The sequence below is a fragment of the Coturnix japonica genome, chromosome 3, assembly GCF_054131305.1.
Source record: "Coturnix japonica strain WE chromosome 3, WE-NBRP24, whole genome shotgun sequence".
NCBI lineage: Eukaryota > Metazoa > Chordata > Aves > Galliformes > Phasianidae > Coturnix > Coturnix japonica.
In genome coordinates this window covers 63,413,350-63,987,512 of record NC_140665.1, presented here as the reverse complement: position 1 = coordinate 63,987,512, position 574,163 = coordinate 63,413,350, and the positions used below count along the sequence as shown (strand labels likewise).

The window sequence follows — 574,163 nt, the reverse complement described above, 5'->3', positions numbered from 1 at the left end:
TGAGGTCACTCCCTAAGAAGAACAATATATAAGACATAACCTAGCCTGCTCTTGCACTCACAGCAAAGTTCTTAAGGGCAATATGAAAATACATCTTTCCTCCTCTCCTACAAGAAGCGTATGTATGTTTATTTAACTGAGGGATGATCCTTATCTGTAGTCATTCTGCAGGCACTGGTGAATGATGTTAGAAATAGGGAAGTGAAATGGCCAGGTAAGCATTAACTGCTCTGCTTTTGTGCATGTGGAGATTAAACATTTAAAGAGAAGATCTGCGAAGCTTCAGCATTGCACATGTAAGTAATGCCTTTGGGCAGTACATTAAAGAATAGTAATGCATACGTACATACTCTGAGCATAAAGATGGACTCTAGATTAGCTAAAACTACATATGATGAGCCCCACTAAAACCTTAATAATTTCTATCAATGCCATGAAGCTGGGGTTGGTTTGGGGTTTTTTTTTTCCCCTCTAACAGAAATTGTGCATTTTAGGAAAAGCATCCAGGATAAATCTGGCTTGTGATTGGCCCAGAGAGGTTTCTAAAAATGTCCAAGCAAGTCAAAGTCAGAAATGGGAATCTATGCAGTGGCAGCACTGTGAGGGTGAGGGCTGTTCCTGTGGGATGATCAAGAGGTGCATTTCACAAGAGAGAAACCTCTCTGGATAATTTTTCATAGCTAGCAAGCATGCCCTTGCACAATTTCTGTCTTGCAATAGAAGCTATATGCAGAGATTACATCTCCCTGCCTGACCTCTCGGCCTTGCAATGGGGTGCCACCATAGCCCAGCCCCTGGAGACTCCTACAGGAACATCCCTGCCTGCCCTGTATCCCTAGCAGCCACTGGGAAGGGTACTGAATGATGGGGCTACTGAGGTGGGATGGAGACTGGGGAGCTGGAGGAATGACAGTGGGACTTGCCTGGGCTGGAGGCCCCTGGGAGTGGATGCCCTCACTGCAGACAACCTTCATTGTCCTTTCCTTGTCACATCCCTGATGTGGCCTTGATAATGCAACACCTGAGCAAACCTCACAAGGTTAGCTGCATTGTGTGTCATAAGTATACAGGTAGATCTTCCTCCTAAACGTGCGTGTTGGAAGCAGGGCATGAGCACGGGAGTAAAAGCTGGGTTAAAAGATGTCTTTATGTTAAAGGAACCTACTTGAACTTGCTTGCCTCTAGCTTATATGAGGAACATGCACAAATTACTTCTGATAAAGGACTAACTGCATGAATGATGTTCACAGGTAGGAAAAGTGCAATTTTCTATCTCAGTTCTTGCCATGCAGCCTTTTGGGCTTCAGGTGTTTTTTTTATGACCCCCATAGGACTGTACTCAAGGCTTCTCCCAAATAATAGCATCAGTTTTAGGAGAGTGCTTGAGGATTCCACATTCCTGCCAACCCAGGAACAGGAATGCCAAGTGTGCTTCCATTTCAGACTATCTGATTAACCTTTTATTAAGTCTATGAAAAGTTATTGAACCAACTCAGACACTTTGAGTTTCAAAGGCCCTATCTTTTTTTCTATGCACAGGAAGCCTGCAATTCTGGGCAGCTTCCGAGGCTCACTGCTCTCATGAACACCCAGAGCTTGCTGAGGTGCAGGGTGCAGATTGCAGAGTTGCCCTTCAGTGGGAACAAAAGCCATTTCAGCTGGTGCCACTCAAGCCAGGGGATAAAGAGACTGATCCCAAAGCCAGTGTGTGGACAAGATGGATCGGGGACCCTGCATCTGGGATGTGTGTCCCAGAAGGCCAAGATTTGGGCCTTTGAGCAGGTATACCCACCATTCAGTCTGCAGCTGCCTGCCCCTCTGCCATGGGGAACAAGCACCCAGGAAACTATGATGTCCTCTGCTTGTATCCCTGACCCCTTCTGCTCCAGTGCAGGCTGAAGCTTTTGGGCAATGCTTGGTGCTGGAGCATTTGTAAGGCCATTTTCTGCTCTCATTCATTCTCCTGCTGTCTAGTGAAAGAGTGTGTATGGAAGACATCTCTTCCCTATCCATGTAAGGGTAACATTCTCATGAAAATCCACAGGAATTGGGCTACTGCAGACATTCTCATGTCGTGCTTGACTGAAACCAGCCAGCAGTTTCAAGAGCTTCTGTATGGGCAGTATCTGACCCTGTATAATTTGCTCCCATAGAAAACCAAGCTTAAACAAACCCTGAGTTGACCTAAGTGCCTTTGCAGAAAATGGCATTTTTTCACTTGTCCCTTTTCCCTGGAGCTCCTTAGAAGTAGCTGAGTTCTTATATAGCCTTTTCATTCCGGTCTTCCAGAAAGTACTTTTCTGACATACCTGAATATGCTTGCAAGCTGCTGTTTTTCTTCAGAAGACTATGGTAGCATTAGTGCCTGGCAACACAGGGACCATTTCTTCCAAACAAAAAGCAAAAGTTCTTTCAAGAAGGCCTGAAATATGTATAGCTTGAAATCTCCTCCAGGAATGTCACTTATGGTGCATGTTTGGACAGGTGAGGAATATCAGATACGCATTTTTATCTACTCAACCTGCACGTCTCTTCCTACAATCTATCACAACTGAAAATGTGCATTTAATCCTTGCGGTGTCTGCAAGACACTTCAGGCTCCTCTGAGGTCCTCTGAAGCTGTGAAGTGTTTCACAATGTATCAAGAGGTAATTTGCATTGAGAATCAATATGCTAATTGTTGTGTCAACACTGTTTTGCTGTGTTTCTTGGCTCCTTGTCCTGGGCACGCAGCTACGAGCAGCCTCAGCTCGTCTGCGATGTGCAAGATGTGCTGTAGACATGCGATAATCACAGAGCTTGTTGGAAGAGATGCAACCTGAAGATGAAGAAGGCCTGGAAACATCAATTTAATTGGATGAAGAAATTAGAGAGCTTTTGCTTGGGTGGTAAGTTAAATAAATATTGATTAAAATGAAACAATTGTCAAACAGATGACAGCCATACCAAAGCTTATGGTTTATGCAATGTTAAATGTTTTTGGAATACAAGTGTCAAATATGAGCCCAAAGATGTTCTACTTCTTCATTTTATTTATCTCTAACACGGCTGTGCCCTGAGTCACAGACCAAAAATAGCTGTGCCAGGCACTGTGCTACCTCAGAACAAAAAAAAGTGGATTTTTTTGGGCTTCTTCTCCAGGCTCACAGCTCTTTAGAACACTAAAGATATGCCTGGGAGGAGCATGAGGAATGGGCAGTGGCATGGCTTAAAACATCATGGCTCCCAGCTTTAAGAAATACAAACACAGGAAGCACTCAACGTAGGACTGCAGAGCAGTTGTCCAAAGAGTTCCCACCATAGAATACTCTGTGACAGGGAGAGGCTAAGAGCCATCCAGGAGTTCAGCCAAAATGGCCCTGGGAGCCTGGAGAAAGTAACCAGGTGGCTCTGGTTGTCTCTGATAGACTTGTTAGCTCTTAATTGCTCCATGGTAGCTAATAACTAAGCTGCATAGCAAGGGTTATAATGCTAACTTGGATTATACTTCCAGACTTGCTTTAGGGGCTATGGATACGTGCGAGGCATGGGGTAGAAGTCTGAGGTGGAAGAGTGCTATGAATTTGGGTAAGTAGTCGTACAGGTTGGATGTGCCTCTTTACTCACCCTTGGTGTCCCTGGACACCTGAAAACAGAGACAGAAGAGACAGGTGTGTGCCTGAGAACTCCTCACTTTCCAGGGATTTCCAAGACGAAGGAGAGTGAGTTACAGGTAAAGCTGCATCCTATTGATTCACTCCTCATCTGGGAAGAAGCCTTCTGGGTCACTGCTTTTCCAGCTCTCTATAGCCTGCTGTCAACCCAGTAGTACACAACCCACTGAACTCAAAGGTGCTTTACCAAATAGCATTACTCATCCCCACAGCAACTAATGGCCCCTAAACACCCATCCTGTTTATGTCTTCCCCAGGACATGTGTATCAGCTGTGGATCCCAGACACAGAGGAGCATGGGTTGGCTGTAGGTTGGGCAATGCTAGGGCAGTCCCAGACCTCCTTCAGGCTTAGTCCACATCTCCAACATGAGGAAAACAGATATTTACCACAGAGATGAAAAGAAAACATTAGGGAGGGTTTATAGTCTGTTTATATTACAAATAATATTCAGATATAATTTTTGTAAGTCTCCAAGATGAAGAGCTAGAAAAAAATTAATAGATGGTGTTACCCCACACCCCAGGCGACCATCAAACACATCTTTTCAGGAGCGAGTCTTTATCAAAGCTGCCAAGGCTGGAGGGTACCAAGCCCCCACGGGCTGATGGCAAACCTTTTCCTTTGAACAAACACAACTTTGGGTGGCTTTTCTGCCAAGGTGAATGCTGATACATGCACAGAGAGAAGCTGACCCGGAGGTGAACTGCCCTGCCACTGGCTCATCTCTCTCATTCTGTTTTCTTTTGCTTTTCTTTTGCTGACAAATTTCTGGGCTACATTTACCAGGGTTATGCTCTAATACCTAGTCCAATATTTTGACTTTACGTGTCAGCTTTTTGTTTTCAACTAACTATGATCAGATTACTGGTTTTCCTGAGGTTTTTCTCTTCAGATTCAGGATTTTCAGCCAAGGAAGAGTGCTTCACCGTGCTGTGGGTGTGCTTGACACGTCCTGCTAACAACGGGATGCTTTCACTCCTTTACCTGCAGTGACTGACCTTGGCATGTGAGCAGCTCTGGCAGCAGGACCCCCTCCAGAGGCTGCTCTCCCAGGTGAGCATGGAGGATCACAAAGCAGAAACTCCTTCAGGCCTCATAAATGTCAACAGATCTGCTTGGCTCTGCCAAGAGTAGTCATGCATTTCAAGTTTCTTCCTGAATCTGGGTCTTAATTCTTGTGAGTTTCGATGGAACAAAGAGGTCAGGGTGTTTATGCACTGGCCTTCTTTGTGTATATGCAGCTACCAATGTCTTTGGGGCTCCACTTCCCAGTAGTTTTTCCCTCCAGGTCTCAGGTCCCAGCTTATCTCCCCAAATGCAATCCCTGGCATTGCCCTACCACAGGCTGCTCCAATAAACTCCTGCCTCTCTGACCTAGCATAGAGCTCAGGTTGGCTGTCTGGGAAGGCCTTGCAACTTAATTTAAAGCTCATCTGATGAGCCGACGAGCCACGGCCTTCCTGTTTTGCAGAGACATACCTATGGCCCAGACGCTGCTGCAATGGGCACACTGGAAATGCAGGAAGATAAAGTAGTTGGCAGACAAGCCCTGGTCCCGTCTGTTTGTTTTTGTCTTTCATCCAGACGTGCAGTCAAGCAAAATCAGCATGACTTGATCCGACCAGAAGGCAACACCGACACTTGGTAGACCCACAGTATTTCACAATGTTGTTGTTTCACATCCAGCCGCCAAAGGTAAAACAAGACACATGCACCTGGGTCTGCTAAAGCTCATCTGCTGAGGCTGGGGTTTGGCACTACATCCTCTCACACTTCTTTTTGTTGCCATCCTATTGCATCCCATAGGCCACACAGTACCATACACAGGCTGGCTCCACAGCTCCTTCAGCTCTCAGGTGTTTTCAAGGTGCATCTGCAGCTCTCTCAGGCTGAAACTACTACATGGTCCTCTGACACATGGTTTGATATCAAAATGGCAGAAGAGGGATTGATTCAGGAGAAGAAAAGCCAGCAGCCCTAAATGACAGGAAACCATAATGCTGGAACCTGCTTGGAAGGTATGGGGACATTTGTCTCCAGCCCATTCTCCTGACCCCCAGTCCTTGTGCACCACATCAGCAGCCATGGGCTGCCCTGCCTAAAAGCTTCTGGCAGTATTTCATTGAGAAGCATTTGCAAATTCAGCTGGAACAAAGCTGGGGAGTCAGAAATGTGCTTTGATTCTGCTCCTTTAGGTGCTATTCAGTGATTTTGGCTGAAACAAAAATCCTTCTGGAAAATATTCATATCTTCATTCAGTGCCTTGCCACTGGGCAAACAGCCTGTGTTGATGGTGCTGCGTGGTAGGAATGGTCTTCAACAGTGAGCTGGTAGAAGATGGTGCTGTTCTGATGTGCAGTGAAGTTGCTGATGATCTAGACACAGTCCTGAGCTTCGAACTGAATGCATCTCACTGTCTGAAGCAAACAGGGGAGAAAACACAAACTGTTGGAGTGAGGTGATGGTGGTTGTCAAAGCTGGCTCAGGTGGAGAAGGCAAAAGATTGAGCTTAGAGCAGGCAGGGAAGGATCCTACATGATGTGCCCTCTGCATGGCACAGCGCTGAGAGCCAAGAATTTGATCAACTGAAAGTCAAGAAATGCAAGTATCAAGCGGGGACAATCAAAAGTAAACTTGAGCTGGAAATTGCAAAGTGTTCCAAAGAAAACTGGGGAAACTTCAAACAGAAATGAAAGAGAAAAGCAGAGTCAGACTGCTGTGCAGTAAATGAGATTAAAGATAATCTAGGCACGGCCTAAAATCAAAGGAGTATTTTTACCTCTGCTCTCATTTTAGGAAGACAAATCCTAGGGGCAAAAGCAGACTAGTTAATGTGAACAAGGGTATGGAAATGGAATTGCTACCATGGGGGAAGCAGAGTGAGCCAATGAGCATGGTGAGCCAATGAGGCACTGTGTGGTGGTGGGAAACTCGTAACAACGTGTTTGGTTGCATGGGGTTAAAAAATAATCCAGCCAGATGTAGTCCTTGTACCTCTGACCTCACTGGTATGCGAGGCTTGGGAACAAGCCTGGCAGGTTAATTAAAAGTGCAAAGGCACATCAAAAATGGGATAAATGCAACCAAAGGTGCATCGTGCCAGACTCACTCGATGGCTCTCTTTGATAAAACAATTATTTTTCCAGACAGGTGATATCTGCCAGATTTCCTTTATCTAGGCTACTTTAATGCATTTGCTATGATGTCAAGTGATGTTGCCGGAGACAAAACAGATGAACAGAGGGATTGCATTCTTGGTAAGAGGAGACAATGAAAGCCGAGAGTGGAAATGCCAGGCTCGAAGTTACGTGGCAGAGTTCTCCAAAGAGGAGGTCTGGGACCAATTTTGTCATAACATTTCCGTCAGTGTCATGTTTCTGACCCACGTGAGCACCATGCTGATGAATTGTGCCAGCGCAGGGCTGTGACGTGTGGCGGGCACGGGGGTGGGCTGGAGGCCAGGCAGGACGAATGGGGCATATCGAGAGCAGCCGCAATAAAAGGAGGATGACATTAAAGTAAAAGACAAAAAGTCACGCAGGTGAAAAGTGGTATCAGAGGTGGCTTTTGCTATTAATGGGGAGTGAATCAGTTGAGAAAATAACTGAGGAGAAAGAAAAATCAGCATTAAATGGCCACAAAAGGATTGTGCGTTTCCAGCTTGTTCCTTATGTCGTATCTATTACAGTTGAAGTGGAGAAGTATTAGTGCCAACACACATCCTCCCCCCTCCCTCCCCACCTCTCCTTTGGGAAAGATGCATCAGTAACATGCGGCTGCAGAGTAGAGCTGCAGGGAAAAGCTGAGATCTTTCTACACAGGGACATGGGAAGGCGCTGGCTGCTGCCATGCCAAAGTTTGTTTTATTCTTCTGCATGTGTGGTGGAAAAGGGAATTTGCAGGAAGTCCTCAGCTTGAGCCTAAGCAAACAAGTAGGAGTGGATCTTGACATGAGGCAACCACAACCTGGAGGCTGTGGGGCTGTTTGTTGAGAGGGGCTGTGGCTGAGGCCATTAGATAAGACCCAGAAAGTTGCTGAGAAATGGCTTTCAGCCTTGGCTGGCCACCCAAATACTCAGCTGTGCAAGGGGAGAAAAGGTGGTTGGGTCCACCTGAACTGGGCTGCAGAGCCATCCCCTTTTATCTTTCTGAATTTCTTTGGCTTCCCTAGGAACTAGTGCTGTCTCTGTCACTGCTGCCTTTGTAGTGAGAGAGGAGAGAGAGAAAGGAGAGCACGAGAAGGATCAAATGAGAAGGAGAAGAGCTGAATGCCCATGCTAAACCACAAGAATGAGAAGTGGAGGCTTAGGGAGATTGTGTAAGATCAGCACAGCATTTGCAGGTTTGGAAACAGAGCTGGGAAGGCTCCACACCTTTCGTGAGAGCAACCTGGGGCAGAGCAGGTTGTCCCACCAGGAACCCTGGCAGCCTTTCAGTAAACGTGCTGGTGTTGAGAAGCTAAGTCAATTGCAGTTATTAAACTGATTATTCATATTCCATTTTGTTCTCTGTGGGAAGGTACTCCTTTTGGAGTTGGGTTTGTGGGCCATACAGATCATCAGAGGGAAGTTAACCTGAATGAAACAATGACTGGTAATTGTTGTTAATGATGCAAACACATTATACCAGCTAAAATGAAATCTTGGGCTGTAAGCAGTGCTGAAAGGCAAATGAACATTTACAGTCGTGTACGAAGGCTGTATGTGTACCCATTTCACTGCTAGGGTGGTTAAGGTGACCTCTTATCCCTAAAACAGCAATTATTTGCCAAACGCTTCCCAGTGGTCAATGGAAGAAATGCTGTGAGAAACGAATGATGTGGAGAGCTGTGTTGAGAGAGGCGAATGGAGCGGGCAAGCAGCCCTGGAACTGGCACATGGGCTGAAAGCCATCCTCTGCTTTGCTTTCACCAAGGCAAGCCTCAGCTGCCTCCAGAGCTGGTGGAAAAAACAGGGTCCCTTTGACTCAGACAGGCCCTGGATTGTGCCTCTGTGCAGGTGCAGGGCCCGAAGCCTGGGAGCCAGGCTGTCGCGGGCTCCACAGCTGCTTGGTGCTGCACTTGGCACACGTCTCCAGCTCCACTGAGCAAGCGTGGGGCAGGAGGCCGTCCAAATATTTTGGATTAAGTTTGGATCCTGAATTATGCAACACATGCACACACAAAACCTATTTTGTTGCTTTTGCCACAGGAGCTTGGCACGTGAACCTTTCCCACCCTACCGCCTCACACAGTGGAGTGGCCTGGTCAGCAGCCTGGTCCACAGGCTGGTCCGTGGTCTGTGCTGCCATTTCTGTTTGCAGTACTCAAATCAGAGTGCTGATGAGTGGCATGGTGGGTCTGTGAAAACTATCTATCTTCCTTAAACAGCCAGTGGAGCTGGGACATCTCACAGCAGTCGTGGATTTAATCCAGCATGGAGCTTCAGCTCTTCCATGGGCTTCCACTGGTCCTGTGCTTTGTTTCTCTCCCTTTAACCTCCACTGGTTTTCATGTTGAATTGGACAGTTCAACCCTTATTCCTCAGAGTTTTTGAAGTGGAATGGGTATGGAAGAGGGAACTCGTGTAGAAAAGCTACTGGGAAATCTGGATTAAACTGCATCTTTTTGTTTCTTTGAGGTTAAACCCAAGTCATCTGTTGTTGTTGTTATTATTGTTATTGCAATACTATAAATGTAAATGTGATAGGGTGCCCACACTGATGAAACATGTTCCACTTACCGGTCTTTCTAAACACGTGTGGGCAATTCACCTGGTGCAGACAGACGTGCAGACTTCCCTTATATTATTTTACATTTTCTGTGGTGTAAAAGTGAGAATTACAACAGCCAAAGGTTTGGCAGGAAGGAGAAAGGAACGGCGTGAAAGTTTTGAGAGTTTTGACTGTGCCCAAGTTTTGGTCCCCCAGTAAGAGAGAGACCTGGACACACTGGAGACAGTCCAGTGTAGTGGAATCTCATTTAGATTCTCTTGTTTGAAACAGCATTTAGGAGTTGTCTGAGATGATCAGTTTCTTATGGTAAACCCTTAAAAAAATTCAACCTGAATTTTTCAATGGCTTTCAAAAATAGTTTTAGCAACATTAAAATAAAAATGTGGAGCAAAGAAACCTTTCTTCCACTTACCCCCCTCTTCCTGATGCAGGTTTTCAGTCAGTCTGAATCCACTGATAGGCACACAGTCTTGCCAAGGATGTGTAAGGTTAAAAATTAAAGAGCCACGAAACTACTTAGTGTGTTTAGTTCACTTTATTTGGTAGATTATTGGGTTTTTTTTGATGAAACATTTTAAATGTATTTTTGTATACCCAAATTCATACCCACAAATATATTTTCCACAGTCAGCGTGTCATGAGAACTTCATTTTCGTCTGTTAAAAATAATTATGGAATTTGACTTTTTTTCCATCCTTTTATTTCTACATCAGTGTAAACGATGGTTTCTTTTATTACTCTTTACTATTCAGACGTGTCAAAGAAATCCAAAGGAAAACAAAACTTTGCCATTGAAAACAAAATTCCTACACTGTCAGGCAGCCCTTTCTTTAAACTCTGAGTGAATCGGTTCTTTGGGAATTATTTGAATAAGAGGATGCATAAAAACAAAACCTCCATCCTTGGAGATATTCAAAACTCACTTGAACAAGGCGCTGAGGAGCTTTAATTAATGCAGAAGCTGGTCCAGCTCTGAGCAGGAGGTTGGGCCATAAGTGCTCCAGAGGTTCCTTCCAAGCTGTACTATTACACTTTTATCACAAATCTTTGTGACACAGATTTGTCACGTACGCACACTAAAATTATCAGCCCGTGGGGTGCTGGAGAGTGGCAGCACAACTGTGCGTGGACACCCATTGCTGTGCTGGCTCCTGCCCTCTGTAGGAACGCGGGGCCACTGCCACACCTCACATGCTGTGCTGAGCGCAGTCAGGAGGAATGCAAATCTTATTTGTTCTAGGGCTCCTGAGCTTGCAAAGGTGGTTGAAATACCTAACCAGACTGAGAGTGGCTGCCGGTAATAGAGAGGTTTCTTAGCAGCTTGTTAGAAGCTTGGAAGACTGAAATCACTTTTCTCCTTGATTTGCATTTAAGCTATTCCAAGGAGTTGTTTAATGCCAGCCTCCACCCAGTCCCCTTTATGCAGGCGCTGGGTAGAGCCTGTCATTCAGCTCCATGGGCAGAAGTCTGCAGGACATTGCTGTCCCCAAAGACACAAGGACTAATGCAAGAGGGGAGAGACTGTCCCTGTCTCAGGGACAGAACCTCTCCTCTAAGACTGCCATGTGCATTTTGGTTGGACTTGATGATCTTGACTCTGCATTTCGGGTTGGACTTGATGATCTTCAACGTCTTTTCCAACCCAGGTAATTCTTTGATTCTATGATTCTATATGCAAAACCCACAGATATTCTGCACCTGCCCGTCAACTCTATCCCATCACTTAACATTTGGTGATAGTTTGTTACTGCCATATCCCAACACGCTTTAACTTCATCTCCTTAACACAACAAACCTTGTTGAACTTATAAAATGTGATTAACAAAGAGCAAAGATTTCCTCCTACTTTCTTTATTAAGCCTAAATTACACACCACTTCATCCTTACTCTGCAGGTTGATAATATTTTTAAAGGGCACTGAGATATGTTAATAACACGTACCGTACTTGGTGATGTATTATGAAATGTATCCCATTAGTCACTTTATATCTGAAAGGCAGAAAAATTTCCACCTAGCAACAGAAAGGCATTTAGTATTTTAAAAAAAAAACTTGGCAGGCATGTTAAACTACGCCAGAAGGAATCCAGTCAGAGGTATCTAGAGACAACAGGAGCATAGATAAATTGCTGTCGGTGTTTCCCATCGCAGGGCAGGAGGATAACACAAAGCTCCATAACCTGGAGGAGCAAAAGAGAGGCACAGGGCAGCTTGCTGGCAGCCTGGGAGGAGGCACAGCCCTCAGAGCTGGGGAGAGCAGCATGCCAGCAGTGCTCTGTTTGCCTGTTCCCACCTGACATGGTGACCAGCTATCACTTCCTATGTTAAAAAACCTGATATGCCACCTAAAACGACCTGTTGTGGATAGCGCTGATGACTGAGAGACTCATGCCAAGATTTCTTATTTTCCTCATGTATATGAAAAAAATAAGAATGTAACTGGTCCCTTCTAAGATCCTTAAAGGGATATTATCACTGGAAATCAGAGCAAGAGGAGCACTTCAGTTTTGTGCACAATGCCAACCATGTACAGAGGACAAGAGCTTTTAGTGTCCTTTGTGTGTGCGTTGTTAACTACCTAGAGAAGACTTTTCTCAGTGATCTGTAATTTATTCTGAAACATAAGCTAAGCCTTAGCATAACATAAGCTAGGTATGCAGAAATGAATTTGATAGGCCAGGCAAAGGCCACAGTCTTTTTCCAACTGCATCACATTTTAACCACATTAAAATATTCATTCAACCCTTTTCCTTTGGAGAAGGAGCTCTTCTAGCAGAAGAGGAGTGTGCAACTTGCAAACCTCCTTCTGTAGCTCAAGAACTGCACGCTGAAAAGCAATAGCCAACTATATTTTATTTCCCATCAGGTGTGCCTAGGTGTCAGCCTCAAAGAGCTACGTTGCTGGAAAGTCATCATAAAATGGGGTGAAGGGATTGCTTTCCTATTTATAAAGTGACGTTGCTTTTGTGTTTGACCCCTAATGACCTAAATGAGTACAAACAGGCATGGTGAATGCCTGTGATCACTCAGTCTGTCTTCGGGTCCTGGAAGCAGATGTTTTATTTCCAGAACAGACTTCCTGCTACACAGTGAGGACCTTCAAAGGAAGGAGGTACAAGCTCCAGGTTTCTTGGAGAGGTAGGGGTACACCCATGGGCATCAAAGCTCATGGTATGTGGGCACTGCTGGACATCTCAGGCCATTTGTTGTGATAAGAGGAATGGATTATATTCTCAGCTGGGATTCACCATCCTCTTTCTCTGAAGAGAGAAGACGTTTGCTTTGTTTTAGTAGTGGTAGTGGTAGATTTGTGTCTAACCCTAGGGAATGGCTCCACGCTGCCTGAAGTGGCTATCTAGGATGTCTTCAGATTCTTTTCATATTTTGACCTACTGAAGGCACTGCTGATACCCTTCTGGCCAGGGAAATGCTCTTCTTACCCTTTGTGTTGAACAGAAGTCCCTTTATTCTAGCTTGGGAACAAGTCATAAGCCATGGGTTGAAGACAGCTGAAATTGTCATGCCCTTCTCTTCTGTTCAGCTGAGCTTTCGTGCTTCCACCATGAATCAGGCAGGGCAAACACATCCAGAAAAATAAGTGCTGAAATCTGCTGCCAGAGCTGGGCCCCAGCACACAGTCAGTGCCCAGAGCTGGAACTCAGTCACAGGGGAGTTGATAGTAACACGCAGCAAAGAGCTGAGTGCTGTCCTGCTGCTGCTGAAAGCATGAAAAATACCACCTTAATTTAAAGACTTACTAAGGCACATTATGGCAGGGCATGCCAATAAATGTGGAGCAAAGTAGAAGTGCTCTACTATAGTATGCACTCATTGCAATAATAATAAAAAAAAAATACCTTCTGGAAAAAGAGTTTCAGAAGAAAGGATGCTCTACTGTTTATTCAATGGTCAAAACAACAAAAAGTCAATGACATACACAAAATGTCCTCTCTTTATAGTGAAAAAAAAATAAGCTAAGATGAACCAAGGCTCAGAAAGTCACTGTTCCACTTCTTAGAAACTGTTAATCATCTATATGGCCTGCAAGATAACCTGCATAAGTGCTTTATTTCTTTTTCAGATTTTCTCTTCCTTGTACTCAACATGTCCATATTATTGAATTTTGTACTTAGACGCAATAAAGCCAGCAGCCAAAGAAACACAGGCACCTTAAGACAGTGCTCAATGAGTTTCATTTTCCCTGGATGTGAAACAGGACTGAAAACCCAGAAGACATCACCATGAGCTCCTAAAGTGCACCAAATGCAGTGGTGTGCATGTGGGGCCCCACTGGCAGCTGGTGCTAGTTGCTGCCATCTGACACGTCCTGAGAAGCTGTTCCTTAGTTCCCTGGCATAAAACTATAGAAACCCTACAGCTCTGGGCCTTTTCTCTTTGTAGTAACCTGGTGCAGAGATAATTCTCGTGAGTTATAAACCATTCTCCAGCAATGAAGGAGTGTTTGGGATTTTTATCACTAATGCTGGTAAGAAATCATTTGGCTGTCACTAACGTTATGTAAATAGATGGTTCGTGTTTATACTCTACAAAACGCATTTACAAGAAAAAGGCTGACTAATTCAGAGGTCAGCTGCTAATTCAAGGTTAGTGAGCAGTAGGTTTTTTTTTCCCTGCCAAATAAAGCCATTAAAAGCTAAATTAAAACCATGTGCTCTAACCTACCTTTATGTAATTACTGATATGAAGAGGGTGGAAGCAATTTTGCTATCCTATTTAATGCCACTAAGGAGTGAAGTGAAATGCTGTCCTACAGGAGGTTTTGTACAAGAAGTAAACCAAGATTGTCCAGCCTAGAAGGTGTGAAGTCCTCCAGTATGTGAAAGCCCCATTTCAGAGAATTGTCTGGATTATTACAGTGAGTTACAAACTAGAGGCTTGATTTCTCAGAAACCCACTGAACTAAACAAATATTTAATCAGCAAATTATCCTGTTCTGAAAGAAGAGCAATTGGCTAGAATAAAACTAAAGCAAAGTGATCAGCCTGATGAGATTTGCCCCCTTTTAGAAGTTTGGATATCCCAGTCATGGTAAAAAGAGATTAGGTCTGGTAACTCCCTAAGCCCATTCTGGATGGTTATACTGAAGATGGCTGCCAAATTTATTGTAACTATCAGCTGTCAACATTTGCCCGGCATTTTATTTCCTCTTTTAGCTACTTGTTCATCACTGGTATGTTTCTGTTCAGCCTCACAAGCACAATCATCTCAAATGGTTAGAGGGTGAGATCTGCTTGGCTCCTTCTCCCAGCCCCCCTATGTGCAACAAACGTCTGCTCCAGAGCTGTGAATGTATGACATGGTGACAAGTGTTCAAGAAGATGCAGTACTCTTGAGTGGTAGGACTGTGGCACACATGTGACACTTAAACACAGAGCCAGCCCAGTCAGGAGCTTCTTAAGTCCTTGGCCAATGGGTGATGGACCATACTGAGGTCATTTAATTTTCACCACTTATCCTAAACAACACTGCTAGTGCTTACAGTTGCAGAGGAAACTCTTTATTTCACACACAGGGTATTCAGTTGTGCACCACTTGTCTCTATAGACAGCCAGCTCACAAAATGACTGCAGTTGTATGAAGTAACTTTCTAATTAAAATATACATTTAATTATGAAATAAGTAACAAATGCTCACGCTGCCTGTAGCAGAAGTGATAAGTCATGGCTTAAAATGGTGATTGAATTCCTGATGGAAGGCAGGGCCAACCCAGGGAAGCTCAGGTGTATGCAATGCACCTAAGTGAATGGAAAAGGTGGAGCCAGGGCCCACCCCTTTCCAGACTTCATTTAAGGGCTGGAAGCGGAGGTGAGGGCATTTTGCTGGAGATTCCTACCTACCTGAGGTCTTCTAAAGGTAGGCAGACTTTTTTTCTTTTTTTTTTTCCTCCTTTGTTTCTCTGTCCATAACTATTGCATTTGGGCTTATCCTTACCTGCTACCCTATTATCATTGTTGTGCTTTTCATCTCATTTTAGTGTTATGCTGCCCCAGTACAAACATCCCCTTAATTTGTGTGTTGTGTGGACTTGCTCCCTTTCACAGCAATAAGTATTTAATGCCTTCAAGTACTCGCATGTCCTGCTTCTCACCGCTTCTGATTGTCTACAGATGCATCCTTCTCAAAATAGATGTAACAGGCAAGGTTTCAGGTTTGAGGCATCACTGTGTAACAAAAATTTTAGTAATGTGTTTCATTGTGAATTCAGTCCACACAGTGGTTGGTGGAAGGTTTTGAAATGTGCTAGCTATCCCATCCCTCATGCTAGAGCTTATAAACTCCGGAGAAAACTTATGAGGCTCTCAGATGTGTAAACAGAAGTAGTGTCAAACCAGGATGTGTGGAGTAGCTGAGTGTGTCATAGAAGAAGTGCTGTGTGGCAGTCGAATAGAACTGCAAGAAGAAACAATGTCTGTAGGCTGAAGCAGAATGGGATCGGTAGAAATGCAGGCATGGATTCTTAAAGGCAGGGAACAGGCTGCCCTGGACACTAAGCAGATGCTACAACCTGGAAATCACAGTATTTTTCCAGGACAAATTAAAGATATGATAGCTACTATGAAAAGGGTTAAGTATTCACTCTCCCAGCAGTATTTCTGAGATGCTGAACCTCAGTTGTCTTGGCTGAAATCTCTTATTTCCCAAATGGTCTTATCACTGTAGATGTTAAATCCATACCATACCTCTCAACCAAGCTAAGGAGCTGATACTAAGAGACCAGTGAGCAGCAGTGGGCATTGGTAGTAGGTGAATGGTTGGACTAGATGGTCTTAGAGGTCTTTTTCAACTTTACTGATTCTATGACTCAGTGTCAGGTTATAACTGCTCTATTTCTCCTTTCTACTGGATGAGCAGACCTCAAATACTGTACTATTATTTACAGGCAATACTGAGCCAATTACAAGAGCACATTATCATGAGGCTATCTTATCTGCATCTCTTCTGAGTTGACCATCTCTAGTCAGGGTATTTAATATGTCTCTCCATTTTGCCAATAGTTTAGTTAATTTGCCAACTTCGGGTTCTCTAAAATCATAGCATCACCAAAGTTGGAAAGGTTCACTTAGTCCAATCACCAGCCCATCCCCACCATGCCCATTAACCACATCTCTCAGTGCCACATCCACGCATTTCTTGAACACCTCCAGGGATGGTGACTCCGCCACCTCTTTGGGCAAAAATTAAAGTTGATGTAATTTTAATTTATTGAGTTATGCCTGTGCCTGGATTCTGACCACGACTGCAGTAGCAACATGCTTTCCATGTGCCAAGATACATAGCCCTAAAAGAAAGCTTTAGGCTTTCAGATTAAGTGCAGAAATGGTTTTGAATGGATCAGTCAAGACAGCAATAATTGCCGTGAGGCTTAATGTAGCTTGTGCAGAAAATGTTTCTCAATTGCCTATGGTGTATTGTCAGATGTAAGAGCAGACAAATTGAGCAGATTGTGAAAATAATCCTAGCAGAGCTTCCAATAACAGAAGTTAAACTTTGTTGTTGCTAAGAAATGTGAAATTACAAGAAACAGTAATATCAGTTGCAGGAAAAACAACAAAAGCGTACATTATTGTCAGCTATAATCATTCATTGTATATCATCTGATTAAGAGAACATGCTGAGTAGTATTTTCCAAGACTTGCCCTCAGATAACACGATACTTCTTGGCAGGGAAGGTCTTCCATATTGATAAGTACATAGCAAAGCTCTTTGTAAATTGAGAAAACAGTTTTGAAATCTTTGCTGAAGAGCATATTTTCCCCCTGCTCACTGGAGCCTTAAATCATATTAAAAGTCCCAAAACCTTCCAGAGGCTTTTCATTATCTTAAAGGGGACTCATCTGTTGTTTTTCTGAGTATTTCCAATAATGTAATGAAGCAATGTTAGAAATAGCTGGGGAAAAAAAAAAACAAAACAAAAAAACAAAAAACTGATTTACAACCTAATAGTTTGAATTTCAATACTGTCCATTTTTAGGAGGTACTGGTGTTAACTTTGGGAGATGCTGCTCTCTAAAAACTAGTGAGAAGTGGGAATGGCTGATTGTTGCCAGCTAACTGTTAAAATCACATATAACAGATATATAGCAACGCCCATAATATATGATCGTTTAATCTCGAGGGCTATGCATAGCTTTCAGTCACTTGGGGATTTTAATCAACTGTTGAGATGTCAGAATTATAAACTTGTGTTAGCCTTCAGTTCATGGGATTGATAAGGCATGCCTTCGCATGGCAATTTATCTCTATACCCTAAACTTGAAAGATCTTAAAATGTTTTCCAGCTCATAGAAGTTATTTTTGTGCAGTAGTTAAGAATTGCTCAATTGCAATTTTGAAATTCTTTAAGGATGAGAAAGTGATGAAGAAAAGATGTTTTCAGTGACTGAATACTCCTTATCTTCATCTCATGCTGTGCTAAAAGTTTGACTGCTCCAATTTTAAAGCTATCTAATCTTTCGTGTGCTAAAGCATATGAAATCATGCATTATTAGAATACGAATTACAAGAAGAGCTCATTTATTTGGTGTTATATATAGCCTTTATCTAAAATGCATTATGGTTAGGAAGAAAATCGTTTAGCGATGTTCTCTAGTTCTCAAATAAACTTTTCTTTCAGAGAACAAAATTGCATAAGATATTGAGATATTTTATGGGGGGAAAAGCAATTTATTTTTATTTTTATTTTTTTTTTAACAAAGCCTGTAAGCATTGGTGCATGTTTTGGTACTTGACAGTTACTTGGATGTGAGTCTTGTACTGAAAGGATCTTTGTTACCAGATCATTCAAGTGAGAGTGCAGGCCTTGGGAGCGTCCCACCAGCAGTCAAATATCCTTTAGAAATGTAGGTTCTTCAATTTCTTAGAACATGTGGAATGCATTACATTCATTTCACAGTTGCATCCAAGGCATGTATGAATATTTTCTTTGTATACACATAGTTGGAAAGATTGCAGAAATCTGTTAGAGGCAAACTCTGTTTAAGGTTGAGCTTCCAACTGGAAGTAATCTTAATTGTAGAAGTAAGAACTTCTATCAATTGGGTTTTTTTGTTTTGTTTTTAAGATGTGTTTAAATACACTAAAGCGATGCTTATCGTTTTGCCAATAAACTGAGGCTTATCACGGTGGAATGCTGTACTCTAGAGCAGTGGAAATTTCCACCTTGGAGAAAAACAGAGGATACACGAAAGGCAAAAAATGTTTCCTAAACTGGCATTTAAAATACAGTTCCTATTTTCTACCCAAAGGGTGGCTGACCTGCCCAAGAGTGGTGCTTTTGGGGTAGGTTATTTGTTTCAGAACAAAAACACAGTGCAAGCCTGCATCCAGGCTTCAGTTTAGTCACAGGACTCTGGGGTTTGTTTTTTTGTTTTCAAGTGTCCCTAAATCTTTCTCCCTGCTCCTCCACTACTAGATTAATTGTTTTCCATGCAAGGGCTCTTCTTTCAAAGTCTTCCATTATTCTGTTTTGACCATAGTGTGGGGAACTTATCCAAGCCAGCAGAAAGGCAGCCTTTATCACCAGAGGCTGCTCATGAAGTGGATGGTTTCATACATTACTGTGGGAGAATTGCCTTAACATAGCCTATTCATGCTGATGTGCCAGGTGCATCCACTTACGCAGCTCAGAACGCTGCTACCACCACATCCTGTGCTGCCAAGGCCATTATGTGCACTGAGTGATGGAGCAAGAGGCAGGACTTGGGTCTTCTCTTCTGGGAAGTGGAGGGAGAGAAACCAATCTTTGTGCCTCAGAAAAAATCTGCTGCAGAGAGCCTGTTAACCCTCTGCTGCTCTGCACTGCCAGCGCTTCAGGAGGAGATGGGGAGGGAAACAGCATGGGGCTTAGAGCAGGGCTCTCCTCTGCATCGTTGCCCTGAGATGCTGTAAAGAGGACAAAAGGAAACTTGGATATAAATAGAGAATGACATTTTCCTTGCATTGTCCACAATGAATACATTTGTAGACGAACAAAATCATTGGAACGAAACAACATGCATGCTTGCTGCTGAAGAAAAGCCTGTTTGTGCTTAGTACATTGGAGACATTGTTTGGAAATAGTTCATCCTTTTGTAAATATTGCCTCTGCATTGGTGCCAGGGTCGCTGTTGGTTTGCGCTGTCAGCTGAGTAACTATCAGTCCTGCACGTGCTGTGGGGAGAGCTTTTAATATGGGCACCAGATTTAAAAGGAGAAAATTATCCTCATAAGGACCGTCCTGTTCATTTGCAGCTAATGCTGTTCACTTCTTGGTTCTCCCAGGCTTACCCTGTTTTTCCTGCATATAAAGTAGAGACTGTCGTGTGTGTGCATCTGAGAAAACAAATGCTCTTACCCTTCCCTGTAGAAGTTAACACAACAGCCCTGAAATAAGAATAGCTAAGCCACAGAGGGGAATAAAAGGGTGTCTAATTCACATCACCAGGGGCTAGAATTTGCCCAAACCTTCAGGTTCTGCCAGTGTGTGCTCAGATGAGCAGGCATCCTTTTTCAGACCAAATTCTGGAAATGTTGCCTTTGCCTTTCACCTGCAGTGATGTTGTTACAGCAGCTCTGTGTCCTCTTTTGTTCGTACAAAGAGGCCCGATTCTACCGCTGCCAGAAGAGTAGCACAGTGTTGGAGATCCCAGCCCTTGGGTTCATTCGTTTGTTTGCTGGAAAGATGTGCCTGTGGCAATGTTTCTTCTTTCCAGAAGTTTTGAGAATCCAACAAAACAAATAGCTCTGTCAGATGCAAACTAAAATCTATGAAATGAATAAAATATGTTCGGCACCCAGTGAAAGCCTTCTTGTATCCCTGATGAGAAAGCAAATCTGATGGAAAAAGACATGTTTGTATTCGTGCCCCAAACCAGCTTTTGGGCATTATAATGTAGGAAAAAAGTCAGAGTTCATTAACATACTGAAGTAATGAACCAAAACTTTTAAGAGTGCATATGCAACTGCATTGGTTACAGTGAGAAAGAGCAGAAGCAAATGAGACAGAATGAAACCACTGAACAAATGAAGCCTTCCTATGATGCATCTCACCAGACTTGTAACCTGAGCAAATTCTGCATCCTCCCTTCAGTCAATAGGGAAAATGGGTTCTCCAAGCACAACCGGTGTGACCTGCTGCAGGTCACTACTTGGGACTGAGGTGACCTGTGGTACAAAAGCAGTTATTCCTCTCTCACCAATGGGATTTCAGGCAGCAGGTATGTACTGTAGGTGTTTATAGACGAGTGAGGTGAATCCAAGTTTTTTTGCTTGCAGATCTGCACTAACAGATTTTGGCCGTTGCCTTGGATGAATATGTTAAGAAGTGAGAGAAGTATTGCTGTGAACAGGGGTGGATCTGTTGGGATTTTCAACAGACAGTCTGGGAGGTAGTTTTCACTGCTCTGCTATTCAGGCAGAAAGCATTTCACAAATGTGTTGCTTTTGGCAGCTGGGAAGCTTGCAGGTGTGGGGAGTATGGAGGACTTGGGGTCAGCCTGGCTGTACAGGCCAAGATCTGCCTCCTAAGAAGGGCACTGGAGATGAGCGGCCTGTGGGTGACCCTGGCAGATCATTCCTGCCTCTGGAGGATCTGGCCTCTTCCTACATCTGTCATTCATGTCTTGTTCTTTGCTCTGATCTGTGTCTTGTGGAGTGTGAGCCATTCCCTTGTGGTACGCTCAGTGAGGCTATGAACTGATGAAACCCACTGTTAAGCCAAGGGTGTTAAAATCTAGCAGCAAGTTAGAAGGCATGTGCTTCCATAAGGCCAGGCTGCACAGGGCCTTGGGCAGCCTGATCTGGTGGGTGGCAGCCCTGCCTGTGTCAGGGCGTTGGAACTGGGTGAGCTTTGAAGTCTCTTCCAATCCAAACCATTCTAGGCTTCTATGATTCAATGATTGCACGGTTCTGTGATAAACCCCTTTATTTTATCTATGTGCAGCGGGGTACCTGCATGTCTAAGAAGAAACTGATATCTTCTTTTCACACTACACAGTATATTGGAAAAACAAAGCTACAGAGAGACCTGATCTAGGAAACTGGTTTAGGAAACAGAATTACCTCTATATAGGCAATTGCTAACATATAGATCTCCCCCAAAAGCTGTACAGGTGGCAATGCTTTTTGAGATATACATTAGATCTGGTTGGTCATCTTTTGTTTGTTTTCCACTAGAAAGGGGATTTCATATAATTTGTGTCAAAGAATATTAACACTTTTGATATTTCCTTGACTTCCAAAATGCAAAGGCAACACACTTACATGCGCATCTTGTATTAAAATTGCAAGTATTTTATCTCGCTTTGGATGTGCTGTGCTGCTCTCATTTCCCTGCCTGATTAGAAATGGGCTTTTATTTCCTGAAAATATTCTTTCTCCAGGAGGGAAATTAATATATTTGTATCTGAGATACAGTTCTCCATCAAGATAAACCACAATCTGAAGCTACGTGAATTGCAGGACCCTCCAGCACTTCATGATAGCAGGCAAATACGGTTATCCTATGACACTGACAAATGCATGAGGGGAAAGCGAGCTACTGACTTGCCCAAAAGGTAGTCAATGGAAGCGGTGAAAATTATACCTTTTAAAAAACACAGTGATGTTCAGGCAATTTGGAAAATATTTCTCTGCCCTAAAAAAAGCTGAAATCAAATGTGGTAGGAGCAGTGTAAAAGGCTGCCGCGGGTTCTAAGAATAATGATGCCACACATCCTGAAGATTGCTGTGCTCTTCCCTCCCTGCTTTTATCTCTATGGCCATGCCCCAGAGTAAGAAATTGGCACCCTTCAAATCAGAACTCCAGATTTTGCAGTCTGCAGAATTCATTCATTTTGCTCCCTGGTATAAAAGGAGGGCTGAGGTGTTTTCTTGCGGATTGCAATGAACGCAGCTGGAAGCTGAGCAATGTCAAGGCAACATGCACTGGCTCCATACTTGGTCGTGGTGCTGGGGTAGGGTGATGTGAATCCTGCTCTGGCCTATTGGTCTCCAGGATAGTAAGTACAGAATTTAATAACAGAAAAAAGGCAGGACATGAATTTATAATTGTCTCATTATTAATGAAAACTTTTGTGATTACACTGTACAAGTTGTTAAATGTTTGGGTTTTTCCTTCATCTTTATTACATAGCTTTCTGAGGTTAAAAGTTGAAAAGACTGCAGAAGCCAACTCTGCTACCCGAACTGCTTTCATTTGAGTTTCAGACACATGTGGGGCTCATTTCAGTGCAGCTACCTGCATGTTATGCACTGTTGCAGCGGAGCCAGGATTCCACCAATGTTTCAACCATTTAAAAAGCACTGGAAAAATCTGTGGGTCAAAGGAAGCCAAAATGCTCCAGTAGTCTACTGGACTTGACTAGAAGCATAAATTTCAATGAAAACTCCATTTCTGTAGCACACGTTGCTGTGATTTACCTTCATATATGATAGAATTCAGTGAATTTCTCAGGTTCTGTAGGAAACTCAGAAGAATTAAAGACAATAAAAACTGCAATGGTCTAATTGTACCCATCAAAGTCCCTGCAGCAAAGAGAAAATCAGAGAGTTGACAATGTAGAAGTATGGGCTGATTACTCCAAGCAGTAGAAGACTGTGCAGTCAAGGAGTCAGTATAAGTATTTCTTTCCTCCATAGTTCCAAATCTGCACCAGGTTTAGAGCTTTGATCTCTTCCCACACTTCTGCTGAGCAGAAAGGAAGTTTACCTTCATGGGACATAACAATAATAAAAATATTGCAATACAATTGAGTTATTTCAAAATACAGTTCCTCTCAGCACTGAGGGGTTTCTTGCTACGATATATATAAGGTATTAAATATGAAAATTCAGAGAAAGCACTGTCTACAAATGAACATCCTATCTTACACCTTGGGAGTGATTTAAAGCAAGCAATTTTATTGGTAGGATTCTAGCAGTAGCCTCTACTACAAGCTTTTACCACTGTCTTTAGGTGACATTTTGACATCATGAACACAATGTATTATTTATTGTAATTTTATCATGTAGGTGTCCTACTTCAGACCAGGGACCTTTGTTCCTGGCACTGTACAAATTCATTAGAAATGTGCTTGGAGAGATTACGGTGAGCATCTGGCTACATCTTGGCCTTGATTGCAAAGGAGCACACCATCAAGCCTCTTTAATAACATATTTACTGATGTTCAACAGGATGCTAGAGGACAAAATTGATGGCTGTGCTTAAAAATGCTTGCTGCCACTCTATAGTGGTTAAAAATGTTAGTATTCACCATGCATACAGATGACCTGCTGGAAGAACACTGGTCCCAGCATCTCTCCCTGTGTGTTGCAAAGGCTCTGCTCAGCATGCCCAGCCCTGTTTCTTGCTGGCACCTGAGCAGCAAGGAGGAGGAAAGCTGTGAGAGAGGGAGAGCTCCTTTGGGCAAAGTGGGAGAAAGGCTTATATTGCAACCCAAAATAAAGCAAAACAAAATAGGAGGATCTCCTCTGGGGGACAGTAACCAGGTCAGATTTGTAAACTTAGTCTTGGTTTAAAAGCAGTTTCTTTTAACATTACTCCTATTGAAAAGCAGTTCTTAGAGCTACCTCCTTCATAGAACTGAGAAGTGCCTAGTTTCAATTTTAGTCATGCTTATGCTACTGGAGTACCAGCTTTTCCTGTCTTTGTTTTAATTTTTTTGCACGCTTGTATTAAAGACATCCCCCCTCTGTCATTCGTTTCCTGGGTTGATGACCAAACCCCCTTTTTAACTATATTTCCTAAGACCAAGCTCTGTGTTGTCCTTAACAGCTCTTTCTGCATTTGGTTGTTTGATGTTTCCTGAGCACAGGTGACCAGAACAACAAATGTTGCTGTGGATGAAATTTGGTACTGAAGGTCTCTCATCTGCACTTGTTATACCCAAGAAATTTATTTGCTTCTTTCCTGTCTGCATCCCACTGGTGGCCTGTGGGTCACCATCCAACCTTCTCAAACACCTGTGTCTGTCTTGTTGAGCCCAGTCTGTAAGCTCCCAGCTGGAGCTGAAACTCCTTGTAGTTCCCTAGTGTGCAGGCAGCCTTTTTAAACATGAGGGCTACTCTGAAAGTAATGTCTCCTATTTTGTTAAGTTGACCCACAGTATCAGAGTTTGGTCATTTTCTGTAGTACTATGACTCGCAACTTGTGTTGTTAGCATGTTTCATCAGTACAATTGAGAGGGGTTGTAATGATCATAGAGGTCAGTAAAGAAAGACATGGAGAGTTGTTGGACTGGGTCCAGAGAAAGGGCACAGAGATGCAGAGGGCTGGAGACCCTCTCCTGTGAAGACAGGCTAAGGGAGCTGAGCTTTGTTGGCTTGGAAAAGGCTCTGGGGAAACCTCAATGCAGCCTTCCTGTACTTGAAGGGTGCTTATAATCACCAAGGGGGAGGACTGACTTTTTACATAGTCTGATAGTTGACAGGGCAAGGGGGAATGTTTTTTAACTAAAAGGGGGGAGATTTAGCTATTAGGAAGCAATTCTTTACTCAGAAGGCAGTGTGGTGCTGGCATAGCTGTCCAGAGAAGCTGTGGTGCCCCATCACTGGAGGCACACAAGGCCAGGTTGGATGGGGCCCTGGTCAGCTGAGCTGGGGGCAGCCCTGTGTATGGCAAGGGGTTGGCACAGCTTGAGCTGTGAAGGTCTCTTCCAAACCAAGCCATTCTGTGATTAATCACAAGACTAATCCTGACCATTAAGGTACTCCCAGTTGCCTCATCTGTGAAACTACACTATCAAAGCCTGCTGCCGCTTTTCTTTCACCCCAAGCTTTGCATGTGTGAGTTACAATTCTGGCGATAAAACTCTCCCCTGCTGACTAACAATTTTCAGTGTGCTATTGCAACTACTTTACAATTATTAATAGATTCAATCTACGAGGATAACGGGGGGAAGACAGGTGGAAACACAGGTCAAAACATAAACAGGCTGTTCTACAGACTACCACCATCACTGCATAGCATGTTTTCAGCAGTGCCTTGTTCTGAAGCCTGGGTTGAAGCGCATGGAGCAAAGTGTTGTTTTCACCTCACACAGCAGGTTCTGATGTTAGCTTTCTAGCTTTGATTGTTCTATGTTTTTAAACATGCCCACTGCTACACATGTATTTTTAGAGGCAGGAACACACCCAGTGCTTAGAAAGCGTTTAGGAAAGATTTACATAGCACCCTGACCCTGATTTTGTTTGTTTTAAAATTTGTTCCCTTTCTTTGTAACTCCCAGCAGCACAGGGATGTTTTCGAGGCAGCACTTAACGCATCTCCACCTTCCTCCCTCCTTTGTGATGTCTGTAAACCTTGTAACTTTTATTCATGCCCATTTCCAGAATATTTCTGAGAATGCTGCTTAATAGCAGGCAAGGACTCTGCTATTTGTCTGCCTTCACTGTGAAAAGTGAGCAGTTGTTTCTGTCCTACACTTACTATCTTTTCATGCATCTCTCATGCATGTGAGAACCTGCCTCTTCAATCATTTCTTAGGGATGCTTTAGTAAAAGATGTTGAGCGTCTTATTTTAATTCCTTGTAGGTGTTTGAACCAGATCTCCTCTCCCCATACAGAGGAGCTCTGTGGGGCACCGTTTCCATTTTACACAAGCTGCCCCTTCCTTTACACTTACTCATTTCTCCACTGATTTTGTGCTAGTCTAAGAGCTTTCTATAGAGCCATGACTAAAATATGTACCGTGCTGGCCAATTAAGGTTTCCTCAAGCCCATCTTTTGATGCATTTCATTCTGTTTTTACATAGTTTTTTTTTTTCTGTTTTCTTCATTTGGATGTAACTTAATATATATATATTAATGTGATGTAACTTTATACATATATATAAAACTATATATATATATATCTTACATATACATATAAGCATATATATAATATATAAGCTTTATATGTATATAAACATATATATAAAATATATTTATTATATTATATATAATATAAATATATTTATATATAAAATATATTTGTATAAATTTGTATGTTTGTATAAATATAAATATATTTATATATTTACATGTATTTTATATATGTTAATAAACAATAATCATAACATTATATTTTTATATATAAATATAAACATATAAACATACATTATATATAAACTTTAAGTTTTAATATAAAGCTTACGTATATATATATATAAAGCTTATATAAAGTTTATATATATAATGTATGTTTATATATTTATATTTATATATAAAAATATAATGTTATTATGATTATTGTTTATTAACTTGATGCAGCCTTACAGCTATGCAGCCATGCTTACCTCCTTTTGAAGACTATAAAATCTCTAAGATAGGACCAGCCCTTGGCTGGACTACAAGTGCAGTACAAAAATCCCAGAATAGCAAACTGTAGGATTTGGAGGCTCCCATTTTTGTTGGCCTTCCCAGCTACATGTTAAGATTTCCAAGAAAATCAGTATTTTTCCATCATCTCTGTGAGTATCTCTGTGAATCCTTCAGATAGAGGTGAAATGACAAAAAAAGATTACTCCTATTCCCACTTTCTTAATTTCTGAGTGGGAAAACTTGCTCAGGTAGGCAAAATCCTCCAGCATAATGTAACTCATATTTTTACAAGTAATTCAAGAGTGCTGCTTAACTCTTGTGCATCCTGATCTACCTTCAGTCTTACAGGCACAACCTGCAAATTGGAGATCAAAGTACAAATTCAACAGAAAAAAAAAATACAATGTGATATAAAGTCCAGCTCTGTTGATTCTGGGGGAAAAAAAGACTTCAAAATTTGGTGTCTTGTTCCCAGAGCTGTCAAATGAAGCCAGGTTATGGCACTGAGTCAGAAGTACTGCACGACTTTCTAAAGATTTACCTGAAATAACACACTGTGATGTGCCTGAGGTAACGTAATACTAGAGACAACTCTGCTTCGTGAGCCAGGCTAGTTCGTCTACAAGGCCCTGTGCTGTATCAGGTGTGTGTACTATCTCACGTCCATAGTTGTGCAAAGTGTAGAGAACAAATCTGGACATGCTAGAAAACTCACAGGAAGCCCGAGGCCTGGATGAAACTGATGACACCCTCCTTATAAAAAGCCTTTTGACACCCTTGTCATGCAATACCAGTAATGGTGTAAAGTTCAAGGCTGTAAACTAGGAATGAGTAACAAGAATTTTGCTATCAGTATCCATTATAAAAAAAAAAAAAAAGGTAAAGCAGGTGTCTCACTCAGTCCTTAAGGCCTTTGAGACACTGACAGCATGCAGGCCTGCAAAGAATAAGAAAAGTCTTTAAATATTAAAATATTAGTTCCAGCAAGGATAGGAAGGTGTTAATGCTACTCAGAAGGCCCTGACAAGATCTTCTCTGGAGTACCTGCATCTTAAAAAAGATTTACTGCAGGTGCAAAAGGTACAAAGAAGGGTTAAAAGATTGGCTGGAGAAAGGCATCCTCTTCTGTGTCAGGTGTAGAACTGCAGTTTGGGCAGAGCTGAGGCTGGGTAGGTTATGGCAGCTGACAATGAAAAGAAAGCAATCTCTGAATGTTCGAGGAGTGACAGATTGGAAGGGGCTTTATCCTTAGGGAGAGAGAAAGGTTATTTAAACTGAATTCAAAGATGTTTACTGAATGTGAGGGCATCAGCTGTTTTTTGACTACCTGTTATCAGAAATCTGGAACCATTTAGAGGAATGGAAATTAGGAGCAGCTTTATGACAAAGGTACTTTCAAGATGGAGTTTGATACCTCTGCAGATAACTTGCACGGTACAACACAGCTGTCTGCAATAGCTGGGATCAGAACTGATGACCGAGGAGTTCTTCACCAGTCTTTTCCATGTCAAGATCAGCACTGAGTAAGGTTTTCAAAACGCATATGAAATGTACACATTTGCCACCAGCCAGCTTATCACCACCTGCCATCTTGTATTCCATTCTGTTACACAAGAGTGTAAATTAACGTGGAGTGCAATCCACGTAATTATTATAGTTGGGGAGCAAATGGGGCTGTGCATATGCAAGTATCTCATTAGCCATGTAGTGGTTGCATACACGTGGAAATACCCTGTTCAACTATGAAATCATACCGACTGCTTCAGCTTATACAGTGGTGTGTATAGTTGCCTTCCTTGTATAAGGAGAATTAGGCCTTCTGTTTTAATAATACTGCACCATTCTTTTCAATTTTGAGCCCTTAATCTTGTATCGCAGTAGGACACTCCGGTAGCAACAAATAATTGTATATTTTTCACACTTTACATTTTGCAAAATGCTGCTTCCTGACCTCTGTGAAATGCATACAGTGGGCTACCTTGACACATAATTACATTAATCTAAACTAAAAAGTATCCTCCTGTAGCTGTTACAGTAAAAAAGAATATGACTTTACCTACTCAGGAATTTTAATTTTCAGCCTTCTTTTCTCACGAGAGCTCTGTTGTCTTAGTGTGTCACACGTAGTTTCACCAGTTCTGTTTGGTTTAGACTGAAACAACTTGGCCTTATTAGCTTCTTCTATCCCCCTCAGTTTTGGTGGGGTCTCAAGTGCCTCCTTAGTTCTATTGCAAAAGGAAATCCTCATAAACCACATAAAGCCCTAAAAAAAAGCTGAGGGCAAAATTGAGTGGATCTTTGCTCTCATTTGCAGCATCTTCCCCTCGTGCTGTGCTGCCACTGGTATCTAAGGAAGCTCTGCAAAGGGAAAAAGAATTGCAGGCTGCTGGCCCTCCATGTCAGAGAGGATACATTTGCTCCCAGTACCTTTTCTCGATCTACCAAATGTATTATTGGGATTTCTAGGATACAACATAATCATTTCAGCACTTCTGTAATTTACAGATAAAAAACTATGAAATAGGAACGTAGCTTGAAGGACTGGGCATAATATGGGGTCGTGCTGTCTAAAGCTGGCCAGATACTTGCCTTTCCATTCAATCTGCAGAGGCAAATTTGCTCATTTCTGAATGTTCTCTATTTCTTTTAGATGAGTATCAGCAAGACTGATAAAAAAAAAATAGTTTGTGTGTTTTTACTTGGAACTTCTCTCCAAAAAATGAGAATTTACTTTGCTTATATGTAGTAATTAAGAATATTCATACACAATAATTAATTTGGGGGCTAATTTTACCTCTCCCCCCTTTCCCAATGCAGGCATCTGCATACTTCTGTACACGCACATATGCGTACTCTATTAAAATTACATCAGCCTAAGTATGAATATCATGAACCGAAAGTTTGGCATCCCTACTATAGTGAAAGCTGACTGCCACCTATGGGCAGGAGTTCATGTTAACGTATTTAGCTAAAATTTTGATATTATTCTTTGTAATTAATTCAATTTGTAATTGTTCTAGTAGGAAAGAGCTTCAATTCATTCGCTATGTGTTTGTCCACGGCAATCACTTCTCATCCTCTGAAAACTGAATATTAAAACCAGCTTCCGTATAAAGGAGAATCAGCTTTGTGATGATTAAAAAAAAATAGAATGGGGTAGGACGTTCTTCTTTCTGCTATCCTGAATAAGGAATAAATAGAAGCACCCTACTTCTCCAAGCAAAGAAAAATGAGTCAATGGTGCACAGACAGACACATCAACAAGACAATAATGCTGTATTTAATGATTACTGTAATTTTAAAGTTTAGCCGTCTCAAGGTTGTAATAATTTGTTGACGGCCTTCTTTTATTAAATACGTACAAATAGGCTGGTTATGCAGTCCCATGAAAATGTGTATATAATTAGTATGTCATAGTAATTCTCTATTCAAAAATTTTCATTTTTCAGAGCAAAATGATGGCTGAAGTGGGAGAAGAAGAGCAGAAAAATGTATGGCTTGATTATGTAAGCCTTGAATTCTCTGATAATCAGTGCTCATTTAGGAAAGAAAAAAAGCAAGCGCAGACTGAAATGTCAAATTCATTGTATTAAAAATCCTGTTTCTAATTCAGCTTCCAGGTACTGAAAAGCAAATAAACTGACAATTCTGTCTATTTGATTATAAATAAGAAAAATGCTCAACTACAGCTACTACGTCGTAGAATGCTGCAGTAAATCGGGAAGCCCTCATCATTTCTCAGAAATAACACATGTAAACGTAGCTGGAAAAGTTGAGCAAATTAACACATACATTTTCATTTTGGGGGGAAAAAAATCATTTTGCTTCGATCAACAGAAGGTATTTGTAACCATAACATGCTCCCCTTTTTGGGGAAGGAGAGATGAATTTTTGAGGGAACAGAGACAGAAATGAACTTTAAAAAGGGGAAACTATGTTAAAAGAGATAGAAACCAATAAGAACTGAGTTTGATACAATGATTTTTTCAAAATCCTTTTAAAGTAGTTTTATTTCCGGGCCTTCTCTTTGTGTTCTACTCTGTTAAATATGATAACCAGCCTATCTAAAAAAACAAAATAAGTGCTTATCTCATGTGTTTTCACTAAGTTGTATTTCTAAAGTTACGCTGTAAACTTAGGAAACGCTGTAAAAGCAGCATACACCATTTTGGTATCAGACGTTATCACGTCGGCATTTCATGCCTAGCCTCCGACAGCATAAGCGCCCTTTATCATCTATGGAATTCTGACACTTATGGTAAAATATTTGTACTTGGTACACAATGGGATTTTGTAACTGATGTAACTATGTTACACAGCAATTTAATTCCAATACATTTTGCTTCTTAGTACTGAATTACGACTGCAAAAAAAGACTGACTTTCCTGTGTCGGACCGGTAACATTTCCTTGCATTTTCAAACCACGGTTTAAACCAAACCCACTTAGTCTCCTCAGATAGAAACTTCATATCAGACAAAAATTACTCTTTAGCACGTTTGATGAATCCAGCTTAAAACCAAGCACAGAACTGCATGAACATCTGCGACAAACGACTTGCTTCAGCCATTCTCTTCTTCTTTATTTAATCTCCCACTGGAGTACAGTTTAGCAGGTTTGCTATTTAATAGCGCAGACCTCTCCCTCACCAACCTACTGCTTGCAAAAAGAATAAAACATTTTGCATGTGTCAGAACAAAACCTGAGCAGAATAGAGCTGAACCTTTTTAAATGGGTACTAGTAGGAGAAGGGAAAGCAACAAATTAGCTAGAACCCCAAATGTCCAAGAGTAACGACGAGGGGAGAAAAAAAAAAAGCAAAAAGAAAGGAAAAATGACACAGAGGATTGTTATACTAATAGATCAGTTACTGTGATGAAACAGAGCTGTCCTTTCCTGGTGATGCTTCACTGAATTGCTACTTGCATACCCACACGGGTATAAACCGAGAGCAAATTTTTTCTTAATGTAGGCAGTACTGAGAGTGCTGAGATATTCCTGTTTCAGTATCTTAAAATCGGAGGCCTTGTTAAAGAAGGGGCAGCTTGGAGAGATCTCTGAGATACTGGCAACCTGTACTGCTGCTCGGTTTCTCCTGATTTCCTTCTGCAAATGATCTGTTTGATACAGGGGGGAAAAATAAAAGAGCAAATAGCAGGTAAAGCACCTGATTCTTTTAAGTGCTTGTTGCTTATTTTGTGCCTTTACAAAAGGACGAGGAAAATTCCACTTCCCGAGTAGAGAAATACAGAACATTGTAACATCAGAGCTTTAGATATTACTCCTTCTGTTCACATCGCCTCAGTTTCACTTGAATGCTGCATATACTGTGTAACACAGATTTGACTTTACATAATATTGCCTAGTGCCTGTATGGATTATTTGTTACCTAATAACTGCTACATTGGCCATGAATTTTTACTGTGCTCGGTGTTTTTCAGAACTTAGTTATATATCTGCATATTGTTTTACAAACTTTCAACATATTACTGCATTCTAGTCTATTTCACTGTGATTTAACAATGCAGAAGTGCATCTGGATACTCATAACACAATACGCTTATAGGCACAACTAAACAAAAAGCAGATTAGCTTGTGATGCAGTGGAATGAATGGGACTTTCTTTTAATGGAGAAAAACCTGTTTGCTCATAATAATTCAATTTATAGCCGAGAAGGGGAGCAAAGCACCTGGAACTGAGTCAGTGTGAATTCCAGCAATGCAATGAGCTTCACAAAATCCGTGGTTACCTTGTTTTTTAACTAACCACACGGAGCTGACAGCTATTAACAGTAGCAAGGACTTGCATAACAAGGACTTGAAGGAAAGCTTAGCACTGTCCATGACAGAGCGATTTAAAGAGAATGAAGGCACGTATTTCTTTATGATGCATTATGTAACAACATAGAGGGCAATGTGAGACATTTAAAAAGATATGGGGAAACACATATGATTTTACACGTTATTTTAGTGTGCTTATAGCCTAATGCTTATGAAACACCTAACTTAGGAACGTGATCCCGTAAAGTGAGTTTAAAATGTTTTTGAGGACGTGCTTTACGTGTTGTACGTGCTTAGAAAAACATACTAGGTCCTGCAAATCATTTTCTTCCAAATTCTGCAATGTATGCAACCTCAGATAAAATTGTCAAAATCTATGATAGCTGGACCTTCTGGTTCACATTAGTGTGAAGAGAAAACTGCTGTTGAGCTGACACATTGATAGATTACGAGTTCTGCTGAAGAATAGCTAAAAATGGTGATTCAATCTTGTCGCTACTATATAAAAAATAAATAACAGAAGTGGAGATGTTACTCATGATATCTTTTATCAAAATCCTTAAGGGTTCTGGTGTATTGAACACGTTCTCCTTCTAAGAGCTTTTGGCTGTATAAAAATATCGGTGTGAGTAAATGAAACTAAATTGGCTTGTTAAAAAAATAAATAAATAGGGAGAGCTTTTGTGCCTTAAGTTTTTTTTTAGCAGGGAAATAAAGATTGGAATATGAAAGAACTGCTTTTTAAGGTGGTAGGTTTTTGCCTTTTCAGTCTTTACAATACAGACTCTGGTCTTGCAGTGATGAAATGGAGAACTGCAGGATTATGAAACAACTAAACACGAAGGGCAAATCTGACTGAAAGAGACAGAGATATCGTTGCAATTATTTAAGACTTAGCTGGGTTAGTTCCTTCACTAACTTCAATCAATACAGTCCCCTTGAAATCAATAGGGTGATACAGATTTATTCAAAACATACCTGGCATGTAAGATAATGCGTCACCTTCTGTTAGGACACGTAAACATAAACACATGTGGAGAGGACTCTTTTCTATATATCCCTTCAACCTTTAAATACTCAAAACTGCACTTTTAGAAGAGGCATTTATGTACTTCTGCTATTTTACTCCTGTATCTCCGTCGGTATGAATCCTGTGTGGTCATTTACACTAAAATAAAGTCAGGTCCAAACGCTGACTTCAGTCCTCAGTGCTCCGTACTTATCTGTGCTGCTGCAAATCACCAGGAAGGGCTCAAGATGGCAGGGAGCCGGGGCCTTGCTGGCTGCTGTCTTCCTCCTGTGAAAATCACCGAGCGCTCCCACTGCTCATTTCTGAATCACCCAAGGCATCCTGCAATAACAGAAAGGAAACAAGACTTCACAATCCTCATCCTCACCGATGGAAGAGCAGGTAAGGGGGAGGAGGAAACAGAAATGGGGAGGGGGGGGGAGGGAGAGGGGGATTTCTCATTGCAGGCTCCCCTTTCCAACAGAAAAGGAAACCCTAACATAAACTTCATTATTATCACCAAGACAAAAATGGCATGCACTTCAGATTTCTGATTTCAAGGGTTTTTTGTTTGTTTTTTTTTTTTTTTTTGGGGGGGGGGGGGGATGTTCTTCAGATTATTTATTTATTTAACTAGGGGCTCTCCAGTGTATTCGCAGCTTCTCCCACAATAACGTTTCTGGTCGCATAGGAATTTTTTTCTCTCTGAAAAGCATCTCCCCACAGCACCATGACGTAAGCCCTGCTCTGGGTTTGGGGATGGAGGGGGAGATGAGAACAGCGAGGCACAAAGTTCAGCATCTCCTCCTGCAGCACAGCACGGCCAGAATCCATGATGAAATCCCCAACTGCTCGCTGAGACAATCTGGGATGTTTAGGCAGCGCGTGAAGACACCGCGGGTAGGGGGACGAGACAAGCCACAGAAATGCGAAAGGAGAAGCAGGAAGAAATGTTTTCCGCACAGCTGTGCCGGCAGGGCAGACACTCTCTGTGTGAGCCCGCTACCAGGCGGCCGGGATCCTCTGCACAGCCCCTCAGCGCGGGGCCCGGCGCAGCGCTCGGCCCGAAGGAAGGGCGGGAAGGTGCCGCCGTGCCTCCCGCTTCCTGCAGCTCCCACAGCGCCGTTACCTCCTCGGCTGCGGCTGCCGGGCAGCCCGTCCCGGCCCGCTCCCGCTCCGTGGCCGCTCATCAGCTCCCGTGGTGAGGAGGAGGGGTTGGGGGTTAGACGTGGTGAAGGATTAAGGGAAAGAAGGGGGGAAAAAAACCCAACGTCCCTCTGCCCGCTTCCCGCCCGCGGCTGCCGCACCGCCGGGCGCACCTGACAGCCCGCGCCCCGCGCTGTATTTCCCTCCCTTAGCGACAGGGGAGGCGCGCGGCGGCCATTGGCTGAGAGCGTGTCGCGAAGCGGCCTCATTGGCCTCCCGCTCCGCCAATGGGGAGCGCTGTATCCGGGAGGCACGGGGCTGTGGAGCTATTTAAATCCAGCTCGGTGATGTCAGCGGGGGCGGCGGTTGGCGGAGCAGGGGGGCGCACGGGGGCCGCGCCTGTCAGCCCGCGTTCGTCAGTGGGCGGCGGGCGGGGAGGGGAGCGGAGCGGCCCCCAGCACCTGCCCGAGCGGCCCCGTGTGAGGAATAACGTCCCTCCGATCCTTCCCGCCTTCCCCGCAGCAGCGTTGGCTCACTTGAGGGGACGCTGAAGTGTGGGGTGTTGGTTGAGGCCTGAGGCGGTGGGCTCGCCGACTGTAGTTTTATGATAAGCCACGTAGGAAAAGCCTCTTAGACTGAGGGTGAAAGGGCTGCGGCTTGCGTCGTAACTACTCGTGCGAGTGTTTGGGGGAGGGGTTACCTTAAAGTACCTTTGCGTTGCTCTGAGTGACATCCAGTGCCTCCCCATGGTCTCTGTGGTACAATGCACGGACCTTCGTGGAATGATGGAATGCTCTAAGTTGAAAGGGACGCACCAGGGATCATCGTGTCCAGCTCCTGGCTCCACACAGGACCATGCAGAAGTCAAACCCACTGTCTGAGAATAATATCCAAATGCTCCCTGAACTCTGGCACTCAGGGCTGTGCCTGCTGCCCTGGGCAGGCAGTTCCATGCCCACTGCCCTCTGGTGAAGAACCTCTTAGTAAACCCCACCTGACCCTCCCCTGACCCACCTCCTTGCCATTCTCCTGAGGTCTGTTCCATGTAATGCGTTTTATCCCCTGACAGCCAGAGGTTTCACAGAATCACAGAATGACCCGGGTTGGAAGGGACCTCAAGGATCATGTAGTTCCAACCCCTCTGCCTGGCAGGGCCACCAAACATACACCTTTACTAGATCAGGTTGCCCAGGGCCCCGTCCAACCTGGCCTTGAACACCTCCAAGGACGGGGCATCCACAACCTCCCTGGGCAGCCTGTTCCAGGGCCTAACCACTCTCCTAGTGAAGAACTTCCCCCTAACATCCAATTTAAAGGTTTGCCTGGTTTTGATCCTAGAGGACTGCTGTGCATGGGAGGTCTGCTGGTATATACTTAATTTTCTTAGGCTACAAAGTGTACCAGTGGGGCATCATCCAGACAGATCCCATTCTGTGGGTTGCAGAGAGGACTGGTGGAAGCTGAAACCTGGATGCTTCTAGCTGGAAGCGTTCTGCTTTCTATTGTGTTCTCAGCACTGCAGTCACAGATGGAGTTGAAATTGTATGATGTTACAACAAGAAAATAAGCGCAAACAAAATCCAAATGCATTGGTGTATCTTGGCAGAAAATGTCTTGTAATTTGTTCTGCACTTCAATATGCTGGGGGCCTGTCCTGGATCTCATTCTGTTTGGCCTAAAAAAGGCTGAGTTGAATTAAAACAGAGCTATCTCACCTGATGCCTGTAATCCTGTTTGCAGCCCAGTGCTCAATACCCTGATCATTGCATGTGTTTTTTTTCTCATGTGACCCAAACTGAACCATGATGTGACCGAATTGCAAGCGCCTTCCACCCTGCGTTATTATGTCCTTTATGCTAGAAGTACACATAAACAACAGGTAACAGGCCACAAACATTTCTTAGTTTGCAGGTGCACGTGCACAGGGAGCATAGATTTTGGCTTGTGTCTGCAGGCATTTTGGTTGCTTAAAGATGGCAGCGATGTGGCTGCAGACGGCCACATGGTCTGGTGACTAGTGGAAGTGGTTCCATAAAAGCAGTGCTCTGGTGCAGTGGGTCGGACACATGGCAGTACTAAGTTCAACAGTGTTAATGCCAGGGATATGTCATAAGGAAATGATTCCTGCTGTTTTTGATTGATTTTTTTTCCCCCAGTAGTATGACTGAATGACTTCTAGAGTGGCTTGAAAGCGTCACCTTTCTCTAAAATGTCAGATCAGTGTTAGCAAGAAATGAAAAGCTGGGCAAGGTATTCGCGGTGGTCCTACAGATTCATGTGGGCTCTTGACTCCTGCATCTTTCTAAAATGTGTGGAATTAATCTCATGGTCGGATATGAATTGGAAAGAATTTCCTTACTAATCTTATGGACAGAACATTTCAGGGGGAAAAAAAAGGGAAGGGGGAGGCATTTACCCTCAGCTGCCACATGGAACATGGCTCATTTTTCAAAATCACATTTATACACATCTGTGGCATAGACTTGGGGGACAGAAAGAAATGTGAAGAGTTCATCTGGTCAGTCCTTTGATTTTGCTACCACATAGTGGGACCCAGTCTCCCTATCTCTATCCTTTTAAGTATCCAAAGAAGAAACCTCCCTGAGTGTCTCTTACAGTGTTCAACTCAGCACAGTTTTCTACTGCCTCCTTAGGTGAAGTTTAACTCAATTTTTTCTTTTTGTATCAATATACAGAACAGATTGTTCCCTTCATTTTACAATAGCTTTTACATATTTTGAAGAATGTCAGCAGAAGTGCTGTCAGTCCTCTTTTTTTAGGCTAAAAGAACTCTTAATTTGTTCAAATTTTGATCAGTTTTTTTTTTTTTCTCCAGATCTTGTTACGACTCTGAAGAAGCACAAGGTTTGCAGCAGTCTCCAGCTTTTAGTCCTACATTACCTGTTCAAGAAAGAGAAGAAAGTCTAGAGAAGAAAGGCCTAAATAACATGGTGAATAATAATAATAATAGTTGCAGATAAGATTGCCATCTCCTAGGTAAGAGGAAGCATGCACTGGAGGGAAAGGTGGATGTTACAGAAGTGGTTACTTCAGTTCAAAGAGTGCCATAGGGACGGTTGGCTGATAACTTCATTGAATGTGGAGCTTCATTAAAAAAATGAAATATATGTTTAAAGAAAGAGCATGCAGAATGATAAACAATGCTATGTCGCTGTGTAAAGCAGACTCACTGGAAATCAACTTGTGTTAAAGCACCTCATTTCTGGGGTTTCACAGGACATATAAAAGTTGCACTTAGGGCTGAGTAAACAGGGACATGGGGAAGCTATGGTGCGCATGAGTAACTGAATTTCAGACGAGGCAAATTCAGAAAACACAACTCTGGACACTGCTTCCTTCTGACCACTCTTTAGGAATCATTCCTACTCTAGACCATTGATACATGATGCTGTTGGTTTTTTTTTTTTTTTTGTTTCTTTTTTCTTTTAAGAAAATGTTTTGCAGAAGGGCCTATATGCAATGTTGTGTAGGATTCAGCTGAATTCAGGCTGCAAGTGGGGTCAGCCACAGTCTTCCATCTTAAAATATCAATCAAATTGTATTATCATTGTGTATCTTGCATTTCATCTGCCTGGAAGAAATGGACAGTTCTTTTACTGCGCGTTAATTGCAGTTTATTTTGTGATTCTGTGGTTGTTGAAAGAGAATACGTAGTTTTTTACTTTTTCATCCAGTTATTCAAGGAATGGACAGGAGGGTTTAACCACAACTTCCCTTCTGTTCTCAATCACAGCAGACATTTGGGTTTACATAGAAAAAATCTGCACAAACTGAAAATGTGAAAACCAGGGAGTGAGTGGCTCAACAGTACAAAAGGTTGCAGTGTTGAATCCAATTTTCTTGGCTGACAGTGGCTAGAATGGTTTGTTTATTTTACCTTTGGCATGGCCTTGTTCCTCACTTCAATGTAAATTTTTCTTAGATGTTTTTCTTTTATTGTTTAGTCATCGCTAAAGTTGGTGTTGGACGAATTAGTTTTAGGCACCGCTGGACACTAATTGTATTAAAACAGGCTTTGGCACAAAAACCTGTTTGGTTTTGACTGTTTCCTCATAGAAATGAAGTCAGTAATGAGTCTTGTTATGGAGTGAAGCATGAAATCAGCTGTTAATTCGTTTGGATGAGCAGGTTTTTCTTCTTGTTGAGACTCTGAATTCAAATGGAAGGTTGTATTAGAAGCATGTTCATGGCTCTGCTGCAGACAATTCTGTACATCTCAGTGCTTCAGAAACCAGCAGGCTACACCAGCAGGCCTCCAAAAGCAACACAAAATGGTAACTGTTGTGTCTGTTTTGCTTGAAAGCTGTTCTGTCCTGTCTTGGAGACAAGTCTTGAATTCTGAGACGATTTTGTACTTCTAGCAATGCAGTTGGCAACACTATTCCTGGAGGAATAAAATGCTTCAATCTTTATGTGTGTTGGAACCAATGGCCTTTCTAGCAGTCAGTGGGAGACTTTAATATGCCAAAAATGCAGACACGGACTCCTCTGCCGGAAGAAATTGGCTTAGATTAGAGTGTAGAGACAAGTGTTAATTAACTAAATATGACTACAACATACAAAAGTTCTCTGAGAGTGCAAGTTAACATCTAAGTCACCTCCTTTGCTGTAGTGTCAATAGGTCAAAACTGTAAACAGTCATCTGCTTAATTTCACAGCCATTATTTTGAACGCTAATACAGTTTTTCTTATCTCTGCTACACATAAAGCCATTATTTGTGCACAATATTTTTTGAATGCGCTGTGGCTCAAATGTATATTTTGCTCCCATCAGCTTCCTCTATAGTGTTGCCCTGTTAGCTCTAGCAACAAGCATCTTTCAAAACCTTTAGTAAACCTGCTACTAGTTTGCCAGAGACAAACACGTTGGAACTGGTGACCATCTGGGATTATTAAGAGGGTGGTTGTGGTGGTACTCAGTAGAAGGGCCAGATCACCAGTTAGGCCATCTAGGATTGCAGGGAAGAGATAAGGATTTGAATAAAGCACATTCTCCATTCTGGCAGTCAAACTGTTGATACACTTGTTTTCTTGCATCCCCACTGTGGCTTGCAAAAGCTGTTCCACCTCCAAAATGTTGCTGAGGGTGATGCTGATGAAAATGACATGCAGGCATGCTTTACCATTTATGCATTTCAGTCACAATAAAGGAGAAGAATAAAATAGTCCAACCCATCTATGAAGAACAGAAGGGTTATTTTTCATCGCTAAGATTTAGGGGACTTATAAAATTTTATTGATCACTGTTTCTAAAACTGTCTTGAACTGTAGCTTTCCTGTTGCAGCAAAGCCACATGACTAGTATCTTGCTATTTGGTTTTCTAGTAGCTTGGAATCACATAGTGGGAATACCAAAGAATGCGATTAGAATGTCTTCAAAATAGCACAAGGAGGAATTCTATGTGATTTTTCCTAGTTACAGGTTTCTTAAAGCAGTGTAAAATTTTACTTTCTTCTTTAATGGTAGATATCTACACATATATAATGAAGTCTGTTTCTTAACTGTTGGCCTGTTTTAAAATATTGTTATATTTGGAACTAAGCCTATCAAGATGTGTTATCATGTCAGTAGGTAGTATTAATCTGCATCATTTTAAGAAAAAGGGTAGATTGTTTTTAAGTTTTCAAATGTTTTAAACCTTTAACATCTTCCTTCTCCCCAAAGGCCCAAAGAACAGCCTCCTCGATAGCTAGAATGGAATGTAAGCAAGTCCAGAGATGATTGTTACAGTAAATTTCAACATGACATCTCATACAGACTCTTTCCTTAAAATTTCTGCTATTAAACCTACTTTCTGCATTATGCCTATGTATCTGTTGTTACTACAGTATTATCTTTGTTGGGTTTAAGCACCACGTTCCAACCAAGAAAGCAAATTCACAGAAACCACTCATTGCCTCTTTATCCTATGAGCATATCAGCCATATCATAGAATGGCTTGGGATCGTAAAGCCCATCCAATTCCAACCCCCTGCTGTTGGCAATTTGCCACCTGCTGCCCAGAGCCACATCTAACTTAGCCTTGAAATGCCTCCAGGGATGGGGCAGCTACACTTTAACTGGGCAGTTCATTCCAGTGCCTCACCTGAAAAATTTCCCCCAATATTTAATCCAAACCTCCCCTCTTACAGTTTTAAACCATTCCTGCTTATATGCAGATACTTCCCTTATTTGTGACACCATTCCAACCTTACATGGAATGGCTTTATGGAGACAGATGCATTTTTAGCATACATGGAGATTAACGAGTTCAAAACAGAGCTTTTCCCAGTCAAGAATGTAAGCCAGCAGAGATGGTTATTGCACAGCTCTTGCATAATGGTCAGCCAGTATAGCACTTGCTACCAAAATGAGACTTTCAGAGCTCTCAGACAATTGTCATTTACTGAATGAGAGTTATCACTCAGCGGCATAAGTAGAATTATAGCATAGCTTTTTCCATGGTCTTCAGAACTGATGTTTACCCTCTGCCATGCTTGCAGGGGAATGTTTTTATTTCTACAAGTGCTTAAAATGCTAAATTCTGCTAGTTTCTATGGAATTCCATTTTGGTGTAAGGTATAATTTTGACACAAGAACTATAGTTGTGTTTGACTCCTGAGTTGACAGAAAGGAAAATCTCTTTTCTTCTATATCCTTAGATTCTCTTTAACTTCTGAGATTAAAATGTACATCTTTGCACATGTATACACATTTTACCGCACCTTCTTTTGCAGCTTCTGAATACTTTTTCTGCCACTAGTTGTAAGTCACTTGGTGCTTTTTGATTTCTTTAGTTCAGCATGCAGGGGAATTGCATATCAAATTTACGGGCTGAAGTGGAATTGGCAGCTATTCATGAAGCAACACCTGTAAGAAAGATCACTCATGGCCTCCTGTCCTGAGCAATACAGAACTAGAAGCAGCTACTGGGTTAACTTGTCCTTAGACAGAGCAAAAACCCTCGGGGGAATCCAGCACTACTTATTTGTTTAAGAGATGTGTTTGCGCATTGAGTGATGTCTTGATTTGGTTTTGTTTTTCCAAGGAGATCGTAACTCATTTGCATAAATGGTTCCTATTCCATAATAGATACACATAACAGTATTTATGATAGATAAGTTAAAGGAGGTTTTATGAGACAGCAAACCATACAGTAGTGGAAGGGAGAAGTACCCTTTTCATGCTGTCTGGCAAGAATGATGACTTAGAGCAGAAAGTAATTTTAATATCTAAGTACCCGCATGGAAAAAGGAAAACAGAGAAAACAGGTATTTATGGGTACGTTGGTGTTAATAATACTGTGGTACTCTGCTTTAATGCACTGCATTCAATATCTGATAATATGTTACATACATATTAAAGAATATGCCAGTTAAGATTGCAGGAGTCCTACTTAGTCATCTGTCTGACATCTTCAGGAGAAAGAAGAAGCAATAAGAAGCCATAGTCCCCTGCAGAAATCTAAGGGCACGTGTATTCTTTAAACAAATTTACCAGTAAATGAGCTATGATAAAACATTGGACAGGTTGTAGATGTGGGTGGAATATGCACAGTAAGACAAGCTGGTTGGGTATGCAGAGAAATGTGTTGCTAGAAAATCCTGTGAAGAACTTCAAACTAGCTGAAGTATTGTGTATAAACTTGTGTTACATGCTGTTGATTGGGCAAGATTCGAATGTCAAAGACAGAGCAGTGGTAGAGACTCTGCCTTTGTGTGATTGCTGAACAGCCCAATGTGGAATGCTTGGTCTCACGTTAACTTTTATTTTCTATTTGTTACAATTTAGTGCTGTTTTGTGGCAATTTTAGGTTATTTGAAGGACTCTGGGGAAGGGGATCTTAATGGCATTGGATTGGAGTAAACACTGCAACAACTGGAAGACAGAAGAGGATTCCTAAGAAGAAGGGCAGAAGGATACAGAGTAAGGCAGAAATGAATAAGCATGTGAAGATGGAACAGGGGTGTATCATTATGGCATAGTGTGAGAAACTGAGGAGTGTATCAGTACTGTTTGCTTAGCACGGCAGACCTGCTTATCCAATTATTTTATCTGTAGTATTTCTAAAATACATGTAAAGTGCAAGATGTACTGTAACACAGAGACAAGCACTAAATGCAGTTCAGCTGTTGTGGTCTGCAGATGCTGATGTCTGTAGTCCCTCATAATCTTGTATGTGGCTAGCAGGAGGGGATGAGGTTTACTAAAGATGATAAGAGTTTCAATTCTCAGCTTGGTTCTGTAGTTCAAACAGATAGAGCTGTCAAACAATGATGTTTCTGGTTTCAGAGTTATCTTTGGCTTAAGTTCTTGAGACCTATGGCCTAGGGCAAGCATCCAGGTAAGAATGCTAATAGAAATTTGCAACTTAAAGCTCTTTGGCAGCAGGTGCTTTTTTTTTTTTTTTTTTTTTTTTTCTTTTTTCTTTTTTTCCAGTTTTTGTGGCAGTGGAGCAGGTTCCAAAGAACGGGAGGGGAAATTTCAGAGGGTGTTTGTGAGGTGCCCAAGAGAGGTGTGTAGGGATGGGAAAGGAATCTGGGAAAAGCCAGAGGGATGTCATTGATCTGAACTCAGCATCTTTCTCTTATCTCAGCCTGCCCCATCTTTTTCTCCCCAAGGGTGGCTCCTCAAGTTCTTGGAGTTTGTAGCTTGTTTCCAAAGCCCACAGCCATCTCCTTCCCCCCCCCCCTCCCCCTTCACTCCTCCTTATATCTGTCTTCCTCTATCAACTCAACTCTGCCTGGAAAAAAAGTCTCCTCATGGCTTTGCTGTAACTTCTAATTATTCTCTGCCTAAAAGAACTGGATGCCAGGGGCAACTCCTGTTACAAAGCAAAGAGGAGACAGAAGGTGGGTAAGGGTCATTTAGGCCAGAACAAGAAGCTCTATATCCCAAGATGAAGGCAGTGCCTCTTTCATTATTCAGCTGCTCCTGCCTTGGCCTACTGAATTGATGTCACTCAAGTAGCCAATCTGATGGCAGATGATGTGACTTTGGTCAGATAAAGCACAATCTGTCAGGTATTATGAAGAAAACTTAATTGGTAGAAGTAGCAGAACTAACAATATGGAAGAATATTTGCCCAGTGATTTGCTAAACCAATCAGCAAGCAACTTTTCAGAGTGGACCACCAACTCATAAAACTCATACTCTCTGTCTCATAAAACTCATCTAACTCAGCACACAGAGAAACAACATAAAACTGCTGTCAGGGTCACCTGACTGCGAGGAACCTTCAGGGATAGCTGGGACCAAGCTTGCACAGCTGTTGTCATCACAATATTCTGTTCTTCCTGACTATTTACAGCCACTGTCAGCAAAGAAAGTGGTAGTAGTGGTAACCATTCCTCTGTGACTTTGTAGCATTCTTTGCAATATTAATCACTTTTTTTTTTCACAGTGGTAATGAATATCTACTGTCCTTTACACAGATCTGATTATTAAATAGTGTAGCGGAAATGCTAAGTCACAGCTTGAGACTATGATTGAGTGCCTGGTGGAAGGCAGGGCCAACCCAGGGGAGCTCAGGTGTATGCAGTGCACCTGAGTGATGGGAAGGAGTGGAGCCAGGAGCCCCTTGCAGAGCTCATTTTAGGGGCTGGCAGTGGAGTTGAGGGTGTCTTGCTGGAGATCCCTGCCTCTTTGAGGCCTTCTGAAGGTAAGCAGCCTTTCTTCATTTGTTTCTGCATCCATGGCTGCTGCACTTAGGTTTGTCCTCTCTTGCTGTAGCTCTGCTACCTCTCTGTCATTGCTGTGTTTCCATCACTTTTTTGATACTCTTTTATTCAGGGGTTATCTCTGATTGGTCTCCTCAGGGTAAAAGTGGCTGATTCTTCCTGGGAATTATCCCAGGAATTCTGTCTTCCTGGGTGATTGAAACTTAACTGGATGTGGATGTTTTCCATCTCATAGCTTTATCAGCAAAACATTAAATCTCACTGGTCTGAAGTTTTCCTAGCCCTAGCACTATAACAGAGCTTCTGTAGATAAACACCAGGATATATGTACTCCTCCTGCCATGGCTAAATATGTATAAACAGTATCTTATATGTATGATTAATACTATATGTATTAGATATGCTGTTAGGTTGTTTTATCTGTAGGTCAACTTAGATTCAGGCCTCAGCATTTCTTACAGACAAAAATCATAATGCAGATTTCTGGATGTAGCAGGGGAATAACAGGGCAGGATACAGAAATTAAATACTTACCCGTGATGTAGTCCCACACTGTTCAGTGCTTTACTGAATTAGGACCATAATTAGAAGTAGATCTGATGATAAATATGAGCTTTCTCATCAACCTTCTTTCTGCTAAGCTATAGCTTTCTGGTATCCTGCAAGTCCACAAATCATAGTCCAAATTCTATCTGTACTGTATGAAGAGTCTGTCTTATAGTAACTTCCCTATTCAACACAGAAATAACTCAGTCTGAAGAGCAATCTGGGACTCTATTGTAGTCATACTACATGTTACCTGGTATTTAAGATGATCTGCAGCACTCTGTCATCTGGATGATGTATGCTACATCTAACTTCTATATAATTAAGAAGTACATATGTATGCAAAGTACGCACATGTGTATTATAAAGGACAGGTATGTGTATGCATGCCTGAGCAAATGTGAGATGAACTGCTATTTACAGATAGTAAATAGCAGGCCAGTGAACAGAATACAGTAAGCATCCCATATATAGGCAGAATTTTTATGTGGAAAGAGCAGGGTTTTTTTTATAACTAAAATTACAGGAATGTTAAAATAGTAGAAAGAGACTTTTATTTGAATGCTGTTCTCAGTATCCATGCAACCCTTGAGAGCTCTGCTAAGGTGGATTCAATTTCTACCTAAAGAATTCAGGAAGATGGAAAAAAAAAACCAAACAAACCCAATCAACCCAAAAACAAACAAACAAAAAAAAACAATGAACCCAAACCTGTTCAAAGTGTCTTGTCTAATCCTGTTTGAATGAGTAGGTGAATGGACATTGTTTCCACTTTTCTCAGCTGTTGACAAAGTATATTTCTTTTGTGCCTGTGAGAGTGAAGGAATACTATATATATGTATGTATATGTAGTGGTACTGTTTGTGGAGGACCACTAAATCTTACACTGGTGTGGGTTTCTTTGGAATTTCCTAATGCACAAAAATGACTATAATGACAGGAAACTACCACCAGCTGAAGTATCAGGATGCAGTATTGCAATTAGCCTAGGCTGACCCCAGTCTATTTTGCTGCATTCTTCTCCTGTGCTAGCTGTAGCCAGCATCACCTGTGGTCCTACATTTACATGCTCACCTGCATCAGCTCCCTGACAGAGGTGTGTTTTGGCAACAATGGATGTATATAGGTGAACAAGGAGCTGAGTGATCTGCTTTGATTTCTGAAAGAGTTCTGTTTGGGTCCAAGAGTGAAGGCTTATAGAAAAATGTTGGTGGCGGTAAGAAAAATCATGATGAGACAAAATCTTCCACAGGTCAGTAATTGTTTAAAAACTAAAAAGAAATGGATAAGCATATCAGGGTTATTTTTTTTTTTTGTTGTTTTGTTCTTCCCAACAGAGGTTTACTGCAATTTCACTGGGGATCTATGTTGTTATTTTATTACTAAGTGATGTCTGAGGAACAAGACTATGAATTTCAGCAGTAATACTAAGTTCTTTAGGATAGTAAAATCAAAAACCAGCTGTAAAGTGTTGCAGAAGGACCCCATGAGTAAGTTACATGGGGAAAAAAATGGGCAGAATTGGGTTGATCTCAGAAAATCTTAACTTTTCAATACAGAATGATGGTTTCTAAATTATTGTTACTATCAGACTAACACTTTTTTGTTTGATAACTTAGGGGACTCTATGAAAGAGACCTTTGAAGATGATGACTGGTATAGGGAAAGGCAGACAGCAAGCAGTTGTGTACAGCTTTGTACAGTAAAATAATTGAATGGGAGTCTTTAAAATTCTCATATGGAAGTTTGAAATAAAGGGAAGTTATTTTTCACATAATATAGAATTGAATATAGAATACACATTCTTTTAGGCTAATAAATATGTGATGAGCTTAATAAAAAGGAATCAAGGAGATCTGGGAGATAAGTCCATTGAAGATTATTGTACAGTGAGGGTTCTCCAGCTTGGAAGTGCTGTGAACTAAAGTATATCATTGGAAAATATCAATTTTAATGTCTAATGAACTTTTCATGAGCATTCACAGATAGGCCATTGTGGAGAAGAGGAAACCAAGCTTTGAGGTTAGTCGGCTTATGTACATTTTAACTTCTGATTTCCAATTGAGTAAATGGCTTTAATGAGACTTCTAGTACTAACCACATAGTATGAGGTTAGCACAGGTAAAAGATATTTCAAACACTACATCTAGCTCCCTATCCCCTTGATAATAGCATTTAAATATACAAATGGCTTTATTCATGTGGTGTTGTTCATATGCTGTGCATGTAACTAACTCCTATATGACTCTTTCTCTTGATAAACAACATACCATATGTTTTTAACAGGCCCTAACTGGGGGGAGAATTAATCTATATAAAGATATTAGAGTGGCCTGGTTACGTCAAAGTATAGAACTCTGGAGTTTTCTTCATTTATATGAATATTGCTGAACATTTAATTTAAGAGTCTCTGTCTGATAGATAATAATAATAAAAAAAAGACTACCCACCAAACTTGTAGCATTAAATAGAAGCTGTCTTTTTGGTTGCTCATTAAGGAAGGACTGCAATTACTGGAATGGCTTTGTTTTTCAGCAGTGTCTCCTTGAAAACAGCTTCTCTGAACACATATTTCTATTTTACTGAGAAAAGGAAATACAGTATTAGAAATCAATGTTTTTAAAGGATAATTTAAGGGAATTTAATCTTGGCCAATGCTGAAATATTTTCAATTTAGAACAAATAGTATTTCTGTCATCCATTCAGCTTTTTCAGATTAGGCTATTACTCCTTGATAAGTTAATTACAAAACAGAAAGAGACTCAACTAATCTAAGAAAGTGTATTAATGAAAGTATAGAGCACATGTCTAAATGCTGTTAGAGATTTATTAGTGAATTTTTACTTTCTATATGGAAAACCTTGTCTCCAACTTCCTAAATCATAGGAAAAGTACTTGATTTTTCACCCAATCACAATTAATTTCTTTACATTGCTTTGGTGATGGATTATTATTTTTCTGAAGTACCATCCATTATAGGAAGTGATAGTATCATAATTGAAATTATTTAAAGTATGGTACATTTAGATAATTTTTCACTTCAGTGTAGTATTACTACAGAAGAAATGTTGCTATTGGTAATAGCTGGGATGAGATACTACCAAGGAGTTGTAGCTGAGTAGGCCATATTATTCTGGGGACAGGAGAAGAAAAATATTAGAAATTCATTTGAAATGCAAAAAAAAAAAAAAAAAAAGAAAAAAAAAGGGAGAAATGAAGGGGAAGAGAACCTTTTTTGTTGTTTCTGAAGTCTGGCCATCTTTAGTCAAATATTTGTGCTACAGGGCAGGTACCGAGTATCAAATATTGCACTGCTTAGGCTCTGTGCAGATGTGAGAGACAAATTCATGCATGCTAGATGTCAGGGATGAGGCAGACAATAGAGAAAGGGGTACAGGAATCTTCCAAAATGTAGATTATGAAAGGAGTTGTCACCACATGTTTAAAATATGAGATATTTGTTGCTTTCACAAATAATTTGCAGCCAGTCAACACAGGCCAAGAATCCAGATGGATTCCAACTTTATGCAAGTTTTGTCTAAGGTGCTTGCTAGGTGAGAGAAGTCTTTTTGTGAATATTATTTCTTCCAGCTCTTTGTATCCTGTAAAGGGCTTTGCAAAGGCTTGGTGTTGGGATCATGGGGTAGTTATCAAAGCATCTTGCATAATGAGGAGGGAAGGAATAGCTCTATGTCGGCTGTAAGCTGGAGAATCTCCCTCTGACTTGATTTTACTGGGGGAAGATTTCATTCTTCACATTCAAATGTAATGAAAACAACAAAATGGGGAATCCAAACCTCTTCGTGCATCATTCTGGCTTTGTTTTATGTTCATGGCCTTCAAGAGATGGTCAACAGAATTTCTTTGTTTCTTTCCTTATGCTGGCTTGCTTCAGGAGTAGTAAATCAATAGCTGAAAGTGATGTGAAAAAGAAGGCAGCTAGAAGAAATAAAGGATTTCTTAAAATGACTCCCACCCAGCAATTCTGTTTCTTGTACCTTTAATTTCATCTGCTTCTCGCAGTCTATCTTGCCAAATATGCCTACCTTTCAAAGTTACTCCAGCTTTGGAATGAAAGTGTCAGCAGTCGCAAGACTCTCTTGAGAGTATGATTATCTTATTTCCTGTCTGTCTACTGCATTTAAACATCTGCCAAACTGGAAAGGTCATTTTTCTACTGCGACTCTAGAGTACACTTAATGAGACTCTTGTTACTGACTGACCTCTTGTACCTGGAGAGATTAAACATCTTGGATGAGTTTTCATTGCTTGAATCTGTGCCAAATCCTTTAAACTCATGAAGGACTCTATCACTTTTAAACCAGTGGTGTAGAGCAAGCAAGTTTCAGTCTGATACCAGGGTCCAGCTTGATTTTTGCACTAAGGAAACAGAAATTCATGACCACCTTGGGTACAGCAAAAGGAAGTGCTGATCTTTGTCAACAGTCTCACAGGATTGCTAGAAGTGTCCCTCTTACCAGGCTACTTTGCAGCTGTGAATGAAAGCTCATTATCTGTGGCCAGTACTTACCATAAGAAGCATAACCTTCCTTTTCAAAACAAGGGACTTTTAAAGTATTTATGTTGTTGAAATTGAAGTAAATTAGATCACATTGCTGTGTTGCTTTCAGCAACTTGCACCTCCTCTACTTCCATCGCACTTAGTGAGATTTTTTCAGCTACATTTAAAGAGTAAGTCTAGAATTCAGCTCTGTTTATGAAACACTGGCTATTAATGTTTCATAACATTTGGCAATGCTGGCTTTTCTGATTATATTCAACCTTGCTGAACAGGAATGTTTGCATCATTTAAGAGCAATTTTTTTTCTTTGCGCTGCTTGTATTTTTCTCAAACAAAGGGACGATGACAGATGATGCCTCAAAGATAAGTAACATTCCACTATATACCCTCTGTCTACAGTAAGTTCTTTAAATGCATGTGAGTTTCACCACATCATGGCATGTTACCTACTTTATCCATTCCACTTGACATAGCTATTAAAAGCAGCCCTTCTTATTTGAGTCTTTTCCTCTCCCATGTGTCAGTCTTCAGGATCTAATTCTGTAACTACTTTAACAAAATTGAAGGCTTACAAGATGAATGGGCTGAGTGCCCCTACTAACAAAACATGTATCCTCCAAAAACATTCTGACTGTTTAAAAAAATCCTTAGGATAGATGTCAGGTAAAATTACAAGGGGAGGAATTCCTTCCACTCTTTTATACTTATTTCCTCCTCTTCACTGTTTCCATTTTATTTGTTAAATAAGCTTTCTGTTGCCAATTTCATCTTTTTGTCAGTATTGTTTTCTCCTTTTCTCTACTTTGCATATGAGAAAACCTTTCTATTTATTTCTAGGCATTTTCTAAATACATATATTTTATCATTGATGATCATGTTGCAGTCTTACTTAAATGAATACTTACACTTATTCATCATTCATATAATTGGAACCAAGTTCAGCATCAACAAATGGCTTAGCATAAGTGATAGCAAAGGGCAGGTAATAGTCAATTCTTTGGTAACTATTATTACAAAACTTTGTATGCGCTTTGGGGTTTTGTTGATACTTGCATCAGAAAAAGTAATATCTAAATGTGACCCAGAAATGGTTTTGATTACATCATGACCAAAGACTTCATTGACAGAACCATAAAAATGTTTGCAGAACCTGAGCTTGTGGTCTAACATTAACAATGAATCTCCCAGGTAGTTATCATTTGCAGTAGGTGAGAAATGATGGACCAGACTATAGTTTGCTGGACAAAGAAGATGGCAAAATAATTACTTCACCTGATCCTTCCTTTGTGTGTTCAAAGCCAGGTTGTAGAATACAAGAAGTGATGAAAAACATCAACTTCAAAGGTACAGTGAAGCCCAAGCTTTCTTCAGAGGTGGTACTGAGCACACCAGCAGGTTTTCAAAATCAGGTGGGCTTGGCACACGTTGCAAGGTCGCACAAATATGACTTGAATATGTCTGAGTTTTTAAACTGCATGTGCTGCAAAAATTTTCTTTTTGCCAGTGTGATTCTACAGGTGCAGTTATTTCTGCACATGGTACTCTCCAGACATCTGTCCTTGTTCTAAAGTAACAAATAATATCTTTATCCTTTAGCAGGACACGGGGAAATGGTTTTAAGTTAAAAGAGGGAAGATTTAGGTTGGATGTTAGGGGGAAGTTCTTCACTAGGAGAGTGGTTAGGCCCTGGAACAGGCTGCCCAGGGAGGTTGTGGATGCCCCGTCCTTGGAGGTGTTCAAGACCAGGTTGGACGGGGCCCTGGGCAACCTGATCTAGTAAAGGTGTGTGTTTGGTGGCCCTGCCAGGCAGGGAGGTTGGAACTACATGATCCTTGAGGTCCCTTCCAACCTGGGTCATTCTGTGATTCTGTGATCCTTATTTTAGTAATCATGGGTAGTCATGGTAATGGGAGGACGGTTGGACTAAATGATCCTTTAGGTCCTTTCCAACCTTGTTATTCTATGATTCTATGGTAAAAAAAAGTGTCCACCTGCGAAGTCTACATTTTGCCTGATTTTCCGCCAGTTCATTATTCTAGCACAGACAAGTCCTAAAACTATCACTGAGGAAGAGTGGGATACTAGGATGTCCTGGGGATGCCACCTCTATATACAGAATCCACTGCTGACTCAGAGCAAATCTGGACCATTACACAAACCATCGTCAGCAATGGAGCACTGTGTTCAGCAATTCAGGAAGGACAGGCAAGCAATATAAAAGAATCCAAATAAAGCAACAAAGATGGTTAGACACATGGCTGTATGTTTCACAAGCAATGAGCTTTCTTAAAATAACACGGAAGGAAGAAAGAAAAGCCAGAAAATTATATATCAGCAGTACTATTTCTAAAAATAATGGTTTTCAAACTTTTCCATGTGGCATTAACAGCTCTTTAAGGGATAATCTTTATTGCTTTGTAGCATACAAAGCAATAAACAGCTGCTGAGATTGATTAATAGCCAAAGCAAAGTTGAGGCATGTAATCAATCTAAAAAGCCATTTATTGTGAATATGCTACAAAGCAGTAGAGATTACTGCTGTTGCACAACAAACCATAACAGAGAAAACACACAGACACACAGCAGAAACAGTTGCTTTCATTTCAAGGCCCTTTGTGTTATGCTGCCTTGTTCCTGATTTTGCAAATGGCAGTGCCATTGCCTAAGAAAGGCCATTGGCACTACAGCATATGATCTGCTGGGAAAAAAAAGTAATGCTATAAGAACTTCAGTATTACCTGAGTGGGAAATAATACTAATGGGGTTGTTGGTTGGTTGGTTTGCTTTTGTTTTCCTGTAACTAGAGATGTAAAATTCCACATGTATTCAGTGTGTCCTTGGAAATGGTACTGCTATGTGTATTAAAAAATAATAATAGTAATATTAAAATAGTCTTACTAATTAAAAAAGTCTAATTTGTGCTAATGTAGAGCATTTTTTTAATGGCTACTAAATGTCTGTGAAGTCGATCACAGGAATATTGTGTTCAGCTACTTCAGGTAACTGCTTCACACCATTCTGTATGTACAACTTTTAATACAGTCTGGCTTTTACCTCCTCCAGTCTTCCTGGGAGGCTGTTTCAAAATCTTACTTCTCCAGCCACTGTAAACTCTTTTAAACCCTTACAAAAGTGCTATTTGGTATGTTGCAGGTCAGCATGCCTGTTTGTTCTTGAATCAACATTGTCATTTAGAACAAACTGCTCTTCATGTCTTTGAAGTGAAGATATGGAGAGTGCCTCTTACCAGTCATTTTGGTAGAATAAATGAGCCATGTGTCATGCAATGGGAGGTTTTCCCTTTATCACTCTTGAGACCCTCCTCCGCATCCATCTCATCAGGATCCCTCTTGTCTAAATGCACGTGTTCTGTAGGGCACAGAGCTCCAGAGGGTCTTAGCATCCTTCTTTCTTTCTCCAGTGACACACTTACTCTGCCTAGTGGAAATGTCTTGCTAAATACACTCAAGGATCAAATCTGCCTTTTTCATATCCCTTTAGCATTTGAAGCCAGTGGTTAACTTGTACATCTAGGAACAATTGACATATCCTTGTTTCTGAACTGATGACCTTGCAACTTATGAGAGAAATTCGTATTACTTTGCAAGGGCACAAATTTGCAATTTACACTATTAAATTTCCTTCTGTTTCTATTACTCTAGTTCTCAAGGTTATTCAAGTCTTCCTGTATCATATTGCCATAGCCTTCCATATCAATGATGTCACTCACTTTTGTGTCATCAGCAAATTTCTTTAACAAACTCCATCTTCCTATTCTAAGGTAGTGAATAAAAATACAACTGAAGTTGTATCCTTGTGGAATTCTTAGTAAAATAACCCCCAACACTCGGTTTCACAGTTGTAGGAACTGCTTTCTTCCATTTCACACTTGCAGGAAATGCAGTTCAGCCCTAGAAGAACTTAAATTCAGATCTTGGAGGTTATAAAATTTTGAAACTGTTGTCTTCTAAACTCTGAACTATTTAATACCTACAGCTGCCTAAATTTTAGTAACAGCTACTTACAATAGTAGAATGAATATTTTCCCAATTCCATCTATGTATCTTTTTGCAGCTACAAAAACTTGTAAGTGGAAGGACTGTACTCATGGTATGGTGATGAATTTGATTACTTTTTAGCATTTCACTCTCTTTGTTAAGGATGCTGTTAGAGTGATTTTTACCCTTGCAGTCAGTTTTACTACTTCGCCAGTCTTATATTTAATTTCTATTTCAGAAAAGCACAGCTTCCCTGGAGATGATCCCTAAGCCTGAGACAACATTGCTTGTCTATTTCGACCCTATATGAATTTTCAAGTTCTAATCTCCCTACTCTGGGCAGCCACATCATTCTTCCTGCAGGAAACACTGGACCGAGATTCACGGCCTTGTTCACACTTCCCCATGTCTTTCCTTTTTTCCACTTAGTTTGGTGTCAGCAAAATCAAAGAAAATCTCTGAATAATTGTCATTGATACATTTTGTTTTCTGTTCCTATGCCATTTGCAAAATGATTGTCACTGCAGTACATGGTCTTTAGTCAAAAAGCTCTGCAGATAAAAGTTTCATTTATTGCACACTGACTGAAGCTTATACCTATCTCAGCTGCATTTAACGCAACATTTGTGTTGCTCATTAATCTGAGAAGAGCGAAGGCAAGCTCATTTTTTTTCCTGAAAGACTGTAAATGGCCTTTTGTTATCATTTAGCAGGGAATGACCTCCTGCAAGCTCTGTTTGCTGCATCTGCACAATGCTGCTGAGAGAGAACTGCTAGTAGCACAGAGGAAATACAGCACAGCTGGACAGTTGCACCGCAGCCCAGAGAAAAGTGCTATGTAATACCAGTATAACTGGAAAGATGAAGTCCTCTGCAGACCAACTGTTGAGTGTCAGCAGTTTGTGCTAGCAGAACTGCCAGTAAAACTGCCTTCCTCTCAAACAAGGCCAGTAACAAGAGCACACGGAGAGACAGGTTTATGGGGATATCTGTAGGGTGCTGGTGAGAAGGGCTCCCTCCTTGACTCTTATACTGCTGTGCCTATACAAACAGCCCCAAAGATGCCTGCCCACCATGGTCCCGATGCCATGTGCTTGGCCATTGCTGGCCTTGTTTGAACCAGAAAGTTTTACTGGCAGAAGTTCTGCTAGCATGTACTTATAGACATTGATGTGTTGGCAGGATGCACTCACGTTTGGCTGTTTTTAACGATGCAAGATGTCCTCAGAGCATCAGGCTTTTATCAGCAGAGATGACAGCATTATGGAAGGCTAACCCAGATTACCTCGTGCAATGTTTGGTAGATTGCCTTCTGGTAATTTCTTGCAGCATATTGTGGAGCTGCTGTTGTATACTGTGAGATACCATCAGTTACACCATAAAATCTGTGTAAATATTGGGTCAGATTTTCAAAAAATTTTCTGTCTTGTGCAATAACCTATTTTTACATGTGCCGTTTTCCCATATTGCAGATTTCCCATTGCCAGAACCCCAGATTGTATCAAACAGCATCACTCTCTTGTTCATTTAGGGCAGATGTAAGTATTCCCTTCTTATCTAAGGAGCAGCCTAAAGTATCGGGTAGTGGGGACAAGTGGAACATAAGAGTCAAGGAATGGCAGCTAACTATTTGCAGTAAGTGTTAGCTAAACTGCTTCACAAGAACAACTTGTATTTTTGGGCCATATTGGAGGAGAGAATCATTCAGGGTTGGATGTTAAACTTGTGCCAACATATCCACTCTGATTTAGGAGCTGCTTAATGAGGAGACACGAGAACGAGGAGGTGCCAACTTTTTGGAAAGCTGTGCTGATGTGGGCATTTTGGCATTACCTGGGGGGCTGTCTCCAGTGAGGTATATAAAGTTAAGTATTTCCTGCTGCACGGTCTTTTCATGCTGGGCAACATACTGGAAACAAGAGATGAACGTGATACATTGGACTTTGCTAACTGTGGGTGAACAGAAAATAAGGTTTGTATCCAATTCTGTCCTATCTGTAGGATATGTAGAATATATAGATGGCTGGAAGATAGCTAGAGCTTAGAGACCATAGGCATGTGTGGAACCTGCAGATCTGCATAGAAAGCCACACATGTAACCAGAGCACCTGCACAATGACCCTAACACGGTATGGACATATAGCACCTGTTGTTTGCAGGCAGGCAGCATGCACCCAGTGAGTGCAATGTGTTCTGGACACATCCATTTTATCACACATTCACAGATACTCTGCTTAGCACATGCACTGAAGATCTGGCATGCCTGTGTATGTGCTGGGCAGCACATGGGCTGATACTTCTGTCTTAGATTTCATGGCTATAATTCAGAAAGAACCATTTATTGAAGACATATACTCACTCATTTGGAACTGCTGTTCCTAAAAATGCCCTTCCTACATCAGCTACCTGCTTTTGGGGAGCTTCCTAAGGGGCTCTGCATCTCATTTTTGCTCTAGCCATGTCTTCTTCCCCAAAAAACCCATTCTGATTTATCCTTTCCTTAGCATCCTTCACCATGTGCTTATGTTGATGATGAGAGCAGCATCCCAGCATCCTCAATGCACCGCGGCGTGCCGCGCATGCGCCCACGCAAGCGTCCCGGCGTCTGTGCACCCGCGGCGTCTCCGAGGTGCTCCGAGGGCAGCGAGCGGGGTGTCACGGCCGCAGTGGGTGCCGCCGTTCCCCGCTGCTGGTGAGTGAGGGGCCCGGCCGCCACCCGCACGCTGCCCGGGTTCGGCAGCCATGGTATGATGTGTGCGGTTACCATGGGAGCAGCCGGCAAGCGGGAGGGGAGCCGGCGGGGCAGCGCTTGTTGCCGGCGGTAGCCACCCCCCCGCTGGGCCTTGATGCTCGGCCCGGGGCGCGGGGACGGTGCCGAAGGGGCTGAGGAGGGAGAGTCTCGCTCCCAGGTTGGGGACATCACCAGGCCTCGCTCTGGGTTCGTTCGTCTTTATTTTTTATTGGTAACGACTTGTTGGGAATTTCTCTGAGCTGAGAGTCTGTCGGTTGTGAACCGCTGTTTGCTGCTGTAGTAATCCTAGTAATAAATGGGTAATGGTTGCTTTTAAACCAGGGGAGTGGAGAGTGGTTAGGCCCTGGAACAGGCTGCCCAGGGAGGTTGTGGATGCCCCGTCCTTGGAGGTGTTCAAGACCAGGTTGGACGGGGCCCTGGGCAACCTGATCTAGTAAAGGTGTATGTTTGGTGGCCCTGCCAGGCAGGGGGGTTGGAACTACATGATCCTTGAGGTCCCTTCCAACCCGGGTCATTCTGTGATTCTGTGAAACTGTCTAATAATTCTCCCTCATAGCTCACTCTTATTAACCCCATCTGGGTGCTAACTAACCCACAGGCTGATTTAACACTGAGTTCAGTGTTCATCTATGAGAGCTCTGATAGCTACAGCACAGGCTTTCTCTCACTGGTGTGGTGAGGCAGCAAGTGCTGCCTGTAAGTAATAGCCAAAACCCATTGCAATATCTCATTTTTATCCACTGTGGTTGTTTATTGGGCTTTGGAGCTGCTTTTGGTCTTCCAGATCAGGTTGGTGTCTACTGAAGGTTATTTGCTGTGGTGATTTGGTGCTTTTTTTAAGCCTGAAGCTGGTACTGGTCTAAGACAATGCTGTGCTTAGTGAGAGCTGTGAGCTCTGTGAGTACTTTAGTGATTAAATGGTCCTGTTTCTGACATCTGAGTTATACGTACACTGACTGCTATCCTAGTGCTACTTAACCCAGAGTGCTGTGAGGGTGCAACTATATCACTGCTAGTGATAGCTGGGTCTCATCTGGTGTTCTCTGAACCATATTCTGTTGAGCTGGGGCTCTCTGATTCTGTGCTGTTATCTGCTGCTTTAAATCTTTCTGTGCAGTAAAGACAAGACCTCTGGAGGAAGAAAGTGAGAGGAAAAGGGGAGAGACCGAGTACAGCTCTTTGGAGGCTGATTTGAAACAGAGAGCAGCATCACCTGTGCAAGTTAAAGGCTACCTGGAAAATGGTGACAACAGCAGGGACCAGATCTGCCACATATCAGTTATGCTGACCTTGAGTCTGCAACATTGCCTTTATGTGTCCCTGCTGAACAAAATGCGAATGTTGGTCGATTTTCAGAAAGAGGCACAGAACAAATAGAAATAGTGTCATTAAAAGAAACCCAAACAAAAAAAACAACAAGGGTAAAACTAGGTGGTAGTCTAGGCAGCTGGTGCAGTCATCCTTCCTTCATCCTGTGTTACTACTCTCTACTCCTTGCATTGATTTGTATTTTTCTCAGAAGGGAACTGGCACAATGTAACTAGCTTTGGTACTTGCTCAATCCAGAGCACTGCTGCAGCTGCTTGATACTTAAATGTTTCAGCCTTAGGCATGATAAAATAGGGAATATAAATCTTTCTGTCAGCCTTTTGAGAAAGAGACGGTGGTTGTACTGTCTGTGATGGCACACCGTGTTGGCATGGCAGCCAAATTCAGATAAAGAATTTCCATGGTTCTTAATTGCTTGCAAGAGATAATAACCTTTCTTATCTTATCATGTACATTTACTTCTATTTTATGACATTGCTTACTTGTTTCCCTGTGCTTTATTACATTTTCTGGCTAATAATTATGGGATACCAATTAGTAATACATTTGTATCCTATCAGTACAATTCTGAATGTGCATAATAGTACTGTATGCCAAAATTAGGAGGAATTAATGCTGTCATGGGATCGGTGCTAAGCTTAAGTTGGGCTCGTGGCTTCCCTCTCCCCATGAAGCTCCCAAGCCACCTTATTGATGGGTGCCTGAAAGCAGAGGTCTGCCAGCTGCCACTTATACTCTCAGGTGGCTTCTTAATACAACTATGGAAAACATGGGTGTAAATGCAATATAATACACATTTTAGTGGACATGGTGATGATGATTTACAGTTGACCTTGATGATCTGAGATCTTCTCCTACCACCATGGTTCTATGGCATTCCAGTGTCAAAGCTCTGAGGCTCTAAAAGCACTGACAGGTTCTGGCTCTTGATCTGTACCTGTATTTTGCTGTTCTGCACACTGAAGTGAAAGACATTTGTGTACTACTCCTTACTGTCCAGTTTGACCTTATGCAGTTAACCTGAGGGGGTTGTGTTGTGTATTAATTAAAGAGGTTTCCAGCATATACAGGCCCTGAAAGAAAGAACAGAAGAGGCAGCTGGAAACTTAAAACTGTGGTATAGGAAGAAATGAACTAGAGAAAGAAACTAGAGAAATAGGGCTTTTTCTTCATGGTTCCTTTCTGGTACTTAAAGGAAGCTTATAAGCTGGAGGGGGACTGATGTTTTAAACAGGTAGATAGTAGTAGGACAAGAGGGGATGGTTTTCAACTAAGAGAGGGGAGATTTAGGGTAGTGGTAGGAAGAGTCATCTTTACTGCTAAGGTGATGAAGTGCTGGTGCAATTGTTGAGAAACAAATGTTGTGTTGTTTTTGGGAATACATTGTTTTGCCAAGAAAATGCTATGGTACTAACATGGCAATTTTTAGTTCCCATTGGAAAAATAAAGGTTCTCCATGTCAGATGCTTTCTGCTCTGCTTCTGCGTTTTCCTACAAAACTGAGAATTTAGGAGAGAAACATAGTATCAAGAACTGCTTATTTTCCACCACTTTGTTATTGTCTGAGACTTTATTATTTTTTGTGGTGATACCTTAAGGTAGAAGAAATATTAATATTTTGTAACTTAAAAGTTGCATTGCATTCTCTGCCTTTACCTATTGTTCATTGTTCTTCCTGAATGTTACTTTACAGAGGAAGTCGAGCTTCAAAGAATGGGAACATGGAAAAGACAGAGCCATCCTACAGACTTCCAGTGTCAAAGCAGAAGACCAATTCTGAGGTTATAAATGAAGTCAGAAGTGTTCTACGAACACTAAGAACTCAGAGGCCGTCTACACCTGCAGAGGTTCAGAGGAAACTTTTTGGATCTGAATCTTCACGAGCTCCTCAAAACAGACCACCTTCGGTTTTTAGGTACTGTGACTTTAAGATTTTTCAAACATCCTTTAGCAGCACAATTGGAATCTGTAATTATGTTTCTGGTGATTTTTCTCCTGTGTTAATCTGTACTCCTAATCGCATCCTTTGCCTTCTTTTAATGATGCTTACTGTTGGTGTTAATCTGTGTGCCCCAGAAGTTGCTGTGGATTAGAGCTACCAGTAGCAGTCATTACACTAGTTTTATATGCAGAGAGTAGTATAAAAAAACCCATGGTCTGTAGCACACCTTTCTTTTTAAGACAATATTTTAAAAATGGAAAGTGTATTTTCTCTAGAAACTGAGGAAGTGTGTTTATTTTGTCATAAACTGTGTTTCAGCACTTTCTCAGATCCCTTAAATACAAAATTGTAGCCCTTGAAATTAAATAATGCTTACCTTTAAACAGAGTACTTCAGTATTTCTTTCTTACCTGTGTATGACTTTACTACTTAACACGATTTGCAGAATGCATTAGGTCTTGTTGCAAAAGAAAAAACTTTTGTGCGTTGGGCTCTGGAATCTTTGATATTTTTAAAATCTGTTTCCTTGGTCATTTTTTAGCCCTCCTTGTATGACAATTATTTAATGGCTATGGGGAGGGCATATCAGCTCTATTTGTAATGTTAAGTTTGAGGCATGCCAGAAAGGATGCAAAACAATATATGAATCATGGTACAAGTCAGTCAGTGGCCATACTGTTTTCAGGCACTCTACATGTCTTATGTTTCATATTACGTAGTATGTCCTTACAGAAGACAAGAACCTGAGAATGTCTTGGCTGTTCACTGATGATCAGGTAATAAGATAGCTCAGGCTGGCATCCATGCTTGTTCTGTATGTGCTACAGCAAGGAGTGTGCTCATGCCTGTACAAGCCTGAGTTTTCTGCCCTGCAGTGTTCTGCAGCTCATGTCAGATAGCTTGGGTGCTAACCACGGTTGTGTTTGTGCACAACTTATATCTGTTATAGATGTGTATTAAATAAACTGTATTGTGGCAAGCATGCTTTATTCATTTATGATTAATTTCTTTATCCTAGTCTTCATGCTTCCAGTTTTGATTTGGCTGAATCAAGACCTGCTTCTGGTGTTCGTCTTAGCCCATTGGATTATGTGAGTACTCTGGATGTAACTCTATGCATTGCTGACATAAAAATAAGTCAGAATTTATGCAGTGCAATGTAATTCTGGAATTTGATATTGTTGAAATGGGTTGGAGAGAAAAGGAAGCCTGTCATAATATTAATCTGAGACTTATAAAGTCGGCTTTGTCATTTTTAAAAAATGAGGCTGGAAGTAATGTCAATTATATAAATATTGCTGTATTGCATCAAAATTGTAAGTGACATTAACAAGAATCAGAAGATGGAGCTTTGTCAGCTTTCTCATTTAAGATTACTAAAATACAAAAGGTCATAAGCATCAATATGAGTCAGGAGTGTGCCCTTGCTGAGTGGTATTCTGATCTGTTTTAAGAAGGATGTTGCTGGCAGATTGAGGGAGGTGGTTCTTCCCCTCTGTTCAGCACTAGCAAGACTGCACCCAGAGTGCTGGGTCCAGTTCTAGGCTGGACCCAGTGATACAGAGCATCTGGAGAGCTGGTCCAGTTAAGCCCACAGATGTAATGAAGGGACTGAAGCACCCTAAAGGCTGAGTGATGGAACAGTTCGGTGTAGAGAAGAGAAGGCTCAGTGGGCTTCCATCAGTGTATAAAAAATACCTGAAGGTGAGGGTGCAAAGTGGACAGAGCCGGGCTTTTCTTAGCCAAGCTCAGTACCAGTGATGCTGGTACAGGAGGCAGTGGGTACAAACTGAAGCACAGAGGGATTCCTCTGAACATCAGAAAGCACTTCTGTGCTGGGCAGGTGACAGAGCACTGGCAGAGATTGCCCAGAGAGGCAGCGGAGTCTCCTGCTTGATAAGATTCAGAATAATCTTATGTACAAGGTACTGGGTGATGCTAGTCTAGGTGGCCATGCTTAAGGAAGGGATTGGACCAGATGGCCTCCAGAGATCCACTCCAGTCACAACCATGATTCTATCATCAGTAACTTGAAAGTCAATTAATTTTGTATTTGACTACACATCTGTAACTGATCTTTTAATCTATATACATCTGAAATCTATATAGATCTGTAATTGATAATCATTTATTTAAAAATTGGGTGGAGGTACCTGTAAAAACCCCCCTTTTTCCCCTCCATGAAAATTTTGAATTATTTTCATTTATAAGTGAATCTTCTCTGTGAGTCTTCTACGTTTAATCTTTAAATATAATATTGTCACAATCATTTGTTTCACATCCAGGAGAAGGAAGTGCGCTAAAACAGTAAAGTATGCTTGCTGCATATATAATTTCTTAGGTAGTATACTAAATGTGGTATTTCTTGGGTTAGTAGGAAAAAAACCCTCAACAATTTTGATAAAGTAATAGAGTGTTTACATCAATAAGATTAAAAATACCATACCTACATAGAAAAGGAATGTATTTAAATTTGGATTTAAGTGCTGGTATTAAATTTTTGTTTAGCTTGTGTGCGAGTGGGTGGAAAAAAGGAAGGCTTTTGCGTTGATCTTATTAGTAGCTAAGCTATCTTTTTCACACATTGTAAATGTAGAGCTTGTAGTTGCAGTTGCTGTTGGTGGTGGGGTCTCACCTCTTGGGCTCTCTTCATTTAAGTGCTAGAGGGTTAAACTGAAAACTTTCACATGGATTCTTTATTAGAAAAAAAAGAAAAAAAAAAGATAGAGAAGCCAAGTATTGGATGGTAATATATTTATGTAAAGCATGAAAAAATGTTTAGATGTTTGGAGCGTTGGTTGTATACTCTAAGATGCAAGATATTGATGTGAATAAAATGAGAACTTGCATGTTTCTGGATCTGCAGGACTTGTCACAGTGTGATAGGAAGCGGTATATGTGATAGGAACATGTTTGAAGTGTTTTGGAAATGCTACTTTAGGTCTCAAAAGGAAATAATAAAGAAGGGATTTGTCTCTAGAATCACACGCTGCAGATAATGTTAAATGAGTTTTTCTGAGGGAGAGAATTTCAAGTTTCAATTACTCTACTGAACAGCGTAGGTTAGTTGGCTAGTTTCTGTTTGTTTTTTGCACCCCTGAGTGCTTTTAAATGGCTTTCTGGGGTGATATTAGTAGAACTGCTCTGGCTTGTTCAGTGAAATGTTATCTTTAGATTTTGGATGTGCTTTCTTCATGAGTAAACCTATGTAACTCTTGCTATTCTATTATGAATATATCTCTTTGCATATATATATATATATATATATATATATATATAAAATGTTTTGCTTTCATAAACATTTCTTTTATCTTTATGACAGAAGCCAATACTTGTTATTTCATCTGAAGATGAAGATTCTTCTGTTTCCCTTCCAAAGCCTGCTGTGGATGCTGCAGAGATTAGAAAAGTCAGCAATGCTCGGGCACAGTTATTTCGAAGAACTTCTCAGGGAGATGCCTTTCCTGCTAGCATGGCTCCACTGGATCACCGTAAGAATCTTACTTCCTACAACTATAACTGCGTGATGTGGTTTGATATAGTATTAATTATCACATTAAAGAGCCGTCCTGTCCTTTCAAAGTAAATTTTAAAAATACTGAGTGGCTTAAAGCCAGTCCTGAAAGTATGATTTCCAAGAATTATTTTCAGAAATGAAAGCTGGTATAAGTTGGAAGATTCTGAGGTGCCTTTTTTTTCCTATGGGTTTTTAAGTAATGGAGGTTTTTTTCTGAAAGTTTTCTTCAGTGGGTTAAATGATCAGTAAATGCTGAAATATTTAAGGAGATAATGAGATGGCATCTTCTAAGGAGATTCTTTGATGGATTCTTGAGCATAAAAGGAAGAGTAAATAGGAGTAATAAGTCTTGACAGGTCTCCAGCTACATCATATTTAGTGTTAACTTTCATTAGTGGAGACTTAATAAAGGTCACTAAACATGTTGCTTCAGTCATTTTCCATCTGCAAGAAAATTACTTTTGTGATCTTGATTTCCTGCACGCTAACTCCTTATGGAATGTGCTATAACTCTGTCATTAATGAAGACTCGTTTACAAAAATGGCAATTCTTCCATTGCCTGGGATTGTTACTTTATATGATAAATGGAATATCACTTTTCTAATCTTATTGCAAAATAAGTCCTATACAAAAGTACTAAATTTTACTATGTTACTGTGTACATCTTTTACAATAATCCATTAGCCCTGATATATTGATGCTACTAATTGAAGATGTTGAGAACCTAATGTAGCTATTAGCTCTTATTGCCTCTTCTGGCCATTCTGGTGTCCTGTGAGTGTTTGTGTAGCCTTTGATTTCTTCAGGTTCTTTTCATAATGGGTAGATATGAGGTACAAGAATGCCAGTTACCTTTTGCTTGCTTTCATAATATTCAGATCCTGAAAAATAATCACTTCTTTTATGAGATACAATCTTCCTGTCTGTAAGGGGGAAATAAAGAAGTTGAAAGATTGAAAACATAAAGTAAAAATAAAGTTAAACCTTAAAGGATTGATGCTCTTAAAAATACTGTGAATGCTTTGCTGAACGTAATCTCAAGTGCTCTCACTTCAAGCTGATGCAAGAAAATTTTGATACTATAACATGAGAAACAAGTAGTTCATTTTGAGCTCCCTCCTGTGTATTTATTGTGTAAGAACACTCCTAGAAAATATATTCTCTTTGTCTGTTTCAGATGAAGAGAAGGTTGATTGTGAAGCACCAGCTATGATGAGTAGTCTTCACAGAACTAATGATAACTGCTTAACAGAGCAAAGGGCGTACACAGCATTTAATGACAAAAGCGAGCAATTAATTTGTAATGAGCACAGTGCTAAACCGGAAAGGGAAGATGTTCTAAAAGGCACAGCAGGAAGACTTTTATTTCAACTAACAGGTGAAAGGTCAGTATTGTTTGAGTATGGTATTGTGCAATTTCCACACAACCTTTCTTTCTAGCCACTCTATTGTGTATCAAAAGGTTCAGAATTGATGGAATTTTAAGGTAGCACTAAAACATTAAAACAAAACTTTGTTCGCATTACTAGACAAAATATTCTTAAGTTTATATAGTCAAAAGTATAATTTGTCCGAAAATTGTATATAAGGAGTTGCTTTGTGTACAAAACTTTATTTTTTTTCATCATCTCAAAACTAAGTATTCTAGTAATCACATACAGAACACTCAAGTTCAATTTTTTCCTAGTTCAAGCCTGTTGTGTTAATATACTACATGTTCTTGCCTCATCTCTGCTGATGAATAGAGGTAAGATTTTAGTTCTAGTATTGAAGATATATGTTCATACACAAAAATTAGCTTAAATCCATTGGAAATGCAGGCAGATTTTTATTTTTGTGGGCTTTGAATTTTTTTTTATTTTTTTTTGCGATTAAGCAGCTGCAACAGATTAATGAGATTTACTATGTTTCACTTTATTGAACCTAGATTACATCCATTCTGTAATTCAGAAGTCATTTTTTTCTCTCTTCTTTAATTCAGATTTGAACTATTGCACAGGGAGGAACGTTATGCTTTGTGATCAGTAGATGTATCAGTTGCTGTGTTAGTAGCTGGGCAGACAGCTGTGAATAATATTGACAGATCTAACAGTCTCTGAAGTAAAGAATAAATAACACTTAAACTTCATAACACATCCCATAAACTATTGGTCACTATTAAAAATAAATACTTGCCAGTGAATATCTTCTTTCTAGCTCGTTATTAGGTTTATGAAGAAATAATTTTTCTGGATGTTCTAACACTTCTTCATTATCAAGGAGAATTTTTTTAAAGTTATAAAATAAAAAGCCGTTCATTAATTTACATGGTGATGATATCGAATAATTCAGAATGTGCTGTCTGCTGAAGATGTTATAGGAACTGATACGTAGCAGGGCTATCTAATGTTCTTCTTTTATATTAAACTGAAAGCAAAATAAGAAAAAAATATTCTAAAAGACTTGAGACAAGAAGGAAGAAACAAAAGGTTTCATGATTATAAGGGAAGGGAGAAGGATGAAAGCTCTGAGATGGAAAAAATGTGAGTGAATATATGTAAAACTTAAAGAAAGCTTTGGTGTGAAATCACTTTCTCCCATTATAATCAGTGACCCCAAGGACTTTCTAGCTAAGGACTGTATGAATTATCACACTACATGAGTTACTGTAATTTGACTTCTACTTAGTAAAGCTGTAGCGTGAAGTAATTTGGTACAGCAGTTGAAACGGATAGTTACTTAATGGTGTCCAAACGTCTCTAATAAGAAAAGGTCATTTGCTGCTTTTACTAACTAGAGACAATAACATTTCTTCTGAGTTTTAATTTTAAATCTCTAAGGTCTGCTGAAATAGGTTATTTAGAGCTTACTGTGCATTTCTGCTATCTGTTCATAAAATATCTGCTTGAGAGCTCCACAGGTTCTTGGTTTGGGTTTCTGGTACTTATGCTTTTCACAGTTATCCCTTTTATATGGCATTGTGTGCCATAGTCATTGAGTTTTCCAGTAGTTTGAAACACAGAATGCTGTGATTTTTTTTCTTACTTTGCAAATAGTTTCAGAGAATTATTGGCTTCTCTTTTGAAATATTTTTGTGAATTGATAAAAAAGACCCATTGCTGACAAGTTTGCTCATTGCAACATACTGTCTTGTGGATGTTTTCAGTTCAGATTCTTGGTGTGAGAGAATTTTGAGAACACAGAAAAAATAGAAAGGGGAAAATGCTGTGTTTTCAGTTCTTCAAATATCCTTATGCACATTTGAAGGATAGGTTATCAGTGTTCATTTTTCATAAGCTCCACTTGCTTAATTTCTTTATGACTTATTATGTAATTTTCTGACTCTTATAGTTAGGATGCCAGTGATTCTAACTATAACAAGTGGCCTTCAAATGGTTCTAGCTTGTTATGTGTTGTGTTCAAACGTGACAGGGAGAGTAATACTAAAGGTAGTCGAATCTAACACATTGCTTTGATTAGATATCAAGTACAGAAAAATATTTTCTAATACTGTCCTAAAATTTTTCCAGATCTCCTTTCTTCAAAACAGAAAAATATCATAACATCCTTCCCTCTTTTCTGTGTTGAACACAAGGTCTGTGTTTTGGAATGCTTTGTGTTGTACACGCTGTCTGAACTTGAGAAGATTATTTTTGCCAATGCAGTCTAAGAGATCTGCCTGTGCAGTTTATGCCCCTGTGATGGAGGTCGCTAAGAATATTTAGGAGCTCATGTGGTTTTGATTACTGGACATACCTGCGGTACTACAATGTGCGTGAAAATAATACCAGGTGCTTTTCCTTTAGTAAAGTACAAATGTCCCTCAGGCTGTTTTCTCAAATGTATCAGCCCAAGCAGTTCATGCCATTCTATGATGGAGTGACTCTAGGTAATCTCAGCTGTTTCCATACATTCAAAGTAATTACTAAGACTTATGCCAGTAAACGCATAAGTTCAGTACTCACATGATACTACATGAGCCAGGCAGGCTTTGATCTATATCCTTTTCTCAGTTCAGAGATATCATTCTTCATCTGGCGAGGCAGTTGAAAGGTATTGCAAATCAGTCCCTCAGTATATTTCCTTGAGTTTCTTCTGGATAGGAGTTGTATTTGCAAGGTTGCATTACCATAGAGGGATCATTGCAATAGGGTTTTGGTGTTCTTTCTCAATGGAATGTTATATCTACTAGGTGATGGCAGTGGTAAGATTGCAGCTACTTCTGTGTCATACATAGTTAAACCATCTTGTACAAAGTTAAACGATATATTGCACGTTATATTCAGGAGTAGACTGAACTTACAGGAATGTGGAAATTAGTCCTGTCATCTGTCATATTAAACAGTTGTGTAAGCCTCAATTCTATAACCTAGTGATTTACGAAGCCCTGCAGGAATTAAGCATGAGGAAATACAGGAAAAGGTGTCTGAGACTCCTCATTAGCCTTTGCCTTTTTTTCCTATATATGTACCAGAGTAATTTTTCTAATAGTTGTTTTTCTGTTAATAATGAAACTGTAAAGCATGCAAAAATAGTATGACAGATCCCATTTATTAGTGCTATTTCACTTATTTCAAAGGGAACAAGCAGGAAGTCTTTTGTTCAAGCAAGAGGATTGTTCACTTTCCATCTCAAATTATTTTGTCCCAAGGGCTGGTGGAAAGAAGCAGCAGCACTAATGAAGTCACTGCAGCTTTATAAAGAGGCTTTAAACAAACAACAGCGACAAATGAGAAACCCCAAGACTTCTTATATAACCATCTAGTTATAATAGAAAAGGTGTATTAATTTAAGCAGATTTGAGCATTTTGACATGTTGCCTTAGGAAAACAAGGAAGGAGGAACTTCTGACAATCATATGGAAGCTGAGTTTTGTTTATATCTTCATCCAGGTATTGTGTCTTGCCATCTATTGTGATTGCTATAGAAATGAAACTTACAAAATGCTTTCTGCATTCATTTATTTCAGCAAAAGTGTAACTAGTGATGGCAGATTTGTTGATGAAGAGCAACCGTTTCCCTACTGAGAAAAGATGAATATTTTCTTCCTCCTCCTCCAATTTCTCAGTGTTCTGAAAGTTTAGATGACATTTAAGGGCTCCTTAAAAACACAGATGCCCTCAGCAAGTAAGAGCTTGGTGGCAAACAGTTTACTTCCAAGTGGCCTGATCTGTGCTTCTATTAGCTAAAGATTTCTATAAGCATCTACAAAAGGATTAGAAGGTGTTCTAAGGAAGATGTAGCATGCCTTATTTTCTATCACTATTGCTGTCCATAGTAAATGCCCTTAGTTTGACACAGTCCTGATGTATTCAACAACTTCTGCACAAGTAGTTTATCTTTTCTGTGCTTTTTAGAATTCTTGTGAGCTTTAATACCACACAAAAACCTAAAAACAAAAAATATTATAGATAAATTAACACTGGAAATAATTTCTACTTGATAGCTTAAACTGGCTTCCAAATATTCTTTCCTTTTCTCCTAAAGGAATAGGAATACTACAGAGGAGGTAGGATGGATGCTTCTTTTAGGAAAGAAATCCATTTTGTTCTGTTTGAATTTTAGGCATTAATAACATCATATGAATATCAGCGTGTTGTATAGTTTAGCTGATATTGCTGCAGATTATCCAGACTTCCTTCATCTGTCTTTTCTCATTAGTTTGTCCTCAACTTTTTGTTCTTATGGAGACATGGAAACAGGAAACTATTCTACTGCTTAATAATCTTTTTCTAGTTGTGCTTCAGTTCCACTGGCTAAGACTATTTAAGAGGGAAATAATAAAGTGGTGCAAAAACTTTCACAGGAGTTTCTCAGGAATTTGACAAAGAAAGTGTAATGCTTCCTCCTTCAAGAAGGTATCTGTTTTTATATAGCTTTAGAAGATGTTGAGAGAAAATTAGAAATGAAGAGTTCTTTTTTTCAGAACAGAAATGGTATAGATTGCTGAAGAAAAGAGCATCAAGCAGCAGTTATCTGTGATGTTCACTCACGAATGAGCAGAGTTTAGGCTTGTTTTCGCTGCCTAGTACAAAAGGAGTCTTTCCATTCTAGTCCTTAAATTCAGGGTAAAGTTGTTAGTCTCCAGATTTGGGAAACCTAGGTCTCGAGTGTCCTTATTAACTAATTGAATTTGAGTTGCCAGAGTGGAAGGGTGTGCCATGGAAGGAGTGAGGAAGGAATGGCAATTTACAGTCTAGGTAAGGCTTTAATAATAATGAATTTAGATTGACATTTTCTTTAGAATAAGGGTGCTTATGCAAGATTCAAGTTAGGTAGATAAAGATGCCATGCTTTTTAGACTGAAATATATTTAGGCTTTTCATCTCTCAGTTGTCTGCTTGCTTAAAGATACTCTTAACAGTATCTATTTGTGGAAGAGTATCTTTTATATTAGGTATAAAATGCAAAGACTAAAGAATAAGATGAGGATAAAGGGTTTTAATCATCTTCTATTATTCTTGTAAATCATACTACTTAACGTGTACACAAAGTTCTTTAATAGCCTGTATAAACAGAATGCTGTATTCTTATTGCTGGATCTGTCGTAAGTAATGGACTATGCTCTTGATTGTTTTTATAGAGGAATTGTTATTTGTTCATCTTCAGGATGACTCAGAGTGTAGTCGGCCTATTTGTCAATGTACTTTTGCAAATTATGTTACCCTTGTACTATTATCTTTCCTCATATCAATGGTATCAGAATCTCAGTTCCAGTTTTCACTCCTTTTCTTCTTTTGTCTTTTCTGGTGGTGAAATAATTTCAGGACATTTGTATCATCAAGTACACTTTTTCAATTATTTGTATGCACTTGAAAATCGTAACCAAGAAGACTGGAGATTTAGAGTATTAAACCAATTAGATAAATTATGCTTATTTTATCTGTCTGCAAGTAATACACTGTCTCCTTTATGTTTACTAAAAGAAAAGTAGTCTTTAAAAATCGGGCTGTTATTCTTTTTTTCATTGAGACATATTTATTACTTGTTTTTTTTCTTCTTGTGTTTATATCCACAGTGTTTGTGTCCTGAGGTGACATCATAGAAAGTTCAGTAGTTGAGCTAAACAAGAATACATTCTCATAAGTAGTTCAGTGAAGTAGCACTTTGTATGTTGCTTTTAGGTAGTCATGAAGAAATCACCTTCTTTAAAATAAAACAGATTGAAAGCCATATTCCATGTTCAACCAATGAGTAACAACACAGAAAGCTTTTGGCAACATAAAATATCTGGATAGTATAATTAAGTAATAATAAATAGATTAATAGGAAATGCAAATATTAATTGGTATATGGCTTTTTTTTTTTTCTGTCAGATTGAGTAATGAGGCAAAATACTCCTTTTTCCTCCTTTTACCAGGAGATATTCCTATAAGTTGCTTAGTTTCAAAATATCAACTGAATTTTTTTTTAATGAGCAAGATTTGCATATCATAAAGTGTTTTTTACATGTATAATCTGAGTAGTTTCTTAAGAACCTATGTAATTGTTCCTACTCTTCAGGTTGGTTTTTTTGTTTTGTTTCTTTTTCAGATACTTTTTTAGAAGCATTATTATATATATGCTTCTATATAGCATTATTATATATATAGTATATTGTATATAGTATATAATGTATAATGTATAATATATATATATTCTTCATGTTAAGACAAGAATTACAGCAGAATACATGGCTGGAGAGATGGGCTGAATTTCTGGTCCATTTTTTGTCTGTAATATTCACAGTGTTTGGATGATTGATTCCACTGTGGAGTACACCTGCTGTTATTAAAAGGCTCCAAGTAGAGTGTGTGTGTGTGAGTCTTGATCAAGCAAAACTGAGTGCCTTGGTGTGTGGTGCTGTGTTCCCTTGTTTTGTTGTAGTTACTGTTTACTTTGCTTGAGTGGTGGCTTTTTTTTTTTTTTTTTTTTTTGATTGATTGATTGTTCTTTTTTCCCAGGGCGTCAAATTCTGATTGTATTTCAACTGGTGTGAAATTTGAGTTGAACTACAGATGTTAATTGGTGCTCTATTGCTGGAATACTGATCGCCCTCATTGCTCCCTTTGTATCATTTTCAGGTCTAGTTCTTCTGACTACTGTTTTTCTATCCGAGTGATTTGAGTGGTACTGCTTCAAACTCAAAATGTGAAATTTTAGCAGCTGTAATTTCTGCTGCAATGGAAAAACTGCTGTATTGCATCTTAACCTCTGAGTTGTTTGTTGCAAGACTTGGTACTTAGTTTCCCTATAAATATCACCAGCTCTAAGAGCAGTGTTGGACTGTTTAGTGTCTAAGCCATTTCTGCCTCAAAAGATAACTTTTAGATTTAATGAATATTCTAGCACAGATGGACAGTATTGTTCATAGCCATTGTGACTCTGAGCCATGTGTGAAATAAGCATGCAGCACACACATACACTTCTGAATTGCTTGTTTTCTTAATGTTTACTCAATGAAAATTGTATCATCTCTTCTGAGTCAAATTTGCAACTGTTGACTTAATGTTTTGTACAGCTGTAGCCCTTCAATTTTCCTGACATCCAGAAGCCTTAAAAAAGTTGCCCTTCCCGTAGGATAAAGAGGGAACATTTTTGTGTTTTGAAGTCTTAAGGTCCTTATCTGATAAAAGTGTTCAGTTTTTCTGTTGATGTACCGCAGCTAAGCAGGAAATTATGTCAGATGTATGCACCATTTATTTCTAATACTGACTTGACCAGGGGGATTTGTTGTTGGTTTGTATGATAAGAGCTCTTCCTTCACCCTCCTGATTTTAGCTAAGTCTTTTCAATCACAGTGCAAGTAACTGCATGCCTGTAGATGAGTTCTCTGTTGCTGTCAAGAAGTTCTGTTGTTCTGTACATATTTTAATAGGCAATGTGATCTTTCTGAAGTTTCACAGTGTAATGTTGTCCAGCTGAGTGAAGACTCAGAGACTGAGATGCTAGTCTAGATTGTATTTTTTATGCCTGTGGAAATCATCACAGTATGACTCCTTTTATGAAATCACACATGGTATGACAGGCACTCAAAAGAAGAAAACTATTACTTACTTACTTTACTTACCCATGGATGTTCTTATTAATAACTTATTGGTTTTGTATTACTTTCACAGCATATCTTTACAGTTTTTCCGTTTATAGCCCATACAGAAATTTGGAATCTTTGGTTGAAAGGAAAATATAGACTTGCTTAAATATTTAAATTATCCTCATCAGTAGGAGGTATATTGTTCTATATACTGCTAGCATTAAAATTAAACCTGAATTATAGTGTAGATGTAATCACTCTCTGAACAGATAGGCCAATGATATGTCAAACAGTCTCACTGAAATGGGTTACCCACTGTTGGAGGAGATAGCTGTGATCTATTCTGGCAGGAATCCCTTTGTGCTTCATAGCCCTCTTGATACCTCTGGCTTGCCTGAATGGTCTGCCAGGATCTGCTTAGCATTGCTCTGTATCTGTTCTTCTCATTACTTAGAACCAAGGGTTCTTGGTTTTTATATTAGCTATACCAAGCCAGACTTCCCAGTGCATATACCATATGTTTGTTCAGTCTATAAACAGTCAGCATCTTATTTCATTCCCTATTCTACTTTCAGAGCCTTGAGAAAAGTTTGTTTTTCTTATGGATATTTGAAGACAGTGTTTTGGCTACTGTAGGTTAGCACTGAGGCCAATGAAAGCTTATGGGTGATAAGAGATCTTTTGTGAGGCAGCAACATAGACCAGGGCTTGTTATCAGGAAATAACTTTTAATGAGGTCTTTCTGTGAGCATCCATACTTACAAGTTTTATGTTGTCTTCTCGTATACTACAATGAGTAGCTGAAGATGGGCCTTTGGACAAGCTAGATAATATTTTGTTTCATATTTTTATAAAATGTGTGTAAAATGCTTGTTCTATAAATTTTAGTATTACTGTATATTCTGCAGATGGCACCTTGAGCAGACAGCGTGCTGTTGGTCTTTCCAAGCTTTCTTCTAAGTTACCTTTTCTAGACTAAATGTTGTTAATGTTTGAGATTTACTAATATTTCAAAAGTTTTATATGGAGCAGAGGGAGGGAAATACTGTTTTGTTAGTCAGTGTCCAGAAACTCCTTGCATGTGAATTCCTTCTGTTTTTGTCAGTGGAAACCAGTTTGGTTCTTTTGAAATCTTCACATACCTCCTGTCCCCTAAGAGCCGTTCTTATGCAGTCACATAGAATTCACAACAAAAGATGTTTACAAATGCAAAGTTAAGGGTGCTCTGTGGGATCTAGTTATCTTCCAGATCACGTAAGTTGATAATTCATCTTAATTTCCTTGATTAAAAATGGAAAAAATAAATATTTCCCTACCCCTAGTGTTAGCTTTGTGCGACTCCCTTACAGCACTTGCCCAGTGCATGCTATCTATGTACTGTATGTATGGTAATAGCTCACTGCCTTCACAAGGCTCTATTGAGATTCTGTCTTACAGGAGATAATTTACATGGGTGCAAGAAGAGAGGCTCATAATTTCTAGGGGAGCAGAGATGCATGAGATGTTGGCACTTGCAGAAGTGGATAGTGAGGGGCTTACGGCCTTTTCCATACCCACTCTTTCTCATTCCCGAGTGTTCCTACTCTTTGAACACTAACCCTCATCCTCCATCCTTTACTGCATTATCTCAGTTACTGTACTCCTCTCTTTTTCCATTTCCATATTTCTTTTAGTTTTGTCTACCACAGTTTTAAGAATATATAGGTGTTACAAGGACTTCGTGACGAGAGGGTGGTGTCCAAGAGAAATGCTGTCAGGTTAAAATAAATAAATAGAGGTGAACACAGTTTTCTTTCTAGTTGTGCTTTGGTACCTCACAGATCAAACATGCTCTCTTCTGTAGAGAAGCACTAATGTATGTTAGTGTTGTGCTGTGTGCCAGACTCCTTTGTTTTACAAGCAAAAGAGGCAACCAGTTTCTGAGATGTATAAGGTCCCGTGGTATGAGGAAGGAGTCCAACCACTGTTTCTCTGTTGGGCTCTTACATTTGTGAGCCAGACTTTGCTGACATAAGCAGCATGTTTAGAGAGAGGTAGCCTAATTCTTTGCCTTCAGGATGCAGTTATTAGAAATGTACTATTTCTTGGAATACCATTAACAAAGGATCACAGTTAAAAAGAGCAAGCAAACACATAAACATGGTTTTTGAATGAATGCTGTTTTCAATTCAGTGTATACTGTTCTGCAGAGGAAAAATACCACTGCTGCAGTACTGGCTCATGTTCTTTTTGGAAGTCAACATAGTCAGAGGACATTCAAGAAAGCAATGTTCCTCGTAGGGAATGCTATCATCTCCCTTGTATGAAAGGGTTATAGACAAACCAGTTGACAAGTTATTTCTCTTCTGTAAATCATCAAAGTCTGTCAGTTGATTTTCTTGATGAGTCCCTTCTCAGCTGATCAGATTTCTGCCAATTGACTTTGTTTCCAAGGCAACCACTCTCTTGACAAGCCAGTTCCCTTCAATATTAGTTAACTTATTTTTTTGGAGTAGGTTGATTACATTTTAACTGCAAAGTTCTTAACAAGATCTTGCTACTTAAGTTTCAGTCTTAGTGGAAGTAGAAAGGTAACAAAGAAGCAAAAGTCTCTGACTAAAATGGAGTTGACGGCATGGTAAAGATACATAAAAGTGATTTTATACTTTCACAAAACTCATGAATTGTACATATTCCCTGAAGATAAGCAGGCCCACTAGTTGCTCGCATTTATGTATAGATTCAGGTTATTCTCTTTCTGCAAATAATGAGAGTTCCTGGTAAGCTAATTAATTTATGAGGACATTTCTCAAAAGTATAGACAGGCTGCCCAGGGAGGTGGTGAAGTCACTGTCCCTGGAGATGTTCAAGAAACATTTAGATGTACAGCTAAGGGACACGGTTTTGTATGGAAATACTGGTGGTAGGTGGATGGTTGGACATGGTCTTGGAAACATTTTCCAATCTTGGTGATGCTGTGAATACTGACAATGCAGCAATCTTCTTTTTATGCATGCTATGTCTTTAAACCTACTATTGTTTAAGGAAGCTTAGATTCCAAACAAACTTCTTTTTTCTTTCCTCCTCCCCCCACCCCATCTTATATCCTACAAAACTTGTAGGATCGTTTCTGTTGAAGTTTTCTGGATTCTTCCTATGGACTCGTGTTTTAGGGGAAGAGACTTTTTTTCTGAGGAGAGCAAGCTCAGACATTCATATAGGCAGGTAGTGTCACTATGCCTACATATCATTGTTATTATTCCGATTTCTGGGTATATCTGTGTTAGATGACTGAAGTAGTTATTATTATCTTACTTATTTGGTGCCCTTTGCCGAGGTTATAGTCTTCATTTCAGGGTAAGTAAAACCTCAGGATCAGTACTGAAAATTCTGAGGTTTGTAGGACAACTCACATCAATGAAACCAAGTGTTGAATTGTATTAATACACTAAATTGTATTTTACATATGCTATAGAACCATGTTTGTTAAACTATGTATCTATACATGTTGGTCTGTTTTAGGGATACAAATGCTTGTCTATTTTTTTTTTTTTTCCCTCACATCTTTCAAGTGTTGCTTCCTCAGCTGACTATGAACTGCCATACAGGAGATGAAAGAATGTCAGGATAGTTTGTAGAAGCGTTTGTATTTTAGAGAACTTTAATATTCGTGCTGTAAAGGAAAGCATGACTCACTGCTAGCCATAATGAAGTGAATGTTCCTCTGTAATATGATTGCTTGGGAAATTTTGACTGATAGCAGTCAGTTTTCCAGTCTCTTTGGTAGGGAAGTGATCTTACATGAGCTTTGTGTTTTATTCTGTCTCCATCTGTTGATAGGATGACTTACAGCTCTGTCTGGACTGGCAGACAGGATTTAGGCGGCAATCCAGCAAACCACTTAAAAAACAGTTTAGCTTTAAGCTTTGTAGCAACTAAATTAACAGGTTAAAAAAACTGAAATAATGTTGCTAACACGCTTCTATTAGCCTTAGAAGGAAATTTAGGGGATTAGGTTGCATTGGTACATGGACTGTAAGTGGAACTGGGAGTGCTAAATTAAACATACACTGAGAATAGAAAATGTACTGAAGACTTCATCTATATAACTTAAAGGAAGAATATTTTCTATTTTAATAGTAAATTAATAATATATTTAATAATGTATTTATATCATTGTTACTTGGGTGCTTAGACAAACAATGAATTTGTCAAAGGTGTACGTAGTAGTTTCCTTTGTCCAAAGACTAATGATATAATCAACTAGATTATGGTATTGCTAACAAACAAGCAAACGAAAAGGATACAACATACAACACAGCATGTTTCTTTTACTAACAAAACCGGTGATTGTTATATAGTTAGAAACAGTTCACATGCTGGTCTGAAAATTCTTATGTTTACGTTAGGTATATCAAGGGTTTTGTTTCTTTGAAAATCCTTCTCATTAATTTTCCTAGAAGCGTCAGTTCCATCATAAGAAGCAATTGTCCTTGTGAATAAATGAACTCGCAGTTTAAAATTGGTTGAGCTCATATTCAGTTAATGAAAGCGATGATAAAAACTGAATTTCTGAGTTTAGTTTGGTTAGCTTTCAGCCTTACTGTTCAAGTGGAAATGTGTTAGTTTGTATTCCATAAGGGTGACCTCTTGTGGTGTAAATAAGTCAGTAGTTCTGTAAGAGCTTTTTGTAATACGTACTGGAGAAAGTTGTTTTTATGTATCATTTTTAATGAACAGGTAATTAACACATTAGTAAAAATAATGTATATTTTCCAGTTAGTTATTAATACACAGACCTTATATTGCATGTGAAGTAGACATTGTATTCTGATGTACTTTTTCTGTGTACACATGTGTTGTGTCTTTTAGTAACCAGATGAAAAAACACGGCATTGTTGAATCACTGCCAAGGAGCACAGGCTGGAAGAGAAGATTAACAGGTACTTCATATAAAGCATTTCAGTCTCCAAACCTTTGGTCAATGAACTTCTTTTTCTTTTCTTTGTTACATCTTTTCCTTTTGTTGATTGCAGATTTGAAATGCATTCAAATGTAAATGATATAAATATCACGATTTGGAGATTTTTATCTTTATGTTTTTAAAGCTGCTGCTTTTTTCTTTTTCTTGAAACTTCTTTTGAGGAATTCTAAACAAACAAACAAAAAAAGCTTGAATTGATAGAGTAACCCAGAGTGTAACAAAATCAGACATTTTTAGCTTGTATTTTTTCCTGAGATATGAATGAAATGCTCATAATGATTTATTTGTGAAGAAGTTGAAATCTTCACTCAATATTTGCTTCTGTTTTGAATTATATTGAAGGATTAGAGGATGACATGAGAGCAGATGAATCAGAAGAGGAAAAAAGCTTTTGGCATGTGAAAGTCCTACCGATTCTGCATGAACTGGAAAGTGGTGGGTAACACTGTTGTTGAAAGTATGTGTTTTCTATTTTACTTCTTTGAGGTGACATGACTCGTTTACTGCAGAAGAATAACTGTAGTTGAACATTATAGTCATTTATGCTTTAATATGTTCAGTAACTTAGCAGTGCAAAATAAAAAACGCTGGTTAAGAGAACATCTTGTCTAATTAAATTAGCTTGTGTTAGAGGTCATAGCTCTGCCAGTTTAACAGTCTCTGATGAGGTAATAGTTATAAAAATAAAGTACTTCATAGATTCACTATTTTAAGCGTGGGCTGTATTGAAAGTCTAAACTAAGTTTAGAAAAGTGAGGAAGTCTTAATGAAAATTTCCCCTTGTGCTTAAAGTGTAGATGACTCAGAAAAGTGTACAGTGACCCAGAATAATGAAGCAAAATTGAGTAAATTAAATAAGGGTTGGAAGATTTAACACTGAAATCCATTTTAAAGTTTTATTCACAAGGGTTTTCAGTTGCCTTGTATAAACATTATATAGGATATAGAAAGTAGTTTTATTTTTACAAGTAGTTAAAAGTAAATGTCGAATTAAGGGATTGATTCTACTTCACAGCATCTTGAGCAGCATTCACTATATAGTATGCTACAGATATTATTATTATTATCATTATTTGCAAAGTTTTGCAGATGTAGAGGAGTGTGAAACACTTGTACAGTTCTAAGTGATTCCAAACCAAATTGTCATTGTAGAAAGGCAGGATTCTCTTTCTAACACCTGTAACTGATGTGTAGAAAAGGCAGCTGTCAGAGAACTTGAAAACAGCTGTGCAACTCCCCCTTTCCTTGCTTAGTGCTGATACGGTGAAATGTGAGTTGCTGAATTAAACTTTTTCATAGTGACATGTTCTTTATAGGTAAGCAAAATGTTATTAAGAGGTAAAATCTAATCATGTCCTTCCCGTGAAATGACTGGAACTACAGAAAATCATTCTGTTTGGGTTTTTTTGGTTTTTGGTTTTTTTTTGGCCCTTTTTTTCTTTTTAAAAGGTCAACATACAGTTGTTTCTGAGAACAGCATTATCATCTTTGAGGATTTATTGATTGCCTTATTTTTGTTCTTATGCAACGTGTTCTTTATCTTGTTATCCTGTGTTTATGAATGTCTGTTGAGATGCTCTGGAAAAGATGACACTGATTATTATTTTGTATTTTTCTCTCCTTTCCCACTCCTTTCAATTAGAAGACAATGTAGAAAGTCTTTGTTTGGCTTGCACCAAACTCTATCAAGTCTTGAATGAAGGAAATATGCTTGGAAGAAGATTTAAAAGAAGACGTATGCTTCTGAAGACATTATATAAACTTGTAGAAATTGATTCGGATCCACTTTGTCTGAAGCTGGCAAAGATTATTCTGTCTGTAAGTGTTTCAAAATGCTATTTGGTAGAATGTGAAGATCAAAACTGTGGATTACAACTTGTATTTTCATTTCATCCAGTTTGTTAATTGCTGTTTCTTGCCTTACAAATGCACCCATTCATTCAGATGGGCACCTGTTGGAGCCTATATTGCATTTGGGAAAAGAAATAGGGACTCGAAGTAGGGTAGTGGGTGTATTGTGGCTGGTATTTTGCTTATGCATGGAAAAGAGGTGTTGTCCTAAGCTGAGATATATATACTGGGATTTTAACAAAATAGCAACTTAAGAAGTTAGGTGTGGAGTTGAAGTTTAGTTTTGATTGACTTTACTAAACACATTTATCTGAAAATATTGATTTTAAAAATTTTTTAATTTTTTTATTTTATTTTTTAACTAAGTATCATTCTGCCTATTTTTGTGAAAAGCTAGAGTAGCCAAGGACATTTTCCAAGGTGAGGTGATGTTAGTGGCAGCCCTCATGCTGAATCACACTTCTAAAGCTTTTGTTATCATTTTGTGAGATATTTGTATAAGTGAGCTAGGGAAACATGGTCTAAATGAAGCTGATAATTAAGGGGGATGGACATAAGCTGGAAAATTATACCCAAAGTGAAGTCAAGTCATTTAAAGTACATAATGAGTAGAAGCCTACAGGTATGTCTTAGATAGTCAGAGATCTGAAAAGCACATTTAATAGAGGCTATCAAGTTTGTCTGATGTAGAGTAGAATGAAGAAAGGTACATGCTAACTGTCTTCAAATATTTTTGAAAAGAAAGGAAATAAATTGTTCTTCTAAAATCTCTGTGGAAGAGCTGAATGCTGAATTGTAGGGTATCTAGGATAGACTTCAGAGATTTTCATTGGAGGCACAGGTTGACTGTGAGAGTTGTGTATGTGTTAAAATAAGGTTTTTAAGATAGAGCTAGCAATTTTTATTAAAAATAAATATATCAACAAAACAAACCAAAAAAGCAACAGAAAGAACAGGATGTATCCAAAAGCACATTTAAGTGATTTTTTTTTTTAAGACACATGTATTGAGACTGAAATAAATAATTTCAATTAATGCTAAAACTAAGGTGTAAGATCAGAAGTAATATAAAAGTAAGACTGAATTGTAAGTAGAATTTGAAGTCGACAAGTGCTCAGTTTTATAGAGCGCACTGGTATGAGTCAGAGGTTTGATAAGTGGTTGTTTTGAATTCATCTTTTTTGTTGCTAGCAATGTCAGTGTGGTGACAAGTTGTCTCTGATTCAAGTGTGACACAACAGGTGTATGCTTCTAAAAGCTTTATCTGTTTTTCATTCATGGTAAGGTGAATCACCTGGTGCCGTGATCTAAGGAGAATTCCATGTCCCAGTACTTTCATCAATGTAGTTGTACTTAATAAACTTGATAATATTTTCTGCAATAATTGATTATTAATTAATAGTTGATAATTATTTCTGCAATATTCCATTCTGTTTAAGATTCCTTTTCTTTTTATAGATTTGGGATTTACAGAATCACAATATTTCTACAAGGAGCAGGAACCTAAAATGGTTATTCAGTCTTAGCATCAATATTATACATTGAAATCTCAGTCATGCTATGTCTTTGTGTATAATCAATAGATTAGAAGTTTAAAATTACGGAAAAAATATTGAAATCTGTGCTTAGCTTTAACATAATTTATATGTGTATGTGTATAGTGTGATCTTGCTTGAACATACCCATTTCCATAGAAGCTGTCCTCTCATCCCTTACTGATTGCTTTTTTTTCCTCAGTAGCAATCAGCATTTGATTATTTGTCTGATTATATGAAAGATTATATGTAGAACCTTAATAATCTATATAATTTCAGGCATGTGATTTACCTTAGGAATTAGTACATCTCTGCTGACTGAGAATTTTTAAGAACTGAATTTAATCAAAATGTTTTTGTGTATTAAGATTCAACATAACATGCTGACAGTATTTCCTAATATTGCTGGTTAAGACTCTCACTTAAGTTGATGTTCTTAAACCTTCTAGTTCAAATTCTATAAAGTATGTATGGACTATCACTGCTTTATAGACATATTAGGAATTTTCTCCTTTGAGTAGATATACATTATTTCAATCAGAAGATATAAGTGCAGATACCACATAGATGTTATGTGATGCTTAAAAACATGCTCTGTTACAAACATTTTTTCCTTCGCATTTTCCATCTTTCCTTTCCTTTTTCTGTCTTTTAAAAATCTTGAGCAGCAGGAATTTGCCCTTCAAAACTTCAGAAGCAGAGACAAGGAAGAGACTGGCATTACAGATGTAACTCTTGCTTTCCTTTCTCTCAGTGACCTTTAGCATGTTGTAAAATCTTTTCTGATATCTGAGAATAACTTTGGTTACAAAATATATTCTTGCACTGGATTTCTTTGTTGTATGGCCATTGAGGCAGAACCAGTGAATACTGTGTGGAATTTCTTTAGATGAGTGAATTGGAAAAAAGAAAAAAAGATGTACGGTCATATACTACCTGCAGAAAATACATAAAAAGCTTATGTATATTCTGTTATTTCAAAGTCAGTCTGCACAGTTTGCTGAAGGGAGCTTAAGCTAGCTAGGTTTCAGTGCCTTTTATTTTTGCAAACTTTTCAGTGTGGCTCTGTATCCTATTAGGGTTTTAGCAGGATTTTAAGTTTTACTTAAAATCTGTCTGAACTAGTACATAGGTATTAGTTGTGATTCTTATGATTCTTACAGACTTTTTTCTTGCAGATGAAAGTGGATGGAAAAAGTCTTCTCGGAGCTTGCAGGCTGGCATTTAAAGTTTGCAGGAATGGAATGAATGACTACCTCGTTCAAAACGATACATTACTAGGTATGCATTTTCTTATTATTTATATCTTAGATGTTGAAACATCGCTGTCTTCTACCTCCTGCCCCTGAGTAGCGTAGGGGAATGGAGCAATTCATAACTGCGTTTCTTTCACTCCTCCATGGTTGCCCTCTGCACCTGCTCTTCAGGCTCCTCCATGTGGCTGCATGTGGAGACTTACTCTGCACAGTGTCTATGGGCTGCACAGGGACAGGCTTATCCTCTAGGGGCCTCTCCTGGAAACTTCATTTTGGTGCCTGGAGCACCTCCTGCTCTGCTGTGCTGACCCTGGTGCCTGCAGGACTGTTTCTCTCCCATTTTGCACTCCTCTCTTCCATCTGCTGTCATACAACAGTTTTTCTTTCTTCAATCTGTTCTCCCTGAGACACACCCAGCATCACTCATGGCTCAGATCTGGCAGCAGCGGATCCTTTCTGGAGCAACTGGAGCTGGCTTAGATCTAGCATGGGGCAGTGCTGGGTTTTGCCCACACAGGCCATTCCTGCAGCATCCCTGCTACTGGAAACTTGCAGTGTAAACCCAGTGCAGACAGAAGAACTTTAGAAATCTCTAATCTCAAATAAGAAGGGAAAATATTTCTGTTCAAGTGGATGGAACATAGAAAGAAGTATATGTAGCTTTCAGTCAGTTACTAGAAGCTCAAAAGTATGATATTGGCTAGAATTACTTATTTAAAATACACCCACCAAACTGAGAATATCTCATTTTGAAAAGATACACTAGGCTTTTACTAACAAGTGTTCATTTAACAGATGTCTGTCAATGGTGTCAAAAGGCAAAAGTATACAGTAACTTTATCTGCATAGGAAGTAATGCTAAGAATTCTACGGACAGGCTTCAAGTGTGGGATTTGAGCTGCTCATCTGTGGTTTTTAATGCTGAATTGATTTTTTCAGCAAGTAATAAGAATAAACCCCTTTGAATGTCTCAAGTCTAATACACAAAGTTTCAGGCATACAAACTTCTTCAAATCTTGACTGAAGAGTTTAATGATTACCACAATTTGTTTACAACTGACACTGGACCTTGAAGTCTGGAGAGAAAGCAGTTAGGCCCATTCTGTTATTCATCAATAATTGTTCCTTGGTTTTAATCCAAATACCCATTTTTTAACTCATTTGTTAGAAAAGTATGTAAGGAGTTCAACAAGAGGGTTTTTGTTTTTTCGGTTGTTAATCTCTTTGTTGACTGAACTATATCAAATATTAAAATATTACTCAGAAATCCTAAAATTGATGATTTTTGTTTTAGATTGTTTGTTGGAGGTCCTGAGAACTGAAGATCTACAAAAAAACAATGAAGCTCTCCTTTATTGCTTGGGAGCTATAAAATTTATGTCTGGAAATGCAGTGTTCCTTAATGAAATGGTCAACAAAGGAGCAGTTGAAATGTTGCTGCAATTATTGAAGCAGATTAATAATATAAAAGAAAACGACTCACATTTCTCCAGCTTGGGCCACCTATTAGTCCAGGTTAGCATTTACTTTCATTTTTAAAAGTAAACATTTCACAGGGAAATAAAACACTGAATCAGAGGAGATAAGCAAACCTTCTGCACCACTGACAAGAGTTGTCCCTGCATTTGGATAGAATTATTTTTAACAAGCTTAAATTAAGTTGTTGAGCACCAAAACTGAATTATTGCACATATTATCTGTAGTTAATGTTAATGGCTTTGGAAGTTGTGAATAAATATAAATATTTTTAGGTGTTCTATATAACAAATTTCTCATTATTACTGTGTGGTGCTGACAGCATTCTGGTTTGTATAGTAAACAGATAAAAATGTGTTCCTGTGTAGATCCTTTAAATTGCAGTAATAAGTAAAAACCTGTTATGCTAGGAAACAAAAAAGCTTTTATTACAAGAAAAACGCATTAAAAAAAAAAAAAAGTAGGAAAATACATCTCCATTAGTCTGACGAAGTGCTTTTTTTTCCAGAAATAGAACTTAAGGAAAAGGTGCATAATATAAAAGCTAACAGTAGAGCAACTTCTTAAAGGCAGCAGGCCTAAAATTTTTTTGATAAGGTAATCTTAGTGTGTGATGACTGTAAAAAATATTCCTTTACCTTGAAACTGTTTAAACTGAGGTGTTTTGAAAAATAAATAGATAAAATTGGTAAGTATGTCTTCAGTTATGCTTAGCTTATGGGTATTTTATGTATGTGTTGAAAATTTGCCAACTAGATTTGTGAAGTTTGAGGTAAAGATTAGCCAGTGGGGTAACTGTAAACTACTGGCCCTTCACAGGGAAATGGATTGGATGGCTTTTTGAAACAGATTTCTCTTATCACATACAAATGTGGGATTTGGTACTTGAAATTATATGAGAAAACCAATAGCTTATACCATCACCTTACCCTTACTGATTTTTTTCTTTGTTTTAGTGGAGCAATTTCTCTCCATAACAGTGTGTATAATCTTTAGATAAACATAAACAGACTGGGTGAGTTTGCAAGCTGCAAATTAGCAAAACAAATGAATCAGAGCGTTTTCAGCTGCTTGACCTGCTGTCTGAACTTCCCTGCAACTTTGCAGGATTGCCTTTTCTTTATTTGTAACTTGTATTCCGTATGTCTTCTGTAGCAGCACAGCGATTCCTGCTGCTATGGAATTTTTCTGTGACTTTCTCATGCCATTTTAACGAATCTACATAATCTACATAAATGTGCATAATTTATTTGTGTCAATTAACTGTTCAGTCACTGTAATAAATACAGGAACTGCTCAATTTTCAGGATTGTGGTATCAAAGGCCTCGTCTTCAATGATTCACATCTTGAGAGTAAAGAAAATTTTGTGCCATACTTCTAGCAAAAGATTAAATATGTGGTGTTGTACAGAAATAGGTTTTCAGGAATGGAGGACAATTACATTGGAGGAGAAGAACATGTTAAATATCCATGATGATCTCTGAGGGAGTCTTTGCTGGCTCTAAATCACGAAAACTCAAGTGTTTCAATTAAATGGGACTGACCCTTCATTCTTTAACTGTATAATTGCACAATCACCAGATGGCAGTGTTATACATAATCTTGCCAGCTTGTTTTTATGGGAATAAACTTTCCCTCAGATGTCTTCATTCTACAAAGTTCCACAATACAAAAAGAAAAAATGTTTGTAGTATGTATTTTTCCTTAATAGAAGACAAGAAACCAAGACAATCTCTGACTCAAGTTGCTGCAGCTGATCGTATTCCTATGAATTATGGTAATACTTATTCAAAAGCCGAAGCTTTTGAAGTTTCACTGACAAGACCTAACAAGTACTCTGTGTTCCCTAATTGAAAAGCACTTAAAATGTCTTTCCCTTTAAAAATAGCATTTATCTGCTGTTAAATTTCCAGTTTACATTAATTTGATCATTCATGTGGTAACATGAGAAAGCTGGTGGAGTTTGCTAGAGTCAGTTGTTCTGCATTTCTCCATGAATTATGTTGTCTGCTTGAAGAAATTAGAGTAGTTCTTGAATTTGTTTGCCTGGCTTCTGTTATTTTTGTGCTTTGTTGTCTTTGTATTTCACTTATGTACCAGCTGTTGTTTTGTATTACCTGCGCCATCTTTCTATACAGCTGTTTTTTCTAACTGGCCGTTACTGTACTTTCTAAGGTAGTTTTATAGTTCTGTCTGAGCTTCCCTGATCGAGTGTTAGGAGAAATGGGAATAAATTTTCAGTAACTTTGCACATATGCTTACTTTACTGTTGTATTTTTCATACATTTAGTAGAATTTACTCCTAGGCCATGCAGAGGCTGCATGATACTGGTAAAAGAACTGCTCTAATAAAGTAATAACAGAATATCAGCTGAGTAAAGGAAGATGTGCAAAGTTGTGGACGTAGTGCAGATAAAGGCCCTGGTAATTATCCAGCAGGACTGGAACATAGTGGACGGATGGTTGCAGTATGTTGATTTTTGTAGAGACCTTTCACGTTAGGTTTAGAGAGTCAGTCTCAGAGCTGAAAGTGTGGGTTGGTTCCTAAGTCTTTTCAATTCTTATGTTTTTCTTTTCCAGAAGGCTTTCAGCCTTGGTCTGAATTGTTGTAGATTTGCCCTTTTTTTTTTTGTTTTAAAGAATGAATTACTTGAGGTAGTCTTTCATTTCAGTGTTGCAAATCTGGAGGTTCACAAATGGTCCCTTAACAGAAGTAATTACTGTGGATCTTTGTGGAGTCTGATAGTTTATTACCTTGATTTTTGTTCTGTACTAATAAAAATAAATGGCCCATAGTATTTGAAGGGAGTAAAGTGTTTTATATGCATCGATCACTGAAGGCTGGTTTTGAACACATCTACTTCTTACATGCCTGAGCAAGAGGTCCTTTTAACTTGCTCAACTTCAGCTACTTTTAGCAGCCCTCGAGCTCTTTCTCACTTTCTGTGCAGTCTGTACTGTTGGTTGTTGTTTCCTGAAACTTGTGGTGACTGCAGACATGCATTTTTCAAGTGTATTGAAACTGAACAGAAAATTTAAAAGCAGTTGAAAAATGGTAACATAGCGCTTAGTACCCTCTGAGCAAAAGCTGCTCAATAGCAACAACGTGACCTGCTCTGACAGATTTTCCTGTACAATGATGAATTACTTATCACTAGATAATCAGTGCAGCTCAGCGGTATATTACATATCAAGTTTTATGTGATTGAGAACAATTGGAACACTTAGTCTTGACCTCGCTTTAATTTTGTACTTTCTGGTTTAGATTAACTGTTACCTGTCATTGCTTGCCTGGCATTGGTATTTGAATACCCTTGTTATGGAAGAGAACCAGAGCATCTCAAAATATACAGCAGCTGACTCACTGTGTATGTGTATAGGTGATAGAATATTTCCTGTTTGAAACTCCTTGAAAAAGAACTGTTTCTTCTGAAAATATTTTGATTTCTCCAGAATAAACTTAAACTTCAGCTTTTCATTTTCTATACTGATTTTACACTAGATTTCTCCTGATCTAGGTTAACTTTGAAATGCGTTAATCAAAGTGAATAAATTATATTGCTTTTTAAAACCAGTTCTTCATCATTTGTAACTCACAGTTAACAAAATATGTGTTAAATGTCAGTATAACTTACAAGGCTTAGATGTAACTTTACAAGATCAGACATTAAGCAAAATATCTCTTTAACTGTCCACAGGATTTCACTTAATTTCCAGTTGGTATATGATCATATATGTGAATAGAAGATTTTAAAATAAGTGGAAGATGATGTTTTCCTCACAGGAAGAGTTTGCATGCAGGCAAAGACTGGTCAATCTTTCATTTTCAAACATTAATTTAATATGCATTATTTTTTCACTTACACGTTTCTGTTAAGAGTTATTGATAAATACGTACCTGCAGAATGTTCACAGGATATTCAGACTGCCTGAGGCATTATAAATGAGATTTGAGCTTTATGACATTTTCAAAACAGTGTGGATTCTGTAGGAAATAGCCATGGTTAATGAATCTTTAAATATTCTATATGCAGCTGACAGCTACTTTACGAAACTTGGCCGACTTACCTCAGGCAAGATGCCAGCTTGTTTGCAGTGGTGCAGCCTCTGAGCTCTGTGTGGCGCTGGAGCAGCGTATGAATGACAAGGATGTGTGCACCTACATTGTCAGGATTTTCAGGTGTGTAGTGAATACAGCTCTGTTGACTTCAGCTTGCGGTCAGGTCAGTGTTTCTGCATCAGGTAACCTCAAAGAGAGCAGGATGAAGCACTAAAATTGGAGAATTTATTTGCATTCATTGGATTAATTTTGATTGATTTCATATGATAATGATGCCTTTATTAATAGCGACAGAATTGTTTTATTGCAGGCATACAACTTGGAGTCACTGTCCCTGGTAAATATGTTTTGTTGCATTGTGTCACTCTTGATTCACATAGATTCAGATTTTTAAAATGCCATTTCTTAAATTTTAGAACTGCATAAATGATGAGATACAAATCCTATTCTAGGCCATGTTTTCTAGGGGGACTGTGTGGTGTAAAATTCACAAGGGAAAAATATGATCCATGTTCATAATTTTGAAATTTTACAGAGTGTTTGAGATTAATCTGTAGGATCAAGACTTGTGTGTGCAGATGGAAGTGCTGAAAGAATCTCTGTATTATGAGCAGCTAAGTGACTTCTTCCCAGCATGTGCTTTTTAGAGGGCGACTGGGATGAGTGAATCATCCCAAAGGTTTCTTTTGTAATTTGAAGCTGAAAAGCTCCCAGTTACTAAGCACAAACTTGCAATACCCAGTGCTAAATGGACTTGATAACAGTCTGAGGATTTTGTACAAGCAGTGGAATTAGATGTTGGCTATTTAAGGTGAAGCTGGATTATGAACACAATTTATGAGTGCCATTCTGGTTGAAATATTTGTCATTGCTGCTTTATTCCCTACCTGAATTCTGTTGCTTGTGAAACTATGTGCATTGAGAAGGTGCCCAGCTATGGAATCTTCCCCTTATTCAGACCCTCCAAATCATCTGTTGCATTCTCCTTGATAGATGAGATTGAGCTGCACTTTGAAGAGCAGCTATGTAAGGGTCTCTCATTCCTTCCTATTCTCAGGTAAAGGCAAGCTAAGTCTGAGTCTTTGTCATGTATGCTCCCTGTAAACCATTCAGATGAGCTTCCTGTACTTAAAGGGAGTTTACAAACAGGAGCAAAACATAATAGGAAAATTAGAAATGTTTTCAATCTAAGGGGAAGTTAAGGTTAGGCATTAGGAGGAGATTGTTTTCCTTGTAGTGTTAAGGCACTGGAACAAGCTGCCCCGAGAATCTGCAGATGCCCCATCCCTGGTAGCATTTGAAGGCAGGTTGGATGGCAGCCCTTGCAGTGGGTTGGCATTGGATGGGCTTTAAAGTCCCTTTCAGCCTAGACCATTCTGTGATTCAGTCCCCTGCCACCTTGTCCACTTATGTTTCTAAATTTGCTCCTGAAAATGAGTTGAATTCTAGCAGAGATCTCAGCACGTTCAGCATATTTCCTTCCAGAGAGAGGGCATTTCTTTAACTTGGTAAAATGCCATGGAAATTGTGGCTGGTTAGGTAATGGTTTTGTAATTGGACTATAATTCTGACAAGGACGTTTACTTGATCTAGAATTCAATGTGGAGCAAAAGTAATTTGTCTTATTTAAAGTTTCCTGCTGCTTCAGTTCCTAGGTTTTTTTTGTGTGTGTGTTTTTTTTTTTTCTTATGTTCAGTGAACTGCAGGCTCTGAAGATAAAAATGTGCCACACAATCAATTTAATTAGCTTCCTGGAAGTTGTACTCATAGGAAAATAAATGTTCTGTGCAGTATGGAACACATTTAAATTTTCTTCTGTCTCCTAGTAATACAGAATAATTATTCTTTTCTTCTCTCAGTAACTTTTACACAGCTTCTCCTTAGGGAATACATTCCAATCTATTCAAATTCTTCATTGCTCCAGGTTTATAAGTCTTGCTGGTAATTGAACATCAGCACAGATGTTTGCTGGTTTTGACTACATGGGAAGTAAGACATTACCATAGTTACTGCAATATGTCTAGTATGACCGAAGCATGTCAGATTCTATTTTTTTGTAATGCTAAAAATGAGCAACATAGGACTGGAGCAGTAAGGGAAAATGCAGAGGTAATACTGTGTCTGCAAAAATATCTGATTTCTGTGTTTGGTGGTGACAGATGTGCTCTGTTGGTGCTGTTGCTAGAATCTGCTACCTTATGTTAGGAAGAGAGTCTCACTTCACATTTCACCTTAAGCGTATTGGTTATACTATGGGCTTGCTTTGTGATAGTGGCAGGCAGGTTGGGAAACTTCCCATGTTTACTTCTTTCAATTATTTACACTCTTATATAACTGCGTGTGCCTCTATTAGAAGTTGAAGTATTGGCATTCATTTAACATGTTGGAAAATGGGGCTATAAGAGTCAATAGCAGAGTGTTGTTTTTTTTTGTTTTGTTTGTTTTTTTTTTTTAATCTTTTGTGGAAAAAAAGTGCTTTCATTCACTTTTATGTTATTTTTGTACCTTTATAGCAAACTTTCTTCGTACGATGACTTCTGTGCAGCTTTAGCAGACTGCTCCAGATGTTACATCTTATTTTTAGCTCTACTAAACAAACACCAGCAGCAGCAGGTCAGTTTTTTTTTTCATCTCTCCATTTTTATGTTCTAATCCTCTGATGTGTCTGTGCATTATTGTGTGTAAGCCTGTTCTCAATGACCTACTTTTAGGCATTTTCCAAATAAAAATTTTAAGTGGTTGACGGAATTTAAAGGAGTAAATAATTGAAATGAAATCACTTAGATTAAGTATTCAAAGCAATACCAAGGGTAGGCAGTTGATTCATTTATCTATCGGTCACATATATCTTCTAGATACTTGTTTTTCTTCGTTAAAAAAATAAAAGTAAACTTCTAAAAGAAAATAGTTTGTGTGTTTGATAGCTGGAAACTGTAGGGATTTCTTCTGCCCTCCTCGCCTACAAAAGGAGTGTACATTTTCCATAGCTGAACAGTTTCAAAGCAGATGAAAACTTGTTCCTTGGTAACTGCATGAGGTATCACAATGCCTCTCTTCTGTTAGAGAAAACTGGATGCCTGTAAGGTTGCATTTGAATCTTGCACCTAGAAAAATGTTTAGAACTTGTTAAAATGCCTCATTCTACTAGCTGAAATTATATGAGTATACTTGTTACCAGCTTCATTAGAACTTGAAAGGTCTCTTGCTCTATTTTCTTGCTCTATTGTAGGCATCTTTCTTATGTTTACTGGAGCACTAGGCTCTGGGAACTTGGTGTAAGATCACAGCTTGAAAGATTGACATGTTGGTAACAGTGCAGCGCCCCATTTATGGCAAATTACAAAGCTGTATTGCCAGGTGAGATGAAGAAAATGTTTTTGTAAAGCATAAATGTTTCAAATGTTGAATGAGGTTTCAGAACATTGAGCGTAAAGATTATTTTTAAAAGTGAAGAACTTTCTTAGGTGCTCCAGTATCTAAACTGACTTGAGCACATTAAAATAGCCTACACAATTTGACACAAGTTTAGTAGTATGTGATCAATTGCTGGTAGATCCTTTTTGCTGCTATTGTTAAAGGCAGTTAATAAAGGTAATGATATCATCTGCTGACCAATTTACTCCTTCTTTTGCCAAATACAAAAATAATTTCTCCCTTTTCCGTTTACCCACCTCTGTTTTCTGTGATAGTGCATATGAAAGAGAGGGGAAGATTGAATTACTTTCATCTGTTGGTTAATGTTTCAGCAGCACACCTGAATATTTCTGGGTTCAGACTGCTCTTGCACTGTGTAGTCTATGAAGACAATTAGTAAAGGACTACGTAAATAATATGAGAAATCTGGAAGATGTTTTACTAGATTTGTAGCTATGCTTCCTTGTGAGCACTGTATTAAAATCTCAACAAATGATGGTCCTCTGGGAGTAAGGAGCTTAAAGCAAGTAACATCTTCCTTTCAGCCTTCATCTGTAATTTTAAAAGGAAATGTTGACTTAATAGCTTTGTGTTTTAATGAATTCTAGGCTCATATATAATTTCAGGTTTTTTTTTCAGGTAGTCATCAGAATATAGCTTCTCATTTGTCTGCTTTCTAAAGTAGTTTTGTCACTAGGTTAACCTTGATTTTTGTATTAAACTTTCTATTGAAGTACAAATTAGTGAAAAACAAACTTGCATATTAAAACAACTTGGTTATTACATTATGATGATTATTTGCAATATCTTCAGGATAGTTATTTCTGAACTGCAGTTTTTCAGCTTAGTGAAGCCCTGCAGAATCAAGAAGAGGGCCGTGGGTAATGTAAGGCACCATTTTTTTTCCTATACTGAGTAATAAACACTTGAGCTGTGAGAAGCATGAGTGCTTTTCCTGGGGTACAGTTGGCACTGTTAATCCTGTAAAATGCTGACAGCTAGTGAGTTACAGAATGAGTTGGTGTCTGTTGAAAAGTAAACAGCTAACAGTGGTGCAGGTAAAATTGTTTGCTGTGGGAAGAAGTAAAGAGGGGAATAAATCAGCGTTATTAGCTCAAGCCATTCAAAATCCTTAGGATTGAAAACTGATATGTTAAGAAAGAGGAAGTATGTATGTGTTTTGAATTTTAAAGTTGCAAAGTTCATGGCTTTTTATTTACTGGCAATCATGACAGCTAGGAACATACTGGGATAAAGGAGGGGAAAAAAAAAGACTTTCTCAAGTACTTTCTCAATAACGGTGACTGTAAAAATAAGCATTAAATGTTGTGAAAATAAAAATGTGAGCATTGGAAATGGGACTAATGACTTGCTCCAACACTATACGCTAAATTCCATGGCTGCCACCCAAATAGTCTCTGTTCTTCTCACCATGCTGCAGTTCCAAGTCTATTTAACTTTTTGTTCAGCTCATGCACTCCCTTGAGTAAAAGAGGCAGAAGGAATGGGAGAGAAGGAATTTATCTCTGTGAGCAAGACTGAAATTGAGTTGTCAGGACTTACTTAATTCCGTGTGTCATAAGGTAAGGAGAGGAGTACTGAAGATCAGAAAACCTGGATCTGCAAGGCAGCACTTGGGAATTCAGCAGTGCTTTTCTGAGCATCTGAAAGTATGTTCTGTTAGACCAACTTGTGGTCAGTTTTGGAGCTGACTTCTGTGAAATAACAAAAAAGTCCTTGGTGGTTGCCAGATATCATAAAAGCTATCAGAAGTGTTCTTATAGAGCACCTATGTTGTAGGGTGAGTTTTGCATGCTTCACTTTCTACTCTGCTTTGTAGTCTGGTGTTTTGCCCATCTCCAGAAATTTTTGAACAAGATGCTGTTCCCCTTACCCAGATCATTATCATCCGTAAGCTTTTCAGATAAGCAAAGTAAAGTTTAGTGTTCTCAGTTTGTGGTTGATGTTACAAGTCATGAAGAGGCTGTGCTTTTGGAACAGGGAGATTGCCTAACTAGGGCAGTAGCTTCTGTCAGTAGGTCAAATACTGCCTGAGCTTAGGTGGCGTAGCAGAGCCCTGCCAGCACCTGTTGTCTTCTATAAGTATACAGTTAAGAGTCTGTTTTCATTCTTGAGTGCACAAATGCAGAGTCTGATGCTAAAACTTGCATGAAAGGGATCTTGTATTTTTTGTAAAGAGTCTATACTTCAGTTTAGCCTATTCTTTCTAATTAGAAAACATTTGTGAAGCGTGTACCATCACTAGATGCAGCAATTGCCTACTAAGTAAAAGAATGATCACACTGAGTCTCATGAAAGGTTCACCCAGCCTAGCTAGTATCGATGCTTAATAGTGAAAATCAGATGCCTAGAGAACAGCAAAACCAGAACAGGACTATGTGATACTTCACATGCAAACTTTCCAAACTTCCAGCTCTTTCCAGATTGGAGATTTCCTTAGCCAGATGTGGTTCTCTTTGTTCAAAATAAAATTCACTGGTGGTCTTTTCCTTGAAGTTCTAGTCTCCCCTGCAGAAATTGTTATAGAACTATACATCACACATAAACTTCTAAATTCCTCAGCATCCATTGGCAAGGAGTTGCTGTACTAATTAACTGTAGCACAAATAAGTTTTTTAAATTTGCTTTTGAATTTTCTATCTTTATACCCTCTGCTTCTTGTTTTGAGAAAAATTCAATCGCTAGTCATTCGTTTCACACTACTCCTAACTTCTTTGACTTTTGTCATACAGTCTTTGACTCATCTCTTTTCCATGCTGAAAATTCCTTGCTTACTGAAGAGTCTTCGCTTGCTTAGTGATTTTTGATATATATTTCATATCATTGTGCATCCACATAGTGTTTCTCTGAGCTTTTTACAATCTTTAGTCCTGTATCTTTTTGAGATGAGGGGACTAGAACATAGCTGTTCAGATATGACCATAGATTTCTATGCTTGCATGAATTTGTTTCTCAGTGAAGTTAAAAATTTGATTTGCTTCTTTGGCCTTCTGTGTGTACTACAACCCTGAGGAGAATCCACAAAATATCCCTCCAGGTGTTTGTGGTTGGTTCAAAGGCTGTAATTTTGTCTTGTTCTGCTTCATGTTTATCCACACTTGAATTTTATCTGTTATTTTATTACTAGTTTATTCTCTTCAGTCAGCCTTTGTCTTTTCTATATTGAATACCTTACTATCATCAACAAAATCTACTGTATCACTGCTGTCACTCACTTTTCAGTGTTTTTTATGGACATGTTGAACAAAATAGGTCCTGTCACAGAACCTGGTGGAATTCTGCTGGTGCTCTGCAATTCCAGAAACCATTAATTTATCGTTTCCCATCCTCTGAACATTTACTGATACAGAGCATTCCCCTCATGGTATGACTGCTTAGTTTCGCTAAGATTTTGGTAAGCAACCTTGTCAGAAGCTTTCTGGGAAGCGAAGTAGGTTCTGTCAAGTGGGTCTCCTTTATATCTATCTGTTGATCTCTTCAAAGAGCTCAATGGTTGAGTGTCAGGACTCGGGAATCTTGAAACTGATTGCGTGTATCTGACTGTTCACTAATTGTGTTCTTTTCAGTGGTTTCTTCAGATTCATCTAGTATCAGACTCGAATATCCTAGATTCCTTTTCTAATAGTTGATTTCATGTTTGTTACCTTTCCAGTTCTAAGAAATCAAGGCAGCTTTGAGTGAGAGGTTGCTCATCACTGTTAGTCATTAAGCTATTTAGTTAATGAGTTAGAACTCTTGAGTGATTATGTGTTCCTGGTGATTTGTCACTGTTTGTTTCATCATTTTTTTTCTTTAGAATTGTTTGTGGTCACTTTGGTTTTCATCAGATTCTCTAATGAGTCTTCCCAGAGAAGACTGCAGCATTGAGATCTCCGTTTCTTCCATAGTGGGCAGGAATCAATGCAAGGAACTCATCTAGCTTCTCTGGAATTACATTTTCTTCACTGGATGCTACTGATCATCAGTTAGTTCTGCCAATTCTGGCAAACGTCCTGGTCCTGATATGCATGAAATGATTTGTTATTATTTTTGTATCTCTTGCATCAGCCAGTAGAACTGGACTAACTTACAATTATAATTTGCATGCTGTTTTACCTGTTTGATTTAACAATCAATTTGTCACAAACAATTTACTCTGTTAAATGAAGAATAGATTGAAATTGCTTTGTCATCCTCTTTAGGGAGATGTCCACAGTGATTGGGTTTACTCTGCCTGGATCTGCATAGTTTTATTCCCAAGAGCATCTACCAAGCAGCAAGTATCAAATGAGTTTCATGAGCAAGCATACTTCTGCTTATGAGAATTTTTCTTGTCTCCCTCTGAAAAAGAAGTTGTGCTTTTAGGGCTTCTGAGTGTCCTTGCTCTTAGGATTGCAGCAGTTGGGAAGATCGCTACAAATGGGGCCTACAAATGCAGAGAATTTCTCTGCTTTGTTTCTAGCATTATTTATTAGGGAAAGACTTATCTGCATGCCCTGGTTGACGTTTCTGGATGGTTTTTTCTTGCCTGGCTTTTGGACAGCTTTGTGATGAGCTACCAGGAACTCAATATCTGTTTCAGTCAGTCATATATCCTAATAACTTCATACAACCAGACGCTCTTAACAAGAATCCGATGATGCAGCCATTTTTATTTCAGATTTTCAATTTTTTTTTTCTTAAATGCTCTGGGAGTATTACTGGCCTTCTGCTCAGTGGCATCATCATCCTATGAGTTACTGGAGATTATCCTTTTTTTTTTTTTTTTTTTCTCAATTATTTCTATATTTTATTTCTATATTTTTATTTTTATTTCTATATTTTAAGGTGTATGTTTGTATTTTTGTGTGAATAGCTTTGCCCCTAAAGAAATGGCCTCAGTGCTGTGTTTATTGAGCTTCTGTGAGTTGTTTTTCTGCTCTGTGCTATCCCTGGTTTGAGATGAGGACAGCTGTTTGTATGAGTGTATGATGCATCAGCTCAGAACCAACACAGTTTCTAATAATCTTAAGAATGGAGGGGAAAAAGCCATCCATAACCCTTTGCTGGGTTATGATTTGTCATTCCCTTGTCTAGTTTGTTGAACAGCCACACAGATAGTTTCTCAATCACAAATAGTGAGGAAACAACATGGGGCGGGAACCAAACTGCAAATGGGAAGTAGAGTGGGTGCTGAAATGCTTGGCAAGGTAACCCTATGAAATGCATTTCTAGATAACGTGGTACTTTTCTGCTGTGTTTACAAATATGTATTTTCAGTTGTATTCCTTTTGCCCTTTGCTCTACTATAGTGTCCTGGAAATTATAAATAAATAAATGAAGGCATGATATTGATATGGAAATTAACCACTGGAAAAAGAAGAAAGTATAAGATTTATTTTCCACAGATTTCCTGCATATTTGTAACCAATCATTCATTCTTTCCTGAATATTTTCCCAAGAAAGAAATAACCATTTTAGAATAAACATTGTGGCAACCTGCTGATAAATCTGAATGACCACACAGGATCTTTATCTACAGTACTGTTTTTGTGACGGTGTGCTGAGTTGATAGTTTATTTGTATCTTCATAGTACTCCATGATTTATAGTTTGTTTGTTTTGATCTGAAAGCAAAAAGAGGTAAGTAGAATGCAGAAAATGTGATATGGTGAGTCTGCAACTCTGTAGTCAAGCAGCCTTCGTTGGCATGTACTGAATGGAAACAAAATGTTTTGGTGTATCAGAGGATACAGCAGTGTAAATGTAATCACTGGATATGTGAACGTTAGACTAACAGATGATAAGGAGATATTACAGCTTAGATGACAGATACTCTTAAAACGTGCTGAAAGCTTGCAAACAACTCTGAAAAGAGCTATAAAGATGATGAATTTATTTGCTTAATTGTGGGGTGTTTTCTTTGGAAATCTAATAAATGTATAAGATCAGACCATTAGCAAGTTGCCTATTGGATAGAATTGTAAAGGAAGACATTTTTCTTCAATTTGTCCTTCAGCTTAGAGAGGTGATTGCAAGAAATAGTGGTCGAAGCTGTAGAAATTCAAACTAATAAGAAGTAAGGTTTTAACCAAGGATGTTAGTAATCATTAGAGCAATACTATGGGGAATATAGTTCTCAGCTTTTTTCAGTTAGTGATTTCTGAAATATTTTTTCAATAGAGCATTTACATTAAATTTGTTACTTCAATTTGAGTGAGCAGTAGATGCAGTTGATACAGGACCTTACAGGGGCCTTCTGGAAAGCTGGAGGGACTTTTTGCAAGGGCATGTAGCGAAAGGACAAGGGGGTAATGGTTACAAACTGGAAGAGGGTAGGTTTAGACTAGATATAAGGAAGAAATTCTTTGCTGTGAGTGTGGTGAGACACTGGAACAGGTTGCTCAGAAAAGATGTGGGTGCTCCCTCCCTGGAGGTGTTCAAGGCTGGGCTGGGTGGGGCTTTGAGCAGCCTGGTATAGTGTGAGGTGTCCTTGCCCATGGAACGGAGGTTGGAACAAGGTCACAGAGTTGAATGGAACCTTGAGAGATCATCAAATCTAGTGCCTGTGCTAAAGCAGGTTCCCTACAATAGGTCGCACAGGTAGGCATCTAGATGGGTCTTGAATGGAAGACCCATCTATGGAAAGAGATTCCACAACCTCTCTGGGCAACCTGTTCCAGTGCTCTGTCCCCTTACCATAAAGAAGTTGTACTGCATGTTTATATGGAAATTCCTGTATTCAAATTTTAGGCCATTACTCTTTGTCCACCGAGAAGAGCCTGCCTTCATCCATTTGCCTCTGATCCCCCTTTAGATATTTAAAAACATTAATTGGATCCCCTTTAGTCATCTTTTCCCCAGGCTGAACAGACCCAGGTTGCTTAGTCTTTCCTCGTAAGTGAGATGCTCCAGGCCCTTTATCATCATTGTGGCATTCTGCTGGACTCCTTCTAGGAGATTCCTGTCTTCTTTTTGAACTGGGGAGCCCAGAACTGGACACAGATGATCTGTAAAATACCTTCTGACACTTTACTGTTCTATGATTCTAAGATACTGCTGGGCAGGTGACATAATTTTTTATTTTTGCTACTAATTTCATGTTATATGAAAAAACATATTCATATATAGCTGGAGATTCAGTGGGAGTCCTAATAGGAGCTGCTGGCATCTTGATTTCTTGTTTCATACCGCCTCTCCTCTTCTTATGGATCCAGATGGACTAACAGGTATTTGGCCAATGTTTACGGATTCTAGAATGGACTTCCTTCCCTTGTTTCTCTTGTTTTAATTAGAAATTACTGATCTAATTGGTTGTCCTTTCTTACCAATTAGCAAACCTGTGCTATTTGTAGGTCTGTTCATCATGATATACGTGGAAAGGCAGATACATCTTAATTGCTAAGATAAACTGCTGTCAAGTTCTGTGACTCAGCAAGTACATTGAGTACCTTTGGTACTAGCACAGTGCAAGGAATAGATTTTTAGAGTTAGAGAAATAAAGAGATTTTATTACCAGTAATAAAATTATATGACTCCACATGTCAGAAAATCAGGAGTTAGATGTTGATGGAGTAAGTGGTGTCTTTACCCCTTGAAATATGAAAATACTACAGATTCTTGACAGATTGGAAGAAAAGAAAAGCATCACTTCCCCTTCTGGAGCTCTTCTTGACAGGTTTCTTCAGAGTTGTTTTTCCAAGTGAAGCTGTGTGTGATTTCACATATATTCTTTCCATCAAGTTTGGGTGCCCTTTATGAGCAGCGCGTCTCACATGAATGCCTCTATATAAAAAGATGAAGTAACTGAGTATAATTCCCACCTATAATTTGCCTTTCATGCCAAACATACAAAAACCTATATATTATATACATGAATATAATAAATAAACAAATACTGTAAGATGAGCCAGGGAGAATGTAGGAAGATGACTAGTATGTAATTTTTCTGCAGATGTCCAAGAGTCTGAAGTTCCATATGCTGTTAATACTCCAAATATTTGGAGATGCATAATGACTTTATTTTTTACATTTTTTTTTAAAATTATTTTTTCACCATGTACAGAAAGTCCCCTTGGGCCTTTTACAGGCTTAGTCTTGCAAGCAGTTTCAAAATGCCATTCATTTTTACATGCATTTCTTTACAGAGCAGCTCTAAGCCGGTGTTAGCAGCTCTTACCTAAAAGCATTTTAAACACAAAGAGCTAAAAGTAACATGAACCTTAAAGCCTCGTGTTACTCAAGATAAGTTGTACATGCTTTTCTCTTTGACTGTTCTAGTTAAATTGTCACTGGAAGATAAGGAAAGTTCAGTAACATGCAATTAAAACCAGATGTGCTTGGCTAGAAAGAAGTTATGTTCTAGAAGTTTGTTTTGCTAGCCTGTAGGTGGAAAGAACAGTTGAGATCACACTGCTCAAAATATCGATGGATTGCTGTACTATACCTGTTTGTCTGTTTGCTGATTGGGTAGGGCTGTTGCTGGGCTGCTACTGTTTTGACCAAAATTAGAAAGTCAATATAAACGAGTCAAACGAGACTGCCTGCTTTTTTTTTTGCTTTTTTTTTTTTTCTTTTTTTCAGTTCTCTCTTCTGATTCATCTGTTGTTTGTTTCAAATTCTTACAGCCTTTGTGAAATGGGGGCTGTGCCAGCAAAGGTGAAAGCTCTTAGTGGTTAGTCAGTAAGAACGTGCAGAAAAAAATTGTCTCAATGACATTTAGAAGCTAGCAAAAATATGATGCCTGGTTTAGTGAGAGGAAAAAAAAAAGTGGAAGTGAATCTTACAGAGTGGTCATATTATACAGAGAGAGGAAGAGAGCTCATGTCTCCATTAGGAAACTGCCTCTTGAATTCAGAGATAGCATTTGTCTTTACCTTTGGTTGATGTTCTTATCAGCTTCTGTGGCAGGGGCTTGGAGCCTGAAATTTGCTGATGAGGAAACATGTGAAAAAAGGATTTGCTGCTTACACGTCTTTTTTTCCTTCAGTCTACTTCAGTTGGAGTGTCTGGTTAACTTGCATTATTAATACCATCAGGGGTTAGAATGTCTGTAATTATAGCTATTGCATCTGAGGAGAATGACCAAAGTACTGAGTCTAACAGCTAAAATACAGCAGTCTAACAGGTAAAAGATGCTGGCTGTGCTATACCTGAAGAAATGCTGTTCTTTTACCTCTGCTTGATACAGCTATGGACTCTTTGAAAATAAGCAGGTTTTGAATAATATGTTTTATCTAGTTGTACTTGGATTAGTTCAGATTTTCAGAATCTTTTTTGCTTCTCCCATACAGGTGGGTCAGAAAAAGATGGGGGAGTGTTGAATAGCATTGAATTAATATCCACTTGTCTTGGAAAAAAATAGCTGTAGCTCTGTCTGTACCAAAATGAAGCAAAAAGAGATGCAATTCAGTATCCCACTCAAGGGCAAGGATAGAAAATGCTTTAAGAGAGCAATTTGGTTAAATCATGAGATCTCGAGATACTATCTATAAACAGAAAGTAGGTCTCATTTAGCAATGTCAAAAATAAGAGGGTGGCAAGAACATTTAAAATCAAATTTGGAAAAAAACAGCACAGAATGAGATACTAGAAGGGGACATAAAAAGAAGCATGAGAAACTTACTGTAGAATATTAATTGCAAGAAGAAAATAAGGAAGCAATTGCTTCAGTATTCAGAAGATGAGAATTAGTGGCAGAGTGGCAGATGACATTGAATACTGAAGCGTGGAATGCTTTTTTTTTTTTTTTTTATAAATCTTTTTCTAAATGGTCTAAGTATGATCAAATGATTAATCTCCATTCCAGCTTGAGTTCTTTTATCAATGAACAATGAGCTAGAGTAGAGTGTATTTAAGTGTCTTCAGATCAGGTAGAGCTCAATAAATTTAACTTCTGGTACTTACTGAAGGGCAGAAAGGGTTAATGTCTCTGGAGTTCCAGAGAAGTTATGTGGGATATCAAGGCCATAGGACACCTCTCTGGGAAAGAAGAAAGGGGGAAATGGGAAACAACAAACCAATCATATTTCTGGTTAAAAAGTCTGGAGCAAGTAATTCGTCAGTCTCTTAGCAATTGAAATTAACAAGGCAATGATATGGATTTAACAGTAGCAGAGTAACGTCAAGTAGTTTAACCTCTGTGATGGGCAGCAGGCCCAATGAAGGGAAGTTAGTGGTCTTTGGCCATACGGCAGGCATTTGCTTGCTTGTAAGATTAGTAAGACCTAGCTCATAAGATTATTCTGGTGTATAAAATGATGTTTTAAAATTACTACGGACTTGATAAAAATAGGTAACTAAGCATATTCTATTACTGATGAGCTGCCCCATTGCTGTGGTAGATCTGTCAGATGTTGTTTTTTTGTTGTTTTTTTAAAATTTCATCTGTAAACTGATTTCTGAACAATAGTAGCAGAGCAATTTACTACTTTTTGCTATATTTGCCATTTCTTCCATTTTTTTGGGACCTTCTGCTAGATGAACTCTGAAACAAATTATTGCCTTCTGTTTAAGCAGCTGATCGCTTCTGACTTTTTCACTTAAATAATACAGTTCATTTACTTTATTGCAGGATTTGGTTATCCGTATCATCTTTGTTCTTGGTAATTTAACAGCAAAGAATAACCAGGCCCGTGAGCAGTTTTTTAAAGAAGGAGGAAGTGTTAACACCTTGATGTCATTATTCCAAACCTACCACGAACTTGATTTGAATGAAGAGAAATGGCAACATGAAAGAGAAAGGGAAGAAAAAAAAAATCCAAAGCATCCTTCTAAAGCAGAAGATGTTCTGATAAAGCTGATACGTGTTCTGGCCAATCTGTCCGTTCATCCCAGCGTAGGAGCAGCTCTGGCAGCTGCTCATCATGTTGTAGAATTACTTGTTACAGTACTAGGTAATAAAATCTATGTTGTATGAGTTAGCTTCATTCAATCTGCAGGAGGAGTTTAGAATATTTCTGCTTAAGCTTTTTATCTAGATTGAGCCATACCTAAATGGATTCTGTAGCAAAAATAAGACAATTTTCTGGTATTCATAAACTGTATCATATAAAATTCTGTCTGGGACAGTGAAAGCATTGACTTTTCATTGTCTGTGCAAAGTCTGACCTGCCACTGCTTGTGGTTTAGAGACAGGCAGACTCACAAATTCATCCAGTCTGTCTTAAGCCCTGTAGGAGCTACCAGGGTTGGAACTGCCGTAATAACTGTGTAAGCACCTTTGAGCCTTAAAGCTTCTCTCTGACCCTCTCTTCTTTTTGTGAGCTCTGTATCAGTTTACCACAAAATTTTATTTCCTTTACCCTTGGTTTCTGAGGACAAAAACCTCAGAAAAATTCAGACTTGCTAGTGTAAAAGGAAACTGCACATCAGTAACATTGTCAGGAGCTCTTTAAGAGATAGAATGTCTCAGATATTGTTAAAGACTACTTTTTTTATTTTAATGTCTCGTAGTAGCTTAGTCTTTGTTCTCTGTCAGCAGTCTGATAGCTATAATACAGGCCTGTTTTTGCATGCAAATCCTCTTCAGCTCCAACTTAAAGCAGCAAATAGGATCTGTAATATCTTTTAACTGGATTTTACATGTTAAGTTAATCGTGATCGTTTCTGTAGATGAAGTCAGAAAGCATGACTTTGTAATGCCAATTCTGCATCCTTTTAGTGAAAAATAAAAGTGAACTTTAATAGTTAACTACATGTTAACTACAATTCAGTTCACCTCTGAGCTATAATATGCTTCTAAGTTATGTGTCAATATGTGCATATACATATATATGTGTGCTTTTTTTTGTATATATTAGAATACAAGTCAGTTGACGTCTGCGAGGAGTTGGTGATCAATACTGCAACAACAATCAACAATTTAGCTTTCTACAAAGTGAAGAGTTCTGCAGTTCAAGACAAGAAACTACGCATTGCTGAAAGTAAGGACTTCTAAACAGTGCCTTTTGAAAGTGAAAGTTATGCACGCTGTGTTTTTTCACTACAGAAAATGAAGACACTGATAGGGTATTGTGGCATTATATTGTAGGAATATGAAGATTGTAGGGCTAAATTACTCCCATAGTGATTTATAATTCTTTTGGAATTATAAATCATATTACTTGTGTGGAAAATATTTAGGTTGCTGACAGAGCCCCTTCCTTCCCTCCCCAGATGAATTTGCTGTGAAGTTTTCTGTTTAGCAGCTCTTGCTAGACTCGTTCTGGATCTGTATGCCAAAATAATAATTGCAGAATGAGGTGTAGGAAAAGGTATTATGTCTCTCTACTTAGTGCCCTGACTACTACACATAGTAGTAGTAACCTAGAGTTACATCTCTAGGTTAACAGTTCTGATATTCTGTCATAATTGATTTTATCGCCCATAAGCAAGTTCTCTCTTAATGCTGGTCAGAGAAATGTGGAAACAAATGACTTCTCTTTCAGTCCTATTTGCTCTCCTTCTGTTCTTACTGTTAAAATGTGGAAGCAGTTCCATCGCCTTTCTTTTGTGAGGAATGAGGAGAGAGAAAACCTTTTAACACAAGACCAGCGTGCTTCCTTCAGGACACTTTGAGCATGTTTGCTGTTTGATACAAATGTGTGGATCCCAAAGATGCACACACAAAAAAATCATTTCTGTTATCTCTTTAAGACAAGTTCAAGACACGTTTGGTATTGTAACATTCCAAGAAGGAAGTAATGGGAATAAAGCCAACCTCTTTTCTCATCTTGTGTTTTTCACTTTTCTGTGGTGGAAGGGTGAACGGTTCACCAATTTGAGTCCTTTTATGTGGTACACTGATTTCGGTGATTCACTTTTTCCTCACAGAAGGCTGATAAATGTGCTTTCTGTAGTGTCATTCCTTTGCCACGTACCAAAAATCTAAATGATGGTAGCTCTTCCTAGGCAATGCTGAAGGTCTCGTTCTATCTACTGAAGATTGATGCTAATTGTAAGTGAATCTGCTAAGCAGGATAGCGGAAAGCAAATAAATGTTTTAGACCAGGGGCGAAATTAAGTAGCTGTTCAGAGAAAATGTATTTGCTTGTTGGAGCAGCACTGACTGAAAATAGAGCTAATGTCAGAAAATAATTTTTCTTTAAAGAGGCACCCCACCATAAGACCATCTGTTCAGGATGTAAATCAGTTTTCTTAAATATTACAACTTTTTTGTTCTGTCTTCCTGGATTGTCACATGAGCCCACTCAAAACTGTACAGCTAGATTGGTTCCCATTATTACAACTGTTTGTAGGCTATCTTCGTAACTCCTCATCTGTTCCTTTGCATTTAGCCCCATATTGGAGCTCTTTGTCTCATCTTCAAAGCTTTACACAATTTAGCTCTTTTTCTACCATCTGCTCATCCCCTTCACTGCAACCAGACTGTTAGATAAATGTTCCCATTTATTACGTGTATTGCTGTTGCTTCTTACATTCTGATACTTATTGATAAAAAGCCAAGCGCATTTCTGATATACAAGTAATTGTTTGTATTTCATTTCTCTGCAAACCTGTAGTGCTTTTAAAGCTGTTGATGAGCAACAGTATGGATGGAGTTGTGGAAGCTGTCAGAGTCTTTGGCAATCTTTCCCAGGATCATGAGATCTGTGAGTTCATCATACAGAAAAAGAGTGAGTTTCACATTTGTAGGAGTCCTGTTTTTAAATGTCCATAGTTCTAAAAAGAAAAAGTTTCTTGATCAGCTGTCTCAGTTAAAGGGCAGAAGCAGTCTTATCTGAAGTTTTGCATATTATGCCAATCTTAGAGTCTGGCAGTAGACATTTTAAAGACTGTTTTATTTCGGTTTCATTAAGGTGGAAGTATTGGAGTAGGAAAAATGTGCCACGGTCTACCTTCACAAAGGCAAATAGTACAAAAAACCCTCTGTTTTCCCTAAAGATTGTAATTTTGAATTTCCCTTTGCTCCTTCATTTCCTGAAGTCATACAGGTTTGTACTGATTTGATGTAAAATGAATATCCAACTTAACTCTCATTTAGGTTCATAATCTTTTGATTCCCATGTTCAACAGCTTGTTAGTGCTTTGTAACATGCGGTTAAGATGTTTGCCTCAATAGAGGCTTCCTCTTTGCCCCAGGGTGAAGTAGGATACAAGTCTTCTCAAGTCCTTTTGCTTTGGTGCCTGAAGATCTTTGGGGGAAAAATGGCAGATCTTTGCTATACAGAGAAGGTGCAAAATCAGTTTAATTAAAAACCAATTAACTGAATTTTTATTTTTATTTTATTTTATATTCTGTCTACCTGCCTGCGTCCAAAGTGTGGTGATTTGCAGCAATATACAATTCCTTCTTTCAAGGATGAATATATAAAGGTTTGTGGAGGCAAAGGTATCTGCAAAAGAACTGACACTTAGTAGCTTCTTGCTTATGAGCTGTCTCAGTCAAAGGACTGAATTTTACACCTTGGTGAGACCATGGTGTCAGCATGCCTAGTTCAGGAGGAGCTGGGAGACTGCTTCTCCTCTAGGCAGGACTGACTCTGGCTGAAGTTGCCTTCCACTGCTTATTGAGTTTAGATTCAGCAAGTGCTGAGAGATACTGCACGCCCAGCATCTACTTCTTGCCCACCTCCTGCAGGAGCCCCAGGCTGCAGCAGTCCCAGCTGGATCTGATGCAGTCTGAGGCAACCCTGCCTCATGTGGAGGTTAGAACTTCCCTCTGTGAGTGCCAGACACTAAATCCTAGTGGTTTATTCTGGCTGCAATTGAAATGAGAGTGATACTTCTAAAAAGTTACCTGTAATTCAGCTTGGGCAGCCTAACTTTTTCTGACTTGATTTTCATGGTAGTTTGATGTGGAATTTTGTAGGTGTTGTGTTGAAGTATATTGTGTTGAGTTTGTATTAATGACTCTTATCCTGTTTCATAATCCTAATGCAATAACTTCACACTAGTATGCTACAAGGTTACAGTTTGGGGTTGGATATCCTATATTTGACTGTTTTGTGAGTGTGCATGTTTTAGCAAGTATGCTGTACCTCCACTTGCATGGTGATCTGTCTTCTCAGTAATGCTGTCTTTTTTCCTTTACAACCCAGTACACAAGTTTGTGATTGCTTTACTTGATGCCAAGAATCAAGATGTCTGTTTTTCTGCCTGTGGAGTCTTGCTCAATCTCACAGTAAATAAGGACAGACGAGCTCTTCTGATGGAAGAAGGAGGAATTGGGAAGTAAGTTCCTGATTATATTTTACCAAAAGACACATTCCAGTAGTTTGGTCAAAGATCTTTAATCAGAATCTTTTTCACTGGGACCAAGAACTTGTAGTAAGATTGCAAAGGTCTAATGGGCTTCAAGAGGGAATCTTTCATATTCTTCAGTATGTTTTTTTGCAAGGGCATTGGAGTGCTTTAGCCAACTACAGTGCCAAGACTAGTAGAATAATCTTCCAGTGATCCTCCTGGTATATACAGGAGTGTACAGCGCAATAACTAAGGCATGGCAATACAGTAGCCACTTATGATTGACCTAACTGAATCCTATGCGAGTTAAATATACAATTAATAGACACCTTTAATACGTATCTGTGAAAGAAATAGGGTACCCCCATGGTCTCTTGTAATTTTGATAACTACTTAATACCGCAGAGAGAACAGTCTGAGGTATCCATGCTTGGTTAACAAAGCTCCTGTGTCTCCTCTCTCTGAGAGTTCATTGTTCAGGCACTTTTACTATAAGTGAAAAGATCTTGAAAAAGCACCGTGGATGCAACACTTGTGGCTTTGATGTTCAGATAATAGCGGATCCAGCTTAACTGGAGCAACATGAAAGATCTTGTTCTTACACTTGTAAAGCAGCTGATACAACCCACATTTATGAAACAATATGTCAAACTTTGAAATGCTTTCCTGTTCATACATCACATAATTACTTATTTTACACAGTGTAAACAAGACTTTTTGTCTGCTTATCTTTCCTTCCCGTGTTCTGGTTAACTTTCAGAGTTTGAAAGCTGGAAAGCAGGAATAAAAATAAAGTACAGGTTGTTTGAAGAACAAATGTGAGAAATGCCTACTATATTGAATTTTATATAAAATGGAATTAGTAGAATTTCTGTTACGTGTAATTATGTAAAATATGGAATTGTCTGAAAGTTGGTGAAGTGGGAAGGAAAAGCTAACAGTGTGGAATGAATCTAGAGAACACACCAAGTGGTTACATGGTCAGGATGACCTCCTTAAGAAAAACAGCCCTATGGATTTTTGGAAATTAGGTTCTCGTACTGTATAGAGTGTTCCTAATAAAACAAGGAATTGGTCTCATCAGAGGGATAAACTTAAAAACACTGTCTTTGATTGATACTGACAGGTTAGTTGACTGCTTACGAGACTTTGGGCCAGCAGACTTGCAGCTGGCTTGTTTGATATGCAAAACCCTGTGGAACTACAGTGAAAACATCACAAGTGCAGCCTCGTGCTTTGGAGAAGATACTGACACGTTGCTGATGCTGCTCACATCACTCTTAGGTGAGATTCACATTCTTGATGTCTTTTCCTTAATAAGAGAAATAGAAGGCACAAAATCAAAGTGGTATCCTTTGGATGGGAAGTCTGTCATACATCTGTAAGTGGGTTGGCCAATATAGACTGTCCAGCACCTCCTGGGCTGTCTGGGGAATGTGCTCCATGAAGCTGGGGAGGGTGTGTTCCTTCTCCACATATACATATGCTGGAAGGTGCCTGCAAGTGAACGTTAAGGCCTGAACTCATTTACCTAGTCAGATCTTTGCATCATAATAGGCTCCCCAGGGAGGTGGTTGGATCGCCATCCCTGGTTGTGTTTAAGAGCCGTTTGGATGTGGTGCTCAGGGATATGATATAGCAGAGGGTTTTTAGTTAGGGTACTGGTTAGACTGCGGTTGGACTTGATGATCTTCAAGATCTTTTCCAACCTGGGTAATTCTATGATTCTATGATTCCATGATCTTTTTGCTTCAGATTTTGCAGTTTAATACTCTTATTCTTCCTTCTTTACATTATGAACACTACTTTGGCACTGTTTTTATTAGAAGTAAGTCATTTGAAATTACCTTTAAAAGCATCTTTAAAATGTAAAGGAAATTGAGGCAGGCCTTAATTAGTTTTGATTTGATTTTAGGGGGAAGTGCAGTAAGGGGTGATGCTTGTTGTGGAGAAGGTTGTATGTGAGACCCAGATATGAATTGAGATCCCCATGATATTTTGGTTTAGACAATCAGAACAGTGGGTGGTTCTGTGAGGATTTTCTTTTTCAGTTACAGCAAAATTACTGTAATTCACCTTTAGAAGCCATTGCTTTCATTGGATGCCTTGCTGTGATATTTATAGCATATCTTAATACAAGCAACAATTTCATCTATTTACCTGAAAATACTCAGTACCTCAAGATCATGAGTGCTCTGTTTCCCATACTGCAGTGAAACTGGAAACATTACAGCCATAATCATACTTAAATTTTCCAGCATGCAGCAGTGAAAATATATCTTTGTTTTGGATAATTCTGAAGTATTTCTTCCTCTACATTTAACGTTGCTTACTCCAGCAATGAATTTGACTGCAGAGTCCAGGCTGTGTAGCAGTTGGAACTCTCATTAATGAATAGAGCTTTCAGGAACTGGATACTCGTGTACAATCACCATTCCAGTTATAGAATGTAGCAGCAATTAATTGCAAATAGGTGAGAAGTAAATCAGAAGGCTGGTCTTCCTGCAGGCTGTAGTCAGAAGAGTAGCTGTAGGAAAAAAAGAGCCAGCTCATCTTACTCATTGGATCTGGTTCCTCTGTGTGTTAATATCTCAACAAAATTTTAGTAATAGCATCTGGTTACTATTGTCCTACATCTTCCTCCTCCCATTGTATCCAGTAGCAGCCTTGAACTGTCATCGCTCTGATTCTATCATTCAGGAAGCAGGAGGCAGCTTTTGACAGGCAGTGGACTGTACTTCAGCATTGGCACACCCTCAGGAAGCTGAACAAGTACCGCATGGCAAAGCAGATACCTCTGTTCACCTGCTGTGCTTGACCTCTTCTTTTTTATTTTGCTTTTCCATACCTGGAACAAGATGACAGGAGATAGCAGCGAGCCAAAGGGGAGTGGAAATAGCATGAAAAGATGTGAGGACCAAGAAAGTGGAGCAAAGGCATCACTTTTCTTTTTTCCCTGCCTATTCCCAGCAGCCTGAGCTGCCATGGCAGAGCTTTCCAGTAACGCTGCCATTTGCTTTTCTCAGCTGCTCTTGAATCTCATGTCACTCTTTTGGCTCAGAGCTCCTTGCAGTTGGCATTTCCTGGCCCCGTGCAGTGGCTTTGCCTTGCCCCACTCCCTCAGGATTAGCAATGGAAATGAGTCTCCATCCTGAGAACATCCTTCTGTCTGATCATTCAGTGAAGTCTCCTTTCTCTCTCTCTTCTTACAGACATTTCTTCTGCACACTTGTACCTCCCCTCTCAATTCCAGGAGGTTATTTTAGAGTCATTGTACCTGTGAATCCTTACAAGGCCGGGACTCCCAGCCCCTGTCCTGATGGAGCTGTAGGGACGAGGAGCCCTTGCAGACCAGTCTGTGCACTATTATTCATCTTTCCTTGTAGCATGTGGACCCAGTGTGCATGTCCTGTTCCTGGGCGTGCAGCCAGCTCATATGCTGTTTGGCCAGTACCCAATTTTGCTTGTTTTGAGGAGGGTCGTGGGAAACTTCTATTATCTGAAGATGCACAGCTTGCATGTGGGACACTGGCCCTCACTGATCCCCAGCATTACTCATGTTCTGTTGTGAGAAATGTACTGTTTTGTTTCGTTTTAACACTTTAGCTTTGGAATGGTTCTGCCCCTTCTTGCTGTAGGCTGATCTCAGTGATTCCACATTTTTAGACCTATAAAGACACAGCCAGTTTCTGGGTAGGAAGTAATTTTAGGAGCAGGCAAAGCAATTCTGCCTGAAGAAAAAAAAACATAATCCCTTATCTTTCTCCTCAGGATCTCTCACTGCTCATCTGCAGAGATTCATTTTGCATATGCTGGGCTGACGTGCCATTAGTAGGGCAGGAGCCAATGGGCACAAGCCGTAGTAAGAACAGTTCCAATTAAATATTAGTTAAAAAATAATAATTTCTACTCTGTCAAGGGCCGAGCAGAGGAACAGGTTGGTCATAAAGACCATGGAGATTCCATTCTAGGAGATTTTCCAAACTCAGCAATTAATGTCTCCATTAAGACTGCCCAATTATTGATGCAGTATGTGAATAAGGAAGGCCATCAGTAATATATTGACTGGTGTGGTTCAAATGCTTTAAGTACAAGAGTGGATGTAGCTTGATAAAGTCTTCAGAAACCAAACTGCCAAAGAAATTTGTGCCTCAGAAAAAAAAAGAGCCATAGTTCGATGAATAGGATTACTGATGCTAGCAGAATTGCTTTGGGTAATGCTAAAACTGATGTAGTTTCCAGGCTGATAGTCACAACAAATGCTTGGGCTCAGAGCCACAGCTGAGTTGTAGTGTTGAGAAAAGGCCATAACCTGCTATGTGCTTTTTGCCATTTTTCTGGCTTCAACATCCTTCATTTCCAAGTAAAGCTGTGTCCTTCAGACAGTGATGCTCCATTTTTTCTTAAGTGTAGAGCTGGTTTGAAGTTATGAGCATCAACAGCTGATAAGTTGTATGTGCTGTAGTCATAAAAGACATCGTTGGATGCGTTCAAAACTGATGAGGATGTTTTGCTTGGTTACAGATGAAGAGCTGGCATTAGGCTACAGCCTCGACAGAGGGGACCACCACAAACTGTACTGGGAAACGGAGTTCAAACCTGTGGCAGAAAAACTTCTTGACAGAATTCAGACCCATCGCTCCTCCGTTTCCACTGCGATCATTGCTGCGTTTTAATCTGTTTGGGGCTTTTTTTGTGATGTAGATTGTACAGTTATATTTTTCCAATATATGTTGCCATTGGTAAGCGTGTTGGACAGCATGGGAAGTTAATGTTTATAAAGTTGGTAAAGCCTAGTATTTATATAAGGGATGTAATCTTTTAAAGGGGCTTGTCTGAAATTTTTACATGTGTAATTACCTTTTAGAATATATTTTGAGTTTCTCAAGCACCCATTTGGTAACATTTTTCTTAGCTGGCAAAATGAAAGAAAGCTGTTTGCAGAACCTCTCATTTTAAAAGGTGGGTACCTGGATCTTATGTACTGGAAAGGAATACTGCTCGTTAGAATCTATCTCTTACTCAAAGACTGAATATTGCTCATTAGAAGCTATCTCTTACTCAAAGACTTGGACACACTTTATATGACATTCTGCAGCAGAATAGCCCAAGTGCTAGGGTAGGCATTCTGGAACGTTACATTACAGCATCCATTCTTCTCACTGAAGGCTCTCACAGTCAGGAGCAAAGTTGTTCTTCAGAAGTCTCTCTTTCTTTACCTGATGCCATGTGGCTGGAATGTCCCAGCTCCTGTGGCGGTGCTGTCAGGATGCAGGCCAGCTGTTGTAGGTAAGGAGCCTTTCTGAATCAATACTTCACATCTGTTACTATTCCTTCTTATTCTTCTTTCTTTTGCCATTTTAATTTCTGGTTAAAGTTGAGAGGGGAGATAAGCAGCTTCAATGCCCCATTTGCTCGTTGGCCAAAAGAGTGGATATGAAAGAAAGCACGATGGGTAAGAGAGCGCTGGAGGCATTTGTTCTTGGCATTCGCATCAAGGCAGAAGGCAGGAGAACACCATGCTGCGCGGTGCTGGGTGGGGATGCAGCGAACAGACCTCGTGGCTAAGTCCTGTCAGAAGCTCTAATCAGAACTGAGAAATCCTCAGTGTATGTCTCTCAGAAAGCAGCCCTGAAACAGACCTCTTGCTCAAGTCCTTGTGATGGCAGAAATGTAGGCAATTAAAATTAGTTCAAAGAAAATGTTAGTTATTTCAGTAAATGCGAGTTATTGCAGTAGTTCAAGCAACTGAACTGTAAACAGCAGTTTAGGGTGTCCTATAGCACAGCAGAATGGGATGTCCCAAACTGGAGGGGGAAGCTGGGACAGCCCACGGGTGTTACCTCTGTCCCCATCTTTGTCCTGTGACACTCAAGAAGAGGCACATTGTAATGCTAAGGCTGGCAGAGGACAGCTGAGGCCTCAGAGCACCCATGGAGCCTCACAGGTCTGTGTCTTTTTCTGAGCAAAACTCTTAATAACTGCAAGCCCCAGAATGCTGAATTTTTGGTGTATTTTTATAGCATAGTCTACCATGTGGTTGTGTTTATGACAAACCTCAGTGCAGGGATTCTCTTGTGATTTCAGGAGCCATTTCTATTTTAGAGACCAAGCACACAGCCTCTTGCACTGTTATTTTTTCTGCCTTGGGAGAGTGTGTTCTCATGCACACGTGTGAAGTTTTGAACTGAAACTCTGAAGATATAAAGCCAGGGGCTGCTAGGGAGGACTGTGAATTGCACATGGGCAGATGAGACTGTCACATTCCTATAAGTGGAGATTGAGAAGAAAATGCTGGTTTTGTTGTTTATTTTATTAGTGCTTCATGTGGGCCCATGCAGGCAGCCAGCCGTTAGCTCCCACCCCTCCTGCTCGCACAGATCCGGTGTGCTGATGCTGTCCTGGGAGGAAGGCCACAGCCAGTCTCCGTCCATGGCCTTTTGAACAGCTTCCCCCACCTACATCTTTTGGAGTGAGTTGAGTTGCTGCCGCTATGCGCCCACAGTGTGTGGGGAGCACTGAGGTATATTGTTCCTGCATGCACAGAAGCTGCTGCACTCCATGGCTATGGGCTGAGGCACTGCAGGAGCTGCTCAGGGCTGACAGCCCACAGCAGCCACTCACAGATTAGTATTTGCAGAGGTGTCGCGGTTTCTTCCTCTCCTCTTAACAGCCTTGCTCCTCTTGTTCTTAAAACCTCAAATGCCTTGAACACCATTCATGGGAAAACCCAAATGTTTTCAGACCCCTTACTCTCAGGTGAGCGGCTCTGTGTGGAGTTAGGATCAGCTGTGAGCACTGTTTGAAAGTGTGGCAGGAAGAAGCTCTGTGCATACACATGGTTTGCTCTTTGAAAAGGAAGAGGGCGCCTGCATATCCAGCTCGTGGCTGGAAATGGACAGGTGAGGCTTTATGGAAGCCTGCGTGTTTACCTCTGAGCCAACAAATGATCACCAGGAGCAACAGATGCTGCAGAAAATCGATTTCCAAAGTGGGAAGACACCTTTTTTTTTTGATACGTCTTTAGTCACGGCTTAGTTTTGTGATTTTTAGACAGGAAAGTTTTGCTCTGTTTTTGGAACGTTAGAATCCTGTATTTTTAGTGAAGAGGAAACAGCAGATGCTTCCTGTTAGTCACCATTTTTGACAGTTTATTAATCTTTCTCCCCTAGATCATTTCAGATATTTCAGCTTCTTGGACTACAAGCCTAAAACTGCTGTCAGAATGTCCTGCAGCAGCAGAAACCAGTCTGAGCTAGCTCAGTTCTACTGGTGGGACTGGGTACCTCCATTTGTTTCCTGCCTTACTACTGTAAGTTTTGACACACGAGGTTACTAGAACCCCATCACAGCTGTGGGAGTGCGTCCAAAGCAGTTTGTCACAGCTCTGTGACTTTCTGTGATGACTTTGGAACCCTCTCTCCCAGTGTCCTACTGGACACATTGCCCAGCTGTGAGATAAACCTGTGAGGAAACAGAAAACCCCATAGAGCAGAGCACGCCTGAATAGCAGGTAGAGAACTAAGGGAAAGAAGGAGGGAGGATGGCGGGCAGATGGATGGCAGGTCTTCATGAATAGTGAAGAACTTCATTTTTTTAAACTTTACCTCCTCCCTGGTTTAGACTGTTGGAAAAGCCATGGTTTGTCACTTTCTGAACCACTGCTCCGTTACCGTTTCAAGCACTTTAAAACCAGTCTAAACCAGGAAGAGCAGAAACGCAAAGCTAAACCACGCAAAAACACCAGGAGGAAAAAGTTGTTATCTTTATTTAAAAAAAGACCAATAATACTGACATATTTAAAAAGCAATTCACACTCATACAAAAGTATTCATGTGTTCTCCAAAACCACTGTATATTAAATGTCAGCATTTTAATCATGTTTTGAATTTACTAAAAATAGATGGTTTTTAGCCTAGTTATTTAAGCAACTGCAAAAAATCAGTAAGACCAGCGTTGGGCATGTAACGCAGTAGGACTGTTTGGCAGCCTAGAACAACATTCCCATCCCTTGTGGCAGCCCCTGAGCAGGGATCAGCTCACCCTGGAGAAGCAGGACGAGGGGCTGCGCGACATCGGACACGGTCAGATATGCACAAAGCTCTAAGGACCACGTCCTGTTCTTTCCATAGGAAGACCATTGCACTTTGGAGCTCACCAAATGACGCCGAACAAACGTCCTACAGCATCTTTAAGGCTAAACTATTTGAGAAAATGAACTGCTATCTTTCAGATCATCGGTGTGGACAGAGGAGGTGTAGTTCTGATTCAAAATCAATCTAAATAACAAGGCTTTTTGGAAACCACGCGCGATAAAGGCTCAGACAATAGCAGTGCTCGCTTTCACTTTGAGCTCAGCTGGAACAGCCTCTGTTTGCTCCACCAGCACAAATAGCAGCATCGAGATTTTCTAAAATTATTCTCGTGGGGAAAGCAAATGTCGTCAAGTCCCACTTCTTTTCACGCTCCAACTCCTGTTGCATTTGCCTTACAAGATCTATATAGCTATGGTTTGCGATATTGCCACGAGTCCATAGAGCGTCCCGTGCTGGCTGAAGCCAAACCGCCCCCATCGGGCAGCACTTCAGCACAGCCCCGTCTTTTCAACTGCCAAGCGTTCGCTGCCCCATGGCAGCAGTGACATTCCAAAAGTGGAAAGAGCTGAAACTAAGGGAGTTATGGCACAACGGGCATCTTAATTTATAGCTACCATTGGTCCTGAGGCTTCGTATCTTCCTCTGCCATACTGCAGCTGTGGAACATTCCAGCGTCGACAGGCAGCCGGAGACATCAGGTCATATAGCGAGTAATAGCTCTCAGAGCATAAAGTAGTTCGGCTTGCATCCGAGCTTCTACCAGAAGCAAATTTACATGGACCTTTCAGAAGGAAAAGAAGTCACTCTTGAGCACAGAAACGTACTTCAGGAAGAGGAAGTCTGTGGGGCTGTGGTTTTCAGATTAGCTTTTGCCTTAGCAGTGGGGGAGAGCTTTGCGTGCTTCAGCTACCCAGGAAACTACATTAGTTCTATCAGTAAAGCTTGCTGCAGGAGGAAAGATTTAAGAGGTGCTCCACTGCTGCAGCACAACTCAGCAGTGGGGCACGGGGTGGGGGGTGGTTCAAGTAGGGCCAGGGAGGTAAGAAAAGGTGGGTAACCTGTAGTTAGGCCAACTGCTTTAGCTGGAAAAAAACAGACAAGCTTTCAAGCACAGAAGCCCTTCAGCAGTAGCTGACTACGTGCAGCTTGGAAATGACTGTGGAAGTTTAGCTTGATTTAGTTAATTAGTTGAAGGCAAAGGGGTGGTTGGTACCTGTGGAGCGGAGGGGGTTGTTAGCAAAGGAAGAGGTGGTAAGGTCGTTTGCCCCTGTGGGTCAGAGAGAGAAACACACAGCTAATTACACACAGGTAATTATTGCCTGGACAATGAGGGGGTGGGAAGCAGCAGTGAAGCACAGGGGAAATCTTTAACATGCCATACAACTTTTGCTTCTGCTGAGGGAGAGGCTCCCAGCTGCTACCAGAGGCAAGAATCTGAGTTGCCCAGCCCATCTCTCAGTGTAAGCACTGCACTTCTGCGGAGGGGTGATAAAGAACCATGCGGTGGTGGGGGGTGAGAAATGTTTGTTTCCACACATAATGGCTGTGCCTGGCTGCCCTGGCAGCGCTTCCATAAGGATGGTGTGGGAACGGCTACTGAGTATGTGTACAGGCCTTGGGTTTGGGCACGGAGATGTGAAGTTTGGGGCTTTAAAGAAGGGTTTGTGTGCTTGAAAGCTTGTAAATCTAACAAAAAAAAAATGATATGAACTATTTTTCTTCCACCTTTAAGTAAGTCGTATAGTACCCCTATTATAACTGAGTATCTCAGCTATTTTCACAAGGAGTTAAGCTGTTATCTAGCAAATGTTCATCATGAAAATTACTTCAGTCTGGGAATCCAAGCGGAAGCCCAGTACTGCTGTTAGCCAAATGCTGGCTGGGTAGGTGCGCTGGTAGCAGGGTTAACAGATCTCCCACCCCCGCCCTTCAGAATGCACGCGCACTGTACCTTCTCAGAGTGTTCAAACTGCCTCCAGAAGCTATCATACATTCTTTTTGTGGTCTTTTCAGGAGTGCAAACCACAGTCTTGATATAAACTTTAAAGCTGCGGTCCAACAACTGATTAATTTCACCATAGTCGTAATCATCGTATCTGTTTGGAATTGAAAGAAACACACTTTCATTTTCAAGCAGCACTTATTTCACTTGCATTTTTTTCTTTGTAGCTTCCTATGAGAAAAATCAATTACTGTGTAATTTGTACCACTATTGGATGTTTAAAAAGAGAACAAAAAAGCAAGCAAACACACACATATTTGCTTAATAAGAGTTCTGCTTCAGTTAGAAAAAAAAAGCCAGTATTAGCAAATCTGACGTATATAAGAACAAAGGAATCAAACTGACCTTATTCCAAACATACAATGAATGTAGTTCCAAATAGCTCGTCTTAGCATTGAGGTATCCACGTCTTTGTGCATGGCCATTGTGTTGTAAGTCAGATTATAAGCAATGTGAAACTTCTCATCAAGTAGCTGTCCCACATCTGGGTAAAGACGATTAACCAAGGAATAGCCGTGGTCTTCCCAAGAGTAATCCTTAAAAGAAGAACAAATGCAGACATGAACTTGTGAAGGTCTGGTGCTTTAGAGTCGTTTATCTCAGGGCAGATAACGGTAGGGGTTTTGTTTGCTTGCTTGCTTTCTCACCCACGGGGCAGTAAACTACAGCGCACCAAGCGGAGAGCACTTGAAGCGTTCTGTGAGCAGCTCCGTCCTGCTTACCTGAGCTCGAAAGGTGGGCACGTGCATCCCGTGTCTGGAGAAGTCCTTGTAACCATAGCTGGTGTCCTCAAAGTGACGAGACACATCTCTTGTTGGCGCCGATTCTTCATCTTCTGTTAATTTCAAACAGAATTCCACACAATTTCAGTAACATCAAACTGGAATTGGAACTATTACAGCAAAATGGGAGTTTCTGTACTCTTTAACATAAATACAGTTTCACCAGACTACCCAGATTAAAAATCTTTGGTATGGCTTAGTATGGCCGCACCTATGACTCCCTAGAGGAAGCTCCTTAAAGAACATCCAGATTCTCTCTTACAAACGAGCATTTTTTCTCCCTTCTATATACATACCTATCTTCAGTGCTGGCACTACTTTGCTTTTTTTTTTTTTTAAGCATTTCCAGAAGAAAACAAGGCACTCCCCATCTCAATCCCTTCAAAGCAATGGTACGGTGTTTGTGACATCTAACACCTTTTTTCCTTCTGCAATGGTATGCATGTCTTCAAGCAATTTGGAACAGTGTAAACATGCAGACACACCACATTGCACTACCTGAAGAACACACCAACATGCTTTCTCTCTTCTCTCTTTCAAAACGTGTAGCCATCTCCTCCTGGCTGGCTTCCTCTTCATCTCTGCACTCCTGCAGTTGCTTCATTTTCTCCATAAGAGCTTCAACTTCACAGACCGACTCTGTAGTCTTGAAAAAGAGACATGGACATTTCATTTCTCTGTGTAACACAAACTGACGAGCATGGCAGAAAATCATCAAGCCAGAAAATTCAAACAGTTGTGTCCTGCATTTACATCTCCAAATACTGATTTTTCTAGGAAACAAATACTGATTTTTCTAGGAAACCGGCTCTTGAGAGAGATCTGCACTGACCTCAGAGTTCACCTTTAGTCATCATCTTTTCTCAGTCAGACCCCTGGTGGTTTTGGTAGGTTTTAAGAGAAGCCTCAGCTTTTCGAAACCAGTGGCTGTTGTACTAAAATTGAAGTATTTTCTCTTACTTAATCTAGATGTTTAGCAACTGAAAAACGAGGGGCTGTAACAGAAATTCTGATAGAGGAAGTAATCACAATTTACTGCCCAACTGTTATTTTTTCCCCTCCTCTGCCCACATATTGAAGAAATCATGGAGGAGAACAGTCAGAGTGTAAGTGTATATGCAATGAAATCTCAGAGGCCAGCTAGCAGGACATAATCTTATTTCACAAGAGTTGTTTTGTCACCACCATAAGACACCATTAATTCAATATCTGGTTCTGTAAAAATCCACCTGTACAAAGCAAGATGAAGTTATCTTCAATTTATGCTGTTTTCCCCCTTCCCTCTTTGCCCTTTGCAATCAGTTTGCTCCTTCAGAAAACCAGCAAGCTCATCAGACAAAACCTGAATGCCATCTGCACCGTTACAGCAAAGTCTCACCCCGCAAGGAACCCACGCTGAAAATATCACCACACTCACATCATGCTTCTCACCAACTGGAAGCGAGCACACATCAGTGAGCACAGTGCTGCAGGCAGGAAGCACTGTTTTAGACACAGGGTCAGAAAATGGTGAAAGATCTGGTGCGTGATGCATCAAAAACACCTCAAGGCATCAAAAGCTGCACTCGAAGGAAGAGCCAACTTTCCAGTGTACACGTGGAAAAGAAAAAAGCACTCCTGGTCACAGCTGCTCAGGCCATGCATCGCAGTCTAGCTGAGGTCAGCAGCAGTCATTCAGTTAAGCAAACAGACGAGACACAAAGAGCAGACGACAACAGAGAGATTGTATCTCTGTCTCTTCCTTCGGTGGCTTCCCGCAGCGTCATTTCTGCACCTCCTAAGTGTCTCTTTTCAACTGGTTGCTCTTCATCTAGATTAGGCTAAGCCATCCCACTCTCACTGAACAGAAAGGCATCCTCGGTGTATTCAGTTCACAAAGAAACTACTGCTACTGAGAGAGGTTGTTTGTTCAGACAGACACTTACCGGAATACTTGCAGCCGGGCTGGCATGAATGTCATCCACCCCGTGGTAGCCATTTGTGATATCACACAAGCAGTAGTTGCTGACAGAAGGTGGCCTGAAGGTGTGACCGCCTTCGCAGTCGATCTCTGGGCTGATTCCGCAGCCAAACGTGAAGGAAGCAAGGGAGTGGTAGTGTGTCAGCAGAACAACAGCGTGGATCAGCTCTGCCAGGGACCAGCTGTTCTCTTCTGTCTTCAGAAGTTGCTTTAAAAAATAATGCAAGACAAAAGCACTAACTTTAAAAAAGGGTTCAGATGATTCCACCTCCATCCAATTTATTAGCGCATGTCTTTGCCCGCTGAAGTTATTTTCCCTGTATCCACAGTTGCCTCTAACTCTCTGCTGCTACTAGTGTGCTCTGTGTCCCAGCTGCAGGTGACCTGGGGTTAAGCCACACACACACACACAGATGACTCCATTCTTCTCCCCAGCCCCTAAACAGCTACTGAAACCACTGCAGTTTCTATTTAGCACCGTATGGTTTGCACCAAAGCCAGGCTGAATTGTGCTGAAATTTCACACCTCTGATGAAGATGCAACCGCAAGAGTTTCACGTTTCTTCTGCTGGTCCTTAGAGACTTGGAAAACCCTGGCAACTCCTGGCAAACCAGCTGTGTTAAAACTTAGCACCAGGGCTGGGCTCTGTCTCGTCCTTGTGGGTGGAATGCTCTACATTTGGCAAGAAGCTTCTAACCCCCACTTCCCCTTCAGGCAGGAAAGTGTGGGAGGTTTGGGGCCTCCTGGCACAGCGTGCATCCTACCCCCAAGCCTGCTGTCATTCCCCCACTTTGCACCTGGCAGGCAGCACTGAGCAAGCCCCAGCACCTGCCTCCTCTGTGCTAGGGGGAGAGGGAAGGGCAGGGGAGGAGAACTTGCTCCAGTAGCCACCATCAGGACAGAACATCCCTCACTCATCCTGTCTGGCTCTTAGCCCTGAGAATCTGTGACTGCATTTTACTGAAAAACAAGCATAGGTTCGTGTTACTCTGTGAAAGATGTACCTCGATATGCTCCTTGGTGATAAGCCAGGGTCGGTGAGCCAACATTTTGTTCAGTTCTCCCAAATTTTGCAGTTTTTGCGGTGCATTTTCCAGGCCATTCAACCATTTTGGGTCTCCACCAACATGCAGGAAGTCATTCACGTGGAGGTTAACAAGGTAAGAGCACTGATGTCTGGCTGCAGCCTAGAAGGGAAATCACAATTGTGATACAAAGTAAGTTTGTGCTTTAATGGCAATTACTGAAAGTAAGTCATCATTTCTTCAAAGTACTACAGAATAAGAACTGCAGGGTTCAAAGATCGAGTTAAAAAAGAAAAAGGAGAGACTAAAAAGACTGACACATCTGCCTGTTTTGATGATTGTTCTCACACCATAAATATTGCTTGTCTGTATACACTCCAATGATGCTGGCCACAGGTGCAACATGCCTCCACCCAGGGAGAAGTACAAGCATAGACTCACTGCTTTGCTGCAGTGAGAGTGCCACACTGCACAGTGGTCTCCAGAGCAGAGGAAACAACAGTGCTTCTAGATGGATCTTTGCCAGCCAGTACTAAAGTGGGTTTAAAAACACATGGAGCAAGAAGAACTAAATGGTAGCTTTGCAGCAGAGAAAAGTGCCATTTACTCAAATAGTGATGCTCTGCCCATCAAATTAAGCTGCAGAACAATAATTTAACTTCAGCAGGCGAATGCCACTGCACTGTCAGAATGGAAATGCCAAATTCAATCCCTTTGGGCAGACAACTTGCTCAGAACAGATATTCTGAATCAGGATGGGACCATGAAGTCAGAGGGAGGCGCATCTGATGGACCATGCACCCCAAAAAAGGCTGTTTTGAGAACCAGCTTCTGAGATACTAAGGAAACCAAAAGTAAGCAACTGTTTATATTTTTATAACACTTTTTTCTTCCTTGCATTCGCACCGAAGCTCTGAACATCAAGAACATCAAGTACTAGTCTGACAAAACAATTTGTTCTGCAGACAGGAACAAACCTACTCTGTTCTTCCCCTCAGCTTCTAGTGAAATGCCTCACCAACGAGAAAGTGCACAACACAGTAAGAATTGCTAGTAAAGAGATCAGAGATAACTGCCAAAGCAGCTGCTTCTGCTTGCTGCCGTGTGCTCCAACATACCATGATCCCGATGTAGTGCCGGTAATGAAGAGGGAGCGGGCCGTCCATCTGCAGCAGATAGTGCTGAGTTTTCAGAAAGCTTTCCAGATACTGTGGGTGGAAAACCATCACCAAGGTAACGTTGTCCAGTCGGCCCAGTGTAGCGAAAGAGTCTGCAAACAGCGTGTGCATCATGGCGTCTTCGCTTCCCACTTGAACGGTCTGATTTAACAGAAAGAACAATTAGCAATGTTGTCTCAGGGGCGCCAGTGAAACAGTAAACAAATGTATTGCCACAGCACCCAGAGCCCCGGTGAAAGGAATTACATGAGACAGATGTTAATAGCATTAAATCAGCACACAAAATGCCAAACACTGATACCACCAGCAAAGGGACTTTTTGCCTCTTTGCTTCCTCTCCTGCAACACTGACTGACTCCTCATTTCTAATCCTCACCTTCACTGTCTTGAATGCTCCAAATTCATCCAAGCTTTCTATAAAAACAGCAGGCTAGCCAAAAAGGAACAACCTCACTGAGGGAAAAAGGATGGAAACGAGAAGCTAGCTAGGACAGTGAGGAAGAAATAAAGGAGACTGAAGCATAAGGCTCAAGAATTCCTAGGAAACCACAGGCACATCAGCAACTTTTCCTCTGCTCCAAATCCTCCTACCAGCCAATGAGTAGCACCAGAAATGCTCGGCTGCAGCTCTCCCAAGTCTGACAGACGATTGGAATGGCAGAGGCAGCTCAAGAAAATCTAACCCCAGAGCAGAGGGGCAGGTACCTCGTGGACCAGTAGGAAACTGTGTCCAGACATTAACAAGGGAACAGATGCTCCTCCCCAGAACAGTATTGGGTTTCTCCACTGCTAGGCAGCAGAACAGGATGTTTTGTAACCATTCCAGGGCTCACTGCTTTTGCATATCAGAACCGTGGCCAAAATCTCACCAGGACCCAGTGTGAACACAAGTGAAAATATTCCGCAGTTCGGCAGCTATCTTGAAACCAAGTGTGGGTTACTACTAAAAGAGTGTTCCTTAAAAGCATAAAGTTCATTGTGTACTTGAAAACACCACCGCACCTCCTTCTCTGGGATGAATCTGCTTGGTCCGTGTCCCAGTGGTCTAGGAATTCTTATGCCGAGTTCCTAGAAAAGAAAAACACACCATCTCAGCATTGGGTTATAAACAGCTTTTAGCTGCGGTTGCAAGAAAGAAAGGAATATGTCATTCAGAGCAGAGCTTATTTGGGTACTTCGGGTCCTCTGCCATGGGAACTTTTACTGGTACCGCTTGTACAAATGCTAATTATTTTCCTCCAAGTGCTTCATAAGGAGCACACTTGTTTACAGCTCACAGCCCTGCTCCCACAACAGAGAAGTGCAACAACAAAGGCCCTGTCAGCTGCAGAAAACATACACAAATATACGTACGCACATGCGCCCCAACCTGGTTCACAGCAAAGTTGCACAGAGCATTTTTGGCAGGGTGTCCAGGACACGTTGTTCAGTACACAGCCGGCCGCCATGTGGTTGTGCCACTGATACAGAACGAGCGCGGTGCTGTGCATGTCAGGAAGCCAAACAGCTGTAACCCTCATCGGATCGTTTTTTTCACAACCTCAGAGAGGTCCTGAACTGCCAAAAGCACCCGATCTGTGTTTCCAACAGCTTTCTTTTTGTGATAAGTGGCTGCTGGCAGAGGAAGGGGCTGCTCCCTGCATGCTGCCCTGGCACCATCCCACTCCACAGCCGACACAGACCCAAACCTGCTCCCGCTGGGGCTGTACCCACATATGGCACTGGGGCACTTTGGGCACAGCAGAGCAGCCACAGCTCTCCAGGCTCTGTTGAGCCCCCAAGAGCCGCTTGCCAAACTTAGCTACGTTTTCCCCACATAGATAAAGGCTGTTAGAAGCAAGAAATCCCAGACTCACTCAAAGTTGCATTTTTTCTCTCTTTAGCTGAGGTTTCTATTTGCACGAGCAGAGATGTTATTAATCAGTCACTATCCCCTGAACTTTCCCCTAAGATTAAAAACCAGCTTCCAAAAGCTCACAATCTGAGCATATCTATGTCAGAGCTGCCAAAGCCCATCGGACTGCAGTGGTCCCCAGCCAGGTGCCCTCATTTCTCCAGTTCCACCGGGATAAATGGAGACCACAAACAGCTCCTACTGCGACCTCTTCGCCTTCCACGTGACTGCGAGGCCTGTGAGGTAGTTTTCCTCCTTAGGGTCCTGACATTCACAAACTGCTTTTGCTAAGCTGCTGCCAAGACTGCTTGTCACTGTGGAATGGCATCTAGAACGTCCTCTCTGCAAAGCTCTGGTACAGCTCCTTGTCCCAGCTGCTATGGCACCAACTAATCAGGGATATCTCACATGAAGACGTGAAGGAGACATCCGTGCACACGCTGCCATTGAGCAGGTGGGCTGCAGCATCTGCCAGCTTCGGCACTCCAAGAGGAACACTCTGAAGTTTGATTCCTGACAAGTACATTTTACTCTTCTGCCCCACAGAAGAGCCCAAACTACAACGAGCACACTGCATGTGATGGCTCCATCAGAAAGGCTGAACTGAAAGCAGCCCACCTCCCGGCCCCCACAGGGTGACACTGTGCTTTCTTGGGGGCTGAGGAAGTTGCCTTGCTTTCCCTCTGGTCCATAGATCCTGGCACCAGCCCAGCTCTCAGGAAGTGTGGATCTGCACCTCCATTCCGGTAGGGACGTAGCAAAGGATATGTGAACACTGCACGGCTCACTGCCTCAGTTTCCAACCTGCAAAATGGGGGTGAAAAATCCTCCTGAACGCTGAAAGCAGAAATAAATACACCTCGATATGGGGCATTTGGCTGCCACAGCCATGGGGCTGTACAAGTTCTGGCCTATCAGAAGTCCTCTGAAAACAGTCACTCATGGAATCACAGAATGGCCTGGGCTGAAAAGGACCACAATGATCATCCAGTTTCAACCCCCTGCTATGTGCAGGGTCACCAACCAGCAGACCAGGCTGCCCAGAGCCACATCCAGCCTGGCCTTGAATGCCTCCAGGGATGGGGCATCCACAGCCTCCTTGGGCAACCTGTTCCTACAACAGACCTTTCAGAAACCATTTTTCCACTACTTTTTCCCCCCAGAATCAGCATTTAGCCACGTTTTTCCCACCCTTGCAAACACCTCCAAGTTCTCTCAGCATCTCCATACGATACCAACAGCACAGCAGTAACTCTCAGAGTGCACCCAGAGGCTCTCCCCTTAGTTATACTGCATTCCTATGCTTACAGCTGCTCTTCCAAACATATTCAGCCCAAGGAGCCCCACTCCCAGCCTACCCCATTCCCAGGCATGCCATGGCCAAGGCAGGGTGCAGCATCCAAATCTTCCCATAACAATGCAACCCCAAAAGCCGCACTCAGCCAAGCGAGGCTGAGCAGCAACTGCAAACAGCCACTATTTACTCAGCTTATTACAAAAGCGTAAGCGACTTTAATGTGATTCCAGGCCATCTGGTTGCACACCAAAGTGGCACCACTGGAAGGAAGTGAGGCTTTGGCCATAACAGTGCTGCGAGGCCAGAGGAGATCACCTCAGAGATATGCCACCCCTGGTGGCTTATGTGATGCAGTTCAAATCTCCGTACTGCCACTGTTTGTATTTCCATAGGGACCACATGTCTGAATCTTCACATCCCTCACAACCGCCATATCTGTGCATCTCACCTCTTTTATTTGCGCAGCCCTCCTGTGAGATACAGCATGGGAACAATCTCCCATTTGGAAAACAAGAGAAGAGAAACTTTTCTGTATCTTTAAGACTGTGAATCAAGCCCATTTTCAGGGAAGGTTTTGAAGTGCCTTGTCAGGAACAGCAGTGCTAACACATTGAAGGAAAGTCTTCAGATGGAAAACTGAATGGCAAACGTTTAAGGGGTGTATCTGATACCTGAAGAACAACGCGCCTCAGCACTGCTGGGAACAGAACATCATCAGCTTTGGTTCCAAACCTCTTCAAAAGAAGCATCAGTAGCGATGGCCACTGAAGCGCAAATTCTCAGTGCTGACCAGGATGCACAACGTTCAGGCTGCCCTGAACTAACAACCCGCTCTCTTCACGTACAGTCAGCACCAGCATCAAACGCTGCATCTCCCTGACATCTCCAAGGAGCAGGGAATCATCTCTTAAGGCTCAGGAAGCCCTCGCTGTCCGTTCCGTGCTGTGCCATGGGCGGGCCATGGAGCCGGAGTTTCCCTCGCCTCTAAAGATAAGCTGCTGTTTCGATCTCCCTGTACCCTCTTATCATCTTCGGGCTGACTGGCCTGAAAGCTGCACTTTGGGTTGTGCCGACATGGCAGCCCCGGGGGGCTCCCTTAGCAGACGGGCAGCTTTGGGAAATAAACACATCCAGCAGCAAAGAGAATGGATTAAATACTGCAACTCCTTTTCTTTCAAACGGCGAAGAAAACATCCCCCAGCCCCTATAGCATTTCTAAAGACGGCGCTTGACAGCACCGCCTGTTTTCCCTATTCTATTCATTTACCTACCCCTAAAGCATCCACCCTAAAGCTGCCACATCTCGGAGCACAATGAAGTCGGTACGACGGCAGAAAGCTCCGCATCCACCCTCCCCGCGGCACAGCCCGGCAGCAGACATGCCCGCACATGCACCGACACGGCCCCACCGACCGCGGTACCGACGGTCCGGCCCGACCCGCTGCCGGACACCCTCGCAGAAGGAAGCGAGTTTAACCGAGGCTGTTACGGCCGCGCGATGCCGAAGCCGAGCAGCCGGCGCTCCGAGGCGCTGCCCGCAAGAGGCAACGCCGGCAGCATCTGGACCATTCAGAGCAGCCCGGTACGATACAAGCCCCGGTGTGCAGAACTGAAGGAGCTCCCAAAGCGGACTCCCAGGAGCAGTTATCCCTTCCCTGAGATAACGCTGCTCATCTCGAGAAGCGCGAGGCTACATCCCCCCAACCCTCCGTACCTGCTGCTGGGGGCCCGACCTGCCCAGCCTCATACCGGCTCCAAGGGCCGGGCCTCAACCTCGCTCCGCACAGCCCCGTTCGGCTCTGCCGTACAGCTCGGCTCTGCCGCACCGCACAACGCCAACGGGCCGCTCTCCTCAACGGGCGGGGCAACCCCGGCCCGCCCCGCCCCGTGTGCCCCGCGAAGTCCCCGTCGCTCCGCGGCAGCACCTGGATGAGGAGCACGGCAGATGCAGATCGTTCTCTGCTGTCATGCCAGGGACTTCTCCTCCCGACCAAACAGCCAACAGCATCAGGAGAGATGGAGACGGGGACATGTCAGAACAAGCATGCACAAAGGGGAAGAGGAAGTCGCGCAGCTGCCACAAACAAGTGTGTTCTTAAAGCTCTCCCATAGAGCCTGGGTCTGCAAGCTCTGCTCATGCCCAGGTATGTCCCTGCAGCAGGATCACAGAATCACAGAATGACCCGGGTTGGAAGGGACCTCAAGGATCATGTAGTTCCAACCCCCCTGCCTGGCAGGGCCACCAAACATACACCTTTACTAGATCAGGTTGCCCAGGGCCCCGTCCAACCTGGCCTTGAACACCTCCAAGTACGGGGCATCCACAACCTCTCTGTCACTCGGGAGAGGTGCCATTTCAGCCTAACGGTGACTTTTGGAGTAAAGTTCAGCACAAACAGATGGCTCTGAAGAACTGGCAAACCAGCATCTTACATTCTTTCCACAGAAAAGCTATCCAAGCAGGAGCACTTAAATGCCTGTTACTGCAAAGCCCCAGATATCACATCAGTATCTCTGAGGATGATCAGACGATTCTTCCCCACAAAGAACCTAGCACTAAAAACAAGTGGTTCCCTGCTACTCTGAGGTAAATGAATTAGTTCTTAGATATCCCAGGGGACAGTGACTTCTAGCAGAGCAGCAGGAATAAAAGCATGGGGGCAATGATCTCCTCAGCCAGCAGAAGAGCTGGCGCAGCCCCACCTAAGCCTGCGCCGCGATGAGCTCACCTGGTGCTTCAGCTGTGACTAAGCAGCCCCACAGCTGCTTAGTGGATTCCTCTCGTTCCTGCCTGTCCACAGCCACTGCCCTTTTCATAGCAAACTGCTCCTCATCTCCCCTATCCCTTTTGTTATTTACTTCTTTCTAAAATAGCAGAAATGTTTATCGCGATAACAGCAGGGGAGGCGCAGCAATTAAACCGTTCATTACAGCGATGAAAGGATTGAAATTAAATAGAAGAATATCTCGTTCCATCAACGGGTCAAGCAAAAATGATCAGAATTTCAAAGCATTCCTTTTTATATAATCTTAACGTTCTGATCTGTCAGTCTTCAAAACGTGCACTCTGTTATTAGGAGTGGTACATAACTCCGGGGAGGAGGGTCAACTGCATTTGATAGATAAACATAAGTCTAAATTCTCACTGTGTGTGTCAAAAGGAACCAGCTCTGAGGAACGCCACAGCACCTGACACCCTTAGAGCAGGGACAAAAACCAGTTGTTTAGGAGGAAAAAGGGCTGAAAATGGGCCATGCTGAGAGGCAGGTTCAGAGCAGCACACAGAAGTGTTCCATCTTACAGTCTTTAGGGCTGCAAGGCTCAGTTGTCACCTCTGAGCTGCTCTCACATCTGACTGACTCCAACCCGCCATGCTCCAGCAACTCCAGTGGCTTTATCTGTTCTCTGAACTACTTGGTTGGCCACTCAGGACTCTTAGACCAGTTGTTCTTCTAGCTTGTTCTGCCTTTAAGATTGCTACAGCTCTCATCTCTAAACCACGTTGTTCTGTTCTTTCCCTCCCTTAACCTCCCCTTCTGCAGCTATTAGGTAGCAGAAGTATGAGGTTTAATTTAGGGAGCTACAAGAAGTTGAGATCTTAAGATTATTCAGGCTTTAGCAAAGACAAAAACAGATTTATGGTATGTCACGGGTTAGTTAGATTTACCTATGCCCGTGACAGGGGAAGCCACCCCACGCCCCCCCCCCGGGGCCCGGAAAGGAGGGGAAAAAGGGGAGTGGGATAAAACAGCGACAATCTAAGGAGGAAAAACTTATTTTACTAAATATGATATCGAAATACAAGCTAACACAATATAATATAATTAAAACTAACAAATCGAACGAAACAGAGAGAGAGAGTCTCCGAAAACCGAGAGGCCTACTGTGAACTCTAGGCGACACGGCTGGAACGCTTCCCACTCTCCGAGAAGTTCGAGAGAAGAAGGAGGGCACTCCAGCCTGGGAACGAGATTATATAGAGTCCTGGTCCCGTGACTTATTGTTACTCCTGTTGTTCTCTGGGATATGTAGTCTTCTTCTGTGGTCTGCACATTCAACAGAAGTATCCATACTTGACATGATGTTATGATGTGGAATACTGATAGCAAAATTACAAAATTACAAAACCATGACATTCCACCCCTTATTCTACATTATTACATCATGGTTAATATATACACATATATACATATATATACACGTATGTAAAATTGTGATAGCTAAATAGTAGAATTGCATGTAACATAACTAAATGTACAACTATAATAACTAAAATACACTACACATGCAAACATATATATATATATAGATAGATACATAAAATTATTGACTGCACTCCCCCAGCATCAAATTCCCTTGTGGCACACATTGAACATCCCCATCCTTCTGCATTACCCACCAAGTGCACCCAGGTCCCTGGGCGAAGACAGTTCCACGGATAGGTTTGCCCTTTCCAGAAGCTGGAAGGACCCAAACAGCTTTTCCCAACATGTTCTTTACATGTATAACAGGGACCTTATCTCCTTCTACAGTGTGTAGGGGGCTAGATTGACTAGGACCATCACGATTGACAGATCCTCTAGTATTGACCAACCAAGTGGCTTCTGCCAGATTCTTCTCCCAGTGCTTAAATGTTCCACCACCCATTGCTTTCAACATAGTTTTCAACAACCCATTATATCGTTCAATTTTACCAGAAGCTGGTGCATGGTAGGGAATATGATAAATCCACTCAATGCCATGATCTTTGGCCCAAGTATTTATAAGAGAATTTTTGAAATGTGTCCCATTATCAGATTCAATTCTTTCTGGGGTGCCATGTCGCCACAGGACTTGTTTCTCAAGACCTAATATGGTGTTTCGAGCAGTTGCATGGGGTACTGCGTATGTTTCAAGCCACCCAGTGGTTGCCTCTACCATAGTGAGTACATAACACTTACCACTGCGAGATCGTGGCAAGGTGATATAATCAACCTGCCACGCCTCCCCATATTTATACTTTTGCCATCGCCCTTCCTCCCAGAGAGGTTTCATCCTTCTGGCTTGTTTAATTATGGCACATGTTTCACAATCATGAATAATCTGCGCAATAGCGTCCATGGTTAAGTCCACCCCTCGGTCTCTGGCCCACTTATATGTTGCGTCTCTTCCTTGATGGCCTGAGGTCTCATGAGCCCATCGAGCTAGAAATAATTCGCCCTTATTCTGCCAATCCAAGTCGATTTGAGCCACCTCAATTCTAGCAGCTTTATCTACCTGATGGTTGTTTTGTTGTTCTTCAGTAGCCCGACTTTTGGGCACATGTGCATCCACATGACGCACCTTTACAACCATATTCTTTGTTCGGGAAGCAATATCCTTCCATAGTTCAGCGGCCCAAACAGACTTTCCCCTCCGTTGCCAGTTATTTTGTTCCCACCGCTGTAACCACCCCCATAAGGCATTTGCCACCATCCATGAGTCAGTATAAAGATACAGCATTGGCCACCTCTCCCGTTCAGCAACATCTAAGGCCAGCTGGACAGCTTTTACCTCTGCAAACTGACTTGATTCTCCCTTACCTTCAGTGGCCTCTGCAACCTGTCGTGTGGGGCTCCACACAGCAGCTTTCCATTTGCGATGCTTCCCTACAATGCGACATGATCCGTCAGTGAATAGGGCATATTTCTTTTCATTTTCTGGTAATTCGTTGTATGGTGGGGCCTCTTTAGCACGTGATACCTCTTCTGCTGGTGATGTTCCAAACTTTTTATCTTCAGGCCAGTCCATGATTACCTCTAGGATTCCTGGACGATTGAGGTTTCCCATTCGCGCTCGCTGTGTAATCAGCGTAATCCACTTGCTCCAGGTGACATCGGTAGCATGATGGGTGGAGGGAACCTGTCCTTTGAACATCCAGTTCAGCACTGGCAGTCGAGGTGCCAAAAGGAGCTGTGTTTCAGTCCCGACTACTTCGGAAGCAGCCCGAACCCCCTCATACGCGGCTAAGATCTCCTTCTCAGTTGGAGTGTAGCACTCTTCAGACCCCTTATATGATCGACTCCAGAATCCCAGGGGTCGGCCTCGGGTCTCTCCTGAGGCTCTTTGCCATAAACTCCAAGTGGGGCCTTTCTCTCCAGCAGCAGTATAGAGGATGTTCTTTACATCCTGTCCAGTCCGTACTGGCCCCAGGGCTACAGCACGGGCTATCTCTTGTTTAATCTGTTCAAAAGCCTGCTGCTGCTCAGGGCCCCATGCAAAATCATTCTTCTTCCGCGTTACCTGATAAAGGGGGCTTACAATGAGGCTGTAGTTTGGAATGTGCATCCTCCAAAAGCCCACTGCACCCAGGAAAGATTGTGTCTCTTTCTTGCTAGTTGGTGGAGACATGGCAGTGATTTTGTCGATCACATCTGCTGGGATGTGACGACGTCCATCCTGCCACTTTATACCTAAGAATTGAATTTCCTGGGCAGGTCCTTTTACTTTGCTTCTCTTAATAGCAAAGCCAGCTTGTAGAAGAATCCGGATTATCTGCTCTCCTTTCGTGAAAACTTCTTCTGCTGTATCGCCCCACACAACAATGTCATCAATGTACTGCAGGTGTTCAGGAGCACCACCCTGTTCCAGTACAGTTTGGACCAATCCATGGCAAATGGTTGGGCTGTGTTTCCACCCCTGGGGCAAACGGTTCCAAGTATACTGAATGCCCCTCCAGGTGAAGGCAAACTGTGGCTTGCATTCTGCGGCCAAAGGAATAGAAAAGAAGGCATTGGCAATGTCAATGGTGGCATACCATTTGGCTGCTTTTGACTCCAGCTCGTACTGGAGTTCCAACATGTCCGGCACAGCAGCGCTCAATGGGGGTGTGACCTCATTCAGGCCACGGTAGTCTACTGTCAGCCTCCATTCTCCACTGGCTTTACGCACAGGCCATATGGGACTGTTAAAAGGTGAGTGAGTTTTACTGATCACTCCCTGATTCTCCAACTGGCGAATCAAATCATGAATGGGGAGCAAGGAATCCCTGTTGGTGCGATACTGCCGTCTGTGCACTGTCTTTGTAGCAATCGGTACCTGCTGCTCTTTTACTCGTAGCAGCCCCACAACAGACGGGTCCTCTGACAGGCCAGGCAAAACAGACAGCTGCTTAATGTTGTCCATGTCTACAGCAGCTATCCCAAAGGCCCATCGATACCCCTTAGGATCCTTGAAATGCCCCCTTCTGAGGTAATCAATACCCAGTATACATGGAGCCCCTGGGCCAGTCACAATAGGATGTTTTTGCCAGTCTTTGCCAGTGAGGCTTATTTCAGCCTCCAGCACAGTCAATTCTTGAGAGCCCCCAGTCACTCCAGAAATATGGATTGATTCTGTCCCTTCATGACTGGAGGGCATTAGGGTACACTGTGCACCGGTATCCACCAGCGCCTTATATTCCTGTGGTTCTGATGTGCCAGGCCATCGAATCCACACAGTCCAATAAACTCTATTATCCCTTTCCCTCCCCTGACTGAGGGCAGGGCCCCCCTCTATTGGTTACCTGTGATGACTGGAGCAACTCCACTGGTGGTTGGTATGTCTAGTAGTTCTTTCACCCGTGCTCGTAGTGCAGAAGTGGGCTGATCATGCCACTTCCTCATGTCTTCTCCACGGTCACGTAGGTAGCGCCACATGGAAACACGCGGTGCAATCGTACTGTTGTTCTTTGCTCGAGCTGGGAAGCGTGTGCGTTTAACAGCTGAGACTTTTGATGATGCAGGTGGGGAGTAGGACTGGACTAGTTTGATCAGATCCTTCATTAGACCTGGTGGCCCGTACGAGGATTGACCTTCATCAGTTGTTTCTGATACTATTACGGGATCATTACAATTAGTTGATGGAAACAATTTCTTGCACATTTCATCTACTCGGTTTTCTAGCCGTGAGATGGCAGAAACTGCGGCATGCAGTTGGGGGAGCTGCTGATCGGTGGTTTGAAGCATTATAATCAGCTCAACAACTCGGGGCCATCTGTCCACGAATCCTTTAGATCCTGATACCAATGACTGTGCAATTCTCTCTGGTGCTGTACTTGTGATTTTCTGCCACATGTCAGGATCGGCCCTCACTCTCTCAGGGTCAAGTTCGCTTGGATCAGGGCTGTACAACATTTTCGCCATGGCCAATTCCCTCAGGCGCTGAATGCCTTTTTGGACGGTATTCCAACTATCAAATTTAGGCTTCAAAGCATCCTTATAGGGGTACCTTTCTCTCACGGCTTCTAACAGCCGCAACCAGAGAGTGGCAGCTCCATCCGAACATCTGCTAATCCCTCTGTCGATACCTGCATCTTGGGCAATGCTTCCTAGTTGGCGAGCTTCATTACCATCTAGAGACAAGCTGTTGGCCCCGTTGTCCCAGCAGCGAAGCAACCAAGCAAGGATACCTTCATCTTGACGCCGTGTGAACTCCTTTCTTGAGCCTTGGATTTCAGTCAGCTTCAGAGGTCGACAGTAGGTGATTTCCTCCTCATCATCAGTCTCTTCTTCATGCCTCTTGGTTTTTGCCTTTGCTTTTTTTGGTACTGCTCCATGCCCGGCACCTGGGTCTTCTGCAGCCCCCCCCTGTGCTTCTCCTTCTTTTCGTTCTAGACGCGTGGACACCCGTTTCCATTTCTTGCCTTCCACAGGGGCAACTGATATTGCTACTGATGCCTCCTGTGACTGATCAGAATTAACTTGGGCTTGAATCTCAGATCGGAAACTCTCTCTCTCCAGAATAGTATGATACAAAGCACGGTATGCATAAGCCAAACCCCACATAAGGTTTACCTCCTTAGATTTCTGACCCAAATACTCACTTAATTTCTTAGGGTCCCTTAGGTGTTCAAGAGTGAAATCCCATGACACTGCGGGTCCCCATGCTTCTAAGACTTTTCCTAAACCTTTCCATATTCCCTGCCAGTCATCATTCTCTGGTTCTGGAGGAGACTTCCGCATAGAACGAATGCATAGGAACATATATGCATGCATTGATAGTGATAACATGAATGCAAGTATGAACCCTATCTCAGTTATTGAAAAGCGTGTGGAAATCTGAGAGTACAACCTAAATAAAAAGGGTTTATTTAGCCTGTACAATGAATTAAACATGGTGGTGTTTGTAAAATTGCCTGTTCCATCTGGGATGCAAGTATTTGTAAAATTGCCTGTTCCATCTGGGATGCAAGTGTTTGTAAGATTCACAATTCCGTCTGGGGTGTAGATGCCAAAATTCTGACCATACCACATCTCGTAAAAGTACCAGGCAGGTGTCTCCATCAGTATCCACCTTACTAGGCTATATATCTGCACAATTCCACAACACCAAATTATGGTGTTAATAGTTGACCAATACTTTAAGAAGATCATAATTGCTTTCAATCCCTTAAACAGAGCAACTGGGATGAAGAGTGGATTCATAGCTGGCAGGCTCTGTAAAAGTCAGAGCTAGCTAGCTTTGCTCTAAGGGAGAAAGAAATCCCTTTGTTTTCTACACAAAAGTTAGATAGCAGTGCTGAGAATGTACAGCAGCCCTTAATGTTGACAATTTGTCTGGTATTTCAAGGTCACGTTCTCCGTGAGCAGCTACGGAAAGATAACACTCCCAACACTCCCGTAACGAAGCTCTTTAAGAGCAAAGAGAGAGTTGTTCTAAAAGCTAAAAAGCTCTATGCCCGCATTCTCCACCAAAAAATCTGTCACGGGTTAGTTAGATTTACCTATGCCCGTGACAGGGGAAGCCACCCCACGCCCCCCCCCCGGGGCCCGGAAAGGAGGGGAAAAAGGGGAGTGGGATAAAACAGCGACAATCTAAGGAGGAAAAACTTATTTTACTAAATATGATATCGAAATACAAGCTAACACAATATAATATAATTAAAACTAACAAATCGAACGAAACAGAGAGAGAGAGTCTCCGAAAACCGAGAGGCCTACTGTGAACTCTAGGCGACACGGCTGGAACGCTTCCCACTCTCCGAGAAGTTCGAGAGAAGAAGGAGGGCACTCCAGCCTGGGAACGAGATTATATAGAGTCCTGGTCCCGTGACTTATTGTTACTCCTGTTGTTCTCTGGGATATGTAGTCTTCTTCTGTGGTCTGCACATTCAACAGAAGTATCCATACTTGACATGATGTTATGATGTGGAATACTGATAGCAAAATTACAAAATTACAAAACCATGACAAAGACTACTCCAAATAGGCAGATTAAAGCTTAACAGATTGAAAGAATGCCTGACTAGATTATTCTTTCCCTTTTTTTTTGTGTGTGTGTGTGTGTGTGTGAATGTACACAGCTCCTCTGATGCTGATAAACAGCAACTGAGCTACAGGAGTTGTTTGCCTGGCTCGCTGTGAACGTTCCATGTCAGAAATATGGGCTCTTCTACAGGCCAACTGCCCTGCACACTCTCTCAGGAGTAAATAAACTTTGAGTTTTAACCTCCCCTCACTTTTCCTTAGTAAAAGAGGGTAGTTGGAGTTTATAACATTTTCCTTTTCTTAAATGAAACATATAGCTGACCAGGTTTAGCCTACAGAGGTCCCTGGTCTCTCCAGACTGCCAGGCCACAGAAACACCCATGGCACTTCACACACTTGGGGCTGGGATCCATTTTGCTCTTTCTCAGGCACTTTCTACCTGAGATGAAGGATGTAAGGAGACAAATAACCTTTCTTGCTTGAGTGAAAATTCACCCTTGGGAACTGTCTGCATCTCCAAGTCCTTGTAATTGATTCAATTAAGAGCAAGGAGATAATGCAATACCTTATTTGCTACACTATTTGGAATGCTGTCAGGCTGTTCTTCACCACTGTTTGTGTGAAGATGCTGCCGGAATGCCTGTCCTACATGGATGGAAGTTGCCTTATCACTCCGGGCAATCTACTGCAAACAAAACCTTTCACACAATGCAAATGCGCCCCTTCAAAGCAAGAGGAGGCCGGCTGAATCATCTCTATGTGGATTAGTTCCCTGTTTCATTAGAACTGCATTTGACCCCCAAAATAGCCTCAGATGCAGTGCCAGTGTCCTGCTATAAAAACCTACAGGTGACAAGGACAGAATGCAAAGAAAGAATGTCACATCATCCAACACGCTTCCAGATTCTCAGCTGTTTTTCTAGAGTTCGATTGTTAAGGTCAGATAAAATCAAATGAAACGGTACCAAACGAATATGGGAAGCACTCCTAGAGATTCAGGGACCCTTAAATCAGTAAGAGCAGTTTGGGGAAGTGTTTTGTGGCTTTCAGACACTTTGCACTGTAAGGCACATGTCTTAACAGAGCAGAAGATGGGAAAACAAATATCAGTCGTGTTACTTTCAGTTTCCATGGTCTAACTGTGAACCACACAATGCGTGGTATTTATCTAAGTTTGTGAGCTTGGGAAAGCCATCAGACCTTCATTAGTACAAAAATCCATATGCCCATAAAGCTGCATTCCTCCTAGCATCTTCTGACCTATCTTGATGTTGTAAGGTTCTCAGTTCCTCGAGACTGATTGATTCCATCTCTGTATTTAATATACAGAGCCAAGTACAGCAATACCATAGGATTTATCAACTCATGTAGAACATTATCTTGGCAAAAAAGCACAAAAATGAAGCAGCATAATCCTAGAAGGTTATCCCACATCATTTATCTAATTATGGCAGTTAAAAAAACCCAATTATCCTCCACCCACGATTGCTGCAGGTCCCTGTGGGCCCAGCAGGGAGCTACCTGCCCCCTGAGGACCATCCCTGCCCTGTACCCAGTAGAAGAGGCAGCTCTGAGGAGCCCCAGGGTGGGCACTGAGGGCTTCCAAACACTACTGATGAGTGCTTGGTTATACACTTAAACTCTGCTTAGCGCAGCAATGTTTCAACATCTCTGTAGATCCCAGAGCTCTGCAGAGCTTGGAAAGCTTGCTCACGGTGCCCAAGACAAGCCAGCCTGCCACTGAGCTGTATGCAGAACCATTTCTTTGTTCTTACACATGCTAAGTCCTCTTCTGTACAGCAAATATACTAGGAGCGATGGACTTTGCTCTATTTCACAGATACCAATTGGACAAAGTCTCCACAGCTGTGAACACTTCCTAAAAGTAGCTGCTCCAAATGACCGAGGGAAGAAGAAAGAAGCCAGGGCAAGCTGCTTCCCAAGGGGAGACTCAATATAAAGTCATTGGATAGAGGCCCTGTGTTTCTGGAGGGGGATGCAGGCACAGCCCAGGCAGCCCAGCATACACGATGTAGCTCAACAAATTCTGGGAATACAAAAGCCACAAAAAGTAGCTCCAGTGCGTGCAGAATGCACGTAGCTCACAGGGCACAGCCTGCCCACCCTGCTATTGCATGTAGGTCTGTGTGTGACACCTAGAGTCACAGAACATCCCAAGTTGGAAGGGATTGAGGAGCCCAGCTCCTGGCTCCACACAGCACCACCCAAAACTCAGACCGTATGTCTGAGAGCTTCGTCCAGACCACTGCCCTGGGAGCCTGTTTCAGGGCTCAACCACCCTCTGGTAAAGAAACTTTTTCTAACACCCAACCTGACTCTCCTGTCACAGCTCCATGTCGTTCCCTCAGGTTCTGTCAGTCACCAGAGAGATCAGTGCCGCTCCTTCGCAAGGAAGACATAGGCCCGGGTGTATGCACACAGCAGTCATTTCACAGAGCCTTCCCAACCAACCACCAGAAGCCACAAGCGATCAAATTCCTTTTTCCCCTGTCTATACAATCATCCAGGAGAGGAGAGGAAAGCAGAGGCAGAAGGGACAGGAATGTATGTGGGTAATGTCAGTGCTATTTATGGGGTCCTAAGACCAGACCAACTTTCTGCGAGGGCATTTGCTTGTGAGAAAAAACCAACACAACTGTCTGCTCTGCCTTTTAACAAGACAGACGCTCACGTAAAACAAAACATACATTTAGATTCTTTGGCTCAGCATTCTTGCCTCTGAATTGTTGCTGTATATATCAACAAATGATCCTTTGTTTTAAGAAAGCCTTACTGGCCACAAGTTTCCCAAGAGAGGAACGCTACAATCCTCAAGCACAGACAAGCCTGCCTGGCAATAAGCAACCAGCATGTATGGAATAGATGGCAGGAGGCCAGGTCTGACTGCAGAAGAATCACAAGATTCCTCTCTAAGAGAGGGCGAGTTGAGAAGGCCTCTGGGTATAAGAATGACAGAAAGGTGCAGGCTCCAGTCATCCTACAGCCCTGCTATTGCACTGCTCTGCACGCCAGCTTTTTGACATGTATTCAGCTCTTAAAACAGAACAGCTACAAACAAGTCACTAGGCAAAACTCTTAGAAAAAAAAAAGCACACCAGTAAGGAATGGTGCATGCAAAGGCATTCAAGCCAATCTTCAAGCAATCACCTTCATGCTGTGAGTTACCGACCCACAGCTCTCAGTCAAGAACAGCTGCAGACAAGCCTCAGCACCTAGGGCATGGGCAGGACCACAGCCCATTGAAAAGCCTGGGATATCATCAAGAGCTGCAGGAGAAACAGAAGCCCGAAGTTGGCAAGCAAATACCTCCTGCACTCCTTTTTCATGTTTTCTTTGTCAAACAGTGCAGTATCACTAGATGTTTACTTGCATTTACTGTTCTATTTCAATCGCCATCAAATGTGCAGAAATACAGCTGCATGTACTTTTCCCATATGTATTATACAAGCTTCTTTTACTAAAAACACAGCTTCCCTCCTCTCCTCACAAAAACATGAGGCTCTGCTATTGCATGACACTACTGTGAACTTGCTGATCACACCAACCTTTACCCTGTGTTGTTGTTCCCAGTTGTCTCATGGGGCAAAGGGAGTGGGCAGCTTCTCAGGGAGTTTGTAGCCAACAGCGTGTTGTGAAAGGCTCATGGAGTCAACAAAACAGATCTGAAGATTTAAGTGAGCTGCCAGGAGAAACAGAGCATATTTTCAGTCTGGTAACAACGTCCAATGTTAATGTGCACGCGTACATTACCCTGGAAAGCATTCAGGTTGTGAGGTGGAAAAACACTTCACCTCTGTGGGTTGGTGCTTATCAGGAGCAGTTCACACCGAGCTGAGGAAGCCATCTTAGCTGCCCTTACCCCAGCCTGAACGCTGACTGAACAGTTACAGTGGGTGTGGAAAGGCCCAGAAGGAGCGCTTCCAAGGTTTTTGGTTAATTTCTCTGTGCTGCTTCTTCTAGGAATTAACACATCTGTTCCGTGCTTTGCAATTATTTTCCAGCTTTTGCCTTTGCTCAGTATTGCTGAAAAGCACCTAGTACAGCCAAACACGGAGAGCAGGCTGACAAGAGCAGATCAACTGTGGATAATGGAACACTTTATGTTTAGACGATACCGATGGCTTGCACACAAACTTCTTCCTTGGTTCAGCAAATGTGGTCACAAAATTCAGAACAGAAAAGGCAGTTCATGAAGTAGACACCTAAGAGGGTTGAAAACCTCCATAGAACAGCTGGGCTTTAGGTTCAGATCAGCGCATGCTACCACAGTTCAGTTGCAAGCTGAATTCCCTCTCAGCTTTCTCCTTCCTACCTCATCTCCTCCTTCGCTTTCACCTCTCTCTCCACTGTGTCTCTATTGCTGTGAGCACAGTGGTTACCTGGTAGTGCCACACTGAGAATAGAGGCTCCCCTCTCTGCAGAGCACAGTCAAGTTCCAGCAAGCACAGAAACGTAAAGCCGTGCTTGGTCAGTCAAAACCAGGCAATACCAGCATAAATCAGGATAACATTTTTCTGATGTTTTATGGTTTTCAGGCTCTCTTGCCCTCACTTCCTCCCAAATGAGGACATCTCAGCTCTTCCATGACAAGAGAACTAGAGCTGTGAAAGGAAATGAAGTGACATACTAGAGCTTCAATGCCCACAAGCAAAGCAGACCCCCCAGCACCCCTCTAAACTTCACCTTGCTTCAAGGTTTGGGAGGCTGGTGTCTGCTGTGCCAAAAGTTGCTGCTATTGCTGTGAGGTCTCTTGCACTACAAGAACAGGTTGTTATTTTGTTGGTGGTTCATTATCAGGAGCCCTCAGAAAGTGAGAACGTCTGAGTTGCCCCAGAAAACATAAAGTCTGCCAGAATTTCCCTGGCTTTGAGCACGTTATTATGAATCTGAAACTGGCATGAGGTCACTAAGTGCAGACTGAGTTTCAGCCAGCATCACACCACAACTTCCTTTTGCCTCTGAAGGGTAAGCTTAAAAACTCTCCCTTTGCATTCTGTACATTTCAAAGAAGAAATAAGGCTGCGCTTCTTGTCAGTGTCTGGCAGCTGGATCTGCTGGTCAGTGAGGGCAAAAGGCAGATTATGAAACTGAAGGATGGGGAAGAGTAAGGAAGAGCATCTTGTGCTAAGGAGTCCTCAGGAGAAGCATTCCTCTACCTGTCTGACTTGGGGACGGTCCACTCCCTTAGTACAGGTGAGTAAGCACTCACCAGAACAGCTGCTGCATGAGTTGTCATGTCCTGCATCAGCAATTGATGGAAACTAAGCACCTCAGACTGGAAGCAGTTTGTGGGGATGAGGTTTGTTACGTGACTGCTAAACAGAGCAACTTCACTCAAGTTTCAGACGGTGAAAGTTTGAAGGTAGGGGGCAGGGGCTTCACAAAAAGCAAGCTGTTATTTGTGCGACCAAACTGCAACTAAATCCCTCCCAGTGGCCTGAGAGCTTTGCTAAGTAAACTCTGCAGATAGATGCAGTTCTTAGAACCGAGCTATCGAGTTTTGTCATGAAGCTGAGCTGCTGGCCAACAGAATAGCACAAATTCAACGTGAAAAAAAAGCGGCGGCCTATTCCTTGCACTGTGGCTACTGTATTTGTTTTTTTCTTTCTCTTTGGACAAACACTCACCCAAGGTTGGAACAATTCCAGCTGGTTACATAACAGGTTCATGCAGCACTAGCAACACAAAAATGCCACAACCTAACACTGCAGGCCAGCGATTAATGATGTAGCCGTACCTGCTAACACCATTTAACACCAACAGTTAAGTCCCCAAACAAAGACTTTTGATAGGCAAGAAGCAGTGGGCATAGCTGCTGAGGCAGGCTCCAAGTTAGGCCTATTTAATGCCTGCGTGGTGCTTGGAGCTATACTGTCCCATCCCTTTCCCCCTGTATAGCTACTTACTCAAAAATCATCATGTAGCATTCTAATCAGGAACAGATACCGAAAAGAGGCATGAGTTAGAATCACAGAATTGCTCAGGCTGGAAAAGACCTTAAAGATCATCCTGACCATAGTGCTCTAACTCTAACAACCCTCTGCTAAATCATGTCCCTGAGCACCACATCCACACTGTTTTTAAACACATCAGGGATGGTGACTCAACCACCTCCCTGGGGAGCCTATTCCAGTGCTCAACAACCCTTTCTGTAAAGAAGTGTTTCCTGATATCCAACCTAAGCTTGAGGCCATTTCCCCTCATCCTGTCACCTGTCACCAGTGAGAAGAGACCTGCCCCGCTCTCACTGTAAGCACCTTTCAGATACTGGAAGAGAGCAATAAGGTCCCCCCTCAGCCTCTTTTTCCCCAGACTAAATAGCCCCAGTTCCTTGAGTTGCTAAATTGCAAGAGTGTGTCCAGACATGCCACGAAACTCGGTGTTTTCCCTCCTTTATGTAACAGATGATCTTGCTGTTCTCTGCCAGATTTCTGTAACTGCTTACCCTCAACTGAACTAGTTTAAATATTGACACTGGGGGAGGCAAGTGGGGATTTCTGGGAGGAGGAGCAATGGGTAGGAGAGGAGAAGCTGGCTTTAATGTTTTTTCTCAACTCAGAAGCATCCCCTATCATTCTGCTATAGACAAAAGTTGTTAAAGCTTTCAGTTTCTGCATCACTACTTCGAATAAGAAGATGGGAACATACAGCTAGTTCTTTTTTCCATTAATCCCTCCGCTATTCTTTCTCATCTTTGCTCCAAACTCCAGCCTGTTCTGGGTAGAAGTTGCCTATTTCTGATGTGCCTTTTGTAAGACAGCCAAAGCTAAGGAGCATTCAAGGTGAGAAGGTACAATACCACTTCTTGTCTTGCTTCCCATAGCCCATAACACAGCTTAACATTTCATTTGCTTCCTTTGGTCTCATCCAGGGTACAATAAGACCTTTATGAAAGAGCCTCGCAAAAATCTGGGCCATTGACTTGAGCACAGTCTGTTTAGCCGTGACACAGAGCACCGAGAAGCACCGCTCAGTAAGTAGGCCCTGCAATCAGCATCCCATTTCAGGGGAGTGGTGCAAGTCAGCAAAACCAAGCTTCTGGGACCTGAGGTTATCCCTGTGCAGCCCTTCCCTGCACCGATCTGCCTGCCAGAGCTAGTGCAGGTGCGCCCAACACAGCACCACAAAACACGCTGTAAACATATTCTGATTGCTTATCTGTGATGATTATCATTTGATGCTTTCTTTTTTTTTTTTTTCCTCCAAGGAATTACATAAACATAACCAGAATATCGCTTATGGAAGAATACAGTATTCCACTGGGAAGTGGAGTTGTATTCAAGAAACAAACAAGCTGTGGATATTTGCGAGTACATTGCCCTCCATGCAAATCTAGGCGGAAATGAAGAACATCAGTGTACAACAGCCCTAGGGAGATTCAAATGGCTCATCAGCTTACCTACTGCGTTTTGTAAACCACAGAAAACATTCAGATTCTGATGGAGATGTACTTCCCTAACTTTGATGACCGCAGAGCTAATCTTCTAAATGCAGTTTTACTGTAAGTCAGCACAGCCCTGCTTCCACTGGTCTGCTGGAGCGTGAAACTGTTGTGTTAGCAGGAACTTCTCTCACCTCCTGTATCTCCATGTAGGCGAGAAAGAAAAAGCTCTTCTTTAATACTGTTGTGTGCCTCCTTCAACAGATTTCATCACACAACTGTTATCTAGTTACTGAGTCCCCTTGGCATTCATGCGTGTTAATCGTTGCATTTTACAAGTACGGGTTCATATCCTGCAGAGTAACACTGACGTGGTCATTCAAAACATGTTTGTGACTATTCATTTTGCAGCAACATGGTTAAAGTCCATCTTTAAGTCCAGCTTTTACTTTGGAGGACAAACCCAGGCAATCTACCTTAAGGAGATGAAAATAAATGTAGCAAAACTAATTCCTCCGTAGAGCTTATCACCCTTTTAATTGAGAGTTCCTGCTGCTGAAAAAAGATGGGTTTACTGGTACTTAGTTCTGTTTGGCTGCAGAGTCAGTGTAGGTCAGGAAGTCACATCTCTCTGTTCCTTAGTGCCCTTACCTGTTTATATGGCAGCAAAAAGAATGGGACTGCCATTCTATAAGGGATATGAAAGGCGATCTAAACCTTATATACTGACTTGCATTTGAATGCACTCAGGCAGCTGCCTTACTGAAACTCCTTCCGAGTATTAGTCACAGGCCCTCTGCCTCAGTGCACGTAGTTAGAGGGCTATGAGCTAAAAAAGTGCAGTTTGGCTTTGTCACAGTAACCTCATGATGTTGTTTGGGCTTTGGTCAACAGTCCGGTCCTCATGCAGGAGAGCTGCTAATAGCAGGGCACGTACCCATCACACAGCACAGAAGTGATCTCACCTAGGCAGCTTGAGTAAACACAGCACAGACATAAATATGACAAGCTTTTGACAGTACTTGAGGTTATTCTATGAAGAATATTTACTGTGTTGCCCAGAAACACACAAACAGGGCTTATGGGAGTTTCCCTTTTCTTCTTCTCACCCCACTACAGAATTTTCCATAATTGAAATTTATGGAAAGAACAAGAATTCTGTGAAAGAAAGGTTTTGCGATTGTGGTAGTTCACCATCCCATACTCTGAAGAATAACTTTTCTAAACAGCATTTCCCAAAACAGCACCTTTCCTCCCAAAATGACATACAGCGTCCAAGAGGTGTGTGGACATTGACTTGTGGTTACCTTGCCATGATGAAAGGAAATGAAATCTCATCTTAATAAAAATAATAACAAAAGTAATAAACAAAAAAAAAAATGAAACTCCCAGTCTTCTAAATATAAAATAATTGGTAAAAACTTTTAAAAATCATATCCAAATCCTTCACATTTATAACAAAAGCTCCCCAACCCAAAGGTTTTAAGTTTGGGCTAAAGATCTCTAGGAGGGCCATAGGATTAATCGAGCTGCTCCTTTAGCAAATTCACAACATGAAGTGCATGTTAGTTGCCTAGAAACACCACAGCGATGGCATGTTTTGTTAAGTGTAATCAAGACTTGAGATCCTATGCTGACACTTCACTGTGACAGATTTACAACCAAAAGTCTGTGAAAACAGCTGGAAGAATGTGAACTATGGCTCAATATATCTTTGATGGGCAGCGTTTCTTAGAAAGCAGAAGCCACTTCTCATGTTCTTATCCCATCCTGATTTACGATGCTTAAAACACATCCATTCCTTCACTGAATATGAAGTCGCTGGTTTGAAAAACATCTGTGACAGGTGGAGAGAAAATGATACCACCTGGGAGTAAATAAGGTTTATCAGGAGAAGGAACGTCTTCCATTAGACCAACTAATGTAGCTGGAAAACCACGGGGGGCAAGCTCTGCTTCGGATCAGGCTTAAAAGCTTATCTGCTTTTCCCAATTGTATGAGCTGATCTAAGAAAAGCCACTACCTCTCCCCACAAGTCTGGGCTGCTCTTATCACAGCTACAACACTACTTCTATTTAAATAATAATAATAAAAAACCCACCAAAACCAGGCTTACAGCATTTGCTAAAAGCTTTTAGATGCTTTCCCCCCGCACCCCCCCATCAAAACAGCAATTAATTATTTCCTTGAAGGCTGCACTGCTATACGCACCAAAGCAGAAGAAATACTATTTTGGAGATAGATGCTCTGGATTAAGTAGGATTCCAGAGAAAAACTTTGTGTCAGCCAAGTGATAAAGAGCTTTAGCCAAGGGCGTTGCTATTTTGGTGGTAACATAGGAAGATGAATGGCTGTTTAGTTTCAACATACAGTTATTGAACTCTACCTGGGTTGTCTGATGGGAACACAATTTGACAGAAGAGTATTATGTATTTGTCAATGATTTAATCCGGGTAACCACTAACAGAAGCACGTCTGAAAAATTTCTAAAGCACAGCTTGTCAGATACTTAGGGAAGAGGCACAGAGAGCTAAGCCACATGGTCTAAAGTAAACACCTATGAAAGATTCCAAGCGCTTGGATTTATGAAAGCCATGGTAGGAATAAAGGGAAAGAGATAGAACAGCCTGCTGAGGGAAGGAAACTGAGGGTGACTCAGCTGGGCTGACACATTTCAGCACACACCTCACATACTCTTTGCCTGAATACTGTAGCTCAGGGATGCTACAGGTTGCTGACCCTTTATGTAATAACAAAATCAATCTTATAGGGAGGGGAAAAAAAAATAAGAAAGAATACTCTGTCAGAGTTGTGTAATGCAGGTGAGTACTTTTCCTTCCAGCATAGTCCTGGACTGACTTATGAACTTTTGCTCTGGGGAGAGGATACATGTACAATGGCAAAGATGGGGAAAGAACATTCTAAGAAAACTGGAGGTCTCTGTAGCACACAGTGTCTTTCTCTTTTATCTGTGAACCAATGCTTTGTTAAACTGGCTGTTCATTCATCATTATGGATCATAACTTCTGTTAATTGCTGAGCCACCATTTAGGTGATGATCAGGCACATCAATCTACAAGGAGTAACTTCCCATGAAGACAAAGTCTTAGAAAGATAATTCCCTCCCCCTCTCTCCCTTACAAGCTATTGGTCTCATCAGGGAAAAGCAAAAAGAAAACATCACGCTGGAGCAGTTACTACAGTGGGAGCCCCATCAATGACTGCAATGTTTGGAAGCTGCTGTAACATAACAACAACAAATGAATACCTAGGGAAAATGACTGAAATCTGTTGTTTGGAAATGATAATATGAATTAGCATACTAATCCACCAAGGAGAAATGCTTACATATGTCATCAAGCTCAGTGTGAAGCCCCACTGTACAAATATCTGATAAAGATTTGTCACTGTTGTTCTCCTCTTTAAATCACAGAATGACCCGGGTTGGAAGGGACCTCAAGGATCATGTAGTTCCAACCCCCCTGCCTGGCAGGGCCACCAAACATACACATTTACTAGATCAGGTTGCCCAGGGCCCCGTCCAACCTGGCCTTGAACACCTCCAAGGACGGGGCATCCACAACCTCCCTGGGCAGCCTGTTCCAGGGCCTAACCACTTACATTGTTTTTAATTTATCAAAGCACTGTATCTAACCAAAACTAGAAGTTTACCAAGGGCAGCTCTTTTTGTTATTCAGTTTGTGTCTGAAACAGTTCTTTTTACTGATTTCAAATGTAATTTTGTTCAAGCAGCATTAACAGGTAGCCCCCGCATTACATCTCAGTGATCCCATATAACATACACTCAGCCTATAAACAAAAGTTCTTACAAATGCTTTTTAAACTTATACAGCTAAGCTTACCAATTCACCTGGTTCAAAAGTCTAAAGGGCATGGGGCATGTCTGCAGGGAGCAGGCTGACACGGACTGTGCCAGTGCAACAAAGGTGCCTGAACACAAGCCAGATTTGGCCCTGAAACTGTACAATCACAGCACTGCTGTCACCATTGCAAAGCTAATAAACCGTGTCTCTTAATGTGAGAAACAGGCCTGCACCTCCTGGCAGACACCCAACCATAGTGAAGGTCAAGTCGCAGCCCAGACCCATATGTGCAATATCACTCTGTTCAGTTTATTAGCAATTATGCCATCTAAAAATGGTATCTGACTACAAGCAACCCGGCTGGCTTTTGCCAATGCTTCTCACTCCTGTCCCACCACCACCCAAATCACTCACCCAGCTCACAGAGCCATGAGGAGCTATAGGCAGTGAGTGTTTATGTAAGTTGCTGTGCTCAGCAGGTAACTACATGGTGAGAGGAGATGAGATTTCCTAAGGAAGCATCCTCTTCCTAGCCTTAACTAGAAGGACTGCATACAGCTAAACTGCCACCAATTATTTAAAATCCCTTTGGTTAAACTGTCACAAACTGTGTGTGCCTTTTCCAACACTATTTATAAAGGGCTTAAACAAGAAAGAGATAAAACTAAATCAATAAGAAGCTTTTATAAGCAACGCACATGTATTTACATCAGGACTTAAGCTAGCTTATATTTTACCAATGAGTTGGGTATGTACGGAAGACCATTTGCAAAACAGACTCCTGCAGCACACACACTGTCTGTTGTCCATGCACTGCTGTCAAGTCAGCCTGAGAACAGCTACTGCTGCGGTTTCCTTGTGAAAGCGTAAGCATTTTGAGATCTGATAAGAGGCACTGTAGGAGTATATTATAATAAAGGCATAATTCAGTTTCAAATCTTCATTCTAATGAATATGCTACGAAAACAAAAGCCCTGTGTGATATAAGTGCCAGGAACTCAGGGCTTTCAACATGAAAACAAGTCTGAAAAGCTCAAGTATTTGAACCTGACTCTACCTGCCAATACTGTGAGAGCCGAACATTCCAAACCTCAGTCCTTCCTTTCAGTGTCAGACAATAAGTTTATGAAAAGCTTAGCTTCCAAATTAGCAAATTAGTATACATGTAATCCAAATATCTGCATGCTGTTTGATTGTGATCCAGGCTTACTGAGCAGCTCCCTGTAAAGGCATTCAAAAAATTCTGCCGATGTCAATTTATTGTTGAAATGAGATTTTCATACATTAAGCATAAGTGGGAGAGGACAGGAAAGAAATACAAGAGTCCATCGCTCTTATCTGCTGACATCTGTTATATCTTCTTATTCAAGATGAATGTGCTGCATTGCTCAGTGAGACAAGTTTTAAAGCAGTGGAGAAAGCCTATGTGATGTGTTCTCCTTTCCCCATTTAAAAAGCATGGGAAAGGTAAAAAAGCATTAATTGCTAAGCTTGGAAATTCAGGTCTTGTCTACCTGAGCTGCTAGAGAAATAATACAACCACGCTGCAATTTTAAACAAATAAAAGTGATGATAAATTACTGCATACATAACTAAGCTTGGTCTGACTCACCCATTTTGCCACTGTGTTTAATACTGACATGGCCATGCCAATCAGCCTGTTCCCAGGAATACCATCCATTGGGCACATGGTTTGTGAGTAGATATTTCCCTGGTTGAAGGATCAACCTCACTGACAAAGCCTCCTGACTCCTCGGTCCTCTGGTCCAGTCTTGGGCCACACAACTTGACTGCTGAAGAGTATGACTCATTTGGGTACACCCAGGTACAAAATTACCACAGAGCAGTTAGAGAGGATTTCAATCCGGATAAAAAGGGGATATAAATGAATGAAGTGGAAGATAATTGCGCTGGTAGGACGCACTCAGGTACTGCACTTCACATTTATAGATCGAGAAGTCCTTTCTCCATAAAAAAAAAAAAAAGCTTATACCACAGAAGTTCTTATACTTTATGTTTTTATATTTTACATGCAGGTTTTAAACCTGTTGAGCAGCCAAATGTTTTTGTGTTAGCTATACCAGAATGCATATGTGTGTGCACTGCATGTATTTTTAAAATTAAAGCATTTTCCTGACAAGGAAATTGGTCTCAGCAACAAAAGCCACCACTGACTTCCTGCTCTTGCATTAGATCCAAATAAGTCAAGGCAAATAAAAGTACACATTCCTGCTTGTCCAGGGAAACACTGGTACGAGCCATCTAATATTCAGCTAAAGAGTCCAGGTATCGAGGCCAAGCTAACCTGTTATTATCCCAATAAGCCTCATTTGGATCATCTGTCCATACTCCAATTAGATACATTATTATTGTTTGCTTATCTTCTTTTGGTCTATATTATAGATAGTTAAAAACAAAACAAAAACACTCTGTTTGCTACAGCTGCTCTTTTGACTCACATGCACAATCAAGACATACCAAGATGTTGTGATGTAGGCACCATAATTTATATGGCTATATTACAAAAAACAGATTTATATAACCCCAAAAGGTGATAAAATTCAGAGAGGTGCCAAACACTCAGAAATTCAGCAGGTTCAGTATTTCAGCATCTCTTGTCCTCCTAACCTAGAATTAAAAGCAAAAGCTTTGAAATTTGGCAATGAGATAATAAGCAGAGCGGAAAATAACAGGGTAACATTACTCATACAAAACCATCTGAATTTCCTATTTTAACCACCAGAGCTCTACATCGACATGAAGTATCAGACCAGAAAAGGGAAAGTCAGGCTAGAGAGAATTTAAGTTACATCTTTGGCAGAGCTTCATTAATGACACTTTAAATGCATAGAGAACTGACTCAAGTCAGTTGGCTAGTGAAGTCAGCACTGGCCAGTACTGGTTTCAAGAATCCACAGAGAATGGGAGAAGGATCCAAACCTAGAGAAACAAGAAGCAGTGCCTCTATTTAAAGAAGGAAACAAAAAGGAACCAACTGAATTTCAATTCCTTAAAAAAAAACTGAAACAAAACAAAACTGACAAAAATTCCACAAAGCAGTTTGTAACTGCCTGAAAGATAACATACAGCTGAGTGAAAGCCAAAAATCAGTTTGACATACACGTGAGGACAGATCCTCAACAAACCTTTCTCAACTGCCTTCTTCTATAGGACAGCGGGTCTGAAAATAAGGAAGAGCGAGCACATTAGCATCAAGACTTTGAGGCAGCTAAGAAATAGTTTCTACTGAAGTGTAATATATCTACTTACAAAGACAGGAAGGGGAAACAAGATGCTAGAGACGCTCTGCTTGAAGGGTGAAACATCAAGGATTATGGCATGGTGAGGTAAACATGAAAGAAACAAAGCCCCAAATACTGTACTGTGATTCATACGGAGTAACTTATCTTCCAAGACAGAGGAAGCCAGCCTCTGTTCTGCTCAGCAGGAATACCCCATCATTTTGGTCAATGTATATCAAAGATGTGAGCTGAATACAACACCTTGTACTCTCACCAAGAATTGAGGCCTAGAAAAGATGATGGAGAAAGATCGGGAACAGGAAGTAAAGCCAAAACACTACAGACATTTAACCTAAGGAGGAGGAAACAAAGAAGAAAAAGGAGATTCTGTAGAGTCTTGACAGATGGTTGTCTTAAAGCCAGTCAGAGGAACTTCTCAGGCATGGCCTAGATATCGTAACTGGGTCTTCCCTGGGGCATGCTGACATATCTAACAAATCTCTTTGGATCCTTTCCTATCTTCCTTATTCTATGGTTCTATGAAAACATAATTTAATATAGCAAGCTATCCCACACGTAAGGAAAATATAACATGTACGCATGGGAAAGTAATTTGGAAATCAGACTATCAAAAGAACACTGGGAACTGCCAGACTCCATTGCGCATTTACAGTACAGATCAGCTGCTCAGGAGGCGAATTTGACCTCAAGTATATAAAATAGGAGTAGCAGGTAGAACAAAAACAACCTGTCCTCCACACGCTATGTTGATAAGATCATTTAAGAGGATGGAGACTTTCCTGGTGTCTCCAATGATCTGGAAATACTGGAGAGATAGTTAAGGCTCTAGTTGGAGTTGATAAAGACAAGAGGCATCTCAATACACAGCTTAAAGGAAAGTTATGATAGAGAAGGTTGAAAGAGGGCTTGATTTTTTGGATATGTATTTACACATATTACAGTTCGGTACATACACACAATGCCAGTCTTGTTAAAATCTTAACAGGAAAACAGAAAAAGACTGAAAAAAATGAGATCTTTCAGATTCATAAAATCACAGAAGACTACAGTGAATGGAAACTGATATTACAAATTCTGAATGGAAACTGATATTAAAAATTCTTCTTGAGGTACCATTTCCTAGCAGCAAACAAACACCACCATCTCTTACTATGGAAAAAGGACCACTGCTTCTATTTTTTTTTATTTAAAGCAAGAGATCTTTCAGAAAGATAGGCTTACATTCAGCGACTGGGAGAAAAACAAAACTCCATGACCTACATATACAAGAGATCAAATCAGATTATCACAATTATCTAACCTGGCCTAACAGCCTAAACACCTATTTCCTTCAGCTATTCTACATGACGCTTCCTACTCTCTGCATTTTGCAGCAGAAAAGAGTCAAAAGGACTGAATGCAAAAGTGACCTGATGCAGAAACAGGTAGAAAGAATACTGCTTCAGATCCCTCAAAGCTAATAGCCACAAATGGACCACTCCTTAAATTCCACAGAGAAAGAAAGGAGCTTTAGGTCTTGGCAAATTAAAAAAACTCAAAGGGTCACAAGGGGAGGGAAGAAATAAGGAGAAATATGAACATAGCTATCCATCAGGGAAGGCAGAAGTGGCGAGTTCCCTTCTAAAAAGGCCCTGGGCATGAAATACGTGCAAAGAGAAGTGAAACTCATCTTCCCCCAGGGACACAGAGAATTTAAAAAGACAGCCCGCAGTCTCTCATGGCTTCCTGCCATGTTTTGTGTTAATTGCAGCCCCTTATAAGCTGTGAGGCCTGACAGAACAGTTCAAAATCACCTTACTTTTAGGGAAGTCACAAAAAGCAAGGCTGAATTTTATTGTTACTGTTGCACTGATTAATCCACGTCTAAAGCTACACTGTACATCATGCACTGTCAATGTTGACAATGTTTAATTACTGTATTAGCAGTTCCAAAGGAATCTTTCCCTTTCCTATATTAACAACCAAGAGAGAATTTTCCAGTCATAGATTATGTTTCCAAGTGTGGTTACTGTCATAAGGACTTAACCTTCAGCCCATCCTAACAACTGCTGCTAGAACAAATCCTCCCCTTGGCCAACAATGCATCCAGTAGTGCTCCAAAACACTGTCAAGGGCTGCTACTGGATGTTCAGCAGAAAACTTCAGCAATGTAACTAATTCATGGCACCTGTCTGCTAGAGAAAATTTATAATTACTAGTACAGCTGGTTCTTTTCTATAGTCAAAAAAACACATTTGACAGGCTTATAACTTACAGATCCCGAGCTTAAGGCGTCAAGATTTTTGCAACAATGTTCTCAAAAACAAAAAACCAACCAAATAAAATCAACCAACCAAAGCCCAGCAATAATGAAATCTCACATCACTGGTTGGAAAACAGAATTTAAACCTTGCTTAGAGATTTATTGTGTTGCAAGCACATACATGACTGCAGAGCAGCCAAGGCAAGATATTTACTTGTAAAAGAAGAAAGAGAAAATTGGGACTTTGTTGCTGTTTTAGAAAATATTTTATAATAAATGAAGTCAATAGAGATAGAGAATACAGTCAAACTCTCTAGCTTAGAGTAAGTGCATTAGTGACATTCAAAGAAATACACAGATTAACCAAGATTGGACAGGAACACTTGGAAAGGAGCCCTAATGGATGGCGCTGTGAGGGCTGGAAAGTCCCTGACTAGCTGAATGGAAGGATGTGATGTTACAGCAGTCTCCAAAAGCTTGAGAACCTTAAGAGACAAAGGGAAATGCAAGAGAAAGAGACAGATTAAGTAACTGAGGTACCTGTTGGACAAGAAAACAGCTATAGACAGAAAAAAAACCACCTGTGATCTGGAGCTGTCAAGTGCAGAAAGTAACAGCAGATCTCAAGTTTCTTCAGAGTGAAAACGTGATTTCATTGTACCAGTTAGAACTACAATTTTCTTACATTAGCCTCTATAATAAAGTAATTAGGATCTGAAATGTTGTGTATCTACCATACCATAGCACTAGGAGTGCTGCCTGTCCAGGCTTCCTCAGATCACGGGGTCATATGAAAAGGTGCTCTTTAAAAGTACAGCTCTACTCAATCTTGAAGTCCAGTTTCTGCCTGAATCAAATTTAGAGCTCACAGGACAGAAAAATAAATCCTGTTTTATACATAGCATGGAAGCTACAGAAAATGGGAGAGTTTATATCTGCGAGGAAATACATTCATCAGGGGAGAAAAAGGAATAATACAGCATACATTACAGCCCTGGATAATGAAGAGAAGGAAAACATTATCAGTGAGACACAAGAAAAGAGCAGGCTGACTACATTAAAGCACTGCTGGAGCTGAGCCAGCTAACAAACACGGGAAATGTTCTGAGAAAAATATGCTGCACAAAGCATAGGGAGACAATCATTGGTCAGGAGTCAGGGGCGACTTTTCACATAAGGTAATTTCTGCTCCTCTTTTGAATCTTTTGGCTACTTTACAGTCACTCAAACAACTGGCAATCAATATTATGTTCTAATAAAATTTCTAAGGTTACTTAAATATCTAAAAATGTGATTTTAAATGTTCCTAGCGTTGAATTGATGTTTGAATGTCATAGAAACATTGCTTGCTACAGAGAAGAACAAAATTGCATAACTAAGGCAGAAGCCTGAGTAGCAGCACACCCAATCACTGACAGTTAAACAGAACTATCACCTTCCAAAAGCATTTTGGAGAACTGCTTTTAATGTAGATACTGAACACTAGCTAATAGTTCCTGAGCCCCTACTTACTGTTTAAATATCCATTTTTATAGCTGAACGTGAAATTCAAAGCTCCTGCTAATTTATTATCCTAGGGCCACTCTGGCATCAGTACCTCTGTACTCTTACAGCTCACTATTCATCAGCTGAACAAAACAATCAGAAGTCATCTGCTTTGGTCAACACTTACAATTTCAGATGGAAGCTAAGAGCATACACAGCCTACCTATGAAGAACAATCTTAAACAGGGCAGAACAGACAGACAATGCATACATTTTTTACGCTGGTATCTGTCCCAGTACCAGTAGCACATAGCTCTTTCCTAGTCAAACTACTTTAACCAGCCAATACCAAATTCCTGGGGCAGCTGAAATATGCAGTTGTGCAGAATCTGGAACAATTTGTGTTTTCTACATAGTGTTAAATTAGCGTTATGAAGCTGTTGCTCTGAGATGCAAACTGAAAAATCCTCTTTTACCTAATTCTGAAACTATGGACAAGGAAGTGCCACTCATAGGCTTGTATTTTAATTGCTGTTGTGGAATTGTTCACCACACCACTTATTGTTTCATAGTGCTCAAACAATCCTAGGAAAGGTTGTAACATTTACATTTATGATTTTCATATGCAAACCGTATATTAAAATAGGGTTTAATTACATCTTAAATTCCCCCTTCTCCTCCCACAATGAGGAGATACAGCACTCAGCTCTCACTGCATGATAAAGCTGATGAAAGTGATTAAAATAGAACATGCTGTAAAGCCACTCAAAACCACACTTGTGCTTTCTGCAGCTTCAGCACTTCCAGAACTTGCAGGAAGGCATAAATAGACTACAACAATGCAACTGAGTTCCACCAGAGATCTGAGACAATGTAGGCAAATACAGGAACTTCCCTTTTCCAATTCCAGATATTCCCTGATCCGCATAATATCCTACATCAAAAAATTGAGAAGATATAAGTTGAGCACTAAGAAATGCAGATCTTGCCCTTGACTACAATTTTAATCCACGTTCCCAGAATTTAATCACAGAGTGGCTGTTCTCAGCATATAACACACGGTGTCATGCCAGCACTTAAGGGGACAGAGTTCAGGGTGCATAAACACTTTCCAATACAAACAGCACCCTGCAGAAACTCTCACTAAACATCGATCCTCCTGCAAGCTTTGTCACCATGGCACAATGCTGCTACTGGTACCCTGAGGTGCAGGGATAACTTTACTCATGGGCAGAAACTTCTTCACTCATCACAAACTCTTGGATTCTAGTGAATAGCAACTCTCACACCCACTGCCCAACTCTCATGTCCTTCCTCCATTGCAGCTCCAGGGGAAAAGATGATCTATCAGGGTTATGTGACAGCCGGCAGCTTTGAGGGCAGAGCCCACTCTGACCTTTTTGTATCTCCCCCAGTCAAAGGTGATCTGAAAACTCCCTTCTGCTTCCAGGCAACACCTGGAACTACTGCTAACAGGTTTAACTCTGCAAAGGGAATTCCTTTTTAATACTTACATCCTGACAAATATGAGTAGCAGTCAGGGGACTAAGAAAAGGACTATTCTGTACTTTAGCTGTTTCTGCCAAATATTGAAAGATCTGCAGCAAAAACACATAGTCAAGGCTTTCTCAAAGGGAAGGTCTTAACTATCCTTTCCAAGGAAAGATTAGGTCATATCTGTACAGTTTGGGTTTTGTTTGTTTGTTTGTAACACAATGCCTCAGTAATGCAAATCAATACAAATTTAGAAAGAAATATAGCTGTAAAATCCCCAAATGTAGACACAGTAAGGCACAAAAGTGCTTCTACTGCTATTTTTATAGCCATGGGTTAGAGAAGAATATTTCTGAGCAGCAGCATTATAAGATGGGGGGAGGGGATGAAGGAAAAAGCCCTAAAAGGTAAAAAAACAAACACCCCAAACTTACACTGATGCTTTCTATGTTCTATTTAACATTTGGGGCAATCAACCAACCTTTTACTTAATTATGCACCTCTTCTCCATAAATTAAACTGTACTCAGTATCTTCTCCAGGTTTGATTCCGTGACACGAGTGTTAGATTTGTCACCTGTCCTACTGTTTCAAGTTGTTCTTTACTGTTAAATACATTTACTCTGGGGACTTCTTCAACTTTTCAGCAAGGTGAGCTTACAGCAAGCTGCTTGCATAAGTAAAGACAGGTGGGAGGGGTTTTAAGTACCTTTTCAGTCACAATAATATCTCCAAACTGTTTGCATATTTTTGCCTTAGTTTCCCCTTGAAGCAGAATGTTCTAACACAGCCAAATCCCTGCGTGCTGGTACAACTATTTATCAGCTTCCTTTTGGCAAAGATTTCTTTTACCTCTTATTTTAAGGCACTGAGGGTACCAAGGTGTTTCCTGTTCAGCTATTTATCACAGCAGCTTACGATTTATTTTAACAAGAAACACAAGATAAAAAGGATATCTCAGAAAGCAAACTGCCCCAGAGAGCAGGGAATACAGCTCTAAAAACCCACCCAGACAGATTTCCAGCTATGAACATTTTCCCACCAAAGACAAGCACTGTTATACTGTATGTTCAGCCACAGCACTGTATGGATTTCAGGTATTATAGCTTCTTCCTCACTCCCCCAGATTAGACTGTTCACAATACCAAACCATACACAGATCACTGGCACACAGACATTCACGTACATGCACAAATGTATACAGCCATCACCCTACACCATGTTACTAAAGTTCTGAATTTCCTTTGCCCAGACCCATCATCTAACACATGCGGTACATGCTATCCCAAAAGTTCCTATATGGTTTCCACTTCTAGACTGAGGTACGTAATTGCAAGAAGCTGATGAAGTTAATTCATAGGACCACAGAAACCTTTACCAAGTTCATGTTAGCCTTGAAGTCACTGCAGATTTGTCAGAATCTATTTCTTTACTTAGTTTTTAATTGCTGACCGAACAGCCCATGTTCCTGCTTCCTCCAGGAGACATGTAATTTAATCTCACAATTCACTAAACGCTTGTGCTCTGCCTATTCCCCAGGCTGTGTGATGAAAGATCCTGGCCAAGCATAATCTAAGCTAAACATTTCCCTTGTTCAAGGGTAAACTTTTGGCCTATTTTACCTTCTAAAGAAATCCAACATTATTTAAAAAAAAAAAACAAAACTTCATTTTTTCCTTAAAGGCTTAACAGGAGACACTTGTACACCAAAAGCAATTCTCACTTTCTTCCTCTTAAATTTACTTTTATCATTTATAAATTACAGCGCCCTTTCAACATAAGGAATCAATCAGTTACTTGCAGTCTTCAACCAGTCTACTTTCCATTTTCCCAGCCAAACATCTGTAACTGCCCTCCTCCATCTGTTCCTTTCGAAGGAGTTAGTTTACCGTCTTAATTGCCGCAGCTTCCTTTCCAGTTTCACCAGACAATGGATTGGTGCTTTCCTGAATGAGGATGCCTTCCTTCATTTCTATCACTCCAGTTTCTCCCCTTTGCTAAATAGAGGTGATAAAATGAATCACAACAAGCAGAGGCTTGTCTCTTCTGTTTAAAAAAGAAGATTTGCTTTTGTTTCATTCTGAGTTACGCATTCACATTAGGTATTCCAAGATTAAAACGCAGAGATTGAAGAAAACAAGACAAATGCAAAACTAAGACAAGAGTAAGATAAATAGACTTATTCAGAATCCTATCTAAAATACAGGCTACATTTGGTCTAAAGCAGGCTGGAGAGAGGGCCTGCAAAAGGCTGTTCACAATCTGTGTGAACACATTCCTATAAAATACTGCAACCGTGGTTAAACATTTACATGTTTTTGTCTGTGTTGAGTGTTACTCAATCGGCCATTTTATTCAATGCAGTCAGTGTGATGAAACGCTACGCTACTCAGTGTTCTCAACTTAGTACATACGTTATGCAGATATTGTCCAGGTTGTAAGAAAATCTGTAAGTGTGAGAACATTAAATGAAAAAAATAAAACAAATCTGTAGAGCAAGAATCCCACAGGCTGAAGAACCAGAAGGCAATATGTAAAACATATGATCTATTTCTGGTTTAATAAAGTACACTTGAAGCCCATTTACATACATTTTGTGCAGGATACTCTTTTGCCATTATCAGCATGTCAGTGCCTTACATACAGCTTGCTATATGTAAAGTGGCATTCTGAGCTAAGAATTTAAACAAAGAACATAGACCTGTGCCTCACAATTTTAAATATATTTCCTGGTAGTTCCTCCACACAAATACAGGTGTTATTTCCTCATTGCTTCTCTCCAAAAAGCAATGAATTTAAACGGGATCATTTGAATGCTTACGAGATCATCACTAATGGTGCAGAACTTAAGAATGTAACATGCAATATGGGTTAAGCTACACCAACCAGTACTAACGTAACAATGCAGGCCTTCTGAAAATCTTGATGCTAAATCTATCCACATAAGGACAATAGATGCTTATTCAAAAGAAAGCAGCAATTAAAGCATCAACAACTACAACATTTACTCAGGTTTAAATGGAAAAACAATTATTCGGGAAAACAAAAACAAGCTTAGGTTTAAAGAACTTTGTGGAAGTTTTCTTCTCTTGCCTATAATCTCTCCCTGATCCCCTTTTCTCTCCTCATTCTCCTACGGTCTCTACTTCTTCCTGAAAGCAATTACCCCATAAGTCAATATTCCTGTATTTAGCGCCCATAAAAACTTTGATCACTTGATAAAAACGTTGGTTCCTCTTTCATGAGCAAGAATTTCGCAACCTTCTGGTTCTGAGAACATCTCATTTGAACCACAACAAAAGTAGTACGTGTTTGCCACATTGTTTGTCTCCCTTGGTTAACGAGTCCTGATGTATTCAGTTATGCCAGATACTTACTCAGAACAGTCACTACAGCTGATCAAGTCTCTCATTCAGCAACAGTCTAAAGAAGTGCTGGTTTTTAAGTCAAGTTTTCTTTAATAAATAAATAAAATAATAAAAAGTGGACTCCAGACCTATTTAAATTGATTTTGATTAAAAGAGAAAAGAAAAACTACAGTTCACTGAAATACGATCAGGGATAGTTACTACATTTACAAAACAAAAACATGATTGCAATTGCATACAGAACATTACAGAAGGAACATAAAACAGCTTTAAAAGAATATCTCCTTTCTCAACAAGGTGAAGCCATTACATTATTATGAAGTCTTAAAAACAGTTTCAGCTGCAGTAAAGATGCAAACAAGTTACTTAATATCACATATACCCACCCAGAAAAACGTGAGCAATAGATCTAGAGAACTCACACAGGTCTCATTGTGCTCAGGAGAAAAGCCTGAACTCATTCCACTCATTTAGCTAAGTCTTGCAGCAGTTCTAAAGAGGTTAACTGTTTGCTCAAGCTTATTTGGCTATTGAACGCAAGATAAAAGATCTCTAGATCAAATGCTACAGACTGTACCTTATTTTTAGGAAATAAACAGATTGCAGAGGTGTGTTCCTACCGGGCCAATCCCAAGGCTGTGTGGCACAGAGCCGTTTCTCCTGGCCCTGTAGCAACTTTGAAGGGAAACTTGTTGGGCTGTTTGTGTCGACAGCACTGCTGATGGATGGCTGCTTCAGGGGAAGAGATCAAGCTGTGTGGTAAATCTTTCTATTTGTCCCATCTGTTTTTCTATTTTAAACATCTGCAGTGGTCAGACAGGCACCCTACATTAACTACACATGAATTGCACAAGAGAAAACATTTATGTAAGTGAAAACATGGCTTAGATTCATCTTTCTATTCTTAAACTGAACATGGGAACTTCTGCAAGCAGTTATGGAAGTTTACTATTGTTTTCTGTTTACCTTTAGGGAAGCAATGATCTGGCCAACATGATTTTGCAGCTATGAGGTGGTCACTGCTGCAGTCATAGCAGGTTTCCAGATGATGGCATTCTCCACCCTTCTTGCTGCTGCTAGTCACACTTTGCAATGCAGCTTGTAAGACGGCAGAAGTAACAGGCAAACAGAGCATGTTTATTGAGAGATACCCTTCAAATATACAAAGGCACACCACAAACCTTACTTAGCCCTGAAGCGAAGGACTTGGGGGTTCTGGTGAATAGAAAGCTGGACATGAGCCAGCACTGTGTGCGTACAGCCCAGAAGGCCAGCTGTGTCCTAAGCTGCATCAAAAGAGGGATGGCCAGCAGGGTGAGGGATGTGATTGTTCCCTTTTCCCTGAGACCCCACCTACAGTATTGCATCCAGGCCTGGGGCCCTCAGCACAAGAAACGCATAGGGCTGTTGAATTGGGTCCAGAGGACTGTGAAGATGATCAGAGGGCTGGAGCACCTCTGCTACAAAGAAAAGGCTGAGGGAGCTGGGCTTGTTCAGTCTGGGGAAGGGAAGGCTCCAGAAGGCCCCACTGCAGTCCTCCAGTACTTAAAAGGGAGCTTATAAACAGCAGGGAGACTTTTTTTATACAGTCAGTGATAGGACAAGCTGGGGGGAATGGCTTAAAACTAAAACAAGGGAGATTAGGTTAGAAGGCAGGAGGAAATTCTTTAACTCAGAGGACAGTGAAGCTCTGGCACAGAGATTGCTTTACCCATTCAAAGGTTTCAAGGCCAGGTGGAAATGGGGCCCTGAGCAGCCTGATCTGATGGGTGGCAGTGGAGTTGGATGGCCTTTAAGCCTGGTTCCAAGCTAAGCCAATCTATGATCCTTTTTGTCCTGCAATTGCGCTGAGGTTGTGCTAGCATAAGATATAAGGTATGCCCACTCAGCTGCTTTGCTCCAAAGGTCACCATTTCAAAGGACTGCTTTACAAATACAGATCATTACCTAAGCTGAGGATGCTGGCAAATACACTGAGACAAGCAGAAGTTTTTCTTGTTTTTATTTCCAAAGTTAATTAAGTTCAGCCCAGGCTTTCAGGTCAGATCCCACTTTGGTCAAATCCTGCTTTCCTGTACACTTCCAGTATGCTACTTTCTGTATACTGTGGAGTTCTGTTAAATAGCATCCTTACTTCCTAAAGCTAGCTACATTGCTATGGCAAGTGAGAAAAGCTCAACATGTTAAAAGATGAGCTCATCACCACCCTAAAAAAATAAAATAATAATAATAATTTAAAAAAATAGTTTTAGGATTCTAAGAAAAGAAAAAGCAGGCAAATGTGGATGCAAAGGCTATAACAAAGAGTTACTTTCAAGTCCTATTACTTGTTCTCTTTTCCTCTCCCCCAACTTAATTTTCCTTTGAAAGTCTGAGTATGTTCAAGCTACTTCTGAATTACAGCAAACTCAAAGTTTAAAATGAAATGAAACAGCAATAAAGTGAAATGAAAACGCAAATAGCAGCACTGCAGGTTGCCTGTTCATGGTTTTAAAAGAGATTATTACACCTCTTGGGTATAATGATTTCCACTGTGTTCTATCTATATTTAATTTTCTTCACATTCATGTGTCACACTGTAGAAGCTTTCTGAAGTGTAAAAAAGTTAACTGGAAATACTGCTCCTTCAAATAACAATATCCTCAAAACTTTATCCTAGCAGTTCTTCCACATAACATAGCACTTATGAATAAGAAGAGTAATTTCCATTTTACGTGTAAGCAAACTGAGATGGGGCACTAACTCATCTGCCCCCTACCCGATCCCAGTTTCTTTGTCTGCTTCAATATCACTAAAGAAGGTGCATTTTAGATAGAAATACCAGAGGAGGATTTCCTCATAAGGAGTCCTTAGAAGTCAAAGAAAACACTCACTTGTCAGCTCCTTGAAAGATCAAAGCCTTATTATATTTCCCTCCACTCCATAAGACCAACCAGTATTGAAAGAATCTTTCAATGGAAGGACACGAGAAGTTGGCAAAAGCTTCAGAAGTTAAGATACAATCTTAGAAGTCATCCACAGTAGCTTTTATTGGCAGAATTTGAAGTGGACAAGTTCATAGTTCTACTGTAAAACTTTTCCACTATGACAATTCAACAACAGAATAAATGACCACATCTCAGTATTAATCTCCCACAGACAAATCAAAAGTTACTTACAAATTGTCACTGCCCAGAGCATAAAAGATTTTCCTTCATTTGTGATTTCAGACAGCTAGATGTTGTTTGCCTTATTTCCTCACCTCCTCTGTTACGCTGCCATGCGTCAGAAGCACGCATTGCTGCAGACCTGCATGCTGCATGATGCAAGTATGTGCAATCAAAAAGGACAGGTTCTGATACAGGCCCAGCACAGAGCACACCTCAGAGACACACCAAGTGACACACGTCCTGTCTGTGCAGTCCAGAAATCAACAGCTTCATGTTGTAAGCTCCAGTGGAACTAAGCATAGGTTCTGCATATACAGAACAACTAGCACTACCATTAAGATGATGGCAGAAGTTGTAAGCACACAAAAGTCATGAGAACACTGAAGAATATAATGAGAAGACTAAAAGTTCAATTCCAGATTTGCCAGTTGTTAGGCACTAAGTGTAAACATGAAATTGGTGTATGCAGAGTTCAGACCGAACAATAGGCAAATCAGACACCAGGAGATATACATTAGGTTACAGGGGAAACATTGCTGCAGAATAAGTGCTTAGAAGGCCATAAGACATATTAGAAGCTTAGTTAATATGGACAGAATTTACACAAGGTCACAACCATTAAAAGAAAACCCAACACAGAACTGTTTTTAGCCAAGCACAGAGACATTTACTGAATAGTTGTTAACATTCACATTCCTTTCATTTCCAGATTCTACCAAGCTAAACCTTATAGGTTCCAATCTTCACTCATACCTGGCTATTGAGATGTGAAATGACTGATTGCTAACTGCCAAGTACTCTTTTGTCTTAGCAAGATTATTTTTATATACACACTACTTCATTCCAATTGGATAGTGTTATCTTGCAGCTGGCATGAAATTGGTGTGAGTGATACATTTCATTGCTTGGTTATCACAACAAACCAGCACAGAGTGAACTCCCCATCATTTGGTAATCAGACTATTAAGAATCTAAAACAAGTAAAGAAAACCTGTCCTACCAAAACCTGCACATTCCACAGAATACCCTTCGTGGAAAAGAACACCCAACAACCAGATGAAGATGGATACATTTCAAGGAACATTTACAATATTACTATTAGTTATGCTTTTCCCCCCTATACTTTTCCTTACTGCTCCATATAAACACCAATGAAGCTCTAAATTGAAAAATACTGCTTATTTTTGAGCACGAGCTCAAGAAAAAAAAAGTAAAAAAGAAAAAGCATGCTGGTGAAAGAGATGATTCTTAACAAGTTTACAGAAAAATCTTCTTAACTTCCCAAGTTACTGTGTTGATCCCCCTTAGCCAACATAGGCCTCTTTTCCACTCCAGAAATGGCAAACAGACTTCATCTTGCTTCAGCTCTATCTTCACTGGTCACAGCAAGGAGCATACATTACATCCCTGCTCTCTTCTGAGAACAGCTGGACAGGGCTCTGCCCAGTTCCAAAGTGATATGAAGAAACTCACATACCTCAGTCCTTCCACAGGCTGGATCTTGAGCTAGAGGTGCAACTGTTAGACTACCATTAACTCAAAACATATTCTTCTGCTTCGAGATTGTTACTCCATGGAAGTCTATTGCCAGACTTATGCATACATCCTCTCCTTCAGTTTGTAACTTCATATTTTTAAAAATGCTAAAGCTCATAAATTAGTCACTCCTTTCCCATTCAGCTGGGTCCAGCAAGTCCAAAGGGCCTGGGAAATGTACCATTGTGGGCCTAAGATATTCAAGTCAACATGGCATGGATTCATTTAAAAAAACATACAAAATCTAGGATAAAGAGATTCCCAGATTTCCAGCATAATGACATCAAACACTAGCTGTGGTTCATTGCACAAGCACAATCTTGCTACACACTTTACACAAACTACTGCTTCCCCTGGTTCCACAGATTCATTACAACAATTCACAATAAGGAAATGAACAGTCTGACCCTCATTTCAAAGAGGCTGATAATTTCACCTTAAAGGAAAACTACCTTCTTTGTTTTTCTATGTTTTTGTTGCTCATTTCTTCATTTGCTATTTTGTTATTAAAACTTCAAAAAAAGGAGGAAAAGAATTACTCCAAAGGAAGTCTAATAGCCTAACCGCAGGTCAAACTTCATTTTAATACCAGCTATTAAAAAACAACAACAAAAATTAATAACAAACAATTCTGAAATATTCACATAATTTTGAAGTCCAAGATTTAGATGATCATTGTGGACCCTTTCAAGCCAGGCCATTCCACGATTCTATAATTTTTAACTCTAGGCTTCTGACATTCATAAAAGTTTGTACAATCAGCACACACTAAACACGCACCCCAGGAATCGTGTAGCTAATTCATGTCACTTAGAGGATGTGGGGGAAACTTAGTCTGGTCTCGTGGGAAAATTGGGAAAGAATGACCAGCGTCTGCCATCTTCTTTAATCTTGTGCCAAGAAATTAAACCAATAGTTGTCTGCAGCATCACTTTATGTTTAGCGTTTTCTAGGTTTCCTTCCTTCCAAAATCTTTTGAGAAAAATATTTGAAAATGATGGAATATATGCCTTAGCATGCAGGTGTGCTTTAACACATAATATGCATTAATAAGACCTCTTATCAGAATAAGCTCACACAACTGCAAACAGTCAATTCACCGCAGCCCTGTGAGTTAAATCTTGCCAATTCAGCCACAGGAACTGGCAGGATATTCCCCCTTTAACACATTTTACACAGCAAATTAGAAAAGTCAGCTTTACAGATGAGCTACTCAGAACTTCATTAAAATCGTGTAGTTTAGTTCACATGCACTCAAGCAAAGAACCTGTAACTCAGAAAGCCTGAGTAGGAAGGGAAGTGTTGCAACATACCCCGTGAGATCTGTCTCAGAGAAAGACTTGGTTGCTCTTCAGGTTCCAGATTTTCACTGAACTTTTGACAGAACCTCTGGTTCCGTGCTACTTGCAGCTATCCACTGTAAACAAGACTCAACTGCACACAGATCTATGTTTGAATGAAATTCTATTAAACAGAGTTGAAGCACCATGTCACTAAAGAGGCATGTATTTCAATTCCTATTGTTCGATATAATTAGAGGGGTGAGGAAACAAGGAGGCCTCTGCACATTTATTATATGCTATTATGTCATCTAGTTGCATGTTTGCTAGAGGCTTACTTCATTTGGCCTGAATATAAACTTGGAAGAACTTCAGGTTCTTTTAATGGTAATGATCTAGTTCACGTATAGAACAGTCAAGCAAAAAAAAGCTTGGCATGGCTAAACTTAAACGGCAACAAGAATACACTTTTCAAGAAGAATTTAAACTTTACCCTGCATTAAACTCCCTCCATTGTACAGCACTTGCTGACGTGGTTTTGCTCTTCCTCCAGATCTCCTTGCTGGTTCTGCACCTTCACTTCAGTCCCTTAGCTGTGTTAGTGCAGGTTACATATTGACATTTTGTTGCACCTGGGTTTCAAAAACAAGTTGAAAGTCCACTAAGGAGGAAGTATTTCCCTTCCAAGTGCTAAACTGTACAACAGTCATATACAAACAACACTGAAATGCTGAAGTACTGTTCTTTGCTAGATCAGAACACGTTCCTCTATAAAGATAAAGAGAGAAAACTCAAAGGAAAGGATTCAAGATTCTGGTTCAAACCTCCACTAAGACCTTCCACAGCCAGTCTAGTGTAAAAGAACAATGAATCTACAGCGCCCTCAAGTGTGAGGGAATGTGAAGTGGAAGAAGGACAGAAATACTTTAGGAAGAGAAAAGCTCTTGAGCCTTTGGAAATAACCTGAGCTGATGAAAAAAAAATGTATTTCTTTAACAAAAAGCCCAACCCACCCAACTGCACCTGTCCTTATAGACTGTCCCAAGCAAATGACAAATCTTCATTTTCAACTCTTTTTTTTTCAAATGCTTGTGCACTGGAAGTTTCATGTACACTCTCAGCATAGCAACAAAATAGAAGTAGGTATCTGATGCAGAAGCCTTAAACAGTAATTAAAAGAAGAAGGAGTATCTTAGTAGAGAAGGAAATTTTATACTGCAGAGACAAGTCCAATGCCACTCTAGACAACAGCAATCTTAGTGCCTGGACCGCACAGCACTTTGCTCTATCACTAAGGAATACATGAACACTGACTAAGGTGCATTACCCTCACTAGTATTCACAAAAGCCTGTAAATCAAGCTCAAAGTCTTAGCCACCATGGAGCACTGAAGAGAGGTGTGCACCTTCAGTCTCATCTCTCATAGCAATGGGGCTTTCTGCCCACCACCTGCATCTATTCAGAAGCCCAGAGACTGGTTCATTCACCTCAGCAGTCAGGTCATTACATTGCTTAAGCAAGACAAGCCAAGTTCAAGTAATTAAGCAGCCCAAAGTGATTTCAGCTTCTCCTCCCTAAAACACAAAGTTCAGCTGCTTAATGATAGCAACACTGTCAGCACTTTCTACTGCACTAGGTCTGTTTTACATGCAATTCTTAAGCTGTTCAGTGGCCCAAAAATGAGAGCAAAAGCCAGTACAACTCACTCATCCTGGGAGCCCAGGCATGTACAAGGCAGGACTTGGAATCACCTCAGGCAGGAAAGGTACTGAACCTCGAGTCCTCCCTCTTCGAGAACACTCTCACCACTAAACTGTTTTTTGGCAGTGGGAGAAGTAGCTGCTTTGTTTTGTGCAAAGCCCATCTGATAGGCTTGCTATAAACATGCTGCAAGAACACAGTGTTCCCTGAGCTCCGAGAGGAGATAGAGAGGAAACCATTTAATCTATGGATCCAGGGCGAGTTTGAGCACAAGCGTGAAACCATTGCCCCTTTTCAAAGCTGAAACACACATGGGTGAATGGCTGCTGAGGTTCTGCCTATGTGCTTGCTGACTTTTACCTGAAGGTCAAGAAGGGCCATGAGTTTTGAAGAACTGAGGGCACGAACATAAACCTTCAAGAACTCAGCTCCTGTCTTTGGGCTGCAGAGTTCTCTTCCAGTGACTTAATAAACAACAGGACTTTTGTCCTGTATGATGAGAATTCAACAAAACAGAAAGTTTCCCATGTTGCTGACCACAAGTGCCACAAACCTTAAGACTTCTGACTCCACTTTTCAAAAGAAACTATGCTATAAACCCATCAATTTGGAAAAAGCAAAGCACTCTGGTATTTCCTTGCATCAGAAATAAGTCTCCCTCGATTATTCCAACTTTCAGCCCATGTAATAAAGGAACTGAAACAGTTGGAGGAGTATTTTAAGTGGCAACTACAAGCTCCAACACTTTTTCCTTCTTTATTTAGAAATAACAGCTAGGGTATGATGCATTAGTGCCCAGTAGTAACACCCAGGGGACACATGGTCTGGTAGGTCACGGCCATAGCTGGGACTCAGCTTCATATAGCACCACTCCAGTTGGAAGAACATTTGTCATCAAGTCACGTGGCAGGAGGGAAGCCAAAATACTGCACAGAAGCCAGGAAGCATCACCTTTTGCAGGGTCACTTGGAGCACATCTGAGCAAGACCTATGTAATGGAACAGCCACAGAACAAAATCTAGCTCTTTCTCCCACCAAGGGCAACGAACTTCTCTCTTCCACTATCTTACCTTACAATTCTAGAAGATCAACAGCATTTCAGTAGAGTTTTCTAAAACTCAGCCTGGACAATGCAGAAGTAGTTTTGCTCTGCTTGCAAGAGATTAAAAAAAGAACAGCAAACACTAGCATGCAACACATGATTTTACAGATAACATAGTTCAGCAGTTTTAATGTGAGCTAAGAAGCCTCAGAATGTTAAACATCTGCCTTATCACCCACAAACTAAAGTTTACTTACTGTTTCTTGATTTCCCAACTCAGAAAATTTTAGCTGCATATCTTCAATTGAAATTCTTCATTGTTAAGTTCCTAATGTATGCTAGGAGTCTATCTTTTTTTCCCCCCCAGTACCTCCACTATTATTTTCTGCTTACATTAGTAAGAGTCTACTACTCCATGTCCAGCAACAGAAGATGCTGTCATACCTTCCAAGAAGGCTGATTTTCCTGATCCCAACTGTTTCAACCATGAAAACATCACTATAGTTGGGCAGAGTGATTTAATATTATTATTTTGGAGGTGTGGAATTTGTTTGTTTAAATACGAAGGAAAGCAGTGAGTGTTCATAACTATAGGATATGAAGTGCTACAACCACCTGGTTCACCTGCTATCACATTTTTATTCATGCATTCTATTCTTATACCTCACAAAGGCATCACTCATCATTGCTTTCATAGCTAAGTAGAGAAATCAGTCACTATCTTATAATTAGGGTACTATGGTTAGGCTGCGTTTGGACTTGATGATCTTCAAGGTCTTTCCCAACCTGGGTAATTCTATGATTCTGATTCTCAAAAACTTTAGAAATAGCACAACAAAATAAGTCAGGGACAGAAGTTTCATTTTTCGAGAGCTTTATAATAACAGGCCTCAATTCACAGTGATGCTGTTTCAAGCAATCAAAAACTAGAAATGAGACATGAAGACTCCCCCAAGTGTTCCTCCAAATTCATTACATCTATCTGCAGCAAGTACCTCAGCGTAAATTCATGTAGATTACCTAAAAGTTAAAACACAATACACGTAAGAAACAAAAGAATACAGATACCATTCAAAGAAAATGGCCTGTCCCAGTACAGATAGGAATCTGAGCAACTACTGCCCCAGTCTCCAAGAAGAGTGACAAAGCTGAGCAGTAACAGGTTGTTGTTCATCTTAAGGCACCTACCTGCTATGAAATCATGTGTGCGTGGTATCCTGATGAAAAGCACACAATTTAGCAAGAGTTTGCTTAAACTAATTTAAATGTAAGCGCTGCCTTGGGTTTATCTCCTTGCTGCTATGGCAACTGGCACACCTGGCAGCTCCTGGTCAGTGAACTAATTTGGTCCTGCAAATACTGCAGCAGCATTCATATGACAATGTATTAACCTCCTGGGCTCTGCTAAAAGGTACGACACCATAGAGATAGGGATACTATGCTTCCAGGCTCAATGCAGCACAACCCCAAACTCTTTCCTTTACCACAACTTGACCCTTTGAACAGATTGTAACCTTCTGTAAACAGTTCCCATTGCAAATGTGACCAAGGTGGCCAAAGTACTGCTGCTATGACAACAAATATTCCAGTTCCAAATGAAAATCTTCAGGAAAACAAAACAGAGAGTTGTGTACAACAGTCCTCCAATTAAACATTTCTTACATGCTTACTCCCGTAGCACAACAACTATATATATAAAATCCCTGTAGCTAAGCTTTAAAGAAGCTATATAAGCCAGTCCTGGTTTTCTGAAGTTATAAATAATTAAGTGTTCTAAAAACAGCCACACGTTATTCACATACTGAACATTATGATTGGCAAAATAATTTTATCACATGTCAGACCTAACCAAAACCTTTTTTAAGCTCTCCTCATTAATCTTAAAACTATTACAACTGCTTGGTTGGGTAAAATCCACAGTCCCACTTCAGAAGGCCTTAGAAAGTCCTTCACAACTTAGGCTTCACTATAAGGCACTTCTGCACTGAGGGAAATCTATTTTGCAACAGCTGAACAGCAGGTATTCTCCTCTAACCCAAGGAAGTACTAAGGCCTCGGATGCTTATTTCACCATCTGACATCCTGTCAACAAATGAGACCTTCCCAACTGAGTTAGGTCTCTTATGTGAAATGAGGAAGACCAGGTTTTAAATTCCTGTTCAGTCCAGATCCTACTCAGGCTTAAAATGAGATACTCACTCATGCAAGGCAAATGTTCTAAAAAGATAATTACTGTTTAGGAGAAAAATATGCAACTCCTACTGCTTGAGATCTCCTCTGTCTATTCAACTGCCTGCTGCAGTCACTGATCTGAGATAGGCAAAGAGCACAGTGAAGGTCACCCCGGCAGATGACCAGTGGCATCTGACCCATTTCATTCAAGAAGTCTTGCTGATGACTTCTGCATGCAAAGAGGAAATAAGAGATGGAAAGTATTACTACTGCAGAACGTCCACAAGCAGGTCAGACTTCGTTACACAAGACAGAGCCAGATGAGCTATATTAACAAAGAATGACCTGAGGTAAGTCTGTCACAAAGATGTATCTTTAGCACAAGGTGGTAGACTACCACTGAGAGAAATTGCTTTGATTCTCCCATGCCAGGATCTTCAGTTAAAGGCAGACATACCACAAATGCAGCTTATGACTGCCAACTGAGACAGGTGAGTGTAAACTAGGGTTAAAAATGAAGCAGGTACTGGAAAGTCATCTGTGAGAGATGCTTCAATGGACTTGCAGCATTACCCTGGTTTATCAAGAAAAGGTAAGCAGAATAATGGAATCACCAAGGTGGAAGAAGACCTCCAAGACAATCTACCTACCACCAATATTTCCTCACTAAACTATGTCCCTGAGTACACTTAAACATTCCCTGAACACTTCCAGGGACAGTGACTCCACCACCTCCCCAGGCAGTCCTTCCAATATCCCACCGCCCTTTCTGAGAAGAAATTTTTTCTGATATTTGATCTGAACCTGCCCTGGCACAATTTGAGGCCACTCCCTTCTAGTTCTATCAAAGTACTGATGCATTTAGTCCAGTCAGCTCCCAATAGAAAGGTTTCCAAACAATCCCCAGGCAGCACACCAGTATCCAACCTTGATAGCATTCTTATTTATTTAAGCTACACTAACTGAAGGACATATGCCACTGCTGCTCTATTGGGAGGTAAATCAATATCAAACATTAAAGTCCAAGAATCTTTCCTTCTTGACTGAAGACACTAACAGGAAATGAATTCTGTCCTTGTTTCATACACAGCTTATTTCTGAAGACACAGAACCTATATCCAGGAGGGGAGTAAACTCTTCAAAAGGGCTGATAATACCAGGACAAGGAGAAATGGATTCAAGTTGAAAGAGGGTAGATTTAGGTTGGATGTCAGGGGGAAGTTCTTTACTAGGAGAGTGGTGAGGTCCTGGAACAGGCTGCCCAGGGAGGTTGTGGATGCCCCGTCCTTGGAGGTGTTCAAGGCCAGGTTGGACGGGGCCCTGGGCAACCTGATCTAGTAAATGTGTATGTTTGGTGGCCCTGCCAGGCAGGGGGGTTGGAACTACATAATCCTCGAGGTCCCTTCCAACCAAAGTCATTCTATGATTCTATGAACTCCATGTGATCTGTTATTAACTGATATCTTGACATGTTTTTATGCATGTACATGAAGATCTCTAACATTTCTTACTGCTAGGAACTGATTTTGAGCCCCATGGCTGCCCTACTCAAGAAGATTTGGTATTGGGAATTGCATTGCTCTAGAAACATACAAAACTGTCACAAACTTTGCATCGCTGGTTCCTCTAACACAGACCTCTGGCTCAGTGACACACCTTTGCTTCATCTATACTTCCATGTCAGACACCATTTTGTCAGACTTCCCCTCTGCTGTCACACAGCAAAATATTGGTGGGAAGGTTCAGTCTCTACCACCATACCACCAACACCTGCTTTTAATACATAATAAAACAGGAAGCAGTATTTTCAGAGCAGCATTGAAAGCATCTCAATCGTGCCCTGATAAGGACTTATCTTTATAGCATGATGAGCTTCAGGAAACATTAAGCGCACAGCAACTGTTAAGTGTTTACTGTTTAACAGTACCAGACATAATTCTGCACTCAATTGAGAAAAGAAGTTTGGGAAAAAGCTTTTTCCTCTCCTCCATCTTTCTTCTACATGGAAATCAATGCAAATCTAAATTAGAACTAAAATTTAAACAAATGCAAGATCCAAACAAGCAGCTAATCTGAGTGGAATGTGCTGTTGGCAAATGGGCTGCGTTTTGCTGCTAGACAATTTGTTGCACCAGAACACCAGAAACAGCAGAGACTCAGCAACACGCTGCAATGGAAAAATCTTTTGGAAAAGAGGTTCCCCTTCTTCAAAAAAAAAAAAGAAAAAAAGAATATAAAAGGGTAGACGAGATGCTTTGGAGCTTTCAGTAAGTTTCCATTCTCAGGTTTGTTCCTGCTTCAAACAAATACATTATTTTGTGTTTACGCTCCAGGAGTTATAGAATCCTCTACTAAAACACTCATTTGAGAAGGAAAACTGTTTAAAAACAATCCAACAGCAAGCAAGAACATCCAAGGGAGGAAAATTACACAAAGACATTATAATACCTTGAGTCTCAAACTTAGAATCACAGAATTGTAGGGGTTGGAAGGGACCTCTAGAGATCATCGAGTCCAACCCCCCTGCCAAAGCAGGCTCCCTACACCACGTCACACAGGTAGGCGTCCAGGCGGGTCTTGAATATCTCCAGAGAAGGAGACTCCACCACCTCCCTGGGCAGCCTGTTCCAGTGCTCCGTCACCCTCACTGTAAAGAAGTTCTTCCACACATTCGTGTGGAACTTTCTATGCTGGAGTTTCATCCCATTACCCCTAGTCCTGTCCCCACGCACTACTGAAAAGAGACCAGCCTCACCACTATGGCCCCCACACCTCAGGATGTGCAAAACCACGAGAAAATCTTACTGTTGACTCTAGAAAGGATTTTAAAAGTAAGGAATAGCTACAGTTTCTAATAGATTTCCAGTGAATATTTGAAGAACAACCACCAGCATGCTTCCAGAAACACCATGCTTTCCTTTCATACCGTGCATACACTGAAAACAAGCCCTCAGAGATGCACAAAAGGAAGAACTTATATCAGATTACATGACATAATTAGCAGTATGCACTGTCTCTATTTTTAAAAATAATACCAGCCCAATGTACTTTGGGGTAATAGGCAGGCACTAGTAAATAGCACTGGGTGTTTTCCACTCAAAGCAACTTGAAAGAACAAATTCGGTTCCTACAAAAAAACAGAGTACTGAAAATGGTTAATTGCTTACTCTTCTTCAATAGAAGTAAACTGGTTCACCTTCCCAGCCCAACTTCTGGCAGGGATATCGTCCAAGCTTTCCAGAAGAACACACAAAGAATAATAATAAAAAAAATAAAGTCAAAGTTGTCGGAAAAAATCAAGTGGTAAACAACAAAAACCACCACTTAACTTTTTGGATTTCATTCATGTATGTAGGTCCAAGAAGATCTGAAAATCTGAGTTGATTTCTGGAGGGAGCTCTATGCCTTCTATTTTTTCTTTTCATCCTTAAACTGTAAACAGCTTACTGGAACATGTGCGACAGCAAATCATATTTTGGGAAGTTTCAACACTCGGTGTCCACAGGAAAATATACTCAAGCCTTCAGAACTATTTTCTGACCCACAATGGTATATTCAGTACTTTTCCACGTGTTTATTTTAAAAAGGTGAAATCCTGACTCGAAACAGAGACAAGAGCCAGAACAGTAACCATTTCTCTAGTGCTCAGTTTGCGGCAGTGACACCACACAACTTTCTTTAAAACAAAACTCTGCAAAAATCAGAGTAAAGGTACAAAGGATCACGGTTGTCCATACATTTGCACAAGGATGTGAAAAGTAACTGAAGGCCTGAGCTGACATTAGAATACATCAGCATAGGCTGGAAAAGATTAGACTCCTAAGTGGAGTTCACTGACCATGGGAGCGTTCAAGAAACGTTTGGATGTTGTGTTGAGGGATATGATTTAGCTGGGAAGTATTGGTGATGGTTGGACTGGATGATCTTCTAGGTTTTTTCCAACCTTGATAATTCTGTGATTCTGTGGAGACAAAGGCACAGGCAACTTCTGCAATAACATCTAGAGAGATAAGCAGAAGCAAAAAAGAAGTCTAAAGCACAACTAAACACCTGCTAGAGCAGAAGAGGAGATGCTCTTACTTAGAAAATGCATTCAAGATCAATTATTCCTGGTTCTGCAGATCTCTACACACACAAAAATGTAGGAAACAACACTTCCCCCCACCCCTTTTTTTGCATAAGCAACAAATGCTCTCCCTTACTTTACTACTGAGGTTGATTACCTCAGTAGAAAATAAAGATGAAGCAGTGTTTGTGTTCAGTTTCTCCAGTTTAAAGCATTTCAGTTCATTCAGAAAATAAAACCCCACCGAGCCAGCATTAAATAACTGCTTCACTCCGTATTTCTTATGAAAACTTCCACTTTGATGCACTGAAGATCAGAATCTCATAAACCTGTAAGTTTGTAGATTGAGTTATCCCAAACAATTATAAGAAAATGCTGAGTAAGCAGAGTACATTCCCGTACAAGAAGAATGGTATACAGCTAGCATGGAAAATTATGGAAGGGCTCCAAATACAACAGAACAGCATTAGAAGTGACCCAGATACCTCACTTCACATCACTTTGAGAAGCTCTGCTGTATTCAAACAGCCCTTTATTCCAGCCAAAGACATTCTCAGGGTCAGGCAATTTTGCAGCTGACAAGCTGAACAACAGAAAACTTCTTTAAATCTCTCAACAAACAGAATGAAGCCTTCAAAAGCAGGCCAGTAGGGGGGAAATCAGAAAAGGCAACTTAAGGATTATTACCAATTCAAGTTCTAAAAAGTATGTTCACACCCCATCCTCCGGCAGCTCAAGATTAGGGCTTCTCCCTTAACTTCTCCACGCAGCCTTGCCAGGCACCCATGATACAGCCCCATGATCTGAACATGTTTATTATAAGCACTGTAGAACTACTGTTCTTAAAGGCTAGTGGAAGCTGTAAATAAGTCTTATTTAAGTGCATCATATCATGACTTCACCATTTCTCCCAATATTGAGAAGAACAAGAGCATGTGAATGACAAACAAAGAAAGCCAAGGGACAAACTTTTTATAAATTAGCAATGTGGCAGAGCAACATGTGGTTTCTGAAAGGAGTGCCCTGCAACACATAATTAAACCCATTCCACCTCATGTCTGGAAGAAAAAGAACTTTTACACTGAAGTGAATTCACAACAACAACACATTTTCAGTTACTTTACATAAGAGTCCTGCAGGAAACAGAAACCCATATGGGTATTTGCATTATGCAAGGAAACCAGTCGGCTTCCAGATGGGTCATATGCATCACCACCAGTTAGGAATCTATAAATTTATAGCCTTAAATAGATGATAAATTTTGCCTGAGACACCTTTCTACAGCAACTGACCAACAGCGAGCATCACAGGGAAACATCGGTGTCATGCAGTAGGGCATTACAAATAGAGCAGACAAACCCTACCACCAAGTAGATCTTCCTAACAGATTTCAGTTACAGATTTTAAAGCTGACTAAGGAGTTATTTCAAGAAGACTGAAGACAAAACTACACAGCCATTTATCAAAGGCACCAGATCTTTTGTCTGCTTTTGGTGTAAAGTTGGCTTCCTCTAACAGCCATAAGGACAAGCCATGTGAGAACAAGAAACATAGCTGAGTTTCCAAGTATGCATCACAGAGCTCAGTGATGGCACACAAAGCAGAGCCAGCACATTCTTATGAGAAATATACAGCAGTGAAACAAAAAGGCAACTCCCCTTTTGTCCTTTATGGACAAACAAAAAGGCAAAAAAACACCTTTCCTCCTGGCAGAGGCTTCCTTTGTTCCACACATGTAGAGGACCAGGGGGCAAGACACCTGCCCTAGCTGCAAATAGCTCACCATCTTTCTCAAAGCTCACTTCATCTAAATATTTTGCCCAGATTTGGGAAGGAAAGAACATTCTCATCCATACCCTCTGCCACACAAGCCTAGGTCATGGCATGAGAGGGTACTTAGCTGGCTGCCGCTATGTCCCATCTCCATACAACCCCCTGTGCAAAGTGACTGCTACACTCCTCAAAAGCAGCAGGTCTAAAAAACCCTATGCCAACCTACCTGAAGTTCTTCTAAAGCCACCCTCTGCTTTTCACTAAGAAACCTCCAACTGGTACTTAAGAACTGATTGGACAAGTTCTAGTGATGAATGTGATTCTTCTGCCTTTATTTCCCTGATCCTTGTCTTCTCCCCACCCTTAAAAGGTCTAACCCGTGCCTTGCTGAACTTCAGATCACTGTCATCTTCAGCCCCCTCCACCCACCATTTGTCTGGGAACATACTACTTCAGCCTCCTGTTCAGCTGACTGTACCACCAATTCCTTCAACCATTCTTCACACACACAAAAAAAAAAAAAAAGAAAAAAAAGAAAAAAAAGAAAGGAAAAAACCCAAGATCTAGAGGATACACTACAACCCCCCACTCCAATATCAGCATCACTTTAAATTCTTTGGCTGCTTTCTAGCATTCTCACCCTCCCTGCCATCTTGTAATCTTCAATCAAACACACACACATCTTTGTTCAGTGAGGTGGTGCAGGGCAGAACCTGCCCAAACCACACCGAGCACTTACTACCTGACCTCGCTCATCTCTGAGGATGGTTTTCCACATAGTTTCACTTGCTGTGCAGTATTTTCTAGATCATAATTCCCCAGCTTGTAAATGATAATCCTACATGAATATGGAGGACTCTGGTGTGTCAGCATATTGTTATGAACTCTCTGCACCACAAGGCCTGTTACTCCATCACACAAGCAGTAAAAATGCTAAATTTAAAATAACTTATCCTGGTTAAGACTATTCTGTTGCACAACTTCTATCCTAGGCACTGAAAATGCATTTCATCATTACTCTGATATCCTTCACAGCTAAATTAGGACCCACCCATTCCCACCTCATCTAACCCCACCAAACTCATCCTGTAGAGGTGCATACTGTTCTTCTTTTCCAGCCTACTCCTCCTTTCTGCTGCCAGGTCTGAGATTCTTCAGCTGCATAAAAGCACCTAGGAATGAATGCCATTATGCCCTAACAGACTGAAAAAAATCCACTGCTTATCTAAGCAATCTGCAGTCTTTTCCCTAATCTAGGCCAAGCACTGTTTACCATTTTGTCCTGGCTATTAACTACACTGGCTGGATTAACCATTTCAGAGAACATTTCAATCACCTCAGCATCATCTTTTAATCCATTAATCTGTGGATCTTTTCTTTCTTACTTTATTCCAATACCCCTTTTAGCCGCATCTCACAGTGTGTGAGCAAAAGACAGGACAGCCAAAAACTTCCTACCGCACTTCATGGACATCCTCAGCAGTTTACGGTTTCCCATTTTCTATATTTCTTATGGTCACAGAATTGTAGGGGTTGGAAGGAACCTCTAGAGATCATCGAGTCCAACCCCCCTGCCAAAGCAGGCTCCCTACACCACATCACACATCTCGGCGTCCAGGTGGGTCTTGAATATCTCCAGAGAAGGAGACTCCACCACCTCCCTGGGCAGCCTGTTCCAGAGCTCAGCCTATGGTCAATGGAGAGCAAGGTCCTTTCTCATTACTAACGTGAAAGTGCTTAGTGCAGTATGTTTACTTCTCATAGAGGTTGAGACCAGTTTTATACACCAAGTTCCGAGTTTTGACAATCATGCATTAATACCTTCCGTTGCTTTTCAACCCCCATGCTGGTATGCAGACATCAGGTGGAACAGACCACTATTCTGCAGGAGAAACACGCTATAAATACACGCAGAATACTGAATATGCAGGAAGTCATCAAAAAAGCTGTGATATATCTGGGGTTTTTCGCCAAAAACCACTAGAGTCAAGTATTTTCAAACATAAGAGCACAAAGAAACTCCTCAGTTGGTAGAAACACTGCAATTGAAATAACTTGAAATTACTTTAAAAGTTGGGTAAAAGTGACTTTATCAGCTTTATATCATTAATAAATGCAAGAACATCTGAATTAGAGTAATGGGGGCCAACATGCTGCTATTTTCTCCTCTCTGGAAGCATTCATGGCCAGGCTGGATGGGGCTGTGAGCAACCTGATGTAGAGGGAGGTGTCCCTGCCTATAGCCGAAAGGTTGGAACTATAGAATTTAAAGTTCCAATCCAATCAAAACCATCCTGTGATTCATTCTATGATTCTATTTTCTTGGTAATAATTCTTGCAAAAACAAGCTGTCACATCAAAATGATTAATTACATACATTCTCATACACTAAAAACCTGTTGTTAGATATGCACGTAATGAGGCAGCACCTACACTAAAGAACTCATCAAGCTCCATACAAGCCAGAGAAATGGGATTTAATTTAAAGCAATCATTTAATTTTAAGTCAAGCCTGCAGCTCACACTAGCCATACATTATATCCTACCAGCTTGCTCCAGACAGAAATCCACACAAAGATGAGCAGCATAACTGCTTATGGATAAATACTTGGTGGTTACCCCAACAGACAAGAAGGCCCTAGCCCTACAAAGAAATATGGCATAAAGCCACATGGAAAATTCAGATCTGACTTCCTCACTGGTCTATCCTAGACGCAGAGCAGACTGATGAAGAAAGCAAAATTCCTAAGTCTGCATTTCAACAAATCCAGTCTGGGCTCAGACTACAAGTCTGACACGGAGCATCCCACGTGAAGAGGGCAGCAATGGCTCACAGAATCACAGAATGACCCGGGTTGGAAGGGACCTCGAGGATCATGAAGCTCCAACCCCCCTGCCTAGCAGGGCCACCAAACATACACCTTTACTGGATCAAGTTGCCCAGGGCCCCGTCCAACCTGGTCTTGAACACCTCCGAGGACGGGGCATCCACAACCTCCCTGGGCAGCCTGTTCCAGGGCCTAACCACTCTCCTAGTGAAGAACTTCCCCCTAACATCCAACCTAAATCTTCCCTCTTTTAACTTAAAACCATTTCCCCTTGTCCTGCTATTGTCAGCCCTTTCAAAGAGTTCTCCCTCACAAGAGAACATCTGGGTTCAAAGTTGCCTCATCCTGTCCTGGACTCTTTGTCCTTTGTAACTTGGTACAGAATTAGGTGTAGGCAGAAAAATGATATGTATCATTGTGGACTTAATTATTTTTTTTGGTAGCCCAACACAGACAGGCTACATAACTCAAGTGACTTCTCAAACTAATGACACTGCTCTGAACAGGACTGCACATCTATAATTTCACTAAGCTACCTACCTTTAGAATCAGAGCTGAAAGTTCCATGGGCTAATTACTTTTAAATTAATAGCTTGCTTATCTGATATCCTCATTGCAGGGATTTGAATAGAATTCCTCCTGGCCACAAGGCCAACAGAAACCCATTCTATACCCACAGTTGTCTGCAGCATCTAAAATGGAATATGTGGACTGGACTATTTCTTCCACAAATGCAGAACCAAAGAGTAAAATAAACATTTACATTTCAGAGTTCAACCACAAGAACTAGGACCTGCCACTCTGTAATCATATTTAATTCTTCTTTTAGATCTGCTCCCAAGGAGAAAAATAACAATAGCAGCTTCTAAAGACTTTATCAAAGCAATGCTGTATTTGATTTTATTTCCTTAACCCGCTAGAAAACCTTCACTGTGATTGTGTATATGCATTTGGTTTTGTATCCACATATGTATTTTGATGGCCATAGGATTTGGATTTACACTTGCTGTATGGAGAAGCAGTGGACTCGATTGTTAACTGGAACTATTTGTCCCATCTAAAAAAAGCTAGAAATAAGCCTCTAATCAAGACTTGTAGTTTAACATGTCAAGAACTTCACAGTGATAGAACTGAAATAGTCACCTGATCACACAGCCTGACCTCCAAAATTGAGGTTAGACATCTTCATGTATTCTCCCTTTGATTAGAGTGATAAATGGCACCTAACCTAATAAAAGCAGGTCTTCCCTTTGCAGTCTGTTGCAGTGCCTCATCATGCCCTCAATGGGAATTGGCCATTATTCTTCCCATTTGAATCTTTAACAGGGAAGACAGTGATTGAAAGGTGCCAGACAGAGCTTTCAACTTAAGAAACTGGGTTTTATCATGTGTTGTTTCTATTGTTTGCTTTTAAGAGAAGCAGCATAAATACTGAGCCTTTCCCATACATATAATACACATGTAATTACAGCTTTTACTGATCAAATTTGCCTTGAGAAAATGTCCCATATAGCCTAAACTGTACTGCACACTACTGAGAAGTTCCACAGCTTAAAACAGAGCCTATCACCCCAAGTAATCCAAAGCTAGAATTGCTTTGAACCAGTTCAAAGTAGAACAGAGCAAACCGCAGAACTACAGACAATTTCATTCAAAACTAAAGTGAAATAAATAAACATTTCTGTTCCCTCAAGTCCCCTATATTTAGACTTAACGTTCAGGGAGAAAAAGCACAATAGTGGGAATCAGGGAACTAACTCCAGGCACGGCTCTGTGTGTGCACTGCGAGCAAAAGAAACACCTTAATTTCCTCTTCCTACTCTGTAGTATTTTTAGCAGTACTGCTGCACCCCTTTGATTGAAGCCTCAGCTTCGGGACTTCAGCAAAAAGAAGAAGAAAAAACCAAAAAAAACCTGAGGTGAACAAGAGAATTGCAGCGTCAGTAACTATAATTAAGCTGTAACAGGAGAAGAGTACAAAGTAACACTTCTATTTGTTAGCTCAGGCGGTCACTGGGTAAATCTCGCATTGGCTGGGCTGTTACTGAGCTGGAAAGGAGTTTGGATCTCCACGATTCCAATACAGAAGAAAAAAGAAAAAGAAAAAAAAGAAAGTATTTTAACAGGCTCTGCTTAAACAGCATTGAAGCCGACGCAGCTATTAAAAGCTCAGAAACTTCCCATATTGATAAACTGTGTCATTGGCAGCCTCCAACGCTTATCCCCCAGCCTTTCCTGAGTTGGCACGAAGCAACCCCGGCAATGCAGACCCGAAGCAGAGCTCTAAAGCTGTCAGTTCAGCACTTCCACCACCCCCCCGCCCAGCACTCACCCCTCAGAGCTCAGAGCCCCCCGCCCCCGGGGCGCCCACCTGCACGCTGCTCAGAATGGCCTCGCTCCTCTCCCTCACGTCGCCGAAGGGACAGCGCTTGGACAGCATCAGGAGGCGGACCAGCGCCTCGCTCAACCCGTCTCGGACGGCGGCAGCTTGCAGCCCTCCGGCAGCCCGCCCGGGAGCGACGCTCTGGCTGCGGCGGAGCACGGCTTGCCCGACGTTGTCCAGCGCCGCGGCTCGGGTGGCGGCGTCGCGGCTGCAGAGCCCGTCCCAGCGCAGCTCGCCGTCCCGCTCCTCCATGGGGCCGGGGCGCGGCGCCTCCTTGCCGACGCCTCAGCAGCCCCGGCGCGGCCGCCCCATGGCGGAGCCGCGCGGCCGCGGGCAGCCGGCCCGCCCCCCCGGGAAAACGAGCCCAGAGCCGGTGGCCCGAGCCGCATGAGGGGAGGGCGGGCGCTCCCTCGGCCCCGCCGACCGCGAGCCCAGCCGCTAGGGCTTCGCCTTAGCCGGCGGGGAGCGGGGCGGCCACCACCCCGCGGCGCCGGCGGCTCCTCCTCCCCGCCCCGGGCATGGAGAAGAGGGGAGGGTACGCTCCCAGCCCTGCCTCTCCCCCAGGCCGCAGGGCAGCCCCCTCAGCCCGCCCCGCTGCGCTCCAGCAGGGCCGGACCACCACAGCCCGCCCACCCCCAGAAGAACCCCTCAGCCACGGCTGGCCCCCCGCCCAAACACGGGGAGAGTCATGACGGACGTCCCTACCAGCCAATCGCTCCCAGCCGGCGGAGCAATGGAGGAGAGCAGGCAGGGAAGGCTGGGGTGTGTAGTCCGGCTGCGGGGCGGAACTACGCGTCCCAGGGGGTAACGCGACCCCCGGGGCTGGTTGGAGTCCGGCCTGCAGAGGGGTGTTGGTGGGAGCTGGTAAGGGAGAAAGAAATGCTGAATGAACCAGGGTCTGTCCTTGACTTTGTTTTAGTTTATCTTTCCTGTCACCTCGGGTTGTTTTCAAATAAGAGATCTGTCAACAGCCAGGAGTAAAATAATTCAAAGGGCTCTGGCTCTGCTAGGATTTACTTCAGAAACGTGCGCTGGCAAATGTATGAAACACTTATCGAAGGCACTTCAGGAGGAGCCTTTGGTGTTGTCTAAGCGAGCATATCAGCAGAAGGGAGGAAAAACAGCCCTTGTGGATGGAGTACAATGACCTTCTCAACTTGAATGTCAAATGAAAACAGTCCCTGGGATATTCCCATGTTCCGCAGGGCTGTTATCCAGGCCCAGTGCTGGGTGCGCTGGTTCTGCTGATCCTTGGCGTGCAGGCTCCTTCCTTCCTTTCTACAGGAAACAAGCGTTTGGGGGGAGATTGAGTTCTGTTTCAGCCAAGTCAGCTCCCTGCTCTGAGCCGGCCCCAAGCACAGCGCTGGGGCTGATGGAGAGTGGGAGGCGTGAGGGCAAGGGTAGGGCAAAGTCAACAAGATGTGAGCTGTGTGACCTGGCACGGTTATTTCACACTTCTCACAATTCAAATCCAAAACTCAAAGCTGCAGTTGGACACAGAGCCAGCCAGCTGCGCACCGCAAAAGGACTGACCAGAGGCTCCATGCTTGGGCTGCTCACCACAACCAGCAACCAGCATCTCCTTCACTGCCAGTCTGGCTTCTTCAATTGGCGTTTTCCTCACCCTGGCACAGCTTCTCCACAGCTTGCAGAAGGAGCATCATTCTATCACTACCTGCAGCTCTCAAGGCAGACCAGTCTCTTTTTTTTTTTCCTGTTCCTCCTATGAAAGCCTTCTGCAGTGCGGCTGCTGCCATTGCTCATAGTGTGTATGGGCTGAACCACACAGCTGCTTCCTCTGGGCCTTTGGCATCCATGTGAAGAAAATATCTACCAAAGTCATCACTACCTGTAATAAAAGCGAGTCTTTGCTTCTCTGAGCACTCAGGGCCTCCACCCATCATATCTTGTGCTTTCAATGAAAATAACACTGCCAGTGCCTTTTAAGTTTTCTTTTTTTCCTTTTTTTTAAATTTAATTAGCTCTCACTTCAGTTTCCTGTCCTGTTCTGTTGCCACTCTCTATGGTCTCCCAGCTTTCCTGTGCACAGGCATGTCACGAATGCTTGCTTTATTCCCATCTAGATCTAGATCTGCAGAGGTTGGATGTGTCTCGTTTTTCCCATGGTAAGCTTGTACTTGCTAAATGTCTCAGACAATGCCTACATACATCAGAGATCAATAAGGCAAAATAAAATCAAAGCTGAAGCGTTGCTGTCAGATGTTAATACGGCTCATATTCCCACACTGAGTGCTAAGATTGATTGAAAGTCACAGCACTGCCTTTTATCTTTTAGAAGTTGTTTTTTCCACTGACTGTAAATGAACTCTGGCTACAGGAAACAGATTGTGAAACTGGCTCCGAGGCCCAAACTTCAAATTTCAGCTCTTTGTTTGATAGACTTTAATGTAGCGCTTTGGTAATGGAGATGAAGGTGGCTTTATTTTTTCCAGACCAAATCTTTGTGGTTTTCCGATACTGGGTCAAGCTTATGTATTCACTGCAAGACACTGTGGAAATCAAGGTCAAAGGCTATGAGCAGAATGAATCAGAACCTGAAGTTAGGGGAATGTTTGTTTGATTTGTGTGTTCGCTGGCTGAAGTTAATATGCTTGGTTTTGATCCCTGAAGAATGGATAAGAGAAAGACAGAGTTATGAAGGAAACAATCTGGCAACTCATCCAGAATTACAGCATTTGAGTTTTTCAAATGATAAGCTGAAGTAAAACAAATTTGTGGCTGCTTTAAACCTCAGTGTTTCCTTCCTTGATTGTGTATCAACTTCCCTTTATTTTAATTACACATGGATTTCTATAGCTATATGTAAAATGTATCCAACTGCAGAACTAGAAAAAGATCTGAATTATATTTTGTTTACCTTTTTTTCTTAACCAGTTTCTGCACGTCACAAAATATGATGCTGCAATGTCTGTTTATTCAAGTACTGCAGAACCAGTATTATGAACACAGTAAAACTTACGCAACTCAGAGAGAACTGCTTTTTAAATCAGATTCCTTTAAGTGCTTTCATTTACATTCATTTTCACTGAGGCTTATTTAACTCTGAGCAGTAAATACATAGCATGGGATCTCTCTGTTCTACAGGCTTAGCAGGGAGACATCAGAAGACCAGAGGGTACTCTGGCACTGTCTTTGAGCTGAGGACCAAGCTCCATCCTGGCAGGCTGGCCTCACTGATGAAACAAGCTAAAGCATGTGATGGAGAAGAAAATGTGGCCTCACTCTACTTCTGAGCACTGGTTATAGATCTACAGTGTGTTCTGGCTTGATACCAGATGTACTGGGACCAAACTCTGCCAGCCTGCATCTGCAGATGTCAGCAATACAGCAGGGGTGGGGAAGTGAGCCATCAGCTTCTTCTTAGGAGGCCAAATCCTCCTGGTAGAAAAACTGCTGAAGGCTCTGTTGCTTTGGGGAGAGTTTGGCTCTCATTAACCAGAACTACTCTGCTGTTTGTGTCCACTTGTGGTCTGGGTAGCAGGTAGAGTATCTCCGAGAGAGGTCCCACTGCAAAGTTCTCTGAGCTCAGCAGATTCACCCCAGTAAGGTCTTTTGTCAATAGCCACCACTGGTTTTGGTGCCTGTCTGCATTTGGTAGAATGCTCACCTTCAGTGTGACAACTCAGTGATGAGAGAAGCAGCTTTCAGCTCAGGGGCATTTATGTCAACACCTGGTAGCTCCCAGGGAAGTGTCGTAGGTGCTCAGAAGGACTACAAGTGGGAGGGAAGTATTCATCCCCTCATCACTTGAAATTATGTCCCTGTTAGAGAAGATGGCAAACATGTACTGGTGTGAAATTAGAAGGAAGGGGGTACAGGGAGGGAGTATGGTGTAGCCATAGGTGCTGACCTGGGAGAGGAGATCCTTTGTGGTCATTCCCAGGCCAGTGCTGTCTTTTTATCCGGGGACTATTTACTATAAAAATGCACAGATAAACCCAGGACTCTCTTCCAGTGGTTAAACTAGAGAAGAGAGATGCATCCTTGTTTTACTTTGTCTTTTGCGTCAGCTGCCTTCTCCTTGCCCTATGCTCTTCTATGCTTGTCTGAACAGGGTCATAACTTCAAACGAAAAGGTGGTGACTCCCTGCTTCCTTCCTGCTCTTCCTCTTCCTAGTCTACCATGGTGGTCAGGGATGAGATATGAATGCTTCCCAGGAAAGCCATTAAACTCCCACTTCCTGGCCAGTGCTCTAACTGCTGGGCGACAGCATAGAGAAGTTGGACACTGCTTCCTCCAGCTACGCTTTAGAAGAATATGAATGCTGCTTATTGGGATTTTTTTTATTTGCTGACAGACAAATAGGACTTTCAAACACCTTCATTGGGCTGTGCTGTAACACAGACTTTAGTATTTTCCAGTAATAACACAAAGAAAAATGCTGTGGCTAGCAGCCATTTGAAATGAAGACACAGACCTACAGGGACTCTTTATTCATTGTTTTAAAGAACAGATTTTGGCACTCACCAGTATAAGAGAGCTCCAAATTCTGAGTCCCAGGAGGAGAAAGGTGCCAAGCACCAGGGAGTGACTTCACACACATCCATGTTCATAGCATTTCCCTGCAACAGTTCTTATGAGCTCCCTGCTGAGAATACTGCTTGTTTTGGCCTTATAACTGCACCTTCTTTACATGCAGGGAGTGCAAGCCAGTCATAACCAAACATAGAATTCAGCCCTGAGGCTGAAAGGCTACGTATCCTGATACATCAGTCCTATATCTGTCTTGTCCCTCTGTGATTTACTAAGGTCACGTAGAACACCAGGAATTCATCATGTCCACAGAGATCCACAATTGCATTCTAAGTTGCCTTGCAGTCAGAAATTGCATCAGGTGAAAAGGGGGGAAATGCCTCTTAATTTATAATCAGTTTAAGTTAGCTTTATACGTGCAACATTGTGCAGGATTTCAGAGCATCTTACTCAGATTTCTCCTGTATCACTGAAGTGATGGAAGTTGAAATATTTGGATTATGTGACATATGTATCCTGCTGGATGGCTTTGAGTGTTGTAAGTTTTCCCTGACAACTCAGGACAGAAGTAGTTACACACCATTTCTGCATTTCTGAGTACTCACCATGCCATTCTATATCCAAACTCTATTTTACATTGATACTTAGGATATTGTACCTGCTCAGAATGCACAATTTGGATGTATTGGAGTTGATATGCGTATCCTAAGTCATGTAAGTAGACGATATTATTCAAAATTGATCTTAAGCGTAATAGATCTCAGAAAGAAGGTTGAGGAGTTGTTCTTATACTCAGAATTGCTTGTTGTTTTTCTGCATCTTTAAAACAACTACTGGTGATAAAAGATAACTTTGAGAAACATTTCTTGCCAGAAGGAAAACATATTTTCTTTGTTAATATTTTTCCTTTCTTTTCTTTACTTTTTTTCCTTCTTAGGTTGCCTGCTGTACAAATGGAGAATAGAATTCTTGTTCCCTGCCAGGTACCCAGTTACCAGCAGCACAGGAAAGTAGTATGGGTGGCAGTATGTAAAAGGAGACAAATCCTATGAACAATAACTCTCTTTGTGTTTCTCAGCTCATCCCTGTCATGATGTTATGGTTACCTGGCCCAAAATCTACCACCTACCTCTTCTCCGTACTAGGTTGAAGGATGGGTGGATGAAGATATTTTCCTGAAGAAAAAAATGATGAAAAAAGAAAAGGTAAAAAATGGTGAGGACACAATCTGTCTGTTTTATCTACCTAGAGGGCACATTGCAACATTCAGAAGCATCTTTCGATGATCCCATTAAGTGTTTGAGACATAGAAGGTGAAAATTATCACAGTCAAAGGTGTTTACTGTGAATGAGTCAGTATCTGCAGCAACTATCCCCTGCCTTATTATATTTCTTCATTAGAATTGTAATTTCTACTCACATATGCATTTACCCTGCCCTACCCTAATGTCTCTCTTTTTTCTTCTTTTTATTTTTCTTTTTTTCTTTTTTTTTTGCATTTGCCTTTCTAATCTCTAATAATTCTGCCTCTTCAGAGATACAGTCTTCCATACTGGAGACAGTTTCCCTTGAAATCCTTCCTCTTGCACAACAACAACAGCCAGGTCTTCCTCTTTTGAAATTGAGAATTTGAAATTTTTGAATTGAGAGTCAATATGCAGAGTCAGTAATTTCCTCCTGCCTTCCTTTGTTCTCTGAAAAGCTGCTTTCAATCTGATAAGTAAAAAAGTGGATTTGGGATTGGTAAAGTGAAGTGACCAATCCTAGCTATCCTAACTATATATAAAAGACAGCATGTGGCATCAGCAGCAGAAAATAATAGTGGGTAGAAAAAATAGTTTTTTGCATTTGTCATGGACACTTTTGAGGAGAGCACCATCAATTTCTTTATCAGTCAAGTGTACTAAAGGCAAACAGTATCTGTTGGAAACAGATCCTAAGTATGAAAGGAAGAAATGAAATAGTTATTCCTATGTGGAAGAAAATGTCTTTTTAACATTCTAAAACAAGCCAGAGTTTAAGGCTAGAAGAGGGGGTGGGAGAATAAGAAGTCTAAAGGGAGAATAGCAAAGAACAAAGGCATAAGATGGTATAAATACAAGGAAAGAGTGGAAGTGAGGGAGAAAAAGCAACTGTAGCATGGGGGTGGATGAAAGGAGAAGATAAGAGAAACCAAATTACTAGGGAATTGAGGAAGTGTACTAGTGACCACTGATAATATTCACTTTTGCATTTGAAGCTTACTACAAAAAGGTTGTATTTAATTACTTTGGACTGATTAAAAGCATGGAAATGTAACTGCTTTGATAACACTCTGTTCCAGGCCAGATGTTTTCATGCTAACATATCAGCTGTTACTTGGTAGGAACTTGCAGTCTTGTTCCTCTGAACGTTAAGTTCAGTTATCATCTGCACGTACAGATTAAAGCAGTTTGCAGTAGCTCAACTTCCCCACAAAGGTATGATTTCATCATGTACATATGACCAAAGGCCTGTTTTAATGAGGATTTGGGTCTCCTGTACTGACTGAAGAAAACAGCAAAGCTCATTAAGACATTATGACATGAGATTAGTTTCATGTACTCTCAGGTTAGAACCCTTTCCTTAAAAAAAGTAAATGTCTCAAAAATGGTCCGTTTTTTCCCCACCATGTTATTTATTTACTTACTGGACCAAAGTACATTTTCTTTATTCCTCTTTTTTTGTTCTCTTTTATCTTGAGCAAACAAGAACTGGAGAAATAGCAGCATGGATGTTTAGCAGGACTGACTCAATGGAATTTTGTTCATTAAGGTACCAGGCTTTGCCGTGCTTTACAGTACATAGTGCCATGAGAAAACAAGATGTTATTTCTTTTCTTCTAAGACCAAAAAAAAGATACTGTATGAAAGTTCTGCATGAACCTTGAAATTCAGGAATGAATAGGTTTTGGTACAGAAGTCTCAAGGAAAAAAGTGGGCACCAGGCCTTTATATATCAAGTTCCAAGACTTTTTGTTTCTATCTCACAAGCAAAAGAATACAACTGGACTTGCCTGGGTCAGCTTTTCAAAAACAATCACATACTGCCAACAGGTTCCTTAGTTGTTCTAACAAGTTTTAGTTGTTGGTTCTAAACTAATATTAAGTGAGGCTCAAGTGAAGTTAAAGACAGGTTGAAATGCTTTATCGATTTGGTTAGCTTTTCCCTTCCTATTAGTTTTGCAGCTGTCACCATAGCATTTCTAACTTGTTTAGATCAAAGCAGGCACATATGTACCAGTTCCTTAGATGCAGCACAAGCAAGGTCATATGTTTCAAGCTGATTAAAGTGGCTGTGTCAGGATGCTAGACACTGGGTGTTCCCAAAACAACAATGCGGTTTGCCTGCAACTTTATTTATTTATTTTGGTCAGTGAAAAAGCTGTTCTTTGTCTGTCAGGAATGAGGCTAAAAGAGCATTGCGGCACAGCCAGTACAGCTGATAGAGGTTTTTTTCCCCCTAGTTCTTGAAAAAGCAAAAGGAGAAAAAAATAGACTAATTTGAATTGTATCATGGACAATGGCCTCTAACATAGCCTTTTGCCAACAATACTTGGCTCAAATGGACAAGGCAGCAGCCAGCATTTGGGGATTTTCTTGGGATAGCCTGTGTTAGGGCAGTTTTTTAGCATTTCTCTTAGAATATGTCAGGTAAACAGAGAATCTTTCCTTAATTCATCTAAGACTTTGTTTTCCTGTAAGGAAAAAACATTATGAATTGTGCATGCCAGTAGGCCAGGTCAAAAGGTAGTTATCTTTGTATTTCTTTCCGTATTTGTTCCTTTTTTTCCCCTCTTTGGATCTATTCTGACAGCATCTCTTTTCCTTAGTTCTAAAAGGTTACTCTCATGGCAATTTGAAGAAACCAGGGACTCTCTGAGATAACAAGTGCTGGAGAACTTAGTGGCTGCATCCCTTACATTGTCACATTATTCCTACAGTGTATATCTTTTGAGAAAGTGTTAGGTCAGCATTATTCCCTTAGCCTGTTATAATTCACTCCTAAAATTCATTTCCCTGTGCTGCTCTATGGCATGTGGCATAATTGTATATGTGGCAAAACATTTTTGGACTTAAGTAGAAAATAATGCCAAAAGTTGAAGGGTGGAATGGAGAGGAGGGGAGAAGAGTGGGGAAATCATAACTGGTCTTGGGCAAGATAGCAGTAATTGAAATTCCAGTTATTTATACAGCAGCCTAATCCAGTACTCTGGGACTCAATGCAGGCTATATTCAGCAAAAACAAATACAGATAGTGTAAAGATAAATCACATTAGTGCTTAGATGACCATGAGGAAATGGTCATATGTTTGTAACGAACTCCAACTTGTTTGCCCTGTTCTGGGGTATGAAAGCTGAAGGGAATAAGGGCATGATCACCCTCCAGCAACCTTTATGCAAGCTCTCTGCTGCCTGCAAGTTGACAGCTGACATCCAAATATATTTTGGGTGCTTAATTACTTCCTCAGAAGCTTTTCATTCTAGTGGGCTGAAAATGTTCACTCTGTTTGCTGTCTCATTGGTGGAAATGACTTGGTCCTTTTATTTGACCAGGTCCTCATCTGAGGCCTGAAGGACTGTAGATGTTGCGCCTGAGTAGAATGGGTATTATAATGTATATTTACCTCCGAAGATACTGAAGGACTTGTCTACTTTAGAGCACCTTTCCTGAAGCAGTTATGTTGGCAGAGCCTCCAGGTGCTATAGCAACCATTTCCTCAGACTGTTCTAGCCTCTGCATCTGAGAAGCTGAGGCGAAACAAGGCATCCATAACTATGTCCACAGAAGGGGTTCTGCAAACATCACTGTCTCAGTTGTGCAGTGTTCCCTTCCTTCACAGCTATTGCCAAGTCCCTGCTCTTAGAGGCAGCTTGGGGAGCTCTCGCTGCCAGTGCTGCCCCAAGGTGCACATTACTCTCTGCTGTGCTGGTGAAATGGTGGATGTGCATGCTGAAGCCCACACAGGATCAGCTAGGTCACTATCACTGGGCTGCTGAGCTGCCCTCATCCCTTTCACTTTCATTCTTCTTCACCTGCCAAACTAAAAGGTATTGTTTTCTTCCCTTTCTCCCAAATAGGTCCCCCCACCTTTGTGTTACTGGGCTCAACTAGAATTTCTCAAATTTTCTGGTGCTTTATCCCCTCTTTATTTGTTTTGCTTTGGATCACTGCCCTTCCTACAACTGCCTGCATACCCATCTCCTTGGAAACAGCAGAAGTTGTTTATGGGAAGGCAATGAGGAAACTAATTGATTTGTAGCAGCTGCAGACTTGTGAGAAAGCACGGTCCATTCCAGGGGAGTATGGCAACTCATGGAAAAGTGAGCTTTCAGTTGGGCTGACTGCTGAAGGGTCAGATGATGCAGACTAAAGTGAACTTCTTATGGTTCTGTTTCCAGATTGTGTTCCTCTGTTAGCAGCGACAGCAGGAAGTTTGTTGTGTGTGTGTGTACATGCACATTTTTACAGACCATTTTTGTTAGTATTTTTCATCACCAATGTGTAGGAATTGAGAAGCAATGGAAGGGTAAGTGTTGCTCATTTTGTACTCTGTGCCATAATAGGTACTTTGCGAAAAATCATTCTGGTACCCCACACTGTGCCAGGCTGGTCTTACCTGTGGCCACCAGGTGGGACCTCTTGCCTATGAGGGCAGCATGCCCCCAAGAGACAGACACCAAACCCCAAGAGGCAGCTGCCTGGGCTCCCAGCGGGCAGCCAGCACAAAATAGCTGAGGGTCATCCAGGGTGTCTGGAAAAAGCCAGTAGTGCAAGGGTTGCTGCTAGCATGGACAAGGAGGGCTGTGCTGGTGCTGGGTGGACCACCCTGAAATGCAGGATCTGCCCCAGGGGTGCTAGCATGCAAAAGCAGCAGAGTGTGGGAGGCCTGAAGTCAAGCAAGCCCTGGCAAAGAGATGCTGATATCAGTGTCTCTGTGATGACAGCCTGGGGGAGAGGGAAAGTGTTTCCATGTACCTCTTGTATGTATTGAAGAGGTGGTGTGGATGGATGTGATTTTTTTTTTTTCAATTTTGTATGTATTCTGAAACAGTACTGAAAGAGCTGTTGGTGAAAAACTGTTCCTTCATTGAAAACTTTCTTCTCTACCCTGTAGGAATGAATTTTCCTAGGGTGTTCTTTGTCATATCTTCTGGTTTGCAAAGATTCCTTCCTTCTGTTACTAGATTCTTTCTTTCTGTCACTTTTGGGGAATCAGCAACTGTTAATAGCTGTGCATGAGGAGGAAGCCCCCTCTTTGGGGATCTCACAAAGAAGCAAGTCCTGGGGGGAACACAACACCACTGCTGTTCTGTCAGAAGAACACGTTTTAAACTTTAAAATGAGTGATATCATAGTTGTTGTATCACTGAACCTTCACACAAGCTGCTTTTCCAGCAACTGAAGCTGTATACAATGTTCATTTTTAAAAAATTTTATATTTATCAATTGAGGTGCTTGGTTTGTTGCCTAGTTTGGTAGGTAGCCATGGTGTACTTAAAAGGTGCTTTAACTTCCTTCTCTTGGCATTGTGTTTACACTTCCAAGTACTTGCAAGACCTGGTAAGAGCTTTCAGAAGTGAATGACTCTTTCTACTTTAAATTGAATTGATAGGACCCTTAGTAAGGGGCAACAGAGTTTGTACTTTGATGAAAGCATTTGCGCAGCATTGGAATTGGTCTCTGCCATTCCTAAGTAGAATTAGTAGATGAGTAGAAGAGCAAAGAATACAAAAGAAAAGCTAATTTTTAGAGTATCAGTAAGTCCAAACATATTCAAGGTATCTTTAAAACTAGTTTCTTTTCCTCCTTTTCTATTCAGATGACCTGTAGCCTTTCTTTGTATGACCTATAAGCCATGCTTGGTTGTCATAGCACTCCCAATGTAAGCACCAAAATAAGGCTTGAATGACTTGTCATAGAGTACAAATGTAGTGATCTCAAAGGGTCTGCTTTCCTAGAGCTTATATTGTACCAAGACACTTTGTGCAAGTTTCCTTGTCCATGTCTTGAGTATCAAGGAAAGAAAGCCGCTGTTTGACAGAGCATAAAAAGGCTTCAGATGTGCTTCTGAGAAAATAAAGGATGTGAAAGGGTAGAGCAGAAAAGGAATTAATACATAAGTTTAATAACGGTACGAATGCTGATAGTAATCATGAGAAGGTTGCGTGTTAACTATGCTTTTGTTATTTCAACACTCTATGTCAAAAGCCATGTCTTTATTATGTAATAAAGCCATATTTATAAAAAAACACACACAACAAACTGTAACATTATTACAGTGTACCGGAGCAATAAGAAGGCTGCAAAAAGAGACTGTAAAACTTGCAATGCTTGCTCTGCGGAGTCCACTGAGAGGCATATGCTAACTTCAGTAAAATAGATGATATAGAAGTGTTTTAATCTTTAGCTTTTAGAAGGTCACTATTAAGTTTAGAAAACAGAGGAAAAATGTTAGAAAATTTTGGCTGTTTGAGGACAGCTGTGTTTAGTGTTACTAAAGAAATTCTTTTGGAATTGTGTTAACGTACACAATACCTCTGGGTATATGTGGCTTTTAAAATTATTATTTTATGCAAGTCATCTGGCTTAATATAAACACAGCCAGGGACTGCTCAGTGATGTGCCTTGAAAACTGTTACATAGTTCACTAAAGGGCTAATGTCATTATATAGCTCTCTTTTTGTAGGTTATGGACTCTGAATCAAAGGGCAGCTTAATAGGAAGCTTTCTTCAGCATCCAGCTAAAATGATTCCTGCACCCTTTGTTTGTGGAGAACCAAAGAAGTTGGCAGCTGCTGGTGAGAATGGACCTTCTATCTGCTATAACCAAGGTAAGCAAAAAAGTGATCTTTTATAATTGTTCCTTGTGAAATCTCTTGAGCAAAGTCTTCGTTTTGTTTTACCCAGTTCAATGACTTGCTGCAATTATCAGTCAGTAAGACAGGATGTATATGTGTCCAGAGGGAGTAGTCTCCCTGAAGTTGTACATCTGGAATGGAAACTGCTGCAAGTCTTCTAACATCCTTATAAACTTTGGCTTTGAAAATTGTTTAACTTAAAGATCGTCAGACTTCCTATAAAAGCAAAGGAGAAGACTTCAAACTCAACAGAAGCTGTTCATGATTTAAATCCAGGAAGAAGAAAAAAAAAAAAAAAAAAAAAAAGACATAATAGTATTCTAACTTGAAATTGGCTTCGTGTTGTGTTATTCATCTCTTTCTAGCTTTAAATCACTTATAAGCTTTTTTGTATAGTATGATGTATTGGGAGAACTTGTGAATAAAATAGATTCTTAGGTAAGTTATCAGCATATTTGTCTATGTGAAACATGAATCCACTATGAATACCTCATGCACTTATCAGTGATTAATCTCTGGAGCTCATGGGACAAGTGCTTGGTTGTTTAAGTTGCCCAGATTGCTAAGCAAATCACAAGTTTACCAAACTTGGATTTATTTAATGTAAAACTTATCAATATTGCACAGACATAGTCAATTCATATGTCATAACTGTTCTTTATTTTGTGGCTTCCTCATGTGAAGAATACATGAATTCTTTAATAAATTTCTGTCATATGGAGTTTGGACTATTTGGATCAAGGCGTTCAGCACAGTATCGTGCAGCTAAATGTTTTAATGAAGAAATGTTTGGTATCCTAACAGGAAGATGTAAGAAGTGGCTCCACTCCATTCTTCTGCTCTCTGGGACCAATTATTAATTTACTTATCTTAATTAAGCTATGTGAGGCTGCTTGGAGTTGTTCTGGATCTAGGAGTATTTGCCAACATTTTGACTGAAAATAACTTAATAGCTATGCTATTCTGTTCTTTATGCTCCACCTATGCTGTAAACATGTTTACTTTCTCCTAGGTACGTTCTGAATGTGTAATTGTATGGTTGGAGAATGTCATTCCTTTTAGAGCTGATCCTAGAAGGAAAAGCTAGGTAGTATTTTTCCATTTGAAGTGTTTTATAAAAATAGTATGAGGAACTGTTACAAGAGCTCAGTGTAACATATGCTTTTATTTCCTAGCTGTGATGTCAGCTCTGAGAACTCTTCAAGAAAAGATCCACTGTCTAGAGCTGGAGAGGTCATGTGCTGAGGAGAATCTGCACAGCCTTTCCGTAGCAGCTGCTCAGTATAAGAGGGCCTTAGAGCACAAGTCCTTCAGAAATGTCACAGCACATCACAGACTGATGCAACAGAGGAAAGGTATTTCTCTGAGTGATAAGGTGTAGCCACACCAACTCAAAGACTGCATAATCCAGGGAGTGTTTGTTTTGACAAACAGCAAATTAATTTAATGCAACTCCCCCCCCCCCCCCTTCTTTCTTTCTTTCTTTCTTTCTTTCTTTCTTTCTTTCTTTCTTTCTTTCTTTCTTTCTTTCTTTCTTTCTTTCTTTCTTTCTTTCTTTCTTTCTTTCTTTCTTTCTTTCTTTCTTTCTTTCTTTCTTTCTTTCTTTCTTTCCATTAGAGCTGTGGAGGGACAGAATCCTGATAATTGTGGATAAAGTTTAGATTTTATTTATTTTTTTTAACACAGTTTAACCAGGCATTGTATAACTCATAAGGCTGTGTTAAAAAATAAACAGATTTCAGGTGGCGTGTTTAACTCCTACAATAAGCTAGCATCTGCTTACTTGTATAACACTGCTAACTTGAGAAAAGTGAGTAGAAGGGAATAAACTAGATTCGTCTCATATAAATCAACATAACAGCAGTGCTCACACCCTTGGAATTCATATTAGAGACTGGCTCTGGAAAAGCATCTTGATTCTCATGTCATACACAACATACCTTTAACCACATGAGTTGTTCAGACTAACAAAACCCTTTTTGCCTCTTTTGAAGATAGAGATTTCCGCAGAGAGATGACAAACTATTTAAATATACAGTTCCCGTTGCTGTACTGAGTGACATTGCTTCTGTTTGCAGATGTAAGTGTGCAGTTAAATGCCGCACAGTCCCGCTGCTCCCTGCTGGAGAAACAGCTGGATTACATGAGGAGAATGGTTGAGAGAGCAGTACTGGAAAATAAAATGATTTTAGATCAACAGGTGAAGCCTTCTAACATACTAACAAAGTAGTAATATAGTTAAAGATATAAAAATTTATTCATCATTCTTCCTCAGCTCTGTGTACTGTGACTGATAGCAAACAGAAGTAATTTTCTGTCTGGCTAGTTGCTGACAACCATTCAATGCATTGTGTGAAAAGACTCCCTAGATGTAACTCCAAATGAGAAAAACCATGCTAATACTTGCACATTTGATAGACAAAAGGACTGCTGGAAACGTAAGTCTTGTTTGCCTGGTATTTTTCATCACTTTGCAATTTAGAGAATATGGAATTTAAATTAGTGAAACACCTTTACTGTAGTATGTGGGGTTTTTTGGTTTTATGTGTGTGTGGGGGGGTGTGGGTGGGTGGGTAGGTTTTTTTGTTTTTTTTTTCTGTCTGAAATAATTTTAGTCAGTTGCCAGATTTACTCTGGCTTATGTTTTCTGACCCATCTTCAGAAAGAGAAAAATCAGAACCAGATGTAACTGCATGTAAAACTTGAAAAACTTGAAGTGCTGGAAAAAGAGTGTCTTAAACTTAGTTCTACTCAGAGAATTGCAGAGGTAAGTAAGCATGGAATTAGTCTGAAAGTCATTCATTTGATATGAGTTATGTGGCATACTGTTAATAGTGCAAACTTTTGCAAAAGTTTTCTCTGCTAGAGCTGAGATCATCAAATATGCCTGAGTGAATGCTTGGCTTCCTTGGCTTCATTTACATAAATTATTTTTGTTATGTTTTGTTTTCCAGTCTGGGCCTTAAAAATTCTAGCAGTCCCATATTATCCCAGACTACAATTACAAGCTATTACAGGTTTCCTGAATTCAGTGTGACAAACTGAAGTATGACTGAGCTTTCTTGCTTTCCAATTCATGACAAAATCAAACACTTAGAAGAAAAGCTTTGTAAAGAAGAGCATCAGTACAAGCTAATAAAAGACAAAGCTGCTCAGGTAGACTGAAACAATTTTATTTGATCTCATTTTTTTGTTACTGAAGTAAGCTATTCACTCTGTCCAAGATACCTTTTTAGTAACATTTAAACTCTACATGTTTAAATCCTAGAGTACTAACTCCTGGAAAACTAGAGTACTAGCTAGACTAGTCATAAATTGCATGAGGGAAAGTTTGATGTATTGTGTTTCTTAATCAAGAAAGATTCTGCTTGGTTTTGTGTTAATGAGGATTTATCAGCCCTAAGGCTACTAACAGTGATCTAGGCAAAGTACTAATTTTTAGAAAAAATGCAACTGAATCAGGTAATCTCAATTTAAGGTAACTAGAAGATAGATGGTCATGTGAGAATCCTCATACCTCAAGTAACGCTGTTCGTTCTCTTTGTATTCCTTTTTGTTAAGATTTGCTGAAATTGAATGTAATGGACTATAGTTTGAATAGTCTTCAGAGGTGATACACTGTCTATTAGGGGAGAGTTTGTATAATTGATCTGTGAAATCACAGTCAGTTTGTTGGGCCATCACCCATTTCAGAGCGGAATATTTGTGAAAGCGACCAAATTAGAGAAACAAAGGAATGAAGTAGATTCAAGTATTCTAAACCTTCATCGAGAGGTAACAGCCATTTTTGGAAGAGTTGTTTGTGGTGGCATTCCACCATGCAGAACTGATGAAGAATTTTGGAACAATGCAGCCATAAGTGAAGTTAAAAGCTTAAATTAATTAATAATTAGAGACAATTTTATCTCTCTTCCAAGTTCAGTTGGCTTTCATCAGTCCAGGAACCTTACAGTTACTAGCCCAGATATGTGGTCACCTCTAGAATACAGCAGAATGGCACAGTTGAAAACCTGTAATTTTGGTGGGGGGTTGTTTCTTAAACTGCTTCTTCTAATGAAGACCAGAAAGCCAGCTATGAAGACTTTATCTTATGAGTAGCATTAAGAATAATTCTCCCAGAGCAAATAATCTGACCTTAGCAGTAGTATAAACATTTGCTCAAGAGGGGAGTTTAAGACCCAATTCATTGTGCTAAACTACTATTAGTTCCACCTTGATTCACTGTCGATCAGTTTAGGTCTGTTGGATCTGGGTTTGGAAACACAGGGTGTGGCACAGCTGATTCAGCTTCCTTTTGATGACAGAAAAATCAGAGTAATCTTACTTTAGTGATGAACTTCCAGCATTGTTTAGCCGGATCTACTGCACATGCCAAAACAAATTTCATGTCCTTTTGGATTGGGAATGGCTATTATCCTGTTTCATGGACCTTTATATCAACTTTGAACTTCAGAGTAATGTGTGGATTGTCCAGCAGGCTTGACCTCTATGTTACACAGATGGATTAAGTTCTTTCTGTCTCCAGGATACAAGATCCCAATGTTCACATTCTTTGGATTTTATGATCAGATCCTTAGCAAGCAGCAGGATTGTTTTATTTCAGTTACTGTGTGTCATAGTGGAAAACTACACCTACTGCATCTGGATGAGAAAATGGAAACTTGTTAGACAGTGCTACTTCTGATGCCATACCATCCCAGTAACCTGTTCAGTTTTTAGGCACAGGTTATGCCTTCCAAGCTAAATAGTTTATAGTGCCCATAAACGGCTCTCATTCATGTGTGGAACAAAGAATTAATTAGACCGCGTGATTTCAGACTTCTAATGTTGTATTAAATAGTTGCTTTCTTTATTGCTTATGCACACAGTGTCAGACAGAATTTGAGATAAACAAAATTTTGATGTCTTCAGATTCATCTGAACGAGAACTTAAAAAGAGAAGCAGGAAGAAAAATAGCCCTAAGAAGGTAATATGAAGGCTTTCATTATCACGGTTTTGCAGATAGGATCTGACTCACACAGAGATTGGAATTTGTATTTGGAATGGTAATGTAAGAGCCACTTGATTTGTCTGCTGCACTTTATTCAGTTTCCAAAGTGAATAACAGTGCCCAATATCTCTGTTTTGCTTTTTAATTTTTTTTTGCTTTTTGTAACTAAAACTGGGACAGAGTTGCCAGCACCTCATTGGAAAGTGTTCCCGTACTATCATGACAACAACCTTTGTTACAGTTTTCCTGCCCTCCTCTGTGTCCTGCCTTATCTCCTTTTCAGCTTACCTGGCAAAATTAGCTTCCAAAGTAATTTTAAAGTAGGCCATCCTAAGGTGGCACATTTTAGGGAGATAGTTGAAATCAAGAGAATTTTGCAACAAATGTTACAGGTCAGTCAAAATTTTGCAACTCTAGTTTTGCTTATGTAAACAAAGCTCAATTTCTTTTTAATGTCTGACAAATTGCCAACGTATTTGCTAAGTGAATCTGGAAGATAATTTACTTATCTCAGCTGTTATTGTTTGAAAATCCTATTCCTTCCATGTACAGTAGGGAAATGTTTTTAAAAAAAACATGAGGGAAGCTGAGCTGAGGCATTTCACAGCTTCTTTATTTGAATTTTTGTTATTCTACAAAACCAGAAAAGAAGATTGCACTGTTGATTCAGCACACTGAAATTTCTTCTCTTTCTTTTTCTGTCTATTTTATGGCAGAAAAGTCCTATAATGAAGGAAATGCATTTTCCACAATTTCATGTAAAGGCAGGTGTGCTACCTTTTGTGGCTGGGAAAATTCTCACTAAATTGGCAGCTACCATTTCAGTCTCTTTGCTGTAATTGTTAAACACATTTGTAGACAACTGACTCATTCTTCTTTAAGTCTGTCAGCTCCAGCCATTCTCTTTGTGTGAATGTACAAAGTGTGTAGCATGTTATGAAGCATCACAATCCACGTATCTCATCACAAAGACAAATTCAAAATACATCTGGAATTTCATGACAAATGACTTTCAAAATCTGTATCTTCATCATCTACTGCCACCAGAAGACATTCTGACCTTCCGTTGGGAATACAAGATGAGCTGAGCCAAATGAGCTTGTGAGTTGTCATCCTCTGTACTATGAGTAAACATGACTTCAGCAATAGCCAGGCAAAGCTATGGGTGTACTATATTCAAACCTACCAAATGTAGGATTACATGTGAGAATTCCTTTCCAACTTTGTGATTCTCTGATATGATTCTATGATTTTTAGAAATCTGAAATATACTCTGAGATCTATAAAGTATACCAAGAATGTTCTCCTGTACAGTGGTTTAAGAGGGTTGTGAAACAAAGGCATACTTTCTTGCCAGAAAATGAGCAGAGTGTGGGAAAAGCTAATTCTCTAAATGGGACTGTATGTATCTTTCTGGCCATACAAATTAATGTGAAAGACAAGTTGTGTTTTTAGGCATCTTTGTATTAACACAAGCTTGTAGAATTGTGGGCTAAAGCTATGCAGCTGGTCTTAGAAGACATGTGAACATGATGAGCTGTGGTTTGAACAGAGGAGGACACATTGATTAAACCACTTTGGATGTTGACATTGGTTTGAAACATTTGATGTGGCAACATTTAAACTGGCAACCAATCTCTTCTTCAAAAAATAATGGTTGGTTTAGTCATAGCAGTTCAAGGACAGGAATATTTTTCTTTGCAGCAACAACCAGTTGCCCCTGTTAAAGTGTCAAAAACCAACAGTTGGAAGTTAGAAAAAAAGCTTTGAGCTTTGGAAAAAGATTACCTATCTAACAGAGCCTGTGCTTTCAATTTGTTCAGATGTCCAGGTATCAGGCCGGTCTAAAGCATTAATTTTCATTAAGCTGGTTAATTTAATTAAACAACACACTTTGCTGATGATCTTTTTGAGTAGAATATTTCAATTGGAACAGTCTGTTTCAGGAAAACTAAAATTATTAATTTGAAAAACACTTTTCTGTATTACAATAGGCTTTCGAGTCTGCACTAAATTGGGCAAGAACTTTATAGCTGCTATTGTCCTCTGTTTACTTTCCAAATTCTCATCAGCTACAAATCTGAAATGAGAGTCAGAGCGCCTGGAAAAAAAGCAAACAAACAAAAAAACCAAACAAAAAACCCACCCTCTTTTCTAGAGTGAATATTTTCCAGATGAATGTGTATTGTGCAAGGGATAAATAATACTAAATTGCTATACTCAAGACAAAACAGCTTGCAATTCATGCAGTACACTAAAACTATTGGAGGAAATCCTAGAGACTATATTATGAATATTGAACTGTGCCATTTTTGTTTGTTCCAGGAGAATCAGGACTCCAAAATTCATGAAGATCTAGAACAGAGGCTGGATTGCCTTGTAAATCAAATGGACAGTAAAGGAGAAGAAATATCCAAGTTGAAAAATCACCAGAATAGCATAAGAAAAAAAAATCTAAACTGTCCAGCTAGTAACACTCTTGTTAAATGACTGCCCCACAGTGCTTTTTGTTGTCATTAACTAGAATGCCACTGGAATGCTTAAGCTAGGATGTTCCAGTATGGGTGATTAAGGTTAGGCTGCTAACTCAATGTTCTTGTATCTGCTGTTCCTCCTGTAGATCATAAAATGGTACTTAGAGCTGGCAGCTAGATATGTACACCAGTGAGAAAACTTCCTGTCCTGTGGCAGTTCTGCAGTTCAGAGCAGAGTTGCTCAGTCTGTCACTTTCACTCCTTCTATTAAGACAGGCTGTTGAGATTCATTACTTTGTGCCCTCTGTCTGGGGAATGAGAAAATAGAAGCTATAATTCCCATACAGACAGGCTTGAATGTCTTATATTTTACTGAAATATTGAAGTTTTTATTATGCAAATAGTTTACTGACTGCAACTTCTCTCAAAAGTCATAGCTAGACAAGCCTTTTAGGCTTTTTAACCCGTAACCTATATGCATTTTGTCAGTATTTTCTGCAGAGACATAAATAACAACTTTCTGTACATGCCCATAGAAAATCACACTTCTGTAGATGAGCTGCTCAGCCTGCTTGTAGCAATTTGCTTTGGAACATAATAAAAAATGCAACCTATAATTCTGTCAGAAATTTCTCTGCTATTTCATCTTATTTTGTAGGATAAATAGGCTCCCATAAGAGCCTTGCTTATACAGGAAACAAAACAGGATTTAGTGTGAGAATTTGTGGAAGGGGAAAATTATATTTAATTTAAATGTGATCAACTTCGTTCATATTCATTCTGTGATAGATTTTACTCAAACTTTTTATTGTCCCATATACTTGCAAAGACAAAGACACTTATGTCAAAGTCTTGTCAGGGTTGCATGTAAGGAAAGTAGAGTCCTTGTTGTCTCTCTTGACAATGACTACTGATTTATGGATAAGTATCTAACATTCTTGAGAAGCTAGCACTGATGGTGTTATTCCTTGCCTCAGAATCTTGGTAACATTATGAACCTCAGAAAATGGACAACAGCCCCTTTACTTCTTCATTTTGCATGTCCTTATGGCTACAATCTGCCTTCATTTGGAGGTGATGGGAAGAGGAATGGCACATTTGATGTGGTGCAACCCTGTTGTTGTTCTTGAGTGTTTGAGAGCGAAGGTCTTTTGCTGGCAAGTTGTCTGTGCTGTGGTACAGCCTTATCAGAGCACATGCCTTACAGTCATTATGTAAATAACATATTCCTCATGCTTGTCTGTTTGATTAGCATCCATCATACCTTGCTTATCAATACATGCCACTCCTGTAACCCTTGGTATCTATTGGTTTTTGGGCTCTCTTTTTGTTGTTGTTTTTTGGTGCTTTCATGGACAGACCTATCTATTTGAATTTCACACTGATCATTCTTAATATTTCTGGTGTATATTTCTGCATTTAGAACCTGTCATGTTAAAAATACTACAGTCATCTCTGTGTTTCCCACTTAATAATATATGTCAGAATGTAATTAAATTTAATCTTTTTAGAAATGAATGAATAACCCAAATTGGCTTAATTTTATCTTAAGGAGAGAGATTTTTATGCCAAATGCAAGTCAAAGCTTTAAATTTGACATCTAAAAAATATTCTATAGCAATTGACCATATTTATTATGTTTCTTGATTTTGTTGTGAGGCTTTAAAGTAAGTTGTCAGACATGGTGATTGATAATAAGCTGTATAGATTTTATAGCTTCTCTGTTGTTGTTACATTGGCACAATCTGAAATGGGGAAACACCATTGTAAATATAAATTGGTAACAGATGGTATTTAAGCTCTTTTAAGCAAGCATTTTTAATTCATGGAGTAATGGGGTTCAGCAGTCTTTTGAGTGTGGATGGAGTCAGTTTTCTACAATGCTTTCTGTGTGGGCAAAGTCAGACAACTGTATTCAAGATTAGTAGGTTTTAATGATTTTTAAAAACTCCTTTGGATGTCTTCAGTTTGGCATTTGGTAGAAATTTGGTAAGTTCTATAGCAGTAGCAAAGTGGGTAATGTTCTAATTAGTTTTTCTTTGTAGGTGCAGAAATTAAAGCGAAAGACTCAGAAACTGAAGAAAGAAGCAGCTCATGTCAAACCAAGCTATAGTAACCAAAAGGAAGAAAAGTAGATTGCAGTGACTGTAAGGGAAAGTATGTCCAAATCTTGTGCTGGGCAAAAAAGAAGCATCTCCCTTCAGCTGCTAAAAAATGTACAGAAGCTTCAATCAACACTGAAAAGAGATGACATACTGTGGGAACAATCATTCTATAATTAGTTTTTGAAGTTATCTGACAGCTAGTAAATTTTGTATTTCACTAAGTAGCTTTTAAAAACAAAATAAATATAGCATTTCTCATTCTAAACTGTTTAATAACTAGTCCGTCAGTTTGTTCACCTCTATTAACTTTCATGTAGCATAGTTATAATTCCAGTATACTGAATTGTAATGAAATGTTTCAACAGATTAATTAAGTGCTTAATTAACTTGTCAAATAAACCTGTATCCTTCTAGGCTTAAAATAACACGCGATCTTTGGTGTCCTGCTCTCCCCCATCTCCTGTTAAGAAGATTCTTTGAGCTTGCTTTTCCAGAGTGACACACAACATCCTTGTCTCTAAATTGGAGAGGCGTGGATGTGACAGATGGATCACCCAGCTGAAAAGGAATTGGCTGAGTGATCATACTCAAGGAGTTGCAATCAACAGTTTTATGTCCAGGTGTAGACCAGTGGCACTCCTCAAGGATCAGCATTGCAACAGGTGCTTTTTAACATCTTTGTTGGCGATGTTGTCAGTGGGATTGGGTGCACCCTCAGAAAGTTTGCTGACAATACCAGGCTATGTGTTGCAGACAACAAGGGAATTGAATGGTTAGGAGAGACATATGAGAGAGAGAAGGTTGATTTGCTTGACCTTCCAAGAAGTTTTATCTCTGTAAAATTTCTTTTAGACTCCAGGATGAGGCAATACTGAAGGGGGTAAAGGGAGAAAAAAGCATTTAAATTTTTCATAAATGTTCTGGTGCAGATCTCAAGTACAAAGAGAATGCAGTAGGCTTTTCAAGCCCTTCTACAGGTAAGAATGAAAACTGGAGATGTGCTCTGTTGTTAAGGGCTTTGAATAAAGGCTAGTAATGATGTGTTGTCCTCATGGGAAGTCTTCAGATCAGAGAAAGTTTTGCTCTGGTACCTGATGAGAAAAAGGATTGTGACAATCTTTGACAGAAGTGTGTGCAGACTTTTTGTGGCAGGTTTGGGGTAGTGCTGGTGAGGAGTTCATAGACTCCAAACATTTTTATCAGGACCATGGAAGACCATGCTGTGCAGCTGATATGCAGGGATATTTTTTCTCCATTTTACGCATTATTTTTTCTTATGGACTATCTCTGCATTAGAAAAGAACATTTTGTGCTTAAAAGGACCTAAACACATTCTAAACAGGGTGCTTTCCTGGTATGGATAGCACTGCGTCTGCATTTCTAGTTCTGGAATTGTTGATTGTGGAGACAAGTGAAAAATGACTATCTCTGCTATTAACATTTTCAGACTATGTGTATCCTGCTGCCACAAGATAAGCCTATGCCATTCCCAGAGGTAGCTAAATAACCTCTGGATCTCTGTCTGTTCATGTGAGAGAGCAAGCGAGAAGGGCCATGCCATGTTTTAAGGAACCCAAGGCATTATATTTCATTTAGAGGTCCAGCCTGAGATGAAAATCATCAGGCATTTGAACGAGAGAGAAAAGTTGCCATTGTTTTGCCTCAGTTGCATAAAAATGGGGAGGAGTGAGAGCAAGAAGCACTCGTAGCTTGCATCTGAAGCCATTGCAGCTCCGATAGCTTTGCGTTGCTATGGGGAGAGCTGGGCCTGCCCGGGCAGGGAGCCCATCAGCCATCAATAAGCTGTGACCTGGCATTTGTGTTGACTATAGAAACCTGGGGAGAAGGGGCCATTCTGTGCTGGATCTAGAGAAGGAGACCAGAGCTTTTCCTACTGTGGAGGGCAGCAGCTGTGGGACGGTCAGTGAGGTATGGGATGGGGCAGTACTTGATGAAAGCATTGAATAGCCAGGCTTCAAATGCACTTGGCTGCAGACAGAGCCTAAAATCTCTTCTCTGTTCCACTTTCTGGGGGGTGAAGAACTGGGGGGAAGGAGAAAACTGCTAAAGCTGCTCCTGTCAGCAGCTGGGCAGGGAAGGGCAGGAGGTCAGCGCATGCTTTTATTTGTTGGCACTTTCACTGTTTGAAGCAGTTGTCGACCACATGAGGTAAGTCTTCAAAGTAATCCACAGCAATAAGTGGTGATGTAGAAACCACAGCGATGAAGGGAACCTTGTCCATAAGTGCTGGCACAGCCCAGGTCCCAGGAGGATCAGATCAGTGGGATCTGAACGCTTCTCTTCTTACACTGTAAATAAGTGCTGGCTTTGGACTCCATAAACATATATTTGGAGAAAGTTCAGTTAGAGCAGACTTTTTATAAGAACAGTATGTTTTGGCTTCCTAAGTGCTTGCTGTACTCTTTTACAGATCCTCATTTTGATTTATATCTTGAGCTTTCTTGTTTGTCTTCTCAGATGAAACTGTATATTCCTTTTCGTTTTATAAATGTTTTGCATCTAGCTATAAAGGGCATTAGATGAAAACACACAGTGATCCCCCCCAAAAGATGAAGTGGTTTATTAACTCAAAATACTGGCTCTTTTTTTGCTGAGTTTCACATAACTTGTCACAGCTAGAATTATCACTGACAACAGGTTTTGTTGGTATTTTAATCTAGAGCCGTATTTTGTGGCTAGACAGTACAGAAACTGGACAAACGATGAAGGTCAAGCAGTATAATTAAAAATACAGAGCAGCAAATTGTATCCAGTAATAATTCACTTTCCTGCTGCTAATGAAATATGCTAGCGCAAATTAATGGCTTGTTACTTAAGTCTGCTGGAAAGACTTTGTCCCAGTACAAAAGGCATTCAGCCTGAAAATGTGTGCGTAACAATCTTCTAACCAGCAAAAGAGAGGCTGGACATAGCTATAAATCCAGCATGTTCTGGGAATAGGAGCTGGCAAAAACACTCCTCACAAAATATCAGGGCAGGATCTCGCTGGGATTTGGACGGCTGCTAATGTAACAGAGTGCAGATGTTTATGTGGACTGCAAGACGTTCCCAGAATAAGAATATCATACAAACACATGCTGATTTTTACAGCAGAAAAACAAGGATGTGGGGATAATAAAGCATATGCTCATATTTCTGATTAAGCATTTGTTGTTTTGCTCAATGTGCCTGTACTGGCAAAGCAGCCTGTGCAGGGTCTGCAAGTCGCTTGTGTTGTGGGCCTGGGCCTGATCAAATGTTAAGACCTTTCCTCTGATTTCCAGGGAACTTGTGTTAACTCTTCATAATTCATGATGATAGAAGTACTGCTTAAGTATAGGGCTGCTGACAGGCTGTGGATCCTATGCGTGACACGGCATGCAAACTTTTGTCCTCCTGTTTTCATGACAGCCTCTCATGCTTTGGCCTAAGTGTGGATCCTCTTTCCAAAACCACTCTCCATCTCTCTTTCCCATGAAGTGTAGTCTCGCTGGTCCAAACCTAGGAGATCAGGGTCTCACTGCTTTGTGGTTGAAGAAGTCATGGAATATTATCAAGCCTTATAGGCATTTGTAAAGCATGGCAAATTGTATTTTTTAATACTATTCTAGTAAAAATCCTTACCTTCATTCCTTAAATTAAGTAAATCTAATGCAAATAAATTCTCTTTAACTTGTGCTGGCTATTAAAGGTAAACTCATTAAAATGCCAGACTACCCCATCGCCTTTACCACAAATTCAGTCTTTCCAAAATATCTTACAACCTGCTGCCAAGGTATGATTACCCTTCTGCCTTTATGTCCTATGTACCTATATATCCTTACTCAAGCTCTCTCGTAGGTAACTGTTGTAGCATACATACTGGTTTCTTCCCAGTGATTTCTCCCGGCTTCTTGGCTGGGTTCATTAAAATCTTGTACTTTGTTTTCTGTCAACAGTAACACTTCCTTCCTCTTTTGCCATCCTGTCCCCTGTTGTTTCTTTGTGTCCTCTTTTATCTGAATTTCCTCTTCTCTCACATGTGAAGCCCAAAGATCTGAACTATCTAGTTCCCTCTTAAGGTTTCTTAGTTTGGAGCTCTTATTATCAGGCCAGTCCAGTAGCAAGAGACAAAATTTACCTTAAGTATTAGGATGCCATCAACCAAGGAGGTACACGGACCAGTAAGGTGCATCCTACGCTTGTGTTTGGCCTTGTGACTGCCTCTTTTGTTTGTTAAATTAGACATCATAAGTGTGACTAAGATCAATAGCTATTTTAATTTCAGAGGGTTTTTGTTCCTTTGTTTTTTTTCTCAAGAAAAAGGCAGAAGCCATATGCCCACATCTGCCAAACAGACTCTGCAGACCACTGAAAAACAGATGGTAGGGAGCATTGCTCAGAGGCTGGCTATAAGTGAACTTACCTCTTCCTCCCCTTTGCTCCCAAGAAGGAAAACTCAGATCTTTCTGCAAAGGCTTGCTTCTTCCCTTAAAAAGACGTGCCCTTATGTTTTTTTTCTTTTTCCCTTTCTAAGTGATGATGCACTTGACAAGTGAGCAGAATGACTGCAATTCCAGATGTGAAGAGAGCACACATATTTCAGAAATTCTCACAAATCAAGTGATTTTGCATTACAAATGAGTGACTTCAGTAAAGATGGATTATTTACAGACAGCACAGTTGTCAAGAAGTGGCATTTCTTTCAAGTTCTTCACATTCTGGTCAATCTCAAATAATAGTTTTGAGCGAGAGAAATGGGGAGAACAGATTTTGAATGTCAGTTTATTTTGTTCTGGGAAAAAAAAAAACAGCAAAAAGTTTTAATTCTTTTCTTGTAAATGACTTCATTTGAGACTTAACATTTCATGTTTGATTACCTAAGATTTCTAGAGTGTCCTTAAAAATTAGATGAAGAATGGAGGGGATATAATTTGTTATGCTGAATAATTAGCTCTTTACTGAATACTCTATGTGCTGTTTATATATTCATTATATATAGATATCAATAAGATTGGGAATTTATGCTATTTACATGAATGGTTTTCCTAGTCCAGAGTTCACAGGTGATTTATTCTTGAGAAGGAGCAACATGGATGAAGTATACCACATCTCTTCCACTGAGAAGGTCCAGCAGCTGGAAAGAGAACTAGCAGCACAGCTGGCAGAGCTGAAGGCACAAATAGAAGACAATGGGGTACTTCAGGGAACACCAAACAGGGCATACAGGTACAGATAGTTTCCTGGATAATGAGGGAGAGAGTGAGATTGCAATGCATTGTCCTCTTCTCAATGCAAATGAATGTTGTGTGTCTAAACATTCATTTTAGAAACCTGAAGGCCCCCATGGGAGCCAGGAATAGCAGCTTTTTCATTGTGAGTCTGCCCCAGCATTGCAGCTGAAATGGAAGAGAATGTGAAAACATAAACTAAATCCCATTTCATGTCATGTATTGCAAACAAAACATTCAATCTCCTTAGCACATCAAGTATTTCCTCCTTATGGTGAAGAGGAAGTAGGTTTAAACATAATGCTGGGATGTCTAAACAGAATGGTTGCAAGTAAGACAGCTGCTCTTGCTCTCCTCAGCCATGATGAGATATTAGATGTGACAATGCATCCAGATTTGGCTTCAGGAAAGCTGTAGACCACCTAGAGAATATCTGGAGGAAGACAAGGGTCAAGAAAGTTTGACTAAGGCACTTAAGACAAAAAGGAAAGCAGCTGGGCTTGTGTCTCCACTTGGTTTTCTCTGGACTATAAACCTTCAGACACATGGGAGATTTCTGTAAAGATGAGGGGAATAAATTTTTGTTTCCATGTACGAATAAAACAGAAATCATGGGCTAAAATTCAACATTCCAAATAGAGTATTTATTAAACACTGATGTCTAGGTGAGGAGGTCATTCCATCCATGATTATTAAGAACATGACAGATGAACACCTGTAAGCAATAAATGCACTTTTCCTGCCTTAAAGCAGTGGGAGTGCTGGGTGATCACAAAATCCCCCACAGCCCAACAATGTTGTGGTTCTAAACTGTTACATCACCTCTGTGTTTTTAATTTACAGGCATTCATTTTTATTCATTTAAACAAAAGTTTTGCAGGGTATAGATGCTGTAAGTATGTAGATGCATGAGATTTAAAGCCCAGTTTTCCTCCAGAACTTTTCACAGCTCCTTGTCATGCAGGCATTTTAGGAAGGAAGCTGACTAAACGATGAAGGATGATTGTCAGGGAACTCTGCTGCATAGCTGTGGGCTGTCATACGTGCCCAGAGAACTGACAAGCATCCAGATGGTTTATTAAGAGGCTTTGATTAATAAATATGTAAATAAATATTAAAAATATCTTCTAATTAGTCAAACCACGCTGCTCAAATGTAAGTTTTTATACTGTTAAACTTTCCTGCTGTTGATTTTGTCATTTGAGTTTTGTTGGGCCTGACCAATATTTGCTTTCCACCAGTTTGCCCATAACATCTTGCTGAACGATTTTTTTTTCCCATGCAGCTCTGTTCCAATTCCAAAAGATGCAATTTATTTCAGAAGAGAAAGAGAGAGAGTACTGAAGAAAGTCTTACAGGTAGGTAGCTACAGTTTACACTAGCTTAAGAAAATCACTTTGCTCTTAGGATCATAGAACAGATTGAATTGGAAGGGACCTTTAAAGGCTGTATAGTCCAACTCCACTGCAATGAACAGGGACACCCATAGCTAGATCAGAGTGCTCAGAGCCCCATCCAGCCTGGCACTGAATATAGCAAAAGATGGGGTGTCTTTGCACCTCACCAGGCAACCAGTTCCAGTGCTTCACCACCCTTACTGTAAAAAACTTCCTTATATCCTACCTAAATCTCCCTTCTTTTAGTTTGAAACCGTTTTCCCTTGTCTTATCACATCAGACTCTGCTAAAGAGTCTGTCCCCTTTCTTCTTATAGCCCTTTACTGAGTAATAACTAAAAATTCAAATTGCAGAAATTGATATGTTTTGTGAAAAGGAGAGCAGTCTGAGCCTGTAGCATTTGTTTATGTGATAAAACCCGATAAAAGACTTCTCTTTATTTAACGCTATTTCTTTCCAACGGCCTGAAAAGAATGTCTGCTCACCACCCGCTGTTTGCAGGTGGCGGAAGCGAAGCCTCTTGTTATTCAGGCTGATGTCATGCAGAGGGAGTTAGAGAGCTGCTGGAGAAGGGAGTACACGGCATCAAGCTTGCCGCTGCTGCTGCATCAGGTGGGTTCGTGGTGGGGAGGGTTCCCCCAGCCCTGCAGGCTGCACTGTGATGTTAAAATAGGAATGGGTGCAACTCCTGCCTGAAAACAGGCACGAAAGAGTTGGTACTTGCTGTATAAAACGCTTCCTTCTATGATGTGAAAAGTGCTGTTCTTCGCTTCTTTGAAGAATGGGAATCTCAGCCAGATCAGATGGGCTGGAGCAATGTTCTAATGTTCTTGTATTCCCCTGATGCTTTTGCTCTGTTCTATTACACCTGTGTTGTGGGTTATTTGCATTCCCATTTTTAAAATAGAGAAATAGGGCTGAAGTTGCTACTCTTTCTCATGCCGGTGATATAAACTGCTTGAGTTTCCTATGATGCTAAGGTGTTTTTATTTTTTTACTAATATGTGGTATGTTGGTTATTTTTGATTGTATTCAAGTTTTTTACAGACAGAATCACTCAGCTAGTCCAGAGTAAATATCTGCACATGCTCAGATGGAAGAGATTTGGTACACACAGCAGTGTTATTGAGCAGCTTTATCCTCTCTACCAGGTAGGATCCCAAACCCAACATCTGACACATTCAGTAGCTGTTTGTGAAAAACAGTATTTTTCATTGCTAACAAGAGTTAACAGTGGCTTTCTTTTCATCCAAATTAAAAACTACTAACATTAAGGATAATGCATCAAACTTGGAAATTTTGGATTTTGTTATCTGTTACAGCAGCATCTGTAGCACACAGATCTGTAGTTTCAAGCACTGCAACACTTACCTGGAATATTACTCCCGCCCCTCCTTCCACCTGACAGTACATAATAAAACTCTATATATATATATATATATATTAGGCATTTAACTTTTTAACTCAAGGTGCTATGGTTTATTGAACAAACGTAAGCACTTGTAGCCAAGCAGCATCTCAAGTCCAGTTCAGGAAGATGGAAGGTTTTAGCTTTTTATCTCTACTTTTATTGTTGTAAAAGCAGACTGTAAAAAAAAATATATATTATTTTTAGTTTAATATCTTTAGTATTCCAGAATAAGCAGCTTTTTCTGCAAATAAATTGAGTTCCCTTGCATCTGAATATGTTTTATCTTCTTCAGACATGAATAAATGTCAAGCAGAATAGTTTACATAACTGTCTTGCCACTATTCTTTAGAGCTGTAATTCACACTTGTTGTTTTAATCTTCTATTAAATCATCCATTTGTCTTCATTGTGAGTGACTGTATTTCTATTGGGTATGGTTGGGTCAGCATTTTCAGTAAATCTTTCGCTCTTTAGGTGGTTTGAGCTTTCTGGAGGTTGTAATTGCAGGGGATCATGGCGGCAGAGCTTGGTAACGAAGACAATAAAAATACTGACCGCTTTCCCACATGAGCTTAATGCCAAGAAACAGAGCTGCCTCTTGCTGTTTAGAAATGTGCGAGCTGAGGCCAGAAGAGAGAGAAAATTGATTCTCTGATGCCAGCAAGGAAGTGGCAAATGGCTGTGTGTGTGTGGTTATTTAGGCCTTCTGCTGTTAACACAACCATGGTACCTCATGCCATTATTGATAGTTCAATAAAAGGCAAAATTTTGAGAGGAAGATGGCCAAAGTGCATTTCCAGTTCTTGGCCAGTTCTTTACTGACTCTAATCAGCATAGCTGAGCATCTAAATGAGTGGTTTCCTAATGGGAGGTTTTCTTACAACGTCAGCAATATGTGCTCTTAAAATACTGCTTGGTCTTCTAAAAGAGCAAATGGAGGGAACTGGGCTTTTGTATGTGAGAAGTCTTCAGGTAGCAGCTTCTCTGGTACTACTTGAAGAGTCTGGCTTATTTAAGTGGGTAAGACTTAAAAAGATTACTACATGTTCTTCACCATTCACACTGATGTCTGATTATACTCCCAGCTGTCTGCTTATGGTCAGTACTAGATGCTCAGAAATATTCACTATTCAAACTGAATTTCACTTTACTCCTTTGGAAATACAATTCTTCAGCATTTAGGATAGAAATAAACCTTTGAGGCTACTCTCAAACAGAGATTCCTTAAGGAATGAGATGACCTTCTAGCTAATAAGAGAAGAAGATCCATGTGTACAATAATGATAGTGTCTCTTCTATACCTAAACAGAAGCAAGTTAGTCACATCATGGATGAATACAACGATGCAGTTCAGAGGGCTTCAAGGCTTTCAGCTGCAAGGGAGAACTTCCTGACAGGAAAGAAAAATCCAATGAGTTTAGTGACGCAGGAAGATCTGATGATTTACACCCAATGGTTAGTGTGCCACCTACACTCTCTGAAGGGCATTCACCGTTTTCTCCAGGTAAGATGAGCATTTTGAGCAGTAAAGTGTAGTTATGCAAACCTTAGTAAACTGAAGAAGATAAAGCTCAATACAAAATCTAAGGGTTTGATGGTACTAAGCCAGACTGCATACATTTGTCTTCTGATTCTTTTAGCACATTGATTTTGCTGGAAAGGAGATATGTAAATTCAGCTTTGTCATTGCTGTAAGTGAAATAATGAGTTCCTTGGCTGCAGGGTAGAAAGTGCTAGGCTGTGTGGATTTAAGGAGATCTAGAATGAGGAGAAGGAAACTTGAATTTTTTTCCATGCTTGTTACTGTGGTGATGTTTTGATAGAGTGGAATGTTATGAAAGGGTTGAGTCATCATGATCAATAGTCTGTAGATTTGGGGATTATTTGTTTAAGTATCACCCTTTGAAGACAAATATGAATACATCCTTATTTTATATAGTTGCTTTAGTATTTTTATTACACAAGTGCTGCAAGTCATCTACAGTGAATGAACTTCTAGATTTATATACAATTGATAACTGTGATTTGGTTTTGTCTTTGTTGCGTTTGATTTTATTATTTATTTTGCAACTGAATAATTGTATGGCTTCTATCTGACCGGGAATAACAACAAATATGTTTTTAACTCCAGGTTCTCCAGCATTTGCCCATTTCTCACAAACTGAGCATGGCTGATGAGAAATGTCCCGATGTGATCCAAGACAAATGGGACAAGTTAAGGAGTGCATTTGACAGAAATTCAGATGTTTTTAATACTGATGTGTTTCACTGTTCAAAATTTTTAAGAAATGGTGAGAAATGATCAGCTTTCTTTTAGAAATCCTATGAGTAATGTATTTGCTTATGTATATGCTTTGAGGCAGGTCAGCAGTGCAAATCTGGGAAACACTAAATGCTGTCTTTGGGTTGTATGCTTGCGAAATGTAGAGCGTGGCTTCTACAGTCAGCAAGAATCCTGGAAATCTGGTGCCCAGACTCCAAGAGATACAGCCTTATATCTGCGGCAGTCCCTCCTCTGGCCTTGCTGTACACTGGGCTGCAGAAACAGGCAGTTTATATGAATACTTGTGGGATCGGCTCAATGGAGAACTCAGGATGTTGTCCTGATTATGCCAAACCCTGAAACTCCCCCTTTCTAACTTCCTGCAAAAAATATTATTCAAAATATTTCAGTGGGTGGCTGGTTTCTGGAGAAACCAAAACAAGAAGAGAAATGTTGTTTCAAGACACTTAATGAAGTATCTCCAGAAGTATCTCATTGTGGTTAGTTTCAAGCTCCCTTTCCTTTTGGATGAAGGGAGGAAGTGATACTGTTTGTATAGAGTTATCCATGCGAACAGTACTTAAAACAGCATTTGTGTTAAAGAGAAAATGCAGCCTCTGCTTCTCTCCTGGGGCTGAGGCACACTGTTTGCCTCCAGAATGTGGGCTTGTACGTCTGCAAGGGCCTAAGAGTGGCATCTGAGGGAGAGCAATGTTGTAGGGGATGTAATGGAGCATAATGCTAAGGAAAATGTACATAATATATATATCCTTATATATATTATATATTATATAATGATATATATATAATATATATATCATTATATCCTTATGTATATAATAAATATACATAAGGATAAGCCTTCAACCCTTAGTTAGCTGTCTTACTGGAGTATAACTGGTCTTGCTGATGCTGCCCCCTTTCACTCCTTAGTCCCAAGTGGTCCCAGGTATGGTCCAGCTATGCCTCAGGAGTGCAGAGGTTCAGGGTTAAGGCACAGGAGAGGCAATCAGTGTTTCTTTCGTGAGTGGGCTATGAGAGGGAGGGACAAGGAAAGGGCAGACCTCCAGTGTATACAGTTCTTCTGCACCATTAATTATGCTGAGGAACAGACAGTTATTGTTATTTAAACAGCAACTCAGAACTGACTTAGCTCGTTTTGATCTTCAGCATCTAGTTATCTAATATTTGAGGTACAGTATCGTATTACCATCATAAGCTTCATTCATCTTCTATCTAGATCTGAGCTTCGCAGATGAAACACCAGCATGATTAAACAAGACATGAAAAGCAAAGATGAAGTGAAGCAAAGATGGAATAAAAGAGCAGATGGCCCTTTATTGCTGAAACAATGAGATAATAAATTAGATTACTTGTAGTTCCACTAAACCCCAAGAGTTTCAGTGAACTTTAGCAAACGGTAGCTTTCCTATTAGTATCTTTGTGCGTATCAGCAGTACTCATCAGTATTGGGTAAAGGAGAATGAATTGGCACTTTTTTGGACTTTCAAAAATATTTGACAGATAAAATGCTGCTGATTGTTCTGGTTTGTTGTAACATGGAAATGAAGGAGCTTGAACAGCAGTCACCTTTCTGTGGAGAAAGATGGTGGCACAAGGCAAATGGTAAGATTCTGCATTTAAAAAACCAACAATCCATCAATCAAACAAACAAACACAGAACACTGTTAAACATTCTTTTCAAAGAGCTGAATAAAGCTCCTCATGAAAAGATGACAAAACTTACAGGAGCACAGTAGTTTTGGCTGTTCAAGAATGAAAGGATACTGATATCTTCCAAGGCCTCAGCAAGCCTGACACAAGGTTAAGCAGGAGAAAATAGTTCAGTTTTTCTAAAAATGGGTGCTATGTTGCAGACAGACTCTTCAACACATATCCTAAGCTACTCAACCATCCCTAGTACACCCTTGTTTCAGAAGTCTGTGATAGCAGCATTGTGCCAGTATCAGGTATCAGAGAGGTGATAACCCTAAAATAGTAATGTACTTGAAGTTCTTATGGCATGATCTGGGAGGTGTGTGTGTGAGAGAGAATGCTGTATACCCCTGAGCTATTACTCCTTGTTCAAGCAGCAGGATCTGTTAGTTGGCATCCTTTCAAGGCATGCTTTCTTCCAAGGGCTGTGGAGGTGCCTGACCTTCAACAGCTGCTAGACTTTAAGGGTCTTGTGGAAGACCCTTTCCTAAAAGCAAAGCAAAAACCTGTACAAGAATAGATTGTTTTTCATTCTCTCTCCTTCTGCTCATTTCTGCATCTGGATAAAAAAATTAAATGATATCATTGTGTGGGTGCAAAGCAAGAGGCGCTGATATTACTACTTTCAGTCGCATTGCTTGAAATGTTGACATTCTCCTGCTGATTATGACTATTGCAGAATCTTGCCACAAGGACACTGGATTCACTCTGCCCTGTCACAGCACTGGAACAAAGGAGCTGAAAGCCCAGCTCCAGCTTCTGCTGGCTCATTTTGATATTGACTACAATCTTAAAGATCTCAAGGACCCAGCTGATGAGATGGAGCTCTTTTCTTTGGTAACTGAAACTTGCTTCTAGATATCTACAAACAGAAAGAAAGAAAAATATTTAGAAGTATGGAAGAATGTTCCTTTTATGATAAGTTGATGTTTTGTGTAATGGAAAAAGAAAAAAAAAAGCTTGTGGGAACTTTGGATCTTGACAGAAGGTGGCAGAGAGGCCCAAATTACTCCCATTAGGCCGTAGCAAACAGCAATAGTTTTGCAGTTTATACTTTGTGTTATCGCTTGGGTCTCTACCTTTGCTATTCCAGCTCAAACTTGTGCATTTTGTGTGCTTTTCTTAAGCTTTTCTGCCCCTGTGCTGTGCATCACAGCACTGCAGTACTTCCACTAGAGGTCGGTTGCTGCACACCATCACACAGGCGTGCAGTGAGCAGCTCCTCTGTTCAGTGGTTAACAGCAGGAAAATCCTGCTTTTTGACCATTCCATCAACCACAAGGCAAAATTTCTAAACCTCTGTGTTTTGTTCAGTGCCCAAAAGGGATGTATAGTTGTGAGACACAAATAATGTTGTTTTTAAATACTTGCCCTGTCTTACGAATTGTGGCCTGTAGTAGTGCTGGTGGTAGAGGCTCAGTTACATAAACCAGTCTGTAAGTCTGCCATGAACACATAACATTGAATATATTCATTGTAGGCTAACAGTGACTTGTTGATTGTCCTTTTGGCCAATGCTATTCCTAGCAGAGCTGATGACAGTAGATTTGCCATTGACTGAAAGACAGTATGAGTTGTTGAAAATCTGGCCTTCTTTTTAGATGCTCCAGAGTTAACTGCAGGGAGTTTCATTATGTCTGATGGAAAAAGAAAAAGCACAGGACTAAACTGTCTCCTTTGTCATTTGCTGCTTTAGTTCTTTATTTCAACTGATAATATGCAGTATTATTCTTTATAGAATTTAATATCCTGCTTGTGAAGTTTATTACACTGTCATCTCCTTTTATGCTTCAGGTTGTCAAAAAATTTAGGAGCATTTTCTGCAAACAGCAGACAATGCGAACATTTCCAGTTTATGGCACAGAGATTTCTCGATCAGAGAACTGGGGCATGTTGGATCCAACCAGAGCTTTGAAGAAGAGAGCCAACTGGATCCCTTTTATAAAGGTAACTGTGAGTAACTCTCCTTTTTCATCTGTCATAGTAAGAAGTCCTAATCAGTCCAATCAGATGCATCAAGATATATTTCAACAACTAAATTCTATAGTGTTTCTTTTGACAAACAGTGATAACTTTTGAATAATTCAATTCTGAAGTACCTGCAGTACTTCTGTGTATTAGTATAGTGAAGAAAGAGCTCCTACTCACATCTGTTAAAAATAAAAAAAGTAGAAGTGAATGTATTGCACTTTCCTTTCTAAATATTGCTTCTCTAAATGAAGAGAATGAGCGATATTCATGCATTTTGTGGTTACTTTTCTATCAAACAGATTAAGCCTAAAGTAGATCCCTGGCAGCAAAAGCTTTTGATAAAAATGAAACAATGGAAAAAAGTGGACAAGATGCTGGACTTTCATTCAAAATTTGTAGAGGTAATATAACTTGTTATTTCAAGATATTTTAACTTATTTATTCACTTCCAAAGAATCTGGAACGTTTATCGGAAGGCTGCCTCAGGTTTATGTACCATTCATATATGCCTGAATTCACTAAAGACCCATTACTAAGGTGCTTGCTGTAGAGAGATTTCTTTCTTTCTTTTTCAGTTCAGGAGTTTCCAAAGGGAACTTGAACACTTGCACAAATGTTCAAAAGGTCTGAAGAACACCCAGGTCAGGGTTAAAATCAGCCTTGGAATTTATATGTCAAAGGTGATAAAGAACAAAATGCAGGGTGTGGTGGAACAGTCAGGTGTACTGTGAACATTTAGATCTGACATCCTCATCTGTTAAACAGGTATCACAGTAGCTCTCCATCTCACAGAGGATGAGGAGAATTAATGCACTTTAAGATGGTCAATTACTTCTGTAGGATGCGGTCTGTATAAATTTCTTCAGAGCACAAAATTGATCTAGCAATCACACGGTGAGTTTGCTGGCTCTCATTTCCGTGGTGAGCCTGAAGCACCACAGACAGCAAAGACACCTCGTAGTTCAGCTTCCACTTTTACATAGGAACTAGAAAAGAAAGCCCTTCTGAAGATATGAAGCAACCATACGACTGCATGCCCTCCTCTTACAGCAGCCACATTCCTGCCAATTGGAAAGTCCTTGGTGAGGTGGATCTATTTCCTTGAGTACACAGGTGATGCCAGGTACACCAGAGCAGCTTAAGCCATGCTTACAGTCCACATGAGGCTGTTCTAGCCCTGAAATGTCACCATACTTCTTGTTTTCCTTTTGCTGCATTCTTCAGGAGCTGCATGGGGACTGTGGGTGACACAGGGTGGAACTGGGAAATGGGTGTCAAAAAAAGAACTGAAACAACATGAAAACAGCAAGAAACAGGCAGATCGGGCTCAGTGGGGTTTTGCTATTGTGTTGGAGCCATGGGCTGCATGTGGGGATGGTGTTTTCTCTGCTGCCCAACCACTCTGTGCTGGACATCCATCACTGTCCTGCATTCTCTTTAGCTACTTGCTTTGTCCACACCTGAAGCTGACACCAGTGGGAGTAAGCCAAATGGCTACTGATAGTGCTCTGTATGTATTAAGTTTTCATGTATGTATATACTCCTGTATGTATGTATTAAGGTTCCCATTTGACATTCAGCATTTGCTTTCAGGGTTCTCTCATGAAGCATCTAAGGGAGATTTATGGTTGTTATTTTAATATGTGTAAATTTTGCAGCTGAAAAGCTGCAATCGTCTTTAAAATATGTCAGTTAATCAAATAGTTTCCATTTTGAAGATATCCTCTTAAGAAATAAAAAGAGTAGGTATTTACCGTAGCCTTTCTTATTTTAATTTAGGACTGAAATAATCTTTCATTCATGACCCCTGTTTTCATGCCCTTTAACCATGCCAGATACTTCACAAAGAAAGCATTCTTTCATATCTTGACACAGCATATAATTTCTCTGGAAAATTTGGGCAAAAGCCATCATCACCACTAAAAAAAAAAGTAATAAGAGCTTTGCAGCTCACTGAGACAATGCTCACTGAATTGAACTGGTGCTCTGAATTGACCCTGACTTGCTGTCTGGTGTGCTGACCTGTTTACCTTGTGAATCTTTCCTCCATATTTGACGTGGTTTGTAACAAGGTGTCAGACGTGGAGAGGGTGATGGAGGGTCTCCAGGATCATGCAGCAGCTGTGCTCAAACCGCATCCTCTGAGGTCAGATTCTGCCGCTTGTTCTCATGCCTCAGGACAGCAGAACTACGATCACATCTGGAAGGAAGTCTACGCCTTCACTGAGCGTCACCAGGTACTTGGAAGAGGAAATGATGAGTAATAGTCAGTTAACATATCTAGAAAGCATTTTTGATAGAGAGCTCCTCTAACTGACATCAGAGTCTCCCTTTATCAAAATTCAGCCTCCTGTTCTTTTTGCTAGACAGGGCCTTTCCAACAGCAACGTACATCGTGTCCCAATCGCGTACAGGGTACCCCTCTACCCTGCAGCTCACTAAGTGGCTGTGCAGCAGTTGCTGGAGGCTGCCCAGCAGCTAAACACCTGTGGATCTGACAGCAGATTTCTGCTTTCTGCAGAGACCTGTTCTCACACCTGCATGGAGGCAAGTTCCTCTTCTCAACAGGGAAGTGGAATTAGTGGGCATGGCCTTAAGAAGCTCCAGTTGCTGCAAGAACAGAAGCTTCGAGAGATCTTAAGTTTCAGAGAGAGGAAACAAAAACCAACCAAGAGGCTTGACAGAGTAGTGAAGGAGAAGTAGGACTGACCTACCTCTCTGGTATCTGGGGAATTTTAGCATTGCGTACATGGCATGCTCAAGCTCTGTGACTGGTCTGCTGAACCTGAAAGTATTCTTTTGATGAAGATGGATTTTGATTACCTATTTCTTTATCACCCTCCTTATTCAGATGTCATTTACAGCTGCTGCTTTAAGGAACATAAAACAGGTCTCAGCTACTGGACCTGGGTGCAACCCCAGTGTCACAGGGGGTGTCCCTCAATCCTGCTGAGGGCCAGGCTCAGGCAGGGCTGTGAGTGATACAAGAGCAGGGGAAATGCAGCAGAGGCAGGAAGATACTTCTTCGTACTTTTCTCCTGCTGATCAATATGCTTCAAGACTGATCCCGACTCAGTTTAAAAATAAACCCATATATTTTTTGTCAGGAAAAGCTCCCACATGTAAAAACATGCAATTCTTCTTACCTCAGGCTGACTTAAACCCAGGATACAGGAAATATTTGGTTACTTAATAAAAACTTCAGGAAAGAAAGAAAAAAAAGTCACTGCACTGTACATCTCCTGTCAAGTGCACTGATTTCACACCCAGGCTATGAGAGATCTCTTGCCTTTTGCAAGAGACATGACTGATCCCAGCAGCATTAGGTTAATTAAAAGCCTAATTTTGAAACTTGTCTTTTCACAATGGCACAGCAGTGCTAAACTTAGATCTTCCACAAGAGAAGCATTACTCAGGCCTCGGTGTTTTTAAATAAAAATTGAGCTGTTCCCCAGAAAGGTGACATTGGTCAATTCACTCATTTTCAGACTGCATTTTCTGTAATATTTTACTATGGAAAACTTGCTTAAGAGTTGTTTAAATAATTATACTAATACTTAATAGAGATGAACAATCAGTACTGTTGATTAACAGAACTATACCTCTATCTGACCTCACATTATTTTAAATAATAGAGATGGAAGGTCTCAGTTTTACTAAAATTCAAGTAATTAGGCATTCTTTAGAATCAAACAGAATGGGGTAAGAGGGGATGATCACACTGGGAAGAGAGGTAAAAACAGGAAAATCAGTTAACAGATAATGCATAATTGCAAGGACTGCACAAAAGAGCTTCATATAAGTGTTTTGTTCAAGTGTTTGACAGTTTCTTGTGATTTGTTTGGCTGGAAGGAATTTGTGAAGGCTACATACCCACATCAACTTGCAAATTTATGTGACAGCCAATCCAGTCCTGAATTTGTGTCCCTTTTATGTGTGCTGTTGCTGGACTGTCTCATGTTGAACAGGATACATTTTACAAGTACTAATTTGTGAATTAATATTAATAGGATTTTTGATAATCAGAAAAACAAACAATGCCAGAATCAATATTATAAAACCTTTATCACACTTAGGAGAATTCCAACTGGCTCCATCCAAGCGCAAATGAAGTAATAAAATAAATTGGGATAGAGAAGTGGCTTAAGAGGTCAACATTTTTTATATATACTTGATTGTTTGCTGAAATTAATTGAATGATGCCTAGAAAATCACTGCCCGTAATGTTCCACAATTAATAAATATTGTGTAATCCACAGTGATCTTATCATCTACACTGCTACTAATGCCAATTTAATTTCACTGATGTTAGTGGAGTAATTAATGCAAGTAAACCTTGATGGGAGTCAGTAACAAGGCAGATACAACTATTTTTCCTCTTGCTGCACTTCTGCTACTCTTTGCATTACATTGTTGAGGGTGCTGGAGAGGAGTGAGGAAAAAAAACACAGCAAAGACTGCTTTTAGTTTTACAGAATTTTAGCTACAATTTTTAGTACGTATTTGCTGTGGGAGGTGTTGTGCACATATCACAGTAAAACTCTTCGACAGTCTGTTCTGATGTTTTTTCTTTGTTGCCACACGACTGTCCCAGCCTCAGCCTGAAATGTGACATTATAATCTGGAGGGATATAAACAGGCTTGAGCACTGAGCCCAGGCAAACCTCATGGTGTTCAACAGGGCTAAGTACAGCATCTCGTACCTGGGTTGTGTCAACCCCACTATCAGTACAAGATGGGAGATGTAGGGATGGAACACAGCCCTGCTGAAAAAGACTTGGGATTACTGCTGGTTGCAAGCTGTACATGAGCCAGCAATGTGCCCAGAAAGCCAACCATACCTTGGGCTGCATCAAAAGAAGCATTGCCAGCAGGTCAAAGGAAGTGATCCTGCCCCTTTGCTCTGCTCTGGAGAGAACTCACCTGCATCCAGATGTAGATTCCTCAGTACAGGAGAGACACAGACCTGTTGGAGCACATCCAGAGGAGGGCCACACAAATGATCCTAGGGATGGAACACCTCTGCTATGAGGACAGGCTGAAAGAGCCTCTGCTCAGCCTGGAGAGAAGGCTCCAAGGTAACCTGATAGTGGCCTTTCAGTATCTGATGAGGGACTATAAGAAGAAAGGGTACAGACTCTAGCAGGTTCTACTGTAATAGGACAAGGAGAAATGATTTCAAACTACAAGATGAGAGATTTGGATTGAATATAAAAAAGATTTTTTATGGTATGAATGGTAAGGCAATGGAACAGGTAGCCCAGAGAGGAGATGGATATCCTGTTCTTGTAGACATCCATAGTCAGGCTCAAGGGGCTCTAAGCAACCTGATCTAGCTGTGCATGTCCTTGTTCATTTTTCCCTTTTATTTTTCTTTTGTTATACTAAAGTCTATGCATAAAGCTGGCAGGTAAGAAACAGATGCAGTCTCCCCAAAGCAGACTCTAACTGTGTGTGTTGTAACTAGGAACTAAATACCGAGGATGATAACAAAGCCGTGGCTTGCAGTGAGGAAGATGCAGGAGACAGCAGCTCCAGAAAGCTCCCAGGATCCTACAGAAGGAAGAATGAAAGAGGGTAAAAATAAATAAATAAATAAATAAGAATTGTTTATATATACATAAATACATATATATTTAAGAAAGCCTGAAAAAAGATGTTATCAGCCAATGTTTCTTTGACAAAAACAGTGTTGTCATCCTTTTCCATTACTCTGTACTTTAGGTTTCCATGACAGTGAGTCTCGTAGATAGCAGCATACTCTCAGATAATGGGAATAGCAAAATGTTTAATATGTTTAGAAATCTCCTTGAGCAGCAAAACCACAGTTACGTTTTTCCTGTCTGGAAAAAGGTTTGGATACATGAGCACCTGGCAGCTCCTGGGTCTGGAAGAAGGACCAGCAATTGCCATCAAGGAAGACGTGGTGACAAGAGGAACCTATCTTTCCTTTCTTCTCCTACGTCACTTGAGGCTCCGAGAGCTAAAGGTAAAAAAACTCTGTGTTGATCAAAGTTACTTGATTTTCATGATGAGGGGGAAAAACACAACTGCATGTTTGTTCTGGTTCATTTCAGAGAGCATGCCTGGGAATCCTGAACTACTTCAGATCTGTAGAGAGAAGCCTTACTACCAGTACTGCAGGCCTCAACCTCAAGGCTGGTCAACAGATTCCCAGTGCAGAAGACACCTCCTGGATCAGTGCTGCCAAAGGAGGCACTGGTGCTTCTGGTGGCTTGCACTCTCAGCCCTACATTCACTACACACCAGCTGACTACAAGGTGATGTACCACCTAGCCCGAAGTCTTCCAAAGCATGTGCCTTGACAGGAGATTCTGATGTATTCCTCTGCTTCCATGCAGACTGTGTTGTGATAAATTGCTGAGTAATCTGGAGGATTTGGTCCAGCTTGTTCCTCAAGGCTATGTGCTGTGCATTCATGGACTTTATTCCTCTATTTACCAATGACCTGTAAGAGATCACTGAGAATCTTCAAGCACACAGCAGTAGTGCTGGCTAGGTACCCATTAACTTAGGCTGGTGCTGCTGGCTCACTCTAAGTTCATTATACCAGTGGAATTTTCATACAAAGTAGAGGTTCCTGGGACATCTAAGGCATTTTGCCATCTATGGAAATGAGTAACTCCTAACGATTTCTGAAATGTATTATTAAGGCATAGGTACAGTTTAGGGTTTATTGTTCTGAATTTTGTATGAGAGTACATGGTTGGAATGATAAAATCAGTACAATTATTTTCACAGATTGAAAAGATTATCTTCCAATTACATTCCGAAGCTTTACCAAGCTTTCGTTTCCCCAATTTCCTTTGTAAAATAGACTGAAGAGGAAGTCATATCATGCTGACTTTAGTGGTTCAGTGTGACAAAAAGTCTTCTGAGCTGCAGAATTTCCTTTCAGTTCTTCTACCTAACATTAGTACCAAAATTCTTATGTAAAAATCCTGAAGAAGCATAATAGCATATTAATAGGGCTTTAGAAAAAGCATTTTGAGTTCACACTTATTTTTCATTTTAAAACTGTTTGTTTTGCTGTAGAAATACAGAGAAATTTCTTCAGCCTGTAGACAGACAGACGCACAACCTACTTAGTGGAGGAATTAAGACTAGAACTAAAAAGGAAGTGGGCTTCCTGCCCACATTTTTTTTCTTATGTTAAGGTTTTAAAAAGAGGAAAACAAACCATAACAACCCCAAAACTTCCTGACTCTGGACATGATAAAAGTCTTTTTAGAAATAAAATGTGTGGAGAGGACATGGAGTTATCCTTTAGACATCTGTGAAAAAAAAAAAATAAATAAAATTAAAAAACAACAACACCTAATCACTTAAAATTCCTAATTGAAAAGGTACATGAAACTAGAAAATTGCGATTTTCCACTTAAATATTGAATACTCTGGTTAATAATCTTCATATCCACAAACCAGAAAAGACTGAAAAATCATCCTCTCCAGTGGAGGATTCCATTTTCCTGGAAGCATGCCCTGTGAAAAGCTTTTCTTTTGATTCTGGAACTTTGCATAATACATCTTTATTTGCAGCCCCTTTTCCTGTTGCGAAGTCGGAGAAAGGATGCACAGTGTGAATACTCACTGATCTGGGAATTAGCTGTGAAATACTTCAGGGAGCACTTAGCAATGAGAAAGACATGATTATACAGTGACCTCTCTTTCCCGAAGACTAATTCAGAGATATAGCTATAATTGTTTGAACTTCAACTAAAGCCTAAATAAATATTTACTAATCCTAATATAGTTTAAGTGGCAATAAATTTAAAAGCATGGGCTACAGTATTTCCTTAGTAACAATTTCTAACATCATTTTCTTTTTTAAGTTTTCATGTACTGCATAGACTATCTCCCAAGAACTGAAAGAATAATAGAGCCAAACTAATCAAGACCTATGTAACCCACCCTCTGATGTGTGCTATAAAAGCAGGACTAAATGATGCTGTTTCATTTTAAATACCCTCACTACTTAATCTATGTCGAAAACTGTGATATGAATCATTTCTTTGTCACTGTGAGTGCTCAGTACAAAATATGTCTGAAAATGAGATTTGGATACAGTTTTTCACCTTCAGTAGCAGACTGCTTGGGATGGAGGTTGTCAACGACAAGAGTTTCAAAGATAGAAGGCCCAGCAAACAATGCATTACATTAAATTAAAACTTTTTTTTCTGTCCCATGCTGAGATTCAACTTGGAAGAATATAGATAAAGTATATGTGGGAACATGAGCATTGCTTTATAACCCAAAAGAGAGATGCTAAGCTCCAGTAAACTTGCCCAGAGTTAGAGGAGGAAAACAAAAACCTTCAGGCAAACAGTATCTCACACAAATAACCAGTCACTTGTTTGTTGCTATGGACGTATAGCTGGGTGTTTTTTTATGGTCATAAGATTTATTTAGATGGCTTGGAAGCCTTTAAATATGATTCTCAAAACAAACACTACAGAGATTGTCTTTTTTTTGTTGTTGTTCTAAGGTTTGTTTTGTGAGAGCTCTCCAGTTTTACAGCCATGTGCTCTTTCTACAAAAACCAGTTGTCTTTATGCAAGATTTTTAGGAGTGGGCAGCTCAGGAATCACAGAAAAAGGAACCCTCAAGAGATTAAAAGATGAAATATTTTAATTAATGTTGTCTCTGAGGGTATTTAAAAACACAACTGAAAACCCTTCTATTCGCTATGGTGAAGTCAAACTGGCGTTTGTTCAGTTATTTACCTGAATCAAGATGAAATTGATCCTTCTGTAAACAGTTCCGCACCCTGTCACAAGGAGTGGTGAAACAAATAATCCGTTCAGAGGAATAAGGAAAGAGCAGATAGTTCTCACAAAAAAAAAAAAAAAAAAAAAAAAAAAAAAAAAAAAAAGAAAAAAAGAAAGAAAGAAAGAAAGAAAGAAAAGAAAAAAAAAGAAAAAAGATAAAAAAAAGAGAAGGAATCTTTTTGATGAGGCTGATCCAACATTATGTTCAAATTATGTGTATGTTTTTGCAGAGCTGCCTCATAGCCTCATTAAGGGAATGAGTAAGTTCTGATCCAACATAGTTCTGTGAAGCTGGTGAGCTGTTCTCAGTACATTTGCACTTGAATGCTGAAGTTTCCTATGACTAAAACAAATACCTTTCTCTGTCTTTAAATAGAATTTTGACACATCCAGATGAGAGCAAGAAAAGTAGTTTGGGTAGCACTGGGGATTTAGTAAAGGCAAGCGTTAGCAAAGCTAATGAAAGGAGGAAATGCCAATATACTGTGCACTTTATTGGCACTAAAATGAGAACAAAGGTGCACTGCAAACAAGGAAATAGTAAAGACAAACAGTGGAGAACTAGGAACTTGTATTTACTTGCTGTCGTCTTATAAGAAGAACCATTTCTAAAGGCTTCTATTGCCATACACATACACTAAATAAACTTTATTTACAGTGGGAGATTAATTTCTGTAATTATATACTTGGAGATAGGTATGTGTAATTCCCTTTGTGGCACACCTACTCAAGAAATAGAATATTTTGAAACCTGATGTGTCACTTCTGCTGAATGCAGAATTCCTGCCTGGGGTGTTACCAAGTTAATAGTGACTCATTGCACATGTAGACGATTCTCTTTTTAAAATGCTGAGGTTTTTAGGAAAGTGAGGTCACTGCTCAGCTATTCTGTTGAACAAATGCTGACATTACAACAATCTGGAACATCAGTCAATGGGTGTTCCTTCTAATTAGTGCTGAAGTCTTTGCCTGTGTGAGCATATCTGCAAACCTTGCCAGCGTTATTTAACCAAGAAGCTGTTAGAAAACGTGTTCACTTCATATTAAAATGTCAGAATTTAAGACTTCTTTTGTCAAATTTGAGCTAAACTAGAAAACAAAATGAAACGAAAAAAAAGGAAGAAATTCTATCCTACGTCAAGAGCTTACTTTCTCATTTTGGAGCCTCTTTTTGTGGACTAAGATATCCAAAAGAAAAGCTAGCCAGAATAGAAATTTCATACAGTTTGTTTTACCTCTTTACAGTACAAAGGAAATCACAGTGTAGGTGTTATTGGGAAAAAAAAGTATATTTTGACAATATTTTATTGCTCTTTGATAATAACAAAATGCCACATTACCAGGCCTGATCCACTCCTAGATTGGCTGATTACACCAAACTGCAGTCATTGTAGAGCTGACCGTTTCTATCTCTGTTTCTCTGGATTTTTTTTTTTTTCACTTGTAGGTCCACAGCACTCATTTCATGGAGTTTGCAGAGGTGGAAAACCATGATGACTTTCACACTCACAAAGATGGATATATCCACACTCAGGACCAGCGTGGGGCTTACATCATATATGATGTGGCACTGGAGGACCTAAAGGAGCTTGAGAACCAGCTGCTGCTTGTGGCCAGCCAGTACATTGAGAAAGATAAAAGTAAGATATCTACTGTCAGAAAAGAAAATGTTAATTGTTTCTGAATGTTTTCAGTTAACGTATTTGATGGCTTTTCTGCAGAACTGAATGCACCTCTAATCACTTTTAAACTTTTCTTGGTTGTTAATAACAAGTGTATAGTATTTGGTGCTGCATTCTTTTTTCATTCATCTTTCTTCTTTTTTGTTATAGTTGGAATGAGATGAGGCAGATTAGTTTAAAGATTTCTAAAAGGAGCAGCCATACTTATAGAATAGTGAGGAGGAAGGAGATAGAAATTGTAGAAAACATGGGAGGAGGCATTAGAAAACAGTATGTAAGTGGCACATACATGTGTGATATTCAGAGAAATGCAGAAAATATTTCTTGAGTTACTGGAATAGCTTTCCGTATGGATGGGAAAATATTTTGAGAGTTTTAGCATGCTTCCCTAAAACTGAATATGTGGACATTCTGTGCTAAGAAGTGGAGAGACTGTGAAGAGCAAGGCAGTGAGCTTCAAGTAGTCCAGGAGACTTCTAGAGTGTGTTGGCATCAACTTTCTGGTTCAGATAATAGACAAACTCACCAGAAGTGAAGCATTGCTGGAGCTGTTGCCCACCAACAGGGAAGAGATCATAAAAGAGGTTAAGATTAGAGGCAGTCTGGGCTGCAGTGAATATGCCCTGGTTGAGTTCATGATCTTGAGGAATATGGGCCTGAAAAAGAGTGGAATCAGGACGCTGAATTTTAGGAGAGTGAACTTCAGGCTGTTTAAAGAATTATTGGAGGTGATCACCTGAAAAGCTGTCCATTATTTCTTACATTCATGTGAATGCCTAACTGACAGCCAGACCTTCTTTGGATTCACTTGAATGTACTCATTTCTTCTGGAGCTTCTTTCATGTGAGGAGAAGCTGAAAGAGCTGGAATTGTTCAGCCTGGAGGAGGTTTGGGAGGGATCTCATCAGGTGTGTAAATAACTGGTGGGAGAAAAATGAAAGAGAACTAGACTCCTCTCAGCAGTGCCCAATGATTGGACGAGAGGCAACGTGCACCAATTAAATTACAAGAAATTCCATCTGAACACAAGGAAACAGTTTTTTACTGTGAGGGTGGTCAAACACTGTTACAGGTTGTGAAATCTGTCAAGACATTCAAAACCTAATTTGACAGAGTTCTGGGTAACCTGTTCTACCTGATCTTGCTTGGGACAGGGAGCAGGTTCCTTCCAATCTCAGGTAATCTGTGACTCTGACATTACAGGAAACAGAATGGTGGGATAGGGGAAAGATTCAGAAAGTTAGAAGTGCAAGAAATCATAATTTGGGATAAAGAGAATTTACTAGGTAAAGCAAAAGCCACAGGCACAAGCAAAGTTCACAATTCATTTCTTATTTCCCAGGCAGATGTTCAGCCATTTCCAGGAAAGCAGGGCTCATCATGTGTAATGGTTTCTTGGGAAAGCAAATACCATTATTCTGAAAGTCCTTCCCTTCCTCCCTTTTTTTCCCCCCAACTTTTGTTGTTCAGCATGACACCATAACCATATGCTATATAATATCTCTTTGGTCAGTCAGCTTTCCTGACTGTGACTTTTCCCAGCTCCTCGTGCACCTCCAGCCCCTTACTGGCAGGGCAGCATGAGAAGATGAGAAGTCCTTCACTCTACATAAGCAATGTTCTGTAACAACTAATCAACAAAAATCCAAAACACAACACCATATGAGCATCTATGAAGAGAATTAACTCTATCACAACTAAAACCATGACGATTGATATATCTCTCCATAAAATTTACCTTTAAGTAGGCTGTGCTGGTTTTCTTTGATCTGAGAATGAAAGTAAAGAGGTAGAGGTGATCCCAACATGATCTGATGCTGTGAAAAATGGAGCATCTCTTCTCTTTTGTCCAGGTGTTTCCCTGTGTTTTCCTTGTTTCTTTATGTGGGTCTCTCTGAACTCTGCCCCTTGCCTTTTACCTCAAAGAATATTTATCAAAAGATGATAGATGAGATATGTTAAACTAAATGCCTAGTGCACTTGTTCTTTGCTTCATAGAATACTCTGGGGCCCTCTGAATCTTATGGGACTTGAAGACTTTTCCTGGACTTGAGTTCCCCGGCAAGCAAAAAGCACAACCCTGTGCTAAAAATAAAAATAATTGCCAGAAGCTCTAGGACTGCAGGCATGTGGAAATCCCTCTGATAATGACAGCTGCTTGTTTTCTATTTTTTTTTTTGTTTTCTTAGGCAATGTAACTTGTGGGAAATTCAGTGGCAGCAATATCCTTGAGTGGGCACATGCCTCTGTGGATCGATTTGCAGTGTTGTTTGACCTTTGGACCTGTGAAACTGCTTTCTTGGAAAAAAAATGCCAGGTATAGATCTTTTTCTTGGTCTGGAAACAGTGACTTGCAGTCAGCTCACTTCAGGTTGTTTTAAGGCTCTCTTTCAGCAGCATTTCCTGTTCTGAATACATGTGGATGGTGGTACAGGTTCCAGTTGCACAGAGAACCTGCTGCTGGGCTGGAATAAGCCCAGAGGGCTGCAACTACTGGATACTGTAAATTGGGCCCATGTTCTTATTTTGCAATAAGGAAACAGAACTGTTCTTGTCCTGTGCATCTGTATCTGCTGTGCCAGGGGTTGGGAGCATATCTGCAAGGCCTCAGTGAGACTGCCCATCAGAGTAAGGGGTGATCAGGAAGGACAAGACCATATGCTGAGTGCTGGGGGAAACCAGGTCAAGCCCTGCAGAGCCTGGGTCCTCAGAGAGTGCAAGATACTGTTTTTATTTCTGTAGTCCCCAAAATAAGAGGCTCAGTCTGCATCTGTCTGGGCCCAGTGTTTGGATTACCCTTTGTCATAAGAAAGGAGAGAGGTATTTTACAGGACATGCTATAAAAGATAGTCCTTTCATCAGTACAAGTGATATATAGAACTATAATACATTACAAATTTGTTTCTTCCTTTTTCTTTAGCCTACTTGAGCCAAAAATGCCATGATTTACTGTGGGATAAATTTTGTATAAAAAATAGTAGTTATGTGTATGAAGTGGACTGTAGCTTTGCTGTTTACTATGGCTGCTACATATTCTACATGTATTCCCTTTCCTCTCTGAATCTAGTCACGTGTCTGTATTTTGCTATGCGACATGTACATATATATTGTTTCTGCCCAAAGAATGCATTGAGATTAGACAAGTTCAGAATAGGAGCCCCAGAGGAACTTGAAAACGTTGTTCTGTGTATGGAACTCACCAGACCCCAGGACAACAAAGAGAATGTCAGGGAGGTAATGTCAGGTAAAGGAGCAGATGAACCGCTTCAGAAGCAGGAGAAAGGGCAGTAATTAAGGTCGCCTTTAACATACTTGAAATGTTTTCTTCTCAGTCCTGGGATAACACAGGGCAGGTCTCAGAATAGGAATGCCAGAGGATGTTAGGAAATCTCCTGTGTGCCACTGAAGAGGCTTTAAATAGAAAAGCTTTTAAACTGAAGCAGTTGTAGGTAGTTTAAGAATCTCTTAGGACCCCTCTCCTGTTTTCATAGAGGTGCCTTGTGTGACAGCTATGTAATTGCCTAGCCCATAAGTTTCTGTTCTCATCCCAATAGACCTCACTTTTCAATGCTGCATCGTTACCTCTGAGAATCTACCTTTTATTTTTATCACAGATCTTCAGTATTAAGAAACTTGATTTATTTTTGGGGAAAGATAAATCCCAGTAGAGAAGAATGAAGCATCTACACCAACAGTGCACTGATTCTCTTTCAACAATGTCAAGAAGCATATTCTGGAACCACTCTCACAGTCCAACTCTCTAGGCAGGATTAAGAGTATGAATATGCATTTTCTGAAGGTTTCTTGTGTCCAGCTCAAATGAAATAGAAATGAATCTCTCTAGCTTCGTTCCCAGCTGGGAGAAATTTCTTTCTGTGTTAGGAAACAATAGCTTTTTGTTTGGCAGCTGAGACACCTTGGCTTAGCCAATACAAAACTTGTCTATGGCGTATTGCTCAAGCGTTGTATTAACCTCCTCCAAACAGTTCAGGTCAGACAGGTCTAAACCAGAGAACATGCCTTCTTCCACTGAAATCTGCATTTTTATCTACCAACTTATTTCTGATGAGTTTCTACTCATGTGGATGAGTTTCTACTTCTGTATCAATGCAAGATAACCTACTAGAGATCATTCCATATTGATATGACCTATTTGTCCAGAAGCAATAGTAACCCCAGTTCGTATGTTCTATCTCATAGTTGCCATTGGCCAAAAAGTACTACAGTGACAATTTAGGTGCAACTGTACTTGACACTTTGCTTTTTCCATCTCAGGCTTTGGGAATTTTTGATTAAAATCATTAGTTCAGTAAAGCTTTACAGTTGTTCCTGGCAGAGGAGTCTGGAGAGTGCATGTGACTCTCTACATCTTTAATTACATATTGAATAAATTTGGAATTTCTAAAAAAAAAATATGTAATTAACTGAGATGCTAATTGCTATATGAGATAACAGATAGTCTTGCATGAATCTCGAAGTTTCAGGTTAGGGGACACTAAGTTTTTCAAAGATGTGACACCTATGTGTGGGCTGGTTAAGAAAAAGAGCATAAATTAGATATGGAAAATGATAGGTGTTTTTTAAGTAGTAAGTAGATTACTGTTTCATACAGGTGACAGCATCCATGTTCAGAAATGTTTTGCCAAAATAAAATGAATATTTGGATGAATAAACATTTGTAAATGTGCTTCTGAATACCTCCCCAGCTTCTAGACGTTTACTTAGAGGCCTACCAACATGCTTTGGACCCAGAGGAAAGATTTGCTTTGGCGCAGGCGATAACTGACATCATGCATAAACATCCACGGTTTGATCTTGAGCTTGAATATTTTGTGAACATCTACAAAGATGAATGCACCTGCTTACAACTTCACCTCCAGCTGCTGAGGGACATAGTAAACCAACAAGTATGTTGAATTTACAGTATATCCATCTTGGGTAAGCAGGAGGTGAAATCCAGAGTAGGAAACTTTGATTGTAACCTGCATTGATTTACAGTGACAAGTTGAGTTACTACTAGTTTGACAGCAAAGTCTCTGGATGCTTTGTGACTTGAAGTAAAAAAATTATAAAGTTGAAAGCAATGATTTCATCAACATCAGAAAGAGAGCACAGGAAACATTACAGAGCTTCATGTATCACATTAAAGTTGCATTTGCTATCAGCTGAAATAGCTGGAATCAGTAGTTGAGAGATGCAAAAGCAGGAGAAAATTAGAATCCATAGATCTGTAATGCAGTTGATAAGGAAGGAGTCTTATTTAGAGTCTCTTCTCTAATCTTACAAAGAACTTACAAACAAAGTTTGCAGTTTGAAGTCTAAAATGCAGTATACTTCAGATAGCTGGAATTTCTTGTCCTGATAACTAAAGTACAGCATTTTAAACCCTCAGATTTTAATTCTCATTTAAATCATTTCATTCTCATTTAAAATCTAAAAGTTTCCTCTGTATCCTGACACAAGGTACTTAGCTTCTTTGATTTTCATAGGTTGTAGGTTCATAGGAGTTTCATTTCATAGGTTGCAAGTTCAGAAGCTTAATAAGCCATCCTTTGTAACATGTCTTTTAGTCTACAAACTGAAGTTTTTTTTCAGTGCAAGAGACCACTCTTACACTATTGTTGCCACCAATGCTGCCATACTGGTAGCTATTAGAACTGGAAGGTTGCCAGCATCACTGGTGCTCTAAATTTGTTCTGAAAAAATACAAAATATTTCAAAATAATTTTAGAAGGAATAACTCAGCTCAAGCGGGTATTTATTCGAACAACTAGAAATTATCATTTTTAACATATATAATAGAATAATGAAACAATAAATTTATTATGTAAAAGTTTTTATAGCTTGTGTTTAAATAAAGAGCAGAAATCAGGATGCCTGATTTCAACCTGTGTTAGGATTTTCTTGGCTAATATCACTTGCGTTTATTGCTGACTTTTAGGTAGATGTCCAGAGGGAATATGTCTCCAAGATTTGGCGGAAAGGTCAGAAAGGTGGCATCGATGAGTTTGGATTTCCTTATAATGTGATCACTAAGCAACTTGTCTCTCTTAACACTAGCTGGTGAGTAACTTCACAGCTTTATTTTTCTGGAGAGTAACTCTTACTGGTCTAGTTTCTGTGATTGATGATTAAATTTTGAGGTAGGACACCTGAAAAGTAAGACTATTTGAAAAAACAACAGTTATAAGATGAAATAGGCAATAGAGAAATGTTTCATGTTATTTAGTCTTGTGCTATTTAGAATACCATTGGACGTGCCAGAAAAACATTCAAGGAAGAAAAGTGATTCCTCCCCCACCACCTTTGCTCTTCCCTGCTTTGACACTGGGTTTCCTTAAGTCCTCTTGCACCATCTGGGAAATTAATATTCCTGTGGATACAGTAACTATGAAATTGCATAATTAACTTTAACCTTGCTTTGACTTGCTATGCTGGTATTCAAACACGGCTTTTCAATTTGCACTGCCTTTTGGCCACTGTCTGTTACCATTGTAGCCCAATTTTCCAGTTGGATAGATAGGTACTGTATTTTCACACAAGAGCCACCTATTACCCGTAACACAGACCTGTGCTATGTTTTCCCTCCTGCAGCTATGCAGCGTTGTGGATTATATGAAGGACTTAGCTGCTGATACATACCCAGAAGCCAAGAGCCCCTCACCTCCGGTCCCTTCTGGTTTACTTCCTCTGTCTGAAGCCCCTTGCCTCTATTCCTCCTATTGCATGCACATTTTGATTGCGTTGGTTACCCAAGAGCTTATTTTGAAGTGCAGACGCTTTTAATGGGTGGACATACAGACATGAAAATGTGGCTAATAAGGCAGGTCAGCTAGCAGAAGATAATTTAGAACGTTTTGTTTTCATTAGCAATTGAGCCTACTTAGATGTGTTCCAACATAATTATGTTTATTAAGGCTTCAGCTCTATTTTTAGATTTGAAGATTGATTTCTGATGTACAGCTAAAGCCACTACAATTAATTCTTGCCAATTAAGCAATTGTGAAATTTCCTTATTTGAAAGCTGTTTTTGTTGTTGTTGTTATTTTTAAGTCCTACTTCGAAGAAAATTTATTTGCTGGAGTTTCACCCTTCTCTTGGTCTGGTGTGCTCAATCCCCAAAGCTCTGGAGTTTGTCTACCAGGAGTTCTACAGCATCTGTAGACCCAAAACAGCCAGTAGAGCAATTAAGCTAGAAAAACAAGTGCTTCAGCTGGTATTTGATGAGTGGCTGACTATGGAAAAACCAGAATCTTTCTACAGCTCTCAGATTCAAAAAGATGTAAGTTCCACTTTTGCTTCTATTAGAAATAACTGTTTACAGCCAAATCCCAGCCCAGTTCGATTGTACTCGATGGTTAGTATTAGGTATGTGATTCTTAATATTAGGCCAGTTATTTTTTCAAGCTTGGTGAAGATCCATTCCATCCATCTTTAAAATAAAATATATCTGTATTTCTGTGAAGGAACAAAGAAAGGTAGAACTCTTGATCTCACACTAGTATAATATAAGAGCAGCAGGCCTAAGGAGAGGCAAAGCACAGACATTTTAAGGCAGTATGAGATCACAGTAAGTCTCCAGGTTTTGCATTTGTGTATATACAGTCATTAAATGTCAGTAACAAAAAAGGCTGGCCATTAAAGCAAATATTGTTATAGGTGGAGCCGGTTATTGCTATAATGTGCATCATTTCCTGGTCTAAGACTCTTAACCTGGCTGGTTATAGTTTTGATAGATACTGATTGTTGTGAATGAAATTACTGATGCTAGATGTCTCCATCAGGTTGTTTTGTTTTGTTTTGTATTGTATTGTATTATTATTACTTTCAAGCCAGCTTAGTTAATGCTGACAGCAAGAAATGGAAAATAAATGATTTTATCTCTTTTGTTTACAAGTTCATAATACAGTTATGTTCTTGAACACATCACTAAAGTTTGGAAAGGCTCATTATGCTAGACTTTGATTCTTGCCAAGTTTAGCCAACATTAATTAAATGAAAACATGCAATTGCATCACATTCAATTGGAAGACAAGATGTTAAGTTTCTATGTGCATTGGTGTATCTATAGCATGAATCAAATAAGAACCACTGTTACTGTATAAATATTTCCAGACTGAGTGATTCATGTTTGATTTGAATCTAAGCACTGAAAGTGGGCACGAAGAGCTACTTGCTCTCACTGTTGCTTACATTACCTACATTAGAGACAATGGTGGGCTAGAAAATAGAGACCAGTACAAGGTAGAAGGGCATAGACATTTCAGATACTTCCTCGGCATGCCATGGAGCAAATCCCAAGAATTACTTATCCAGCATCTTTTGATGCCAATAAAACCCACTGGCTTTGTCCCAGTCCTCTTTCACACTGCAGATGACAGAGATCTATGTCTTAAAGTCACCACTCTGCTATTGCCAATGGGGAAAGAGAAACTTCATTTATTTTCTCCAAGACAAGCTGTGGATGAGAAAAATGCACACAAAAAGGCAATGCTTAGAAAGCAATCAGATTGTTAAAGACCTGCCTGGATGTCTACCTGTATGACCTGGTGTAGGGAACCTGCTTTGGCAGGGGGATTATTTCTGCTCCTTTGGGTCCTTCCACCATTCCAGTACGAGTCTAGATGTGCTAAGTTGCTGCCCCCATTCAGGGAGCATCGTATGTGGCACATGTACACCCTCACTGTAAGAGGAATAGCAGCAGGTAGTAATGTGAAGCTAGTCACAGAGAGCCTCTGCTCTAGAAGGATGCATATGTCTGAAAGCCTTCTGAATTTTGGTAATATTTTAAAAAGGGCAAATATCTTGTGTTCCAGAAATTGGGAAGTCTTTTGAGTGAAGTAAAGTTTCTAAATTCAGTGACTGTACCTTTCGAGCAAGTGCCAAAACTCCAGTATATTTTCAGAGGTTAGGCTGGAACCAGTCCTCTCCTTGTGTGTGTTGCAAGTCAGAAGCAATCCCAATCGTGATTTACTCCAGAAAAAGGAGAATAGACCCCTAAAGTATTCAAAGGCCTTTCATGTCTGCATATGAATGGCACCTGCATTAACCTTTTTTTTCACTTTCAGTTATTTGCAGAGACGCTCATAGAGGACCCTGTGCTGGTGCAAGAGATTGCTTTGTCACTATTAGAGGTGGGAGCAGATGAAGAAAGAAAAGAAGGCAAGGAAAAGCAGCTCTTTATCCTGAATTCATTCTCCATGCTTCTGGAACTGATCACGCTCCGGCATCGGTTGATTGAGGTGGCAACAGAGAGCACACGGTTAGCCAGGTTGGTGGTGGTTTAGCTATGAGGATGTGAGAGAGGTGTTTCATAGGGGAAAGGTAAATACTTTTAAATTGGTCAGTTAGTACAGTTGGAATAAGTCAGCTTGCAAGTCACACTTGCATTTGTGTTGTGGGAAATATTTTTATCTATGTGGAAAAAAGGTCTGTCTGTGATTTGCAAGATGTTTATTAGCTTCAAAAGCTGAGAGACAACTCAAAGCTTAATAGAACAGGCCCTTTGCCCAGTGAAAATTGGAGTCCTGTGATTCTATGAAATTTTGTCAAAAGATGGAGGAGCAGAAGGAATTTGCTGGTTCAATGAACATGAAGATACAGGCGATTGTCTTAATCACCTTCTCATGAACAGTTTTACAATATAACAAACATCACATAGGAAGTGCATACAAGCTTTCTTCACTACTGGAAATTGGTTTGTTTTGGATGTACTGATCCTTGCAGAGACAGTAAAATATTCTACACAAAGGAAATCAGTGTCATGCATTTAGGAAATTATCATATAAGCTGGAGAAAATGACAGTTTATACAGGGAGACAAAGAAGATAAGGACTGAGCTAAAGGGAAGACCTATCCTCTGTAGGATAGTGTTGACCCGCTGTCTTGGATGCAAGTTATTATTGAGGTTCTCCTTGCTCAGCTCCATACTATCTCACATTTTTATTAATGAATTAAGTAGAAAGTATAAGAGCGTGTTATTAAAATCAGGACATTAGAGTGCTAGAAGATAAAACTGATACAGATAATAAATGAAATCTCTTACAGGAAGAACTCATAGTTCTAAGGTATGAAGTAGGAGGAAGGAGATAAACATCACTGACACAGAGCTTAAGGCTATGCATAGTAATAGGAAACTCCTGTGAACTTCTTTGGAAACAACAGAGGAGGAGGATGAATTGCGTGTATAGCAGGCAATTGAATGGCTACATATTGCAAATGTGATGGGGGAGGAAGTCACGATATCTTACTGTGAATCAGGCAATGAGTTTTGTTTTCCAGAGAGATCAGAACTGATGCCTTTTATGTGATTCTGGTGAGGCCTCACCTGGATTATTAAGTATAGTTTTGAGATTTATGTTTGGGAAAGATAAATGTAGAATGGAATTGAAGCAGAGATGATCTAATAGGATGATGAGGGGAAATAGAGAATGCATTTTACAGAACTAAATGAAATATCTTGGCTTGTTTGTCCTAGCAAAATGAAGTCTGAGAGAAGATATGATTTTTCTCTATAAATACATTGGGAAGATAAGAACTGGGAATGGAGAGCAGCTATTTAAGGTCAATCTTGGCAGCAGAACAAATGGATCTAATCACTGTGAATACACTTAAACTAAAAATTAAAAGGAGATTTCTAAGAATCAGACAACAAAGTTCTAGAACATAAAGAATGGAGGGCAGAAAATGAACATTGTTTTTAAATGTAGCTTAATTCATGTATGAAAGGATTTGTGGGACATGATTTCATGCAGTTGCAAAGTAGTGTCTTTTGGACAGACAGCACTTCAGTCATATTTTCCCCTTACCTCAGCTCTTTCTCCAGCTTTTTTCTGTAAAATGTAGACTCCAAAAACCTGCAGCTAAAAACCTGGATGTATCATAAAATCATAGAATCATATCATAGAATGGGTTGGGAGGGACCTCAAGGATCATCAAGGTCCAATCCCTTGCTGTGATTAGATTGGCCAGAGCCCCATCCAACTTGGCCTTGAACACCTCCAGGGACAGGGCATCCACAACCCGTCTTGGCAGCCTGTCCCCCTTGTCTTGTTAATATCTACCCATGCAAAAAGTTTATTTCCCGGCTGTTTATAATCTCCCTTTAAAGACTGGAAGATCAGAATGAGATCTCCCAGGGCCTTCTGCACACTGAACAAGCCCTGCTACCTCATCCTGTTGTCACAGGAATGGTGCTCCAGCCTTCTGATCATCACTGTGGTCCTCCTTTGGGCCCCCTCCACATTTTTCCTCTGCTGGGGGCCCCAGATCTGGACACAGTACTCCAAGTACTCTACCAGGGCAGAGTAGAGAGGGACGATCACCTCACTCACCCTGCTGGCCACTGCTCTTCTAATGCATCCCAGGATACCATTGGCCTTCTGGGCTTGCAAGCTCATACACCGCTGGCTCATGTTATGTTTTTCATCTACCAGGACACCCAAGTCCTTCTCAGAAGGGCTACTCTGAAGGAGTTCTCCCAGTCTGTGTATGTATCTGGGATTACTTTGACACAAATGCAAAACCTCACACTTTGCTGAACCTCATTAGGTTCACATGGGCCCACCTTTCAAGTTTATCGAGGTTCATCTGGATGGCATCCCTTCCTTCTGTTGTATGAACTGCACCACTCAGCTTGGTGTCATCATTCATGTGAACCATGACTATGCAAACATAGTTTGATAGAAAACCTTTTTCCTGTTCATAACTCTTTTCCATTAAAATAAGTTTTTGAACAGCTCTAATTTGATATCTAGAACTTTCTTGGACAAACTAATGTTCAACTTAATTTTCTTTAATGTGAATAATTCCATTAAGCATGAGGGTCTCATTTTTAGTCTTTGTGTTGTTTGAATTATCAGCTTTCTAGTAAAATACAGACTCTAATTAAACTTATTACTCTGGTTTGCTTATCTCTGTGTTCCAATACTCATACATGCTTACACATATATTTTCTGGTAATTAATAAGGAGTAAGGTAACTGTGCAACTTTTCATTTAGCTGAAAAATCAATATCAAATCACTTCTTTTTTTTTCTTGAAGCCTGTTAGAATATTTCAAAAGCCTTGTCTCTGTGCCAGATTTCACTGGTGCTCACCAACTGATTTAGAAGTTATCTAGAGGAGATAGATGAGCTGACGGATTGGTTATGTGGTTGCATTTGTTTTGTGAAGAAGGCTAAGATGACCTGCGCACCTGAGGTGGCATACTTTTAGAAATCCCTGAAGGGCAGCAGGAAATTGTCATTTCTTCTGGCAAAGGGTGGTAATTCAGTAGAAAGTTATGTCAAAAAGTAAGATTTCATAATGCATATGCAAGGTCATTAAGCATAACACTATCTTCATTTAATAGAAGATGATAAAGTCAGCCTAAATATCAGTCTAAACATTCATATTTTATTTAGGGTGACATTTTGAAGGGCTATTTTTACACCCTCACATGATATCATGAAGTTCACTGTTCATTATAATATCAACTGTTAAGGACTCAGATTCAGACTATAGCATCAGAAAGGCTGGTAATCTTTTTCTCTGCTGTGCAGAGCAACATGAAATGAGTGCACATACATTTATAGATTCCTCTGTCTTGTACTATAGATTCAACAAAACTTTAGGGAGATTTGCAAGAATTACTCCCATTACTTGCTTGTCTGTTCATTCCTGAAGCTCCTTTCTATCTATAGGTACACACGTAAGTTTTACACACTATTACTGATAGCCCTTGTTGCTTCTCTTTGCTCCTCAGTTTTTCAACCTTCACCTTCTATTATCTGGTGAAAAAGGAAAAGGACATCCTTTGGTACCACCGAACAATGCCAATTTAGTCTTGTCATGGTTTTATAATTTTGTAATTTTGCTATCAGTAACCAGTTGCTTGATTGTTGATTGATGTGCATGGTGTCTTTCATATCCTATTTTGTCTTCTGCCCTTTTTTTTTCTGTAACTTTGCAGGCAGAGACTTTTACCTATTTTTAAAGAACTGGGAGCTGTGACTTCTGGGTCATATTTGTGTCTTTATCACATTCTCACACTGTAACTTCTCTGTGACCTGTTTTCTTGATTGATAAAACACCTGCCTGTAGATGCTAGCAGGAAGCAAGGGATTATCTTATTCCTTTGCAGTCTGTTTCAAAAAGAAAGTTTCTCCTTATTCCGTCTTCTTATTCTATATGAAAAGAAGGATCACAGATCAGATCAGTGTTTTGGTGGTTTTGCATCTGGAGGAAGAGATTGATAGATCCCTAGGGAGGGAGTATAGACTGTCCAACTTCAGGCACCTGGGGCTTTAAAGGCCTCCTGAACTACTAATTGCATATAGACAATGTGTTTACTACCTGCTGGTTGATTCCCCTGCTCATTTGTTGTACTGCAGAGATACTGTTGGGGTTGTGTCATACTGAGGTCTTCTAGATAAAGCTTTCTTAAGTTATAAAATTGCTATTTTCATGGTAATAACATGTCTGAGTTCTGCTTGGCTATTGAAACATCTCTTGCGATCTGCCCTCCTTCTAGTTTCTAGCCTAAAGCTGTATTCTTCACCTCTGTCAATCTCTTCTAAACAGAATATTTGACATCTTTCCCTTGATTTTTCTACGTGTTGTAGACTCTTGACTTACTGTCCCTCATTTGTAAGCGTAAGTTCATATATGTAAGTCCATAGTTCAATCTACGCTGATTAAACTGTCAACACTAAACAAACATCAGCTCTCAGGATGCAACACTTGTTTGCTGTAACACTTGAGATGCCAGAATGCAGATTTCATCTTGAAATGAGCCTTCTGGATGTAGAGTTCTAAGCGAGCATTACTTAAGCAGAGAGAAAAATTGTTTTTGAAATGCATCCATGTTTTTTATTTTTTATTTTTATCTTTTTTTCCTTTCTAGCTTATATAAGGCTTTTGCAATGGAAGCAGGATTTGGGGAGTGCCATTTGTATCTGAGGCCAGTGCACTTTGAATATGCTCTTCACAAGGAGAAAGCAGACCATCTGCCACCAACGTTTATTACCTCTCTCCTGGAAGAAGACAGCTGTGTTGACAGGTAGACTGAACTTTGTGTTTCAGAGGACAAAGTCTTTTTTAGATCGGATGTGATCGAGTCTTCAAGTAGGTTAGGCTCAAATATAAAGACTTCAGTGCATAAAATATACAAAATTATTCAGGTAGGAAATGTAAAATGCTACATGGTTTGTTTTCTTTTTCTGTAGAGTTTGGGATCAAATATTTCTAATCTGAAACCATTGAGCAGTGAAAGCAAGGAGGCACAGAATTTGCGTGCAACTGTGGCAATTTTCAAACTCAAATGTGTTCTCTTTAAAGCAAAGGATACACAGTAGGGAATCTTTACTCTTTAAAGAGTTCGTATGTGTTTGTATACGAATACAAATACATGTTCATACACATGTGCACATTTGTATCTACACGTACACACTTTGTTTATTTGTGTGTGTCTTAGATCAAGCTTTAAGATGAAGAAAGGAAACGACTTGTGAATTTCCATACTAAATTTAGGAAAGCAAAAGGGCTCTCTTTCTATCTGCATGGGTACCACTTGCAGTCATGTGTTATTACTTGCTTCCCATTCACTTGTGTACGTGCTTATCTGCTGCAGAAATCTGTCTGTTTCAAGTTAGTTTAGCAATTGCAGGCAACCTGGAATCAAATTTCAGCTGTGAATTGCACTGTGGTTGGTGGTGGGTGTCAGAGTACAGGAGATAGGACAGCATAAAAAAGAGTTAGGAACCAATGCAAGATGAACAAGATTCCATCACAATAAACAAGCAGATTTTTCACTGGTTTAGACCAAGCTCATCTAGGAGAAGCTGAAGAATCATTGTAAATTCAACAACAAAACACCATGTATTATCATCTTTTGCTTACAAAACTACTTCCAAAAAGTAAAGCAACATTCTAAGATCACAAATTTAGGAACTAGAGTGACAGATTTCCTTATGTAATAGAAATATAAAGGGTAAATAAACAAAAAGTATTTCTGAAGTAATCACTATTTTCCTCTCACCCTCAGTTTGTCTTCTTTCTGTGTTGTACTTTTTGTTTACAAAAAATCTTACTTCTATTGCAGATATATTCCAAGTAGTTTACCATTAAGCATTCAAGAGATCGACAGTCACATTGGAAAATTTAGTTTCAGGACAAGAGATGGTGTTATGAAGGTGAATAAGTTAATTTGCTGGATAAGAATAAATGTGTATTATGTTGTCATTTATTCACTGGGTAGGTAAGGACCTCAGTCATGTGTTTGCTAAATGCTGTAAGCTTCTCTACACTTGGTCTTTGAATGAAAATACTGTTTTATGATTAATTTCATAGTGATTTTAGTGTGGCTTAATTCAGGAATACTAGCTGAGGTTAAACTCTTTAAGTCCACAAAATTTTATCTGAGGAAATACATTAAATGAAGCAGGATGCATCTGTGTGGCTGTGTGCACACCAAGTAGCAACAGTAGATGTAGAGAGTTCTCTAAAGGAAGAAAATGACTTTAGTCTTCAATGGCATCTTGTATACTTAGTCCTTTCCTCTATTGTATGAGTGTGGAACGTGTTCAGAGGGCTACAAAGCTGGTGAGGGGTCTGGAGCACAGGCCTTACGAGGAGCGGCTGAGGGAGCTAGGATTGTTCAGCCTGGAGAAGAGGAGGCTCAGGGGAGACCTTATTGCTCTCTATAACTTCCTGAAGGGGGGTTGTAGTGAGCTGGGGGTTGACCTCTTCTCTCGTGTAATAGGTGATAGAACTAGAGGGAATGGTTTTAAGCTGCGTCAGGGGAGATTCAGGCTGGACATTAGGAAGTATTACTTCTCGGAAAGGGCAGTCAGGCATTAGAATGCACTGCCCAGGGAGGTGGTGGAGTCACCGACCATGGGAGTGTTCAAGAAACTCTTGGATGTGGTGCTGAGGAATATGATTTAGCCAGGAATTATTGGTAATGGTTGGACTAGATGATCTTCTAGGTCTTTTCCAACCTTGATAATTCTGTGATTCTGTGATTCTGTGTAAAACCAGTATTGCTCAGTGCCAGGCCATGGGGATTTCCTTTTCTGCCGAGGGGGGTGGTGGAATCGCAATCCCTGTAGGGATGAAACATCTATATGTGGCACTGAGGGATATGTTTCGTGGGCATGGTGGCAATGGTTTGGCTGCTGGACTAGATCTATTCCAACTGTAATGATTCTATAAAAATTCTGTGATTCTTTACAACACTCCTCTAAGTTTTCTTTCTGTTAACTCACTCTAATGAGTACTGTACTCTACAGCATGTAGTTAAAAATTTACCAAGGAAAATCAGATCTGGATATTAAATATCTACTCCTTTCCCAGCCTGTTTGCATTTGGTTGCATGATCTGGTAATATCACGATTTGCAGAGCAGATCTGAAAATATAGCCTACTAAATAGAAGTGATTTAACAGTTTTCTCAGTCTCTGCATTTAGTCATGTTTCAGTGATAACAACATATACAAATATAATAGAATGTTCTCCATTTCCCAACTCTGTTTTACTAAATTAGGCAGAAGTAATACAAGACAAAGTGATACCTGTTTCCTTCAAAACTCTAGAGGGAATGCCAAATAAATACTTAATGCATAAAGTGAAAGTATTTTGTGTTTTCACTCTCCTTAGCTCTTGTGTCCATCTGGATTAAAGGACATGCAGCTTATCCTTGCCTGCCAGGTCATTCAGAAAAATGCTCTTTTGGCAGCTGTTCAGCAAGCCTCCTTTTGTTATCTTCAGTTTACCCATTCCCTGGACATAAAGGTTAGTAGCACCCTCTTCCTCAAATTGAACTGTTAACAATTTTTTGTCAGACTTAGCCCAAAGAAGGCACCTGTTAATCCTGTTTATAATCAATTGCATGGTAGTCCTGTGCGACACTTGGAGCAGCATCACCAATGACTAAAGGAACTGCAGTGATTGTCTATTAGCATATGACATAAAAATAAATGGTATCACATTGGTGACTTTATTTAAAGTCTATTAGTTGGATAAGTGATGAAGCATAGCTAAAAATACACCTCAAGGTAGGTCTGAAAGAGATTGGAGATGAATTGGATTCAAAATGCACTGATTAAATCTCATGACCTGTAATATGCAGAAAGGCTAGCAATCACAATTTGACCTTGAAATATGTACTTTCCTGGAATGGTGATACCATCATCTCCTGCTGTTTTCATTTTTCCTGTTCTCTGAAAATAGAAATATGGTCAACAGTCTTTCAAGTGGGAAATATTTTTGCCAGCCTGATGCCATAATGTTGGTTTAAAAGAAATCTGCTGGGTCACCAGCCATTACTTTTCCTCATCTTACCTTAGACGTCACCTTACGTTTCTTGTGTGAGGCTCAGAGGCTGCCCTTGCTTCATACATGATGTAGAGCTCTGTGGTGCACTTTTTTTATGCAGGTATTTCTCTCCCAGAGATAGCTATTACAGTGATGAGCTAAGCAATCTTGTATGTACTTTTGAACATCTAAGGCAAACAGAGATTCTTTAGGTCTTCTCCTGCCTTTTCTGTACTCACATTGGCTTCTCTTTCCATGCTCCTTCGGACACACTCCCTCAGTCCTGTCTTGTCTTACATCCATATGGTCCCTTGTTACCTGGCAGTATCTTCATCCCTTTCCTGTATATAAGAAGTGCCTGCATTTGCTGTATAGATGGGCAAGAAGTTTTGGCAGGCTCACAGCTGTGTACATGCTGACTGCCAGAAACCCAATGGGAGCTGAGCAGGCCGAGTAAAATGGCTAGTGATCAAACTCTCCTTGCCTTTTCCATGGGGAAGGATGGTTCCTCTCTAACTGGATGTTGACTTTGCAAAATGGAAAGGAGCTTTACACCATTCAGACTTCCTCTATCAAATGTATTTAAAACTAGGCAGAGTTTTCAAAAGTTGTTAGAGATATGTTGAACAGGCTAAGGGAACAAAGCTAAAACATTTTCTATGTGACTTACCTCTTAGTAGGTTTAAAAAGGACAGATTTACTTTATCTTGGCTCCCAGTTGTCTCATTTTGGCTCACTCAGAGCAGTGCTGGGAAAAAGGAAAAGGTGTATTATGCTATTGTTACTTGCAAGCTTCTGAGCACAAACTGACATTCCTAGAGTAATACATGGTGTATAGTTCCATTGTATTTTCTTTCCTCACAAGTAAAAGTTCTGCTAAGGTCAAAACTCACCCCAGACATTTTTAAGCTTCTTGGAACAAACTTGTTTCATGGCTGCATAGTTTGCATCCTGCTTCTAACACAAAGGAGGACAGGGATTCGCCACTATGCAGCAGAGATCCATCATCCCATACAAGCTGAGGTCTTGACAGCTGTCCAGAAAACTGCTCAGTATGATGCTGATCTTATGGAAATCTGGGTAGCATCCAGGCTACATCCCTGGCACAGCTGGCTGTGCAGCCTCCCAGGGCTTTTTTGGACCAGCTTGTTGGACTGAAGAGGCCATGGCCTTGTTGGTCCCTGGTTTCCATTCCCTTTCAAGTGTGAGATTTCCTGGTTAACTTCTCATCAGATCTTTTGGCACTTAAATCCTCTGCGGAACTGAGCAGCTCCAACCTTGGTTTCCTTCCCAAATCAATCCTTGATTCTTTTGTCAGGAATGACACTGTCCATTTCTTTCTAAGGCACACCATATACTCCCTGTGCACAGTGAAGCAGGACGAATCATTCTTTGGGTAAGAAGTCAATTTTCTAGTAGAACAGAGCAGAGGTGTTTTTGATTGGACCCATCTGCAGGCTGGCACTACTGTGAGTCAGGGTGATACTTAGGAGAAAGAAAGCAATAAACTCTCAACATATGGCTTTTTTGTATTTTTCTTTCTTCTGGTTTCCCTCCACTCAAAAGATGATATTTTTTTTTGTTGGCTTGCAGAGGAAGTGTGTTTTTTTAGCTTCTTTGCAGCTCATAGGGAAAACCAGAGAAATCTGGACCATGTTGTGCCACTTTTGAAATCAGACTTTAGTGACTCAGAAAACTAACACTTGTTCTTTCTTGAAAATTAGAATTGTGGTTCTGGTTATTTTTGTTTTGTTTTGCTTTCATAAATATGCAGAGTTTTCTTAGTTTTCTTTATGACAGGATCTATTGGTAATGCTCAAGGGGAAGCAAAATCATTTCCCCTACAAGCAGTGTGCGTATGGACCTATTTGTACATGTTTGAAAAAGCAAATATTTGGGAGTGTTCATATTTTATTTGTAGCTGATTGGATGTCAAGAATGTTGTCTGATTTATAAATAGAGCACTGCCTGTGACTGTGCTGCCTCTACAGCTTCATTATGCCCATGTTCCATGAGAAATGTTTCTTTTCTGTGACTTTCAGTGATCCCAGTGAGTTATTATACCATAAAGTTAGGGCAAATGAGAGCATGCAGAATTGCAAATCTACCTTGAAGAGCTGCCATTCTTTATGAGAGCAAGCACAAAATTGATATTCTTGATATTTTAGGAAGGAAATGTAAGTCTAACAAGTCAGAGCAGTTCAGCAAGTGGAAGAAATTCTGTATTTGGGAGCCAAGCAGAGGATCAGCTTCTGCCAGCAACCACGCCACCCACACCATTTTCTCCCGGGCGTTCTCCATATTTACACCAAGCCTTTCACAGGTATTTGTTACAGACTGGCCAAGCCCTATCACTTGTAGGGGTTGGTCTGGTGTATGTGCAAATCCAGAGCACATCCTGCTTTACAATCCACTGGGTCTTGGCAGTAACAAAACATAATGATGTGCCTTCGATCACAAACACATAGTCCTAGACACCCCAATTCTTTGTGTGGACCAGTCTGAGCATTCTGATCTTTTAACCATACCCTACCAATGGGACTCAAGCTTAACATCAGATCCTGTGGAGATAACCTGTTGTTTAAAGGAGGAAATACAAACATCTTGTGGGGTTTTCTAAACATCAGTGTCCTTACAGTTGATGACATTGCAAAATCATGAGAAATATTAAGTAGGTCGGAATACAGCCATTCAATACTGTGCCACTTCTGTAGAGCAGAGCCTAGTCTCCATGTTCATTTGCCCACATACTAACCCCCAGGGCTCATCTTGCCTCTGGTAGCTGATCCAGAAAATCTAATGCATTTGTATCTGTTATGTATAATGAGCTAGTAAAATGAATAATGTTGGAGAAGCTGTGTCTAATCTAGCAAAGTCATTTGAGCAGCAGTTAGGAGCTAACCTTTTGAGAAAGGATTCTTCTCAGCTCTCATGCTCTTTTCCCTGTGTCAGGCCTCCAGAAGCTTTTCTTTCCATTCAGCTGGAGAAACAAGGGCCTCGAGATATGATGCTGAACACTTTCATCCATAAGAAAGAAATGCTGGGCAGCAGAATGCAAAACCCTGTAAGTACCTCAAAGGGCTTAGCCTTTTTCAGAGAGACTGCTGATTCCTGGTGCATAGGCAAAGCAGTACCTTTAAGATTGCACTATACTTACTCTGAGCTTACTTTAATGAGGAAGATATTCTGTTAAGGCACCTTTCTAAGCACAGAGCACCCCACTGTGATCACATGCCTCATAACACAGCTGCCTGCATGTTCTAGGAAAAGATGCTGAGTCCTCAGGGTTCCATTTGTTTCTCTGTGAAGGGGCTTAGGCAGTCAGCAACTACCTTGCAGGTGGCTAAGTACATATGGGCTGTTTGAGCACTGATGAGCAGTTCTTGATGGCAGGTGTGGAGGAAGCTACAAAGCTGGGACATGGTTAGGGTGTGCAGGTCAGGCTCAGGGCTGCAGCTCTGTAGTGGCAGTAGTGAGTAACTTGAAAGCCTACACGGAGTAGCTTTGAGGTGTGCTGCATGGAAGTGAACTTAGGGAAGGTTGAAGGTACTCAGTAAAACCTCCTGCTATGCTGTTCCCTCGTGCTCTCCCATGGGTATGGCTGTGGGCTCGTGACAAAGAGGTACATGAAAAGCAGCAGCAATCTGCAGTCACATGGCTAACTAAAGGCTGTGGTCACTAACAGGATTTGCTCACAGACTATTTCCAAACTAAGTAAGAGGTAAACTCTGACTATAATAAGGAGGCAAATTCTGGGTTATACTGGGTACAGAACAGTTCTCAACTTTTAAGCACAAACAACCCAGCAGTAATTCTAAGTAGAGACAGGCACTACATGAGGAAGGCTTCCTACCATAACTATTTCTAGCAGCTTTCTAAAAATTATTATTCTATTTTAGAGGAAATATAGTCATAGAAAATTGTATAAATAGATATGGCCTTTTGGGCTCTTTATCCATTTTCTAGATAAAGGTAAAAACATGGATTCTGAATTAAGCTGCTTGTGATTCTGTATCTTTCGCTGGTACACTACAGATCAGATGTGGTCATTAAGAATTTAATAGGTAGTAAAAAGCAAACTCCTTCTGCGCAGACCTTTGAAAGTCAAAAGAATTTATTTAGTTCAACGTAGTCATACCCTTCTTGCCAACTCAGTAGGCAAGATGCGTATGTGAGGAAATAACTGCTAGCTGCAAACTCTTTTGGGAAATGTTGCACAAATTTTGAACAAAATTGGGTAAACCAGATTTGAATAAAGTAATTCTGGATTTATTTACAAGACTGCCTTCAGTGTTGGCTTTATCTGTCATACTGGTTGAAATATTTCTCAACATTTAGCCTCCTTACAGTTTTGGAATCATAATGCTGAGATATTTGTAATATTGTAATGTAATAAGTAGTTTTGGCTTTGTTAGATTCCCAGCCTATCTAAGTCCTATTTGAAAATATTGTCTCATTATAGGATGAAGTTCTACAACTAAAGAGAGATGTTATAGTTGAATATTGTCTTAAGTAAGTATATCTGATATAGAGAACTACTGTATGTCTAGCATATAATCAATTTATACCTGGTAATCATTTATATCTGCAATCACATCATGTTTTAAATGTAACTCTTGCTTTGGGGCTTTCTGTTTCATGTGCATAATATGAACTTACGAACTTTCTTTTCAGAATATTATGAATATGCCTGTAGGCCATTCTGCAACATAAGGAAAATTAAAACACTTAGAGTGGTTTAGTGATGGTGTTACAGATAGTACAAGATGTGTTGCTGGATGAGGAGGAAATATGCCACATAGTTTCTTTACGAAGGGAAAGGCTGTTTACAGGGTAACTAGTCAAGTGCAGAAAGGCCATGAAACATTGTCAAAATTAGTGAAAATTATCCACGGTGGATAAGAGAATTAAATAGTGGTGATGTACTATCCTGTGATTTTCATCTGCTTTGTAAAACAACTTGGAAGAAACTAGAGTTTCAGATAAAGTTTTCCAAGGAGCCCTGGAACAAGCTGCAAGTAGGGTGTCTGTTTCAGGCAAATAAGGTAGACACTTGGATTTGTAAGACATGTCTGCTGCACTGTAAAATTGTACAATGTGGGAAAGGGAAATTCTGCAGCTCACTCTTTGGTTTCACAAACATGGACCAAATTGGGCAGGCTACCTCCTACCCTGGTACAACTTATCCGAGATGTAGGTAAGGCTGAAAAGATCAGTCTGGAGGTAGTGTTCAGCCAGGGCTGGACTTTCAGTGCCGCTGAGTGATTGTGAAATCTGACTCAGAGTCACAGTGTCTAATTGCAGTTCTGCAATTAACTTGTCACATTGCTTTTCTCTTTCCAGCTTTGGCTTCCGTGTTATGTAAGTTAACAATAGCTACCACAAAGCAGCTGGTGTATTAATTTGTAGATGCTTCTAGAACATAGTAAAGACACCTGTCTGATGACAAGCCAAAATTTTATTTGGGTCCTAAATACCATTTTGGGAATTTTTATCCATCTAGTTGTCTCACTATGGAAGAAACATAGCCTGTAATTTTTACCATAGAAGATGAAAGGATGTCCTTACAGAAAGATATTAGGTTCAACAAAGATGGTAATTTAGCAGAGGGTTGTTAGGGTTACTATGGTTAGGCTGTGGTTGGACTTGATGATCTTTGAGGTCTTTTCCAACCTGGGTAATTCTATGATTCTATGATACTTCTCTGGGAAGGTGGTGCCCTGCACAACACTGTATACTATAATCATATATTACACCTTTTTAGGGTGAATCAACGTGTGTCCCAGCACGCCCTGCGAGGTCAGCTCATTGCATTCTACAACAGCCTAAGAAGCCTCTTAGATGATTTCCCTGTTGTCAGAGACAAATACTTCATAATTGGACTCTCTCAAGGAAAAAAAGAGCAAGAGTTAAAGGAAAACTTCGCAGCTGATCCCGGGTTTGTGTCATCTTTGAAAATGTTTTTCTGGGGGCCAGGGCCCTCAATCAGTGCGTATTACTTAGCAAATGTGAACGAATACATGTTCGTATGGGGAATGAGAGCCTAAGGGTGCCCTGAGCAGTGTGTTCTGCCAGACTGCAAGCTGTTAGATGGACAGAGAATGTGCACTGTCAGTCTCCTGCAAAAGCTGGCATACAAAGGAGGAAAACCTCAGAGATGTTTTAGCATCTAGTTCCAAAACTATATTTAATGGGAAATAAGTAGATGACTGCATTTTCAGGATGAAAATTCTCTGCTTCAGTGATTAAGTATATGTATTGAAATTGTTATCCTATCCTTTAATTTTTTTCTTTATTTAAGATTGAAAACTGTTAGAAGTCAGTAACAGGCACGTGACTTGTCAGAAATCAGGGAGAGGAAGAGCACACTGGAGACAAGGGTGTGACCCTAAATCATCTGCTACTTTCAGAAGAGACGGTTTTTTGGCCACATTACAAGGATCTCCTTCCTCAAAACTTAGGCAAGCCTTTTTGCTGACTGTGTGTCAGTCTCTGAGATGACCAAGTTAGCACCAGCCAGCAGATAATTTGGGATGTGAAAGTAGTCTCCCAGTACACTGGTTTTACTCTTATTCATCTTTTCCCCAGCAATTGAGAGGTTCAGTAGCAAGCACAGAAAAGAATATTCGTTAATGTTCAATCAAGAGCTTTAGTTCTGATAACAAAGCTTGAGAATGTGGTTACAAGCCAAACAAGTCATAAAGTATGGTTCAACCCAGTACTTCACCAGAAGATTGTTAACATCTCCCTGTTGTTTAACTCCATCTCAGCTGTAGGTTTTTAGATATATATCAGCCTTAGGCAGCCCAGGTTTCTAGTTGCTGGGGAGTAGCCTCACCACAATCCTGAGATGTGGATCTTTTGTTTCTATTATTTCCCTGCTTTCATTTCATGTTGTCTAAGGAACTGCATTTTGTACTCCTACCTCAGCTGTCATGGTACCAAGACACGACAGTAATCCTAGAAGCTATTTTACTAGACGTATGCTCCAAGCTCAGGCTACCCCCACACCCAGTGCATTCAGGCAGTCCAGGGTTACGGTTCATGGTCACACTTCTCTGAACTCATCTGGGGGTTAGAACCAAGTGAGGTTGCTTTTCACAGCAGCTCTTTTGTTTGCTAACCTAGTTTATTAGCAAGGACTAAATCAAACATGGCTTATTTGCTCAGAGGAGCTGAGTTTGGCTGCAGAACCTGTAGATCTATAGCCTTTATCCTTAATGTCTATGGATACCTACAACTCCTTCTGTTTCTGTGCTACCTGCTACACCTGGCATATCTAGCAAAGAAGGCTATGGTGCACTTCAGGTCTATCTGTCCTGCAACAGAGAAGGACTGGAGAAACATCAGCTCTGGTGGGATATCCAATATCATGTACTCTTATAAGAGAGTGGCTTGTGCTTCTTGGTCCTTTAACTTTTCATCAGCAAGCAAATGGTTCAATGCACTGGAATACTTTACAAGGCTATACTACTACAGATCTTTAAAAAGTGCAATACCAGCATCTTAACTTGTAACACAAGTGAAATACAAACCCTTACTTGCTGGAGGCAGTTTAAGTAGAAGTGTTTGGAAAGCAGCTGGTGTGGAGATGGCTGCAACATGCCCTTGGCAGCTTCTCAGCCTCAGTTCTGTCCTGGGAAGCACAGAAATGGGCATTTGTGCTAGAAAGTCATCTTAGAAAGCTGCAAGGAGCTGTAGGAAAGGCTTTAATTAAAAGTGCATCCTGCCCTCTCAACCCTTCTGTGCTTTTTTCGTTGCTGCCTTATCAGTTACTACCGGTTGACGTTTCATTTTCTGTTGCTGTTTAACAAGAGCTAAGAAGCATCGTGTAGACAGCAACCGTCAATTAGTTATAATGAAACAGAAATTTAGCTTCCATCTTGCCTGCATTTAGAAGGTTATAGCAGGACGTTAATTTAATTGCTTTCTTATCTTCTGAGCAATCTCGGTGCTGCCTGTATTTGTGGTTGCTGGCCACTTGGAGCAGGTCGTGTGCTCTCCATCCCTCCCAGTGGGAAGGAGCAGCAGATGGGTGGGAGCAATGTGGATGTGGTGTAGAGGAAGGTTGTTCAGTGCAGTGGTGAAGGCAGACTGATGTGGAGTGAAGAAGTGGGGAAAAAAGAGAAAAATGTAATGGAATAAAGAACAAAGGGAAGGACAGATTCTGGAAAAGATGCGGTAGAACTGAGAATAGGAATACTTATAATGAAAATCTATTTGCATATCTATATGTATCCAAAATCCTGAAGTTCATTAATATCAATGGAAATGTTCCAGAAAAGCCCACCTAACTTGAGATGTCTGGTTTTGATAAGGTTCCCCAGAGTGTCTACAGGTGCTCTGAAGGGATGAGTCATCCATCTGACCTGTTTAAGATCCATATGAATTGTGTGCTAGCAGTACCTCTGGCTCTCTCCAGCAACTCATATGATAAGCACCTGCATTTGGCCAGATGAAGCCCCTTGCTCTCCCAATTCTACCATCTCCCATTGCAGAGCCCAAATGCAGTGGCATGAAGAGGGGGCTTCATGCCCACCCTCACCAGGATACCCTGCGTGAGAAGAATTGAGAAAAGGGTAGGAGCACTCAGGTGCAGTGCAGGTCTTGTCTTACCAGAAGGTAATGAAGGATTCCCTCAGCAGGTGCTGTCCTAAAGACAACTGTGAGAAGCAGGAAGAAAGAGGAAAATGTGGTGCTGTGTTTTTTGTTTGGCTGTACCATCCTGTCCTTCCCTTCCCCCAGCTTGTTCCTTTGTTCCTAGATTGGCATTAAAAAAGCCCAAACTACTAGGTCACAGTTCTTACCATACACTTTTAGATGCCATAGGATCTGTGTGACCAAATATAGCATATCTTGGGTTTATATTTTAGGCTTTATCTGGGATTATGTCGTGTTCTCCTGGTAGATGGTATAAGTTGAAAGGGACCCTTAAGATCATGTAGTTACTAACCCTCTGCCTATAGCACCTCCCTCTAGACCAGGTTGCTCACAGCCCCATCCAGCCTGGCCTTGAATGCTTCCAGGGAAGGGGCATCCATAACCTCACTGATCAACCCGTTTCAGTATCTCACCACCCTCACAGTAAGGAATTTCTTCCTGATATCTAATCAAGTGTTGCTGGGGTTGGCAGTGCCTGGGTTCACATCAGTGCTCTGTGTTGTCCTTATTTTCCTCCTGGAGAAACAGGGTGCCTGGGTCGCACACCACTGGGCACCATTACAGCCATGGCTGCAGAGAAGCCTCTGTAATTAGTGTGGTGGAGTAGCATGGCAATGGTGACAGAATCCAGCCCTTGTCCCCTTGAGTCTGTGAAGACAGAACACACCTGGGCAGCGTGTGTGCTTCTGCATCCGTGTTTGCTCTCTCTCCTGGTGTCATTTACAGGCTGTGATGTCAGGAGGAGGAAACAGGTATACAGCGTGAGTGCTGCTCTCACTCCAAAAAGCAGTTTCCTTAGGTGCAGTTTGTGCTTATCATTCTTCTGCAAAAATTAGTGAGAGGCAGCTGGTCAAACAAACCCTGCCCAAATCTAATTTCCGTGCTTACAACACAGGGTATTTAACCTTTTGTTACTCCATGCCACCTAAACCAAAGATCTGGGTTTTTTTTGCATTCAGCTTTGCTTTTCACAGACAAAAGAATATATATATATATATATATATATATATATATATATATATATATATAAAAGGATTTAAAACCCTGTAAAACTCCCTTCAGAACAAGCAGAGCTTAATTTCCAGGCTGAATTTATGTCTCATTTCAGAATGTACTGGCTGCATAATGTACCTCATGTACAAGAAATGACAACTTGTATATAAAAACAGGGGAGTACGTTATTCCTATAATATATATATTTGAATATCTTCTGGGGGGAAGACTGTCTGCCTACTAGTGACTGCACATTATTTTTTTAAAAGAATTATTTAGATGTTTAATATACACCTGATGCTTTATCTGCCTCCCATTCTGCACAGCAGAAATGTATTCCTGGGTGAGAGGCTCTGAGCACCCTACACAGAGCAGGTCACACCCCAGCTTTATAAATTAGATGTGTTGGTCACTATTTAGGGACTAACTTCTTTTTGATGTGGTGGGAGGGGGCATGGCTCTGATAAACCAATGCTTTTTGATTTTGTAGAGGGCAAAGTAGGGGAAGTGAGGCAAAACAACACTCTTCTTTGCTTCTCCCATTGAGGATCAAGGGGGCAGTTCTTCAGAACCTTTGCCTGCTTCCCATGGGTGCTGAATGAAGCTCACTTATCCTAGGATTTATGAGGATTGGGACTACTTGGTGCCTTGGACAGGGTAGCTTGATCTTTGGTCACTGTGCTCTCATCTAAGTTAATGTCCCTTCCAGAACATCCCGTGGAGCATCTCTGCATGCTTGATCTTTTCTTGTCAATTTTCATTAATCAGTCCTGTTTTGATACTGCTGGGGTCACTGGAGTAGGTGGCTGAGCTGCTTTAGAACTTGGTTGAAAACTAAAACCAAAGAAAACTTCTGTTGAATTCAGCAGGGTTTTTTTAGGTCCAACCTTTAGCTTGTATTTTACACATTAAAGGTAAATAATCTAAAACAAACCAAATCCTGTATCCAAGTAACAGCTTCATCAAACTTAAAAAATATATATTTCTGGGAAGTGTCAAGCAGAAATGGAGTTTCAGAATGAGTTTCAGAATGCTAAATATCTCTTTCTTCTTGCAATCACTCAGATCCTTTCAACCTCGACCACGCTATTTACTGTCCCCAGATGGATGCACCTTCCTTAATTTGTGGTTCATCCCTCACCCCGCTGAAGTGTTGATTATGTTCAAGATGCTTCCAGAGAAGGTCAGTATCTGCTAATGCTAAAAGACATTTTGTTCTCAGTGTGGACCATTCACATTTTTATACATGCATTACAGTACTCCTTGTCATTGGAGGTGGAGAAATATAAGTTGGTGGTTTTGATCTGGGATGATCATAGAATTACCCAGGTTGGAAAAGACCTCAAAGGTCATCAAGTCCAACCTCAGCCTAACCATAGTACCCTAACTCTAACAACCCTCTGCTAAATCGTATCCCTGAGCACCACATCCAAACAGCTCTTAAACACATCCAGGGATGGCGATTCAACTGCCTCCCTGAGGAGCCTATTCCAGCACTTAACCACCCTTTCTGTAAAGAATTGTTTCTTAATATCCAACCTAAACTTGCCCTGGCACAACTTGAGGTCGTGATCTAGGATGTGCCAGGGATGAAGAGAGCTGGTGAGGAGTGCCTGCCAGGAAGGAGAAAGCTTTTGTCCTCTTGGTTTAGAGGGAACCTCACTGCTCCCTGCAGCTATCTAAGGAGGGGAAGCAGAGGAAGGTGCTAAGCTCTGCTCTCTGGTCCGAGTGGCAAGATGGAAAGGGCACAAAGGTATGCCAGAAAGGGGTCAGACTGAGCATTAGGAAACATTTATTTACCATGAGAGTGGTCAAACACTGGAACAGGCTGCTTAGAGAGATGGGTGACGCCCTGTGCCTTAAGAGACATTTGGAGTTGTAACTTTTGGTTAGCCCTGTAGTGGTCAGGCAGTTGGACTGAATGGTCTTTATGGGTCCCTTCCAGCTGAGCTATTCTAATACTTGTCTCCTCATACGTAGAAGTGACAGATCATGACCTTTATGTGCTTTTACTTTTTTCTACCTCCTTCTCTCAGTCTGAGGTAACAGGACAGTGAGAAGGAGGTCCATGGGCTTACCATGACCATGCAGGAGCTTCAGGGGAGACTCCAGTGAGGGGAAGAAAACTATTTTCCTCATGCTAGCTTTTCTGCCTCCAGCAAAAGGAAGCTGTTTGGAGAGAGATAAACAGCCTATTGTGAGACACCAGGGTAGCAGTTTCTAAACCAGAGGCTGTGACACCAGATGGTACACTGACAGATGTGAGCACTACCCTAAGCCTAAATTAAACCCTGTGCTTGACACTGGTCTTTGGGGCTCAGAGGCCATGCAGATCTTTCAGCTCGAATTAGGGCTGCAGTCACAAACCTCTCTGCCTTGGGGACCATCCCGAGTGGTCTCACTTTATGACAGCTAATGTGGCCAGGGGACAAATGTGTCTGAGTAGCAGCATACATTTTTGCTCGCTTTCCTTCCTCAGTGGGAAAGTAAATGGGATGTTAAAATTAATTCCTCAACAAGGATCCTGTAGTCTGGATCTGTATGTATCCATCACTAGAGCTGCAGTCTAAGTGATACAGCTGGCAGCAAAATCACACTTGCTCAAAAATATTTCCTACTTTAATGTATTTTTTGAAGGCCAATTATCTGAATGGGTTTTTTCTTTGCATGTGTGTCTTGGTTGCAGGCTGCTCTCAAAGCTCTCCGCCTAAGCCTGCAAATTGTTGGTGCATTTCATGATGTCGTTGCCTATCTCCTGGCTTTTGCTCAGTTAGGAAATTCACCAAGCTTTTTTCGTGCCTTAAACCCAGAGCCTTTGACTCCAGACTGGGGAGGGACTGGAAGGATTGGTAAGTAACAGGTACTGCTTGCTCAAGGTAGATTCTTCCAAATCTGCAGAATGAGAGTGAAATGATGCAGATGAGAAAGGGGCAAAGGAAGTGCGAGACTGATGTTAACAGAAGACTTTAGACAAAATTCCCTTCTATTTTTTCCCCTTTTTCTGATGGAGAAGTGTCATTTTTTAAAGTCCGTGCACAGATCTGTTGCAGTCTTACAGAAAAGCAGCATACCTACCAGGTTTGTGACTTCTGCTCCAGAAGGGAACAGAAAATGTGGTCCAAAAATTGCTCTTCCGCCTCTTGCAATTTTCTGTTAAGCCATCTGGTCAGCTTGTGGGGATTTTGTCTTAACCAGCAGATTAAAAAGAAAAGAAAAAAAGCTGGCTTTGGTTCCATTAGTAAATCTGTCACTCGATTCTCTTTCCAAAGGCTAAAAACAGATGCGGTGCATGTCATCCTGCACAAACATCATTTTGTGCAGGAACAGTACCAGATCACCTAATAATAGTTCATGTTAAATGACAGTGCAGGACTGGGATGTACCTAGCTTCCCATTACTGACTGGGTAGGTAGCTGTGATGTCTGACTGCTCCCTGGGTGCCTCTGCTACCACAGGATACCCTCTCTGGGCACACCTTTAGAGCAGTTGCTCATCCCAACCTAAGATGTGTTCACAGTGAGTGGGATAAAGCCCTCCTTGTACCTGCCTGTATTCCTCTGCTTAATGTTGCAGGAGTGCAACTAAACTTGATGTCTGATAAATAGGCAACTGAAGTTACAGAAGAGAGAATGCTGTCCCATGAGATGAAGTGCCCTCAGCATTTGCTGTTTTCAGCCCCTGGATTATTCCTTCAATGCAGTGAGAGGGAGTTTCGCAACTTGACACGTTATGTTCAGTTCTTGCTCTGTGTGTGTATGTGTGATGCAAGGCTGGGCTGCTGCCATACCACTAGGAATGCTTACATTTATATGCCCGCAGATTTGCCATTGCTCAAACACAACTCAGGGGTAAAACTTGCACCTACACAGCTCCCCTTCTGTCCCGGCATCTTTTTGAAGCTGAAAAAGTAATCATGATGATTTGGTAAAGGTACAAAATTATTCAAGAATTGAGAAACATATGTAAATACCCTGCTTTGTCTTTTAACGCCTCCACATTCTTATTTATTTATGTATTATTTATTTATTTCATGGGTAAGATTTTTTTTTATCAGCTCTGAATACAGTCTGGAATTTCTTTTTGGAAGGGAAGAAAGGACTCAGTGAATCATAAACACTTGTTATATAGCTTTTATTTTAATACCGTGCTTGTGAATGATTTTGAATTGGGCTTATTTTCTCTAACAAAAAGCACTGCCTGTTCTGTGGTGTTTGTTCATTGCACCATTAAGTGAGTATTAGTAACTTTGTTTGTGTATGGCTGAGAAAGCTCATGTAAATTAGCATGCTTAATGAGCTTTCAAACAATACAGAAGGCTGAGTGCAGTGAGCAATGAGAAAATACATAACCAAATGTAGGAGAAATATTATATGCAAGGTACTTGAATTTCAGACATATTTAATGCATACCTTACTTTTAAAACAGAAAATATGCGCAGTGATGGAGTCCTCAGAACTATGCTGTCTCTACTACTAGATTTTTGTAGAGACAATTCAACTGTGTTTCTCCTGGCCAAAATATCTTTTTTGTTGCTGTTGTTCAGGAATATTCTCCCTCTTTCCCAGATCAGAACATTTAACTTACTTAATTGATGGCAGCTTCTGTATCCTGACAGAAAGAACATTGGGTTTCTGTAGCAGCTGCTTGGATGTTAAATCATTTTAGTGGTGGATGTGCTTTGGGAGGCAATCCAGCACCATGCTCATGTTTTGTGTGTACGGCAAGTGAGAATGGGTGCTCCAGTGGGAATAGTGACTTAAGAGACCCAGTCCTTTGGGAAGTTTGTTAAGCTTAAAGAGAATCCAAAACTTCGGCACCTCAGCAGAAAAACATTCATCATCTTGCAGGATTGAACTACAGTAACACTTTACTGAGAGTAGTCTCTGAAGCTGTCGTTACATTACTTACCCAGTAACAACTAATTTGGGTCTTTGGAGTATGTAAAATGCCATCTTAGGATCTGATTTTGCTCCCATTGATAAATTTAATCTTGATATAATAACCAATGGGATGATACCACTGGCCTTGTTGGCATTTTACAATAATTTAATTTTAATGGGCAAAGATAATAAAAGAACTGTTTGAGATAACTGTAACTTTTAATTCCTATGCCTTTTCCTCCATGGTCTTAGTACGTCTTCATATTTCTCCACCCACCATAATCTCTATTTTAAAGCCTGTCTTTATAATGTTAGGGCGGATGTTAGTCCATTCATCTTCTGCCTGCAGGAAATAGGAGGAACTCATGGGGTGCAAAATATCTGGATGGAATAAGCTTTTACAGGACTGTGATATTTTTATGTGCCTTTCCTGACACCTTATCTGATAAATCTACTGCTCTTGGACTGCAGGGACTGAACTTCAAGAGATACAGAGAATGATTGACAGCCTCCAGAATCCCCAGGATCCCAGTACAGTAGCCCAGATGCTAACTGCTCACAGAGACATAATGTTTCTACAGTTTGATGCTGCAATCAGACATCGACTACGGTAGGAATTACAGCTTGCTGGGAATAGATATGGCACTTTTTTATTATTATTATTATTAGAAATGGGGTTTTTTGTTGTTTACAGGGAAAAAAAGAAGTGTAGGAAAGATTAATTTAAATTTTGTCCCTGCTATCTACTCCAAGTATGGGTAGGGACGTACTTCCTGGCATTCACCAATATTAGTGAGAATACACGCTTCCCTGAGTGTTCTCAACACACTGTGTCCAAGTACAGCTGTCCTACTAGCTGGTCATCATAGCACCTGTATCTTGTGATTCATAGTTTACTAAATTAGGGGTGCTGGTAGCTACAGCCAGGTGAGGGAGTCCACCAGAAGGGAAACAACTCCTGGACTTGGTCCCGGATAACATGCGTGACCTAGTTCAAGTTGCTACAGTTGAAGAGCTGTTCTCTAAGAGCATGTTTGCAAGAAGTGTCCTTGAAGGAACAGTGAAAGTAGGATAAATATCATCATAGCTGAAATCAGCTTCAAGAGGGGAAACTAAAAACCAAAAACAAACAAAAAACAAACAAAAAAACCCCCTGCTTGCTGAAGAAATAAAGTATAAGCTGGGGGAGTTAAATCCTTACAGATGGCATGGAGACTCTGGAGACATACAGGAGGCACTCAAGAAATGTGCACCACGTGTAAAGAAAGACTTAATAAAGAGTAGGAGGATGCTGGCATTGCTAAACAGCAAGATTAAGCAGATCATTAAAGCAAGAAAGAAGTATCCTTAAAGAAACCAAAGTTTCATTCCAAAGAAAAAATTAAAGCGACTGTGAAGTGTGATGGGTTAGATGTAAAATGATTCAGGACAGTCCAGCAGTGATTTTTAGGAATGATCTTTCTGAAGGCAGTAAGACAAATAATAACTCTTATTTCAAACATACCACTGCTCAAGCCTGTCTAGGTCACCCTCAATGGCATCCCATCCCTCAGGCATGTCGACCACACCCCACAGCTTGGTGCCATCAGCAAACTTGCTGAGGGTGGACTTGGCCCCACTGTTGATGTCAGCACTAACTCCTGACATCACTCATCACTGATCTCCACCCAGATAATGACCACTGTCCACTACTCTCTGGACTTGATCCTGCAGCCAGTTGTTCATCCATTGAACACTCCACCCCTCAAATCCATATCTTTCCAATTTGGAAAGAAAGATGTTGTGGGGTACTGTGTCAAAGGCCTTACTGAAGTCTGGATGGATGACATCAGTGGCTTTTCCCTTGTCCATTCATGTAGTTACACCTGTATAGAAAACCACTAGATTGGTCAAGCAGGATTTGCTTTTAGGGTAGCCATGCTGGTTCTCCACTATCACCTCCCTGCTTCCATGTGCCTTAGTACAGCTTTTAGATGGATCTGCTCTGTGATCTTTCCTGACACAGAGGAGAGACTGACAGGTCAGTAGTTCCTGGGATCAGTTCCTTTTTATCCTATAGGAAGGAAGGGAGGGAGGGAGGAAGTCAAATGCACAGGAGGAACAAGGATTGTTTCATGGTCTTCTCTGGTGTAAGGTGCATCAAAAGTGAACAACAGATAGCTGTTTCTGAGCAAAGACAGCTCTTGCAGATGGCTTGTAATTAGACTGTGTGGTTTCTTGCTACAGGACACAAGGGTAAGAGCTCATAGGACTCAAAATGAGACTACATGGGCTCAGGGAGAAATCTACCAATGGCTATTAAACATTCAGAAATCAGCTCTGGCTGAGGAAATGTGTGAGCTACAGTATTTTGAAGAATATCAGTGGGAAATGCAGCATATGCTTGCTTTGATTTTTGCATCCTTCTCGTGAACTCACTTTGGGAGACAGAATTCTGGGCTGGAGGGACTGTTGCTCTCACCCATTATGACCTCCCTACTGCTACCCAGTGGAATTGCCCAATAGCTGTATGTATTTACAAACTAAATGATTTTCTGGACTCTCACAAGCAGATAAAACACTCTTGTGCTTCTGTTTCTGTTTTTTTCCTGATTAAAATACTGTAAGGGCAATTGGTGAGGGAAAACTTTTTTCTCACATGAGGAACTGTGCTTTAAAAGGAAGTACAAAGAAATACAGTCTGTCCTGTTCTTCGTTCTTACTACACAGGGTGATAGGGGTTGGAAGGGATCTCTGGGGATCATCTTGTCCAACCTGCTGCTAAAGCAGATTCCCTACAGCAGGTTGTTCATATTGTATGTGCAATTAGTTTCCATTTTCTTCACACCAGGGCATACAGTGTGGCAATATATCACAATCTCATAGGAACATCTTTGCTAGGTTTAATTCCTGAAGCTGTTATTTGTCCTTGTGACTCCTTTGTTAGTCTCCGGCTGATAAGAACTGCATGGTATCTTTAAAAGCGCTTGTGTGTGTGGAAAAAAATAGAAGAACAGATCTTTTCCTTAGAGTCACTACTCAAAGGAGCAAGTGCAGTTACAGTTGGAGCCGATTGCTTCTCCTATTGCAAGAATCAGTTCATCATGGGCTCTTTGTTTTAAAGGCACATGAATGAAATACAGGAAAACTGAGTATGACAGAGGGGCTGTGATGAAATGGCAAAGTCATGGCTAAGCTTGGTTGAAGGACATATTTATATGATGGGTGAAGTGTAGTAAAAAACAGCTTTATGCATGCAATTGCACAGCACAGTGCAGTACAAACATTACAAGTCGGTCCCCAAAGCAATATATACCTGTGGTATAACAGCACTCTGCTGGTTTGGCAGCTCCTGCTGCTTAGCCAGGCTGTGCTGTGTCTACATGGTCCAGCACTTGCCACGCGAGACTGGGAAATCAGCAGTGTTGTTGTTAGCGTTGTTGCTAAACTCATCTCTGGACCCTGGGAAGCCGGTAATTCAGGTTCCAAAGCTTCATAGGAAGTTCTGGAAATGTGTTAGTGACTGTCCCACTTTGCAGAGGAAATTTTCTCAGTATCAGGAATAGCTAATAGAGCTCCTGCATCTTTTAGCGACCTGACTTTAACTGTATGTTTTGCTGTAAATGCCCCCAGTCAGATGTGCTTTCACACATACATCACTAAGTGTCGTGTCTGTTTGTTTTAATTGTAACATCTGCAATGATCACCATCACTCAGTATTATGTCAGGTTATAATGAGGAGAAGGGAGGAAATTCTGTTGAGGAACATTTTGAGATTTTTTTTTTTTTAAACAGTCTGAGCTCTTCATAATACAAAACTGTTGATTCTTTCACAGAGAGACATTTTTGTCCTCCGGGAATGTTTCAGCCTACCAGAGTATTACAGACAGGATATACCATGCACTGCCTCCCCTGAGTAACTGTATGATTCCAAGTGTGTTTGCTGCACAGCTGAGGCCCCCACAGGTGCTGGATGTTCAGAGCTGCAGAGTGAGTAAAGCCTACATGCAGAGATGCTGTTCCTCTGTGCTGAGCTCCCTGCAGAACAGAGTACTCTGCAATTCTTGCTAGGGTGCTCACTCTTCCCGACCCCGATCCAAAGAACCTAACAGCTAATTAAAACAATTTCCATGACCAGGATTTACTAAATTGATTTGTCATCTGGGGTTCTAGAAAACATTCTACAAATGTGAATGATAAATGTGAATGTAATCGCACTGGTGTCACCAAAATGCAATTATTCTCTATGCTATATGTTGGAATGTTTTGCCTATCTATACTTTGCTGATATTTTTAACATTCTGTTTTGCTTAATAATCCTTCGGAATTCTCTCATCACCTGACAGCAGTTTTGATTGCCCAATGTGTCTGTCATGATTGCACATAAAGTAGTTCAGTCTTCTGCTTTCTTAGCCAGAGCATCACACAGAATTACACAACACCAGATCAGCTATCTAGGAGGAAAAGGAGCACTGTGAATGACACTGCCAAATTGTGCTGGTGTAATGCTAAGTGAAGTAAAGGTGAGTCTTGCTGGTGATATTAGCATGTTCCAAGGTAGAAGGCAGTTGCAGATCATCGTGTTAACTTCATGTTTCCTCATCTTATATGGGACTCTTGTAAGTAATTACACATTGTTCTTTTTTATGAACAATCTTCTCTTCTCTTTTAGACACTCATGCAATTTCCTTGGAGGACATTCCTAATGGATGGAGGATTGTTTCCAGTCACTATCAGCAACACAATAAATTTAAATTACAACATGCAGGTACTGTGAGACAGCAGCCTTGTGCTTATGTCCAAAGACACAAAGATAAGATGAATCTACAAAGCAAGAGGAAAACAAATACCATCTCATTTCCCATCTTCACTTCTTAAGAATAGGACTGAATCAAAAATATCTCTCTCCTTTCTATCCAAAAGCCCATTATACCATTTACATTATTTGGTCTTAATTCAAGCAGAGCAGAGCATTTTATGTTGACAATGAACCTCTAATTGTCATGTTCCTGCTACGCTAAAACTAAAGAATCAAATAATTTTTATGCATATGTGTTTTAGGAACACAGTGCTAAAAGCTTTAACTTCATTTGGGCTTATAACATACACAGAAAAACAATCCATGATCACAATAGCTCTAATTTGCTACTGTTGGGCTCTGAGCAATAAAGCTTTACAGTCTCTCTCTTCCTTTTTAGTTATGCCTGTGTAGCCTGAATGATGCAGACCGGGGAGTTGCTCATGGGGAGCTAGCTGCCATGCAGTTTCTAATGGAGGATGTTCTGCAGAGCCACAATGAGTCCGCTGTGGAAGATCATGCTGATTGTCAAGGCTCCTTAGCTAACAGTAAGCAGGTACCTCCAGCAATTCAGTTTGTATGGCATCATGCACCTTCTCACTCCAATGAGAGTACTCATTGCAATCAAAACTATCTCTGTTTGTACAGACTAGCTGCAAGTTTTGTATATGGAAGAGTTTGTCACTTATCTCATTCCACTTTACATGCATGAGATTAATTTCTATTAAGCAAAGAAAGGCACATGAAAAGCGTACCATAGCTTTCTGAGGCAAAAGATTTCCCTGTAACTTTCAGCAGAACTCAGCAGAGATGACTGACTGCAAAAAAACGTGCAAACTTCTGCTGAGGCATCAAGATCCAGTTACATCATGTAACCTGCTAAAGTCTTTTCTGGTGCTATGGAAACAGCTGGAAATATTAAAGGCAGAATGGAGCCGGCTTAGGCTGAGAACTGAAGATATCAATACAGTACCTCTCTACAAAGAGTTCTGTGAGCGATATGGGTAAGTTACCGTGGATGCAGGAGTACTCCAAAGTGACTAAAAAGATGATAAATGAGGGAAACCTCTGACTTCTTCACCCATTTTCATCCTGTCACTCTCTTTCACTGGTGTTTTAGCAGAATTCTTCCAACATCCCCCCCCACCTTGGCTCAGCTCAGAGTAGTAAAGGATAGAAAACTGGATGATATCCATGAGGGGCCCTTCTGGGAGTAGAAAATGGAACACTGCTTTTTAAAAAGCTTTGTCCCGGGAAATCACACAAAAGAAAGTGAAAGTGTCAGATGACGCAGTAAGGGTGAAATCTGTGCTTATGCTAAAAACCAGCTGTCATGCAGGGGAGCACGGAGAAAGAAATGAATGGAGGAGTTTCTGTGCTGCAGTGGTAGCTCTTTCCTAGCAGGTGATCTCCCTGCTGTGAGAATGGGACTATTTTAAAGCATGTGCTGCACCCCAGAATCCCACTGTGCTTTCCTCTCCTTGCAGGGATGAGAACTTCCTACTTCCCTCTCCCTCAGCGCAGTGCTAACCTTTGTGTGTCCTGCCATCAAGGCTTTAAAAGGCAGTGTGATTAAAGCAATAAAATCTAACGAGGTATATATGCCTTGCTAATGGCTCCTGTACTTCTCAGAGCAAAGGGAGCATCAGCACTGGCACTCAGCTCTCTGAAGCACTTAGCAAACCCATGACCGGGAATGAAGGGCTGCAGGCAGAGGAGGTGGGGGGAGTTTTTTGGTCTGCTTCCATGACAGTGATAGCCACATGCTTACTGGTGACCAGATCTACCTGCTTTATTTGTTTGACTCTCTTTCTTCCCCTCACTTTTCTTTTAGCATCATTATAAACCCGGAGAGCTCACTGAACTATGTAGGAAGTCAGCTTCCACAAAGAGATTATCTTGCCCTTCTTGGATGCTGGGTGGGACTAATGTATATTATGTGTGGGTTAGGAAAAGGGGCGAGGGGAGTAAAATCAAAGCTAAGGTCCAAAGATTGTGCATGCAAACGCAGTCATTTTGAGAAAAAGTATGTGAGAAATACCCATGTCTTGGTGTTTCTAGTACAGAAATTCTGCGCCCAGCCATGAAAGCCATGGCCAGGCAAATGGGCATTGAGAAGGACTTCAGAGAGCCTGTCACAGTCATTCAGCATGTACTTCCCCCAAAAGGAGTATCAGAAATTGAAATGAAAGTGTATCAGGTAAGGAGAACCTGCCTCAGTCCAAAGCACATGTAGCACAGAGCTAGGCACACAGTCACCCCAAAATGATATAAACCTTGTTACTATGCCTGAAATTACTGTATCTTGGGAAAGAGTAGAAAAAGTAGATTTGCTTTGGCTTAATCTGGCTTTTGGTAGTTGGCAAGAGGATTTATAAAGAGGTCTAGTGTAAGCTAAGTATTAAACTATTTCAGGTTGGATATTATGAAAAAATCTCTTCTCAGAAAGTGGTAAAGCACTGAAACAGACTGCTCAGGGAGGTGGTGGAGTCATCGTTCCTGGTGGTGTTTAAGGCATGTAGACGTGACACTGGGGGTCATGATCAGTAGGCACTGTGGGGATGGGTTGGCAGTTGGACTAGATGATCTTAGTGGTCTTTTCCAACCTTAAGTATTCTGTATTCTATGAAACCTGATTCCAGCTTCAAAAGCTTCTGGAAAGCCTGGAAATCTACATGATCCATGATGTGCAGAAGAAGATTAAGCAGGAGATGACTCTTGTGATATCTGAAAGAGCCAGACAAGAGAGCAGCCTCCCTACTGGTAAGAAGAATTAAAACACCCTTGCTGGGAAACATGGGGACCACAGACTTGGAGTGGAAAAGCAGCCCTGGTGCATCCTGAAGCAAAATTTTTATGTGTGTGGACAGGAGAAGGGCTTTGGTCTCAACTCCTTGCATCCCCAAGCAAAGGCCAGTGACTAGCTCAACCATGGGGACTGTGTCATTGATGGAAAATGGTGTCAGACTTAGATTCCCTAAACAGAAGATTTCACTTCCTCATTATAACATGGATGTTCAACCATAACTATTACAAAGACAGTATTGCAAAAAAAAAACAAAACAAAACCCTAAAACCCTGAACACTAGTTATTCTGGAGTTTGCAGGCATTTTGAAACAGGGTGATAAGACATTACTTTTCCCTTTCTCTTTAGTAGAGTTGATATTTTAGGTGTAGCAGTGCAATTTAAATGCCAGACTTTTAGCGTGTCACAAGTTTGCTTTGTACTATTACATCATGGGTATTTATGGGCAAGTATAGTAAAACAAAGTGGAAATAAAAGGATAAAATGTGCAGCTACTGGTTGAGGTTGCAGGCAGCCATAATTGCTGTTCAGAAATGTTCAATTTCACACAAAAGCCACATTCTTTTCTCAATATTTACAGAAAACTCCAATGCAGAGCTGTGGGCCAGGTCATTATTGACAGAACTGGTCCATAATGAACTAACATTTTGGCTTTGATACCAGAACAAATTTGATAGTGTCTCAGCACAGCCTCTGCAATCTGTTTGCAATGACATTTTCTTCTTGTTGTAAACATTTTAGCAAAGCTGGGAAAACCTAAGCTGTACAGTGTACCCAGCATCAAATCCCAGGGTCTGCTGAAGGATCGATATTTTGTGACAGTGATACCCAATGATGTGCTGTTTTATTGTCTGTTTTTTACTTTCCTCCCTTTATTCCTGCAGAGCTCTGGAAACACCAAGTAATGCAAGAAAATTTCTCTGTTGTGCGACCACAGATAGTTGAAACATTTGTTCAAAGGCTGATGGAAAACTATGAGGGATCAGATACAGAGGTACATACTATGCATTTACTAAATAACAATTAAATTATGTTTAGAGCTTTGTTTATTAAAGCTCTTGTCAATCAGTGACCTAAAAGGGAAACACATTTCTTAAGCTTTTGATTATTCTGATTATGCTGTTTTGTAATAGCAGTGTTGGCAGTGAGCTCATGTACTGCCCCGTTGCCTTGTGACAGCTTTATTTCAGATCTCGGGACTGTAATAATGTGAGGATGAGTTAGGGCTGGAGGTTGATGTGCAACCGCAGTGCAGGACTGCAGGGTTTTATGCAAGGATTCGGCAGCGGAAACTCTTCCTCCCTTGTCAGTACTAAGTCATGGGTCTCAGTGTGATGTTGGGAAGCAGTTTTAGGGGTTTTTGCAGTGAAATGTAAAGAAAATATTTATGACAACATGACCATTGCTGGTAAGAAATCACAATGCATGGGGTTTTTTTTGAGAGAAGGGATGATGGGCACTTGAGCTGGTAGATTCATTTCCCTAGTGAAAATTCTCTTTCGGCTTCAAATGGAAATTCAATAGATGATACAGTTGCAGGTAGAACCAGTCAAAAACTTGACCCATTTGTTTTCTAAGAAATCAGTAAAGCTGTAGATTGGGTAAAAATATCTACATTGAATAATTATATTTTGTGCTTCATTTCGATATCATGGAAGCATTTGATTTACAATAAGTGACCGTATTTCATTTTGATATATGCTGTATATAAAAGCTTGTGATTCAGGCAACCTGTAAGATTTCCTGTATTGTTTTCCTAGGTTACTTTTAAAAAAAGCCATTTACAGCAGTGCCTTACCATGCTGGGCTGTGACATCATGGCCAGAGAACGCAGCAACTTTGAGACCTACTCTATGTTTTATGAAAATATCCTCCAGCATCTGCACCATCTACTTTACCAAAAAGAGCAAGTATGTTCAGAGTACTGATTCTGCTCTTTTCAGAACTGGAGAAGGAGGTTTCTCTGAGTGGGGAGTAGTTACTAAGTCAATATGGAAGTCAAGCTGTCAGGCTGGGAATTTGTTGAAGCAGAGCTGTGCTGTTGTATAGACACTGCATAGTGTTGTATAGTCACTGTGCCTCTCTGTTCATCATTTCAGGAGCTGCACGCTGTGGAAGATGGTGGAAATCAAAATGATACGTTCCTGACACAGGTAGGTGATTACGGTCTGTTGATGGCTAGTACTTGGTGATTCCATTTGGGACAGAGTATCATTGTGTGAAGACATGGTGACAGTCTTTGAGAAGAAAGGTAATAGGGCCCTAGAACCACTGTTTCTGCGTTCAGTGCCAGAAGTCTTGCCAGAAAGACCTGTGAAATAAAGATGACCTGAAGGCAAAGCCTTCTGTTCTCCTCTTTATATCCAAAAGGGATGATATGCTGGTAGGCTTTAAGATAAAACTTCCACTGATGAGCCTCTCTTCCTACACAAGGCATTTTCCTGGTGCAACTCAATCATATGCAGTGAGTGAGATAGAAATAGAAGTGTGTCAGGCATGTAGGCTATGCTGCAGTGTAGGTGGTAGGTAGGCTGCAACATAGTTCCATATACAACTGCTCTAAGTTGACTTTGCAGCTTCAGCTGTGGATTTTTAGTATATAATATCCTCCATTTGCCAGCTCATCACCACCAAATCCCTTTCTCATCTGCCACTTCCTTTGAGGACAAGACCACCCTAAGCACTCTGAGCAGCTCCTACTGTTTCCAGACTCTGCCTTAACCTCAGAAGAGACGTCCTGCTCCCAGTTCCAGTTGCTTTCTCACATGCCCACAGCAATTAAGGGGCTACTGCAAGAAAGAAGAGAACATGCTCAGATACTCAGTAGAGGTGATAGAAATCAAGAGAAAGGTTCAGCCGTAATCAGTCATGATGGAATGGTAGACTGTTTCAAAGCTAAAAATAATTCAAGGGAACAAAAAGGAACCATGTGGGCTTCTGAAAACTTCGTTTCATTTCATTTTTTGCCCCTATGAGCTCAGGAGTTGACTAACTTTTTGTCGATTTTACAAAAAAACAACCAAAACCCCAAGAAATTAACACATCGAAAACAGGAAAACCAATGCTGCTCTGCACAAAGATCACCAGAATTTTTCTGCAGGGTCAGGATTCATGTATTTTCTCCAACGTTCATTCTCAGACATCTCTAGGTTACGAGTGCCATAGGCCCAAAAGAAACTTACACAGAACATTTCAGAGAGAAAGCGAAGTTATTAGCACTCATTACTTAGATCTGGCATGCAGATGTGCCAGGCAGCCTTACAAGCAGACAGTGCCATTGTCTGTAGCTACAATGCTTAGTTGTTGTCTTACTAATGTAACACACTAAGAATGTTTTTAGCTTTATTCCACTGTGCTCATTTGATTGTAAATGCAGGTCAGTGCTATGGGAATGAACAAATATTTATATCTAGCTATGACCCAGCCATGTGAAATTTAAATTGTCATTTATTTCAGTTCTCCCATGCACCTTCCTATTTGTTTTCACCTGCATGCCCTTTCTGAGAGTATGTTAATTGTCAAATGTTAACAAATGGAACACATAATTGTTTTTATCACATATTAAATGGTCTGTATGTACAAGCTTATCAGCAGAAGGCACATTTGCTCCGATAAGTGCATTACTTCACAGCTTACCAAATGAAGCCTGGTCACAGTTCTCCTGGCTTTCCCTCTGAAGGCAAGGGATATTAGCTACAGCAGATCAGGCTCACCTGCAGAGCAGAGGTGTGTACAGGAGCTACTCCCAAAATCAGACTCACAAATCCTGCTCCCTAATCAAGCACTCTAACCTCTTTTCCTGCTCCTCTCTCCTGCACTCACATTTCTTCCTGTCAGTACTTACACCTGCTACTAAAAACATATTTCTTTCCTGATTACCATAAAAGGACTGTTTAAGGTTATGTATGAAACTGTATGTATGAATGACATTTGCTCCCTTGAAATGTTGGTCCTGAACAGTCACAATTCTTCCTACTGTTTCTGGGAAGAAGAAATTCTTCTAAACCAACAGAGATGTACATAATAGATTATTCCATAGCATCAATGGGTTTCAGTCACCCACTGGGTTGTAGATTATCACCTAGCCACTCAGGAAGATATCGTCACTCTGATACTTAATTCTGTACCACAGACCACATTCAGAGCTCTGAATCGTTTACTCCTAGGCAATGGCATTTGTTCATTTCTAGCTTTGCTCATTCACTTTCTCTGCTGTGATAGATTGCAGGGCTGAGTCATGAGATGATTATGGAAATAACTGCTCTCAGAGCCCAGCTCACTCACTTGGAGGATGAAAATGCTGGTCTCAAAGAGAAGATTAGAAAAGAAGTACGGGATGAATATGAATCATTAGTGCAGAACCTGTTTGGGACGTGCATCCATCTAAAAGTAGGTACAGGACTAAGAGGGGTATGCAACCAATCATTTTTTTGCACTGCTGACAATTTGCCAACATGTGTAGTACTCAAAGGAATAAATGGCTGTGATGTGCCAGGTGGGTGAGCGGATGAATCATTTATCTCCTGCTGTATACCTTAGAAGCACCTTGTAAAAATGTCTGGTAAGAGAAATTTTGTACCTGTTCCAAGATAGGAGGAATAGTCTCGATGGAACAGGTACCACATTAAAGAAAGTGATGGAAGCTCTTTTTAGTTACCGTGGAAGGAACTTTTTGGATATAATACTTCAGTTTGTAATGTTCTACATTATTTTTCTTGAAAACTTTATGTCCAGTGTGTAATAATACTGCTCACTGTAACGATGCCTTTGTTTTTCAAGTAGTCCACAAGTAGTTCAAGTTTCTTTCCGGCAATATTGTATGTCTTTACTTAGAAAAATAATGATGCCCTATTCTTGCCTGTAGAAACTGCCAGGTCGTAACAGCATATTATAGAGCACCTGCCTGTATCAGGATCCCCAGGGTTTTGATTCATGGCCCAGAAGTCCATCAGTGTCTGTGGTCAGGACTCTGTTGACTTGAGGAATACTGAGGGTTAGTCCATTTCTCACCAGAATGTCTATTTTATCACCACAGTGCAACTGCTTCCATTGAATGCATACCTCCCAGGCTTGCCAATAAGTTGACTAATGATACAGTTCAAACTCCACTCCTTGCAGTGTCTGGATGTAAAAGGAGTATTGCTCTGTCTTTCAGATACATTGACTCTAGGAAAATAATTACCAAGAAAGACCATCTGGTTGTAGCTGAGAGACTTCTGAAATCTTCTGAATATTGCTTTCCCATATGTCCACACTTAGTCTCTAATGGGTTCTGTTTATAATTGCAGGGAAAGTTGGATGTCTATCGACTTAACATTGAGCAACGAGTGCTTGAAATCATCAGTGAAGTGAGAAGGGAAGGAGCTGACAATATGATTGATCTGAAGAAAAAGTTTGGCTCCCCTGAAACCAATGATGGCCTGGAAGAACAGTTGTCTAAAGTAAGGAAACAAATAAGCCTGTCAGTAAACGAATGTAAGGATAGTATCTTGACTGAATTTGTTCAGGCTGGCTTAAGATACTGCATTCTCTCTTGGATATCAGTTAGGTGAAGAGCATGGAGGTGGCCCATTACTAGACTCTGTTGATGGCTACTAATTTGTTGGGATGTTATGAATCAATCGTCTTTGACTGTGTGTTGTACTCCAAATACAGAAATTTTAGGCTACACCCAGGAATTTGAACCCAAGTATCTGCATGTATTTGAATTGAGTTTGGTTTTAAACATAGGAACTCTGCTTTGACTGTCATAAGTGAAACTAACCATACTTTTCATATAGGTGAAACCAGAGGTTGAACTTAGATCTGAGCAAGTATAAATGTGAACTTGTATTCAATCATATGTCAGGCTGTTTTTGTCGTCTGTTATCATTGTCTCTGTTTTGAATGGGGGAAAGACAAAAGGAAGTTAGAGTGAGCCAGATAAATGTGTTGATAGATCTGAGTGTTGTGCAAGCTGTTCACATAAAAAGTGGGAACAAAATCCTTTTTTCCGTGAAGGGTTACTTAAAATCAAATATATATTCAAATTTGTTTTGAGAAAGTGTCCCTGAAACTGATATTCTGGGAGATACAAACTAAAGCCTGGAAAGTAATTTCCTGGATACAATTTCCAAATCAATCCCCTTTAGAGTCAAACATATCACTTCTCGGCAAAGTTCAATTTGTACTGAAACTATGGTAGTCAGTCAGTGAATACAAATTAGATCAAATGGATAATAGCTAAATATTTCTGTCTAAAGTGAATATGCCTGCAGATCTCTTTAAGCAGAGAAACTTGTAGAGAGGATATAAATGTAATACCAACATAGCAAGAAGAGCTTTGAACCTCCTTCTGAGCCTAGGGAACAAGGATGCTCAGAAGTAAATGAGAAACTAGTGAAAATGGAAGAAGTCTGTGTCTGAGAAGGCTGCAGGGTGACTTCCACATTCCCAGATGGAAAGTATTTTGTGCTGAAGTAGTGAACAAGGAAAGCTGGGAGCTCATGTGCAGACAACCATCTGTGTGGGAAGGGTCACAGAAACTTTGTGAGCTGGTGCACACCGCTACAGCAAGGGCATGGGTGGCTACAGGGTGTTTTAAGAAGGATCAGCAGGCAAGAATTACACTCTGTGTGAGGAGTTCATTCCCTAGACGGAGGTCTTATATGAGTATGGAAACGTACTACTGAAATTCTACAGCTCAGGTTTAGAGGAAGAAGGAATATTGGTGATGATTAATGACTGTGATAAGAATCTGCTGCAGACTCCTGGTCAAGAGTAGAAATTTGTTGTGCTGTCTACCAAGAGCTAAGAAGAATTTTTTTTGACTTGAGACCTTCGTCTTTCTGAAGGTTTTATCCATCTGGAAGTCTACTGGAAGTGGAACAAAGCATTGTAACAGCACAGTCAGTTCCTAGCCCATATTACTAATAATATCCTAAATGCAAATGCTGGAGAGCTAGCCAAGGAAAATCCGGATTTCTGTTGCTCACAAATGGAGAAGATCTGGTGGCAAATATAGGTATAATCTGAGGCTGCAATGACCATGAAATGATTTCAGGATCAGGAGGAAGACTGTAAAATTATGCTGGAGAACAAAGACTTGGAAATTCAAAAGTGCTGACTGGCACATTTTTGGGGGATTGCTAAGCAGAACTGCTGGGAAACTGCCATGAGGGGAAAAGGTGCCCAGGAAAGCTGGTTGATTTTTAAAAGAAAACTTTAAAGATTTCATGATCAACTGCCCCACTACACAGGTTGACCAGGGAGATTAACAGAAACTTGGCCTTACTTGACTTAGCAAGGAGGATTTCCTTAAAGAACTAAAATGCAAAAAGAGATACAGCAAGTAGTGAAGGTGTGAACAGGCAACAAAGACAAAATCTCAGAGTTCAGGCCCATAGTGATGAAATTAGGAAGGCCAAAGGTCAGTTGCAGCTAAGACTAATATGAGGCACACAGGATAAGAAGGTGTGTGGACACTAGATGGTAGAGCTTCAGTGCAGAGACAGCTTGAAAAATGTGAGGGCTGGATTTACAAAAGCCTTGTAAGACAAGCTACAAAAGAGATGCACAGACCCAGGCATTGGTACAGGTGCACTGAGAGTGGCCAAAAGACAGCTGGGTGTTGTTATTCTACCCAGCACTGATGAGGAGGCATCTGGCACATAAGCCCATGGGAGGAGCCCAGCAGTAGGAGAGGGATGTTTGACCAGTGGCAGGATGTGGAGCACATTGCCTCCAAGAAGAAGTTAAGGGAGCTGGCCTGGTTTGGTCAGGTGGTGATCTTGAAGCAGCTACAGGAAACCACAAACATGTTAAAGCCAAACTCCTGGCAGTGGCAGATGGTAAACAAGGGGCTGCAGCCACTGGCTGTGGTGAGGGAGGTTCATGGCAGACAGCAGGAAATCTCCTTCATTAGGAGGCTGGTGCAGCAGTACGGGTAGCCTGTGAGAGCTCCACCTCTGCAGTTCTTCAGGATGTGGTTAGACAAGAACATAGTGGATGGGGCTTAATGTTGTCAACAGTCCTGCCTTCAGCAGGATGTTCAGCCAGGTGTCCTGGGGCCTGAGCCTCTAGAGGTCCTGCGCAACCCTTGCTTCTATGGTTTTTGTGTAGTGAAGTCTGCTCTTTTAGACCAAGAAAACAAAGCCCAGTGACTTTACTATACTCCATCAATGTTGTTCTTAATAAGTAGACTGCAGTTAGGGTGAACCAGGCTACCACTACTGCATGAACCAGAAGCTCCATCTGGCTTAATTACAGTTTTTATCATCATTAACTGTGCTTCATTTCTGAGGGACATACCTGCTTGTTATTTTTGATTATGTTTCTTCCATTTGTTCCTCAGTTTCTGGGCAATGTTCACATTTCCTGTTTCCCTGGAGACACAGTAATAGAAGTTTATTGCCAAAGACTGCATTGTTTCAAACAGCAAAGTTTGAACACTTGAGAATTAAAATGAAATACAAATAGTCGCATGCTCTCACAATTGTATTTACTTCAAAACCACATGTACTTATTGGAGTATGTGATCTTTGTGGGTGTCTGCGCTTACTGATGTCTCCTTTAGCAGGAGCAGCTGCAGATCTTGCAGGATGAAAATATCAGCCTAAGCAAGTTGGTGTGCAAGCTGAGGGCTCTGAACTGCTGGAAACACACCACTCAGAAAGCACAGCTCTCTGCAAAGCTGAGACACGCTGAGAAGGTCATACTTCCTATCGTTGTATCTGTTTTTCATGCTAAATTGTCTACTAAGTTAGTAGTCAGATTGGGCAGACATTATTATTCAGTGAGCATATATGCTCTGATGGTAACCGAAGATTTTAGGTATAAATGCAGATTTCTTTTTCCCCCTTTAAGTTGTGGATGTGAGGGTAGTCTTTAGCTGTGAAGATCATGAAACAAATCAGCCTTCTTCAAGACAGAATCTAGGAAGGGTGAGCAGCCTACAGTATTCCTAATTCTGCTGTTGACTCAGAAGAGTAACTATGGCACTTTATCAAAATAAGCTATTTCATAACTGATGAAATCATGTCAAAAAAGAGGACAAGCAGGCACGAAGTGAAAATGAATGAGGCCAAATGCTGAGGGTTTTTTGTTTGCTTTATTGGTTGCTTTTTGTTTGTTTTTTTTCCCCCCAAAATTGGTATCTGCTTAAACAAGGCAGAGCACAGAATAAGCTTTATAAATTTAATTACAGAAGTACGAGATGAAGCACAAAAATGAGAGAATTAAACTAAAGTGAAGATGAATGGAGAGAAGAGTGCCGTGCTGCTTTAAATGAGGCTGATTAGAATGGAACAAACAGGTTATTGATTGCCGAGTAGGTTAATTAGCCACACATGTCAAGTAAAGGAAGGGCAGAGAGGATCATATTTGCTAACTTATAAAGAGTGAAAGCAAAGTGGCTTTTCTATGCTTGTTAATTTTAAAGCCAAATAAAGCTGGATGTGCATGTGTTCAGTTCAGCTACATCACACTGATGCTGAATTGTTAGAATGATTTATTAATTGATATTAAGTGTAAATCGGTCAAAGATGGATTGAATTACTGCAAACTTGTAGATTTAAATAAGAGCTATTTAAAAGGAAAGTCTGAAGCTAAGAAAAATAAATGGGAATTTTTGTCTTTTGAAAATGATAAAGTAGCTCGTCTCACCGAGACAGAGCTTTCTTCTGTGTGATCCTGCAGCAATCCTGCAGATCCAAGAACTTGTATTCTGCTCTAAGTGCAGAGGCTGCTGAACCTGGCTCTTGCCAGGGCAGGAAAGCAGAGAGGGCAGGCCATTAAATCCGTAGCTGATGTAACAGCATGTATATACATACACATTTGTGTTTGTGCTTAAAACGGACAAAAAGACCCTGCCCAGAAGGAAAACAAGCTACATCACACACATTTTTTTCCTGTACAGACAATGAAGGAATAAACAGATTATTAAATGGACAGGTCTTTCTAATGTGCAAGGAAGATGAAATTTTGCTCTGAGCTTCTTTACACACAAGAATTTGAATTGTTGATTTGTGAATACAAGTAAAGACATGCAGTAGTGCTGTGTGAAAGATTATTATTAAAAATCAGCCCTTGATAGAAGAAAATGTGAACAATTCAATACTACTTTACTAAAAATCTCTTAGAGATTACTTTGTAAGAAATCTACCACGATGTAGAAGAGAAAATCACTGCTCTTGTAACTGTTCCAGTCATGTACTTTCTGCTTACAGGAAGCTCTTCAAAACAAAAAAGAGTGTCTTAATGCAAAGATGATGGCAGAACAAGAGGTGACTTCATTGCAGGGTCAGCTTGTGTCTGCATGGAAAGCTCTTGAAAAATCTCAAGCAGAAAATGACAAGCTAAAGAAACAGCTGCATAAGCAGGTATCTGAATTAAATGGGTCCTTGTTCATCAGCATAGCAAACTGAATTCTCCTCTCCACCTTGCTTGCTTTAATGAGGATTTTGCCTACTGTTATTTTAGGAGATAAACGGATTCAAAACCAAATATGTAATACTATTACTGAAGCTAAATACAGATTTTATAGCACGGAAATAGTGTGTCCATTTGAGCCTTTCCACCATTGCATGTAGAACTAGGGAAAAACTGTAGCATTTTGAAAAGTTCAAGTCCCACACCAAAATGAGAGCAGTAGGCACTATATGCACATATGCTGTCAATAATGCAGGATAGGGCAACAAAGCTGGTGAGGGGTCTGGAGCACAGGCCATATGAGGAGAGGCTGAAGGAACTGGGAATGTTCAGCCTGGAGAAGAGGAGGCAAACTGAAAAGCACACCCCTCACGTGCAACCTGATTAATGCCAGGCAAGACGACTATGGAAAATAAGCCTTGCCAAACCAACCTCACCTCATTTGCCTGATAAGATTACGAGCTAGGTATATAAGCATAATGCAAGAGATATAATACATATTTGGAATAATCTTATAACAGTTGGGCTAGCAGTGTACGCCTTCTGTACTTTAATTTTAATATCTTATGTAGTATCAATAAAAATGCTGACTGGATTAAGAGCTAGGTTTTTTGACATCTAGAAATGTGTTATTTTCATTAAGTGAAAATGGCTTCTGATGGATTTCTAGTGGAGTTGGTGGCAGAACTGTCAGTATTCGAGATTTCAGTCAGTGGTGTGGAAATAAATATAAAATTATGGATTATAAAGTTTGCCAATGACATCTTTCATGTTAGTGAATTTGATGCTTCACATTTAGCGGATAATGATGTAGGCAGAGCAGCTGTACAGAATCGTACAGAGAACTTGGTAACTCGAATATTCCTCCAAGAAGCTTTGTAGTGTGTAACTAGATGAAGAATGAGATGGGAAGCAAGATTTCTACAGAGCAGGATATCCGTATCCCTGGAAGGGGCAGGGATCATAACAGGCAAATGAATGACCGTGTGGTGCGGCAGTGGAAAGGATGGATGGTGCAGTCTTTTAATTTATAAAAAGCAGAATAGCACAGATAAGATTAAAAACAGGTTTGTATCTACATACAGCGCATTTCAATACTGCCTCTGGGTGCACTATAAAAAGATGAGAAAAGATTGAGAAGGTGTGGAAAAGGATTACAAAAAAATGATTCTTGAGAGCTGCTGAAAACAGTCTATCAAAGGAATTTATATATTGTGCCTGTCTAAAAGGAGAATGACTTGATTATATTCTACAGACACTTTTGTAGGGAGAGAATAGCCGATGCGAAAGGGGGCTTAGAGAAAGGTGTAAATGAGAGGCAGTGCCTTGAAGTTGACATCAGACAAACTGAAAATTGGAAATGAGAAATGATGTTGTAAAAATATGATTAATCATAGAAATGATAATATGTCTGAACACTTTCAAGTTAAGGTCTTTCTGGAAAAGGCTGTTTTGCCAAACCAACTCATTCATTCCGGTATAAGGGTAATTAAGGTAAATGCTGGGGCATGTGACAATAAAATGTCAAATCTGATGCTCAGTACTGAGCTTATTGACCTATGAACCTTCAGACTTTGTTCAGCTTAGAGATCTCCAGTGAAAAACGTTTGGGGTCTGAGTGCTTTGAGCTCTGACTTTGTATTCAGGTTTTTCACTGACGTGGGGTTGAATCTGAATGGTAAAGTGGTTTTCTGAACTGACAAGTTGCCAGTTCACTTTTGAAGGATCCACTGCATCCACCACCTTTTTAGCAGCCATTTTTTGTTGTTGGTTTCAGTTTTACTTCTATTTCAGCTTCTGCTTCTTTCTCTTCTTCCTAATTTTCTTTCCTTGGTACAGATAGTGATGAAGGTGTTTACGAATCACAGACTTTATTCCACAACCCTTGGCTGCATGACAAGGCCTGAATTAATAGCTGGGGTTTGTCATACAATTGCATTCTGTTGTGATACAGCCTAAAACACAGCCACAGTTACTGGCTTTCTCTGCATGCAGCATATAAACAGCATTGTTCAAAAAAGATGTGCTCATTTCACCCTCCCCCCCTTCCTGTGTTTACGCTTTGCTTTTAAAGACAAGTCTCACATGCAGACCAGAGGCTGATTGCAGAAAGTAAATTACAGCAAACTGAGGAAATTGGAACCAACTGCCTTCTTGTTTACTTGCAATTGAACAAGTTCTAAACACGAACATTGTTTTGAGGCTTTTCTCTCTCACAAGCAATGCTGTAATTACACTACTCTATTCTCCCTCCCACTTACTTACCCTTCTCTTGTGCTCCCTGTTCCTGCAAAATAGATTTTGTTTTGGGTTTTGGTTTGATTCTACTCTTTTGGTAAGACCTGACAATAATTCCGATTTAATGACAACATTTCATCCTCTTCACCACCAAGCCATGTGGGATGGGGTCTCTCCTTATTCAGTTAAATTAGGGATGACATTTAAGAGCTGGTCACACCATTAAGAAATCTAAAAGGTGCATGTGAGAACTGGGGGAAGAAATCCAAGCCTGAAACCTTCATGATCTCATGTTGTAGAAACAAATGCTGTTGGAAATGGAACATCAGAAAACACAGGAAGCCAGGAGAAGACAAATTCTCAGTGTGGTGAAAGCTCAAAACACAGAGAAGCCACTTGAAGAGATGGAAGAGAAAGGGCAGAAGATAAAATGCCTGGTGAAGGAAGCTAAAAAGCCTTCTAAAACAGGACTACTTCAACAGAAAAGGGCCAAAACAGCTTTGCAGCAGGTAAATTCTAACTACGCATTCCAGGAAGAGAAACTAACATTTCTGGAGCAACGTCTCTAGTTCCAGCACTGAGCATATCCCATCAAGTGCATGACTTTCTCAGCACTTCAGAGCAGCCCTCCCACTGCTCTGGACCTGGATCCTACAGTAGGAGCCTTGGCACTGAACTACCAAGTGAACACATGGGGAAGGGGGCAGCTTTAACTCAGTCTGGCCACAGAAATGGCACAAGTTTTTTAATTAAATAAACTCATAGCATGGTACCAAACTGATACACTGTGTTTAAGTTAAGTTGGTTACTGTATTGCTAATCCTGAATTTAGTATAACTGAGTACTGAAGTCCACTTCCAGGCATCCCCCTGTAAAAAGAACTATAGGGATAGCACAAATGGCAGAGCAATCCTTTTGCTGTGAAAAATGCAGTGTTTCTTTTGTAGTGTAGTCTGCAAAACAAAAGTTTGGAAACCACTTGATTAGGCTTTAACTAGAGGAATCAATCTCCTCATTGACAACACCGAAGCCACTGAAGTGTGCTAGCCCTGGTGTTCTTGATCTAGAGAGGAAAAACTTTGTAATGTGCCTGAATGCCTCTCCTGCAAGCCAAGCAAGTGCATTCTGTCTTCAGTCTCCTGAGGCATCAAGGTGAAAACATTGACTGTTCATCCTGCAGAAAGAGTCAGGATGACAAATGCTATTCTGCTGGGAATAATTCCTCATGCTGCTGGCACATTCTCCGAGCAAACTCACACAGCAGTAAGACTTCTGCCAAAACAGTGACTGTGGACATGAGGCCACAGATTTATTTTCTGCCTGTGATGGGACTCTGAACTGTTTTGCTGTGTTTACAAAAGAACCCTTGAAGAACACGGAGGTGCCAGCAGCTGGATTAGCTTCCAGGAGAGCAGAAGGCACAACAGCAATGCAGCACGGCAGCCCCAGCCAGCCCCTACATGATCATTAGCACTAACAAGCTCTATATTTAAATTTGGTTATCAAACTATGCAGTCCGTGGGAGAAATGAGCAAACAGCCGCTTGCTTTTTTTCACACACCTCTGCCCTGGAATTGGAGGGAGGGCTACACACAGAGAACAGTAAGAGAAGTCCTCTGTATTGTTTTTACTTTCCTCCTGCGATGCCCTCCTATTAAACAATAACCAGAATGGCAATTTGCCCTGTTGCTGTTGTGTTATGCATTCAGGGGGATCACAGACATGCTTAGCAAAACTGTAATTATGGAAGCAGTGGCCTCTGATTCACAAGAGCTCGCAGGGCATCTACATTCTTTCCTTTAAATCTAGGCTCCTGCTTTGAGCCAGAGTTGTTAGACGATGAATTTCTGTTGCTGACATTAATCCTTTTACCACCTTTTAGATAAGAAGCCAGTTAACCCAAGAGTTCAGCTTAAACCTGGAGGCCTTCCATAACATTGATGAACTGCCATGTCAAGTTTATAAGCTGGAAGCTGCAGTTTCCCAGAGGAACGTGACTGCAGGTAAAGATAGATTGCATGTTGCAACCTGCTTTCTTGGGACAATATGTTTTATGGGCTATGTGCCACCTTCCTAGATCCTTCCATAACCTTTGAACCAATTGGTAACTTCAGCCAAGTATGAAAGAGAAGCCCTACTCCATAACAAAAGTGGAAGAGAAGAGCCTAAACTAATCTTGAGGAAAAGCCAGGACTCAAAAGCCACGTGCCTTTTTTCACTCAAGCAGCGCAAGAAAAACTGAGTCCCACATTAATAGCTTTAAACCACAACTCATGTCATCTTTTGCACTGTAAAAATATTATGGGAAATCCGAGGAGGGCTACATTCAGAGGAGGAGGCAGTTAAGAAACCAAGGATCTCAAGTGTAGGATATTGGCTTTATTAGTGTCTCTGGTCTTCCAACAGCTTGCTTACAAATCATGAGGGACAGTCAAACTGGTAATTCAAGGAGATGCATGACTATGATTCCAGGTACCTTTAGAGGAACCCAAAATAGCAGTGAGAACTTTCCAGATCTTAACTGACTTAACTGACTGACTGGAACGTAAAGCTTTACCAGATATTGTTCTTCTTTGCTGTTTCTTCTTTGTTTTTGTTCTTTACAGTGCTTACATAATTCAAGTTTCTTAGAACACTGATAAAGGATTTTTATTCCTACTGGCCTGAAATGGCTGCTTTTCTCCATGGTATCAAAATCCTACTGGCCCTTCAGTCTGACAAACTCATGCAGATGGGCAATCCCTAAATTGCACACCAAATAAATAAATAGGAAAAACAACAACAAGCTAGACTAGAATTTACCAGGGAATATATTAACTAACTCTTCCACTCCCGCATCTTTTCATCCTAGCTTTGAACAGTACCACAAAAGCCAGAGATACAAGGAGAGTAGATGCACATGATGAGGCAGCAAGAATTTTCTGCTTCACTAACCTGTCTCCTGCTGGGGGTATAAGTGCTGATACTCTCATTACTATGAAAGAGAAGGGCTTGGGCTGAGCTGACACACAAAAACACTGCAAATAGTTTTTGTTCTGCCTTGTGTGAATACCATATACGAACCACTTTTTCCAGGCTAAGAAGCATGCCATTGTTAGAACTAGCCTGAGTGTTTTTCATTTTGCTAGATGTTATAGAAACAACAGCCTTGGAATTTATTCAATTCAAATCCCACTCGAACCGTGTTGTCAATAATACTCCAGATTCCGCAGCTCAGATCCGGAATAACAAGACTGCAGCATTCACTCAGCTTGAGGACTACAAGCAAGAGCCGTTGGATCCTGACCCAAGAAGCAGCGCTGTAAAAAGAAGAAACACTCAAAGACCGAAGACAGTAAGCATCACTGATGTTGGTGGTTAACAGTCTGATATGGTTGCAAAACAAGTAACTCATTTGCTACTTTGCAAACTGTGGCTTGTATATATACCCAGGCAGGTTTCACCCATCCCTTCACAGAATTATCTTCAAAGACCAGGCAGCCACTGTGCATGGCTAGCAAAAAGGAAAACATTTCCACTTGGTTTTTCATACTGTGGAAAAATGGAGGGATGTGGGGGTGGCTGCATTTAGCTGCCAGGAAACTCCCCCCAGCCTGCAGTATCATGCAGTGGATGGTGACTCTTCCTGTGTTGCTTTTGCTTTCAGGTACCCAGCAGACGGAAACAGTGCAGCAGACAGGCTGTTGCCACACCTCAGTGAAAAACCTCTTCCTACTGCCTTCATGCAGCTATGGGAACACAGATGGGTCTGGAAGTAAACTTAGATGCGTTTCTAGTCAGCCCGGGGCATTTTAGAAATTACTGATGAGTTGGCAGTCTTAAAGAGAAGCTCGTTTATATACAAATCAAAGGGAGGCAGCAACTCTCCAGTGCTATTCTCCATGTATACTTCCAATATCATAGAATGGCCAGCCACCAGACCAGGCTGCCCAAGGCCACATCCAGCCTGGCCTTGAATGCCTCCAGTGACGGGGCATCCACAACCTCTTTGGGCAACCTGTTCCAGTGCGTCACCACCCTCTGTGTGAAAAACTTCCTCCTAATTTCTAACATAAACCTCCCCTGTCTCAGTTTACAACCATTCCCCCTTGTTCTATCACTCTCCACCCTTGTAAATAGCTGTTCTCCTGCCTGTTTATGTGCTCCCTTCAAGTACTGGAAGGCCACAATGAGGTCTCCCTGGAGCCTTCTCTTGTCCAAGCTAAACAAGCTCAGTTCCCTCAACCTTTCCTTACAGGAGAGGTTCTCCAGCCCTCTGATCATCATAGTGGCCTTCCTTTGTACCCACTCCAAGAGCTCCACATCCTTCCTGTACTGGGTACCCCAGGCCTGGACACAGTACTGCAGATGGGGCCTCACAAGAGCTGAGTACAGGGGGCAGTCACACCTCTCTCCCTCCTGGCCACTCCTTTGTTAATGCAGCCCTGAACACAGTTGGCCTTGCTGAGGGCACACTCAATGCAGTATATTTTGGCGTAGTATCAGTACCAGCTGTAGCCAGTTAATCCACTGATCTGCTTCAGGTACCAAGTGGTCCTTCTGAGCAAGAGCAGAATTACATGTTCTACCTTCACAGTGCAGCCTGGAGAGGATTAAAAGGCCTCCTTTTATTGCATTGACCTTGGAAGGTGGCAGTGCAAAGCACAGCTAAGTTCTCAGAGCAAAAGTGTTGATGTTACGCGTTTTGTATTATTTTTTAACTGCTTGCCCTGTTGCAACCCTTAAAACACCACATCCTGTCTGCTGACTGCTTTTACCCCCAGAGGTTGCTGCCTTATATTGAATCTTTAATGTTCAAAAATGAATCATCAGAAACGTCAGCATCTCTACCTCCCCTAGAATCTTCTCCCTCTTCCCCCTAGAAAGGGGAAGAACAGCTCCTTGCATAGTGCCGTACTGCATTGCTTATGCCTTATTATCTGCAATTCTCTTGCATGTCAAAAGTGCTTGCTTTAATAAACCAGCCAATAAAGGAGTCAAGAGCTGTTTGTTTTTCAGAGATGCGTCAAACTGTACTGCAATTTTTGATGATGAGCTACTATTCAAACCTATGTGTCTTCCAGCATCCAGAAGCTGGATGCTTGTGGATGTGACTAACTGTACATCTTATTACTAATTTCTAAATAACCAAGACCTAGAATGAGAATTCTTGCAAGCCTTAACAGCACTGCATTGATTTCAACACCAATGGAAATCTAACTTTTGTTAGAAACCTTGCAGTATTATATAGAGTATTCCTTGAATAAGGCTGACATCCTTCAACAATACTGAAGAGAGCCTTTTTATTTCATTCAAGCTTGCCACTACAGCGCTACATTAGAACAAGTCACAGAGCAATCAGAATACTGTGGAAGCAGTTACAAATAATACGTGTGCTTTCTAAGGCATGCCTTAAATGAATAAAAAGGGGACTGAGAACTATCTACAGTCAAACGTTGCTAAAGAAGCTATCAAGTGTGATTGTAGCCCATCCCAAGAATCAGAAGCCAATTTAGAAGTAGAATGCTATCCCCACTAAGTACTTACATACCATTGTAGTGATAAAAAGGAAAGGGATGTCTCAGGATAACTGCAGCGTCTTGATAAAATACTTCTTTTGGAACTCAACAGAGCAACATTCAAAGGTGATTCAAAGATGCATTTTGAATAAATGCTCTACCTAGAGAAGAGCTCCCTCCAAGAAAAGCACTAAGAAGGCCGGTGCTATAGGGACAAGTAATCCCACATAAGCTTTCATTGATGCACTGTAGCAAAAATGCAATACAGTCCCTGACTGCACAATATAATGGATGATTCTCTGGAAGGCAAAATCATTTTAAATCCATTGAGGAACTCCGGGTTTCCTCCATTTCCACACAGCTTTTCCAGAAGCACAAGTACTTCGGGTTTTGAAGACTTCTCACTACAGACTGAATTATGCCAGTACTACCCTTGTGACACATTCACAACTCACAAAACCACTGAAGTCATGGTGTGAAACTACTGAGGTTAGTTCACTCAGAGCTGTTCAGTTTTAGTCAGTGTGTGACTACATAATTGCACGCTCTCAGTTCTCTTTTTCAAGCATACTGACAATCATTTCCTAGCAAACACTCATCTTTGTGTAGGTAATCAGGAGAGAAAGTCTGGAGCAATGCCTTTTGTTTTATGAAAACTAGGGATCTTAAATACTGCGATGAAGAGGATCATTATTAACAGCTTGCCTGGTGCCACACAACACAGGCCAACAAGTATTACAGCTATGAGAAAGTGGAGCGTTAGGCATTAGACTTGCAGGTTGCCACAAGTGGAACAAATAATAATGACACGGCTGTGCTTTGGCTTTAAGGCAAGGAAATGGTTAGCCTACCATAAAAACATGACCTAAAATACTTTGTGAAGACTGTTCTAAATCTGAATTTACATTTTGCACAGACCAAGTGCTAACTTAAAACTATTTCAGAGCGCTAGATTAACTTGTCAAACTTTTCACTCCCCTGCTTTCCTCAGTGCTCAACTGCCATAAGAAAACAGCTCTTATCTCCAGAAACTTGGCAGACGGTCACGCTCACATGAAAGAAAGTTTGATAGTAAAATTCCATTCAACAGATTTTATTTATCAATTTGGTTTTGTGATTACAACTGTTTCAGTTTTCTTCCACTGAAGACAAAACAAACTTTTACAGCAACGCTTGCAAAGAACATTCATAAGATAACAGCTTGCTACTTGCACAATTGGCTTCAAGAAAAAGCCAGGTAACTTGAAGAGTCACTACAGTTCAGTGCCTAAAATTGATTCAGGGGCAAATACAACTACAGATCTATGAGCTACCTTCCACTTCAAAACACAAGGCCGAGAAAAAACTGCAAGTTATTACCTCAGGTTATTTGTTATTATACAGCACAGATTAGCTGATATTGCAGTTTCGCAAAGGAGCAATTTGTTTTTATAGTGAGACAGCCAAGCACACGGTGACAGTGTATAATCCAGCCTTCCCTCCCCCAGACAACTGAACAAGAAAAGCCGAAGCTGCAACTCCGTCAATTGTGGATTGCACCTTGTTGGCAAGGCCAATGAGCAACCAACGTGCAGTGCAGGCCTTCCAGTATGACTGAATTGATGCAGTACAAGCTTGAGTTTTTGAGACTGGTATCTGTACGCATCAAAAACCCTGGGTTTCCTAAAGTATTGGAAAGTAGCAATTGCTGGCACCAAGAAAACTTTAGTAACTAAGGCAAGGTATTCATTCTACCCTTTTAAATAAAATTTGAGGCATAAAGATTAAGCAATTTTAAGGCACTTGAAAAATTATTTGAGTTCGCTTTACCAACGTATTTTACAACTTAAATCAGGATCAGCATAGCTCACAAATAAGCATTTTAGCAACATTTTACAGAGCAATGCTTTTGTAGCGAAGTCCTCCATGCTGTGAAGTGTTGTGTAGCATTTTTCTGCATGTTTTCCCAAAAGATAGCCCTTGGAGGCCAAATATATATATATATGTATGTATATGTACTAGGAATACAGTCTGCTTTGCTGAGCTGAGAATTGTCACACTTTAGGAGAGTATTTTGCTCACTTCAAAGCACAGAATACAAGCTCATGGATATCTCTTTAAACACGTAATAAAATAGTTCTGGGATAGGGAAAGGGCAGATTAAATTATTTCACAATAAGGCCAAAGTTATACCATCTAACCCACACACGCTGTTGCTGGAAGCTGGCTGCTCACTTCTGTTTCAAAGAACCTGAGCTGATTGTCTTAGTTTTGTTTAGAAAACCACAAGCTCATGAACTCGAAAATACAGTACTTGAGAACAGATTTTGTACTTTTATGGTAATTTGAGTTTTCTATGCAGCACAATAATGTCAATCGAACTAGAAGAACACCAAGAAGCAATTGTGCACTTCAGTAATCTGCAAACAATTTAATATCTAAGCTACACCACCGAGACAGTTACCTGCATCAATGTTATCCTTTCGTTGCACTGGTGCCAAATTCTAGTCAGATCAAAGCTAGTGAGACAGTACTACAGATCACCCTAAAACTGATGATCAAGGGGTGTCATCAAAAGCTTCTATCATGTGCTATACCCACTGCTTCATTTTATCTGTACTTCAGTTTTTCCTGTGGGCTTATTCTTGAAGGTGTTTGCGTAATCTACTTTGGCAATGACATACCTTTGCTTACTCTCGGATCACAGGGGTGATCCAGCCAAGTTTAAAAAAATAAAATAGCATTTGGCTGAATAGATTTCCTTAACCAGTTCACTACGCGGTCATACAAAACTGACAGCAGGAATGAATCTAGGGAAAAAAAACAAGGACAAAAGGAAAGCAATCCTGACTCAAATCAAATCAGTAGATCCTCTGATTACTTTGAATAGCTCCTGCAGCAAGCAGACATACACAAAGGTTAAAAAGAATTGAAATGAAGTTTTAACAAGTAAGCTTAAGAAAAGTCAGGATTTCCCTAAACGCTATTTCAAGTATAAATGCAAATTGTTGCCTTTTCAAACTGGGAGAGAACAGTACTTCGAACTCTTCGAATCACTTAATTTTATGGTTGGCCTTTGCATGTCAGAACAAAAAAGGTAAACAACTTAAAGCCAGCTTGTAGCTGAACATTACTGTACCATGCTCCCTCACTCTCAAAAACAGTCAATAAGGGCCAGTTATTCAGTGTAGAGATTCTGAAACTGGAATGCTCAATCACACATACTCAAGTTTCTGCTCTCCTATATAAAGCTAGTACCTAAATATTTGACTTATCTTTGAGAAAGGTGGGACGCTTTTGCAGCCTACTAATTCTCAGTCATTTAAGGCACTAATTTTCATTTCCTCTTTACATGAATTATCCCATACACATCCCCTCCACCTTCAACATTAGTTGGAAAGGGCACAGGATTTCAGTTTGGAATGCAGTATTTTATCTAGCCATCTTTTTTTCTTGTATTAAAAAAAAAAAGAAATATATCTATATGGGGTTTTTTTGACTCCACTAAGACATTTTCTACTTCTACAATTTCACTCACCCTCCTAGCAGCACACTGCATGAGTTACAAGCTAGTAAAAAGGGTATTTCGCTCCCTGAAGTCAGTCACCAATAATTCACTTCTTGACAAAACTGAAGGGAAACTTTGGGATACTTTATCAAATGTTGATTAAATTAGCCTTCACGATAAGTCATGAGATTATCTACTCAAGACAGTGTCACCACTGAATAAGAATCTCTGGATGTTTACATTTGGCATATCAAAAGAAGTCCCACAGCAGCAGCCACTAAAGAAAAGACAGCCATTAGAACCCATGCAGAATATTGCAAGTAAACCTGCTGGAGAGATTCACATTACCTCTTGCCAAGTATAATGTTGCAAAAATATTCTTTCCAAGTCTTCTTTTAGAGATATAAAGGGTATTATGAACTGCTGTCTTCCATGAGCAACAGAAAATATTTTGGTTCAGTGAACTACAGGTATTGAGCTACTAGTCCATTATAAAGTGACAGGTCCTAAAGTGTGTGATAGTTTCGGTCTTTCGACCTGCAGAATTTGTACAGAAAGAAAATAACAGCTTGCAGACCCAGAACAAGGACAATTCCACCTATGAAACTGGCAGCATCAAACGTAGACTTGCGCGAAGAAGGTGCAGGAGTCACTGTAGCATTTGTACCTGCCAAACAACATATACAGTTAGAGGTCACGAGACTTACAGTTTAAGCAATGTGACTTCCTTGTATTTAAGATTCCTCAGACAAAACATCATAAATAAAAGTAAAGGTATGGATAAATGCAGCTGCTGGCAAGTGATACTGTCATTTAATTAAGTAATGTGTGCAAAAAGACTAGCTGTTATTGCCAAACTGCTTTGGCCCTCAGTACTGACCAAGTATTCCTCCTTTCCATACAAGTATAATATTGTATATGGTCAGTGAAAACGTATTTTCCAGACTTTCCTGCTTGTTCCAATTTTTTGCATAAATTCACATCATCTTCAATCTATTGCAAGTGTAACTCCTGCAGTAAAGAAACCAACTGAAGCCACAACACATGAATCTAGAAGCAACAGCCATCTGCTTTTAAAGGGCTTCACCTCATTACAGCTTCTCATGAAACAGCATATTCAGGGCAGATGCTGGAATGGAATACTATAAGTTACTTGTTCCCATCACTGGATGTCTTTATTTTTAAAGGTATTCCATTATTACGCAGCAAGATAAAAGAAGAGCTTTCAAATTAAGTCCTGCAGCTGAATTTATAAGCAAACTTCCTGTCCTACTGTCACAAAGTGGCCAGTTTACACAGTTTGACCAACGTGTTTCTGACATTAAATGTCTCATCAACTAGCCTTATTGCACACCTTGCTATGTCATTTCAACAGAATTAAATTAGGCACAAAGCTAAGCATCTTTAAAGACAACACTTCTTAATTAACATAAACATCTAAGTGGTTTGTGCTTCAAGTATACTCATATTAGCCATTACCTGGAACACTGGTTGTTTTGGCAGCTGAAGTAATGGGAGTCGTAGATACAGGAGCAAGCGTAGTGGTATTGGTGATGTTTGGAGCTGTATGAGAGAAAACTTAAATTCAGACAGTGTGCACACGCTGTAAGCTTCAAGAGCAAAGTTTGATATAAGTAAGTTCTTACATCAATGATTTGTTTTGTTTTGCTTCGGTGAGAATAAGCTTTGATATCAGACTGTACCCCACACAATTTAGATGTTCAGCTGCATGGCATTAAGCCAGCTTTCTGCAGGAAGGATCACAGCCCAACTATGTGATCATTACCCAAATATTTCAAGGTTCTTCACATATCAGTGATTTTTTGCTTATATAAAAAACACCTTTTTTAAAAAACAATAGATGTTGGTATGTGAATGAGAAACAAGACAGCTGCATCAAGGCAAAGGGCTCTCAATAAATAGCCTTTAGAAACAGTATTTATTGTACTTCGATACTTCAATGTAGTACCTCTAGCCAGGAGATAAATACAGAATACTGAACACTTCTCCCCTAAAATTCATTACCAACCAATGACATCACTGGAATGTGTGAACACTCACCTGTAGCTACACTGTCTCCTAACAGTTGTTTATCAAAACAGAACTATGGGTCTCTGACCTTTCCCACCCCACAAGATTAGTATTACTAACAACTAATGAGTATTGCACTATGTGCCTGGGATAAGTGCCAGCATTTGTTCTTTTGCTCGAAGCTAAATGTCAGCTCACTGTACGCTGACACTGTATGCTGTAAGCTGTTGTGAGCGTCCTCAAGCACCAACTCTAGTTACCTCCCAGCTACTTTAAGCAGTAGATGCTTCCAAAGATAAGATTAAGTCAGTACCATGTGGGAGAATAAATGTTTCTGGATTGAGTAACAAAAAGCCAATCCGTAAAAACCTCATCCTTAGTGGAAATGACTAATGTAACACAATTACCACTGAGAAAATACTGGAAGGAAACACTTCCAACTGTTACAGTTTATACAGTTCACTTTCTCCAGGTCTTGGAATCATTTATGTATTTCATACCTCAGATGTTAAGCAGCCACACTACCACAGTGATCTGCAGGAAAAATAAATCCCTCGTTCTCTTTTTCATTCACTAAGTCCTAGTTTATCACCATTCCACAAAGGACAACAGAAGCAATCTTAGCAATGCATAGTGCATTATCGCTGGCATTAAATTTTCAAGCTCACTCTGCTGTTCACTAAGCAATCCCACACATTTACTCATCGCCTCCCTGGGTCACGTTTCTTTATATTACCTGCGGTAGGATGGGCTGTGGTAACAGGACCAGTTGTGGTATTGGAAGACGCTGTAGTAGCATTGGAAGGTGATTCTGTAGTAGTATTAGAAGGCAGCGTAGTAGTATTAGAAAAAGGAACAGGTGTAGGAGCTGTGAAAGAATAAAAAGACATTAATGACTGCTTTTAACTGGAGAATTGTAACAGGCTGAGCTCTAGGGACTCATATAGCACTGAATGCTATTGCAGTTCTGATCTGAAACTACAAACACCACACTAACAGCACAAGTTGCTTTAAATGAATAGATGAAAAAATACGCTGTAGGCAGTTCAGTGTTCAACCTCATGGTGCAAATTTGTGTAGAACATCCCTGTAGACTACATCAACTAAGATTCCTCAAAGCAAACCAAAAGGGAGAACAGCCCTACTGCAAGAGCAGTGCATAGGTTTTATGCAGTAGCCAAATAGGTAATCAGTAAATCCCCACATCATTGGAGGTGTGATTAAATCTGACCTATCAAGGCCAAGAAATCAGAGTGGTTAGACAGCTGAATCCAGAGGTGGGAGGTGACGACCAGGACATCCTCAAGAATCTGAAAGCTTAACTAAAGCTGTCTGTTCTGAGGGCTGTTGCTAGTATAGGTGTACAAATCCCAGTAAAGAACTTTCTACAATTTACTGCATTATCCGACCTAATCCCACGTGGACAGCTCATCTAACCTGCTGCTTCGTAACACTGTGAACACTCATGACTCAGCAAACTTCCTGCCAGAATACCATTATGTCCAGAAGACTTTAGAATTCATTAATTTTATTTTTTTTCAGCATCTTGAAGCAATTCTGTTCAGCAGGAAACCAGAGAAGCCTGATTCTACAGAGACGCTTTGGATATACCAGAATCAGCACTCCCCGTTTGGTTCTTCTTCCATCAAGCCAGCTTAGGCCCGCCTTTATGTTTTTCCATTTCAACCTCCAAAAATGTAGTACTGAACCATAACACTGTCTCATTATTAAGAACAAATCTCATTAACAACAGACAATGCTAATCTAACTCTTCTGTTTTAAAACAGAATACTTGGCAGGAGGAATCAGTCATAGCTGGGGAGTGGAGATCGCTGAGCAAAGATGTCATCTTTCTTTCCCCAACCACCCATGTCACAGCCAACTGATTTTAGCTGACTTACAGAGAAGGACTGTCACTGGTTGGTCCCCGTCCATCGCTCCTCCAGCCTGACTGGGCTGCATAAGCAGAGGCCAGCAGGAGAAGCTGGGCAGGAGACTGGACAAAGTTACGTGACGCTACTATCACAGTACTATCACCCTGCCCACATGCAGCCCAGTGCTCCCATGGCAACACTGCTCACTGCCAGCTCCATGCACAAAACTAGGCCAGATGTAACATGAGACAGTCTGTACCATACAAGTCACACTATTCAGGGTACACTGGTTTTCTGCCACCTTGGATAATGGAGACCTGATGAGGTATATACAGGTTCCTCTGATCCCAGGCAGGATTCTCTACTAAGGGTTACAATTAAATTTCCTTGAATATGCAGAAACTGAATGCAGCATCCCAGTAGCCTCGCTACAAGGTTGAATATGAACAGATGGTAGAAATGCTACTCTCAGGTATACAACAAAACATTTTAATAACATGCTGTTTTTGGAAAGCGCTGAAAAAAAACCAGGTACTTTGGAATTTTCCACTGGTTAAGGAGCAGTTGTTATAGTTTTAGAAATAACACAGAAGTTTAAGTCCAGCAGCATTACTTCTGACTGGCCACTACCACCAGAAGCAGCATGAAAGCTTCATTTCCATTGGTGTGAGCCAGCCTCTTCCAGCAGCACTCTCGAACTAATCCAGACAAGAGCACTGCATTTTTTTTTTCATCTTAAAACCAGAAAACTCTACTTTAAAATCTATTTCTTGTCAGCTTTCAGAAAGATCGGGCAGCTTGCGCAAAAGCAAAGTTCTGTATTTAATCTAAATCAATTCATAACCCCCAAATCTGCCTCGCACAGAAAGCACAAATTAATGAAGAGCACAAAGCACATAAGGAACTAAGCATGTATCCAGCATGATGGTTCTGTAACACAGACCCTCCATTTCAGGACTGCATGAAGCTCTGAAGTTAACAAAGCAGGTTTGCTATTTTTCCACTCCTATTTACTCCATCTCAAGTGAAGAACTGATTCAACATGTGAAATGTTTTTTATTTAAAATGAAGCTCACTCTCTTAAAGAAACTGAGAAGTTCCTTACTTAACATCTTTCAAGTGCTTCTAAATAGGCGAGGCTATACCTAATAGGAAACTTCAGCTTAAGAAACCAAGGCAGTAGGCAAACAAACTTGTCTACTCAAGTATGTCAAGCTTCTTGAAGCAACAGCAGTTACTGAATGAACAATAAAACTGTGTATTGTAGTATCACATAACGGGTTTAAGCTGGAAGCAAATGGCTTATTTACATACTTGTACAATCATATGTAAATCGTGGAAGGTATTAAGTTCAACAAATTAAGGAGGTGCAAATGAGACTTGTTATACTTCAGATATTTAGCTTCCGTATTGTTTAAGTACTCACGTAAGCATTGTTTTTCAAGTGTACACCCCTTATATGCTTCAGAACTTGCTTCCGTTCCATTTATACACGTGTGTGAATCTGTAAGAAAAAGAGTATTTAAATCAGTAGAATTTAGAAAATAATCATTTAGAGCTTGTTCTTAAACACTAATAAATTGTTCTCAGGATAAACCAAACACCATCTTCTAGACAGGATAACATTAAAACCACTTCCACGTACATGACCTCACTATGACATTAATGGTTAAAAATTACAGAGGTTAATATATTCTTTCACTACAGCTACTCCATCACATTTAAGCAACACGCTTCCTTGGTTAAACGCTGTTTTTCTCTAACAATCTCTTGTACTTCTCCTTCAAGGCCTATAGAATTGATCAGTTTTTCCACTGTTTGTGGCAGTAAGTTAAACATTTCCTATCTGCAGAAATGGCATAAATCCTTACTGCCTTAGGAATTCTACATGCAGTGAAAAACTTAGCTCTTCAATAGATCCTTGACATTAAGACATCAGTTTTTATTGGCTGGCTGTGCACCTTTCTCCCTTGATTCAGATTTTATCCTTTCCTCGTAGAAGTTATTTCACACAGCTGAGAAATCTGTGCATGTATCTGCTGGTCAGGCAACATAGGTAAGATTTCTAAGAGCATCTTCCTGTAAAAATGCCTCTACCGGACAAACAACATCCAGAATTCTTAACAACAGTTCTGAACTAGCTTGGCTTTCATATACTATCTATCTACAAGGTTATTATTACAGCCAAGCCATTCTCTACTCAACTCATTTTGTCTATATCCACCTCATTTAAAAAGTACAAATGATTCTCCTTAGAGAAGCTGTGGTCCTCGTGTGATTCTGTCAACAGCAGCTTTGTCAACTCAACAAGAGAGTACCAGAGGTCACCTACATGTACTTATACCCATCTTCCCTATAATAGGGAATAGAAAGCTCTGAATGAGGCCAGCTAATGCTTTACATTTTGGGGACACCACCACACTCGTTTCAGTGGGATGCAATTCATAGTTTTAGGAACACTACTTAAGACATTAATCTCATTTAATGAATTCCTTTTCAGTTCCAGAGTAGTGGCTGTGATCAGGTCTATGGCATGCCCAAGGAGGTTGTGAATGCCGCATCTGGAGGCATTCAAGACTAGGCTGGATGTGTCTCTGGGCAGCCTGGTCTAGTGGTTGGTGACCCTGCCTGAGGCAGGGCTGTAGAAACTAGATCTTTGAGGTTCTTTTTCAACCCAGGCCATTCCATGATTCTATGATTCATTCTATGGTTCTATGATAACCTCAAAAAGGACTGCAGCACCAGGATGCACCTGCCCCTCAGAATCCCTCCTGACTCCTTCAGAGCGCACACAAGCAGGTAGTTTGCTCTACTAACATTCTGAACCACCTAGAAAACATCAGCTCATCAACAGCACAGACTTAAATCAGAAACCTATCAAATCTAAGACTATTTTGAACATTTTCAGGTGTCTCCATATAAGAACTTCAAACCTGCTCAGCAACAGATGCAAGTTATGAGTTAATGCTTCGTAAGGCTATCGAACAGAGCAATCTATTCGCGGTAGTGAACATTAACATAAATACATGAGATCTAGTTGGGTTAAAGGCACTGCACAGTCCTTACCGTTACATTTGATCCACCCGCAGCCTGTGCTGTTACCAATACACGAACTACACGTAGTAATATTTCCACAGATGTCTGAAGGGGAAAAAAAAGAACAAACAACAAAAACAGATATGCTGATTAGGACAAAATAATCCTTGTAAGAAGAACGAGTTCAGTTCCTAGAGGTATAAATTCTCACCTACAGACCTCCTGGTTTAAGGCACAGTCTTTCACATTGAGCCAACCGCTCCTAAAGGTTACAGTTTATATCTTGTTAAAAGCATTTCTATTTCCTTCTCAGTGCTACTGATAGCCCGAAACCAGACCTCACATATACATCAAGATAATGCCTCAAGTAGCCTAACAACGGGGAATCTGGACAAACAGAAACATACGACTCTAATGAAATTAACAAAGCCCACTAAATTTATACTGCAGAAACTTAATAAAACCTCGGATGAGGAGCTTAGTTCCTTTTGATTGCGTTTCACTGTTAAGTAATACAGCTGGCTAGTAAAAAACAACCAAGCAGCAGAAGGGAAATAAAGACGAGAGCTTAAAGGACGTCATACACAAATGCATAGAAAGGAAGGCAGAAGTCAGACTATCCCTGCTTTGATCCCAGCAGAAGCCAGCTGCCCAACCAGTCCAGCTGTGTTGTTATGTCAATCTCAGCCCGGCGCTGTAGCCTTAAAACCACAATATCAACACGTCCAGTATCTGGATCAAATCAACTCTGCCCTCAATCTCCAATTTCAAGACATTAGCTTTGAATAAGACTTAGTCACGGCCATCGTACTCAGAAAAGAAAGCAACCCCAAAACCACTGCAGTCTCCTACTGGTTGAGTATAATGCAAACCGATGGGTGACCCTTTGCTTTCCTCCATCCTGCTCCCCAGCAAAGGGAATGTGGCTAATCACAAATCTTTGGCAATCACGATAACAACCAGAAATACACCAGCTCTCTAACTTCTGTATTTGGGCGATTGGAACTGCGCTTGGATAGCACTGCCGTTGGATAGGAACAGGTACAAAATCCCTTTACCAACTCCTACCAAAGAGGCACGGCAATAGCACTGCCCCGTTCTCCATAGGAAGGCAGCACTCTCACTGTACACCGCGGGCTGGTGCCGCACCGCTCGCTCGCACACCGCCCCCTCCCGCCGCACGGAGCGCGGCCCCGCTGACGTCAGCCCCGCCCGCAGCCCCGGGCAGCGCCGAGTTCCCGGAGCGGAGCCTCCGCCGTGACTCAGCCTCCACCCCGATAACGGGCCGCTCCGCCGGGCTCTCCGCGCACCGACCTGCCGCCCAAGGAAGCGGCTCCGGGTCGTCCCGCCCCGCGCAACGGGCAGGGGACGGCAAGGAAGGAGGGGCTGTCCCGTCGGCGGCCGCCCGAGGCGTAGGGAGGTGGGGTGGTAGCGGGAGGGGGGGGGGAACTCACCCGCGTCGCTGAGCGTGGGCTCCAAAGTGCTCCCAGCCGCCAGCCCGCAGAGCGCTGAAGCGAGGCAAAAAGCGGCCAGCGGCAGCGCGGCTCTCCGGCCCATGGCGGCGGCACAGCGAGGAACAGCAACTCCCGCCCGGCAGCGCTTCCTCTGCACGATCCGCTCCCGAGCGCCGCCGCGTCACATGGGCGGCACCCAGCGCTCCGGATCCGCCCCCCGCCGGGAGGTGACACAGCCCCGAACCAACATCTTCCCGCCCCTTGCCATGGCCGTGCCTCCTGGTTCGATGTGCTGAGTTGCACAATAACCAGGAACAAACTGCCAACCGAACTTATAAACAGAATCACGGAATTATCAAGGTTGGAAAAGACCTAGAAGATCATCTAGTCCAACCATTACCAATACTTCCCAGCTAAATCATATTCATCAACACAACATCCAGACGTTTCTTGAACACTCCCATGGTCGGTGACTCCACCACCTCCCTGAAACTTAAACTTAATCTTCCGTTCTCCTTTCTTGCCAGGTGGTGTTACGTTGCCAACAGACCGTAACAGCATCAGAATCTTAAGATGAGCCGCCTGTGGTGAGCTCTGGAAGGCTCTGGAAGATTACTGATAGTTCATGATTTGGGTGGAAATGTTTCTCTTTCAAGCTGTTATGCGATGTGTGGGATGGCTCGTGCAGCACCTTCCTGCAAATGAGGCTTGCAGGGAAAGGCTGCAAAGAAAGCAGCAGGGAAAATGAGTATAAGCAGTTACCTCTCGGAAGCTGTGGTGTGGTGAATTGGGGTGTCCAAATGTGAAGTCTTTAGTACAGGTAGAGGGTGGAATATCATAGAATCACAAGGTTGGAAAGGACCCACAAGATCACCTAGTCCAACTGTCCTCCCATTAGTGTTGCTACCACAGTCCTCTAAACCATATCTTGTAGCTCCTCATCCAGACACCTCTTGAACACTGCCAGGGACAGCAACTCCACCACCTCCCTGGGCAGCCATTCCAGTGCCTGACCACTGAGAGAAAAAGTTCCTTCTTATGTCTAGTCTAAACTAATTCTGGTACAACTTGCAGCCATTTCCTCAGGTCCTGTCTGTTGCCTGGGAGAAGAGGCCCCAAGCTCCTCCTCATCACAACCTCCCTTCAGGAAGTTGTAGAGTGCAATAAGGTCTCCCCTGAGCCTCCTCTTCTACAGACTAAACAATCCCAGCTCCCCCAGCCGCTCTTCATCAGACTTGTGCTCCAGACCCCTCACCAGTTTTGTTGCCCTTCTCTGGACACGTTCCAGGGCCTCAATGTCTTTCTTGTAGTGAGCAGCCCAAAACTGAACACAATACTCAAGATGCGGCCTCACCAGAGCTGAGTATAGATGGATGATTACCTCTCTGTTCATTGCAGGGGAGTTGGACTAGATGGCCTTGAAAGGTCTCTTCCAATTTAAAGGATTCTATGATCTTGTTGGCTGTGAAGTTCAGTGAATTTTGAATTCAACTCTGGAAAGTGACAAAGGTAAAGAAATCACACTTGGTAGTAGTGACCTTTCAGCCTGCCCATGCTTTTGTTGGAGTACCAATGTGACTTAGCCCAGTTATTCCTGTAATATGATTAAAATTGCTGGCTTTCAAATGCAAAGTACAGTATTTTGTTTTAATGAGGCTTAACGTGAAGTGTCATGCTGGCTGCAGCCTGCATTTCATGAAGACAGCACACTAAACTTCCATCCTTTTTAGACTGAAAACAAAGAGGACATATGTTAAATGTGATCGATAAAAAGCGGTGAGTATACATGTGGAAAACAGGGAGAAAATAAAGTGGATAAATAAGAATAGAAGATTGCTGTCAGGGCAAGAATTACAGCTACAGCTTGTCTCCAGAAGCGAGTGAAAATATGTCTGTCCTGTAATCCTGGGGCTGGTGGGAGTCCAAGTGAGTGATAAATGTGGTTTGTCTGTTTTTTCTTACAGTCAGCATCTTGGGACTTTGTTGAGGAATACAGTCAGCAGGATCACAGCAGTTGGGGTTGTTGTTGTTGGATTTGAAACACAAGACTCATCACTGTATTCATTTCTCATTGCACTGTTATATACTTAGTGGTTAGTAAAGCATTTACCTCTGCTTTGAATGTCAGGATGCAACCACTGCGTTACTGGAAATATATGTAAAGTACTTGGCAAAAATGGGTAAAACTTAAGGGTCTGCAGATGTCCGTTTTAGGGAACCACATGTGAAATTTAGTAAATGCCCAGAAATCTCAGCAGATCACCCTGCATCAGTAGCACTGAGCACGATGTAATGGTGGGGCTTCTGAAGTGGTGCCAGGGGGAGCATCCCGCAGTTTGGTGTGGTGGCAATGAATGGAATTAAAAATAGCAGATTAACTGAAAGGAAAACATATTTGGTTCAATTTGCGAACGTTTGTGTTCATTTCCAAAGCATCACTTCAACTGTGTGGCAAGTGTACGTGAAGTGTAAAGATGCGGTTGATGTTTCAATGAGGAAAATACACCATCCAAAGTGTGTTTGGGTATTTCATACCATTACATAAGGCTGCAAGAAGAGGAGTGAAAGGCAATGGGGAGAGGTGATATGGGGCATAAGGACAAAGCCCTTCTCCTGGGCAGCTGGGACCTACACACTGTGCTGGATAGGCTCTCAAATAAAACGAGGCATCCCATCAGAGATGTGGTTACAGAAGAAAATGTGGTACAAAACATCCCCCACCCACTATACTGTACATCCAGCCATTGTACTTTTCGTCAGATCGGTGTTCTTTGGCGCAGGATCAGCTTTCTGATGCCTGATGTGAGCAGGCCTTTGCTACCCTGTGGGATCCCAAACGCTGCCCTTCTCCAGAGCACAAGTTGCTGTGCCCCGCTTGCTGTTCAGGTCAGGTCCTTTGGACTTGAAGCACACACTGTGCTCTGGCTCATCTCTTCTGGAGACACTGAGGACACAGTGGTGCAGCTGTACTTCAGAGCAGACCTTATACAGGTGAGCCAGACAGCAGCAGGGAACTTTTCCTGCACCCTCTGGACACAGCCCACTGAATGTAGTACAGTGAGGGGTCTGCTTGCTGTAGTTAGGTCTCAATGCAGAAGCCAAGTAAACAGAAACACAACAAATGACTTGTCTTCTTATCATGAAATGTGTTGTTTTCTATTGTTCATTTTCACCTTTGGCACAGAACTTTGAAGTAAAAATAATTATTCTCAGGACAGTTTAATTGATTTGATTTTTTCCTGTAGTTAACTTAGCTCCTCTGCAGTTGTTTATGTATAGGTTTCAGAATTCTTTAGAGAATAAAAGAAGAAAATGTGTTGACAGCTCCTTAGCCATCTGCAGACATATCAGTATATTTTAGGTTTTTGTTTCTCACAGTAACTGAAGTAAAACCTGAACCCCCTTGCTAAAGTTAAGATGTTCATTATACTCCCTCAAAGCATGTGGGATCACTGTAGATCTGTGGACTCTTCAAGCACGAAGTGAACCAAGTTGCTAAGCAATTTGTTGCATTAATCTCCATTTCGCAAAGAAGCTTTAGAATGCTGCTTTTCCTGAAATCTTGTCTTAAGCTCAGACAAAACTGGGTCTCTCCTCATACTTTGCTAATTCCACCTCTCCCAACTTGAACTGGCCCTGTTTTGCAGATTTGAGCAGCTCACGCAGAGAGCTCAGTGCAGGAGCAAAGGTCGCTCCCCCAGCACAGTCTCTTTGTGGTGCTGGAAATACAGGTGAGGGATCAGTAAGCTGACTATGTCCACACAGCCCTGACACAGCTCTCAGCATTGCTGTTCTTTCCTATGAGCTTCCTGTGCATTTCCTTGTGGCCTCTCTCCAGGCTGCATTTTCATTTTCTTCTCTTAGTGCTTCTCTGCCATTCCCTGCTGAAACCATCAGCACCCAGGCTTTGCACAGGTCATCAGAGACATCTTGCTTGTATGACTTGATGAGTTACAGCATGTAGGCCACACTTGGAGTCAGAAATGTGCTGGGCAGTGGTGTCCTGAGCTGCACTCTGAGTTGTGTGGAGGTTGGTGGTAGAGGCAGAATTTAGTTAAGATTGGTTGGCTTTATCCCTCTGGGTGTGTTCCAGCAGTACTGTGTCTGCCTGTCACTATATAATCATACTAAGCTATTATCCAGAAACTGTAGACTGGCAGAATAGTTTTTCTATACTTTATGTTCACATTTTTTTATTCTCTGTACTCATATAAAAGTGCTTTTAACAGCCTATGAACTCTTTAAACTAAATCAAAATAACAATTCCAACACATTCACATTTGCAAGAAGTGTTTTTTATCTTACATGAAAGCCATTGAGGTCTGTAGAAAGCTGAGCAGAAATCAGTGCTCTATCTTGCTGCAAACCAGTTGGTGATCATGGCTGGAAGGTCCCACAGTTTGTAACTTTGCAGGCCACAGTGGGCCTTCCATTATGCGTCGGTACAGTTTCCAGTTGCTGGAGAACTTCCGTGCCCTCAATCAGTTGCCTGCAGTAGGGAAGAATAGCAGCTTTGATTCACCTTTGCTGCCTGAGCAATATCCCCTGGCCATGAAGCCAACTCTGCAGCCACCATAACAAAAACAAAGAAGTTCTGCTCTTTATTTTTCAAAATGGGGTAAAAAACACCATCGGTTCTTGATTAAATAGTTGCTAATTAGCCATCTAGGGGATATGAAAATACTGAGTTATGGCAGTTACATTTATTTAAAGAAACAAGCCTTGTGCCCATCTATGAATGGACATTAATTCTGAGAAGAAAGAAGTAAAAAATTGAGTTATCAGACATGACAGTTACTGGAAGTGTTTCCCTGAGAAATGCCTTTCATTTCCTCCCTTTGCGGTGCCAACCTGAGTCCTGAAAACAGTCCAATGTTTTGCAACCTTTACAGTTTTCAAGATCTTTTGAAAGAGCCTTAGATAATGAAAAGCACAAATTATCTGAACTTTTCCTTTGTTTTGGAAGTGAGATGGCTACAGGAGAAAACGTTTTCCAGTTTTTCTATATGTTACTTAAGAGCTTGTCCTGCAGAGATTAGCCTTGTAACAGAGGTCAGTTGTGCTCAAGGATCCTGCACTTTCCAGATTACACAGCTGGTGGCAAGGCAGGAACCGAAAGTAAACACCACACGTTGGAAATCTATCCAGCCAGCCACCACACTTGGCTTGTTCTCTGTAGCTTGGGCAGTGATGCTTTTCGTGTCCTTCCAAAATGCTGTCTGTAACAGTGACATAAAAGCAGCACTGCAGATTTCTCTCTCTGAAGCAAACTGCACAGAGCAACCATCATCCTCATTACATTTATGAAAAGCTGAAAATCCCAACAAAGCCAGCCCTGCATTAATTTACTGAGACAAAGACTCACAAAAACAATTTGGCTTGGCCACTGAGGGCTGAGCAGAAACTAGAGGCTTTGCTCCATGCCCATTAGGACACACATCCAGCTGACACCAAGCTACACAGACACCTCTTTTCAGCCTTTGTCTTTGAGAGATCCCAGCAGCTCTCTTAGCTTTGCCATTGGGTTTTCCAGCTTGATCAAGACATGACAAGGCAAAGAAATGGAAAAAAAGATGTCAGTACATACATCAAATATGACTTATCCATCTTCTCCCTGGCCAGAGCCATCCATGTTGCAGTTGCCATAGGAATCACATGAACCTCCATATCTTGCAGAGCTATGGCGACCTATGTGCTGCAGCAGATGCAAGCTTGTGCATACGTACCCAAAAGCCACACATTTTTTGTCCAGGTAGGGAACTGGCTGGAGGGTGATGTAGAACTGGGAGCTGTTGCTGTGGCGGCCCTTGTTAGCCATCCCAAGGACTCCTCTTCCCTTGTGCGGGATGGCAAAGCTTTCATCTGGGAAAATAGTTCAGGGATAAAAGGCAGAATCTGTACTGCTTCCTCTGTTCCTCTTTGCTTCCAGCTCCCATAACCTCCCATGTCTTTTTTTCTGCCCTTTTCCTTTTTCCACAAAGTCCCTTATCAAGTCTCATGTGAGTAAAGTCTGGTATAAACCAATGTCCTTCCTTGAAAAGTTTTCCCACTAATATCCAGTCAAGCAAGCAAAGAAGCCAATTAAAATATTTAGATTTTAACATTCTCTCTCCCTCTTTTTGATTATTTTTACCCTTTCTGAGTGCCATTCTCCAAAGCTGATTCATAAAAATGGTAATTAAATGTTATCTGAATAGTTACTCCCCGAATGCTGACTCGTGGTTTGCAAAATATCTTCAGCAGTCTAAATTTGGATTAGAATGCTTTGTGCTATGCTCCTGTCCAAGTGATTCTCTGTAATTACCTCAGTACTTTGAGCTCCTCACAGTAAAATGTAGCTGCGGCCCATTAATTTCAGCAGGCATTGCAGTGAACGGAGGCGTGCCAGCCACTCAGTTTTGCAGAAAAGTTTCACCATCTGACAGAGGCATCTGTCACTGTTTGCAGATATCAGAGATATTTGTCCTCTGCCCTCACTGTAAATAGTTTGGCAGGAAGAACTTGGAAAGCAATCTAAGCCTTAAAATAGACAGCCATACCCAAGTGAACACCTTGCTAGGGGATGAAAAGCAATGCGAGGCTTTTAAAGGAAAAGGAGAAGGAGTAGAGCCCTAGCGGAGCTCAAAACCTCCTGACTACTCAATTCCAGCCGGCTTTTGCTTGGTCCCATGGCCTCGAGGTGAAAACGGGCTCTTCACTGCTTTTGAAAATAAAGTTTTCAGCTACATTTGGCACTTCTGATCTCACTGCTGGCTGCTGCCCAGCCTGCTCAAATGTAACATTGGTAGTGACATTATCAGTAAGAAAGCTTTTACATAAGAGAACATAAATCAGTCTCAGAAAGTGCTTTAGCTGACCTAAAATGTCTTTATGGGTAGCAATTAATCCAAACAGAATATCCCAAACGTCTATGTCAATTACATGGGTTATTTTTCTTAAATTTTGCATGTAATAATGTTCTTTTCTCTTTGTATGTAACTACTTTCTGTCAGCAGGGGGGAACATTTACTGTTAAATTTGCTCACGTCTGTCATTTCCTGACTTTCACAGCATTATAGGCATTCTACATTCAGTTGGATTCAGAAGTAATTCACATCTGGACCTGCAGACCTGATAGTGGCAATGCCTGTGGTGTGCCCAAGCCTTAAAAGCTGCCAGAGATCCAGGAAATCTGGAGTTAAAGCCAACTCACTTCAATGACTTTAAACACATTTAAGCAAAAGATTTCTGCTGCCTAGAGATGATCTGCAGCTATCTCACTTCTGTGTGAGTGCTTGCAGTTTGATGCAGGCAGGTAACCCTCTGTCCTGATTTTGGCAGGGAAAAGGACTGGTAGAGCTGAGCATCCAGCACAGGGGCCAAGACTGCAAGTTAGTTCTTAAGCCAAAATCTTACTGAAAATCAAACTATCTCCTCAAGGGAAACAAAGGGAAATCCCCAGGTTATTCTGTAAGATCATATAAACAGCTTGATTTTTGTTGAAATTTGACCTTTATGCAGTGAGTTAATTTAGAGAACGTACCTTCAAATGTGGGACCATAAATTGACTCTCCTCCATCTCCTTTCCCAGTTATGTCTGTTGGATAGACAGGGAGTAATGATCAGTAGTCAGATGGATCACAGGCATGGCTCAGGATTGTTTGAGTGGCTCCAGCAGAGCTTGGAGACACGGGTTGCCCATCTTCCAGGGAAGCCAAAATTCCTCTTTTAATACCAACATTTTAACAGACTTTTCAGAAGACCTTTTCATGAATCACTGCATCAGCCAAGGTAGGGGCAGGCTGGGAGAGGGGCATCGATTGCACTGAGTGGGGTTAGAGCAAGGAAGATGCACCTATGACGTTATGGCAGATTAATACTGCTAACTTGCCTGGGAAAAAATGATTTGGTGAAAGAGAAATGGAAAAAGATTTCTGATGGGCAAGGCAATAATTTTAGGTTGCTTTGTGGAATATATAGGTAGCTGCTTAGATATTCTTGGACTTTTAAAGTTCATCATCAAAGTATAAACTAAAGATGGATTTGAGCAGTCCCACTTGGAGCAAGTGGGGCAAACATGGGTAAGAAATACAGGTAGGTGAGACAGATGATTGACCAAAGGGGAGTGAGTAATGAAGGCAATCTTTTCTGATACAGCTCTGTCTTTTCCTCCCTCAGGGTGTCAGACAGCCTGTGTTATGAGGTCTTCACAGTGCTTTTCCCCTCAATATACAGTGCCTGACTCCAGGCATGGCTCTGCTGTTCAGGCAGCTCCCAGCATATCTGGCACGGCTCTGAGATTTGACCAAATGCCTCTGCAAGTTAATCTTCTCGATAAAACAAGTAATATGTTTTCCTGTAGATATTTGTAGTGTTTTAATGTTTTCATTTAGTTTTCTAAGTACTTAGTGAAAGATCTTTTGAAGAAGTCTTGGGTAATAAAAAGTTATCTACACATTTCCTCTAGAGAGTGAGATGGCTAAAGGAGAAAATACTTCCTAGTTTTCATATGTATTAAGATCTTATCCTGCTCTTAATAAGAGATGAGCTATAGTTTGGTTACATCTTCCTGGACTATAACCCATGCTGTGACCCAGATATACTCAGGATATTTGGAAACGCACCTCCTCCTTGGATCCACACGGGTTTTACAAGCCGATGAAAACAGGAATTTTTGTAAGTGAGCTCTTTACCGCTTCTGGGAGACATCACTCCTCCTTCACACAGAGCACGGAAATTCTCACAGGTTTTGGGGCATACATCAGAAAAGAGCTGTAAAATGAGCGCGAGAGGAAAAATGTGAAATTCATAACTGGCATCAGCTGTCCAGATTTCAGCCTCCCTTCTTTTAGGTAGTGAAAACCCAATGTTTGGTATCGTTACTCCTTGCTTTTGTTGTTCTACTCAGCCACTTACCTCAAACAGAAGTGTCCCAATGGGCTGCTCCCCAATGGCTATGTCCAAAAACACAAACACGTGCTGTTTGAGCCAGAAAAACAAATCCAGTGAGATGAAGGCCAACTTTCAGTGCAGCTCTTGCTTTCTAATGCAAGTCAGTGCCAGCAGCTTAGTGTGAGCCATCTCAGCACATCTATGGGATGGTCAGTACAGAACTGTATTCCTATTGCTTTGTTTAAACAAACAAAAAGGCAAAGGATGTTCCACTCTTCTGGGCAGAAATAATCCTAGCAGTGTTAGGGCCAGCTTCACCTTGTGTGCCTGTTGTGACCTGTATGATACAGGCAGGATAAATGATTTAGCAAGAATATCCATCTCCCCACTATAAGGGACAGTTGCTCTTTGCCCTTAATTCTCCAATCCACATGGAAGCAGTGCGCTATCTGCTGTGCTTCATCTGAGTACTGTGTTTTATCTGGAGTGCAATGTCCAGTTCTGGGCTCCCCAGTTGAAGAAGGCTGGGAACTACTAGAGAGAGTCCAGTGGAGGGCCACAAAGATGATATGGGATCTGGAGCATCTACTTTATGAAGACAAGCTGAGAGACATGGGACTGTTCAGCCTGGAGAAAAGAAGACTGAAGGAGGATCTTATCAATGCCTGTAAATATCTAAAGGGCAGGAATCAAGTGGATGGGTCTGGGCTCTTTTTGGTGGTACACAGTGACAGGACAAGGGGCAACAGGCACAAACTAGAACACAGAACTTTCCATATGAACGTGAAGAAAAACTTCTTTACTCTGAGAGTGACAGAGCAATAGAGCAGGTTGCCCAGAGATGCTGTGGTGTCTCCTTCTGTGGAGATGCTCAAGACTCACCTGGATGCTTTCCTGGGTAACTACTGTAGGAAACCTGCTTTTAGCAGGCAGTTGTACTCAGTGATCTCCACGGGTACCTTCCAGCCCATACAATTCTGAGATTCTGTGATAATACATTCAGTTGACTGCACACCTTGCCCTCTTCTTAGAAAACCACATTACTTGCCTGGTTGTTCTTCATGTGTTTGGTGTAGAAATCCTCAGTGATTGCTTGGTAAAGGGCTGCAGGCTTAAAATCGCGATAGCCCCATTTGAAATGGGCCCACTCGAGCAGGTCCTTCTCATCACCCAGCAGCCATCCATTAACGAAGCACATCACGTGGGAGGCAAATCCCCACACCTCACCTCTCAGCTCCTGCATGGCAGAAAAAGAACAAGCCTCAAGGGCTTATTTTCACATTCAGTAAAGATGCAATTGGTAATGCTGTACAACAGGCAGGGTGGCCTGTGGTATTTTTGTGCTTCTCCTACTTTGAAAGTCATAAATCTTGCCAACACAGAGGGTCTGCAGCAGGGGTTTTGGTGAGGTGTGCTGGAAGGGAAAGAGGCATTGGCATGGCAGCTGGGCAACTGGGGCAAGGAGTAAAGCAAGGAGTGGCTGAGATCTCTTGGTTTGTTTGGCCCAGAGCAGAAGATGCTGAGGGGAACCCAAATGGTGGCCTGCAGCTCCTCACAGCATGTGGAAGGGCCCCGCTGAGCTCTTAGAATCACCAAGGTTGGAAAAGATCATCCAGTCCAACCATTCACCTACCATGAATATTTCCCTCAAAAATTTTTCCACTCAAAAACTGTCCCTTAGTACAACATCTAAATACTTCTTGAACACCTCCAGGGATGGTGACTCTACCACCACCCTGGGCAGCCCATTCCAGCATCTGACCACTCTTTGGGAGAAGATATTTTTCCTAATATCCATCCTGAACTTCCCCTGGCTCAGCTTGAGGCTATTACCTCTTGTCCTATCACAGCTTACATGGGAGCAGAGGCCAGCTCCCACCCTACCGCAGCCTCCTTTCAGGGAGTTGTAGAAAGCAATAAAGTCTTCCCCTGAGCCTCATCATCACCAGACTACATAATTCCAGTTCCTTCAGCTGCTCTACATAAGACTTGTGCTCCAGACCCCCCACCAGCTTCCTTGCCCTTCTCTGGACATGATCCAGGGTCTCAGTACCTTTCTTTTTATGAGGGACCCAAAACTGAACACAATGCAGCCTGACCGGAGCTGACTACAGAGGGACAGTCCACTTCCTGCTCCTGCTGGCAACGCTATATCTGATACAGGCCAGGATGACATTGACCTTCTTGGCTGCCTGGACACACTGCTGGCTCATGTTCAGCCAAGCATTGATCAACACCCCCAGGTCCACTCTATCCTCACAGTCTTCCATCCACTCTGCCACAAGCCTGTAGTGTCAGTTGGGGTTGTTTTGGCCAAAGTGCAGAACCCAGCACTTGGTCTTTTTGAACTTCATCCCACTGGCCTGAGCCCAGTGATCCAGCCTGTCCAGGTTCTGAAGGGCCTTCAGGCAGATCAGCACTTCCTCCCAACTTGGTGTCATCTGCAAACTTACTGAGGGTGCAGTCAATCCCCTCCAGCCCAGGGCTGCCAGCTTCTTCAGGAGAATACTGTGGGAGACAGTGTCAAAGACTTTGCTGAAGTCTAGGTTGATCACATCAACAGCTTTTCCCTCATCCACCACATGGGTCACTCAATCATAGAAGGAGATTAGGTTGATCAAGCAAGATCTGCCTCTTGTGAACCCATGCTGGCTGGGTCTGATCCCTGAGCTGTCTCACACATAACTGAGTGATCTTGCTCAAGATGATCTGCTTCCATAACCTTCCCTGGTGCTGAGGTGAGGCTGACAGACCTATAGTTCCCCAGATCCTCCTTATGACCCTTCTTGTAGATGGGAGTCACATTGCCAAGCCTCCAACCCTCTGGGACCTCTCCAAGAATGCTGACAGATGGTGGAAAGCAGCTTGGCAATCACCTCCACCAGTTCTCTCAGCAAGGGAGGTGGATCCAGCCCCATGAACTTGTGACAGTCCAGGTAGAACAATAGGTTTCCACCTGAATCCCTGTCATAGACTTCCAGGTCAAGGGGTAGATTACCTTGAGGATAACTGGTCTGACTTTTAAAGACAGAACTAAAGAAGGCATTGAGAACCTCAGTCTTTTCCTTATTCTCATCAGTCACGTTCCCTGCCACATCCAGTAGAAAATGGAGATTTTCTCTCCTTAGCCCTCCTCTTATGTCAATACATTTGTAAAAAAGGTTTTTGTTCTTTTTCTACAGTGGCCAGGTTGAATTTAAGCTGGGCTTTTACCTTTCTAACTTTCTCCCTGCATATCCTAGCAATTTATTTGTACTCTCCCCAAGTTGCTTGTCCCTTCCTTCACAGGAAGAAGGTGACAGGGACAGGACCCAAGAAAAAGGCATGCAGCTGTGTTAAGGAAGGTCGTGATGGGTGTTAGGAAGAGTTTCTTCATGAGAAGGTGATCAGGCACAGAACAGGCTGCCAGGCTACTCAGGCTGGTCACAATGCTGAGTTTGCTGCAGTTGAACAATCTCCTGCATAACATGCTCAAACATATAGGGAATTCTGTGTGGAGCCAGGAGTTGGTCTTGATGATCCTTATGGATCTCTTCCAACTCAGGATATTCTATTACTCATGAGCCAAATTCCACTTAATCATAGACATGCACCTATCTAATAGTTTCAACAATTACCTTCTTTTTCTTTTGTAAATATTCATTCCATGCAAATTCAAATAAAGGATGTACTACAGGATCTGCAAACTTGCTTGGAAACTTCAGCTTCAGTGCCTAGATATACCAAATGTGGAAAAAGAAATTGCTTACAAGCAGTATAATAGTCCACCCATCCATCCTATCCATGCTTGCACTTCCCTAATTAATTACAACCTGAGCCAAAGCCAAAGTCCAATGGCTGCACCACACCTGTCCTCCACTGGCATAATTCCTGGCACCTGCAGAAGCACAAACTGCTCTGAACACCTGCTCACAAATGTTGTGGGTGATTTTGTAAGAATGTCTGCTTCAGAAATATGAATTACACTCTCATCCCCTGCCACGTGTGATAGATGCAAGTAGCAAGACATTCAAAGATCTCTGAGTGTCATCAGCTGCATTTCTGCAGGCATATCAATAGCTGCAGTCCCGTAGGTGACTGAGCCCCGGGGTGAGGATGTGGTACAAGGCAGGTCTTCATTGTGCATGGCTCTACTGTTTGTTGTGTGGGACTGCCCCGCTACACCCAGCTCCGTGGAGCATCTCTGGGGCCCCCAGGCCCTCCCACCCCAGTTCCATTCATTCCAATGCTCCCCACTGCTCCCATTTACCTCTGCTGTGCACTTGGCCACATGGAAAGCTGGTTCCCGGAGCAGCCCCGTCACCTCCACCACCACCGGCAGGCACTCACCATCCATGGCAACTCTTTGTCAACAGGGCTCAGCACCACGGCAACGCAGCAAGGGCAGGGAGGAAAGAAGAGGGGAGGGGGAGGGGGGGGGGGAAGGGAAAGGGGCAGCAGAGCCTGTGTACAGTACATGTACATCCTGTAGAACTCTACAGAAAGTTAGGGAATGATCACACAGTACCAGTGCTTCCCCATTGCCCTCCCTGAGCTGCTGCTCTGGGGTTTTGCAGTACTTCAGTGCTCAGTTCCCCCTCAGTGGATCTTTTCAGTGTGCATTCATTTACTTTTTGTCCAAATGAATAAGTCCCACAGCAGTGAGATTTACAGCTTAGTACCACCCTTGATAAAGAAGCATCTGCCCCAAGGAAGCTCCCGGCAGGACGCTGCAGCAGCATGCCAGGTCATGGTCCCTGTGCTGAACGCAGCACAGTGCATTGACAAAGCAGTTCTGGAGGGGTCGTGGCTACCGCAGCAAAGTTTTCTGCTGCCCTCGCAGGTCTGGTTGCTTTCTGCTAAATCATCCGTCCCACACAAATGCAGTTTGTGGGCTGGCCATGGGCTCAGCTGGGGTTTCTGCTCCTTCACCTGTGCTGGGTCATGTGTTACAGAGGAAGCTACTGGCTTTTTCATGTTTCCAATAGGAAAAAAAAATCACTTTTGACACATTAAAATCCCATATAGAGACAGAGCTTTAATTTGCACTCACACATGAGGTGACAGAGAACAAGCTGAGGAGCGACTCTAACTAAACACAGCACGTGGGAGGATTCAGCTACAGCTGCTTGTTTGATTCCACAAGGAAAGAGAGAGTCAAAGGAAAGGAATGGGAAAAGGGAGCCCTTTTCTTCCTCCTGCCTTAGGCCAGCATGATGGCTCCAAAGCTTCTGCAGCCTGTGACAAGCTGAGCCTAATTTTAGTAGAATGATCATATGGCTTGTGCTCCAGCCAAACTTCTGTAGTAGCCCTATATAAAGCCCAAAGTGAAGCAACATACCCAGAGTCAAATATAAAATAAGGTACACTTCAAAAAGTATTCTCTTTGGTCGACGTTATTCTCTATATACTGAAGTTTGTTTGGGCTTTTAAAATGCTTCTGTCCTCCTTGTTGCATTACAAAACATAAAAACAAAGTGATCAACTGCATATTGTTTTGAAACCAAAAATTGTTGCCATTATTTCCTAAGTTTGCTTAAATTTATACTCACTGTTCCTGAAATTTAATTCTGTACATAGATAAGACCAATTCCTATTTCTTTTTCTTTATATATAATATATATAATTATATTAATGAATATATAATATATAATTATATTAATGTATATATAATATATATATAATTATATTAATGTGTATGTTAATATGCATTTGATATATTTGTATATATATATATATGATACTGTATTGAAAACTTAGTACTTTAATGGCTGTGAATGGCTTGTTGGAGCTAAGAGCTCATGGGGCAGTTTGCTCACACAGCTCTGCACTTGTCTGAGAGTGGGGATTACAGTGAGGGAGAGCATGGCAGGTGCAAGCAGTATACAGTACATTGAAAAGATGATCCTTTCGCAGAGTGTGCAGCTGACGTTCTTGGAAACATGGAGATCTTTGGAACGTGCACACGTGCCCTGACACACAAGCCCAAGCTTTCCTTCCTGGTTCTGAGGGCTCACTCTTTCCAGATGTTTTTACCAGCTGTGCCTGCTGCCACTGCAGCTCCTTTCAGTCTAAGACAGCATCGAGGAGAGGCTGAGAGAGGCAGATGGGATTTGTTCACAACACTGAGTGAGAACTGCCACATAGAGTCATGGAATCTCTAGAGTTGGAAGGGACCATTAAAGATCATCTAGTCCAGCTCCCCTGCAATGAACAGAGGTATGCACAGCTAAGTCAGACTGCCCAGGGTCTGATCCAGCTTCACCTTGAATGTACCCAAGGATGGGGCATCAACCAGATCTCTGGACAACCTGTTCCAGTGCCTCAATGCCCTCACTATAAAAGACTTCTTCCTTAAATCCAACTTAAATCTACCCTCTTTGAACTTGAAGCCATTTCCCCTTGCCCTAACACCACAGACTCTGCTAAAGAGTTTGTCCCCTTCTTTCCTCCATCTTCCCTTTGATACTGAAAGGCCACTATCAGGTTACCTCACGGCCTTCACTTCTCAGGCTGAAATGAAGATGCATTGGCAGGAGAGCCAGACCCATGCAATGGGACAGCCCAATGACTGCAGCAGCACCCAGCTAGAAGCTGGGGAAAGACTAACACTTGTTGAATACACAAATGCCAAAGAGCTTCACAGCAAATAGGTGGAGAGGAAATGCTGCACAGCTTCTCTGCTGGAGCTGCTGAACCACAACAGGGTGTGCTGTGAAGGAAGGCCACCATTACTGCTTCATACCAGCTGCTGTCAGGTAAATACTGTGTGGAGGAAATACAGATGTTACCAGGCAGCAGTCAAAGCAAACAACATGGTGACCTTCAAGAATGGGGAGGACCCAGCTGTTTGAAGGGCAGAGCCATGTGAATACTGCTGGGAGCAGTGCCCTCTAGGAACACAGCTACTCCAAAGGTAATTTCAGTTTAGTGGGATTAAAATACTAGCCAGGAAATGGTGGCAAGCATACTACTGGATTGTTTAGCATGGAGAAGAGGAGGCTCAGGGGAGACCTCATTGCACTCTACAACTTCCAGAAAGGAGGTTGTGATGAGGAGGGGCTTGGTCTCTTCTCCCAGGCAACAAACAGGACCCGAGGAAATGGACACAGGTTATACCAGAAGAGGCTTAGACTAGACAAGAAGGAACTTTTTCTCAGAGAGTGGTCAGGCACTGGAATGGCTGCCCAGGGAGGTGGTGGAGTCACCATCCCTGGCAGTGTTCAAGAGGTGTCTGGATGAGGAGCTACAAGATATGGTTTAGTGGCTTGTTGTAGCTACGGTAATGGGAGGACGGTTAGACTAGGTGATCTTGTGGGTCCTTTCCAACCTTGTGATTCTATGATTCTAAGTATAGCATCACTAGTTCCCTCACCACTCTTGAAGAGGACGTCCAAAAGGAGGAGAAATGGAAAGCAATAGTTTTACTGGAGGAAGCAAGTCAGTCTCTTTCCTGAACAACTGGCAAAATTGATGCCAGGCTCAGCTTCCCCAGCTTCAGCCTGCACATAAACAGTTTACAGGAGCTCACCATGAGGTAGTAATCAGCTCTTGCACTGCTGTAAAACCCCTCCCTGGTAATCACTCTAAGCACCAAAAAGAGCATAAAACAAGTACAAAAACAAAACAAAACAAAACAAAACAAAACCCCTGCAAAACCAACCAGTAAAGATGAAGCTTTTCCTTATTTGCTTTCAAAGCACAGTCTTAAGGGCACCCAATTTTTCCTAAACAGTTCTTAGTGACATTATTGACAGCTGGACTGAAAAGCAAAGCTGCAGGTTGGTTTTAGAACTCAAAGCAAATTTTTAGGCTTCAGTTGTAGCCTTAAAAATGCTCACAAAGGACAGAGATTTATTTTCAGCATTAACAGGAATGAATTCACTAGAAACGACGTAAACGGTGTCAGAAAACAGCATTTGTGGTATGAGAAGCCACGTGAGCTTGTAATTTCTCAAGTGCAAGCTAAAACGTGTGCTGACAGCTGAAGCAATACAAAGTGAAAGATTAGCTGCTGTTGTGCTATTCAGAGGCTCATTCCTACATCGCTTGCTGAGTAATTTGGTAGAAAAAAAGAAGGTAAGAATTCCAAACTGTTTTAATTGTAGAGAAAAAAAGCATCTGGCAGTCCCTGTGTGACTGCTCCTGCAAACTTAAGACAGTATTTGTGGTTACATGTTATAGTAATTCAGATTACCTGCACCGTAGGTAAAAATCAAAGTTGTTAGTATGAAACCACCAGAATATTTATCTCAAATTCTGCTTCTCTTTAGTGACAGAAAACATATGCTTTGCATTTCTCTGTGAAAACCCTATCTAGAGTTCTGCTGTGGGATGCACTGACAACTGGACTGAGAGCAGCAGGCCACCAAGGTGATTAAAAAGTTGCATCTGACACAGCTGGGTTTGTTCAGCCCTTAGGAGAATGCTTTGGGAGGACCTTACTGCTGCCTTCAGCTGCCTAAGTGGAGGGCATGGAGAAGACAGAGACAGATGCTGCTTAGAGGTGTAGCAGCAGGACAAGAGGCAGCAGACACAAAGCAGAACATGGGGAATTCCAGTTAAACATATCAAACATTTTTTTTCCCACTATGACTATGGTCCAGCACTGGAACTGGCGGCCTAGAAAAGTTGTGCATCTCCATCCTTGGAAATGTTTAAAACTGAGCAGAATGATGGACTAGATAGACTCTAGAAGTCCCTTCCACCCTAACTTGTTCTATCATTTATAAACCAGTCAGCGCGAGTGGCTCTGGTCAGTTATACAGGATAATAGAATCATCTAGAGGCTTGGGTTGAAAGGGATCTTAAAGACCATTACAGCTCCAACCCTGTGCCATGGGCTGGTTATCATCCCGAAACTCAGCTGCCCAGAGCCCCATCCAACCTGGCCATGAGCACCTCCAGGGATGGGGCACCCACAGCCTCTCTGGGAAGCCTGTGCCAGTGCCTCACCACCCTCTGAGTAGAGAACTTCCTCCTTATATTTAATCTAAGTTTCCCCTCTTTTAATTTACAACCATTTCCTCTCATTCTATCAGACCATGCAAAATGTCAATCTCCCTCCTGCTTAGAAGCACCCTTCAAGTACGGGAAGGCCACAGTGAGATCTCCCAGAGCCTCCTCTTCTCCAGGCTGAACAAGCTCAGATCCCTCATGTGCCAAGCACACGATAAAATTTGTTTTGTTTTTACCTGGTAATCCCCAATTTTTAGATTTTTCATTTGTAAAAGCAATGTCAATGTAAATCATGACATTTTGAAACCAAAGTGGAAATTGAGAACGCTGCTTTAAGAAGCAGTGGCATCTTGACCTGGATTTTACATTAGTACACTAAGTGAGATGTTCTCAGTAGCTGGACTTGGATGCAAAACAAAACCTCTGACATGGCATTTTATTAAGTTGTCAAGTCTTTTTTTTTGTCAGCAGTCATTAAAAACAATCTGTACGCATCTAATCTAGTCAACAAAAATAGCCATACACTTTTAACACGATTTGCCCCATTTACATAGCTCATTACGCTCTGAAGTTATTCTATTCATTGTTTTTAATGGGGACACGAACAATTACCAGCTTTAAAACATATTAAAAGTTACATTACATTCTGCTCTCAAAAGTACAAAAAAATAACACTTTAAATAGAAACTGGCTCCTAAGCTTAGGCTGAGGCCTGTCAGGAAGAGAATTTCATACTTCAACAGACAGCGCCTTCCACATCAAGAGCTCTTCAAAGTGCTTGGCAGGGTGTGTGAACATTACCCCACCTAATAGATAGGAAACTAAGGCACAGAGGTCAACTGCCTTGCTCAGTGTCACACAGCAAGTGAGTGATGGAATTAACAGAATGTGGGCTGTTCAGTTGTCCAGAATAACCACTGCACCGTCACCATTCAAGTGCAATGGCTGAAGCGTCTCTGAGGAGCAAAACTCTGAGTGAATGCTGTAAATGGAAAGGACAACTCAGAACCAAAGGCTTAAATAATTTCAACCCAAACCAAGTTTTGTATTCAATAAATCAAAATACACTTAAGGGGATGGTTACGGAGAAAGTTATACATTAACTTGCAAAGAGAAAGTTTGTTAGATGTAAGACATAAGGCGTTATCTTTGCAAGAAGTACTCGTTATCAAAATCTTGACAGTAATTCAGGTGTTGTTGACTCCATCAGAGAAGTGACAGTTTCTGATCAGCAGACATCTTAGCACTGTTCTTCAGCCAACAAGGTACACTTCCCTGGAACGTCACATGGAAATGCAAATAAGGGGCCATGTAACTGCTCAGGAGCCATGAGTTTGTGTGAGGCACAGGAAAAAAAAAGTTTTAATTGCTAGTGAGGTATCATCATAGTCTCATCATAGTCTCGTGCGGGTTGGAAGGAATCTTAGAGATCATCGAGTCCAACCCCCGGGATTCGAGCCCCCTGTGTAGCAGAGCGGCACTTCTACCACTTGAGTCACAGAGGATTTGAACAAGGGTCTCCGATGTTGCAACACAGCATTCCTACCACTGCGCCACCGAGGCACACATGAGCTTGTATGGACTTGGAGAAATACCAACTGATAACAATAAAAAAAGTCTAAAATAAATAAGGTCAAGAAAATGGAAAGCCATCCACCAAAAATCACCAAGGCATCTTCAGATAAGATTATGCTGCAGAAAAGAAAGTGGGATGTGTGTAATCACTGCTTGGATAAGAAGCATGCTAAAGCCCAGCCCTCCAGTGACAAATAAGCATTTTAAAAAGGCTGTGCTTGAATAGGATGCTGTACAGTCAACAAATGTGCAGTTGGAAAGTATCGTAGTGAGATGGCAAAGGAACAAATAGAGAAGGAATGCTCACCTGTACCCAAAGATTTAGGCTCGTGATGAAAAGCTCCACAAAGGAGGGATCTCCAGAAAGAGATCCTTCCCCAGCAGCAGTCAGCCCTTAGATGGGGTCTAGGAGGAGGGGAACCTGGTTCCACCCCTTCTGGTCACACAGGTGAATTGCCTTCACCTGTGCTCCCAAGGCTGACCCAGTCCTTGCCTCAGGTGATCAATCAGTGGTTCAGGCTGTGACTCAACAGTTCCCATACAGATACTCATGAGCTGACTTATTTACTGACACAGACTCCTGGCAGGATTCAGAAATATGTACATTTTAATTCTATTCCTCACTATTTCAATGAGAAGGAATTGTATCTTGGTTAGAGTGAGATGTTGCTTTGATTCCTGAGCCAGCTGCATGTGCTAATCTGGATGGGAAGATCCTGCTAAATGGATTTCTTCATTTTGCCCTTGATGAGCATGGAGATGTTCTAGTGCTTCCTTGGAAAGAGTGATGACGTGCATTTGTTCAGGGTGAGCAGTCTCTATTTGGTTTGCCATCACATTAATGTTTTGGATTTGTTCCACTTGCTCCTGCGGAGTTGAAAGCAACAAGTTTTGCAACTGCTGTGGTGGCTGAGCAAGCAGCGTGAGGTTAGCAGACTGCCCCGCTGCCATATTTGGGGCACTTTCAGCAGTAACAATACTAATGCCTTGATTATGGCTAGGCATGAAGTTTATATTATGCACTGCATCTGCAACCAGCAGTTGAATCTCCTGCCCTCCAGAGGTGGCAAGCTGATACTGCTGCAGCTGAAGAATATTTCTCACTTCCTCCGCATTAGTGTTGGGGCTTGGAGCAGTGCTGGCTTTTTGAAACTGCTTCTCCTTGCTGTGAGTTTTCAAGTGAGACTTCAGGTTGTCCAGACGAGCAAACTGTAAACTACATTCTGGGCAAGAAAAAGGCTTTTTGCCTGTGTGTAAGATACAGTGTCTTCTCTTAGCACTGGAATCAGAGAAAGATTTTCCACATATCCCACAAGAATATGGCTTTTCTCCCCTGCAAAAGAATGTATTTGATATCATGAAAATATTTGCTGTGAAGTGCTGCCTTATGCACTTTAATACAGAATTCAGGTTTAATATAGAATTTCAGAAGAAACTGAAATGATTATTTTCTTTTCTTATTTTCACATAAGAATAGTCATATCAAATAATATTCTGTTTGACTTCCTAACTATTTCTGTTCAAAATCATGAACTGCACAATTTACTAAAGAAAGAGCACAACTTCCCTTCTGTCCTAATACCAGAGGTACAAACTGTGCTACTGGATCTTGACAAGGATGCAACTTACTCTCACAATCGTAAGCACTACTGTAAAATGTTTATTAACAGCATTAGCTTTAAAACTTAAGGAAATCTCTAACTCCTAAATTGCTGCCTGTCTCAAAGGGACAAGAAATTATACTGGAAATATTTTCTTTTACGTAAGGCTCACAGCAGTTTTTCAATGATTTCACATTGGACAAGCCTTTATGTTATACAGCTTTTACCCATGCCAATGTGCTAAGTAGTAAAAAAGTGACAGACGACAGGAAAACAGGAAAATGCTCTAATAATCTTGTTACATCATGGCTGTTATTTTGCTGTTAAATACTTAGCAGTGAAAAGTTTTGCATAAATAATACAGCAGTAAGTACACAGACACAATGCACGAAAGAAATACAGTCTTTAATTATCCACCCAAAATGCAAACAAAACTTGAACACCCTGTGACTGAACAAGCACTAGATACAGGTATCGGAATAGAAACCATATTTTTAAACAATGTAATGAAAATTAGACATTATTTACCTGTGAATTCTAATGTGAGTCTGAAGAGAACTTTTAGCTGTGAATGACTTGCCACAAATTTCACAAGTGAAAGGCTTCTCACCTATCAAAAAGAAACATGGCATCAGTTCTCATTTAGTACTTAAAAACATTTGAAAGGTTCTTTAACAGAGGGAGGCAGCATGGAACAGGCTGCCCAGGGGAGTGGGCATGACCCCAAGCTGCTGGAGCTCAAGGAGCATTTGGACAATGCTCTCAGACATAAGGTTGGAATATCGGTCTGTCCTGTGTGGAGCCCAGAGTTGGACTCAATGAAACTTGCAAGTCCCTTCCAGCTCAGGATGTTCTACGATTCTATGACATTTCACTGTACAAAGTTATGAAGCTTCATGCTTCTGCCAATGGTCAGTATGTATATCTGAAACTGAACTCGTTATTTAAAAGGGTATAAAATGACTTATATTGTATTATATTATCTGCAGTGCCCTGGGAACAAGTTCCATATCCCATTCCTTGGCACTGGGGTTGGAATTAGACCACCTTTAAAGGTTTCTTCCAACCCAAGTCATGCTATTACTCTAACACAGCTGGAGAAAAGTTAATTTATGTTGGATTGAATAAATTGTTTTTGTTGTTGCTTTGACTGCATTTGGAATTCTCGTGTCTAATTGAGTAGAAGCAGAGTGACCAAATGAAATAACAAAAAACTTAAAAGAAAACAGATATTAACCAGCAAAACCAAAGCTATTTCACACCACAAGTTTTCTTTGTTGCATGCAGCATCTTTAAAAGGCTAATTAGGAGAATCCGGATCACTACCATGGTAACCCATGCCACCAAAGTGCAGTGCAACTCAGAATGGGGCAATATCCTGTTTCCAATGAAGATTCATGTTTTTAGAACTCTGATGCTTACCAGCTTTCCTATGAAAAGAGGACTAACTTCCTTAAGTTCCCTGTGTTCTTATGATAAGTAGTGCTACAAAACTACAGCCAAAGCAGTTGTATCAATATTAACACCTGACCTCCAGGTTCTTTAGGTTTTTATTCCTTGCTTTTGGGATGGAACACATTAATTGATATTTCTACACTGAAAATATTGGCACCTGGCCTGTCTTTTCTGGAAGCAATATTGACTGCAAATCAGTTTCTGCCAGAATTCAGTGAGATAATGTCATTTTGCAACACACCTTGCTACCATGATGATCCTTCTCATTTCCCACCATCAAGCTCATTTCCTATTACGTTTATTGAGCTTTACCAGCATTGCATATTCTTATGTCAACATGAACTATGCTGTCCTCAAGAGAAAATGCAGTATTTCTAAGTACTGCAAATATGCACTGGAAAGCCTGGAAACACAAAATATGCCTAAGAACACAAGTTCTGACCTTGTCATAATTTGATGTTGTATACACTCTGCAAGTAATATAAGTAAGAAGAACTCAGTTTGGGGAAGAAACTATTGCCACGTTTTACAGCTATTTTAAAAGAAAAGAAAAATACAAGTCATTTATACACATGCTCTTCAAAGAGAAGCATTTTAAGAATCTTATGCTTTGTCATCACGAGAGGTTACATCAACACTTTTATTCAATGTTTCCCAGCCATTCAAGTACCACCTTGCTTTCTAAGTCTTAGAACATTCTTTGATGTCACCTGCGTTTATTCATCCCTCCTAGCCAATCTGTGGCCAGCATCTGGCTTACTGCAGCATAATAAAACAGTAAGCTGAAATGATTATTTTTATTGTCAGCAACATTTCCATAATCATCCAACCCCACAGACAGGAGTGGGGGAACATACACTCTTTCAGGACGTGTGCTTTCTGTTACTACATAGATTATGTCTAGCCTAACCAATGCTGTATGTGGCTACCCAGATAAACCAAAATCCCCGTTCAGGATTTTATCACAGGAAAACTAATTGACATCTTCTGCAGCAGATTTTCTAAGGGAGAAAAAGGAAAGACCTTCCTGTAACAGGTACCACTTCTGTGCTGTTGTAACACAAGCTGTATTGTGCTTATTGTGAGCTCCTGGTATCTTATCTTCTAATTTGAAACAGGCACCATAATGCACAAGCACAGCCAAAGCTCTACCCAGAGAAATAAGCATCCCTTGCCTTACATATGGTTTTGTCTGTGTTATTTTAAGTGGGAAAAAAAAAAACCACAAAAAAACACAAAACTGACACAATGACAGACATTATTACCTGTATGTGTTCTTAGATGTTTCTTTAACTGAGCTGCATCCATGAATTTGCGATGACACTGGTTACATTCCGGCAATGAACGGCCTTGTTGCAATAATAAAAAAAAGTGTCAGTGCATAAGTGATCCCTTTTATCTCTTCAGTGATCTTTGTTAAAGCACTTTCCTGTAAAATAACCACTCTGGTATAATACGGAGATAAAACAAAAGGTGATTCACTGCCTTGTCTCTGTCTTGTCGCACAAACCAGCAGAACGACACACCCCTTTTTCTCTATTTGTTCTTAGCATTGTAAAAGAGGGAACTGAGAACTATTTTGCCCCCAAACATACTTTCTCTCTCAGCACATACGCAATATGGGTTGCAAGGCTAAAACATTTTATCACAGAATCACCAAGGTTGGAAAAGACCCACAGGATCACCCAGTGCAACCATCCACCCATCACCAATAGCTCTCACTGAACCACGTCCCCCAGCACGATGTCCAAAATACAGCACAACTTTTAAACATCAGAAGGGTCTTCCTCAACTAACTACCTTTTCAGACATACCATTTATTGCTCACCACTCTGTCTTTTTCATCCTATTCATTGTTACAATGAGGTATCATGGTAACAAAGCCTATACACATCACTGAAGAAGAAGAACATTCAGCTGATCTTTACAAGGACAAATCAGCACAGACTGTCAGCCACCTCTTAAACAGAAGTTCGTTATACCTGTGTGTACTCGATAATGGCTCTTGAGCTGTCTCTTTTGGCTGAAGTACTTCCCACACTGATCACATGTAAAAGCCTTCTGTCCTGTGAAGAAAATCTCTTATTAAAATGCAAGCCACATCTAATTTAGGCATAAGAAGGAAAAAGAAAATAAGATCAGCACACATGAGAAAGGGCAGAAATACTTCTTTTTCTACAAAGGCATATTCTTGCAGGGAAAAGGGATTACCTTTGCTTTGCAGTATTTACCTGTATGTAGGCTCATGTGTTCCAGAAGAGAATGCTTCGTTGTCAGAGCCTTATTGCAGACAGTGCACGTGTATGGCCGCTCTCCCGTGTGCATCCGCTCGTGGACCTGAAGAGAGTGCTTCTGGGAAAAGCCTTTGCCACATTCACTGCACTTGTAAGGGCGCTCTCCTACAACCAGATTTGTCAGTGTAAATACATTACTTCTCACCAGGTATTCTAAGCTGATAGTGAGGCTCACTGCAATCTAGTATCTACATAAAATGACTTTTAAACAGTGATAAGGGAAATGAAAAGAAAGAGAAAAGCTTCGTGTGGCAATAGAAGTTCTTTAAATATCACCATATTGCTCAAAGTTTGAACAGAGAAGTGATTACCTAAACAGCAAGCAAGGTAAGATGTAAAGGCTATGAGGTCTGCTGATAAGAATAAAACAAGCAGACAGTCCTAGAAACACACCATAACAACTTGGATTGGGATGCTCTTTTGGGCAGCTCTTGCTACAGGCAACAGCCCACACTTAAACAAGCGGCTCGCACTGTGCAATGGCACTAAATCCTATACCAAAAGACTCAATCTCTCACCGCTTACCCGTATGACTTCTCTGATGAATAGCTAAAAAGTGATTATATTTAAATACTTTGCCACAGTCTTTACAGCGAGCTTCAGAACCTGTACGTTTCCTTTTTCCATCAGCTCTCCTTGCCAGTCCTTTTTCATCCTCTTCACCGAGAAGTTTATAATCTTTTAGTCTGATTGATCTCCTCAGCCGACGTTTGCTGTAACGGCTCTGAGCACTTTGCATTCCTTCTGACCTGGGATCACAATTCTCATCTTTCTCAGCTGACAGATCAGCAGCAGCTTCTGATCCACCAGCAGGTTCTGTTTCTTCTGCATCTTTCCTTGCTAAACCCTGTTCGCTGACAACTATTCCTTCTGCTGCCACGTCTTTTTTCATAAAATTCTGCTTATTTTGCATGGAGTTATTCTCCCTCAGCTGCACATCTTCAACCAAATTTGCTCCTGGCTTTTCCTCTTGGACGATATTGATCTTCCTCGGTCGCCCTCGTTTCCGCTTGGGCAGCTCTTCGCTTTTCTTGTCGCCTGCAGTAAGTGCTACAGCGGTGCTACTGCTGGAATCCCTTGTCAGTGGGTCCCCAGGGCTGCGGCCAGCCTGGTACTCACTGTAGGCTCTCAGCAAGTCGTTCACCTTCAGGAGCTGTGCAGTAGCTAGAATCTGTTCAGTGCTTTTCTCAGTAGCATTGACACAACCCGTGTAAATAAATTCCAGCAGTGCTCCAAAGGCGTCAGCAACCATTCCTTCCAGCACGTAAATCGACTGCCCTATTTCGCACTCATCTACAAACATCATTGAAAAGTATTCACTGCTGGCAGCCAGCAAAGCTTTATGGGCTCTGAATTGCACATTCTCCACTATTAGAGTAATATCACAAAGAAAATCTTTTTTCCTTTGCTCTTCAAAGTTAGCTAGAATGGTGTGTTGGTGAGTTTTGGAGTGGATGATGACCGGTTTCTCTGAAGGGTCAGGAGGCACTTCTGCCATTGTTACCGCATATATACAAAGAGGCACCTGCAAGGACAGAATAAGTTAGACAAAAAGAACTCTTTGTTCACAGCTCCTAAGCAGAAGCAAACAAAAAGTCAACCACAGCCACATTGCTGCAGATGCTCTATTTTGCCCTGAAATCCTATGATTGTGGATGAAGCATTGCCAGTATTGGTCCTGGCACTACTCTGTGCCCTCCTGAAAGCTGATCTTTCAGAATGCTCACCTTCTAAGCATCGCCCTATAAATGCAATATAATTGCCTATAAATTATGGTAATAAATGCAGGAGAAGCTGGGTTTTTTTGTTGCTTTTGTGTTTTAAGATCTCTGTCTAAAACAGGGCTGAGTATGCCAACTGTTAGCTGTTAACCTATCTTCAATAAATAATGAAGACCCAGCAATTTCAGAAGAATCCACCGAATGAAAATGCTATGGAAGCCCCATGATAGAACTGGGCATTTCCTGAAGGTCAGCTGAGCCATAGAATTATACAATTAACAAGGTTGGAAAGGACCTAGAAGATCATCCAGTCCAACCACTAACCAATACTTCCCGGCTAAATCATATTCATCAACACAACATCCAGATGTTTCTTGAACACTCCCATGGTTGGTGACTCCACCACCTCCCTGGGCAGTGCATTCCAATGCCTGACTACCCTTTATGAGAAGTAATACTTCCTAATGTTCAGCCTGAATCCCCCGTGCCGCAGCTTAAAACCACTCCCTCTAGTTCTAGTTCTAGCCAAAAGTGAAACTTACCTATCTGCCACTTGAAACGATAGGCTGCGTATTTTAAACAGAAATACACCTATGAATACTGATAAGTACTCAGTGAGGGCAGCAGCTCTGACCAGCTGCAGGAATGCTGTACAAAGCAACACACAGCAATCACAAATAACACCTAAGGGTGAGAGCAGGGTGGCTGACAAGCGTGTTTACTTCCAGTCACCAAACAGCTCGTGCTGGAGACGAGGCACAATACAGGGCACAGCTGGAAGTGACCCAGGATGCCCACCCAACCCAACACAACCAAGTTACAGCGTGTCACTACTAGCACTATCCAAGCACCTCTTGAGCACAGAGGGGCACAGGCACCAACCACCCCTCCAGGTCCGATGTCTGACCACCCTCGTGGCCAATAACCCTTCCCTACCCTATACACCCCCTACCCTGCACGGGGCGGCAGCCGAACGGCACCAGCAACGCCCGCAGACACAAAGGGGGCCAGGCCTGCGGCCCACGCCGCGGAAGAGGCGCTGCCCCACGGTCGCCGCCCGGCCGCACGCCTGACCTGGGCTCGGCCGCTCCTCCCGAGGGCTCGGGGCCGGTGAGAGGCCGGCGGCGCCGGTCCGGCACTCACCGCTCCGCCGCTCCCGCCGCACTTCCGGCGCCGTGACGTGGGACGGCGGCAGCGCCCGCCCCCATCGCGAGGCCGGAGTTATTGCAGCGCACGGAAGGGAAACGTTTTATTTTCGAGTTTAAGTTTAGTGTTATCCTGCTGGTCTACAGCCCCGCTCTGCCAGTTACTAAAGTCACTAGAACTAGATAAAGCTGTGGGTGTAGTCTTTCAGGGACAGGAAGGTTTGTAGCTTGAGGTCAAAGCCGAGCGGTCGGTGCTGGGGTTCCATGTACTCGCGAGGCATCTCCCTCCCCAGGTATGGGATGAGCTCGCAGTGCTCGGTGAGCCGCTCCAGCCGCCTCCGGTACATCTGCCTCCTGTGCGCCGGGCTGCGGGCGTTGTACGCTGCGGGAACAGAGCGCTGCGTGAGCCTATGGCATTCACAACACCGACAGGACTCGTAATTCAAGCTTCTCATTTCTTACCTCTGCCCTAAGCTGTATTTTGGGGTACATCAGTGCTGAGTGCCACCCTTCAGAGTGATGTAACAAAGGCAATGGGGAGTCAGGGGCTTAGGACAGGCAAAACCTAACCAGTTTTTCTTAGGAGATGGTATTTTATATCTCATGAACAACATGAAGAGCTGTGGAACGCTTCAGCCCCCTTCAGCTTTAAAATGTAGACAGCCGCGTTCTACAGGTGTTAAGTCTGAAGGGCACTAACTCACTACCATAGGGATGTGCAATGTCATACTCCTTTCCCAGGAGTAAATCTCTCTTCCTTTATGATTGATGGCCTGCGCTTTCACTTCTCAGGTAGCAAAGGCAATACAGTATAGTTAGGAAAGCTGCAGGAGCAACAAGGCTGTTTCTTGTTCCCTATTTGAATGTGAAATAAGAGGGTGCCATAAGGTGTCTCACTTCAGTTATAAATGGCATCTAAAGCATTTTCAAGGGGCCATGGCATGAAGCACTTGGATCAGTCAGGAACAGCATGAGTCCTCTATAAGTCCTCAGTAAGTAATGCTATATTTGCAAAGGAGGTTTTTCAGTGTACCAGAACACAACATCTTCAAAGTTTGAAGCAGTTCTGCACAGTCTTAGAAGAGGAAAACCTGTTTTCCTGGATTCCTGTGGTCGAAGTATAAGTGCGTGAGAAGAGGTTTGTTGCACTTGCATAACCTTTTCACTTCATCATCTGATTTAATGGTACAACATATAAGCAAAGCATTCTGAGCATGGACATAATTATATTAGAAGAGCTGGGCTAACAGTAGAGAAAAAAAGAGAAAGAAAAGAAAGATACTTTGTAGATAAAGCAAACTACAGTGTAAAAACATTTTTTTCTGGTTCAAAGACTGTATATTCATACAGGGGGTTGTATCATGCCTATGCTGCTCAGTGGTCTTCCTTAACAAAGCTACACCAGCAAAAGCCTGTGGTAGTCCAAGAAAACTGTGAAGGGCTCTTGAAGCTGCATGGGGAAACACTGAATGTGAAGAACTTCAGAGAGATAATAAAGATTGCAACTATCTGGAAGGATTCTGGATTCAGATCTCATTATTTATGAGCCTATCTATCTATCTATCTATCTATCTATCTATCTATCTATCTATCTATCTATCTATCTATCCGCCTATCCTATTAACCTTATTTTTCTCCCTGGTCTGTACATGTTTCCAAGAAACTTGGCAATGTGTACTTAAATCAGTATATAATGTATTATATAAGTATTTTCCTAAATTGGGCATTAAGAAAACAATAGAAATTAATTGTCAACGTTGAATCAGATGATTCACTGCAGTTGTTTAATTTACTGATTCCATAGCATTTTATACACTACCTTTTAGATGGCAGGCCACAAAAAGTAGAGCAGTTCTTCTTACACTTAGGAATGGGAACTTTGGCTTCAAGCATCCTACTTCATTCAGAGCTTTTATTAGAGAAGTTGCTACTCCCTAAAGAAATAAGAGTTTTGGAAGACCATTATGAAGATTTAAAAGAAAAACACACCAAAATCCAGATCCTGTTGTCAAGCAAATCAAAGTATCTAAGATGACATCTAATGATAAAGCAAACAAACCAACCAAAAAGCCCCAACAGGGGTGGTTTAGGTTAGATATTAAGAGGAAGTTTTTCATACAGAGGGTTGTGATGCACTGGAACAGGTTGCCCAAGGAGGTTGTGGATGCCCCATCCCTGGAGGCATTCAAGGCCAGGCTGGATGTGGCTCTGGGCAGCCTGGTCCAGTGGCTGGCGGCCCTGCATATGGCGGTGGGTTTGAAACTAGATGAGTATTGTGGTCCTTTTCAACCCAGGCCATTCTATGATTCTATGGACTGACCTGCTCAAGGTATCCAGCCATGGGAAGTGCAGTGAGTAATATTGGCTCCCTTACTGGGGGGAGCTTATTTGGAAGCTTCAGATTCCAATACTTCTCTGGTAACCTAGCCAGATAAAAAGTAAGCACTTCAGAGATGTGTAACTTGTGACATGATTAAAGTTTGAAGCCAGTTAGTACATTCACCTCATAAACTTCAGAAGTTTTTCTTCGCTTTCAAAAACATACAGCTTATCTTGGTACTTTGCAGCATACTCAGTGTTGCCAGGGACCAAAGATTCATACCTGAAGAGACAGGAAGAATGTCTATTAATTGGAAAGAAATGTAAAGCATTACTTGTGTGCTCTAAACTCATTAGACTCTGGGAGCCTTCTGGTAATTCAGCAATTACAAGCACTACAAAACAGTAGTGATCAGATTGTCCATGCTTCCTTCACACTACTGGCAGCTACAAGGATAAAAATCTGAGTGAGTTCCTGCCTTAAAACCTGCTTATAAATGGATGTTGAACCACTCTAGATAAAATGCCAACCATGGTTATTCAGAAGATTAAGACTGAACAGCACAAAATTGATTGTTAATGGTTGAACCTCAATGAGAAATTGCTACATACTGAGGAAATAAGTGTGACTTTATGGTGAAGCTTTATGGATCTCTTATGAAATTGCATCTATATAAGCATTTTAGGATTTGTTTGAACCTTTGATGGCTTATGATTGAGATAACTCAAACTACATCCAAGCAGACATGTCTCCATAAAAGACAGATCCTTGTAGTTGGCTTAATACTATTTCAAAAACTTAAGCTTATTCTCATATTTTGTCAGCCTTAGGAAAAGAGGTCCATGCATTTGAATCACTTCTATTTCAGTGCAGGCTTACTTCAATTGACATTACCCAAAATATAAAATAAATGATCCTAGGCTCAAGGAACTTCTGACCTATAAATCTTTCGTTCTTAATCTTCTGTAAGTGATCATCTGGCCAACATAAGTCTCTACTAGGTAAGTCTGCCTTACAGTTGTTCAAGGGCTTTGGATTGTGACTGCTTTTCTTGTCCAAATCCTGCATGCTTTTCAACAGAACTTTCTAAGTATTTCCTCATTAACATGTTGATATGGGACACACAGTCTGCAGTTTATGTTATTAAAATAGCGATGATGTACCTCTGTTTTCCATCTAGGTAAGTGACTGGACAGTATCCCTGCATTTCAGCACTTTTAGGGAATAAGGCCTTCACTTCTGCTGCTGTCAGTTTTTGTGGTAGCTTATTTTGAGGTGGAAGAGGGCGAGGTGCCAGTGGTGGCACATAAATCTCTGGTCTGTTCAAGAATTTCTGTAGAAGAAGAAATTAAATGTTTTTATAATGAAAGAAGCACTATAAGATTGTCAGCCACAGAATCACAGGATTGCAGAGGTTGAAAGGAACCTGTAGAATTGGAGTCCAATCCCCCTGCTAAAGCAGGTTCTCCACAGTAGATCAAACTCCAGAAGACTGGTTCATCCAATTTCAATCTTTCTTCTACAGCACCTCTCCTAGTGTGCTGGTACTGCTGCTACTCTTGGGTAACTCATTTGTTTTCCAGAGCACTCTCAGTTGAAGTCATCAGTATCCACCCACCACTATCACTATGCATCACTATCATTAGTTGCTTCCCACCCCCAGCCCACTACCGAACAGACAGAGAATAGTGAAAATGGTTTGTTTAAAATTAATCTTCCATCTATGTCAATTTGTAAGAGGCGCACAGGTTTGAACAGACTCTGCTACGTTTCATATGACATTTGATAGCAAAGTATACAAATCAAAAGTGAGAATACTAATAAGACTAGTCAGTATTGAATTACACTTTGCTTGTTCCCCCGCTGAATCAAGAATCCAAGAAACAATGCTTCCCCTCTCTGTAATTCAGTCCACACAACCTTTTTGACACTTACATCCAGTTCTTCCTGTGAAGCCATTTTGTAATAGTGAGCTCGAAACTCTGCAGCAAACTGCAGTGATGACGTTACAGAGCAGTCAACCAGCTCACCCTTGTCTGCAAGGCTGACAGGACAGTACTGTTCAAATTCTCCCAGCCGATACTGCAGCTCTTCAGGGGTGATGCATAAATCAGCAATGCTGGCTGCTTTTCCTGTTAACAAAAATAATTAATGGTATCATAGAAACGTAGAATGGTGTAGGTTGAAAAGGACTAAAATGATCATCCAGTTTCAACCCCCCTGCTGTGAGCAGGATTGCCAGCCACTGGACCAGGCTGCCCAGAGCCACATCCAGCCTGGCCTTGAATGCCTCCAGGGATGGGGCATCCACGACCTCCCTGGGCAACATGTTCCAGTGTGTCACCACCTCTGTGTGAAAAACTTCCTCCTAATATCTAACGTAAACCTCATCTGTATCTGTTTAAAATCATTCCCTCTTGTCCTATCACTATCCACCTTCGTAAACAGCCATTCTTCCTCCTGTTTAAACGCTTCCTTCAAATACTGGAAGACCGCAATGAGGTCTCCCCAGAGCCTTCTCTTCTCTAAGCCACTGAAATGTTAAAGACCAAAAGAAGGCTACAAGGTAAGGAAGGTAAGACAATTTCACCAGTTAGAGGAATCCTTGTTAAACAGTACAGAAGTATTTGAAGGACACATTTAACCTCGGCCTAAACTGACACACAGAAGTTCAAGAGGAAGCCATGCCATTTTAGACTAAAATGGTTTTCAACCCTCAGTACAGAAGTTAACTCAAATGGCACTAGTTAACATATTTCCATTCCTATCTCATTCCTCTCATGGCATATCAATAAATCTGCAAGTCATAATTCCCCGTGTATATGTTGGGGTCCCCTTTGTGATTTTCTGTTATCACTCAAAAGTCGAGAAATCTACTGTAGGCTGCAGGACTTCTCTTAGCTGTGTTATGTTCCCTAGTTCTTTGGAAGATGGCTGCATGCTGAGTTGAAGTTGTTTTTTCTTTGCTGTTATCAAGAGACCTCTCAAGCTCTCCCCAGAGGATATCAAGGAATTTGAGGCATGTATGTGCCCAAGAACTAGCTTCATCCAAAGCAAGCTTAAGTTGAATTTAAACACCATCACTACATTACAGCTTCTTAAATAAATATTATTCTGAGCAACTTTTTCTTTACCTTCTCTTACTCTTTCCAGGTATATCTGGATTTCTTTAACAATCCCTTGAACTTCCTGCAGAACTTTGTCCCATATCCACCACTTGCTCTGAGAGGCATCAATCACACACCAGTTCTGACGCTCCTTGTTATAATACGTTCTAATTGCATCAATATGTTGCCTATAGTAGGAATTTTTAATCGCTAGAATCTGTGGGCTGTCATGTACAGGGTAGGAAGGTCTGAAGGGAACAAAAAAAACCAGTACTGGCTTAGTAGGAATCTGAAGATCAGATATTTCATTGAAATTTGTGTGTAAATATGAGTTCATTTTAAGGTTTTTGGGTGTTTGGTTTGCTTTTTTTTTTTGAGATTTTGCTTATTTGAAATTAAAAATCATATTTGAGAAATACATCTTCCATTTTAAGAATATTAATAGTTTCATACATAAAGTAATAAGCTGCTGAGCAGGAAGTTACATTCAGAAACAAATATTTTGCTGTTTTTATCCCAAATACATTCTGTAAAGGTTTTTGAATGTGTCAGCACACTTCAGCCAACACACATTATCAGTACACCACAAAATGTTACCCTACAAAATCTTATCAGACTCTTCAAATGAATATCAGTTGTTCATTGCAAAACAGGCTGAGTTTTAAATTACATTCTTGCTTGAAATCAAGAACTAACCATCATCCTCAGATATATTTTGAAAATTGTATATCTGTCATATTTCCATAAGAATATACACATGAAAATAATCCACGTGACCTTTAAAAATCTTACTCAAGACCAGAAGAGAAATCTTCACTTGAACACAGAAGCATTTACTGCGCTGGTTAGTATTTAAAAGATTTTAAAAAACAGATGGAAACTTCTCTTTTGATAGTATTCATTTCCCTATCAGTTGTACTTCTGGTATGTATTTAAGCCTATAAGATGTAATCGGTTTGATATTTAGAATTAAAATGTTGAGGTAAATATTTTCAAAGAGATAGCATTAATTTAATTTTTGGCAGTGCAAATTGTCTTCAGGCTTTTAGTAAACAATTCTGTGTCATACTGATTACTTGATAAAACAAAAGAGGCGAAATGAAAGGGAGAAGCAATAATGCTCTAAGCTATTTGGAACTTCTTAGAAACACTTCCTCTAATGAGAACCAGGTCCTTCTACAATTCAATTTTAAGGTGAATGTTCTGTTCTTTTTAATTATCGGTTGGTTTATAAACTACTTACTGCTCTTCCTCAAAAACAACAAATAGCTCTTTAAGCAAATATTTCAGTGACTGATTCATGTACGTTAGTAAAATATACATTATTTCCACTTTTCTTTTTACAAGAAAACTAAAAGTAATAGAGTTTATTAGGTGAAGCATCAATTTCTTTTATGATGTTAATAACTGAATTGATGAATAATAAACTTCAGCAGCAGCAGTAAACTAGTAGTAATTCTGATAACAGCTTCAATAAAATCAATTAAAATAAGCAGTGGGTGCGTGCCCCTGCACATCTATATCTTCAATCATGTGCTCTGGGGATCTATCTAGAGAATGCTACAGGTTCCTTTGGCAACTTATGTCTCCACTTATGGTCTATGGAAATTAAAGCATTAGACTGTGCAAGGCCTGGGGCCCTTGTCTTCTCATATGTGAAGTATATCACCAAGGCATGTTCACAGAGAGAGGTGACAAAAATATGTGAATAAAAGTATCAGAGAGCATGACTACCTATCTGTGCTTTCTTTGTCCAGCAGAGCTCTTCTGAACACCTCCTTTGCATCCATTTCTAACTCAATGATTTTCACAGGAATAATTCTAGCTGATTCCAAGAGGTTTACTTGTTTTTTTGTTACAGGATATCCATCAATAACAACTCTGCATACAAACAGAAACAGAAATACAGCTTTCCTAAGAAGTCAGTTACTGATTAATCATTAAAAAATGGTGCAGTTCCAAATTCCAACATATCCATCATTCAGAAGCCTAACTTCAGCTATTTGAAATGTCTACATGGATTGAGAGAAGAAAATTTAAAGTGAAAAATAAATTGATTTACAGTGAAAAGAATAAATTGATTTGATTTTCCCCAAAGAAAAAACCCAGAGAAGACTCTTACCCAGTGGTAGAACACACTTGATCCAGCAGAGCCACATCTAGGGCCTGGATGGCCAGTTCATCAGGTACGGTCAGCCCTCTGTGAAGATGCCAGTTTAACTGAAGCCCCAGCTCACTCTCTGGCTGATTGTTTAACACGAACCGTATGGCATCTCCCATACTCAGCCTCCGTAGCCCATATGCACTTTCAAATTTCTTGGCAACTGCAAAATATTTTGATTTCAACAAACAGCTTTTACACAGGCAACATCACAACCCAGCACCCTGTTAAAGTATGCCTTAGAACCCAAGTGCTCATTCCAGGGGTCATTTCCAATACAAAACCTTGGTAAGCAGGAACATAGCTCTGTTTAGGACCTTAAAGAACCCAAACCTTTCCATGTGTGAAGAGTGTGCCCAGTGCACTAACACTATTCAGTTTATCTCAAACCTCAGCAGCCACAGTAAATATCTTAGAAAATACACTTCTTCTACTGCCTCATTTACAGAACTGTCTGACACTTTCAGATCTCAGAATCACAGAATCATTGAAATTGGAAAAGACCTCTAGGATCATCTAGTCCAACCATCCACCTACTACCAATACTACCCACTAACTGCGTGTCTCAGTGCTACATCTCCACAGTCCCTGCGCACCTCCAGGGGTACTGACAGTGCACCCCAGGATACCACTGGCCCACTTGGCTACCAGGGCATGCAGGTCCTTCTTTGCACTGCTGGTCACAACCCTCTGTTTACCACACTATCCTCTCATCTATCCCACACTTTCTAAGTTTCACTGCCAGAATGATACAGTAGAGAATGTAACTATAGGATTTTATGTCTGGTATGAAGAGCAGGAAGACCTAAAATATTAAAGGTTCATGAGTTTTTTAATAGTAGCCATGGCAGACATAGCCTCAGTCATAATCTTTTGCTTTGTAGAGAATACTGGCTCCTACCTGTAGTCTTCCCAGATTTTGGAGGCCCCACGATTGCAATCTTAACTGGCAGAGGTGGTTTAGGCTTTGGCTGACAAATATATTTGATGGGATCGTTCATAAATATTTCTCTGTTTTTTTTACTTGAAAAAAAATAAACATACTGACGGTGAATTACAGGAAAGAGGGTGTTTTCATAGTTTTGTGCTGGCTTGATTATCTCTCCTTCCTTTAGCTGCAGAACATACAAAATGTGAAGCAGGTGATTAGATTTGGCATAGCCTCCACAGCCTGCGTCTTGCAAAAGTAGCTTTATGGGCAAGTAAAGAAGTACCAACTGCACTCTGTATTCTGAAATACAGAGAGACAGATGTAATATTTTGTACAGGTCTGTGGAATTTCTATATGCAGTACTTGTACAAAAAGATGAACTGAACACCAAGGGGAAAAAGAATATTCACTGTTTCCAGCAGGTGGTACCGTAACACTTTCTGTCCATGAGAAAAGTAATCACAGAGGTATAACAACGTTTTGTTTTGTTTCCGTTTTCAAAGAATTTATGACACATCTATTAAGGATAAATATATATACATATAATGTTTCTGTAAATTAAAAAAGAGTCACTGACTCAACCATTGCTTTTTAGTTGGTAAAAAACCAAACAAACAACACTGCACAGCATAAATGAATAAAATGGAGAAACAGCATAACAAAAATGCAGTTATTTTAACAGGATGAATGTTGAGGTCTAGCACAGAGGAACCAATAAGGATTTCATTTGATATAGATAGAAATTATTATTTTTTGACCTCAACTTTCCAGATCTCCGGTAAAACATAAGATTTACTGCTCTTCAAAATTTGTAGGTATTGATAACTATTACTGTTGATGAATTAAAAATATTTAACATTTAATATATTAATACATATGCTGTTTTACTTCTTCTGCTACTCTGAGGGTTGTTGTAGGCCATCTACACAGCCTAACACTAAGTATTACTAAGGCTTGATGTATTTTCTGTATATTCAGTAGTGTAGTTTTGATTCAGTAATGTTCAAGGGCTGCTCCAAAAGTAATGCCTCCATAATGTGGATGGTGGTGGTGGTACAGTAGTAAAGGATGAACATTCCTGTCAGTATTCCATTATGTGTTGTTGCTGTGTGACAGATAGCAGCAGAGGGGCAGTCTGACACAATGACATCTGACATGGAAGTAAGGATGAAGCAAATGTGTGTCACTGAATTCCTCCATGTGGAAAAAAACTGCACCCACTGACATTCTTTGATGCTTGCTGAACGTTGATGAAGACTGAACAGTGGATGTGAGCACAGTGAGGTAGTGAGTGGTGCATTTCAGCAGTTGCAACAGTGACAATGTGTCACTTCTGCTGGTGCAGATTTTTACAAGCATAGGATGCAGGCTTTTGTTCAACACTTGCAAAAATGCATAGCTAATGGTGGTGACTCTGTTGAAAATAGTGTTTTGTATCTGAGAATTTGCTCTATTAAATAGTGTTGTTGTGCTTTTAGTATCTGTTGTAGTTTCCATGGAAACAAATAGGAGGCATTACATTTGGAGCAACCTACATTGTTTTTATTAAGTATTTTAGTATTATTTGATATTGACTCATATTTGTTTAATATTATATATATTTTAAGAAAGCATTATTTTCATAACTGTTCTTCAAGATAATTACCTTGATTGGATCCCACTGACCAAAAGAACTTGGAAATTTATATGAGAAAACCAGCATCTTCTGTGCAAGAGGCAAACTTATTGGGTAACATTTCTCAAAAATGCTCCTACGATTTTCCACTAAAGGATTCAGCTTGCAATAAACCTGGTAGCGTACTATGCGAAGCTTCCGACTTCCATTGATCTCTGCTAGCGGTATTGAGATTTTTTCAAGTTCTTCCTGATTAATGAACAAAAATAACAAAATATCATAATGATAAACACATCTAGATTTTCAATGCAATTTTCTGTGAACTGTTAAGAATATCTTGAACAAATTCACAGTCACTGTAAATCAGCGATACTTGATTTGAGATGAAAATTGATCTTCCTCTCCACTGAAGTTTCAAATTAATCAGACTGTATTAAGTATCACTGTGTTTTAAAATAAATTGAACATCTAATAAATCACGTTGAGGGATCCACTATAAGATGTGAAAATTCTAAGTATATTTTATAAAAAAATAATCAAATATCGTTATTCCTTTCTCAAAGCAATTTAAGATGGCATATTTAGCAACTGTTTAAAACATTGCTGCTCTCTGGTGACTTATTATTCTCTAGCTTCTTCAACTAAAATATAAAATCATGAATACGAGTGTTACAGTGTTTTCATGTCATCGTTTATTCTTCCATAAAAGAGGAAGATTGCATCACGACAAAGGGGACCATAAATTAAAGAACTGGCTAAACAGAAGTCTTGGAAAATGAACGAGAATTATTAAGTTACATAAACTTATTCATAAGCACATTAAAAATTCTTGGAATTAAAAAAAAAAAAAAGAACAGTGGGGAAAATGTTGCGTAAGCTGTAACTAAGGAATATTACGTGATACTGTGCAGTCCCAGTAGTCCCAGTATGTAATTCTGTTATTAGAATTTTGCTTTAAAAGTATATTTGAAATCTTGTTCATATATGTATGATTTTCAGGTTTGGCTGCCTGCATCAATTCACCTGTTATTCTTACAATTTTTATACTTTTAAAATCATGTATCTTCTCAATACAGTTTTGAGATGTCGGCAGCAATGTTGTTTACACTATTAAGTCTGACAACTAAAATAAAGAATTCCTGTATCATAACCATATGTTATAATATTGTTGTAAAATCACAGAATCACGGAATTGTAGGGGTTGGAAGGGACATCCAGATATCATTGAGTCCAACCCCCCTGCCAAAGTAGGTTCCCTACACCAGGTCACACATATAGCTTAATAAAATGCATAGTGGAATAGGTACCTGTACACCTTGTATGCCGTCTCTTTCTGACTCAAACCTTTCTAGAATCTCATTTTGCATGCGCTCAATAGCATCAGCCTCCTGTTCTTCTTCAGGCTCTTCTTCTTCTTCTTCAAAAAACTCCTCTTCAAGTATAGCTTCAATGTCTTCATTTGCAGTCTCATCTTCCTCCTCACTGCCTTCATCATTTTCCCCATCTTCTAAATCCTGTTAATGTAAAATTTATGTCTTCTATGCAGATGCTTTGAGGGAACATATACTACTCCAGTTTGTTGTTGTTGTTTTTAATTATAAAAACTCATTAATTCAAGAAATTATTGAACCATTCAACAACATTTTAGGAGCATTCTCTATTGCAAGAAAAAATCTAGTAAATGCTGAAACCGTACTTCAAAAGAAATTTCAGAGGTGTTGCATTGTGCTATTGTACCTTTGTGATTGAGTCTGGGCAGCAATCCTGGTACAACCCTATTTGGTATTAACAGGGGACTTAAAGCAAATATCTAATTGTGATTAGTAGGGCTACTCCTACACTTATGAATTAGGTAAATTGAACACTTTGATAAGTATTTTGCTGACTTCAGCACGTACTGGGAATTGGTTTTAGTAGAATGAGTCAACAGTTTCTAAAACAATTTCAACAACTTTCCAAATTCTTTTGGAAAGCAGAAGTTTTTGGCAGTCTACCACACATTTACTGTTCCACATTACTCTGCAAATTGTGAGTAAATGCTGAAGAAATTTCTACGACACGAGCACAAACACTTCTACATAGAATTTTGTGCACTTGTTCTCTTACCTCCTCCTTTCTTTTTTTTTGTTCTGCTAGAAGTTCTTCCCTTCTTTTAGCGATCTTCTCATTCTGTTAGTGAACAAAGATGCAAGAACACTACTATAATTGCTGATAAAAACTCTACTGTGAGATCTGGTGACGTGAACTGGAATCAATATTGCTATTTTCACCTTAGAACTCTGTTTCCAGTTGCTTCTAATATTAAAAACTGCTGCTTTGTGGGCTAAGCATGCCTCTAGGTGAACATGTATCTAAATTTTAATAAAACTAATTTGGCAATTTCTGAGGATGAGATTCTATTTACACTGAAAATAATATCATATTATTTAACATAGAATATCATTTAACATATCACATAGAAGCCATAAAGTGAGCCTATGGAAGGTACAGATCAGCACAACAGCTGGGATGCAACAGCAGTAATGTGCTGTATTTGACTTTTCTGGCCATACAACCTCAGTCCCCCTAGTTGCCTTTTGATCAGGTCTTCCCAGGTGCATGGCATACTATCACCCTGCCAGATGTCTGGCAGCACAGCTCATTTACTTGGCCTGCTGGATAACTACATGCGTTCATACATAACCTGCACTGGGCTGTGTTGATGTGGGAGGAGAGGAGAAAAGGAGCCCTGAGTACTTGTTGTTTCCTGTGGTAAATCTGGTGTGGGGGCTGTGTCTCCTCGGTCCCTTATCTGTTTTTCTGTGAGTTTTAGGAGTGAAAACCCACCCTTATTTTTGCTTTCAGATCTTTCAGTTTCTTTTTATTTTCTGCTTTTTTTTCCTGTCTTTCTTTCCATTTTTTTAGACGTGGAGGTAAAAGACGGTCAAGAACATCACTTTCTTCTATGCGAATATAAATGGCAATATCAGGACAGAGCCCTTGTTCTGACAAATACTGGGCTTCATCTGGGGTACGAGGGAAACCGTCTAGTATAAATCCTGTGGACCTAATTGGAAAAAAACAAATTCAAAAAATCATTATATCATATTTAAAGTGAAAATGAAAATGCACAGAATTAAAAAAAAAAAAATTATTTTAAACTTCCTTACAAAATACATAATAACATCTAAAAAAACATCAATTTCACGTGCTGCATCTTCACGCTGTACAAACAATCCTTCACTATATCTCTTATATGTATATGTGTATGTATATATCTTATGAACTTCTAGTTTATTTATTTTGCGGTTTTGCTGTGCACAGACAAGAAGATATTTAAAAATAAGCTTAAAAATAAACAAAGGAAATACATTGTGCCTTCAATGTTCGTTGCGTGACCCAAGAAACTACAGGTATGAATCCCTTAGCCAATGCTCTCAGAGAGAAGATGCCCCAAGTATTATCTGAATAATACTGAATAATAATAAAAGTCACAGTACTTTTGTCATTGTGGACACAATGGATGATATACTTCCTCAGATTCATTAAAGAAATAGAGAATGTACTTATAGTTACCGGAATGGCTCTTTCTTCCACCAGTCAGGAACAATGTTGTCAAGTATTTCTGGAGGTAGTGGCTGAGCATCCATTAGACTTGCTTTGATAGCTTCTTCCTCATCAGTAAACTCCACTTCCTTTATATAAAGCAAGTCCACAACAAATGAAAAACAACAGAAGTAACAAAAGAGAAGAAGAAAAAAGAGTTACTGCACAAATTCTTTATATGTATACATGTGTATATATATATATATATATATATATGCGTATAACTAAATAAGGTATTGATTACCGTCTTCCTTTGATTGAATCCAACAGAACAAACTAAACTCTTCTGCTACATTTAACCATAGTATGCTGTACATAAAGTAAATGCAAAGAATACCTTCTGGATGATGTCCACATGCTGCTTGGAGGTGTTTTGCTTTCCTTTTTTCCCTAGAATTTGGGCATTTTTCCATCAAGGTGAAAGGGACAACCTTGGTGCTGGCAGTGCTGGGAGTTTGCCTTCCCACAGCATCTGCCGCTTACTGGTATTAATCAGTTCATTCTTTACAAACAGTAGATGTAAAAGTGGGCCTCAGAAACTCAGAAAAGTCACAATAGTTTCTTTAATTTCACAGGGAAACTAAATTAAAATAGTAGTACAAAGACTACAAAAATTGTAACAGCATTATTTAACAATTTAGCTTTATAAAGCACAGGTCCCACTGGCTATGTTTAAATGACTCTCTAGGAGCAGTCTCCTAGGTGACAATGAGTACAGTATACTTTGAAGCCTCCTCACCTTTAATTTCCATTACTGCCCAAATGGCTGCCTTATAAAATTTCCATTATTGCCCAAATGGCTGCCTCACAAACAGCCTGAGGGCTGCCTGCAGATAACACAGAGAGGTGCTGCTCTAAAGGCTGCTCCCAAAGGGGTGACTGTTGGGTGTAGTACCTAACTGTGACTGTGAATTAGCATTTCTGATCTCAGCTGGGGTACAAAATAAATCTGAGGTCACTACCAAGTAATCTTTCATCAAGTAATGAAGCAAGTAGTACCAAGACTATCTAGAAATTTTACCTTGTAGAAGAAGCTGTGATTAATCTGTTTCTCCAGAACAACACTGAGCTGCCTAACTATTCAAGGGACAAGGGCTGTCTTATCTCCTAACTTATTTTCTGCTTCACCTTCCAATGAATCCACAGATTCAGCTTCAACAGCATGCAGATAAAAGACTGTACAAATAGCCATCTCTATGGGAGTGTTGCCCACGAAGGGTGTATTTTTATTAGCATTTTAGCTTGCAACAATAGGGTACTTTTCAAACAAACATCCAAGCATCCTCAGGCTTTATTTCAGAGCAGAGAGAGGCCTTAAAGTGCATCAACTATATTCCTGTCATACAAAACTGAATTTGAGAGTGTTTTCTAAAGGGATTTCCTAAAATTACCATTTTTCCACTGAGTAACAGCCATTCAATCCACAGGACTGGATTAGATATTGTCCTTCCTCCACTGATACATGTATAATGGGATAATTTCATCACACACACTGAGTGTTTCCATTTATTAATAGCATGGGTTTTCTTGATAAATTCATTGTTCATTTTTGAAAATCTCATCTGATCACATAATAAAATACCCATCCTGTGTGCTTCTGAATGTCTGTGTGGATATTACAAGAATGTATTTTTAACTAGCTGTGCAGATTTGCTTCTTAAACAAGTGAGGAATGTTTCAGAAAAGAAAATGAACAACAACAAAAAGCGAATATCTGGGTGATCTCTATAACAGCAAATAGAAGGCACGATGGCAGAAATTTTGTAGAACAAAATCAATGGTGCTGATGAGCCAATGTATGTGCTGCACAGACCTGAGAGAACTTTTAGGCCTAGATCCGATCTGTCCATGTGGACTGAACATCCATTAATAGATGGAATGCATTAGGCAGGCTTCTGAAGTATGTGCCTGTGCTTAGTTTCACTCAAGATGGATTCATTTCATACACTCAGAAACTGCTCCACGTGAAACGATTGTGATTCTGTGTGAAGGTGGGACAAGGGAAAGGTGGTGACAAGTAGAAGATTTGCTTCTAAAGTATTGTCTGGTCTGAAACTGGTCTTTAAGAAGACTAGATATTTACTACTACAAGAGTTTTTTAATGCCAGTGTCCATCAAACATACAATTAACTTGCCAAAAAGTAAAAGTGAAATTAAATGATTTTGGAGAACACTAGAAAACAGGATAATGTTGGTAATCATACTCAGAGAAATGTTTATGGAGGGGATAATGTTGGATGTTGTCCTCTAGGGTTTTATTCTACTCATTGACGGATGAACAGCTTTCTATAGTGAACTGTAATTACACCAGTTGTGCTTTGACCATGCCATCACATAAAGCACTTTGCAACATGTCTGAGAAAGAAAAATACTCACATTGAAGAGGGCTGCTTACCAGCAGATAGAAAGCTGATGAGGAGGAAAATATGAACAGAAGTGCATCAGTGTAAAACACTGTGTGGATGCCAAAAAATTAATAAATACTGCTGACTGAGAACCAGCCATAAACATTAATGCTGAGAACACTTGCCCTATTTTTGGCTGTGATGAGCAAGTTATAAACTGACTTGCCAAAAGCAACTCCACACATTACCTGTATTATTCTGACCCTTTAAAATTCCTTAATCCCCTTTAGCAATTGTCCTGAATATGCTGGGAAGAAAAAAACCACCAACAAACAAACGGAAAAAAAAAATCAACAAGACTACACATCATTTACTAAAAAGTTTTGGAGAATTTTGGTGGCATTCTTAAGAAAGTGAGAAAGCGCTGCCAATATTTGTAACAGAACTTTGTCAGGTAAATAGCTTAACGTAAATGGTTTTTATCTGACAAGAGTTTTATAGGTAATTGCTAGTCAGTTCAGAAAATGATTATGCTGTCTACAGACACAAAGATATTCAGATTATTACCTGTTTGCTTTCTTCATCTTCAGTTTCAGTTGTGGTCTGAGGTAAGCCTTGCAGTTCTTGTAACTGAATTTCATAATTGTCTTCTTCAGGTTCTTCAACAAAATCAAGCCCAATTTTCTCTTTAGTTTTGGGTAAGAGCAGTTCTTGCAGATATTCTTTAAACTGAATATGGAAAATTCCAAATTTGTCTGCTAGCCATCGTGCACAAGCAGTTTTACCTGCTCCATGTACCCCCAGCAAACACACCCTTAAGGGAGGAGCCTATAGGGAAAAAAAGAAATGGAGCATTTTATAGTAACTGAGACTTCACTGTGCATTTCCTATGGATTTTCAGTCCCAAAATATAATTATAAAAATTGTCTGAAAAACAATCAGATCATTTTGTTTTTTTACTTTTTACAGCTCTTCTACTACAATTCCAAACAGGCCTCCTCTCTGAAATAGCTAACAAGTACACCATGGCAGATGATATCAGTAAGTAAAAATGAAATCCCATTAGATAATTCCAGAAAAGATGCAGTTATTTTACCTTTCATCTACCTATTAAATAAATAAATAAATAAATAAAACTTTAAAATAGTACAAGTTGTAATATCTGTGACACATTAATCACAATGTATGATTGTTGTGTGCACTTATTATCTTATTCTCTTTTCTACTTCATCTGCATCATTAATTCAATGTGTTAATTTGAATGTATGCTGTAAAGTCACTAAGAAAGCAGCAACATTTCATTTTTGTTCAGGTACTTGTGTGATACACAAGTCATTGCATAGAAAAAAATGCAAAAGTGATAAACAATTGTAGATGGATATGGAACATAGTGATTTTAATTTGTCATATGCTTCAGTGTACAAGATTCTCACTTGCAATGGTTCATTGTGAGCCACATACTCCTCAGGGTTCTTCAGAAACTGATCTATGTACTCCGAATTTGAAAAATAATAAATCTTTTCTTGATATTTCACTGCATGTTCGGGCAGTCCTGGATAAAGGACATAATCCTCTTTCAGACTGACTGGGCAGAAGTGTTTCGTGTCTCCCATGCGTCTTTTCTTTTCCTTAGCTTTTTCTTCATCCTGAAAGGATTGTGAACATTTTCAAAACTTGTTTGAATTAAGCATTTTACTTAGTTCAAGTAGATCAAGTAGATTAGACCAATATTGGATATGTCAACAGAGCATTGAATTAGAATTGCATTCTCAAGATAAATACGAGGCTATAAAAACAGGCCCTTTTTTAGATTCTGTCAGAAAACAAACTGTCCAGTGTAATGAGATAATTCTTGAGAAAAGAATGACCGTTCCAAGTTCCAAATGATAACATCACTGTCAGCAGCTGAATACAAAAATAAGGTTAGGAGTATCTATGATAAAACCTGTTCCCGTTGTGTTCTTGAAACCTACTTTTTCTTCTAAATGTGAAGAAGAAAGTAGACTTTTCAGAAAGGGCAGTGAAAGCTGATAGTATGGAATCTATTTGTCCAATAAAATTAAGTTCTAAAGTATATAGATATTTTGCACTGTTAAACATGGGGATGGACATCTTTAAATGTAGGATGAAAATAAGGGTGAATCTAGAACTTTAATTCGATTAAAATTAGTGTTTGAAAACTTATCAGTAGCTGAGATGAAGCAGAAGATTGAACATGAGGACTTTTACATTGCCTCTTCCAAAGGTCATGTGAAGGCTCACAGATTCATTGTTGGTTGACAACAATTAAAGATCACGTTTGTTTCTTTTAATAAAACCCCTCTTAGCCACGTGACAAAACATTCATTCTCTCTGCTCTATGGGGCATTTATGCTTCTTGTAGGAATAAAATCTATCAGCCAGAACAAAGGAATACAATGAAACTCTTCTTGAAGCATGTGATTTATTCTCAAAGAAGGCTGAAAATAGATCATACAAAACTAGGTGCAAAAACTGATAAATCTGGGATATAGACCAAACTGAAAATAAGTTAAAATCAACTGAGTTTAAGAAGTTAAAGACAGCATTCTTACTTCTTCATTTTCCTCTTCCTCAGCTTCATTATCTTCTACAGCTTCCGCTTCAGCAGCCAGGTCTTCTGCTTCCTCATCTAAGTCTTCATTTGATAACTCCCAACCACGATATTTAAAAGGTTCTGAAAAGGTTATTAATATATTGATTCCTCCAAAAAATAAATTGCTAATTGATTTACTTTTTGATTGAAGTAAACTGGTTACTGGGCTCTCTGAGTACAAAAGTACTATGCAGAAACATGGAGATAGTGGCATTAATGTTTGCAACAATTTCCTTCATATTATTTATTGAGGAAAATCATGTCAATTTCTTTTTTACTTAAAAGTTAGCATGAGAGATGTTTTAGTTTACAAAACACTTGTTTTGGATTCTATGAACTATTGAGGAAGTGTGTTATTACTACTATTTATCCAGTACTCAAAATTGTTAAGAGATTTGAGCTCATTGGTAAGGAAAGTGTATGTGCCAAAAAATATTAAGACTGTAAAAATTCAGTCTTGAAACATAAAATATGTAGGTGGGTAGATTATTGCCACACTGAAAGTCTTATTGACTTCAACAAGTATCATACATTAGTAAACCTTTACTTTTTGTCCATTTCTCATACACTTACCCTAGTATATAAAAACAGGGCAGGTAACTAGCCAAACTGATGTCACAATGATAAGAAGGCAATTATGTACATATTTGTACAGCTATGTATGTATTTCAAATATATATATTTCCAAGTCTTTGAATGCCTTAAAGGCTGCAGTTGTGCTTCTCAGGTCACCAATAGAATGCAGAATGTCCTTCACTTCATGTGAGTAATCTTCATGTAAGTGAGTAAGCATAACCTCTCCCCTAGTATATTCATCACGCAAGATCTTCAAAATCCCTCATTGAATGTTTAAGGTAAATCACAGAAACAGTACTACTTACCTTCCATAGCCAGGATAATTTGACTAAGCAGACTTTCTGGAGTTTGCTCAGCAATCTCTAAATCAGCAACCTGAACTAGAGGTGTCTGCTTGATTTCTGACTCCATTGTTTGCCAGTCATTCATGAAGAGGTCAATCTTCCCTTTAGTTGCTTCCATTTCTGGCATATCTACGAAATCACTATCTTCAAACTCAGGCACCGTGATTTCTGAAAATCAAATCATGTACAGAAGTCAGTGCCCCTTTAAAATGTGTTGCATGTAAATCAAATCATGTACAGAAGTCAGTGCCCCTTTAAAATGTGTTGCATGTAAGAAAGCATCATCATGCTTTAAGGTGATTTTATTTTCCTCAAATATGGAAGTATAATTCTTCTCTGATTCTTTTTTTTTCCTCTTCTGATTATAAACTTTTGTATTACTAGTTTAAGAAGACACTTTGAAAATGCTAAATTCATTAAGTTGAAATGGTATATACTGATGCTTCTCCAAGAAAATAAGTAAGGTTCTGTTACTTAACTAAATTTTCATATCATTATTTAAATCAGCAGACAAGTAAATATAATGTTTTCTTCTACAAAGCAAAATAAGGAATATACATTAATTTAATATATAATGTAATTAATTTAAAAATATGACTTAGTAATGAACAATTCAAATCAAACATTAATTTACTCAAAGACATCCAGATATATAAATATCAACATGATGAAATTGTTGAGAAAAGAGAAGATTCTGAGGAGAAAGAAAAAGAAAGTGCTAAATATTAGTGTCATTGTAACATGGAATTGCTTGGGTTAGAAGCAAAGTTATGGCCCACCCAGTTCTAGCTCCTACCATGGGCAGGGCTGCCACCTCCCAGCTCAGCTGAATGGGGATTCAACCTGGCCCGGAGTGCTTCCAAGGATGGGGAATACATAAATAAATGGATAAATAAATAAAAACAAAAGCTACAAAAAATATATAAGGGCTTCCCTCTGTGTATACATGGACTGCAAAACTGTCACAAAAATTTGGGCTTTAATGTCTGCACACAATAACTTCTTTAATGAGTAACAGGTAGAAAAGACATTGTATTACATATATCGTGCAGAGGAGCCTAAATGACATTATCACCTCCCTATCATTGCTAAATCATGAGCTGTCTCCAGCAGCAGAGTGTATTGTTGCTTCTGTTCCTGTTCACTGTCCTCCTACATTTCAGCCCTGATTTTCTTCTTTCTCCTATCATTTTTCTTTTGCATTCAGTTTAACAAGGCTAACACCATCCTCTCTAATTCACAGACAGAAGATCAATTGAGAGCAATGATGGTAACAGCTTGATAAGTTTGCTGGTACTTAAAGTATATACTCTGTTTGTCTCTCACCAGAACTGAAGCTGCAAGAAAGATTTTCTACTTTCCTATAATGTTCTAGTTCTTTCCTCTCAGAACTAAGTGTCTCTCAATCCTCTATTGTGAACTGCTGAATCCACAAATTCCACATTTAATTTTCCAGAATAGAGCCTATAGAGCCTGCTCAAAAAATGCATGGTTAACCTGCCTATGAAGCTATTATTTTAAAGGAAGTGTCACTGCTGTCCCCATGCCCCCAGCTGCCATTCACCTGAATGGGGCAGTGCCATAGCCCCACTGTTGTGGCCATATTAAATACTGCTTGCAGCTCCTGACATGCTGTCTCCAATGTGAATGGCAAAACTTTATTGCAGTTGAGCCATTTTTAAATAAGAAGTTAACCAATAAGCATTTAGGCAAGTATTTTTGTGGATGGCAAAGAATAATTAATGTAGTTCATTGCATTTTACAGCTTTGAACAGTATGTGTATTAGCCTGGCATCTCAGTGGCCAACACTCACTCCATTTGAATGATTATTAGACCAGAGGTGCAAGTGGGTGTATCTTCAAGCAGATAAACTTTGCAGATTTCACATAGTCTGATGCACAATTATAAATGAATTATTTTCTTGAAAATGTTTATGAACATTTGCTTTTTACTAAGCTAACGCCCATAACATCATGCTTGTTCTTCCCTGCATTGACATTGCTCTCTACTTCTGTGGTTCTAAATGGGAACATGAAACTACCTCTCTTTTTATGTTCATTAAAACGCAAGTTGTGCAAATGCCACAGTTAATTATGTTTCAGGCTGCAGTGATATATTCCAAATGAGGTAGGGATATAGCCAGGTGACATCTGTATAAATTTGAGCAGCACTAATGTGTTATGTAATGATGATTCCATTAGGGACACAGATATCAAGAAATAAGTAAAGGATACATAATTAGGTTACCCTAACTGCTTCTTGCACATGTTATCCCTGGCACATTCACACTGTAGAAATCACATGTGCTGCCTTGTGAACCGTGGACCTACTCAAAGCAGTAATGTATAGAAGATGGTAATGTGTGTTTTCTCTGGATCTAGCATTCAATAGAGCATCTTTTAGAGTTCTGCCCTTTGAAAACCTTACAGTTCTAAGTGGGTAATGAAAATTTGAAAATATACAGGCAGAATAATGGATTTAAATGAATATGCTGCATCATCTGAGGCAGCGTATTGAACACAGTAACAAACTCACTCAATAGAGATCCTTTCACATGACCTTAATTTCATGAACACTCACAATTCATGCTGAATTTGGTTCTCTACTTGATACACATAATTCAACCATATTACCATTGCCTGAGAGTTTTCTTGGTTAAGGAAATTTATCCAGCTTTGAGTGTCACATACTCAAGGAATTAACAGATTGCACAGATCCAAACAAACTGGAGAAACATTTACAATCTCAGGGAAGGGGACAATCCCAGATTGAATCTTATTAGGATGAAATCCTATCCCTGCCCTCCCTGGCATTTGGTTTGTTGGTTTGTTGGTTTTTTTTCTCCAAAGCAGGTCTTAGGGACCAGAGAGACTGAAAATACCTTGAAATACTTTCAAGGAAGGCAACTGTTCCTTTGCTATCAGATATGAGTTATAATATTCTACTTGCAAAAGTGATCTACAGTGAGATTTTTAAAGAAACAAAAAGCACGGCCAATAAAAACATCTTGAAAAGAGTGCAATGGTCTAAAAATAACTGCATCTAAAAATCCAAACGCGTTTCCTGCAGGGTAGGTGTCAGTCTATCTAACTGTGCTGTTCTTAGTCAATTTCTTTTCCTTGAGGTGATGCGAGACAATCCTCCACACCCCCAAATCTGGAACTTTCACAGAACATATCCATTCTGCAGACTCCCATAATCTTTTGCACCCTGCCTTCTTTGCTCTTACTGAGTGTAGTTTCCATAGAGACAAATGATCCTCCAAGGCTCTCTCTGCCTACACATTCTCCAAGTAAGTTGCTGGGGAAGGGGAGGCATTAATGTATTTTTTTCCTCCAGTGTTCAGCTGGTATTAAATATCACTTGTTCTGCCCTCAGTCCATATTCAACAACAGAAAAAGATGAGTTCCCATCTCAGACCACTCTCAAACCCTGTTAAAGCTGAGACAGAAGCCAGAGTGCCTTCTTCACTAAGGATTTAGCTATCAAAATAAACAGAAAGGCATAATGTAGGATAATGCTGACACTTTCCTTCCTTGGAACTAACATGTATTTAGTTATTAATGTGTTTTCATTTGTCTTTTTCAAACAGACTCTGTAATTTGCTTAATACAGACTTTTCATTGCTTATAAATATATGCTACCAGATAATTTTTAGCCTATTATAGAAAAAGTAGGCAGCCTTACATTGCATGTATTAAATTATAGTGCTTGGAAAAAGCAGTTTTGTCTACATATTAAGCCCATTTCTTAATGCATAATGACTGTGGTGACACAAAAAGCATAAAAAATGTGTATATTTAACATCTTGCTATTTAAAGATAAATGTTTTATGCTGAATTTCTTTCTTGGACTTTAATATATACTAAAAATTCTAATAGATAAAATTTAGAGTGTTTATTTTAAATACTATTGGCTGTCCTCCTTGAAGATGAGTTGCCTTCAAAGTGTTCTTGAGAGAAGGCAGTTGCAGCAGAATTTTACCTCTTGCCAAAAGCAGAAAACACGACTCCATGTGAAAACCAGAACGCTGATAGCAGGACAGTGCTAATGTAATAATCATTAGGAGAAATACGGGACTTACTTCCATTATTTCCATCCAAAGTTCAATTTCAACCATCCCCATTTTTGCAGGATTCCTTGCAGCAGGCAATGAATTACTCATTTTTTTTATTTACGTGGGTATTTGTTAAATATTGTTAAAAATGTATTTGCATCTTTAGTAACTTTAACAAAACCATTGATGGCTAATGGAGGCACTACAGAAATAAAGATAGTTTTAGATCACACTGCAAAACTTACATTTGACCACCAGCAAAAAAGGCATTAGTGTCTTTGATGTTTAGGTGCTGCAGACTGACTGAAACATTTTACAACCTGATCTGTGTAAAGATAGACCATCTATCAGATGCTACAAGACTGTAAAGCAAAGAAGCGTTGTATATAATGCAGTGCTTTCCTATAAAAGTACTTTTCATTCATTATAAGTTATGTGATCTGTGCTCTAACTGTGCTCATAAACATAACCTTGCAGATGAGGGCACTTATCGTACTACAGAACAGCTCCTGTTGGGTGATAGTGCTTCAGATTTGAAGGAGGGCTTGTGCCCTGAAAGCTGGTACCATTTTTCTGATTGCATGAGTTGGCCAAAAAGGAATGTTCCATTGTTCTACAAGCCTTTCTTTGGCTTATGCCCTTAGTATCATACTATGGTATAACTAAACATGTTAACAAATACTCCAAAGTCAAATCCTATTAGACACGCATCTTAAGATCTGAAATTATAGTATTTCTTCTCACGTTCATCTCTTTTTTTGGCAAATTGAATTCCCAATTTATGCGCTATCAGGAAACTTCATATATCCCATAAATAAGCACTTTCTTACATGACTAGCAGATAAAACCCCATGGCCTTTAGCTTGCATCAAATCAAGAGAATCTTTTGCTTGTTCTTTATTTCCTTTAGATATCCACAGGGATGCTGACAGACTAAATGAGCTTCGCTGCTCCGTAATAGCAAAATCAAGAATCCATAATGCACATAAGAAGGAAAATGACATGCAGTAAAGTATAAGCAAAATGGAAGATACTTTAAGGCTCACATCATGTAAACCCTCACGTGCATAAATAACTTAATTAAAAACAATCCTTGAAACATCACTGGAAATAGTTTTGGCAGAGAAGTTGAGCATGTCTGATTTTCACAGTGTCTGAGTATTTTAGAGATTTTATTAACAAGATTGGTGTTGTACAGGAAAGACAGATGGACAAGTGTTGTACAAAGTACTTGGAATCCAATTGAAAATGTTGCTCATGACCTTTCTGCTTGAAAATCTGGAATTTCTCTGCCTAAAGTGCTGTTATTATGCTGATTAGACTAATTATTGTGTCCAGCTTATGAAGGAGACCAGAAGGTGGCTTTGAAGACAATGGAATATTTCTCAAAGACTGAACAAGCAATTCCTGTGAAGTTAGTATTGCTACAGCTTGCTTTGAAGTTGGTGGTACAAGTGTACTGCTATTCCAGTATCTGCAGATTAATAAATTATCCTTGTTCAATCTCTATTCCTATTGAAAAGATTTAGTTCAGAGGTAGAAAAAAAAGTAAACCAGGATGCAAGCCAGCCAAGATAAACAAAGCAAATGTATTTACAGGCTGAATAATGAGGCGTACATCAACTCTTTGGTAAATGTAATAATTAAAACTGAATCCAAAAAGCATTTCTTCTTTGAAGAAAAAAAAACATCCTAAAATGTTACAGATACACAGCACAAGCTTCATTAAATTTATTTTCATTGTTTTTGAAAATGACTTACTAAATATAATATCCCAAAAGGATTAAAAAGCAAAAACAACAAAAACTAAAGAGATGGACATTGGTTTAATCCTCCACCATCTGTAATGTGAGAAAAGAGATGGATCAATATTACAGAATCACAGAGGGCCAAGGTTAGGAGGGACATCTAGGTCCACCTGGCCCAACCCCTGCTCAAGCAGGGACACTCAGAGCAGAATGCCTGGGCAGTCTTAGAAGATGTTGTGCTCAGTACAGAAATTCTTCCTGATGGTCAGAGGGCACCTCCTGTGTTGAAGTTTGTGCCCCTTGCCTCTTGTCCTGGCACTAGGTACCTCTAAAAAGAACCTGGCTCTGCCCTCATTGCACCCTTCCTTCAGGTATTCACAACCTCCCCATCTCCTCCAGGTCTCATAGTCTGAACATGGGTTTGTTCTATCTCTGACTGAAGCACAGGCATGCATTTGCTCCTCTTGAATCTGTGAGAATAAGGGGATAATTTCCAGCAGAAAAGCAAGGTTGATGGGTAAAATACAAAAAATAAAGTCTTAAACGATGACAACTGTTTGCTTTAATGATCAGGATCAATTGTGTGGAGTATTTTATTGCTGAAAGATATACACAAATTTTATCTCCAGAAGGTTGGAATGAACCCAATGTCCCTCTACCTCTACTGAAGCTGTATAATTCTTTTGCAATGCCCCAAATATATTCTCATGAAGTTAAATAGCTGTCTTATGGTACATACTCACACAAAGCTGCTGAAAAGTACGTAAGCAATATAAAAACTCCTGAAAGTAATTTAAGCTTGGAATAATGAAATGTGAAAAAGGGACAATGGTTTTCAGGAGCTGGAGAAACTGAATATTTTCTCTCTCTGTGTGTGTGTGTGTGTGTGTGTGTGTGTGTGTGTGCTTCACAGGCACTTTCAGTGTTGAACTTTGCTTCCCAACTCATTTAAATACATTTCATAAATTTACCCAGTCCTATGTACTTTTAATCTCATTAAGAGACAGGTAAGCACCTTTCCCATTACTTTTTCCTCTTAAACACAGATAGTACTATAAATCTGAATATGTTCAGTCCTGAAGCAAATCCCAGTTAATTCAACATCCCACTGAGGTTACAAGGATTGAAGTTACTGAAATGCACACTTAAATGACATCCAAAGAGCATGACCGCAGCTGCAGAGTAGGTCTTTTTTTTGAATTCTCATTTTTATAACATAATTTCTATAAAAAAACAACCATGTAGAATTCATTTATATTTATAGAAAGGCATGTCACATGGGAGAAAAGCTGCAGTCAATGTGCTGATGGCACTACATGTGAAATAAAAGATGTTAGGCTAACAGCAACGGGACTGAAGTGTTTTGGTGAGTCAGTGTTTGATTACTGAAATCAAATGTGGGCGTATGAAAACATGATTTTTCTCTGGACGAGGATTTAGCACGTGTTGATAGCACAAGTGTATTACTTTATTACTTCTACCATTAGTAATTTTTGTTCTGATGTGCACAGCTCTGAATAAGTTTTACATTAAAACCTAATTCTTTTAATTTCAGATCCAGGTCTTTGGTGATAATTTAGTCTACCCAGGGACATCATAACAGAGAAAGAAAATCCTATTAAATTTCCAATCTTGTTCTTAATGTGGAAACAGACTCTTGTACATGGTATTTCATCTTGAGAGCAGCTCCAAGTCTGACAACAACCTTCTTCTAAAGAAGTTGGCAGTGATTAAAGAAGGCAAAAAGGAAAGTTCAACCTTGCAACCTTTCTTTTGTTTTACTACTGAGATCAAAATGTGTTGAAATTAAATGGAATTAACTCTAACCTGACAATTGTCTGAGGGACAAAAATCCACCTTGTTTGTGACAGTTAACCTGCCTCCAAAATCTCACTCCTCACACAGTACTTATTCCTGACCGGGACAATTATATTCTCATTATTAGAAACAAAGCATAGCATAATTCTAGTATAAAGATGGAACTTTACTAACATTATTACTATTATTAGGAACTTCATGTAACTCAGATTTCTTTCAAAGCAGTTAGGTTACGTTATGGAAAGCTAATCTCCATAAGCACAAATGAGCAGAGGAACGATAACAGGCTGGGGAAACCTGGTTATCTAATCAGAACAAACATAACTCAGCTTCCCTCAGGGTCATTGGAAGAGGATGATGAAGGCATTGTCTGAGCATAAGACCTAATAGACACAATTCAAACAGAGAGGCTCTTCCTGGCTAAGGGAGGGAAACTATAATCAGGACGGGGACCAACATTTAAAACAGCTTGATAGCAAAAGGACAAGAGGAAGATGGCTTTAAACTAAATGAGAGTAGGTTTAGGTTAGATGTTAGGAAGCAATTCTTTATTCAGAGGGCAGCGAGGTGTTGTGAGCCTGGGAGGTGCTCATGGCCATGCTGGACAGGGCCCCGAGCAGCCTGAGCTGGGGGTGATAACCCTGACCAAGGCAGGGGGGTGGGACTGAATGATCTCTAAGGTTCCCTCCAACCTAAGCTATTGTATGATACTGTGATTACTCCCTACAGGGGAGTGAGATTCATTAAGAAATGCTAAGAATAACAGTTTGAGATTCTGAGAGACTCATAACATTGCGTGAGGTATTTCAGAAAAGGAATCAAAGTGGATCGGGGAAAAACAAGCATGGATAAGAGAGCTAAGGGGATGAAAAGGAGATTGGGAGTACATACTCAGACATGGGTATGGAGCTGTAGCAGCCTCACCTATAGTGAGTTACTGAATTCAGCAACTTGTAATGTTTGTTGCTACCAGATACAGCAACTCCTAACAGATGTTAACACCCACTACTGAAGAAATTTAAATTTCACTTTAATTGCTTCAGGCTGAGCTTTCTGGAGGCTAAGCACATTTCACCATTTTCTGATTAGCTGTTTTGCTAAATTCTAGAAATGTTTTCTAATACAGACTTTTTTGTTATGAGTTTGAAGTATGAAGATAATTGATAACCCATTTAAATTAAGTTACTAGACAGGAGATAGAGAGTTCTGCCTTTCATATTTAATGGAAGATACAACTGTGCTGATTGATTTAATTTACATCTTTATTCTGCAGCATCCATTAAGAATACTACATAAATTGAGTGCCCAAATCAGTGAAGCGTCTACAGATAGCAACATGAAATCATTTTTCTAGCTGCCGAATGTAAAATAAAAATCAAACCTGTAAGATCTGCATAAATACCTATTTTCTCAATCATTTGAAACACAGATAAAGTCAAATGATAAATGCTTTCACCTTTCTCCTCAGCATCTGCTTGAGATTGTTCTCCTTCCTCTGATGTCAGCATTTCCGGTATTTCTCTTCTTTAATTGAAAGATTATTACTCTTAAGACTTATATAAACACTACTGAAGCAAAATAAAAATCAAATCTAAAGCTCTAAAATGTTACTGTAGCATTGTAACAAAATGGCTGATGAAAATGAATTTAGCAAAATGATCTTCGGCCCAAAGTTAACCCTAGTAGTTAACCCATAGTTAACCCTACAAACCCATAGTTAACCTAGTAACCCAAAGTTAACCCATACTTGATTATTACATATTCGCCAGGACCAGGCTTAATATATATATTTTTAGTGCACTTGTGCCGATTGATAAATGCACTGATACTTCCAATACAAAGTAAAGCCAGAATTGTCTTGTAGTCATTTTAAATGTTCCAGCATTGAGTATTTTACCTTTCCTCTTCTTCTTCTTTTTCCTTTTCTAATGCTTCTTCTGCTAGTCTTTTCAAAATCTTAGAATCAAATTCGTCTTTATTTGCTAAGTATGTTCTGCGTAATATACAGCCTCCTGCAATACAATTGTATAACAATAATTAGTTGCATGCAGCTGTACAAGCCAGAAATTCTTTAAGCTATAAAAATGATAAACAACTCTATGACTTCTTTTTAACGCCTGGAAAAGGTATACGCATCACTGAAATATTATAATTCTGTTTCATAGGGTTTTAGAGCTTTGTTCTCAATTTCAAGCACCTAATAAAATGAATCTGGGATACAGCATAGTTATGATTAAGATTGCAAGGCAATAGAGCACTGAGAAGATTTATCTTCCGTGTATCATTCATTACTCTGGCATTTATTTTGCTTGGATGTGTACAAAAGAAACTATGAAGAAACAAATGAAAAACATTCAAATAAAGATACAGAGATTATGCATACATGTACCACAAAAGCTGGTTGACAGAAAGGAAGAATGTGCTGTTCATTGTAGGAGCTCTACTGACTTCTCTACTTTTGGAAACAGACTTATGATTTATGGCTACGTGGCTGAAATTCATTTCAATCAGTTCAGTTATGCTAATTTAGGTTACCTCAGGGAGCAGTTTACAAAGTAGTGACTCAAAATGCTGTAGAAAATGGTAACTCCGGTATTACATTATTTTGGGACAGAAAGAAATAAGAATTAAATAAAGAGTTTAATAACAGATCAAACAGAAATATTATTAACCAGAAATAAGCTTGCTAACAGATCAGGTCTGTAGACAGCTGATCTACTTCTGGTCGAAAGAACAGTATTCTTGCAATGTCCTGTTTTAATCTGGAGTCTGCTGTTGCAAGTACTGCATTTCACTTTGATTTGTTATGGTAGACTACAAATAGTATGTCTTGTATTCAACTTGCTCATTACTTGCTTCAGGCTGCGACAGTAAAAATATATATTTAATCATTTAAAGTTAAATCATTTCCTCCCACCATTGAATGAAACATGGAGGAAAAATAAAATTGACATTGATTTCTATAAAGGTCTGATACAGTTCCAGGTATGAAATTAGTCTATAGTTTCATTATCATCTCAATAATTGAACAGTAGATTTTATTACAAGCTTAAAATCTACTGAAACGTACAATCAAATGGAACACACAACCAATTAAGAAAGCAGTCTTTATTGCTATGTGATATAAAGACTATGACAGTATTAGTTCAAACAGGTAACATCAGGGATGTGAGCATAAAATTTGAATTTCATGTCTCACTTCTAGATGGGAAGGCTTATACTTAGTTTTTAAGGAATCTGCCAACTCTCTGACCAGAGAAACAGGTCATGGCTTGCTTGAATGTAAAGCACTAAAATAAAGTCAAAAAAAAAACCCCATTCTGTAAAGTACATTTTGAGAACTAGTAGCAATAGCAGACAAGTGTGCAATGCAGGAAAAAAACTTTGAAAGCCCTAGAGAGGTCTTCATATGAAAACCTCTGCAATGCACCACAAGTCTGCCCTTTCCAAAATAAAACAGAAGGGCAATGACCTGTATCACTATGGTTCCAAAGATGAGTTGTTTATGCCCAGACTCTCTGATATAAAGACTACTAGTCAGTCTTTTCTGATTAATAATTAATCTTTTTAGTTAATAATTTTGAAAGCATCTATTCTCACCTCAGTCCTTTCCCCACAGAAAAGGCTAAAACTGTACTCCTGCTGTTTGCAGTTTAGTATTAACTAATCATATATGCTATTAACATTACACCATATTGTTCTGCTTATTACTGTGAATAACACTCCGTTAACTTTAGCTCATTACATGCCACCTACATAAATTAAGGTGCTTTTTGTCATTGAAAGGGCAGTTTTTACTACTGAAAGGCATTCTGATAATGGATTGGGTTGAGCAAGTAATGATTATATAAATTGTCATGGGGCAATTAAACTTGCTGTGTGATATAAATCAATTAATCCATTAAGACATGATTTGGCAAGAAAAACTTATAGTAATACATGAATCTGTTTAGTTTTTTATATGTGGTAGCAACCTTCCTTCTTGCTTGAAACCTTAAAAGTAAAATCTCCTCTGCTCAATTCATGGATATTAAGCTATTGTGTCAAGCTGGGTAGGAAGTTCCTCACTCTTTTTTGTCATCAGAATGGGGAATAAGATATGCCTGCATACAGGTACTCCCCACTTTTCTCTTAAGCAGAGAATGTTTATAACCCATAATCTGCTTTTACAAGCAGGTAATGATTTCATAGGCAGAAAAAAGTCACGTTACAAACTGGTGACCAGACAGACACAAAATAAAAAAGCCTGCAGGGGAAAGTGTGTGAATGTCCAGTGCTACTTACTAGTAGTGCTGACTGTAAAGAGGAGACTATAAACAGATTTGTAAAAGAAAAGAGATAAGGTTAAGTTTATAAATATTCATCTACTAACCACCAGTTTCTGTATCCTTAAGACAGACAACAGTGTCAGGCAGAAGTCCTCTTTCTGACAAAGCTGACCAGTGACCTTCTGACAAAGGAAAGTTATCCACTACCCATCCTCCTTTTTCTGGAGCACCAGGAAACCTGTCTTTATTCTTCTTCATAAGCTGTTATAAAATGCCAGGTTCAGTAACATAAAAAGACTGATATAGACTGAGAGCACTTTAAAAAGACTGTACGATACAAATAACTACCTAAATGTTATCACTCTTTATTGTAATATCATGTAAAAGAAAAACAAAACGCATTTACAACTTTACATATGAATTTGATAAAAACATTTTAAACAAAGACAGATGGATGTATCAGTCATTTTCTAGGGCTGCCTATGAACAGTTTAGGTAACAGTTTCAAGACATACAAACCAGTGCACAAATTTATACCTAGGATAAACCTGCAAATGCAGTTATTTTCAAACACTTTGTCTGATGTTGAGATCTTTAACAGTGACTAAATATATAAGAATGAGGTAAGTATACTGTGATACTTCTCTGAGAAAATTCTCCCAGTCTGTGACAGTTTGTAGCCCAGGGACTTCGGAAGATGTAGGGTAATACATACATACTATTTTTATATTAGTCTTCAATAGATTTGACTTTCATGCTCTTGCTCAGTCTCTAATCAACTCAACATAAGCTTTCAGACTATGTGATATAAACCAGACTGATCTTATACACTATAAAATTATTATTAATAATATTAGTATTAATATTGTATAATATTAATAATGTCTAAAATGTTACAGATTCCTCTTAGAAAGAAAGCGCTTTTCTGTAGAGTACTTGTAGTTTTACCTCTGCAATAGCTCTCTCCAGTACTTCTGCATATGTTTCAGGTGACAGCGTATCTTCAGATTCTGATGACCCTTCCACAGCTTCTTCCACCACCTCTTCGCCTTCTGGGTGGTGATCGGTTAACTCTGACATTTCTAACAAAACAGTTTTTTTTAAAGCACTTCACAATTTTCATATTTCTCCTCTGATCAGAATTAAATACCTGGCACTGAAATGCAACCACAGCAGAAGTACAGCGTGGCAGTCATTGTAAGCAATACTACAGAATAGTATTTTTTCATCAAGCTACAGATATGTAGGCAGCTTAAGAAGTCTAGATATGACCAGAGACAGAGAATCTTATGTCTAATCTGAAACAACATTTTTGGAAGGCTCCCTCATGGTGAAAGATCTTTAGTTCAGGAGTTCATAGAAGCTGCATTCTTGAAGACAATTTCAATTTTGCAAATATTAGCTTTTCAGAAAGTTGTTCTAATGGAAAGTTTCTGACCAGCATCAGTCAGAATCAATTTGTTCTTTCAAAAATAGCTTAGAAAACATTTACTTTAGAATATTTATAAATAATACCAAAAATATTGAGTTCTACTCAGCTTCCCTGCACTTCATGTTCTTTTGATTCTTATTTCACACACAGTAAACACAACAATTTCTGTAATACTTTATAAGTAATGTAGAGCACTTGTTAGTGACAGCAATTATTTCTGTTAAATAACCTATACCAAAGAGAGCTTAAAAGACCACAGAACATGTTACTCACCCGGTTCTTCCGATTGCTTTTCAGATTCCAAGCTATCTTCCACTGCTGTTTTAGCCTTTTCTATTTCATCCCTTCGCATTTGCTCAGCTTTTTTTTCTCTTAATTCTTCCACATGAGATTGAATGAGTTCAGCCATATCAAGAAACTGGGAAATATTTGAAGAAATATGAATAGTACAGAAGACACGTACAAGATTGGACCCAACAGCTGGACAGTGACATGAATTTGGAAATGCTCTGTAAATGTTAGAAAATTTACATATAATTTAAGTGTTTTTTTGTTTTTTTTTTAATGTGTGCATAAAATATTTTCTAATTTGTGATTACATTTAATTAGTTTATACGTCTGTATATTCAGAATACTCTTTTGCTCAGGTAAACTGACAAACATTTGTGTGACACTGAGGAGAAAAATAGGTACTTTATGTAAATGAATTTCACAATATTATTATTTGCATAATATGTATACTTACAGTATGATTGTTAATGTTTGCAGTATGTATGTTAATGACAGAACAAAAATAAGAATGTATTTAACAGACTCCTAAATCTCAGCTGATACTTGTGTTACATAAGACATTTACAAACCCACCTTTCCTTTGTATTTGTTTGCAATTAGTTTACAAACAGTTGTTCTCCCTGACAGTGGAGGGCCAAATACTAGAACTTTACAAGGAGGCAATGGCATTGGTGGTAACAAGTAAGGGCGTGGATTCAACATGAACATTTTCAGTGCCTCTGGGGATGACAGCACGTACATTTTACCTAGAAAACTTTAAGCAGAAGAGAACAAATTTAGACAGCTGTCTTACAGAACAGAAATAAAACCGTCAAAGTCCACTAACCTGACAGCCAGCTCTGGGTTTCCCATTACAATATCACCATTCTTGAGAGCCACAGGACATACTGGTCCCCACCTGCTTCTACGCCATCGGTATCTGGGTGCTATTAGCTTGAATGATGACAGAACACGGAGAAGCTCATCCTGTTTATTAAAACGGAAGTAAATGCATATGCAATTTTTGTATGCAGTGACATGGGTCTTGTTCTGTGCAATATTTTATTGGAGAGCAAGCAAATCTGAACAGAAAATCAAATCATGCTTTAAAAAATATTTTAAAAAATACATGCATATATCAGAAATGTAATGCAATGTTAAGGATAAACTATTCAGGTTTTAAATTTCAGTTAATCAACAAGTACTTAAAATAGTTCCTGTAGGATTCAATAATTATTTCCAGAAGTTTAAAAAGACTAAGAGGTACAAATAAGCCATTAATTGATGGAGACAGAAAATGGCCAAGCTTTCTTCTAAAAGGGATGAAGAAAGGACCAAGATCAGGGAATAGCAAGGCCAAAATATTCCTTTTAAGTGTGCGGAAACATTGTGTGATAAGTTTAAATGTAATAGATCTAATAAAGAAGGTAATTAGTGGAGTGAATTCTGAAGTTTATGTTTTCTCTAATTTACCCAGAATAGTATAGACTAGAGCTGGATATGAAGAACTGCTGAAGGACCTTCAGAATCTATGCAGCTGGGCATTAAAATAACATTTTTGTGTAGAAAATAATGAGCTCTTACTGACTCTTACTACTCAAGAATAGATCTTGAAGTTGCAATACACAGTTCAATAAAAATATCTGATCAATGCCCAAGAGCAAACAGAAAAACAAACTGAATGTTTAGAAAAAAGAAAAAAACATTTAGGTACATTTTTTACTGCACAAATCCTGTTCTCTTTATTCCCATGTGCATTCTATTACCCAAATACCAAAAAGTGTGCAACAGAGCTGGCGATGTTTCAGAAGAAGGTGATATGATCAATAACACAGAATGTATTTAATCTAAAAGAGATTAAATTGACTGTTTATTTTCTTCTAACAAATTATTCTTCCTTCACTGCTAAGTCAAATGTTTTGTCCAAAATTTAATTAAAATCACCCAGCTTATCTTTATTAATTGCTGGTCTCTATTCAAAGTTTTAGGTGGATTTCAGATCCATGATTATCTCAAATTCACATTTCTAGAAAATGAAGCTACAAAATATGCAAATATGCCCTTATTGTATGGCAGAACAAACTGGCTGCGATGAAAGAAAGACATTATAGTGTAAGTTCATTGCAGAAAATAAAAAATATTATGATTATTATTGCAGTCAATCACATTTCGGAAAAATCACACTTACATTTTCCACTCCCTCCAGCATTTCTTCTTGCTGACTCTGAAGCCTAATTATAGGAGCTCCATTTCGAACATCCATTGACTGAAGTCGACTTACCACTGACTGAAAAGAAATAACTGACTCAGTACCAATCAAAACTGCTTTTGTGAACTGACAGGATCCCTAATGTGTTTTTTAAATTGTAACTTATTATTTATGTCATGGTCACATATACACTGAGATCCAATTTCTAGCTTGGAGCACTGATAGTTATTCAGAAGAGCTCTAACAAGCAATTTGGATATAGGCAGTGGAAAATGCTGAATCACGGCCTTTTTATCTCCTCATTGTGCTGTGAATCCCAAGCATTGCAAAGGAATAGACTGGGAAGGATTATTTCCTACAGAGCTGTGGAAGTTTTCAGATGAACTCCATTCCATGCCAAGAGGATGGCAAAAGAAGGAAAATGTCATTAGGCAACCAGGATATTATGTGCAGTTGAAAGTAATACAACTTTGGGTAACGTGTTTAAAAAGACACTTCATCCTGCCTGCTAATGAGAATCAAATGATAATGAATTTAATTGAAATTTTTCCTAAACATAATCTTGCTGGAATGCAAGAGTTCTTGAAATGAAAAACCAATTTTGTCATGCATGGAATAGTTCCATAATAGTTTCTGCCTTATTCATAGGCAAAATAGTTGGAAAGCATTAAGCAACTTTATTGCATTTAGTATGAACCTTTGGTTGTGATGTTCACAATCATACAGGATGAAATTTCATATATTAGCTGTGCAAATTAATGTGTGTGTTGGTGTTTTTTTTCCTTTATTATCCATAGGAGTCAAACATAAATTAATACAAAAATAAATTTAAATACAAAACGTTACTCAATTCATTTCAAACAGGAGAGCAGAACAAACATGAATACATTGTCAAAGGCAATCTCTCCCTTCCTTTTCAACTCCATATTTTAGATTCATACTTAAAGCAACTCTTACAGCTGAGGCAGGGGATAAGATTATTTATCATCAAATTTTATCACTGTCATTTTTAATAGGGAGAATAAGTAGCTGAGTTAAAAGCTAAGAATCTCAGTATAAAGACTCAGCAGAACTGTCAAAGGGAAAATAATGAAGTCTTCTATTACACTGTAAAACAGTATCAGACATAAAAATTCTGTCATTATTTCAGATATCAGCACGTTAAGCCAGTTCTGTAAATATATCATACCAAAAATGTTTTAATATCACGTGCTTGTATTTATTCTTGACACTAATGCAAGCTATGAAGCACTAAAAAGGGTAGGATACACTGTAAAAGGGTTTGTAGTCTACCTGGAAACGCTGCCTTGTACCATACATGTAAGCCTGGGGCTCTGCAAATTGTATAGTTGTTCTATAGTGCAATAGAAGTACACATTTCAAAGGTGATGCTTTATAATAATAATTAGGTGAGTTTTATACTGAACTTAAAAATATGTTAACATCTTAAGAAAGCAAGCAATCCACAGAACTGAGAAATTAATTTCTAGTGGAAGTTGAGTAAGTTGGTACATAGCTTACAGCAAGAAGTTCATCTGGTTCCCGATTTCCATCCAGTTCAATAAGATACTGTGAATCTTGTTCAGCCATCAAATCCTGTTTAAGAACAAAGACACATTCATCAGCTGAGTATAGTTAACCAGATAATGACATTGAAGCTCATTTTGTTCCTGTAAATATCAAAGTCTTGGACCACTGGGGATTTCCGTAAAATCAAGATTCTTTGAACTGATGTCTTAAAAAATCTCAAGATTCCAGACTAAAATTAAGAATCAGATATGAAAATCTTGTACCATTGATTTCAGTACAAAAAAGACATTGAGATTTTGGAAAGGGTCCAGAGGAGGGCCACGAAAATGATCAGAGGGCTGGAGCACCTCCCCTATGAGGACAGGCTGAGGGAGTTGGGCTTGTTCAGCCTGGAGAAGAGAAGGTTGCGGGGTGACCTCACTGCAGCCTTTCAGTACCTGAAGGGAACTTACTCCCAGGAGGGGAGTAAACTCTTCGAAAGGGCTGACAACAGCAGGACACGGGGAAATGGTTTTAAGTTAAAAGAGGGAAGATTTAGGTTGGATGTTAGGGGGAAGTTCTTTACTAGGAGAGTGGTTAGGCCCTGGAGCAGGCTGCCCAGGGAGCTTGTGGATGCCCCGTCCTTGGAGGTGTTCAAGACCAGGTTGGACGGTGCCCTGGGCAACCTGATCTAGTAAATGTGTATGTTTGGTGGCCCTGCCAGGCAGGGGGGTTGGAACTACATGATCCTTGAGGTCCCTTCCAACCCGGGTCATTCTGTGTGATTCTGTGACTGAGAACTTGGGGAAATGTTGAAGCGTGCCTTGTGCTCATCGCCATTAAATGTCTCAAATCGCCATTAAATATCTCAAATAAAGCAAACAAACAAACAATCAAAGGAAAACTCAAAATACTGTATGATATTTTAAACAAAAAAGTTAAGAATCATCATGAGGTTTTGTTTCTTTTTCTTACTTCTAAAGAACGAAGCATTGTATCTTTATACAAGCCAACTCTTTCCTTTATATTTTCAAGCATGTCTTCAGGTCTTTGCACTAATTGATCAATCATTTCTGACATCTTAAGTGAATCTTGCTCAGTCTGAGGAAGCAAAAGTTAAATATTTCAGTGTAAAGAAAAGAAATAATGTACTAAACTGAACTTTGTCTACAGCCAGAAGTAAATATAATAATTCTCTGGAGTACCCCAACAAGTGCCCAGTTATTATTGGCAGTGATCCTACTCCTGATGAAGTGCAGTTCCTGAAAATTGAGAGTCGTGTGACTGGAACTTGCACAGGTAAGTCTGTGTCCAGAATTAGAATCCAACCCAAATTTAAAATGAATTACTTTATGAAAATACACAAATTCTATTTGGAGTAGTCTAACACCAAATCCAGAAAACAAGTTTATATTACCTATCATTTTAACATTATCCCACATTGAGTAAGGAAGAACAGAAACTGAATTAAGATTAGAACTCAGCAAAATTAGTTCATAATCTAGTATGGTGATATTTTAGAATGTTGGAATTTGTTCTGCTTTATCTGCAGTACATTTTAATACTTTACACTTTTTAGAAATTAGCATTACTTACCTCTTCTTCCATCTCTTCAGCTTCAGCTTCAGCTTCTTCATTCTCCTCTTCAGGCTGATCACTATTTTTCTTTTGTTTTTCTATTAGACTGGGATCCCACTGGTTCCTCTGATATATTTCCCCTGAATCAGGGCGTTGCCTTTGTCCTGATACTCTTTGACATAAGTCATAGTCTGAACACTAGCAAGGAATATGTAAAGGGAAATGTATTTAGTGTACTGTTATAATCATATTATGCTTCCTAAACCTGCAGAATATGGGGAATGGGAAACTCTTTGGCAAATACTTGGATTCCTAAACTTCTTCTTTAACAAATTCTAGACAAATAAAAACATTCACCAACAGCAAAGTTACTTGGGGCAAAAATAAAATATTTAATAAGTTTTTCCCCTTCAGCATTTTTCATTTTTTATCATCAATGCAGCTACTACTTGAGTACATTTTGCCATATTAAGTTATTTGCAGCTGTAGTTCAGGAATAAATCTTTTGCAGACAGGCTTCTGATTGCTCTTGCAGTCAGTGCTAAAGAGGTTTTGACTTGAGCAAGATTAAATCAATTTTAGTAGGTACCTCTGACCTTGTAGATCTTTACTGTTACCAAAAACATAGTGCTATTGTCTCAGAGGTTAAGGATTTTCAGCAGTTTGAAGCTCTGGAAGAATAAGCATGGGTTTTTCTGTAAAAATCCCTGCAGAATATATTAGTTTAACATTAAACACAGATCTTGTGGTTTAACCTGGCTGGCAGGTAAGCATCACAGAGTTCTTTGATCACTCCTCCCCCCCTTCCCAAGTGGAATCAGGGAAAGATTTGGAAATAAAATAGAACTCATGTTCTCATAAAAACTATTTGCTATTAACACTGTATTGGCAGAAATCAGGACAATGGGTAAATCTGGATGTAGCCTTAAAATTGATATCTTAAAATTCTACTGTGGAACTATAGGTGGAATGTGATAAATAATTTTTCTTCCCGTCTGAATTACTAAAATTTATCCTTCAAACATGAGTGAAAAATCTGGGATAACAAGAAAATGTTGCAGTCACTGAACTCAAAAGGGAAAGTCAATTTCTACAGAGGAAGACAGAGCTTCTGAGATCACATTGCTAGCAAAAGTCATACTACACACATTACCTAAAGTATTCCTTGAAATACAACAGTACTTCAGGACATTTCTATATTTCCACTCTAAGTGACTTATGGCTGACGCTGACTGCCATATGACATAGCACATTGTGAAACAGAGAAGATGAAATTTGGTCAGATACGATTCTTTTTTTGAAGGTTTTCTGTCACTTTTGTTGGAAAGACAAAACTTCTCTAGATTTGTCTGTAATGACAGTATTTAATTGTTCTAGAGTGATCTACTATATCTACTATGACTCAGTTATAAGAAATACTCCTTATTTTACATGATTAGTGCTTATAACAGAACAAACTAGTGGAATTTCATTCCACTATAAAAGAGACTAATTAATTACTTCTCAATAAATGCTATATTAAAAAGCATAGGAAAAAATACTATCTTCTGACTTATGCAATATGTAAGTCTTCTAATAATTAGGCAAATGACTAGCAAGTTATTGAAGGTTCCATTACCTTAATGTTAATCAGGAAATCTGGTTTTAATTTCAGATTTCTTATTTTTTCCATTTGCTGTGAAACAGTCATATATTCCTCTGAGAGAGAAGGAAATCCACTGAGAACATAACCTGCAGAGTACATATTAACAAATCTTTTAGAAAGTTATTACAAATATACATGTAGTTTTACTTACCTCCTTCAGAAGTAACACCTACATAGTGGCACAAGTTTAAACCATGTACACAACACTGTTAAAAAAAAATATGCACCTGTCTTGTCCAAATTAAACAGATACATAAATGTATTGTTTTCAACATAATATAGGACTCTGAAAGCCTTTTAACTCAGTTGTGAAATATAAGAAATATGTAGACATTAAGCATCGGATTCAGACAATCTACTTCATGTACCTAACTCATGTTGTAGTGATTAAAGGGAAATAAGCTTTTGGGGCCCATTTTTTGCCACTAAGAGGCATTGTGAAAGACATTGCAAAAATAGCCACAATAGCCTTTAAAAGCCCTTGCTTGCATTGAAAATAAATGAGTCTGAATTCCTCCGTGGAATATATACAGTGCTCCGGGGTGTTAAATCCTCTCAAGAGGAAGCACTGTGCACACCCTATATATAACTCGGCAAGCATCCATACGATCAGGATGAACAATGCTGAGTCCTTTTCAGCAAAGACACTAACTATACATAACAGGCATGGTCGTAATGATACATTTTTCTTAGGATTAGTATGCACTGCCCCAGAAATATTAGTACACATGGCTTCAAGTTCCTGGGGAAGTACTGTAACTACCAGGAGATTACTAGGAGATTTTGAGGAAAAAAGGAATCAGCTGGAAAAGAAACACGAAAGATTACAAAATGATGGGAAAGACCTTAGAATGAGAAAAAAATAACAACAGCCAAGAAAGTAATGTCTTCTATTTTGTTATGTTGGTCTACAATGTCAGAGGCGGATGTTGGTGGTATGGCAGTAGAAGTTCAACTTTCATACCAATATGGCATTGAGTTTTGTTGCTGTATGATGGATGGCAGTAGAAGGGCAGTCTGACAGAATGGAATCTGACATGGAAATGCAGATGAAGCAAAGGTAGGTTATTGAATTCTTCCACTTGGAAGAATTGCCACCTAGTGACATTCATCAATGCTTTCTGAATGTTCATGGAGACCAAACAGTGGATGTGAGCACAGTGAGGCAGTGGGTGGTGCATTTCAGCAGTGATGAAAGCAACAGTGGGTCATCTCCACTGGTGCAGATTTTTATGCGTGTGACATGCAGGCTTTTGTTCATCTGGTGAAAACACATACGTAATGGTGGTGCTTATGCTGAAAAATAGTGCCTTGTAGCTGAGAATATTCTCTATCAAATAGAGTATCAAATAGGGCTCTTTGTATCTGTTGTAGTTTCCATGGAAATAAATAGAAGGCATTATTTTTAAAACAACCTATATTAAGATAATAGCTACCAAATAAAAAGTAATTAGAGCTAGAAAATACTTAACAAAAATTGGTTCTGGAGATGAGGTCTAGTTATTAGAAAAAATAGCAAGGACATAGGCTGTTCTACTACATCCCCATTTTGGGGATCTGTAATATAATAATTGGCTTGACTACAGGAACCAAACCTTTACTGACCTCATGTTTACAGTCTGTAGGATCTGTGTGGTCTTCTGTTATACACACATCTTAGATATTTATCATCAGACTGATTCAGAGAAAAAAAATCACATTACACAATCTTCTCTTCAGGCTTTTAATAAAGTCCTGACCTTACAGAATAATAGCATTTTTGCTACTCCTGCTTCATTCAAATGTCTCATTCCCCATCACCTCCTTTTTTTCTACTTCCTCCCTATTTATCTGTCTTTCGCCTACTGTTCCTAAAGCCTGGCTTCACCAGGTAAGACTGCTTCTTTTATAGAATGTTGAGTCTTGGTCCAGAGAAGGAACAAAAACTTTAAAAGCTTACTGAAACTTGCTGGCTTTCAGAGCAGTAGAAATTTGACATGTTCTTGGTAGTATTACCGACTCTTTTCTATAATGGACACTTCAAATTAAAGTCTGTACTAGAAAAATATTCTACTTTCTCTACTTTACAACCTCACACTTCAAACAACCTTTTCTGGTTTTTCTGTATCTTAAATGTTTAAAATATTTTGCTGGTATTTATTTATTTATTGTTACAGAAGTATTCAAGCCAAAATTCTGTATTTTAAATCCCACGACTTTATATTCAGATAACACTGTCCAGTGAGAGTCATTGCAACACTTAACATTCATCTTCTCAAAATGAACTTAACATTGGATTGGAATGATGCATTCTGAACTCCCATGTTGGTAAAATAAACCTTAAATACACTCTCTGTTTAGGGATGTTCCACAAGCAGAGGTGCACAACAAAGGGGCTACACTCTAATATACACATATTTGAGCAGTAAGAGGTGCAAAGTTTGACAAAACTGTGGTTAGCTTATCCTTAGAAGTTTAGACTGTAAATAGACTTACCAAAATGTGCAACTTCTGGTGACTCAATCTTTTTCAGAATCATTTCTGTAACAAGTTCTTCAGAAATACTTTGACCTTTGTAAAGCAATTCCTGACACTAAGGTAAAATGCAAAACATAGCCTTAGGCAATGTATATTTGCCAAGAATGTGACAAAATTTACTGTCAGATTACACTTCTTACCTTAAGGCCATATTCTGTTCCTTCATTAATATTTGTTTGAATTACTTCCGAAGCTGAAGAAGTACATTAGATAGAATAAAGTTAATACAATTCATAACATTTATTTTATATGTATATGTAAAATACAAATTTATTTTACATGTATATCTTATATACAGATATGCCAGTGCAGGCCCACATACAAATGTGTATGTATAAGTAACCCTATGTTTTCACAGAAACATGAAATGTTACAACGTCCACTAGAGGGCTTTTATTAGAACAGTGAAAAATACTGAGTGTATATTTTAAGGAAAATATGTAATGAAAATGGATATTGAAATGGTTAATTCATAATATCAAGGTTAACACATCATCTCAGATTTTTATATAATCAGACTTATAATTTTGTGGTTGTCAACCCATTCTTCATCATATTTGAAAAGTCATGGCTTTCAGGTGCAGACCCTGGTGACTGGGAAAAGGGAGACATTGCTCCCATTTTTAAGAAAGGGAGAAAAGAAGACCTGGGGACCCACAAGCTGGTGAGCATCATGTCTGTGCATGAGAAGATCATGAGGCAGATCCACCTGGAAGACATGCTAAGGCACACATGAGATGAGGAGGTGATCCAAGATAATTTGATGAGACTGGAGAACCTCTCCTACAAAGACAGACTGAGGGAGCTTGAATTGTTCAGTCTGGAGAAGAAAAGGCTGTGGGGAGACCTCATTGCAGCCTTCCAGTACTTGAAGGGAGATTATAAATAGGAGAGAGACTGACTTTTTACATGGTCTAAGAGTGACAGAACAAAGGGGAAATAACTTTAAATTGAAAGAGGGGAGATTTATGTTAGATGTTACCATCCTTTACTCAGAAGTGGTAAGGCACTGGGCACAGCTGCCCAGAAAAGTTGTGGCTGCTCCATCCTTGAAGGCTTCCAAGGCCAGGTTGGATGGGGCCCTGGGCAGCTGAGCTGGGGGGCGGCAATCCTGTCTACAGCAGTGGGTTGGAACCAGATAGGCTTTAAGGACACTTCCAAGCTAAGAAGAAATTGTATCTTGTATTCTAGTGCATAATGAGAGAGCTTAGATATGACTTCTGAAACAAGCCATTGAGCTGTTTTTTTGTTCTAGAAACTTGAAAGTACCAGCTACATTCCTCCGATGATTTCTTACACTGATATAAAACCATGCTTCTGTTTCTTGGAGTACATCTCCCCTCCCTCCTCCCTCCTTGATCCCCTCAACCCACCCTCAATCCCTGCCTTGTATTAGACACAGAACAAACACAGAAGGGAAAGATCCTTCTATTTTTTCATGGTCTGCATCAGAAAATCTCTGTGCTCTCTGGACTTCAATCAGTTCCCTCACATTAACTACAAGAAACAAATGAATCACTTTACAGGACTGGGAATGTAATTTGGTTATCAGGTTACACGTATCTCCTTCTAAAACAAAAGGTATAATGAATTTAATACAATGTTCCAAACATAGTGTTTGTTTACCTTCTATTAAAATGCATTTCCATATTTGTGCTAGTTTTCCAGCCAATGTTTTCTTTCCTGAACACTTAAAAAGAAAAATATTATAAAAACAGTTAAAACCAGCCATCAGGAGTAGGACTTCTGACCTATGCTCTAGAAAAATATAAACATTCATTTTAATACCATTTATTTCACACTTCCTAGCATTGCTAATTCACTGCTACTGCCCTTCGCAGCTGAGTAGCTAAAAAGTGATGGTACTAACTTTATTAGTGAGTAATTCTGTTTAAAGCTCAGCTATGATTTGCCCATAAATTCCTATGAGAAGCTGTAACACTGAAATTTATTATCTTCAGTCTCAAAGCAAATTATGATGAAAGTCTCTTCAGTTATTTCTAAGAGACATATGGATAGTATTCTTTGACTAAAACAATGAATACATAAAAACTGCCCCAGTTGCTCAACAAATCTGTTTTAGATACAGATAAAATCCTTATTTTATCCATTAAATTAATTCAGAGGAACCAACGTAACCAAGAATAATGAGTTCTTTATGAGTGTGTCTACCTCAATAGGATTTTGCATATCTCACAAGCTTCCACCACAAGGAATATGCCCTTTTGTCAAGGGCATTCATGAAGACTTTTTTTTTTTTTTTTGACTGTCTACATGCCCAAGATACATATTGTGATTGAAAAATACTAAAAGAAATAAAGGACAAATAAACTCTCAGTTCACATTATATCAATAAACACAGTCCAGTCATAGCTCACATCTTCCAGAGGTGATGGTGTAATGAGAATACATGCTTAAGTGCCATTAGCTTCAATGGCACTAAAAATCACCTTAAGTTAGGTGAACACATCAGCCATATAAATAAAAGATAGCATCATAAAAATATAATGTTTAAAACTCTGCCCTCTTGGCCAGGATTCTTCATTTCCAACCCTTTGTTAAAAATCTGTAAATCTGTCTAGTGTTAATATCAATCATTTGCTGAATGCGATGATTTCAAAGGAGAATCTCTCCTATCCATGACCTGGGTTGAAAAGGACCACAACGATCACCCAGTTTCAACCCCCCCACCATATGCAGGGCTGCCAACCACCAGACCGGTCTGCCCAGAGCCACATCCAGCCTGGCCTTGAATGCCTGCAGGGATGGGGCATCTACAACCTCCTTGAGCAACTTGTTCCAGTGCATCACCACCCTCTGTGTGGAAAACTTCCACCTAATATCTAACCTAAACCTGTCAAGTTACTGAAAATTAGAATAGTAAAATAACAAAGACAATCCAGTTGCCATTAGGATAACTTCTAATACTTCAGATATACCCCAAATATGTGCCTTTTCATTACAGGAATACCACTTCCTCACACACTTGAATAGTCATCCAGGCCTCATTAGATGCAGCAGAATCTTTAGTCTGCAGAATCAGTCTGCAGAATTTGCTAAGTAGAGATGATGAAAAGGTAGCCCCCTGTTTTATTGCAGTGTCCCTACACTAATGCTTTTGAAAGGAAAACTGCTAGCAGTGCACCTAAGGAAAACAGTTAACTCCTATCAGACATCTTACAGGCTTTCCAAGGACTATTATGCACGCGGGCTTGGACAACAGAAAGAATTTTTCAGCTTCATCCTCATTGAAGATATCTGTGAAGGGCTGAGACTGTTTTTCTTCTTGGGAAGCCATAAGTTACCTGAGATCGGAAGGAAAAAAAGCTTGTTACAAAATATAGCTCACATATAAATAAAATGACTTGATGATCTTCAAGGTCTTTGACCTGATGATCTTCAAGGTCTTTTCCAACCTGGGAAATTCTATGATTCTCTGAAAATGGCAGATACTTAAAAATAATAACGTGATAAAGCAAACTACCTAGTAACAAAAGGTGCTATAAGAAGGCAAAGCATATACATATATACAGGGTGTATAAGCGCTAGGAGCTGCTTCTGCATTGGAACCACCCCCATCTCCAGCTGCTGCCATACAGATGTTGACAACTTCTTTCCTGCTGCTTCTCCAACAGCCTGTAGCCTTTTCTAAGGCAGTTCCGACACTCACCACCCAACTCTGCTCCCCAGCAGTCCTGGGGCACCCAAGTTACAACGGCTGCACCACGTGTAAGCGTCCTCGTTACCCGGCAACAGGAGACCCCCGCCCCTTCCCCATAGCCCCGCCTCCTTCTCCCACCCGCCCCGTTAACGCGGAGCTCGGAGTGGTGCGGGTCTCTTCCCGGAGCTGTCCTTGGTGCTGAACCGCCCGCCCTCTGGTCCACAAGCTCTGTGCCTCCTTCCCGGCCCGACGCCCACCCACCCCAAGTCACCGTCCCACGCCGCCCCCGACCCCGTCCGGCCGTGGGGCGGCAGCGCAGGCGCTGTCTCACCATCCAGTGGGCGCCTGCGCGGCGCTGCTCCGTCCCTTCCGCCTTCTGCCGGTGCTGCCGGTTGGGCCGTGTCACTGCCTTCGGCCTTGCGGTGTCTCTTCCCCGTGCAGTGCTCCCGTAGCTGCCGAGTGCCTGCCCTACAGGCGGCCCCCCGCCCTTCTGCCCCCCGCCGGGACTTGGGGTCGGGGCGAGGTCCCAGCATTGCGGGGTCGCCATGCCGGCAGCGGCCGCCGCCCCCCTGATCAGCTCAGTGCAGAAGCTGGTGCTGTACGAGACCAGGGCTGTAAGTAGCTCGGTGTGAGCGCCCCGAGGGAGCGATGCTTTGAGGCTGGGCCTCCCGACACAATGTCTGTGCTTTTGTTTGTCAATACGGTGGTTTTACATCAGAGATAGTTCTGGGTGGAGTTAGGCACCTGTCCTTAAATGCAATGTCAGCTCTGTTACCTGTAGTGCTAACACAACAGTGGATTTCATGCTGGACGTGGTGTAACCTCGTGAAAATATATCAGAATGGCACAGTAGGCCCAAAGGAAGCCCAGTGCCATGAAGAACAGGAATTACAGCCTTGCTGGGAGACAGGTTTGTGCTGTTTCCCCGCTGCACAGCCCAGGGAGGATTGAAGCGTGCAGACATACTGGTGCCAATTAAAAGGGGGAGATGAGGCTGCTCTTGCTCCAGTGTGTTTCTTTTTTTCCAAAGCCTGAAGGAATTTTGATGACTGATTTAATGCATCTTTCTCATTGCTGCTGGAAAATACCTTATTGTGTTTCATATGGGTGAAGGGCAATGGGAAATACAGTTCCTCGGTGAGATCCTGGATTACTGAATTTCACTGTTTTTGAAGCACAGCTTTTACTGCTTTTCAGAGAGCTAAGGTCCAGCTTTTTGTCACTGACATGCATGTGTAGCTGGCTTAAATTGTGCTGTGCTTTAAGGCTTGCTCTGAGAGACATCCTACCACTTATGGAGGCTGTATTGTTTGACAGGGTTCTGTCAGCTACAGTACTGTAGACCTTTAGGAGGGATCACACTAGTTTAGGAACCCTATTCTTTCATGTCTGATGGGAGAGAGCTGTCAGTATCTGCCTGAGTGGGGCAGGCTTTTGTCTGCCCATGCTTTGCTGTGTGCAGTCCTGAGTGCTGGGGGAGGCTTTGGTCAGCTGTGAGAGGCAGTGGTGTGTGTGTGGATCAGCATTTGCATTGGAAATGTTTCAGCTATGTAGTGGTGTCTCAAAACTGTTCCCTCAGTCACTGCTTGTGATGTAGATGGAGTGTTTCCTCTACATGTGATTATATACTCTTATTTAAAAAACAAAAACTGCTGTACTAATACCAACTGCAGTGCTTTGAATCCTGAAGTTCTGATTCTAGTACTCTTTTGAGTAGGCCAAATGCTATACAAATCATCTGGGAATAACTGTTTGAAAACACTTGACGTGCAGACTCATGGAAGGGAGCTCTGGTCATCATCTTGTCCAGCTACTACTCAAAGCAGTCTCAGCTAGAGCATGTTGCTTGGCACTGAGAACTATCTCCATGTATGGGGATTCTGTAGACAACTTGGGCTAGAGCTTGAATACCCTCATGATTAAAATAAATAATCAAATCCTTACACTGAGTTACAATCCTGCGTGATTCAACTTACATCCATTACAACTTGTCTCTTCACCACTGTGAAGAGTTTGGCCCTGTGTTACCTATGCCTTCTCACTGGATCATTTTAGAGAGCAAAACTGAACAAAATGTGTGTTTCATCTTCCTGATCATGTTTGTAGCTGTCTGCTGGACTCACTCCAGTGCACTGATGCCTTTCTTGTCCTGGGGCACTCAAAACAGAACTTGTGACTTGGCAGAATCACAGAGAATCTTAGAGGAAAATTTGCTGCTACAGATGATTCAGTGTCACGTTGGGCTGCTAACAAAACTTCCCACTTCTTCTCCCTGGGGTTACTCTGGCCCATGCAGCCTCCTTTGCATCAAATCGAATAATCATGAAATCCCCAGTTGTGACAGTTAGTCATTGGTATGACGGAAATATCACCCAGACATAAAATTCAATAGCTTTCTCCTGGTTCAGGTTGCTCTTCTGCTTTTCCCTAAGGCTGTACACATGCAAGATATGAAATAGGAGCGCAGGGACCAAACTTTGTATCAGATACAAGGTATATGAAACTATACCCCCAGATAACTTACGGGGACCTTGAGAAGGCAAGGAAGGGATGGCTTAGGCTGTGAGCAGTGGGAGAAACACTGATGGTACATCTCATTCCAGTAAAAGGCCTTTGTTGGGAATGGTGAAGAGACAAAATTGGTAAGAAAGTAGAAATAGTTCAGAAAATCTTTTTGTTTTTCTTCTTTTTTTGGGGAAAAAAGAATACAGTAGAATTAATGGACTTAAACAGGAAAAAATCCTAAAGGTGAGAAAAACTGAATTCACAGTGCCAATTGAAATAACAATGAGCAAAATTCTGTGTTTTCCATTAACACTTATATTTATGGTACTTGCTGAGACTGACCTTTTGAACATGTGCTTTGGTTCGATAAATACCGTGGAGATTTAAATTGTATCTCCTGCTTATCCAGGGAAGTTGAAGGCTTGTTTAGACGTAGTCAAGAAAATGAACTGAAACTGTTGTATTCAGATCGATGTCAGTAATCTTTCATTGTATGCATGTATTTACCATTGAAATACACACCAGAGGGCAGTAAAGATGCTTCAGCAATGTGAAACATAGATATTTTCTTATACAGGAGTAGACTGATCTTTTGTATATCCCTCAGATGAAGCCCACCTGAAAGCTGTAGGCCAGTTCATTGGAAATTATTATTCCCACGAGTTAGTCTGACGTTGAGTAAATCAATTTGTGCCATCTTTGTAAAGTCACATCACTTGCCTATTTTCAGAATATTATGAGGCTTAATTAATACTACTTTATTCTAATCAGGTTCTTCTGCAGCCTTCATGTTCATAGTATCCAAATGACTCCCATGAGTTTATTAAGGAATGTGACTTGCATAATCACTTGTAGATTTTTCTGCCTTTCACTCCCCAGGATAACTCTATGACTATTTGTTTATTTATTTATGTTATTTGTCTTAAAAATAATTGGAAAGATTTTATTTGAACAAAACAGGGTTAAAGGATGTGGATATCTTAAGCTGAGGTTGAATGGGAGAAACTTTCTTGTAGAAAATGATATGACAGAAAAAGCTACTTATTTCTTTAGGTGGTTATTTAGTATATTGGAAAAACATTAGAAGTAATGAGCAATTTCCCAGACAACCATTAGCTATCATAATTTTCTAGCTAGAAGTTGCTATGAAGCTGTATCTCTCTCCAGTGAATACATCAGTGAATGAGGTGCCCCTCTCAGTTGGACTCTGTCCCATTCTCTCTATAATGGTATTCCGGGACTGGCAATGACACAGCTGAGAAAAGGACAGACTTGGGGCAAGAGAGAGAATTTGGTGAAACTCAGGAAAATATCGTTTCCATCTTAAAAATCTTGGTGTACTACCAGGTATATGGGCAATAAAATAGAAATTTAATGTACTGGTGTGTGTGAGGACTGGGACCATATGTAAGCAGATATTTGATGGAATAACAGTGATGAAAATACCACAAATTCAGAAGGATATATAAGTATGCATATAAAAAATGTGCTCTTCAGGAGAGAAAAATAAAGCTCAAATGTGGTAGCACAAAGCTTCTTGTTAAACTCTTGTTAAAGATCTGCCAAGCTTGTTTTGATGACAGATGATTTATTTCTTTTATTTCTTTTGTCCTGTGTTGTCTTGGGTATCATCATGTAGTCATAGGTGATTAACGCTCTTACAGAACTAGTTGTACTGTAAATCAACTTTTCTGTATAGCATTATGATAAGAGATTTGTGGTTAAATGGTCACAAATTATGTATTTAAAGATAGTGGAAGGATGAAGAAAAATAGGTAAGAAAAGAATGGAAAGAGAAGTGGGCCTGTGTGGAGAGAGAAGAAAAATCATTTAGCTAACCAGTGGAATAACTATAAATATTTTCAACAAGTTGTTCAAGTCAGGGGTGATGCTGAGACTGGATGTTAAATGGAATATTTAATCCACACCAAAATCCTCTGCATAATTTTCTGTAGGAAAGTAGCTAAAAATTGAGATAGATAACATAAAGTGTAGTCTAGACTTTCAAAGCTGCTAGCAGATTAACCTGATTGTTTTGCATAACTTCATCTAAAAATTAGATGGCCTGACGTATTTAAATCAAATGCTCTACTGAGGTGCAGCACCACAAGGAAAGTCCGTAGCTTCCCTAGTGGAAGGGAGGTTACTAGAAAAGTTAATTGTGGATTCAATAAGGGATCGTCCCATGGGAGTGATTTGTTTTTTTGTGTGTGTTTTTTTTTCCAAGTAATTGCTTTAGGACCAATATGTTTTAGCAATTACAGTAATGATCTTGGCCTCAAATGAGGGTGAGCTCTGAAATATTGCCAATAATTAGGGTAGTCAGAGCACAAGATTGCATGAAATAATGATAACCCTCAGGAGTATATAAAAGAAATAATTTTGAATAGAATAGTATACTGAGAAACTTAATGCACCTCAGACAGGTTGTACACCATAAAAGTTTTGTAGGAGTTTATTAATTCAGAAGCAAGAAAGGGGGAAGATCTGGATAATTTATCTGAAGAAAAATTGAGAGGCTTAGCTGCTTAAGCACAACTGTGAAAAAGGCAGATGTGATCTTTTGTATTATGGTCCTTAATGAAAAATACTAATATACCTATATAAAGAGTCCTTGTATGGTATGTTGTGTACATTTTCTATTCCTCCACATTCAAGAAATAATAATTCAAACTGGAGTGGGTATGCTGAAGGCCCAATGAGTAAAGCTTTGATTGCACTGGGTTGGAAGGCTGTGGTTTAAAAGTTCCTATCTTGAAAATGTTTGCTTTTAAGAACTTCAACAGCTTGAGGGAATCACATATTGTGCCACCTGAGTTTTTGCTATTTTCAGGTACATCTTTTCACTTTTTATCATCTTTTTTGTTCTCTGTGTCATTCCACCGGTCTGTACAAGGTCAAAGATACTCTCGTAATAGCTGTGTGATCTATAGAAAGGTAGAATATAGTGCAGTTTTTGCTGTGTCTTATATCTAGGTACATTTATATATTTACATATATATCTAGGTACAATTAACCTTTCTTTCATATAGTTGAGCCCATATTTTTGTTACCCTTATTCAATACCTGGTTTATACCATGAAGATTTTCTGATTGGTAGTCAAGTTTAGTATGTAATTAAACTACCACAAAGAGGAAGAGGCTAAGTTTTCCTTGCATAATTTCATGTCTGCTCTGAAGGGGAGGTGGATGTTTGGCAGCAGGAGATGACTACCATTGTGCTGCTTAGTTAAGCAGAAATGTAAGCAGAGAGATCCAGTGGTGTGCTTATCCAACATCAGTTTTCATATGAAGATCACTCATCTGGCAACCCAGCGTGTTTTTTTCAACTGCTGGTTTGATCCATAAATATCTTCCTATATTGATTGCGGGTGTTAAGGTGCTGGCAGGGGCCTGGTGGGCTCCTTTATGTGATGAAGTCAAGGCAGCCGTTTCCGGTGGCCCCTCTACATTGAAGTGTTGTGATGGTGGCACCTCAGGGAGAACACACGTAAGAAAGGGTAGAAACACGAGGTAGACAGTGGGGAGGACCCTGGCGAAGCAGATCTCCACATTGCATCCTGTGGATGACCCTGTGCTTGGGCAGGAGGACTTTTTCTAAAGAACAGAGAGGACCTACTTTGGTTTTTCTAACTGATGAATGAAATAGAAGTTCTTTATGGTGCTAACATTTAATGGCAAGTAGCCTATACATACAAGCAAGTTGTATTTTAAAACTAGGAGTTCAAAGTAATTTTGTTACAAGAGGAAAAATATAAAGAGAATGTTTGATTTCAGAACTCTCATCTTGCTTTTTAAACAACAATTTGCAGCAAGGAGTCTCTTATGTGTTTAGGCTCCTCTTAGATGAAGCTATTTTTATTGGTTTGGCTGAATCAAAAGATTGATAAAAGAGGGCATAAAGCTTTTCAGTTAGATTTCTTTGGTTGAAACTTAGTCCCAGGTGAAGGTGACTAATGACTGTTCCCATCTCGTGGTTGCTTAGTGATAAATGTGAGATGAAGCTTCTGTCCAGATCTCATAGGCAAGCATCTGCATGGTACACTTGTGAACAGTAAAGGCCAAGGCAGACTAAGCCTGGAAACGGTGTGGTTCATCTTCAGTGATGGTTGAATGGTACCCACAGAGCAGTATGAGGAGGGCTGCACAGTCTCTCCTTGTGTACTGTTCTGTTGAGAAAGTTCTTTGTCAAGGCTGTTCATTTATCTAAATACAGTAGGTTTTCTTTAGAGTGCAATTGTTTGAAACTTTTTGAAAATGCTCCCATTTATTTGGTTCAACTGAGTAATAAACAGTATAAAAATAGAAACTCCCAGAAAGGTTTCTGCAGTTTATCTGTGAATTCTCATTTCTCTTTCAGTAATTATGACTTATCAAAATAGTTGTGAGCAGTACAACTCACTCGAGTTTTGATTAACTTTTTGACTATTTTACTGCAACCTTAGAAATTAATATGTGATGATCCGTACTCAGTGCTGTGTTCAGTTGGCATTTTTCTTTTCTCTTTCCTAGTATTTGCGTTATAGAAAATTCAGCTGCAGTCCATGTCACTGATAGGGTTTTATTTTTTGCTTCATATCATCCAGAAATGTCTGGTTTTATTTAATTTTTAATTGTTAGTCTTTAAATCATATATATATATTAAGTTTCAGATCTTAACGTTGAATATGAGCTGATATATCATGAAAATGTGTTTAGGCAACTCTGGGGTTGTTGATTATAAGCACTCCCCAGAACTTTCCAAGTTAGAAGTCTAATCTGGGGTTCCTAGTTTTGAACACTAGTCCAGATTCAAAAATTCTTGCAGTTTTTCTTCTTTATTATTTCCATAAGAATATCCTGTAACATGCAGTGTCTAATATTCCCACTTGCTAAATGGAGATTTCCCAGTGCCTGGCTTTCTAAGAAGGTGATGTCTGCAAGTCTGCTGATCCATGTTTTGATTCTGCTCTCAACTGACTTTCCTTAACACATTATACAAACTAGCTTTCTAATTTGAAACAACCTCTGTAAATTAGTCTTTATAAGACTTCAAAGAGTGCTTTTAAAGTATTACTCGTTATAGCAGAAGCTGCAGTAGTCTGCAGATATCTTTACTTCTCATCTAATCCATCCCTCTGCTACCACTGTAAGCAGCGGAACCTTGAGCTGGCCCTGCAGCTGAGCAAAGCTCACAAGCAGCCACCAAGCTGATGTGAGTGGTGCATTTCTCATTGCATTCCCTGATGTTTTTTCCTTCTATTAAAATAGAAACGGAAAAGTATCCAACCAAACTTCCTTGGTAGTAGCATTTGAAGCTCTGTCCATCTGTCTGTCTTCCAAGGTGTCACGTACCATGTTTCGGCTTTAAATATGGTCTTTGAGTCCAGTTCCCATTTGGACAAACTGAAGCTGTGCTGTCATATTTTAATTCAGAATGATACGTCAGTTAATATAGATGTCACTTGCAGGAGCAATTATGCTTATTTAATGAGCAGGACACAAGGAGACATCACTGGCCTGTACTGCTGTATAAAATTGCTTGGCCTCAGTTGATTCTTTTCTGCAAATAGAAATGTAGCATTTATTCTTTAAGTACAAATTGATTCATAATCTGTGGCCACCCTCTTGTCCTATCGCTATCAGACAGTGTAAAATGTCTCCCTCCTGTTTTTAATTTCCCTTTTTTGTTCTGGAAGGCTGCAGTGAGTTCTCCCCAGAACCTTCTCTTTCACCTGAAAAACTCCTGCTCCCTCAGCCTTCCTTTGTAGGAGAGTTCTTCAAGTGTTTTTTCTTAATAAATAATTTGTGTGAATTATGAAATTGTTTGTTGTGTGAATGTTGTTATTGATTTTTCTCTCCCACACCTTTGAATCCATGTGACTATTGAAGTTTAGAGCTGGCTGCATAGATTCACATGGACTTGCCATGCTTTCCTCCTAGACTGGGTATTATTTATGAGTTACATCTTGCTGTGTGGTAGCACCATACTGGTTAAATGGATTAGTGAAATGAGAAGAGCCTATAGCAAATCAGTTCTGCAGTCTGTGTTTACTGTTAATTCTTTTAAGTCTAGACAGTCACTGGTTTCCATTAAATGAGACATACTATCCATTCATCTGCAGTCTTTCTTTGCTATTTTAAATGAAAAAATGTTGGTTTTAAAGTAGTTTTGATCAACACTGCTGATCAAAACAAGTGCTTGTGTTGTGGAAGAGCATTGGTAAGAATTTTACCAGGGAAAATATATATATATATAAAATATATATATATATTTTAAAAAAGGCAGGTAACTGCTGCACTACTGAAGTACTTGAAACTTTCTTTCTTCAAAAGGAACTTCAGAAGGTCTGCTAAGTGCAGGACAACAGATATGTAAAGTACATTAAAAGTTTTGAAAGAGATTACTGCATTAATATCCTTCATTAGCAGTTTGACGAAGTGAAAGTAAATAATGCATTTTTTCCAGTTATCAAAGCAATGCATTAGACCTCTTTCTTACAAGTTTTTTTCTCTTTCTTTGCAATTTAATTATTGATATGAAGTTGCTCTCCTCTAATTTATACTGTACGAAAGCATGTTTGTGTCAGCTAGTGACTGTGGATTTGAATCTCAGGACATTTAGTGTTGCTTGTTTCAAATTGACAACATGCCTGATGTGTTACGTCTTGAAGTACATGCAAATAGTTACATCAGCATTGGTCAAAGCTTTTGTATTATGCATATACAAGGAACCTATGGAAGTTTCTTCATTTTCAGTTGAATAACAACTTTGGGAAAATGGTAATATTACTTTGTGTTATTTGAGTAATTTTATTTTAGCGTGAAATCTGGTTTTGAGTTTGCTGGTACCCAGTTCATTATTCTGTATCACACATCAAAACTGACTCTTTCAATCTCTTCATTACTTAAATGGTCTATTTAGTGAGGTAGCCTCATCCAGTGTGAAGGGCCAGATTACTTGCAAACTGGAATGAAAAGCTGTATAACTAGAGATGATTTATCTGGGGAATTGCAGTTGATTTCAAAGTAGGCTTTTTCTTTCAATAAGGTCTGATGATCCTAATCATAAACAGACCACCACACAGCTTTTGGTTCATGTTCTTATTTGCAGTCAGAACCAAAGCTTTTATTGAAAGTTTCTTTGTTTGAAATTTTTCAGCAGAAGAATGTCTATGAAACATAGAGCTTCTGTTATTTGTGCTGTCCTCCCACCCCCCATTTATCTTCTAATATTTCTTTCTTTTCCAATTTTCCCTTTGTCAGAATGCTGTTGAATTGTCTTTCCTTCACCCATTTATTATTTTTTTTCCCAGCATTTTCTCATCAGATTTCCTGTCAGTTTAACTTCTTTTATCTTTTCGTTTGTAAGAGTGTTTGAGCTGCAGTCTCAGTGGAGAAGGACACTGACTCATCCTAGCTGGCTTGCTCCTGTTGTTCTTTGTTTAACAGTGTCATCGAGAGACACTGGTTAAACTTCCATTGAGCTACACGTTTTTGCAGCCTACTGGAAAAGGCAATTAAATTTAAGACTTCACACATCTGTCTATAAAATTCTGCTGAATTCCACATAGGAAATAAGTAGACAGTTAATGGCTGGTGCAAATGGTGGTTGGACAGTGCCTTGCATAAATTTCATCTTTTCCTTTCTAAGCAAGTTTTCACTTTTCTTCAGGTTGTAACTTTTGTTTCTTCCCTGTATACTGGAGTGAATGAAGTCTTTTAAGCCATAAAGTTTGGTTGTGTATAAATGTACTTACCCAAACTATTGATGTCTAGAACATTAATAGCCCATATTAAATATTGCATTGTTGATGTGTTATAATGGGGTTTGGTTGCTTTATATTGTATAATATTCTGACTTTTTTTTTTTTTTTTAATATCTAGAGGTATTTTCTCGTTGGAAGTAATCCTGCAGAAACCAAGTACCGTGTTTTGAAAATAGATCGCACTGAACCAAAGGATTTAGTTATAATTGATGATAAGGTGAGTGCTTCTCTATTTTTTTTCCTCAGTTACTCCAAATATTGCTGTATATTAGATGCTACATGTATTTAAATAGTGCGTATTTAATCTGTTTCAACAAATGTATGGCATGGAATCACGGAGTCGTAGGAAGCTAAGGTTGGGTGGGACCTGTGAAGGTTGTCTTGTCCAACCACTGTGCTCAGAGCAGTAACAACTAGATCAGATTGCTCAGTGCAAAGCCCAGTCGTTTCTGGATAGGGATAAAAACTTCACAGCATCTCTGGGTAACCCGTTCCAGTGTTTGACCATCGTCACAGTAAAATAAGCTTTTTCCTATGTTCAAATGGAATTTACCTCTATTTCAATTTGTGTCTTTGTCCCTTTGCTGGATACCACAGAGTCTGGCTGAGTCCTCTTTACTGTTTTCTGTTAGGTATTTTGATAGAGATTAGAAAGATCTCCTCTGAACTCTCTTCTGCAAACCCTGCTCTCTCAGACTCATATGTTGGACAGTATTAATGTGATAATGACTATACATAGCACGGGGAGTAGCCATAAGATCTCCAAAAAGTACATTCACTTTAATCAGAATTTCTCAAGATCTTCAGTTTATGATGTGCATAATGATTTTGTTATGTTTGGTTATGCTGTTTTAAGTGCTAAAGGCATTTAATTTCTATTAAGCCAGATTTTTCTGCATTTTCGATATATTATATCTGAAGCAAAAAAACAAAAACAAAAAAACAGCAAAACAGCAGCAACAAGAACCTTAAGAATAAGATTTGGGTTCTTTTTCAAGAGGGTTATGGTTTAAAATCTAAACGTTTCAGAATTAGAGGTGTCTGAATTCCTACATGACTGTGAATATTACTGTTGCTGTGCATAACATTTTGTAGTACTTGCTGATAGGAGCAAAACAGGAGATATGGGGCAAAAATATGGCTTATGAATTCTACCTATCTTTGATGTAATGTAACATTTAGCTGCCAAAGCAGTAACTTGAGTAACTTTTTGTTTTAAAGCATGTATATACACAACAAGAGGTGAGGGAACTTCTTGGCCGCTTAGACTTGGGGAACAGAACAAAGATTGGTCAAAAGGGCTCTTCTGGGTTATCCCGAGCTGTCTCTGCTTTTGGTATAGTAGGTAAGTGTTTTGTTTGTTGTATTCTTATAGAGGTGAGGCTTACTGTGTCACACTGTATGTGTTTCTGCCTTCCCTTGTTTTACCTGTTTTTTGACTGAAGATTTACACAAACAGCACAGACAATGGACCTCTGAATTCTAGAACTTCAGAAATCCAAAAAACTATGCTTCGTATGTATATGTATTAAAAAAGCATCCAGATTTATTAGGTTGTTTTTCTTCATCAGGCTTTGTTCAGAAAGATGATTTATTATGTTAAAGAATTGCAGTTAAATATTATTTCTTTTTATGTGGTATAAATGACAAGTATGTTGCTGAGTTTTTAAATGTTGATCAGCTGTCCATAATCTTAGAAAATTGCTTCAAGGATTGAATAGCTTCTGACATCATCTGAAAGTCAATACTTTCCTCCCTGTTGTCAGATATTGAGTTCAATATTTGGATGAATGATTTATTCAAAGTAAACAGTAATGTGAGCTCTGACAGCCCCCAAAAATACATTGTGCCTGATTATATACTTGAATATCCAAATCCAAAATAGCAGAAAATGTGGAGACTGGAATTACTTTAAAAGACATCCCTGAATTTTACTTAACAACCAAGTGAAAAGAAAATATTGTTAGTATTTCTGAAATTACAGATTATGCAAACTTTCTTCTATATTTTTGAGGGAACGTAACCATTTATGTGTTTCTCCCCTCTGGTTAAGGTTAGGGGGGGCAGTGTTGTTTTTTATAAAATCAAAAAAGATAATTTTTCTCTGCTGTCTGATCACTTGGTTAACCAGAGACTGTTTATGTAGATGGATTGGAGAGCTGATACAGTGTTTAAAATAGAGCACACTTTTAGGCTAAGTGAACTAGGCAAAAGTGAAATGACTTGGTTCCCAGTTGGATTTCAGGATAAAATCCAGTGAGATTGAAAGGATAAGGACTATTCACGTAGATGATTTCACTACCTGGAGGAAACAAGAGGAACTTTGACTTCTGTTTAGCAAGGGAAAGTCAATAGCCTAGTTGCTTCCAGTGGAAGTCTTTGTTACCTAGTGTCAGTAGGGTTTCCTTATCTTGTGGAGGTGAGCCCATTTTTCAGACAAGAGAGATAATAAGGCAGAACAAAAGAATTGTTGTTCATTCTATCACACCGAAGCCTCCAACACTGACAGGGAGGAACATGACTATGCTTGTTTGTCCTTTTTAAAGTTATAATGCAAAAGAAATTGAATATAAATGGAAGCAAGGATTACTTTTCCACATTCATATATTTGTTGGCAGTACAGCAGTTACTGAGTTTCAGACCCTTTCTTTGAGGCAGCACCTTAAAGCTGCAACCTTCCAAGAGCTAATTGATACAGTTTATTAGTTAGCTAAACTTAATACCATTGTATTGCTGCCTGTATTGTATTTATACTAGAAATAAATTTTGATTGAGAGATGATTATGTATTTCTCTTTCTGATTTTAATTTATACATTTTAATGTATTGTACATTTTAATGTTTTGTTACACGTTTTCAAGATGATGCATAAGAGCCATCTAAAAAAGAAACTCAATAAAAAGTATGACAGTGTCCTATAGTGTGAAAGAATGAGTCTGGAGTGTTCAGAAGCCCTTTTTTTTTTTTTTTTTTAAATTGTAATCAATAAAATTGGAGATGGCATTTTCTAGACATCAGCAGGGTGAAGAATGTTTCCTGAGAAAGGAGACAGCAAGAAAGGATTGCTCTTAATGCTCTGAGTGGATCGTTTTGGGGAGATTCTGGAAGGGATTTAATTCCCTGCTGTTCAGGAGAGAGAGAGAAAACAGAGTTGTCATACCCTCAAATCCTTTTCTTGTTTTCTGCTCCTCCCTAGTAGGGGATAAATAAACCTGAAAAGAAAATTGGAGACTTGATTTCCCCCTGGCCCTGGAAAATGTAGATTTGGGTCTTTGCTTCATTCCTAACAATGCAAGTTCTATAAAAAGCAAGTGCAAGCCTTAAGTAGTTAGAAACTCGTTCAGAATAATGAATCTTACCCTGCTAGCTAATCTTGAAGGTATGCACAATGAGGTGGGGAAAAAAAGTAAAAAGCAAAACAAAAAAACCCAACCCCATCAGAATATAGCTAGACGTCTGTGTACTGTATTTCCTAACACTTACGTAGGAGTGAATGTAAGAGTCTATCAGTCTTTTTTATACGGTCAAACCAATGCAAACATCCAACTAATGGCATCTTAATGCTTTTTCAACAGGTTTTGTCAGGTTTTTAGAAGGCTACTATATTGTGTTGATAACAAAAAGAAGAAAAATGGCAGATATTGGAGGTCATGCAGTGTACAAAATAGAAGATACAAACATGATATACATTCCAAATGACTCTGTAAGAGTCACTCATCCTGATGAAGCTAGGTAAGTAATGGTGGCACATGACAGGTACCTTTTGAATATTTTTGCAAGCAGTGAGGAACTGCTACTAGTTGTTTTGGTCATGGATTTCCTTCTGTTCTGTCATTCAAATCATTTTGGGCCTGATGCTGATTTACATCAGGGTGGAATAACTTGACTTTTATGAAGTAACAGTCAAATGGTATCAATAAACTGCTTTTTCATCTCTATCATCTGCGAATAACCTAGGGGTTGTGATAGACTATGATAAACTGATGCCAGTTAATAAATGAAACTGATGGTAACTATTAAAAAGGTTTCCACATTAAGATATGACTGATATGACCTCAGCCCCATCTCTTAAAATGTAAAGGAATGTATTCCCTAATCGATTTCAGAACCTACCGTATCAGACTTTTTATCTTTCATAGGTAGTGTTACAGTTTCTTCTGAGCACTTAAGTTTATGATGGGTGAAGCAGATATTTGTTCCTTGGAGTTGGAGAATAGCTATGAAAATCAGTAGCTGTTATATAGTGCTGTTTGAAATTAGCTTTTATAAGTCCTAGAAATTTTGACCCATGTTTAGAGAAAATAGAACTTCAGCTGTATTTGAAACTACCTAAAGAACAGTATACATGTACACAGACACTGTTTGAAAAAGACTACAAATTTAATCCCATTGTTGACATTCTGTCAGGATTACTTGGCTATTAAGACAATTGCAATAAGATAGCTAGAGAATTTACAACAAGAATTGACATTCCTATCCAGTTTACTTGCTGAGGTCCTGAATGGTTATTAGTCTATCTGGTTAGTAATAGTTTTCCCTATAACTTGCATCATTTTCTAGGTATTTAAGAATCTTTCAAAATGTGGACCTTTCCAGCAACTTCTATTTTAGGTAAGTATTGTTTATTTACTGATTGTATTGTTCCACTTGATTTTGATAATCAACATTTTTACTTTGTTATCTTACAGAATAAGACAGACGTGATCACACTGTCTATTTTCTGTCTTTTGAACCTATTTTCTACTTCAACAGAATAAATAGGAACAGAGCCTCTACTGAAGCTGGATGTTAGTGACAGGGTAGACAGTCAGTAGTGAAATGTAGTATTTCACCAACAGAAAAGCTGCAATGTGTGCTCAGCAGTAATCTCTTCTGTCTGACATGCAGCCTGGTCAGTGTGCACATGAGCACCATGTGGAGATCTATGAATTTGGAGAGGAATCTGTAGTATAGAGAGAATTGTAGAGCTAACAAGTTGTAGAATATCATTGGAGCTGCGGCATCACTGTTTTCTTGCATTTGTAAGTATAAGTACATTGAACTGAAATAGATATGGTTCTGCAGCTCAGACAACATGATTTCTTTTTGCCCAATTCTGCTTACCATAAAAGTTAAGTAAATAATGTTCACTTTGAAAGTAGTGTATTTCTGGTCATTTGCTTGTCCTGTCAGTTTTTCTTTCTTGATCACATTTCCCAGAAATAGAGCTTTGCTTTGGTTCCAGAGCAAAGATACAAATAGATCCCTTATCTAAGACGTACCCAGTGCAGAGTGTACCATTCATAGGGCTTTCTTGACATTACTGATTCACTTGCCTACTCTTTCATAGCTGCCAAACCTAAGACAAGTTCCTGTGTCTAGTCGCAGCTACTATCATACATGAGATTTTTGGCACAGTAGAATAATTAGGAAAAGGTGGTACTCAACCTGGCAGTAGTTAGACATTATCTTAAAAAGTCCTCTTAAAAGCATCAAATTATTTAACATCTAGAACATCTTCTTGGAGAGTAAAGACTTTGTGTCATGGCTATATTTGTGAAAAGAGACCTACCCAAGTTTCATGTCTGTTTCATGGTTTTGCATGGGAAGGCTTTTTTTTTTTCCCTCACAGCATTAAAACTGCTGTTTTCTTCTCTGTGAGCCCTAGAATTTAACATCCCCATTTTTTCATCAGTTTGGAGATTATCAGAACGTGTTTCTGTGGTTCTGCCTAGAGGCGATAGGAGAGGTTTCATGTAAAAGTATCCAATAAACACATCTATCAGTTTGATTTAAATTGTCCATGGAAATACAGTGAATGTTTGAGTTAGATGTTATTAGCAGCAGTGATATTTGCCTAATTTGTTATGTATCGTTAATGAATATCTAGAACTTACTAGAGAGCAAATAACCACTGATGGTGCCTTAGGCTAAAATGGAAGTCTCTCTGTATTTTCTCTGTGGGGAAAATAACCCTAATGGCATATAAAATATAAAGTATGCCATTATAAAGTAACTAGTATAGTGTTCTCAGTATAAAAGATATGAGATGCAGAATTTGTTACTGTTATGGAATTGATTTAAAAAACAAAACATAACAAAAAAAAAAAAAAAACCAAAAACAACAAAAAAAAACCAACAAACTTTTGCTTATTCCTCAGCCTCCACTATTAGAGTGTATTTATAGCATAGTCATAACACTGAGGACAAAGTTTTTGTGGACCAATTTTTTTTCTATTATTTTTTTTCTATAGCAGTAGTTAGAGGGTGATATTTAAGTTTAATAAATCTTATATTGTTTGTAACATATTTGGATATTTCTAGTGGAATAGCTAATTTTGATCTTCTGGTCTGCTTTATGGGACATAGCGAAGAAAGATTTCAGATATGCTTTCTTTTGGAAGGCATGTTCAGTTTTCAAATATAACATGAACATACAGTTTAGACTGTTTTAGCATGAGCAGTTTCTATGTTCATGAAGTTTCTTTTGGAAACCACCTCTACCATTTGGCAATATAGAATCAGAGTGTGTGTGTTTTGTGTAAATATATATTTTGAATGGAGAATACAGTTCTGTGTTAAATAAAGCCATAGATGGGGAGTAAGGATTTAAAAAAAACCACAAGTATTCTTCTACAGTTGTTAATAAATTTTAACTGTCTATCAGTTACAGCTATGATCTATCTCACTCTCTTCAGTATAATCTTACTATCTTGAGAATGCCACTTGAGACATTAAAAACCGAAACAACTCAGACCCGACAAGAAAGTTTTGATATATTTGAAGATGAAGGACTTTCAACACAGCGTGGAAGTGGTAAGCAAATATGTTTAGCTAAGAAAATATTGTTGGTAATGATTAGAATATTCCACTCTACTTTCTAGAAACATTCACCTCTTCTATACTGATCGGTGCTCTCATAAATTGTGAATTAACAAAAGATTATATACAGCATCAATTAGACATTTGAGCAATACAATTTCTAGAGGTGATTAATAGCTATTTTGGTAATTTATATTGCAACTCAGGCAGATAATTGAACATGTTGACATTTTCCAGCAATTGATTATTGAACTGACTTGTAGGACTCAGGAGGAATGAATTGCAAACATAATAGGAATCAAGAACTGTTTAAGTACTAATAAACCTTCTTTTTTCATTTTGGAAAATAGTGATGACAGACTAATTGTATGAAATGAGTATCAACTCAATGTCTTAAGCACTGTCAGGAAGCCCAATAAAAATTGATTTCATTTGAAAATTGCAGCCTTTACTTTGGATCTGAAATACACCTAATGCTCATAAGATGACTAGTCATAAATGAATTTTTTTTTCTCTCTTATGCTTTGTAATTCCCCTCTATAAAAACAAAAACAGCCCACAGAAAACCTGTTCCCCTGAATTCTTAGTACTGAATTTCATTCAGTTGATGTTTCTAGGATTTATTGTCCTGTGATTAATAACGATTATCTGAAAGCACTGTCAATAAATAGTGGTAGTGAGCCTTTTTTTCCCTTGTTTAAACATATAGTACCTAATTTTGAAATGGGTGAGGACTCAGGTTCCAAATACATCAGAAACTGAATTTTAATACATGACTCAATAGTAGCTGCATTTCTTGATGTTGATGTATATTAAGAAAACCAGACTAACTTATGTTGGAAGAGGGAAAGAAATACTTTTAGGGTTTTTTTTTGGTGTTTTTTTGGGTTTTTTTTTGGTGTTTTTTTTTTTTTATGGGGGGGCTGTGGTTATGCACAGTCTTCCAGAACTCACATAGAGTTGAGAGTATCATGAAGTTCTATCAGAAAATTCTGTCAAGTCCATTAAAAGAAGTTACAGGGGCTACAGGGGCTGGCAGCTGAAGAAAAATTGTAAATCTCAATAAATGCAGAGCTTCAGCAAGTGTTTGAAGTTACCTGCATTTGGCAAGCTTCAAGAACATGAGTAGATGTTATGATGAGTTGAAGCCAAGGGAAAATCAAAATAAAGATGCAATGAACTTATGTTTTACAACAGTTCTATGTGTTTGAGTTTGCTTCTCGATTGCTAATGCATTTGCATTGTAACAACTCCATAGGTGTTTTTGGAATTTGCAGTAAACCTTATGAAAAGTATGTGTGGAATGGGAAGCTTCTGGAGGCAGTAAAAAATACTGTGCATCGTGATTGGCTGCTGTATATCATTCATGGATTCTGTGGACAATCAAGTATCCTTTTGCTCATGAATCAAATGGCAGTTATCATTTTAAAAACCTTGACAGTGTGAAATACATTGAATTGGCATGCAGGCTCTTGTTCATCAGTAGCTAAAATGCATAGGTAATGGTGGTGGCTCTGTGGAAAAAGTAGTGTTTTTTGGTTGAGAATTGCTCCATGAAATGAATGAGAATTGCTCTTTGTATCTGTTGTAGTTTCAATGTAAATAAATAGGAGGCATTACTTTGAGTCACCTACATATATTTATTGGTTGCCCTTAATTTTTGTTACTTTTCTAGGTTTTATGGCTAAATATGGTAATGTTCTTAAAACATGGCCATGACACAAGTGGAGTATTCTCAGTGAGGCACTTTTTGTCAGCATGGATATAAGTAATGAGGAGTAGATTTTAAGTCTTGACTGTGTTTTTCATAAATATTTCAGGAAGGGAAGAAAAGCTCAGCAGAACTGAATTTCTGACAAAGAAATGTTCTCCTAATAATCTCCTTTAGAATATATTTTAATAACTGAGATTTGCATAAATTCTTGTCATTGTACAGTGTCTGTTGATGCTGATGTTAGACCTTCATGGTTACCATGGAGTTATTTTAAATGGGTCTATGTACATAGTAGTAATAGGAGAAAAATCTCAAACTAATATCTCATTCCAAATATCAGGTTGTTAACAAAATGTTTGGGAAAGGAAATACAGTTATGAAGCAAAGGTTAGAGTTGCCTTTGCAAAGTTTAGTTTAACTTTTTTCATGCTTGTCAAGCTTTGATCGTTGGCTTGGTCCTCAGACAGAAAGGTATGTCTGTCCTTTTTCATCTGTGGTCTTACTTGAAGTGGTAGGTTTGGGTGGACCCAGCTACCATCATTATGCCTGCAGGCACTTGTGAGTGACAATAATCTTTACAGTGAGTATTTGATGAGAAGATGACTTCTTCCCTCTTTTTTGGGTCTCTCTTATGATAATGAAGTAGCACAAAGTGGTACAGTCATGCTAGACAATTTGTCTTTAACTTTTTAACTAAAAAATAAAAAGCTCTAAAAAAAGCCACCACTACCTCTGTAGCTGCTTGGCTTTCAGTTGTTGCCTCTTATGTAGATGCAAATTTATCTGATTCTCAAGGCAAATAATTAGGAGGTGGCTAATACACCTGATCTGAATATAGGGGTTCCTAAACTTGGATCCCTGTGTTCACAAAAGCAGTCTTGTGCTTACTTCACCTCTATCATCACTTCATACTATAGAAATACTCCTGTATGTTGGGAAGAGAGGTTGATGCATAGTAATGTAGATTCTCTTTTCAGAGTGCTTCAGAAATGATTGTTGTAAAGGGCAATGACCTCTTCCAATGGCAGAAGAATTCATCTCTGTTAAGGAGGTCTTAGTAGAACAGGTGCTTTATGTGCTGTTCTTGTGTTTGTTTGATTGTTTTTCTTTAGAGTTTATATTTGCTTCCGTGAGCTAAGTGAACAAAAAGTTGTGTATGATATGTAACCCTTAACTTCTCTTTCAAGAACTGTTAATTTACGGTCGCCCTATATACGTCACTCTGATAGCCAGAAGATCAAGCAAATTTGCTGGAACACGTTTTCTGAAACGAGGAGCTAACTGTGAGGTAAATCAAATGTGATTTCAGTTTGGTGTGGTATATCGGTAATTTTCCCTGGCCTGCTAATAATATGGAAAGCTTGAAACTGACTGACCAGTGAACTGAAATGTTGGGAGGATTGTTGTGGCTTTCATAGTAATTTAAGATATTAGATAATGTTATCAGAACTATAAATATTTAAGTCACCTAAGAAAGCTGTTCTTAAAACAAAATAACAAGTCTTATTGGAATCTCTTTCGTGCACTTAAAATGTTATTTACATAGATAATGTTATTTTTAGAGGAAAAAAAATCTGATAAAGCACATTTAGGTACAAATAAGAATTAGCATTTGGTAGTGTTGTCAGTATCATGATTTGGTGTCTTACAGTTTAATTGTACTCTGTTTGTAACTGTCAGTTCTCCGTGATGCACACAGTTCTGAAATGCCATGTCTTTCACGGTAGGTGTATTTCTGTTTGTTGTAGGGAGATGTTGCTAACGAAGTGGAAACTGAACAAATACTTTATGATGCTTCAGTTATGTCATTTTCTGCGGGGAGTTATTCTTCCTATGTTCAGGTTCGAGGTTCTGTCCCTCTCTACTGGTCTCAAGATATTTCAACTATGATGCCTAAGCCACCCATTACACGTACGTAATAATTATTCTCTGTGATAGATTATGACTAGCACAACACCCAAGAGTGTAAGTGAAAACTGAACTTGTGAAAATGAGTAAACTGTCAATGTATTTGCTCTTTGGGAGTCTGTGATTTAAGGTAAAACAGTGATCTTTATGATAAACATGGTATATAAACATTCACCCATATGAACAGCTGCATTTGCTGATATCAAGTAGAAAAAAAAAAAAAATCCTTGTCTTAAAAGTCAGAAATGCCATACAAAAAACTTATGGTTGAAGATGTCAGCTTTCTTTGTGCTTATTCATTTGTGTGCAGTTAGCTACATTTATCTTAAAGGGTTCTGGATATAATTTCTACCTGTTGGAAAGGATGGAAAGCATTTGGACTAATTTTAATGGGGCCAGAATACCAGAATAACTGATCTTTGTTACTATCTCATGACATTTTTGATTAAGATATCGCTTTTCTTGAGAAAGGAGGATTATTTTTTTAAAACAGCTTTTGCATGAATAAATGAGAGTTATATAATTATATCACTATAAAGAACTAGAAATTATTTTTTGTAGAGTACTTATAGGGGAAAATAATTCCGAATATATGCATCTGTTGCAGTGGACCAAGCAGATCCTTTTGCACATGTTGCTGCTCTTCACTTTGACCAAATGCTTCAGAGATTCGGCTCTCCCATTATTATTTTGAATCTTGTAAAGGTACACTATTTTGCATATTTTCTACAAGTTTTCAAACCTCTGTAGAATCTCTGTGTACTTCTGTTTGTGCTCTGAACTAATGTTAGCTTGTAAGTGGCATATTTTCTTCATAAATTTAATGCTATGCGGGAGAACGCATAACTTGCTAACTGCTTACACTACAGTCTTTCAAAAATATTGTTTCCCATTTTTATGGTTTTCTTACAACTTTTTCATAACTGTTGTTTTCAGGTTCTTGCTATTCCTCCTTAAATGGAGTGAGTCAAAGTAACTTTTCCACTAAATTTTCCTATAACTTCCTATAAAACTGTGATTGTATGAGAAGTAACGTTTATAGACTGCTTGACACAAATGTCTGAGTTCTTTGAAATATTATGGTAAAGACATATCTCTCCTTCTTTTGCTTGATCAGATAGAGGTATGGACTTATGATCAGGAGAGAAAGTTGAGGCATCTTGTGCTTGTTAACAGACAGTGCCAGAGGCAGCAGGAGTGAGCATATGGGAAGCTATTCTATTGCTGCATTAATTCATAGAATCACAGAATACCCATAGTTGGAATGGACCCACAAGGCTCATGGAGTCCAACTCCTGGCTCAATGTAGGACCACCCAAAATTCAGACTCTCTCTGAGAGCACTGACCAAATACAATGCTTCTGTAATTTGCATTGACCAAATGCGTCTGTTTCTCTCCCTCTTAGTAGTTTGTCAGTATTAAAATGCTAAAATTAAAACACTTTCTTTATTTTATGTTCAGCTTAATAAATAAGTCGCCTTATTTGCATATTGATGTTTCTTTTACGCAAATGCTAAGTATTTCTGTCTCTGTACTTTTAGTATTTGATTTCTTACAGGGTGATGAAATGTAAATCTATTTCACACCTTACCTCTCTCTCCTATAAATTTGTGAACTGCATTAGGCTTGCTTTTTCTTTATTTATTTATGGCTGCTTTTATATAAGAGTTTAAATTGATCTGATATAGGTTCATTGCAGGTTTTAGTTTGGACTAAGTTGAGAGAAAAGCCATATTAACATAGAGTGCCAAAACACCTGGTAAGTTCAGGGAATAGCTATGTAGTTCTAAATGTTTTCATACTCTTGCAAAGCTTTTTGTTCCCCATCTTCTGCTGGTAATGGAAGAGAATTCTCCTGAGTCCCCTTGTAGTCCAGAAGCTAACAGGATACTCTCTTTTCTGCCCATTTATTTCCACCTGCCTTGTCTACATCCATTTTATCTCTCTTACCACTCTTGTTTCCTTATGCTCTTCTTTACTCTTACATGATTCAGTTTCTCAGCAGATGATTATGCACAGTTGAGATAAATGACGTTTTAACAAATAGGGATCAACTGCTAAAAAGCCAGAATATTTAGATTTTGCTGTCTTTTCAATTGCAATTGGATTTGTTTTGCAGAAGTGCCTGCTGTGTTACAGCTGCCACTTTTAATTTCTGCTAACAACTAAAACTAAACAACTAAACAACTGTTAGTAGCTTTTGCCATTTAAGGTATTCTAGGTTGAGAAGAATAAGATAATAATTCACTAATACTGAACAAATACTGAAGTCTAGGTTAAAGAGTTTATGTTAGAGAATATCAGTCTATAATACACACACACCTGTATATGTGTCTGTACAGGTTACAGATGGTTGTTCATGATAGAACTGACATTCTCTTCTTTTTGCCAAAGGAACGTGAGAAAAGAAAGCATGAAAGGATTCTTAGCGAAGAACTTGTTGCTGCTGTGATGTATCTGAACCAATTTTTGCCCCCTGAGCATGCAATTATTTATATTCCTTGGGATATGGCCAAATACACAAAAAGGTAGGAAAGCTCATTCTTTGTATCACAGAATTGTAGAATGGCTCATGTTGGATGAGTCCTTAAATTTGACCAGGTTTCACACTCCATTTTTCATTCTAAAATAGCATTATGCACAGATAGGTCTATATTCAATTTGTTTTATGATTAATTAGCAAATCTCAAAATAAGACTGAATTTCCATTCAGAAGATATGCTAGATAGAAGTTCTTGGGTTCTGTATGAAGCAATGCCAAGGAAGCTTACTGTCTATCCAGTATGGGGAATGATACTAGATAACTAAAAATCCCTCCTCTAGCTTTAAGCTTGGTGTTTCTTTATGTAGATATTATTATATTGATACTGTAGTACCCATACCAAAAAATACCTGTGGGCTTTGAAGATAAATTCTTAATGCAAATGAGATGTAATACATATATCCACCAAAAGAACTGGAACTTTAATGAATACTGAGAAATGGTTCTGCTTTAACATGTAGTTCCAAAGTACATTTTCTGGAAAGCAGTTCCTGTAGAAACATTTCAAATTAATCCTTCAATCTCAGTGTAAGAAATCACTTAAAAAAAAAGAAATAATGCTTAACTGTTTATTTATAACTTTGTTTTTAAAGTTCCTTGTTAAAGTATTTGCATTTCAAGCTTCATCTAATGGATGGATGACCTGGTCAGAACAAGCAATGCAGAAATGTATTAAAACTGCACACTGAAATAAATGTTACTGAGTGACAATACATTTCAAATAAAATGGGGGCATAAACTTTAATGAAACTATTTATCAATTTCTGTCATATTTTTGTTTTGTGAATCACAGAAATTTCAGAAGGGAAAAAAGGAGTTTTACATGTTTTATTCCATTTGTGTTATGTAAAATGTTTTGTTAATAAGTGAACAAAATTGCTCAGTGGCTTCTTTCTAAGTCTGTAAGCTATAGGAAAAGAGTAGGCGTAGTTGCTGTGAGATAAATAAAGCTGTGATGTGTCTTCTATTAAATTATTTCTGTTATTAAAAGACTTCCTAACAGTGAAAATTTTTTACTGTTAGTTTATCTTTACTATGTAATCCTTTTTGTCTCCCCAGCAAACTTTGCAATGTCCTTGATAGGTTGAATGTGATAGCAGAAAGTGTAGTAAAGAAAACTGGATTTTTTGTAAATCGACCTGATTCCTACTGCAGTGTCTTGCGACCAGATGAAAAGTATGTATAATTTTACATATGCCTGATGAGTAACGTCTGTTGGTTGGAGAGTTGTCTGAAATTTCTGCTACTGCTCATTTCTTATTTTAAGGCTTCAGTTAACATAAGCTCTTTGTTATTGAGTTATAACTAGAAGAATTGCAGTCAGAGGCATGTACTATGAAATGCTAATACACTGAAAAAAATTAGTCTGTTTTATAATGCTGCTGTTCTCCCACTTATAATGAATTCCTACATCAAACCATTATTTGTAACTTGTAATCTGTGCTGTCTGTATTTATAAAAAATTATATATACATTATTATTATTGTTGTTGTTGTTAACCAAAGGAGTCCTAAATTTTAGGGTAAATTTTAACAATGAGAACACTTGGAATTTGGGAAGAGGTTTCTTTAAAGGCATATGAAAAATATGTTTATGACTGAAGTGTCAGGTAGTCCAGTGTTTTCCAATTGGTTCTTATTCCTACATACAAAACTGAAAGTTGTGTGTTTTTATTTTGTTGCTAAATTACAGGAACAGTATTTGTTTTGGCTGCTGTGGAGATATAATGGTTCAGTTAGCAGAATCCTCTCAAGCCCTTGAAAATTAAGAAATAATGTAGTTTCCAAGTTAAAAGTTCAACAAGTTGGTATTTTTTTTTCCAAATATTTATCACAGGGATCTAATTCATTGTTACTGAAACAGTCATTCTTATTTTACATTAAGTGTGTTTTTGCCTTTCTGGCCTACCTTAATTTGGAAACAATCTGAAGTAAAACTCTGAGGCTCTTTTAGAGCTTCTCTGCTATGCATTACAGCAAACATAGCAACTGCAAAATAGTGTGAATGATCCATCCTCGTAATGCTGTGGTTTGTAGAAGTAGTCTAATGAGTCTTAAAAGTAGTATATGTAAGCTTGCCAAACCATTTCTCCAATCTGTCTAGTTCTGTGCTCCTAACTTGAAAATATTCAGTTGTTCAGAGATTACTTGCATCAAGCGTAACTGCTCCCCTACCTCAAAATGTCATTGATTTCAAATTAATGTTCTCTGCCTCTTGGGTTCAGATATGGTCTGTACAGAATAACAAGAACTGGGTGATAAATAGCATGTATGCCTGGAATCAGTGTGAAGGGGAGAATTAAATCAACCAGTTGTGCTACAGTGTGCCTTTTGCCTCTGCCTTCTAGTCATTGCAGTCACTGGCATTGTACCATTTTTTATTTTTGATTTGAGGACATCATGGAGCACATCTTGTATGGCTTGTCCTCTGTCTTCTAGGGAGGAAATGTTCTATATGGCTTAGAAAACTTCCTACTTTAAGGCTAGGTTTTGTTTTTAGCAGTGCAGTTTAAGTACAACATCTTGCTAATGCACGGAGCTTTCACTGCCTTCTGCTGCTCAGTGATATCAGTTTTGCCTTGCAGCAGGATTTAATTGCCACTGTTTTTCACTGAGCAGATCCATATGTGGTATGGCCTGTTCGTTTTAAAAGTTATTTGAAAGTTGTTCTATTTTGTTTCTCTTTTAGATGGAATGAACTGGGAGGCTGTGTTGTTTCCACTGGTCGCTTGCAGGTAGGAAGATGACAGACTTCTATTAATTCAAAGATGTAGCGATTTAAATCTTCATTCTCAAAGCATCAGTGAAACACTTGGTGTAGATACTTAATGATTGATTAACAGCTTACTCTCTTTAAGTGATATTTATAGTAGAATAAACAGCATTATTGCAGTCCATGCAAGAAACCTAAAAGGGAAATAGTGCTTGAAAATCTTGTATTTTTGCTGAATGAATTCTGAGAAATGTTTGGATTTTAAACTAGTTTCTATTACTTACATAGCCTATATTAGTAGCCACAAAGCAAAATTTAAAACAGAAACTTTTTAACGATCTTTTTAATGCAATATTAGACAGGGGGGGGTGAGGAATAAGCACTCCTGAGCCTTGTTTCATTCATACACATAAAAATTAGCAATTACAGTTTCTCCACTGCTGAATATTCTGTACATCATTGCAATTTCTACCACTGAAGGAAAATACAACCAGAAATACTTTTTTCTTTTTTCTTTACCATCAGAAAAGTGCAATGTGGTAAATTCTAGAGTAACAGATGTATACCTTAATATATACTCTGAACACTGGGCATTTCTTGAGAAACATTAATGACTTTTGACTTGGTATTCATGATTCTGAAGTTCGCTTAAGTTGGAGAGGATGTGACCATTCCTTTATTAACTGAACACTAGGATGTGTTCTGTTCTAAAACAAAGAAGCATATAAGTGCTATGTATATGTCTCAGTGTTAGCCTTGCAGGTTTACCTATGTTAGGGATATAATCTCTTTTGTCTGTCTTTAAACTTAAATGTTTGAGGTAGTCACCGTAAGGGTTCTGTGTAAGCAATTCCATCATGGTTCATCTCGTCTTGGGATAGACAGCTTGTGGGTCACACTCAAAATGTACTTCTTCATTAAGACTATAACTAGCACAGATGTAGCCACATTTGAGCAGAAGAATCCCCCATGCTTCTGTATGGGAGTGTCTAGCAGCTGTTAATGTTATAACTTTGTGTGCATTATGAAATTGAAGAGTGGAGGTGCAAGCAAAAGATATGGAAAGCTTATAATATCAGCACCATTGTAGTAGAACCACAGCAAGCTGACAGTGTGCTTTGTTTTGTGCAATAGTTACAGCGTAGTTGAAAATAAGACCTTCACCAATATAACACATTCTTTCTAAGGCAAGACTTTGGGATTCTTTTTGCGTTGAAAGACTTGTTCAGTTCATGTAATGATAGAAGGAAGAGTATTTTGAAAGGGGACCTTACAGCAGTAACGTAGATTGCTAGACCTAAGAAGTCTTTGCTTGAAGTTTTGTGAACTGACATAAAATCCAGTATGTGAGATTTGACAAGTAGTTGGACAGTAGGAAAAAACAATAATGAATATGGTAGCTTCTTAATTAAAAAAAAAAAAAAAAAAAAAAAAAAATAATAATAATAATAATAATAATATCTCTTATTTGAATTGCTTTACCAGACTGGAGTTCTCCGAACCAATTGTGTGGACTGTTTAGATCGCACTAACACAGCCCAGTTTATGGTGGGAAAGTGTGCTTTGGCATACCAACTCTATTCGTTGGGACTGATTGATAAGCCAAATTTACAGTTTGATACAGATGCTGTACGGTAAGATACATTAATTGTGTTGTGGGTTGTTTTTTTTTTTGTTGTCGTTGTTTGTTTGATCTATGTTAAGCGACTTGGGTAAAGTATTACTTATATAAAGGAAAAGTGCATTTCTTTTTCTATTGGAATGATTTTGTAGTTATTCAGCTAAGTCTAAAAATTCATACTTCAGATATTTTGAGAAAATCCAGTCACACTGAAAATTTCCAATTCCGTAAAAGAATGTTTGTTTGGCTTCTTATTAAATAACTGCTTGGCTTCACTCTCTTTATAAAACTAAACACAGACCAAAGCATTTCCCTCTTAAGTAAATGTAACATAAAAATAGCACTTCTTTCATTTCCTTGATGCAAAGTGTAAATCAAGAATAAAACCTGAAATAGGTTTGTGCTTTTATGCAGAATGCCAAATTGATGTTTTTGTAGATGTGGATCTTACCTGGATATTTCCTACATTTCTGTTGATAAATTTTATGCTTTTTGCTTTATTGAAGAGTGGAGTTTTTGGCAAAGCTGTTGTCTCCAGTTGGGTAGCAATGATACTTATTTGAGCATTCTCAAACTATTAAAAAATAAATTAAAAATCAGCATTTAATTGAAAAAAAAATTGAAATTTTTATTCCTTATACGGTAATCATAGGATCATAGAATGGCCTGGGTTGAAAAGGACCACAATGATCATCCAGTTTCATCCCCTGCTATGTGCAGGGTCACCAATCACAAGACCAGGCTGCCCAGAGCCACATCCAGCCTGGCCTTGAATGCCTCCAGGGATGGGGCATCCACAACCTCCCTGGGCAACCTGCTCCAGTCCGTCACCACCCTCTGTGTGAAAAACTTTCTCCTAATTTCTAACCTAAACCTCCCCTGTCTTAGTTTAAAAACATTCCCCCTTGTCCTGTCACTATTCACCCTCATGACACATCCACAGTCATGGCAGTGAAATATGGCTTCATTGCTGTTATTGCCTAGTGGTTTGTTAGGTTTGGAATGCGAAGAAGTAACTCGTGCTTCAAAAGAAGATCAAGTCCTGGGTGATGCATTTCTCCCAGTCTCTTCCTTTCACTTTACTCAAGATGTACCTTCATCTTCTGCCCTTTCTCCTCAGTTAGCTTCCAGCACTTGTTCAGTACCAGGAGCAGGTAAGTGCCACAGCATGGTGGCTCACTGTGCAATTAGTGGCTGTTGGCTGCTGTCTGAAGGCTAGGGTGTTTTCACAGGCCAGGTGGCTTCCACGGTGTGCTCACAATGCTTCTCATCCTCTGTGTCCCAGCTGCTGGTTGTTGCATCTTTACCTCTGGGAAGCAACTGCTGCTGCAATTACCAGTTGCTGTGCAACCCCCAAGGGACTTGGCAATTGGATCTGCTGGGTTCTAACCAGAGGGGAACAGGAGGTGGACAGATCTCTTATACCTTTGTATATTGTCCTCTCCAGCAACTACTTCATCAGCTCAGGCATTCCTTAGGCTTTATTACCTCTCCCCTTTCCACCCCTGTTTTGGGATCCAAAATTTCATCTCTTGCTTCCTATTCCAATTGTCTCATGTTTTCTGTCTAACTTCTTTCTTATTTGCTCCCTCTCCACTTTCCAGCCACCAAAATTTTCATCTCTTGCCATAATTAGTAGGATTTTAATAGGTGATTCCTCTTATTTTCTTGATATCATGTTTTTCATTATCTGTCTGAAATGTAGCTATTAGTTATGACGTCTCATAGCATCACCCATGTATACCCCTCTGAAACATCTCATCTGTGAAGACTTCTTTTTCAGAATTACTGTGTTCAGAAATACCACAAAATTGCATTCATAATCCAATAAATTTTGAAATGTGTGCTATGATGCATCTCCATTGTGCAGTCTTTGACTTTGATGTACTGCATTCTTTTTCCCATAAGAAGTATCTGATTGCTAAATACTCTCCCTCTTAATTTACACTCTTCTGGCTGACCAGAGAGACTAATATTCAGCACACTGCTATCCTGAATCAAGATAGTGTGTCTAGAAAACTGTTACCTATTGTTTTCATTGCAGTTTTGAGTGTCCACCATACTAATTCTGATTTTTTCATATGGTGTCACAGTCTGCAATCCTGAATCTCTGTTAAGCTTTATAAAGTTAGCATTTTATTTGGGTTAGTCTGAAGGATGAAAAAAAGCCCATATGTCTTGAACAGTCTAATTATGTCTAGTAGGATTTTTCTTTTTAACGATTTAATTGAGTGGGACCATTTCTGCAAGCGTCTCTTTTTCTTTACAATTCCTTTAATGTAGTTGTTGTCCCATCTAAGAGGTTTCCTAGACCATTTGTACATTTGCTGCTTATTTGATTGTATATACTTAACTACCTTTCTCCCCTCAGAAGACTAGTCTTTGTCTATTTGCAGGCTTAATAGTTTGAGGCTGTGGAAGGTTAATTTAATTCTACAAGTTATTTCCAAGTCAAGTGGATCAACATCCTCAATGAATTTCAGGTTGTCAGCTTCCTGTGAACCTTTATTGCAAGGTCATTGCAACTCAGTTCTTAAGTCTCCTGTGTCTGACTGGGAAATTTCTGAGACGTGTCATCCTTTCTCCTGGCTGTTCTTGCCTTGAACATGTGAGGATTTTTAGCTTTTAGCTGACCAGGGTTTTCTGCTTTTCTTCTTGTTTTAACTTGTTTTAAAAGAAAGTAATATACCAAAACCAAAGAAACAAGCAGACGGTTCTTACACATGTTCTTAGTGCTCGCTTCTGAGAATCTGTTATCGTAGACTGGGTGCCACCTCCTTAGGATAACCTTCTTTTCTGGCCTTGTTTTCTGAGATTATTTGTTTTGCTTATGCTGGGGCTGCTTTTTGATGGTTGTTTGTTTTTGTTACTTGGACAGCTCTCAATTTGAAGTCTTGGTTCTTGAGAACAACGTTGCTTTTAGCCAGTTCTTGTTCATCGTAGCAGCTGACTGTTTCTACCCTCTTACCACATACTTTTTCAGCTCCAGCAAATTGTAACTGACTGCCCTTCACATTTCTCACAGTCACATTCTTTCTTTTTATACCTTTGAGCCCTTATAGTTAGGTAGATTTTGGAGAGTTACATGGACTTAATTCTCAGTGAACTTAATAGAAAACATAGCCTTGAGATATTGGCACATTCTGTCCCATTTAGCATATTTAAAATGCCTTAGTTTATGATGCTGTGCTGTTTGTTTACTCTCTATGGTCTAATGTGATGTGTTAATCTTCTTTCTGAATCTACAGAAGTGCATTTTCTGTGGAGTGAATGCATTCTGATGTGTTATGAATTGGTGAAAGTCTTAGAATACTTATCCACTTATTAAAACTGAATATAGTTCTCACATACATATCTGAATAAAGAATAGAGACATAGCTTTGAAATTCAGTGTTAACTAGTTATTAATAACATGTTTTAATGAAATACTTCTTTTGTAAACTGGAAGAAGTACTTGGGAGAAGAAAATGTATTGCTTGTTATGTAGTGAAGCAACTGTATGTATGAAGGTATCTAAAATGTTCTGTTGTGCTTTGACTTCTGAATGCAATTCTGAATGTTATTCTTCTTTCTTTCTGAAAAGCTCTTTTCAGCAGGTTGACAAATATCATGTTTTTCTTTCCCTTCAGATTGTTTGAAGAATTATACGAAGATCATGGAGATACACTTTCTCTGCAATATGGCGGTTCTCAGCTTGTCCACAGGGTAAAAACCTATAGGAAGATAGCACCATGGACTCAGCATTCCAAAGATATTATGCAAACACTCTCAAGATATTACAGTAACGCTTTCTCAGGTACATTTCAATGCTTTCTTTTGAACTATAATTTAGAAAACATCTTGTTGTGCTTCAATAATTGCTATCATGATCTTACAGCAGAGATTCTCCATACTATAATTTGAAAATAATTCAGTAAAATCAGATGGCATCAAATGGATAGTCTGATTTGATGGAGTGTTTATGGAGTATCCCATGCAAATGTATGTTGTATCATGCAGCCGTATTTGGTAATGTTATTTAACAGATATGAGAACTCTTGCAAATGTACACAGGCAGCACTGAATCTGCCACTGCAGTGGTATTGGCAGCTTAGTAGAGAAGCAGGTAACTGTTACAGAGCTGTTAAGGTCTTGGAGAGAGTGGCTTCAACAGAGAAAAGGAAACTGACAAATGTAAGTTCTAAGCACAAAATAGAAAGCTTCAAATTGAGTATTTCTTAAAACTGACTGTGATGTTTTGTTTTGCATGTGATGTTTCTGGGGATTTCAGACAAAAAGCATTCTCTCATGTAAAAATAATTGCTTTACATTGGTAGAAACTACTACCTGTTGAAAAGCTACTACCTCTCAAAAAGCAGAGGTTTCTGATATTGAAAAGAACATTCTGGTTTGGTATTCTGCTCTCGTTATCTGTCCTTTAAAATAAAAACAAAACTCTGAGTGCTATCCTGTTTGTGAGCATGCACTTCTTTTGTTTCTGATGTGAGAAACTTCTTCATAATGTTTACTAATATTATTTTCGAGTAGTAGCAGAAAATGTCAGTGGTTGACTTGAAGTCATACAGTGTATCAGATTCAGCACAAGATCACACAAGGCCTGCCAACAGTGTCTCCTAGAGAAACCATGTAGCCATGCTTGCTTTGTTTGTTTGTCATAAAAAAACCTACCATGATAATTTACACTTTTTAAGAACATGGATTCCTCTGTTGACCCCAAGGCTCTTAGGATAATCACTACTAATTAAGTTGAACAGATGAGAAAAAAAGTGAAATGTGATGGTTAAGAGATTTGCCTGGAGCTACTAATGCATTAGATAAAGCCTGGGCTTCTAAGAACAATAACCAAATGCAGTTTAAACCTAGGTCTTGATGTGTGGCTTAGCTTTCCTATAGATTTCTTTCTGTACCTGTGAATTTGCAATATGTTGCATATGTAATAGAAAGTGAAGAGTTGAAAATGTTCTCGAGATCAGGTTAGAGACTCAAACATAGAAAATCAAGTTTTCCTCCTGAAAATATGGGACAATTGATTTTTATGGTAACTTGAAAATGTACTATGGATTTAGACAAAAAATCTGTTGTTTTTTTTTGCATGCATGTTTTTAAATCTAGCATTTGAAAAAAGTATAGGGTGCAATTTAGTTTGGGTGTTCAGCTGTTGGAATTACCTTGGCTGCGGATAAGTAAGTTGTACCAGAAATGTTATCCAGCCAAGAACTAGATGTTCTTTCATGACCATCTCAGGCAGGCATTCAGATTTGTTGTATTCTGCTATTTGTCTTTCATTTGCAATAGGAAAAAAAAATAGAAAATAGAAAAACATTAGCTTTATGCCTCTTAGAAAATAATGTGACATTGTGCTCTTCAGTGCTGGATTTGCAACATGCATAATAAGCTTCTGGAATCTAGAATAATCTGTTTATCCACAGACACGGCTGGACACAGTAAACTACCTTTTAGTGTTGTATGAAAATAAACTTAATTACTATACCCTTTTAGTCATGGGATCTTATAGTCCCAATTATGTTGAATCTCTCATGATTTAGTAATTTGTCATGTAGTGCAGTTACAAACTCAGATTGAGAGCAGTAGATTATTTTTGGCTAATTCAATTAAATGGCCCCTTCAGTTCCTGTTTTCTCAAATGGTCTTAAAATGTGCTAGTATACACGTACATTGCAGTATCTTTTGAAAAATCGGTTCAGTCTTTCTACTTGTACATAATTATAACAGTCAGTGCTAACAATGAAGTGAGAAAACCTGTTTGCTCTTTTGTCTGTGTTCCGCTGCGTATTGACACGTTCTTATATATTTATTTTTGAAATGAGAGATTTTCCATCAAGATAAGAAAATTGATCTGAGAAGTTCAATATCCTCTTTTCTCTAGACAGTGTTTCAAAGACAAAAGCTCTCATTATATTTGTTGAAAATTAAGTCATGAAATTGTTCAAACCTTAAAGTAAGACGGTGGGGAGTGAAAGGATTATCTCCTTTTCAGTTAACTATCTGCTTCCCAAGTTATATTCACAAATGTAATTGTGTTTGCCTGAGGACTTACGTACAGAACATTTTTAATGGTATATTTTATTACCTACTTTGAAATTGAGTTGAAAAGTGAAACAGTGGAGAGACATTTTCTGATAAATGTCCTGTATTTCTATTGAGTTTAAAACACAACAGTACAGCTGAAACAATAAAAGTGAAAGAGAGTTTGTATCATTTGGCTGTGTAACATTTAACGGAAGTCATTTCTTTGCTACAGAAGAAAGGTAAGAATGCTCTAATGAACTGTTGCCATAGAACATTTCAGATAATTAACTGGTTAATTCAGTTGGTATGGGTTTAAATTCAGGCTGTTTTTCACAGAAGAAATTTTATTTTGTTTTATTTCATTTTAGCATCTGTCATATAAGTAGTGACACAGTTTTTAATTGAATTATCTTGTTTCACTCTGATTTAGTTAACAGTTTCAGAATACCTCCTGTTCCTGACTGGTAAAACAATGGTAAATGAACAAAGGATGTTTGTCTCTGCCTTTTAGCATTTACATATCCCACCAGTTTTAACCTATTTGTTCTTGTTAATTTATTTTGCATTTTGGGTTCCTCTCGTTTTTATGCATAAAATAGGCTGCTTTCCTTGATTTTGTTTAGCACTGCATTCTGTAAAAGAGAGAAAAGTAAGATGAGGTGAGATGAAGGCAAGAATTTTGCTCACCCATTACCATCATAGGCAAAACACACTCAGCCTTGGAAAGATTAATTTAATTTATTACTAATTTGTAACGATAGATTGCAGTGAGAACTAAAAGTGAACTAAAAATGTCTTTTCCCTATATGCTTTCTTCTACCTGCTCCCCCAAACAGCACAGGGGAACAGGAGTTCCTTCTACATGGAACTTCTGGTCATGTGTCTAATTCCCTGTAAAAACATCATTTTGTGGAGGGAGGAGATGGTGTGACTTTAGGAGAAAGGAGGTACTGACTGAGACTTTGGTGGACCAGGAACCAACTTCGTCCTTGCTGTCATCCCACTGCTTTGTGCATTCTGCCTGTTGTTTTAACTGCTTCTTGGTATACTGAAATTTCAGTTTATCCACTTGATGTAGTGTGTTGCTTAAGGGGCATTGACCTCTCCTAATATTGTTTCTGTAACATGGAAAAAGCTGATGGAGCAGTGCCATCAGAGTGCTTCTAGTCTTGAACTATTCTGTGTCTGATAAATAGTGAAGTGTTAACAAGAATGGAGATGAGATTTCCACTCACTACTTCATTGGAGCTTAAGGTAGCTTGTATAAACAAGGGGGAGGCTGAGCCTTACTTCTGCCAAGGTGCAGCTTTTGTCTCGTCTTTGTTAGGAAAGCCAAGGAAAGAGATGGAACCAGCTACATGTGCACTGCTATATGGCAGAAAGCAAGGTCTACATGAAGTCTTGTTAGATTTAAAGCCCAGAGGTCTCTGTAGGAGTCTTAGGAATGATTTACTTGTTGTGTGAGGAGAAAATCTAACAAGTAAGCAGATGCCTCAATGGGCTTGAGCGCTGCAAGTCATTAACTGTACGTCTTATCTAACAGATGCAGACAGGCAAGAATCTATCAATCTGTTCCTTGGAGTATTCAAGCCTATGGAAGGAAAGCCTCATCTCTGGGAACTTCCAACTGATTTTTATTTGCATCACAAGAACACTCTCAGTCTGTCACAGACCAGGCGAAGGTATTTTGATGTTCTGTTTTTTGTTGGGTGTAGCTCTAATAAGATACGTGCTGCTAATGAAATAATTTAATCAGCTTGTTGAAACTTTCCATTTTTTTTTTCCAAATAACTACTGAATTTTAAGCTTTTGCAAGCATTTTACAAAAACCAACAACAACAAAAGAAAATAACCTTCATCAAGAGATTACACAAAGTGTCAGATGTTGCTGCTTTGAAGGATTTACTTTAGCCTATTATATTCTTGTACTGAAGGAAAAGTCTCATTTAATACAAAATAGTCCTGCAGTGTGAAATACTTCACAATTATATGGAGGTACAGCTATTTGTGTTCTATTAAACTGTGTGTAGGCGTCTTTTCGATGTTTAGATTTATTAAGTCAGTATGGTATTTGGTGTTCTTAATCAGCACAAACTTTGGTTATATTCTCATGCAGTGCCCTTGGACTGCAGATGTGTTTACCAGGAAGCCTGTTATTTGTTACTTTCAGCCATGTCTGGTCTATTTTGATGATTTATTTATTTATTTATTTTCATTTGCGGCCTGTTCTAGTTGTGCAGTAGCATACAGAAATAATAGAGCTAAAGCACAAAAATTATAGAGTAACTTTTAGAGCATTGCTTTAGAACATGAAAATGGTTTAAGCAAGGATTGTTAATACTGTGTCTAAAAAGGTTTTTCCATTTTAAGACTAAGGACAGCACTAGACTTGTTACTACATTATCTGTTTTATGAATTTTGTTGCTTTATATTTCTGTTCATTCTGTGAGTTCCATATCACAAATGGTAGGTGTGAATTTGGATTTTTGTCCAGGGAAGAGTCCAGCTCTGTCCTGGTTGGCTGCTTATTCCATTAATGCACGTGGCAGCCAGCATGTGATACGACAGTTTCTATATTTCAGTCCTTTTCATCTTCTGCTGATGATAGCTCATATTAGCAATGCAACTGAGTGCTAGTTTAGATATGAGAAACACATAACGGGTTCTGGGCATTATTGTATGTCAATGAATTAATCTGAACCAAATATAATAAGCAGAGAGCAAGGGGGAAAAAATTGTGTTTGTTTTTATTAAACTATATTGCAAGACCTTCAGATAACTTCTTCCTGTCTGTGTAATGGAGTCCTTAGGTGGAGCAGCTAAGGAAATAATGAAATCTCATAATGAAAACAAGGATATAGGAAGAGAATGAAGATGTTTCCTGTCACTGAAAGCTTACTGGATAGTCTTTGCTTTTCCTATACTGCATTTGCCTCTGTATCAGATGGAAAAGATTTCATGATTTCGCACGTTACTTTTATATTATTTGCAATTCACATGAGAGGACAGTGAAGATGGAAAAAGAGGCTCTCTTTAGTCACATTACTTGTTACAGAATCTTCTAGTTATGTTTATTATGATAAATGGCTTTCATTTCTCTTTTCGTAAGTTTTAGGATCTAAAAAACAACTAGTGATTGGGTCGAGTTTGAAGTCTGTCTTGCTCAGGTTAAAGCAAAAAAACAAAAACGCAGCATACAAAGTATGCTTACAACATTGCTTTGTATTTTCTTCTTTTGTTGTTGTTGTTGTTTCTTTTCTCCTCCAGATATCTTCTGTATGTTCTAGGAGCTTGGTTTTTCAATACTATACATAGGGCACTTGAAATACGTTTAGTTCAGTTCTGGGTTGGACTTCATGTGGTTATATTTCATGCCCTTGGTGCAAAGTCATAGGGTAGGAATCTATTGAGAGCATCCATCTGAGGATAATTCTTTACTTCCTCTCACATTTGATTTATAAGGAACTGTTTACCAGTGTGACTCTGTATGGCTGGGTAGCTGCTATGTGCAAATGTTTAGATTGGATGTAAGACCGAATCTGTATCAATTGTATGTTTGCATTTCCCATACAGCTATACTTATTGGTGGACGACAGGTGTGCTAAAGCATTTACCTCTTCCTTTTGATGAAGGTAGGAACTTTATTTGCTTCTTGCTTCAGGAGTATCTTAAGGAAGTTTTAGTCAGTAATGCTTCGTAACTCATTTTAAGTACTGTGTATTTTTTCCTCAACAATGGGATGCAGTATGCAAGAGATATCTAACTCTACAGTTGAATAATTAAGTAATACAAACATGTGTCTAAAACCTGCCCTCCGTATGTTTATGTGTTTATGACAAACATTATTCCTGGTTTTTTTTCCTTTCTTATTAAAATGTATTTATAGTCTATGTTGGTGATAATATTTCTGGTGTAGATAAGGATTAACTACTATGTCTTATTTCTCTAAGTTACTTTGGAGGCTATTTTATGAGGAATTGTCTTCAGCAAGAAACATCAATTTATGGTGATTGATAATGTGTATTTATTAAAGATGTGCTCTGCATCTCTTTTATATCATATTTTCTTGTCCTAGATGGACTGCGGCTGTAGAAAAATGTTGAGTAGAGTGGCTAAGTAATCAGACAACTGCAGAGTCAGTCATGGTTGGTAAAAGAAGATTACTTTTTCCTTTCCCCAGTGACATGTGCTGAAAACAGACGCAAATTAACAGTGAAGAAATTCCACAAGTATGAAGAAGAAATTGATATCCATAATGAGTTTTTTCGGCCATATGAATTGAGCAGCTTTGATGAGACCTTCTGCTTAGCAATGACCAATTCTACACGGTATATTTGAGTTGTTCTGGGACTATAAATGCTTAACTGGAAGTTGATCTGGTGTGAATTAAATGTGTATTTATTTGCTTAAACCTGGATGACATGCTAGATTTTTTTCTTTTTTAAGCCTCAAATTTAGCAAAATTCTGGAAGTTAAATCATAATGCTAAAATGGAAAAGCGGTGCTCAACAATGCTCAAAACTTCTGTCAGGATAGAACTTAATTATTTTAAAATTATTTTCCACTGCAGCATCTAATGTTTAGGCATGTGAAGGCTGAGAAATGGGCTTTTCTCTGAGGATTATTGGGTCATGAAAGGTATCTCCAAAGCAATTGCTTTGTAATTGTTCTGCTTGAATTTTACAACTGCTTTTTTCAGTTCATGTGATTCTTAAAGCTGGCCTGATAATTTTTGTTGGCAGCAATCAGACAGATATTCTAAGCATAATCTCAATCACGCTTTAGCTAATGACTTCCAGACAGATTATGTTTCACGTAGCTTTTTGACCCAATTTGAGTGTTGGCAGCATTTTGAAAACAACGTATGTGAGTCATAGGGCTTCTTCAGTACAGGATTATGCTATTGCTCTAGCCTCTTTGGCAAGTGGCAAAACATGCAGCTGTTTCACAAAGCTAAATGATGCCATTGAGAATCTTTGAAATTCTGAGGGGTTCTACGTTTATGTAACTTGTAATGGTGAATTGTTTTTCATGCCCGTTTTTTATTTCAAAGGTAGATGTTAGGGTTGGCTGTTCTAGAAAATGTACTGGTTTTGTTTTGAACTTTACTTACTGTGAGATTTTATTTCCTTTTTTTGCCAGGGATTTTATGCCTAAGAATGTGGGGATTGATCCAAGTCCATTTACTGTTCGTAAACCTGATGAAACTGGAAAATCAGTGCTGGGGTAAGTTAGAAATGACAAATCTTATTCTGATTTAATAATAGTGAAATTGTAACAAAATGATTGAACACCGTGTGCAGTGTATTCTCTGCTAAATGGCAAATAAAAAAAAAATAAAAAAAATCATTGTCGGAGTACTGTGGAAATGTACCTAATCATACCTAATTTTAGTTTTGTACTTAATGTACTTAATGCTGGGAATTCTTTATTCAGGCTTGTTTAATCTTTTCTATTTAATTGAGACCTGTAAGGTAGTTTTCTCTAGAATGAAGATACAGAAGCTGTTCAAACTTGATCATCTCTTGGTACCATTATTGTCTATTATTGAATAAATCTTATATAAATAGAATATAGAATCATAGAATATCCCAAGTTGGAAAAGAACCACAGGGATAATGAAGTCCAACAACTGGCTCCTCTCAAAAGTCAAACCATATGTTTGAGAGACTTGTCAAACACCACGTGTTTTGTTGTATTATTAAAAAAGTTAAAATGCTTCTGTAAGTATCATTCGTTTTCATTAAACTGGCTTGTTAAAAGATACAGATACTATCTTCAAACAGCAGTAACTGCCAGTTACCTCTTAGTGTTTGATTAAAAATGTGAAAGTGCTACAGAAAAATATTTATTAAAACATGTATATAAAATTTACAAATTGATATAAAACAATTCCAAAACGGTTACTGAGACAAATGAATGTCTCATGTAGCTGCTTTTGAATCCTGAATTTGCTTTGTTCTTCTATGTATTCTATTGTTTTGTTTGATTTGCAATATCACATAAGGGCTATGAGGATTATCCCTGAGCCACTTCATTCTCCCTTAGATACTTCGTATTAAGGAAGCCTTTTATCAGTAATGATTAAACCTGTGCCGTCACAGTATAGTAAGTTCTTCTGAAAACTTAACGTTCTGTTACAAGCTATAAAATTTGACTGTGATAAATAACATCTGTCATGCTTTGACCCTGAGGGACTCACTGTTAATAAACATTGAGTGGTCTGGGTTTATCATTAGGAGAGCGTGATTTAATTCTAGTAATGTTTCCTGGAAATAAAGAGAAAGACTGTTTTATAGTTATCCAGTTCATTTCTCCAATGGACTCTGAAAGTGTGGGTGCTTTTGAAGTCAAGCTTTGTTCTTCTCTTTTGGATTAATATTGGTATTTTGCACTAAATTACCTCCAGATACACCATGACGTTCTTAATCTTTTGTATCTCTCTCAAGCTTTTTCTTGAACTCTCTGCTGTGACTTTGAGGGATTGTGGTAGGACAGTCAGCTGGGTCAGAGTCATGTTCCAGGACTCCCTGGGTATTTCTCATAAGATTTGCCACGCGTTTGTTAGTGTACTGGAGTAAAATGTGGCTTAAGACTTAACCTTACCTTAGAGATGCCTGTTATGTGAGAGAGAGAGAGAGAATTTATTACTAAATGAAAGAATGCACCACTTTTTAAAGAGGATGTGAATGCAAAAAAAGGAAAAAAAACAAAACAGACAAAAGCAAAGCAAAATTTAGAGGCCTTTTCATTATTTTAAGAACTGTATAACATAGTAATATTATTGCTTTTCTTAAGTCCCAAACAACTGTATTTGTAAAATGGTCCTACTGACATCAGTAGATTCACAGCACTTATCAGTGGAATTCTGTGTTTTTCCTGGCATGTGGGACATGTGCCTAAATGTCCTGATCAGGTTGTGGTACCAGAATTGCATTTGTTTTATAGTAGGTCAGAATTTTGTAGTTCCATGTCCTCCTGTTTGATTCCTCCGTTGTACTAGAAGCCTTTGTATAGAGATGATGCTACTGGTTCTTGACTAGAAAAAGGGAAATGATTTACCCATATCTAGATATCTTCTTCAGTAATAGCTTATCCAGACTGCTGAATAAACCAAATCCATTATGATCCTCCTCTGGCTCATTTTTCAATCAGAGTAAGCATAAGGAAGTACCATTTATCTCCATCTCAGTATCTAGGAGTTATAGTTGCAGCCCTGAATTCCTGTTTTGAAATTGCACATACTGCTGTGTGTTTGGGCTTGCTTTAGGGATACTGATTAGATTGTAGTGTTGCTCTCCTGACACTAGTGTCTACTAAAGTCTACTTCATACATCAGGTCTCATTCTACTTCCCTCTGTTTCCCATGTTGGTAATGATAGGTGCTACTTCTTATGTGGGGAAGCTTACTCTAGCTATTTGAAAGCACAGGGCTTGATGTTTCCCACAAGATGCAAAGTACATGTCAAAGGAAACATGTCAGTGCAGTATTCTTAAGTTGATTAATATTCCATTAGGCTTATCTGTCTGGCCAAGCACACCACATTCCCTACATACTGTGTGAACAGTTTGCCATACTCCATTGCATGAGCTTTTCAGTGTTTTAAAATAAAACTGAAACAAAGAGTTTTCTTTTTTTGTTTTAAAAGGCTTCTAGGGATGGCCTTGTTTTTTTGTGGGTTTTTTTTTTTTGTTGTTGTTGTTGTTATTTTTTGTTGTTGTTTTTTTTTCCAGCACCTTCTGATCTGCTGTGATCTTTCTGGAAGATTTAATAGTCTGTTTTCATCTGTCCCCAGGAAAATTAGATCTCGGCCTTCTTTTGTGTGTGTGTTGGCAGTGGGATGGGGATATCACTCTTATTAGTGTTTGGCTACTTGCTTCATTCTGCTCTTTTGTGATCTTCACCTCACTTAGAAAAGCAGGGAAGATAACCTACTTAAGCTTCTCTGATAAGAACACGGTATTTGTAACTTTCTGTACTTTTTTTCTTTAAGCAGATACCAGTTACTGCTGAGTCAGAAATTAAACTTACCTTTGTGGTCTTTTTTTTCCCTCTAAGGTGTTCATTCCAGCTGTAAGAATCCTCATGCATTAATGTACTTAGGATCAAGCAAAGGGTGATCTTGGATCAGTAACTTTTATGAGGCCTCTTGTTTACATGTGTAGTTAAAACTTAGGAAGTTTAGCTAATTCACTACAGAGGCAAATCACCGTATGAGTTTGCAAATGTACAGCTCTATGACAGTCATAGAAAGCTCCAGTGGAACTCGAGTGACCTCCATGCCTTTGCTGCTGAGAACACTAGAGCTGTAACCTATGGTTACAGAGGGTTGTTAGAGTTAGGGTAGTATGGTTAAGTTGCAGTTGGACTTGATGATCTTTAAAGTTATTTCCAACCTGAGAAATTCTTTCATTCTATGAACTTAACAAGATTCGAGATGACTGAATACACTTGATTATTTACTGCATAAAATGTAGGGTTAAACGTATGCATGCAAGAGGCTCTCCTGTTGAGTCACAAGGTTCAGAGTGAACCCCCTTGCTTTCTGAACTCCTTGAACCACACAAGTAAGTAGCCTAGATGCAATTGAATCCACTCCTAGTCCCAGACTTAATCAGTGGTTTATGTCTACAGGATTGTGTGGGTGCAGTCAATTGAAGATACAATGTTAGCAAAGCTAACAAAGCTTACAGTCAGTCTAAGATGTGATCTTAGCAAGGCTAACAAAATCTAAAACAATTAGTCACTTACCAAGGATCTGTACTGGCAAGACATCTTGTTGTCAGGGTGTAAGTGCTCTCTGTGCACTCTCTGTGAGGGAGAAATGAATTGAGGGTTACCTATGGGTACGAAGGGGATAAAAAATAAGGTTCTGATGAAGATTTGAGGCTGGAGAATAAGAAAGTTAGTGAAGTACATCCCCTTAGTCAGCAAGTGAAACAAAACCAAAAATGTCTCAATTTTTATGTATACATTTTAACGTGACAGCAGGGGAGAAGGATTTAAGTAAAGAGATGGAGAATTGGCAGAGAAAAGCTGGCATAATCCTGTGAGCGCTCTTCAAATGCTCAAGAATAAGAAGAGATTGAAGAAAATTAAATCAATTAAGGGATTCAAAAGATGAGCAGCAAGTTGCTCTGCAGGGTAGAAATTCTCTTTTCCTCAAGTAAGCCAGTAACCAAAATTAGGAATTTCAAGTACTTACTATTAATGTCCTCTTAATTTCATAGCCTCTATCTTTTATAGGAACAAAAGTAATCGAGAGGAAACTGTACTGCAGCGCAAAACAGCTGCTAGTGCTCCCCCACCCCCAAGTGAGGAGGCAGTGTCTAGTAGTTCTGAAGATGATTCTGGGACAGACAAAGAAGATGAAGGTGCTGTTTCTCAACGTTCTACTCCAGTAAAGGTGACTGATGCAGGAGATAACACCAAGATCACTGAGGTAAGAAATATTGTGGTATGCAAGAAAACCTGAATTTAAAATTCACATTTTTTAATATTTTATAAGCAGTAAGAAGTATAGAACAAACAGAAGTGAGGCACAGAGAAATTAAATGATCTCCAGTAGATATTAGCAAAACTGGTGATACAGACTTTGCTATTCTTACTATCGTGTAAGCATCTTCACCTGCACTATGTATTTCACGCAGCTTAAAGAGGAAAATAGCATTTATAAAGAAGGAAGATGATGTTGGACACTTACAGTACTTGAAAGGGTCTCAGGTCAGGTGTAGTCCGTACAAGATATATCTACCGTAGTATTGCACGGCAGTAGTTAGTTCAAAGTGGTAGTATACTTCTGATCATTGCCCCTTACCATGCTTTGATTCATATCACAGTATGGATCTGAAGGCCTGAGCTCTGCCTTCAGTCTGACTAAATCACACCCTGATTTATCTGCAGAATTTTAAATTGTTCCTTTGTTAAATGGCCTGAATTAGGGAAAAAAATGAATAAATAAATAATGAAAAGTTTACAATAAAATAACTATGAAGTTGTTTGGTATTAATTTTGGAGATTCTGGGCCAATTGGCCAACAGAAGTGCATTTATTTCTGTGTAAGTACAATGTTACCTGAAAACTTTCCATTGTGGCAGAAAAACAGAGTAATGGTTTTCCAGCAATACGCATTGTTTATAGATGATTGCTTTAACAGAAATCCAACCCTATTTTCTTCATGATTCTTACCACTTAAAGGCTGAACAAGATATTTCTCTTCAAATTTTCCATCTATAAATTGAATGCACTTTAATGCTGATATCTCAGATACGTCTTCAAGAATTTTAAGATGCTTACATGAAGGATACATTTAAATACTAATTAACAGGTAGCATTGGCTTCTAGTGGCTTACAGTTGGAGGAATTGTTCTGATTTTTGTTAATGCATGTGAAGACATATTTTCCATTTTTATTGCAACTTTTCATTCATCAAATTTTACTTATAATTTACATTGCTGATTTTTCTTTTTGCTTACTAAAATGCTAGTGCTGAAAAGGATTACCTATTGAGTTAGGCTCTGTTTAGTTCTCCTATTTTTAACTAAAAGAAAGTTACCTATTTTTGTAGTTGACACGCTTGCAATTGCAAGTGCCTTATCAGTAGCCCCCTGAGCTTACCACTGACAATAGAGAGGTATTCATAGGTATTGACTTCTCATTATAGCTTTCTGAGAGACAACGTAACTTGTAAAATAAAAATAGTTTTCTGTTTTATTGAGGACTATAATTATTTCAAAATTGACAAAAGGAAATATGAAAGGAAGTGTGGGAGCAGGATCTGAACTAATATAGTTCATTCTATATTGAATTTCCACATAATACATACATCTTTATGTGCTCTATTAATTTAAATTCTTGATACCTTTTTTTTTTTTTTTTTTCTGACAGGATATCTTTCAAGAGTGTTTTACCTTTTTATTGAGCAAGTGTCTTGGAGAATATTTTTAGGAAGTGATTTTTATTTAATACAGTTTGCACAAGCTAAAGTTACTGTGTATGTGAGAAACTTGTTTGATTTTGCCTGCACTTTGAATTTTCAGATTTGGAAATAACTTCGTTCTTGAAAGCAGAATTGTGTTTAGAAGTTGCTACAGTGTCCTCAGTCTCAATCTTTGCTCTTATGTTTCAGAATGTAGTTCAGTCTACCAGAGACATATATGGAGTTAATCTTTCAGATGTTCCTTCTGAGGATGATATCACAATCTATGCTAGGTGAGATACATTTCCATTTGTAATAATTAAAAGGTGAGTTGAGGTGATTAAAAAAATCTTGTCAGAAGCACTTCTTTTGATTAAGCATATTTATATTTTATGTTTTAGACATATGGGCTGCCCAGGGAGATGGTGGAGTTGTTCAAGGAACATTTAGGTGTTGTGTTGAGGGATATGGTTTAGTGAGAACTGCTGGTGATGGGTGGATGGATGGACTGGATGATCTTGTAGGTCTTTTCCAACCTTGGTGATTCTGTGATTCTTTGGTTTGGTTATATGCAAATAGCTTTGTTTTTTTTTAAAATCAAATTATTTTCAGATGTCTGTTTCAACTCTGAATTCCGTGGAAGTAATGCCACTGTCTTCAAATGCAACATGGAACTTAAATGAAAGATACTTCAATAGAAGTATCTGTTACTTAATATATTACTAGCAGTATTCCTGGTGTAGGCTCTCAGCAGTAAAATAGTCAAAGGAAGTAGGCAACTTGCTATAGGGGCATGGGTATTCAGATGACAGGCCATTCTACTATGGGTTTCAAGGAGAGGACAGCAATCAGTTTAGCTGTTGCCATGTAAGTTGCATGTAATGGCAGCATACAGACACATGTGATGTGGGTGTATGTATCTATTTATAAATACATATATGTAGCATGAAGTGTAGTAATAATGTGCTCTGCGTTTTGAACTGCATCACGCTGCCACTTGCTCTTAATAAATCATTTTGTGATCTTGGACCATACATACAGGAGATGAGAGTAACATAGAGCATATTGCAGGACAGAATACAGCTCTTCAGGCGGTCCAGCAAGTTCCCTCTCACTTCCTGCACTTTGTTTTAAAGTGCTACAATGTGAGGCAGCATGCTGCACAGCATGTGCAGGATCTTCTCAGGAGCTGCTGGCTTACTGTGAGCAGTTGCAGATGGGAGCTGTGCAAGTATCAAGATACCACCTCCCACCTCCAACTAAATTCTAGCAGCTACAGAAACTTCTGCTTTTATTTCAAGGGTAATTCAGACTTTTGTCCTATATTTGGTAGTTGTGACTGTGCCCGCAGGTTTCTTGAATGGCCAACTCCCACAGAGCAACGAGTAAATTACTAGTGTGTTTCTCCAGTGAAATACAAAGACTCTGTAGTATCAGGAGCTCTAGCTTTGAATTTGTGTAACCTCACGTATAACACAGGCTATGTGATGGTTATTCTAAAAACAGGCCTTTAAGCTATTGTTCTCATATTTACTTCTCAATTTTGCAAAGTAACAGTGAAACCAAACAGAACCTGGTTCATATCTTTTTCTCCTGAGACAGAAATGAGTTTGAAACTTCTGAAATTTTATTAACCAAAACTGAACTAGAATGATTTCAGTTACAGATGAACTATAACAGCAAATGCTGTTGCCAAGAGAGCAGTTGCTTATGCAAGACACCAGGAGTGCCAATTGATTATATTAGCTTAATAAACTCGTGTTTCAAACACCTGATCAGACTAGGGCATTAATGGGATTTGAAAAATGTTCAAGAAAACCTCGTCACCTCAGAAGAAAACAGTATGTTAAAGGGAATAGCTGTGAAGCATGCAATGAAGTGAGCTTCTGTGCACTTGTTTTTGTTATCTAATGTGTAACAGCAGTGACTATCATATATTTGTAGCTTTATTATTTCTTTTTGTGAGGGCAGTTCTATTTCAATTTGATCTTTTCTGATTTGATGACAGTTCATTAATCCTGACAATTATTCTCTTTAGGAATAGTTACTTCACTTGCACTCTTTTGTGCTTTGAAATGCCTTTTATAGCTATTTCTTATGTGGTGTATAATTTGAAAGTAGTACATATGAAATGGGTTGAGGAGGATCTAGGAACACTTAGATCATGTCACACAGGGATGTGCCCAGGTGGGTTCTGAATGTCTCCAGAGAAGAAAAGCCCACACCCTGTCTGGGCAGCCCATTCCAGTGTACTGTTACCCTTCCTGTGAATGAATTTTTTCTCATGTTTATGTGGAACCTGCCGTGTTCCAGCTTGCACCCATTACCCCTTGCTCTATCATTTGGATGCCACTGAGAAGAGCCTGGCTTCATCCCCCTGACACTCACCACTTACATATGTATAAACATTAACGAGGTCACCCCTCGGTCTCCTCTTGTGCCCCATGGAATACTACATGACAGCAATTAATAGGCAAACCTTTTCCAAGCTAGACGAAGCTACAGAATTCTCACATACACCTACTGTGTAGTTTTAAAAATCCCTTTTGTTTACTCCAGAAGTGGATTATGATCACTACTTAAAGACTTGTTGTTTGTGCCATTTGGGGAGATATTGCTTTTACATTTGATTTGTTTTCTTATCAACTGTTTCTCACAGGTTTGTTCAGCTGGGACAGAGTCAACACAAGCAAGATAAGAGCAACCAGCAATTTTGTTCCAAACATCAGTTGGATAGGGTTATAAATTTGTAAGTATTCTTCTTTTTTCCCTTAGCCTATTTCTTTTTACTTTTTCCATTAGACCTATAGAAGTTTATCTGGTAAAATTTATGTTAGACTGTTAGAGAGTCAAACTTCTGTTGAGGATTCAGTGCGTAGTGTGAAGAATCAGGTCCTGACTTCTCCCTTGTGACATAAATTCTTACCAGTCATGATTTGCAGTTATCTCTATGCAAAAAGCTGAAGTCACAGAGTGTAAAAGACAGTTCCTTATTGCTGTGATTGCTTTTGAAAGAGATAGATTAAAAGAGGTTGATTGACTTACGTATACTTCATAAAAAAACTGAGAACTCCAATTCGATCTTTAGACTGCAGACATCTGAGTTTGTTCTGAGAAAGCTATGAATGCCATATATTTGTTTTAACGTACAATTATGGAGTCTTGAGAGGTCAAATGGGATATTTTTGTTTTTCTCTGATGGATGACCCAGTGTTGGAGAGGGTGGGGCAAACGAGGAGTGGATTTCTGCTTTGTTTCACACTTGTATCTGTGTCAGTGAAGTCAGCAGATATGTGCTAGCTAAAATCATTATATTGTGAACTTTAAGTAAAGAACATGTTGAGTTTGCATTTTCTTCAGAAGCATCTCCATGGATTTTATGGTTGTCTGCTTTTTGATATACAATGATTCCATGCATTAGTGCTGGTGAGGCATATTTTTTAATAGTTTATTTGTTACAACAGGTAAATTTCCTGTTTGTACCTTGCTCTGAAAAGGTAGGTAGGTTGAAAAGGAAAATCAAACTCCAAATGCTTCTTACCAGTAAAACACTTCTTGAGTAATTTAATGCCAAAAGACTTGTTATGGAGGTCACATTCGACAAAGTAAGACAATTGAGGTAGGATGGCAGGAGGATCACTCTCTAGGATTATCTGCCATATAGAATAGATCCCATGTTTCCTTTATTCTTTTAGTTTTCCATTAATACAAATTAAAGTTATAATAGATGCATCCATTTAATTTATACCAAAATAAGGAATGTAGCTGTGATTATGAATCACTGTACACAGAGTATGGGTCGCTATCACTGCACAGTAACATCTTCTAATGAGACTTTGAATCATTTGAATCTTTTCGTAATGATAAAAACAGTGGATTGTGATATTATCCAAATATCATACTGTCTTGATATTTATATGATCAGCTCCTGACTTCACAGTTGATACCTCCTGACACGATAGGTTTTCCTATGCTAGTTTTTTTTTTTTGCTTCTGTTTTGACGTATGTGATTTTCTGCCTGTCAACACAGTTGCTCCATAGAACTACAGACCAGTACTGCAATCCATTGATTTACAGTCACCTTCGCTTTGTTTCCTGTACTGAATTAGTGGGGAAACTCTCAACATGGCACTCATCCAGTCAGGGATAAAGAACTGGGAGTGTCTAAAAGGGGCTGAGGGAGCAGGATAAGACAACAGATTTAAAACTTCATCAGTTTTAAAAACTTTAACATTGTCTAACATCAGTTTATAGTCATTTGATAACGTATACATTTAAAATATGACACCATTGTGCATGGTTTGTCATAAATAAGCTTACACTTTGTAAATGAATGCATCTGTAGTTTCATAATGGAATACAGTTTGCCAGCTTGCTACTTTAATGTAAAACTGTTTTTAAAATGAAAGGACAACTCTGAATGTTTTGAAATGAAATGGTTATTAAGAAATCATTTTATAATAAGAAGAATATTTTTGCTGCTCGTAGAGGTGATTCTTTTTGTGTAGTTGCAAAGCCTCCCAGCGTGCTTGTGACAGCTGTAGGAGATAATCATCCCTTTCTTGCCCCCTTAACTTGAATTATTCCCCATGCTATGCTGCTGTAAAATGAACACATTAAAGAGAATCTGTGCATATAATTGTGGTAGCATTTGGGCAGGTTCAGACAATTGGTTTTTAACTTTCCCTAGAGTAATTTCCATGTGTTTCTGAGTCGCATTAAGCTTAAAAGTCACAGAGCACACAAAGCTGTCACTCCTCTGGAAATCATAGAGATCGTCTTTCTCTGCCAGTTCTACATTTTAAAAGCTTTAAAAACTTTGAAGTACTGTTCAGGTGGTGACAGAATCTTCTTTCAACATAGGTCATAAATGGAGCCATTCTTTCAAAGCATGTTGTTCAGTTTTGGGGAAAGGAAACTTTCTCTCTGTGTGCTAACGTTTGAATTGGTGCTCTGAACCAGAAATTTCTTCAGAGAATACTAAGATTAGAGTACTGTGAACATGCATTAAAACATATAACCTAAAAATAGTATGCACCTCCTCTGGATTAGAAGCAAAATGGACACTTGAACAAGGACCACAGTGATTCTTTGAGAACACTGTTGTACCATGCATCTGAAGAGAGAGAGGGTTTTTTGAGTACCGTGGTATAATTACTTCTGGCTCACATGATGTACCTGTACCTGGTTTCCTACTGCTCTTTGCAGGCTGATATAAATAACTCTGTTGAAAAACATACTTTCAATCATTTTCCAAGTGATTTTATATTTATCTAGGAGTGCAAGAAATCTGATCTCCTCCTGAATGAGGAATGGGATGTTTTGATTCACTGTAGCTCTTCTGGAGAAGACTGTGGAATTGCTTTAATTCTCTTGTAGTAAAGACTAGCTGGTTGCATACATCGGTATACAAGGCGTCTTCAGTGCCTGCATGTATTGTGGGCCATGCAGAACAGCAGTAATACTTGCAGCAACCTTAATGAATCCAGATATATCCACTGCCCTGTTCAGATGCTGATGAAGCTCAAGCAGGAGGAAAATTCAGTGATATCTGCTGGATGGTCTAGGGCTGTGTTCTCCTTAAGCTTTTGAAAATGGACCATCTTCAAAGCTATGTTGTCCATGTTTTCTAAATTCTTTTAATGTTAGATTTGTAATTTTATTTTAAATCAAGACTGCTTAGATTCTGCTTATCACACCTGTATTGATCATACATGACTGATACTGAGTAGCAACTATTATATGCAAGTTAGATTTTAACTTTGCTCAAGGAGCTTTTTTACTGCTTTTCTGTTTTGTTTTTACTACTTTTTTTTTTTTTTAACTGCTTTTTGTTTAACTGTGGTTTTTGTTTTTACTGTTTTTCATGGGCTTTTTTACTGCTTCTTTCCAGGTAAAGGAAATTAGGAAACTTTTGATGAGCAATGAAACATCCTGCATTTTCCATTTCTTTCAGCCTATTGACTGTTTTACTTGAGCCTTTTTTATCTGTTAATATCATGTAGAAACTTAAAAATACAGCAGAACACTTAATTATCATTCAGTGTTTTACAGCCCTAATAATTTTTGGAAAGAATTTCATCCATTTGGAGAAATTCTCTTGTTCATTCAGTACTTCCTTATGTATTTGTTAGTATAAGGTCTATTTCTTGGAAGATTAGATGAAAAAAGTCATGCTATATTTGTTAAGCAAACATGCCATTATCACTTCCTTATAATTGCACAAAAGAAACAGTTGGCATTAAGCTTGTTCATCATTCTGCGTATTCAAATTCTAGGAGTTCTTGGATGGAGTGGGGTCCTTATTGTTGAAAGGCAGAAGTAAATGAATACATAATCTGTAGTTGGTTTAGTAGGTTGATTTTTTTTTTTACATTAAACCTATGCTAAGTATCCTAAATGGTTTCTTGGCAGTGCTGTGGAAACAAAGGCAAATCAAAATGCATTCATAATTAGTCAACAAGTGACTTTGAAAATTACTAGTTGTCATGGCTTCTTAACCAAGCCGGTAATTTGATCAGGCAGTGCTTTTTTTGCATTCTCTACTTCAAATTAGCACCCTAATTTGTTGTTTCATGTCAGATGGAATAAAGTTTCACGAATTTCAATAAAAACATCTATTTACAAGCCAAAGAATTCTTATAAATATTTATAAAAACATAGGTTAACAAACTTTACATTTTTATTTGTTTACACTATACTAAACTAACAAGGACTTCTTATCTAGTTACTGTTAAGTTTGGGTTTTGTTTCCCAGGGACTTCGGGAAAATAGTTTAAAGTCCGTGTGATTCAGATCCTCATGTATGTAGGAAGAATAATCTTCTTCTCTTTCATCTGTTCTGTCATCACTGAGCTCTGAGTTTTTCAGAATAGAAAGTCTAGATTAGATTAGACTAGCATTTTTGGTAGACTTGTCATCTGAGATGCTGAATGTTATATTGCCAATAAAGCCATCAGCATTTATCTGATTTAATCATCATTTTCCATTTGTTTATGCATGTCTGCTTAAATTAAAAAAAATAAAAACACCAGAATTTAAATGTTTATGCTTTATGCAAGTTCTCCCTTTCCAAAACCAAACACAGTGTTCCCTTTCTTTGCCCCCACCCCTCTGTGTGTGTTCTTTGGGTAGTTGCTTTGTTTTGTCGTGTCCTACCTCCTGATTCCTTTATATATAATCCTTAAATGTTGAATCAGCAAGGTCAGCTTAAGTTATCCCTACTTAAAAGGCTCCTCAGAGATCACCCTTCTGTATGAGATGTTCTCACCTTCTCTCAGATTCCTTTTTGGCACCACAGAGAACCTACTCCTAATGTAGACTGTGAAATTCTGTGTAACTGTGTAAAGAGACATTCTATGATCATTATGGTCCTTCTCAACCCAAGCCATTCTGTGATTTTATAATTCTATTATTAAATGAGAGGATTGTACAAGCATTCTGTAAACATTTACAGTTTAATATGTGTCTATTAATCAAAACTGGCATACGTGAACCTACAGTTCTTTCAGGATATTTTTAATATGTTGAAGCAAGTAGGTGGAAAATTGAAATTTAGTAACTAAATGGTCAAAATGACATTTGCTTTGTCCCAGTTTCTTCAGGTCTTAGGAAATGACTTGACTCACTCGTGCTTCAGAAATGTCATGTCTTTAGAAACAAATCAATAAATAGAGAAGGCATCAAATTACTGTAGTACATTTTGGTTTGGTTTTTGCTGTTTACTTCCTAGTGGACTCTACAGGCCAGCTACATTTGATTAAATGACATCTTTTCAATGTTAGATGGTGACATTGTTAAGTTTGTACAGTTAGCTTCAAATGCTGTTTGCTAGATTTCCAGCTTAAATGCTCTAAAAAAGATTAATAAGTAACTACAGAAGCTGTGGATTCTTTGAAAAATATCTACTTTACAAACATCTAGATATAAATTCAGGTGGACTAGAATGTGATACCAATTCTGAAAACACCTATTGTAATGTTTATAATCAACTAGAAGTATATGATAGAGATGCTGAGGATAAACTATCACTGTTGGGGGAAAAAAAATATTAGAAGTTAAAGGTGAAACTCTACAGTATTGTCCATACAACTACCACTAAGAAAATAAAATGCTGATCTGGTGAGAGGATATTAGTGAGTCATGAGCTCTTCAGAAGACTTTCATCACTTTTGAAGCAAGAGTTTTTGTTGTTTAAGAGAAGCATGAAAGCAGCAAGCATTTTCTGAATTTTATCTTAATCATATAGGCAGGTAACTCACTTGCATTTTTAATATTAATTTACATTCTGTTGTAGTACCACAGAATGCTAAGATTAAGAAGCCTCAACAGGAATTATAATAATTTAAAATAAGGAAGAACAAAAATATTGTCAGTGGAATAAGATTTTTGCAATCTCATGAGCTATATGTCTTTAATTCTAGAAGAACCAAATCTGATGCAATATAGCAAATTCTGTCTACAACGGTGAAATATAATTTAACTTGATTTTAGATATGCAGCCAGACTCTGTGGATGACCAGTGACTTTATATTACCATAACACAGACATAAGCAATATGCATTGGCTGTGTTTTTCAGAAATGACTGGCTGCAGTACCAGGAATTTGTGATGTTTTTGTCCTTTACCTTTTATAAGGTGAGCATTTATTCTCTCTCTACAAGAAATAGAGTTCTAAGAGTAGAAACAAAGTTTAGATTGTATTCTCAGCTGCAGTAATCATAGATAAAGGGAACTAAATTTCAGTGCTCAAAATTGGATCACAATTTTATCTGCTTAGGAATTCATGTGATTCGCCCTTGAAGAGATACTTGTTGAAATTCCTCCCATAAGAGGCTTTTCTTCGCAAAATTTACATTTTTATCACTATTTCACATATATTGTTTCAGAAGTTAGTGATCAAAAGAACAATTCTAATACTGATTATAGCAGCAAGTGCACTATTCTGCAATTTAAAAGCCCTTACCAAATTTTTAATTAAATTGATCGCTATTTAGTAATTACATTATGAAAAACAGGCAATTACATTTTCATTTTAAAACGCTTCAGTTACCTTTCTGAGGGCACTATAATGTTGCTAAGAGACTCCTCAAAAACAAAGTAATATTTTATATGGAAAACACGAAGCAAAGCAGGAAATTTTACTGCACGCTTAACTACTGGAATGCTGGAACAACTGGTGAAAAGTACGGTTGTGGTATAGATGCTGCTTGCAGTGCCAGACTAAGCAGGAACTAAACTAAACTGGCATTGGCCAGCTCAAATGCTTCTCTGCTCTTTTGAAGATCCCAAAGAAATGTACATCATCTTGTGTTACTGTTGAATGTCTTTAAAATGAGTGAGCAGGTCTAGCTTACTTTCAGCACTGCCCCTTTGTCAGCCAGCAAGAGTGTCATAAATAGCAAGGAGTTGTCAGTATCCACCCTTAAATTACAAGAAAGAGCAAGAAAGCTGTGGTTGTAGACCTAGTCTTGGAAGCAAGGAAGATTATGACAGAAGTCCCTTAAATTAATGGGAAAAGAATTGAAGGGGTGGTGATATGTAAGATATTAAGGGGTGGATTCAGGGAGGTACAAAGCAGTAACTGTTTTCAGAAGACTGCTTAAAAGTTGGGAACCACTATGCTAAACAAAGATAGCATGGGAAGAAACAAATTGTATCTTAAGGCATTTTACAGTCTGTCTGATAAGATTCATTGTTAAATCCAATCTAAGTTTATCATTAAAAGTTCAGAAAAGAGATGCCTTCAGGTAGCAACCATTCCCTTGACTGTTAAAGTACAACATAAGTCAAAGGGATTTCTTGACACGTTGCTAAATTAGCCGGTCATAATCTGAAATAGCTGTGTTTCCATGATTAGCTTCAGTAAAAATTTGAGGGCCAGATCACCGATCAAAGCTGTGTTTTGGATTTGAAATTGTGTTACATACTTTTTAGATATGTTAATGTTTGTAAATAAAGAGTGCAGTACCCTCTAAGGCAGCTTTCACTGAATAACAGTAAGGATTGGGGAATGCTTTGACTTCAGTTAGATGTGACATCTTTAGGGTACTGTAGTTGAAATACCTAGACAGTTAATCCATGCCATTCAGCCAAGCTCCAAGGAAGAACACAAATGTATTTATTCTAACTTTGCACTACACTTGTTGAAATCTCAATAATATCAGAAAGCATTGTGGTTTAGGCATCAAAACTTCTTGTGAGTTCAGTCTGTATCCTCAGTCCAAATAGTCAGAAAAACCTTTTATTTGCATTATTATATTAAATCTTTGCAATTTTAGTTTACTTTATATATATATAAAATTATATATATATATATAATTTTGTTAGGTAAGTTGTAGTTGTAGTCAGGAGGTATAAGTTATTTGATTAGTTTGGGAAGATGATCACAAGGGCTTGAAAGGGAATTTCTGTTGTAGTCTCACCTTGTTTAAAATCAGAAGTTTTGATGCTTTTTCTTCTGACTTTGTCCTTTGAGTCTATGTATCAAATAAGTGGAAAAATTTATGCTTAAGTTCTTAAAAATAATAATGAATTTAAACCGTGCTATCACAGTATCACAGTCTTGTGTGGGGTGGAAGGGACCTTAGAGATCATCGAATCCAACCCCCGGGATTCGAGCCTCCTGTGTAGCAGAGCGGCACTTCTACCACTTGAGCCACAGGGGATTCAAACCCAGGTCTCCAGTGTTGCAAGCGGCATTCCTACCACTGCACCACCGGTGCACACACTATTTTAGGTAATTCTAGATGTAATAGATTACCTATAACTTTTCCTTTCTTAGAAACTGAAAACAGTAGAAAAAAAATTCTTCTTTTAGTACAGAAGAAAAATATTTTCATATGGACTTATTTTTTGCAAGAAATCTAATTATCCAACTCTTCAACTCAGACATACAGTCTATGTGATGGAAGTTTGAAAGATGAAGTTAAATCTTTGTTTTAATAGATTTTTTTGTCTGACATTTGTTTTGACCAAGTTTTAATTCAGAGGTAGCCTTGTTATTTGTCATCTCTGGAAATCAACTGGTTGCTGTTATACTGTGAATATCATGTAGTTTTGAATGTCTGATATTCTATTTGCTGGTGTACTTAAATCTTTCTTCACATTTCTCTTCCAGTTGATTAAGAATCAGTGGGTCTTTTTCCATATTGACCTTGCAAGCATTACTTCATGCAAGCATTACTAGCAGCTCATAGTGCAGCTAGAAGAACGTTCCTGTATTTTGTATATAGAAGGTCTTTGCCTTAATTGGAATTTTACAGTTCATTGAAGGCACAGTTCCCTGTATTTTCCCTTTTAAAGAGGACCTTCCCCACTCAGAAGTAACTTCTTTCTTAAGGAGCACCTAGATAGTCAGTCATAGTTTCTGTGAAACTTAGCAAGATTCATTATGTATGAATCTTCATTGCTCTTGGCTTGATTGATGCTCACTTTTGAAAATAATCAACTTTGACAGAAAGTTGCTGCTGTAATTTCTTAGCTGAGAAGTTTTGAGTACAAAAAATGTGTGCGTATACTGATATGGTATTTAACAATAGCATTCTCTTTTTCAGATGCTGGTTGTTATTCCAGTATGCTTTTAAGTAATGTAAGGTATTTAGAAAATTTGCCTTCAGTGGCTAACGTACCAGGCGGCAAAGGAAAAAGCTAGTTTAAAGAAAATCTGTGGTGTTAAAGTCAGTTCTGTTCATTGCATTATCAAAGAGAATGTAGTAGGCTTTGGAACTCTTCATAAATGACAAGATGATGAGGTTGATCAGAAAATAGCTAACGTATGAGGAGAGAGAAAATACATTTGGTGGTATAATAGTGATGCGGAGGAGACAAATAGAGGATGACTGTTCACCATTTCTTCCAGTTTAAGAACTACAAGTAACCGAGGCATGTAATCACAAATCAAAGGAATGTCATATCAGACACAACCAAGTAGTAGAACTTTTCCCTAGAGGTTTCTGTGTGTCTCAGAGAGATGGTAGAAAAATGAGTGAACACCTTGGAAAATGCTTTCCATGAAACAGTAGTCCAGTTTTATCTCACATTTTATCTCTCTATTTTATCTCACATAGTTCCTACATTCTGGTTGCCGTGGCTGATAAGTATACCAGAGATGGGGTTATTCAGTACCTGTTTTGTTTTAATAAGATATTCTCGAGCATTGGTACCAATTGCTTCATGAAAGAGGATCCTAGGAGTCAAGAAATTTTGCTCTGAGCTCAAAGAAAAGTATTGATATATAAAAGTGTTCAGTGTATATGGTGATAAGAAAGTGTATCTGCAGTGTTTAAATCTTTGTTGCAGTGAATGCTTGGGCAGCTTTGTTTACGGAGAGTTTTATAAAGCAGTAGTTCGCTCATGCCTATCTAAAGAGTTAAATTAGCTTTTCCAGGTGAAATAAAAACTATAAATATATGAGAGCTGATTTGTGGCCCTCCGCTGGACTCTTTCCAAGAGATCCCTGTCTTTTTTGTACTGGGGAGCCCAGAACTGGACACAATATTCCAGATGAGGCCTCACCAGAGCAGAGTAGAGGGGGAGGATCACCTCCCTAGACCTACTGGACAAGCTCTTTTTAATACACCCCAGTATGCCACTGGCCTTTTTGGCTACAAGGGCACACTGCTGGCTCATGGTCAATCTGTCGTCCACCAGGACGCCCAGGTCCCTCTCAGCAGAGCTCCTCTCCAGCAGGTCTTCCCCCAGCCTGTACTGGCGCATGCAATTATTCCTCCCTAGGTGCAAGACTCTACACTTGCTTTTGTATATACATTTTGCTTATGAATATTACTTTCATAATAGCTACATGCTTTAAAAATGGAAATTGTTAAACATATACTTTGTGCTCATTAATTTATTATATATTGTGTGTAAATAGTTTTGTTGCTACTTTGTTGTTGATTTTGGAGAATGTATGGCTACTGAAAAATTTGGCTTGGAACCATCAAATATTTTAAATTTGAAAGGATGCCAGAGGCCATGTGGTCAAATCCCATGCCCAAAGAAGGACCAAATTAAGTTGCTTAGAACGACATGCACTTGAGTTTTTAGTGTCCTTATGGAGTGGGGGTCTCCAGTCTCTCTGAGCAACTTGTTCAATGTTTGACAACCCTCACAATGGAAGAAAGTTCCCTTAAATGTGATCAGAACATCCCACATTGCTGTTTTCTTGCCCTTTTTGAAATCTGTCCTTTTATCACTTGCTCCAAGAAGAGGCTACTTCCATGCAACCTATAACCTCTCATTAGGCAGTTGGAGAAAGCCAAACTGAGCAAACCTGGCACACACAGCCTCTCATCCTGCATCAAGTGCTCCAGCTCTGTAATTATTTTGATGGCCTTTACTGAACTCATCCAAGTATTTCAGCATCTGCCTTGTACTGCAGAGCCCTAAGCTGGGCACAGTGCTCCAGACCTGATTTTATGAGTCCAGAGTACAGGGGAACACAATCAGTTCTTGCTGCCTGTGCATTTTTCCAGAGTTGTAGTGAGAAGACCAGCTTCTGAGTCTGACTTTACAACAGTGCCTAGAAAAGTTCTGGTGTGCTCAGGTTCTTGGAAACTTTCAAACTGCATGTATTTCTCCTAAGATGAGTAGGTGTAAATATTAGGATTCAAAGAGAACGTGTACTGTATGAAGCTACTTAAAAGATAAGCTCAGGAGACATCAGCTGTGCCAGTGTACAAAGTGCTGTTGCCAACAGTCATCTGTTTCCTTACAGATAGATGGACATTTCTTATCTGATAAATCCTTTCTGTTTGTTGGTTTAGAAAGTAATCTCTTGCTTGTTATAATTGTTACTGAGTGGGTAGTTCAATGAAGTTTTCCCATTATCTGCTGTGATGTATGGCACGGATCAGCTCGGATGCCTACTAATGATAGCAGATCTGAGGAAGGATGGAAAAAATGAGGACAGAGTGAGGGAAGTACAGAAAGTATCCTGTAACATTATTAGTGACATCTTACCTAATTACCCTACTTGGAAATCAGGTCTTACCAGGCCTGCAGTAGTGGTAACAATCTAGGTGAATGGATTATTGACTGCCAGGTTACCTTTCCTTTGTCTCTCATGCATAGATTTCAAGGGAAATAAATACTTTAACTGTGCAATTTTGTTTTACTCAAAGTTCCAAATATTCTGTGTGTTTTCTTCCAGAATACCGATCTCCTCCTTTTCTCAAGATAATATTTATGAAGTCCAGCCTCCAAGAGCTGATAGGAAATCAATAGAGATTTTTCATGCACACATTCAGGCTGGAAAAGGAAACATGCAGCCCTTGGGAAAAGATGACTTCTTCATGTACAGAGAGTACATTCGAAACAGATACCTCTAAATACAAGCTGGATTCTCACATCGAGTCTACAGTAGTGATAATAATTTTAGAAAGGAGCTCTAGTTTTGTTAGTTTGCAATAATAAAGTTATTTTCTTGAATTAATTACCTTACAATTCTGTTTACTGGTTTGCTGTTACACATTTATAGGATCGTGCTTTATATGAAAAAAATGATTTAATACTTGTTCTTCATCTCAAAGAGAAATGTCCATCTTAAGAGATTAAGTGAACAATCAGCATACTTGTCATTGCTGGAAAGTATGTAGTGATTTATGGCAAAGAAATATCACATCTTTAGGGTTATGTCTTAATTTCTTACATCCTTATGTTTGCTAGTGAAGTTGAAATGATTTGTACATACGAATCAGAAGAGAATGCTTTTCTTCCTCTCTTCTATTACAGGAAACAACCAAGCGTTTTCTGGTATTTCTTGAGATTTTTAACAAAATGGGTGCTTGTACTTTGCTGCTTTCTTAAACAAAAGGAAAAACTCTGTCTTAATAAAAATTTGCCCAGAGACTAAGTCTAATTTGTGTTAAAACTAACCTTTCCAGTGGTAGTGGCTACAGAATCCGTGCTACAGAGATGGTGAGAACAGCTTGTGAAGAATCATCATGGGCTTCTAGTAGGACTGTGAGGTGAGCCTCTCAGTGACATCACAAATGAGGGAGCGCTGCTTGGACTTAGGTGGGAGGTCTGAGACCACACTGTCACTTTACTGTATGACAGGTGTCACCCCTTTGCACTGTATTTTTTCCCCATATTTGTGCTTCTGTAAGGCGCTTTCAGGTTCAAACCTACAACCTCCCCAGGAAATCAGTAAGCGGTGTATAGAGCCTGGATCAGCTGGGATGATCATACACAGCAGGTGGGTTTAGGCAACATCATGCACTAGGTAAGAATGAAGAGAAGCAGGTATCTGAAGTAGGCAGTTTGCTTTGGCCTTGTGATCAAAGCGTTTCTCAAATATGAAATATAAAATGTAGAAACCCTGTGATTTATAATTAGAAGCTAAGATTTCCAACCCTGCTTTTTAGCCTTTTGCCTTGAAGAATACTGACAGCAACAGTAGCGTCCTTGACAGATGATGTTATTCCACGTGCTTTTACAATCTGTATTTCAGGATTTTCTGGAATAATTCCGAATAACTTATCTTGGGAATGTCAGCCAACTGCATGTACTAGATGTAGAGAACATGTTTGTGTTCATAGTTAATTGCTTGCAGGCCGCTGCCTCAGATTTTTGGCTGCACGCTGCAAGCATATTTCACATATGTTTGCATATCTCCTGCAGTAAGTAGCACTTCTGTCAGTAATTAAGCAAAAGAAGAGACAGAGTGGATAAAGGGAAAAGACTTAGGTTTCTGTGTGCAGCCTGTGTGCTTCACTGTATGGTCAGTGGGAGAATGTGGTACCTCAGGCTACCAAAAAATGATTGTGTCTGTTTCCATTCACTTTTGTTAATTGATTAGTATTGCCTACACAAATCCAGTTGTACCAAAGATTCCTAAGATGCTGCCTGTAAGTCTGCCTGCTTTATTCTGTACTTGTGATAATAAGATTCAGTGCTCAGCCACGTTAACAGTTCTCAAGAGATGCATCTGTTTCCCTTTCAGAAACTTAGGAAAGTATGTGTAAAATTAGTATAAAAACAAAAGGAATTGGCTGTATTGGCTGTGAAGAGTAACGTGGTCTCTTTTGACTTTATTTAATAATGATCTAATTTAATATTATGGTATATGGACAGGTACCACATTTCTCAGAGAAATATTTTATTTTTCACCCAAAAAGTTGCTTGCCTCAGTGTTTCTGAAGGGTACACTGAGATAGAATACCAAAACGTACACATTGAGTTAATGGCTTTGGTTTCTTTTCTTGCATGATTTCATGTGATTCAGGAGGCTCAGACACAGGGTTAGAGCTCTGTTGTTTCTGAGCCAGTGGTCTCTTAATACCAGTCCCAAAGCTTAAGCTGCATTCTGTGACCCTGTTCATACTGATGATGCTTCTGCCCTTATGAGCGACTGCCCCTTGCTTTCCCTCCCTTGTGAGTTTTGCTCCTGCTGGCAAGTCCCACTGACTTTTTGTTCTCCCACTCAAATTCCTTTCCAGAGAGGCTGAAACACAATCCTTGTAATGTGCACACAGCTGCAGCTACCAGAGGGGAGAAGGTGAAGGCACTGTACTTACTGCTGAGATAGCATTTATAGTTGCTCTTCGTTTTGGTGTGGAGGTTTTGACATTTTTGCATAGTATCCTTGGAGGTTGTTTTGGCTGTGCAGGCACCAACCAGCCAAGTGCTAGAAAAAACTCCAATTCATGTGACCTGTCAAACCATCTGTTCTGGTGCTCCTTGCAGTCAGGTGAAGCAGCAGCGTCTCTCAGAAGATGCTTCGTGTACCATGAGAGCTCCACCCTGCCAGCGCTCCCCAGATGCCAACACACACAGGTATGGCCCATTGAAGATGAAACAGTGCAACTTCAACAACTGCATGAGTGTTGCATTATTTATAGAGTTCCATTTGCTGCCATAGTTTGAATCCAAGTGATCACCTGGTGACTGATAAGAAAAAGATAAAAGATGTGTGGGTCCCAGATGCCTCCCTCTCTCTTGTATGTGTTTAACAAAACTAATTGAAGTTACCACTCTTGGTGGTAATGTAAAAGTAACATGAAAAGTAGCACAATATGTTATGAAGTGAGGTCATAAATTAAAATTGCAGCCCTTGCAAGTATTGGTATTCAGCAGTTATATATTAGAGTTCTTGAATCTGAGTGTTACAAAGAAATCTCTTGCAGCTGCTAATCAACCTACTAGAATCAGGCATAAGGGTACTGAGAAAAGATGTTGGATGCAAGCTTTGGAATTGCTGTATTTTTGGAGGAGAAATGCATGCTTGCTGCCATATCTGTCTGAGCTTTGTATATAACATTTGAATTCTTTTATTTTGAATATATCCATCTGTGAAGGATAGAGATAGGGGGATAAGATTCAGACAGATGTAATTCAGGGGTTACGTTCAAGGCAAATAATGAGCCCTCTGGGACAGCCCATACACATTTTCCCCATCAAGGAATAGCTGTGCTACTTGTGCCGAAAGCCCAGTGTGGTTTTTAGGTGTTGCAGTCACACTACATGTCATGCTTATGGTCATCATCCTCGTGCAGCACACAGCATTTATGAGATGGTGTGTGCAATGCAGCCTTCATATCCCTTCAAAAACCCTTGGCCTACAGAGAGGCTTCTTTTTAGTATTCTTTATTAATTTAGGTACTCCTTTATCATAAGGATATTAGGTCTTTTTTCACCCTGTTTTCTATTTTTGTGTAAATTTTTTTTAATTGTACTTCCTCATTTTTTTTAAGTTTTGTTTTGTTTTTTTAATGGCCAATGGTTCAGAATCCTTTTGCTTACCCAGAACTGGGCCGCAAGCCCCAGTTTTCCCATAATATTCTTCTCTTCCTTTTACCCTCTGAAGTAAAACTCCCTGAATTCTGTTCTTTCATTGAAAAAAAAAATACATAAAAGCCATGTTGCTTTCTGCAGCACTCTGTCTCCTTCCTCTGCCATCACCCGCCCTGCCTGCCTTCCTGCCTCCTGCAGTGGTGACAGACGTGTCTCATCTCTTTTGGGCTCTCTGTGCCTCAGTAACATATTTGCGAGGAGTGCTCTGCTCGGGTACAAGATGTGAGTAGTTCTTAAGCAAACTGTAGGCATTGCTTCAATCTTTCCCTGCATAGAAAGCCAAGAGCTGTTCTGATAGAGAAAGGGCATTTCAAGCAGTCCCTCCTGATCCCCTCTGGTCCTGCCATACCATGTCCTTCACCACTCTGCTTCTACATTTAACACATGTGCACCACAATAATCTGAGTGAAAATCTGCTCTTGCTGCAGACCTGGGAGGTCTATGACAACAGGCGTGCATGGTGGTTACCCTGTTTCCTACAGCTGCTGACAAACCTGTGAGCAATTAGCCTTGTGAATACTCACTGTGAGCATTCCTGGTCAGAGCAGCATTCCTAATTATTGCAGGCACACTCCACACAAAGCTGCCAATGAGATGGCAAATCTAGACCTTAAACAAGTAAACCTGTGACCCCACTTTCACTCCAGCGCGTTTATTTGCCTGTTACTAACACGTTCAAAACTTGTGTCTGTGAGTCACTGTTTGCATATTTAATGTCAGGATATTCTGCTTCAATAACTGTAAGCTCTTTGAGAGCAGAGTTCCTAAATGGCACTGAAACAGACAATGAAGCCAATAGAAAATAGTGTGACCGTGCAAAATCTGAAGGGCACTGTCCCCCGCATTGATACATGGTGGAACACCAGCCTACAGCAGCTGCTGTGGTCAGTATCTCATACTGTGAACCCCAGATGCAGCAGCAACTATTGAGCAATTGCTGAAGTACCTAGGAAAAAAAAAAAAAAAAAAAAAGTACCTGCCTTGCAATATTTTCTGCAAGTCTAAAAACAAATTGCAATAAAACATCATCAACCTTGAGCATCAGCAGCATGAAAAGCAGGGAAGCTCAGATCAGCACTTTGCAGCCACTGGACAGAAGCTGTGGGTTTCTGGCAGCAGACCTGCTTCATTCTGTCATCCTTTCGCCCGTCTGCAAATAGATGGTGCCAACGTGTGCTTTTTCTGTGATTTCCAACCCCGGAGACCTGAGGTAGTAATTTATGGTAGTAAAAACATAATCTGGTGTTATTGTGATTGATAGTGTGGTAAAGAGGCACAGAGAGCAGTATATACACTTCTTTTGTATAATCAGTATCTCTAATACCTTGCATTGCTTGTTTTACTATTCAGATATCCAGAGTTGATGTCAGCAAGTTCAGTCTTTAAAGTTTGTTTAGTTTTCCCAATACTTCCCTGAAAATAGAACACAGATGAGAATGAAGGGAAGGAAACAGAGGGAAGAAAAAAGGGTAAGATTTATACTCTCAGTTGAGCTTAAATCTACCTCATAGCAATAACAAAGGTTCTATGTCACTCTTTTCCCAGTTTTTCCCTGTTCACATAACTGGATAACAGACTCCAGACGCTCACAAGTTCTAGTTGCAAAGCATGGTACTGGACTTAAGGCTCATTTGAGGTCAGCTTTTCTTTTCTCCAGCTCAGAAGTGTGTTTTGTGGGACCAAGAACTCCTCACCTACTCAGTGAAACCTCTTATAACAGAGGCAGCTTTTTAAGGAGTTGGTCCTGTCATGTGGGAGGGAATCCTTTTTCCTCTAAATCCCCATAACCTTTCCACATGGTCTAGGTGAACTTCTACATGTTTCTCCTTTAGCCCTTCCTTCTCTCCCCATAAATAGCATATACAGCAGGCTTTACACCAGGGGCATGCATCTCAGTGACACAAGAGAAGGAAAAAGGGTATATAAGGGAAGAGCTTGAGTTGTCTGGTTTAAACTTCAGTGAGGGATATTTGAGCAAACATGAGGCAGCACAAGGAAGAGCAGCAAGGACAACTGCAATTTAGTTGCTAGGAGCTGCAGAAAGGCGTTGAGGGACAAGCTGTACATGAGCTCGGACACATGCACATCATTTGCTTTCACGTTGTCAGGCAAGTGGGCAGGTTGGCATTACAAAGCCCGGAGCAAGCTGTGCTACCGAGTCCTGCTGGGAATGCAAGCATGGTCCAACATGCACAGGGACATGTGGGGCAAGCAGGAAGCTGGGTTGTAGCACGTGTGAGGTGAGCAGAGAGCCTGCAGTTGAGACATGCCCAAGAGCCGCATGAATGCTGGCAGGAGTCACAGCAGTGTTGGGAGGATACACGTGCTGAGCCTGATTTGAATTTCCAAAGGTCACATTTGTCATTCTCCATGTAACGGCATTCTCATTAATGAGCTTCTCCAGCTGATCCTATGCAATGTCCTCAGAGCAGGCTGTGGTACCTACAGTGGCAGAAGGTACCGAGTCTCAGACACAGGAAGGAACCTGTGTCTGTACCAGCACCTCCCCAAAAGAAGGACACTTTAGGGCCACCCTGAGTTGCCAGGAGTACATGAGAATTGTGATCTGTTACCAACCAATGCAACTGGGTTGCTTGATAGCAGCAGAGCTTGCCGGTGACCAGTGACTTGAACCAAAATGTCTCTGTTGCTGCTGGGCAGCAGTCATTTCACTACCCACACCAGCAGCCTTGACCAGGGACCAGTTTTCCCCAGCTACCTTGGGATTCACAGAGCTTAGTACATCTCCTCTGCCTGCTGCCTGCATGTTCTCCTGCTGCCTTGGCTTGGATTTTTGATGAACGCTATTCTATGAAATTACTTTTCCAGTAACATTCACGCCATTAGAGGACCTGCAGACCCATCCACTTCCCACTTCTGAAATGTTTTACCCTTGAAGACAGGGTTTGAGTAGTGTGTTAGTTTTCACTGCAGCCTGCTGAGAAAACCCACTCACTCATGCATGGAAATGTTACTCTGCCACCAGCACTTGAAGGTGCACAAGGCCTAAAGACTGTGCTAGCTACAGCTTTGGTAAGAAAGAAGTGGTCACAACTGGGGAACTTCTCAACCATGTAAATGCTGTGGGACATTTTAGGTTGGATGTTAGGGGAAAGTTCTTTACTAGAAGAGTGGTTAGGTCCTGGAACAGGCTGCCCAGTGAGGTTGTGGATGCCCCGTCCTTGGAGGTGTTCAAGGCCAGGTTGGACGGGGCCCTGGGCAACCTGATCTAGTAAAGGTGTATGTTTGGTGGCCCTGCCAGGCAGGGGGGTTGGAACTACATGATCCTTGAGGTCCCTTCCAACCCGGGTCATTCTGTGATTCTGTGATTCTGTGACCCCTCCTGTACCTTGCGTATCCTACTTTCAGATGTTCAATATTGTATGTATCCAACAGATCATGGAATCTCTTGGTTTACTTTGTCACTGCACACTTGCTTCATTCTCCCATTTTATTGCATGTTGTATAAGCAGCGTTCTTGGGAGAGCACAAACACCTTATTGGTTCAGTTGTTTCCTAGATGGTCTCTTTACTTCTCTTATAACTTCTAACTTATTGGCTGTCCTTTTCACCTGCTTTCATTCTACATATCATCTCCATTGCTGATTCTGTAAATCCTTCTCCACATCTCCAATATGATGGTTCCAGGACATCATTTCTGTTATGAGGGTTCACAGAATTGCCCTTCACCTTCTCAGCTCCATAGCTCTAGATTTGAAGCTAAGCAGTTTAGTCAAGAATGCATTTCTTTCTAATTTTTCCTGTAGGCATTAGTTTGCTTACCTGTTTCTGCATGGCAGATTTGAGTTGACTTGAAATTAGGCACCTAAATGTATTTCTTCATGTATTTTCCTTCTGTTTAGTCTCTTCTTTTCCTCAGCAGAGGCCCAGTGATTTTGCTTTTAACGCTGTCTGGCAGAAATGGAAGCTGCAGGTAATAAAGGCAGTTAAGACTCTTTCCGTGTTCTCAAAGGTTGTGAATGACTCAAATTGCAGCATGACCTGAAATCCCTTTTAGGGACAATTCACTGCATCACTGTAAGAGAAATGGCTATTCAGAAAGAAGTCTCAAATGCAAAGCAGTTCTTATCTTCCCGTAACTTCGCCAAAAACCTGTCTCTAGGAAATGTCTGCTTTTTCATACTGCCACGTGAAATCACCAGCAGATGTTCATTCTCCAGGAGATCCACCAGGAGGTGGGTACCCTTGTCTGGTGCTGCAGAAGGTCAGAAATGTTCTCAAGTGCACTTCTTCCTCTTAAATGTATGATCATACTTTAGGCTAAGCATTGCCATGTCTCTGGACGAGTCTATTTCAAGGCACAGCCAGTGGACAGGCTTTTTCATCCCAACAGCAGCTTGTGTTGGTTTGTGGATGGTAACAGCAGAAGACAGGAGGCATTTTCAAAGAACATAGCCTCACTCCTGAAGTTGGTCAAGGCCAGGCTGGATGGGGATTTGGGCAACCTGGTCCAGTGGTACATGTCCCTGCCCACAGCAGGGGGCTGGCACTGAATAGTTCTTTAAAGTGCCTTCCAGCCCAAACCATTCTATGATTCTGTGATCTCATTAAATCCCCTAACGTTTAGTGTTTTTATCTTCTGATGGATGGTATTTTTCCAGTAAAAAATAAAAACATCATCAAAGCATCATCAATTCTACAAAGTATAGAGTATGTGTACAGCATGAATTATTTCAAAGAAACCATTTAGCTTGAGCTAATTATTTGATCAATCCATAAATTATAAAAAAACAAACAAACCATGAATCCTTACTATCCTCAGTGTGTGTTTTTCCTAAGTTCAGTATGTTTTTCAGCTTCTACGTATGGAGCAATTGCAGGCACCCCTGTAAAGAAATTAAGAGGATTTGGACGTATCAGACCCCTAACTGCAAGAAAGACATTGAGGCCCTGGAACATGTTCAAAGAAGGGCAACAAAGTTGGTGAGGGGTCTGGAGCACAGGCCATATGAGGAGAGGCTGAAGGAGCTGGGAATGTTCAGCCTGGAGAAGAAGAGACTCGGGAGACCTTATTGTTCTCTATAACTTCCTGAAGGGAGGTTGTAGTGAGCTGGGGGTTGGCCTCTCATGTAACTGGTGATAGGACTAGAGGGAATGGATTCAAGCTGTGCCAGGGGAGATTTAGGCTGTATGTTGGGAAATACTACTTCTCTGAAAGAGTGATCAGGCTGCCCGGGGACATGGTGGAGTCACCAACCCTGGAGGTGTTCAAGGAACGTTTGGATGTTGTGTTGAGGGACATAGTTTAGTGAGAACTATTGGTGATAGGTGGATGATCGGACTGGATGATCTTGTAGGTCGTTTCCAACCTTGGTGATTCTGTGATATTGAATACATGTTTCTCTGTTTCTTTCTCAGTTCCTTTCTTTTTGCTGGTAAAAACAGGTTTGCCACTGCCCTTCCTCTATGTGCTGTGGCTTAAGAACATGCTTCCATTTGACTCAGGGTCATTTTGAATATTGACCTGTTTGTAACTCAAAACACGCGTAGAAGGGGAGATAAGCAGGGAGTCTTCCATTTTCATCCATGGAAAGAATTGATCTGAGGCTTTTGTATCCTTTTCCTTTGCCACCTTAATGGTGGGGTAGAACATACTCATGATGCTACTCTGTAGCACTTGTTCTTTGAATCTCAGCTTCAGGACCACCACCATCCTCCTTGCTGGCTGCTTGCTTATTGCCCATGCAGCTGGTAAAACTCCTTGTGCTCACGTTTTCCCTCCCTCCCTCCCTCCTTTTTCCTCTCCCTTACAGCAGCTTATTCCTGTTGCCATACCATTCTCCTCAGACTCTGTTTCAGATCCTTTTTTCAGTAACCTAAAGGGCTTTTTAGAGATTTGCTACTCACTTTCATGTGCTTAAAAGCTGTTGCTTAAAGCTCAGTCCTGACAGAACATCCTTTATGTGAAGTGACACCAACATGAAGGGCTGCCTCTTGCTTCGCTGCAAAGACTGCCGTGGAGCTTCAGCTTTGGAAAAAGGATAGCAGAGGGAAAATATGAGAGTACATCTGTCTCTGGTTCATAGATAAAAATAATTTTTAAGGACACCAGTCTCTAAGACCAAGTCTTTACCACATTGAACGCTGTGGGAATATTGCTTTGAGTTCAGTGAGAATAGCATGAAACTCTAAACTGTTAGCATGAAAAGCTTGTAAAACATCAGTAGAATTATGCAATACAGTGTGTGTGCTCTTTTCCTCATGCTGTCCAGCAGCACTGCTTTGAACAGCAGTGAGGTTATTGTTTAACCAGGGGCATCGTTGTAGCAACACCAGAAATCTCATGAACTATTGATGTCTCTTGTCTGCTGCAAAAGCTTTGATATTTCAAAGGTAAGAATAACCAAAAGAATATATTGTGAATCCTGTCTTTCATTTACTTAGTGCTGCAGAAAACACAACCACCAACAACAATTTCCCTAAGAAAGATCTTTGTAAAAGAACTCTTTCCTGGCCGCCAGAACTCAGACTGTCTGATAATTCCTTTCTGTGTACTTCTGTTGTCCACCTGGTTCCCACCTCTACATCTGAAAATAATGGCTTTGCAATGACCACCTTTGGACAGAGCAAGGTAGCCAGACAACAAAGCTGTCATTTCTAGGTATTGGCACAGAGCATGAAGAAAAACAGAGTAGGAAACAGAAGGAAGCAAAAGCCATTGCCCAGAGCCTGAGTGTTGTGCCTGCAGTTCACATGGGATTAAACGAATCCTTTATTGCTGTTTACAGATCTTAGACTTTCTGCTAATATTTTATTTTTGTACCAGTGGAGAGCATGGATACTCAGTGTCAATGCTACTGAGGTGGAATTCCTGCCAAACACAGCATGGTCCAGTGATGGCTCTGGGCTAGAGCTTCAGGATCTTCTCTGTTTCCCAGATCTGATGCTGGCTTATTTACAGGCATGGATAAAATCACTTTGCATCAGTTTCTATGTCTGTAAATAGTGGTTTAGCTTATGGAAAAGAATTCCATGTAAGTGCTTACATCTTGTTACAGAGAGACTGTAAGTGACCTAGAAAACAGATAAAGTCTCTTGGTATCAAATAGGATTATGATCTATGCACACTTACAAAGCAGCTATCTACAAGCTGTCTTTCATACTGAAGGCTGTTATACAGCATCAAACCCAAATGCTGATCAAAATAAGCAGTCTCCTCTGGTTCTGGTGGGAATGGGATGTGACTTTTCTCCCTACTCTCCTCTCATTATGGCTTTCTCTCATCTGTCTGATGTTAATAACCCACATTTCACTCTTTTATCCTAACTAACTCCTCTTTTCTATTCTTTACCTCCCCATCAAGTGATGCCTCAGTTCCCCAAGAAAAGGAGTTAAGCTTCAATAAGCTGAAAACAAAATGGAAACCACACTTAGTGACGTGGTGGGAGGAAGGTTCAGCTGCTGGTGATACAACCAGCCCCTCCTGCTCTCCTCAAAGGGTGGGCTGGAGGAGAAGGCAAATATTAGGTGCACTGATAAGCTGGGGCTGCCACAATGTGCAGGGCACAGAGAACAGTTGGGTGGTCTCTGACTCGGTTTCAGCTGGTTGCAACAGAGCACACAGCTACAAAAATAGGCACCGTTGCTGTTGACTTGTGCATTTATATTGATGGGGAATCCAGGATGGATCTCCAAGAGAAATTTCCCTTTTCTTTCCCATCTGACCTGTAACTGTAATACTAAAGGGACAGAATAGTTATTTGAATTCAAAGAGTCACAGCTCAGTCATATCTGACATGAAATAACTTTCTGCTTAGGCAATAAAGAACTGTATTTTCTCTCAAAGCAGTGAGTTCTATAAACCATACATTGATCTGAGACAAAAATTGTTAACTTTAGAAAGCAAAGGAGTATATTTCCCTAAAATTGAGTTAGTTCTATTATTGCTGAAGGCCAGACTGCTTAGATAAATCGACTTCTAGTGACTTAGAAATTGTAGTGAAGATAGTGTCTGGTCAATAGTTTAACACTTCATTTCAGGGAATAGAGGCATTGTTGACCTAGCCAGAACCAGACAGAGGCCATTGTGGAAAATGTCAGCAAAACCCAGTATGAAATAGCCCAGGTTAAGGATGAATCATCAAGAACTAATGACAGAAATGACATTTTCTTTTTAAGATTACTCAATAGAAAAGCAAGGACCTACGTTTGGTTTACTTTTTAAGTGGTTTGACTTACCTTTCACTTACTTTGAGCTGAAAATGAGCCTGACTTAGAGTGTTTGTCCTGTGACAGCTTATCTATCATCCATCATATATGATGTGCACAGGCAAAACCATTACCAGATCATTCAGTCCATCACAGACCTTTGCATTTTGTCCTGAAAGTTATCCCAGAAATTGTGTGCACTTACGAAACACTTCCAGGCATGTGACTGTATTTCCAGCTTTGAATCTTGGTGGCAACAGAGGTGGGAGGGACCACCACTATCTTTCCCTGATTATTTTTAGAGCCCTTTTTTTATTTGCTTCATCTTTGCTAAAATTTGCTGTTTGGGCTGAAATTTGTCATGGTAGAGCAGCAAAAAATGTAGAGGTTTTTTTTTGCCAGTTCTTCCATGTGTATTGTTGTCTACTACAGTGAAGGCATAGTTGACCCTTCAGTATAGTTATAACCCAAACAAGGTAAGACACAATTTTTCTGTATCCCACCTGGGACAGAAGACAGATGACTTGTCACTCAGTAGAATGACTTTAGTTGACTTGGGCAATTCTTGCAGCATTGTGGGGAAGTCAAAAAAAGAGCATTTTAAGATCTTGCGCTCGTCCTTCAGCTTTGATTAGGATCCTGAGGGCTTACTGTCGAGTTGCCTCCTCTGGGTTGTCTGTCAATGACAATACTGAAATACTCATGAATCAGCTGTGCTGAGGCATCTCCCTCTTCCCACTGGCACCAAGTCCCAGAAGTGACAGAGCTCAGCTGTGTTCTTCAGCTTTATTTTTTTAAATGAAAGGGAAGGAGAGAGAATGAGACCACACCAACCAACAGGAAATGGGAACACCTCAGACAGTGACTTCTCTGGCCATTACACTCCTTAGGCCATCCTTACATCCTAGAAATTACATTGATTTCAATGGATTCGGCAGCGTATGTTTAGCAGACAACTAGAAATCAGTGCATAGACTCATAGGTTGCCTGTAGGATAGGTAAAGAGTTATACGATTAACTGATAGAGAGTAACTTGAAGGTGGCTGTTAAGAAGTCCACAACCTGCCCAAACCACAGAAATCACAGAATCACAAATCATAAGGCTTGGAAAGAACCTCTGGAGATCATCTAAGGGCCCCTCTGGGGGCTGCTTTGCCTCAAAGTGCTTTTGGTAAGTGTCTTACTGTATGGGCCTGAGATAACGTGTTTTGGGTGGGCTGTGCTCAACCACATTTAATTCCCATATTTGTAATCTGCTACTTGCCCTGAGCAGAGGTGAGATGGAACAAAGAACCAGATAGTAAAGCATTATTTTCCTAAAGTAATGTGCTTTATGTCATAGTTACAGGAGCACTGCAGCCCTACTGTCAGTATCTATTGGTGCTGCTGTGTCTCTGTTTAAATAAACTTTATAAGTATCAGGATTTAGGTCTTGGGCTCTGTGATCCTTATGGGTATCCAATGAGGGGTATTCTATGGTTTATAACTTAATTTTTACTATCTGCTCCAACTCCTGTGCTAGACCCTAGAGTAGGTTTTGAATATTTCCAGAGAATGAGACTCCACAGCCTCTCTGGGCAGCTCAGTCACCCTCACAGTAATGAACGTCTTCCTCACATTCATAGGGAGCTTCCTATGTTCCATGCCCATTGTCCCTTGTCCTATCACTGGGCACAGCTGAAAAGAGATAAGATCCCCCTCAGCCTTCTCTTCTCCAGGCTGAACAGTCCCAGGTCTCAGCCTTTACTCACAAGAGAGATGCTCCAGGCCCTCAATAATCTTTATGGCCCTCCACTGGAAAGCAATGAGTAGGTGCCAGGCATCCCCTAAGTGTGGCAGGACTTTCCAGAGGTCTGCCCAGTACAGTGTCAGAGCAGGCTGTGACAAGGCCTGCAGCAATCCAAGGGAGGGGAGCAGAACACCAGATCAGCATTTAATAAGTTCATTCAGCATCTTTTAACACTGCTACCCTATTGCCACGTGGGTGATTTTTTCTATTTTTCTGCAGACCAGGAAATAACCTTTAAGTGCTTATATTCAGCCATATCAGATCTTCATGTTCCAGCATTAAGTCTTTGAAAGGGATATTTAATATGAGATGAATATTTACTAAGCCATCATGTTCAAAAGTAGATTTTTGGAAACGGACATGACCTGCAAACAGCTTTTTAACACTCAGCAGTTTTGCCTCTACCCCTTACGGTGTCTCTTATTAATCAGAGTGAGGACCAGAGTGCATTTCTGAGCACTGAGGCACTCAGATATTGCTGTGCTGGGAAGGAATAGCAATCTCTTTAAAAAAAAAAAAATTAAAAAAAAAAAATCACTTTGACTCTTCCGTTCAGCATCCCATCCATCTCTGACCTTGCAAAGACCAACATAACTTATGGAACAATAAAATCTCAAATAGTGTCATAATGGTTACAGCTCAAGCTCCCTTTTGAATACTGCATGTGCTAACAACAAAGTACTCCAAAATAAATGAAAGTCTATTTTGTTGCATTTTGGAGCTAAAAATAAATGACTGTGTAATTAAAGGCATTGCAGGTAGCATTCAATTATTGTTATGCATAATTAAAATGTATTCTCAAATTCTTCAGCTTGGATTTTTGGTGATTCATCCAGTGCTTTTCTCTCTGTATCTGGATATTTTTGGAGCATGGATACATTCCAAGTATTAAATCTCGATTTAGAGAGGATAAAAGAGATAACAGCACATTGGGAAAGTGACCAAACTAAAGCCAAATTTGTATCAGCTGCTTTGGTGAAAATGATCCCTTCTTTTCTGCCTTAGCATCCTGTGTTCTGGATGGGGCAAGCTGAAAAGAGGTTCACCTGGGTTGGGGGGCACTGCTATAAGAGGAAACAAGCTCAGTCTAGATCCTCTGGAAATCTTTTAGGAAGAAAACTCCAAAGACAGCATCCCCCCTTGGCCATCTCCACTCTTTTGGTATAATACCCAACCAGAACTTCCCCTGGCACATTTGAGGCCATTCCCTCTCTTCCCACCGCTGTTAGTGGAGAGAAGGGGCTGACAACCACCTCACCACAACATCCTTTCAGGAAGCTGTAGAAATTCAGGCAGTTGTATCCACACTAGCTGCCAGGCAGCAGTCCTTGCATTTAGAGAGGGACCTAAGGGGAAAAGCACACATCCCCATGGGGAGCAAAAGGTTTCATCTTTCCCAGTTGCTTCCCCATTACCCTCATCCCCATGTTCAGCAGCTGCCTTTTCCTCTCAAATCACTTAGCAGCTCACTTCCAGATTTTTTTAAAGGCTTCTTGTGCTGCAAAAGACAGGAAGAAGAGGGAATTTGAGTGGGTAGAAATGGAGGTGTGTAATGGGTAGCATAGCTTGTAAGAGTATTGCTGGGACCACCACTCTGATGACTGTCAGACATGTAATGGAGGTGTGTCCTAATGAACTGAAGTTAGATTGGTTGCAATCCTTACTAAACACAGGAAAAAATGTTTTAATCATTACAGCTAATCAAGAAAATACAGTTTTAAACTAGCAGTGCCACACAAAAGGAATTCCCTGTGGCATATCAATAGGGCATATCAATGTGATCATGGGGTGTGAGAGGGGCACATGCACTCACAGCAGTGCCTGTATGCTGGAGTGCTGCTGGCAGGCAGGATAAAACTCACTGAGCATCGTCATGCCACATTTAAAATATGTCAAAACAGTGTCATTTTTCAGTGGCTACTACAAAGACAAAGAAGTTGTTTTTCCATATCTTAACTCCCACTGGGAATTCACAACAAGATATAAACTAAGCCTGAATCTGAAGTTTCCAAACAATTTGTTCAGAGTGATTTCTGAGTAAGTGATGCTACCCTTAGCACTGTAAATAGATACTTGTGAGGTATTTCATGTTGAATATTAGAGTTTTAACATGCAGTTGGAAGATGGGCTCTAACTGAAGCTCATTTGTCTAATGTGTAATGTAGGCCGGAACTGCTAGAAAGGCAATAAACAAGAAGTGGTTTGGGTGTTATGGAAACCCCTTACTCATGATGAGACACAGGCTGTCCAAGAGACACTGGCAATGAGATGAAGCAGACAAAACACTGACAAGTGCAAGGGAACCCAAGTGGGGCTTTACACCTTACCTCACACACTGGGGTTGGGAGATGTGGGATTCCTTTTGATGATTTTCTGCTCCCCACTGCAATGCTGCCAAAGTGATGGGCCTTGATGTAGTGGTGAATTTGTTCTGATTTGTCAGCTTCTGAGTTTGCATCTATAAAGTGAAAAACTGGGGTCTTGAGGTCATGATGAAGTTCATGTATACTATCAAGTTCTCACAGTGTATTTTCAAGTTCTCTTCTTGAGGAGTTAGATGACTTCAATTCTGTGATTCTGTGACTTCTTTTTCCTTCATGTGAGTGTGTATATAATATATGTGTGTATGTGTAAATAGGGCCTAATAACATTATTAAATTAATTCTTGTTGCTATGGGAATACACCTTTACACAGCAAGTATATACAACAGATGTAGACTGTAACACTTCCACAGGAGCACATTACCAAGCACGTGTTTTCTTTTTCAAAGCAGCCAGTGGAAAAAACTGACTTGGAATCAGCATGCAGACTAACCAGCATTTATACCTGAGATGTGAAACCACCACCTGGCACTCAGGCTTGCACCTCAAGGAGCTAAGGGCTGAGCAAACTGGACAGTGAGAGTATGACACAAAGACATATCTCAAAGTTCATCATAGCGGGGGAGAAAAAACCCAGCTCCAAACCCACAAAGGATCAGAAGCTTGCAAGTTTGTCAGTTACCCCATATAAATGCTGCTGACACTCTCTGGAAACAGTTAGCACTGATACTTTTCTGGTCTCTGCCCCCAAACCCATGCCTCTATGCTGGGTGGAGAAAGGGCAATAAACTGCCCACCCCTTCTCCCTCCACCGGTGGGAGCCCTTTTGGAAGTAACATCACCTGAAGAGTCTGATCATGAAGACTTAGGCACTTGTTACTTGCAGGCAGCTAGGTAATCAGCAAGCAAGCAGTGATTCATTCACAAACCCAATAAAAGGCAGTAAAATCCCTCATGTCAGCTACCCTCCAGTAGCAGCAGGGGGCTGACAAAGGAAGATGTTTCCAGCACATGAACCACATCTGCCCTACAATCAGATAGAAAGCTATGCTTCTACCACAAGGGACCATGGCTGACCACCATTATGTCATCTCAGAGGACACAACTAGCACTTCAATAATGATTCATGAGTAATAACAAAAAATTAAGTCAGACATGCAGCAGGGAAATATAACTCCTGAAGACTGTGCTCTGGAGAAAGAAAAGCTGCCTGCTGAAAGCAGTTGAAACATTGAAGAGTGAAGTCTGAAGACAACTGCCTTGATACAGAAATGAAGCTACCTGAGCATTCTGTCACATCAGTGTCATTGCAGCTGGTGGGAAAGGTATGAAGTGACTCAGAATCATAGGATGGCTTAGGTTGGCATGGATCTCTGGGTCCATTTATCCAAACCTTGCACAAGCAGGGACATCTGCCATGCTTGGGCAGGGACACCCAGAGCAGGGTGCCTCGACCCACACCCAGGTGGTTCTTTAAGAAACTCAAGAGCTGGAAAGACCCTCCACACCAATGCACTCAACTAATTTAGTCCTACTAATTCCTCCATGCTGCTTATAGCCTGGCTTATCACATATCTTTAAAATGAATGTTAATTTGTATTTTAACATGCATTCTGTTTCCCATAACATAGATATAAATGAGGCTCTGACAACTCCTTACTTCTCTGAGTTGCATCTTCCATTAACAAGGCTTCCTCCTCTAGGTTGAGCTTCTTCAAGTTGCTCCCAAATGGCTCACTTGGCCTTTAATTGTAATTGAAATTCATTTTATCAGCTTGCAATCTTTCCATCAGATGATCCCACTCCTCCTAGAATTGTAGATCTGTAATGAGCAGAAAAACAAAGTACCAATATTCATGCTGCCTCTGAACTTTACCAGTTGTGGGTTTGTTTTTGTTTTTGGGTTTTTTTTTTTTTGGTTTTTTTTTTTTTTGCTTATCATTTTTCTGGCTTGCTGATATTACATGACTCAATAATAATAATAATAATTATTATTATTATTAGGAGACATCAATGCCAGCAAAAGCCATTGACTCTCCCCTCCTCACCCCTGCACTCCTTGTTGCCATCAAACAGCAAGCCTGTTTATCAGCCCTCCACTGCACGCCCAGTTAACACCATATTATGCAAATATTTGAACATCATGTCAAGCAGTTTGAAGTCAAATGCTTTGGAGAAATGTGTTTTCCTACACAGGGGTTCTTATCCACCTCATCACGTCTCATAAAAAAAAAGAAAAAAAAAAAAAAAGGAAAATTGGATGTTTTCCATAATGTGATTTACCTTCTGAGAAACCATACTACCCAAATCAGATAGGTTTTCAGCATGTCACACTCAGAGAACAGAGCTAACTTTTCATCTTCATAGAATCGTTGAATGGCTTAGGTTGGAGAGGACTTTAAAGATTATCTGGTTCAACCCCTCCTGCCCCCCAGCCATGGACAAGGTCACAAGCCACCAGAACAGGCTGCACAGGATTCCATTCTACCTGACCATAGATTTATGGAATCTTCCTTTAACCAAGATAGCTTCTCCCTAACAAAAAATGTATTGTGCACAGTTTGGGTTTGTTTGTTTTTTGAGTTTTTACAATGTCTGTAGAGCTGAATCCTCAAGGGCAACCACAAAGTAAATTTGAATTATATCCAGGTGGCATCAGCATTTTCACCATTAAGTTTCTATTCCCAGTCACTACTTTAGCCTTTGGAAAACTAACCATAAAATGGCCAGCCCTAAATATATATCTGCCTGGTTGGTATTGCATTCTGTTTGCACAACATAAATGTCAACAGAGCCTGACCAGGGATACCTAGGCAACAGCTAATTTTTAGGTCAGTGATTAACTCTTCTTTGTCACAATGTAATTTGCCATTAAATTATCTCTTGCTGAATATAGCACTTTCTGGATTAAAAAAAAAAAAAGGACCTGCTATTTTTAGATACTCAGAGTCATTTTTTGACACTGGATGCAAGTGAAACTTGCTGTATTTTCGCCCGGTTGCTGCAGGGATCTTGGCAATGGGAACAGTGCCGTGGAGACTCTGCCACTTCTGCAGAGGTTCAGTTCCCAAGAAGTTGTGCCAGAGAAACAGCTCAGGTGCCTCCTGCCATGTTGCTATCTCCATGACAATAGCAGGAAGCAATTGATTTGTAATTTATATGGCACATATTCACACTTCCTTGATTAGATAAAAACTAAATGCTACCAATTAGCACATACATGAACAGCTCATAGAGCACTGACATTCACCTTGCACTGTATATCTTCACTGCTGCTTCAGAAAACTTTGCTGCTATCTGATCTCAAAGCTGTCATTTTTGTTAATTACTCAAAACATACTTTCATTTTAAAGCTCTCTATATTCCAACGTGGTGTTTCCAATTTGTTTTGCCAACATATTTAGAGACTTAGGATAAACCAGTGAAAACTGACCTCTAATAGCATATGGGTAAATGTCATTCTAGTGATCATCACAGGAAATAGGCCCCTTTATTGGAATACAGGGATTGCTTAATAGCAATCATCCTTCTTCTTAGACAGCCACTAATTTATGATCTATATCACTATGAGGGTGGGTTGTTTTCAGACGAGACAAGGGTACTGCCACATATAAGGCAAAATGGATATGAGGTTCTGTTGCTGTGTTTATTGAGCCAAGCTGAGCGCACTCCCACTTAGAGGGCAATGGATTTTGCTGCATGCCAGAATCTGAGCATTGCTTTACCTGTGGATTTTTCACAGCTGTTCCTTCTGCCTTGAGAAATGCAGTTGTCCACATCCCTCAGCTCTGCCCTGTAACACCATGACTCCAACCCTACCACTTTCACATTTAAATCGCTTCTATATTAAAACTGACACCACTAGGGAAAAATATATATAAGTAAAAGAATAACACACCAAATCAACATTTGCTGAGAATTTACAATTCTCATTTACTACTTCAAGTGAAGAATCATCAGTTTGTTTCTTGCTGGCAGGAGCCCAAGCTGCTGAGCAATAGCAGACTTGGTTTGAAGTTACTTTAATTCATTCTCTTGGAAGAAATGCCTTTGCTAAGTGTTGTCAAGCAGGCATGTCAAGAAAAATGAAGTTAGATCTCGTTAAAGAAATACAAACCTTTATCACATTTAAAACACTCATAATACACAGAGGATGAAACATCATAAGAATCATAGGTACTGTTGGCTTAAATGTGAGTCATTAATATCTTTAGGTAATGTCTAATTTGCCATATATTTGGCTGTGCTGCATGGATCTGTGCCCATGATGCCTGTTTACCAAACCAAGCACCCTGAACACTATTCCCACTGGAAAGCAGGGTGCTTTCTCTCTAGCTCACTACTGCCAGTGCATCCATTCTTCCTTCAGTAATTTCATATCCATCTTCCTACCACTAACTATCAGATCCTATGTTTTCTGTGGTACCTTTTCAGTACAAAAACTCTCTAGAATGCATATGGCTCCTGTAAACTTTATTGAGACATGACCACCCAGCCAGCAGTTCTTGGATAAAATGTAGCAATCTGAAAGATTAGTTGAGCCCTGAAAGAAATTGCCTATGGAGATTAGGGAAACTCTAGCACAGAGGGCATTAAGGGCCAGCTGCACACTCAACTATTAGGGATTGGTTAATCATGGTTATTTTATATTTAGACTGTGTGGAGAAGGGCCAGAGCAAGCACATGAAAAAGAAAAATGCCTGCAACATTTTAAGATGAGGAAAGATACCAATTTTGGTCATTTCTCAAAGGATTGCTTCTACATGAACAATAGCTCTTCAGTGCCACGCAGCTGTTGATCCAAATATTTGGTAGGGTGTGTAGTATTCATTCTTCTGAGAGCTGTGGAGTATGGGAGTGAATAGTTTAGTCAGTAGGTGAGTACATAAATGGCTGCATCTGGTCTAATCTTCCCTTCTAGATTTATTAAAAAATAAAAAAGCAGCACTGCTTAGGCCTTTAAAAAAAATAAATACTGGCTTTAGGGAGAGATTTCTGGTACAAATCCTATGCATTCAGGGGTTTCTGCTGTCTTGAGGCAGCACTGCTTCCCTCATTCCATCCCTGAACAGTCCAACCAAGGTCAAAGTACACACTGAGCTTATTCCCTTTTCAATTTAGATCTTAGGGTAGTAAGGCACTGACACAGGCTGCCTAGAGAAGCTGTAGTGCCCCATCCCCAAATATGCTCAAAACCAGGTTGGATGGACCCCGGGCAGCTGAGCTGGGGGATGGCAGCCAGGCCCATGGCAGGGGTTGGAACAGGGTAGGCTTTGAGGTCTCCTACAACCCAAACCATTCTGTGATTCACTGCTGATAGTTTCTTTCTCTCATCAAAACAAGCAAGGGGGAAGGAAAAGCTGCAAAACATGTTTATTTTATTTCAGTATATTCATCACTAATCCACAGAAATACACAGAGTGGAACAGAGAATATGTTTTTCAGTAAATGTAAACTACATTGTGCTTTACCTAATGGCCTAAGTTAAAACCAATGGGCAGCACTTTCAGCATCCACATTTGACTTACAAATATTACTTGGAAACTAAGACAGCTCCTCTGAAGCCCTTAGCCTGGTTGCCTGATGAAGTAGACTGAAAGATGTGTGGCATGCAGTGCAGAGGTATGGTTCACTTGCATATTCATTGTGCCGCATAATCACAGAATTACATAAGCTGAAAGAGACCTCAAGAGATTGAGTCCAACTCATTATCACTCTATTTAAAGTAGATACAACCTGTATACATGAATTCTGTCCCTTTCTTTTCTGCGAGAGATTCAGAGACTGAACAACATAGTAAAAGACCCCACAAAATCCATAGAGTAAACACAGTTTCATAAACACAACTGAATAAGACTTTTACTAGCACATGCTAGGGATGAAAGCATCAAAGCTGTGTGTAAGATGAAAATAATACAAAGATAGTAGTAATACAAGAAGTATGATGGTAAATATCCAAAAGGCTTTTTATAGGAAAAACTCACCAGTACAGAAGCTTTCAGTCTGGCAGGAAAATGCTGAGGCAATCTCCACAGAGACTGCCTATGGGTGGTCAGTCCTTAAATGAAGTCCAGAAGAGGTAGAATCAAGCTCCACCCCTTCCGGGAGCACAGCTGAATTGCCCTCACCTGTGCTCCCACAGCTGACCGACACTTGCCTCAGCAATTAATCAGAGGTTCAGGCTGTGATCACCAGTTTCCCATACAGCTGTGTTTCTGTGCTCATGTACAGCACCACCACAAAAGCAGAACAGTTCTACAGGCATGTTAGCAGACTGACTTTCCTAGACCTTACCTGGGTAAAGGCCAAAGAAGACAAACAGCTGAAGTCTGGTCAAAAAGGACTGAGGGTACAGCGCATTCTCAGCAAGAAGCACAGTCAAGAACCACATGAGAAACATAATCTGTGGAAGAGAAAAAGAAAGAGAATTATGTGGGATCAAATTTAAATTATACAAGTCACCCGAATCTCTCTGCAACTTAGTCAGTAGCTTTTGAATTGCCAAGTGTTTGCAGGTGGATGTCTGCCTGAATCTGACCAGTCAGATAGGAGTAATGTTAATGAGATCATCAGCAATACCAGGTGATATGGCTGAGTTTGCCAAGTCGGGAAACTGATAAACTTGTAGATGTTCCTTACTGCATTCCTAAGTGTTTAAAACATCTTTTCACACCAGCTGTATGGAAAGCTCTAAAATGTCAGCACTGCTTAGTTTGCCATCTGTGTTATTCGCCGTTCTCTCTTTTTTTCTTCCCTCTTTTATTTTAAGGTTTCTTTATGTTGCCAGAAGAAAAAATGACTTCTAAATATTTTCAGCGTGTTATTGGAAAGATACATTTTTAAAGGGCTTTTTTTGTTCCAACTCATGCTATGTAAAGCACATTTAGTAATACTTAACATTTGGTCAGCCTACTTATTAATTACCAAAAGAATATCAGCTATCAAAATAATCCATAGTTAACTGAAATTAAGTAATCACATATTAAAATTATGCTGCAATACTGCTCAGCTTTAAGAACAGATGGAAGATTTCAAGCAAAGATTTTTAGGCTATTTATTTCAGCAACTTTTAAATTTTAATACTGTTAAATTTTCAGAAAATTTCTAAGATAAATCTTTAATTATATAAATCTTTAATTATACTATACGTTCTGTATAGCTGGGAACTGTCAAAACATAGCTTCTTTCTCCTCTTCTCTTGATGTTGGTGTATGAATGCAACTGCAGGAAAAACTGGGTGGATAATCTCATCTGTACCCCACGTGTGCTCACCCTCCTTTTGTCTATGGGATAGCCTTAAGGAGTAAGGAAGTATTTTGTTTCTGTACTTATTCTATAGGCTGTTATTCTGAATGACTGCCCACTGCAACTTCATATTATTGTTTTCAGTAATGAAATGCACTTGGCTCAAAACCTGGATATGTTATGACAGCTTCACCTACTTTTTGAATCCCCTTCTTACTACAAACAATTAAAATTAAGACAACAGCAGAGGCTCGCCTTTTGATGAGTGATCTTGGAATGACTGAGGGAAGAAGCTGCACTAGAAAAAAGATCTTTAGCAATAGGTCTGGAAATATAATTCCTGGAGAAATATAACCATTTAAGTAGGAGTTGGTTGACATTCATCCCAAATGATACCAGACACAGTGAAGAACTTGGATGGGAAAGATACAGAGTGGTGCTCACAAAACACAGTGCATAAGAACATGACACAAGCTGTATAAGTATCCTCCTCTTGAAAAGGTTAAAATCCAGAGAGATACATGGAGCTAAAGAGCCTGATAAACTCAGAATATCCTCAGCCTCCTCTTCTCTGGGCCAAACAAACCAAGAGACCTCAGCCTCTTTTCACACATTCTGCTTTCCAGATCCTTCCACATCTTCATAGACCTCCTTTGTACTTTCACACTGTTATAACATATGGTCTACAGCAGAAAGTATCTATCACACATCTGTTTCCCAGAAGTAATAGTTTGTTCAAAGATCTAACGAATCACCTACAACCAAGAAGTTTCACACCACATTTCATTACTGAAAAGTAGATGAATTATGTGTTTCTCTCTTCATTTTATGAATGCCACAAAATGCTACAGGTTTTGCTGTTTTATTTTGGAATTTGCCTGGTTCATGTTTGCAAACCTATTTGCTAAGTTTGAATGGTATGTTTTAAAATCCACATTGAAATTTGTTTGGAGTAATTTATTCTGATGTAGTCATTTTAATTCATGTTACCAGAAGCCATTTCTGTTTGGGGGCTAGACTGAAGGATTTCCTCTGAGCAATTCCAAATTTGTACTCTACCTCAGATGTTACTTTGCTTCCTGTCACTCTGCTCTGTAGCATCCAGCATTCTCAGTCTTAGTTTCAATCCAAGCTGATGTTGATTTTGTCCTCTATAAGGCAAAAGGAATAAGGTAACAACATATTTTCTGTACTGTAGTGTGGGTATATGATTAAGTGCTTTAGCCATGTAGATGTGCAAACCTTTTGGCAGCCAGTTTGCTGCAGTTATAAATAATATTGTAACACTTGCTTGGACATGGTAGAATGTGTGGGACACTATACAGGAGGAAGGGCTGTGTGCACATGTTATATTAAAGGAAATTCCAACTACACAAAAAGAGAAATAGTATTTATAGTGAGGGTGAAGCCCTTGAACAGGTTGCCTGGAAAGGCTGCCCAACTTTCCTCAAAGATATTCAGATTTGACCAAATGTTAGATAGCACAGACCAGACCCTTCTAAACTAAATTATCTGAGACTCTGTGTTTGAGAAATCCTTGGAAACAATGCCTTGGTGTGTCTGCAGAAATACCAAGTGTCCACAGGTTGTCTGGATAATAGTATTTATCCTTCAGAATGCAGATCAGTATTGGATGTAATGGAAACCGACATTCTAATTCCCTTGAAAAGTGTTTGCCTTTAATGTGGCAAGGCCTGTGTGCCTCGTTTGTTTGGGCTGTCAAAGACTGTAAGCACATCTTCTCCTAATGAATTTTTCAAAATCGTGTCTAAATGGTTTGCATGGTGTTCCAATAACTGAGATGTAATTGTATTTCCACATTCTTCTGGCTGGTAAGTATAGGACATGTTCTTCTAGACCTGGGTACCTTTTGGCTTGTTCCCTTAATAACAAAAAAAACCATTATGTCACAGACGTGAGCTGTTCACTGTGGGTGTTTGCTATTGGCTGTGGTAGTGTATGGCATGGAATAGTTACTCCTGGTTTCGTCTATCAAGATGCTTCAGAGAAGGTACCTTTGAAAGCAGCACAGGTGCTTGTGCCAGTAAACAAACTGCTAACTCTGGGGTAGAGGTGCTCATGCACAGCAATTTTAAATACTATTCTTAAATATTTATGTTCAGCAGCACACAAAACTAACATCCAGGTTCAGAGCCAGTCAAGTAAGTGCTGCAGAGAAGTAAAACTCAATGTATTCTTCCTATGAACACACTGCAGCTAGTTTTCAAAGCAGAGAACAGTCCTGACAAAGAAGTAGGAACCGTCCTGACAAAGAAGTAGAGGGAAATGAAAGAGAGGAGGAGCATTGTTCCTCCTCAGCAAGCCGCAACAGCAAGCGTTCATTCCTGTGCTCCCACAGCCCCAGTCTAGCTCTGTGCTGAAACTTCTAGAGTGAGGGTCTGAGAGCACTAATACACAAGAGAAAAACAGGGTGCAAGGCAAACGCGAGGGAACACCAGCACGACGTCACTGCTGCCTAAGGGGTAGTTCAGCAGCCTCTGTACATTCATGAGAGGGCAGAGCCGGAGGGGAGCTGTGATTAAACGCGTCTCTTTTTCACTGCGACGGTGAAGAACCTCTAACCCAGGGCTGCACGGTGAAGCCCTCACTGCCTCTTCCCCACGTGCACTCCACGGCAGTACCGCTGCCCTCCCCGGTTAGCGCCCGCCACCCCGACGGCGGGCCCTCGCACCCCACCCCGCCCCGCCTCCCGCCGAGCCGCTCCCGCCCCCGGCAGCAGTTGCCCCCGCCCCTTCAGGAGCCGGCGGCGGGCCGGTGGCGAGCGCCCTGCCCCCGGCGGCGGGCCGTCATTTACGTCAGCCCCTCGCTGCCCGGCCCGCCCCGTCGGCCGTCCGCTCCCACCAAAGCCGCCGCCGAAGCCGCAGCGAGCGGGAGCGCGGGGATCGGCGGCGGCCGGGACGGCGGGGAAACTTCGGGCGGTGCAGCAGCGCACGGGCGGAGCTGCGCGGCACCGCGGGCTGCGGCGTTCAGCACCGCGGACAGAGCGCTTCAGCACCACGGACAGAGGTGGTCAGCACCACGGACAGGGCGGCTGCCCCGCCCGGCATGCGCGCCCCGCGCCCCGCCGCGCCTCCGCTCACTGCTACTGCCCTGCGCTGGCGGCACCGGCGGCGATGGAGCCAACGGCGGCCCTGAACGAGAGCTCGGCAGCGGTCCCCTGGCTGCCCGCCCGCGCCGGCAACGCCTCGCTGGAGCTGGCGTCGCGGCCCCCCGCGCCCACAGCCATCAACCCCTGGGACGTGATGCTGTGTGTCTCCGGCACTGCCATCGCCTGCGAGAACGCCATCGTGGTGGCCATCATCTGCTACTCGCCCACCCTGCGCACCCCCATGTTTGTGCTCATCGGAAGCCTGGCCACTGCCGACCTGCTGGCCGGGATAGGTCTCATCCTCAACTTTGTTTTTCAGTATGTGATCCGTTCTGAGACTGTCAGCCTCCTCACCGTGGGCTTCCTCGTTGCCTCCTTCGCCGCCTCTGTGAGTAGCCTGCTAGCCATCACGGTCGACCGTTACCTCTCCCTCTACAATGCTCTCACCTACTACTCAGAGAGGACGGTGCTGTGCATCCACACTATGCTGGTGTGCACCTGGGGGGTCTCCCTCTGCTTGGGGCTGCTACCAGTCCTGGGCTGGAACTGCCTCCATGACCGCGCTGCGTGCAGCGTTGTCAGACCCTTGACCAAGAGCAATGTGACTCTGCTGTCTGCCTCTTTCTTTCTCATTTTTATCATCATGCTCCATCTTTACATTGAAATCTGTAAAATAGTTTGCAGACATGCCCATCAGATAGCTCTCCAGCAACATTTTCTGACTGCATCACACTATGTTGCTACCAAAAAGGGAGTGTCTACTCTTGCTATAATTCTTGGGACTTTTGGAGCAAGCTGGCTACCTTTTGCCATCTACTGTGTGGTTGGGGATCCCGACTACCCTTCCGTGTACACTTACGCCACGCTTCTACCTGCTACCTACAACTCTATGATCAATCCTATTATTTATGCCTACAGAAACCAAGAAATTCAGAGGTCCATGTGGGTTCTCTTCTGTGGCTGCTTTCAGTCTAAAGTGTCCTTTCGCTCCCGGTCCCCTAGTGATGTCTGAGTGACTTTTCTTTTTGTAGTACTGCACCAAGTGACAATCCACTTAGTGAATTATTACAGTGCCTGTTATAAACTTCAAACTCTGTTGTGAAGTCATTGAAAACATGCTTAAATATTAGCACTTTATACATGTTTGTATCTTTGAAAGTGTTCAGGGTATAAACTTTTCAGTTCTGTGAGAAAAAAAAAAATGTGGTTGTACATAAATTTGCACATCACATTTGTAAAGTGAAAATGTTCTGATACTGCTTAATTATAGCACCTTATTTTTAGCTGCTGATCTGCCAAAACAGTGTTGCCTTTCTGAAGGGCAGAGAGAAAGAAAGTTGTTTTTTGTGTTATATTTGTACCTATGTATGTGCTGGTGGGAGGGAATGTATGTGTGAACGTGTGCAATACCTTGCTGCATAATATTGATAAATTATAACATTTTGTACACAAATAAAAACGTTTAAGATTAAAAAAAATAATAATAAAATAAAAAGTGTGTTCATATGATTTTAGAAATAAGCGAGATGGAAAATTTTCCAGGTAAGCAAAGTTCCTTTGTTTACTTTTGAAAGTTTACCATGTAATTCCACTTAAAGACATCATCATTTACTATGGAGATGAAATATTGTACCAAGAAAGGAACCTTTCTGCTTGCGTGTTTGTTTGCTCTCTTCTTCTCTCTGGTAAAGAGAGAGCAAAGAAGAGAACAACCTCACTTTTACTCTCTACTGAAAAAGTAACAAAAGACTCAAGTAAGTAGGCTACTAATCACAATTATTCTCCAGGCTTCCTGTAGCTTTCATTTTCAATTTATAAGCTAGCCATTTATGACAATGTCTTATTCAAAAGTAATTAAACTACAGGGGGAAATCAAACTCAAAGCTGTGCTCTTTTTATAGTCTAACATTCCGGGGTAAAAAAAAAAAAAAAAAAAAGAGAGAGAGAGAGAGAAAAGAAAAAAGTCTCCTTTCCTAAAAGCCTGTATAACACCGTAATAAACTGACTTTCCTTATCATCTGCAGTTCTGTGGGTAATAGGAATTGTTCCTCCCCCTCCTTTTTTTTTTTTTTTTTTTTTTTTTTTTGACTGTGCACTGTAGAAAAAATCATTTAAGTGCATCTTTGCTGTCTCCCTGTCTCAGAGCAGTACACAGTTTTCAGATAATCCCATAGCTAGCGGCTTCAAAGAGCCCATCAGAGGTCAATGCTGTTCAGAGTTTGGAAAACATTTCTTCACTCAGGTTCAAATTCAAATTCACAGGCAACAGATCTGTTTGAAGCAACAAGATGTGCAGTGTATTTCAAAAGCAATATTATTTCTTATTTATTTATAGTTACATTTCCCATTATGGCTATGTGATATCTTGTCACTCTCATTTCCGTTTGTATTTAAGATTAATGTAATGTGCATAGTGCTATATAAAGAGTTTGGACCAGTGGGTTTCCCAGTTTCTGAGTGGCAACACATCAAGCACCTCCCTGTTGGAGCAGCCAGCACCACAGAAAGGCTGTGAATGAGTAATACTGTACTTCTGTGAAAACGGGTATTATGACATAAGTAAAATTTAGCAGAGAATATGAAGACATTTCATTTTTGGGGTGATCTGATTGGAAAACTGTATTCCAGACTCAGGTATCCCCATTGTTTTTACCAGTTCAAATAATCACAAATGTGACAATGTAACTGATGAATACATTTAGGCACATTCAGCCATCAGGAGAGACATGGACTTGTTAAAAGCAACTAGAGGAGGGCCAAAAGAAGTTCAAAGGGATGAAACACCTCCCATATGAGAACAGGCTGAGAGAGCTGAGGCTGTTCAGTCTGGAGAATAGAAGGCTCTGGAGAGACCTGGTAGCTGCCCTTCAGTATCTAAAACGGGGAGCTATAAGAAAGAAGCGGATAGAATTTAGCAGAATCTGTTGTGGTAGGAGGGGAATTATTTCAAACAAACAAACACCAACAACAAAAAAGGTGATTTAGATTGGATATAAGAAAATAAGAATTTTATGAGAAGTGCGACAAAGCACTGGAACAGGCTGCCCAGAGGTGGTGGATGCCCCATCCTCGGAGACACTCAAGGTCAGGTTGCATGGGTCACTGAGCACTCTGATCAAGCTGTAGGTGTTCCTGTTCATTGCAGTGCAATTGGGCTAGGTGGCCTTTAAAGGTCTCTTCCAACTCAAATGATTCTTCAATTCTATGATTCTGCAATTGTTCATCAGGACACTCTTGCAGTGCTGTTACAGATGTGACGTAAATCGGATCTTATGACAAGTCCAAATGCTGATCAGATAAATAATTGTAAAGTTGTTAATGAGAAACAATATTTTCCCCCTCCTTCCAGCTGTCAAAAGCAACAAAATTCCATATTTTTTTATTTCACTGATCTGAACCACTGAATGAAACAAAGCAAAGATTGCTTCTAGCTCTGCAGCAAAGTGTCACAAAACATGTCTGAATATTTTTCCTTCTGCAAAACTGGGGTAACTGTGACTAAGATGTGAACTGGAAGCATCCACTGGCATGTACAATGCAGTACATTGGCAAGTTGACCAAAGTTGATGGTGGAGAACACTTGAGTCTTCATCCTTGCCCTTCTCTAGCAACTTGCATAGACTTGGCTCAAGACATTTTACCATTGATGTTAACTGCTGAGAGATAAAACCAACAAGTGCTTAGGACTAGTGAAATATGATCAAATTTTCTGGTAAAACTGGAAAACTTACCCTCTGCTAGGCTTTAGTTTCATATGTATTTGTCACAAAAGAAAAAGCTATTCAAGGAAACTTCTCATGTCTGCTTCTGAGCACTAAAGGAGATAAAATCTGCTGGAGAAAAGCACTGATGTCCACCTCCCTCCATTGACCTTACCAGGAACTTACTTTTGCCACAAATCCATTAAGCAGCTACAACTCATGTAAAAATTAATTATAGAAATCTTAGATTTCTACTTTGTCAATAAACGACTTAATCCAAGACTTGAAAACTTATGTGATTTTCCACTGCTTCACACAGCATACACTGTCTTTAATTTGATTTTAAAAACATGACCATGCTTTTATTTTAGCACTCCTCCCAATGATTTATTCTACCTACAAAATAAAGTTGAATCATTCCTGTTAAAAACACAAAAAGTTCAAGGTATTTTCCTGAGAATTCTTCCCCTCTACTAGGAAGAAAATTTGTTTTCAGCAAGGTTATCCATTCATTTTAGTGGGACAATACAAATATTCGTCTTTTCTCCTTACTCTCTTCAGAAAGCCTTTGCTGTCTCATAATTTCTAAGAAAGGCTAATGCGAAAAGGGAGAAGGCATTTTGTTGGCTTTTGGTTATCTCTAAAAGTGATATTGACATCAGCATTGTTGCAGTAAAAACAGCCTTTCATTTCCAAAGGCAGTGCTAATCTGTAGGGGTAACTGAGCAGAATAAGAGAAAGTAGACTACACAATCTGTCTCTCTGTGTAACATCTCACTTCTGAAAAAGAGGAGCTGCAGCCCCTGGTAGTATCCACATTTCCTGATAGAACAAGCCTTAGAATTTTGTGTAGCATGATGCCCATATTTTCATTGATGAGTTTTCTATTGAAAACAACAACAACAAATGAAACAACAGACATTTATCAGAGGAAATGGTATTACATTAGAGTTATCTGCATCCACAAACTCTCATGTTGTCAGACCAACGACAGTCTAATTTGCTCATGAAATGAGTCTTGGAAGACAAAAATGAGAATTCCTGGAATCACCATGGCCAGTCCACTGCAAGACACATCCCCTTAAAACTCACACAGACCTAACATGGAATTGGCTGCCCCTCTGCTGTCACTGCCTGTAATGCCGCTGAGGACAATCACGTACTGTGTGTCTGATCTTGTATTTCCACAAGTCAATGGGCAATTTTATCTACACAAGGGCTTCACAATTGCGGCAGTAATTGCTGTTACCAACAGTGAGCACAGATCTTTCCTTGTACTTGTGGGCCCATGTGCTTACTGTTATTCATGTTCTCAACTCAATGGTATTATCTTCCAGGGGAGAAAATGTGTGCTGAGTTAGGTACAAGAATCAGGCTCAGCATTTGGTAATGATATATGATGTGCAGTCTTAGCTGGAAAAGGAATTGAAATTTCCAACTTTGACACTCTTAAAAAGTCCTCCACTGTTTTATTCTGAGGTAGATAATATCAACATTAGTCAAAAAGTTACAAGCCTGCCCTCACTAAAACTGGGTTTCTATCTATTGCAAATGAGCCAAGATTATAGTAGAATAATGGCAGTATCATAATGACAGCATCTCACTGAAAACCATACAATTTTGAGACAGGAAGTCCTCAGCCTCAGCTCCAATTTTCATTAAAAACCAATAGTTTATTATTAAACTTGAAAATAATGTAAGACTAGCAGTGTCTCTAAAGGCCAGATTCTGGCAATTTGAACATATGTGAAGTGTCTCTCCCTGTGCTCAGCTCCATAATTTTGGTGGGAGTAATTGCAGAGAGCAGCACAGCTTTAGTGAGCAGGAGCTGGTCTGAAGCTGGTCTGAAAGCAGCACACAGCACTTGGTTTCCTGTAGGGTTTTTGCTACAATCAGTGGTATAACACCACTGTAAATGGAATGAGAACGACTCTGCAGGTTGCTGTGTATGAATCACAGTATATTAAAAAAAAACAGCAGGATTCAAAATCACAGGTCAAACAAAACCCCTTTTTTAGCTAACCAAACAAAATGACAAAACACTTTGAAACCTGAAAACAGAATATGTGCTTATTTTTATGAATGTAATGAACCACAGGTACTAAATAACGCACAGCGAGGTAATAGAAGCTCTCATCTCCATTCTGCTGAAGTAATTTTTAAAGGATTTATTTTTTTTAATGAACTACAAATAATTGCTGATAGTGCAGCTGCTTCTAAGTTCTTCAGCCATCTTTCTTGACATTCACTTTAAAGGGAAAACACAAGGAGAAGAACTACCACATTTTCTCCTTCCTGCTGCTTCATGGCAGGGATGTGCACACTGGAGGGAAAGCAGCAGCTGAGCAGCTGTGTATCAGCTCTGCCAGGATGCTGGGAACATCTGGATCTCACTGCTGGGAGTAAATTTCTTCATTGTGGGGCCGATGCTGTGAGGAACATGGGGCTGTGAGGTGTCTCTGCACTGCAGGTTTCTCACTGGGATGGCATGGATTCATGTCAGCTATTCCGTAGTGCCTCCTGAAGCTCCCCTGGGTGGCAAACCAGCTCACATTCCAGTGCCCTCCTTGTGTTTAACCACCTTCCTCTGAACATACATGGAAAACACTCCCCAGGGGAAGATGCATTTACTGAGGGCAGTAACCCTGCATCAGAATTACCAAGCTGCTACCAATAGTGCCTGGGGAGCTGTAAGCACTGAGCCATCAGTGACACTCACTGTGTCTGCCTGCCCATGTCAACAGCTCTGCTGCAAAAAAACACAGAAAGAGGAGGGAGCCATGGCCACTGCGTGGTCTGTGTGTGATGAGTCCACAGCAAAGGCTGCTGGCAAAGGTTTTTGGTTGTGTTTTTTTTTTTTTTTCCTGCAGATTAACATCTCTTTTATTCTTTCTACTTTGATGGCATCATAATACAAGCGGTGGGAGAAAGAGAGAAATAGAAAAGAACGTGCTTGTGTCTGCATTAGGTGAGGAGAGCAGTAGCTCAAGGTACCCCATACTCCAACATGGATGGACACATCAGCTAGATGTGGTGCACCCTTCCAGTAATGTACTGGTGCTGCGCAAGGGAAGCCAAAGGCATTTCTTCATTGCAGAATCATGCTATGGTTGTCTTAGACACCTTGTGTGGACAGCTGTAATTGTAGACAGGTTTCTTTAGCTGCCAGCTTACTGTAGAGCCTTGTAAAGGAATAACACATAGCCAAGATCCCATTCTACTCCTCCTACCTCTCTGTACCCCATGGCACAAAGTGTGGGGCAGAACAGCGCTGTTACCTACCACAATCCATGGTCCTTTCACATCTTCTTTAAGAACAGATGTTTTCCTTTTGTTTTTGAACAAAGGAAACGCAAGCTCTGTGTTTCTATGATACATATTCGGGCCCCAGGCAGGAGCATTCCACATTCAATCACAGTGCATGACTGATTATAGATGATTATAGAAAAGACCCACATCATTAAAATAAAGAAAAAATAATTCTAATGCTCCAATACTACAAAAAACCAAGAGATGTTGTTGGCATCTTGGTTACATCCTATTCATATTTGTTGGTTTTTCCACATCTTTCCTTGTGCTTTCTGCCATCCACACCAACAGACTGTTCCCATACTGCTTGTTGTGATCTGGGCTATAGTTCTTGTCTACATTTCCAGAAAGCTACATTTTGTAATGGATATTTCTGTTACTGGAGCACTTCCTGGAGGTGCTTTTCCCTTCAAAAGTGTTATCCAGTGTGAGCTTCCTTTTGATCACACTCAAAGCTGTGCAGTTGTTCATAATCTGCCTTATGGTCATGTCAGGAAAATACCTGGGAAAACATCTGCCAATATTTGCATGCACTATGCTTCACAGCTTTTGCCTGCTGTCAGTGCACGTAAGTATTAGATGCGTTGAGTGGAAACCATGAATTTCAGGGAGTGTTACGGGAACACTTTCTGAGTTGAGCTCTATCTCTTGGTAGAGGTATCTCTTGATAGTTAAGTTGTATTTAATCATAAACATGTAAATAGGGGTTATGGTTATGTAATCAAGAAAAAGGAACAGTGCTGTGTGAGTTGAGTTCCTGATTCTGAACACATCTGCATGTTTGCTTTTATTCAGAAGGGAAAGAGGGTTATTAATTTCCCTTGTTTATTATGTAAAATCTGCAGGATGGCAGCCCCAAGGGCCAGACTTTTAAATATGAATCTGTGCATAAAAGTAAGAATTAGATGCTTAGGATCGGAATCAGAATAAGAACTGTAGCATCTGTATTCACAGAATCACAGAATCACAGAATTGTATGGGTTGGAAGGGACCTCTAGAGATCATCGAGTCCAACCCCCCTGCCAAAGCAGGCTCCCTACAGCACGTCACACAGGTAGGCATCCAGGCAGGTCTTGAATATCTCCAGAGAAGGAGACTCCACCACCTCCCTGGGCAGCCTGTTCCAGTGCTCTGTCACCCTCACTGTAAAGAAGTTCTTGTGCACATTCGTGCAGAACTTCCTATGCTGTAGTTTCATTCCATTACCCCTAGTTCTGTCCCCACGCACTACTGAAAAGAGACCAGCCTCACCACTATGGCTCCCACACATCAGGTATTTATAAACCTGGATCAAATCCCCTCTCAGCCTTTTTTTCTTAAGGCTATTCCTTAATGTGGTCTCCTCAGAAATCTTTCTTATTGGCCACAAGTACCAAGGCGAAGGCTTGCTTCATGCTTTTATCCTCAAAGCATTTAGGCCAGGCACCAGCCTGCAGGCTGCCCCTCACATGGGGGTGAGGGTTGCTGTTAGCAGCCTGGGCCCAATCAGAAGGTAAAGTGGCTCCAGGGAAAGAAAGGAAAAATCATAACTGAGGGAATATTTTCCTGTTCTTTTCCTGTCACTCACTCTCTACCCCCAGACTGTTTTAATACAGAGTTTGTTCCTGGGAAGGGGTGTATCCAAGTGGCCTCCTTGTCACTTGGTTGCTTCAGTTTGTTGGTGCTTTGAAAGACTGAGGTTCTTCAGGGCAAGTTTGGAAAAAATTCTTGAAAGTAAGCTTGAAACTTTTGTCATTCTTGAGATATGGCATATTCTGTATGGATCCGTATTCTCATCCTCACTGACAAGCTAATGGCATGCAGATTAATAATTACGTTTAAAACTGAGGCAGAAAGAGAGGTTCTGGAAGCGTTCTCCAAAATGAAGATTGTTTGAATAAAGGTTGAATCTTCTACAAAATGTAATTAGAACTATGACACGCTTTGAATGATTGATTTTTTCTAATCATCACCTTCAGTGACACGTTATCCTTTGCGTCACGGTGAGAAGTGATTTTATACCTGCAGGCAGATATAATTTGTCACTTCTAGTTGGTGTTGCTTTTTATAGAAAGAAGTACATCTAGGTAATATTGAGGTGTTGTCAAAAGAAGTTTCTTCTGTTGGAAACTAAAGACAAGTGTAACAGTGAATCCACAGACCGCTCTCCTTTTCAATAGCAGCCTCTGTATTTTGACATCATGCTAATTCTTCTTAATCTGTGGGACATTAGATTTTTCCTAAAGTATTTGTGATTTCTCAAAACAGTGGAGTATTTTGTATTAAATGTACTTGTGCGGTGGCAAATAAGGAAAATGGGAGACAAATAACTTCAGGTTTCAACCTTTCTGTACACTTGGTGTTCTATAAATGGCCCACAAAAAACAATAAAGTTGATTGAATTATGCTGCCAAAATAAACGCATCAGAAAGACTTTTTGCAGGGAGAAGTTGGGGATGAAATGTGATCAGTGTGCCAAGCACAAGCCCAAGAGTTTGAGCAGCCTCTCAGCTCGACATGGCTCCTTTCCCCCTGTGTCCTGATCTGCTCCTTACAGTCAATGACAGTATTCTAGGAGACAGGTCTGTGTAGAGCAACCCATTGCATGAGGTCTCACTCATGATGCTTAAAGAGAGGGTTGTAAGAGTAATTGGATGCTGCCTATTTGTGAACTAGAACAGCTAATTGCATATTTTCATCTGAAATGGAACCTGAAAAATTAGCCAACTTGGCTGCAGTTGCCATGCTGCCAAGCAGCACCAGTTCTGTGGGCTACCTCAGCTGTGAGATGTGTTAGTAGGAAACAAAGGCCCAGGAGCTCTGCAAAACATAGCCACCCTCTTACCTTATTTAGGTGAATGTCCAGCTGCTCACTTGTGCGCTGAGCCTCACCCTTATGCTGGCAGCTATTGTGCCACCCAGAAAGTCTCCATTTTTCTTCTTTCATAGGGCATTTTTAGAAATTAGGAAATGCTCTGGCTCTGCCTTCATAGTCATTACAACCGAGACCTTTTACCGAACTGTAGGATACCTGCCGTATTGGTAAAAGCTTCCTAATAATGCACTTCCATCCTGCTGTTCTTGGACTAAAATGACCACTCGCAGCTCTACCAGAGTGTGTCTAATATCTGGTGTCAATGAAGCTCATTCATCACGCAGGAAGCAGAGGTGTCCTTACGCCAAACCAGACACTTACCCTGCTTCTCTCAGTGGGGTTTACTTGTGAGGAGTTGAGAGGATGTCACCCCACAGGGAACAGATCCCCTTAGCACTTCTATTCTACTTCTCCTTTTGCTGCAGCTGGGAACACTGTAAGAGGGTTGTGTGAGTTCATCCGGTAGAGAGGCAAACAGTGACGGAGTTCATCATAACTGTAGCTTTCCTCATCTCCTGCTGCTTCTTAGAAGAGTCCGTGAGCTACTGGTGACCTTTGTTGTCAGTCTGTAGCCCCTAGAAAGGAAAAGACACAACAGCAGGGATCTTTTTTAGTAATTCCAGGCTGTTATGTCCCTGAAGACTCCAGTTTTGCATTTTAGGCATAAACACAGATGGGTACCTCAGATGGATGCAGACTTATTCTGCCAGTGGAGAAGTGTTTACACAAGGCACTTCTCCATGTTCACTCCTGTGTAAAGGTGAATCACTCTCAGACAGTCTCTCTTTGTTGTCTGCAATTTTCTGTTTTTCTTAATCAGAAACAGAGACCGAGATATCCACGCTTACCTCCATGACTGTCTTGCCCACAGGCAAAATAAACATATTTTTCAATGATCCAAGCCAGCTTTTACATCATTCCGCCTCCACTCCTTTCTCAAATACCCTATGACACTCAGACATTCTGTCCTGGCATCACCTCTGTTTGTTTCTACACAGAAGAAAATTTGCTGCTCTTGCTTCCTCAGATTACTCCCATGCAGCCTTGCCTTAATATCTATATATTTGTAACCCTCCTTAAAGCCATCACAACAATTTCTTGGATGTTCCAGCTCTTTGGGTGTCAATAAGCAACAGGGCCATGGTCAACCTGACCCATTCCCCGCCTCACCCCATCAAGTTGCATGTCTCCAGAGTGAGAGACATCTCATTCGTCACATAAATGTCCTTTATTCCACAAGCTCCTCTGTGCTGTAACCCTGTGGTTGCCACCTCTGACTATTGAAAATGTTGCTTTGTAGAGCCATCCCCAGCAGCCTTCCACAGCAAGTCACCCAAGTCTCCTGGGATCAACACTGTGAGCTTGAGGGAAGCAACAGATTGAGTAAATCTGTTTCAGTGTTCTCTTTCAGTGATGCTTTTCTGGGTCACTGTTGCGGTCATTAACATACTTTACTGTTGTTCTGTATTTGCTCTGTGCAAATGGCAAGTGCTTAGATATTACAGTTCTTTGCTTCTGTAGGAACTTTGTCATTAGCTGTATGCCAGGTGCTGATTCTTTTCCAGCTCATACAGCATCTACACTCCAGAACAAAGTCCATACGTGCAGAATTGCCTGTGAATAAATACAGTGAGGGCTTTTTCCCCTGAAGCATTTCCTTCAGTGTGTCAGCATCCTCCTAATCAAACACTGAACTCTGAGTCTGTGTGTGTATACACAAGTATCCTTTCAAATCAAGTTTCCTTTTGTTGGCCTACCTTGCATGCACTAGGGTGCAGTGCAACCAATCATCCCTCGCAGCAGGAGGGGCTCTGCCACATTTCCTATTAACGATTGCACCCAGATGAACTCCAGGCTGTCGCAGAGCAAGTGAAGTCACCTGAGGACAGCTGTGTCTGCAGCACCGCTGCTTGGGCTTGAGGGCTTGCTGGGAGACGCTGTGCAAATGTATGGCATGAACAGACTTTCTCCTTTAGCTAAAGCTGAGTTTGGAAACTGGTGGCAAACAGGAAAAATGTCTGAAGTGATTTCATAGAAACAAAGAATCATAGAATAAGGGTCATAGAGTCATAGAATCACAGAACAGCTTGGTTTAGAAGAGACCTCAAAGCCCACCCAGCCCCAATCCCTGCTGTGGGCAGGGCTGCCCTCCACCAGCTCAGCAGCCCAGTGCCCACCCAACATGGCCTTGAGCACCTCCAGGGATGGGGCACCCACAGTGTCACTGGGCAGCTGTGCCAACACCTCACATGCCCTCAGCAAAGCATTTCCTCCCAGCATCTAACCTAGATCTCCCTAAATTTCCATGGAGGTGCTCTTTATTCCGAGTTATCTATGACCAGTGGGAGGGTGACTGCTGCTGGGTTGAGCACTTCCCACCCACACAGAGTAAGTGGTCACTTGCTGGGCAGGGACCGATACTGGCAAAACGATAAGGAAGTGGAAGGCAATCTCCTGGAGAAGCTCAGGTCTGGTCACTGTACGTGCTTTATCCCAACCAGCATCACACTGTAGAGCCTGCAAATTGAATCAGGAATGATGTGGATAAACAAATGGGGTCAAATTCTAGTCCATGTTATTAGGGCACTCCCATTAACTTTAATCAACTGTAATTGTAATGTAATGGTGTCTGGCAGCAGAATTAAGGTGGGTGTGCATGTGTGTATGTGCACAAGTCAGCATCTGTAACCTTAGAAGACTGGGTTTGTGGCTCTGAGAGAGGTCAGGGTATGAGGGATGTTAAGAGATCATCTGAGTCTCTTTCTGCTCAGGTCATTTGTGAAACCTTTGAGACCCAACAAAGAATAATGCCGCTTCTCTGAGAGACTGCAGAAATGCTTTGCTATGAGAAAGCTGGAGTGAAAGAGAGAAGATCAATCCCCTAAACTGGCAAACAACTCAACTAGCTTCTACAGGTGGTACATACAGAGCCAATAAGCAAATCAATATGTAATAATGCAGCAGGTAACAAGCTGATGAGTGAGAAGCTGAGCATGTTCATATGGGATGGATCACATCAGGCAAAATCAATAGTTGCTTTTGTCAAAGCTATAAGCTTGGTGAAGACAAGTAGGCATTTATCTAAATTACAGCAACTTTGGACAAAGAGAGTTGCAGAAAATCTGCAGGGAGGCAGTTTGTTCGGAAGTTCATGCTACTGAGTTCAATTAGATAAACAAAACTCAACTATTCTGTTCTCTGGGCCCTCTGAGGTACTATACAGGATGTATTTTAGTAAGTACGATAAACCAAATGCTGTCTAATACCTATGGAGCTATGCAAGACAAGGAACTGCAAGACTTCCTTTACTTTATACTGCTGCACTAGTTAGTGCTTGGATTTCTTTAGCCTTACAGGCTTGCACTGCCTTGTATAACCTTGTGTTTGCTAGAGTTCATCGAGGTTCAGGCACTGAGGATAAGATATTCAGGCTCTTACAGGAGGAGCTGATCACCCCACGCAGAAACTGCACTCATTCACTATCCTAAATATCCGTAGAGTGAAAGGCTGCGTGTGGTAGCAGAACAATCTCATTGAGAGGAGTGTAACTTGGATTTGCCTCTCCAAGAACATGTGAGCTCCATCCTATGGACAAAATGTGTAAAGCAACACAAGAACTGAAGGGAGAAAGGGAAGATGGAAAGATAGAAGGCTCCTTCAGCAGCAGGAATGTGTGAAGGTGTTCATAGAGTTGCCTGTCCCTGGGGCAGACAGGCAGGGCATGGCAGTGAGGGCTCACAAAGAGGCTGTGGGAACACAGAAAGAACACCCAAGAATTTAACCAACAGAGCCAGTCTGATTTATTGAAACCTGCATAAGGATGGTACCGACCCGCGAGGAATGACACCTGTAACACCCTGCGTTTCTCATGCAGCTTTCCCACTAGAGCCCCTGAGAACCACCACAGCCATGTAGAGCAGCAGCCTGATGTGAACACAGCAATCCGCACCTCTAGAAGCCCCCGGTGCGCTCCGGACTCTGCCTGCGCATCAGCAGCGCGGATGCTCGCAAACCTCCCAACATTCACGATTTTCTTCAGTCGGTATATTTGGAAATACAGGAAAACACCGCAGCAAAGAGGTAAGATGCTCGGCACGGCCTCAGTCTCGCCGCTTGCAGGGTGCTGCTGCCCTCTCCCGGCCCTGCCCGGAGTGCGCTGCCGCGGTGCAGCGGGGTCAGCATTGCCCGACAGGCGGCAGACACACTGGAGGCTGCAGGGCTGCTGAGGGGTGGAGATGCTTCAGGTGGGCTTGAGTGGTTGAGAAACCACATGGTCCTCTTTCTGTCAAAGGTACAGTTTACGCTCCGTCTTTTGAAGAGGATCCGCATGAACCAAAGTGCAAAATGCAGCACCCTGGTGGGGGCAATCCCAGATACAAGTGCAGATTTGGAAGTCACTTAAGAGTAGCCCTGAGGATGAGGACTTGGGGGTTGTGTTGTGTGAGAAGCTGGGCATGAGTGTGTGTGCTTGCAGCCCAGAAGGCCAACAGCATCCTGAGCTGCATTAAGAAATGGGTGGCCAGCAGTGAGGGGGAGGTGATTGTCCCCCTCTATTCTGCCCTTGTGAGGCCACATCCAGCAAAAGAAAGACACAAAGCTGTCGGGGCAAGACCAGAGGAGGGCCACAGTGATGGCCAAAGGGCTGAAACACCTCTCCTATGAAGAAAGGTTGAGGGAGTTGTGCTTAACTTGGAGTCCTTCTTCCCTCCCAGCACACACACAAACTCTTTTGAGGCTTTTTTTGTTCCAAGAGCCCTTATATCTCATGCCAACTTCATTAGCTGGGTTTATGTGGTCACTAAACTGCTTGATAATACAGTATTATGCTCACAGCAGGAAATCATTTGCTATTCTGGTGAAAATGTTTCCTACCTTTCTCAGCACAGAGAATTACGTTATCGGGGAAATAATAACCAGCTGAAGTTGTTTTTTTGATTCATGGTAATGACCGATAATATGCAGATTACTTTATGGCTTTAATTTTTCAGTCTCCCACTGTTTTCTTGCTAAACCTTCGGGAAACAACAACAACAATTTAAAACAAGGAGAGCACGCAGCATCCCATTGGAAAGTGAATGACAAGAGCAATTCATGGGCTGCATCCTGGGAAGTTTGGCCAAGCACAGCCAGGACATTGGATGGCTGCTTGTGAGCACCCAGGGCAGCCTCAGCTGCAGCCCTCACCTGTGCTCATAGTTGGTATTACCAGGGCTGCAGTGGTGGCTGGCCCCAATAAATGAGCACAAGCAAGGGTGGGAAGAACCCCTTCAGTTTTACCTACCAATCATGTTTTAAAACACCAGAATAGTTTGGGCTGGAAGGACCTTAAAGCTCAAACTGTTCCAGCCTCCTGCCATGGGCAAGGTTGCCAAAACATAAAGGGATGTTCAGCCCAAGAGTCAGCGTTAAGCTATACGAGCATGCAAACACCCTGGCCCTACACTATTCTTGTTAAGGGCAGGGGACTGGGCAGCTTGCTGAGTTATGTTGGGCTGGTTGGGAAATGCAGAGCTGACACAGCTCTGAGTGAAAAAAGAATCAGAATGATGTCTCCTTGTCATTCTGGTTTCCTCAGTACTTACTTGTTCCCATCCATTCATCTGTTTATTTTCAGCGTGTCCTTGATGACCACTCCACTGTTCCTTTACCTTCTGATATAACCTAAACGATCCCCATTCTGTAACTCCGCAGTCTTCTGTTCCATTTCTGCCCCCCGGTATCTTACACTGCTTCTTTCTGTGCTTTTATTTTGTTCTTTGCTTTCCCTCTTTTCTTTTTTTTTTTTCCTCTCCAAGAGAGATAACATTTAACTATTGCCCCTTACAGAAAGGAAGGTGTGAACTTCTACAAAGGTTTCTCTTCACTTGCATTGAGCAGCACTTCTAAGACATTTCCATGACAGACCTTGAGCCTCTGATTTTAACTAAGTGCTGTAAATGTACAGAGGTAAACAACAGAACCTGTAAACAGTTCGATATGGGCGACTTGATTTTGCAGCTTCCAAGACAAAGCGATCAATAATCTATTACGCAGCTAATTGCTGGCACAAGCAGCCCCCAAAAGCAGCATACCACCAAATGAGAAGGGCAGACAGAACCTCCACTAAGAGGGCCACAAATCACAGCAACTGCAGAGGCCTCGCTTTGAATACATCCGTACATGCAAATATTCAAATCCAACAATCAGCTCTCAGTCCTCGTGGATCATGCTATCGCTGTCTGGAGACCAGTTGCTATGGCAGAAAGCTGTAGCGATGGCAGAAGGCCAAGAATCCTGTCTTTGAAATCCTGCCTGAATTTAACTCCTGACTTTTCTCTGACAAGGTTCATTACTTTGTGACTCCGTCAGATGAAATGAGTGCTTTGTCTGCCCTGGGAACCAGTCGGGAAGTGGTACTATTAATCACCTGGACAGTGAAACAGGCCAATGGCAACCATTTATCAATCAGGACCTTTAATATATTTAAGCCAAGTATGTGATAACTGCGGTTATGTACGGTTTCTCTTTTCCCCACACTAGCCCCTCTGTTTGCTCGAGGCTATGCAACACACACAGCTCACAGAGAGCAGATGCAGCCAGCACACCTACAGGGCAGATGTGACAGCACACTGAGACCAACAGCTTTGAGCAGTTCCAGACAAGGCACCAAGATGATGCTCAGCTCAAGTGACAGTACAGGCTGCATCTAGAATATCCAAAAGGAAAACCGCAAACGTAACAAAGGCATTATTGTTGCAGTGGAAAAAATTCTTCGATTAGGTAAAATTACAGCATAACCTCTGATGGTGACAGTGAAGCTGGAAGAGCTGCTGCATTCCTACTTGATTGCACTTGTGGAGGTTTGCTCAGTCCCACAAGCAGCCTAATAGCCACATCCCTCCGCAAACTGCTCTCCATCCTACAGAACACAGAATCATAGAGTGGTTTGGGTTGGAAGGGACCTTTAAGATCATGTAGTTCCAACCCCCCCCTGCTATAGGCAAGGACACCTCTCTCTAAGCCTCTAAGCCAGGCTTTTCACAGCCCCATCCAGCCTGGCCTTGAATGCTTCCACAGATGGGGCAACCACAGCCTCACTGGGCAACCTGTTCCAGCGTCACAGTAATGAATCTCTTCCTGATATCTAATCTAAACCCACCCTCTTCACATCTCATACCTCACCTTCAGAAATCTTGTTCAAACTTCAGATGTTGTTTTCCCACTATTCGGTAATTCCATTTTCCAGGACTAAGCAGGGTAGAGCACTCTTGCAGCCTCTCACGCTTCCACTAACAAAAGTTTTGACTTTATGCTTGTACTCGAAGAAGTTGTTCCAGAGAATGGAAACACACAATCCCTGTAACTATTCAACATATACAGCACTCTTGGTACTTAAAAAATCACTTTGCAGTATCACCCATATTCTTAGCAATCTTTCACTGATGGTGATTTTGACCGCTGTACCTCTAACTTCTCAAGATACCATAATGGTAAAGCTTTAAAAAACAAACAAAAAACAACCACTTAATCCACGTAGGGCACAAGCTCCGCTTTTCTTTTTTTAAACTAATGGATCACATTAAGTTTTCATCTTTTATCAATTGATGATAAGAGTATATACATTGGGGTAAGTCCTTCAGTCAAGTGTAGAATACTTACTGCACCTTCGAAGGCCACAGATTCAATCTGTGATATCCAGGCATGCCTCAGTTGCAGCAGTAGAAAGCAGGCTTTGCTGAAGGAGCAACAACCAGGAACATTTAAAATGAACCATTTATTAAATCAAACTGTTATTTTAACAGTTACATAAGTTACACAGCATGTTTAAGTCAGAAGAATTCACAAGGAAAAAAATTAAACTCGTATTATGCAGGCAAAAATAGTACCACACAATATGTACCTGGGAGGGAAGAAGGGAAAGGGAATCTCTAAACATTCAAATAAGGCCATAATTATTTTAAAACAACAATAAAACAATAATAAAACCCCAAAAGATCAATTTTCCTTTCAGTGTGTTCAGTGCTGCTAACTATACGTACTTCTATTGTACAGATGTAACTGAGGCAGTGATATCTCAATAGCTAGGTTTAATGTTTTTAAAACAGTACAGAAGGGGAATAAGGCTCATTAGTACACACAGCTGCCCTCGGAATGTCAATCTCAGTTGCCTTCATTAACTTAAAATTCACAAAGTGCACAGTTAAGATATGCCAAAAAATTGAAACTGCTACTCTACCAACAGCTGCCCATGCTTAATACTTAGTGGTCTATTGGAACGAAGTATGTTCTTCCAAAGAAAGAGATGTGTAAGAAAAGCCACTGTAAAACATTTAGTTTCAAAAGATGCACTAGGAATTGTTTGTAAACCGAAAAGTAGAAAAACATGGATTAATTGTGTAAAGAAAAGAATACAAAAAACACTAGAAATGACCATCAAACTTTCAAAGAACAAGCACCACAATGGACATTAGCATTCGACTTTGTAGCGTACAGCAATGCATTAATTTTACTCCAACCAATCCACTTCATCAAATTCTGAATCATCTTCTGAATCACTGTACTCCACAGCAATGCGACGAGAAAGTATGGTAGCAACATCATTCTCAATGCGCTCATGTTTAGCTTCTTGTTCGCGTTGCTCTTCAACTTTACGCAGCTGAATACCTGAAGAACATCAAATCACAGAAGTGTTACTGTCCTGCTTTAACATCATACTAATATTTAGCTCACAAGTCACTGAATGCTTTGCCAGCAAAGCAAAGACTGAGAGGACACTGTCCTCCCCAGGAGGAAGTTCTCTGCCAGCTTTTAGAGAGGGGAATGTCAGAATTACTGCTGCAGGTAGGACCACCAGTCCTACTAGAACATTATGATTTTCCATTAGAGATGCATCCATATTTTTTACCACCATTCTAAGCGATAAAGCCATTCTACTATTCACATTTCCAAACACTTTTTTATACTCTCTCTTAATGGCTTCAATTAAAAGTTAAAGCTATTTGGGTATCCTACCAAGATACAATTTCCTGTAACTCAGTTTTGATCATTCAATAGCCTGTTTTAGCATAAAATTTTACTTAAGTGTTAAACACAAAGCTGAAATAACATACTGATAACGTAAGAAAGCTCAATGGTAGTAATATAATGAGAAACGAGATAGTGTATTTAGGGATTTATATTCATGACACTGTAGACTGACCTAAATCCTGTACTTAATAGTCCCCCCCTCCACTGTCAGGTGATAGCACACGTGCTTGGGTGGAATTTAAGCTATGGTAATTGGGCCTCTTTCTTATGCAAGATTCAGTCAAAAGCTTTTTCAGGGATCAGCTAAACTCTATCAGCAGGCCAACCTCAGGTTTTTTTGCTGATGTCCCCTACTACTGTTGTATTCAAAAACTGTTGGTACAGATACTACTCTACTCAAATGTTATCAATCCGTGTGCATATAGATGCTTTAAAAATCAGATTAGTATTACAGACTATCTACGGACATTACAGTACATTACAGATTCTGTAATGTGTTGTAGAGGCACAGGAAAAGCAAAGAATGTAGTACAAGGAACATTCGAGAAACATTCAGTATTCAAAGATACCACACAGTCCAACAGCAGCACTCAGAGTGCAGCAGGGATCTGTCAGTTTGTAGATACAACTCCTTCCCCTGGATGACCAGGAAACATTGCCCTGAGTCTCTGCCATTCACTTGCACTTTGTCAGCTGGGGATGTGCAACTGTTCTGTTCAACACCACTGTGTGAAGACATGTTCAGACTACAAACTAAACACCTTTAGGTCTGTAGCAGTAATTTCTGAACTCCATTTAGATGTTACTGTAATACATTGATAATATGATCAAAATGTTCAGTGAACTGTTCTGCTTTTATCTAGGAATCTGTGAAAATAAATGTTTTCGTCTTCTATGCAATCTGCGGGCTATGAGAAATAGGCAGACAGATAATCTCCAAAGATCGTGGATAAACTCATGTACACTTCTTCCAATCTAACTTTAACAGAGAACCAGTTTTGCCATCCAAACTAAAGATCTGATAAGGGCAATTAAAAACAGAAAAAAAGAAAACCTATTTAGCAGCCTCCACACTGAAAGAACAGAAGACAGAAACACAGCTAAGATGCATTTCTCTAAACAAACTTCTTCTATGTTAAATATTCCACCTTTCAAAGCCAACGAGGATTCATTAAGTTTCTGAGATCATTCTTTTTGTTCCATACCTTTTCGTATTGCTTCCAGCAGCACACTTCTAGCATCACTGATTACAGGAAGAGTTGAAGGATGGCGTTTGGGTTCAGGAGCAGGAATCACTTGGGATGGTGGAGATGGAGGCATGAGAGGAGCATGAGGGCCAGGGACAATGGTCGTGGGAGGAGGATGAAGAACAGGAGTGGGGTGAGAAAGGGCTGCAACTGTGACAGGAGAAGAGGGCCGAATGCCAGGAGGCGGCAAGGGAGGAGGTGGGGGTGGTGGAGGAAGTCCCTGTACTTCACCTTGAGGAGGAACTGGGTGGACCGGTACTGCTTCACACACTTGTGCAGCTCTAGTAACAGGCGGGGAGGGCTGTGCCAGGGGAGGGGCAATTGGAGGTGGAGCTGGATGTAGGACCCCAGGAGCTATCTGGAGAGGAGCTGGTGGAGGTGGCACGGCTGGGGCCTGCAGAGCAGCAGTGGGAGGTGGGGGGGGAGGTGGGACTGGGGGAGGTGGTGTGGAGGTCATCGCAGCTCGTAGTGATGAGGTGGACAAAGCAGACGGAAGAGGTGGTGGTGGGGGGGGAGGTGGAGTGGGGCTCACAAATACTGGTGGTCTGCCTGTCGCTGGTGATTGAGGACGGTTTTCTACCAATCCAGTAGTAGAACTGAAATAAGAAGACAAAGTTATTAGAGTTGCACCATGAAAAAAATAGTAATAGATTAATTTCTACAACTTAAGAATACTGAGCACTGGCCATTAAAGAGTGTTATGTACTATGACAATTTCAAGGTAACTTATGTTAATACATGTAATTCTCAGAACACAATATGCATCAGTCTTTCAACAGACCTTTGCTCACATCCAACTATTAATCAAGTTTATATAAACCTGCATCTTCATTAGATGTTTCCTATGGCGAGTATTATTCTCTCCTCTTGACTCTCAGTAAATCAAAGTTATTTATCTGAAGTTAGTTAACTAAAGGGAACTAGTGGTTGATTAACTGCTTTAACCAACAGAACCTAAACCAAACCAATTAACCCAAACCCCCAAGAACACTAAAAGCAATGAGTAAAAATGAAATATGTATTTAAGGTCTGAGGACAGAGTGAGTAAGGCTTATATTAAAGGTCATCAGTTTTACCTAGCATATAAATATACACCTCTTTATATATTCATCATAGTGCAGTCAATACGTGAATCAAATACAAATAGGAATAGTGAAATTACTTTCCTGAAAGACCACCAGAGGATTTCTTTCAGCTGCTGCAGTGAAATTAATTTTAGAAGTGTTGCATTTCCACATATATTCTCTTGGGCAGTAAAAAGACGTCCTTCTTGAGAGATTAACATCTCACAGATGAAACACCTTAACAGTTCTTTATTCCAAACTTACATAGCTGACCCTAAACCAGGATTTTTGATATCAAAGTGCCAGAGGTGTGAAAATATTTTAAGTATGTATCCAGTTCTGAAAAGGTGGAGAAATGAAAATAAAAATAATAGAGGGAAAAAAGTCACTGTAATTTAGTACATGGAATGAATGTGTAGTTTTGTCAGCTAACCTTCCTACCACTGTATATTTTTCCTTTTGTGTATAATGAAACACAGCTCAGTAGTACAAATGTCAGATTTCCAGACTTTCAAAACTCCAAAGCTAAACATTGAGATGGTTACATGCCTACATGGCCCTGTGGCTGTGGAGATGTCAGGTTAATGGACTGACACAGAATGTGTGCACTGCCTGGGCTGCAGGGAAGTAATGCTAATAACTGTTAGTGGGGTAGCAGAAAAATTTCCCAACAGGACTGTACGTGACTTGACTGCTCTTTGCCTACCTAACACAAGGAGGCACAGGTTTCACATCTCCTGCACTGTGCATTGGAGGTGGTGGTGGTGGTTCGTGTGGTCGGACCAACACTCGCTCTTCAGCTCTGTTCAGAAGTTCAGACATCTGGCTATATGGTAACGCAGAAAGAGAATATGATCCATCCATATGGTCCACATATGCTTGAGATCTGCAAGAAAACAGTGAAAAACGATCCTTTATTAAATCTAAGTATTATTGCTCTCTGCTACTGTTTTATATTTCGGTTTTGTTTCTGAATTCCAAGGTCTTCTCTTCACTAATGTTGCATATTATATATTTAATGATTTTTTAATAACACATCCAACTTCCCATGCCACTGCTTCTAGCAACTCAAAGGCTTAGTGTTTTTGACAGGTATATCAGACAATTTCTACACGATATGTCTGATCTTAGTGCTAACGAATCACGTTACTTTGATTTAGGTAAGCATACCAGTACAACCAAGAATAATCATTTAACAATATGTTATGCAGCAGGCATTGTATTTGCAATAGTCTCAGCTCCTCAAACCCGACACACGAGCAAACACATTCTTTTATAACATTCTTTCATAACATCCATCAAGTGGTAGAATTTATAATTGAATAATTTAATTGATCTTGTCAGAGGATCTTCAGTATTTTAATCCATATTCCAGCATCCTCCGTGCTAGAGAACACACTATTTTAGATCTAGTATTTTGTAGCTATATAATAGATACAAATAAGGTACCCTAAAGAAGATTTACTATTGAGTAGTAACATCAAATACAGCTACATGCAAATAAAGACAGCTTAAAATATTTCAACCAGCACATTTAGACAGCCTTTAAGGACCCGACCAGCTAGAAAATTTTAATTAACCACTCAACAAAAATATATATAACTGTCAAAATGTCTCAATGAAATAAAGATGAAATGCATTTGCAGAACACTGTCCAATACTTACAGCAATATTTCACCTTTATGTGTACTCCTAACAGTGTAATATCCAAGCCTATTAAATAATTAGAGGGCAAAACTTCTACTCTTGTCATTCAAAAGCACTCTGTTCTTCAGTATCTGAACAACATCTTCTGCACATGCAGTGCTCTCAAGCACTACTGCATTATTCATAATTTCACTACTGTTATTGAGATAATCAAGGTCTTGGTGAGGGTCCTGGATATAAAAGGAGACCTGCAACAAGTGTGTCTAATATGGAATCCCGTACAACAAAAGGAAAGGACAGCAGGAAAGCAGATGTTTTAACAGACTGGCTTACAGAGATAAGATACTACAAAGTTGTTCCCAGAAAAACACTCTGCCATAGCTTAAGTAGTACCCTACTGACTGAACTGAGATCATTTTTCCTTTATGAATTCAAAGGGCTAGCTTTTCTATAAGTAGGTTTTTCCACTTCTCAGATACAGAGTACCATCTCCAACAGACGCTGTAGTTATCCATTGCTACTATTAAGTTTATTTGAAAGCCCTACTAAGTTAAAATACCTGGCCAGTGAAAGATGAGAGGCATTTATTAATTGGTTTATAGGGCAACATACAACCAACACATTAAAAAAAAAAAAAAAAAAAAAAAGCCCAAAGCAAACCAAATCACACCAAAAACACACCTCCAAAACTGCTGACATTACTTGCCCACCCTTTTTCTTATCACAATTCTCTCAGCTGACAAAACAGAATTGGTTTTGCACAGGCAACAGCAAGAAACAGGAAGAAAATCATGTAAAACACTGCATTTAGCCACCTGCAAATTTGTGCTGTGAAATGAAAATCCAACAGGTTGGATTTTGTAATAGACTGTAACCAGAAACATCAATCAAATCTTGGATTTGCTCGTGAGTAAAGAGAAGCTCAGCGATCTCATTCGAGTTCCAAATGGACATTTGTTCACATCACACCCACCATATAATCTTGGCAGTCTCTGCTGTAAGTAAAATCAAGAGACTGGAATAATAGGGATTTTGTAGGTCAAGACTCGAATGTACTGACTATACTTCCTTTAAGTCACAGACAGATGACTTCAATAACGGGATAATAGTAACTCATGTACAGATACACTGACTGAGAATTTTAAAACTGACTTTTAATAGGACTGAATAATTTTCAGTGTATTTCAAGAAAAGCAGTAGCATCTCATCACCTACCACTCCTCGAACATGTTTGCTGCATAGTACACGTATCTATACTTAATAAAGGATAGAAAAAAAAGAAACCTGGATTCAAAATGTGAGGCTGGGCCATTAGCAACTTCAATGTGCTTATGTAAGAGGTTAGCATCATCTTCTGCCAGCTCTGGACCTTGGGCGAGCTTCTGCCACTCCCTCCGTCTGTCATGAGGTGCCCTTGGCACTTTTTCTGGTTCATGAGGGCGATCTAGATTTTTCTGCTGTAGGAGAGTTGTGCAAACAAAATTGACAACTAAGACAGTACAACGAAAAACAATCCCAATTTAAGAGCAAGAAGAAATAACAAAAAAATTAAGTTTCGGTCAACACAAATATATAAACCAAAAAGCACTGTAAAAGGCAGAAGCTTCATTCTAATGCATAAGTTACTCATACGACACAGAAAAATAATTGCCTAGGAAGATTTTTATACTGCCTGAAATGAAATTCTGAATCAGTTATACTTACTGCTTTTATGTAAGAAACACACAGAATCATTAAGAAACAAACAAACAAAAAAAGTAGCACTATCTTTTCCAGACTGTTTATTTAATTTTAAGAAATTAAAGAAATTTAAGAAATACAAACTGCTCAATTCCTACTAATTTCATCCCTGTTTAGAGTACAAATACACATAAGGATTTCATTTAGGTTGCGTTGCTGTTTTTTTGCTTTGTTTTTTTTTGGGGGGGGGTTTGTACTATAAAAAGAAGTGGTCTAGCAAAACTCTTCATTTCTTTTTTCCTCTTATTGAGTCACTGCTAGAAGACTTACAAGTTCTGACAAATCTGCTTTTAGTTACTTTAAGGCAAGATGAAAGCTGTAGGTTCATTCATATTACTGTTATATATTTGTTAAATCAATGGAATTTGAATGAACACAAGTAGTTTCAGGTGAATGAAGATGACCATAACTATTTATCTGAAGTTTGGATTGTTATTAATACCATAACCAAAGCACACCATATATGCAATTAAACCATTACCAGGAAGAAAAAAAAAAACAAAACAACCAACTCCACAAAGCTAATGATGTACGTACTTTCTGCTTCCTCTTTTCTTTTCGTTTGTCCTCAGTATCCTGTAACATTTTTTCCTTCCACAGGTCAAAGAAGTACGAAGGATTGGTATAAAACTTCAAACCTTCTTTTCCATCATCCCTGAAATACAGTCACCCAAACAGGATATAATTTTTATTTTGACAACAAATATTAAGGCAAAAAATAAAGGCATGTTTAAGAATATGTACTATCTCACGCCTGGCAACATTTTGCCACAGATGAACATTTAGAAGTCAAAAACCAATCTCCTATGACATCACTTCTTATCATCTTTCCTCATATCGAGGCCCAAATTTTAGAGAAGTGACTTTAACACAAGTTGTAGATAAAATGAGATAAAATGAGTTGTAGATAAAAAAAACAACCCAAAAGTAAATCTGAGGGGCTACTGTTGCAATTATAGATCCAAACTGACTTGGATAGAGCAAAGAATATGCATCTCCACTGAAGACATTTCTTTACATACAATTCAACCACTTGTTCTCATTCAAGAGCATTACGCACCTTAATACATACAAATCTCAAAATTACTTTTTCTTCTCATTGTTAGATTAGAATAAAATTGGAGTAAACTAGAATAAGGTTTTAACACTTTAAAAGTCTTCCGCTGTCTGTACTCCCCAAGCGGCTTCCCTGTTTTTCAATGTGGCTCTTACAGAGCTACTCAACATGAGCATGACAACTGTATATAGAATCTCTACTACATATAGAAAGTTAGAAATTAGTTTTGGTTTTTTTATTTTATTTGAACTAACCTGTAAGGGGTGAGGATGTTAAGAGGAGGAGGCTGTTCGCAAATGTCATAAGTTTCTTGCAAAGGAATAGGCAGAGTTTTGCGGTCAAACAGCTGCTGATCTTGAGTTGTGGAACTACGGAAAGCTTTCCTCATGGTAATGTCCTGCAATGACACTGAAAGGGGATACGGCCATGTAAAAAGAGAAAAAAGCTGAATATAGTTTATTTGGTTTAATCTGGAATTGCTTAATGCTAGTTCTAACATCAGTATTAAGCATTACTACTAATACTGTATACTAATACTAATACTGTATACCCTGCACAAATGCATGTTCAGCAAGTACAAATTAATCTAGTACTAATATCACAGCAAGATGTCAGACTACACGAAAAACATGTTTGAAGTGTTCTAGCTTATCACTCTTAATTTAGTTTTGCAGGAAACTTCTGCTTACCCTGACATATCATCAGAACCCTCTCTCTCTCTCTTTCCCTCTCCAAGGTAATAATTCTGCAGCTTGAAAGGACCTAATAACATTTACCAACTGCATTTCACAATCCTTCTGGGTGCTAAAAACTGCCTTTATCTTAAGTATAGATTTTACCGTTATCTGTCATTAGGATTTCCCTCCCTTGCATGTAGGTAGCAGTTCTTAAGAAGGCCAACTGAGATGCCAAACTGGTAAATCACATAAGCTCACTGTACTGATATCAGAGAGTCTTAATGAGCGGTGATATTGCGTTCTAAGACATCAAAGCAGTCAAGTGTTGGCTTTTATCAGACTGAATAGTTGAGATAAGGCTACTCTGTTTAATTCAGGTGAGTCACTTGGAGTTTTTAAGCGCTTATCAATTATCATTATGCAAGATTCAAATAAAAACTAACACCAGGTGAATTCAATAGATTAAACAGTGATTTGACTTACTGTTGTTAAAGCTCCTACCTCTTTTTCTATTTCATAATCATTACAATTTAGATTAAAAATAATGGGAAAATGACTGAGATCAACGAAACTCACACCTTCCATTTCTGGAATAGTGTACCTTCCCAGTCTATGTTACCCCTCCTTCCCGACTGTCAGTTACTGGTGTCTCTCAAAATGAATTTTGCAGCCTGTGTCAAACTTTCGCTAAATTTAATACACACACACACACACCTATGTTGACTGTAGTGCCCATTTACTCAAGATGAGAATATCCCTATCTCACTGCTTTAGAGAAAATCATGAGGACCTTCACTAATTGTTTTTCTAAGATCACACTGGTTTAAGCTGAAAGCTGCTTTAGCTCTTCTTTCCTGAAACACACAGAAGTGTATATGCATATATACAGATAGGATTCTACATTATGATCAAAAAGGGGCAAGATTTTTTTCCATCAGGTTTACTATCCCCAACATGTTCTTTCTTCTTACCTAAGCATGCTGGCAGCATTCTTTGTTAGGCTAAAGGTTTTATCTGATTTTCAGTTTGCTGTCTGAGGTTCACTGTAATTGGCAAGGTTGCATGTGCTGAAACTGTTTCTTCTCTTTATCCTTAGATTCTATTTCATTTCTGTATCTTTTATTGTTTTAATCCCTTTAATTTGCTGCTCAGAAATCTTTTTACATGTATGAAGGAAGTATCGTAATGTACGGATGTCAGCGAGGAGGCTCTGTTTCTTTAGATATGTTTATACTCATAAATAACAATATATATTTTGTACCTGTCACAAAATGCACATTGTTATTTGCTTCCAAAAGTTTTATGCTTAAAATAAAAGACTGGGGTTTGCCTAATCTAAAATGTCATTCTTAGATTCTTTTATACCTCAGCTGCTTTTCCTTTAGGTTGCTGGTCTTACAAATTTCACCAAATGTATGTGTTTGGAGTTGCTTGACAACACCACAAGTCTTTGTCCATCTTTTATTGAGACTATGCCAGTAAAAAAAAAATAATTAAAAAATAATTTAAAAAATTGTTACATTTCTCTTAGAACCTGCATATATTCTAAAAGCAATAAAAAAATAACATATTGTAATAAGGACATTTATGCTTTTTAATATTAAAATACACACAAGGTATGCAGGACCATATTCCTGCAATATATATTTCTCTATAAACTCTTTATTCACATTCCTTACTTAATTCCCAAGTGAGCAAATGCAGTTGGTCAAGTTCATATTCTGCATTTTGTTGGTTTAATTTCCAATGTTTGTAAACTCAATAATCAATCCCTACCTAGTGTGTGCAGATTACTTGCGCTCTAATATGAGGCTAAACAGCAAACGTCTTCAGAGAAAACTGAATTTCAAATAGCCAAAAGCATTCCCTGCACTGGTATTCAATGAAAGGTATTCCATGCCATCATTCAACACAATAAAATGTATTATTACATTATGAAGGAAATGCAACAACACACAACATAAAATACTGAGAATTATGGCACTGATCTAACTAGCATATAGAAAAAGTGACAGGCTAAATCACATGTTGCTAACACTGTATATAACCCCAGGCTGTGTACAGTTTGGCTTACAAAGCCATCCGCGTAGCTTGCCAGCTGGCTAAGAAACAGCAGCAACATGCATGTGGCTTCCCTCTGGGGTGAGAAAAACACAGAAACATCGCTGGTCATACGGCCACTTAGATTTGGTCGAGTGGCAAATTAGCACAGCAAGAGAGCAAACAAACTGTACATAGGAATTCAGGTGAGGAAAGATATGACACCGAAGAGAGAACTGAAAGTGATTTGGGGATTTAACTTGATGCCAGTAAATTTAAACGTCCAGCTGTCTAACATCTAAATAGCACCACAGTCTTTGTTTGGCTTGCTTTTGGGTTTACCCCCAAGATGAGTAAAATATTCTCTTACATTCTTAAAAACAGCAACAGATTAAGTCACCTTTGGAAAGGGAGTTTATGTAGCTTAACTACTACAAATAAATAATGGGAAGACATAAATGCTATAGAAATCATTTTAAGAGGACTCAGAGGTTGCTTTAAATGCAGCACACAACACTAGGAAGCCCAGGGCAGCACGTGAGAGAACACAATCACCCAGCTGCATCAAGCAGTGAATCCGCTGGTGGATCTCAACAAAACCCCTACATTATCTAACAAATGACATTCTGTCCAGACACTTCTTTATATAAAAAAAAAAGAAAAAAAACACCCTAAAAAGAAAACAAAAAAAACTCCCCTGAATTATGCAAAATCATGGCTTTGACACTGAGTTATTGAGCTTTGGACACACTAATTTAAAACTGATTTACTTACAAAATAACACGCAAAATGAATTGAGGGCTAAGAGAACTGGAAGAGAAAAAAAACAGAAGAAAAAAGAAAGCAGCTGGAACTCAGCCATCAGACAGACAACTGCTCATATCCAACATTCAGTTGCATGGTTCCAGGCAAAGGAAGCAACTATGCAATGTAATTTAACAGTCTTTTTCTTTACTTGACTTTGGTCAAAATTATGAATTAATTCACAGTAGTATTATTCTCCATGTTAACACATTACACGGATGTAACATCTTGGATGAATTTCATGTGTTCCTTGTATATAAATATAATAGAGTTTAGAACAATTCACCAAATTCCTCTTAAGCAGGCTGGAGATCCTAAGTGAGCTGCCACTTTAAATGGAATTTACTGCATCCTTTGCTCTGGGTCTCACAGTGGGCTGGCTACACTGATCTGGAAGTTAACCTAGTCTCCAATTTCCATAAGTATACACACCATACTCATTTCACTGCTTTTCTGTGACAGGATTGTTGTGTGCAAAGAGTCAGATTCTCCAGGAGACAATCCTAACCTTAATTTCATTTGATTTTATTCTTTGACAGAGCTATTAAAATTACTGAAAATACGAGAAAACACAGACTACTCAAAACATGCAGAGCCTTTTTTCCTTCTTTAACTCCATCAGAAACACCTGTCAAGCATCTGCACCTTTTTTAGTGAATCTGACTTGGGCTGGGCTTGTTCATGCTGCTTAGCTTTAAATGAATCTTTTTATTTTCCCCTTGTGTAATAGCACTGGGCCCAAAGGAACCCATTACATCTTCTATTACTGCCTGCTGGCAAAGAACTATCAAATGAGACTCATTTTGTAAGTATAGCCCATTTTACACATGCTGTTAGCTGAACAGAAATACTGAAAGTTGCTTAATTCTTGCACAGAGAGTAAGGAAAATGCGAGATAAATTCAAATGCCTTCCCCGGTCTTTAAGCACTACCATTCTCTAGCACATTTTAGCACAGACCAGGGCTAACACAAGATCATTTGTGATAAACTTGTAAATTTTGAGTGCAAAAGAGGATACTGAAAGTGAAAAGGTTTCCCAATCCCTGTTCTTTGAGAAAATATACTGTTTTCTACTCATCACATTTAACCTCGTCTGGTTACTCATCCAGGACAGACATTTGTGAATAAGGAACACTGGGTATGGCTCAAGGACTTCTTATGTTAATAAAAGGAGTCATTTAATAGCTCCCAGCACTGAGGACTGCATGTGTTCTTCTGATGCATGAACCATCACAGCTCTCTTATAGAGTAAGAGACAAATCCAGAGTATCAGATTCAAGTCACATTTAGACACTCTGGCCTGGATCAAGTAGACTTATCTGTAGCTATGTTTTCTTGAATTGCAACATCTGCCCCTTTTCTTACAAACACACTTTAATAAATATATCCCACAATATATGCAGCACTTTGAAAAGTTACAATCCAGTGCATCTGGAATATACTGTCTTTAAAAATACTTCTGGTGATTCTCTAGCACCAAATAGGTTTGAATATTTAGTAATGAAACCTACAACCAAACTTGTCAAAGGCCACTTACTGGAAAGTACAAATTTCCATCTTGTTATCCTGTGACATCCTTAAGACGTTTTAACTGTATAGTCTCCAAATTAAACCAGGAATGCGAATGGCTGCCATACCAGACCAGTCATATCAACACAAATGCCACTCTGATTATAACAGTAACTATGTCGTTCAGGGTAAATGTGGAAGTGACATTAGCAATCTGGTGCGTTATAGCCATTAAAGGATTACAATTGCTGACAATCTATTATTGTACACAAAAAGGATTTTTGCCATTATCCAATCATAGTAAATATGGTATTTTATTGGAAAAAGAAGTGTGTATGATTTATGCTCAGCTGTCAAGAGACTTGGAAAATCCCATTTATGTAAGAATTCCCTTAGGCAAGCCATGGTTTTGTGGAGAATCTGCTACTAGCTGTTAACAGCTGTATTTTGAAACCTGTTCTAAAATAAATGTCATGCAAAGTACAGAATCTAAATTTCCTTAATTTGATTTTTGTTAATAGTGAAATTTCAACATACGTAAAAGGACGCAGCCAAAGACCACGTTACTGCTCTGACACTTCATTTTTCCTGAATGACACACCACTATCATACCTACACATTCAGAACTGAAACAGCTTTTACACTTTAGAATTGGATACCACATTCCATCAGAAGTTATTTTTCATAACCAGATGCTGCTCTCTTTTCCACATTTCAAACATGTAGCCTAGAATACCCTACTAACTGGGGTTGCAGGATCTTTCCTTATTTCCCCATGTAACCAAGAGATATCTAGGAAGGCAAAAAAGTTTCATATTTGCATATTAGCTAATCTTATTGTCATACAGACACATCACAAAGCTTGCATGCCATTTAAATCCAATAAAAATTCTATTTTGTAAGCACAAGCCACATCCTAATGAGTGTCAGAAGTACTTGTTTTCTTTGGGCCACTAATCTTTGTATTACTTAAAGCAACTTAGGAAAAATTTGGGGGAATAGTATATAACTTTACATACAATCTAAGATGCTATCAAGTTAAATGCAAAAACACTATCTGGACAAACAGTTACATACCAAGGCAATCATTAGGAAGGTTAAAAATATAAAATGAAGGCATACTCCCAGGATTTCCAATAATGTTACAAAGCACTACTATTAATATGAATCACAATAGTACTAAAGTTACACGTTTTCAAACGAACCTCACTGTCATATTTTGCTCTGTGTTCTTATAAATGTAGTTTATTATTATTTCTATTTTATGTATCGGTGATGTTTGAGTGACAAAATAAGAAGCCTTCAATACAGGTCTTAACTTACATTCCTCTTCTTTTGGATCAAGTTGTGTAACACTGACAGACAGGCGATCTACACGTTCTTGTAAGGAGTTGACTCTAAATGAGAAACTGTGCGCTTCATTGAAAAGTTCACCAAATATATCTTCAGCATATTTACCTAAAACAGAAAAGAATAAAAAGATAAGCAGGCATACCCCACAAGACAAGCTTGCCTTTAGAAAGATTTCTGATATCTACAGAATAAGTACATTTCAGGTGCATGACTACAATTTCCAACAGCCTACACTTACAAAGCAAATTCAGAATGCTTCAAAAATGTAAATAAAAATAGTACAAATTACTTAAAAAATTTTTTTAAAAATTAGAAATTAATTTACTTATCATAAATGAAATTATTTCATACATTACACGACAGACATTCAGCTGGTTTAAATTGACCAAACTATGCAGATATCCAAGGAGCTAGACCAACTAGCTTCTTGGATTTGCATAAAAGGATGATCTACAGCTTTTAAAGCTGCTTCTAGATGAGCATTAACTGAACTTTCCAGGTGAAATCAATCACATTTCTTAAAGCACAGCTCCCACTCCTGTGGTTCAGAAGACCTTTCAAAAATGATAGATCAGACGTCTACTTCTAAGTTTATTAGAAACAACCTAATCAAAAATGCACATTAAAATAATACACTATACTTTGAAAGGTCAAAATTCTAGTAAGTGGCTAATTTACACTGAAGTAGAATAAGAATTTCTTTTGTTCAGTTCAATGGACATCACTTTTAGTCCAGCAGATAAGGAGATTCAGGTCTGAGAAAAGGCTTAGTAATGTTTTAAATAAAAATGAGGACACAAGGACATTAAAAGGAAAAGTTAAATTGCCACAGGTGGTTTGTCAGCTATTTAAGGATACCAAATGGATGGAGGTCTGGAGAACAACTCTTATGAGGAGCAGCTGAAGAAACCAGGATTGTTTAGTCTGGAGAAGAGGAGGCTAAGGGAGACCTTATAGCCCAAGGTCCCCATCTCCCTTGTCAGAGATATTAAGATTGGATGCTAGGAAAAATTTCTTCTCCAAAGGAATGGTCAGGCACTGGAATATGCCACATGAGAGGTGGTTGAGTCACCATCCCTGGAGGTGTTCAAGAAACATTTAAATGTTATACTGAGGGATATGGTTTAGTGGGGAAATACTGGTGGTAGGTGGTTGGTTGGACTGGATGATCTTGGAAGTTTTTTCCAACCTTGGTGATTCTATGAAAAAAGCATCACACATTCTTCTTATAATTCTTGAGGCATCTGTTACTAGCCACAGTAAGAAACAGACCAAAGGCACAGCCATTCTGGGAGCCATATTTCTTTAAGTACTAAATCACATTAAGAGAGATGGAAAGTTAATAATAAAGACTGTTTAGCTAGCAACTCAATTAACACAAGACTTTCTAATATATGTCTTGAAACTCTGAGAAGCTTATGTTCTTTAACCTGTATCTAAAGCAAGAGAAATGAGCAAGACTACTAAATTTTTAAATACAAATTTACTATAAGCAGATTTAATGTATTCCTGATAATATATTCAGATATACCTAATTACTCAATTTAATTAGACAACTCATGTAATATTCAGAGACATACAAATTAAAATCAAGTATTAAATTTTATGTATGAAATAAAAAATAAATTGCAAGCTCTAAAATTGACTTCCTTTTTACACATGTGTTTTAGGGCTAGTTTGTTTTATGTGTATCATTTCATCAGGCTTACAATTCCTCTCTCTCATTAATGAGCTCCAATTCCAAATAACATCTCAAAATCTTTTTATTATGTTGCACACAGTTATAAACATATTGCACAGAATAATTGCTTATGCTTACGAACATTAATCCTCAAATGGGAAATACATTAAAAGCAACCCATCATATTTGAAGTGGTAGGCAACTATAATGTCTCTACCTACATTCCTGTGGCCACTTTATTCTTTTTTTTTTCAAGCCTAAAGCATATGGAACTAAATGCTTTAAGCAAAATAATGTTTGCTTCTAGAGAAATGTTTAACTTCCTTTCAAGAGTACTATGTATGAATCAATGTATACAACACTTATAATACAGTATTTTTTACTGTTCTTTCTCGTGTATTCCATTTGAATGTATCTTCAATTTCAAATGGTTTACAGAAGATATAAGTGATAACAACAACAAAGCATGACAAAAACCTACAAAAAATACACTGTTTCAAACCCAACAGCAGGATACCCAGTATTTAACAACGACCAAAAAAGCTGCTCAAATTCCACTTAACATATAGATGATGGGTTAGAATAGTGAGGAATTAAAACTAATTCCATTTCATAAAATTAGTACTACCAAAGTACTGTTAACACAGCAGAACACTTACATCATTAAGGGACTGTTTGCTCAAAAGCACTACTCATGTTTCATGCAGTACAATAAAGAGAATGACAGACGACTATGACAATTAAAATAATAATGCCTTGGGGTCTTGGTCACAGCTGGGTACATAATACCAGATTTAAAAAAAAAACACAGTGATTTGTTTGCCTATTAAATGACAATAGATTTCTGTAAATAAATTATTCCAGCATCTGTGAAAAGCTTATTTTTACTGTATTTGTAAAACTTAACTGATCAGAAGTATATTTAAATTTGTGACTTTGTAAGGTAAGTCACAGCACCACAATCACTACTTACTGTTGTTCTCAGTCTATCACTTTACCATACATAAACACAGCACAGTTAAATAAGAGGATTGATTAATTGAATATTAGTTAATCTTTAATTTGGCAATGTATTAAAACACCTTAACTTTTTTGCAACTTCTCTTGTAACAAACAGCTCTGTTCCTGATAACCTGCAGTAAGAATGTGACACCAGAATGCAGCTCTGGTGTCAATGTCCATTTTTGTGACAGACAAATAAAATGTCACTTCCAGGACACATAGTCCTTCTGTTCTCCAAGAAGGCATACAAGTTTTCATCACCTTTTTTGGACAGTTCTTTTCCTGACATTTAGAACAGATCTACAAGCTGAAAATAGCATTCTAGCTAGTAGCTACTAGCTGAGATAGAATAAAAACAACAATACTGCCTTCCTCATTATTTTAAATTAAACCTACCAAAACATGCATCATCAACTCCTATTCATCATTATGGCAGTAAGTATACAATGGATTATAAAATCTGAAAAGGCTATGGATCAGTTTTACAGTTCTCATCTTTCACCATTTTTCTCCTAGCTTTTCCCGATAATTGCTTAAACCTTTGTCCAGAACTGGCTTCTCTGCACAAATGAATAATCTCTACAAAGACAATACAACAAGAATGGATAACAAGGAATAAGAAACACTGGTTTTGTCTGGTTCTTAAGACTGGGGGATGTATCAGATGAACTGAAATCAACTAGAGTCTCCACATAATATTTTGAAACATATTTCAAGTTAATTAAAGACCTCTATTTGCTTGAATTAGCTTAAGTAATAGATGGTGTTATGCAAATTCTTATGGAACCACTTAAGTATACTGTTGGATCAGGGTAAAATTTATCAGTCTCACTCAAAATTCCAGTCCTGAAATTCACCTGAATTAGTGTATTCTTCATGGTGCACATTAGTAAACCTTATGGAAAGGGTGTTTTAATTAATCATTTTACAACACCAGATCAGTTACCATCAGATGGAGTTACAGGCTCTCAGAGAAGAGAGACTTGAATCCTTACACAGGGGTTGTGGAAGAAGCCAATTCTTTTCTTTAGAAATGCAAAAGGATAGTATAGATGTCCCAGACCCTTCAACTGCACCTTAAGCTGAAACAGAATCCCTCAGATCGGTTATGATGCAAGCAGCCTAAGGAACCACAGTCCAAATTTGAGGTTGTTACCTGAATAATGAGCACTTAAGTGCTCAATATGCTCAAAATGCTCAATACATAACACAACACCACATTTGGAAATACAAGAAGATTATTAGTAAACCTCAGGCCAGCATGAGATTAAATCAAGTTGGACAATCAAAACTGAAGCAACTGTTCACTGTTGACAAAAGCATTGATCTTAATTAACTTAGACTTCACTACTCTGGCAAACTTCCGCAGCTCTGCACAGAGAAAGAAAATTAACACGCAAACCAAATCTAATCCAACCTAAATATTGTCAGAACTGAGTTATAAATATCATCATATCTGATATATTAAATAAACTATTAAATGCAATATATAATGAGGCGTTATTGAAATGTTAAGTATGCTAATATATTGAAATATAAAAGCATTTAAAATAAAAACTATTGCTACAGTTTAAAAATATAGGTTTAGTTGTTTGATTTTTGAAAAGGATGTAGAAATTCATAAAATATCAGAAAGAATAAGCTTAAAATCCAGTCTGTTACTCACTTATGTGCTATCATTCACAATAAGCAATGCTTTTGTCTAGTGAGTTTTGGAAAAAGAGAAGCATAGAGCAAAAACGGAAGTAAAAACCCGTGTCCTACTTCTCTATCTGTTCCCAATATTTCACACTAAGCGGAATTATATCACTAGATACTGAACAGTCCCTTCTTACACAATTTAGTATAGAAAATATTCTTTCAGGATAATTAATTACTACATAAGCCACAGAATTTATAATCAGGTTCCCTTTATATAGCAGAAGAAGAAAGTTGTTCTATTAATGTACTTTTTCTTTCTCCATTAATTCTGACATATAATGTAATATATTCATTGGCTGTTAATTCAGCTTCAGATCTTCACTCCATTAATTCCCTTTAATTAAATGTTTCAGCAAAAAGCAAGGAGTATCAGAGTTTTCTTGGCTTGCTTCTCATCAGGATCATTTCAATCTCAGCTTAGTGTCACAGAATCATAGAATGGTCTGAGTCGGAAGGGACCTCAAAGATCCTCTCGATCCACCCCCCCCACCACAGGCAGGGTTGCCAACCACTAAATCAGGCACTAGGGCCAGGGCCTCATCCAATCTGGCCTAGGAGACAGCATGTAAGTTAAGAAACTGAACTGTCTTTATAGCTTAGAGATTAGATGGTTAGAGATTAGAGATTAGAAGGTAGCTCCTTGAAAACTTCAGTGGCTGTGGATGAGCAAGGTCTGGAAAACCACATACTACGTGTAGTTTACCTGTGCTAATTAGGAATTTATCATTATGAAGATGTAAGAGCAGTCCACACAGACTGACTGTAAGGATTGTAGTGGGAAAATCTGATTATGAAAGACAACCTGGTTCCTGCAGCTAGCAAATCTGAACCAGGAATTTATCAGACAACTTAACCAGGGCAACCAAAGTATCAAAGACAGGCAAAGGCCAACTTTGGAGCAGGTCAGATTCTGAGCAGAGAAAGAAATGGGAGATAAATAACATGCTCAAATTAAGCATTTTACCCTAGGAAACATATTCATAAGGGGCGAGGAAAAGAAATAACTAATTAGGACAACAGGGTAAAACTGGGAAACAATAAAAAGAAAGGAAAAGGGAAAAGGCTACTGAAGTCCAACTTTAATTGAAAACTCTTTTCACTAATGTAAAGTGCACTCCAGCTTAGCAAATAGTGTTAAACAACATCCTCTTTCTCTATACACATGTAGAAGATTAAAAGGTAACTGACAGCTTGCTATAACTGAATAGAAGCTCTGGTCTGGATAGATGCAATATCAACATTTGTAATGCGAACATACATAAAATACTCAAAACAAGAAATGCTTCACTCCCCAGATGGGAGTGTCAGACTGGGAACACACTATCAGTTATATTTCTTATGTGGTACAGACATTTTGTCTGCAGAGAACAGCTGAATAAAAGGAACAAGATTGGCTGAAAGTTGCAAATGGAACAAGAAAGTTACATGCACACAAGAGAACTATTTATCCATCTTCTGACAATGGCACAGCTGCACAGTGATATCAGTTATGCTTCACGCATGATAGATGCTATAGGCTGACATACATTAACATACATCAACACAGGCAGTACTGGAGTACTAACACATCGGCAATACTGCTGAAAATAATAGGTAAGTGCTAATCTAAAGCAGATATGATCAAAAAAGCAAGAAATACAGGAAGGAACAGATAGGAAACAGACAGCTGCTGCTGCTGTCCAGAGAGTTTCTGTTGCCGCCGCACTAAGAAAGGCTGTCAGAAGACAGATCTTTATATGCAGTTAGAGAAAGCTGGGAACACACAGGAGAAAAAAAACTACTTGCTGGCAATTTTGACTATAGGATCAAGACAGACTGATATGTTTTCATGCTCCAGGGAGAAAGACAAGGCTTATCACTCACAGTAGATACCACTGTTTATGTTCTTTCATTTCTACATTGTTTTTTTTTGTTTGTTTGTTTTTTGTTGTTTTTTTTTAAGGCCAAAAATTTTCTCAACTTGGACAATTAAAAGCAATACATCTAACAAACCACAAAAGGATTACAAATTTGTATGGAGATGAACAGCAGCTGGCACATGCTGATGTAAAGCTCTTTTCATTTTATATTAAAACAAACAAACACCCACAGAACTGCAGTCATTTTACAGGTACTGTTTCTGCAGCCATGCTCTACTTGCAAATAGCACTCAAAACTAGGGAATAGTTGAGGGCTGGAAGGGACCTTTGGAAGTCAGCTGGTCCCACATTCTCCTCAAAGTAGAATAATAAAATTCTTAGAGTTGGAAGGGACCTCTGAAGGCCATCTGCTATGAATGCGGACACCACAGCTAGATCAGGTTGCCCAGACCTGATCCAGCCTCGCCTTGAAAGTCTTCAGGGATGGGGCATCAACCACATTTCTAGGCAGCCTGTTCCAGTGCCTCAACACTCTCACCATAAAATATTTATCCTTTTATCCAACCTAAATCTACCCTCTTTGAGCTTGAAGCCATTTCCCCTTGTTCTGTCACCAAAGACCATTCTAAAGAGCCTTTTTTCTTGTAGCTCCCCTTTAGATACCGAAAGGCTGCTATCAGGTCACCTTGCAGTTTCTTCTCCAGGCTGAACAGCTTCAGCTCTCCCTGCCTGCCCTTGTAGGAGAGGAATTCAATTCCACAGGTCATTTGGATGCATTTCAACTGGTCTATGTGTCTCCTGTACTGAGAACTCTACATTTGGATGCAGTACTCCAAAGAGAGGCCTCACCAGCACTAAGTAGAAAAGTAGGTCTAATGAGATCCAATTGCTGGATTAATCCAGTTGAATTATTGTGAACAGCTCCAGGAACGGAGATTAGACTGCATAAATGGCAGAATTCTACACTTGGCTTTTCTAAATACTGTTTTTCTGTATCATATGAAGCACTGAAACCTCTGATTTCATCATAGTGCTATTTGTCCAAATCATATCAGAAGAAAGGTTAAGAATGCTTGGTTCTGAGAGTCTAACGGCAGGAGATTAATCCTGTTTGAGGGTCAGTAACAGAAAAATCTTAGAGGCATAAATGAAAACCTACCAATCAGATTAAAGAACATTCATTTCAATTCACATAACTTTACTGTCAAAAGCAAAAGCAGCTTTAGTTTAAAGAAGATGAGGCCCTACAGAACACAGCGTTTCAGCTCTCAGAGAGAAATCTAGCTTTGTCAACAACAGAAAACAAGACAGGAAGGACTGCAGAGAAGCTGGTTGCCAAGGCATTGCTGCAAAACTATTTTCAGGGGGCTGGGTTCAGGGAGGGGCCTCGCTCTGACTGGAGGTTGTTACCCTCAGACTGGAGGGCGTTGCGCTCAGACTGGGGGGCATTTTGCCTGGACCAGAGGGTATCAAGTTCGGACCAGAGGGTGTCATGCTGATATAGGAGGTCATCTCAGCTCTGAGATTCTCCATCTCAGCTCTCAGACTCTCTCTCTCAGCTTCAAAAACTTTTTCCCTCTCTGGAATGGTATTGAATAAGGCCTGATAAGCATTAGCCAGGCCCCAAATCATTTGTGCCTCCTGAGATCTGTCTGAGCCACAACATTCCTGCCTCAAATATGTGATCAAGCTCTCAGGATTCTTCAAGTGTTCAGGAGTAAAGCTCCATGACACTGAAGATGTCTGTCTTTTAAAAGTCTCTTCAAAGCTCCTCCACACTCCCTGCCATTCAGTATTCTCTGGTTCTGGGGAAGACTTCCTCCAAATATTATAGGTTCAGATACTGAGTGAAATTAATAAAATAACCAACAGTAAGTTCAGGGAGATTGACAAGATTGACAATGTGGTCAAATGGGCATTCAAAAACTGCATAAAGGATACAAGGAAGGGACGAGGAGCATGCAGTCCCCTAAAAAACAGTTTTACCAAAAAAAAAGAATTTTTTTTTTCCTTTTTCTTCAAAAGCGAGATAGCAGAGCTCAAAGTTTACAAATATTCTGGAGTATTGGCAGTTCGCCCGGACTTTCAAGGTCAAGCTCTCAGGTGCAGAAATATAAACCTCAGATAGCTCACTAACGAAAACTCTACTAGGATTCAGATGGCTACTAAAATTTACCTGCATGTCAACAGGCCACCATATATACATGTAACAGTGAAACACAAAGTACATACTGGTTACTTGGATTAAAGCATGTAAGAGACAACTTGTATCTAGTGACGGGAATGGCACAAAGCTGTGTCATGAGTGGTTTATTCTGGACACCAAAAGTGTAGTTAAACACTAGACAGACTTCTTAGAGGAGCGTTTGATGCTCTGTACCTATCTGCATTAGACAGGCACTCAGATACTGCTCTTGCTGGGTCAGCCCCAGAGCAGTGTTACAGCTGGACTCAAGAAACCACAGCAAACACAGCCAAATTTCAAAAAGATTAGCACTGATACCACTTCTGTTGAGTTGGAAGTTGGTGCTCTTTAAAACTGAAAAGCTACGTGATTGGTTGTTTAAGACCATGCATAGTGATCATCTACTGAATCCCAATCCGATATGTTCTTGGTTCACTGAAAAGAATTTAAACAGCTGTTTTTTTCTTTGTTGTTGAAGCAGCTACACTAATAATGTTCATATGTATGTGCTGGAAGCATTCCTGTCTCAATTACATAATTCAGTGTCCTCAGTGAGTGTCCTATTAGGCTGAAGAGACTAACAGTTTTGAAAGGCTGCCAAAGCACAGCACTCTACAGTATACCCTCAAACCAATGACTAAATCAATCTAATTAACAAATTAGGCTACATCACCTATTGTCCTAAGATATTGATGGAGCTGAAAGGCTTTTCACATTATGGATGTATATGCATGCACATTTTAATATTTAATGTGTTGGTAGGCTGGAAAATACTAGTGTCCTAGTGATTAAAAAAAGAACTGCAGTACTGGAAATTCAAAACACTACTATGCTGGTACAGCTAACATGTTTTTAAAGTTGTTTAAGTTTAAGAAAATAAAACAAAACACCAGCCTCTGCAGAAGAGCTCCTTCAGACTTGCAGGGTTTGAAAAGTATTCAATCCTTTAAAAATGCACCGAGGGAAAAATTGTTAACAAATAAGAGAAGGAAATAACATTTTTAGCTGCTTGATATCCTATGTTTCTGGTTTTATTATTTTACAACAAATACTTTTTTCTTAATGACCACAACACGACTAATGTGACAGCAAGAACATAAAAAAAAGAAGTGGTATATTCCTCATTATGCCATATTCCTTTCTCAATAATTATTCCAAAATTCCCAATTAATAACTCTATTAACTACCACATATCGTATTCTGTCATTCCCAATTAATAACTCTATTAACTACCACATATTGTATTCTGTCATTTCCACCAGTATCAGAAATATACAACTCAACAGTTCTGAGATATACTACTTGTACAATTCCTTCCACAGAAGTAAATGCTAGTTGTTAGTCAGAAAGGAGAAGACTGAAGGATCAGCCAGAATTTCCTACCAAGAATTTGAAAAGGCATCCATATTTCAACCACAGAAGCTGTGAGTGTAAAATGTATCAGTTCAGGTGTCCTGAGACAAGGTACTTACTTAAGCTACTTAGTTGTCTGATTATATTTGCCAGGGAGATATTGGTGACACATTCCAACTCATTCTTGATTCCTCGGGGCAGAGCTGTGTGGCACAGATGCCTGGGGTCTATATTTCTTTTTACCAGAGGCATTCTGAAATGTATCAGAGGACCAGCAAACCTGTAAAGAAAGAAGACAAAATACTGTAATAAAATACTTTAAATTCAGATTATGCTAAAGTGAAATTGACTAATCCTCCACAGTATTAATGGAATTAATTGCTTTGTAAGTACATAAACCTTTTCTTCTTCAGCCAATGAAAGATTATTCCATTCTCTATCTTTAAAGCTTTACCTGAGCCAGATGCCATTGAAATGAGGTTATTTTGTTTGTTTGTTTTAAATACTCTTTCTTTTCCCTCAGGAAAAATTTAAAAAATCACAGTAAAAAACCCCACATTTATTTCTTGATGGACTACTTCCTTATTCAGGCCAAGCAAAGTCCAGTAACACATTCCATTTATTATGCAGTCGAAGTAGTTTCCTATTCCATCTGAAAGGCAGATATGATCCGCTCATTATACTATGTTGTATTACTAGCAGGAATCATCCTCCTTGTCTATACACCACTCATAAATCATGCCTAACCAAGGTAAGGAAAAAGAGTTTTCCTTTCCACCAGAGCTGATCGTGGCAACGAATTCAGATGAGCTATGGATGCCTCCTCAAGTACAAAAGTCTCCTCAGTAAATTTGTAGTGCAAAGCCCTCCATCATTGAGAAACCCTACCCCTGCACACCTCTTCAAATCCACGTTTAATTAATCAAAAGCCTTCAACAGATCTGCAATCGCTTGCAATTTTCTGCACCCACAGCACTGACAGGAAAGGGTTTCCAAGTGGGCAAGTTACATATGTGGTATCATCTCATTTTATTAGTATGCAATCGTAAAAATCAGCACTACATCTTCTCTTTGTGAAAAATAGATTTCCTAAGATGGACATTTTTCAGTGATCTGTTGCGTGCAATTCTGAATGACCAATGACAAAGGGCTGGAACTAGATGAAGGTCGCTTCCAACCTAAGCCATTAAGCCATTTTATGATTCTACGACATCTACCAAGCAGATATACATAGTATTGGCACAACTCAGCCTCCTTTCCCACTGCAAAAGAGACTGCTCTTTTCAAGGACAAGTCACCCACAAGGCACTGTATGGCCTTATGCCCTCAGTGGGATCATCTGACTCTGCTTAGAGGTTTTACCTTTGAAGCGAGGGCTTCACATTGCACCACAAAATATATCTTTCCTATGACATATATTTAGCCATGAGAACCTTCTTGGTTGAAATGAAGCCATTTTTTTGGTGATATGAATCAATAACATTAGGGTTAGTGGTGGTAAAGTTGAAATTTCGCTGACCTAGAATGCAATACAGAATTATGAGAGTCAGAGGAGAGTGTAATGGAGTTCTTTCCTCTTGCTCACTGCTTAGATTTCTCCTTGTCATTTTTCCCAGGAACCTATTCTCTCATTGAAGGTCAAGCATGTATCAGATGGACCCAGGAAGGATCCTGAAGTCCATCTAAGAAAGTCCCCTCTGCTTCCAGGATCCGATTAGACATAATTCACAGCATTTCAACAATGTGCCTCCTTCCTTAAATTTCTTCAGAATATATCAAATATTTCATGCTTTTTAGGGATTTTAGTTTCCAGGAATATCCCAAATCCTTCTAGTTCAAAAATACCTGCTTACCAAAAAGCTAGCTGCTACATACAAGCTAAAAAGTGCAAATGTGAATACAGCCTCCGACGGAGGCACTGAGAAGGTGCTGACAGTGTAAGCGAGTCTTTACATGGCAGGTGCAATGTGCAGGAGCAGCACGAGGCAAGGCAGACTGAACAGGCCCCACCAGCTGAGTTCTGCAATCCTCGAAGCATAGAGCCCTGAGGAGCAGTGAGCACACAAAAAACCCTGAGCTGCAGGCACATCATCACAGCACCCCAACAGAAAATAAACGAACCGTTCTGTCGCTGGGAAAGTAATGCAGCAAGTGATACGTGAGCAATGTTCTACAGAAGCAATTAAATATTGATGCCAAAGTTAAGCCCTTTTCTTGATTACTACTTCAGTGATGCTGCTGTATAAACAGCAAAGAAGGTAAGCCTTTACAGGGAGATCCAAACGTGCACAGAAAAAGACCTATTTCAGTTTCTTTTATATGTCTATTTTTACTTACCTCCTTTTATCTAACACAGCTATGAATTACAAGAGTTAAAAGAAATAACCACAATACAGAATGAAAGTAGTTAATGTCTAGTGTGCTTTTTCCTGCATAATTTAATCAAAACAGTATTTTATGAAAATATTGCTCTCCCTTCTTTATTTTATATCCTGCCTAAAAAAAAATAATGCATATTATTATATGCAGATCATAAATATTCAAAGACTAAAGTGATAAATTCTTTATAAAACTGCATAAAAACAAGAAGTCTTAAATCAATGGCTAGATAGATTTCAAGTAACAACATGTATGTGGTGCCTGTTAAATAACTAATTTACCTCTAGGACAGAACATTTAATAAAAAAGCTGAAATGATGCGATACTGGTCCAAATGTTTTCTCCAATGGGCATGAAAAGAAGCCAAGCAAGCAAAAAAAAAAATAGACCAGAATTCCATGGCCCTCAGAATGTCCAACTCTGAACCTGAATAAAAGTCTACTTAAGAAAACAGATTTTCATTATTTTCTTTTGCATTAACCTCTTCAGAATTAGCAGAGAATTCACTCGTCGTCCTTTTTCCTCCCACAGACACATATATCATTGTTCTAATATCTGACTAATGCAGCACTGGCTGTCCTACCCAAAGATAGTGCAGAATAATAAAAGGCTGCACAGGGAACAGTAAATCTGGTAAAAGGCACCAGCTTTAACTACAGATAAACTTGGAAAGGAAACAGGTGACAGAAGAGGAAACTGATGCCTTCCAAATTATGCTTCATGTTTGAAAATTACACAAAGACAGGACATAGAATATTCCTCTCTTCCCCACAATAACAATAGGAGGCAACCAAGGAACCTGGGCAGGCTACCCTCAGAGCCTGGCTCTCCCTTCTCCCTGCTTGCCCATGCAGAGCTGCAAGCCAGCTCCAAATCACTGGCAATGATGTATACTGCAAGCACTCTGCTCTGTATCTTAATAGGAAGTGCACCTTCACAGAGAGATGTAGATCTCTCACAGATCCACTTCTGAAAACTCTTCTCCCTTGTTCCTTATACATCTTTTGAAGCACCTTGAACCCAGCTGGGAACCCAGCTTCCCAGCCTGCCTTCTCAGTGTTGGCTGCAGCTAAGAGACCTGATACAGGGCACCTGCCCCACACTGCTGGATGAATGCCAGTCAGTGACACTGCGGTCAGAAACCATCATCTCCCCTTCAGTGCTGCTTTAGGGAGACATCTCAGAAGAGCAGGATGTGTAGGAAATGGTAAACCAGAAGTAGCTCATAGAAAGCACAGTGTCAACTACCACAGTGACAACTCAGGTTTTCCAACAAGTACATTGAGACCACCTAGAATGAAAGCACACCACTAAAGTGGGTAAAAGTAGGTAACTAATCGCCCAGAAAACTAAGATTTCACAATCACAGTATCTTCTTTAATGAAAGTTTACTTTTGATTGAGTTACACTCTGTCATTGCTAAACTTAGTTTCTTAGCAGTAATGAAAAACAGTCCTTGTAATTTTTATGTATATCAATAATGCAGCACTGAATGCCCTTGCTTTAATGGGGTTAAATTTAATTCCAACCATTTCTATAATGTATCTTTACAGCTTGGTATTACCATGCTTCTAATTTCTTTAACAACGTACAACAGCAGTGCCTTTCATTTCCTTGATTTAATGGATCCCATTCCAGCTGCTGGCAGAACAGATCAGTCTGAAATGTAATAATCAATTCAGTGCTTTTTTCCTCCTTAGAAGAAGAAACAGATCATGCAACAGCTTTTCTATTTGCCTATATAGTCATGTACTAACCACATCTACGCTAAACAGACAGACTTCAGGACAGAATCAAAGTAGCTAATAAAAATCCTTCTCTCACTCCCTTACATATCTTCAACTTACTATAAAATTCTGCCAGCTTTATCACCAGAATTTCCATAATTAAGTCTCCACAAAAATATTCCGCACCAACAGCATCCCCAGCTACCACTGGAAAATCATTAATTCATTTCATAAATGTTAATCAACCAGCCTCTAATTTTCATCAAATTCCCACATCTTTGCTTATAACTTTTACGTTGGTTTTCAATTACTTTTCTTCCATTCAGATAGAATTTTCTTGAATCTGATCTCTTAAAAGAATGTCATTCCACACAGTAGTAAAAAACTGATATCAAACACATTTAGACAAATCAACTGTGAAGTGAAAATCAAATAAGGATTTAGGTCCAAATACATTTCACTGCTCGCGACACCATGGTTTGGCTGTACTGACATCAAACATTCCAACACTATCAAGAAAATCAACGAACACCAAAATGAATCCGGTAAAGTACCAAAACTATACAAATCAAGCTCATTCTGTGTCAGAGTTTCTTCGAATTATACTATCACTACTGTTACACTAGATGGAGAAAAAAATAAGATGTACATACACCACTGGTATGAACAAGTAAATGTGCAAAGACCTCAAGCAGGTTGTTCCCCTATAGCTCTCATTGCAAAATCGACATGCAGGTAAAACCCCAAAGATCCCTCAGCAGCATGAGGTCCTTCAGCAAAGGACACTCTCAGACACTACCAGGGCAATGCAGTGGTTTTAAAACCCTAGAAGTATTTTATGTCTCCTATGCAGGTTATATCAACTGCCATCTGATCAATTTCGTGATGAATTGGTGATTCAACATAAGACTGTTAAAACTACAGTTTTGCAATCTTTATATAATGAACTACATCACCAAACTGAAGACTTTTCTCTTTGGAGAGTCCTACTTTAGATAGTTCCAAATAGCTGGTACACGTTCAGCCAATGTGTGATGCAATGACTAAAGCAATAACAAAGCACTGTAACAGGTTGCCTAGAGAGGTGAAGAAGCCCCAAGGCAGCTGGACTAAATGACCTTAGAGTCACCTTATGAGTGAAAACAATTGGAGTATGAGTTATTTGTATGCTGATTTTTAAAAATTTCACCTGTGATAAACTTGTTTTATCCAAAAATCTTAAATATTTACTGTCACTGAGGTAACTCTAGTGATGAGAGCAAGCTCTGCAATAAACAGCACTGGAAAATATCAGACCACCAGTAACAGTGCAGTAGTATTGTTGATGTGGGAAGTGAAACTTCATTAATAGAAACAGCAGCAAGCTATTTCAAGTTTTAAAGGAGGTAATAGCTGATTTTCATTGACAGAAATGCTGCACTTTGAGTCAAGTCAATGAGTTGCATGTCCCAAAACAGAGCACAACAGCGGGCAGCAAAACATTTCTACTGAATGAGCCCAGGATAAAGTCTCTTAGGACTCTGATCACTTCCTCTTTTGTTAAGTCAGGTAAGCCCTGAACCAAACCTTAGCCCACTACTTGAGTACAGGCTTCCTCAAGACCGGGCTGGGCCCAACCACAGGACTAAACATGCAGTGGGGGCTTCTTGCACCCTCATCTGAAATTCTTCTACCTGTGTTTTTGTTTGGGCTATTGCTCACCATGGCTGCCTCCACATGCTGATGGCACTGGCACTTACCGTTCTTTTTCCACAGTTATCTCCTCCCTTCAAGCCCTAATGGAAGATTTCATGCTGATCACGTGTAAAGAGCAAAACCATAGCAATCTTAAATACAAGGAGAAAACATTCAGCTCAATACCTGCTTCTTTTTCCCAACACAGGTGCAAAATTCAAGAGGGTTACATAAATCACATGCTACTTTAGCCAGACTCTTCCCTTATGTTAAATTGAATTAAACTTCAGTACTATGAATAACACAATTCATAGTACAGCAGTTTGCAAACCGTGGCTTTTTTTTTCCTTCCTACAATCCTAAAATCAGCTTGATTTCCCACAGTTCGTTTTTTTCCTTTGTTTTTACCTCCTTTTTACTGTAACATAAACCAGTACCTACTGATTAGTCAATTTGTTAAGCATCAGTTGTCTTAGCCATGTTGTTTACATCAGTTTTCCCACCACCAACAGCATCCATCTTGCTACAGTCGAAGTCATTCAAATGTAAACTCTTTATATCAAACTTTAAAAATTCACTGCTAAATCACACACACAAAATAATCCCACCATTTAAAGTGCACATTTAGTTGATGTCAATCTTATTAATAACTGCAAAAAATGTTTCCACTTGTCTTAATAAAGAAACTAATTTAATGAACAGCTATCGCAAGATGTCAAGTTCAATACTTTCTACCCTAAACAAACGGGCTACTGGGGACTATGAGGCTCCAAGCCAGTTGCATTTCCGGCTCATAGACAAAGTTCAATATACTGAGATAGATGTGACACAAAGCAGGTGTACAGCAAGAAAAATTAACACTTACAAATGTAGTTTACATAAAATAATGTAAGTAAAAACAAAAATTAAAAGTGCACAACACCGTAATGTCAATATATATAAGTAATGAAAAACACATAAGAATAAAAATTCTTATTTTAAAAAATTACATTAAATAGAAATAATGAAATTAAAGATAACCAAGTGTTAGAGTAGAATGAATTGGTACTAACTTATCTCTTGCAATTCTGAATAGTTAAAAGCTTCTACAAATTGTAGTTTCCAGTACTGAAACTACAGCATTAAGCTACAGAGAAGACTCACAAAACCAGTCTTGTGAATAGTTCACAGAAGAGAAGCATTGTCCTCAACCAGTTGCAAGCTCTATTGATATCCAAGCAAAGAAAAATTAAATCCATTGTGTGTTTTCATATATTAATGCAGAAATATTTAAGCCATGTGGAGCCATACTGCATTTAATTGTTAGAACATCATTCACTCTTCCTGTGCTTGTGTTTCCATTAAGACTTTTAAGCAGTTATTTCTAAAAATACAAAATATGTGTGTAATTAAACATGCATATTGCATTATATATAGGGGTACATACATAATGATAGCTCTAAATAATAATCTTTCAAATTATTACATAAAAGAATTGAAATAAGAGCTGTAAAATTTGCTGTCAGCATGACTAAATACTATTCAGGTTACCTTGCACTCATTTTTTTCCCCCTCCTAGCGAGCTGCTGCCAGGTCATTTGATTAAGGACTATTTGGAAGTATCCTGGGTTCTAATTTAGGTACAACCAAGACTGCCCAAATTATTTTTTGATTACAAGCTTTCCTCCATCCCCAAAGGCTTAAAATATGAGTGCATAACACACAATGTGATTTGAAATTGCTTTTTTGAGACCTATGGTTTATCTGATGACATTTTTTCTCTTAGCATTAATCTCATCTTCCTTTTAACAGCTTCTACATACAGAGCAGGACACAAAAGCTGTGTGATGGATTGCAACAAAAGCTCTTTATAGTCTTGACAGAGACAGATCACTAATCCAGTGTTAATTTAAAATCCAAATACCACAACTGTACATAGAGCTTCTGTTGCTTTAGCACATCTTTCCTAACAAATCACAGCTTTATTTTTTCTGAAGATGTACATTTTATATATTCACATTTACCCTCCTTACCAGCTCAGGGGAACACCTACTGTAAATGCAGATTTTTTTATAACTTAATTACCTAAAATTCCCAAATCAAAGTGAATGCCCAGTTTGCTACTGCTACACACACACAACCACCTGCTTTTGAAGGGATGGAACTCTGCGGCAGTTGGGGATAGACACTGGAAGATAAGGCACCTGAACCTCACAACTGCTATAAAATATACCAAAAGCTGTCAGGTATGGGGCAGATAAGCCACATCCACCCTAGTGTGGCACCTCATAGCCCACCTCTGGGCCTGCTGGCAGTAGCATCCCAGCCCTGGGAACACCACAGCCTCTGCCAGCAGGCCTTATACCTGCCCTGATACAAGCCGGCCCTCCACACATGCATTAGGATGCAGGATATTAGAATTCAAGGCACGGTGCCTTGCCTTAACAATAGCACTGGTGCTATGGGGATAACACACAGCACTGGCCCTGGCTGACTGAAGCCTTCTCTCTTCCTGCTGGCACAAGAGAACCCCCTAAAGGCAAAGGGATTAAGAGATAATTATTCCTTTGGTACCAAGCTACAGCTGGTAAATATTAAATTATGACACGCCAAAACTGAGAGAAATGAGTAGTTGTGCGTGGGTGAAGAAAGGAAGGAAGAGGAAATATGACAGTCTGTGCCTTTCGTTGTGTTGACCTTACTGATGAATCAAGGAAAGAAACTGGATCCTAATGAAATAATAAATAATGTCAGGAATTTATGGCAGCACTACAGGAACTAGTTATACAGTTGCTGCACAATAACGCAGCAGCAATAACCAGAACACTAACCAGTACTCACTAACCTGGTAACAACAGCTGCCATGACCATCAGAAGCTTTCCGTGCCACAAAATGTTACCTGAGATCTGAAGAAGTGATGTGAGCTCTGCAAGCTTGTGCAATAAGCCACATACACAAAACATGAAGATTTTTAATGCATTTTATGCTGTTGAATCCAAAGCAGGAACAATAGATTATTGGGCTTGATATTTCTTTCACAGTCTTAAAGGAGGAATTAAGATCTGCCAGGTAACAAGTTATATGTACAGATGCAAAAATAATCACCTTATTACTGCCTGAGCTTCTTTGCAGATTAATTTTTCCTCTTTGTGAATGATAAAATTCCTCACAGAGGCTTTGATGTTAAAGGTGTGTATGTGCATAAGCAATGCTTTGCACTACCTACTGCCATTTGTGCTACTTAACATATTTGAACAGACACGCTGCTAGAACAAAGGTATTAACATTCAGAGAAGTTGTTTACGTTTGAACAGAGATGTTATTAAATATTCAGCAGTCCAGAAACGGGGCTAATTTATATTGTTTAAGGCTAGAAAGTGATCATTTGATCCTTTGCTCATTATCATGTCAAACCTCCCCACTAAAGCCAGTAGCACATTTGCTAAGTAAACCCCCTAGTATTCAAATCTGCTAGTGCCGAGATGCCCAGGACAACACATTTTCCAGCTTTCTTCTTTCTTACGGGAGGGAAAAGACTCAAACTGTCACTAAGACCAGTAATGCTTTAGTCTTACTCAAGCATCATCTAATTTATCAGTATTCTGTTAGTAAAGTGGTATCCCAAAGTGAAAATGACATTTTGGATGCATTTGTGTTACATGATCTTATCTAAAATAAGTCTAAACATCGTAACAAATTCTTTCACTACGCCACTGTTTGCTGATATCACCAACTCCAGCCTCAACCTTGTATAAATGCACTCATGCAAGTTGGGTGTTTTTTCTCCCAGTTAAGCTTGTATTCTGTGTGCTGACTGCAGGTTGAGGTCTAGGGTCCCTACTTGCAAGACCCTGGTTCTTTAAGCAGCCAGTTATTCTGAATTTAAATGAGATCTTTGCAGGATGACATTTAGAAACAGCAATAAGTACTACTACTTTTTTTTTTTTTTTTTTTTTTTTTTCCCTTAGCTCTAAATTACAGGCTTAAAACAAATGAATAGTCTTGAATGAATAGAAAAGCCAAAGGAACTACACATCCCAATATTTATCACATCATTTGCCTTTCTGTTGTTATACTCTGATAAAAGATGTATAGTGCTGCATTCTCTGGCCTACAAAAGAAACACTATTCATTTAGCAAACTTACATAGTAAGTACAGATTACCTGCAGGAAGATTTAAAACTTCACAAATTTTAACCAATTCTAATATTTCATGATCTCTAAGCAACAATCTAAAAGCTTATATTTTTAAGGGAAAACATCTTACAGAAAAAAATACAGTTCTTCATAATTTCACAAGCAATTAGATACCTAATATAGACATGTATAGCTTTCTCTTTAGCTTAAAAACTAATTCTTGCCAGCACTTACTTTCATTGTCTCCATGGCTGAGTTTTGAAGCCATCCATGTCAGGAAAGGAATAAATACTACAGAGAAAACTAATATTTTGGTGAACTGGAACTAATTAAAGCAAGTCCTCTCAAGGTTTTAGCGTCATGGTTGACTGTGAGCTTTAACTAAGGCTGTTCTCATAATCAGGATATCTGTAAGATGCCTTTCCTCTCTAGTTTCCTGTATCTATTTACATGTAAGCTAACACTGTCACTTCTCCACTGCCATTAACATTTGCAAAGATACACATTTTTGTAGCGTGGGCAGGAATTTAAGAATCTTTCTAATACACTTCCCTATAAAATCTGGCTCAAAACAAACACCAGTTAACAAATTATCAGGAAGAAATAGAAATTGTAGACAAACAAACAACGAATGAATGCATTTGCCTCCCTTTCTTGAGCCTCAATACTGCAACAGGTTTGGAAACTATTAAAATAACTAGGTTTAGTGCTATGTTTCAAACGGTATTTAATGAAAGTTACTAACTTAAATAACAGGAGACACTAACATGAAGTAAGAACATTTCTATATTCATGCATTCCTCTATTACTTGATCTGAACTGAATTTGAGCATGGAAATAGAAAATACCCTGGAATGAAAGCTACAGTTGCTAAACTGGAGATGCCACCTCAGTACACAGTTGGAGGCTTTGCAAGGAATCTTACCTTTATGAGGTCATAGAATCACAGGTCAGGAGACTGTTTTCAGTCGCACACTCCTCTTAAATCACTATTCTTAACAAACAGGTGGTAAGGGTATGTGCCTATGACACCAACAGTATTAAGCCACTATAACAAATAATAATAATAGCGTATATGTATTTATCAGGGAAAATTAGGTGTTCTCAATCTGCAAGGAAAATATCCAGGACCCTCCATGTTGTTACATGTAACCATCAAAATATTCTCAGTAAGGAGGGAACACAGGGCACTCTCTCCTGGCTCCTGAGGAACCAGAGCAACTATGGATACAGAAAAGAAAAGAAGGTGGTGGATCTGTTTATTCTCTGCAAGAAAGCTAAACAATTAGCTCAGCCAGCCAAGAGGAGGGGCAGACCCAGTTAAGAAAACTGACTCCTTCTCTCTTATAAATACGTATTTAGCCAAAGAAAGGTAGTGACTAAACAAGGATGTAGAAATGAAATTATCTTCAGCTGTCTCTCTCTACACAAAGCTTTGAATAAGATAGCTCAGTACTGCTAAACTTTGAGTCATTACATTTAATTACCAAATAATGAAGATACTCATTTGCTTCCAAAGAAAATAAGACACAAATGAAATAAATCATTAATTTCAGTAATTTACTCTGCATTTAAGATATGCCAAGTGTAGATATTCAGAGAACTTCGGATGCAGGATTGGAACAGAACTGAAAATCCTGAGAAATAAGAGTAAAATATCCATAGCACAAACCACAGCTTGTAGAAGGTAAGAACAGGTGAAAAAAGAAATCCAGAACAGTTCTGATGGTTCTCCAATGGGATGCATAGGGGCTAGTAAAGATTTCTTTTTATATTTACTAAATATCCCAAAGTGATATGCAGGGTGACTACTATAGAGAAAAGGCCTACGCTTTATATACCACCAAAGAGATACTTGATGCTCAAGAATGTAAACAGCATCAATGCTGTGCCCTGAAACAAAAGAAATAACTAGCTGAGGGCCTCCTTTTTCAGGAATATTTCCTACTACTGCTGAAATTTAAAAATATTACTACTTTTTGATGAAAGAGAAGCATCTTATCACACAATGAGATGATACTCCAGCATACTTGTGTATAAATAACCAAACAATTACAGAATACTTACGTTAAGTGTTAACTTTGAGAGCAATAAGATGTTTTGTTATCAGTCAAGGTGACTGATGAGTATCAGCTAAACAGAAACCAAAGAAGCTCCAGGGACAGGAATCTGTCACTACAAAAAACACATCATTTCACTTCAAAGATATTTAACTGACAATGCTTCATCTAAAACTAATCTTTCAATCACTGCCACCATTTTCCAGTGATTTCTAATAGCAAGTTTCCTAAGCCCACTGAAGTTTCCTCAAAACTGCTATTTTATGTCTTCAAGAGGTCCTGTTTCCTACCTGTCACTTCAGATTTTCTTACGAGCCACACACTCCTTCTAAACAAAAATATAGATGGGAACACCGGTTTGAAAAGTCTCCCTTCAGCATCTGGTCAGGCTTGCTGAAATAGTACTCAAAATATCATACGAGGTACACTGCAGGAATCCACAACAAGCAAATCCCAAGAGGGCTCTCAGGGTAGTTTTAAAAGACTTGAACAATCACAAAGCTGAGTACAAGAGCGTGGAAAGTTCCAGGTCATCTGAGGTCCATTCTCTCATTCCAAGGAAGGATCAATTACCTGTATGTTATTGCTAACAAATGATCAATCAAACCTGTCTTTGAAAATCCACTGGTGTCTCAGAAAGACTGGCAAACTCCCAAAGAAAGCCTTTGCAATATTTCATAAAACACACAGGTCAGCTGCATATTTGAGAAATAGTATTCTTCAATTTAGCTTGGAATAAATCTTATTCAACCAAGTGAAAACACTGGAAAAACACAGGTGGAAGAAAGAGGTGTGGGAAGGAGTCCCTATAGGAAAAATAGTTTATTTAGTAAAACAGAATCATTTTCAGCCATAGATCAAAGACACAGCTCAAACTCGGCTTGGCTGACTCTCCTTACATTGATGCACCAACTGTTGGGCAGCGAAAACAAGGAACTATAAAGACATTTGTCTTCACCAACTACCATGCCTCATAAGCATCTTATACATGAAGATTCTAACCTAACTCTGAAATATATAAATAAAGTGACCAGATGAACAAACTGAGCCTGTCTTTACAGGAAGGATTTCTGGACTTTGAAGAGGAGTTTGATTTTTGAGATCATTTCCTACACCTGTGATCCCACTGTTGGTGCTAATTTCCAGCTGTGTGCTGCCCTCAGTCAGAGGATGATTGGATGCTCCCTCAATTCTGACTTTATCAGTATATGAGTTGAAAAGCTTCATACAGCCATCGTTCCCCACACCCACATGCATTTTTTTCACCTCTGTAAACTGGAACAGGGACAGAAAGATACTGTTGTCAAGCATAGTTACACACTGCACAGCGTCCTGTTAAGTCAAAATTGGTGCATTCCTGACCAAGCACACTTAACACTATCTGGCACTGTTGTCACAGAAATAAGCTGCCCGGTTCTCAGTCTGACATTATAATAAACAACTCCATCACTCAGCTGCTGCTGGGTGATTGCTGCTGCAGCAGCTTGAACATGGAGTTCGGATGAGTCTGTACAACACAACTTTTTGTAATCTTTGAAACACGTGTCAAGAACAGGAGAGCCCTCATGGCGGCTGCAGCTCTTCACAGGGAGCAGAGAGGCTGTGCTGAGCTCTGCTCTGTTTAACAGCCACAGGGCCCGAGGGAACGGCATGTAGCTGTGCCAGGGGAGGGGCAGTGGGGGTTATGGAAAGGGTCAGCTCCAGAGGGTGGTGGGCATGGAACGGGCTGCACAGGGCTGTGGGCAGAGCCCCAAGGTGTCAGAGTTCAAGAAGTGTTTTCTTCTAGGCAAGGCCTAGACAGTTCTCTCAACTGTAATGAAATCAATTCAAAGTAATAAACAGTGATGGTAAAAATAAGTAACTTTCAGGGATTCATTTAAATAATTAAAAGCAGATAAAACAGTACCTCAACATAATATTTTAAAATATTTAAGTTTTACATCTATGAAATTTCAAAAACTAATATCACTTGAAAGGTGAATTTCAATAATATTTTGTACATACAAAAACAATCAACTCTCAGCTTGAAATGGCTGAGTGGATTCTTCAGTTACATTTCTTTGTTGATAAAAGCAAAGAACGAGCAAATTTCACAGCAAAGCTAAGCACAAGCAAGAGTTTAAGCAGTATAAGTGCACTGAGAAACTCAAGTTGTTATCAGAGAGTATATAAGGTAAACACTATAGTCAGTATCTAATGCGTTTTAAATGACTGTATTTAGCTGGACAGATATTAGAACACTTCTATGTTAAATAAAGCTTTTTCTTTTTTTTTTTTTCCCAGTACTGAAATGGACTTTTCCAAGATGCAGTAAAAACTGAGCAAATTTACCCTGAGTAAAAATGAAGTAATTTGTTCCTATGTCCTACAGAAGATTTCCTCCTGCATTAGTAGAACATAAACATATAAAATAAGGCAATCGAACTGCTAAAATATATCTAAATCTCATGTTGATTATTGCATTGAGGGTGGTTTCTCAAAGTATTCACAAAGTTTCACAGATCAGCTGAAAAGACTTCTGAAACACAGATTAAAGAAGTTTCATCTAACATCTCTGGCTCACGCACAGGGAATTTGCCTCAGAGCATCATGTTCTAAATATGGATTTATTAGCAAAGACCACTCGCTACAGATTCTGCTAGTATAATTATACATTTTTCAGGGTGTTAAGTTTAGATAAAATGTATCAAAAACAAAAACCCAAATACTTTTTTTGTGGGTTCTCATGCTAGAACACAGGAAAAATACAACAAAATAATCATAAAAATTGGAAAAGTTCTTTCCTTGTGTTATTTTTAAAGCAATAGCATGTCGAGACCCTAGGGTTGGATGCTGAATAAAACTATTACTACTGCTCTGAAGATCTACCTTAGGTTTAGAAGTCAAAATAGCTGTGGAACACTGACCATGCAGGTACTAGACTCATCCAATAATGGAGTATCATCTTTCTGATACCAGATTATGTGACTATTTTTTCTTCACTAATTAAGTAAAAATGCCATTTACTTCTTTTGAATTAAATAATTTCCTCCTTAAGATGAGGGGTAAATAAATTTAGCACAAAATACTCTGTAAAATGTATCATTCTAATGTTACAGTTCCAGCTGATCTGTTCCACGTTTTGTTCCATTTTATTATTCTGCACTTCCAACAGAATAGCTGGAAAAAGCACACATTTGCATATTTCTATATTACCAGCCTTTCTACATTGACAGCCTGTTCTATACAGCTCATACTTTTAGTACATAGCACTTAAGACATTTCATTTTGTTCTTTTCAGTACCATTTTTTCCTCTTCTTTCATTATATATAACTAAACTTTAAAATGTTTCAAGCGCATATTTTTATCAAATTATTAACATGACTGTCTCAATATTTGTGGAAAGCATTAATAATTCAGAATACATTTATACTTTAAGCATTAGAACATGCACTGAAAATTCCAAAGGGCCATTTTAGATCAATTTCTTGTCCTAAACTAAAACTTAATGTACCAGCCACATTGGAAACTGAATGTAAGACTTGACCACAGAACATGCAGTTAATGGAGGAAATCGTGCTAGCTGTTCAACACAGCTATATATTTTAAAAACAGTTTTAATCTAAATCTAAGTCATAAAATACCCATTGTGTTGACTAACAGAAAAGGCGTGTGAATTGAAATTTCAGGTAGAAACTGAGAAGTTTTGCTGCATACTGCAACCTGTCCAAGCATCAATCACAAGAGAAGCAGCATCTGCTAACAAACATCAGAGATTTAGCAAAGGCAGAACATTCAATTGTATTAAGGCATACAGATGGAGTCAATATCCTAAATTCCTAAATAAGATATTTTTAGATCCTACCAGTCATTGTTTCATCATTAGCAAGTACATAATAGGAAATACAATCCATGACTTGTTTGCATGGAGTAAAGCACATAGCCAGTCCAAAAATCTCACACTTAAAGTGCAATTCAGTGTCTATAAAGCACTGTGGATCAGTATGCGTACGAACAACAAAGACCAAGGAAAGTCACCACACTGAGGATGACTTAGAAATGCTAAAAGGTACACTTAAAATAAGCAAATCCTTTCAGGTAGCAGTAGATACTACTGGAGGCTATCAAGTCATCAAGCTCTGGAATGAGCTGCTTAGGGAAATGCTGAAGTCCCCATCCCTGAAAGCGTTTAAAAGCAGTGTTGCACACAGCTCTAAGGAACACAGTTTGGTGATGGGACTTGGTAGAACATGCTGATGGTTGGGCTTGGTAATCTTGGAGGTATTTTCCAATCTAGACGATTTTACATCACAAGCAGGGTGCCAGCATGCACAGCTTACTAAAGCAAAAGCTGGTACATGGCAAAGTGAAATCAGCTGACTAAACAAAATTAACGGGACTAACACATCTAAACTATTAAGTCATGAAGCAAAACCAGTTTAAACTAGAAATAAACGTAGAAGGATCTACAGTACAAACATACACTGAGTAATGCCATGGCCTGGGGGTTCTGAGGAAATACAGGAGGAAGCACCTGCAAGACTATGCTTTCTTTTCTACCTAAACACCAGAGCTAACAAATACGATGACAAACTAGAGAAACAAGAAACCCATTTTTGTAAGTTTGAGATCTGACAACAGACAGTGTAATGAAGGACAGATTAGTACAGATTAGTCTGTGAAGAGTCGATATGGCTTTTGCAGCCAAGACTTTGCACTATCAAATATTGTCATTGTGTTCTTTGTATCCATTGCAATTTCCATTGAAATAAATAGAAGACATTAGCTTTGGAGTGACCTATGTGCCTGCGCAGGTACTGGGAACCATCCTGTTTAACACATGTGTAAATAACATGGTAAGGGTAGGGAAAAAACATATCACCAGACATCAGCAAGTTGAAAAAGATCTAGCGATGGTAAAATCTTATCCAAAATAGTAAGGATGAGTCCTTCAAAGAACAGCATAAACACTTAATCAGTCTGAGTGATCAGGTAAGAAAAATGGCCAGTGACATTCAATTTAGATACATGTAAAGAGATACATATAGAGAAAAGAAATAATAGATTCATATATAAGACAAGATGCTCTGAGGGGACTATCAACACTATGGTGTAGAAGAATGAAGGTAGCATGAAATTTCCATGAAAGCAGTGCTGGAAATGCTGAAAAAGCAAACAAGAGAACTTAAAAAAATTTTTTAAATTAAAAAAAAAATTAATTAAAAATAAATGAGAACATACTGAGAAAGGAATACAGCATAGAACAGAAAAAGGTCATCTGATAACATTTTATAAATCTATGTTTTCTTCTCACCTTTAGAGGGAGTAAAAGTAGAAAGGGTTGTGCAAGAACAGGAACAAGATACAGTATGAATAATTCTCATACAAAGAATGGTCAAATAGATTGCAACACTTCTGTTTGTAAAGAATATGCTTGGAAGCTTCACAGCTTTAATTTATGTTGCCAAATACATCCTCTTCCTAGTCATTAACTGCATGCATGACTATGAGATCTATCTTGTGTTTCATAAAACAGCACTATTATATTTCTAGCTATTTCAGAAATACTTCATAGCCTACTATCAGATACAGTACAGTTCTGAATTACGAGTCATGCAAGTTGTACCAGCAAAGTTTTCTTCATGCATACACTACCCAACTTATACTCTGCACTGAGACCCTTTGAAATATATTTTTCCATAGCTCATTTATTTTCCATTAAAGATACATTCATTGGTAATCAAAGATAAAGTTGTTTTCAGAATGTTTTAAATCCCTTTTTATATAAGTGAAAAATGCAGTCTTTTATTCTCTATACACAGAACTATCAAAATCAATAAATGTGTGCAGAGTGATCTCACTGAATTTTAACTGTACTGGCTTTAATGGCTCTTGTTCAAGAGAATGCGAGGGTCAGAACCAAATCAGGCGCAGCACTCAAAGCCTAAATATAAGAAATAAGGCAGCTAGTTACAGAGATTGAACTCACAGGCTGCACTAAGCACCTTCGTTCCCTCTTGAAAGAGCATGAGTCACAAGTATAGAAAAAGAGTAGTCAGTACCGAGTTTCCTAAGTAAAAACCTATAGCAGCCAAAAAGAAAAGCACAAGAAAAAGCATTTCTGAAATGTTAATTCTTTGATGGATTTAGCTACCTAAGCTACACTTGAAGGAAGCACCTCAAACTATTCTAAACGTTTCCCCACAGTTTTTTCCACCGCAGTATCTGCATCCAGACAAGTGAATGAATTAATGTTATTTCTCATTTTTCACAGAGCAGCCCACCGATTCACTAAGCAGAAACTCTCTGTCTATTCAAATCCATCCTTCTCACTTTCTAGAATAACTTCATGATCAGGATACAGGCATTGGTACACTATCTCTCCCTCTGAAAACTGGCAAAGAGGAAAAAGCTGTGGTTTGGGCTTAACCTCCTTTTTTCACATCAGAAATGCTCAGCTGAACCCTTGAAAACTGAGTAGCAAGAATGTGCACGTATGGTTACCAAGCAGCCCTCAGGCACCTGAGTAAGCTAACAGCTGCATCTCCAGATTCACATAGGCTTGAAAATTTATGATAGCTTTTGCTCAAAACTTTATACAGCAGTGACAGCTAAGCAGCTGTGTTCTTGTAGATCATTCTCTTGACCTCAGAAGTTCTGAATCCCATGCAAACTGTCCAGTACTGAAAGCTGGGCAGGTATCTTAGAGAAGAGCTGTATGCACGCCTTCCCTATTCTCATTCTTTGCCAGCACCAGAGACAGAGTCTGAAATTGGTTTTCTCTGCTTCAGCTTGGCTCTGTACATCAACACTTCGCCCCTTACAGTGTACCCTTCACACAACCATGCCTTGCAGAACTGCATGTTTAATTAAGCTTTTCCTAACATTGCTGTCAACTTTCCCAATACAACTGTTCCTCTGCATTAACAACCTCAAAATTAATATTTTGACCAGAAAGAGAATATTTTTCAGTTAAGGAAGCATTACAAGTATAAATTACATCTGTATTTATTACCTCAGAAGCCAGTCGTCACCAACTATGATAATTAAGTATGTGTATAAAGCAGCCATCTTCATCATCACACTTTCCTTAATATTAATTTATTGCCTTATGAAGACCATATGCATTTTGATACACCTACGCACAATCTCTAGAATTCTTAGGTGCCATTTATCTTTAATACACTTACTCCTCTAATCCTTCCCACCACAGTGGATTATCCCATTATAAGGCACATCTCAAATCCATACACTTTCTTCTGACAGTTTCTGTGGCTACCTCTATTTTAACTCAATACTGCACATGTATTTTGTGTACAGCTGCACATAAGAACTCTTCCTTCCTCCTGCCTCATTTTCAAGAGAAATATTCAGAGCTTACTATCATCAGACAAACCATACAGGAACCTTTACACTACAAAGGAATTTTTAAGGCCTAGGAAAATAAATCACAGCAGAATAATAAGTTATTGTATAAAAGCTGTGCCCTTACAACTACAGGGCATTCCCTCATTCTACAATACAGAACATGTAAGAGAAAAGAGATGCAAGTGTACATACACAAGTGCACACAAGCAAAATCAGATGAAAGATGGACTTCTTGTCACAACACAATAACATGATTCTGAATTGAAGCTCTTAAGATACAATATTATTTTGCAGGTCTTGCTTGTCAATTTTCTACTGCTTATACTTTCCTAAAATATACTGCTTACACTTTCTTAAAGCACTCACTAAGTTGGAATTATAAAACAAAGAAACAAAAAACCCAACAACAACAAAGAAATAAATGCCAGAACAAGCAAACCACAAATTCTTCATCACGTTGCTTCCCAAAGTGCCACTCTGTTACTGGTTCGGAGGTTTCCCCACAGGCGACTACCATAACCATTTACTGTTTAGAAGTAAAAAATAAGTTCTATTATTCACTTTTATCACTTCATTCAAGTGTAGATCACCAAATAACGTTAAAATATTTTTGTTTTGTGCCTTGCAGAAAAGCAGCAGCACATCCTGTAAAAATAAATCCGGCTTAATACTCTTGCCAAAAAAAAAATATCTTAAAAAGTTCTATTCAAGCACTGTAAAGATAGAGCGTCTCCTTAATAAGCATTAGCAGAAAAAGCAGCATTAATGGAATAAATATTTCAACCACTCTGGCTTAAACATTCATTGTGTATCTACTCAGCAATGAAAAAGGAATAGATGTTTGCATCTGATAAGCTGTTTCCACTGATTAATGGTTGAGGAAGTAGTGCTACTCTGTCCTCAGACTTCTTAGAGGAGATTTCTGTGAAATAACTTTCTCAGTAGTTCTGGCAGTAAAGCACCAGCTGACCCTAAGGAGGAAAGCAAGGAGAAAATTAAGAAATGGGTCTTTTATAGAGGAGAGATCCAAGGGATGCAGATGGCAAAAGAACTGTTTGTTAGTTTAAGACCCTAAAGGCAGTACTTGGTCAAACTTGTAAACAACTTAGAGTATGGGATGGTTTTATAGCTTTTTTTTTTTTAAAAAAGTGAATTTATCTTTACTTCAAATTCAGAATCCTAATATCAAACCATTCCAAAAAACATACACAATGCATGTATTTTGAAGAAGTTTTTATCAACATGCTAGACAAGGATCCAGCAAAAGCACTGATTATCAAATGATACTAAGACAAAATACACAGAATCACAGAATTGTAGGGGTTGGAAGGGACCTCTAGAGATCATCGAGTCCAACCCCCCTGCCAAAGCAGGCTCCCTACACCACGTCACACAGGTAGGTGTCCAGGCGGGTTTTGAATATCTCCAGAGAAGGAGACTCCACCACCTCCCTGGGCAGTCTGTTCCTGTGCTCTGTGAAGAGCAGAACTAGAACACAGTGAATGAGAGACGATAAGGGTTATTTCAGCACAATTTAGATCACTGTAGGGCTTGCAAGGTGTTCTTCAACCTGCCTTCTGTGGAAGGAGTCTCTTCTAGAACAGCAAATCCCAAGTAATTATGCACATAGCTCTTACAGTATGTTCCACCCTTGACAGTACAGAGTCCAACACAGAGCTGCGGTTTAGACAGCAGCTCCCACTCTCAGCAAAATGTACTCAACAAAGCTTGAAAAACAGTACCTTAACATACAGATTCTGACAACTCTTTACAAAAAGACCAGTCACCCCACTTTAATTAGTTTATCATGGAGACATGAGCTCCAAAGGAACCACACTGTTCTTCTTCCATGTAGATTATAATACATTTAATTACAAAATGTCAATTCATCCTTGCTTTGGCTGATGGTACCAAGACAAAACACCATTACAGACCAGCACTGAAAGACAGTGTTGTGTTAAACTAATCTTGAAAGTAAAGACAAAAAAATTGTGAAGAAAAGGAAATAATGCTGCTTCTAAGCCTTCCTGAACAAGGTTCAGAGACAGGGGTGCGGATTTTATTTTGACAATTATTCCCTTAAGTAGGTGGCACCAGCACCCATGTCACTACCACAGCGGCTATCTTCTGTCATCGATATGAATGCTTAGCTAAATTTTGTTCTAGAATGCTAGTTGATGATGTTCACCAACATCATTTGGAGGGTAGGCTCACAGAGCATTTTATGAGTGCCAATTCAGCTGAATAAAACCAGAAAAATGGCATACACACTAGAACTGCTATTATAAATATGTATATAGAATTCTTAGTGTTATGGGATGACTGTGATCATGCCAAGCAGCCAGATTAAGAGCATGTAAATGACTACATCATAAGTTTTAAAAAGCCAAGGAAACAAAACATATAATGAAAAGAAGTTTGAAATGTCACTGCTACATTTGTGGATGTAAAACTGCTTTTACAATTATTACTTTTTAAAAAATGATAATAATAAGCTTGCTATCAGATGTATTATATAAAGAATAAAAGGTGCAAATGCTGTATGTGCCCTTTTTGAAATCACTAACACTGCCATTCAGTGTTGCCACGCAGAATCAAAACCGATCTAGGACAATATTATCAGTACAATCTCATTAAGTCAAAAACATGATGACAATCATCATTAAACAAAATTATACATCATACAATTTTTAGAATCCCACTCTGTGAAATTTCTACTATGCCATATAAAAATAGGAGATGTATTCAAGGGAAACAAAAAGAAAAGCTCCAGTTTGCTACTGTTACATCAGCAGGTGACTTCTCACTTTTTTTCTTCCTTTTCTCCTCTTAGCAAATATGCATTAAAGACTTCAGCTAACTCAGTTATTAGTTAAATAAGAAAGAAAAAGAACAGGAGAACTCAACTGTCCTCTTAAAAACAGAAGCTCATGATCTACTACAATGACTGAAAGCCTCTAATTTAGAAATAACAGCTCACAGAGTCTCCATCCCAAAAGGCCATGGAAGTTCCAACCCTAAAAACAGACCTATTAGGAATGCTTTTGTAGTTCCACTCCATCAAAATAATTCCCAGGAACAAGGCCAAAAGCAAAACAGATAAATATACTCAAGACAGAAGAAATTAAAGAATAATATTGTGGTCAAGATGAACAGAATCTTTATTTTGTACATACCAGGCATTAATAACAATGGGGTTTTATTTTGGTTAAAAAAGGGGGGAAACATTTCCTATTTTCAGTTATCCAGATTTCCTCCATGAGATTTAGGTAGTAGGTAGTAGTTCTTTTCTTACTTTTTACCTGCAGGCAAAGCAGTTTGCATTTTTACTGTGCTTTAACCACAATTATGACACACCTCTCAACAAAGTTTTTGGTTTTTTTGACAACTATCTTACTCCTCTTACACACGCGGCAGGAGAAAAAAATCTTTTTATTACTCTTTATTTCCCTTAAGAGACTTCTCTACTCCATTACTGCTCAATAAGTCTAAACACTTCCATATATAAGCTTATCAAAGCACCAGAAGCAAGTTCATATGGAAGCATGTCATGTTTTCCACAAGTGGTCAAAACAGAAACATGGGCTTACCTCTTCCTCGCAACTTTAATGGCCTTCAAAATCAGACTCGAAAAAATAAGAAAAAATAAAAACCAAAAAAAAGCTCACATGCTAAATCCACCCTTCTGTAAATAGACAAAAACCATGTTTTTTAAATCATCATGTCTCCCCCCACAAAGATTTTCAGATAACTACGAATTCAGCTATTCAACTACAACCAAATAAGTCATGCTGAACATCATGGCATTTCACGAGTTATTTCTACTGGCTGCAAGCACAAAAATCAAAATCAAAACTATTGCCTTTGGTCTACGCAGGAGTTCAGCTTTTTCATATCAGGTTATTCTCCCTTAAAAGCAGCGAGCCTTGCCAGTAAAGAGGCACAATTAAAACTCATAATTTCCATACCCATGTTCTTAAAAAAAATAAAAACATCTAAAACATACCTGCATATAACTTGCAAACAAGTATTCACATTTTGTTGTGCTCTAGCATGTAACACACTCTTTCCTTCCAGTTCAACTACTGCATGTAAATATCACTGAAGTGCTCTATGCAACCCAAAACAATAGTTTCCTTGTGCATGCAATTTTGCCCACTTTAGATCTTCAACTATGCAACTAATTCGCTGATTTTCAAAATAACTCGAGAAATATTGACATTATAAAGTTAATGTAGTTTTCTGACTCCTCAGTTACTGCAATGAAGTTGAAAATGAAACCATTTTAGTAGACAGTAAATATGCTTTAACATGCAATTGGTAAGTTTTCTCACTTTATGTCCTAAAAGCCATTAAACTAGTATTTAAGTATTTTATTGGATATTATCAAAAGGAGATGAAGAGACTGTATGTACTTAATAATTGTTTTTAAAAACTGGTTTGGGGAGACTTCTTGTATTTCTAAGGAACTATATAACCTATAAGAAGAATGAGATGCATCAGTGAGTTTCTCATAGCAACAACAGGGAGGGAAGAGGATTCTTTTTTCTGATGTTTTCCTTTTTTTTTATATCCACCAGCTGAAAATGACAAATCTGCTTTGAGATCAGATTATCTTGATTTCCATTGTCCATATCCTTACACCAATTTCTCTCTTCACCTCATATCCTCGCGTATTCCCTCCTGTAGTTTTCATTTATTTAGTTCAATAAACCATCTCTCCTTTGCATTTCAATTCAGTTTGGCATATTGGATCGCTGACTGCCCCTTCTGCCAGTTGCCACAAAGTTTCACGTTGCTGGGCGAAGAGAATGCATTACCTCACGCAGAGAGGCAGAGGAATTAAAAAGGAAGCTCAGGTCTGTGACCTCAGAGCTTCCACAGCCAACATGAAGACTCATTAAAACGTGGAAAAGAAAGGAAGATTATTTAAAGGCACCAGTTGCTTTCCTACTAGCAACACTTAGGTTTATAATACATGGATACCAACTTTTAAACTGCTCAAATTCCCGTGCCCTGCATCTGTTTAAACTAGCCTCAACTTTAAGAAAAGCTGTGCACAATGCAAGCTGCCTGAAGTTCTACTTAGTAGAAATAATTTCTATGTTTAAGCATAAAAATATATTTTTAAGACTTTTACCTCCGAATGTATACTCATGTAATATACTTATTACTGAAGTGAACATAGACTTACATGCAAGTATGTGCACAGCAAGGCAACTAAATCACTCAAAGAAGTGATTGTAATTTCATTGGCTGCATGGAATTACATCAACTTCAGAAAACATCTCTCCTGAGATGCACAAAACCCAAAAGCACTTAAAAGATGACATACTACAACACAGTTTTCAGTACAGCCCCATTACTCCTTCCTTCCCCACATCCCATCCATTTCAAGGAAAATAGAAGAGTGAGGACTGTCCTCCATTTGATAATCAACATTAAAGCTAAACAAACAAGCTCTGTACCTAGCCTAGGCATGAAAAGACAAGAAAACTTACCGTTATCTAACAGCTAATTTGACAGTAGTTGAAAACAAAAGCTGGTTAAGCAGCTAGAATGAAAAAAAAAAAATGATTATTCAGTGTTGTTTGAGAAGAGTCTGGCTCCATCTTCTTTCCTCCCCTCTACACACACTGCTAAGATAGCCCTAGCCTTCTCTTTTCCAGACTAAACAATCCCAACTCTTTCACTCTCTAGTATTACAATCCCTTCAGTGTTTTTGTGGCCTCTCACTAGACTTACCCCAAGATGTCTACTTCTCTTCTGCAGTAAGGAGCCCACAAGTGGAGCCAGCTGTAGTGCATGAGGGGGGATTAACACCCTTGACCTACAGGAGGTTCTCTGCCAGTCTTGGTTCAGGACACAACTGGCTTTCTTCACTGCTAAGATGACATACTCGCTCATGCTCCGACAGAACCCCAGTTCCTTTTCTACCAAGCTATTTTTCTGCCACTTAAGACTCACACATGCTGGTTCCTGAGGTAATTCTTCCCACCAGGTACAGACAAGACTTTGAACTTTCTCTCTGGAAATTTACGAGTTTTCTGTCAACCTCTTTCTCCAGCCTGCCCAAGTCCCCCTCAACAACAGCACTACCACCTCATCTATCTGTCAAGTGGTTTTTGTTCATATCATAAAATACTTTGTCATGAACATTTAGAGCACACATACCCAACTCTGTAATAATCACAATGAAAACAAACATTAAGAGCCAACACTGAGCCATTCAGAGCAGCATTTGCTACATTTTCTATGATTTCCATCCATCTATTAAATAAAACAAATTATAACCGTCATTAGACATTATAGTTAATTTATCGTATGCTTGAGCACAGCATAGGGACAGTTTTATACACGGTTTCAATGAACCACAAGATATTTATGGTTCAATAAATTGTTACAGAGATTGGGACAGATGTGTAAAAACACTTCGGTAGTTTCTCTGCTTATGTGTAGAGTCAGCACTAAGCCAAAAGACAGCAACAAATGGGGTTGTGTCTATTTCAATAGAATTTTATTGAGACGATCATAATAGAGCTTTTCTTCTCCCTAAAAATCCCCAGACCCATTTAAACATGCTGACTTTAAAGTCTGTAGCACTATGGTCTCCAAATACCTCAATGGCTTAGTTGGGTATGTAAAGGTAAGGCTCTTAAATTAACATTTCCTCAGGTGGAAGAAGCTGAAAGAGCAGGGAGACTTCTGGGAAGTTTCTTGGGATGGGAGTACAGGTCATCTCTCTACAGGTACTCCATGTCCCCTCCCTATTCTCTACACTGACCAGGAAAAAGAAATGCAAACAAACTAAAACTATTTATTTTATGGAGGTTTATTTCCACACCCTGCAAAGGAAAATATATATATTTATTTATTTATTTTAGAGTAATTTGAGCCACTTCCCTTCTAAGCATAAAACAGTCAAGAACCAAGTGCTTTGCTAAATTAGAATATACTCAATTCTGACATCTCAACACAGCAAATCTTGTGCTTGTTTGGTGAACACCAAATAGAAAAGCATGAGGACCAGAATATTTTCAGCCTCTTTGGAATACAACCATTTCCTGAATGACTTTCTTCAAGATACACTTGTAGCCAACCATCCCAATTGGTTTGGCATGAAGTCCACACTTCATTTAGGAGTTATCAAGCACAGTGAGGGAATGGGGCTGCCAAAGAACCCAACTGCACTGTGAATACAGCCTGCTCCTCGCTGACACCTGTATGTCATTCCCTCCCTGTGAGGCACACAGCCAGTCCTACACCAGACACTGTACAGCTGCAGGGGAGAAAGAAGATGGGAGCAGACCTCACCTGTCTAACTCAGCATCAACACACTCTGATGCTGGTGCTTTGCTGTACTGCACATGTGCAACAAGTATTGATCATGTCAGAAATACACAGTTCTAGAACTAGGACAGGAAAGTGTCTGTAACCTAAATGCCTCTGGCCTATAAGCCTATGGCTCATATCAAAGACAACATGCAGAAAAGTCTATCTGATTATAAGTTTAGAGAAGAACAGACATCCTCTACGGGAGTTTGTCTTGTATTATACTTCATGCCAGGAACTATCACCTAACAGATCATTTCTGATGATTTCACTGCTTAGTTGCAGACTACCCCCCTTAATGTTTCACTCAGTAAACAAACTGTCCATTACATGTCCACTGTTGACTGGTAACATCATTTTTGAATTCCAGTGAAATACAGTCATACTCCCAGCATCTTTTTCAATCTTTTTCTTTGTTTTACCATTGAAGATGTTGACTACAACAACAGAACCTAGGTCTGTGAAAACACACCAAAAAAAAACCAACACCAAAAAAACCTAGTCTAGGTTGGATGCTAACACCAAAAGCTGACAAGTACAGTGTTTAAGTCTGCACTGTTCTGTAACCTGCATTTTTGCAACTGTCTAAAATAAGACTTTGAAATTCAATTCTGGATGCCAAAAAATAAAAAATAAAAAAAATGAGAAGGAATAATTTTGAGATTAGGATATAAGGAATCTGGGGACTTGGCCCCTCTGCCAAGAGTCTTACAGTGTTAGTTTTAAATACTCCACAAAGATTCTCTATCCCTTTAAGCTTTCTAATATGAAAGAAAATAGATAGTTCCCATGCTTCTCACATGTGCTACTAAATCCAATTAAGATTTGAAGTATATAAATACCTTTAAACAAAAAGATGCTGCATAAACAGAATTCTTAGAAGACAAATGAACTGCAGATATGTTTCACTCCAAAAGAGAAAAGAAACAATCAGGCTGTACTGAATTCATGTTTTTTCTTCGTAAAATTAGAATCTGAGATAAACACTGTTACCACTTTCTATATCCTATTCTGAAAAGTATACATTTCCTTCTCTATATTAGGGTAAGAAATATTCTGCTCATGTAAAATACTTCCATAAATATTCAGCCTCCCTCTGCAGCAGTTACCTACATACAAAAGCCCCCTCCAAACTGATGCTGCCCACACAAAATGATTACTCACTTCAACCAGAAAGAGAAACAGTAAAAAAGCAGCAAGTGCCATCCTTGTACCAAAACAAATTTGAAGAAGAAAAAATATTCCTGAAATGCTGGAGGCAGTCAAAGTCAAAAATCACCCTTTTAGTCATCACATGAGAGCTTCAACTCCTAACTCCTTAGTGATGAGGAAAGAAAACTGACTGTGGGCTGCAAGCTGGGTAACAAGGGGAGAAAGATCAGCATACATCAACTGCCCAACCAAAAGGACTGTTCTTTCCAAATGGTTCTAAGCTTTTATGAAGAATCATTCATGGCAACAACGTGCTTGAGAACACGAAACATAAAAACATTTTGCAGCCTACACCGCCTTCACTGCATAAGCTTTGGAATTTGTTTACAGATACAGCAGTTCCTCAGATGGTCTCGCATTAATGCCGCATATGAACATCCTCTGCGCAGCTCAGTCTGCTCCTCAGTAAACCCTGAGCAGTTTGGTTATAATTTGAAAACACCCTAATGCTCAGCTGTAGGCTAAAGTCTTCACATACTTTTTTATTCCACAGTTCTGTACATTTCTTACTGCTGAATCAATCTGGAGGTACATTTAAATAGACCATTTTCCACTGCCTATAGCAGTGAACACTTATTAGTAATTTCTTCCTGCACAAAATATTGGAGACAAAAACACTGAAAGAAACACCCGTGCTCAAAGTTTGTTCATCTTTGCTACAGTTATTTCTACCCTTCGTATCCAACTATATATGGTGAAATTAAGACCAAATGATAAAAACTTCAGCTGTAACATAGCTTCCCCTATGCACAGCATGAAATCAAATCAGTCATACCTTCAAAATAACAAAAATTAGTTAGTGAATTTTCCATACACTTGAACTTCCACAGTGAAATAACCTGTAAATTCAATTGGCTTCAAGAGAGTTCCTAAACACCCAGGCTAGGGATATATGTTACTTTTTCTCATCCATGTACCCCAGTCATCCCATATGCTGAGCCTACAAGAAGGCACAGTTGTTGTCTGGTTATATTTATTTATTTACCCCATCTTTTCTTTCCTGTCCCCTTTAGTTGTTGTTGTCATCATCATTGCTTATTTTAACTCTTATTTCTCTCCTGCTGCCATTCCAGGTTTCATTAAAATGATTTTGGCTAATGAGAATGTGAGTTGCTGGGGGAAGCTACCCCTCAGTGCAAACTTTAGTGTAATATTAAGCAACAACAGTTTCAAGAGCAACAGCACTTAGTATGCTAACTGATCTGAAATCCCTTTTACCACAGCACTATTTGATCCATCTCTGAGGTTTCCACAATTTGCTTCAGCTGCTAAGCAACAAATTAAATATGATTTGGTATATTTAAATGAATTATTCCTCCTACTGCTCTTCTGACTGAGAAAATAAAACTACAAAAACGCTCTTGTCACAGAGCAATAGTGCTGAGGAAAAACCCTGCATTTCAGCAGGTGTACTAATTGTAAGTTAAAAAAAACAAAACACATTTGTTTATCCTGCAGTCAAAATTAGGAAGTACAGACATCCCAGTGTCCTACCACCCATTTCCACATTCAATAGTGACACGATACCTAAGGGGATTACAATTTTGTTTAACTTGGCCAGCTCACGGTAAAGGCAATGCAAACATAAGATGGATAAGCAACTCTGCTTGGGTTTTTCTGTTTGAAATCTAGCAACACATTAGGAATCCATCCCTTCTTTCCTGGGCTTCACTCAACTGGACACTCTTTCCAGCCAAGGAAAAGCAGCCTTCACTATGAATCAGGACTTTTCCTTGCCTGGGATTAGAAGCCCCACACTTCCCAGCCTTTTGGCTTCAATATACTACCAGTGTATCAAAGCAAAAAGACTTAAAAATTCACCACAGATTTCAAGTAGCAGTACAGAAAAATCACAGTAGGCTTCTGTCACAGAATTACAGAATGACCCGGGTTGGAAGGGACTGCAAGGATCCAACCCCCCTGCCTGGCAGGGCCACCAAACTTCCATGTTTACTAGATCAGGTTGCCCAGGGCCCCATCCAACCTGGCCTTGAACACCTCTAGGGACGGGGCTGTCATCCAGCTTCCATTCACTACAGATTCAGAAAGACAGTTTTCTGGAATGCAATAGAGATCACCCATATTTGATCACTTTCAATTTAAAACACAGAATTAAGTGCTGTCAAAGGCAGGAGATAACCAATTTCAGAGAAAGAACAGCCAGCTTCTTTTTTACACCTTTAAAACAACTATCCTGGATATGAATTTAAAGAAAGAAAGAACATCTGGTATGTGCACAGGAGGCTTGCATTGTTACTACCAGTGTTTGTTGAATAGCTACTGGATACAAGCCTTTTAGGACCTAGCTTGCAGTCCTAGCTGGCAAACTGGTAACAAAATCAGAGTTGAGTAACACAGGAGAAATATATTTGTGTACATCTTAATATGATTTATTTACTTTTTTTACACAGAAGTACAGCTGCATTCTTCATCTCAATTTCATTAATATAAACTATTTCAAATTATTTGCTATTCACTCTTATTAATAGATTGACATTAGACTGCAATGACAACTCTGAGGAATACGTTATTTTTCTTGTCCACAACACTGTGATGGATGTTTTTAATTTCATCTGTAATATCAAAAAAATAACCTACTAAATCAGGTTGCCAGGCAAGCTTTCAATTTTTTTCCCCCCTTCACAGTTTTAACAAACAACAGATTAACAGAACTGAATTTCTTCAAACACAAATACATCAAACCTCATTCCCTCATCTCCTGTTCAAATTATATCTTCCAAGGAAAGATTTAAGCATAAAAGTAGTAGGAAAGAAGTTTAGCGTGATCCCCTTACTTATGCTGAAAAATCCCAGTATTAACTGTACTGATCAAAATATGTCAATAGTTGCATTTGAAATATGTAGCTATAAAGCAGGTTTCACTGCAGATACATTCTAAATGTACCATTATTTCTGAAATATCTGCCCTTTTTTGCCATCCTTTCAATGCAACTAATGCCTTTGAAAGCTGAAGATTTTTGCATCCCTGAAACAGAGGGATTAATTCCTTTATAAAACAGATTCAGTACACGTAGTATAGACTGACAGTCTACTGGGAGGACATCCTCGAAGACCAGCACATGCTAATACCATTCAAAGCAACTACACGCCTACTGCTAGTGCTGCTACTAAGAGATACCAGGCTTACTGCTACACAGCTCTTCAGTACCAGTTGCTTCTCACCACTATAAAGATCAAAATTAAAACACAAATGCTTCTTTCCCCTTAGAAAAATAGGCCATTTTTTTTCTAGATCCAAAGACAAATATTAAAAAGCCCCATCTTTGGGGTCTGTTCTTGTAAGCGTTCAAGACTTGTTCCCACAAAGATGTGGGCAGGCCTCATGTTGGCCAGATTTCTTACTTCTGAGTGGAGCAGGAAGCTGGGCTTGATAAACCACACTCCCTAATCATCACATCCACAGTTTCGTCTTATGAAAGAAATTAATATAGCTACAAGGTTAAGAAGAAGAGTAGATGGAGACAGATACAGAAAAATGAACCTGATTTTCTAAGAATTAGCAGACTAACTGCCCCTAAACAGTGGTATTTAATACAAAATGAAATGGGAAGGAAGCTTGGAATTACTGCTAAAACAAAATGAATCCTTCCATTTGAAGCAGATAACTAAAACCACTCCTGATGCTAAACTAAGGTATTGTTTTGTGAGAAGAGTGCCATACAAAAACTCTCCCCCGCCCATCAACTTTTTAATATAAACTTTGTATTTGTTCTCCTGAAAAAATAAACAAATAAGTCTGACTGAAATGGCATTAGATTACTGATAATTATGCACACAAACTGCTTATTTGATTTAGAACAGTCTCCTTCTACTGCTTACAGAACTGACAGCATAAAGTCTTACTGCATTTTAACTGCCACCCTTAATGCCTATTTTATTCCAAACTCCCTCACACCCACAGCTCATCAACAAAGCTTCCCCATCTATAACGCTGCACTTACAATTAAGAAGCTAATTTAAGGAACTCTCAGACTTGGACAATTCAAGCTTGGAAAAAGCATATTTCCCATAATTATTTTATTGTGGAACAATCTGAATTTAAGAATAAGGATTGTTTATTGCTGTAATTTGAGGAACAATATTACAATTGCATAGAATACTCGCTAGAGTTATTTCTAACAGAAGACCAACTAATACTCATCATCATCCATTACCAAACCCGCAGGGATGTCTTACTTTCTTAATCCGCTGGTGTAGAACTAAGGAAGCTGTGATTGAAAACAGACAGGAGAAAAGGCTGCATCCTGAAAAAGAAACCTCAGTGATCTTCTGACTACTGTAGCCCACTCATTTTTATAGGAAGCCTGATTCTATTGAAATTGCAAAGCACCCATAATTCCTTAATTGCAGAAATGCATTTGAAGAGAATTCGCAATAAAGTTTTGCTAAACTTTGCAATAACTCAATAGTCACTACTCTTTTTCTAAGCAGCAAAGACAGCATTCCTGCAGTTTCCTCCCCTAGCTTTCCACCCCTGCCATAAAGGTTGTCTAAGAACTAACAAGAAATGAAAATTAATCCAAGTTAGAAGTAAACTATCAAAAGGAAAAAACAGAAGAACCTTGGATAAGTACCTAATCCAGTTTATCCTAAGACCACAGATCTGCAGGTTGATGTGATACTCAGGTGCTGCACATTGAAATTGATACCACAAGACTTTTTTTCGACAACTTATACTCTTTCAAGTGTATTCCTAAAACTCACTGAGCCGACAGGATAAAAAGAAATCCATATCAAAACCATTCCTTTTAAAAATATGGGCATTAACAAGACACAAAGTTCCTGCCTCAATTTCAGAATATCAATAAGGCAAGAACTTCACACAACACAGTATTAGCCTAGCCATGAAGTTTCAGATTTTGTTCTCAAAACCAGGCACTGCTGAGGCCTTGTGTAGATTGTTAGCTTGTTTAGCCAAGCAAAACGTACAGTACCGAAGCTTCATACCCACACTTAAATAACTGGCTCCACAGAATCTTGTGTTGCTGTCTTTAAGACAAAGAACATCTCTAAGAATGAAAGATGAAAGCCTGACTGATATTCAGAATTAGCCTTTTTTTATTCATCCTGTAACAAGATGTTGGCCTGTTTAAATGCTTCTGTGAATAAAACAAATACAGACCATGAGAAGCTCTCAGTGACATCTATACATCACTCAGATCTACATAGGATTTCTAAACTCGAGTTGAAGTTTAACCTAATTCTGTATCCCATATCCCTCCTCTCATATTTTTAGAAGACTAATTAAATTCATGTGTTTTTCCTTTCTTAAGTGGCCCTGTGGCTTAGAGTTAGGCACTTTGATCCTCTGCATTCATTGTATTTCCCCCCACCCTTCTTTCTCTGCTTACGTACTCCTCCAGCTTTCTGTTTTCAGTTACTTTTCCCCCCCAACCAATTATATTTGTATATAAGATATTGTTTCCCATAAGGCATTTTCCTTTCCCTTTTCCCTTACTGTTTCTCTCTGTTTACTCTCAAATGCATACTGCAGGATGTTAGAGCTTTCTTCTAAAACCCCCTTGCCTTTTCTACACACACCAGAATTATCTTTTGTGCATTTTCTAGCTCACAGATTCAGTTCCCTCCCCCCCACCCCCCATACAACTTCTGGCCTTTAATCCCTCTCTGCTGTCCTATTAACATAATCTCTTCCCTGTATGTAACACTCTATATAATAAAAGCACCATATGAACATACATAATTACAGAAAAACCGTGAGAATATTCCTGCCAAAATCAAAGGGGTCAGGGACTTAAAAGGAGAGTTTAAGAGAGAACTGTGGCTTTTGTTTTGTTTTTTAAAGCTACAAGTTTTCAAGTTGCATCCAAATGTAATCCATTCATAAATCCTCATGTTTAATATTGTAAACTAAAATAACAGAAAAAAAATTACGTATTATAATTTCTAGCAATTACGAAAAGAGAATTCCAAGCAAAAATCTTAAATTTACAACTTGCATTATGGTCTGCTACAATGATTAAGTTGTCTTCCACATACTTACATCAAAGTGCCCTGCCAATGTGAAGAAGCAGAGCTTGACACCTGCTTCAAGAGTTTCTAATCAGAGTATACTGGCATATGCATAGTATCTGCATACACTGAAATGAGTCCAGCACTCTCCTTCCTCACACACAAAATACTCACCTTTACCACAAGAAGAGAACAAAGCATTTTAAGTACACATTCACATATCAAGAGGAGAGAGAAATGGCAGGACCTATCAACAGCAACTTACTTTCCAACTTAATCTACTGTGCCTTGCCCAAACCACATACTTTCTCAGCAAAAAAATACAGCAGAAAAAAATGAAAAGGAGAAAGGTGAAATGAGAGGGAAAATAAATTAAGACAAAATAAGGACAATGTAAGATAGCAGCAACAACTACTGAGAATTTGTACTACTGTGTTGCTTACATCTGTTTTATTTTTTAACCTAAATGCTCACCCAGAAAAGCAGAAATCAACATTTCATCACTGTCTGCTAACACATGCTGTAAACTTTTGTCAATTTTAATGTTGGGAGGAAAGTTATTTTTACAAGAATGAAGAAAAACTGCATTCAAGGGTGAGTTAAAGCAGCCCGTTCACATGGCATACTATTTCTTATTACCTCCAGTAGCAGCTATTGTCTTTCTTTTATGGCCATCTTCAAAAAATCCCATTAAGAAAACTGCACTCTTGAGATCGGAACACAGCTTTTGAAGTTGTTTAACCAGCAAATGAATGCAACTCCCATCCCAAGCAGTAATGTGCATTGCAGAGGTCGGCAGAGGATGGACTGAAACACTCACTCCAATTAGTCTATTGTACCTGAAGTTCAAAATGTTCTGACACAGAATGACTTATAAATTCTACAGAATATCCATAATAAATGTGTCACAACAGAACATTAAAGCAACTGCAGGTTTTTGTACTCTTAAAAATGCAGCAGTCACACAGCATTTGCAGAGATCTTTCAAAGAGTAGCCATCAATCCGAAGGGCCTTCAATGCCAGACTGAAGCATGTTATTGAGTTGATTCCTTGCAGATAAGGCTCTCTCACTAAAAAGTGTCTGGGGCCACCCTGGGCTGGCAGATGGCAAAGGCAAGAAAAGCACAGAGTGACATCCTCCAGGGGAAGCACGTTGCTGCCCTTCAGAAAAGCTAAACTTCAGGTCCTTTTCCTTCCCAGCACAGAGAGACAGTGAAGCCAGTGCTTCCCTGCATTGCTTGTCCTCACCTATGCCTTGCAAGTGAGCACAGAGGTACTGTGCACAGGGCAGGACCACACAAACCAAGTCGGTGTTACAGCAACTGCAGTACACTGACTGCTCAAGAGCTCCAAGGAAAAGGGACTGAAAACCACTGCTTTATGAAGATATTCACTCCATGTTCTTAGCAGCTGACTTACAGAAATGGAGGTTTACAGCAAAACACAAGACTCGGAGAGAAAAGATTATAGTTAACAGACACTGGAAAAAATGGAACAGCACTACTAAGTGTTGAATTCTCTGCTCAGAGCTTTTCTATTGCCTACAGGAACAGATCACTTTCATCAATTCATCCTCCTCTGCAAGTGGAAGGAAAATGGTGCGAATCAAAGCTTCATCCATCCAGGAAGGAACACAATCTTTCTGATTTTGGGTGACAAAGATATATTTGTAATCACCAGTCAAATACAATTCTGCAGTCTTACAGCTCTGATTTCCCTGCAAAACTATGATACCACAGTTACTGTTCAGCTCTACTTTGATTACCTTTCCCCAAGCAGCATCCAAGATCATTAATATTATATAAATATGATATACATTCAATATTAATAAAACAAACTTAAAATGACCAAAATGCATCTAAGAACTTTGCTTCACTCAATACTGAAATGCTGTGAAAAGGAAAAAATACTGGCGTCTACTTTCAGGTAGCAAAAATACCTTGTTTTGCCACGAAATACACCGAGAACTAAGAATTACTCCATTTACACAGATATAACTGTGTCATCACTCCTTTAGCAAAGATATTCTTCAGTACTGCATACACAGATTTACTCTCACACAGACTCACAAACACACACAAAATCAAGCAACTCTGCATTAAAGTTAGATCTTATTTAAGCCTCAGATCTAATTAAAAACATAGTGTATATGTATGCAGACAGCAGAAAACAAAGCAAACTCAGTAGCCTCAGCCGCATCTTATGCTCGGCTTTCCAGACTTCCCACATGCTGTAACAGAGACAGAATAACCCAGAAATAGACAGATGAAAATGAAGAGAGGTAGCTCTTATATTCAACCCTTTTCTAGATTTCATCTGTCAGATTCAAAGTACAAGCAAGCTTATTTATCCACTAAAGATGAACACAACTGTTTACACTCATTTAAAATCAAGTGTCCTTATTTTCCATTATAAAATATGACCAGGAGATAGGGATGCCCACCTTTGACATTTGATCTGCCTCCTCCAAAGCTCAGATTTCTTCCTTGGTTTCCTGGGAGCCCAGAATCATAACTCCTACCTCCAGGAGGAAGACTCAATTTCAAAGATGCTACAAGCAAACAAATCAGGATGCTATTCATCTTCCCATTGCAGTTATTCTACTACCCACAAAACAATCCAAGATTCACAATAGCAAGCATTATTACCCCTTTATTCTTCTGTTCTTGGAAGAAGGTCCCTGAAGTTTTTCTCTCTCCATGAACACTGGTGGGCGGGTTCAACCTCTACTGCCATACCACCAACATCCACCCTTGACATCATGGTCCAATGTAATAAAATAGAAGGCATTACTTTCAGAGCAGCCTTCATATTAAGTCTGCCTTGGACAGAGTCAAATATTTGCTGATCTGCCCAATTCACACAGTAGCTAACTGTATTTAATAGGCAAATTTCCTTTTTTATAGTAGCCATTTTAAACAGAATATGTATTTCTAAAAATCCCTGCAGCTGCACAAATAGAAAACAGCATCAGCAATACTTAAACTTTCTAAGCAGGCAAGAAGCTTTTTTCCCCACTAACAAACTTTCAGTAACTTTGGGCAACAAGTGAACTGAAGCACTGAGATTGTAATTACATCAATACAGCAAAAAAAAAAACCCAAAGCGTTTGTAACAGAAAGAACATGATTACATCAGTAATCGCCATTGTTTTGATCAATTAAATCTGGAAATTAAGTTGTGACTGAATAGTTTTAAGACTTAGTAAGTGACATGTAGATATGTTTCACCTCAAAAGATAGTAATTCTACCAAAAATCTAACACATTCACTACTGTGGGACCACACCACATGCCAGTTTTGAGCTTTCTTTAAGTTCAAATCAAAAGGCAAGTAATCCTCCCACACCTCTAAGCAGCACAGTTATTGTCATCGCATTCAAATGCGCTGTTGTCTGTTTCCTGCATCCCACAATGAGCTGGACATGCATTTTCTTTCTACAAAACTGCATTTCAACATTACTATAGTCTTACAGATAAAAGGCTCTGACGATATATTTTTCTGAAGTGTCACTTCTGAACTGAAGTACTATTCCCAAGGACTATTCTCCAGTCCTTTCAACAATAACGTCCAAAGGGTTCCTCACACTGCAACGTGAAATCAAAGCCATCTATCAATTATTCTGCAATTGAAGCTTAGAGCTAGATGAGTATTCTAAACGTACTGCTAACAGACGTGCCTTGGGATCTAAAATGACATTAATGTCTTGAAAATTAGTACAAAAGACTAACCTTCAAAAACAGCCTATATAAAAGTTGCAAGACACATAAGAAAAGCTTATTGTTGCAAGACAGAGAGACTTGCAGGAAAAAAAAACAATATTAGAAACTCCTGGAGTACACATTTCGAAAGCATTAAATTGTCTACCTTCTATTTTAGGTTGGATATTAGGAAGAACTTTCACAGAAAGGGTAGTTAGGTACTGGAATAGGCTTCCCAGGGAGGTGGGTGAATCGCCATCCCTGGTTGTGTTTAAGAGCCGTTTGGATGTGGTACTCAGGGATATGATTTAGTGTGGGGTTTTTAGAGTTAGGGTACTGGTTAGGCTGCGGTTGGACTTCATGATCTTCAGGGTCTTTTCCAACCTGGGTAATTCTATGATTCTATCAGAATACTCTAAATACTAGTCAAAGAGAGAGTTCAATTGCTATCAAGTTCAACATTAAGAAAAATGATAGGCCTGCAGAAGTAGATGCGTTCATTGAGGTGTCCAAGCACTGAACCACGCTGACTGTCACAAAATAGCTGCTTCAAAGTGTAACATGCTGTGCCACATTAAGTAAAGACACTCAAAATGATGGTCCATGAGTTTCAATAGAGTAGCACATTGGTGTGAGACAGTGAACTTACAAAGATCCCTAGAGTTCAACACAAAATAATCTATGAATGTGTTAGTGCTTCAAGAGTCAAATATGGCAGATGTTGAGAACCACTTCATTTAACTCAACTGTAGAAGTGAGCTGGATATAAAAGGCATTGGTCAAGGACCTGGAACAGGCTGCCCAGGGAGGTTGTGGATGCCCCGTCCTTGGAGGTGTTCAAGGCCAGGTTGGACGGGGCCCTGGGCAACTTGATCTAGTGAATGTGTATGTTTGGTGGCCCTGCCAGGCAGGGGGGTTGGAACTACATGATCTTTGAGGTCCCTTCCAACCCGGGTCATTCTGTGATTCTGTGACTGAGGAGTCATAAGGTCTTCTCTTCTTCAACCTAACATTGCTACCATCAACTCTTTTAATGAATGCTGCCAGTATTTGTAAAAGGTTGTGAAGCCCCTCTTACCTTTCAAGCAGATTGTGGAGACAATAACCGTGCAAAAGTAACATAAACTAGTCCAGAACTTAAGGACACGTATTTTAATTCCAGAATGATGAATGTACGTTTTTACCTGCAATGTTGCCTCAGGTACAGAACAGAGCTCCAGCTGTCCTCCAACAAGAAAAAAATAGAAGAAACTAACCTTTTTGCTATTTTTTTTTCTACAGAGAAACAAAACCATTTTAGTAGTTAGAAATCAAATGAATTTTTAAAAAGCCAAAGATAATCTCCCACATCACAGAAGAAAGCACACCATTTTGGGACCGTATGACACAGAACCTCTCCCCCATTAGGAAATATATTGAAAGGCAATTCCCTGAAGTTAATTCCCGCAGGAATAGAGAACCCCTTTAAAACTCAGATTTTACTTTTTAAATAGATGACTAAAGCTAGCGAGAACCGCAGTCCTCATCCATGATGAGGCTCCCAAGGAAATAGCAAACTCAGCTTGTAATTTGGTTAATTTTTTGTTAATCATAGCCTTCTTCTCTAATATCAACAAAAGGTCAAACCAGCTGAGCATAAAAGACCTCTCTAAGCACTTCTGTGCACGCATTCAATGGCCACTGGCTGAACAAGATTTAACAAGTTAAGCAATTCCTTTTTTCACTGTACAGCTGAGTCTGCATGCCATTTTTACAAAAGCTGACTGAACTACTTAAGTTCACATCTATTATCAAATTATAAAGTATTTGTCCTTTTCCTAAAAATTCCTTAGAATTTCTTGAAATGCTGTGCCAGAATCACTGCAGAGGGTGCTGTGTTATTGCATGACAATCATCCATGGAAAACTGCTCTCTGCTACCAGCAATGGCTCTTCAGCAGTGATGCTGCCTGCCTTGTACAGCTGGCTGGATCTATGACCCATCAGAACCCACATCATCATCCTGAATGTGGCTGAAGGTACAAGTTCATGGATACTCAAAACACAAACAGCATCACACTGCAGAAATACAGCTGACAAACGTGATTTTAGGTAATTCATGATCATTCATTATTCATTATGATCATAATTCATTACTTTGGAGATGGCTGATCTCATTGCAGCCTTTCAGTACCTAAAGGGAGCCTATAAACAGAAGGGGAGTCAACTCTTTGTAAGGGTAGATAAAACCGTTTCCCCTTGTCTTGCTATTAAGTTGAAGGAAGGAAGAATTAGGTTGGGTGTCGGGAGGAAGTTCTTTACTGTGAGTGGTGAGGTGCTGGAACAGTCTGTCCAGAGAGGTTGTGGATGCTCTGACTGTGGAGGTGTTCAAGGCCAGGTTGGATGGGGCCCTGAGCAGCCTGGTATAGTATTCAATATGGAGATTGGTGGCCCTACCTGCAGCAGGGGGGGATTGGAGCTTGGTGAGCCTTGAGGTCCCTTCCAACCCAAGCTATTCTATGGCAAATAACTGCTGCTGCACAAGATGCTGTAACATGTTATTTAAGACAAGCAACCATCAGAAAAGTACCTCAGCATCAACCGAACTTTCAGTTTTCAATAATGTGTCCATCTATTTCAGATGCTCTGATACTAAATAAAAGAAATAACTTGAAAGAAGAATACCCTCACAAAAGGACCCCCACACTCCTGTACTTTACACCTCTGATGTTCTTTGAACTTCGCTAGACTGACCTAGGAGGTTTTCTCTTCAAACATCAGTTTTCATCCTCAGCTGCTTTCAAATCAGTGAACCCCAGGCTACAAGTCAGAGCCGTAGCCAACATATTGTTTTAAGAGTTTCTCTCATTATCCCACTGATTTGTTCCATTTTGTATGAAACAATTCATTACGTCAAACTGTCAGGCAATGACTGAAATTACAAAATTCACTTCAGATGCAGAAGACTGAGAATAGCTCACTCCAATGAATATTAATTTATTTGAGCAGTCATCTCTGATGGGAAAGAGTAAAGTTCAAAGCATTGGTTTAAAGCAAATAAAGCAAGGCTGTTAAGCTGGCTATGTGTATTCAAGAGAAACAGTCTAACAGTGGATGATAGATACATACTCAAAGACAAACACAGGTACATTGCGCGGAAGCAGGGCAAATTTCTCTGTTCCCTTCTCCTTGTAAAAGGTACAAATTCAATAGATTGTCACTTTCCAAGTACAGTATTTTCTCCCCTTTCACGTCAGCTGCTGAACAGCACAAATTCACACCTATTTTATAACTTTCTAATTGCCGTTTGTTTGATCAGCTCTTCGTTTCCTGCAGTGAATACTTCCAGTCTTTGCAGTTGCCCTAAAAATTCTGCCCCATCTTTTGTATCAAACTCTCTACAATCCTGTGGATTATTTTTTTTCCAAAACCAACTGATGGTTAATTACATGTTTTGAATAGCAGAAACGAACTACAGAATTCGTATAGAATGACACCTCTTTCACGATGCTTTTTCTCCACTTCTGATTACAGCTATAAATTGGGTATTGGATACCTCAGCAATCTGCAGTGATGATGAAATATTATTGTTATTAATAATGTTAATTTAGTATCTTTTAGGAGATATAAGTGGTTTCTGCCTCCAAAAACCAGTCCTGCATACACCAGTGCTCAGTTTTACCTGTCATCCTGCCATCCTTCCACATAGCTGAGACTTCTCCAATGACATTTCCAGTATTTCTGAACACGATCAAACAACTTTTGAGTAAGTTGCTTTATAAATCAACTTCCAGAGATCATTAATATTAAACAGCCCCCAATTTAAGGCAAAACCTTCTGCCTATGAGAACTTATTATTTATTTCCATTATTTCCTCTAAGTGGCTATGACCCACAACAATACTTTACCCGTTGCCTCACTGCTTCCTTATTTAATTGCCAGGTATGAAGAACCTTCACATACACCTCCATAAGTCATAATACACAAGAAAGGACAACATTAAAATGCAATTAGAACAGCAGCTGCTATGCCATTAGTGCAAACAAAACTCCTACCAGATCAGCGAGGCACAACTATCTCTGTCACCAATAGCAGTTAGTACTGCCAAGCGTGCCACTAGTCTGCTGCCATCACCTACTTCTAGCTACAGGACCTTGCAGCTGTAAGTGATGATAATCATGTGGGCAATGTTGTTTTCTTTAAGAGCTACCAAGAATTTTCAGATATTAAGAGATCACTTTATTATTTCTTGGAAGCTACTGCTCAGTAACTTTATATTATATTGACCAATTTCTACCAAATACATTGAGGGTCTCCACATTTAGGAAAACAAGAGCCAGAGAGAAAACAGATTTTATTAATACTCCCAGTAAATAGATGCAGCTTACCACACAGCAGGAAAAAAAAGAGGGAGGGGGGTGGAAAGACACTAAAAATATCCTAACTGTAAGAAATGCATCAACAGCATTTAATGCTTTTTATTAGATGTTGAAAAACCACCTGGGTTTCGAAAAGATTTCTGTTTCCTAATAAGCTTTAAATGTCAGATAGTTGTGGCATTCATCATAATCTACTCCTGTGTGGAGTCTACTGTCTGAAGACTAAAATTCACGTCACAGCCATTGCTTTTAACTAAAGAGTCAATCAATGGTCAGATATAAAGTCATTGAAAACCATCCATTATTTCTGCTATTAAGTGTTTTGTTAAAAATGTAACTTTTACTGCTATTCTATACCAGTTATCTGGTATCAAAAATTACCAGAAAGAGACAATATCCCAGGCAAGTTACCATTTAATTCAGCTTCCACCCCCAAGCACCTACATTATGAAATATATTTTTAGACATGTGCTTATTTTTGATGACATTTTGCATTTTAACCCATTTCAGAGGATTAAGGAATCCAATACTAAAGATATGAGAGCTTCTAACGATGCTAATTAGTTTATTTTCCTGGAAGCCTGTAATTAATATCTTGTTGCCTTTCCAAGACGCTCATTGTTCAGCTGGTGTTACAAGATGTGGGTCACGGCGCAGTGGAAGCACTTGAGTAGCTTGAAGAGGTTACACAGCAGGTTTCCAACCTCCAAAGAAAAGGCTCCGCAGAACAAGAAAAAATTGTTTGCAAAGACATCTGAAATAAGCACGACAGTCTATGCTGTTCTGTTCTCCAGTTCCATCCTGCATCTCGTTTTCTTTGAACCCAAGTCTGATAAATATGAAATGCATAGCTTGTAATCTCTGTCAGATGACCTCAAGATTCCTCCCCAAAAACTTCAGAGACTGATTCACAGATGTACTGGAACACAGAACTCCTATTGCAATCTGGCGCCTTGGTATCTCTGGGAATCCGGGCCATAGTCCAGAAAACCAAGAAGTGGAAAAGAGGTATTACCACCCTTGCAGCAGTCAGAGACTCCAAGGTGACAGAAAAAGCAAAGCATGAGTAATAAAAGATGCTCTACCCTCCAAGCAGTAAAATTAAATAGAGTTCATTAAGATGCCTCAGACATAGCAGCAGGTTAGAAAAAGCTCAAGTCAGAAGGCAGTAACATGAACCTGATAAGACTTCCATCATGATACCACTTTTCAGCAGCCAAAGAGCATGGGAAGAGAAGAAAAAAAAATTGTTTTCTTTCAAATTGTATTTCCCTTAGACAATGGAGCCTCATATTCTAGTTCAGTCCTCTGTCTGATAAGTATCTGGAATGTTGTTGGTTCTTTTTGCCTCTAAACTGCAGACTTACGAATCTTGGTGGATGAGAAGTGACTGTATGTGCAAGTGAGCTGACAGCAATTTAAGGGTGCTAAAAAAAATTATAGAGAAACTAGAACAAGAGGGAATATATGCAGCATCTCCTGTGGGGGAAAGAAAGCCATAAGAAAACACGGGGTATGAGACAAAGTACACCCATCGTGGGAAGAAGAGCTAGGAAAATGCTTGGGAAGGGAAAAGAAAGTAGGACAAAGCATTAAAACATAGAGAAACAGATTTCGTTATCTATTGTAAGGAATGAAGAAACTGTGAAATAATGAGGTAAGATTTAGTGCACCTTAGCCCAGCTTTTTAAGGAAATTAGTCTAATGTGGGAAGGCTGGGGGTCCCCCATGTGTTTCCAAGTAGCTTGGAAAATGGCTGGTTGAATTCAAACAGCTCTGACAGAAGGGTAGGAGGTTTCTGATTAAGAAAACATTAAGTTTGTGAAACGAAGATGCTACAAGTATCCTGACCAAGGGAAAGGCTGCCATATGTGTTAAGACCTTATTAGACACCGCATGATCCCCCAAAAGCACAGGACTGTAAATGCTTTCACAGAATCACAGAATTGTAGGGGTTGGAAGGGACCTCTAGAGATCATCGAGTCCAACCCCCCTGCCAAAGCAGGCTCCCTACACCATGTCACACAGGTAGGCGTCCAGTCGGGTCCTGAATATCTCCAGAGAAGGAGACTCCACCACCTCCCTGGGCAGCCTGTTCCAGTGCTACCAGTGCCAGTTTTTCTTTGCTTTAAACCAAGAAAAATACCAACACAACATCAGAGCTTACAAATACCCGCGTGATTTAAGACAGAGAAAGAAGCCCTGTTTCTACTGCTGAAGGAACTATTTTAAAATACTTCTTTCACCTGAGAAACAAGGAAGGCTCGACAGCACTTGGTGTAGCATTCACCACCACACGCAGTCAGCACCAGGTGTCAAACAGCTCATTGCAAAGGCAAGAATGATGCAGAAAGTGGGGCATTTACATCTCGCTTTGGAGAAATCAAAGTAAGAGAGGCAAAGCCACCTCAAGGAGAAAAGAGGCAGAAAGAGAGGAATGGAAGAGAAGCTGGGCATCCCAGATCTTCCACCCACCACTGCAGGCTGCCTTCATTCAGAACCAGCAGCATCCTCTTCCAGCACAAAACACAGCACGGTTTTGAGAACGTGGTTAAAATAGAACATACACGCAGCGTACAATAATTAGTAAGACTTGTTCTTACAAGCTGTGTCGCTCTTGATTTGATACTGATCAACCCCTTCTCGAATCCAAGAACACCCAATTAGCGATCGCTAAGGGTTAACACAGTATCTAGATAGAAATAACAAGTGGCAATTCCTCAACTTTTTCAACAAAACTAGATTTTAGATGAGCCATGTATCTTATCCTTCTACACTTTTTTTCTGTAATTAAAGCAGAATCAGGTCAGCATCTCATATTCAAAATCAGATGTTGTATCGCTGCTAGCTGAAAAATAATCTCTATAATTTAAGCAAATAGAAACTTCAGCAAAGCGCTGCCTGTATCCTCGTGTGCTTACTGCCCTGACGGTACCAGAAAGGCAACTAATTTAAAGCAGTCAGCTATTGTCATAGGCTCTATCATGAAAACATCCAGAATCTGAGATGATTAAATATTACTGGCGAGCAATCGGGGACGCTGGGACACAACACAGCTTAAAGTGCTTAAGCAAACTACCACAGCCTCATCAGAACAGAACTCATTCAGTTCAGAACTGAAGCTAACAGAGCAGAATGAGGCATTTTCCAACGCAGTTCTGCAGATAGAGCATCGCAGATCGACCCCGCAGCACTCGGAGGCGCACGTTCCAACTTCAGGCAGTACCCTGCATCTGCACGCCGAGGAAAAAGGAATGCGCTCATATGGAATCGGTTAACGATGGCACCGACAAACCGGCGGCAGAGGAGGATCCGCTGCTGACAGCGCTGAGCGATGGGCACGGCGTGTCCGTGCACACCCATCATCCCCATCCATAGGTGCGAGCGGACAGCGCTTCGCAGCCTCACGAGTTCACGGCAGCCCGGCTCAGTCCGCAAACAAAGGAACGGGCTCAGGGTCGGAAACGTGGGGCTTCACCTGCAGCCCCGACCCCAGCATACAAAGAGGAGGCACGGCGAACACGGCAGCGGCACGACGGCCGCCTTTTCTATTCACCCCTCGCATCTCTCTATAAAAGCGGCCAAGTTCCCCCGCGCACACACAGCACTTGTTCGAGAGCGGGCAGCCGAGCAGCCCGGAGCGCCGCAGCCGGCCCCAAAGCACGCAGCGCGGCTCCCGCGAGCCCACGGAGCCCCGGCCGCCCCCTCCCGACGCCCGCGGGGGGCCGAGGGGCGCGGCGCTGGAAGGGCTGGAAGCCGCGGGCCTGCGGACCCCCCGCTCCCCGCACCTGCCCGCGCTGACGTCACCGGGCGCACGGAGCGGCACCTGGCCGCACGCAGCAGCCCACCGCCCGCGCTCTCCTCTTACCGGCCGCTCCCCCGCCGGGTGCCGCCGCTTCAAACGGCCATTCCGCGAGGAGACGTGGGCGTGAGGGAGGGCCCTCGGCTCAGCCGGCTCAGCCGCCGCCGCCGCCGCCGCCGCCGCCGCGAGGGATGCGGCGGGGGTGCGGAGAGACCCGAAGCCTTCACAATAGGCACGGGGCAGCGCGTGCGGGAGGAGGGGCCTGAGCCGGGGCGGGCGGCAGGCGGGAGGCTGGAGGCTGGGCTGTTTACCCGGCGGACGGAGCGAGCCGCCCCAACCCCCGCCCGCCGCTCGGGCCGCTCCACGCGCCGCCACCCCCCGTCCACACCGCGGCACGGAGCCGAGCTCAGTGCGCTGCCCCCTCCCCCCCACACGGGCGACAGGTGGTACGGTCCGGCCCCTCGCCTCCCCCCCCCAAACAGGCGGGGTGGGCGGTACCGGTCATTGTGACGTAGCAGAAGCCGGCTGCTGGCGGCCAATCAGCAGCGGGGGGCGGGGCGTCGCGGCTGTGCCCTGGTGATGGGCCGGTCCCCTGTGAGCGTGGCGGCGCCGTGACCCGCGGGTAGGACGCAATAAGCATCAGGCCGCCCGCAGCCAGCGGCAACACCGAAACCAACGTCCTGCCCCGGCTCGAGCCGTCCGCTTGTGCCTCGGTGGCGCAGCGGTTAAGGACGCCACTTTGCAACACCGGAGACCCGGGTTTGAATCCCCCCTGTGGCGCAAGTGGTAGAAGTGCCGCTCTGCTGCACAGAGGCTCGAATCCCGGGGGTTGGAATCGATGATCTCTAAGGTCCTTCCAACCCGCACAACACTGTGACACTGTGAGACTGTGATACTGTCTCCTGTCTCCCCCCCGCCCCCTCCCGTGCTGCTGGGCCGGGCCGTGCTGCATGCTGGGCTTTGTAGTCCCGCCCGCCGGTCCTGGAAGATTAAGAATAGAGAGCAGAAAAAAAGAGACTAAACCCTCCCCAGACAGCTGTATATTCCATAAAGCACAGTACTCCGTACTATAAAACGTATTTAGTGTTTTTACTGAGGTAACTTTTATCGCGTCGTTCCTCCCAACTCGCTCTCTGGGTAAAAGACTCACCACGGGAGTCACGTAGCTGCCAGGACCCGGCCGTCCCCTCCACCCCCGCGCCAAGATGTCGGCGGCCATCGCCGCGCTCGCTTCATACGGCGGGTCCGACTCGGAGCCCGATTCGGAGCCCGAAGCCGATGCCGGTCCCGGTCCGCAGCACGCCGTCGTACTGGCCAGCCGTGACGCCGTGCTGCACCTCCGGCCGCCGCCCGCCGCACCACCGGCCCTGCCCGTGGACGCGGCCCCGGAAGTGGCGGTGAAGGTACGGGAGAGGGAGGGAGCCCAGCACACCTTCGGGGGCTGGGGCAGAGGGTGGGATGGTGACGGGGGGTTGATGCCGGCTGTGTGTGGCGATGAGAGCTTCCCGTCTGTCCCTCTGGGCTTTGTGTGTGTGTGTGTGTTACTTTCCTTATCAAGTATCTAAGGTGCGTAAGTTTGGACGCCTCATGGGCATAAAGAGGATGTAGAAGGACACAAAAGTATTAAAGACTGGCCAGAAAAGGGCTGTGAAGGTGCTGGAGTGTATACATGGCATATGGGGAGGGGCTGAGGTGCCTTGTTTCATGAAGCCCAGAGCAAAGGAGGCTGTGGGGAGGCCTCATGGCAGCCTGCATCCTCAAAGGGAACTCATCTGAAAAGTGGCTCTGTAGAAGAACAACGTGGTTAAATGGAGTTCATGCTGCTTTGTGAGGGGTTAGGGAGCAGGAGAAACTGGGTGCGAGATGACTGAGGTGAAAAGTGTGACCTTTGATGGCAGAGGGGATTGAATACTCATTGCCTCTTCCAGTATAGGAACTCTAAGCTAATGGGTAGGAGCCAGTTTTAAAACAAGGGGTGCAGCTCTTCAAGTGTCATTTAGTAGGGCTAATCCAGCACCAAGTAATATTGTCTGTGCCAGAAGGTTACGTTATTATTGCCCTCTTCCAGTACCTGAAAGGTTCTTACAGTGAGAGTGGGGCAGGTCTCTTCTCACTAGTGACAAGTGACAGGACGAGGGGAAATGGCCTCAAGTTATGCCAGAGCAAGTTTAGGTTGGATATTAGGAAGCACTTCTTTACAGAAAGGGTAGTTAGGTACTGGAATAGGCTCCCCAGGGAGGTGGTTGAATCACCATCCCTGGTTGTGTTTAAGATCCATTTGGATGTCGTACTCAGGGATATGATTTAGTGGAGGGTTGTTAGAGTTAGGGTTCTGGTTAGGCTGCGGTTGGACTTGATGATCTTCAACCTGGGTAATTCTATGATTCTAATGGAAGTCTGATGATCTGGAGCCCACCTTCTGTTAGATATCCAAAAGCTGGCTAAGTATGGTGTCTGTGTTGGCCTTTTTGGGGTAGGGTGAATGAGGTGAATTAAGAATGTGGTGTGAAGCAGTTGAACGCAGAGTCTCACTTGGTCTTTAACACCAGCTTCTGTTGATACAAAAATAATAATCTAATGGTTGCTTGCAAACTTGTAAATTAGGCAATTAAAAATGCTGAAGGAAATGTAGGAAATTGCACATCCTAAAGAAATCAGTTTTACATGAAATATTGCAGTTACAACTATTGCTTTGGGAGAGATTATTTATTCTTTGTCACATCGGCTCAAGGTGAGACCTGGATGGGAACAGTTCCTTATTTATCTACAGTGTCTCATTCCCTGCTTTTAGGAGAAGGATACTCAGCAAATTGAAATCAACTGAGCTGAGCCACTGCAGAAACTGCAAGTTCTTTCTTTAATGTAAGAAGGGGTTGGGAGTCTCAGGTCTATATATTTTTTTCTTCTGTTGAAACTGGTTTACCTTTGACAGTGTGTAGGTGCCCAGAAAAATATAACTTCATTCACATTTCTTAGTGTTCTTGAAAATCTAATTCTTCCCCAGCTGTGGAACAGAAAGGCACAAAGTCATTGTATGACCGTGGGATAGCAATAATGAAGTTTAGTGACTTGTGGCGTGATTTGTTAGGAACAACTTAACTTCTTCTAACATGTTTTTGTGTTTTGTTTTTTCCTTTCTGCTGTCACAAAATATGTTGTATGAATTGCAAGGTGCAGGATATGTAGCATAGCTCAACTAAACCATCTGACATCTGCTTTTCCTGCCAGTCTAATTTTATTATTTTCAAGTCATTGGGCTGAACATGTACCGTTAGTCATTTTATTCATTCACACACATTAATAGCTGGTAAAAACCAAAGCTTCACGTTGGTGCCTTGCCGTAAATGTCATTCATCTCTTGGTAATAAATCTGAAAATCTATGGGAAGAGAGCACACTGTTTACCTGACAGCCCAAGCGACTTAAGTAAGAATGGATAAGTAACAAACTGCTTAAGCCTGTGCAACTCATGGGATGGGGGACTTAATCCAGTGCATTTTAATTTAAAAAATAATTAAGCTAATTAAATTCTGTGCAGTGTGGACTGTACATTTTAGTTTGGCTAATTAGCAGTGAATTTACTTGGAGAGAAGGAAATGTGAGGTTTGTTGTCTAAAATGTCCAACAAAAAAGACAATTCATTTATATATCACAGAATTGTAGGGGTTGGAAGGGACCTCTAGAGATCATCGAGTCCAACCCCCCTGCCAAAGCAGGCTCCCTGCACCACGTCACACAGGTAGGCGTCCAGGCGGGTCTTGAATATCTCCAGAGAAGGAGACTCCACCACCTCCCTGGGCAGCCTGTTCCAGTGCTCCGTCACCCTCACTGTAAAGAAGTTCTTGTGCACATTAGTGCAGAACTTCCTATGCTGTAGTTTCATCCCATTACCCCTAGTCCTGTCCCCACGCACTACTGAAAAGAGACCAGCCTCACCACTATGGCCCCCACACCTCAGGTATTTATAAACCTGGATCAAATCCCCTCTCATATCACAACTTCTTGCTTAGAAGATATGAAACCGAAAAGCTATGACTTCTGCTTCTATTAAATATCGTGTTTAGACAAATGGCTGAAATTTAATTGTCAGATGCTGCTTCTTAAATACATTGACAGCTCTCATTGAACTTGAAGGCAGCCACATGGTAGCACAGTGGGGATTATAACATTTGGATGAAACTTTAAAATGTTGTGGATTAAAAGGATTGTGGGTTGCACTAAGCAACATTATCTTCTTATAAAGGAAAAAATGAGCTGCACCCATACTATAGTTTGTTGCTTTTATTTAGTATTTTTCTTCAATGGATTCTTAAGGGATTTGATTTGAATTTAAATCAAGGATATTTTTTTTCTTGCAAGCCTATACAAGAAACTTAGCATGCATTTTCCAGATTGTTGTTGTTATCATTGAGCTATCCTGCATTTTACAAATCAAGTGTTTTTCACAGATTGTAATGGTTTTGTTTTGTGGCACTCAGGTATGTTTTTCTTGAAGAAGGACTGTGTGCATGTGCAAGGAACCCATAGAAAGGAAATCTAATCCGGTTTACTATATTTATAGTTGAAAATCCCATGTATTTCCCATGCTCTTATCTCCGCTGCCTTTAAAGTGCCCAGAGGGTCTTTATTGGTAGGATTTAGATAGGACACCTTGGCAGCAGCTAGACAGTCTGTGATCTCTGGGGAGCTGTAGTGAAGCACTTGCTTGTCTCCGCTTAGCTTCTGTATCACAGAATCACAGAATTAGGTTGGAAAAGACCTAGAAGATCACCTAGTCCAACCATTACCAATACTTCCCAGCTAAATCATATCCCTCAACACAACATCCAAACGTTTCTTGAACACTCCCATGGTCGGTGACTCCACCACCTCCCTGGGCAGTGCATTCCAATGCCTGACTGCCCTTACCGAGAAGTAATACTTCCTAATGTCCAGCCTGAATCTCCCCTGGTGCAGCTTAAAACCATTCCCTCTAGTTCTATCATCAATTACATGAGAGAAGAGGCCAACCCCCAGCTCACTACAACCTCCCTTCAGGAAGTTATAGAGAGCTATAAGGTCTCCCCTGAGCCTCCTCTTCTCCAGGCTGAACAATCCCAGCTCCCTCAGCCTCTCCTCATAAGGCCTGTGCTCCAGGCCCCTCACCAGCTTCGTAGCCCTCCTCTGAACACGTTGCCTCCAGGTAGATTCCTCAGGAAATGCTGATGCTCCAGAGTTCAGCCTTGAGTGCCCTTCCTCTGACAGCATGTGATGTAGTGTTGTGAGATGAAACATGGCAGAGAACAGGTGAAAGGGGAAAGCATTTAAGAATCAAAGCATTTTTATATACCTAACCAAATAGCATCTGAACTATAAATCAACCTGATGTTGCACTAAGGTAGGCAGAGAGAACATGGAGTTTGAGAGAGAGACCTGGAGTTTGCAGCACCGTTGTGTTATGTCTTTCAAAAAGTCATATTCAATAAAATATAATTCCCTAAAACTTTTCCCACTTCCTCAGTGTCAGAAGGACGAGTTCAGCTAAAATAAGGTATGCGGGTGTGCCCTGTGATCTTTGCCATCTGCAGGGGATGGGGCTTTTTGTTTCTGTCACATTCTTTGCTTCCATAGGAAGAACACCCCCAATGCTGATTGCTTGTCACTTTGTGAAATGATTGGTGGTCTAAGTGAGCAGTGGTGAGCCTTGACACTACACATGTTCAGTGTGACTGTCCCATAGTGTTGCTGAGGTTGGCATTTATCATACCAAAGAATGAATAATTTGTCTGCCTCAATTAAGCTAACATTTCAGAATACGTTGTGTCAATACTTCGCTTTACTTTCCATTGCTTAAAATATTGATCAAGTGAAGCTGGGAGGCTGGGACGTTTTCAAATTGTCATATAACTTAAAAGGAAATGGCATCACAAAAGAAGACAAGTGATGTGCCCCAGCAGCACAGTTGCAAAATCATCATTTGGTGCTCAAAAGTATAAAAACGTGAATAAGGCTGGAGGTTCTTGCGAGCATAGCTCTGATAACTCTGACACATGCTTTGCTTTCAAGGCTCAGTGGTTTTCAGGCAGAAGGGATATGCCTGTGGTGGTCTCGATGTGAACATATTGTGCAGCTTCCAAATGACTCAGCGCTGTTCCACCAGCAGTGAGGGAGAACCAGAATTGCTATAATCATCCAGCAGAGGATCAGCTTTCAAGGCACAATCTGTTTCTTCTCTCATTTACCAAACGGCGTGTAATAGGACTGAACATAAAGAAAGGAGGAGGAAAAATAGCAGAATGGAACAATTCTTGGCATTTTTGCAAAACTGGATTTCTTTGACTTCTGAAAGAGCAAGAAAAAAACCCTGTGCCTTAATTTCTAGTGCCCTAGTAGCTGTTTAAATGTCACTGACAATTGGCCAGATACGTTTGCCATATTATCAACATTATTAATTTTAAATGATAAGACCAGTGGATAAGTCTGTGTGGCAGAGCAAACTCTGTGATGTGACTTGAAACAGTTACCCAGGAAAAACGTCTTCGGGCTGCGGAGCTGTGCAAGGAAATAAAAGTGTGTAGGTATAGCGGGTTGGGAAATGGATTTGAAATGTTCCTATTCCAGCTGGGTGCGGAGGGGTTGTCTGTCATGTTGCTGAATGACTGGATTAGGCCTGCTGTGCTGTTTCTGGGCAAGTTCACCACGTTTGAACGTCAGGGCTGTGAATGTGGCAGGAATTGTTATACAGGCCCAGTGAATCAGGAAGTTTGTGAGACAACAGAAAGGGGGTCAGGCAGAGAGTGGGCAGTGCTGTGGCTCCAGTGGGAGCAGCACAATGGCTGGACCTGCCTGTAAAAATAATTGCTATGTGGTAAGGGTGAAGCTGTGACTTGCAGACGCCTCTGTATCCTGTTGTAGCTAAGCACTGATGAAATATTGATGCCAGGCAACCTTCAGGATAGCTTTTAGGAATATTATCAATATACAAGCCCATTATGAATGCCTTTATTCTGAAGTAAAGATGCAGGAAGCAATGCTTGTAGCAATGCCACAGAATAACATTCTCCTTTGTGTAATTTAGCCCTTAATTAGGGGGTGGGGGAAAGCAGCATCAATTTAGACTCAAAGTAAATGAGCCTTTGTAGAACTCTTTGAAGCCAAGTCTCTTTGAGCGCTGCCACCTAATCAGACTTTGCTTTCCCATTTTATCTCTTGTCTTCCACTTCAGCTGCGTGTGTACTTGTGAGTTTTTCCCTTTGAGTTGTTTGAGAAGTTATGCTTCTGGTTAGCCCCTCTTTCTTCATCTGTCTACTGAAACTGTTGTCTCAACAGGCTTGGAGACATGTTTTGAAACTGAAACTGGATTACACTTACCCCTTTTGGTAAAAACTTGGGGATGAGGGGTCGTTGGATTATGTAAAACTTGCTGTTGTATGTATGTTTACTCTGGTGTCTGATTTTTCTTTTCCAGCTATTTCTCAAAGCAGTTACCAGACTTCTGCCATTTTCCTTTTGTAGAAATCTGGCTTTCAGATTTTGATATCAAATTGCTGACCAGTTTACCTGATCCTTATTCAGAAGGCCTGGCTTTCAAACATCCTGGGGAAAAGAAAGCTTACTTCTAGTCTTTAAAGTGTATACATGAAATCTTTCTATCTCTCTTTCTTTTTTAAACTCTTTTAAGGAAATAATATACTAATAGACATGTAAAATTTTTGAAAGTGTTCTTTTGCAGTTTTTCTTTTTTTAAATAGTAACTGTGGCCAAACAGCATTTTTCCTCCTATAGCACTGAAAACGTCTGCCTGAAATCCAGCATTAATTTGGTCTGAAATGGAGTAACACACATGTTAAAATCTGAATATGAAAAATGATGTTTTGATATGTCTGTTTTATTACAGGAAGATGTGGAGACAGGAGTCCACCTTGATCCCTCTATTAAGGAGGTTCAGTACAATCCTACTTATGAGACTATGTTTGCACCTGAGGTAAGAAGTGATGGTGATATTTACAGCAGAAATGTATTTCACTTAGAGGCTCTGTAAATCTCATGTGGAAGTCAAATAAGACATATCTTCTTTGAATGCCTGCCTGCTCTAGTTAGGAATCTAGTCTGGGCAAACTGTAGGAAGATTATATATAGATAGGTACATAGGTGCTAATTTTAATGCTTGAATTTTAAGATTCTGCAGAAAATAGTTCTAAAAAACAGGGATTATCAGGACGAGAACTATGAACATTTAAAGACAAGGCTTGGAAAACATTATGGAAGCACTGAGTAAAACAAACAGCGCTGAAGTAGTCTCTTACCATTTTCACATTTTTCCTATTTACTCATCACACTACTTAGCAAAATAAGTTGTTATAAATCTAGCAGAAATAGTGTTTATAAAGTTTGAAATCAAAATCTTAGTTACTTCTAGTATAACTATTTGCATCTAGTGTTGTTTCAGTAAGTTAAGATTTTCTAATGTGTAGGGTGGAAAGCCTCTTTAGGCTTAAGATGGATAGCCTAGTGCTATGTGAACCACTTTCTATTTTATAACTGAGAGACTATCCAAAGGATAAAAATAGCTGTTCAGGCATTTAACTTTTTTTGCAGTATTTAACTTTGTACAGTTTGTCTGTTGTGAGATCAGAGGTTTGCGTTTCAGGTAGATAAAAGCCCGTCTGTTCCTTGAATTATTCATGCCGTCTAAGATGACCATGCTTCAATCTGAAATTTCTGCATCGTTTGTACTTCATGTTTAGAGAACGTTTTGTGGAATCACATGAAATGATCCTTTCATAGCAGGGTATCATTTTGCAACTTCCAGCAGGTCATTTCAAATCCATAAGATATGTAAGGAAAGAAATACTGATTTAAAACTACTACAATCTTACCTTGTCTAAGTGTTAGAGAGGCCTAATGTGGAACAGTCTCAGGTGGCTGTGAACGTGATTGACAATCACAGTGCTTACATTTAAATGTAGTTTGATATTAGTCTGTGTATTGTATGTGTTTGCATTCATGGTTTCAATGCTTTTGCTTGTTCATGGTATGTTCAAGAAGCCCTTAGCATTTGTCATCTTGCAAGGAGAAAGCAATATAGAGTTTCTTAATTGCTTATTCTAGAATAATACAGCAAACCCCTTGTTGCTTTTTACATGCATGAAAATGTCATTGGAAGCATAGTTTCTGTATGAGCTACAAGAGTTTTATAGGACTTGGTATCTCCTTGATATCTCATCCTTATAAGGAACATTACACTGTAGTTTTGTGTTCTGAATGTACTTGAACTGACCACATACTGAATAGAAGTCTTTTGTGTCGAGAAGCTGATACTGATTCGTCTTCTGCAATGGTAATATAGGATAGAAAGTTCAATCATAAAATAAACTGTTCAGGCTGTGACAGTGATCACTGTACAAAATAACAATCTAAGACTGATTCAGTGGACTTAAAGAAATAGGAAGAAAAAGAAAGCTGAAGTGGTTTAGTATTACCTTTTTTGAAAGACAAAATTTATTCTTCTCCCCATTTTTAGTGTTTCTGTTTTGTTGTTGATGCTTTTTGTTTGTTTTTCTTTCCCCAAAATAAATGCATAAAAATAATAAATTATTAACTCTGATTCACTTCTTTTAATGTTATTGGTGTAGTTTGGACCAGAAAACCCATTTAGGACTCAGCAAATGGCTGCACCTCGAAATATGCTCTCTGGATATGCAGAACCAGCTCACATCAATGATTTCATGTTTGAGCAACAACGAAGGACATTTGTAACCTATGGTAAGTCCTTAACAGTGGATTCCATATGGGGGAAGAGTCTTTGAACGAGAATCCATATTGCTGTAGATTGTAGTATTTGCTTGGGTGATCACATTTTGTGGTTCCCTTTGAAACTGAAATCAAGTGCACAATCTTCTACAAAAATTCTTGGTTGTTCAGATGTAGAATGTAAGCAAAATGCAGATATTAATAAATGAAGGCTCCCCAGGGAGGTGGTTGAATCGCCATCCCTGGATGTGTTTAAGAGCCGTTTGAATGTGGTGCTCAGGGATATGATTTAGTGGAGGGTTTTTAGAGTTAGGGTACTATGGTTAGGCTGTGGTTGGACTTGATGATCTTCAAGGTCTTTTCCAGCCTGGGTAATTCTATGATTCTATGAATGTTTCCTGTAGCATAAATTTAAGTTACTTTACTTCCATGTTGATGTTTGAAGTTGGCAGGCAGTGCAGGTAGGAGCTTACTTGGGGTCTGAGGCAGGTTCATTTTTAGTCACTGAAATTATATGTTGCTCTGTGTGGGCTGTGTTTTGTGTGTGCTTTAAATACATATTGGGTAAAAAGGGTCTGTTGGCATGTACTGCTCAGTTAATCAACTGGGTTTTTTGGGAGGGCAAGCATTGCAAAGTTTAGTTTGGAGGAGAGTAGAACTAATAAAACTGCTCAAAGCTCTTGCTGTTGATTTATATTTATATAGTGCACAGCAGCTTTTTTAGAGCCTTTGTTACATGAGCATAAAAATATTTTTTAGACAGATAACATTGGCAACTGTGCAACTATCATATTAGCTTTCTAGAAATGTTCAGCAGATAATGAACTCAGTAGAGTGAAAATAGAGCTTTGAAAAGGCTGAGATGGTTTAAATTGCAAGAACTAGCACTGAGAAGCTAAAGTTCAAATAGAATGTGCAGCAAATGATGGTGTTTTCTTGTGTCACTAGGAGGTCTTTTGTGAGCTATTTAAAAATAGTGTTTGTTTAAGTCATCAAAATGTTGTCTATTAAAAACATGGACATTCTCTTTTCCATTTCAAAATGAAGTTGTAAGTATCTTCTTGAAAAAGACAAGAACGTACAGAAACACAAGTATAGTTGCTGGGCATAAATTTAATGCATTTGTGTTTGTAATGACGAAATCTTAGCATAGTGATAGAACAGAAAGTAAAGTTCTTAATTGGAAGCTGGAGATCTTGAGAGCTCTGGCGCCTGTTAAGCCACTTGATGGCACTGCATTAAGGCAGGAGGCCTTAAATCTACAATGGCTAGCATGTAGGTAATCTACAACAGTAAATGAAGGAGTGTCAAAGTGTCTTTGAGGTACCCTGTAATCAGTCTAACTCAGTTTCATAGAGATATTTACCATTTACTGTGAGGGTAGTGAGACACTTTGAACAGGTTGCTCAGTGATGTTGTAAATGCCCCCTCCCTGGAAGCATTCAGGGCCAGGCTGGATGGGGCTTGGAGCAACCTGGTCTATGAGGATGTGTATTAAGTCAGTCTTAGGTGTGAGTTTTTATACTGGGATTTGGGTTTAGATTTCTTGGGTGAATGCCATCTGGTCCTGGTTCTTAACACTCATCTGACTCTTTAGTCTCCTGACATTACACTCTGTGGTAATACTTCGTCATATTAGTCATAAAGAAAGGTTCTAGCACCCGTGTGACAAAGGGTGATGTGTTATTTTCTTATTCCTTATGTGATCTGCTTCTCACTTTGCTAGGGAGGGAGAAGTGTTGGAAGTGGGAACCGCTTTCCCATAGATTTTACTTTAAAGCTACTAGAGTTTGGTTCTTAGTTTTTCACATATTTGGATGCAACTTTGCTCATTGAAGAACACTTTCTAATAGTTTCTTTTTATGTACAGTACTGTTCAGTTGTGCTCACTTCCCTCTCATCTCTTTTAAGTCTTTTAATAGCTGGCAGGCAGTAATTCTTTTTCTCCAACACTCTGTCTTTGAAATGTCCCTGCATTCAGAAGAGGCTCTATCCTTCAGGGCTTACTTTCTGTTCCTTTTAAAAACCTTCTCTGTTTTGTATAGCTCTCCTGGTTTGAGCTTAAGATCATTGTAGTAAACGTTTTTATGGCTTTCTTTGCTTCTTCAAAAATGTTGATTTATTCTGTATTATAGTCACTTTGGAAATATGTATCCTTAGTAAAAATGTCTTCAATCTTCCTGCTCTGCTCAATTGACTCTTTTTCTTGTGAATCTCTAAAACGACTGCTTGGCAGGGCAGTAAGAATATTGTTTTCAGCCCATCTTAATGTAACATTTGCACTAACCAATACTGTGCCAAAGGTACCAGAGATATTTTAGTAATAATTATTTATTTTTACTGTGATTCTTTGCCTAACACCTTTCTTACCATCTCATGGTTATTGTCATTTCTGTCTGAGCAGTCCATGCCAATGTCCTGGCAACTTTACTTGCCACTACCTAAGCCTGGAATTTCAGTCCAAAGGATTCTCTAATGCTTGTTAGCGCTGTTAAATTGTTAATCTGATTTGGTTTTAACCTCTCTTTAATGTAGCATGTTTTTCCCTGCTGTTGAGACCATCTTATTTTTTACATGCTTGAGAGTGCTTTCTGTCCAATTATGGCAATATCGTTCTACCAATTCTGAATTCAATTAAAAAATGCTATAGTCATTATCAAGATGCTGTTCTGCAGCCCATGGAAAACAGGAAAACTTTCTGAATGAAGTTCTCAGATGGAACAGAATCACAGAATTGCTCAGGTTGGAATAGATGTTAAAGATCATCAAGTCCAACCACAACCTGACCATAGTACCCTAACTCTAACAACCCTCCACTAAATCATGTCCCTGAGCACCACATCCAAATGGTTCTTAAACACATCCAGGGATGGTGACTCAACCACCTCCCTGGGGAGCCCATTCCAGTGTTTAACAACCCTTTCAGTAAAGAAATTTTTCCTGATATCCAACCTAAATTTTCCCTGACACAACTTGTGGCCATTTCCCCTCACCCTGTCACCTATAACCAGTGAGAAGAGCCCTGCCCTCTCTCACTGTAAGCACCTTTCAGATATTGGCAGAGAGCAATAGGGTCTCCCCTCAGCCTCCCCAGACTAAACAGCCCCAGTTCTCTGACAGAACCGTATCTCTGACAGATCAAGCTGACTTCAGCTTCTTTATCAAGAATGTCTCTATGATAACAGGACTTAGCAGTCAGATGCCTGTCTTTTTAATACAGAATGCTGTAGTTCAGCCATGTAACATGCCATAGCAAACATCAAGTCTTAGGCTGGTTTGGTGGTTCTCTGTTTTTTCTTCACAATGGATCTTTAAGCTGTCATTTTACCCCTGAACTGAGGAGGTTATTCATAGTGCAGGTTTGCTTCTCCTATCTTTCAAGCTCCCTGAAAATAGTCAGGGGAAGCACAGGTCAGTTATCTACAGAAAACACCTTGAAACCAGAGATCTAGTCAGATCTCTTGATCTTAGTCAAAATTGCTTTGAGGTCTTTCATGGTGCACTTGTCTGTCCTATTTCTATACTCTTTTTGTGTGTTTTTTTTTTCATGTTTTTAAAATCTATAAATTTTCAGGATTATTTTTTTTCATGGTATAATAGTAGAGGTTTTATTGATACCACCCCGAGACTTCTGTGCTGCAAACTTTAACTCCATCTTACGTTTCTATCAGTAGTCCTGTCAAGCCATGGGTCGTTGTTGCCTTTAATGTTTCACATATCAAAACTACCCTCTGTGCCCATCCATTCTGTTCTCTTCATCCCCTTCTAGACGACAAGCATATTTTGTCAGTCTCTGCTAGGCTTTCCTCCAGGCCCATTCATATTCATGTTACATTTTATATATATGCTTTCAGTGTATAGAGTTGTCATGTTTTCTCTTCACATACCATGTGAGTAGAGTCTGAGTATGTTGGGTTATCCAGCCAGGAGGAAAGGAGGCTGAGAGGGGACCTCACTGCTCCCTGCAGCTCTCTGAGGAGAAGAAGCAGAGAGAGGCTCTGCTCCCTGGTGCCGATGGCAGGATGGGAATGGCACAAAGCTGCACCAGGGGGGTGTCAGATGGGCATTGGGAAACAATTCTGTTCTATTCTTCATATGGTTAAAAAATAATAATGATTTCATACCTATTTCAGCCTCTGTAGTTATGCTAGAACTGAACTACTTAATTCATGTAGCATTTAGTATTCTAAAGCCTCTCTTTCACAAGATATTAATGTCTTATTAAATAATAAGCAGTCTTCTGTCTGTGAATTTCAAAGCTCTTTGTGAGTATTCTGTATCTATGTTAAAAAGGATTAGTGTATCAGTAAGATTGATACTGTTAAGCCTAAAATGACTTGAAAATTACACTTCTGTGTTTTTTTTTGTATGCTCTCATGCAGTCCCTGCAGTCACTGTTGGCTTTTACAATTGTAGACATTTTATTCCCAGGTTGCTTTATTCTCAAGGGCAGTTCAGTCAGACTCAGCCCAGCTATATGGTTTCATGTGTGTGAGCTACCTTGAGTCCCTCTGTGCTGCACTGCACAATATAATGTAAACTTAATTGAATTAACTGTCATTCTGGAATGCACATTGAATCCCGATTATTTAACCAACCATTTTCAGATGCATTGAAGTGACGGATGTAGGTGGAATTGTACCTTTCAGTGCTGAAGTGTAGCATGAAATATCTCCCTCCTAAATGAAACTGGAGGAGATGTAGGAGTGAATGCACGTTATATATACCAGCTGAGTAGGATAAAAGCAAGCTGTCTTTTGCAGCTGCGTTTAGGAGTCTCAGCCAGAAAGAAAAGATTCTCTTTCACATACCCACTAGAAAGTAGAAATTGTTCAGAGCTTTTTCTATGACAGTGATGCTGGACCAAATTCAGTCCAGCTATAAGAAGTCTCTACTTCCATGGGAAGCTGTGCTTGGCCCAGGGTCCCTTATTCATTAGAATACTGTCCCTCTTTTATAAGTACTGAGCAAATAGAGTCCCAGAGTCTGTCAATACAGTTGGAGGACAAGAAAACCACTGTATTGATTTTGACACAAATCCAAAGTAATATCTCTCTGCTGTTAATAGAAACCAAGCTATAAGCTTGGAAAAGAACTCACTGATATACTGCCTTAATAAAAGCAGGCAGTTAAATTAGTGTAAGTCTGATTACAGCGTCTGCTCAGTTTGGTTATCCACATAAGTAAAAATCTTCTAGGATAGCAGTGTGTCTGAGAAGTGGCTGGGGATGGTCTCCTTTGGCTATTGGGCTGGTGTTGAAAGGTTCTCAATGTGTTTGCATCAGAGTGTTTTTATATACTATTGGTCTTTGGGAGTCACAGGCTCATCTTCCACTGCTTATGATTTTCATAACTGTTTCTGTGAATCGACAAAAATGTAAGAATTAATTTGTATGCCGTAAGATTCCTGTGGATTTGTGTGTGGCTACTTCTACCAGTGGTAGAAGTTGCTTTTCTTTCATTGCTTTTTATCTCTTTCATTGCTTCTCTTCCTTTTTTATTTATTTATTTTTTCTTTCTGAGACAGAGGAGATCTCTATGGGTTCTCAAGAGGCACTTTGTCATTTGAGTAATGTTTAATAAAAGATGGTGCTGTGTCCACCAGGGTGCAGTCTTAAACAAAACAAAAAAGCCACAATGGTCACCAAACCTTCAGTACCTCTCTACATTGGAAACCACATGAGGTTATTTGTATTTCACAGAAGCTCATGCCTATCTGCTTCAGGAGAAATGGAGAGAAAGTGTAAGAGATGCATATTAAAATTAGAACCTTGGAATATAAAAAATGTGAATTATTCTCAATATCTACAAAAATGCTAATGCATTTTATAAATTATTTATAGGAGTAAATTCAGCAGGTTTTGTTTTTTCTTCTTTTTAACGAGACTCAATAGCAGTAATCAGGAAATTATTATGTAAATGCTTAATTCTTTTAAAAATTAAGGGCTATTGCCGCTGCTTCTGGTGTGTTCCATTTTAGTTAAAGCAACTGCTTTCATGTGGAAGGATCGAGCTTTCCCAGCCTTGACGTGAGGATGAAATCATTTCTGCAGGGGCACACAGAATACGCACAAAACCCCAGAAAACTTCCATTTTCTTCCATTCCTCTTTTGTATCCCTGTCATTTTCCTTTTGTCTGGTTTCAGTGTAACTTTACTGCCTTTGTCCTGAACTAAAGCAGCACCCAATTAAGATCATGCATTGCTGGCAGTAAATTTGGAGTTAAATCTTTCCTTTACACCAGAAAACAAAAGAAAGCTGCTATGACATTCCAGAAAGTAATGTTTTGTATTGTAGCAAACTGGTTTCAGTGTTGACCTTGCTTGGAGCAGGGTGCTGGGCTGGAGGCCTCTTGGGAGGCCAGAAAGATGCTGAGGCCTCACTCTTGCATTGTGAACTGTTGCTTATTGTGTGTATTCTCTGTTCTACAGATTTAAGCATTCTGGTTACAATGCATGCACAGAGACCTCATGGCAGGGGATTTAGACTAGATAATCTTTAAAGATCCCTTCCAGTACAGGCCATTCTATGGTAATACCTTGTAGAAACTGCAGTACTGGAGTCAAGTGAGTAGTGAATGAGATTTCAAAATATTATCCTTCTTCATTCTGAGCTCCCTGAGTGTGAACTGGAAAAATAACTTCATGGTGGGAGAACATACAAACAATTGTACAAAAGTCAAAGATCCAAAATAACATTTATTTCATTTCTCTTGTTTCAGGTTATGCATTAGACCCGTCTATAGACAACCCTGAAGTTGCTACCAAGTATATTGGCTCTGTAGAAGAAGCTGAAAAAAATCAAGGTATTTCAGAATCTTATATAAATTGATGGCTATTTCCATATTTCTTCACTAAGAAATGGAGTAGGTATTGGCAGAGGAAGGAATTGTGAAATAATTACCAATGATGATGTGTTGCTCATCAGAGATACAGGGGAAATTTGTTTTCCTGAAGCAGCAAATATATCATACTATCTTTGGAACCTCTCAGGTGCCTTTGAACAAATAGGACCAATTCACACATATGGAACAGAGCTTTTTGGTCCTCTTCAATTCTGTCTTGATCCAGGTTATGGCATTTCTGCATTAGGATGTTGGTATGTTATGCTAGCTAACCACTTAAATTACGCTACTCAGTAGCCAACTGATGGCTCTGTGAGCCACCTGTAGCAGCCCTTTTGGGGATTGCAAGTTATCTCTGCTAAGAGGAGTTAAACTGTTTGGAAATAAGAAGCTAATGGAAAGTTGCCAAATGGTAAAGGCATAGCATTCCACTGAAAGAAGTGGCTACCAGAGGCATGGGGCTTGTAATAAATGCATTGATGCAAGATATTTAACAATGAAAGTGACTTCGTGTTTTGTTTTTTGGTTTTTTTTTTAACTTCTTATTTGCATGTATATATAAAGATTCTTTATTTGTTATTGTCCATGGTATATGTAGAAGGTTACCTCATTAATTCCTTCCAAAGAAAGCAAACAAAAATAAACTTATTTTGATATAGCAATTATATTAGATAGAAATGGCTAAGACTAAATTGTTTCAGAAGTAAAATAGATTCTTTTGTTACTGCAGTTTTTGTCATTTATTTTAAGAAGACTCCTGACTGCACTGTACCAGTCTTTCATATATTGCTATTGTTTATTAACTTCTACATTGCCTATTTTCTTTGTTTACAAAAAATCCTTTCTGTCTCCTTTTCCCTAGAGGAGTATTACTGATGCTGTAGGAAAGCATTATGTGAAAAATGCACGCTGGTTTTGATGGATGAAGTTCTTAGGGCACAGAATTTGTGATAAGCTGGCATTTATATGAAAGAGTAGGATGGTGTTCAGAAATAGATAACTGAATTTTAACTGAATTAGACCAGACAGTTGTAATTGAGATTTGAGGAGATTTTTATGTTTGGTTGTTTGTTGTTTTTTGTTTTTTAATTTTTCTATTTGCTTCCTTGTGGATTTTGTTTGAAACTGACAGAGGTGGGGAGGGGGAGGTCAGGAGCTCTAATTTTTCCAAGTCTGCACTATTTAAAGTATGAAAATCAATACATTCGTGCAGTCTGCAGACGTAGTGCTACAAATGCATGGGCACATGTTTGATGAAATACTAGTTTTGAGTGGCTCTCCTGTTACTGTACATGTAGCAGTGTTCATAATTTAATAAGTCAGCAGTGCTTTGGCCCCTAAGTGTGTTCTCCATTTTCCTGTGTGTGTTGAATGGAGTGATGGTGATAGTGTTGTGTGGTGGTGGTGGTGTTTGTTTTAGATTGTTGTGATGAGACCTATGATGCTGAGGCATGTTATCTGTATGAGCAGCTAAGCAGTGTATTGTTTCTTTCTCTAGGTTTAACAGTGTTTGAAACGGGACAAAAGAAAATTGAAAAAAGGAAGAAATTCAAGGAGAATGATGCATCTAACATTGATGGTTTTCTGGGACCATGGGCGAAGTACGTTGACGAAAAAGAAGTAGCCAAACCTTCAGAAGTAAGTACTGCTTTAAGACTGTAAACACAAACTGCTAGTGCATCGTGATGCAATAATATATTATGTGGTGGTTTTAATAGAGATCCAGTGTGTCTCAACCAGAAGGTGTGCTTTAGGGTGATAGAAGCATTCCCAGTTCTAACGGTGAATAGGGGGGTTCTGAATGTTGTGCATTCCATTGTATTGAAAGACTGGAAATAGAATGAATCATATCTATGTGTCACATGTAGAGTCTGACGAAAGATCCTTATAAATAGGAGCAACTTGGAAAGAAATGAAAGTAAATTTGTATTTATTTTAAGGAAAAGGGAGGTTGGTCTTTTTGGTGTTGTTCTTTTCTTTAAAGCAACAACACAACCAATAAATGTCGTTCACATTGAGTCCGTGATGCTTAGCCATAGTCTGTAAATAAAATGATTATATTTAGTTATTTTCAGTGTACTTAGCTTTTCAAGCTAATCTGCTTTTGATAAAGGTATTCTATTGATGCTTAGAAATATTTCTGATCTCACTTAGCAATACATGTATTCTTAATAGCAAATAAACAGTAATGCAGTTTTGGATTTTGTTACATCGTTCTGAGCGTTTATTTTTTTAAAAGTCAAGATCATGTTTTATTTTTCCAGGAAGAACAGAAGGAGTTGGATGAAATAACAGCTAAGAGGCAGAAGAGAGGAAAACTAGAAGATGATAAACCTGGAGAGGAGAAGACTATATTACATGGTAATGGCATCTTCCTGCCTGTTCTCATTTTCCTGCACACCGTGTTTTCTTGCCTGCTGTGTTAATTAGTAAGGATGGCAGACAGCCTCAGCAAAACTGCTGAGGCACCTTGATGTTTCTGTTTTGGAGATAATAGCACTCGCAGGCATAAGCATAAAGGGCAAGGAAAGAGATAAGCTTGGACCAATTCCACATCATACTGTGAAGAGCAGCGTGGAAATGTCATCTTTCAGGGTACTGGTTTTATTTATTTATTTTTAATCTCAGTAGGTATGCATATCTTCTTCATATTATAGAAAGGAAAAAAACGGTGAGATTATGTGCTTGGTTTAGCCTGAGCTTCGGAATGACCACAGTTTTGTCTTTTGGTACTTTTATCAGCAAGTAGTGCTTTGAATTACAGACATAACATTTAGAAAATCACTTGGACCCTGTACTTCCTCCATTCTTAATGTGAACATTCTTACTGTCATACTATGAATAATTATTTATCAAATGATTACCCTGTTGAGGCCTATAGCATACGATAACCTCAAAGAAAAACATGAGAAAATAAAGTAAGTAAAATTAAGTGATTTTTGGAAACTGTTGTTTCATCTGTCTGTATGCAAAACTGTCCTACATGGCAACACTTGGCACAGGTAGTTCCACCTGTCTGTGTACCATCACCTAAAGTTTCACAGTCAAAGTCCTTACAGGATAAATTTTAATCTTCTCAAACTGAAGCCTTCCAGAAAAAAACACTGTTCTGTAGACACCTTCAGACATTGATGCTGAGCAGAAGGTCATTTGTACAAGCAAAACAGTCATATCAATACCCAAGAAACATAAATTAATTAAATCAGCGCACAGCTTAATGTCAACAGATGAGTCTACTTTGGAATATCAATTTACAGGACAATGCACCCTGCATGTGTGAGCATCCAGGCACTTCTGCAAAATCTAGTTAAAGAACAGATGTTAGCTGCTGACTGCTATTGGTGGAGCAGTTGGTTCATATTGATGAAGGATCTTTTTTTTCTCTGATTTGCAATTCTATTGAAATGACTGTTAAAGCACAGAGCCCGGTGGAATGTAAATTGCAAGCAAATGCCAGAGTTAGAGTGCAGGTTATAAACTGTGTGGAGTTAGTGCGAGCAAACCCTTATTGTCTTCAGGAACACTGTGGCATTTTGAGGTAAGCTGGGTAAGGGGGAGATTGTTTTGTTCAAATTATCAGATTCCAATCAGATTTGCTGAAATGGCTTCATTTAAGTACAACTCATCAGAATTTATATCCTATGACATGGATTTATTTTCTTATCATCCCTCTTCCCACCCTTCTTCAGAGCAAGTCAGCTGTGTTGAAAAAAGCCTTAAATATGTGTTAATTGAATCTTCCTAAGATTATTACCCCTTAAAATACAATCTCTGAGATTCTCTGAATTCTCCATTTACCTTTTTAGTTAAAGAAATGTACGACTATCAGGGGAGATCTTACCTTCATGTTCCTCAAGATGTTGGAGTTAATCTCCGTTCCACAATGCCACCTGAGAAGTGCTATCTTCCAAAGAAACAAATCCATGTATGGTCTGGACATACAAAGGTAGGAAGTTTTGGAATGTACCTCATAAAAATGCATTTTGTTTTCTATCTGAACTTATATAAAACTGAATCATTGGTAGAAGAAACAGAGGTTTTTTTTCGTTTATGACATTGTGCACACAGTTGGCAGCATTATACACCTGCACAAGGTGTTCACATGGTCAGATATGATTGTTTGTGATATCTGTATAAACTTTTTTCATGAGCATCCCCACATCTTTTGAAGGAACAAATATTCTTCATTCACCTTTGCGGGGTTTTGAGTTATTTACTAAATTGCCACGTGAATAAGAGAAAGACTAATTCTAGAGATAACTGAAAATGCATTTGTAGACTAGAAGTACTTAAATGCTATTTCACATCAAACCAATGAAAAGTTGAATAGGTTTTGTGATTGTAATACATAACAGGATTCCTAAACATTATTATTAACTTGCTTTCAGTTTTCCTTGATGTTGCTTCACATTCATCGTTTCTTTTTCAGACAGTGTACCTAAACACATATTTGTAATGTTAGAACTTGTTTCACTGATCAGATTCATAAAGCCAGATTCAGTTTGCTGCTTCTTCCATCTCTAATTTTCAGTATTATGTCAAGGAATATGCTATGCTGCAGTGGGCAGCACCTTAATGATACCCAAAAGATCGAAGAAAGGAGACATGGCTTTTGCCTTTTTTTTGTTGAGTCGAACCTCTGTATTTTTCTTTAGTGACTGCTGCATCAAAGAACTTGTAGTTACAGGTATCAGTGTTTTCCAGAATAACATCTTCTCCCCAAAGCTTTAGTCACTCATTTGCCTATTATCTTGTCAGAACAAATTGATGCATAAAAAAGGTTTTGTGCTTTTTTCCTTCAAATAACCAAGACAAACAATGGAATGGATGAGAAAAACAAAAGGAAGGAGGACTGAGAAAGATAGCAAAGCTGCGGGATATAAGAAAGTACTGATAAGGAGGGATATAGAATGCAACTCAAACCAGAGTGGGAGGAACTAGATGGAATAAGAATAGAGTAATTGATGTTTTATGGAAGGAAGAGATGTCAATCTATGAGTACCTGGCAGTTCTCTAGATGTCCTTCATAAAGATGACCTGAAATACAGACAGGTGGGAGGATACTATGCCCAGGGAATTCGCTGTTCAGTGGCTACAAGCCAGTATATGTAATAAGTGGAGCTGGCTAGAGTTTTTTCTGTGGAATACTTCCACATGTCTCACCTGAAAGGGCTGTTTGCTAGTTGGAACAATCAAACAGGAACACCAAAAAAAACCAGGGCTGTCAACCTGCATTGTCCTGTCAATTTAAAGCATATGTACTAGCCAGGGCAGGTTGGCTGGGGTTTTTGTTTTGTTTTGTTCTACTAGAGAAGTAGCACTCATTACTTTTGAGATTACTGCATTTGCAGCTTCAGAACCTGTGAATGCTTCTGGGGATGCCTGTGTTGGAAGTGGCCTCAGGGACTACATTAATACACCAATGGCACTGCTGCCATGATGGTACTGCTGCCATCTTGTATTTAAAACAAACAAAACAGGACTTGTTTGGAAAAAAGTATATAGCAAAGAGAATAAGTTGGCAGGAAAGGATTCCATTACAGCAGTGTCAGTTTAAAGCAGTCACCTTAACCTACAATTTATTTGATGTGATTACCACAGTAATGGTGTGAGTGTTGAGAAGGGACTGTGGAGAAGCTCTCGGGTGTATGTATATACAGATATTGAAGTGAATCAATTTGTTGCCTGTAACAATTGTTAAAAATGCGTCTTGTTTTTAAAGTGGAATGGTAGGATATTTCTTTTAGATATACTGTATATTTTATAAAGTTGCTACAATGCAATAAAACTTTATAAAAACAAAGAGGGCTAGTGAACTGAGAGAATACATAGATGCTCCACTTACTGTTTAATTGTCTTTATTTACAGGGAGTTAGTGCAGTTAGATTGTTTCCTCTGTCTGGGCATCTGCTGCTGTCTTGCTCTATGGATTGCAAAATTAAGGTGAGTTATTTTTCTACTTTCATTTATGTATTTTATTCTAGCATTGAATACAGACTTTGCATTTAGAGTATGTAAATGCTTGGCACTTCTACCAAGTTACTGTTTCTTATATTTTCTCACTTGAGTTTTAAGTTATAAGTTCTTGGGAACAAAGATAGAATAATACACAAGATGGTGTGGGTGTTAGAACAGTGTAGTAACACTTAGTAATAGAATGTAGAAGGTCTTGAGTTGCTCAGGTTACTGTCTCTGCTATTGTTATAATTTGCTGTGAAGCTTAGTTTTGCAGCGGGCAACAGACTTTTCATCAAATGGTTGACTGGAAGTATTTGTGGCTTCAAACTAACCTCATTTTAGTCCATCAATGTCACATTAGAAAACTAATAGATTGATTAATATTTTCCTAAATAGCAAAGACTTAGATACTGAAAAACTTAAATTAGATCTTTTATTTTACTGTGTTGGGGTTTTTCTTTCTAATAAGATGGAATTCTTGTAAATGGCTGGATAGATATATGGAATTTATCAGTAGATGTCTTAAATTTGTAATTAGTTAAACTGGTGTAATAATTATTTGCACTTAATTTCAGCATCGTTGGGTGGTTGTTTTTTTTTTAACTGTTGACATATTTTCTCCCCTCATCTTCTTGTTCTTTTTTCTTTCAAGCTGTGGGAAGTATACGGAGATCGAAGATGTCTACGGACATTTATTGGTAATCATGCTTTTTTTTAAACTGTGCTCTTAATATACATATAAAACAGCTGTGTGAATTGATGTGTTATAGATTAACATGTGATATGTTAATCTATATGATATGTGATCTATAATCTATGTGATATGTTTATGTGATAAACATATATACACATATTTACTTATGTACATGTTTTCTATATATTTTACATATGTTTTTTGTGTATAGTTTCTATGCCAGTATTTTAACTAAAGAGAGCTACAATGATCAGCTGAAAGCATTGGGGTGAGGATAGCAAGATGAACATCAGAAACCCTCATATTTCCAATGATTTTTGATTGTTTTGTTTTTCACTTTAAATGTTTCCCCTTCAAATGCATCCCAGGTAGTGTTTGTGTCTCCAGTTTTTTCCCTTAGTTGTCAACATTGATTTGCACATTGTTTCTGTGCAGTGCTGTTGTTTCTCTCTCCAGTGTTTATATGTGCTCGTGGTTTGTTTTTGTTTGTTTGGTTTAATTCTCATCAGTCTGCATGAGGTACTTGAGTCAGGAGTTCTTTGTCACTTGAATCACTATGCTGAAATCAGGTTTGCTGGTACTCAGGAAGAATTTCAGTGAGCAATTTCCTTCTTCTCTTTGCCTTACTGAAGATTATAGCAGTTAAGTGGAAAAAGGTTTTCCTAAAAACCCCGTAATTCTAAGCACAAATGAAAGGTTTATTGCATCTTTTCTGTGTTGTAGGACATGGGAAAGCCGTTCGAGACATCTGTTTTAATAACGCTGGCACCCGATTTCTTAGCGCTGCATATGACCGCTATATTAAACTGTGGGACACTGAAACAGGTAGGCCTGTAGCTGTGCACACTGTGACAAATTGCTTACATATACATTTACATCTAGAGACATAAAAAAGCAATGAAATCATGCTTTAGACCAAAATGTAATCTGTAATACAGGGTAAATTTTGCAGGTATTCTTTGAAACTAAGGGTGTTGGGAAGGAAAGAAGTTTCCATAATTGAAGAAGACGTCAGCTTGCTTAACAGTAGCAGTAGTCTCATTTAAGTGAGAAATTCATGAATGTCTCTAACAATATATGTAATAAACTCATCAGCCCTTAGAACTTCTGGCTTGACCCACTATGAACACCTTTGTCTGTTTCAGGGCAGTGTATTTCAAGATTCACAAACAGGAAGGTTCCTTATTGTGTCAAGTTCAACCCTGATGAAGATAAACAAAATCTCTTTGTTGCAGGAATGTCAGATAAGAAAATAGTGCAGGTATGTCTATCTTATGTCTTATTTTCTCCTGATTTCTCTCTGTAAACACTCTGCCTACAGCTCAAGAAACTGTTAATTTTACTTAAATTTTCTTACTCAATTAGAATTCTAGAACCAGTTGAGCGTGTTGCTTTTTCCTCCTACTTTTTCCTCCTACTTTCAAAGACTGTTACTAGAGGATTTGCCTTCTTGCATGATTTTATTATTATTTTAAAGCTTCGCATTATAATAATACAGTATTTAGTAAAATCCAGCATCTTACTCTGACTTATTTAATTGTAGTGGGATATTCGGAGTGGTGAGATTGTGCAGGAATATGACAGACATTTGGGGGCTGTCAACACCATTGTGTTTGTGGATGAAAATAGAAGATTTGTGAGTACATCCGACGACAAAAGTTTAAGAGTCTGGGAATGGTAAGTTAAAAATACTAAATTTAAGCATATTATGAACAAACTGATATGGCAGCATATTGTTAAAAGTGTGCACAGCAGATTGGATGCTGAAGCATACTGAGTTTATAGCTAGCTGAGGAAGAGCTGAACTCAGATTTCTGTAAGTGTGTATGTAATTATACACACTCTCTATAACTTCCTGAAGGGAGGTTGTATTGAGCTGGGGGTCAGCCTCTTCTCTCATGTCATTAGTGATAGGACTAGAGGGAATGGTTTCAAGCTGCAGCAGGGGAGATTCAGGCTGGACATTAGGAAACATTACTTCTCAGAAAGGGTGGTCAGGCAGTGGAATGGACTGCCCAGGGAGGTGGTGGAGTCACTGACCCTGGGGGTGTTCAAGGAATGTTTGGATGTTGTGTTGAGGGACATGGTTTAGTGGGAGCTATTGGTAATAGGTGAATGGTTATACTGGGTGATCTTTTAGGTCTTTTCCATCCTTGATGATTCTGTGAAAGCCTCCTTTTATTGATGCAGATTTTATATGGTCGTCAGGATGTATTTATTCTTTATATATTATTAATGATTAATAATTTCTTTTGACACTGTATATTTCTCAAATCTCTAGAGAAGTTATTCTAATCTTTAAAACTTAATTGTTTCCTATCTCGCTGCTGAACATTAACCAACCTGTTCTGGCTTCATTCCTGAGACACTTTGTAGTTTTATCTTCCTCCAAAGAAAGCACAAGACAGCCACGTCAGCCTGAAACATGCTGCACTCTATTAGCAGTCTTTGTTCCAATCTCTCCATTCCCCAGGGGTACAGGAGCCCATAAATAAGCCCTTTTAGAAAAAGTTTCTTATATTATGCTGGCACTTTTAGCTTTTGAATGCTTTGAGCTTTGATACGCACAATGTTATTTAATATTTGGCCACCATACAAGATAACAATCTTGGTGTAGCTTTGTTTCTGCTTTTCTGGTAGTCCGCTTTTTGGGCCTTTGCTGATAGTGTGAGTGCAATAAATGACAAAAATGAAAGTCTCTCCAACAAAACTCATACCATTTTTAGTGCCTTCCAATTTTTAATGTAACTGGGAAGAAAACAAATATCTTCTATTTCTGAAACCTTTCCCACAAGATTCTAGATCTTAAGACCTTCTGCTTAGGACTTGAAGATTTCTCTTAAGACTCCAGGCTTCTTTTTTAAATGATTAATTCCATATCTTCAAGTATCCGTTTCATTTTGTCATTCACTGACGGAAGCTGTTGCACAACACAGACACAAGTTTGACAGCTCCGTGACTAATCAGTTTCTTCCCAGCTTTTTTTATTGTTTTTTTTTTTTTTTTCACTGTCTGTGCTATTTGAATGTCACCCAAAACCCACAGTGTGTCTGTGATCTGTTGCTGTCACTGTCAGTAGCAGCAGTGGTAATGACCAAAGCCTGGGAGCCCAGGTTTAGGCTTATAGGCATGGAACACTGTCTCCAGATGTGACTCCCAGAGAGCCTCTGTTCAGCTTTTTGTAATTAGACCCATGTATTTACCGAGCTCCTCAAAGTATTTACAGTATTGTGTCTGCTAAGGAACGTCTCCTCTCTGGTGAGTGGGAGGAGGATGTCACTTGCACAAATCTGTTATTTCCTTGAGATTGGATTGCCCTTCTTCTGTGAGCTCTGTGTTGATGGCTGAAATAAATAGCGGAGTGGGTGGATTTTAGTCACTCTGTGGGGAAAAGACGGAAAGGCAGAAAGGTTCTGCTATGGGAACATTGCAACCTGATTGTTACAGTACCACATTTTCTTTCTTCTGAAGCAAAAATCTGCACTGAGCATCCTGTATGCTGAAGAAGGGTTCAGACAATAGGGGACCCAACCTGCAGTTGATCTATGGTAACCAGTCTGCATATGTACATGATTTCAATCTCCAGATTTCTGCAGTGCATTATAACTCCTAATACATTCAGCACATCAGCTTTCCATATCAAACTGTTACATACCATGACTCAAATCGTTGTTCTTTTTCTAAAGTTCATAAGGACAATTGTTACTAAATCTAGGGTGATTTCAATGTATTTCTTCACATTCTTCAGCACAGTATTTCTTCAGTACCCTTCAGAAACAAAGCTGCCTTCAAAGTAATTATGACCTGAATATGGCCTTAAAAGCCAGTAATTAAAGCTGGACTAATTGCTTGGTTTCAATTGTTCAGAGAAATTTTGGAGCGGGTTTTGTAAATACTTTGACTTGGCCAAAGCTGGTAATGGGACGTCATGTCAGACTGCATTACAGTGAGCAGCTTCACCTCGGAGAATGTAAATGTCCTTTCCCTGAGAGTTCAGAGCTCGCTCATAGGTTTCACAAGGACAGACTTAAAGATCTGGTAGTTTGTTCAGGAGTCTTAACCGGGAGTGCTTTAAAATTTGCCTGCTTTGCTTTTAATGTGCTTGTATCTTTACAGCGGTGATGGTTTAAGTTGACACGGGTGTTATATTCTGTGTTTTACTTTCAGCAGTGCAAAACGTTATTTTCTCTTGCATCTAATTCTAATTGGATAAACAAATGAAATGATTTGGGCAACTGATATGAAGCTGTTTGAGTACTCCTCTAATAAAATGAAATGGAATTGAGACCGGGGAGTTCACAGCTGAGTTCAGCTATGAACATTAAGAATTGGTTGGCATCCCATTTGGGGAGATCAGGAGGAAAATGGCATTGTCAGAGGGAGTAGAATAAAACTGCTTTCTTTACGGTTGGTGTTTTTTTTAAGGGACTGGAGGCAATAGAGTATCTTTGTGTTACAGTTTCCCAATTGGAGTCAGGATTCTGCTGTAGGCTGTGGGTCATTTGGTTTGGGGTAAATTCCGTGCTACCAGAGGTTATCCTATAAATGGTTGCACAGCTGGAGTCCTCTAGGTGAGCACCCGTAATTTTGAGCTTATCCACATTCTTCTTTAGACAGCACTGCTGTGTTCTCAGTAGCTTAGTAAATCAGCTGTCTCAAGGCAGCCCTTTGGAATAATGTCTGCATGCCTTCCTAAAACACATACTTCTTCCTTTTGCAGGGACATTCCTGTAGACTTCAAGTATATTGCTGAGCCAAGTATGCATTCGATGCCAGCCGTGACTTTGTCTCCAAATGGTGGGTTAACAACTTCACTGCCTTCTCAGGCCGAGCTGACATGAAATGTCTCACTGATGATAGCTCTGTAATTTTACCATCTTGTACTTCCCTGCTGCCCCTACAACCCAACCTTCCCAAAGACGTGTGTGCCTTTATTCCAAGATCAGACCGAATCTGGATTTAATAGTTTTGAGAAGACCAAATACGTCAAAATGAAGGGTTGTTACAGCATAGCTGTATCAGTTTAAAACGAGTGCAGCACAAATAGCATTTGCTCAAGAGAAACTCTGAGTTACCTCAGTGTTTCTGTATGTTAATGCTTCCTTCGTGTTTATGTTCTTTGGTAACAACCAGACTGCAGGAGGACACGGGCTGAACGCCTCCAGCAGTAAGTGAAAAATCCTTCTAATAGGACAAAATCTCTTTTATGTGTGTTGGCCAAAATTCAATAGCTTTATTGCCAACGTTATTGAAGTGTTATAGATTTGCAGTTAACAGTCTAATTCGCTGAGCTGTGGCTGATCAACTTGTGTAGCCAGCGCATTCAGCCAGCTATCAGCATCAAATTACAGTTCCTTTGCAGTGTAAATATTTCATCCTTAACAATCGAGGCAGAGCCTTAATATTAAAAGGAAGATTCTGGAGAAAGACAGTGAACGTGAAAATTTTATGGAAGGAAATTTTCAGTTTCCTTCTGAATGCAGATGATTGTAACGGACCTTCTAAAAACTAGAAGAGAATAACATGACTGGGGCAAGCACACTATTTATTTCTCTGGGAGGCTGAACTAAACTGTCTAATTCCAAGCTAGAAGCTGGATCAGATTTAAGGACAATCCAGCACATTTTCTATCATTGTTCAAATAATCCATGGAGGACAGTGATAATATAAAATGTTCAGGGCAGAAGTCTGTTATAAACTCTTTCTGTAGTGCATTGCCTTCACTGGATTCTCAGTTAAGAATTAATGCGGTGCCAAGGTACAGATTGAAATGAAAAGTAGAAAGCCTTTTTATCATATTCTATTATGACACAGACAAGTAAATAGTCTCAAAAATATAAGGATCCTGAAACTCCTTAGTCACAGAATGACCTGGGTTGGAAGGGACATCAAGGATCATGTAGTTCCAACCCCCCTGCCTGGCAGGGCCACCAAACATACACCTTTACTAGATCAGGTTGCCCAGGGCCCCGTCCAACCTGGTCTTGAACACCTCCAAGGACGGGGCATCCACAACCTCCTTGGGCAGCCTGTTCCAGGGCCTAACCACTCTCCTAGTAAAGAAGTCCAGGTGACCATCTTAGGGTACCCACAAAAAAGGTTATTAAATAGATTACTTGTTGTTGTTTGTTTTTCCCTTCATCTGAGTTACGTGATTGAGAGTTTATAATATCTGCACCAGAAAAACTTACTCAGTAGCTTAAAAAGGGATCAATTCATTAGTGCGGTTAACATAACAGGCAGAGCTTTTTAGAGTTCTCAGTGCATTTTGTAGGAACAGGCTTCCCAAATCTTGTCAAGTATAGTTTTCTGCCTTCTGACAGTTATAACAGGTGGAAATTGGGTTGACCATCTTCCAGACCTTGTGATTCTGTGAAGTAATTATCAGCTTCTACCAAGAAACTTTATTACATGATAAGATAGATTAGATTTAGGTTGGATATAAGGAAAAAAATGTTACTGTGAGGATTGCAAGGCACTGGAACAGGTTGCCCAGAGATGTGGTTGATGCCCCATCCCCGGTGACTTTAAAGGCCAAAATGGATCAGGTCCTGGGGAACCTGATCTAGCTATGGATGTCCCTGTTCACTGCAGGGGAGTTGGACTGGATGTCATTTAAAGGCCCCTTCCAACTCTAAGGATTCTGTGATTCTGTATTGAAAATCTGAATTAACACAGTGCATTAAAATTTGTGTGTGTCCCAAGCTTTCCAGCCAAGACTCTTTCTTTGTATGTGGCACTCTGTCAACTCCTCTTTCATTGCACTTCTAGGGAAATGGTTGGCTTGCCAGTCAATGGACAACCAAATTCTGATATTTGGAGCTCAGAACAGATTCAGATTGAACAAAAAGAAGATCTTCAAAGGTCACATGGTAGCTGGCTACGCTTGTCAAGTGGATTTTTCGCCTGATATGAGGTGAGTTTTGTGGGAAAGGGCTTCGTCTTAAACTCACAAGCACAGACACCAGATTTCTTTTTCAATCCTCTGCAACATTCATTGATGCACAGCCATCCTACTAACTCAGTAATAGGAGAGAGCTCTCTAAGATGAGCAGAAGAAATTAAAGTTTGCTCTTCTTGTTTGACTGGACTAAGTGAATTGAACAATTGCTCCAAGCAACAGGTAAAGATTTCCATTCCCTAAAGACTTACTTTGCTGTGTTAAAGTATCCTGAGATTGCCCTTATTTTGCCCAGCCCTGGTGCAGCACAGACCTGCATCTGACTGTTTGCATTCAGTCAGCAGCAGCCTCCCCAGAGCCCTTCAGGCTCTGTTCCCACCATATGAACCTGTCTGGAACACCTGGAATTCAGATTTGCCTGCTTTTTCTTATTCAGAGGTCTGGTGTGCTGTATCCTCATTTAGCTGTTCAGAGATCTATCTTTTTCATCCTGTTTCCTTGGTAACATGCCCATATGTTTACCACTGTATGTACATAAGCTATGCATTGCTATAAAAAGTGGAGAATAACCTCAGCAAAACGGGAGGAAAAAAGCAGAGAGAATGTCTATAACTTGCAGATGAACTTCTGGCACTTTCATCTTTTCCCGACGTGTTCTCTTCAGTCCCGGTAACACTGTGTGGGTGTAATCACATTGGTTAGCACATTTACCTCACAGCTGATGCATCACCTTCTGCAGGACTAGGTGTGCCACAGAGCACAGCATGAATGCCAGTTCTCTGGCAGAGAAGATTTCAGACTGTCAGGTTGGGAAGGCTCACCGGGTGAAGCTCTATTCCATTTTTCAATATAAAGTGTTAGAATGCAAGTTTTATTTTAATCCCTTTATTGCAGCTACGTGATATCTGGAGACGCAGATGGAAAGCTTAACATCTGGGACTGGAAGACCACAAAACTCTACAGCAGAATAAAAGCACACGATAAAGTCTGCATTGGCGCGGTCTGGCATCCGCATGAAACTTCCAAAGTCATCACGTGCGGCTGGGATGGTCTCATTAAACTGTGGGATTAAAGAGGCTGCTGCAAGGATCTGAAGTTGTAAGCCCTGAGATCTGAGGTTGGAGTGAATTCTGCTGTAAGGACAGGTAGACGTGTTGTCATACAGCTGTTCGCGGCTGGCTGTATATATGCTGTGAGAGTGGAAAACCTTTGGAATGCTTGACTCAAAGGATAGTGTTCTAAACGCACCATCTGGCTGTGAGGATCTGCAGCGTACAGCATCGCGTCTTGGTTTGTCCTGTCACCTGCACAAAATACTCTTGTAAAATAAAACAGATTTTAAAAAAACTATTTTTGTGGCTCTGGCTGTCAGAGAGGTGGGGAGTTCAAGGAGAAAACCAGCAACTGTATCATCTTCTTCCTAAGAAGAAATCTTTGGTACCTGCTGTGACAGAGCTGGAAGTCAAGCATTTGTTTATGTTCTTTGGATGGCATTTTATTCTCCCTAAAATACTTCTACCTTTCTAGAACACAAAATCAGTTGCCTATGATGTCTGATAATTCACAGTAGAAATGAAGAACTGATCAGAAGTGCAGAGCCCTCAATTAGACTGTAATCAACTGAAGCCTGTATTCATAAAACCTTGGTGTGCCTGGTTTGCCTGTGTTTAACAATTGCATCGTGCTGATGGCCAAGTGTCATCCTTACAAGTACCCCTCAGCTTCCACGTAAGGTACCAGGTGTTTTTTCTCTTCCCATTTACTGTTAAGTTCCAGTAAGCATGATGTTAAAAAGCAAACAAAACAACAAAGTGGGTTGGTTGTACTATAAGATCCATGCAGTCTGTGACAATTTACTGTATATACATGCCACGCTTTCTCCTCTTTAAAAGACTTATTTTTAATAAACCATTTTATAAAGAAACTTTGCTTATCTTCCTTCACTTCTTCCATCCACCGCTGCCCACATGAAAGATTTCTTATTGCTTGGTATTTTAATACTTAGTCGTACCAGAATCCAGATAAGCTCATTTTCTTGCCCCATTCATACAAAACTAATTTAAGTTGGAAGGAAGGGGGGGTAAAGGGGGAAATCCTTTTAACACCGTCTGCTCTTCTTTTGAGCCCCTAATGGAAATAAAAGCATGTAACAAATTTGCCATTGATCAGTTTTAATTACAGTTTTGAATTACGCTCCGTTGCTTGCTATAAGTCAACAGCTGCTCATCAATTAAACAATAGCAAAGGATTAATGGCTATAATTAGCAGTAGGGTGGGAGATAAGGCACTGTAGTAGCTGAGATGCAAAGAATCTCAGACTGGAAGGGCTTTTTTTCCCTAAGACTTTATTTGTAATTTAAATCTGCTGTTCTGGAAGGACCGATTAACAAGACCGTTCTTTCAAAGAGTACTTGTTGAAGTTAGGCCTCTGTGAGTGAACTTGGAACTGAATGGAACTTACTGCTTGAGGAGAAAACTGGCTAAAATAACTTCTTCTGTGGGGAAGAAAACCAAGAAGTATGGACTCGCTACATTCTGGAGTCAATGAGTTAGGATTAAATGTTTGCAACAAGCCTCAGATCAAAATTCCACTGGGAACTTGCAGATAGATGAACTCCTTTGTCCCTCGCTGTTGGTCACCCTGTTAATCCGATGTGGAATTCCTCACATCTGCATTGAAGCCCGCAGGGGGAATTTTGATGATAATTAATTCCTCCCTGTCAGCTGCAGAGTCGTGGACTCCAGAGCTGGTGGTGTCAGCGATTTTGCTGTGTTTGGAAGAGGCAGCGGGTGACCGCGTGGGATGAGTCCAGGCTTCCTTCAGCCACCTGGGAA

The 574,163-nt window shown here is 39.9% G+C and overlaps 12 protein-coding genes and 3 long non-coding RNA genes across 47 annotated transcripts; 6 read left to right on the top strand and 9 right to left on the bottom strand.

Annotated features, from left to right (window-relative positions):
- Positions 1–33,393: 33,393 nt before the first annotated feature.
- Positions 33,394–34,790, bottom strand: LOC107311899 (uncharacterized). Its single transcript, XR_001554287.3, has 2 exons — positions 34,584–34,790; positions 33,394–33,796 (listed from the first exon to the last, which is right to left on the bottom strand). It is a non-coding gene; the product is annotated as an uncharacterized LOC107311899 (long non-coding RNA).
- Positions 34,791–55,930: 21,140 nt separating this feature from the next.
- Positions 55,931–110,491, top strand: ARMC2 (armadillo repeat containing 2). Of its 5 annotated transcripts, none has more exons than XM_085543644.1 (18): positions 55,931–56,039; positions 59,122–59,343; positions 60,389–60,461; positions 62,693–62,861; positions 64,066–64,273; positions 76,732–76,802; positions 77,186–77,278; positions 78,489–78,661; positions 81,408–81,510; positions 82,780–83,000; positions 86,997–87,142; positions 89,536–89,635; positions 100,988–101,309; positions 102,216–102,338; positions 103,917–104,030; positions 105,456–105,588; positions 106,727–106,884; positions 110,125–110,491. In XM_085543644.1, exons 2-18 carry the CDS (start codon positions 59,150–59,152, stop codon positions 110,274–110,276), a joined length of 2,553 nt encoding a protein of 850 aa, XP_085399770.1. In that variant the 5' UTR covers positions 55,931–56,039; positions 59,122–59,149; the 3' UTR covers positions 110,277–110,491. The 5 variants fall into 5 exon arrangements, with proteins under 5 accessions (XP_085399770.1, XP_015714147.2, XP_032299115.2 ...); XM_015858661.3 differs by having other exon boundaries at positions 78,486–78,661; XM_032443224.2 differs by having other exon boundaries at positions 55,931–56,256; positions 78,486–78,661.
- Positions 110,492–113,347: 2,856 nt separating this feature from the next.
- Positions 113,348–179,299, bottom strand: SESN1 (sestrin 1). Of its 12 annotated transcripts, none has more exons than XM_015858663.3 (11): positions 179,036–179,299; positions 121,647–121,712; positions 120,585–120,785; positions 119,446–119,628; positions 118,406–118,648; positions 116,979–117,126; positions 116,421–116,533; positions 116,044–116,234; positions 115,648–115,792; positions 114,910–114,963; positions 113,348–114,477 (listed from the first exon to the last, which is right to left on the bottom strand). In XM_015858663.3, exons 1-11 carry the CDS (start codon positions 179,297–179,299, stop codon positions 114,391–114,393), a joined length of 1,695 nt encoding a protein of 564 aa, XP_015714149.1. In that variant the 3' UTR covers positions 113,348–114,390. The 12 variants fall into 12 exon arrangements, with proteins under 12 accessions (XP_015714149.1, XP_015714153.1, XP_085399776.1 ...); XM_015858667.2 differs by having other exon boundaries at positions 178,997–179,114; XM_085543650.1 differs by lacking the exon at positions 179,036–179,299 and adding an exon at positions 163,576–163,709.
- An 11,222-nt stretch (positions 179,300–190,521) lies between these two features.
- Positions 190,522–201,257, top strand: CEP57L1 (centrosomal protein 57 like 1). Its single transcript, XM_085542521.1, is given in 8 exon segments — positions 190,522–191,395; positions 192,598–192,777; positions 193,501–193,623; positions 194,074–194,189; positions 194,480–194,578; positions 196,291–196,393; positions 197,296–197,496; positions 198,590–201,257. Coding segments are annotated over 8 exon segments (1,278 nt in total). The 5' UTR covers positions 190,522–191,253; the 3' UTR covers positions 198,904–201,257.
- Positions 201,258–203,047: 1,790 nt separating this feature from the next.
- CCDC162P (coiled-coil domain containing 162) lies at positions 203,048–281,381 on the top strand. The gene is given in 48 exon segments (XM_015858674.3): positions 203,048–203,161; positions 206,024–206,200; positions 207,488–207,560; positions 208,101–208,211; positions 208,637–208,750; positions 210,319–210,513; positions 211,141–211,300; positions 213,668–213,825; positions 214,783–214,935; positions 215,259–215,360; positions 217,032–217,196; positions 220,427–220,536; positions 220,813–220,948; positions 221,037–221,240; positions 225,196–225,388; positions 227,620–227,747; positions 230,137–230,337; positions 231,372–231,493; positions 232,484–232,712; positions 234,499–234,701; positions 239,315–239,470; positions 240,512–240,602; positions 242,067–242,201; positions 244,892–245,046; positions 245,676–245,787; positions 247,186–247,235; positions 248,488–248,661; positions 253,443–253,560; positions 255,064–255,226; positions 257,729–257,867; positions 261,073–261,226; positions 261,909–262,004; positions 262,435–262,590; positions 262,833–263,038; positions 264,096–264,234; positions 264,677–264,797; positions 265,726–265,835; positions 266,602–266,751; positions 266,941–266,994; positions 269,063–269,230; positions 270,130–270,282; positions 273,396–273,530; positions 275,047–275,199; positions 277,786–277,995; positions 279,369–279,489; positions 280,690–280,820; positions 281,133–281,149; positions 281,151–281,381. Coding segments are annotated over 48 exon segments (6,600 nt in total). The 5' UTR covers positions 203,048–203,156; the 3' UTR covers positions 281,245–281,381.
- Positions 281,382–284,061: 2,680 nt separating this feature from the next.
- CD164 (CD164 molecule) lies at positions 284,062–295,034 on the bottom strand. Its single transcript, XM_015858672.3, has 6 exons — positions 294,867–295,034; positions 293,443–293,517; positions 291,803–291,880; positions 289,239–289,370; positions 287,951–288,034; positions 284,062–287,138 (listed from the first exon to the last, which is right to left on the bottom strand). Exons 1-6 carry the CDS (start codon positions 294,967–294,969, stop codon positions 286,978–286,980), a joined length of 633 nt encoding a protein of 210 aa, XP_015714158.2. The 5' UTR covers positions 294,970–295,034; the 3' UTR covers positions 284,062–286,977.
- A 3,997-nt stretch (positions 295,035–299,031) lies between these two features.
- Positions 299,032–308,267, bottom strand: PPIL6 (peptidylprolyl isomerase like 6). Of its 7 annotated transcripts, none has more exons than XM_015858802.3 (8): positions 307,987–308,267; positions 307,355–307,450; positions 304,786–304,974; positions 303,762–303,824; positions 303,470–303,617; positions 302,389–302,442; positions 300,593–300,728; positions 299,032–299,355 (listed from the first exon to the last, which is right to left on the bottom strand). In XM_015858802.3, exons 1-8 carry the CDS (start codon positions 308,071–308,073, stop codon positions 299,244–299,246), a joined length of 885 nt encoding a protein of 294 aa, XP_015714288.2. In that variant the 5' UTR covers positions 308,074–308,267; the 3' UTR covers positions 299,032–299,243. The 7 variants fall into 7 exon arrangements, with proteins under 7 accessions (XP_015714288.2, XP_032299660.2, XP_032299661.2 ...); XM_085543641.1 differs by lacking the exon at positions 299,032–299,355 and adding an exon at positions 300,256–300,399; XM_032443769.2 differs by lacking the exon at positions 302,389–302,442.
- Positions 308,268–313,082: 4,815 nt separating this feature from the next.
- ZBTB24 (zinc finger and BTB domain containing 24) lies at positions 313,083–322,481 on the bottom strand. 2 transcript variants are annotated; one of them, XM_085541849.1, is made up of 7 exons: positions 322,273–322,481; positions 320,125–321,124; positions 319,537–319,704; positions 319,288–319,371; positions 318,571–318,654; positions 316,379–316,460; positions 313,083–315,582 (listed from the first exon to the last, which is right to left on the bottom strand). In XM_085541849.1, the coding sequence occupies exons 2-7, from the start codon at positions 321,095–321,097 to the stop codon at positions 314,946–314,948; spliced, it is 2,028 nt and encodes a 675-aa protein (XP_085397975.1). In that variant the 5' UTR covers positions 321,098–321,124; positions 322,273–322,481; the 3' UTR covers positions 313,083–314,945. The 2 variants fall into 2 exon arrangements, with proteins under 2 accessions (XP_085397975.1, XP_015714201.2); XM_015858715.3 differs by having other exon boundaries at positions 322,395–322,481.
- A 75-nt stretch (positions 322,482–322,556) lies between these two features.
- AK9 (adenylate kinase 9) lies at positions 322,557–368,888 on the bottom strand. Of its 4 annotated transcripts, none has more exons than XM_085541846.1 (36): positions 368,786–368,888; positions 368,297–368,420; positions 366,742–366,805; positions 365,256–365,308; positions 365,074–365,170; positions 362,572–362,684; positions 360,972–361,151; positions 360,351–360,476; positions 359,388–359,462; positions 357,846–357,944; positions 356,505–356,644; positions 356,252–356,432; positions 355,661–355,805; positions 354,904–355,037; positions 354,060–354,216; positions 351,585–351,699; positions 351,144–351,211; positions 342,025–342,231; positions 341,103–341,224; positions 339,963–340,175; positions 339,097–339,357; positions 336,155–336,273; positions 335,426–335,645; positions 334,706–334,768; positions 333,907–334,113; positions 332,630–332,848; positions 330,955–331,168; positions 330,015–330,216; positions 329,627–329,773; positions 327,920–328,140; positions 326,721–326,917; positions 325,949–326,118; positions 324,969–325,067; positions 324,786–324,888; positions 324,285–324,399; positions 322,557–322,847 (listed from the first exon to the last, which is right to left on the bottom strand). In XM_085541846.1, the coding sequence occupies exons 2-36, from the start codon at positions 368,411–368,413 to the stop codon at positions 322,645–322,647; spliced, it is 5,166 nt and encodes a 1,721-aa protein (XP_085397972.1). In that variant the 5' UTR covers positions 368,414–368,420; positions 368,786–368,888; the 3' UTR covers positions 322,557–322,644. The 4 variants fall into 4 exon arrangements, 3 of the variants coding, with proteins under 3 accessions (XP_085397972.1, XP_085397974.1, XP_085397973.1); XM_085541848.1 differs by having other exon boundaries at positions 354,904–355,007; XR_014944131.1 differs by lacking the exon at positions 327,920–328,140.
- Positions 368,889–369,147: 259 nt separating this feature from the next.
- FIG4 (FIG4 phosphoinositide 5-phosphatase) lies at positions 369,148–428,125 on the top strand. Of its 5 annotated transcripts, none has more exons than XM_015858713.3 (23): positions 369,148–369,390; positions 379,148–379,246; positions 380,251–380,374; positions 382,604–382,760; positions 383,589–383,639; positions 385,675–385,823; positions 387,088–387,216; positions 388,731–388,831; positions 389,292–389,454; positions 390,059–390,156; positions 391,847–391,980; positions 393,054–393,170; positions 394,683–394,728; positions 396,192–396,340; positions 399,957–400,123; positions 403,901–404,039; positions 405,931–405,989; positions 406,538–406,685; positions 407,500–407,583; positions 411,605–411,800; positions 413,487–413,569; positions 415,936–416,025; positions 427,430–428,125. In XM_015858713.3, the coding sequence occupies exons 1-23, from the start codon at positions 369,322–369,324 to the stop codon at positions 427,605–427,607; spliced, it is 2,730 nt and encodes a 909-aa protein (XP_015714199.1). In that variant the 5' UTR covers positions 369,148–369,321; the 3' UTR covers positions 427,608–428,125. The 5 variants fall into 5 exon arrangements, with proteins under 5 accessions (XP_015714199.1, XP_032299213.1, XP_015714200.1 ...); XM_032443322.2 differs by having other exon boundaries at positions 369,148–369,686; XM_015858714.3 differs by lacking the exon at positions 427,430–428,125 and adding an exon at positions 421,857–422,761.
- LOC107311848 (uncharacterized) lies at positions 401,530–428,228 on the bottom strand. 2 transcript variants are annotated; one of them, XR_014944130.1, is made up of 3 exons: positions 428,155–428,228; positions 411,110–411,169; positions 401,530–401,606 (listed from the first exon to the last, which is right to left on the bottom strand). It is a non-coding gene; the product is annotated as an uncharacterized LOC107311848 (long non-coding RNA). The 2 variants fall into 2 exon arrangements; XR_014944129.1 differs by lacking the exon at positions 401,530–401,606 and adding an exon at positions 402,911–402,989.
- A 19,573-nt stretch (positions 428,229–447,801) lies between these two features.
- On the bottom strand, positions 447,802–449,756 carry LOC107311847 (uncharacterized). The gene is made up of 2 exons (XR_014944128.1): positions 448,882–449,756; positions 447,802–448,195 (listed from the first exon to the last, which is right to left on the bottom strand). It is a non-coding gene; the product is annotated as an uncharacterized LOC107311847 (long non-coding RNA).
- Positions 449,757–453,366: 3,610 nt separating this feature from the next.
- GPR6 (G protein-coupled receptor 6) lies at positions 453,367–455,202 on the top strand. Its single transcript, XM_015858597.3, has one exon. It carries the CDS (start codon positions 453,733–453,735, stop codon positions 454,717–454,719), a length of 987 nt encoding a protein of 328 aa, XP_015714083.1. The 5' UTR covers positions 453,367–453,732; the 3' UTR covers positions 454,720–455,202.
- A 16,103-nt stretch (positions 455,203–471,305) lies between these two features.
- Positions 471,306–542,573, bottom strand: WASF1 (WASP family member 1). Of its 3 annotated transcripts, none has more exons than XM_085543639.1 (9): positions 542,351–542,573; positions 495,617–495,777; positions 485,687–485,821; positions 479,587–479,740; positions 478,813–478,930; positions 477,820–477,992; positions 475,595–475,774; positions 473,783–474,420; positions 471,306–472,214 (listed from the first exon to the last, which is right to left on the bottom strand). In XM_085543639.1, the coding sequence occupies exons 2-9, from the start codon at positions 495,747–495,749 to the stop codon at positions 472,057–472,059; spliced, it is 1,689 nt and encodes a 562-aa protein (XP_085399765.1). In that variant the 5' UTR covers positions 495,750–495,777; positions 542,351–542,573; the 3' UTR covers positions 471,306–472,056. The 3 variants fall into 3 exon arrangements, with proteins under 3 accessions (XP_085399765.1, XP_015714284.1, XP_085399766.1); XM_015858798.3 differs by lacking the exon at positions 542,351–542,573 and adding an exon at positions 541,267–541,436; XM_085543640.1 differs by lacking the exon at positions 542,351–542,573 and adding an exon at positions 541,267–541,436 and having other exon boundaries at positions 477,820–477,989.
- On the top strand, positions 542,394–573,252 carry CDC40 (cell division cycle 40). Its single transcript, XM_015858722.2, has 15 exons — positions 542,394–542,603; positions 549,076–549,162; positions 550,814–550,943; positions 557,653–557,736; positions 559,274–559,413; positions 560,040–560,136; positions 561,582–561,721; positions 563,644–563,718; positions 564,386–564,431; positions 565,151–565,252; positions 565,573–565,688; positions 565,971–566,104; positions 569,148–569,224; positions 571,199–571,343; positions 572,223–573,252. Exons 1-15 carry the CDS (start codon positions 542,406–542,408, stop codon positions 572,398–572,400), a joined length of 1,749 nt encoding a protein of 582 aa, XP_015714208.1. The 5' UTR covers positions 542,394–542,405; the 3' UTR covers positions 572,401–573,252.
- Positions 573,253–574,163: the final 911 nt, after the last annotated feature.

Bases quoted from the DNA above. Each gene is read 5' to 3' on its own strand.
- ARMC2 (XM_015858657.3), top strand. From the start codon at position 56,194: ATGCTCGGCCCGGGGCGCGGGGACGGTGCCGAAGGGGCTGAGGAGGGA. The intron at 59,344-60,388 runs GTACTGTGACTT...TCTTTATCCTAG, and splicing joins AGACCACCTTCGGTTTTTAG to TCTTCATGCTTCCAGTTTTG. The intron at 87,143-89,535 runs GTGTGTAGTGAA...GTACCTTTATAG, and splicing joins TACATTGTCAGGATTTTCAG to CAAACTTTCTTCGTACGATG.
- SESN1 (XM_015858663.3), bottom strand. From the start codon at position 179,299: ATGGAGGAGCGGGACGGCGAGCTGCGCTGGGACGGGCTCTGCAGCCGC. The intron at 119,629-120,584 runs GTATGTTGGAGC...TTTCCCTTCTAG, and splicing joins GGCACTACATCGGGATCATG to GCTGCAGCCAGACATCAGTG. The intron at 118,649-119,445 runs GTACATCTTTCA...TATTTTTTAAAG, and splicing joins TCACCAAGGAGCATATCGAG to CAACTTCTGAAGACAGAAGA.
- CD164 (XM_015858672.3), bottom strand. From the start codon at position 294,969: ATGGGCCGGAGAGCCGCGCTGCCGCTGGCCGCTTTTTGCCTCGCTTCA. The intron at 289,371-291,802 runs GTGAGTACTTAA...ATTCTTTCACAG, and splicing joins ACTTGAAAAACAATGCTTAC to CTCCTACACCTGTTCCTTTT. The intron at 288,035-289,238 runs GTAATATAAAGA...TCTCTCATACAG, and splicing joins CACAGCCCATCCTACCGCAG to CTCCAAACATCACCAATACC.
- PPIL6 (XM_015858802.3), bottom strand. From the start codon at position 308,073: ATGGATGGTGAGTGCCTGCCGGTGGTGGTGGAGGTGACGGGGCTGCTC. The intron at 303,825-304,785 runs GCAAGTAATGTG...TGGCTCAAACAG, and splicing joins AACACATGAAGAACAACCAG to CACGTGTTTGTGTTTTTGGA. The intron at 300,729-302,388 runs GTACGTTCTCTA...CTATTTTCCCAG, and splicing joins TTATGGTCCCACATTTGAAG to ATGAAAGCTTTGCCATCCCG.
- ZBTB24 (XM_085541849.1), bottom strand. From the start codon at position 321,097: ATGGCAGAAGTGCCTCCTGACCCTTCAGAGAAACCGGTCATCATCCAC. The intron at 316,461-318,570 runs GTAATAATGTCT...TCTTTTTGATAG, and splicing joins ACATCTAAGAACACATACAG to GTGAGAAGCCTTTCACTTGT. The intron at 315,583-316,378 runs GTAAATAATGTC...ATTCTTTTGCAG, and splicing joins ACTCACATTAGAATTCACAG to GGGAGAAAAGCCATATTCTT.
- AK9 (XM_085541846.1), bottom strand. From the start codon at position 368,413: ATGGCTTCCCAAGAAGAAAAACAGTCTCAGCCCTTCACAGATATCTTC. The intron at 351,700-354,059 runs GTTAGTAGATGA...ATTGTATTGCAG, and splicing joins TAAGGATACAGAAACTGGTG to GAGGCTGTATATTACGCAGA. The intron at 325,068-325,948 runs GTACATCATCGC...CTGTCTCTTCAG, and splicing joins TACCTAGATGGAAAACAGAG to GTATGAATCTTTGGTCCCTG.
- FIG4 (XM_015858713.3), top strand. From the start codon at position 369,322: ATGCCGGCAGCGGCCGCCGCCCCCCTGATCAGCTCAGTGCAGAAGCTG. The intron at 382,761-383,588 runs GTAAGTAATGGT...ATCATTTTCTAG, and splicing joins ACTCATCCTGATGAAGCTAG to GTATTTAAGAATCTTTCAAA. The intron at 400,124-403,900 runs GTACATTTCAAT...CTTATCTAACAG, and splicing joins TTACAGTAACGCTTTCTCAG to ATGCAGACAGGCAAGAATCT.
- GPR6 (XM_015858597.3), top strand. From the start codon at position 453,733: ATGGAGCCAACGGCGGCCCTGAACGAGAGCTCGGCAGCGGTCCCCTGG.
- WASF1 (XM_085543639.1), bottom strand. From the start codon at position 495,749: ATGCCTCTGGTAAAAAGAAATATAGACCCCAGGCATCTGTGCCACACA. The intron at 485,822-495,616 runs GTAAGTACCTTG...TTTCTGTTTTAG, and splicing joins CAGACAACTAAGTAGCTTAA to GTAAATATGCTGAAGATATA. The intron at 479,741-485,686 runs GTAAGTTAAGAC...ATCCCCTTTCAG, and splicing joins TGATCCAAAAGAAGAGGAAT to TGTCATTGCAGGACATTACC.
- CDC40 (XM_015858722.2), top strand. From the start codon at position 542,406: ATGTCGGCGGCCATCGCCGCGCTCGCTTCATACGGCGGGTCCGACTCG. The intron at 561,722-563,643 runs GTAGGAAGTTTT...CTTTATTTACAG, and splicing joins TATGGTCTGGACATACAAAG to GGAGTTAGTGCAGTTAGATT. The intron at 566,105-569,147 runs GTAAGTTAAAAA...TTCCTTTTGCAG, and splicing joins AGTTTAAGAGTCTGGGAATG to GGACATTCCTGTAGACTTCA.